The sequence below is a fragment of the Ranitomeya variabilis genome, chromosome 2 (genome assembly GCF_051348905.1).
Source record: "Ranitomeya variabilis isolate aRanVar5 chromosome 2, aRanVar5.hap1, whole genome shotgun sequence".
NCBI lineage: Eukaryota > Metazoa > Chordata > Amphibia > Anura > Dendrobatidae > Ranitomeya > Ranitomeya variabilis.
This window is the reverse complement of record NC_135233.1, coordinates 396,038,910-396,615,625: the sequence shown is the minus strand read 5'-3', so window position 1 is coordinate 396,615,625 and position 576,716 is coordinate 396,038,910. Positions and strand designations below refer to the sequence as shown.

Here is a 576,716-nt window from a genome sequence, read left to right as displayed (position 1 = left end):
TTTCAGGTTGAGGTCGACGCTTCTGAGATCGGAGCTGGGGCAGTGTTGTCGCAGAAAAGTTCTGACTGCTCCGTGATGAGGCCTTGTGCCTTCTTTTCCCGTAAATTTTCGCCCGCTGAGCGGAATTATGATGTTGGGAATCGGGAGCTTTTGGCCATGAAGTGGGCTTTTGAGGAGTGGCGCCATTGGCTTGAGGGGGCCAGACATCAGGTGGTGGTATTGACTGACCACAAAAATTTGATTTATCTTGAGACCGCCAGGCGCCTGAATCCTAGACAGGCGCGCTGGTCATTATTTTTCTCTCGGTTTAATTTTGTGGTGTCATACCTACCGGGTTCTAAGAATGTTAAGGCGGATACCCTTTCTAGGAGTTTTGAGCCTGACTCGCCTGGTAACTCTGAGCCCACAGGTATCCTTAAGGATGGAGTGGTATTGTCAGCCGTTTCTCCAGACCTGCGGCGGGCCTTGCAGGAGTTTCAGGCGGATAGACCTGATCGTTGCCCACCTGATAAACTGTTTGTTCCTGATGATTGGACCAGTAGAGTCATCTCTGAGGTTCATTCTTCTGCGTTGGCAGGTCATCCTGGCATTTTTGGTACCAGGGATTTGGTGGCTAGGTCCTTCTGGTGGCCTTCCCTGTCACGAGATGTGCGAGGCTTTGTGCAGTCTTGTGACGTTTGTGCTCGGGCCAAGCCTTGTTGTTCTCGGGCTAGTGGATTATTGTTGCCCTTGCCTATTCCTAAGAGGCCTTGGACGCACATCTCGATGGATTTTATTTCAGATCTGCCTGTTTCTCAGAAGATGTCTGTCATCTGGGTGGTGTGTGACCGTTTTTCTAAGATGGTCCATTTGGTTCCTCTGCCCAAGTTACCTTCTTCTTCCGAGTTGGTTCCTCTGTTTTTTCAAAATGTTGTTCGTTTGCATGGTATTCCTGAGAATATCTTTTCTGACAGAGGGACCCAATTCGTGTCTAGATTTTGGCGGGCATTCTGTGCTAGGATGGGCATAGATTTATCTTTTTCGTCCGCTTTCCATCCTCAGACGAATGGCCAGACCGAGCGGATTAATCAGACCCTGGAGACATATCTGAGGTGTTTTGTGTCTGCTGACCAGGATGATTGGGTTGCTTTTTTGCCATTGGCGGAGTTCGCTCTCAATAATCGGGCCAGCTCTGCCACTTTGGTGTCCCCGTTTTTCTGTAATTCGGGGTTTCATCCTCGATTTTCCTCTGGTCAGGTGGAATCTTCGGATTGTCCTGGAGTGGATGCTGTGGTGGAGAGATTGCATCAGATCTGGGGGCAGGTGGTGGACAATTTGAGGTTGTCCCAGGAGAAGACTCAGCTTTTTGCCAACCGCCACCGTCGTGTTGGTCCTCGGCTTTCTGTTGGGGATTTGGTGTGGTTGTCTTCTCGTTTTGTCCCTATGAGGGTCTCTTCTCCTAAGTTTAAGCCTCGGTTTATCGGCCCGTATAAGATATTGGAGATTCTTAACCCTGTTTCCTTCCGTTTGGACCTCCCTGCATCATTTTCTATTCATAACGTTTTTCATCGGTCATTGTTGCGCAGGTATGAGGTACCGGTTGTGCCTTCCGTTGAGCCTCCTGCTCCGGTGTTGGTTGAGGGTGAGTTGGAGTACGTTGTGGAGAAAATCTTAGACTCTCGTGTTTCCAGACGGAGACTCCAGTATCTGGTCAAGTGGAAGGGATACGGCCAGGAGGATAATTCTTGGGTGAATGCATCTGATGTTCATGCCTCCGATCTGGTTCGTGCCTTTCATAGGGCCCATCCTGATCGCCCTGGTGGTTCTGGTGAGGGTTCGGTGCCCCCTCCTTGAGGGGGGGGTACTGTTGTGAATTTGGATTCTGGGCTCCCCCGGTGGCTACTGGTGGAATTGAACTGGTGTCTTCATCTTCTCTGTTCACCTGTTCCCATCAAGATGTGGGAGTCGCTATATAACCTTGCTGCTCTGTTAGTTGCTTGCCGGTCAACAATGTTATCAGAAGCCTCTCTGTGCTTGTTCCTGCTCCTAGACAACTACTAGATAAGTTGGACTCTTGTCCATGTTTGTTTTTGCATTTTTGTTCCAGTTCACAGCTGTAGTTTCGTTACTGTGTCTGGAAAGCTCTTGTGAACAGGAATTGCCACTCTGGTGTTATGAGTTAATGCCAGAGTTTTAAAGTAATTTCTGGATGGTGTTTTTGATAGGGTTTTCAGCTGACCATGAAAGTGTCCTTTCTGTCTTCTGCTATGTAGTAAGTGGACCTCAAATTTGCTAAACCTATTTTCATACTACGTTTATTATTTCATCTCAACTCACCGCCAATACATGTGGGGGGCCTCTGTCTCCTTTCGGGGTATTTCTCTAGAGGTGAGCTAGGACTAATATTTTCCTCTGCTAGTTTTATTTAGTCCTCCGGCTGGTGCTGGGCATCTAGAATCAACGTAGGCATGCTACCCGGCCACTGCTAGTTGTGCGTTAGGTTTAGTTCATGGTCAGCTCAGTTCCCATCTTCCAAGAGCTAGTTCCTATATATGCTTATGCTATGTTCTCTTGCCATTGAGATCATGACAGGCCGGGTAGCGTGCCTACGTTTTATCCCTAGACGCCCAGCGCCAGCCGGAGGACTGACTGACCCTAGCAGAGGAAAATACAGGCCTGACTTACCTCTAGAGAAATTTTCCCCAAAAGGCAGACAGTAGCCCCCACAAATATTGTCGGTGATTTCAGAGGAAATTGACATACGAAGTATGAAAATAGGTTTAGAAAATTGAGGTCCGCTTACTAGATAGTAGGAAGACAGAAAAGGGAACTACACAGTCAGCTGAAAACCCTTTCAAAACACCATCCTGAAATTACTTTAAGACTCTAATATCAACTCATGACACCAGAGTGGCAATTTCAGCTCACAAGAGCTTCCAGCCTCAGAAATATTCAATCACAGAGAACTGGAACAAAAATGCAAAACAAACTTAGGACTAAAAGTCCAACTTAGCTGATAGTAGTCTAGGAGCAGGAACATGCAACAGAAAGGCTTCTGGTAACATTGTTGGCCGGCATAGAAATGACTGAGGAGCAAGGTTAAATAGAAAACTCCCACATCCTGATGGAAACAGGTGAACAGAGGAGATGAAGCACACAAGTTCAGTACCACCAGTGACCACCGGGGGAGCCCAGAAACCAAATTCACAACAGTACCCCCCCCTCAAGGAGGGGGCACCGAACCCTCACCAGAACCACCAGGGCGATCAGGATGAGCCCTATGAAAGGCACGGACCAAATTGGAGGCATGAACATCAGAGGCTGTCACCCAAGAATTATCCTCCTGACTGTAGCCCTTCCACTTGACCAGATACTGAAGTCTCCGTCTGGAAACACGGGAGTCCAAGATCTTCTCGACAACGTACTCCAACTCACCCTCAACCAACACCGGAGCAGGAGGCTCAACGGAAGGCACAACCGGTACCTCATACCTGCGCAACAATGACCGATGGAAGACATTATGAACAGAAAAAGATGCAGGGAGGTCCAAACGAAAGGACACAGGGTTAAGAATCTCCAATATCTTGTACGGGCCGATGAACCGAGGCTTAAACTTAGGAGAAGAAACCCTCATAGGGACAAAACGAGAAGACAACCACACCAAGTCCCCAACACAAAGACGAGGACCAACACGACGACGGCGGTTGGCAAACTGCTGAGTCTTCTCCTGGGACAACTTCAAATTGTCCACCACATGCCCCCAAATCTGATGCAACCTCTCCACCACAGCATCCACTCCAGGACATTCCGAAGACTCCACCTGACCGGAAGAGAAACGAGGATGAAACCCCGAATTACAGAAGAAAGGAGAAACCAAGGTGGCAGAACTAGCCCGATTATTGAGGGCAAACTGCACCAAGGGCAAAAAGGCAGCCCAATCATCCTGATCCGCAGACACAAAACACCTCAAATAAGTCTCCAAGGTCTGATTAGTTCGCTCGGTCTGGCCATTAGTCTGAGGATGGAAAGCAGACAAAAAAGACAAATCAATGCCCATCCTAGCACAGAATGCTCGCCAAAATCTAGACACGAATTGAGTTCCCCTGTCAGAAACGATATTCTCCGGAATACCATGCAAGCGAACCACATTTTGAAAAAACAGAGGAACCAGCTCGGATGAGGAAGGCAATTTAGGCAAGGGGACCAAATGGACCATCTTAGAGAAACGGTCACACACCACCCAGATGACAGACATCTTCTGAGAAACAGGGAGATCAGAAATAAAATCCATGGAGATGTGAGTCCAAGGCCTCTTCGGAATAGGCAAAGATAACAACAATCCACTAGCCCGAGAACAACAAGGCTTGGCCCGAGCACAAACATCACAAGACTGCACAAAACCTCGCACATCTCGCGACAGGGAAGGCCACCAGAAGGACCTAGCCACCAAATCCCTGGTACCAAAGATTCCAGGATGACCAGCTAACGCAGAAGAACGGACCTCCGAGATGACTCTACTGGTCCAATCATCCGGAACAAACAGTCTAGCAGGCGGGCAACGATCAGGTCTATCCGCCTGAAACTCCTGCAAGACCCGTCGCAAGTCTGGGGAAACAGCAGATAATATCACTCCATCCTTAAGGATACCTGTAGGTTCAGAATTACCAGGGGAATCAGGCTCAAAGCTCCTAGAAAGGGCATCCGCCTTCACATTTTTAGAACCCGGTAGGTAAGAAACCACAAAATTAAACCGAGAGAAAAATAACGACCAGTGCGCCTGTCTAGGATTCAGGCGCCTGGCAGACTCAAGATAAATCAAATTCTTGTGGTCGGTCAATACCACCACCTGATGTCTAGCCCCCTCAAGCCAATGACGCCACTCCTCAAAAGCCCACTTCATAGCCAAAAGCTCCCGATTACCAATATCATAATTTCGCTCCGCGGGCGAAAATTTACGAGAAAAGAACGCGCAAGGTCTCATCACGGAGCAGTCGGAACTTTTCTGCGACAAAACCGCCCCAGCTCCGATTTCTGAAGCGTCGACCTCAACCTGAAAAGGAAGGGTAACATCAGGCTGACGCAATACAGGGGCGGAAGAAAAGCGGCGCTTAAGCTCCCGAAAGGCCTCCACAGCAGCAGGGGACCAATCAGCAACATCAGCACCCTTCTTAGTCAAATCAGTCAACGGCTTAGCAACATCAGAAAAACCAGTTATAAATCGACGATAAAAATTAGCAAAGCCCAAAAACTTCTGAAGGCTCTTAAGAGAAGAGGGTTGCGTCCAATCACAAATAGCCTGAACCTTGACAGGGTCCATCTCAATGGAAGAGGGGGAAAAAATGTACCCCAAAAACGAAATCTTTTGAACCCCAAAAACACACTTAGAACCCTTTACACACAAGGAATTAGAGCGCAAAACCTGAAAAACCCTCCTGACCTGTTGGACATGAGAGTCCCAGTCATCCGAAAAAATCAAAATATCATCCAGATACACAATCATAAATTTATCCAAATATTCACGGAAAATGTCATGCATAAAAGACTGAAAGACTGAAGGGGCATTTGAAAGACCAAAAGGCATTACTAAATACTCAAAATGGCCCTCAGGCGTATTAAATGCGGTTTTCCACTCATCCCCCTGCTTAATTCGCACTAAATTATACGCCCCACGAAGATCAATCTTAGAGAACCACTTGGCCCCCTTTATTCGAGCAAACAAATCAGTAAGCAGTGGCAAAGGATACTGATATTTAACCGTGATTTTATTCAAAAGCCGGTAATCAATACACGGCCTCAAAGAGCCATCTTTTTTAGATACAAAGAAAAAACCGGCTCCTAAGGGAGATGACGAAGGACGAATATGTCCCCTTTCCAAGGACTCCTTAATATATTCCCGCATAGCAGCATGTTCAGGCACAGATAGATTAAATAAACGACCCTTTGGAAACTTACTGCCCGGAATCAGATCTATAGTACAATCGCAATCTCTGTGCGGAGGTAGTGAACCAAGTTTAGGCTCCTCAAAAACGTCACGATAATCAGATAAAAATTCCGGAATCTCAGAGGGAATAGATGACGAAATGGAAACCAAAGGTACATCCCCATGAGTCCCCTGACATCCCCAGCTTAACACAGACATTGCTTTCCAGTCGAGGACTGGGTTATGAGATTGCAGCCATGGCAATCCAAGCACCAACACATCATGTAGATTATACAACACAAGGAAGCGAATAATCTCCTGGTGATCCGGATTAATACGCATAGTTACTTGTGTCCAGTATTGTGGTTTATTACTAGCCAATGGCGTGGAGTCAATACCCTTCAGAGGTATAGGAACTTCCAGAGGCTCTAAATTAAACCCACAGCTTTTGGCAAAGGACCAATCCATAAGACTCAAAGCGGCGCCAGAGTCGACATAGGCGTCCGCGGTAATAGACGATAAAGAGAAAATCAGGGTCACAGATAGAATAAACTTAGACTGTAAAGTGCCAATTGAAACAGACTTATCAACCTTCTTAGTACGTTTAGAGCATGCTGATATAACATGAGTTGAATCACCACAATAGAAGCATAACCCATTTTTTCGCCTAAAATTCTGTCGTTCGCTTCTGGACAGAATTCTATCACATTGCATAATCTCTGGCGCCTTCTCAGTAGACACCGCCAAATGGTGCACAGGTTTGCGCTCCCGCAAACGCCGATCAATCTGAATGGCCATTGTCATAGACTCATTCAGACCTGTAGGCACAGGGAACCCCACCATAACATCTTTAATGGCATCAGAGAGACCCTCTCTGAAATTCGCCGCCAGGGCGCACTCATTCCACTGAGTAAGCACAGACCACTTACGAAATTTTTGGCAGTATATTTCAGCCTCATCTTGCCCCTGAGACAGGGCCATCAAGGCTTTTTCAGCCTGAATCTCTAAATGAGGTTCCTCATAAAGCAACCCCAATGCCAGGAAAAACGCATCCACATTGAGCAACGCAGGATCCCCTGGTGCCAAAGCAAATGCCCAATCCTGAGGGTCGCCCCGGAGCAAGGAAATTACAATCCTGACCTGCTGTGCAGGATCTCCAGCGGAGCGAGATCTCAGAGACAAAAATAATTTACAATTATGTTTGAAATTCTGGAAGCGAGATCTATCCCCGGAGAAAAATTCAGGTAAAGGAATTCTAGGTTCAGATATAGGAGCATGACTTACAAAATCCTGTAAACTTTGAACCTTCATAGCGAGATTATTCAAACCTGTAGCTAAACTCTGCTGATCCATTTTTATCAGGTGAAATCAGAACCATTCAAGGATTAGAAGGAGAGAGAGACGAAGGCTGCAGTAAGCAGAGATGCAAGTGAATCAACTAATGAGCAAACTCAGAAAAAAAAAAAAAAAAAATTCTCTGCAGACTTCTTTTCTCTCCTTTCTTCTGCCAATTATTTTAACCCTTGGCCAGCCAAACTGTCATGGTTCTCAATGGCAAGAGAACGTAGTAAAGCATACAAAAGGACTAGCTCTTGGAAGATGGGAACTTGAGCTGACTGTGAGCTAAACCTACCGCACAACTAACAGTGGCCGGGTAGCGTGCCTACGTTTTATCCCTAGACGCCCAGCGCCAGCCGGAGGACTGACTGACCCTAGCAGAGGAAAATACAGACCTGACTTACCTCTAGAGAAATTTTCCCCAAAAGGCAGACAGTAGCCCCCACAAATATTGTCGGTGATTTCAGAGGAAATTGACATACGAAGTATGAAAATAGGTTTAGCAAATTGAGGTCCGCTTACTAGATAGTAGGAAGACAGAAAAGGGAACTACACAGTCAGCTGAAAACCCTTTCAAAACACCATCCTGAAATTACTTTAAGACTCTAATATCAACTCATGACACCAGAGTGGCAATTTCAGCTCACAAGAGCTTCCAGCCTCAGAAATATTCAATCATAGAGAACTGGAACAAAAATGAAAAACAAACTTAGGACTAAAAGTCCAACTTAGCTGATAGTAGTCTAGGAGCAGGAACATGCAACAGAAAGGCTTCTGGTAACATTGTTGGCCGGCATAGAAATGACTGAGGAGCAAGGTTAAATAGAAAACTCCCACATCCTGATGGAAACAGGTGAACAGAGGAGATGAAGCACACAAGTTCAGTACCACCAGTGACCACCGGGGGAGCCCAGAAACCAAATTCACAACACTAAACTGTCTCAGTCTCGCCAACCAATTGTAGGCCTTTGCCTGGGCCTCTTGTGTTTGAAGGAGGCTCTCCCTCACAATCGGCATCCCCTTAACGATCCTGTCCTGCATCTGGGCCACATGTTCGATAACGCTTCGATGCGGTGTTACCTCCGCTTCCCAGGTCTCCTTTGCAATGTCCAAAAGTCCCCTAGGGCAGGGGTGTCAAACTGCATTCCTCAAGGGCTGCAAACAGGTCATGTTTTCAGGATTTCCTTGTATTGCACAGGTGATCATTTAATCACCTGCACAGAATGATTCCAGCACCTTGTGCAATGAGAAGGAAATCTTGAAAACACGCATGGTTTGAAGCCCTCGATGAATGCAGTTTGACACCCCTGCCCTAGGGTGCGTCCATATAGCATCTTGAATGCTGAGAACCCTGTAGAGGCCTGTAGGACTTCTCTAACTTGAAGGTTTTGTTGAACCTTTCCACAAGTCAGTTAGTCTGTGGATGGTACACATATGTCTTGAGTTGGGTAATCTACAGGGCCTTACATAACCCTCTCATTACATGGGACATGAACAATGTTCCTTATTCCACCAGAATCTCCCTGGGCAGGCCCGTCCAGGAGAAAATATGGACTAGCTCTCTGGCTATGCTCCTGGCTGAGGAGTTCCTCAGTTGTACCGCCTCCAGGTACTGTTTTGCATAGTCCATGACCACCAAGATGTATTGGTGGACTTAACTAAGGATTGTAAAAGATCCATTGCAGTCTGGTCAAATGAGACCTCTATAATGGGTAATGGAACTAGGTGACTGCAGAAGTGGGAAACGGGAGCAGTTTTGACATCTCCAGCATTGCAAGTCATTACCAACAGCCCATGACAACCCCTCAATGACCCCTTGGGTTCTAGGACTCCCCCCAGTTGTGGCTCTACTAGTCCTCTTTTGAGACTCTGACTCCTGCTGGGTACCCCAGTATGGAGATGCACCCCCCAGCTTCTTTAGGGTCCTCTCAAACAGCTGGTACCTTTCAACAAGGCCAAGAGGTTGTCTGCATTCTGGGGGTCAGCTTGGGCAACCCAGGTATACACTGGCCAAGGGAGGAAGTGAATAAATCGGTGGTTGACCACCCATCTGGGTTGGAGTAGAGGGCTCTAGCTGCAACCATTTCTGAACCAGATTACAATAGGTCAAACATATGAGAGCGAGGGGGTTTGTTACCATAATACGCCCCGTGATGAACCCTTTGGGTCTTACAAACATAGTTACCCCTGAGCGTGCCAATATCTCTGTTTTTAATTTGGCATTTTCCCAGGCATCTTATAGGGTCAAGTCATAATAAGCCTGCTGGGGTTTTCCAGTCAGGTAGGGGGCCAGAACCTCCGCCCACTGCTCTGGTGGCTGCTTCTCCCGCTTTGAACCCATTCGAGCACAGTCAAAAACGCCTCTACATTGTCGCCCGGTGTCATTTTCTGCATTGCTTGTAGATTTGCAGTGGTACGATACTCCTTCCGTTTCAATATGATCGCTTGCATAGTGCTCCTTGGGATGTTTAAAATTTTGGAAATCATTTTGAATCCAAATCTGGATTTAAACTTCTCCACAACAGTATCACGGACCTGCCTGCTGTTGTCCTTGGTCTTCATGATGTTCTCTGTGCTTCAAACAGAACCCTAAGACTATCACAGAGCAGGTGCATTTATACGGAGGCTTGATTACACACAGGTGGATTATATTTATCATCATTAGGCATTTAGGACAACATTGGATCATTCAGAGATCCACAATGAACTTCTGGAGTGAGTTTGCTGCACTGAAAGTAAAGGGGCTGAATAATATTGCACGCCCCACTTTTCAGTTTTTGAATTTCCACAAAAATTTAAATTAACCAATAAATTTCGTTCAACTTCACAATTGTGTTCCACTTGTTGATTCTTCACCAAAAATTTACATTTTGCATCTTTATGTTTGAAGCATGATATGTGGGAAAAGGTTGAAAAGTTTCAGGGGGCCGATTACTTTCGCAAGGCACTGTATGTCTGACACTCATATGTGTGCACTGGAGCCTGCACTCCTATCTATGATATGTGACGCTGCCATGTCTGGTGCTGTTCTGGTAGAACTAACGCTGACACTCCGGCCTATACATGCACTGCAGCTGGTGCTGTTATTTGTGCACGATGCTGGCGTTTTTGCTTGTTATATGCTGTGCTGTATGCTCAATGAATGCTGAAATTATCTGTGCACAACAGATAATTCACTTTAATAAGTATCAGAGCTCATCAGTTAGTTTGTGACAAATGAGGCATTATGAGCCTCCGAAATGTTACAATGTCCCAATGACTTTATCATCTTGATTTATTATTTTTGTCTTTACATTTTTTCCTTGCAATGTACTATTACGGTATATTTTTAGTTTCATGGAATATTGAAAGTTGGGAAATTATTTTAGACACAAAAATCTGCAATCTGGGCCGGTGCTTTGGAAACATTTCCATTATTCTGCCTTTTTTCTCTGCTCTTGTAGCTGCTTTGTAATGTGTTGACAGCGAGTCCGCGGTTAAGAATCTGCGCTCTCTGCTCCTGGTGACGGTAAAAGCATTGCTTGCTATCAGTGCAGTAAATTGTTTGTGCCCCTCCTGCACACACGGGGGACATTAGAGAGTAATGCACGGCTTTTGTCTATTCCTTATAATCACGGCTTTAGATTTGAGTGGAGGAGAATGGATCAGTCTGAACCGAGCAATCTACCTGTCCACCTCTCCGAAAGAAAACATCTCGTGCTGCCGCTGAATGCAGAATGCGAATACAGAGCGGCGCCGCGCACAAAAGACCAGACTTGTATTGTGACAGGTGACGTAGGATGCCACTATGGTTCTCTCCAAAAACATCAAATTGTCCCATTATATTCCATAGCAGAATGTATGATGCCGTGGTTACTGGGGAGATACAATGTAACTGGACGGAATGTGATATTCACTGATGGATCTGGTGCTGTTACCGCCATATCCAGCACCCGGCACTGCACATACATCATACTCACCTACGTATAAAACAGGGACAGGGAAGGAGATGACAAGTGCAGCGTCCTCCACAGCAAGATATGGTATGTACCCAAATCACAGGCCGAGTGCCCCATATTTAGAAAGACAAATTCTCCTATTATCAGTGCAGTCCCTTTAAACAAAGCTTGACATGAAGATAACCAGTAATATAAACAATGCCAGCAACAGATCCTCCCAAAAAAGAATGAGTCAGTGTACTCTCATAAACAATCATAGCAGGAAAATTACAAAAAGAGATTTAGTGAGAGTACTCCCATTAACAGTGTTAACAGTGATAACAAGAGATCCTCCATAAAGAGAACCAAATATGCCAGTGATCTCCCAACAATAGAGACAGTCAGAATTCATCCAAACACAATGTCAGAGATGCCCTGTATACAGAGCAATCCTGTGATCCACCATGAAAAGTATCGTATTTTTCGAACTATAAGACACACTTTTTTCCCCAAAAATTTTTGGAGAAAATGGGGTGCGTCTTATAGTCGGAATGTACATACCACGAGTGTGGCGGCAGCAGGAGTCAGGCAATTCTGTCAGCCCTAGGCTGGGAAGAGGGGGTGTTCAGTGGTCCAACGCTGCAGGGCGATGATCTGACTCCCATACCAGGCTGGTGCAGGAGTATTCGGTGGTGCTCGATGGTGCCGAGTTCTCAATCTGCGCATGTGTCGCATCCGGCGCCCATTTTCCCAGAGCCCATCGCATTGTAACAATGGATGTGCGGGGGTTCCTGGCTTTCACAAAAAGTCGGTGGAGCCACCGCACCACCGAGCACTGCCGCACCAGCTTGGGAGTCAGATAATCGCTGGCCACCGAACACCTCCTGTGACACTACTCCACCAGTGCTGCCGATCCCTCCCAGGTAAGCTGAATTTGGACAATAAGAAGGACCACTATTTGATGCATTTATGTTTTTCCTCTTTTCCTTCTGAAAATATGGGGTGCGTCTTATGGTCAGGTGCATCTTATAGTCCGAAAAATACCATTCTAAGCAGAGTTCGCCTTTATCTAATGGCAGCTAAAAAAACTTGAAATAGTGTTTTGACCAGCAATCCTCTTTAAACAGTGTCTGTAATAAATTTATAGGACTATGGGTAAGAGTTTCCCCTTAATCCATGCCAGTCAACATTCCCCATAAACAGTGCCAGTCAGTGATGTCCTATAAACAGGAGAAGACAGAGTTCACCTATGAATAGCGACATTGAATATAACACTACAAACACTGCAAGGCTGAGTTCTCCCAGTTCGCCCTGATAAACTGATAAACCCTCAGCTGTCAGCATTGACGAGGCTAGATATCAAGAATATTGGGGTCCCCACACCATTTAAATAAATAATTAAAATTACAGAGTGGGGTCCTCCCCATCTTTTGACAACCAGCCAAGTTAAAGCAGACAGCTGGGGGTTGGTATTCTCAGGCTGGTAAAGTTCCATGGATATTCCCCCCCAGCCTAAAAATAGCAGCCCGCAGTGGCCCAGAAAAGGCACATCTATTAGATGCGCCAATACTGGTGCTTTGCCATCAAGCCCATGGCTTAGTAGTGGAGAGGTGTCTATAAGACACCTATCCATTACTAATCCTATATTTATATGGTAAATAAAGACACAGCCAGAGTAAATCCCTTTATTAGAAATAAAACAAAACACACTTTTACTTTTTTATTTAAAAATAACAAACAGGCTGGGGGTGTGTCAATATCCATAGCCTCTTACCAACCTGAGAATACCAGCCCCCAGCTGTCTGCTTTAGATTGGCTGGTTGTCAAAAATGGGGGGGACCTAATGTCGTTTATTTAAATAATTAAAAATGTTGGCATGGGAACCTGTTATGATCTCGTGGCCTAGGAGCAGAATGAGACGTACTCTGGAGAAGGTGGTACCTGTACTGACCGCAGACCCTGAACCTAACACCGCAACTAGAAGTAGCCGTGGAATGTACCTAACACTCCCTAGACATCTCGACACAGCCGGAGGACTAAATACCCCTAGAGATAGAAAAGGGAAAACTATCTTGCCTCAGAGAAAATCCCCAAAGGATAGACAGCCCCCCACAAATATTGACTGTGAGAGGAGAGGGAAATAACATACGCAGACTGAAATCAGGATTTAGCAAAGGAGGCCACTCTAGCTAAATAGAAAGGATAGGACAGAGTACTATGCGGTCAGTATTAACACACTAGAAAATATCCACCACAGAAAATACAAAATCTCCACATCTAACTAAAGATATGGAGGGTATATCTGCATCTCCAGAGATACCAGCTTGACTGAACAAATCCTTATGCAGACCAAGCTGGACAAGACAAAAACATGGAAAAGAACTGAACAATAAAGGCCACAGCATGTGGACTGCAAAAAACAAAGCCAGAACTTATCTTTGTTGAAAAGAACAGCAAAGCAGGAGAGACCAGGCAGGGATGTGAACCCTCCAGGAACAATGGACAACTGGCACTGAATAAAGGGTCAAGCAAGACTAAATAGCCCAGTCAGAATTGCAATAAGTGAACACACCTGATAAATGCAGCGATCCAAAGACAGCAGCGCTACCACTTATAACCAACGGAGGGAGCCCAAGAGCAGAATTCACAACAGGAACCCCTCTATTCCTTACAATCAGCCTTGCTAACACTGACAGTTGAGGGTTGCAGCCCACAGCTGTCAGTTTTGTCTGGCTGGTTATAAAAAATACAGGAGAACCCAACGCCAGTTTATTATTTATCTATTTATAGCGCTGGCGGCAAGAGATGAATACGCTTATCAGCCACTCCTGTTTTCACTGTTATTAGAGGCAGCAGGTGTAGGCTGATGGGAGTAGTAGTCCCATCAGCTGCTGCCTGCTCTCACTGTTATCACTCAAATATAACTCTCATAATTCTCCTCTGCTCACGCTGATTGCTGCAGAGCAAGGGAGAATGATGAGAGCCATCTTCAGCACCCGGCTGTTGTGAATTCTGCTCTTGGGCTCCCTCCGGTGGTTGTAAGTGGTAGCGCTGCTGTCTCTGAATCACAGCATTTATCAGGTGTTTTCACCTTTTGCAATTTGGACGGGGCTATTTAGTCTTGCTTCACCCTTTAGTCAGTGCCAGTTGTCCATTGTTCCTGGAGGATTCACATCCCTGCCTGGTTCCTTCTGCTTTGCAGTTCTTTTCATCAAAGATAAGTTCTGGCCTTGATTTGCTGTCCACATGTTGTGGTCTTATTGCTCAGTTCCTTTCTATATTTTGTCTTGTCCAGCTTGGTCTGTATTAGGATTTTTTTAGCCAAGCTGGTATCTCTGGAGATGCAGATATACCCTCCATATCTTTAGTTAGCTGTGGAGTTTTTGTATTGTCTGTGGTGGATATTTTCTAGTTTTTAATACTGACCACATAGTACTCTGTCCTGTCCTTTCTATTAAGCTAGAAGTGGCCTCCTTTGCTAAATTCTCATTTCAGTCTGTGTATGTTTTTTCCCTCTCCTCTCACAGTCAATATTTGTGGAGGGCTGCCTGTTCTTTGGGGATTTTCTCTGAGGCAAGATAGTTTTCCCTTTTCTATCTCTAGGGGTAATTAGTCCTCCGGCTGTGTCGAGATGTCTAGGGAGCGCTAGGTACATTCCACGGCTACTTCTAGTTGCGGTGTTAGGTTCAGGGTCTGCGGTCAGTATAGGTACCACCTTCTCCAGAGTACGTCCTATGCTGCTCTTAGGCCACCAGATCATAACAGTACAACTGGCCAACAATGAGTTAACCGCATCTCAGAAGAAGGGAAGGAAAGTGCTGAGCCATTTTTTTTTCTGTAGTCTGTTGTGTTTTTTTTTTCTCTTCCCTCTTTGCCTCTGGGTGGCTCAAGAGTTCGGCGCTAGTATGGATGTTCAGGGACTGGTTTCTCGTGTGGATCAACTTGCTGCTAGAGTACAGGGTATTTTCGATTATATCGTTCAGACTTCAGTTTTAGAGCCTAGAATTCCAACTCCTGATTTGTTTTTTGGGGATAGGTCCAAATTTCTGAGCTTTAAAAATAACTGTAAACTGTTTTTTGCTCTGAAACCCCGATCCTCTGGTGATCCCATCCAGCAGGTTAAAATTATTATATCTCTGCTGCGTGGTGACCCCCAGGATTGGGCATTTGCCCTGGAACCTGGGAATCCGGCGTTGCTTAATGTAGACAACTTTTTTCAGGCGCTTGGGTTATTGTATGACGAACCTAATTCTGTGGATCATGCTGAGAAGACCTTGTTGGCCCTGTCTCAGGGTCAAGAAGCGGCAGAATCATATTGCCAGAAGTTTAGAAAATGGTCTGTTCTGACTAAATGGAATGAGGATGCCTTGGCGGCAATCTTCAGAAAGGGTCTTTCTGAATCCGTTAAAGATGTTATGGTGGGGTTTCCCACGCCTGCTGGTCTGAATGATTCTATGTCTCTGGCCATTCAGATTGATCGGCGCTTGCGTGAGCGCAGAGTTGTGCACACTATGGCATTGTCTTCCGAGCGGAGTCCTGAGCCTATGCAGTGTGATAGGATTGTGTCTAGAGCTGAACGACAAGGATTCAGACGTCAGAATAGGTTGTGTTTTTATTGCGGCGATTCTGCTCATGTTATTTCTGATTGCCCTAAGCGTACCAAGAGAATCGCTAGTTCTGTTACCATCAGTACTGTACAACCTAAATTTCTGTTATCTGTGACCCTGATCTGCTCATTATCATCATTTTCTGTCATGGCATTTGTGGATTCAGGCGGCGCTCTAAATTTAATGGACTTAGAATTTGCCAGACGTTGTGGTTTCCCCTTGCAGCCTTTGCAGAGTCCTATTCTTTTGAGGGGCATTGATGCTACACCGTTGGCTAAAAATAAACCTCAGTTTTGGACACAGCTGACCATGTGCATGGCGCCAGCCCATCAGGAAGATTGTCGTTTTTTGGTGTTGCATAATTTGCATGATGCTATTGTGCTGGGTTTCCCATGGTTACAGGTGCATAATCCGGTATTAGATTGGAAATCTATGTCTGTGACTAGTTGGGGTTGTCAGGGGGTTCATGGTGACGTTCCTGTGATGTCAATTGCCTCCTCCCCCTCTTCTGAAATTCCTGAGTTTTTGTCAGATTTCCAGGACGTATTCGATGAGCCCAAGTCCAGTTCCCTTCCACCGCATAGGGACTGTGATTGTGCTATTGACTTGATTCCAGGCTGTAAGTTCCCTAAAGGCCGACTTTTCAACCTGTCTGTGCCAGAACATACCGCCATGCGGAGCTATGTGAAGGAGTCCTTGGAGAAGGGGCATATTCGGCCATCTTCTTCACCATTGGGAGCAGGTTTTTTCTTTGTTACCAAAAAAGATAGCTCCTTGAGACCCTGTATTGATTATTGCCTCTTGAATAAGATCACGGTCTAATTTCAATACCCTTTGCCTTTGCTTTCTGATCTGTTTGCTAGGATTAAGGGGGCTAGTTGGTTTACTAAGATTGACCTTCGAGGGGCATATAATCTGGTTCATATTAAGCAGGGGGACGAATGGAAAACTGCGTTTAATACGCCCGAAGGCCATTTTGAATACCTTGTGATGCCATTCGGACTCTCTAATGCTCCATCTGTGTTTCAGTCCTTCATGCATGATATATTTTGGAATTATCTTGATAAATTCATGATTGTATATTTGGATGATATTTTGATTTTTTCAGATGATTCGGAGTCTCATGTGAAACAAGTCAGGATGGTATTTCAGATCCTTCATGATAATGCCTTGTTTGTGAAGGGGTCTAAGTGCCTCTTTGGAGTACAGAAGATTTCTTTCTTGGGCTTCATTTTTTCTCCCTCATCTATAGAAATGGATCCGGTTAAGGTTCAGGCCATTCATGCTTGGATCCAGCCCACATCCGTGAAGAGCCTTCAGAAATTTTTGGGCTTTGCTAATTTTTATCGCCGTTTCATTGCCAACTTCTCCAGTGTGGTTAAACCCCTGACCGATTTGACAAAGAAAGGTGCTGATGTTACTAATTGGTCCTCTGCGGCTGTTTCTGCCTTTCAGGAGCTTAAACGCCGATTTACTTCTGCCCCTGTGTTGCGTCAGCCGGATGTTTCTCTTCCTTTTCAGGTTGAGGTTGACGCTTCTGAGATTGGAGCAGGGGCCGTTTTGTCTCAGAGGAATTCTGATGGTTCCTTGATGAAACCGTGTGCCTTCTTTTTTCGAAAGTTTTCGCCTGCAGAATGCAATTATGATGTCGGCAATCGTGAGTTGTTGGCTATGAAGTGGGCATTTGAGGAGTGGCGACATTGGCTTGAGGGGGCCAAGCACCGTATTGTGGTCTTGACCGATCATAAGAATCTGATTTATCTCGAGTCTGCCAAACGGCTGAATCCTAGACAGGCCCGATGGTCCCTGTTTTTCTCCCGTTTTGATTTTGTGGTCTCGTATCTTCCGGGTTCTAAAAATGTTAAGGCTGATGCCCTTTCTAGGAGCTTTTTGTCTGATTCTCCTGGGGTCCTTGAGCTGGTCGGTATTCTGAAGGAAGGGGTGATTCTTTCTGCCATCTCCCCTGATTTACGACGGGTTCTTCAGAAATTTCAGGCTGATAAACCTGACCGCTGTCCAGTGGGGAAATTGTTTGTTCCTGACAGATGGACTAGTAAAGTGATTTCAGAGGTTCATTGTTCTGTGTTGGCCGGTCATCCTGGGATTTTTGGTACCAGAGATTTGGTTGGTAGGTCCTTTTGGTGGCCTTCTTTGTCACGGGATGTGCATTCTTTTGTGCAGTCCTGTGGGACTTGTGCGTGGGCCAAACCTTGCTGTTCCCGCACTAGTGGGTTGCTTTTGCCTTTGCCGGTCCCTGAGAGGCCTTGGACGCATATTTCTATGGATTTTATTTCGGATCTTCCGGTTTCCCAGAGGATGTCGGTTATCTGGGTGGTTTGTGACCGGTTTTCTAAGATGGTTCATTTGGTACCTTTACCTAAGTTGCCTTCCTCTTCTGATTTGGTTCCGTTGTTTTTTCAGCATGTGGTTCGTTTGCATGGCATTCCGGAGAACATTGTGTCCGATAGAGGTTCCCAGTTTGTTTCTAGGTTTTGGCGGGCCTTTTGTGCTAGGCTGGGCATTGATTTGTCTTTTTCTTCCGCATTTCATCCTCAGACAAATGGCCAAACCGAGCGAACTAATCAGACTTTGGAAACTTATTTGAGATGCTTTGTGTCTGCTGATCAGGATGATTGGGTGGCTTTCTTGCCATTGGCCGAGTTTGCCCTTAATAATCGGGCTAGTTCTGCTACCTTGGTTTCACCCTTCTTTTGTAACTCTGGTTTTCATCCTCGTTTTTCTTCAGGGCAGGTTGAGCCTTCTGATTGTCCTGGGGTGGACTCTGTGGTTGACAGGTTGCAGCAAATTTGGGCTCATGTTGTTGACAATTTGATGTTGTCTCAGGAGGGGGCTCAGCGTTTTGCTAACCGTCGTCGCTGTGTTGGTTCCCGGCTTCGGGTTGGGGATTTGGTCTGGTTGTCTTCCCGTAATGTCCCTATGAAGGTTTCTTCCCCTAAGTTTAAGCCTCGGTTTATTGGCCCTTATAGGATTTCTGAGATTATCAATCCAGTGTCTTTTCGTTTGGCCCTTCCAGCCTCTTTTTCCATCCATAATGTTTTTCATAGATCTTTGTTGCGGAAATATGTGGTGCCCGTTGTTCCCTCTGTTGATCCTCCTGCCCCAGTGTTGATTGATGGGGAGTTGGAGTATGTGGTTGAGAAGATTTTGGATTCTCGTTTTTCGAGGCGGGGGCTTCAGTATCTTGTCAAATGGAAGGGTTATGGCCAGGAGGATAATTCTTGGGTTGTTGCCTCCGATGTTCATGCTGATGATTTGGTTCGTGCCTTTCATTTGGCTCGTCCGGATCGGCCTGGGGGCTCTGGTGAGGGTTCGGTGACCCCTCCTCAAGGGGGGGTACTGTTGTGAATTCTGCTCTTGGGCTCCCTCCGGTGGTTGTAAGTGGTAGCGCTGCTGTCTCTGAATCACAGCATTTATCAGGTGTTTTCACCTTTTGCAATTTGGACAGGGCTATTTAGTCTTGCTTCACCCTTTAGTCAGTGCCAGTTGTCCATTGTTCCTGGAGGATTCACATCCCTGCCTGGTTCCTTCTGCTTTGCAGTTCTTTTCATCAAATATAAGTTCTGGCCTTGATTTGCTGTCCACATTTTGTGGTCTGATTGCTCAGTTCCTTTCTATGTTTTGTCTTGTCCAGCTTGGTCTGTATTAGGATTTTTTTAGCCAAGCTGGTATCTCTGGAGATGCAGATATACCCTCCATATCTTTAGTTAGCTGTGGAGTTTATGTATTGTCTGTGGTGGATATTTTCTAGTTTTTAATACTGACCGCATAGTACTCTGTCCTGTCCTTTCTATTTAGCTAGAAGTGGCCTCCTTTGCTAAATTCTCATTTCAGTCTGTGTATGTTTTTTCCCTCTCCTCTCACAGTCAATATTTGTGGGGGGCTGCCTGTTCTTTGGGGAATTTCTCTGAAGCAAGATAGTTTTCCCTTTTCTATCTCTAGGGGTAATTAGTCCTCCGGCTGTGTCGAGATGTCTAGGGAGCGCTAGGTACATTCCACGGCTACTTCTAGTTGCGGTGTTAGGTTCAGGGTCTGTGGTCAGTATAGGTACCACCTTCTCCAGAGTACGTCCCATGCTGCTCTTAGGCCACTAGATCATAACACCGGCACCAGGGAATAGCGCTAACTGTACTGCTGGTTCTCAGGAGCCGATGTCACACGGATGACATCCCTGTGTGTCTTCCATGTGCACGTGTGCGGGACGTTTTGCGGTCCATGCTGCTGTTAAAATACGGACATGTCGGTGTATTTTGCTTATGGATACACAGTCCATAGAAGCACATTGACCCATTCACTTGAATTGTTCTATTTGTCAAAGTGTCTCTGGTATATGTGAAACGTGTCACAATACGTACCGGAGACACTGACGTGTGAAAGAGGCCTAAAGCAGAGTTCCCCATAAACAGTGCCAGTCAGTGGTATCCTATAAACAGTATACCAATCCAAAACAGAATATGGAAGCATAAGCCAAATAAAATACAAAAATCTTTATTCACAAATGATTCTAAAAAATGGATAAGATAAAAATAGGGACATAATTACAAAGAGACTGCCTACCAGAGACACATACCGGTTCCTAATATGTAACCGAAAAATCAAAACGGAACACTCAGAAGCCTTTCCAATATAGGATGTCCTGATCAAAAATATATTCATACAAAGTAGCAGCAGAGGTAAATAAAGTGTAAAAGCTAGGAGAGAAGGTATATGACCTGGTAGAGGCAGTGCAGATCCCCGACACGCGTTTCACGTATTACTTCTTCCTTGGGAGTTTTCCTATCTTACCTCTGCTGCTACTTTACTGCATTTGTTTCTTGCTGTGCTATGTATTGCATGGAATATTGGTCCTTGGGATTATATGTATATTAATATCTTATGAATATCCATGTGGCTGTTGTAGTCTGTTTAGACACATTTACTTATAAGCATTAGGGACTTTATGCAGCTTATGTTAATGATATGCATAACCCTTTTGTATCTAGCAGCTTCAATTCACAGCCTTAGCAGGATTTAGCATTTATTAGATTACTGATATACCCTTTGTATGCTGATTATCGGAAAGTCACCTAGTCTTTAGGAGTGTTTACTCCTACTACATGTATGAATATATTTTTGATCAGGACATTGTATATTGGAAAGGCTTCTGAGTGTTCCTTTTTTATTTTTCTGTTACATATTAGGAACCGCTATATGTCTCTGGTAGGCAGTCTCTTTGTAATTGTGTCTCTACTTTTATCTTACCCATTTTTTAGAATCATTTGTGAATAAAGATTTTTGTATTTTATTTGGCTTATTCTTCCGTTTTCTGTTTTGGATTGGTATATAGTTGGAAGTGCCGTTTACTAAGCTGTCTCTTTGTAGGTTATCCTATAAACAGTAGAAGACAGAGTTGCATGTTCACACGTTCATTATTGGGTCAATATTTTACATCAGTATTTGTAGCCAAAATCAGGAGTGGGTGATAAATACAGAAGTGGTGCATATGTTTCTATTATACTTTTCCTCTGATTGTTCCACTCCTGGTTTTGGCTTATAAATACTGATGTAAAATACTGACCAAATACTGCATACACTGCAAGGCAGAGTTTTCCCATGCAGTGCCAGTCAGGATTCTGCTTTAAACTGTGCAGTGGACTTCCTCCATAAACAGTGCAGCGGACTTCCTCCATAAACAGTGCAGCGGACTTCCTCCATAAAGGGTGCAGTGGACTTCCTCCATAAACAGTGCAGCGGGCTTCCTCCATAAACCATACCTCCCAACTTTCGAGGAAGGGAAAGAGGGGCAAATTTTAGGCCACACCTCTGACCACACCCATTTCACAACTAGTCACGCCCCAACCACACCCATTTAGCACTTCTGATCACAATGTTTCGTAAACAATAATTATAAACAAAAAAAAATATGGCCACACATGACGCTCCATACTGTATAATGGCCACACATGACGCTCCATACTGTATAATGGCCACACATGATGCTCCATACTGTATAATGGACCCAAATGATGCTGCGTACAGTGTACTGGCCCCACGTGATGCTCCATACAGTATAATGGGCCAACATGATGCTGCATACTGTATAATGGCCACACATGCTCCATACTGTATAATGGCTCCACATGATGCTCCATACTGTATATTGGCCACACAGTGCTCCATACTGTATAATGGCCACACAGTGCTCCATACTGTATAATGGCCACACATGATGCTCCTTACTGTATAATGGCCACACATGATGCCCCATACTGTATAATGGCCACATGATGCTCCATACTGTATAATGGCCACATGATGCTCCATACTGTATAATGGCCATTTGCCACATTATGCTCCATACTGTATAATAGCCCCACATGATGCTTCGTACTGTATAATGGCCACACATGATGCTGCGTACTGTATAATGGCCACACATGATGCTCCTTACTGTATAATGGCTCCACATGATGCCCCATACTGTATAATGGCCACACATAATGCTCCATACTGTATAATGGCCACATTATGCTCCATACTGTATAATGGCCCCACATGATGCTGCGCACAGTATACTTGCCCCACGTGATGGTCCATACAGTATAATGGCCCCACATGATGCTTTGTACAGTATAATAGCCCCACACGATGCTGGGTACAGTATAATGGCCACACATAATGCTGGGTACAGTATAATGGCCCCTCACGATGCTCCATACAGTATAATGGCCCCACACAATGCTGGGTGCAGTATAATGGCCACACATGGTTACCCCACCCACATCATTGCCTTGTCCATCACTACACACACACCTTTCACCGCGCACCCTCGCAGCAGCCGGCAGCTTCCACTCCCACGGCGCTGAATGGTGTCTTCCAGCTGCACCGCTGACTGCTCACGTCGCTGCAGCTGTGATACGCCACTGATAAAGACCTCCGTGTCTCCTGTGCCAGTCAGTGTCAGAGCGAGGAGCAATATTTGCTCTGATCCGACACAGCCAGCGTCCGCTCCGTACACCTCGTAGACACACACGACTCCGCTCCATACACCTTGCACATGCGGCTCTGCTCTGTACACCTCGTACACACACGGCTCCGCTCTGTACACCTCATACACACACGGCTCCTCCCCATACACCTCGTACACACATGGCTCTGCTCCATACACTTTGTACACACATGGCTCCGCTCCATACACCTCGCACACACACGGCTCCGCTCCGTACACCTCATACACACACGGCTCCTCCCCATACACCTTGTACACACACGGCTCCGGTCCATACGCTTCGTACACACATGGCTCCGCTCCGTACACCTCGTACACACACTGCTCTGCTCCGTACACCTCATACACACACGGCTCCTCCCCATACACCTCGTACACACACGGCTACACTCTGTACACCTCGTACACACATGGCTCCGCTCCATACACCTCATACACACGGCTCCTCCCCATACACCTCGTACACAAACGGCTCCTCCCCATACACCTCGTACACACACGGCTCCGCTCCATACACACACGGCTCCGCTCCGTACACATCGTACACACACGGCTCCGCTCCGTACACCTCATACACACACGGCTCCTACCCATACACCTCGTACACACACGGCTCCACTCCATACACTTCGTACACACATGGCTCCGCTCCATACACCTTATACACACACGGCTCCACTCCGTACACCTCATACACACACGGCTCCTCTCCATACATCTCGTACACACACGGCTCCACTCCGTACACCTCGTACACACATGGCTTCGCTCCATACACACACAACTGCGCTCCATACACCTTGCATATGCGGCTCCGCTCCGTACACCTCGTACACACACAGCTCCGCTCCGTACACCTCATACACACATGGCTCCACTCCGTACACCTCATACACACACGGCTCCACTCCGTACACCTCGCACACACACGGCTCCACTCCGTACACCTCGTACACACACGGCTCCGCTCCGTACACATTGCACACGCTGCTCCGTATACCTTGCACACATGGCTCCACTCCGTACACCTCATACACACATAGCTCCACTCCATACATCTCGTACACTCACGGCTCCGCTCCATACACAGTGCACACGCTGCTCCGCTCCGTATACCTTGCACACACATGGCTCTGCTCCGTACACCTCATACACAAACGGCTCCTCTCCATACATCTCGTACATACACTGCTCCACTCCGTACACCTCGTACACACACAGCTCCGCTCCGTACACATTGCACACGCTGCTCTGCTCCATATACCTTGCACACACAGCTCCGCCCCGTACACCTCATACACACATGGCTCCGCTCCATACATCTCGTACACACACAGCACCACTCTGTACACCTCGTACACTCACGGCTCCGCTCCATACACATTGCAGACGCTGCTCCGCTCCGTATACCTTGCACACACATGGCTCCGCTCCGTACACCTCATACACACACGGCTCCACTCCGTACACTTCGTACACACACGGTTCCGCTCCATACACCTCGTACACACACGGCTCTGCTCCATACACCTCACACACACACGGCTCCGCTCCATACACATTGCACACACTGCTCCACTCCGCATACCTCGTACACACGTGGCTCTGCTCTGTACACCTCCTACAGACGTGGCTTCGCTCCATACACCTCTTACACACACGACTCTGCTCCATACACCTTTCACACGCTGCTCCGATCCATACACCTCGTACACACACGGCTATGCTACATCCACACTGTAAACACCTCCTGACCTCACACATACACTTACCTTCCTCCAGCGCCATGACAACCAGCAGAGTCCTGTACATGGAGGTCCTCCCAAACATGTGACTCCCTGACTCCTCCCATCCTGTGACTTCATAACAGGTCCTGTGCGCACAGAGGAGCCAATATGCTGCTCTGCAGGTGCAGGGGCTCAGGGAGCTGACCGGGTGATATACACAACTCCCAACCAATGCGGGACAACTAATGTCCCGCCCGGGATCGCGGGGCTGACTGTCAAAATAGGGACAGTCCCTCTGGATCCGGGATGGTTGGGAGGTATGCATAAACAGTGCAGTGGACTTCCTCCATAAACAGTGCAGTGGGATTCCTCTATAAATAATGCAGCGGACTTCCTCCATAAACAGTGCAGCGGACTTCCTCCATAAACAGTGCAGTGGACTTCCTCCATAAACAGTGCAGCAGGCTTCCTCTATAAATAATGCAGCGGACTTCCTCCATAAACAGTGCAGTGGACTTCCTCCATAAAGGGTGCAGTGGACTTCCTCCATAAACTGTGCAGTGGACTTCCTCCATAAACAGTGCAGCGGACTTCCTCCATAAACAGTGCAGTGGACTTCCTCCATAAACAGTGCAGCAGGCTTCCTCTATAAATAATGCAGCGGACTTCCTCCATAAACAGTGCAGCGGACTTCCTCCATAAAGGGTGCAGTGGACTTCCTCCATAAACTGTGCAGTGGACTTCCTCCATAAACAGTGCAGCGGACTTCCTCCATAAACAGTGCAGTGGACTTCTCCATAGACAGTGCAGTGGACTTCTCCATAAACTGTGCAGCGGACTTCCTCCATAAACTGTGCAGCGGCCTTCCTCCATAGACAGTGCAGTGGACTTCTCCATAAACTGTGCAGCGGACTTCCTCCATAAACTGTGCAGCGGACTTCCTCCTTAAACAGTGCAGTGGACTTCCTCTATAAATAATGCAGGGGACTTCCTCCATAAACAGTGCAGCGGACTTCTCCATAAACTGTGCAGCGGACTTCCTCCATAAACAGTGCAGCAGACTTCCTCCATAAACTGTGCAGCGGACTTCCTCCATAAACTGTGCAGCGGCCTTCCTCCATAGACAGTGCAGCGGCCTTCCTCCATAGACAGTGCAGTGGACTTCTCCATAAACTGTGCAGCGGACTTCCTCCATAAACTGTGCAGCGGCCTTCCTCCATAGACAGTGCAGTGGACTTCTCCATAAACTGTGTAGCGGACTTCCTCCATAAACTGTGCAGCGGACTTCCTCCTTAAACAGTGCAGTGGACTTCCTCTATAAATAATGCAGGGGACTTCCTCCTTAAACAGTGCAGTGGACTTCCTCTATAAATAATGCAGGGGACTTCCTCCATAAACAGTGCAGCGGACTTCTCCATAAACTGTGCAGCGGACTTCCTCCATAAACAGTGCAGCGGACTTCCTCCATAAACTGTGCAGCGGACTTCCTCCATAAACAGTGCAGCGGGCTTCCTCTATAAACTGTGCAGTGGACTACCTCCATAAACAGTGCAGCGGACTACCTCCATAAACAGTGCAGCGGACTACCTCCATAAACAGTGCAGCGGGCTTCCTCCATAAACTGTGCAGTGGACTTCCTCCATAAACAGTGCCAGAAACAGGACTAGGCTGAACTCCTGCTTCTGACATTTAGATTTAATAATGGGAATATTCTATTATTTGAATATTTTTTATCATTTAAGATGAAAAAAGGAAATAAAAACTATCAGTGAGTGAACTATTCATCCTTCTTGTTTCCCCGTGTGAAATAGCATTAACCCTTTCAGTGGCATCACGCCGACGTCCAGACCATGTGTGGAGGATGTCAGGCTGGCTATTATGTGATTTCCCTCGGCCATTAGTAATCTCGGTGCTGCTGGCGCCGGTGATGAGAAGCCGCACGTAGAACAGCAGGTTGTATCTTGTGCCAATCTCTTTATTCCAGACACATGTGCGACTTCGCGTTCCTGCTGCGCGGCTTCTCACATGAAGTGATAAACTAGCGCGAGCATTGCACTCTTCTCCCAGCGACAGCCATGGGATTTCTCTCTGCAGCCTGCAAGTACAGTTCATCATTCCTTACCTGGCTGCAGTAGGATTGTTAACCCTTTGCGGTCCCAGAGCTATGCTGCTTTAATTTGTAGTTGTTTTTTCACATAAAGGAAGCTGGAAAGTTAGAATGAAGACAACTTCTGCCTAAAATGACTTTTGAAGATATTCTGGCCTGCAGCCTACAAGAAGGAATGGATGAGGTGCGCATGAGAAGCGGAGAGGCAGGGATGTGTGGAGCGTTTACAGGACCAAATACTATTGGGACAGATGTATCAAAGCCGACTGCTTCTGAGAAAGTGCAAACATTAGTGGTGGCTCATGGTGGTGGATAAATCTGTGTAATGGCGCACGACTGTAAAGATCAGATGAGCGCTATCTGCCACGGATACACGCGTTCCCATGCTATTCTTTGTGGCCATTCCCTTTAAAGGGAACCTGTCACCCCATTTTTTCCGTATGAGATAAAAATACTGTTAAATAGGGCCTGAGCTGTGCATTACAATAGTGTAGTTTGCAGTGGATTCTGGACTTGGGCATGCGCACACCACTACGCCACCAACGGAAAACTAAGCAAGATCTGGGGGAAGACACCACACCCATCTGACGAGACCAACCTGAATGACAGGCGAAAACGACTACTTTGGTAACGTATTTCGGCAGCATAGGTGGGGAATCGGGGTCCACAAAATACACTATTGTAATGCACAGCTCAGGCCCTATTTAACAGTATTTTTATCTCATACGGAAAAAACGGGGTGACAGGTTCCCTTTAAGGCAAAATCTTGGTAGATTTAACTGTGACATTTTGTAAAAACAGGAGAAAAAAAGTTTTCTTTATGTCCTGCCATTGTTATGCCGATGGAAAGAGTGGAGGAATAACGATACTAGTGAGCAACGTTCAGCTCTGAATATAAAATGTAAGGTAAGAAATCAGGAAAGAATTTGTGGCGACGGCTCCACGTTAAAAGAGCTTCACCGCGGAATCCCCCAGAGCTGAACTCCTACATGTGCCTCTGCTAGAACTGTGAATGGAACAGAAAACTGCCGCTCTCCCTGGAATTCACAAAGGCATCAATAATCTTTGGCTGCCTGCCTCCGATTAGAGAAACAACCACATTATAGGCAGCTGAATGCACAGAATGTGATAAAACACATCTACACCTCGCCCCTGCCAAACCACAGGGCCCGAGATGATGGATGACGGCAAAGAATGAGTCCAAAGAGTGTCGTATACACGGTCCATAGCACTGCGAGCAGGAAGATGTATAACCTATACCGGCTGTACATGTATAAGGGGACGCCCAGGTTACTCCGGGTGTACATGTAGAAATACTGTATATACAGAGGATGCTCAGGTTATACCAGCTATACATGTATAAATACTGTATATATACAGAGGATGCCCAGGTTATACCGGGTGTACATGTATAAGAGGATGCCCAGGTTATACCGGGTGTACATGTATAAAAGGATGCCCAGGTTATACCGGGTATACATGTATAAATACTGCATATACAGAGGATGCCCAGGTTATACCGGGTGTACATGTATAAGAGGATGCCCAGGTTATACTGGGTGTACATGTATAAATACTGCATATACAGAGGATGCCCATGTTATACCGGGTGTACATGTATAAGGGGATGCCCAGGTTACTCCGGGTGTACATGTAGAAATACTGTATATACAGAGGATGCCCAGGTTATACCGGGTGTACATGTATAAATACTGTATATATACAGAGGATGACCAGGTTATACCGGCTATACATGTATAAATACTATATATACAGCGGATTGCCCAGGTTACTCCGGGTGTACATGTATAAATACTATGTATACAGAGGATGCCCAGGTTACTCCGGGTGTACATGTATAAATACTGTATATACAGAGGATGCTCAGGTTATACCGGGTGTACATGTATAAATACTATATATACAGAGGATGCCCAGGTTACTCCGGGTGTACATGTATAAATACTGTATATACAGAGGATGCTCAGGTTATACCGGCTATACATGTATAAATACTATATATACAGAGGATGACCAGGTTATACCGGGTGTACATGTATAAGGGGACGCCCAGGTTATACCGGGTGTACATGTATAAATACTGTATATATACAGAGGATGACCAGGTTATACCGGCTATACATGTATAAATACTATATATACAGCGGATTGCCCAGGTTACTCCGGGTGTACATGTATAAATACTATGTATACAGAGGATGCCCAGGTTACTCCGGGTGTACATGTATAAATACTGTATATACAGAGGATGCTCAGGTTATACCGGCTATACATGTATAAATACTATATATACAGAGGATGACCAGGTTATACCGGGTGTACATGTATAAGGGGACGCCCAGGTTATACCGGGTGTACATGTATAAATACTGTATATATACAGAGGATGACCAGGTTATACCGGCTATACATGTATAAATACTATATATACAGCGGATTGCCCAGGTTACTCCGGGTGTACATGTATAAATACTATGTATACAGAGGATGCCCAGGTTACTCCGGGTGTACATGTATAAATACTGTATATACAGAGGATGCTCAGGTTATACCGGCTATACATGTATAAATACTATATATACAGCGGATTGCCCAGGTTACTCCGGGTGTACATGTATAAATACTATGTATACAGAGGATGCCCAGGTTACTCCGGGTGTACATGTATAAATACTGTATATACAGAGGATGCTCAGGTTATACCGGGTGTACATGTATAAATACTATATATACAGAGGATGCCCAGGTTACTCCGGGTGTACATGTATAAATACTATATATACAGAGGATGCCCAGGTTACTCCAGGTGTACATGTATAAATACTGTATATACAGAGGATGCTCAGGTTATACCGGCTATACATGTATAAATACTATATATACAGAGGATGATCAGGTTATACCGGGTGTACATGTATAAATACTGTATATACAGAGGATGCTCAGGTTATACCGGCTATACATGTATAAATACTATATATACAGAGGATGCCCAGGTTACTCCGGGTGTACATGTATAAATACTGTATATACAGAGGATGCTCAGGTTATACCGGCTATATATGTATAAATACTATATATACAGAGGATGACCAGGTTATGCCAGGTGAACATGTATAAAAGGATGCCCAGGTTATACCGGGTGTACATGTATAAAAGGATGCCCAGGTTATACCGGGTATACATGTATAAATACTGCATATGCAGAGGATGCCCAGGTTATACCGGGTGTACATGTATAAGAGGATGCCCAGGTTATACCGGGTGTACATGTATAAATACTGCATATACAGAGGATGCCCATGTTATACAGGGTGTACATTTATAAGAGAACACCCAGGTTTTACCATGTGTATATGTAAAAGAGGATGCCCAGGTTATACCGGGTGTACATGTGTAAATACAGCATGTACAGACGATGCCCAGGTTATACCATGTGTACATGTGTAAATATCGTATATACAGAGGATGCCCAGGTTATACCGGGTGATCATGTGTAAATACTGTATATACAGAGGATGCCCAGGCTATACCATGTGTACATGTTATAAATACTGTATATACAGAGGATGCCCAGGTTATACCGGGTGTACATGTATAAATACCATATATAGAGGATGCCCACATTATACCAGGTGTACATGTATAAATACTGTATATACAGAGGATGCTAAGGTTATACCGGCTATATATGTATATGCAGCGCCCCAGAGTTCTGGTCGTTGCAGTACTGTGGCTTCGCCGCTAAGGGGAGCCATGGTACGTTCGATGGCACCGAAGGAGTTCCTCCAATCAGGTATCACAGACACCAATATATTTCACAGCTGGGCCTCCGGGGGGAGCTAAGGGTGCTATTCATTAGGCCACTCCCCACCATAGTGGGTAAACTGGGGGTCAGGCAGAAAGTTAGTGAGAACGCTGACGGGATTGAACGGAGCAACACCCTGTGGCAGGGGGTGTTGTGAAGGGAGAGACTGTAGGGTCTCTGCCAGGGGTGGGATCCTGGCAGAGGCTTGGCATTGAAAGAACGTAACGGGTCCGCGCAGGCTCCTGGAAGCGGCGGGACTCAGGAAAGGACTAGAAGCGAGATAGATTGTGCTGAGTGAGAAACGAGATCAAGCAGAAGGAGAATACCAGCAGGGGTTTTGTTGAAAGAGGCAGCACCCTGCTGAGGCGCAATACCGGTGGCCGGAACGCCGAGGGAGTGGATTAGAATACAGCTTCAAGCCATACTCCAAACAGCGGCAGGACAGTCGGTCTCAGGCGGGCTGTCTACCACATATCACCTATGAAGTCTTGGGGGGCAATTGCGGGAGAGGGGCGACTCTAGGGTCCCGGAAGAACTCCAGGCCTACCTGACAAACGGGTGCCATTCCAACCTGAATACAGGGAAGGGGTGGATTGCAGAGGAACATCAAATCGAGTTGTGAGGGAACTTAAGAAACAGACACAACCGTTGTGGGGTTACTTTCCGTAAGCACAGCAGGGAAGGACTACAACACATAGCGCTAGAAGGAAGGCACAGATTTCCACCTGAGAGGAGAACTCTGGAGGTGCCATTGGACCGGCCGGACTTGCGTAGCCTGGTGAACCGTGTTCCGGACTGAGGACTCAGAGATCTCCAGTAAAGAGGTAAAGAGACTGCAACCTGGTGTCCTCGTTATTTACCGCGACTTACACCCCACAACTGCACCGCTCCACCGCTATCATTACTACCACCTATTTCACCGGACGTCCCCCACTGACGGACAGGGCCACGGACCGGGTCTAGCCACCGTGACAACCCCGAGACTGAGACCCAGAGGCCCGGCTCCGGGTACCCCTCGGCCCTGCCGCGGTGTGGGGGCGCCGCAGACTTGGCGTCACGAACAGGATCTACTTAAGCCTGAAGAATCAGGTCATGTGTGCCTAGAGACTGTGATTTACTGTGCTTGGACTGTACTTTATTGCAAGACTGTGTGCTGTGCCATTTGCCGCCAAAATCCGCCGCCATTGCAGCGCTGAGGAAAGCGCAGGAAGAGAAGAGGGGCGTGGAGTGGGCGTAGACGAGCTGGAGAGCGCGAACAGTAATGGCCGCCCAGTCTAAATATTTCTGTACAGTGAGGACGTGTCCGTCAGCAGCAGAGATCCGCCTCCTAATCCTTAATGGGGGGCGGAGGCAGAGAAAACGAAACTGCTCACGCAGGAGAGAGCGGGAAAAAGACCAGGAAGCGACCCACGTGGAGGACGCTATGGCCAGCAGCTCCGAACCCGACAGCGGGGTTGAAGTGGAAGTCTCCCCTGACTACCCGGCTGAGCCCAGCAGCTTGTCCTCCGTGGATAACACCAAATTCCTGAGAGCCGAGATGGAGGATTTATATAACCAGCTCCTCCAACTGCATGTAAGAGTCCAGACCCCGCATCAGGTGGGACCGGCAGTGGATTCCCGGACATCGGAAGAACCAGCGGGACCTGTTGCGGAAAGTGGAATCGTACCAGTGGGTGAGTCCGCCGATCCTACCCCACTAGCAGAGGGTGTGTTAGTGGGTCCCGTAGCAGCACCACCTCTCCCGGGGACCCATAGACTTCAGCGCCTGTTACCATGGGAGGAAGCCACGGGCATGGAACACCGTATGCGAGCCCCAATCACCCCTACTCCCTTGCCGTGTGAGGTCAGCGCGGAGCGCACGGTGTGCCGCTGGGTGAACCCTGGATCCAATCTCATGGGGTTCCCCGGGGTGGAGACCCAGAAGGGAGAAATGGTACAGGCCCTAAGCTGGGAAGAATACCAGATCCAGCTAGAACAGCGGTGGCGAGAGGAAGAGAAAACACATCAGGCTAAACGGGAGGCCTATCATCAAAAAGATTTGGCGGTCAAGGACCGGGCCCGTAAGGACCCCACCACTCACCAGGCCCCGCGCAGGCAGGGCATCGTCACTGTCTTTAAACTCCAAGGAGGCTGGGGCTTCATTAAAGAACCGGGGCTATACGCGGAGGTCTTTGTTAACCGACGGGATGTCGAGTCACACCTTAGAGAGGGTCACCCCGATCGAGACCTCTACCCGGGAGACAGTGTTACTTACACTCGGCATTTTGGGGAAAAAGGGTGGTTCGCCCTGAACGTCTACAAGAAAGAGAAACCAGCCCCTGTAGCCAAAGTGCCGCCGGTTGACCGACCTGTAACCACCCTGGTCGCCTCCACCTGCCCAACCACAGAACTTGCGATCTGCCGCCCGGTCGCCGCAACCACCGTAGTGGCTAAAGAAGTTCCTCTTCGGGGGATCAATGTCCCTGATGTACCAGCACAAAGAGAAGTGGGGACACAGACCTTTATCGCCGCGCACGACCTGGTCGTGCAACAGACCCGAACCCATGGGGTGTATCTGGCAGCGGGAGTGGACCTGAAACCTGAATTGCAGGGGTCCGCCCACCAGGTGGCGCCTCATGGAAATTTCTGAAAGAAGAGTAAGATTGCTTTATGAAAATGTAAATAGTTACTGTTTGTCTTTTGTTCCTGTTGCTGCTAAACCCGCCCAGGGTTAATGGATCCCTCTGTTGACCCGGGATCCTCTTTGTTTGTTTTCCTTTTTCTGAAGTTGTTGCACAGAAGTTATACGAACTGCAGAAATCATGGACTGTGCATGATTCGAACTTCCCTTGTAAATAGTTTGCACCTTCTTAAAGGTGCTCCCTATTGGTTTTAGCCAAAGACACTTTGCGAAGATATTTGCCCTATTTGTTTGAGCCAAAGACACTTTGTGAAGATACCTTCCCTACCGGTTCTAGTTAAAGACACTTTGCGAAGATACCATACCGGAACCTTTGCATGGACTGGTAGGCTGAGAAGACGAGCTACCTCGGAAAGACTTGGTCCCCTCTTAAAGGGGATGTGAGAAACTGAACTTGAGAGAGATACTGTTGCAGAACAGTAATGCCATAATGATGCCTTGCAAAGAAATGTAACTGTTTTACATGCTAAGTTATATGTGTTGAATTTGTTGAAATGTCTAAATAATGTTTGCAGAAAGAAAAGATGCAGAGAGCCCGTAGGGGTAGAGATTGAGGTCTGCATAGTTGAAAGTAAGCAAAGTAATAATGAAGGTGAGGATAGAAGGTAAACCCCGCGTCCCCATTGAAAGTTACTTTGTTACTAAGGACAGAGAGTGAACCCGTAGGGGTTAGAGAGTGAGTCCTTAAAGGAGCCGAGTAGAGCTGGCTCAGAGTTCTTTAAACGAAAGGAATGTTATGTCTATACTATGTATAGTAGAGAAAGGCAGTAGGCCCTGGATGAACAGGGCGGTCCTGTAAAAGAAAGGAGAGGCAGTAGGTCTGGTGCCATAGGGACAGGCGGTCCTGCAGGTTCAAAGTAGGAGAATGTGAAGTTACCTTACCCTGTAATGTGATTATAGGAAGGCCTTTGGTAAACTAAGAGTGTATGTTTCTTAAAGGCAATGTTAATTTATTGTTCCAGAATTTGCACTAAGTAGAATACCCGGTTGGGTAACAGGAGTTATGCATAGCCTGTAATTTATAATGTTGACCATGTTTGTAACGTTAAAAGTGTCCTCACCTCCCATAAAGGGAAGCCTGTTCAAGTATACTTATTGTTTTGCACTCAACAAAATTGTATGTCTGTTTACTAATCTGTATTGTTGTTTTTCTTCCCAGTCCCGGAGTACTGTGTTTAACCAGGGGGGAGTGCAGCGCCCCAGAGTTCTGGTCGTTGCAGTACTGTGGCTTCGCCGCTAAGGGGAGCCATGGTACGTTCGATGGCACCGAAGGAGTTCCTCCAATCAGGTATCACAGACACCAATATATTTCACAGCTGGGCCTCCGGGGGGAGCTAAGGGTGCTATTCATTAGGCCACTCCCCACCATAGTGGGTAAACTGGGGGTCAGGCAGAAAGTTAGTGAGAACGCTGACGGGATTGAACGGAGCAACACCCTGTGGCAGGGGGTGTTGTGAAGGGAGAGACTGTAGGGTCTCTGCCAGGGGTGGGATCCTGGCAGAGGCTTGGCATTGAAAGAACGTAACGGGTCCGCGCAGGCTCCTGGAAGCGGCGGGACTCAGGAAAGGACTAGAAGCGAGATAGATTGTGCTGAGTGAGAAACGAGATCAAGCAGAAGGAGAATACCAGCAGGGGTTTTGTTGAAAGAGGCAGCACCCTGCTGAGGCGCAATACCGGTGGCCGGAACGCCGAGGGAGTGGATTAGAATACAGCTTCAAGCCATACTCCAAACAGCGGCAGGACAGTCGGTCTCAGGCGGGCTGTCTACCACATATCACCTATGAAGTCTTGGGGGGCAATTGCGGGAGAGGGGCGACTCTAGGGTCCCGGAAGAACTCCAGGCCTACCTGACAAACGGGTGCCATTCCAACCTGAATACAGGGAAGGGGTGGATTGCAGAGGAACATCAAATCGAGTTGTGAGGGAACTTAAGAAACAGACACAACCGTTGTGGGGTTACTTTCCGTAAGCACAGCAGGGAAGGACTACAACACATAGCGCTAGAAGGAAGGCACAGATTTCCACCTGAGAGGAGAACTCTGGAGGTGCCATTGGACCGGCCGGACTTGCGTAGCCTGGTGAACCGTGTTCCGGACTGAGGACTCAGAGATCTCCAGTAAAGAGGTAAAGAGACTGCAACCTGGTGTCCTCGTTATTTACCGCGACTTACACCCCACAACTGCACCGCTCCACCGCTATCATTACTACCACCTATTTCACCGGACGTCCCCCACTGACGGACAGGGCCACGGACCGGGTCTAGCCACCGTGACAACCCCGAGACTGAGACCCAGAGGCCCGGCTCCGGGTACCCCTCGGCCCTGCCGCGGTGTGGGGGCGCCGCATATAAATACTATATATACAGAGGATGACCAGGTTATACCGGGTGTACATGTATGAAAGGATGCCCAGGTTATACTGGGTGTACATGTATAAAAGGATGCCCAGGTTATACCGGGTATATATGTATAAATACTGCATATACAGAGGATGCCCAGGTTATACCGGGTGTACATGTATAAGAGGATGCCCAGGTTATACCGGGTGTACATGTATAAACACTGCATATACAGAGGATGCCCATGTTATACAGGGTGTACATGTATAAGAGAACACCCAGGTTTTACCATGTGTATATGTAAAAGAGGATGCCCAGGTTATACCATGTGTACATGTGTAAATATCGTATATACAGAGGATGCCCAGGTTATACCGGGTGATCATGTGTAAATACTGTATATACAGAGGATGCCCAGGTTATACCGTGTGTACATGTATAAATACTGTATATACAGAGGATGCCCAGGTTATACCGGGTGTACATGTATAAATACCATATATACAGAGGATGCCCACATTATACCAGGTGTACATGTATAAATACTGTATATATAGAGGATGCCCAGGTTATACCGGGTGTACATGTGTAAATACTGTATATACAGAGTATTCCCAGGTTGTACCAGCTGTACATGTATAACTACTGTATATACAGAGGATGGCCAGGTTATACCAGCTGTACATGTATAAGTACCGTATATACAGAGGATGCCCAGGTTATACCGGGTGTACATGTATAAATACTGTATATACAGAGGATGCCCAGGTTATACCGGGTGTACATGTATAAATACCGTATATACAGAGGATGCCCAGGTTATACCGGGTGTACATGTATAAATACTGTATATACAGAGGATGCCCAGGTTATACTGGGTGTACATGTATAAATGCTATATATACAGAGGATGCCCAGGTTATACCGGGTGTACATGTGTAAATATCATTTTCACTCTTTTGAATTTAACCTATTAGATACTGTGAATACTTCCAGATTATGTGTAACTAATACCAGCTTTATCACCATGTATATAAGGAAACTTCTGCCAGTGTAAGTCTCCTACATTGTAGAAAATCAGCCATTCTTCCCGCCACCACATTGACTTTTTCCATCGTGCGTTCTTCCATGCTGTTTTCTTCATCAGTGACATCAAAGACACAAGAGGACGCCGAGTCTCAGTTCACAGTCACAGACACTATTTAGACACTTCTGAGGAGAGAAGTCTTTTATTTGTTTCTTTTTTTTGCTACATTGTTACATTATATTTCACCTTCATTAGTTCTTCCTTTGACACATAAGACACATATACAGTATTTACATGTCCTCATAAGACAACTGAAGTGGAGAACATGCATGGAAAATAAATTACAGAAAAGAGTAAATATTTTAAATGTAAAGATTGGGAAAAATGGAGATCACGACTATCCAAGAAAAAAGAAAGAAACATATTTATTAGAAGTTTTATTACAAGTCCATAAGACACAAGATCATGATGGACCCTAATATTAGTTAATGATATACATTGTGCAGGTCACCACCTATGAATTATAAATCAGGGCCAATGATGGAACAGTTGACACTCTCTTCTTCACATTGGATTGGCTCTGTGACACCCCCATGTGACATATTTTCGGCATTGTGGTGCCATGCTGAATTCAATACATTCTATTGCTATGCAGCCTGCCCAGAATTAATATTATCCAAGTGGATAAAGTTGTATATGCGATGTCTCATATGTACAGAAAGTTTGTTACTGCCGGACAGAACACTGTGGTTCTCACACTGTCAGATGAGAGCACGTGAGCAAGAAACTGTTACCAGCAGTAAAAAGTTACCGCTGGTCATTGGCGTCAGCTGATGAGAGTACTACGCTCATCATCCTATACCTGCGCTTGCTGATAGCAGCGAGAGCAGGCAAGGCTGATGAGAGTATCCATCAGCCGATGTCAGTGTAATAAATACATTTAAAAAATGTCATGTCTTCACCTCTATTTTTGATAACCAGCTCAGCTAAAGCAGATGGCTGCAGGCTGCAATCCCCAGCTGTCAGCTTTATATTAGCTGGTTATCAAAAATAGAGAGGTCCTCCATAAATAATAAATAATTTAATCAAAGCTAAAGCAGACTGCTGGGGCTATTATTCTCAGACTGGGAAGGGGCCATGGATATTGGCTGCTCTTAGCATAAAGTATAAAAATAGCAACCCTCACCCGCTCCAGAGAAGCGCAGCTATAAAATGCACCAATTTGACCAGCTCTTCCCACGTGTTCTGGTGCAGTGGAAGTGAAGTAATAGTGGGGTTGATATCAGCTTTTTTTATTGCCACTGACATCAAGCCCAGGCGCTAGTAATGGAGAGGCGTCTATGATACGCAGACACGAGAGGAATATGGTATTTTTTCATTTTTTGTCTTTAAAAGTGGGACATTGGACAAAGATGGATTATCGTGAGTATAGCTTTGCTTTTTTATTTTTATTTTTTGTGAATAAATGGGTAAAAAAGGGTCAGAGAGTGTTTATTTCAAATAAAGGACTTTATTCTGGGTGTGTATCTTTTACATTCTGCCTGTGGGGATAGTAATGGGGGCGGCTTATGCATGCCTCTCCATTACTAACCTGTGTAGTTGTTGATGGGCTCACATGAATTGGCCAATTTATGCTCTTAGAATCTTCTTTTTTTGTAAGTATATCTTATTAGGTAACAATACAGCTTAGATTAAAACTATTTCCAGTGTTTCCATATATATTGTCCCTTACAGAGTGATGGCGTGGTTTTTATGTAAATAGGTAGATAAATAATAGATAATAGATAGGTCGATAATAGATAGATATTAGATAGATACTAGATGGATAATAGATGATGGATAGATAATAGTTTGATAGATAGGTAATAAATTGATTATAGGTAGATAATAGATAGATAATAGAGAGATAGATAGATAATAGATGGATAATAAATAGAAGATGATAGATAGATAATAGAGATTAGATAGATCATAGAGAATAGATAAATAGATAGATAGATAATAGATAGATAATAGATACATAGATAATATATAGATAATAGATAGATAGATAGATAGATAGATAGATAGATAATAGATACATAGATAATATATAGATAATAGATAGATAGATAATATATAGATAATAGATAGCTGTTGGCCAAATGATGGTTTTGATGTTGGCCATGTCTCAGGACTCAATCATACACAGGAGCACTCGACATTCTCTATGAGAGAGCTGCTGTCGGACTTTTCTTGAGGGCCCATATCTCAGGTTAAAAGTGGATGTGTCGAGTCCTTATCTCCACTGAGGATGATCTGCCAGGGGCCCCGTTCACATTCCGCCGCCGGCTGCTCTCATTGATGGGTTCAGGCGATGTTAGTCTGATATGTGTGGAGGCCGTTAGTCTCTATAGTAGAGCTGTGTAGGGTCTGTGTCACACGCTCAGCACACATGATGCTGCCATAGGAAGCATTATAGCCTAGAACCATCAAGTATCTTATTACGAGTTTGTCCAAAACTCACAAAAATCTCAAGAAAGTTCATAAAACCTAAAAAAACGTCATAAATGTGACAACCGAGTTATGACCATGAGAAGTCTCCACACAGGCCTTCTTGGGTGACGTCTTCTCTTTCATGGGGTCAGCAGCCTTGAAGCCACTCGTGTTCTGTCTCTCCTCACAGACAATAAACGTGTTAATGTATTTATTATATGTATCGATTTCTGGGCTGAGGAGACGATAAAATAAAATATATTAATGTAGAGAACACAGAATCCTTCACTTCAGAAGTAACGCAACACCGTCTGTGAGTGAAGGGCGGCCGGCTCCAGCGGCAGCACGAGATGACACACACTGCAGAGCAGCTCCGCGCCGGCTGCAGACATTCAGACTCCCTGATGTTTTAATTTTTGATTTAATTTTTTGATAATGCTGCACTGAGACTTCTTTGTCTGAGACCAGAAAGAAGGGAGACAATGGGGGGCTCCAGCCTGTTTGTGGCTTGTGGATTTGGATATAATCCCTTTTACTGTAATCTTAAATCTAACGTTCTAATGTGATAGATCCATGTGATGGGATTCACTCTGCAAGAAACAAATCCATGTCTTGAACATTTTTAGCCACATTTATTTGTATCAATTATTAAAAGAAAAGTCCAGTAGTTTACTGTATATGTATAAACTAAATTAAACTACACGTAAATCTAAATCAGGTGATAATAAATTATAACTTTCTGCAATGATTCAAATATTTTTCATCAAATATATGATCTAATATATAAAATAATTGGTTAAAGGGGTTATTTGACAAGCATAAAACGGTCCATCTGCATATAAACATCATCTATTTATAATACTAGGCCTATGTACAAGAATATAAAAAAATGAATGACGTGCACTCCGTTGAAAATTCAGGTGTTGGCTGAACCTGGACTCAGTCCAGAAATCATGACAATGATAGAGAAACAGCCGCACTCAAAATAAGTCTCGTGTGATCTGCAGAGGTATTTATTTTGTCATTATTTTATGTACATTAACTATATTCACATGTATACTATATGTCTCTATAGCACCCCACATCTTATGTTTTTTATGTGTGTCAAATTCTGTATTTATATTTTGTATGCTAATTTTTGTTTCTGTATCCTTTGCAGTGAGGTTTGATAAAGACCCGAAACAGGGTCGAAACGTCACCTCGTACCTCATGAACCTCGTACCTTATTTTCACTCTATGTGTATTACCCTGTGGTGAATTTTCAATAAACGTTAGCACTATCTGCAAGATCACACGAGACTTATTTTGAGTGCGGCTGTTTCTCTATCATTGTTATGTACAGGAATATAGCTACTATAATACTGCCCCTATGTACAAGAATATAACTACTATAATGCTGCCGCTATGTACAAGAATATAACTACTATAATACTGCCCCTATGTACAAGAATATAACTACTATAATACTGCCCCTATGTACAAGAGTATAGCTACTATAATACTGCTCCTATGCACAAGAGTATAACTACTATAATACTGCTCCTTTGTACAAGAATATAACTACTATAATACTGCTCCTTTGTACAGGAATATAAGTACTATAATACTGCTCTTATGTTCAGGAATATAACTTCTATAATACTGCCCCTATGTACAAGAGTATAACTACTATAATACTGCTCCTATGTAAAAGAATATAACTACGATAATACTGCTCCTATATACAAGAATATAACTACTATAATACTGCTCCTATGTGCAAGAATATAACTACTATAATACTGCCCCCTATATACAATAATATAACTACTATAATACTGCTCCTATGTGCAAGAATATAACTACTATAATACTGCTCCTATGTGCAAGAATATAACTACTATAACACTGCCTGTTATGACCCCAATGGCAGAGGGTCTCAGAAATAATTACTAAGTCTGCAAACACAAAAAACCAGCTCATAGGGCAGTGGTAACTGAGCTGACCATATATCTAATCCTAGCACCACAAATAGCAGCAGCCGGGGAACGTGCCTACGTTGGTTCTAGACGTCTCGCGCCAGCCGGAGAACTAACTAACCCTAGAAGGGAAAAGAAAGACCTTTCTTGCCTCCAGAGAAAGGACCCCAAAAGTTGGATACAAGCCCCCAACAAATAATAACGGTGAGGTAAGAGGAAAAGACAAACGTAAGGATGAGCTAGGTATTTAGCAAAGAGAGGCCCACTAGCTAATAGCAGAATATAGTAAGATGACTTATATGGTCAGCAAAAACCCTATCAAAATATCCACGCTGGATATTCAAGAACCCCCGAACCGTCTAACGGCCCGGGGGAGAACACCAGCCCCCTAGAGCTTCCAGCAAGGTCAGGAATCACATTTAGTACAAGCTGGACAGAAATGAGAGCAAGCAAATAACCAAAAAACAAAGAAGCAGGACTTAGCTTAATTTTGCACGAACCCGGACCAGCAGACAGGAGCAAACAGAAAGGATCTGATTACAACGATGCCAGGCACTGGACTAAGGATCCAGGAAGCTTATATAGCAACTCCCCTGGACTAACGACCCAGGTGGGTGCCAAACTGAGGAAAGACAATGCCAGAGTAATATCACTAGTAACCACAAGAGGGAGCCAAAAAGTCTAATTCACAACAGTACCCCCCCTTAAGGAGGGGTCACCGAACCCTCACCAAGACCACCAGGGCGATCAGGATGAGCAGCGTGAAAGGCACAAACTAAATCGGCCGCATGCACATCAGAGGCAACCACCCAGGAATTATCCTCCTGACCATAGCCCTTCCACTTGACCAGATACTGAAGCCTCCGTCTGGAGAGACGAGAATCCAAGATCTTCTCCACCACGTACTCCAACTCGCCCTCAACCAACACCGGAGCAGGAGGCTCAACAGAAGGAACCACAGGTACAACGTACCGCCGCAACAAAGACCTATGGAACACGTTGTGAATGGCAAACGACACCGGAAGATCCAAGCGAAAGGACACAGGATTAAGGATTTCTAATATCTTGTAAGGACCGATGAAGCAAGGCTTAAATTTAGGAGAGGAGACCTTCATCGGAACAAATCGAGAAGACAGCCATACCAAATCCCCAACATGAAGTCGGGGACCCACACCGCGGCGGCGGTTGGCAAAACGCTGAGCCTTCTCCTGTGACAACTTTAAGTTGTCCACCACATGATTCCAGATCTGCTGCAACCTATCCACCACAGAATCTACCCCAGGACAGTCAGAAGGCTCCACATGTCCCGAGGAAAAACGAGGGTGGAAACCAGAGTTACAGAAAAATGGCGAAACCAAAGTAGCGGAACTAGCCCGATTATTAAGGGCAAACTCAGCCAATGGCAAGAAGGTCACCCAATCATCCTGATCTGCTGAAACAAAACACCTCAAATAAGCCTCCAGAGTCTGATTAGTTCGCTCCGTTTGTCCATTAGTCTGAGGATGAAAGGCAGACGAAAACGACAAATCAATGCCCATCCTAGCACCAAAGGATTGCCAGAACCTGGAAACAAACTGGGATCCTCTGTCAGACACAATATTCTCAGGGATGCCATGTAAACGAACCACATTCTGAAAGAACACAGGAACCAGATCGGAAGAGGAAGGCAGCTTAGGCAAAGGCACCAAATGGACCATTTTAGAAAAGCGATCACACACCACCCAGATGACAGACATGCCCTGAGACACCGGGAGATCTGAAATGAAATCCATGGAAATGTGTGTCCAAGGCCTCTTCGGGACAGGCAAGGGCAAGAGCAACCCGCTGGCATGAGAACAGCAAGGCTTAGCTCGAGCACAAGTCCCACAGGACTGCACAAATGACCGCACATCCCGTGACAAGGAAGGCCACCAAAAGGACCTAGCCACCAGATCTCTGGTGCCAAAAATTCCCGGATGCCCTGCCAACACCGAGGAATGAACCTCGGAAATGACTCTGCTGGTCCACTTATCAGGAACAAACAGTCTGTCAGGTGGACAAGAGTCAGGTCTACCAGCCTGAAATCTCTGCAACACACGTCGCAAATCAGGAGAAATGGCCGACAAGATAACTCCCTCTTTAAGAATACCAACTGGTTCTGCGACTCCAGGAGAGTCAGGCACAAAGCTCCTTGAAAGAGCATCAGCCTTCACATTCTTTGAACCTGGTAAATACGAGACCACAAAGTCAAAACGGGAGAAAAACAATGACCAGCGGGCCTGTCTAGGATTCAGGCATTTAGCAGACTCGAGATACATCAAATTTTTGTGATCAGTCAAGACCACCACACGATGCTTAGCACCCTCGAGCCAATGACGCCACTCCTCAAATGCCCACTTCATGGCCAGCAACTCCCGATTGCCAACATCATAATTCCGCTCAGCAGGCGAAAACTTCCTAGAGAAGAAAGCACATGGTCTCATTACCGAGCAACCAGGGCCTCTCTGCGACAAAACGGCCCCTGCCCCAATCTCAGAAGCATCCACTTCGACCTGAAAGGGAAGTGAGACATCAGGCTGGCACAAAACAGGCGCCAAAGTAAACCGGCGCTTCAACTCTTGGAACGCCTCCACGGCTGCAGGAGCCCAGTTAGCAACATCAGAACCTTTCTTGGTCATATCCGTCAAAGGTTTAACAACGCTAGAAAAATTAGCGATAAAACGACGGTAGAAGTTAGCAAAACCCAAGAACTTCTGAAGACTCTTAGCTGACGTGGGTTGAGTCCAATCATGAATAGCTCGGACCTTGACTGGGTCCATCTCCACAGCAGAAGGGGAAAAAATAAACCCCAAAAAGGGAACCTTCTGTACTCCAAAGAGACACTTAGAGCCCTTAACAAACAAAGCATTCTCACGCAAAACCTGAAACACCATCCTGACCTGCTCCACATGTGAGTCCCAATCTTCAGAGAAAACCAGAATATCATCCAGATAAACAATCATAAATTTATCCAGATACTTCCGGAAAATATCATGCATAAAGGACTGAAACAGTGAGGGAGCATTAGAGAGCCCAAAAGGCATCACCAAGTACTCAAAATGACCTTCGGGCGTATTAAATGCTGTCTTCCATTCATCTCCTTGCTTAATGCGCACAAGGTTGTACGCACCACGAAGATCTATCTTGGTGAACCACTTGGCACCTTTAATCCGGGCAAACAAGTCCGACAACAGAGGCAAAGGATACTGAAATTTAACAGTGATTTTATTCAGAAGCCGATAGTCAATACAAGGTCTCAAAGATCCATCCTTCTTGGCCACAAAAAAGAATCCCGCACCAAGAGGGGAAGAGGATGGACGGATATGCCCCTTCTCCAGAGACTCCTTGATATATGAACGCATTGTGGCATGCTCAGGTACAGACAGATTAAATAGTCTTCTCTTAGGAAATTTACTACCTGGAATCAAATTTATGGCGCAGTCACAGTCCCTATGAGGAGGCAGAGCACTGGACCTGGACTCGCTGAATACATCCTGATAATCAGACAAATACTCAGGAACTTCCGAAGGAGTAGAGGAAGCAATAGACACCGGAGGGGAATCAGCATGAATTCCCTGACAGCCCCAACTTGACACAGACATTGCCCTCCAATCCAATACTGGATTGTGGGTCTGTAACCATGGCAGACCCAAAACGACCAAATCATGCATTTTATGCAGAACAAGAAAACAAATCACCTCCCGATGTTCAGGAGTCATGCACATGGTTACCTGCGTCCAAAACTGCGGTTTATTTTCCGCCAATGGCGTAGCATCAATACCTCTAAGAGGAATAGGATTTACCAACGGTTCAAGAACAAAACCACAGCGCTTGGCAAATGACAGATCCATAAGACTCAGGGCAGCACCTGAATCCACAAACGCCATAACAGGGTAAGAAGACAATGAGCAAATTAAAGTCACAGACAAAATAAATTTAGGTTGCAAATTACCAATGGCGACAGGACTAACAACCCTTGTTAGGCGTTTAGAGCATGCTGATATAACATGTGTAGAATCACCACAGTAAAAACACAACCCATTCTGACGTCTATGATTTTTCCGCTCATTTCTAGTCTGAATTCTATCACATTGCATTAAATCAGGTGTTTGTTCAGACAACACCACCAGAGGATTAGCGGTTTTGCGCTCCCGCAAACGCCGGTCAATTTGAATAGCCAGCGCCATGGAATCATTCAGACTTGTAGGAATGGGGAAACCCACCATCACATTCTTAATGGCTTCAGAAAGGCCATTTCTGAAATTTGCGGCCAGAGCACACTCATTCCACTGAGTAAGCACGGACCATTTCCGAAATTTTTGGCAATACACTTCAGCTTCATCCTGGCCCTGAGAAATAGCCAGCAAGGCTTTTTCTGCCTGAACTTCAAGATTGGGTTCCTCGTAAAGCAATCCGAGCGCCAGAAAAAACGCATCAATATTTGCCAATGCCGGATCTCCTGGCGCTAGCAAGAAAGCCCAATCCTGAGGGTCGCCCCGTAAAAAAGAGATAACAATTTTAACTTGCTGAGCTAAATCTCCAGATGAACGGGGTCTCAGAGATAGAAACAATTTACAATTATTCCTGAAATTCCTAAACTTAAATCGGTCTCCAGAAAACAGTTCAGGAATAGGTATTTTAGGTTCAGACATTGGACTACTGGTAACAAAATCTTGTATGCCCTGCACACGAGCAGCAAGCTGGTCTACACTTGTAATCAAGGTCTGGACATTCATGTCTGCAGCAAGCACAAGCCACTCAGAGGTAAAGGGGAGGAAGAGAGGAAAAAAAAAAAACTCAGAATTTCCTTTCTTGTAATCCCACTTCAGCAATGCATTAAACATTCAATGTTGGCCTGGCATACTGTTGTGACCCCAATGGCAGAGGGTCTCAGAAATAATTACTAAGTCTGCAAACACAAAAAACCAGCTCATAGGGCAGTGGTAACTGAGCTGACCATATATCTAATCCTAGCACCACAAATAGCAGCAGCCGGGGAACGTGCCTACGTTGGTTCTAGACGTCTCGCGCCAGCCGGAGAACTAACTAACCCTAGAAGGGAAAAGAAAGACCTTTCTTGCCTCCAGAGAAAGGACCCCAAAAGTTGGATACAAGCCCCCAACAAATAATAACGGTGAGGTAAGAGGAAAAGACAAACGTAAGGATGAGCTAGGTATTTAGCAAAGAGAGGCCCACTAGCTAATAGCAGAATATAGTAAGATGACTTATATGGTCAGCAAAAACCCTATCAAAATATCCACGCTGGATATTCAAGAACCCCCGAACCGTCTAACGGCCCGGGGGGAGAACACCAGCCCCCTAGAGCTTCCAGCAAGGTCAGGAATCACATTTAGTACAAGCTGGACAGAAATGAGAGCAAGCAAATAACAAAAAAACAAAGAAGCAGGACTTAGCTTAATTTTGCACGAACCCGGACCAGCAGACAGGAGCAAACAGAAAGGATCTGATTACAACGATGCCAGGCACTGGACTAAGGATCCAGGAAGCTTATATAGCAACTCCCCTGGACTAACGACCCAGGTGGGTGCCAAACTGAGGAAAGACAATCCCAGAGTAATATCACTAGTAACCACAAGAGGGAGCCAAAAAGTCTAATTCACAACAACTGCCCCTATGTACAAGAATATAACTACTATAATACTGCCCCTATGTACAAGAATATAACTACTATAATACTGCCCCTATGTGCAAGAATATTACTACTATAATACTGCTCCTATGTACAAGAATATAACTACTATAATACTGCCCCTATGTACAGGAATATAACTACTATAATACTGCCCCTGTGTACAAGAATATAACTACTATAATACTGCTCCTATGTACAAGAATATATCTACTATAATACTGCCCCTATGTACAAGAATATATCTACTACTAGATGGTGGCCCGATTCTAATGCATCGGGTATTCTAGAATATGCATGTCCACGTAGTATATAGCACAGCCACATAGTATATTGCCCAGCCACGTAGTATATTGCCCAGCCACGTAGTATATTGGCCAGTTACGTAGTATATTGCCCAGTCACGTAGTATATTGCCCAGCCACGTAGTATATTGCCCAGTCACGTAGTATATTGCCCAGCCACGTAGTATATTGCCCAGCCATGTAGTATACAGCACAGAGCCACGTAGTATACTGCCCAGCCACGTAGTATATTGCCCAGCCATGTAGTATATTGCCCAGCCACGTAGTATACAGCACAGCCACGTAGTATATTGCCCAGCCACGTAGTATATTGCCCAGCCACGTAGTATATTGCCCAGTCACGTAGTATATTGCCCAGCCACGTAGTATATAGCACAGCCCATGTAGTATATTGCCCAGCCACGTAGAATATAGCACAGCCCATGTGGTATATTGCCCAGCCACGTAGTATGTAGCACAGCTCATGTAGTATATTGCCCAGCCACGTAGTATATAGCACAACCCATGTAGTATATTGCCCAGCCCATGTAGTATATTGCCCAGCCCAAGTAGTATATAGCAATGTGGGCATCATATCCCTGTTAAAAAAAAAGAAATAAAATAAAAAATAGTTATATACTCACCTTCCGGAGCCCCCGGATCCAAGCGAAGTGGTTACCGACGCTGCTCGTGCACTCCGGTCTCAAGAGTGCATTGCGGTCTCGCGAGATGATGACGTAGCGGTCTCGCGAGACCGCTACGTCATCATCTCGCGAGATCGCAGCATGGACGGGTTACTGGAGCGTCGCGAGCAGGAAAGGCCTGTTGTCGATCCGGGGGCCGACGGACAGTGAGTATATAACGATTTTTTATTTTTTTAATTATTTTTAACATTAGATCGTTTTACAATTCATGCTGCATAGGCAGCATGAATAGTAAAAAGTTGGTCACACAGGGTTAATAGCAGCGTTACCCGAGTGCATTTCACTGCGGTCAACGCTGCCATTAACCCTGTGTGAGCGCAGACTGGAGGGGAGTAAGGAGCGGGCACTGACTGCGGGGAGGAAGGAGCGGCCATTTTTCTGCCGGACTGTGCCTGTCGCTGATTGGTTGTGGCTGTTTTGCCACGACCAATCAGCGACTTGGATTTCATGACAGACAGAGGCCGTGACCAATGAATATCCATGACAGACAGACAGACAGAAGGACAGAAGGACGGAAGTGACCCTTAGACAATTATATAGTAGATAATACTGCCTCTATGTACAAGAATATAACTACTATAATACTGTCCCTATGTACAAGAACATTACTATAATACTGCCCCCTATGTACAAGAATATATCTACTATAATACTGCCCCTATGTACAAGAATATAACTAAAGACACTTAATGGAAAGCATTCCAGTCAATAGTACCATATCACAAACCCTAATACTGGATTAATAATCATATATTAGAAGGACTGGATAGGACCATGTCGGACAAACTGCATATTCAATAAGAACAAAAAAAGGTCCAGAAAAATGCAGTCACAAGTCCAAGTTAAAAATATACAAAAAAAACTTTATTTAAATATTACAAGTGTAAAACAGCAGATTGGGAAATCCCCCCGTGCCATCCTCAGCACGTACATTCGGACAGAGAGAGGAGCACACATATGTATCATACACAATACATCATGGCAGCATTAATACATGGTATATATCCAAAATGATTAATTAAGTAGCGACAAACAGCGGCAGTAATAAACTAAGGTATCCATAATGGACGTGTATACATACCAATAGTTCAGTAGTAAGAGTATGTGCGCACCAGATGCCATCCCCCCCGAAGTGCGTTTCGGCTAATGCCTTCCTCAAGGGGTGCTGCGGATGGCACGGGGGGATTTCCCAATCTGCTGTTTTACACTTGTAATATTTAAATAAAGTTTTTTTTGTATATTTGTAACTTGGACTTGTGACTGCGTTTTTCTGGACCTTTTTTTGTTCTTAAAGAATATAACTACTATAATACTGCCTCTATGTACAAGAATATAAATACTATAATACTGCCCCCTATGTACAAGAATATATCTCCTATAATACTGCTCCTATGTACAGGAATATAACTACTATAATACTGCCCCTATGTGCAAGAATATTACTACTATAATACTGTCCCTATGTACAAGAATATATCTACTATAATACTGCTCCTATGTACAAGAATATAACTACTATAATACTGCCCCTATGTACAAGAATATATCTACTATAATACTGCCACTATGTACAAGAATATAGCTAGTATAATACTGCTCCTATGTACAAGAATATAACTACTATAATACTGCTCCTATGTACAAGAATATAACTGCTTTATTACTACTACTACTAGTTGAGTTTGATGGTAAATTATGATCAGAGAAGTAGAGAATAAGGTATATATATATATATATATATATATATATATATATATATATATATATATATATATATATATATATATATATATATACACTCACCGGCCACTTTATTAGGTACACCATGCTAGTAACGGGTTGGACCTCCTTTTGCCTTCAGAACTGCCTCAATTCTTCGTGGCATAGATTCAACAAGGTGCTGGAAGCATTCCTCAGAGATTTTGGTCCATATTGACATGATGGCATCCCACAGTTGCCGCAGATTTGTTGGCTGCACATCCCAAAGATGCTCCATACAAGGCAGGATGGATCCATGCTTTTATGTTGTTTACGCCAAATTCTGACCCTACCATCCGAATGTCGCAGCAGAAATCGAGACTCATCAGACCAAGCAACGTTTTTTCAATCTTCTACTGTCCAATTTCGATGAGCTTGTACAAATTGTAGCCTCAGTTTCCTGTTCTTAGCTGAAAGGAGTGGTACCCGGTGTGGTCTTCTGCTGCTGTAGCCCATCTGCCTCAAAGTTCGATGCACTGTGCGTTCAGAGATGCTCTTAGGCCTACCTTGGTTGTAACGGGTGGCGATTTGAGTCACTGTTGCCTTTCTATCAGCTCGAACCAGTCTGCCCATTCTCCTCTGACCTCTGGCATCAACAAGGCATTTCCGCCCACAGAACTGCCGCTCACTGAATTTTTTTTCTTTTTCGGACCATTCTCTGTAAACCCTAGAGATGGTTGTGCGTGAAAATCCCAGTAGATCAGCAGTTTCTGAAATACTCAGACCAGCCCTTCTGGCACCAACAACCATGTCACGTTCAAAGGCACTCAAATCACCTTTCTTCCCCATACTGATGCTCGGTTTGAACTGCAGGAGATTGTCTTGACCATGTCTACATGCCTAAATGCACTGAGTTGCCGCCATGTGATTGGCTGATTAGAAATTAAGTGTTAACAAGAAGTTGGACAGGTGTACCTAATAAAGTGGCCAGTGAGTGTATATATTGGACTTTGATTATAGAACGTGATAGGCCGCCCTATACAGATATGTTTTTAGGGAGCACCGAAATCTGTCTAAGGCTGGTTTCACATTTGCGTTTTTTGCCGCTGCGTTTTAGCGCAAAAAAAGCATGCGTTTTTTCCCTATATTTAACATTAAAAACACATGCGTTTTTTTTGTATGCGTTTTGCCACGTTTGACGACGCATACGTCGTTTCTATGCTTGAGTTTTGTTGCAGAAATGCAACATGTAGTAATTTCTAGAGGCGTTTTTTGCCGCAAAAAACGCATGCGTTTTTTTGCGGCAAATAAACGTATTGCTGTCTATGTAAACGCGTTTTTAAGCACATGCGTTTGTTTGCGTTTTAAACGCATGCGTTTCAATAGAAAAAAACAAGAATACACACTGATAAGCCACCCCCCACCATCAAGGTAATAAAGGGATCCAAACCCTAACCCTAACCCTAACCCTAGGGATCCTAACCCTAACCCTAACCCTAGGGATCCTAACCCTAACCCTACCCCTGACCCTAACCCTAACCCCAACCCTAGCTATTTCTATTTATAGTGGGTTTTCTAGATGATTTTGATGATTGGCAGCTGTCACACACTTCTCAGCATGCGTTTCAAAAACGCAAACGCAGGAAAAAATGCATGTAAACGCGTCAAATTGCCGCGTTTTTTTAACCGCATGAGAAAACGCATGCGTCTAAAAAACGCAGCGTTTGCATGCGTTTACATGCGTTTTTTTCACCACCTGCGTTTGTGTTTTAAACGCAAATGTGAAACTAGCCTAAGTTGTGGTTATACTTCTAATTTCTTGGGGTAGAAAGGGTAAGAGGTGAGTCATCTAGGTAGGAGATTGAACTTAACCGGACATAGTCCAGATCAGGGGTGTTACCGTCTTTGTGTGTCTCAAAGTTTGAAAGTTGTAAGAGGCCATGAGAATTGGCTAGAGATAGAAGCTGGGATGCAGTTGGGGAGTGTCATGTCGGACGCTGTTCAGACCAGGTCGTTCGACAGACAGCGGTAATTCCGCTTTTGACCACTATGCGCTCATTGGCGTCGGCTAGATTTTATCTAGCTGGTCCAGGGTTAAATTACCTGGTGCTCGGATTGGAAGCTGGGCCATGCCCACTGCCTTTAAATAGTTCTCCTGAACATTGGGCGTCGCCGATTATAGCTTCTGTCTAGTGCTTGGTTATCTCGGTCTGGAGTGGTGAGCTAGGAGTTGGAGTATCGTATCTGGTGGTGTATTTCCCTTTGTCTTATTTACTCCTTCCTATATTTGTATTTATTTTGCCCTGTGCATTTATAGTGTATTCCTGAGTGACTGCGGCGTGGTGTATATTTTTAGTTATCCTTGTCTGTGCTAACTGTGGGTATTGGTGTATGATCTCTTCACTGGGTGGTGGTTTCAGCCTAGGGTTGAAACAGGAGACAGGGAGAGGGTGGAGGCCTAGACATGCACACCATCAGTGTAAACTCTAGGTAGAGGGTCAGTCAGGATTTCCCTAGTCTGAGGGAAATTGCAGGGGCCCGGGTTATTAGCTCTTGCCCACCTAGGTCTCCCGTGACATTATAATCGGCCAACATTATTTCCATGGATCCCATGATTTCCTTAACCCGCCAGTTGGAGGCGCTGTCCCTACAGGTCACTGAGTTGAGGGGGGCAGTGCTGCAACAGGGACTAGCAGTGTCTAATGTGCAAGCCGGAGTTACAGGTAAAGTTGCTGAGCCTAAGTTTCCTTTGCCTGAAAAATTTGCTGGGGAACGCAGTACATTTGTTTCTTTTCGTGAAGCTTGCAAACTGTATTTCCGTATGCGCCCGATCTCCTCCGGTAATGAGGCTCAGCGTGTGGGCCTGGTGTTGTCATTATTAAGCGAGGATCCCCAAGCATGGACGTTTTCTTTGTCATCTGATTCTGCTGCATTTGACTCTGTGGAGAGTTTTTTTTCCTCTCTTGGAAACATTTATGATGAGCCTGACAGAATGGCTCTAGCAGAATCTAAGATACGCACTATTCGCCAGGGGGAGCGTGTTGCAGAGGATTACTGTTCCGAATTTCGCCGCTGGGCGGTCGACACACAGTGGAATGAGTTTGCGCTGCGGAGTCACTATATTCATGGAGTTTCTAATAGGGTTAAAAAAGCCCTCCTGATGTACGAGACTCCTGCTTCACTAGATTCCACTATGAGTCTTGTTGTCCGCATTGATCGCCGTTTGCGTCAGGGGGATCATAAGACGCCGCCTGTGGGTGAAGGTTTAGGTTCACGTGAGGTTGCTGCAGGTGAGCCCACGGAACCTATGCAAATCGCAGGGGTATCACATGTTAAGAATCGAGCCCCTGTACTCAGGAAGCAGGGAGCCTGTTTTTTCTGTGGTAAAACTGGTCATTTTATTAATATCTGTCCTCTGCTGTCAAAGAAAGACGCAACGGCGGAAAAACTTTTAAGCTCAGAGGGTGTGGAGGAGTCCAATCTGAGCTTATGTATATCCTCCATGATGGTTTCTCAATGCATGCTCCCTGCCAAAGTTGTTGTCGCTGGCAGAGAGCTGCCAATCACTGTTTTTGTGGATAGTGGTTCTGCCACAAATCTCATTGATGAGGAGTTTGCGCGCACTGCTGGTTTTAGGATCGAAAAACTGCCTCATCCTATCCACGTGGTCACCATCAATTCTGCTCCTCTCCCACAGGGGGAGATTACTGAGTTTGTGGCTGAGGTTAAACCCAACATTGGGGTTCTTAATTTCGAGCAGGTTACATGTAAGGTGCTCAAGAGTCTTCCAGCACAATTGGTTCTGGGTTTCCCATGGTTGTCTACACACAACCCGGTTATTGACTGGAAAACTCAGGACATAATTCAGTGGAGTGATTTCTGTCAGGAGAATTGCTTGGCCACATGTGTTTCTGCTGTGACTCCAAGCGTTCCTGAGTCACTTTTGGATTTTGTGGATGTGTTGTCTGAGAAGGGTTGTTCAGAGTTGCCACCACATCGCTCCTATGACTGTTCTATGAGGTTTAAACCAGGGGCCAAGTTGCCTAAAGCAAGGATGTTTAACATCTCCGGTCCGGAGAGACAAGCGCTAAAGGATTATGCAGCGCCCCAGAGTTCTGGTCGTTGCAGTACTGTGGATCCGCCACTATGGGGAGCCATGGTGCGTTCGATGGCACTGAAGGAGTTCATCTGACCAGGTATCACAGACACCAATATGTTTCACAGCAGGGCCTCCGGGGGGAGCTAAGGGTGCTATTCATTAGGCCACTCCCCACCATAGTGGGTAAACTGGGGGTCAGGCAGGAAGTTAGAGGAGAAAGCTGACTGGATTGAACGAAGCAACACCTTGTGGCAGAGGGTGTTGTGGAGGAAGAGAGTAGGGTCTCTGTCAGGGGTGGGATCCTGACAGAGGCTTGGCATTGGAAAGAACGTAACGGGACCGTGCCTGCTCAGCATAGCGGCGGTGCCCAAGAAAGGACTAGAAGCGAGATAGATTGTGCTGAGTGAGAAACGAGATCAAGCAAAAAGGAGAATACCAGTAGGGGTCATGCTGTAGGACCGGAGCAACATCCTACTGAGGCGCATTACCGGTGGCCGGAACGCCGAGGGAGTGGAATAGCATACAGCTTCAAGCCATACTCCAAACAGCGGCAGGGCAGTCAGTTTAAGGCGGGCTGTCTACCACATATCACCTATGAAGTCTTGGGGGGCAATTGCGGGAGAGGGGCATCTCTAGGGTCCCGGAAGAACTCCAGGCCTACCTGACAAACGGGTGCCGTTCCAACCTGAATAACAGGGAGGGATGGAATACGAGAAGAACATCAGTGAATCGAGTTGTGAGGGAACTTAAGAAACAGACACGACAGTTGTGGGGTACTTTCCGTGAGCACAGCAGGGAAGGACTACAACACATAGCGCTAAGAAGGAGGGCACTGATTTCCACCTGTGAGGAGAACTCTGGAGGTGCCATCGGACTGACCGGACTTGCGCAGCCTGGTGAACCGTATTCTGGACTGCGGACTGAGAGATCTCCAGTAAGGAGGTAAAGAGACTGCAACCTGGTGTCCTCGTTATTTACCGCGACCTGCACCCCACAACTGCACCGCTACACCACCGTTACTGCACCATCATCATCACTTATTGCACCGGACGTCCCCCACTGACGGACAGGGCCACGGACCGGGTCTAGCCACCGTGACAACCCCAGGACTGAGACCCAGAGGCCCGGCTCCGGGTACCCCTAGGCCCTGCGGCGGTGTGGGGGCGCTCCAACTTGGCGTCACGAACAGGATCTACTTAAGCCTGAGGAATCAGGTCATGTGTGCCTTGGAACTGTGATTTATTGTGCTTGGACTGTACTTTATTGCAAAGACTGTGCTGTGTCACTTGCCGCCAAAAGTTCGCGCCAAAACCGCCGCCATTACAGCGCTAAGGAAAGCGCAGGAGAAGAAGAAGGGCGTTGAAGTGGCCGTGAACAAGCTGAAGAGCGCGAAAGACAATGGCCGCCCAGTCTAAATATCTCGCCCCCTTGAGGACGTGTCCGTCAGCAGCCGAGATCCGCCTCCTGATCCTCAATGGTGGGCAGAGACAACGAAAACGAAACCGCCCACGAAGGAGAGAGCGGGAAAAGGACCAGGAAGAAGAAGTGAGCGACATGGAGGACGCCATGGCGAGCCGCCCGGAGCCGGAGCGTGGGGTCGGAGCAGAGGACTCCCCCAGCCACCCGGAGGGGCACCGCAACCAGGCCTCCACCGCTGATGCTGAATTCCTGCAGGCCGGAGTGGACGAGCTCAGCGACCGACCCCGGCGGACGCAGCTGAGCACTGAGGCCGGGTGGAAGAAGGCCATCATCAGGAGCCTCACCAGACATCCGTCGGCAGCCTCATCTGGTCCGGAGCAGGGAAGAAGTTCCAGCGCTTTGAAGCCGGAAAGCGGGACACTGCAAGCAGAGATGACAACGCCGCAGCGCGAGGCCCTGCAGCCAGCGTTCCAGACCCCAGCGGAGGCAGAGCAGACCAGCACCGGAGGAACCGCATCTGAAGCAGGTATGAAGGACGACCCTGCCCTGACAACTGACACCCCTCCCGCGACTGCTAGTGCCACAGCTGCTGACCCCGTTCCAGTGACTGATCTTGCAGCAGCCTCTACCTCTGCTGCAACAAATGCCCATACTCAAGCTGCGCAGACCTCCATCGCTGCGCATGATTTAACCATACATGAAAGACGGATTAACGGCGTTTGTCCAGCACTGGGTGTAACCCTGGACCTCACTTTTCCCAGGCCGAGAAGGGTTAAGTGCCAGGTGCAGCCCTGGAAGCCGTCCAACTAAGCCTCGGAAACCTGAAACTGTAAATAGTTAACTGTTTAGTTCCTTGCTGTTTCGCTGCTAAAACCCGTCCTGGGTTAACTCTTAAAGGGATCCCTTTGTTTACCCGGGATCCCTATTGCTTTTTATTTTTGCTTTCACTTTCATTTTTGCTTTTTGTTCCACAATGTTATAAAAACTGCTGAATCATGAACAGTGCATGATCCAAACTTTCTTGTAAATAGTTTGCACCTTATTAAAGGCGCTTCCTACTGGTTTTATTTAAAGACTCTTTGCGAAGATACCGTTCTGGAACCTTTGCTGAGCAAAGACTGGTAGGCTGAGAAGACGAGCTACCTCAGAAAGACTTGATTCTCTTTTAAAGGGGATGTACAACAGCGTACTTATGAGAAGATACTGTTTTAGAACAGTAATGCAATGATAATGTTTGAACGAGAAAAGTTGTATGTGTTTTAACTAGTTACATGTGAAGAAATACTGATGATGCTCTGGAAAGAAATGTAACTGTTTTGCATGAAGAAAAGTTATGTGTGTTTAATTTGTTTAAAGTGAGAAATCTAGATAATGTTCTTTAAAAGGAAAGATGCAGAAAGCCCGTAGGGGTAGATTTAGAGTTCTGCTTAGTTGAAAGTAAAGAAAGTAGTAATGAAGGTGAGGATAGAAGGTAAACCCTGAGTCCCCATAGAAAGTTCGTTCGTTACTAAGGACAGAGAGTGAACCCGTAGGGGTTAGAAAGTGAGTCCTAATAGGAGCCAAATAGAGCTGGCTCAATGTTCTCTAATTGAAAGGAATGTTATGTCTATACCATGTATAGTAGCGAAAGGCAGTAGGCCCTGGCTGAACGGGGCGGTCCTGTAATAGAAAGGAGAGGCAGTAGGTCTGGTGCCGTTAGGACAGGCGGTCCTGCAGGTTCAAAGTAGGAGAATGCAAAGTTAAAATACCTTATAATGTGATTATAGGAAGGTCTTTAGCGGATTAAGAGTGTATATCCTTAAAGGCTAAGTTAAATTATTGGTCAATAATGTTTGCACCTAGTAGAATACCCGGTTGGGTAATGAGAGTTAATTGTAGCCTGTTGCTATGATATTTAATTATGTTTGTAACGTTAAAGTGTCCTCACCTCCCATAAAGGGAAGCTTGTTCAAGTATGCTTATTGTTTTGCACTCAACAAAATTGTATGTCTTTTTGCTAACCTGTATTGTTGTTTTCTTCCCAGTCCCGGAGTACTGTGTTTAACCAGGGGGGAGTGCAGCGCCCCAGAGTTCTGGTCGTTGCAGTACTGTGGATCCGCCACTATGGGGAGCCATGGTGCGTTCGATGGCACTGAAGGAGTTCATCTGACCAGGTATCACAGACACCAATATGTTTCACAGCAGGGCCTCCGGGGGGAGCTAAGGGTGCTATTCATTAGGCCACTCCCCACCATAGTGGGTAAACTGGGGGTCAGGCAGGAAGTTAGAGGAGAAAGCTGACTGGATTGAACGAAGCAACACCTTGTGGCAGAGGGTGTTGTGGAGGAAGAGAGTAGGGTCTCTGTCAGGGGTGGGATCCTGACAGAGGCTTGGCATTGGAAAGAACGTAACGGGACCGTGCCTGCTCAGCATAGCGGCGGTGCCCAAGAAAGGACTAGAAGCGAGATAGATTGTGCTGAGTGAGAAACGAGATCAAGCAAAAAGGAGAATACCAGTAGGGGTCATGCTGTAGGACCGGAGCAACATCCTACTGAGGCGCATTACCGGTGGCCGGAATGCCGAGGGAGTGGAATAGCATACAGCTTCAAGCCATACTCCAAACAGCGGCAGGGCAGTCAGTTTAAGGCGGGCTGTCTACCACATATCACCTATGAAGTCTTGGGGGGCAATTGCGGGAGAGGGGCGTCTCTAGGGTCCCGGAAGAACTCCAGGCCTACCTGACAAACGGGTGCCGTTCCAACCTGAATAACAGGGAGGGATGGAATACGAGAAGAACATCAGTGAATCGAGTTGTGAGGGAACTTAAGAAACAGACACGACAGTTGTGGGGTACTTTCCGTGAGCACAGCAGGGAAGGACTACAACACATAGCGCTAAGAAGGAGGGCACTGATTTCCACCTGTGAGGAGAACTCTGGAGGTGCCATCGGACCGACCGGACTTGCGCAGCCTGGTGAACCGTATTCTGGACTGTGGACTGAGAGATCTCCAGTAAAGAGGTAAAGAGACTGCAACCTGGTGTCCTCATTATTTACCGCGACCTGCACCCCACAACTGCACCGCTACACCACCGTTACTGCACCATCATCATCACTTATTGCACCGGACGTCCCCCACTGACGGACAGGGCCACGGACCGGGTCTAGCCACCGTGACAACCCCAGGACTGAGACCCAGAGGCCCGGCTCCGGGTACCCCTAGGCCCTGCGGCGGTGTGGGGGCGCTCCAATTACATTGCTGAAAGTTTGAGCAAAGGGCACATCAGGCCTTCGTCCTCACCAGTGGCAGCAGGGTTCTTCTTCGTTAAGAAGAAAGATGGTGGACTACGGCCGTGTCTGGATTTCAGGGAGTTGAACCAGATTACAGTTCGTGATCCATACCCCATGCCATTGATACCGGATTTGTTCAACCAGGTGGCAGGTGCTAAGTGGTTTACCAAGCTTGACCTCAGGGGGGCGTACAACCTCATAAGAGTCCGTCAAGGTGATGAGTGGAAGACGGCTTTTAATACCCCTGAGGGTCATTTTGAAAATTTGGTGATGCCATTTGGGTTGACAAACGCACCTGCAGTGTATTCAACATTTCATTAAAGGGAACCTGTCACCCCGTTTTTTCAGTATGAGATAAAAATACCATTAAATAGGGCCTGAGCTGTGCTGGACAATAGTGTATTTTGTGTACCCTGATTCCCCACCTATGCTGCCGAAATGCCCTACCAAAGTCGCCGTTTTCGCCTGTCAATCAAGGTGGTCTGGTCAAATGGGCGTGGTGAAATCGCTTCTTCTCCCCCAGATCTTGCTTATCTTTCCGTTGGTGGCGTAGTGGTTTGCGCATGCCCAACAGCGGAATGCACTGCGCAGCTGAAGAAAAAGAGCGTGATCTGCGCTATTCACCACTTTATCGCTGGCGGCGGCCATCTTCCTGAGGCTGCGCGTGCGCAGATGGAGCGCTCTGCTGCACGGGGCTTCACTTCAGCACTTCAGCGGTTCCTTGGGTTTTCTAACTACTATAGGAAGTTTATCAAGGATTTTTCTGTCATTGCTAAACCGCTAACTGATATGATTAAAAAGGGTACCAATTTCTCCGTTTGGCCTGAGGCTGCTGTGTACGCATTTGAATCTCTTAAAAACAGGTTTGTTTCGGCTCCCATTCTGGTGCAACCAGATGTATCGAAACCTTTTGTTGTAGAAGTTGTTGAGTCTGAGGTTGGTGTGGGGGCGGTGTTGTCACAAGGCTCCTCCTTGAGCGGTTTGCGTCTGTGCGCCTATTTTTCCAAGAAACTGTCACCCGCCGAACGTAACTGCGATATCGGCAACAGAGAGTTGTTGGCAATCAAATTGGCCTTTGAGGAATGGCGACACTTCTTGGAGGGGTCGGTTCATCAGGTTACTGTTATTACCGACCATAAGAATTTGCTTTATTTGGAGTCTGCCAAGCGTCTGTCTCCCAGGCAGGCTCGCTGGGCATTGTTTTTCACGCGGTTCAACTTTCTGGTCACTTACAGACCTGGTTCTAAAAACACTAAGGCAGATGCTTTGTCCAGGTGTTTCCCAGGGGGAGAACCTTGGGAAGATCCGGTACCCATCCTCCAAAAGGGTGTTGTGGTTTCGGCTCTCACTACCGAGGTTGAGGCTGAGATTTCCAAGGCCCAGGAGGAGGTACCATCTGAGCTTCCCATCAACAAAACGTTTGTACCGCTTCATCTCCACTTAAAGGTTTTGGCGGAGCATCATGATGCTGTCCTGGCTGGCCATCCAGGGGTTAGGGGTACCTTGGAGTTGGTGTCACGTTTTGGTGGCCCAAGATCCGACAGGACGTGGTCTCATACGTGTCAGCTTGCACCACGTGCGCTAGGACTAAGACGCCCCGCTCCCGTCCTGTTGGCACACTACTTCCTCTCGAGGTACCTAGTAAGCCATGGACGGAAATCTCCATGGATTTTATCACTGACTTGCCCTCCTCAGCTGGGAACACGGTCATCTTGGTGATTGCTGATCGGTTCTCAAAAATGTTGCACTTTGTGTCTTTGCCTTCGTTGCGTAACGCTAAGACTCTGGCTCAGGTATTTGTGCAGGAAGTGGTTAGACTTCATGGGGTTCCGTCTGACATCGTTTCTGATAGGGGGTCTCAGTTTGTGGCAAAATTTTGGAAAGCACTTTCACAGCTGGGGATCAAGTTGTCTCATTCTTCGGCGTTTCATCCTCAGTCAAATGGTCAGACCGAGCGTATGAATCAAAATTTGGAACAGTACTTACGCTGCTTTGTTTCAGATAACCAGGAGGAGTGGTCGACGTTCCTTTCTTTGGCTGAGTCTGCCATCAATAATCACCGCCAGGAGTCTTCTGGGGAGTCTCCTTTTTTTGTGTTTACGGGCTACATCCTCAATTTCGTACTTTGAGTCAGAGGGGCTCTTCCGGCGTTCTGGAGGAAGACCAGTTAGGAGCACAATTGTCAAGAGTCTGGAGGAGAGTTAAACAGCACCTGTTGAGTGTGGGTGCTAGGTACAAACGTGTGGCTGACAGTAGGCGTGTGCCAGGAACGGACCTGAGTGTGGATGACTGGGTGTGGTTATCCACAAAAAACATAAGACTCAAGATACCATCCCTTAAATTGGGTCCACGGTTTATTGGTCCATTTAGGGTCACTGCCGTCATTAACCCAGTAGCGTACCGGTTGGAACTTCCTACGGTGTATAAGATACACAACGTGTTCCACAGGTCTCTTTTAAAGAAGGTGGTGGGTTCCGTGGACGCGGCGCCTATGCCACCTCCAGTCTTGGAGGATGGTAATTTGGAATTTGAAGTCTCCAAGGTGGTTGACTCTCGTGTAGTGCGCCACACTTTACAGTACTTGGTACACTGGCGTGGTTATGGGCCTGAGGAGAGGTCCTGGGTACCAGCCTCGGATGTTCATGCGGATCGGCTGGTCAGGTTTTTTCACCGCTGCCATCCGGACAAGCCGGGTCCTATAAGCCGTGAGGGCCCTGGGGTCCCTCGTAGAAGGCGGGGTACTGTCATGTCGGACGCTGTTCAGACCAGGTCGTTCGACAGACAGCGGTAATTCCGCTTTTGACCACTATGCGCTCATTGGCGTCGGCTAGATTTTATCTAGCTGGTCCAGGGTTAAATTACCTGGTTCTCGGATTGGAAGCTGGGCCATGCCCACTGCCTTTAAATAGTTCTCCTGAACATTGGGCGTCGCTGATTATAGCTTCTGTCTAGTGCTTGGTTATCTCCGTCTGGAGTGGTGAGCTAGGAGTTGGAGTATCGTATCTGGTGGTGTATTTCCCTTTGTCTTGTTTACTCCTTCCTATATTTGTATTTATTGTGCCCTGTGCATTTATAGTGTATTCCTGAGTGACTGCGGCGTGGTGTATATTTTCCGTTATCCTTGTCTGTGCTAACTGTGGGTATTGGTGTATGATCTCTTCACTGGGTGGTGGTTTCAGCCTAGGGTTGAAACAGGAGACAGGGAGAGGGTGGAGGCCTAGACATGCACACCATCAGTGTAAACTCTAGGTAGAGGGTCAGTCAGGATTTCCCTAGTCTGAGGGAAATTGCAGGGGCCCGGGTTATTAGCTCTTGCCCTTCTAGGTCTCCCGTGACAGGGAGGTGGGGTTGTTGAAGTCTCCCAGGATAAGGGTTGTCAATTCTATGGACATGAGGTGTAGCAGTAAGGCAGAAAAGTGGTCAAGGAAATGGGTGCGTGAGCCTGAACATGAACATGACTGCTACTATGAGGGTGTGGGGATGGCACGGACCTCAAAAGAAGAATGGCGTCAAATCAGACTGTATTCATTTATTTAACAAAAAGGATTGATGGTGGCAGCGAGTAGTGTGTGGTTATTGTAAAGTTAGCAGTGATTGTACGGCAGGATACATACATATTCCATGCATTATCAGAAACAGAACGAATTGTACATTAACCACTTCCTGACCTGTGACGCCACGTAGGTATCATGAAAGTCGGTGCCAATCTGACCTGTGACGCCTATGTGGCGTCATGGAGGGATCGCGTCCCTGCAGATCGGGTGAAAGGGTTAACTCCAATTTCACCCGATCTGCAGGGACAGGGGGAGTGGTACTTCAGCCCAGGGGGGTGGTTTCACCCCCCATGGCTAAGTTTCACTTTCAACAGTCAATCAGAGCGATTTGTAATATTTCACCTCTGAAAAGTGGTGAAATATTACAATCCAGCCACGGCCGATGCTGCAGTATCATCGGCCATGGCTGGAAACCCTGATCTGCCTCCCGCCACCACCACCGATCTCCTCCCCAGTCCTCCATCCTGTGTTCTGCTCCCCTCCGTCCGCCTGTCCGCTCCCCCGTGCTCCGATCCCACCCCCCGTGCTCCGATCCCCCCGTGCTCTGATCTTTGCCCTTCATACTTACCGAGCCTCCCGGTGTCCGTCTGTCTTCTCCATGGGCGCCGCCATCTTCCAAAATGGCGGGCGCATGCGCAGTGCGCCCTCCGAATGTGCCGGCCGGCAGATTCGTTCCAGGTACATTTTGATCACTGTGATAAATCCTATCACAGTGATCAAAATAAAAAAAATAGTAAATGAACCCGCCCTTTATCACCCCCATAGGTAGGGACAATAATAAAATAAAGAAATTATATTTACTTTTATTTTTCCACTAGGGTTAGCTTTAGAACTATGGTTAGGGTTAGAACTAGGGTTAGGGTTAGGATTAGGGCTAGGGTTAGGGTTAGGGCTAGGGTTAGGGTTAGGGCTAGGGTTAGGGAAAGTGCTAGGGTTAGAATTAGGGTTAGGGTTAGAATCAGGCACACGGTGCAGATTTGGCTGTGGATCTGCAGCAGATTGGCCGCTGGGGATTCGTAGCAGTTTTCCATCAGGTTTACAATACCATGTAAACCTATGGAAAACCAAATCCGCTGTGCTCATGGGGCGGAAAACGTTGCGTTGTATTTTCCGCAGCATGTCAATTCTTTGTGCGGATTCCACAACGTTTTACACCTGTTCCTCAATAGGAATCCGCAGGTGAAATCCACACAAAAAACACTGGAAATCCACAGTAAATCTACAGGTAAAATGCAGTGCCTTTTACCTGCGGATTTTTCAAAAATGGTGGAGAAAAATCTCACACGAATCCGCAACGTGAGCACATAGTGAGTTAGGGTTGGAATTAGGGCTAGGGTTGGAAATAGGGTTAAGATTAGGCTTGTGGTTAGGGGTGTGTTGGGGTTAGGGTTCTGATTAGGGTTATGGCTACAGTTGGGATTAGGGTTAGGGGTGTGTTGGGGTTAGTGTTGGAGTTAGAATTGAGGGGTTTCCACTGTTTAGGCACATCAGGGGTCTCCAAATGCAACATGGCGCCACAATTGATTCCAGCCAATCTTGCGTTCAAAAAGTCAAATGGTGCTCCCTCCCTTCCGAGCCCCGACGTGCACCCAAACAGTGGTTTACCTCCACATATGGGGTAACAGCATACTCAGGACAAACTGGGCAACAACTATTGGGGTCCAATTTCTCCTGTTACCCTTGTGAAAATAAAAAATTGCTTGCTAAAACATAATTTTTGAGGAAAGAAAAATGATTTTTTTTATTTTCACTGCTCTGCGTTATAAACTTCTGTGAAGCACTTGGGGGTTCAAAGTGCTCACCACATATCTAGATAATTTCCTTGGGGGGTCTAGTTTCCAAAATGGGGTCACGTGTGGGCGGTTTCTACTGTTTAGGCACATCAGAGGCTCTGCAAACGCAACGTGACGCCCGCAGACCATTCCATCAAAGTCTGCATTTCAAAACGTCACTACTTCCCTTCCGAGCCCCGACGTGTGCCCAAACAGTGGTTTACCCCCATATATGGGGTATCAGCAAACTCAGGACAAACTGGGCAACAAATATTGGCATCCACTTCTCCTGATACCCTTGTGAAAATAAAAAATTGCATACTAAAACATAATTTTTGAGGAAAGAAAAATGATTTTTTATTTTCACGGCTCTGCGTTGTAAACTTCTGTGATGCACTTGGGGGTAGTGTTGAGCGATACTTTCCGATATCGGAAAGTATCGGTATCGGAAAGTATCGGCCGATACCGTCAAAATATCGGATCTAATCCGATACCGATACCCGATCCCAATGCAAGTCAATGGGACGAAAATATCGGAATTAAAATAAACCCTTTATAAACTTGTAGGTTCATTCTACATGAAGGAAAACAACTAAGAATAATGTAGGATGTATTGGGGGACGTGGCGGAGACATTAAAGGCACAGAGGTTTAGCCCAATGTAATAGAATAGCAGGTTTTTGGTTTTTTTAATGACGTTCGGCGGTAGAAAGATTTTGACTATGTTAATTTTTTTTTATTTTGTCAGATATTGATGTTTCACTACTTCCACGCCCTTCACCTTCTTTTTTACTTCTCCCACACTTTCTTCTTCATTATCCTCATCATCAGCTTCTTTGACATCAACTTCTTCACCTTATTCATCTTCTTCTTCATCTTCTACCTATTATTTTTTTTCTTACATTGTTCATATTCTTTTTATTTTACTATTATCTTCATCATATTCTACTTCTTCATCATATTCTTATTTGTGACAGGCATTCCCGTAGTTGTTATCTATAAAAGTTTGAAGATTACACCTTCCGTTCTGCCTGTCACAAAAGAGTTACATTTGTCCGCGTTCAGTTTGGCCTGCAGCATCAGGCTTTATCCAGGGGCACCACGAGGAGGAACGGACTCACCCCCATACACTGCTTAGTCTTCTTCTGCTTATAATTTAGATAATATTTTTTGCTCTGATATTTAGTGTTATGCTTAATGTTCTTCTGCTCTTTGTTCTGCAGCCTCTTGTTCTTCTGCTTCTCGGTCTTCCAGGTCGTCGTCGTCTCCAGGGTCGTCGTCTCCGGGGTCGTCGTCATCGGGGTGGTCTTCAGGGTCGTCGTCTCCGGGGTCGTCGTCATCGGGGTGGTCTTCGGGGTCATCGTCTCCAGGGTCGTCGTCATCACGGTGGTTGTCGTCTCTGGTGTCGTCGTCATCTTAGGGGTGGTCTTCCGGGTCATCGTGTTTAGTCTCTTGAACTTGGAAATGTAGCAGAAGGTACAAGAAGGCTGAGAAAATGCCGAGAACCAGCTGATGGAACTGGAACTCGGATGGCTACCCGAAGGTCCAAGAGCCAATGGAACTACCGAGGACCAGCTGACGTTACTGGAACCCGGTTACTAAGCAGGAGGTACCCGTGCCTGAAAGCACTACCAAGGACCACCTGACGTTGGTGGAACTCGGATACCCAGAGGGAGGCACCTAAGCCAAAGGCTCTGCCCGGAACCAGCTGACGGTACTGGAACCAGGATGGGGAGCAGAAGGTACAAGAGCAAGTGTCTGCGTGGCTTTTGCAGGACACGATGCCGGCTGCACAGCAGGGGAACAGCTGGCGGTGCTGAACCCCACTGACACATTGGCTGGTGTTTTTCTCTGTGCAGCTAGCAGTACCGGGCCCCAACTGGCGGTGTTAGAGCCCGGGGTCAGCAGGAGGAGGAGATGGAGAAGAGTGTAGGCCGAAGCCTGCACTGGCGGCAGCTTTGGGTCTGTTGTGCCTGCGTGGCTGTTGCAGGACACGTTGCCGGCTGCACAGCAGGGGAACAGCTGGCGGTGCTGAACCCCACTGACACATTGGCTGGTGTTTGGCTCTGTGCAGCTAGCAGTACCGGGCCCCAACTGGCGGTGTTGGAGCCCGGGCTCTGCAGGGGGAGCAGAGTGTAGGCCGAAGCCTAATTGAACCAATTTCAAAGGTAACCTTTAACCCCCCCCTCAGGTGTTACAAAGTAGAAGAGCCACAGCTTATGCAGCAGTAGTGCTGCACAAGTCAAAGGTTGCTCTTTTAATTTTTCTCCTTGCACACGCTGAATGAAACACGTATAACATTTAGCCCTTTATACAGTCAAACTGTGTTGGAGGCGCGAGTTCCCTTTGTAATGAGACGCAGCACAGATGTCAAGAATCCCACCTTGGTGCTGGGTGCAGCCTCCTGAGCGTTGTTATTTGCTGTACAGGAGTCTGCGCTGTCGTGTTATCCCCTGGCCTAGCGCTGTTAGCGCTGCCCATCTTCTGACCTCATTTAATGTCGGCCGCTGCGGTTCGCGATGACCATGAATCCCAGCCCCGCGGTGTCTTAACATTGTTAAAACACTGCGGGGCTGGGATTCATGGCCTGGCGCAGCACATATGTTCGCCTCTCGCACTCGGGTCCTTACACCCGCTGCAGACTGTGCGGCGTCAGCTGATCCCTTATCGCATGCCACGGCCATGAAGCCGCACAGTCTGAAGAAGGCGGAAGGAGATGAGGGACAGGCGAACTGATGCACTGCTCATGCCCATCAATCACACCCTCGCAGTCCCAAGAAATAAGACACCGAGGGGCGTTGTGTGGGTCAGGGCGGCCGCAGAGGCGCAGGCAGCCAAACAATGATGCCAGAAGACGGGCAGCGCTACCAAGGGGGTTGCAGCGTGTCATTACAAAGGAAAGTCACACCCCCGGGACGGTTAAATGGTCACACAGAGGACACATTTCAGACGTGTTTTCAGTTCCACATGTGCGAGGAGAATACGTTTATGAGCCACCTTGCACACATGCAGCATTACCGCTGTACAAGGTGGCCTTAAAAACGTACAAACGCCTGGGGGAGGGGGGACAGGTTCCCTTCAATTTCAGTTCTTGTGTCTGCGTGGCTTTTGCAGGACACGATGCCGGCTGCACAGCAGGGGAACAGCTGGCGGTGCTGAACCCCACTGACACATTGGCTGGTGTTTTTCTCTGTGCAGCTAGCAGTACCGGGCCCCAACTGGCGGTGTTAGAGCCCGGGGTCAGCAGGAGGAGGAGATGGAGCAGAGTGTAGGCCGAAGCCTGCACTGGCGGCAGCTTTGGGTCTGTTGTGCCTGCGTGGCTGTTGCAGGACACGTTGCCGGCTGCACAGCAGGGGAACAGCTGGCGGTGCTGAACCCCACTGACACATTGGCTGGTGTTTGGCTCTGTGCAGCTAGCAGTACCGGGCCCCAACTGGCGGTGTTGGAGCCCGGGCTCTGCAGGGGGAGCAGAGTGTAGGCCGAAGCCTAATTGAACCAATTTCAAAGGTAACCTTTAACCCCCCCCTCAGGTGTTACAAAGTAGAAGAGCCACAGCTTATGCAGCAGTAGTGCTGCACAAGTCAAAGGTTGCTCTTTTAATTTTTCTCCTTGCACACGCTGAATGAAACACGTATAACATTTAGCCCTTTATACAGTCAAACTGTGTTGGAGGCGCGAGTTCCCTTTGTAATGAGACGCAGCACAGATGTCAAGAATCCCACCTTGGTGCTGGGTGCAGCCTCCTGAGCGTTGTTATTTGCTGTACAGGAGTCTGCGCTGTCGTGTTATCCCCTGGCCTAGCGCTGTTAGCGCTGCCCATCTTCTGACCTCATTTAATGTCGGCCGCTGCGGTTCGCGATGACCATGAATCCCAGCCCCGCGGTGTCTTAACATTGTTAAAACACTGCGGGGCTGGGATTCATGGCCTGGCGCAGCACATATGTTCGCCTCTCGCACTCGGGTCCTTACACCCGCTGCAGACTGTGCGGCGTCAGCTGATCCCTTATCGCATGCCACGGCCATGAAGCCGCACAGTCTGAAGAAGGCGGAAGGAGATGAGGGACAGGCGAACTGATGCACTGCTCATGCCCATCAATCACACCCTCGCAGTCCCAAGAAATAAGACACCGAGGGGCGTTGTGTGGGTCAGGGCGGCCGCAGAGGCGCAGGCAGCCAAACAATGATGCCAGAAGACGGGCAGCGCTACCAAGGGGGTTGCAGCGTGTCATTACAAAGGAAAGTCACACCCCCGGGACGGTTAAATGGTCACACAGAGGACACATTTCAGACGTGTTTTCAGTTCCACATGTGCGAGGAGAATACGTTTATGAGCCACCTTGCACACATGCAGCATTACCGCTGTACAAGGTGGCCTTAAAAACGTACAAACGCCTGGGGGAGGGGGGACAGGTTCCCTTCAATTTCAGTTCTTGTGTCTGCGTGGCTTTTGCAGGACACGATGCCGGCTGCACAGCACGGGAACAGCTGGCGGTGCTGAACCCCACTGACACATTGGCTGGTGTTTTTCTCTGTGCAGCTAGCAGTACCGGGCCCCAACTGGCGGTGTTAGAGCCCGGGGTCAGCAGGAGGAGGAGATGGAGCAGAGTGTAGGCCGAAGCCTGCACTGGCGGCAGCTTTGGGTCTGTTGTGCCTGCGTGGCTGTTGCAGGACACGTTGCCGGCTGCACAGCAGGGGAACAGCTGGCGGTGCTGGACCCCACTGACACATTGGCTGGTGTTTGGCTCTGTGCAGCTAGCAGTACCGGGCCCCAACTGGCGGTGTTGGAGCCCGGGCTCTGCAGGGGGAGCAGAGTGTAGGCCGAAGCCTAATTGAACCAATTTCAAAGGTAACCTTTAACCCCCCCCTCAGGTGTTACAAAGTAGAAGAGCCACAGCTTATGCAGCAGTAGTGCTGCACAAGTCAAAGGTTGCTCTTTTAATTTTTCTCCTTGCACACGCTGAATGAAACACGTATAACATTTAGCCCTTTATACAGTCAAACTGTGTTGGAGGCGCGAGTTCCCTTTGTAATGAGACGCAGCACAGATGTCAAGAATCCCACCTTGGTGCTGGGTGCAGCCTCCTGAGCGTTGTTATTTGCTGTACAGGAGTCTGCGCTGTCGTGTTATCCCCTGGCCTAGCGCTGTTAGCGCTGCCCATCTTCTGACCTCATTTAATGTCGGCCGCTGCGGTTCGCGATGACCATGAATCCCAGCCCCGCGGTGTCTTAACATTGTTAAAACACTGCGGGGCTGGGATTCATGGCCTGGCGCAGCACATATGTTCGCCTCTCGCACTCGGGTCCTTACACCCGCTGCAGACTGTGCGGTGTCAGCTGATCCCTTATCGCATGCCACGGCCATGAAGCCGCACAGTCTGAAGAAGGCGGAAGGAGATGAGGGACAGGCGAACTGATGCACTGCTCATGCCCATCAATCACACCCTCGCAGTCCCAAGAAATAAGACACCGAGGGGCGTTGTGTGGGTCAGGGCGGCCGCAGAGGCGCAGGCAGCCAAACAATGATGCCAGAAGACGGGCAGCGCTACCAAGGGGGTTGCAGCGTGTCATTACAAAGGAAAGTCACACCCCCGGGACGGTTAAATGGTCACACAGAGGACACATTTCAGACGTGTTTTCAGTTCCACATGTGCGAGGAGAATACGTTTATGAGCCACCTTGCACACATGCAGCATTACCGCTGTACAAGGTGGCCTTAAAAACGTACAAACGCCTGGGGGAGGGGGGACAGGTTCCCTTCAATTTCAGTTCTTGTGTCTGCGTGGCTTTTGCAGGACACGATGCCGGCTGCACAGCAGGGGAACAGCTGGCGGTGCTGAACCCCACTGACACATTGGCTGGTGTTTTTCTCTGTGCAGCTAGCAGTACCGGGCCCCAACTGGCGGTGTTAGAGCCCGGGGTCAGCAGGAGGAGGAGATGGAGCAGAGTGTAGGCCGAAGCCTACACTGGCGGCAGCTTTGGGTCTGTTGTGCCTGCGTGGCTGTTGCAGGACACGTTGCCGGCTGCACAGCAGGGGAACAGCTGGCGGTGCTGAACCCCACTGACACATTGGCTGGTGTTTGGCTCTGTGCAGCTAGCAGTACCGGGCCCCAACTGGCGGTGTTGGAGCCCGGGCTCTGCAGGGGGAGCAGAGTGTAGGCCGAAGCCTAATTGAACCAATTTCAAAGGTAACCTTTAACCCCCCCCTCAGGTGTTACAAAGTAGAAGAGCCACAGCTTATGCAGCAGTAGTGCTGCACAAGTCAAAGGTTGCTCTTTTAATTTTTCTCCTTGCACACGCTGAATGAAACACGTATAACATTTAGCCCTTTATACAGTCAAACTGTGTTGGAGGCGCGAGTTCCCTTTGTAATGAGACGCAGCACAGATGTCAAGAATCCCACCTTGGTGCTGGGTGCAGCCTCCTGAGCGTTGTTATTTGCTGTACAGGAGTCTGCGCTGTCGTGTTATCCCCTGGCCTAGCGCTGTTAGCGCTGCCCATCTTCTGACCTCTTTTAATGTCGGCCGCTGCGGTTCGCGATGACCATGAATCCCAGCCCCGCGGTGTCTTAACATTGTTAAAACACTGCGGGGCTGGGATTCATGGCCTGGCGCAGCACATATGTTCGCCTCTCGCACTCGGGTCCTTACACCCGCTGCAGACTGTGCGGCGTCAGCTGATCCCTTATCGCATGCCACGTGTTGTGAATTTGCTTTTTGCTCCCTCTAGTGGTTACTAGTTTTTTGACACTGGTTTTTCTGTCATTCCTTTTATCCGCACCTGGGTCGTTAGTTAGGGGTGTTGCTATTTAAGCTCCCTGGACCTTCAGTTCAATGCCTGGCAACGTAGTTATCAGAGCTAGTCTGCTGTGCTCTTGTCTACTGATCCTGGTTCCAGTTATATCAGCTAAGTCTGCCTTTAGCTTTTTGCTATTTGTTTTGGTTTTGTATTTTTGTCCAGCTTGTTCCAAAACTATATCCTGACCTTTGCTGGAAGCTCTAGGGGGGCTGGTGTTCTCCCCCCGGACCGTTAGACGGTTCGGGGGTTCTTGAATTTCCAGTGTGGATTTTGATAGGGTTTTTGTTGACCATATAAGTTACCTTTCTTTATTCTGCTATCAGTAAGCGGGCCTCTCTGTGCTAAACCTGGTTCATTTCTGTGTTTGTCATTTCCTCTTACCTCACCGTCATTATTTGTGGGGGGCTTCTATCCAGCTTTGGGGTCCCCTTCTCTGGAGGCAAGAAAGGTCTTTGTTTTCCTCTACTAGGGGTAGCTAGATTCTCCGGCTGGCGCGTGTCATCTAGAATCAACGTAGGAATGATCCCCGGCTACTTCTAGTGTTGGCGTTAGGAGTAGATATATGGTCAACCCAGTTACCACTGCCCTATGAGCTGGATTTTTGTATTCTGCAGACTTCCACGTTCCTCTGAGACCCTCGCCATTGGGGTCATAACAGTTTGCCAGGCCAGTATTAAATGTTTAATGCATTGCAGAAGAGGGATTATAAGAAAGAAGATTCTGAGTTTTTTTTTTTTTTTTTCTTCTTCCCCTTTACCTCAGAGTGGCTATGCTTGCTGCAGACATGAATGTCCAGACCTTGATTACAAGTGTGGACCAGCTGGCTACTCGTGTGCAGGGCATACAAGACTATGTTATCAGAAATCCTAGGTCAGAACCTAAAATACCGATTCCTGAACTGTTTTCCGGAGACAGGTTTAAGTTTAGGAATTTCGTGAATAATTGTAAATTGTTTTTGTCCCTGAGACCCTGTTCATCTGGAGATTCTGCTCAGCAAGTAAAAATTGTTATTTCGTTCTTACGGGGCGACCCTCAGGATTGGGCTTTTTCGCTGGCGCCAGGAGATCCGGCATTGGCTGATCTTGATGCGTTTTTTCTGGCGCTCGGTTTACTTTATGAGGAACCCAATCTTGAGATTCAGGCAGAAAAGGCCTTGCTGGCTATGTCTCAGGGGCAGGACGAGGCTGAAGTGTATTGCCAAAAATTTCGGAAATGGTCCGTGCTGACACATTGGAACGAGTGTGCACTGGCCGCTAATTTTAGAAATGGCCTTTCTGAAGCCATTAAGAATGTTATGGTGGGTTTTCCCATTCCCACAGGTCTGAATGATACTATGGCACTGGCTATTCAAATTGACCGGCGGTTGCGGGAGAGCAAAACCGCAAATTCCCTCATGGTGTTGTCTGAACAGACACCTAATTCGGTGCAATGTGACAGAAAAACCAGTGTCAAAAAACTAGTAACCACTAGAGGGAGCAAAAAGCAAATTCACAACAGCCACGGCCATGAAGCCGCACAGTCTGAAGAAGGCGGAAGGAGATGAGGGACAGGCGAACTGATGCACTGCTCATGCCCATCAATCACACCCTCGCAGTCCCAAGAAATAAGACACCGAGGGGCGTTGTGTGGGTCAGGGCGGCCGCAGAGGCGCAGGCAGCCAAACAATGATGCCAGAAGACGGGCAGCGCTACCAAGGGGGTTGCAGCGTGTCATTACAAAGGAAAGTCACACCCCCGGGACGGTTAAATGGTCACACAGAGGACACATTTCAGACGTGTTTTCAGTTCCACATGTGCGAGGAGAATACGTTTATGAGCCACCTTGCACACATGCAGCATTACCGCTGTACAAGGTGGCCTTAAAAACGTACAAACGCCTGGGGGAGGGGGGACAGGTTCCCTTCAATTTCAGTTCTTGTGTCTGCATGGCTTTTGCAGGACACGATGCCGGCTGCACAGCAGGGGAACAGCTGGCGGTGCTGAACCCCACTGACACATTGGCTGGTGTTTTTCTCTGTGCAGCTAGCAGTACCGGGCCCCAACTGGCGGTGTTAGAGCCCGGGGTCAGCAGGAGGAGGAGATGGAGCAGAGTGTAGGCCGAAGCCTGCACTGGCGGCAGCTTTGGGTCTGTTGTGCCTGCGTGGCTGTTGCAGGACACGTTGCTGGCTGCACAGCAGGGGAACAGCTGGCGGTGCTGAACCCCACTGACACATTGGCTGGTGTTTGGCTCTGTGCAGCTAGCACATCTGGGCCCCAACTGGCGGTGTTAGAGCCCAGGGTCAGGAGGAGGAGGAGAGGGAGCAGAGTGTAGGCCGAAGCCTGCACTGGAGCAAGTTGAAAGGGAAACTTTAACCCCCCCCCCCAGGCGTTTGTAGCTGAAAGAGCCATCGTGTACAGCACTAATGCTGGAAAAGGTAAACTTAGCTCTTTTAATTATGGTCCTTGCACATGCTGAACCTAACACTTATAAAAAGTGTCCCCTCCTACCGTGATACCGTCCGGTAGGTGGAACTTTCCTTTGTGATGTGACGCAGCACAGCTGTCATTCTTACCCCCTTGGCGCCGTGCGCCGCCTCCTCAGCGTTGTTTGAATCAGTCCCGGAGCCTGCGCTGTTAGGTTAGCCCTTGGCCATGCACACATTTTGCGCTGCCCGTCTTCTGACATCATTTGGTGTCAGGCTGGCTGCGCCTGTGCGGCCGCGCTGGCAGAGAGCCCGCCTCGTACTGTCTTCTGATTAAATCCCACTGGGGGCCTGAGATCCATGGACATGCGCAGTGCATATCTGAACCTCCACCTCTCACTCATCTCCCTACGGCTTCTTCTGACTGTGCGGTGTCACGGCCGTGGCATGCTATTAGGGACCAGCTGACACCGCACAGTTTGAATAAGCCGTAGGGAGATGAGTGAGAGGTGGAGGTTCAGATATGCACTGCGCATGTCCATGGATCTCATGCCCCCAGTGGGATTTAATCAGAAGACAGTACGAGGCGGGCTCTCTGCCAGCGCGGCCGCACAGGCGCAGCCAGCCTGACACCAAATGATGTCAGAAGACAGGCAGCGCAAAATGTGTGCATGGCCAAGGGCTAACCTAACAGCGCAGGCTCCGGGACTGATTCAAACAACGCTGAGGAGGCGGCGCACGGCGCCAAGGGGGTAAGAATGACGGCTGTGCTGCGTCACATCACAAAGGAAAGTTCCACCAACCGGACGGTATCACGGTAGGAGGGGACACTTTTCATAAGTGTTAGGATCAGCATGTGCAAGGAGCACCACGAAAAGAGGCACTTTTTCCCTTTGCATCATTACTGCTGCACAAGGTGGCTCCTTCAGTAACAAACGCCTGGGGGGGGGGGACAGGTTCCCTTAAATTTAACTTGTTGTGCCTGCGTGGCGGTCGCAGTACACGTTGCCGGCTGCACAGCAGGGGAACAGCTGGCGGTGCTGAACCCCACTAACACATTGGCGAGGTGTTTTGCTCTGTGCGGACAGCACTTCTGGACGGCAACTAGCGTTGTTGGAGCCCAGGGACAGGTGGAGGAGGAGGAGGTGGAGGAGGTAGGAGGGATTGCCACACACACAGCTTGTGAACAGCTGACGTTACTGAACCCCAATAACAGAGGAGGGACTGTTGACTGTGCGTACAGCACTTCTGGACGGCAACTGGCGGTGTTGGAGCCCAGGGACAGGAGGGGGAGGTGGAGGAGGTAGGAGGGATTGCCACACACACAGCTGGGGAACAGCTGACGTTACTGAACCCCAATAACAGAGGAGGGACTGTTGGGACTGTGCGGACAGCACTTCTGGACGGCAACTGGCGGTGTTGGAGCCCAGGGACAGGTGGAGGAGGAGGAGGTAGGAGGGATTGCCACACACACAGCTGGGGAACAGCTGACGTTACTGAACCCCAATAACAGAGGAGGGACTGTTGACTGTGCGTACAGCACTTCTGGACGGCAACTGGCGGTGTTGGAGCCCAGGGACAGGAGGGGGAGGTGGAGGAGGTAGGAGGGATTGCCACACACACAGCTGGGGAACAGCTGACGTTACTGAACCCCAATAACAGAGGAGGGACTGTTGACTGTGCGTACAGCACTTCTGGACGGCAACTGGCGGTGTTGGAGCCCAGGGACAGCAGGGGGAGGTGGAGGAGGTAGGAGGGATTGCCACACACACAGCTGGGGAACAGCTGACGTTACTGAACCCCAATAACAGAGGAGGGACTGTTGACTGTGCGTACAGCACTTCTGGACGGCAACTGGCGGTGTTGGAGCCCAGGGACAGGAGGGGGAGGTGGAGGAGGTAGGAGGGATTGCCACACACACAGCTGGGGAACAGCTGACGTTACTGAACCCCAATAACAGAGGAGGGACTGTTGTGACTGTGCGGACAGCACTTCTGGACGGCAACTGGCGGTGTTGGAGCCCAGGGACAGGTGGAGGAGGAGGAGGTAGGAGGGATTGCCACACACACAGCTGGGGAACAGCTGACGTTACTGAACCCCAATAACAGAGGAGGGACTGTTGACTGTGCGTACAGCACTTCTGGACGGCAACTGGCGGTGTTGGAGCCCAGGGACAGGAGGGGGAGGTGGAGGAGGTAGGAGGGATTGCCACACACACAGCTGGGGAATAGCTGACGTTACTGAACCCCAATAACAGAGGAGGGACTGTTGACTGTGCGTACAGCACTTCTGGACGGCAACTGGCGGTGTTGGAGCCCAGGGACAGGAGGGGGAGGTGGAGGAGGTAGGAGGGATTGCCACACACACAGCTGGGGAACAGCTGACGTTACTGAACCCCAATAACAGAGGAGGGACTGTTGACTGTGCGTACAGCACTTCTGGACGGCAACTGGCGGTGTTGGAGCCCAGGAACAGGAGGGGGAGGTGGAGGAGGTAGGAGGGATTGCCACACACACAGCTGGGGAACAGCTGACATTACTGAACCCCAATAACAGAGGAGGGACTGTTGGGACTGTGCGGACAGCACTTCTGGACGGCAACTGGCGGTGTTGGAGCCCAGGGACAGGTGGAGGAGGAGGAGGTAGGAGGGATTGCCACACACACAGCTGGGGAACAGCTGATGTTACTGAACCCCAATAACAGAGGAGGGACTGTTGACTGTGCGTACAGCACTTCTGGATGGTAACTGGCGGTGTTGGAGCCCAGGGACAGGAGGGGGAGGTGGAGGAGGTAGGAGGGATTGCCACACACACAGCTGGGGAACAGCTGACGTTACTGAACCCCAATAACAGAGGAGGGACTGTTGACTGTGCGTACAGCACTTCTGGACGGCAACTGGCGGTGTTGGAGCCCAGGGACAGGAGGGGGAGGTGGAGGAGGTAGGAGGGATTGCCACACACACAGCTGGGGAACAGCTGACGTTACTGAACCCCAATAACAGAGGAGGGACTGTTGGGACTGTGCGGACAGCACTTCTGGACGGCAAATGGTGGTGTTGGAGCCCAGGGACAGGTGGAGGAGGAGGAGGTAGGAGGGATTGCCACACACACAGCTGGGGAACAGCTGACGTTACTGAACCCCAATAACAGAGGAGGGACTGTTGACTGTGCGTACAGCACTTCTGGTCGGCAACTGGCGGTGTTGGAGCCCAGGGACAGGAGGGGGAGGTGGAGGAGGTAGGAGGGATTGCCACACACACAGCTGGGGAACAGCTGACGTTACTGAACCCCAATAACAGAGGAGGGACTGTTGAGTGTGCGTACAGCACTTCTGGACGGCAACTGGCGGTGTTGGAGCCCAGGGACAGGAGGGGGAGGTGGAGGAGGTAGGAGGGATTGCCACACACACAGCTGGGGAACAGCTGACATTACTGAACCCCAATAACAGAGGAGGGACTGTTGACTGTGCGTACAGCACTTCTGGACGGCAACTGGCGGTGTTGGAGCCCAGGGACAAGAGGGGGAGGTGGAGGAGGTAGGAGGGATTGCCACACACATCGCTGGAGAACAGCTGACGTTACTGAACCCCAATAACAGAGGAGGGACTGTTGACTGTGCGTACAGCACTTCTGGACGGCAACTGGCGGTGTTGGAGCCCAGGGACAGGAGGGGGAGGTGGAGGAGGTAGGAGGGATTGCCACACACACAGCTGGGGAACAGCTGACGTTACTGAACCCCAATAACAGAGGAGGGACTGTTGACTGTGCGTACAGCACTTCTGGATGGCAACTGGCGGTGTTGGAGCCCAGGGACAGGAGGGGGAGGTGGAGGAGGTAGGAGGGATTGCCACACACACAGCTGGGGAACAGCTGACGTTACTGAACCCCAATAACAGAGGAGCGACTGTTGGGACTGTGCGGACAGCACTTCTGGACGGCAACTGGCGGTGTTGGAGCCCAGGGACAGGTGGAAAAGCAGAGGAACACAATGTAGGCCGAAGCCTGAGAAAGTCGAAAGGGAACCTTTAACCCCCCCAAGGCGTTTGTAGCTGAAAGAGCCAGCTTGTGCAGCACAAAAGATGCAAAAGGAAAAGGTGGCTCTTTTCATCACGCTCCTTGCAAACACAGAACTAAACACTTATAAAATGTGTCCCCTGAAACCGTGAAACCATCCCGGAGGTGGGACTTTCCTTCGTAATATGACGCAGCACAGCCGTCATTCCTACCCCCCCGGCGCCGCGCCCCGGCTCCTCAGCGTTGTTTGATTCCGTCCCGGAGCCTGCGCTGTTAAGTTATCCCTTGGTCAGGCACACTTAGCGCTGCCCATCTTCTGACATCATTTGGTGTCAGGCTGGCTGCGCCTGTGCGGCCGCGCTGGACGAGAGCCCGCCTCGCAGTGTCTTCTGATTTTATCCCACTGGGGGCCTGGGATCCATGGCCATGCGCAGTGCATATCCTCGCCTCTCACTCCCCTCCCTACGGCTTCTTAAGACTGTGCGGTGTCACGACCGTGGCATGCTATTAGGGACCAGCTGACACCGAACAGTCTGAAGAAGCCATAGGGAGATGAGTGAGAGGTGGAGGTTCAGATATGCAATGCGCATGTCCATGGATCCCAGGCCCCCAGTGGGATTAAATCAGAAGACACTGCGAGGCGGGCTCTCGGCCAGCGCGGCCGCACAGGCGCAGCCATCCTGACACCAAATGATGCCAGAAGACGGGCAGCGCTAAGTGTGCCTGGCCACGGGATAACATAACAGCGCAGGCTCCGGGACGGAATCAAACAACGCTGAGGAGCCGGGGCGCAGCGCCGGGGGGGTAGGAATGACGGCTGTGCTGCGTCATATTACGAAGGAAAGTCCCACCTCCGGGACGGTTTTACGGTATCAGTGGACACATTTTATAAGTGTTAAGTTCTGCGTGTGCAAGGAGCTAAACCAAAATAGCTACCTTTTCCTTGTGCAGCATTACTGCTGCACAAGGTGGCTCTTTCAGTAACAAACGCCTTGGGGGGGAGGGACAGATTCCCTTACATTTCAGTTGTTGTGTCAGCGTGGCGGTCGCATGACACATTGCCGGCTACACGGCTGGGGATCAGCTGACGTTACTGAAACCCAATAACACTGGGTCGTATGTTTTGACTGTGCAGACGGCACTTCTGAGCCTCAACTGGCGGTGTTGGAGCCCAGGAATTTAAGTTCAGGTGGTAGAAAGATGAACACAACAGGAGACCTGGATAACATATACAGTGACCTAATTATTTAATCAGGAGGAGGAGTGGCAAATTCCTGCGAGATCCAGGCCTTGTTCATTTTCAGGAAAGTAAGCCGGTCAACGTTATCGGAGGATAGTCGCATGCGACGGTCAGTTAGTACACCACCTGCAGCACTAAAGACACGTTCCGATAATACACTGGCCGCAGGGCAAGACAGCACCTCCAATGCATACTGGCTTAGCTCTGGCCATGTATCCAGCTTTGAGACCCAAAACTTGAAAGGGGAAGAGCCGTCTGGGAGTACAGCAAGAGGGCAAGACATGTAGTATGTCACCATCTGACGGAACCGTTGCCTCCTGCTGACTGGAGCCGTCTGTGATGGTGTAGACTTTTGTGGGGGGCACAGAAAACTGTGCCACAGTTGGGCCATACTGGTCTTGCCTTGGGCAGAGGCACTGCTTCTGCTCCCTCTTTGTGCAGAGCCTCCACCACTGCCTGGACGCACTGAGCTGCTTTGGAATGCACTAGCAGCACTTCTCTCAGTTGGAATGGAGAAGATGATGGAATTGACCAGTGTGTCTTGGTACTCCCGCATTTTTCGCTCCCAGTTCAACGGTGTGATGAGGCTTTCTACGTTGTCCCGGTAGCGAGGATCGAGGAGGGTGAACACCCAATAATCAGACATGTTGAGAATGTGGGCGATGCGGCGGTCGTTTCTCAGGCACTGCAGCATGTAATCCACCATGTGCTGCAGACTGCCAACTGCCCAAGAAACGCTGTCCCCTGCTGGAGGCGTGGTCTCTGCCCGCTCGTCATCACCCCACCCTCGCTGTACACACTGAGTACTGGACAATTCGGTAACTCCCTCCTCTGGACGGATGTCTTCCTCCTCCATTGACTCCTCCTCATCCTCCTCACAAACTGTCCCCTGCCTACGTGTTTGTGAGGAACCACGTGGCGCTGACTGTCCAGAAGATGATGGAAATGGTGAATCCTCATCCTCCACCTCTTCCACAACATCATCCCTTGCGCTTGCAGTGATTTTTCAAGCAGACAGATAAGGGGGACAGTCATGCTGACTATTGCATCATCTGCACTCGCCATCCGCGTGGAATAATCAAAGGGACGCAAAACCTGGCAGACGTCATTCATAGTGGCCCACTCTGTGGTTGTGAAGTCTGTACGGCGCTGACTGCGACTTCTTTGCGCCTGAAGCAGCTGGTACTCCATTACAGCTTGCTGCTGCTCACACAACCGCTCCAACATATGTAACGTGGAATTCCACCTGGTAGGTAGGTCACATATGATGCGATGTTCCGGCAGGCGGTGTCGGCGCTGCAGAGCCGCAATGCGCGCTTTTGCCGTGCTGGAACGCCGCAAGTGAGCACACTCTAGGCGGACCTTGTGCAGCAGTGCATCAAGATCCGGATAGTCCCTCAAAAAGCTCTGCACGACCAAATTGAGCACATGTGCCAGACATGGGATGTGAGTGAGGTTGCCGAGGCCCAGAGCTGCCACCAGATTTCGGCCATTATCACACACTACCATGCCTGGCTGGAGATTCGCTGGCACAAACCACACATCGCTCTCCTGCTTGATGGCATTCCAGAGCTCCTGCGCTGTGTGGCTACGATTCCCCCAAAAAATTAATTTCAACACGGCCTGTTGACGTTTGGCCACGGCTGTGCTCATGTCGGTCGTAACAGGTACACGTTCATCACGGGTCCATGTGGAGGTGGACTGTGACGGCTCCTGCAGCGATGATTCTGAGGAACTGGTGTAAGAGGAGGAGTCAATGCGTACAGAATGGATTCCTGCAATCCTTGGAGTGGGCAGGACACGTCCTGCGCCACTCGCACGGTCTGGACCCGGCTCAACGACATTAACCCAATGGGCAGTGAGGGAAAGGTATCGCCCCTGTCCATGTTGACTGGTCCACGCATCGGTGGTGAGGTGGACCTTGCTACTGACGGCGTTCAGTAGCGCGTGTTTTATGTGTCCCTCCACATGCTTGTGCAGGGCAGGGACGGCTTGCCTGCTGAAGTAAAAGCGGCTGGGCACATTGTACTGTGGGACTGCCAATGACATCAAGTCACGGAAGCTGTCAGTCTCCACCAGCCTGAATGACAGCATTTCCAGTGAAAGAAGTTTGGCAATGCCTGCAGTCAGAGCCTGTGCTCGTGGGTGGTTTGACGAGAAAGGCCGCCTTTTCTCCCATGCCTGTACTACCGATGGCTGTAGACTGGGCTGGGAGTGTGTGGATGACTGGGAAAGTGGTGCTGCGGGTGGAATTACAGCGGGTCTCTGGACAACAGGGCCAGAGGTTCTTCCACGGCGATCCTGGGAGGAAGCCGAACCAGCTGCGTGTGAGCTAGAGGAAGAGGCAACACGAGCTGAAGAGGTGGTAGCTGCCGCTGTTGGTTGGCCTAGCTCTTCAGTGTGTTTTTCTAACTCCGCCGGGTGCCTGTTGCGCACATGTTTCCACATGTTGGAGGTATTGAGGTTGCTGACATTTTTCCCTCTTTTGACTTTTTGATGACACACCTTGCATCTGACATAGCAAATGTCATCTGCAACTGTGTCAAAAAAGGACCAGGCACTGCAAGTCTTGGGAGCGCCCTTTTTGGCTTTTGGAAGAGACATGCTCCTAACGGGTGCCAAAGCGGAGGCTGCAGGATCCGCAGTCTTCCCCCTCCCTCTCCCTCTTTGGGCCGTACGGGGAATCTCTTCCTCAGAGCTGCTCCCACCACCTTCCTGTCCCTCACGCCAAGATGGGTCAAGGACCTCATCATCTACACTACCCTCTGCCCCCAACTGCTCCTCCTGGGTAGTCTCAGCAGCAGAGCACGCACCAGTAAGTGGCACCTGAGTGTCATCATCAGCTGATGCGGCCTGCGATGTGGTGACCGGAGCCACTGGCCCACCCGCCTCTTCAGAGGAAGAGAGAAAAAGCTGTTGGGCATCACTGCACCCTGCCTCTTCTTCCATTTCTCCAATGCTGCTTGGCTGGCCCCCTGTTTCCAAGCCAAGAGATTCAGAGAACAGAAGTAGAGACGGCTCCTGTCCTGGGCTCTCTGTCTGCCTGGGCAATTTGGCAGGTGGTGAAGAGACAGATGGCTGCTCTCCAGTGCTCTGTGTCTGAGAGGATGTGGCACTAATTGAAGTTGATGCATTAGCTGCCATCCATCCGACAACGGCTTCAATTTGTTCTTCACGCAGCAGCGGTGTACGGCGCTCTGACACAAAGCTGCGCATGAACGACTGTTGCCTGGTGAATGTGGGTGCTGATGAGTCACCGGTGCCCGCAGCAGGCACAGAATCCCCACGTCCCCTCCCTGCTCCGCGCCCACGCCCACGCCCACGTGCCTTACTCACTGCCTTCTTCATCTTGGTTGACTGATAAAGATAAGCAGAAAAGTACTAACGGCTTTGTGTGCTTATTCCTGAGCAACTCCTCCTAACAGGTATAAGAAACACTAATTTTCTAAAGTGTGGACTAGACTTTAATATGAGCTAATGTGGCCTACACAAATGTAAAGTGGTGTAACTGGTGTGTTTGGTGAACTTTATTATTTATTTATTTTTTGGGGGCTGAACTGACAACGGATAGAGCTGCAGTCACACGGAGACCGTGCAGACAGACGTAAACGGCGCTGCAAGGCCCAAAAACCCTCCTCTACGTTATCCTATGTAGTGTTTTTCCACAAGTTAGCTGGAGACGGGTGGAAAGACACTAATAGGAATTTTTTGAAAAAATGTGCAGCAGCCTGCACTACTTAAAACAAAATGAAAATTGATTTGGCGGTATGACGCAGTGAACAACCTTGAGCTGGAGACAACCAGGCTACGGCTGCTCACAGACTACAGGGCGAGCTGCAGTCACACGGAGACCGTGCAGACAGCCGTAAACGGCGCTGCAAGGCCCAAAAACCCTCCTCTACGTTATCCTATGTAGTGTTTTTCCACAAATTAGCTGGAGACGGGTGGAAAGACACTAATAGGAATTTTTTTAAAAAATGTGCAGCAGCCTGCACTACTTAAAACAAAATGAAAATTGATTTGGCGGTATGACGCAGTGAACAACCCTGAGCTGGAGACAACCAGGCTACGGCTGCTCACAGACTACAGGGCGAGCTGCAGTCACACGGAGACCGTGCAGACAGCCGTAAACGGCGCTGCAAGGCCCAAAAACCCTCCTCTACGTTATCCTATGTAGTGTTTTTCCACAAATTAGCTGGAGACGGGTGGAAAGACACTAATAGGATTTTTTTGAATAAATTAGCAGCAGACTACACTACTTGAAAAAAAAAAAAAAAAAGAACAGTATGAGGCAATGAACCACCCTCCCTGAACTGAATACAACCAGCTATGGATGGCCTATGTGGCTGCACTCAGACTAGAGAGTGGGCTGCACTCACACACACACACACACAGACCTTGCAGATCGCTGTGAAAACAGCGCTACAAGGCAAAAGCAAGGTGAATAGTAGGTGAACACAGCGGTTGCTAAATTAGCCTTTGGAAAGCACAAAGAAGCAAATCGCTATCTCTAAACTGTCCCTCAGTCAGCAAACAGCGTCCTGTCACTAACTGAATTCACAGCAGAGTGATCGCAAAATGGCGCCAGCGACTTTTAAACTGCATCATGACATCATTTCAGCAGCCAATCACAGCCTTGCCAGTAGTTTCATGCCCTCCATGCTAAACAGGATGTGCCCACACTTGGAATCATTCTCATTGGCTGAATTTCTGCATTTTGAATCTTGGAACTTCCGATTCCAGTATCCGATACGCGGCAAGTATCGGAATCCCGGTATCGGAATTCCGATACCGCAAGTATCGGCCGATACCCGATACTTGCGGTATCGGAATGCTCAACACTACTTGGGGGTTCAAAGTGCTCACCACATATCTAGATAAGTTCCTTGGGGGGTGTAGTTTCCAAAATGGGGTCACTTGTGGGGGGTTTCTACTGTTTAGGCACATCAGGGGCTCTGCAAATGCAACATAATGCCCTCACACCATTCTATCAGTCTGCATTTCAAAACGTCACTACTTCCCTTCCGAGCCCCGACGAGTGCCCAAACAGTGGTTCCCCCCCCCATATGGGGTATCAGCGTACCCAGGACAAACTGGATAACAACTTTTGGGGTCCAATTTCTCCTGTTACTCTTGTGAAAATAAAAAATTGCGGGCTAAAATATAATTTTTGAGGAAAGAAAAATTATTTTTTATTTTTACGGCTCTGCGTTATAAACTTCTGTGAAGCACTTGGGGGTTAAAAGTGGTCACTGCACATCTACATTAGTTCCATGGGAGGTCTAGTTTCCAAAATGGGGTCACATGTGGGAGAGCTCCAATGTTTAGGCACACAGGGGCTCTCCAAACGCAACATGGTGTCTGCTAACGATTGGAGCTAATTTTTCATTCAAAAGTCAAATGGCGCTCCTTCCCTTCCGAGCCTTGCCGTGTGCACAAACAGTGGTTTGTGACCACATATGAGGTATCGGTGTACTCAGAAGAAATTGCCCAACACATTTTAGGATCCATTTTATCCTGTTGCCCATGTGAAAATGAAAAAATTGAGGCTAAAAGAATTTTTTTGTAAAAAAAAATAGAACTTTTTCATTATTACGGATCAATTTGTGAAGCACCTGGGGGTTCAAAGTGCTCACTATGCATCTAGATAAGCTCCTTGGGGGGTCTAGTTTCCAAAATGGGGTCACTTGTGTGGGAACTCCAATGTTTAGGCACACAGGGGCTCTCCAAACGCAACATGGTGTCCGCTAAAGATTGGAGCCAATTTTACATTGAAAAAGTCAAATGGCGCTCTTTCCCTTCCGAGCCCTGTCGTGCGCCCAAACAGTGGTTCCCCCCACATATGGGGTATGGGCGTAATCAGGACAAATTGTACAATAACTTTAGGGGTCCAGTTTGTCTTTTTACCCTTTTGAAAATAAAAAAATTGTTGCTAAAAGATCATTTTTGTGACTAAAAAGTTAAATATTCATTTTTTCCTTCCATGTTGCTTCTGCTGCTGTGAAGCACCTGAAGGTTTAGTAAACTTATTGAATGTGGTTTTGAGCACCTTGAGGGGTGCAGTTTTTAGAATGATGTCACTTTTGGGTATTTTCAGCCATATAGACCCCTCAAACTGACTTCAAATGTGAGGTGGTCCCTAAAGAAAATGGTTTTGTAAATTTCGTTGTAAAAATGAGAAATCGCTGGTCAAATTTTAACCCTTATAGCTTCCTACCAAAAAAAATTTTGTTTCCAAAATTGTGATGATGTAAGGTAGACATGTGGGTAATGTTATTTATTAACTATTTTGTGTCACATAACTCTCTCTTTTAACAGAATAAAAATTCAAAATTTGAAAATTGCGTAATTTTCAAAATTTTAGCCAAATTTTCATTTTTTTCACAAATAAACGCAAAAATAATTGACCTAAATTTACCACTAACATGAAGCCCAATATGTCACGAAAGAAACAATCTCAGAACCACTAGGATCCGTTGAAGCGTTACTGAGTTATTACCTCATAAAGGGACACTGGTCAGAATTGCAAAAAACGGCCAGGTCATTAAGGTCAAAATAGGCTGGGTCATGAAGGGATTAAATAAGGGTCAAGCACAAAATAGATAAGTATTATGTAGAGAAAACCGTGCAGAAAAGACCAATAGAAAAACGTAATAGAATAAAAACTAAATTTAATTTGAAATAATGAAAAGTTATGCACATAATATATGTATATATATATATATATATATATATATATATATATATATATATATATATATATATATATATATATATATATATATATATATATATTATAGACGGTTTCCAGAAGCTGATGGTCATCTCAGTCCCCCAGTACCAGTTGCCCAGTCACCATAACTTCTCTAAGAAAGATGTGCCTGTGCTACACCAGCATGTCGCAGACAACATCACCCGTTCCCAGAAAAGTTCTAAGTCTGCCAGAGTGCATTTCATCAAATGACACCTGGACGAGCAAGCAATGGACAGGGGAGTTACATCTAGATGACAGGGCACTGGGTGACTCTGGTGGCTGTAGAGGCAGGCGGGGAATGGGCTGCTACACAAGTCTTGCAATTCCCAAGGCTTGTAGGGCACTTGTTGATGGAGAACTAAACCACTATACACCAGAAGATGGAGAACAAAACTACTAGAAAACAAGGCTTGGGGAAATAAACTACTAAACACCTAAAGTTGGATAACTAAACCACTACACACCTGAAGATGGAGAGCTAAACTACCAGACAACAGGTCTTGGATAAATAAACTACGAAACACCTAGTTTTGGAGAACTAAACCACTACACACCAAGGATGGTGATCTTAAACACTAGACACAAAGGTGTCAAAAGAGAGCAAATTTTGGAATCCCCAAGGCTTGTGGGACAAATCTGTGTCTAACCCTTCCTCCACGGCTTCTGCCTTCTCCAACTCCTCTAGGGCTTCCATCTGCACCCTCAACCTTTCCCTTAATGAGACATGCTTTCCAACAGTGCAGAGAGAATCCCCACCACCTCTGTACTGCACAGCAAGGGCTCACCACAATCAGGCAGTGTTAACATTAATATGCCTTGGAGATCTCAGTCACACAGCCCAAGAGTTGTGGACAGCTATTCAGATCGAGTTTGAGCAATGGCTGTCTCCACTGAACCTGAAGTCTGTGAAGGCTGTGTGCGATAACGGTGCTAACCTGATGGTGGACCTAAGCGGGGGAACCTTACACACGTACTTTGCATGGCTCACATCCTCAACCTGGTTGTACAGCAATTTCTACACCACTATCCTAGCCTGGATGCGCTGTTGCATAATGCACAGCCACTGTTTTCTCATTTCTGGTGTCTACACCACTCATGACATCGACTTACATCTCTAAAGAGGTCTTTCAGGCTACCAGTTAACCAGCTGATACATGCTGTGCCAAAACGGTGGAAATTTACTCTGACCATGTTGCAGCGACCTTGTCAGCAGCAATGACCGCAGATAAAGTAGGACATTTTTCATAGCCTGGCCCAAACCAGTACGAACGTGTAACAAATCACGCTTGCAGAGTGAGCACAGATTAAAGACCTCTGCACCCTTTTGCACAGTTTTGAAATGGATACTAATGTTAGCACTGATGTTGCCATCATCAGCATCACTATTCCGTTCATCTGCATGCTGGAGCAGACTTTGAATAGTCTGCAGGAGAAGGTGGTTGTCGCATAGGAAGAGGAGGAAGCAGAGAAGGATGCGGAAGTGATAACAATATTTCTAACTTTTGGACTGTCCTCACACAGGCGGATGCCATGAGAGGGTAGAGTATAGCGATTGAGGGGGGCTCAAGGTACCAGGCAAACTGTTAGTAAAGGTGCAGGAGGCAAGGAACAAATGGAGGAGGACAAGGAGGAAAAGGTGATGGGTGTGCAACAGTCAGGAGATGAAGAGGCTAATGATCCCATCTATGTAATCCGTAGTTGGCGGGAGAGGACAGAGGCACAAGCTTAAGTCTTTCTCTGCTACACGCACACCATGTACTTGGACCTCATGGAAGTGGCTGACACATGAGCGCCTTCTTGCTGCACTATCTGCAATATGATTGATGGCCGTATTGTTAGGATTAGAATTAGTGCTGATTGCTGGTTTGCCACTCTGTTAGCTCCATGATACCATACAAGAGTAAATTTTGCCAGATGTTTCACACCATGGAAGGGACGCGCGCATACTGGAGTATCGAAACACATTTGTAGTCAATCTTAAGAGTGGTTTTCCCCAAGACAGCAGTGAGACACACAGTGTGCATCACAGTTATAGACTTCCAACCATGGTAACATCGAGTCGTCAAGGCAAAAACATTAGCAGCAGCAGTGCAAGTGGCAGAGGCACTTTCTAGCACACTATTAGCACAAACAATTTAGACTCAGAAATGTGGACTCCTGGCTGGAGCCAGACTAGTAGCACTAAATATTTATATACTTAAATGTGACCTTTTTTCAGGAACATGCTATTAGCACAAACAACTTGTATTTTCAAATGAGGAATCATGCATGGCCAAAAATATTACCAGCACAAAATATTTTTCTGCAGAAATGTGCCTTCTGGAGACCGCTATTAGAACAATTTTGATTCTCAAATCTAGATTTCTGGATGGAGCAAAATATCAGCACAAAATGATTAGATATTGAAATGCCCCTTGCTTTCTGGAGCACGGGATTACAGCAAACTATTTAGATTTTTAAATGTGGACTCTTGGAAGGAGCAAAAATATGAACAAAAAATAATTAGATACTGACATGTCCCCTGCTTTCTGGAAGATGGTATTACAACAAACAAACTAGATTCTCTCATGTGGACTCCTGGCTCAAGCACAATATTAGCGACACTAGAGATATATGCTGACATGTGGCCTGGTGTCACACACAATGAGCAAAAATGATTGACCTGTTGGAAGGTTGGTTTCACAGCCACATACAGGATCCTATGTATGTGAAGTAGCTGACTGATAATTATTGGCCATCTAGATAACATTCTGACTATTCTGTAGCCATATCAAGAGCAGCCTCTCTGCGCTGCTACACTGACAAAATGGTGCTAAAACAACATGTCCGCTCTTTATATGGAGAGGGACATGTGACTTCAGCAGCCAATGATGCAAGCCGTGGTGTCTGGATGGTGTGTATGGTTTCTGCGTGCTGATTGGCTGCCGGAATCAGCACACATAAAGTTAAGGGGAAAAAAAGAGCGTGCTGCTCCTCTAACCTCTCCACACCCCTCTCCTCATCAAACACGTCCCCCCGCTGATCAAACAGCAGTACTATCTTAGCCACCATGATTTTCCGAATTGTATCCGAATTTAGCTGACATTGACTAATAATGCTCATGAAAGCGAACATGAATCCAAATGTGCTACGTTTGTGCCGAATTTGAGATAGGCGAACATTTTCCGAACAAGTTCGCTCATCTCTAATGAAGAACTTTGTAAATACAATGGATAAAAATGGAAAAGCATCAAGTATCTCACTGAGAAATGTCCAAGGTTGAGTGAAACAAAGATTAAGGAAGGCATCTTTATTGGACATTAGATTCATGAGCTTCTTCAAGATAAGGAGTTTCTCCGGTTGTCGCAGGGCAAGGAAAAGTCTGCATGGGTAACGTTTGCATTCAAGGTAACTTATTTTTTGGGAAGAGCTCAAGAGCTGATACGTAACTATGAAGAGTGGGTGGAAAATATCAAAACATAGAAGGATCTTGGCTGTAACTTGTAGTTAAATATTTATTTCTTACGTTTGCATGTAGACTTTATTCCATCAAACTGCAGAGCAGCGAGCGACGAGCACGGCGAGAGAATTCTCCAAAAATATTGCGACTATGGAGAAAAGATATCAAGGAAAATGGAATCATCAGTGATACAGATTACTGCTGGACAGCGTTGTCACTGAATGAACAGGATCATATTCCTTACCAACCGTTACACCGATGCCTCTACCTTGTGCCAGTCATTACACTGGTTACCCATCCACTCCAGAATCCAGTACAAAACTACTACCCTCATCCACAAAGCACTCCATGGCTCAGCACCACCCTACATCTCCTCTCTGGTCTCAGCCTACCACCATACCCCGTGCCCTCCGTTCTGCTAATGACCTGAGGATAACATCCTTAATAATCAGAACCTTCCACTCCCGTCTCCAAGACTTTTCACGTGCAGCGCCAATTCTTTGGAATGCACTACCCAGGTTAATATGATTAATCCCCACAGTTTTAAGCGTGCCCTAAAAACTCATTTGTTCAGACTGGCCTACCGCCTCAACGCATTAACCTAACTATCCCTGTGTGGCCTATTAAAAAAAAAAAAATAAAAAAAAAAACAATCAGGTTCCTTGCATCATGTTCTCATACACTTTATGTAGTTAATAGCCCTCTGCGTCTGTACTGTTACATATTCTGGCTGATAACTGGTTCATGCAGCTTTACATGAACACCCGAGCCTTACACTATGGCTGGTCCGAACAATAAAAGCAATTGTTACCATCCACCTCTCGTGTCTCCCTTTGTCCTCATAGATTGTAGCTTGCGAGCAGGGCCCTCATTCCTCTTGATATCTGATTTGATCTATGTGTTTATTGTTATGCTGTAATGTCTATTGTCTGTAAAAATCCCCTCTATAATTTAAAGTGCTGCGGAATATGTCGGCACTATAGAAATAAGATTATTATTATTAATACATTTTGTAGAGCAATTTCTTTAATTGTTTATCAATAGTGTTTAAACAGGCTTTACTTATTGGAATTGTTGCTAAGATTCCTCTAAATATCAGAAAATTGACATAACTAAATATTCTGCATCTTTATATTTGTAAATATAATAATATTTCAAAGCACTGAAACTTTTATGCATTCATTATATGTAGCAGTAAAAGGAAAACTCTTTGATATCATACAAGCAAGAGACAACTAAAAATGTTCATTGTCCGATTTGAATTCAGGAGGTGAAAATCATTAGGAAACGGCTCATCCATAACTGAAGCTGAAAGCATCGGAAAAGAAAATATGTAGAACAGTGTAGCCAGTGATTGTGGGTATCTAATACTGGATGGATAGATAGATAGATATATAGATAGATAGATAGATAGATAGATAGATAGATAGATAGATAGATAGATAGATAGATAGATAGATAGATAATAGATAGATAATAAATAGATAGATAGATAGATAGATAGATAGATAGATAGATAGATAGATAGATAGATAGATAGATGATAGATAATAGATGGCAGCGCTGGAGTCCTGGGTTCAAATCCCACCAAGGACAACATCTGCAAGGAGTTTGTATGTTCTCCCCGTGCTTGTGTGGGTTTCCTCCCACACTCCAAATACATACTGATAGGGAATTTAAATTGTGAGCCTCATTGGGGACAGCGATGATAATGTCTGTAAAGCGCTGCGGAATATGTTAGCGCTATATAAAGATTATTATTAGTAGTAGATAGATAGATGATAGATAGATAATAGATAGACATATAATATATAGATAGATGGATGATAGATATATAATAGATAGATAGATAATACATATATATCTATATATATAATTGTCTAAGGGTTTTTCTGTCTGTCTGTCCTGGAAATCCCACGTCTCTGATTGGTCGAGGCCGCCAGCGACGGGCACAGCATGGCGACGATGATGTCATAAAGGTTGCCTCGACCAATCAGCGACGGGCACAGTCTGCCTTCTAGAATACCCGATGCGTTAGAATTGGGCCACAATCTAGTATATATATATATATATATATATACATATATATATATATATATAATAGATAGATACATAGAGAGATAATAGATAGATAAAAAAAAGTTGGAACAACACACATATAGCAATGCTTCTGCAGCGCCCCAGAGTCCTGGTCGTTGCAGTACTGATGCTCCACCACTAAGGGGAGTGATGGTACGTCTGATGGCACTTAAGGAGTTCACCTGACCAGGTATCACAGTCACACTTTACACTTCATATTCTGGCCACCAGGGGGAGCAAAGGGTTGCAGTCGAGGGGCACCGTAACCAGGCCTCCACCGCTGATGCTGAATTCCTGCAGGTCGGAGTGGACGAGCTCAGCAACCGACCCGGCGGACGCGGCTGAGCACTGAGGCTGGGTGGAAGAAGACTTTCGTCGGAAGCCTCACCAGACGCCTGTCGGCAGCCTCGTCTGGTCCGGAGCAGGAAAGAAGTTCCAGCGCTCCGAAGCCAGACAGCAAGGCCCTGCCGGAAAGCGAGATGCTGCCAACAGAGATGACAACGCCGCAGCACAAGACCCCAGCGGAGATGGAGCAGACCGGCACCGGAGGGACCGCATCTGAAGCAGGTATGAAGAACGACCCTGCCCTGATGACTGACACCACTCCAGCGACTGCTAGTGCCACAGCTGCTGACTCCGTCCCAGTGACTGATCTTGCAGCAGCCGCTACCTCTGCTGCAGCAAATGCCCATACTCAAGCTACGCAGACCTCCATCGCTGCGCATGACTTAACCGTACATGAAAGACGGATTAACGGCATTTATCCAGCACTGGGTGTAACCCTGGACTCCACCCTTCCCAGGCCGAGAAGGGTTAAGTGCCAGGTGCAGCCCTGGAAGCCGTCCAACTAAACCTCGGAACCACGAGTATGTAAATAGTTAACTGTTTGTTTCCCTGCTATTTGCTGCTAATACCCGACTAGGGTTATTCTTAAAGGGATCCCTTCGTTTACCCAGGATCCCTATTGCTTTTTTATTTTTGCTTTTGTTTTCATTTTTGCTTTTGTTCCACCATGTTACAAAGACTGCCGAATCATGGACGGTGAATGGTTCACAAATTGTATTGTAAATAGTTCGCACCTTCTTAAAGGTGCCCTTTACTGGTTTTACAAGAAGGAGAGCTTTGTGAAGAGACTGTTCCTGAGTACAGCATGGAAGCTCTTGCCTTAACTGGACTTGCAGATAGAGAGAGTCTGCATTACCTCAAAGAGACTTGGTTCCCTCTTAAAGGGAACGTTCACTAGTTGCACTTGAAGTATAATGTTGCCTTAAAGAAAGTAGATGGTAATAATGTTTTACATAGGAGTAGTATGTAGTTAGCTAGATAGTTATAGAGAATGTTTAATAATGTTACTAGAGAATGAGGACAGGAAAGTAAACCCATAGGGGTTAGATAGTGAGTCCTCCTGGGAGCCATAGAGAGATGGTTAATTGATCCTGTACTAAGAAAAGAGGCAGTAGGCCTGGGCAGATAGACAGGCGGTCCTGCGTATGAAAAATCAGAGAGTAAAAAGAAAATGTTGCACTTAGAAGAGAAAAATAAAGAAAAAGTTAATTTATATTTTAGAGTTTTATAGTAAGCCTTTAGTGGGTTCAGCTTATACGCCCTTAAAGGAAAAATTAAATTATTGTTCAGAATTTGCACTTAGTAGAATACCCGGCTGGGTAATAGAAGTTATTTATAGTATGTTATTTAAAATATTTAACCATGTTTTGTTTGTAACGTTCAAGAGTCCTCACCTCCCATAAAGGGAAGCACTGTTATAATTACTTGTTCATAGCATTTTCAAAATTTGTATGTCTTTTGCTGACATGTATTGTTGTTTTCTTCCCAGTCCGGGAGTACTGGATTTAACCGGGGGGGAGTGCAGCGCCCCAGAGTCCTGGTCATTGCAGTACTGACGCTCCGCCACTAAGGGGAGTGATGGTATGTTTGATGGCACTTAAGGAGTTCACCTGACCAGGTATCACAGTCACACTTTACACTTCATATTCTGGCCACCAGGGGGAGCAAAGGGTTCTATGTACTAGGCCACTCCTCACAATCTGGTAAAACTGGGGGCTGGATAGAAAGTTAGTCAGAAGCTGACTGGGTTGGATCCAGGCAACATCCTGTGGCAGAGGGTGTTGCGGGGGAAGATTCAGGGGGGTCTCTGTCAGGGGTGGGATCCTGACAGTGGCCTAGCGAACAGAACAGAACGTTATGGAGCCGCGCCTGCACCCATTGCGGCAGCATCCTAGGAAAGGAGAAGAGGCGAGGTTTACTGTGGAGAAGTGAGAAACGAGATCGCAGCAAAAAGGAGATAAAGCCAGTAGGAGTCGTGCCGTAAGATCGAGGCAACATCCTACTGAGGCGTGTAGCCGGTGGCCGGAACGCCGAGGAAGTATTAGGCTCCAAGCAATACTTTAAACAGCGGCAGGACAGTTAATTTTAGGTTGGCTGTCTCACCTAAATCACTGTTGTGAATCCGCTTTTTGGGCTCCCCTGGTGGTTGCTGGTGGCACTGGTGACTTGTGTGTGCTTTGCTGTCTCAGTTCACCTGCTCCCATCAGTGTTTGGGAGTTTCCTATTTAGCCTTGCTCTCCAGTCAGTTCCTTGCCAGTCATCATTGTAACCAGAGCCTTCGGTTGCATGTTCCTGCTACTAGTCTGCTGATCAGCTAAGTGGACTTTGTCCTTTTGTTTTGTATCTTTTGTCCAGTTTGCAGTTTTTGTTATTCTCTGTAGCTGGAAGCTCTTGCGGGCTGAAATTGCCACTCCTGTGTCATGAGTTGACACAGGAGTCTTAAAGTAATTTCAGGATGGTTTTTTTGAAAGGGTTTTCAGTTGACCGTGAAGTCCTCTTTTGTATCCTTCTGCTATCTAGTAAGTGGACCTCTCTTTGCTAAATCTACTTTCATACTGTGTATGTCTTTTCCTCTTAAACTCACCGTTATTACATGTGGGGGGCTGCTATCATCTTTTGGGGTATTTCCCTAGAGGTAAGCCAGGTCTGTTCCTTCCTCTACCAGGCGTAGTTAGTCCTCCGGCTGGCGCGTGGCATCTAGGAAGTCGTAGGTATGCCCCCTGGCTACTACTAGTTGTGTGGTAGATTTAGCTCACGGTCAGCTCGAGATTCCATCACCCAGAGCTCGTCCGTTATTTTTGTGTTTTGATGTTTCCCTGCCATTGGGAATCATGACAGTATGACCGGCCAATGTTAAAGTTATTGGCAGAAGAAAGGAGAGAAAAAAGAAGTCTGTAGAATTTTTTTTTTTTTTTCCCCCTATGCTTGCTCCATAGTTGGATCAGTTGCATTTCAGCTCTAATTACAGCCTTTGCCTTTCTCTCCTTCTAATCCTTGAATGGCTCTGATCTCACCTGTTTAAAGATGGACCCTCAGAGTTTGGCTGTAGGTTTAAATAATCTTGCTACCAAGGTTAAAAATTTACAAGATTTTGTTATACATACTCCGATGTCTGAACCTAAAATTCCTACACCAGAAGTGTTTTCCGGAGATAGATCTCGGTTCCTGAATTTCAAATATAATTGTAAATTGTTCCTTTCTCTAAGACCTCACTCCTCTGGAGATCCTGTCCAGCAGGTTAAGATTGTAATCTCTTTGCTGCGAGGTGACCCTCAAAATTGGGCATTTTCATTGACACCAGGGGATCCTGCGTTGCTCAATGTGGATGCGTTTTTTCTGGCTTTAGGGTTGCTTTATGAGGAACCTAATTTGGAGATTCAAGCTGAAAAAGCTTTGATAGCCCTACCTCAAGGGCAAGATGAAGCTGAGATATACTGCCAAAAATTTCGTAGATGGTCTGTGCTTACTCAGTGGAATGAGTGCGCCCTAGCGGCAAATTTCAGAGAGGGCCTTTCTGATGCCGTTAAAGATGTTATGGTCGGGTTCCCTGCGCCCACAGGTCTGAATGAGTCCATGACAATGGCAATTCAGATTGATTGGCGTTTGCGGGAGCGCAAACCCGTGCACCATTTGGCGGTATCTTCTGAAGAGACGCCAGAGAAAATGCAATGTGACAGAATTCTGTCCAGAAGCGAGCGGCAGAATTATAGGCGTAAAAATGGGTTATGCTTCTATTGTGGTGATTCTGCTCATGTTATATCAGCATGCTCTAAACGTACAAGGAAGGTTGACAAGTCTATTTCAATTGGCACTTTACAGTCTAAATTTATTCTGTCTGTAACCTTGATTTGTTAATTATCAGTTATTACCGTGGATGCCTATGTGGACTCTGGCGCCGCTCTGAGTCTTATGGATTGGTCCTTTGCCAGGCGCTGTGGGTTTGATTTAGAGCCTCTGGAAGTCCCTATACCTCTGAAGGGTATTGATTCTACGCCTTTGGCTTGTAATAAACCACAATTCTGGACGCAAGTGACTATGCGTATGACTCCAGACCATCAGGAGGTGATTCGCTTCCTTGTGTTGTACAATTTGCATGATGTTTTGGTGCTTGGATTACCATGGTTACAATCTCATAACCCAGTCCTTGACTGGAAAACAATGTCTGTGTTAAGCTGGGGATGTCGGGGGGCTCATGGGGACATACCTTTGGTTTCCATTTCGTCATCTATTCCCTCTGAGATTCCGGCATTTTTGTCTGATTATCGTGATATTTTTGAGGAGCCAAAAATTGGTTCACTCCCTCCCCACAGAGATTGTGATTGCGCCATAGAACTGATTCCTGGCAGTAAATTTCAAAAGGGTCGTTTGTTTAACTTATCTGTACCTGAACATGCTGCTATGCGAGAGTATATTAAGGAGTCCCTGGAAAAGGGACATATTCGTCCTTCTTCATCTCCTTTAGGAGCTGTTTTTTTCTTTGTATCTAAAAAGGATGGCTCTCTGAGGCCTTGTATTGATTATCGACTCCTGAATAAAATTACAGTCAAATATCAGTATCCGTTGCCTTTGCTGACTGATTTGTTTGCTCGCATAAGGGGGGCTAAGTGGTTCTCTAAGATTGATCTTCGTGGGGCGTATAATTTGGTGCGAATTAAGCAGGGGGATGAGTGGAAAACCGCATTTAATACGCCTGAGGGCCATTTTGAGTATTTAGTAATGCCTTTCGGCCTTTCTAATGCACCTTCAGTCTTTCAGTCCTTAATGCATGATATTTTCCGTGAATATTTGGATAAATTTATGATTGTGTATTTGGATGATATTTTGATTTTTTCTGATGACTGGGAGTCTCATGTTCAACAGGTCAGGAGGGTTTTTCAGGTTTTGCGGGAGAATTCTTTGTGTGTAAAGGGTTCAAAGTGTGTTTTTGGGGTTCAAAAGATTTCCTTTTTGGGGTACATTTTTTCCCCTTCTTCTATTGAGATGGACCCTGTCAAGGTTCGGGCTATTTGTGACTGGACGCAGCCTACTTCTCTTAAGAGTCTTCAGAAATTCTTGGGCTTTGCTAATTTTTATCGTCGATTTATAACTGGTTTTTCTGGCGTTGCTAAACCTCTGACGGATTTGACCAAGAAGGGTGCTGATGTTGCCGATTGGTCCCCTGCTGCTGTGGAGGCCTTTCGGGAGCTTAAGCGCCGCTTTTTGTCTGCCCCTGTGTTGCGCCAGCCTGATGTTTCTCTTCCCTTTCAGGTTGAGGTCGATGCTTCCGAGATCGGAGCGGGGGCGGTTTTGTCGCAGAAAAGTTCCGACTGCTCAGTGATGAGACCTTGTGCGTTCTTTTCTCGAAAATTTTCGGCCGCCGAGCGAAACTATGATGTTGGTAATCGGGAGCTTTTGGCCATGAAGTGGGCATTTGAGGAGTGGCGTCATTGGCTTGAGGGTGCCAGACATCAGGTGGTAGTTTTGACTGATCACAAGAATCTGATTTATCTAGAGTCTGCCAGGCGCCTGAATCCTAGACAGGCACGATGGTCGTTGTTTTTTTCTCGGTTTAATTTTGTGGTTTCATACTTACCGGGTTCTAAAAATGTTAAGGCAGATGCTCTTTCTAGGAGTTTTGAGCCTGACTCTCCTGGGGATTCTGAACCTGCTGGTGTCCTTAAGGATGGGGTTGTTTTGTCTGCTGTCTCCCCAGATCTGCGACGTGCTTTGCAAGAATTTCAGGCGGATAGACCTGATCGTTGTCCGCCTGGTAGACTGTTTGTTCCTGATGATTGGACCAGTAGAGTCATCTCGGAAGTTCATTCTTCTTCGCTGGCAGGTCATCCTGGAATTTTTGGTACCAGAGATTTGGTGGCTAGATCCTTCTGGTGGCCTTCCCTGTCTCGGGATGTGCGTGTTTTTGTGCAGTCTTGTGATGTGTGTGCTCGGGCCAAGCCTTGTTGTTCTAGGGCTAGTGGGTTATTGTTGCCCTTGCCTGTTCCGAAGAGGCCTTGGACGCACATCTCTATGGACTTTATTTCTGATCTCCCTGTTTCTCAGAAGATGTCTGTCATCTGGGTGGTGTGTGACCGTTTTTCTAAAATGGTTCATTTGGTACCATTGCCTAAGTTGCCTTCCTCATCTGAGTTGGTTCCTCTATTTTTTCAAAATGTGGTTCGCTTGCATGGTATTCCGGAAAACATCGTTTCTGACAGGGGAACCCAGTTCGTGTCTAGATTTTGGCGGGCATTCTGTGCCAGGTTGGGCATTGATTTGTCTTTTTCGTCTGCATTCCATCCTCAGACTAATGGCCAGACGGAGCGAACTAATCAAACTTTGGAGACTTATTTGAGGTGTTTTGTGTCTGCGGATCAGGATGACTGGGTTGCCTTTTTGCCGTTGGCAGAATTTGCTCTTAATAATCGGGCTAGTTCTGCCACTTTGGTTTCTCCTTTCTTTTGCAATTCAGGGTTTCATCCTCGTTTTTCATCTGGTCAGGTGGAATCTTCGGATTGTCCTGGAGTGGATGCGGTGGTGGATCGGTTGCATCAGATTTGGGGACAAGTGGTGGACAATTTGAAGTTGTCCCAGGAGAGGACTCAGCAGTTTGCTAACCGCCGTCGTCGTGTTGGTCCTCGCCTTCGTGTTGGGGACTTGGTGTGGTTGTCTTCCCGTTTTGTCCCTATGAGGGTTTCTTCTCCTAAGTTTAAGCCTCGGTTCATCAGTCCTTATAGGATTTTGGAGATACTTAACCCTGTGTCCTTTCATTTGGACCTCCCGGCATCTTTCGCTATCCATAATGTATTCCATCGGTCGTTGTTGCGGAGATATGAGGTACCGGTGGTTCCTTCTACTGAACCTCCTGCTCCTGTGCTGGTGGAGGGTGAATTGGAGTACGTTGTAGAGAAGATCTTGGATTCCCGTATTTCCAGACGGAGACTTCAATATCTGGTTAAATGGAAGGGTGTCATGAATCCCCAATGGCTAGGCATAGCACAGGACAAGCAAAGTACAAATAGATAACGGACGAGCTCTAGGGTGATGGAACCTGGGCTGACCGCTGCCCTACGCCTGACAAACGCAACTAGAGATAGCCAGGGAGCGTGCCTACGTTGGTTCTAGACGCCACGCACCAGCCTAAGAGCTAACTAGTACTGCAGAGAAAATAAAGACCTCACTTGCCTCCAGAGGAATGAACCCCAAAAGATATAGTTGCCCCCTCACATGTATTGACGGTGAAATGAGAGGAAGGCACACACATAGAGATGATATATATAGTTTTAGCAAATTGAGGCCCGCTGTAAACTAGAAAGCAGAACGATACAAAAGGGGACTGAGCGGTCAGCAAAAAACCCTAATCAAAAAAACCATCCTGAGATTACAAGAACCCATGTGCCAACTCATGGCACATGGGGAGAACCTCAGTCCACTAGAGCTACCAGCTAGCATAGAGACATAATAAGCAAGCTGGACAAAAAAACCAAACAACTGAAAATCAGCACTTAGCTTATCCTGAAAGATCTGGGAGCAGGTAGGCAGGAACCAAACAGAGCACATCTGAATACATTGATAGCCGGCAAGGGAATGACAGAAAGGCCAGGTAAAATAGGAAACACCCAGCCTCTGATGGACAGGTGGAAACCAAAGGCCGCAACCCACCAAAGTCACCCAGTACCAGCAGTAACCACCAGAGGGAGCCCACAAACAGAATCCACAACAGTAGGGCTATGGTCAGGAAGATAATTCTTGGGTAACTGCCTCTGATGTTCATGCCTCGGATTTGGTTCGTGCCTTTCATAGGGCTCATCCAGATCGCCCTGGCGGTTCTCGTGAGGGTTCGGTGCCCCCTCCTTAAGGGGGGGGGTACTGTTGTGAATCCGCTTTTTGGGCTCCCCTGGTGGTTGCTGGTGGTACTGGTGACTTGTGTGTGCTTTGCTGTCTCAGTTCACCTGCTCCCATCAGTGTTTGGGAGTTTCCTATTTAGCCTTGCTCTCCAGTCATTTCCTTGCCGGTCATCATTGTAACCAGAGCCTTCGGTTGCATGTTCCTGCTACTAGTCTGCTGATCAGCTAAGTGGACTTTGTCCTTTTGTTTTGTATCTTTTGTCCAGTTTGCAGTTTTTGTTATTCTCTGTAGCTGGAAGCTTTTGCGGGCTGAAATTGCCACTCCTGTGTCATGAGTTGACACAGGAGTCTTAAAGTAATTTCAGGATGGTTTTTTTGAAAGGGTTTTCAGTTGACCGTGAAGTCCTCTTTTGTATCCTTCTGCTATCTAGTAAGTGGACCTCTCTTTGCTAAATCTACTTTCATACTGTGTATGTCTTTTCCTCTTAAACTCACCGTTATTACATGTGGGGGGCTGCTATCATCTTTTGGGGTATTTCCCTAGAGGTAAGCCAGGTCTGTTCCTTCCTCTACCAGGCGTAGTTAGTCCTCCGGCTGGCGCGTGGCATCTAGGAAGTCGTAGGTATGCCCCCTGGCTACTACTAGTTGTGTGGTAGATTTAGCTCACGGTCAGCTCGAGATTCCATCACCCAGAGCTCGTCCGTTATTTTTGTGTTTTGATGTTTCCCTGCCATTGGGAATCATGACAGTATGACCGGCCAATGTTAAAGTTATTGGCAGAAGAAAGGAGAGAAAAAAGAAGTCTGTAGAATTTTTTTTTTTTTTTCCCCCTATGCTTGCTCCATAGTTGGATCAGTTGCATTTCAGCTCTAATTACAGCCTTTGCCTTTCTCTCCTTCTAATCCTTGAATGGCTCTGATCTCACCTGTTTAAAGATGGACCCTCAGAGTTTGGCTGTAGGTTTAAATAATCTTGCTACCAAGGTTAAAAATTTACAAGATTTTGTTATACATACTCCGATGTCTGAACCTAAAATTCCTACACCAGAAGTGTTTTCCGGAGATAGATCTCGGTTCCTGAATTTCAAATATAATTGTAAATTGTTCCTTTCTCTAAGACCTCACTCCTCTGGAGATCCTGTCCAGCAGGTTAAGATTGTAATCTCTTTGCTGCGAGGTGACCCTCAAAATTGGGCATTTTCATTGACACCAGGGGATCCTGCGTTGCTCAATGTGGATGCGTTTTTTCTGGCTTTAGGGTTGCTTTATGAGGAACCTAATTTGGAGATTCAAGCTGAAAAAGCTTTGATAGCCCTACCTCAAGGGCAAGATGAAGCTGAGATATACTGCCAAAAATTTCGTAGATGGTCTGTGCTTACTCAGTGGAATGAGTGCGCCCTAGCGGCAAATTTCAGAGAGGGCCTTTCTGATGCCGTTAAAGATGTTATGGTCGGGTTCCCTGCGCCCACAGGTCTGAATGAGTCCATGACAATGGCAATTCAGATTGATTGGCGTTTGCGGGAGCGCAAACCCGTGCACCATTTGGCGGTATCTTCTGAAGAGACGCCAGAGAAAATGCAATGTGACAGAATTCTGTCCAGAAGCGAGCGGCAGAATTATAGGCGTAAAAATGGGTTATGCTTCTATTGTGGTGATTCTGCTCATGTTATATCAGCATGCTCTAAACGTACAAGGAAGGTTGACAAGTCTATTTCAATTGGCACTTTACAGTCTAAATTTATTCTGTCTGTAACCTTGATTTGTTAATTATCAGTTATTACCGTGGATGCCTATGTGGACTCTGGCGCCGCTCTGAGTCTTATGGATTGGTCCTTTGCCAGGCGCTGTGGGTTTGATTTAGAGCCTCTGGAAGTCCCTATACCTCTGAAGGGTATTGATTCTACGCCTTTGGCTTGTAATAAACCACAATTCTGGACGCAAGTGACTATGCGTATGACTCCAGACCATCAGGAGGTGATTCGCTTCCTTGTGTTGTACAATTTGCATGATGTTTTGGTGCTTGGATTACCATGGTTACAATCTCATAACCCAGTCCTTGACTGGAAAACAATGTCTGTGTTAAGCTGGGGATGTCGGGGGGCTCATGGGGACATACCTTTGGTTTCCATTTCGTCATCTATTCCCTCTGAGATTCCGGCATTTTTGTCTGATTATCGTGATATTTTTGAGGAGCCAAAAATTGGTTCACTCCCTCCCCACAGAGATTGTGATTGCGCCATAGAACTGATTCCTGGCAGTAAATTTCAAAAGGGTCGTTTGTTTAACTTATCTGTACCTGAACATGCTGCTATGCGAGAGTATATTAAGGAGTCCCTGGAAAAGGGACATATTCGTCCTTCTTCATCTCCTTTAGGAGCTGTTTTTTTCTTTGTATCTAAAAAGGATGGCTCTCTGAGGCCTTGTATTGATTATCGACTCCTGAATAAAATTACAGTCAAATATCAGTATCCGTTGCCTTTGCTGACTGATTTGTTTGCTCGCATAAGGGGGGCTAAGTGGTTCTCTAAGATTGATCTTCGTGGGGCGTATAATTTGGTGCGAATTAAGCAGGGGGATGAGTGGAAAACCGCATTTAATACGCCTGAGGGCCATTTTGAGTATTTAGTAATGCCTTTCGGCCTTTCTAATGCACCTTCAGTCTTTCAGTCCTTAATGCATGATATTTTCCGTGAATATTTGGATAAATTTATGATTGTGTATTTGGATGATATTTTGATTTTTTCTGATGACTGGGAGTCTCATGTTCAACAGGTCAGGAGGGTTTTTCAGGTTTTGCGGGAGAATTCTTTGTGTGTAAAGGGTTCAAAGTGTGTTTTTGGGGTTCAAAAGATTTCCTTTTTGGGGTACATTTTTTCCCCTTCTTCTATTGAGATGGACCCTGTCAAGGTTCGGGCTATTTGTGACTGGACGCAGCCTACTTCTCTTAAGAGTCTTCAGAAATTCTTGGGCTTTGCTAATTTTTATCGTCGATTTATAACTGGTTTTTCTGGCGTTGCTAAACCTCTGACGGATTTGACCAAGAAGGGTGCTGATGTTGCCGATTGGTCCCCTGCTGCTGTGGAGGCCTTTCGGGAGCTTAAGCGCCGCTTTTTGTCTGCCCCTGTGTTGCGCCAGCCTGATGTTTCTCTTCCCTTTCAGGTTGAGGTCGATGCTTCCGAGATCGGAGCGGGGGCGGTTTTGTCGCAGAAAAGTTCCGACTGCTCAGTGATGAGACCTTGTGCGTTCTTTTCTCGAAAATTTTCGGCCGCCGAGCGAAACTATGATGTTGGTAATCGGGAGCTTTTGGCCATGAAGTGGGCATTTGAGGAGTGGCGTCATTGGCTTGAGGGTGCCAGACATCAGGTGGTAGTTTTGACTGATCACAAGAATCTGATTTATCTAGAGTCTGCCAGGCGCCTGAATCCTAGACAGGCACGATGGTCGTTGTTTTTTTCTCGGTTTAATTTTGTGGTTTCATACTTACCGGGTTCTAAAAATGTTAAGGCAGATGCTCTTTCTAGGAGTTTTGAGCCTGACTCTCCTGGGGATTCTGAACCTGCTGGTGTCCTTAAGGATGGGGTTGTTTTGTCTGCTGTCTCCCCAGATCTGCGACGTGCTTTGCAAGAATTTCAGGCGGATAGACCTGATCGTTGTCCGCCTGGTAGACTGTTTGTTCCTGATGATTGGACCAGTAGAGTCATCTCGGAAGTTCATTCTTCTTCGCTGGCAGGTCATCCTGGAATTTTTGGTACCAGAGATTTGGTGGCTAGATCCTTCTGGTGGCCTTCCCTGTCTCGGGATGTGCGTGTTTTTGTGCAGTCTTGTGATGTGTGTGCTCGGGCCAAGCCTTGTTGTTCTAGGGCTAGTGGGTTATTGTTGCCCTTGCCTGTTCCGAAGAGGCCTTGGACGCACATCTCTATGGACTTTATTTCTGATCTCCCTGTTTCTCAGAAGATGTCTGTCATCTGGGTGGTGTGTGACCGTTTTTCTAAAATGGTTCATTTGGTACCATTGCCTAAGTTGCCTTCCTCATCTGAGTTGGTTCCTCTATTTTTTCAAAATGTGGTTCGCTTGCATGGTATTCCGGAAAACATCGTTTCTGACAGGGGAACCCAGTTCGTGTCTAGATTTTGGCGGGCATTCTGTGCCAGGTTGGGCATTGATTTGTCTTTTTCGTCTGCATTCCATCCTCAGACTAATGGCCAGACGGAGCGAACTAATCAAACTTTGGAGACTTATTTGAGGTGTTTTGTGTCTGCGGATCAGGATGACTGGGTTGCCTTTTTGCCGTTGGCAGAATTTGCTCTTAATAATCGGGCTAGTTCTGCCACTTTGGTTTCTCCTTTCTTTTGCAATTCAGGGTTTCATCCTCGTTTTTCATCTGGTCAGGTGGAATCTTCGGATTGTCCTGGAGTGGATGCGGTGGTGGATCGGTTGCATCAGATTTGGGGACAAGTGGTGGACAATTTGAAGTTGTCCCAGGAGAGGACTCAGCAGTTTGCTAACCGCCGTCGTCGTGTTGGTCCTCGCCTTCGTGTTGGGGACTTGGTGTGGTTGTCTTCCCGTTTTGTCCCTATGAGGGTTTCTTCTCCTAAGTTTAAGCCTCGGTTCATCAGTCCTTATAGGATTTTGGAGATACTTAACCCTGTGTCCTTTCATTTGGACCTCCCGGCATCTTTCGCTATCCATAATGTATTCCATCGGTCGTTGTTGCGGAGATATGAGGTACCGGTGGTTCCTTCTACTGAACCTCCTGCTCCTGTGCTGGTGGAGGGTGAATTGGAGTACGTTGTAGAGAAGATCTTGGATTCCCGTATTTCCAGACGGAGACTTCAATATCTGGTTAAATGGAAGGGTGTCATGAATCCCCAATGGCTAGGCATAGCACAGGACAAGCAAAGTACAAATAGATAACGGACGAGCTCTAGGGTGATGGAACCTGGGCTGACCGCTGCCCTACGCCTGACAAACGCAACTAGAGATAGCCAGGGAGCGTGCCTACGTTGGTTCTAGACGCCACGCACCAGCCTAAGAGCTAACTAGTACTGCAGAGAAAATAAAGACCTCACTTGCCTCCAGAGGAATGAACCCCAAAAGATATAGTTGCCCCCTCACATGTATTGACGGTGAAATGAGAGGAAGGCACACACATAGAGATGATATATATAGTTTTAGCAAATTGAGGCCCGCTGTAAACTAGAAAGCAGAACGATACAAAAGGGGACTGAGCGGTCAGCAAAAAACCCTAATCAAAAAAACCATCCTGAGATTACAAGAACCCATGTGCCAACTCATGGCACATGGGGAGAACCTCAGTCCACTAGAGCTACCAGCTAGCATAGAGACATAATAAGCAAGCTGGACAAAAAAACCAAACAACTGAAAATCAGCACTTAGCTTATCCTGAAAGATCTGGGAGCAGGTAGGCAGGAACCAAACAGAGCACATCTGAATACATTGATAGCCGGCAAGGGAATGACAGAAAGGCCAGGTAAAATAGGAAACACCCAGCCTCTGATGGACAGGTGGAAACCAAAGGCCGCAACCCACCAAAGTCACCCAGTACCAGCAGTAACCACCAGAGGGAGCCCACAAACAGAATCCACAACAGTAGGGCTATGGTCAGGAAGATAATTCTTGGGTAACTGCCTCTGATGTTCATGCCTCGGATTTGGTTCGTGCCTTTCATAGGGCTCATCCAGATCGCCCTGGCGGTTCTCGTGAGGGTTCGGTGCCCCCTCCTTAAGGGGGGGGGTACTGTTGTGAATCCGCTTTTTGGGCTCCCCTGGTGGTTGCTGGTGGTACTGGTGACTTGTGTGTGCTTTGCTGTCTCAGTTCACCTGCTCCCATCAGTGTTTGGGAGTTTCCTATTTAGCCTTGCTCTCCAGTCATTTCCTTGCCGGTCATCATTGTAACCAGAGCCTTCGGTTGCATGTTCCTGCTACTAGTCTGCTGATCAGCTAAGTGGACTTTGTCCTTTTGTTTTGTATCTTTTGTCCAGTTTGCAGTTTTTGTTATTCTCTGTAGCTGGAAGCTCTTGCGGGCTGAAATTGCCACTCCTGTGTCATGAGTTGACACAGGAGTCTTAAAGTAATTTCAGGATGGTTTTTTTGAAAGGGTTTTCAGTTGACCGTGAAGTCCTCTTTTGTATCCTTCTGCTATCTAGTAAGTGGACCTCTCTTTGCTAAATCTACTTTCATACTGTGTATGTCTTTTCCTCTTAAACTCACCGTTATTACATGTGGGGGGCTGCTATCATCTTTTGGGGTATTTCCCTAGAGGTAAGCCAGGTCTGTTCCTTCCTCTACCAGGCGTAGTTAGTCCTCCGGCTGGCGCGTGGCATCTAGGAAGTCGTAGGTATGCCCCCTGGCTACTACTAGTTGTGTGGTAGATTTAGCTCACGGTCAGCTCGAGATTCCATCACCCAGAGCTCGTCCGTTATTTTTGTGTTTTGATATTTCCCTGCCATTGGGAATCATGACAAATCACCTAAGAAGACATAAGGGGCAATTGTGGGAGAGGGGTGACGCTAGGGTCCCGGAAGAACTCCAGGCCTACCCGTCATACGGGTGCATCCTATCCATATCATCTGGGGGACGGAGAAGAACATCAGAACAGATACGAGTTGTGAGAGAAGAACATCAGAAACAGACACAACAATTGTGAGGACTATCCCGTGGTGCTCAGCAGGGAGGTACTACAACACACAGGCGCTAGAAGGTAGGCACTGATTTCCACCTGCAAAGGAAACTCTGGAGGTGCCTTCGGACCGGCCGGTCTCAGCCAGCCTTGTTAGCAGTACTCTGGATTGAGGATCCCGAAGCCTTCAGTAAAGAGGTAAAGAGACTGCAACCCTGTGTCCTCGTTATTCATCGCGACCTGCACCACGCACCATCATCACATCTTTCATTGGACGCCCCTTAGCAGGGTCACGGACCGGGTCTAGCCACCGTGACAACCCCAGAACTGAGACAGAGAGGCCCGGTACCGAGTACCCCGCGGCCCTGCGTCTGGGGGCGCTCCTCTTCGAGTGCAAGGCCTCCCAAGCATGGAATCCCTTCCTTGCAATTGTATATAAAAGTGGAAAAAAGAGGCAGCACTGCATTACATTACCAAAATACAAAAGGAACTTTAATAGCCCTGGTGGCATGGCGACATTTCGGCTACAAGGAGCCTTTCTCAAGGCATCTTTATTCCATTTTTAGATAGATAAATAATAGATAGATAATAGATAGATCGATAATAGATAATAGAAAGATGATAGATAGATAATAGATGATGATAGATTACAGATAGATAGATAATAGATGATAAATACATAGACAGATAATAGATAAATAGATAACGTATACACTCCAGTATAAGCTGACCCGAGTATAAGCCGACCCCCCTAATTTTGCCACAAAAACTGCGAAAACTTATTGACTCAAGTATAAGCCTAGGGTGGAAAATGCAGCAGCTACTGGTAAATTTCAGAATTAAAAATAGATTCCAATAAGAGTAAAATTAATTGAGACATCAGTAGGTTAAGTGTTTTTGAATATCCATATTGAATCAGGAGCCCCATATAATGCTCCATACAGTTCATGATGGGCCCCATAAGATGCTCCATATACAAATATGCCCCATACAATGCTGCACAAAGGTTAATAATGGCTCCATAAGATGCTCCATATTAAAATATGCCCCATATAATTCTTCATAAAAGGATAATGATGGCCCCATAACATGCTACATAGAATAATATGCCTCATATAATGCTCCACAAAGATTTATGGCCCCATATGATGCTCCATAAAATAATATGCCCCATATGCTGCTATGATTAACAAACTTTTTAAAAAAAGACATATTCACCTCTCATCGCTGGGGGCCAAGTGCCGGTGTCCTGAGCAGGCAGGGACACCGGCGCCCTATGGGGGTCAGGTGCTGGTGTCGCCACTGGCTCATGCCCCGGGCGCTTGCAATATTCACCTGTCCCCATTCCACCGCTGCGTGCCTCTGTGTCTTCTGGGTCCTCTGGCTGTGACTGTTCAGGCAGAGGGCGCGCACTAAACACGTCACTGCGCCCTCTGACCTGAGCGTCACAGCCAGAAGATGCGGCAGACACAGCATCGGCCGACAGTGGAACGGGGACAGGTGAATATTGCATGGCTCATCCTCCCCCGTCATACTCACCCCCTTCTGGCACGGTCTCTGCATGTCCCTCCTTCTCCAATGGTCTCTGGCGCTGGCAGCTTGTTCCTGTGTTCAGCAGTCACATGGTATGGCTCATTAAAGTAATGAATATGCACTCAACACCTATGGGAGCGGAGTCGCGTGCATATTCATTACTTTAATGAGCGGTACCACATGACCGCTGAACACAGGAACAAGCTGCCGATGCCAGAGACCATCTGAGAAGCAGAGACGTGCAGAGATTGTGCCAGGAGGGGGTGAGTATGATGTGACAGCGGCAACTCCTGCTGCTCCCCCTCCCCCGTCGACCCCTGGGACAGCGACTCGAGTATAAGCCAAGAGGGACACTTTCAGCTTAAAAAAATGGGCTGAAAATATCGACTTATGCTCGAGGTATACACGGTAGATAGATAATAGACAGATAATAGATAGATAATGGATAGATAATAGATGATAGATAATGGATAGATAGTAGATAGATAATAGATAGATAGATAATAAATAGTTAAATAGTAAATAGATGGATATTTTATATCTTCTTTTGTTTAACACAGGAGAAATCTGAATTGTCTATGGTTAGCAAAATAAATTCCAGTGTGAATAAATTGCCTGTTCCAGGAAAATGAAAGGATTTATTTTTAGATTTATTATTTATTTTTTACGTGATGTAGTTTATGAATTTCTGCTAACTTTATCCACAGCAAAGAAAAAATATCCTCCGAATCCTCGGCTCGTGTATATAGAGACCTGCCTATAATATCTGTTCTTGGTGATAAATCTGAATTCCTGCATATCTGCACATGAGGGAAAAATCCATTGATTTGCATTATTTTAACGGAATGGACAATTGAAAGGATTCTCGCTGCTGCCTCACACGTGTGAGCGCACTTGTTAAAAAAGTCTGGTCTGGGTAATAGAAAACAGACATGACTAATCAGTCCTGCTACTAGTACATGCATCTGCATAATTCTTCCTCTGAAGAATACTTGGTCACCATGATCAGTGATCAAAAAATGGTTCTTAAAGGGAATCTGTCAGCAGGATGTCACCCCCAAACTATTTATATGTACATGTAGCATTTACAATGACAAGTCCAGGAATACCTTTCCATGGCTGATCTGTGCCTTCGTTACTGAGAAATCATCAATTGAATTGATATGCAAATAAGGCTGAAGATCTATAGTAGAACTGAAGCCTCAGTCACTTCGGCTCTATTCTCTGCCCAATACTGCCTTCCCTTACTGGACAGACAGCTCCTTTGTTAACCTCAATGACGTCACTAAAGCTGTGCTCGCAGCTCTTCATTCTCCCATGGTTTTTAGCATGGACGGTCGCATCGTGGCACCATCCAGGTTGTAAACTACATAACATAGACATGGGTCATGGAGTGGGACAGTATTGTTAATTTTCACTTCGGATAATGAGATATGGTTGTTTATTTATTTATTTTTTTTTACAGGGGACAAGGCTTTTTACTGTAAAATGTGGAAAGTGAGTGTCATGATTGTTTATTATTTTCTGTTTTTTTACAGGGGAGAAGGGCTTCAACGGAATGGGTGTCAGGTGAGAATAACTGCATTTTTATTTTTATTTCAAATAAAGGAGTCAGTCTCTTTCAAATAAAGGATTTTATTCTGACTGTGTCTTTTTTGCAATCTACCTATGCGTTAGGAATGGCTAAATGTCTTATTGTGATGGGCGAACGTGAACAATAATGTTTGTGGTCCACATCGAATGAATGACAAAGAGAGAAACATTGGTGGCTTTAATTTGCAGAAAGAATATTCCCACCGGTGAGAGAGCTGCAGCGGTCAGTGAGATGACAGAGTGAGCCAGCAGCTGTGACTGGCAGTACAAAGTTTACCTCTGGTCACAGGCATTGGCTCACGAGAGAGTACTATTCCCATCAGCCCACGCATGCTATCACTTATAACAGTGAGAAAAGGCACTATGAGCTGGGACAATGAACTACAGTGATCTGAATGAGATCACCGCGAGCACCGTGAGGATCTCACCGTGAATCCAGGAAAAAGATGTGCACACTGTCACTGGGTTGGTGCAGGCATGAACAAAAATAGTCCAAGTATAGGAAAAATCAGCCGCACTCAATTGGTTGAAAGTTCAGCAAACTGTGTAGTTTCTTTATTAACATATACAATAAACATCACCAGGTGCTTTTTTAGGAGGTAAATGGGTGGCGGACTATTCAATTCGGGTAACGTTTCGACCCCAGCGGGTCTTTATCAAAACCTCACTGTAAAACAGATAAACATATAAGTGAACTGTACATATATACATGTAATCTATTAAAAAGAACCGAAAAAAAGGGAAAACAAGAAAAATAATAACAACAACAATAACATCAGGTCCAAAATTAATAATGGTACTAATTGACAGCTGTAACAACAGTATTTCTGCCCCATACAATTACAAGAACATACTGTGAATACCCTATCATAGGGGTGGGGAATCCCCCAATTCTTTGCAGGTAGGAGCAAGGCTATTCCGGAGAAACAGTCATATAGAGCACATATACAGGTCTAGAACAGGAAACCAGGTGCAGCGATCAGGCCGCTGATGCAATGTACTGACCTTGTGCCAAAGAGGTAGAGGAGAGGAGAAAGAGCCGAGTTCCCATAGGGCTAAAGGGAAGTAGAGAGAAAAAAAAAAAAAAAAAAAAAAAAAAAAAAAAAAAAACAACAGGGAATAAGCAAATAGCCAGTAAAGCAAGTAAGCCACTATAAGCAAGAGGAGAACGACTTAATAATTACCAGCTCTGGTGCAGTTGTGTGGAAGCGTGTCCGCCTGGTGGGTGATGTAGGAGCAAATGTGTAAGGCTGCAAGTATTTATACACAAGACCCATGCGGTGATATCCGGGTCTGCGCAGTGGCTCAGACTGGGAAAGAGGCTAGGAACGCTGTGTATTCAGACCGAGTCTGCGCTGTGGCCGCAGAGTAGATGCCAGCAGCGTGATAGTCCGGCGCCTGCGTAGTGTGTTCAGGGAAATCTGTAGAGCGCTCTGGCTAAAGCTACTGCAGGTTGGGGCGGAGTCCAAGCAACCAGCGTGGAGGACTAAGGGAGCGTGTATGTAAAGAGAGAAGTTAGGGAGCGTGTATAAAGAGAAAACAAAAAGAACATGAAAGCAAAAGGCTGGGAACCGAGTGTATGTGTATTGGAGGTATAGATGGAGGTGTCTCAGAGTCAGCAAAAGAAAAAGAAGATGGAAAAAATAAAACGCTGTGAATGAAAAAAATAAAAAATAGTAATAGAAAAAAAGGAGAAGAGAGGAAGGTGTGTATGTTTAAAGTAAGCAGAGTTATGTCTAATATCGGTAAGCAAGTTAAAATGGGGGTATACACTCCCTCTAGACGGGAGGAAAAAATAGGGAATGGTACATAAATAAAAAAATATACAAAAGTAATATCAAAAATAAAAAAATAAAAATCTCAAAGAAAAGGAGGAAAAAATTTAAAAAAAAAAAAAAAAAAAAAAAAAAAAAAAAAATTGAGAATATAAGGGACTTACCCAGAGCAGCCGAATAGAGGAAAAGAAAACCAAATACATATTTTTCTTATAATATTTGCTCAAGAGGTCTGATGTGGGAAGGAAGAGTGGAGACAAAAAGAATGACATAGGTTAGAAACAGGGGCGACCTTGACCGAAGAACCTGGAGAACCTGCGGCAGATATAGTTACAACATATCAAAGTTACATATAGAACAACCTACTCAACTAAAAGATCAAATCTAATTCCCTGTTGAGGCCTTTGGGGGCCATAGTTTGTAGCGTATAAATCCAAAAGGATTCTCTTTCCTTCAGGAGTTTAACGTGATCACCCCCACGTCTGGGTTTTTTCACCCTTTCTATCACCTGGTAGCGGAGTTGGGAAACGGAGTGGTTGGCCAGAGCAAAGTGGTGTGGAAGTGGGAGCCAAGTTTTTTTCAGTCTAATTGTAGATTTGTGGCTCGAAATTCTGTCACGCACATGCTGCGTGGTCTCCCCTATATACAGGAGGCCACACGGGCATTTAATAAGGTACACCACAAAGTTGGTTTCACAAGTATAAAATCCATTGATCTTAAAACTCTTGCCTGTGTGCGGATGTAGGAATTCACTGGATCTAATTACATTGGCACAACATGCGCAATTCAAGCATGGGAATGTACCCATTCGCTGCGAGCTCAGGAATTGTTGTATAGGTTGTTTAGTGAGACTGCCAATGTCGGCCCTGACCAGGGAGTCTTTGTAGTTCCTAGGTCTGCGTTTGCACATCAGTGCTGGTGTTTGGAAGGATGCTACTTGTGGGTAGGCTTCTGAAAGGAGAGGCCAGTGCTTGTTGATGGTTTTATAGATTAGTGGCATGACGGGGTGGTGTGTGTGTACGAAAGGAACCCGTTCGGGTTTAGAAACGCTGGATCTACTAGGAGGGCGTTCAAGTGCCCTCTGTTTTTCCATTGTAAGAATTTTTTCTGGGTATTTCCTGCTCCTGAATTTTTGGGCCATGTCCTCCAACCGTGAACCAACCAAGTCTGGATCAGAAACAATGTTGGTGACCCGCAGGAATTGGGAGCGTGGGAGACTCTCACGGGTAGACCTAGGATGACAGCTTGTGAAAAGAAGTAAATTATTAGAGTCAGTGGGTTTTACAAAAATATCCGTGTCCAAACCCCCTTTGTCATTTTTGGTCACCAAGGTGTCCAAAAATGGGATTTTCTGGGTGTCACAGCTAGGGGTGAACTGCAGCTCTGGTCTGATGTTGTTGATCTGTGAAACAAAAGAAGAAAAAGTATCTGGTGTTCCATCCCATAGGCAGAACACATCATCGATGTATCGGAGCCAGCATTTAGAGTGTTTCAGGAACAGTGTGTTGTTGTAAATGTGTTCGTTCTCAAATGTGTCCATGTAGATGTTCGCGTATGCTGGTGCCACATTAGAGCCCATGGCGGTCCCGCAGGTTTGAAGGTAGAACTGATCCCCAAACATAAAAAAATTGTCCTTGAGGACTACAGAAAGAAGGTCTAAAATAAACTGCTGGGATTGTGGGCTAAGATCTAGGGTCTGTAGTAGGTTATCCACCGCCTCCAAGCCTAGTTCGTGCTTGATGGATGTGTATAAACTCTTGACATCAAGAGTAGTCAAAAGGCAATGTGATGTGACCGTGGAAAACTGCTTGATTGTCCTGATAAAGTGGCCTGTATCCAGGATAAAAGATTTTGTATTTTTAACCAATGGGGTCAGATACTTTTCTAAAAAAATGGACAGAGGTGCTAGGATGGAGTCTGTTGATGCGACTATGGGGCGGCCCGGGGGATTCGTGAGGGATTTATGAATTTTGGGGAGAACATAAAAGACAGGTAATGTGGGGTGTGGGTTGGATAGAAAGGTAGCTGTTTTTTGGTCAATGCATCCAAGGGCGAGGTATTTACTGAGAATAGTGTTGATCTTGGACCTAGTCACGGGAGTGGGATCATGGGAGATTTTTAGATAAGTAGATGTGTCCGCCAATTGATTGTTGATTTCTCTTAGGTAATCGTTTTTATTCATGATGACTATGGCACCCCCTTTGTCTGCCGGCTTGATTACTATATTATTGTTATGGCGTAGAGATTCTAAGGCTTGTCTTTCCAAGGGTGTAATGTTGTTTTTAGTTGGGAGCAACCCCTTTTGTTGTTTGACGAGAATACTTTGTACATCTCTATGTATTAAATCAATACAAGTTTCTGCTGCATGGTACGTACGTGGCGGATGGAAAGAGCTCTTGTTAAATAAACCTAAGGATGAGATGGATAATTCGGGGATGGGGCTCCCTGAGTTAAAGGGAGGTCTATCCCGGACACGATCATTCTGTAGGCCAAAGTGTGTTTTTAATCTAATATTGCGAAAAAAATGTTGGAGGTCCTGCTCAAGTTTAAAGCTATCCCATGGGGGGGTTGGGCAAAAAGAAAGACCACATTGTAAAACAGAAAGCTCAGAGGGGCTCAGGGTATAAGAGGAAATGTTTATGACGGATTTGGAATCCCTACCTGCGACCTCGTCACCATGCGATCTGTTGGATTTACGGTACGATCTCCTGGTCGGTCTCCTCCTTGTTGTCGTGAGTTGCCCCTCGGAGGAGGTCCCTTGCCTAAAAAATGTCTCTGATTGTAATTGTGGGAAGAACCACTGCTGTCCGAACTGAATGAGCCAGGGCGCCTTGTAGAGAATTGTCCTCGTCCATAATTTGTTGATTCGTTCCATCTGTAAACACGTTCCAGTCTGTAGTCTTCTGAGTCCCTATAGAATTTACTTCTTTTCTTTTCTTGTAATGATCTGCGGTTGTCTTCAATAATTTTGTCAATTTTAGACTTTAAGTTCTGCCAATCCGAGGAAGAGGTAGTTGAGCAAAGTTGTTCTTCAATGGATTTAACTTTGGCTTCTGTTTCTTCAATGGCCGTCTGGAGGGTTTCTATAGTCAGGAGAATTATGTCCAAGGAACACTTGTTTAAGATCTGCTTATACTTCTCACAATAAGCGGGTCTGTCCGAAAAAAGTGTTGGACGCAGATTACATCGCAAACCCCTCGGAATATGGCCCAGTTTGTAGTATTCTGCCAAAGTGATAGAATGAAGATCGTAAGACATTAATCTTCTACGTTCTCTTTCATAGTCCTTGCTTCTAATATCCTGCGTTGGTGCCACAGCGCAGACTCGGTCTGAATACACAGCGTTCCTAGCCTCTTTCCCAGTCTGAGCCACTGCGCAGACCCGGATATCACCGCATGGGTCTTGTGTATAAATACTTGCAGCCTTACACATTTGCTCCTACATCACCCACCAGGCGGACACGCTTCCACACAACTGCACCAGAGCTGGTAATTATTAAGTCGTTCTCCTCTTGCTTATAGTGGCTTACTTGCTTTACTGGCTATTTGCTTATTCCCTGTTGTTTTTTTTTTTTTTTTTTTTTTTTTTTTTTTTTTTTTTTTTTTTTTTTTTTCTCTCTACTTCCCTTTAGCCCTATGGGAACTCGGCTCTTTCTCCTCTCCTCTACCTCTTTGGCACAAGGTCAGTACATTGCATCAGCGACCTGATCGCTGCACCTGGTTTCCTGTTCTAGACCTGTATATGTGCTCTATATGACTGTTTCTCCGGAATAGCCTTGCTCCTACCTGCAAAGAATTGGGGGATTCCCCACCCCTATGATAGGGTATTCACAGTATGTTCTTGTAATTGTATGGGGCAGAAATACTGTTGTTACAGCTGTCAATTAGTACCATTATTAATTTTGGACCTGATGTTATTGTTGTTGTTATTATTTTTCTTGTTTTCCCTTTTTTTCGGTTCTTTTTAATAGATTACATGTATATATGTACAGTTCACTTATATGTTTATCTGTTTTACAGTGAGGTTTTGATAAAGACCCGCTGGGGTCGAAACGTTACCCGAATTGAATAGTCCGCCACCCATTTACCTCCTAAAAAAGCACCTGGTGATGTTTATTGTATATGTTAATAAAGAAACTACACAGTTTGCTGAACTTTCAACCAATTGAGTGCGGCTGATTTTTCCTATACTTGGACTATTTTTGTTCATGCCTGCACCAACCCAGTGACAGTGTGCACATCTTTTTCCTGGATTTGCATGATCTCGTTGATGACTGCACCTGTCTTCCAATGTCTACTCAAACATTCGCATTCGACGATGTAACAGCTTCAACTATCCTCTCCAAAATCACTAAGTCTGGTGATTTCTTACGGACACCAACGCAGGATATTAGAAGCAAGGACTATGAAAGAGAACGTAGAAGATTAATGTCTTACGATCTTCATTCTATCACTTTGGCAGAATACTACAAACTGGGCCATATTCCGAGGGGTTTGCGATGTAATCTGCGTCCAACACTTTTTTCGGACAGACCCGCTTATTGTGAGAAGTATAAGCAGATCTTAAACAAGTGTTCCTTGGACATAATTCTCCTGACTATAGAAACCCTCCAGACGGCCATTGAAGAAACAGAAGCCAAAGTTAAATCCATTGAAGAACAACTTTGCTCAACTACCTCTTCCTCGGATTGGCAGAACTTAAAGTCTAAAATTGACAAAATTATTGAAGACAACCGCAGATCATTACAAGAAAAGAAAAGAAGTAAATTCTATAGGGACTCAGAAGACTACAGACTGGAACGTGTTTACAGATGGAACGAATCAACAAATTATGGACGAGGACAATTCTCTACAAGGCGCCCTGGCTCATTCAGTTCGGACAGCAGTGGTTCTTCCCACAATTACAATCAGAGACATTTTTTAGGCAAGGGACCTCCTCCGAGGGGCAACTCACGACAACAAGGAGGAGACCGACCAGGAGATCGTACCGTAAATCCAACAGATCGCATGGTGACGAGGTCGCAGGTAGGGATTCCAAATCCGTCATAAACATTTCCTCTTATACCCTGAGCCCCTCTGAGCTTTCTGTTTTACAATGTGGTCTTTCTTTTTGCCCAACCCCCCCATGGGATAGCTTTAAACTTGAGCAGGACCTCCAACATTTTTTTCGCAATATTAGATTAAAAACACACTTTGGCCTACAGAATGATCGTGTCCGGGATAGACCTCCCTTTAACTCAGGGAGCCCCATCCCCGAATTATCCATCTCATCCTTAGGTTTATTTAACAAGAGCTCTTTCCATCCGCCACGTACGTACCATGCAGCAGAAACTTGTATTGATTTAATACATAGAGATGTACAAAGTATTCTCGTCAAACAACAAAAGGGGTTGCTCCCAACTAAAAACAACATTACACCCTTGGAAAGACAAGCCTTAGAATCTCTACGCCATAACAATAATATAGTAATCAAGCCGGCAGACAAAGGGGGTGCCATAGTCATCATGAATAAAAACGATTACCTAAGAGAAATCAACAATCAATTGGCGGACACATCTACTTATCTAAAAATCTCCCATGATCCCACTCCCGTGACTAGGTCCAAGATCAACACTATTCTCAGTAAATACCTCGCCCTTGGATGCATTGACCAAAAAACAGCTACCTTTCTATCCAACCCACACCCCACATTACCTGTCTTTTATGTTCTCCCCAAAATTCATAAATCCCTCACGAATCCCCCGGGCCGCCCCATAGTCGCATCAACAGACTCCATCCTAGCACCTCTGTCCATTTTTTTAGAAAAGTATCTGACCCCATTGGTTAAAAATACAAAATCTTTTATCCTGGATACAGGCCACTTTATCAGGACAATCAAGCAGTTTTCCACGGTCACATCACATTGCCTTTTGACTACTCTTGATGTCAAGAGTTTATACACATCCATCAAGCACGAACTAGGCTTGGAGGCGGTGGATAACCTACTACAGACCCTAGATCTTAGCCCACAATCCCAGCAGTTTATTTTAGACCTTCTTTCTGTAGTCCTCAAGGACAATTTTTTTATGTTTGGGGATCAGTTCTACCTTCAAACCTGCGGGACCGCCATGGGCTCTAATGTGGCACCAGCATACGCGAACATCTACATGGACACATTTGAGAACGAACACATTTACAACAACACACTGTTCCTGAAACACTCTAAATGCTGGCTCCGATACATCGATGATGTGTTCTGCCTATGGGATGGAACACCAGATACTTTTTCTTCTTTTGTTTCACAGATCAACAACATCAGACCAGAGCTGCAGTTCACCCCTAGCTGTGACACCCAGAAAATCCCATTTTTGGACACCTTGGTGACCAAAAATGACAAAGGGGGTTTGGACACGGATATTTTTGTAAAACCCACTGACTCTAATAATTTACTTCTTTTCACAAGCTGTCATCCTAGGTCTACCCGTGAGAGTCTCCCACGCTCCCAATTCCTGCGGGTCACCAACATTGTTTCTGATCCAGACTTGGTTGGTTCACGGTTGGAGGACATGGCCCAAAAATTCAGGAGCAGGAAATACCCAGAAAAAATTCTTACAATGGAAAAACAGAGGGCACTTGAACGCCCTCCTAGTAGATCCAGCGTTTCTAAACCCGAACGGGTTCCTTTCGTACACACACACCACCCCGTCATGCCACTAATCTATAAAACCATCAACAAGCACTGGCCTCTCCTTTCAGAAGCCTACCCACAAGTAGCATCCTTCCAAACACCAGCACTGATGTGCAAACGCAGACCTAGGAACTACAAAGACTCCCTGGTCAGGGCCGACATTGGCAGTCTCACTAAACAACCTATACAACAATTCCTGAGCTCGCAGCGAATGGGTACATTCCCATGCTTGAATTGCGCATGTTGTGCCAATGTAATTAGATCCAGTGAATTCCTACATCCGCACACAGGCAAGAGTTTTAAGATCAATGGATTTTATACTTGTGAAACCAACTTTGTGGTGTACCTTATTAAATGCCCGTGTGGCCTCCTGTATATAGGGGAGACCACGCAGCATGTGCGTGACAGAATTTCGAGCCACAAATCTACAATTAGACTGAAAAAAACTTGGCTCCCACTTCCACACCACTTTGCTCTGGCCAACCACTCCGTTTCCCAACTCCGCTACCAGGTGATAGAAAGGGTGAAAAAACCCAGACGTGGGGGTGATCACGTTAAACTCCTGAAGGAAAGAGAATCCTTTTGGATTTATACGCTACAAACTATGGCCCCCAAAGGCCTCAACAGGGAATTAGATTTGATCTTTTAGTTGAGTAGGTTGTTCTATATGTAACTTTGATATGTTGTAACTATATCTGCCGCAGGTTCTCCAGGTTCTTCGGTCAAGGTCGCCCCTGTTTCTAACCTATGTCATTCTTTTTGTCTCCACTCTTCCTTCCCACATCAGACCTCTTGAGCAAATATTATAAGAAAAATATGTATTTGGTTTTCTTTTCCTCTATTCGGCTGCTCTGGGTAAGTCCCTTATATTCTCAATTTTTTTTTTTTTTTTTTTTTTTTTTTTTTTTTAAATTTTTTCCTCCTTTTCTTTGAGATTTTTATTTTTTTATTTTTGATATTACTTTTGTATATTTTTTTATTTATGCACCATTCCCTATTTTTTCCTCCCGTCTAGAGGGAGTGTATACCCCCATTTTAACTTGCTTACCGATATTAGACATAACTCTGCTTACTTTAAACATACACACCTTCCTCTCTTCTCCTTTTTTTCTATTACTATTTTTTATTTTTTTCATTCACAGCGTTTTATTTTTTCCATCTTCTTTTTCTTTTGCTGACTCTGAGACACCTCCATCTATACCTCCAATACACATACACTCGGTTCCCAGCCTTTTGCTTTCATGTTCTTTTTGTTTTCTCTTTATACACGCTCCCTAACTTCTCTCTTTACATACACGCTCCCTTAGTCCTCCACGCTGGTTGCTTGGACTCCGCCCCAACCTGCAGTAGCTTTAGCCAGAGCGCTCTACAGATTTCCCTGAACACACTACGCAGGCGCCGGACTATCACGCTGCTGGCATCTACTCTGCGGCCACAGCGCAGACTCGGTCTGAATACACAGCGTTCCTAGCCTCTTTCCCAGTCTGAGCCACTGCGCAGACCCGGATATCACCGCATGGGTCTTGTGTATAAATACTTGCAGCCTTACACATTTGCTCCTACATCACCCACCAGGCGGACACGCTTCCACACAACTGCACCAGAGCTGGTAATTATTAAGTCGTTCTCCTCTTGCTTATAGTGGCTTACTTGCTTTACTGGCTATTTGCTTATTCCCTGTTGTTTTTTTTTTTTTTTTTTTTTTTTTTTTTTCTCTCTACTTCCCTTTAGCCCTATGGGAACTCGGCTCTTTCTCCTCTCCTCTACCTCTTTGGCACAAGGTCAGTACATTGCATCAGCGACCTGATCGCTGCACCTGGTTTCCTGTTCTAGACCTGTATATGTGCTCTATATGACTGTTTCTCCGGAATAGCCTTGCTCCTACCTGCAAAGAATTGGGGGATTCCCCACCCCTATGATAGGGTATTCACAGTATGTTCTTGTAATTGTATGGGGCAGAAATACTGTTGTTACAGCTGTCAATTAGTACCATTATTAATTTTGGACCTGATGTTATTGTTGTTGTTATTATTTTTCTTGTTTTCCCTTTTTTTCGGTTCTTTTTAATAGATTACATGTATATATGTACAGTTCACTTATATGTTTATCTGTTTTACAGTGAGGTTTTGATAAAGACCCGCTGGGGTCGAAACGTTACCCGAATTGAATAGTCCGCCACCCATTTACCTCCTAAAAAAGCACCTGGTGATGTTTATTGTATATGTTAATAAAGAAACTACACAGTTTGCTGAACTTTCAACCAATTGAGTGCGGCTGATTTTTCCTATACTAGGATCTCACCGTGGGCAGTGATCTCCTAACGTTCACCACAGTTCATCAGAATGTTCACAGTAAAATATGAAAACACAGCTTCAATGATTGGTGGTGAACTCTATGACATCACTGCTAGTCACTGATGCTGCACTCGCAGCACCTCATTCTCCTATGGTTTTCAGCCTGGATGGTCACATCATGGCACTGTCCAGGTTGTAAATCACATATCGCAGACATGGATTACAGCATGGGGCATCTTCACTTTGAACAGGTGAAGGATATGTTTCTTTATTATTTTTATTTTTCTACAGGGGACAAGGACTTCAATGGAATGGGCCTTAGGTGAGTATTTTTTTGGTTATTATTTTCTGCTTTTTTTACAGGGGACAAGGGCTTCAATGGAATAAGCTTAAGGTGAGAATATCTTTATTTGTTATTTTGAATTAACTTTGTAAAACAGGGTGTAGATTTTTAAATAAAGAACTTTATTCTGGGTGTTTTTATTTACAATATGACTATGGGGTTAGTAATGGATAGTCTTCAAAAGTAAGACAAAAGTGTCTGCGCTAGAGGATTTGTTTATTCACCATTACTCTGATGAACAGTCCTTTTGAACTGAATAAACAGCATTAATATCCAATACGGGGTGCTCAGCACAGAAAATACAAGTCTGTTCTTTATGTGTGAAGAAAAATAATGTGGCACTCACCAGATGGATTGATTATTCCAAAGTCCTTTTTTATTTCATCCAAGTAAACAAGAGACTTTATGTGAGACTTGTGGCATGCTGGGAGCATGCATTTGGATGATGGCCGACGTCCATCTGCACGGTCCCTGCATGCCTCCCTGACCCGCAAATCCCACAAAAAGTCTCTTGTTCACTTGGATGAAATTAAAAGAACTTTGGAATAATCAAGCTATCTGGTGGGTGCCACATTTGTAATGGATAGGCATCTTTACTGCCTTTTCTGGGTCGGCTGTGGGCTGCTATTTTTAGGTTGGAAGGGCCAATATCCATGGCCCCTTAAAAGCCTGAGAATGCCAGCCCCAGCTGTCTGATTTAGCTTGGCTGGTAGTCAAAAATAATGGGGAACTCCATGCCATTTTTTAAGATTATTTATTTAAATAATTTAAATTACAGCATGTGGATCTCTCTATTCTTCTTAACCAGCCATGATAAAGCTGACAGCTGAGGTTTTCCACCCACAGCTTTCAGTTTTTTCATGCTGGTTATCAAAAATAGAACAGACCTCACGTCTTTTTTATTTACTGATAGCGCAGGCAACGGCAGATGAATACTCTCATCAGCGGTGCCTGCTCTCGCTGTTACTTTCTCATCAGCTGATGCCTGTGACTGGAGGTAAAAATTTTACCACTGGCCACAGCTCCTTGGTCACTCTGTCATCTGACAGAATGGGAACTGCAGCTCTCTCACTGTCAGTATTGATGTTACCGCTGATCAGAGGCAGTGTTTGCCACGTTGTCATGCAGATGACAATGTAGCAAACTATGGATGTTAGGGCCCCTTAATCATCTGAATGGAGTCTGGGTTCGGGTACTGTACTGGTACCCAAACCAAACTATTTTAAATGTTTGGCTGAACCCGCTGGAAACAAACATCCAGGAGTTTCATCCATCACTAGCATCTTATAGATGCCATAAAACAGCTGACATCAACCCCACAAATATTACCCCACTTGCCACCGTAACAGGCCAGGCAAAGCTCCAGAATCGGTGCATCTAACAGAGGCGCCTTTTCTGAAGCAGCTGCGAGTTGCTATTTTTAGGCTGGAAGGCCAATATCCATGGCCCTTTACCAGCCTGAAAATGTGAGCCCCAAATGTCTGCTTCAGCTTGGAGGGTTGTCAAAAATAGGGGGCACCCCACAGCATCTTTTAAAATGATTTATTTAAATAAAAATTAAAAAAAGCCTTGGGGACTCTTCTATTCTTGATAACCAGCCATGATAAATCTGACAGCTGAGGGTTTCATCCCACAGCTATCAGTTTTGTCTGCGCTCGTTATCAAAATTATTTATTGCACAGATGCCGGTTGGTGAATACTCCCATCAGCAGCACCTGCTCTCGCTGTTGTAGGCTGATGGGAGAAGTACTCTCATCAGCCGATGCCTGTGACCATCATCTGTCAGCATGAAAACCGCAGTTCTCTGACCGGTGGTAATAATCTTACCACTGATCAGAGCCTGTGTTTGCCACGCTGTCATGCAGATGACAGCATGGCAAACATCAGATCTTCGGGTCCCCCATTTATCTGAATGTAATCCGGGTTCGAGTTCGGGTTCGGGAACCAGAATGGTACCCGAACCAAACTTTTTTAGATTTTCAGCCAAACCAGCCGGACCAACACATGGGGACTGCGTTTAAGGATTTATCCGGGTGTGCGTCACTCTGGTTCTCAGCAGCGGTAAGAGTTACCTCTATTATCTGTCTTGTTTATGCCAGGTTGGCCTATAGACTATATGCTACTATAGCGATAGGTCTCTTACTAACTATGGTATGCATGCTGGTTCCATAGGTGATGCACACCCGGTGATCCCCACTCACTCCTTATACCATCCTGTCTGTACATTTTATTAATTATCCGTTCTGTACTGATTAATTGTTATGTATTTATATAAATAAAGTATTTATTGCCTATTTACTCCAAGTCTCTCCTTTTCTTCCAACACATCTAGGGGTATGCCCATCTCTAGTGTCTATAAGACACCACCATTACTAATCTCATAGTCAGATTGTAAAAAATAACCCAGCCAGAATAAAGTTGAAATAAAGGCACTGACACCTTTATTTGAAATAAAAAGAAAAAAGAAAAAATATCCTCACCTTTATACCTGATCCACTGTATCCCATGTCCCCGGTAAAAGACAAAAAATAATAAACAACCATGTTCCTTACCTGTATCACTTTGCTTTTTTTATTGTTATTTGAAATGAAAGTGACAGTGTCTTTATTTCAATTAAAGGATTTTATTCTGGCTGCTATTTTTTCTTACAGTCAAACTATGGGGTTAGTAATGGGGGTGCGTTACAGATGTGGGAGTGCCAGTGTAAACAGTCAGTGGACCACTGCAAGACATCTCAGAGGATGAGGAAACACATGTACCAATTGGTGCGTCTTTTTGCAGTGTGCAGAATGTTTTGGCACCTAAACCGGACATTAAATGATCGACCGGACCTGAACAGCCGCAGGTTCGCCTATCACTTTTCAGCACTAGATTGAGATAAAACATCTATTAGAAAGCAGAAGTGTGATGACATTCAGTTGTGCTGAGCATTATAGCTGTTAATCAAGCACTGGGGTGAAGTAAAACACTTACTAGAAAGGTGGGCATTATAGAACAGCACTATACAGTCAAATTACAGTCCAGTTATGGGTGAAACAAAACATTTTCTAAAAATCTGCAGGAGCGTAGACAATATTAAGCAGTAAAACAGAGTAATGTAGCTATAAATACTGCACTGGATTGAGATTAAAAAAAAACCCCTTACTAATAAGCAGTAATCTCTATTTCTTTTTGCCTCTCTGTCTCACTCTCTCTGTCTCATTCTCTCTCACTCTATTCCTTCCCGGTCCTCTTGCCACACCACTCTATAGTCTTCAGTAGGCAGCTGTAATCTGATCTTTCAGTGAGCTGACAGTCTAGCCTCTTTAGACTGGGATGGATTTTTATAATTTTTTTCAGAGTGAAAAAAGTGCTAAGAAGAAGTGGCTCATGAATCGAGAAAGAAGCATCTTTCCTTGATGTATTACAAAGTTACTTATTTTCACTTATACTATTGATTTTAACAAAATTTGCTAAAAAGACTGAAAGTGTTTAAATCCTGACATCTGACAAATTTGTTCCTTTCTCATCAGGGCCGAGCTTACCCTGGAGAGGTGTAACTAAGTGTTTACCAGGTCTTTGTAAGGGGGTGACAGAGGCCGCCATGTGCATCTCCATTCTTAAACAGTGTTAGTATTAAACACGTGCTGTTCCATAGAGTTTTATGAACATTATTGTATCCGTTTAATGTTTTTTAATATATATGTGTTTTACATCTACTTTGTACAAGATTAGAGAAATACATAGAGGTTAGGATAGGACAATATTGGGTATAGTCTAGATAGGAATTGAGAGTGCCAGACCAAGTATAGTTAGCATAAGGGGTTTTCCAGTTGGGAATAGATAGAGATGGATGTAACATAGAGCAGTGGGATATAGTAGAGAGTTCCTGATTAGGATCAGAGGACTAGTGATACAGTGACAAGAGAGGGAAGACAGATAGCCATGGGGCTGGAGATTGCTGAGGCAATGTGGGGCCCCAGGCTAAGCAGCGTGTGAGTGGTCGCCATCTAATGAAGTAACCGTTCCAAAGAGGATCCGGGGCCTACAGCCAGGACTAGGCAGAGCTGAGCACGCCTTTTACCTTTTCCAATTGAAACTGGACAGGAGGGAATGGGAGGAAGATGGTGGACCTAGGGGCACAGAAGCTGGAGGAGTAAAAGTAGCGTCTGCGGGATGGAATTTGTCAGAAAAGAAACAGGGAGAGCTCATGGAATGTAATTGGATGTGAACTGTGTTACCTCTGTACCGGAACCCCTGTTTTCCGGTAAAGTTGAACTGATGAGTAAGAATACGGAGTCTGGAAATGTTTGTGCAAACCCTTAATCTGGAACCAAGAATATGGAACCAGAGAGAATCCCGGTGTCTAATGTAAGTGTCTTGCTGCGCACATTTCACATGCAACAGATGGGACATTATGTTTCCTTTGTGGGGTGCCAGGGTGCGGGACCAGAAAAGCCCCTCACCACGACTACCACCCTGGCCACCTCACATCTTCACTACTGCCTCTGAATGTGAGAATAGACTGGCCTGCCAGTAGACACCATGTACCACTCCAGTGCAGTCCCTGGAACTACAGCAGCTGACCGGAGGGTCAGAGGTGTGGGTACAAGGTACAGAAGGGTGAGACATGGGTGTAGTCAGATGGTCTGAGACAGCCCAGGTTCACAGTACAAAGCCAGGGTCAAGGATGGGGAAGTTAAGCAGAGCAGGTAAACAGGCCGGGTCAATAACAGGAGACAAAATACGGAGATATGTATTAACAAGGTGCTACCAGGCTAAGTACCAATATATGGGCAGAGAGTGGCGGGAAGAGCTTCCTAATATAGACCCCGCTGGCACGAGATAGGTCAGAGAACCTAATCTCTGTAGGACACAGCAGGGTTAAATTCCTGCAGACAGAGACCATCCCCGGCACATTAAAGCCAAAGGGAAACCACCTCCACATACAGCAGTGCTGAGGAGTGCTGTAAGAGGCAAGCTCTTAGAGACTGCCTGACGCAAGGAGAAGCCACGTGGTGACCACAGTGAGTAGGGCAACGCTGAGGAGGCATGTGAATTACCGCTGTGACAGTGGACAAGGTCTCCAAAGAGACAAAGCTTTGGTCAAGTTTACAAAGACAGCCTGAAAAATAGTCAAAATTCTGACACAAAATACAATCCAGGTAATGTGATTTTCTGACAATCAATTCCAAATGTATTTTAGGGGTGTTTTTTAAAATCAATCCGCAGCATTTTATGCATTCAACAATTTCCTGTGGCTTAGACTGCCTTGAGATAAACCCTTTGTAGTTAATATGTCTCACCCTTTCTGGTACATTGTAAATCATTGTGTGTCAGAGAAAGCTAGGCAACAACTACATTGGGATTGTTTACAGTTTTAGGTTTTCATCCGGCTTTTTGCGAACTCAGATTGGTACATATGGCTGGAGGAACAGAATATGTTTTGCTTTTGCTAGGCAAATTTGTCACTCATATAGACTGGGTCAGAGGGTACAACATCTGAGTTTTCACCCAATTGTCCCAGCATACAGTGAGCTCTATTTTCAAAAAATGAATAGAATATTTAATTTATTTTATTTTTTTATTTTTTTATTTTTCAGAGAGTATTAACTTTGCATTTGCGTTTGCAAGGGAAATACTCTCTAAGGGAATCCAGGGCCAGGATTTTATGTTATATGCCTTCACATTTACAACCAAATCTGATATTTCAGTATTCGGTTGCAGAGAGATATACATATATGTATGCAAACTCTGAGCAGTAAGTAGATTCACATCCGAGCAGCCTATAGCATTCATTATATTACTACATGGGATAAGCCTGCAGCCGTACATCCCCTGGAAATGTAACCGAGCTGCAGCACACTGTTCCTCAGTTGTGAATGTTGTATTTTTCTGTGTTTTAATGCATTAAATATGTTTCCACTTGTCCCTGCGGCTCCTGAGGATTTAATAATATATATAGCAGCCCTTACATACTACACGCCCGGATCAGAGACATCGCCTCTTATTGCATTACCCTGCACATCTCTGTGGTAATCATTAACTGCAGCTGTCGGTGTTACATGAGGCTCCGCTGTATGTTCTGCACAGTGTGTTGTATTATGTGCCCTTGTGCATTATAAAGCAATTTAACTTGGGACACAAATGTTACATTAGGGTGAGGGGCAATGGGGAAAGAGGTTTAACCAAAAAAACTTATCTATATATATAAATGTCTAAGGGTTTTTCCGTCTGTCTGTCTGTCTGTCTGTCTTTCTGTCTGTCTGTCTGTCTGTCCTGGAAATCCCGCGTCTCTGATTGGTCGAGCCCACCAGGCCTCGACCAATCAGCAACGGGCACAGCATGGCGACGATGATGTCATAATGGAAATCCCGCATCTCTGATTGGTCGAGCCCGCCAGGCCTCGACCAATCAGCGATGGGCACAGAATGGACGTAGATGTCATAATGGTTGCCATGGCGACGATGATGTCATAAAGGTTGCCTCGACCAATCAGCGACGGGCACAGTCTGCCGCGAATTCTGGAATCATCATTGTCCATATACTACGGGGACATGCATATTCTAGAATACCCGATGCGTTAGAATCGGGCCACAATCTAGTAATAAATAAGTTTCTGAGTTCTCTCTTTATTTTACCTTCTTAAAGGGAACCTGTGTTAGGGGTCGAGTTCCCACCTCTGCACAGGGGGAATCTCGGGCCATCTCCGCTGTGGTCTCCCATTCTTCTCCAGCCGCAGTGGAGATGTCGGTCCCAGAGTCTGGCTCAGCCTGCTATGGTGTGGATGGTTACTGCTGTCTTTCCAGGCTCTGCCATTGTAGCCAGTACTGGTCAGCGGCGAGCATACATCTCTAGGACTGTCCTGCTTTTCCCCTTCTGAGCATGCCCGGGGTAAGACCTCTCATTGGAGTTCGGGGGTCACATGCTCAGGTATTGTGGCAGCTCCCATTGGTCCTCTAGGAAGGTCCTGAAGTTGCTCAGGTACTGTAGCAGCTCACATTGGTCCTTTGGGAAGGTCCTGAAGTTGCTCATGTACTGTGGCAGCTCCTATTGGTCCTCTAGGAAGGTCCTGAGTTGCTGCAGCTATAAAAGGTTCGCATGGCCGCACAACCATGCGCTAGGATCAGCTTATGTTATGAGCTTTAGCCTTGGTCTTGTCTGCTTGTGGTCAGGGTTTGGCTGAAATAAGCCACTAGAATACCGGCACCTCCGGTGGGGAGTTTTGTATGGTGAATTCAGGGCTGGCGTAAAGCCATTAGAATTCCGGCTCCACCGGAGAGGAGGTGTTTGTGTGCTTGCTACTCCCTGACCACTGATTGCTTTTGCTCTGCTAGGCAGCTGTGTTCCCCTGTGACGCTAACAGGGCACAGCGTTTTCCCTTCTGTGCGACTCTGTGAAGTAACAGAGTTCACTTATACCACCATATTGTGCCATCATTTGCTAGCAGCAGGTTGGACCCCGGGCTGCGAACGCACCAATAATTATATCTAAATATACTCGGTGCGTTCCGCCAGCTCTAACATCCTGCCACCTGATTCATGCTTCCCAATCTGTGGGCACCATGAAACATGGACAGTATGTGTAAGTAGGCAGTTTACCCATCTCTGAGAATAATATGTCAACTTTATTGCAATGATTACTATGGAACTAGCAAGTATGTTTTTGATTTTTAGCGGTCTGCAATTATCATGCAAGAAAGTATTTTGGGGTGGAAAAATAAACCACAATATTTAATAACGTTTCTTTATAATGTATATTATTTCAACTGTAAAAACTGCACGCTACTTATTCTAATACTTTCTAACATTTTGTCTTCCTCTAACATTCTGAGCTGTCACCATATAATTGTGACACCTAACAATCATAATTCTGTGGTTAACAGTGACATCAGAAAATAAGTTTGCTCTTTTTGTTATCTCTGTAATCTTCATTGTACATTTTGCTTTAAAATACATTTCCAACTGTTATCCTTATTACATCTTTAATTTACTGTCAGAGCTCTATTTTTTCAATAATGAGATCTAAATCTCAGGTCTAAGCAAATTTTAAAAGATTACTTCCAATAGACCCCATAGAGGGAGGTCAGGAGCTCACTGCATCCTGTGCTACTATTCAGCTCAGTGTATAAACTGTATGCAGAAAGCTCTTGGGCTCTCTCTAGTGGTTTGTAGAGGCAGCAGAATTTTTATATTTTAAATCTGTCTTTAATGACATAGATTTGTATGAGAAAATAGACCTAAGGTCACTTTCCACCCACCAAAAAATTATATATATATAAAATGCTGGATCTATTCAGACTTCCTCCCCAGGAATGCCTCAATTGGAGAATACGTGAAAAAGATAATATTCGATGGAGAATGTTTTTATATAAGAAAAATGTAGATGTACTAAAATAATCTGCTATAGATTAATGTGGTAGGTAGAGGAATGCACAAATTACAATATTTCCTGATGCGTGAGGACTATATGCAATTTTAGACTTTAATATTTGGTAACTGTGTAAGTGGAGAGGGTTTCTTATTAAAATATTCTAGAAATAGATATATCCAGTTCACGTAAGTCATTTTTACCTCTCCAATTAAATTTTTTTTTATATCAAATGAATAGTTATAAAATCTTCACTATGTTCATTATTTGCCTTTATTTTACCTTTTATTTTACATTTCATTTTCTATTTGACTTTATTTAATATTAAATACACTTTATTTCATTAATTTTACTTTGTTTCATTTTTATTTTATTCTCCCTCTGAGGATTTTATTGCAGATTTTCCAGACGGGTCTTATAACTTATCCCGACGTTGACTGACATCCATTGAAGCGATATTTGAGCTTTGAGATGAACTTAGCATTTGAACACATCCTTATCTGAAATTAATCTCAAACCTTTCCCCCCCAAATATTGCCAATAGAAGCCCAGTTGGAGTCAGAGATGTGAAGACTCAAAGCTTTCAACCTGGAACTCAAATGTCAATAGAAGACTTTTGGGTCAAAGCTCTTGGTTTCTGTGACTCCGCTTCTAACCCACCAGAAATGACAAAGTAAAATAACTATTATGTTTCTATATTTATTTCCGACACCATTCCTGGCATCAGATTTGCGCCCATTTTCATCTTTGAGCTCAGTGTCGAGATGATTGGGATGAAAATCTTCAAACAGAGACTGAAATATCATGAGACACATGGAGCCGAGGATGTTAGATACATAGATTGCGTTACTCCACCCGGCTGATTAATATTTTTGATGTTAAATTTATTCCACAGCAGCGGGGATCTGAATGGCAGCGTCGTGAGCGATCCGCACATAGATTATAGGTAGTGCTTTCACCTTCTGCAGGAGATAGGAGACTTCTTATACCATTTGCATCAATGAGTAAATGTTTAAAATAGTATTTAACAAAATATTTTTCAGAAATGATCTTAAGACCTTCTCAATTTATGGTGGGAAATAAAACAAAATAAAATTGAAAATTGCGTTGAGTCTTTCCAACTTGGTGGCACAGATGGAGCTACCGATCCAGGAACTAGGCTACATTGGCATTGGTAGAGTCTTGTTGTCCAGTGGAGGAAGTGCGATGATGTACAATCAAGACCTATTTCAATGCCTTGACCAATGAGGCAACTTCTGTGGAGTGAGGTGAGAATTTCGGTGCTTATGAGAGATGTTTCCGACTTTCTAAGTTTTGGCAATCAATGCAAAAATTATGCAACAATACTTGTGCACATCGCTTTGGTGAGAACTCAAGGTATTCAGGAGAACACCAGTGGACAAAGTTATAAACTCTGGTGGAATTACACAAAAACACCAGTTGTTCACCAGTCGCTGCATCAATATACAATCACTAGATGATCATGGAGGTCCAACTTGTGACCTTCAAGCTGTACCTCCCCCATTGTTTCTCTTTGCACAAAGGTGCCCTTCTTTGAAGATCATTTTGTAGGTCTTTGGACACAGTGTCCTGCACGATGATGGCACCTCAGCCGTAGAAGACTCAGTTCTGGTGCAAAAGTTGCAGCATTATCTAAGAAGCCCAGGTTGGAGCACATGAACGACAATCTGTAAAAAACTGAGGTGCAAACCAAGTGAATGGGGCAGTTATGTGCGTATTCATGTGGCTTGAAGGACAAATATGTAGGGAATACTTATATGAGACATGGCGCATAGTCTTCAATTCTATGATTGGTTGTTGTCCCTGACGTCAAATGAATTCTGTTCCTAAAGTGACGGCACTACCTAGCAATTCCGCATCACTGTACAAGATGAAAATGACTTTTTTGTTGGCGACTCTACTACTCTTCCTCTTGAGGCACTTTAACTTTGCTCCATGTCTTCCTCTCTGATAGGAGTGGAAAGATATTGATTAGGTTCACCAAGCATTACTTCTAACAAGAAGTGGATTAATTCTCTGGAATTGGAATTTGTCCTGAATTTTAGGACATTCGCTGCAGTGAATTCAAACATATTGTAATTTAATTTGCATAAATCGCAATAAAAAAATCAACATCACATTTTTACACAAAGCGAAAGATTGTATGAGTTAGAGAAAGTTGGCATGACCTCTAGTGTGGATGCACAGGCTTCCCCATAATGACTTTCAGCTGTCACTTCACATGTTATAGCGCATGCAAAACAGGAAAGACTATAGGAACCTGTATAAAAGCTGAGGCAGGGAATGCAGCAGCCATTTTGTGGTAAATCTGGATAGTGAGAGGATGTCACAGCGCAACAACAGAGATAAAGAAAGAAAGCTTTAGATAATGAATAAATATTGCAAATAGTGTGTGATGACACAGCAGTGAAGATGTGAAAAAAGACAATAGTGTCATACATGGCTCTCCGGGCAATTTTAGAGTTTGGCAGTGCTTGCGATTTGAAGCAAATCAATATTTCGGGTACAAATTAGAATTTCTAAAGCTTCACTCATCTCTAATTGCTTTCTTAAGAAACATCACCGCGCTGCCACTACAGTGTGTCGGTGGTCATAGTTGCTCCACAATACTCAGCATCTGTTATACATAGGAGGACAATGTAACACGCGGTAAGTGTGAGACAACATCAGAGATTTTGCATTGGATCACATCAACCCCAGATCTCATTCTACTTATTCGAGGGGGCAAATTTCTCATTTGTAGACACTGAATAAATCGACCATAAATCAAAAACTGAAAAAACTCAACTCACCGTAATGTCTAGTGATGGCAGTGAGAGTGTGAATTGTGCCAACGGATCTGCCAATCTCCGCAGCAAAACAAAACCCAAATCTGCCAAATTCCGTCATGCACTTTTGTTACATTGTACTTTACTTTGCTTTTTTTCTCACTTTGCTGGATCTTTACACACGATTCAATCTGCTGACAATAGATTTACTGCTGTCTCTATGAAGACAAGTAATCGGCTTCTATTTTTGACCATTGCACCTGTCAGGTGACAGCGCTGACAACCAACCGATCCACCGACACCTCTCATATAAATTACTATATTTTAATTAACTACATAATGTGCTCCAGCATTTTTTTTGCCCATCTCGCCACTTTCTCTTTTAATCTTCCTTCCTTCACACTGCGTAATTAATAACACCGGTTGTCACCTGATTCGGTGAGATATTTGGCACCACGTAGTAATGTCCAATCAGTGGCAGGAGATTTATAGCCACGTCACAGCGAGCAGCCGGCTTCCATTAAATTATATTACAGCCTGGTTGTGTCAGTCTTCAGACTCATAAAAGATTGATTTAGCATTTGAAGTCCAAGTCATTGGCTCTATCCCGGTCAGACGCCGCGCTCCGAGGACAAGGAAGTTACATCCGCGGATTATACCGCAGACGTCGAATGTTCAATGTATGCGTCTACATTAATGTAATATCATATTCCATTTATCTATCTATCTATCAATCTATCTATTATCTATCTCTATTATCTATCATCTATTATCTATTATTATTATTTATTTATATAGCTCCATTAATTCCATGGTGCTGCACATGAGAAAAGGGGTTATCTATCATCTATCTATTTATCTATCTATTATATATCTATTTATCTATCTATTACGGTATATATCTATTTATCTATCTATCTATCTATCTATCTATCTATCTATCTATCTATCTATCTATTATCTATCATCTATTACCTATCTATCTATCTATCTATCTATCTATCTATCTATTATCTATCTATCTATCTATCTATCTATGTATTATCTATCATCTATCTATCTATCTATCTATCTATCTATCTATCTATATATATATCTATCTATTATCTATCATCTATTACCTATCTATCTATCTATCTATCTATCTATCTATCTATCTATCTATCTATCTATCTATCTATCATCTATCTATCTATCTATCTATCTATCTATCTATCTATCTATGTATTATCTATCATCTATCTATCTATCTATCTATCTATCTATCTATCTATCTATCTATCTATCTATCATGTATCTATTTATCTAGACAGGAAAAAATGCAGGCAGCACTCCATAGCTTAAAGGTGAAAAAATCTGTTTTTATTTCAAATACACATGTTGTGGCAACCTTTTGGCTCAAATGAGCCTTTTTCACCTTTAAGCTATGGAGTGCTGCCTGCATTTTTTCCTATGTCTGGATTGAGGCAAGTCTTGGATATTATGTCTGGGAGGCGTGCACCCACCTATTGGTAAAGTGCTGTTCCAATTTTCTATGTTTATCTATCTATCTATCTATCTATCTATCTATCTATCTATCTATCTATCTATCTATCTATCTATCTATCTATCTATCACCCATCTATTATCTGTCCATTACACTGGTTAACGCAATTTTTCTGGCAAAAGGTTTTAAAACATATTTTAAGTCAATTTTGGCTGCTGATTACGAATATGAACTCCGTTTTTGGCTATCACATCAGGATTTCGAGATACTTTCAATTTTTGATGAAGATTACTCCTAATGTTATATGATAAAAACACATGATTTTCGGTACTACATTTTGTATATTTTTAATCAAGGAATAACAAAGATTACAAAGTCTATGTGCGGCAAATCAAATATACTTACAGAATTAAACTACAAAATATAAAAACACACATATATATATGGCACACAGATGAATGACAAATGGCAGTGATTTGAACTTTCTTTTCTTGGCTGATCTGTGATGTACAGCTTCTGGGTTGTCTCTCATCAAGCTCCAGCAATAGTCAGCCATCATATGTGAGTACCACCGGCCTTGATACCGTTCTTCCATTGTTTTAATGTCCTGATGAAAACGCTCCCCTTGTTCCTCGCTCACATCCCCAAGGTTCTCTGGAAAAAAGTCCAAATGGCTGTGTAAATAGTGAATTTTGATCCTCACTCTACATCCAAGATTTCGCAGACTCATTAGTAGCTCTTCCACAATCTCTTCATAGTTGTCTGCTTTCTTATTCCCTAGAAAATTCTGCACCACATTACAAAATGCATTCCAAGCTCTTTCTTCTGTCTCATTCATTGGTGTGATAAAATTTGGGTTTCTCATAAGTGTTCTTATTTCAGGTCCATCAAATATTCCAGCCTTTTTCTTCTCTTCACGAAGACCAGGAAAAGTTGAACATATATAGTTAAAGCATTCTCCACTGTGATTGAGAGCTTTGGCGAACTGCTTCATCAATCCAAGTTTTATGTGTAAGGGAGGAAAGACAATGTCCTTCCTATCCACTAGAGGATCATGGATGACATTCTTATCGCCAGATGCCAAACTCTGTTGCTGAGGCCATATCATCTATCTATTATCTATCTATTATCTATATATATTGTATATATTATCTATCTATCTATCTATCTATCTGTCTGTCTGTCTGTCTGTCTGTCTGTCTGTCTGTCTATCTATCTATCTATCTATCTATCTATCTATCTATCTATCTAATCAGATATTAAGTCCCATGAGGCAGTTTACACTGTTCATTTTTTCCACCTGGACAGCTCAATGAATCTCTCCTAAAGTTGGATTTTTTTCCTCCATGTTTTCCTTCCAGACTTCCAATCATGCTGATGATAATCATTTGGACTATTTGGACTGAAACCCAATCTGGAGAAAGGGACTAAAGTGAATTTTGATAATCTCCAAACAAAAGTAAAGGGATATAATAATTTGGCATTATATGATACTTGCAGTGTCCTGGCTTTTGCATTTACACCAATGCATTATACTTGTAAATAAGACTAGCACGTTTAGGTAAAGGAAATCCTCCCATAGACTGCATTGCAGCCTGTCGCTGTTGTTATTGCTTCTCACTACTGGAACCAGAAGTGTAAGGGTATGTTCCCACGATCAATAACCGGAAGCACTTTGGGCGCAGCACATGTCCGCTCCATCCAAAACCCTGCCGGCATTTGAACGTAAGTGATCCCACATGTGTTTGTGAGGGAGGGCCAGGGCCATGGCTGAGAATATCTGTTTACATGTGCCACATGTAAACAATATCCCTTTGTCAGCGTACCTGTCTCTCTGCTTTCTGCACCCACAGGGTCACCTCTGGTCTGTTGCAGGCTCACTCCCGATGATTGCGCACAAATAGAGTCCAGTTCCAACTTTAACTGAACAAGTTTACTTGATTCCATACGCAGTATGTCCAGATCAGTTACAGCATTGACATAGGATTCCACACAGGCCACATCCTTCACTCTCCCTGTGCTCCTCCTCAGGTCTCCAGGTATGCTTCCGGATCATACCGTCTCACTCGGTACGGCAGAATCCTCCCTGTCCAGCTTCACTACTCTTAGGGGTTCCCCTGTCCATTTCGCGACAGACAATAGAGCATCTGCCCACGTAGAAAGCTGCCGCATCTCGAAGAGACCTGTTTTTCTATTCTGCTGTGACTTCTTCGGTAGCCTTCTCCTGTAGCTTCTGGCCACTATAGACCCTGGATGGCTGGGCTCCTAGCTTCACAACGTTGACTTTGCTGTCCAGGGGCTCTAGAGCCCATCTGGACTGTTCTGGCTCCCTGGCTCTTCTCTTTACAATCAGGAAATGTTCTTAGCTTACCCACAGTGGGCGCCTCCTATCTCAACTATGTACACTAATGTTCCCCCATCTAGTGTCCTAATTGAAGTACTGCACTTTCCCTAAGTAACTGTATACATTCAACAGCATTTAAGTAAAAACAGCATATACAGAAACAGTATAGCACATTCAGAACCGGGACGAGTAATGATAATGTCCCTGTAACCCCCTTACATTCCCCCTTCCTTCAATAATGGTCGTCCCAGACCTTTTGTGCATAAAACTTTATTATGTACAATGTAATACTCCACGCAGGGAGGCAAACATTTAAACGCTTTCGGCTAAGCATAGGGTGCTGGAGATTACCAGTCGCAAACAGTCTTTTGGCCCACATGAGAGTCCATTAAAAAACACGTAGTCCATTGTCACATAAAGTTATTTGTGGCCGGAAAAAGTATTTTTGCTCCACGATAAAGTCTGTTTCCCTATGGCAACTCTAAAACAGGTGCCTTGCTACAGTCCTCCAGCTAACATCTACAGTATATTCCAATTCCGTCCTCCATAATTGAATGTATGTACAATAAAGTGACCTATTCATTAGACCAACAGTCCTTGTGGGAAGGTGTCCCCCCTTCCTTTGCCCAAAGCACTGCCCTTTCTTTGCATGTGTGCTGCCTGTAACTAGAGCACAGTCTATTGCCACAGCTGCACACATTCTGTTCCTAGTCCAAGGGCATAGTCCTGCCATCCAGCAGGAAAAGTGCAACAGGCACAACAAAACACAAAAAAGTAAAGTAAACATTGTCTCTGGCCATACCAGCCTCATTGCACCTGACTCTGCGGGTACCTCAGGGATTCTGTGCCCCCCAGGACACGGAACAGTTCCATTTCATATTCTCTTTCCTATGGTGCAACAAGCACAACTTTTGCAATGGAGTAATATCTTCTAAACGGCATCCGCTTATCACTCCACATCGGGCTCTGTGTTATGAACTGGTGGCCTAGAAGCAGCATGGACGAGCTCTGGAGTAGGTGGCCTCTATACATGGCCACAGACCCTGAACTTAACACATCAACTAGAAGTAGCCGTGGGATGTTCCTGTCACTCCCTAGACACCTCGTCACGGCCGGAGGACTAATTACACCTAAAGGAAGAAACAGGAATACTATCTTGCCTCAGAGAAAATTCCCAAAGGAAAGGCAGCCCCCCACAAATATTGACTGTGAGAGGAGAGGGAAATTACAAACGCAGACTGAAAACAGAATTTAGCAAAGGAGGCCACGCTACCTAGAAAGAAAAGACAGGAAAGAGTAATGTGCGGTCAGTATAAAAAATACTACAAAATCCACCACAGAGAATACAAAAATCTCCACACCTAACTAAAGGCATGGAGGGTAACTCTGTGACTCCAGAGCTTCCAACTTGGCTGAGTAAATCTTAACACAGACAAAGCTGGACAAGAAAAAACATAGCAATTCACAGAACTATTAAGTCCACCGCATGTGGACTGCAAAAACAGAGCCAGGACTTATCTTTGATGATTTGGACAATCCAGAAGGAGAAACCAAGCAGAGATGTGGATCCCTAGAAAACAATGGACAACTGGCACTCAATAAAGGAAGGAGCCAGACTAAATAGCCCCGTCCAAAGTGGAAGCAGCTGATGACTGTTGTGAAGGACAAACAGCAGCACTACCACTTATAACCACCGGAGGGAGCCTAAGAGCAGAACCCACAACAGAATTCACAACAGTACCCCCCCCTTGAGGAGGGGTCACCGAACCCTCACCAGAGCCCCCAGGCCGATCCGGACGAGCCAAATGGAAGGCACGAACCAAATCGTCAGCATGAACATCGGAGGCAACAACCCAAGAATTATCCTCCTGGCCATAACCCTTCCACTTGACAAGATACTGAAGCCTCCGTCTAGAAAAACGAGAATCCAAGATCTTCTCCACAACATACTCCAACTCCCCATCAATCAACACCGGGGCAGGAGGATCAACAGAGGGAACCACGGGCACCACATATTTCCGCAACAAAGATCTATGAAAAACATTATGGATGGAAAAAGAGGCTGGAAGGGCCAAACGAAAAGACACTGGATTGATAATCTCAGAAATCCTATAAGGACCAATAAACCGAGGCTTGAACTTCGGGGAAGAAACCTTCATAGGAACATGACGAGAAGACAACCAGACCAAATCCCCAACCCAAAGCCGGGAACCCACACGCCGACGACGGTTGGCAAAACGCTGAGCCTCCTCCTGAAACAACACCAAATTGTCCACAACATGAGCCCAAATCTGCTGCAACCTGTCAACCACAGAGTCCACCCCAGGACAATCAGAAGACTCAACCTGCCCTGAAGAAAAATGAGGATGAAACCCAGAATTACAAAAGAATGGTGACACCAAGGTAGCAGAACTAGCCTGATTATTAAGGGCAAACTCGGCCAATGGCAAGAAAGCCACCCAATCATCCTGATCGGCAGACACAAAGCATCTCAAATAAGTTTCCAAAGTCTGGTTAGTTCGCTCGGTTTGGCCGTTTGTCTGAGGATGAAATGCGGAAGAAAAAGACAAATCAATGCCCAGCTTAGCACAAAAGGACCGCCAAAACCTAGAAACAAACTGGGAACCTCTATCGGACACAATATTCTCTGGAATGCCATGCAAACGAACCACATGCTGAAAAAACAACGGAACCAACTCAGAAGAGGAAGGCAACTTAGGCAAAGGTACCAAATGAACCATCTTAGAAAACCGGTCACAGACCACCCAGATAACAGACATCCTCTGGGAAACAGGAAGATCCGAAATAAAATCCATAGAAATATGCGTCCAAGGCCTCTCAGGGACCGGCAAAGGCAAAAGCAACCCACTGGCGCGGGAGCAGCAAGGTTTGGCCCAGGCACAAGTCCCACAGGACTGCACAAAAGAACGCACATCCCGTGACAAAGAAGGCCACCAAAAGGACCTACTAACCAAATCTCTGGTACCAAAAATCCCAGGATGGCCAGCCAACACAGAACAGTGAACCTCAGAAATCACTTTACTAGTCCATCTGTCAGGAACAAACAGTTTCCCCGCTGGACAGCAATCAGGTTTATCAGCTTGAAACTCCTGGAGAGCCCGTCGCAAATCAGGGGAGATGGCAGAAAGAATCACCCCCTCCTTAAGAATACCAACCGGCTCAAGAATCCCAGGGGAATCAGGCAAGAAACTCCTAGAGAGGGCATCAGCCTTAACATTCTTAGAACCTGGAAGATACGAGACAACAAAATCAAAACGGGAGAAAAACAGGGACCATCGGGCCTGTCTAGGATTCAGCCGTTTGGCAGACTCGAGGTAAATCAGATTCTTATGATCGGTCAAGACCACAATACGGTGTTTGGCCCCCTCAAGCCAATGTCGCCACTCCTCAAATGCCCACTTCATAGCCAACAACTCACGATTGCCGACATCATAATTGCATTCCGCAGGCGAAAACTTTCGAGAAAAAGAAGGCACACGGTTTCATCAAGGAACCATCAGAATTCCTCTGAGACAAAACGGCCCCTGCCCCAATCTCAGAAGCGTCAACCTCAACCTGAAAAGGAAGAGAAACATCCGGCTGACGCAACACAGGGGCAGAAGTAAATCGGTGCTTAAGCTCCTGAAAGGCAGAAACGGCCTCAGAGGACCAATTAGCTACATCAGCGCCCTTCCTCGTCAAATCGGTCAGGGGTTTAACCACACTGGAGAAGTTGGCAATGAAACGGCTATAAAAATTAGCAAAGCCCAAAAATTTCTGAAGGCTCTTCACGGATGTGGGCTGGATCCAATCATGAATGGCCTGAACCTTAGCCGGATCTATTTCTATAGATGATGGAGAAAAAATGAAGCCCCAAAAAGAAACCTTCTGTACACCAAAGAGGCACTTAGACCCCTTCACAAACAAGGCATTGTCACGAAGGACCTGAAATACCATCCTAACTTGTTTCACATGAGACTCCCAATCATCTGAAAAAATCAAAATATCACCCAAATATACAATCATGAATTTATCAAGATAATTCCGAAAAATATCATGCATGAAGGACTGAAACACAGATGGGGCATTAGAGAGTCCGAATGGCATCACAAGATACTCAAAATGGCCCTCGGGCGTATTAAACGCAGTTTTCCATTCGTCACCCTGCTTAATACGAACCAGATTATATGCCCCTCGAAGGTCAATCTTAGTAAACCAACTAGCCCCCTTAATTCTGGCAAACAAATCAGAAAGCAAAGGCAAAGGGTATTGGAATTTGACCGTGATCTTATTCAAGAGGCGATAATCAATACAGGGTCTCAAGGAGCCATCCTTCTTGGCAACAAAAAAAAACCCTGCTCCTAATGGAGAAGAAGATGGCCGAATATGCCCCTTCTCCAAAGACTCCCTTACATAGCTCCGCATGGCGGCATGTTCAGGCACAGACAGGTTGAAAAGTCGGCCCTTAGGAAACTTACAGCATGGAATCAAATCAATAGCACAATCACAGTCCCTATGCGGTGGAAGGGAACTGGACTTGGGCTCATCGAAAACATCCTGGAAATCTGACAGAAACTCAGGAATTTCAGAAGAGGGGGAGTAGGAAATTGACATCAGAAGAACGTCATCGTGAACCCCCTGACAACCCCAACTAGTCACAGACATAGATTTCCAATCCAACACCGGATTATATACCTGTAACCATGGAAACCCCAGCACAACAGCATCATGCAAATTATGTAACACCAGGAAGCGACAATCTTCCTGATGGGCTGGCGCCATGCACATGGTAAACTGTGCCCAAAACTGAGGTTTATTTTTAGCCAATGGTGTAGCATCAATCCCCCTCAAAGGGATAGGACTCCGCAAAGGCTGTAAGGAAAAACCACAACGTCTGGCAAATTCTAAGTCCATTAAATTTAAAGCGGCGCCTGAATCCACAAATGCCATGACAGAGAATGACGATAATGAGCAGATCAGGGTCACAGATAACAGAAATTTAGGTTGTACAGTACTGATAATAACAGAATTAGCGATTCTCTTGGCACGCTTAGGGCAATCAGAAATAACATGAGCAGAATCGCCGCAGTAAAAGCACAACCTATTCTGACGTCTGAATCCTTGGCGTTCCGCTCTAGACACAATCCTATCACACTGCATAGGCTCAGGACTCCGCTCGGAAGACTACGCCATAGTGTGCACAACTCTGCGCTCACGCAAGCGCCGATCAATTTGAATGGCCAGAGACATAGAATCACTCAGACCTGCAGGCGTGGGGAACCCCACCATAACATCTTTAACAGATTCAGAAAGACCCTTTCTGAAAATTGCCGCCAAAGCATCCTCATTCCACTTAGTAAGCACAGACCATTTTCTGAATTTCTGGCAATATGACTCTGCCGCTTCTTGACCCTGACACAGGGCCAAAAGTGTTTTCTCAGCATGCTCTACAGAGTTAGGTTCATCATACAATAACCCAAGCACCTGAAAAAAGGTGTCTACATTAAGCAAGGCCGGATTCCCAGATTCCAGGGAAAATGCCCAATCCTGCGGGTCACCACGCAACAGAGAAATGACAATTTTTACCTGCTGGATGGGATCACCAGAGGAACGGGGCTTAAGAGCAAAAAACAGTTTACAGTTATTTTTAAAGCTCAAAAATTTGGACCTGTCCCCGAAGAACAGATCGGGGGTAGGAATTCTAGGCTCTAAAACAGGAGTCTGCACGATATAATCAAAAATACCCTGTACTCTAGCAGCAAGTTGATCCACCCGAGAAGCAAGTCCCTGAACATCCATGTCAACGCCTAACTCCTGAGCCACCCAGAAGTGAAGAGGGAAAAAAAAATACAAGAGTACAGAAAAAAAATGGCTCAGCACTTTCTTTCCCTTCTTTTGAGATGCGGTTAACTCATTGTTGGCCAGTTGTACTGTTATGAACTGGTGGCCTAGGAGCAGCATGGACGAGCTCTGGAGTAGGTGGCCTCTATACTGACCGCAGACCCTGAACTTAACACATCAACTAGAAGTAGCCGTGGGATGTTCCTGTCACTCCCTAGACACCTCGTCACGGCCGGAGGACTAATTACACCTAAAGGAAGAAACAGGAATACTATCTTGCCTCAGAGAAAATTCCCAAAGGAAAGGCAGCCCCCCACAAATATTGACTGTGAGAGGAGAGGGAAATTACAAACGTAGACTGAAAACAGAATTTAGCAAAGGAAGCCACGCTACCTAGAAAGAAAAGACAGGAAAGAGTACTGTGCGGTCAGTATAAAAAATACTACAAAATCCACCACAGAGAATACAAAAATCTCCACACCTAACTAAAGGCATGGAGGGTAACTCTGTGACTCCAGAGCTTCCAACTTGGCTGAGTAAATCTTAACACAGACAAAGCTGGACAAGAAAAAACATAGCAATTCACAGAACTATTAAGTCCACCGCATGTGGACTGCAAAAACAGAGCCAGGACTTATCTTTGATGATTTGGACAATCCAGAAGGAGAAACCAAGCAGAGATGTGGATCCCTAGAAAACAATGGACAACTGGCACTCAATAAAGGAAGGAGCCAGACTAAATAGCCCCGTCCAAAGTGGAAGCAGCTGATGACTGTTGTGAAGGACAAACAGCAGCACTACCACTTATAACCACCGGAGGGAGCCTAAGAGCAGAACCCACAACAGAATTCACAACAGCTCTGTGCCCGTACTCCAGTAGCTGACCCTGTAGCCACAGGTGTTGTGTCCTCCTGCTGCTGCACAGGAGAGGGGCAACAATTGGTCATTCATTGTCCGGGGAACAGGGGGCCAATTGCGCCAGTTCCGGGCCTGCATATAACTCCAGGTGATAACGTGACGGGCCAAGGGGCGAGGCATTGCTGATCACTGGCTGGCATTCCGGGACTTAGGATCGAGGTTCACTCACCATACCTGGCACCGTCATGCTCGTCACAGTCTACTCCGGAATCAGGCAGTGTAGGGAGGGATGCTGCTGAGCTAGGGAGAGATTTGCTTGTGTTTTAGTGTAGGTATACCACAATATAATAGACACATATCCATCTCAACTAAGAGTCCTTCTGAGAACTAATCCAGCTGCATAGACATCAGTGCTAGGCAGGCAGGCAGTGTATGTGGCAAACTGCAGTGCATATAGCAAGAGGGTCCATTGGTCCATTTCAGTTCTGTCTGTTGCTGCTGCTTTGACAGATATTTTATTTCTAGACATAGCCCCAGGTATCAGTTGCTAGGAATAATTTTTTTTGGATCTTAATTTTGATTATTTGTTTAAAAACCCATCCAGAGAACACTGTTTTACTGCTCCATTTGCTTGTTGGCACTGTAGAATACAGCCATATCCTTTCCCTATTACAGCGCTAAAAATCCATCTATTTTAAACCGTGTTTTGTCCGTCACATGGATCACATGTAATTGCGCTCAAAATTCTGCCATTTCTGGCCTCCATTTAAATTTTGTTGCAGTGTGTTAGCGAAGTTATTGACATCAGTTTGCTGGTAAAAATAGTTACTGTACTTACTGACCAGCTATTTAAAACTGTGGTTTTTCCATCTCACAGATCACATATAAGTTTGCTCCAAATTCAGCCATTTGTAGTGAACGTGGAAAATATTGTCCTCCATTTAAAATAGGCAAGGCGCATGGCAAGGGATGGGGAACTGGACATGGTGGTGATGGTGATGGTGCATGCAGAGGCCGAGGTCATGGGTAAGCTGAAATTGTGCCACATCAAATACCCACATCTTCTCGCCAGACCTTCCTATCCCATTTACTAGGTGACCACAGCACACCACTATTGAACCCAGAGCAGTGTCAAAAGGTTGTAGATTGGATAGCGGATAATGCTTCCAGTCATTTTGTCACCACCACCAGCACCCTGTCTTCCACATGGTCAAGTCTCAGTAGCCGTGAGTCTGGACAGCATATTCCTAACCCTGATCCTCCTGCATCCCACCATGCCAAGTGCCCGGAGACAACTGATCCCACACTTGGACACTGCAAAGAGCTGTTCACTTTTCTATTTATAGATTCTTGCCTCTCGCCCGGTCCACTTGAAGGGGGGCAAGAGGAGATCGCATGTAGCAATGCCCAAATATTAGGAAGGTGACGGTGCGAAAGTATCAGAAGAGGTGGACGATGATGAGACACAATTGCCAGAAAGTCAGGAGGAGGAGCAGGGTGTGGATGTGGAAGATGAGGTTGTGGATGATATAGTAACTGACCCAGCCTGGCAGGAGGACATGCAGAGCGAGGACAGAAGCACACAGGGGGAGGGAGGCATAGCACCTCAACAGGCAGGAAGAAGCAGTGTGTTGGCTGCAGACAGAAGGCAGGCAACCGTTCCCCGTAACACCAACACGACGGAAGTTGCCAGTACAACTGTTAGGACTTCCCGAGTCTGGTCATTTTTTTTTTTAAAGACTCTGCTGATAACCCCAAACAGGCTATTTGCACCACCTGCCAGGCCAGCATCAGGAGGGGTAGCAAAACTATCAACCTGACCACCGCCAGCATGATCAGGCACATGGCAGCAAAGCACCCGACTTTGTGGGCCAAACCCCAGGGTCCAGGAACAGTGTCTGCGGGTGACACCACTGCTTCTTCCGCTGTTGTGCGTGCAAGCCAATCCCCTGTCCATGGTGCATGTGAAGATGCCTCCTGCTCTGCACCTGTCTTTGCACATACTCAACTAGAACCATCAGCAAGCACGTCCTCGGCCTTGTCCCAGCACAGCCTTCAGTTTTCCATACCCCAGTACTTGGAACGCAAGCGGAAATACGCAGCCAACACCCCACAAGCCACACTACTAAATTCCCACATTTTGCTTCTGCTTGCACTCAAAATGTTGTCTTTTAGACTAGTGGTGACAGTAGTTTTCCTCAACCTGATGGTGGCGGCCGTCCCTCTGTACTCAGTCCCCAGCCGCCACTATTTATCCAGGTGTGCAGTCCCCGCATTACACAAGCACGTATTACACAACATTAGCCATGCTCTGGACAAGTGCATGTGGGAAGGGATGGCATATCTCGCCGATGGCACACTGGATTAACATAGTGGAAGCTGGGACCCAGTCGGACATTGGGATGGAACACGTCCTCCCGACGCTGAGGATTGCGGGCCTTACTTCAATCAGGGTTGCCCCCAAAGTCTACAACTCCTGCACCTCATTCTCCTTGTCTTCAGCCTCATCTCCGTAATGACCACATCAGTCACAAGCTGGATGCACTGCAGCACTGCCTCAGCCAAGCGGCAACAGGCTGTGCTGAAGTTAATATGCTTAGATGACAAACCGCATAATGCTGAAGCATTGTGGAAGCTCTGAAAGAGCAGGCAGATGTATGGCTGACACCGCTACACCTACGACCAGGCATGGTCGTGTGTGACAATGGCCGGAACCAGGTGGCGGCTCTGAGCCAAGGCAAGCTCACACACATAAAATGCCTGGCCCACATGCTTAACCTCATGGTTCAGCGGTTTCTCAAAACCTACCCAAAGCTGCCGGATCTGCTTGTCAAAGTATGCCACCTGTGTGCACATTTTAGAAAGTCAGCTACAGCTTCAGCCGCCCTTGCCATGTTTGAGCAATGTTTGTAGCTTCTGGCTCACTGACTGGTGTTTGACGTCCCCACGCATTGGAACTCTACACTGCAGATGTTGGAAAGGATTTGTGAACAGAAAAGGGCAGATGTTGACTACCAGCATCAACAAGGCCATCGGTATTCAGTTCAGACTTCATACATTTGACCTCAGGAGTGGACATGAATGTCAGACATATGTACCATCCTCCAAAACTTTGAGGACTCCACCAAGATGGCAAGTGGCTATGACTGGTGTTGAGCGATACCTTCCGATATCCAAAAGTATCGGTATCGGATTGGATCAGCCAATATTCAAAAAATATCGGATATCGCCGATACTGATTCCCGATACCAATGCAAGTCAATGGGACCAAAATATCGGAATTAAAATAAACCCTTTCTTTCCTTGTAGGTTCATTCTACATGAAGGAAAACAACTAAGAATAATGTAGGATGTATTGGGGAGGTGGCGGAGACATTAAAGGCATAGAGGTTTAGCCCAATCAAATGGAATAGCAGGAATTTCAAAATTTTTTTTAAGACGTTCGGAGTTACAAAGATATTGACTATGTTAAGATTTTTTATATTTTGTCAGATATTGATGTTTCACTACTTTCATGCTCTTTACCTTTTACTTCTCCGACACTTTCTTCATCATCCTCAGCAGCAGAATCTTTTACATCAACTTCTTCTTCACTTTATTCATCTTCTTCTTCATCTTCTTCCTATTATTCTTTTTTGTTACATTCTTCATATTCTTTCTATTCAGCTATTATTCTTCTTCATATTCTACTTCTTCATCATATTCTTATTTGTGACAGGCATTCCTGTAGTTGTTATCTATAAAAGTTTGAAGATTACACCTTCCGTTCTGCCTGTTATAAAAGAGTAACAACAGGATTTGTCCGCGTTCAGTTAGGCCTGCAGCAGCAGGCTTTTTCCAGGGGCACCACGAGGAGGAACAGACTCACCCCCATACACTGCTTAGTCTTCTTCTGCTTATAATTTAGATTATATCTTTTGCTCTGATGTTTGGTCTTATGCTTAATGTTCTTCTGCTCTTTGTTCTGCAGCTTCTTGTTCTTCTGCTTTTCGGTCTCCAGGGTCATCGTCTCCAGGGTCGTCGTCTCCAGGGTCATTGTCGTCTTCAGTGTGATCTTCAGGGTCGTCGTCTCCAGGGTCATTGTCTCAGGGGTCATCGTCATCTTAGGGGTGGTCTTCACAGCAGGGGAACAGCTGATGTTACTGAACCCCACTAACACAGGAGCGAGTGTTTTTTTCTGTGCAGACAGCACTTCCGAGCACCAACTGGCAGTGTTAGAGCCCAGGGTCAGCAGAAGGAGCAGAGTGTAGGCCGAAGCCTGCACTCGAGGCAGTTTAACATCTGATGGAGTGTCAGCATGGCGGTCGCAAGACACATTGCCGGATACACAGCAGGGGAACAGCTGACGTTACTGAACCCCACTAACACAGGAGCGAGTGTTTTTCTCTGTGCAAACAGCACTTCCGAGCAGCAGCTAGTGGAGTTGGAGCCCAGGTTCAGCAGGAGGAGCAGAGTGTAGGCTGAGGCCTAACTGGAGCCCCCAGGCGTTAGTAACTAGAAGAGCCACCTTGTGCAACAGTAATGCTGCACAAGGAAAAGGTGGCTCTTTTAATTATGCTCCTTGCACACGCTGAAGGAAACACTTATAAAATGTGTCCCCTGATACAGTGAAACCGTCCCGGAGGTGGGACTTTCCTTCTTAATGAGACGCAGCACAGCTGTCAAAAATACCCCCTTGGCTCCGGGCACAGCCTCCTTAGCGTTGCTTTTTTGTCTACCGGAGTCTGCACTGTTATGTTATCCCTTGGCCATGCGCTGTCAGCGCTGCCCATCTTCTGACATCATTTGATGTCAGCCTGTGCGGTGGCGCTGCCCAGGAATCCCAGCCCCGCTGTGTCTTCTGATTTATACACACTGCGGGGCTGGGATTAATGGCCTTGCGCAGTAAATATCTTCGCCTCTCACTTATGTCCTTATGCCTGCTTCAGACGGTGCGGCATCAGCTGATCCCTACTCACATGCCACGGCCGTGAAGCTGCACAGTCTAAAGAAGGCGGAAGGAGATGAGTGAGAGGCAAAGATATGCATCGTGCATGCCCATGAATCCCAGCCCCAAAGTGTCTTCTGATTTATTCACACTGCGGGGCTGGGATTCATGGCCTTGCGCAGTAAATATCTTCGCCTCTCACTCATGTCCTTACGCCTGCTTCAGACGGTGCGGCATCAGCTGATCCCTACTCACATGCCACGGCCGTGAAGCCGCACAGTCTAAAGAAGGCGGAAGGAGATGAGTGAGAGGCGAAGATATGCATCGTGCATGCCCATGAATCCCAGCCCCAAAGTGTCTTCTGATTTATTCACACTGCGGGGCTCGGATTCATGGCCTTGCGCAGTAAATATCTTCGCCTCTCACTCATGTCCTTACGCCTGCTTCAGATGAGTGAGAGGCGAAGATATGCACTGCGCATGCCCATGAATCACAGCCCCACAGTGAGAATAAATAAGACACTGCGGGGCGTTATTTCGGGCAGGGTGGCCGCATAGGCGCAGCCAGCCTGACAACAAATGATGTCAGAAGACGGGCAGCGCTAACTGCGCATGGCCAAGGGATAACATAACAGGAGCATAGTGTAGGCCGAAGCCTGCACTTGAGGCAGTTTAATATCTGGTGGAGTGTCAGCGTGACGGTCGCAGGACACATTGCCGGATACACAGCAGGGGATCAGCTGACGTTACTGAAACCCAATAACAAAGGAGCAACTGTTGACTGTGCAAACAGCACTTCCGGGCAGCAACTAGCGGTGTTGGAGCCCAGGGTCAGCAGGAGGAGCAGAGTGTAGGCCGAAGCCTGCACTCGTGGCAGTTTAATATCTGATGGAGTGTCAGCGTGACGGTCGCAGGACACATTGCCGGATACACAGCAGGGGAACAGCTGACGTTATCGAACACCACTAACACAGGAGCGAGTATTTGTTTTTCTGTGCAGACAGCACTTCCGAGCACCAACTGGCGGTGTTAGAGCCCAGGGATAGCAGGAGGAGCAGGCTAGAGTTATTGCCGCAACACAGCAGGGGAACAGCTGGCGTTACTGAACCCCAATAACACGGCAGCAAGTGTTGACTATGGAGACAGCACTTCCGGGCAGCAACTGGCGGTGTTGAAGCACAGGGATAGCAAAAGGAGCAGGCTAGAATTATTGCCACAACAAAGCTGGGGAACAGCTGACGTTACTGAACCCCACTAACACAGGAGCAAGTGTTTTTATCTGTGCAGACAGCACTTCCGAGCACCAACTTTCGGTGTTAGAGCCCAGGGATAGCAGGAGGAGCAGGCTAGAGTTATTGCCGCAACACAGCAGGAGAGCAGCTGGCGTTACTGAACCCCAATAACATGGCAGCAAGTGTTGACTGTGGAGACAGCACTTCTGGGCAGCAACTGGCGGTGTTGAAGCCCAGGGATAGCAGGAAGAGCAGGCTAGAGTTATTGCCGCAACACAGCTGGGGAACAGCTGACGTTACTGAACCCCACTAACACAGGAGCAAGTGTTTTTATCTGTGCAGACAGCACTTCCGAGCACGAACTGGTGGTGTTAGAGCCCATGGATAGCAGGAGGAGCAGGCTAGAATTATTGCCGCAACACAGTTGGGGAGCAGCTGGCGTTACTGAACCCCAATAGCAGAGGAGCAACTGTTAACTGTGCAGACAGCACTTCCGAGCACCAACTGGCAGTGTTAGAGCCCAGGGATAGCAGGAGGAGCAGGCTAGAGTTATTGCCGCAACACAGCTGGGGAACAGCTGACGTTACTGAACCTCACTAACACAGGAGCAAGTGTTTTTCTCTGTGCAGACAGCAATTCTGAGCACCAACTGGCATTGTTAGAGCCCAGGGATAGCAGGAGGAGCAGGCTAGAGTTATTGCCGCAACACAGCCGGGGAACAGCTGGCGTTACTGAACCCCAATAACATGGCAGCAAGTGTTGACTGTGAAGACAGCACTTCCGGGCAGCAACTGGCGGTATTGAAGCCCACGGAAAGCAGGAGGAGCAGAGTGTACGCTGAGGCCTAATTGTAGCAAGTTGAAAGGTAACCTTTAACCCCCCCCGGCGTTTGTAGCTGAATGAGCCAACTTGTGCAGCAGTAATGCTGCAAAAGGAAAAGGTGGCTCTTTTAATTATGCTCCTTGCAAACGCAGAAATAAACACTTATAAAATGTGTCCCCTGATACAGTGAAACCGTCCCGGAGGTGGGACTTTCCTTCATAATGGGACGCAGCACAGCCGTTATTCCTACCCCCTTGGCGCCATGCGCCGCCTCCTCAGCGTTGTTTGAATCTGTCCCGGAGCCTGCGCTGTTATGTTCAACCTTGGCAATGCGCAGTTAGCGCTGCCTGTCTTCTGACATCATTTGTTGTCAGGCTGGCTGCGCCTGTGCGGCTGCGCTGCCCCAGATCCCACCTCGCAATGTCATCTAATGTAATCACACTGCGGGCCTGGGATCCATGGGCATGCGCAGTGCATATCTTCACCTCTCACTCACCTCCTTTCGGCTTCTTCAGACTGTGCGGCGTCACGGCCGTGGCATGCTAGTAGGGATCAGCTGACGGTGCACAGTCTGAAGAAGGCGGAGGGAGATGAGTGAGAGCCTGAGGTGAAAATATGAACTGCGCATGCCCATGGATCCCAGGCCCACAGTATGATTAAATCAGAAGAGACCACGAGGCGGGATCTCGGGCAGCGCGGCCACACAGGCCCAGTCCGCCTGACACCAAATGATGTCAGAAGACGGGCAGTGCTAACTGCACATGGCCAAGGTTGAACATTACAGCGCAGGCTACGGGACAGATTCAAACAACGCTAAGGAGGCAGAGCACGTCGCCGAGGAGGTAGGGATGACGGCTGTGCTGCGTCCCATTACGAAGGAAAGTCTCACCTCTGGGACGGTTTTACGGTACTAGGGACAAATTTTATAAGTGTTAAGTTCAGCGTGTGCAAGGAGCAAAGCTAAAAGAGCTAACTTTTCCTTGTGCAGTATTACTGCTGCACAAGGTGGCTCTTTCAGTAACAAATGCCTGGGGGGGACAGGTTCCCTTTAATTTCAGTTGTTGTGACAGCGTGGTGGTCGCAGGACACATTGCCGGATACACAGCTGGGGATCAGCTAACGTTACTGAAACCCAATAACACTGGGTCATGTGTTTTGACTGTGCAGACGGCACTTCTGAGCATCAACTGGCGGTGTTGGAGCCCAGGGATTACAGTTCAGGTGGTAGAAACATGAACACAACAGGAGACCTGGATACTGTAGCCAACCAATTATTTAATCTGGAAGAGGAGTGGCAAATTCCTGCGAGATCCAGGCCTTGTTCATTTTCAGAAAAGTAAGCCGGTCAACGTTATCGGAGGATAGTCGCATGCGACGGTCTGTTAGTACACCACCTGCGGCACTAAAGACGTGTTCCGATAATACAATAGCAGCAGGGCAAGCCACCACCTCCAATGCATACTGGCTTAGCTCTGGCCATGTATCCAGCTTAGAGACCCAAAACTTGAAGGGGGAAGAGCCATCTGGGAGTACAGTAAGAGGGCAAGACATTTAGTCTGTCAGCATCTGACGGAAACGTTGCCTCCTGCTGACTGGAGCCGCCTGTGATGGTGTAGACATTTTTGGTGGGCACACAAAACTGTGCCACAGACCATACTGTTCTTGCCTTGTGCTGAGGCACTGCTTCTGCTCCCTCTTTGTGCAGAGCTTCCTCCACTGCCTCAATGCACTGAGCTGCTTTGTAAAGCACTAGCAGCACTGCTCTCAGTTGGACTGGAGAAGATGATGGAATTCACCAGTGTGTCTTGGTACTCCCGCATTTTACGCTCCCGGTTCAACGGTGTTATGAGGCTTTGTAAGTTGTCCGGGTAGCGAGGATCTAGGAGGGTGTACACCCAATAATCAGTCGTGTTGAGAATGTGGGCGATGCGGCGGTCGTTTCTCAGGCACTGCAGCATGTATTCCACCATGTGCTGCAGACTGCCAACTGGCCAAGAAACGCTGTCCCCTACATGAGGCGTGATCTCTGCCTGCTCTGCATCACCCCACCCTCGCTCTACACACTGACTATTGGAGAATTGTGTAACTCCCTCCTCTGGACCGATGTCTTCCTCCTCCATTGACTCCTCCTCATCCTCCTCACAAAGTGAACCCTGCCTAGGCCTTTGTGAGGAACCACGTAGCGCTGACTGTCCAGAAGCTGATGGAATTGGTGACTGCTCATCCTCCACCTCTTCCACAACATCATCCCTTAGCGCTTGCAGTGTTTGTTGAAGCAGGCAGATAAGGGGGACAGTCATGCTGACTAGTGCATCATCTGCACTCGCCATCCACGTGGAATCATCGAAGGAATGCAAAACCTGGCAGACGTCCTTCATAGTGGCCCACTCTGTGGTTGTGAAGTCTGAACGGCGTGCAGTGTGACTTCTTTGCGCCTGATGCAGCTGGTACTCCATTACTGCTTGCTGCTGCTCACACAACCGCTCCAACATATGTAACGTGGAATTCCACCTGGTGGGTAGGTCACATATGATGCGATGTTCCGGAAGGCGGAATCAGCGCTGCAGAGCTGCAATGCGCAATCTTGCCATGCTGGAACGCCGCAAGTGAGCACACTCTAGGCAGACCTTGTGCAGCAGTGCATCAAGATCCGGATAGTCCCTCAAAAAACTCTGCACAACCAAGTTGAGCACATGTGCCAGACATGGGATGTGAGTGAGGTTGCCTAGGCCCAGAGCTGCCACCAGATTTCGGCCATTGTCACACACTACCATGCCTGGCTGGAGATTCGCTGGCACAAACCACACGTCGCTCTCCTGCTTTATGGCATTCCAGAGCTTCTGTGCTGTGTGGCTTTGATTCCCCAAATAAATTAATTTCAAGATTGTCTGTTGACATTTGGCCACAGCTGTGCTCATATCAGTCGTAACAGTTAAACGTTCACGGGTCCATGTGGAGGTGGACTGTGACGGCTCCTGCAGTGATGATTCTGAGGAACTTGTGTATGAGGAGGAGTCAATGCGTACAGACTGGATTCCTACAATCCTTGGAGTTGGCAGAACACGTCCTGCGCCACTCGCACGATCTGTACCCAGCTCAAAAACATTAACCCAATGGGCAGTGAGGGAAAGGTATCGCCCCTGTCCATGGTGACTGGTCCACGCATCGGTGGTGAGGTGGACCTTGCTACTGACGGCGTTCAGTAGCACGTGTTTTATGTGTCCCTCCACATGCTTTGGCAGGGCAGGGACGGCTTGCCTGCTGAAATAAAAGCGGCTGGGCACATTGTATTGTGGGACTGCCAATGCCATCAAGCTACGGAAGCTGTCAGTCTCCACCAGCCTGAATGACAGCATTTCAAGGGACAGTAGTTTTGCAATGCCAGTATTCAGAGCCTGTGCTCAGGGGTGGTTTGCCGAGAATGGCCACCTTTTCTCCCATGCCTGTGCTACCGATGGCTGTAGACTGGGCTGGGAGTGTGAGGATGACTGGGAACTTGGTGCTGTGGGTGGAATTACACTGGGTCTGTGGACAGCAGTGCCAGAGGTTCTTCCATGGCGATCCTGTGAGGAAGCTGAACCAGCTGTGTGCGAGCTGGAGGAAGAGGCAAAAACACGAGCTGAAGAGGTGGTAGGTGCCGCTGTTGGTTGGCCTAGGTCTTCAGTGTGTTTTTGTAACTCCACCGCGTGCTTGGTCCGCACATGGTTCCACATATTTGTGGTATTGAGGTTGCTGACATTTTTCGCTCTTTTGACTTTCTGATGACACACCTTGCATTTGACAAAGCAAATGTCATCTGCAACTGTGTCAAAAAAGGACCAGGCACTGCAAGTCTTGGGAGCGCCGTTTTGGCTTTTGGAAGAGGCATGCTCCTAACGGGTGCCGAAGTGGAGGCTACAGGCTCCGCAGTCTTCCCCCTCCCTCTCCCTCTTTGGGCCGTTCGGGGAATCTCTTCCTCAGAGCTGCTTCCACCACCTTCCTGTACCTCACGCCATGATGGGTCAAGGACCTCATCATCTACACTACCCTCTTCCACCAACTGCTTCTCCTGGGTAGTCTCGGCAGCACAGTATGCCCCTGAAAGTGGCACCTGAGTCTCATCATAAGATGCGTACTGAGGTGTGCTGACCGGAGGCACTGGCCCACCCGTCTTTTCAGAGTCAGAGAGACAAAGCTGTTGGGCATCACTGCATACTGCCTCTTCTTCCATTTCTCCAATGCTGCTTGGCTGGCCCCCTCTTTCCAAGCCAAGAGATTCAGAGAACAGAAGTAGAGATGGCTCCTGTTCTGGGCTCTCTGACTGCCTGGGCAATTTGGCAGGTGGTGAAGAGACAGATGGGTGCTCTTCAGTGCTCTGTGCCTGAGAGGATGTGGCACTAATTGAAGTCGATGCGTTAGCTGCCATCCATCCAACATCGGCTTTAATTTGTTTGTCCCGCAGCAGCGGGGCACGGCGAGCTCCAACAAAGCTGCGCATGAAGGACTGTTCCCTGCTAAAACTGGGGGATGATGATTCACCGGTGCCCGCAGCAGGCACAGAATCCCCATGTCCTCTCCCTGCTCCACGCCCACGCCCACGCCCACGTGCCTTACTCCCTGCCTTCTTCATCTTGGTAGACTGATAAAGATAGGCAGAAAAGTACTAAGGGCTTAGTGTGCTTATTCCTGAACAGCTGCTAACAGTTATAAGGAACACTAATTTTATCAAGTGTGGACTAGACTTTAATGTGAGCCAATGTGGCCTACACAACTCTAAAGTGGAGTGTTTGGTGAACTTTATAAACTTTTTGTTTTTTCCACAGAACAGACTACAGAGCGAGCTGCACTCACACACAGACTGTGCAGACAGCCGTAAACGGCGCTGCAAGGCCAAAAAAAGCTCCCCTACGTAATCCTATAAAGTGTTTTTCCACAATCTAGCAGGATACGGATGTAAAGCCACTAATAGGATAAATTTGAAAAAATGTGCAGCAGGCTGCACTAATTGCAAAAAAGGACAATGGAATGGTATGAGGCAGTGACGCACCCTGAGCTGACTACAACTGGCTGTGGCGGCAGAAAAGACTACAGAGCGATGTGCACTCACACAGAGACCGTGCAGACAGCCGTAAACGGCGCTGCAAGGCCAAAAACAGCTCCTCTATGTAATCCTATATAGTGTTTTTCCACAATCTATCTGGATACGGATGGAAAGCCACTAATAGGAAATATTTGAAAAAATGTGCAGCAGGCTGTTAGGTGTCGAGTTCCCGCCTCTGCACAGGGGGAATCTCGAGCCATTTCCACTGCGGTCTCCCATCCTTCTCCAGCTCCAGTGGAGCCTGCTCAGTGGTGACGTCGGTCCCAGTGTCTGACTCAGGCAGATACTCTGCACCTGGTTACTGCTGTTCTTCCAGGTTCTGCCATTAAGACCAGTGCTGGGCAGCGGCGAGCAGACGCTTTTGGGACTGTCCTGCTTTTCACCTTCTGAGCATGTCCAGGGTGAGATCTCTTATTGGAGGTCGAGGGTCACATGCTTTGATTAGGGTTGAGCGAAACGGGTCGGCCATTTTCAGAAGTCATGAAACCCGACCCAACCCCTGTGTGGGGTCGGCCATGAGGTCGGCGATCTTCTGAATCTGGTATCGGAATTCCGATACCGAGTTCCGATATGTTTGCGATATCGGGAATCGGTATCGGAATCCATATTTAAGTGTAAAATAAAGAATCAAAATAAAAAATATTGATATACTCACCCTCGGACGCGCCCTGGTACTAACCGGCAGGCTTCCTTCCTAAGAATGAGCGCGTGAATGACCTGCGGTGACGTCGCGGCTTGTGATTGGTCGTGAGCGGTCCTAATAGGAATATACTCACCCTCGAACGCGCCCTGCTTCTTTCCGGCAGCCTTCCTTCCTAAGAATGAGCGCGTGAAGGACCTTAGATGACGTCGCGGCTTGTCCATGTGACTGCTCGCGACCAATCGCAAGACGCGACGTCACCGCAGGTCATTCACGCGCTCATTCTTAGGAAGGAAGCCTGCCAGTTAGTACCAGGGCGCGTCCGAGGGTGAGTATATCAATATTTTTTATTTGGATTCTTTATTTTACACAATAATATGGATCCCAGGGCCTGAAGGAGAGTTTCCTCTCCTTCAGACCCTGGGAACCATGGTATCCCATTGCACTGCATTGGGTTTCGTGTTTCGGCCGACCCCGACCCCGACTTTTTTATAGGATCGGCCGATTTCACTCGACCCAACTTTTGAGAAAGTCGGGTTTCGTGAAACCCGACCCGATCCAATAAAAATAAAAGTCGCTCAACCCTAGCTTTGATACTGCAGCAAAACCCATTGGTCCTTCAGGAAGGTCCTGAAGGTGCTCAGGCTCTGTGGTAGCCTCTCATTGGTCCTTCTTGGAAGGTCATGTACCTGCTGCAGCTATAAAGGGTTCACATGGCCGCATGGCCATGCGCTAGTATCAAATCTGTTATGTGCATGCGCCAGTGTGGTCACATTTATGTGTGTTCAGGGACTCTGCTGAAATAAGCCCCTAGAATGCCGGCACCTCCGGTGAGGAGATTGTGTGCGTGGATTTAGGGCCCCGGTTGAAATAAGCCCCTAGAATACCGGCTCCTCCGGTGAGGAGATTGTATGTTTGCGTGACCACAGACTGCCTTCAGCTCGGCAGTTAGCTGTGAACTCCTGTGGGGTTAACAGGGCACAGCGTCTTGTTTCCGTGCGACTCTGTGAAGTAACAGAGTTCGCTTAAACCGCCATATAGTGCCGTCATTTGCTAGCAGCAGGTTCCTCCTGCACGGTGGACCCCGGGCTGCGAACGCACCAATAATAACATCTATATTTACTTGGTGCGTTCCGCTAGCCCTAACATAATACTAGGGCCAGGGTCTGGCTAGCAATGGCGGACAAACAGCAATCTTTGCGGTACATCCAGCAGCTGGAGGGTAGGTTGGCGGCTCTCGAGTGCACAACCTCAGCTGTTGATGTTACCGCAGTAGCTGTTCAGGCTGCTAGCGTGGCTGCAGCAGCTTTGCCACTCCTGTTCCGACCCTATCTCGCCTCCCACTGCCAGAAAAATTCTCTGGTGATGGCAAATCATGTAGGGGTTTCGTGAGCCAGTGCTCTATACACCTCGAGCTTCTGGCTGCACGTTTCCCTACAGAGCTGGCAAAGGTGGGATTCATTATGTCTCTCCTGTCGGACAGGGCGTTGGAGTGGGCTACACCACTGTGGAAGCGTGGCGATCATGTGGTGCAGAGTGCTCTGCTGTTTCTGAGCACTCTGAAACAGGTCTTTTTAGGACCTCGAGTCACCCATGATACGGCGCTCCAACTGTTGGCATTGACTCAGGGCTCCTCCTTGGTCAGCCATTTTGCCGTCCACATCCGCACCTTAGCATCTGAGCTGGAGTGGTCGGATAAAGCCCTCATCCCTATATTTTGGAGGGGGCTGGCTGACCATGTTAAGGACGCTCTGGCCACTAGGGAGATTCCCGCCACACTGGAGGAGTTAATAGCTGTATCTACTCGTATTGACCTCCGTTTTAACGAGCGGAGGTTAGAGCGAGCTCAGTGTAGGCAGAGGTTTTGGCTGGCTCCCACCTTCCTCAAACCTTTGGAATCTCCGGTCCAGGTACCTGAGTCACATGAGGCCATGGAGGTGCTACGAGCGGGACCTAAGTCCCGGATCGCTCGTGCACTTAGGGTCTGTCATGTTTGCCGGCAGTCAGGACATTTTGCCACCAGATGTCCTCAGCGGTCGGGGAAACGTCAGCATCTAGTGGTAGTAGGTGGAAGTTCACTAGACACGGCGACGTTTGCCTCCAAATTGTCCTTTAAGGGGACAATTACCATTGGCCCATCCACTCATTCGGTAGAGCTTTGCGTGGATTCCGGGGTGGAGGGCAATTTTATGTCTTCTGTCTTCGCCCAACGACACGCAATACCTCTGGTGATGCTCGCCCAACCAGTGACCGTACGAGTGGTGAATGGGTCGACACTGCCCTCACAGATTACACACCAGACTATCCCATTTACTCTATCCATGTCGCCATCTCATCAGGAGAAAATATCTCTGCTCGTCATTCCTGAGGGAATTGATGAGGTCCTCTTAGGGATACCTTGGCTACGGTACCACTCTCCTCATATTGAGTGGTCCACAGGCAGGATTTTGGGATGGAGTGAATCTTGTGGGGGTAGATGTCAGAGGGAATGCGTTCAGGTTGCTACTACAGAGTTACCCGCAGATCTTTCCTCTCTCCCCAAGCAATATTGGCCCTATGCGGACGTGTTCTCCAAAAGGGCTGCGGAGGCTCTTCCGCCTCACCACCCCTATGACTGTCCTATTGACCTCTTGCCTGGTGCTGAGCCTCTGCAGGGTCGAGTCTACCCATTGACTCTCCCAGAGATGGAGGCAATGTCTCAGTACATCCAGGAGAATCTGGCAAGGGGATTCATTAGGAAGTCTGTGTCACCTGCAGGGGCTGGTTTCTTCTTCGTGCAGAAGAAGAATGGAGAATTACGTCCATGCATAGATTACAGGGGTCTTAACGCCATCACCGTTAAGAACAAGTACCCTCTGCCCCTGATACCTGAGCTTTTTGACAGGCTTCGGGGAGCAAGAGTGTTTACTAAGCTAGATCTGTGGGGTGCTTTCAACCTGATTCGCATCCGTGAGGGGGACGAATGGAAGACGGCTTTTAACACCAGGGATGGGCACTATGAATATCTGGTGATGCCCTTTGGGCTTTGTAATGCCCCCACCGTTTTCCAAGACTTTGGAAACGATATCTTCCGGGATATGCTCTCCACCTCGGTTGTAGTCTACCTCGATGATATTCTCATCTACTCTCCAGATATAGACTCCCACCGGAGTGATGTGTGCAAAGTCTTCAACCTCCTACGGGCAAATTCCCTCTATGCCAAGTTGGAGAAGTGTGTGTTTGAGCAGGAGTCTTTGCCTTTCCTGGGCTATATCATCTCGGCCCAAGGATTGGCTATGGATCTTGCCAAGCTACAGGCTGTGATGGACTGGCAAGAACCCCATTCTCTCAAAGTGGTGCAGCGCTTTATGGGGTTCATTAATTACTATAGCCAGTTCATTCCCCACTTCTCAACTTTGGTAGCTCATTTGGTTGCCCTCACCAAAAAGGGAGCAAATCCCAAGTTGTGGTCGGAAGAGGTCTCCAAGGCCTTCCTCTCTATTAAGTCCCACTTTGCTAGTGCTCCCATTCTACATCGCCCCGATGTAGATAAACCTTTCATAATGGAGGTGGATGCCTCATCTGTCGGTGCTGGAGCAGTCCTATTCCAAAAGGATGCTCAAGGTCGGAAGCATCCCTGCTTCTTTTTCTCTAAGACTTCACACCGGTGGAGAGGAATTATTCCATCGGGGACAGCGAGTTGCTAGCTATGAAGTTGGCCTTCTCGGAGTGGAGACATCTCTTGGAGGGGGCTCGTTTTCCCTTCCAAGTTTTCACCGACCACAAGAACTTGGTCTATATTCAGACTGCCCAGCGGCTAAATTCTCGCCAGGCCAGATGGTCCCTGTTCTTCTCCCGGTTCCATTTCACCCTCCATTTTCTCTCCGGGGAGAAGAACATTCGTTCCGCTGCTCTCTCCCGCTCTGTAGTGTCATCAGCAGAGGAGGAGGAGGAACCTCGGCTGATTGTCCCTTCTGAGAGTCTGAGGACCATGGCTCCGGTTTCGCTAGAGTCTGTGCCCCCGGGTAAGACTTTCGTGCCAGCAAATTTGCGACCGGAGGTTCTCTCTTGGGCTCACTTGTCCAGGGTGGGTGGACACTTTGGGACCAAAAGGACATCTGAGCTTCTGGCGAGGACGTACTGGTGGCCGCATATGGCCCGTGACGTTGGAGACTATATTCGGGCGTGTGTCTCCTGCGCCAAAAATAAGTCTCCTCGACAACGGCCAGATGGCTTTCTTTATCCCTTGCCGGTGGCAGACAGGCCCTGGGAGATGGTCGGGATGGACTTTGTGGTGGGCTTACCCAAGTCCCGTGGCTGCACCATTATTTGGGTGATCACCGACCATTTTTCCAAAATGGTGCATTTGGTGCCTCTTCCACGGCTACCTTCTGCACAGGCTCTGGCAGCGTTGTTTATTAAACATGTCTTTTGCCTACACGGTATGCCGGACAAAATTGTCTGTGACCGGGGTCCCCAGTTTGCGTCTCGGTTCTGGAGAGAGCTTTGTCGTCTACTCAGCATTGAGTTGAACCTCTATTCAGCATATCATCCCGAGAAGAATGGGTTGGTAGAGAGGGCCAACCAGACTCTGGTCACATATCTGCGACATTTTGTTTCTGCTAGGCAGGATGACTGGGCATCCTTGCTACCGTGGGCGGAGTTTGCACTTAACAACGCCGTAGCCGACTCCACTGGTCAGACTCCATTCCTCCTTAATTACGGTCAGCATCCGCGGGTTCCTGTGCCTATGCCCATGTCTTTTGCCGACTCCAGGGTGGCAGACTGGGCTGTGGAGGCATTTGGGACCGCACTCAGGATGCCATCCGGGCCTCCAAGGAGAGAATGGGGTCCTCCACCAATGCACATCGGCGCCCCGCTCCGATCTTTGCTCCTGGCGACTTAGTGTGGCTCTCCGGCTGTAACATCAGGCTGCGAGTTGAGTCCACTAAGTTTGCACCTCGCTACTTGGGTCCCTTCAAGGTCCTCGAGCAGGTTAACCCTGTGGTCTACCGTCTGGCCCTTCCTCCACGCCTGGGTATCACCGACACCTTTCATGTGTCCCTATTAAAGCCTGTATATATGTCCCAGTTTTCTGAGTCATCTGCCGGGACATCGGGTTCATCTTCGGATGATTACGAGGTGAACGCTATCTTGGGGTGCAAGGTGGTACGTGGCAAAAAATTTTATTTGGTGGATTGGAGGGGTTATGGCCCAGAGGACAGGTCCTGGGAGCCAGCTGAGCATATTCGAGCTCCGCAGCTCATTGCTGCATTTGAACGTAGCGAGGTCCAAGTGGGGGGGTAATGTTAGGGGTCGAGTTCCCGGCTCTGCACAGGAGGAATCTCGAGCCATCTCCACTGCAGTCTCCCATCCTTCTCCAGCCGCAGTGGAGCCTGCTCAGCAGAGACGTCGGTCCCAGCGTCTGACTCAGGCAGATACGCTGCGCCTGGTTACTGCTGTTTTTCCAGGTTCTGCCATTAAGACCAGTGCTGGGCAGTGGCAAGCAGACGCTTTTGGGACTAAGTCCTGCTTTTCACCTTCTGAGCATGCCCAGGGTGAGATCTCTTATTGGAGGTCGAGGGTCACATGCTTTGATACTGCAGCAAAACCCATTGGTCCTCCAGGAAGGTCCTGAAGGTGCTCAGGCTCTGTGGTAGCCTCTCATTGGTCCTTCTTGGAAGGTCATGTATCTGCTGCAGCTATAAAGGGTTCGCATGGCTGCACGGCCATGCACTAGTATCAAATCTGTTATGTGCATGCGCCAGTGTGGTCACATTTATGTGTGTTCAGTGACTCGGCTGAAATAAGCCCTTAGAATGCCGGCACCTCCGGCGAGGAGATTGTGTGCGTGGATTTAGGGCCCCGGCTGAAATAAGCCCCTAGAATACCGGCTCCTCCAGTGAGGAGATTGTATGTTTGCGTGACCACAGACTGCCTTCAGCTCGGCAGTTAGCTGTGAACTCCTGTGGGGTTAACAGGGCACAGCGTCTTGTTTCCGTGCGACTATGTGAAGTAACAGAGTTCGCTTAAACCGCCATATAGTGCCGTCATTTGCTAGCAGCAGGTTCCTTCTGCACAGTGGACCCCGGGCTGCGAACGCACCAATAATAACATCTATATTATATCGACAGAAAAAAGAAAAAATTTGGAAGGGACGCTGTCCCCGTTTGTACTTTTAGAGATACCCCACAAAATGAATCGGACTCTGAAACCATTGATCAAATAGAAGGTAGCATTCTAGAATCCAGCTCTATTTTGGAGAGGTTTTCTATACAGCCAACCCCCCCTCCCCCCTGGGGATAGTCATTCCCAACGAGGAGGAGGTCATCACAAGCCCTCCCAATTCTTCAAATCTATTTCAGGCTTCTGCTCCCTCGACCTCTACAGCAACTCATAACCGTTTTCAAATCTTGACTGATGTATGTCAATCACCACTAGAACGTATACTCAATTCTTCATTAACTGGTAGACAAAAATCTAAAGGAGATAGACCTACATCTAATATAGGTCCAGGTAATCAGAACTGCAGGAAAAAAAGTAATACTAACGGTAATAATAAGATGAATGTAAAACATCCTTTTTTTCATGTAACCGGAAAAAAACCAGGAAAAGGGGTTGCAGAGGCGGGAAATTCACCAAAAGGAAAGGCCATTAGACACTTCTAGTACTAAGAAACCCACTATTTTTAATTTGAGCAAATACCAATTGGAGGAGGATGAATTGTCATTACTACATAAGGGTCTAAAATATGCTCCAGCTAGCGGATTTAATAAGTTTGAGGCCTATATTGGCATCAAACTGTTTATGAGGAAACTAGCTATACAGAGATACTACATTAAGAATCCTTTGGTTAATAGCGCAGAATCAGTTCAAGAAAACAACATATACTGTATATCCACACCAATCTTAGAAATCGATCAAAATTCCATCCAGTGAACGAATATTCGGAAGAAATGGATACATTTCAGACCATTGTAACAGATGAGATTAGAAAATTAAGTGACAAAAAATGTGGTAAATGTAAATTTAATCTAACCAATAAGGAAAGAAAAGCTATCATCTCTCTGCAACACAACAAAGCACTGGTTATCCGCCCAGCTGATAAAGGGGGGGGTAGTCATTTTGGATCAAGAATCGTACCACAAGGAAGCAACTGGCTTACTGAGTGATTCCCGTACTTATAAGAAACTCAATAGAAACCCGACAGAAGACTACATTAAGGAGATGAAAATTTTAACCAAAAGGGGTCTGGATATGGGATTCATTAACAAACATGAGTTTGAATTTATTAATTATGGACCTCCTAGATTGGCGGTGTTTTATTATTTACCCAAAATACATAAGGATACCGCCAATCCGCCCGGGAGACCAATTGTATCGGGTATCCAATGCTTGACAGCTAATATGTCTAAATTGGTAGACTCTCATTTACAGCTTATTGTCCCACTTTTACCATCACATTTGAAGGATATTACACATATCTTGCAACTCTTACAAGAATTTGAATGGCAGAATGAATATATTATGGGTACCCTGGATATAACCTCACTTTATACGGTTATTGATCATAAAAAAGGATATGAGGCTGCTAAGTATTTTTTAAACAAACTCTCTAAGGTTGCTCCAGAACAAACTGAATTTTTATGTGAACTCATGCAGTTCATTTTAACCCATAATTCTTTTTTATATGAGGAGGACTACTACTCCCAGCAGTGGGGTACCGCTATGGGGACCAGGTTCGCGCCCACCTATACGTGGAGAGTTGGGAAGAACAATTTATATACCCCGGGGGGGCATCTGCGCGCGAACCTGGTCCTCTGGTGGCGTTTTATAGATGACATTGTTTTTATTTGGTCTGGTGGTTCGGATACTCTTAACCAATTTTTAATAGATATAAATAAAAATCAATATTTTTTAAAGTTTACTTCAACCACCAGTACCACTGATATAAATTTTTTAGACCTTAGGATTTTCATTGAGGTCTCAAAAATCCAAACACGCACTTTCACAAAGCCAACTGATATAAACAGCTACATCCCCTTGGACAGCTGTCATCTTCCAAGCTGGCTGCTTAACATTCTGAAGAGTCAGTTTATTAGGGTTCATCGTAACTGTTCTAGGCCTCAGGATTTTGAGATGGAAGCTCAAATACTAACAAATACATTTTTGGAAAAAGCGTATGACGGAGCAACCTTGGAAATTTAAAAAAAAACAGCCCTAGCAAAATCTAGAAAGGATCTTATCAATCCTACCCCTAGATTCAGAGACAATATGGACTCTATCCCTATTATAACAAGATATAACACCAACTCAAATATTCTTCGCAAAATAGTCAGGAAGCACTGGCATATTCTGAAAAATGATAAAATTCTGGGCGACAGGATCACTAATCAGCCTCGCTTTGTATATAAAAGATCTCAGAACATGGGAAATATGATTGCCCCTACGGTCCAGAAAATATCTTTCCTAATACAACCTTCTCTTTTTCAAACTAAATTAAAGGGATTTTTTCCTTGTCATAAATGTAGTGTATGCAAACAGACCACCATTCAAAAATGTACACATATTAAAAAAGGAGACAGGTTTATTCAAATTAGGGACTTTATTACATATTCGACCACAGGGGTAATTTACACTATAGAGTGCCCCTGCGGAAAATTATATGTGGGGAGGACAAAACGATCCTTAAAAACTAGGATCAGCGAACATATTCGCAATATTAAGAAGTTTTTGGGACATCCACTCTCCCAGCATTTTACTGAATATCATGGTGGAAAGGCACTGCTGATGAAAGTACAAGGGATTGATACAGTATGTCGACATTGGAGATGTGGGGACTATATTAGAGCCACGTCGAGAGCTGAGATTAAATGGATTTTTATCCTCGACACCATTACACCAAGAGGACTAAATGTTGGCACGGAATTGTTCGGTTTTCAATAAACAGCTCAAATTATAAAAAGCTATATAAGGATCATTAGTACGGGGCAGGGATCATCCCTGAAGAAGGAGACAGCCATCTCCGAAACGCGTTGGACTTGATCCTTACTGCACTCCATACTCACTTGCGGTCTCCGATATCGGTCACGTGATTCCATACGTCACGAAGGTCCTGCGCACCATCCGGACTCACCGCTGTTACTACACGCGGCACCGGCTCTGCAGGATCTCACTTCACAGCGGAGGTTAGTCTATGGTGGCTGCTACCGGCCAGAGCAGCCACCTGCTTGGATAGTTAACCTCTATCCAGATCCATCGTGTTTACAAGCGGTAGACATACAGCCATCCATACCCTGGAAATCACGAATGTTGAAGGTAGGAAGGGCTGTTTCTATTTTTCTTCCTGAGTTTTCTGCACTTATCAAGTGCTTCACAGCTTGTTGTCAGCAATTAGGATTATCGGGACACTATATTGGCATATTTATATACCTTTATCTTTTTGGTGTGAACTATACAGGATCCCATTGTTCACCTTTGGCTATTTCCCAGCCCGTACCCGTATATACCGAGGTATATACTTAGTTAACATCTATATTTACTCAGTGCATTCTGCTAGCCCTAACACAGGCTGCACTAATTGCAAAAAAGGACAATGGATTGAACAGTAAGAGGCAGTGACGCACCCTGAGCTAACAACAACCGGCTGTGGCTGCGGACAGACTACAGAGTGAGCTGCACTCACACACACAGAGACCTTGCAGACAGCTGTGAACAGCACTGCAAGGCGAAAGCAAGGTTCTCACACAGCAGTTGCTAAATTAGCCTGGGTAAAGCACAATGAAGCAAATCGCTATCTCTAAACTGGCCCTCAGTCAGAACACAGCGTCCTGTCCCTAACTGAATTCACAGCAGAGTGAGCCCAAAATGGCGGCAGCGACTTTTATAGTGCATCATGACATAATTTCAGCAGCCAATCATAGCCATGTCAGTACTTACATGCCTACCATGCAGAACAGGATGTGCCCACACTTCTAAACATTCCTCATTGGCTGAATTCTGGCTCTGAATTATGGGAACTTCCGATTCCGGTATCCGATATACTGAAAATATCGGAACTCGGTATCGGAATTCCGATACCGCAAATATCGGCCGATACCTGATACTTGCGGTATCGGAATGCTCAACACTAGCTATGACACCATAATTAGCTCACCATCCCGCCTCTCTGTGTTCTGAAATGCTCTCTGCTCACAATCAAAGAGGATGCATTGCAGGCGGAGCATGATGAGATGGAGCAAGGAACCATACAGGGTGATTACACACAGCCCAGCCTCATCTCATCCCAACATGGATTGGGTGACAATGAGGAAGAGGAGGAGGAAGAAGAACAGGAGCTAGTTTCATGCTCTATAGATGGTACTACCTGTACAACTGTCATACCGTCTGTTCAGCGTGGATGGCCTCAGGACAGGGGGGAGGAGGAGGAGGAAAGAGAGCATGGTCAGTTGTCATCTTGGTGAGAACATGGAAGTCTTGCCTGTTTATCTGTCTGGCACGCATTGTTGAGTTTATGTTATGCTGCGTTTCCCGTGACCCTCGCGTTCTGAAAATTTTGGGTGACAGTCATTACTGGTGACACTTCTAAACCCATGCTACAATTAGAACTTTCTGTCTCTTATTCCCGAGGCGGACAGGTCTACTAAAATGGGGCAGTACCAGAAGGTTGCGGAATTATTAAAAAATTCCCATCTGAAAACGCTGATGGCGGAGGTCACAGTTCATTGGACAACCAAGGAGTACAAGTGAGAGAGACACAACTTCAATCCAGCAGAGGCTGGGGAACACTGTCAAAGTTCTTTGAGCGTTTTCTCAGACCCTCCCATCGCAGTGGCCCTGACGCAGGGATACTCTCACAATGAGTGCAAAGTTTGGGATGATGCTGAGGGAGTACCTTGCTGACCGTACCAACGTCCTCCGTGATTCCTCTGTGCCTTATAATTATTGGGCATCCAAGCTGGACAAGTGGCATGAACTGGCTCTCTATGCCTTGGAGGTCCTGGCCTGCCCTGCTGCTAGCATTCTGTCAGAGCGGGTTTTTAGTGCCACTGGTGGAATTATAACTGATAAGCGCATCCGCCTGTCAACTGAAAATGCTGACAGGCTGACTCTTATAAAAGTGAACAAAGGGTTGAATTGGGCAAGACTTCGCTACACCACTGAATGATAGCAGTGTAACATAAACTCAAATCCAGTGTCTTTTTTTTGGGACATGTACTCCCATGCACCTTTTCACACCCACATATGGGTATATGCTTCCTGATTTTGTCTATTTGCTGTTGTCCTCCTTCTTCTCCTCATCCTCATCCTTCATCACCATATCATCAGGGTGACCGTTGTCTGTGATGCAACACCCACATAATTTTTTAAAATGGTGTTTATGATGCCTGTAAAAAAAATTGGTATACAGTATGTTCATGTATACCCCCAGGGGTAAATGTTTGTCAGTCCATACACTTAATGCATGGGTATTACAAGTCTAGGAGACCTGCTCCTTTCTAGTGGGAGCATTTTTATGAGGCCCTCCTCCACATCTTCCCAGGGGCATTGGAGTGCCTCCAAATTTTTGGTAGCCCTTGCATTCACTGCATATGCAAACACTATGGGGGACCCACTTTCTAATAATGGGAACATTTATTTCATGAGGCCCTTCTCTTCGACTCTTCAAAGGGGCATTGGAGTGCCTCCAAATTTTTTGGCAGCCCTTGCATTCACTGCATAAGCAAACAGTATGGGAGACCCACTTCCTAATAATGGGAACCTTTTTTTTCATGAGGCCCTCCTCTATGTGTCTTCAAAGGGGCCATTGGAATGCCTCCAAATTTTTAGCAGCTCTTGCATTCACTGCATAGGCAAACACTATGGGAGACCCACTTCCTAATAATGGGAACATTTGTTCATGAGGCCCTCCTCTACATTTCTTCAAAGGGGCAATGGAGTGCCTCCAAATTTTTGGCAGCCCTTGCATTCACTGCATAGGCAAACAGTATGGCAAACCCACTCCCTAATAATTGGAACATTTTTTCATGAGGCCCTCCTGTACGTCTCTTCCAAGGGGCATTGGAGTAGGTCCACATTTTTGGCAGCCCTTGCATTCACTGCATAGCCAAACAGAATAGGAGACCCACTTCCTAATAATGGGAACATTGTTTTCAGGAGGCCCTCCTGTACGTCTCTTCCAAGGGGCATTGGGGTGCATCCAAATTTTGTGCAGCCCTGCCACTCTTTGCATACACAATAACAGTATAGGAGACCCACTGTTTAACAATGGGAACAACAAAGCATAGCCGGACTGCTGGTCCTTTAAGAATAGTAAAGGTCCCCTGATGGCCCTATAAAAATAGGCTTTGTGACTTTCAGAGTCCCTCCTTCATAAACAAAACAGGATGTGATTGATGTTGTGTGACACACCACATGGCCAGCTAGGGTTGTAAAATGTTAAAATGACATTTCCCGGTGAATGCATTTGTCTTAGTTGAAAGCAATGCCAAAGTTCAAAAAGGCATAAAAAACGCTATCTGTGAACATAGCCCAAGTGGTGGAGGAGCATTTTTGTTTTTGGTTACTTTTTTGGCCTTATGTACCATTCCATATGCTGGAAAGGATGTTCCTTAACATATTTCCCAGCAAAATCCATTTTGTTTTTGTTTTTGTATGTTTTATTGTGAGTCTGTAAAAGTGGTGTCACACTCTGACAACATTGGTCACAGCAGTGACATGGGAGTCAGAAATGCTTCCACTGGTCCAGTGGTCTTCCCCATGCTGTTCCCATGTCATTTGAGCACTGTTCCCATCGATTTCCGCAATTTCTAGTCCCTCTGCAGACCGCCGGAAAAATACTCGGGTCTCCCATAGACTTACATTGGGCTTGTTGCTCGGGTCGAGTACCTGAGTATTCAAATTTGCTCGACCTGAGCAACGAGCACCCGAGCATTTTAGTGCTCGCCCATCACTAATGCTGACTTGTAAAAAGTGCACATGATATTAATGCAGCCAGCAGTCTGGGGTTTCCTTCTTGAAGTTGGTCTTTTGGGTACTAACTATAGTCCTAGATATATGTCCAACCAATATTGTACATTGGCAACATTACACATCTGCAGAGGAATATTAGGGAGATACAGAAAAAAGGGTTTAATGGTCTTCTACAGAAGATACAATGTAAAGAAGAGCTTAGTTCCTCATGTTGACTGGTGATCAGGATTCGCATTTGACAGGACAGGGAAAGAGTAAGCGAGCTCCTCTGACATATCCTTCATTATGTTCATGTTAATGATTCTTTTGAAATAAAGTTGAATGTTTACTGTTGATAATTAAAAATTATGATTGTCTCATATATTGATTGGGGAATTGGGGCCGTGACAAAATGTCTTTCTGTCTCAGATGTGGCAGGAGCACAGACCCGTGATGATGTACTGGAGAGCAGTATTTCACACAGAAAATTACAGAGCGTCATGACTGACAGCCGAATGCTACACAATTCAAGGTACAAATTGGCATTTAGAAGCTTTTACGAAGGAGCACGTCTCCCACCATCTGATCACAGCCGAGACCTCATGCAGGGTTTAGTTTTACCATGGGGATACCATCAGCCATTATTTTTTTTATTGATGTCATCATAGGAGGGCTTATTTTTATCATCCAGATAATTTATATCTGGCTCCATGTGGGGAAATATTTAATCAAGTTAATTAATATTATTTTTTTCTGGACTAGGTGAAAAATAAATAAGAATTTTTTTTGTCATTTATTCTGCGCTCATCACTATTTGTATAAATGTCACATTAGCTTTATGACAATAGCCAGACAGTGACGATGAGCAAATCAGTTCCCAAAAATCAGTTTCACTACAAATTTCCCAAAAAATGTAAACACGATATACGATTAGCATCAATACAGCAAACTTGTGTCCAACCACGAGTGCTGGGGTTCAGCCAGTGGCAGCTGCACTTGTCAGAAGCCCGGAGAGAAGACTGGACCAAAAAGAAGGAGAAGGAAGAGCGTTGGAGGCCGAACAGGCATGCACAGGCCCATAGAGAGGTGATGAGTATAAGAGCTCATTGCTTTTTTAATCCCATATCAGAAGATTCGATTTAGACTAAAGGTTTTTTTAAAGCAAAAATGGTGAGATATGGAGTCTGAAAGTCAAAAGTTCATAACATTGTTACCCTTTTGCTTGTCAGTGTATAATGAACCACGTTTACTCAAGGAACAAACAGTTAAATGTCATCTTAGATGGAGACACAGGATTCTTTATTGTTTCTACTTTTTAATCTATGTTACACTTCAGTAACCAATGGTGTTTCTTGAGGTTATGTAACATGAAATTCTACAGAACACCTGTCACGGGGATACTGTGACAAAGACGAACCAGTCCTCTTCTATTTGGTTTCTCCTTTCTTTAATTACCCTGTGTCTCAATCTGTTGCTTGGTGTGTGTATTTTGTATCATTATTATTTTCATTTATCCCTGTCCGTCTTCCCTTGTTTGTCTGGTTAGTGTTATCCTATATACTCTGGCTTCCCACCTCCCTGGGTGGGGGAGGGGACAGATAAGGGTTGATATAGGAGCATAGTAAGGCACAAGAACCCGGTATCTCCACCTTCAGGAGTAATCTGTGGCACAAGTATAGTCTACGGTGCCCCTAGTTCTAGGGACATGGTTAGCGCCCACAGTCCCAATGCACTGTTTAACAACATAATTTTATGCTGGAAAGGCTGGTAAGACTGGTGAACCCCTCAAATGATATTAGTTTTTAACAGTCACCCCAAAATATGCAAATGATAGAGAGGACATGGTGGTCTTCTTTTCTAAGACTTTCTAAAATGGGAAATCGGGGGACGGACAGATCATAAATCCAGCCTGTAGTCTTGGTGTCCACCATCTTTAATAAAAACATAGTACAACCTTTTTGTTTGTATGTTTAGAACTGCTTATTTCCAGAGCTTGCTGATTTGCAGTCAGTCTAAATAATTGTAAAAGGTTCAGATACATATCTTCTCTTAATTTAGGCATAGACTGGCATCCTGTTGCCAAAGCAATTGACTCAAGAAGACGACCTCAGACCTGACGCCTATTAGAAATGGCATATTTCTGCCTCAAATTGCCTTGTTTTAGAGGTGCATGCCTTTCTTGGCTTCCATTAGTTCTTGACCCTGCTCCCATCTTGTCTTTCGGATTTGGCTGCCTTTCAATTGCACCTGTTATCTGTGTTGCTGTTACAGAGTATATTGGTACTGGATCATGATTATTCTGGGTACTACATCCTGAAAATCTTCCTACAAAAACCCTTACTATTGGTTGGTACAAAAGAGTCTGTGGCTTGGAGAGTTCACATGTGTCAATAACGTGATGGAGAGCAGGGGACCACCATTAACTTCTGCACAGGGGCTCTCTGCTGTGTATATCTGTCTCTGAGCAAGACATGAACAAGAATCAAGTGCTTCTCCCCAAGAGTATGAAGGTTGTGGTGGATTGAAGAAGCGTCAGAAGAAATGGACCATGCGTTAACAGAAGTGTCTGCTTCCCTGTATTGAAGTCCTTCATAAATCAATGATTATCCTCCAGCATATTATCCAAAGTCTTGATCTAGAACCAGGTGATCTTCTCAGTAGACAAACACATAAAAACAAACTCGCAATTAATTAACATCAAATCAGTTCTCTAAAACTTCTCCTGTAAGCAGAATGGTATTTGCTTAGAGCAGCAAATTAATGCTAGAGCTGTTTGTCTTCTGATTGGTACAATGAATTAGAAATTCAGCTGTAAACCCTTCTTGGCATTATTGCAATATTTGCTTGCTAATTACTCGGAATACTCAGAACAATATGAACTATTAAAGCTAATTAGCAGACCTATCCTCAGATCAGTCGAGATGCACACAATTCCCAAACTTGGTTAATTTGATATAATGTTCAGTTTCCTGCGGTGATTTATGTGAGGTATCAGTTTGCTTTTGGCTTCCAAACCTCCGCTCATCCTCATTTCATTGTGACATTGGTTAGTCTCTTGTTTCCCATCTCTGCTTTTTGACAAGGAATCAGGACACCATTACAAATGATAAAAGTTCTCTTCTTGATACAATACAACCTTTCGACCAGACACTTACAGTACAGTATATTAGACAGAATCAATGCCAAGATAGCAATTATTGCTGCTGCATTTACAGCCCCCCCCCCCATATATTTTATGAGACTAGAAATCAAGAAACATGATTTAATCCTTCTTAATGTCAGAGACTAGGAATGTTCGATGCCACCGTACTCATCACACTCATTGTTAATGAGGATGCATATGTGAAGGGTTTCTAGGAGGGACAGGTCCTGGGTTAAGACATCCTAAGTTTCTCTCCTTTTATAGTCCCCATAATGGTAACAGAGACTGGTGATGTGTGATATAGCCTCAATATAGCTAAAATCTTCCATGACAAGAGAAAGAAGAGAAAGGCGACCGGAATGTAGCACTGATTTATTTGCTTAGAGCAATAGACCAGCAGTAAGGGTTCTCTGGAAAGACACATTTCTTTGTATAATTGCCTTAATGGTCTTCTACTAAGTCCAGTCGACACTTTGGGCTTAATTCATCAAGGACTTTACACTACAATTCAGACACACTTTAAAATGATTAAAAAAAATTGTGCAACTCAAAGTTGCCCAAAAATGTAATGAATTTTGGCTACTTTATGGCAGGTTTATATACCCTTTACAGTAAATCTGAATAAATACTTATTCATGATGTTGACTGCTTGCTACCAACTTTTACATGTGTTTTTCCTTTTCTTTATCTGCTTTAACCTAGAGATTACCTTGCAGCCAATGGAAGATGTCCATGCATATTAGAGGAAAGTTGACCAGCTTTGACAATCTTTTTTTTTCTACCGGAGATATCTTCTTCTCCACATTGTAATGCTCGGCTGAGCCACTGAAGTTGGAAGAATAGCCACCTGAAAAATGATCATAATGTTCACAATTATTTTGGGTGTATGGATGCCTCAACCCAATTTGTGAAGACCAGAAGAATGGAATATGCTACATGTATACTACGGCTCATTAGGGATGAACGAACATGCTTGGTGATACTCGGTTGTCACTCAAGTATCACGGTGCTCGGAGGTGCTCATTACTTGGCGAGCAAAGGGTGGTGCTCGATGTAATACTCGAATACCCGACCCGCATCTTTGGTTCCTGTTATGCAGCCAATAAGCATGTGGGTATTGCCTGTGAGTTACTGTAATGCCGAAGCCATCTTGGTTGTGGCATTAGTGCAATTGGCTGTCTGTCTGACATCATCAGGGATTATAAAAGGACAGTGTGACAGGTGTGTCAGATGCTACAGACAGCCGCTCTGCATCTGGCTGCAGAAGGTCTTTGCGTTTGGCATTGCACACATCTTCTTAATCCTTCTGACTTTTGGACCGAGTGACAACCTCCCTCTGGCTCTAATTGACACACCTGGACCTGGGTGTTTATAGACTCTCAGTCTACTTCAGGATGTTGCTGGTGATGTTCACATTTTGCCTTGTTGAAGCTTGGAGCCATAGCAGTTGGCTAACTTCATCTCTGGTGCTGTTGGAGGACGTTTGGTGTTACCTTTCTGAGTCTGCTCAAGCTAAGTTGCTTCCGCCTTGTTTGTCTCCCTTCTTGTCCTTAGTGTACAGAAGAAAGTGACCAGTGCTCATCCCCCCTTCCCTATTCAGGGCCTAGCTCTAGGGATATATGGGGCTTAGGTTTCTTGCTCGGCAATTGGTGTGGAACCAACATCTGAATGATAGTGCAGGCAGGGTGCTATTAGATCTGCCTAGGGGTCTCCACTACACCTTTCCCTAGCATTTGGGCTTCCTTCCCCTCTTCCCCTCGTGTTGCACTTAGTCTTCCTACACTGTGCGTGACAGACAAGCGTTGCCCTGCTCGGCACACTGATGCCATTGGACAGCTCTGCGACACTTTGAATTGGAGTGACAGAGTGCTTGCCTACGCCTGTGTGTGCACAGTATCATTTGCTTTGTTGTTTGCATCACATACGATCTGCATTTAGCCTAGGGAGAGAGAGTTGCAGGAGCACGGACAGTGACAGAATCCAGTCTGTAGGCAGGGATTAGGGCTTGCAAATATATAGCTGCAGATTTGTGGTAGGGACTGAAAATATTGAATATATTTTGATCCATCAAGTATTACATGCTTTGAGATCTTTTTTGTGTTACTTAACACACTCAAAAATCATTGAAACATTTTCCTGGGCTACATTTCTCAGCAATACAGTGTTCCTTAGTGGGGAGTACATTTCTCTGATCTCTAAAGCTAATAAAAAGTTTAAAAATTTTGTAGGCTTTTATTTCTTAGCCATACAGTATTACGTGGTCTGTGTACATTTTTGTGATCTATAAAACAGAATAAAAGTATTGAAACATTTTTCTGGATTGAATTTGATTGTCATCCATACACTTTTGCATTCTTTCTGTTACATTAAGGTGAAGTAAACTCACAAAAAAAGCTTTGATTGCTGCAGGTGACCAATTTTTTTCTTTTATTAAAAATAAACTTGGTTTCAAGAGATCTAGCAACTACAAAATTCATAAGGCGTGCATTAAGGAACGAGGAGGTGAAAGTGCTGACGATGGTACATGCAGATGTCGAGAACATGGGGCAGGTGCAACTACTCTTGACGCTGGAGCACAAGAAACACACCCATCCATGACACATATGTTCCTGTCACACTTTGCAGGGAGGCATGGTACACCACTTCTGAAACCATAACAGTGTGAACAGGTCGTCATTTTAATAACAAATAATGCTTCTAGCAGGCTTGGCAGCACAACACAGTATTCCACACAGTCCAATCTCACCAGCCTAAATTCTGGATCACTTTATCTTCACTATGATCCTCCTTTCTCCCACCATGTGGAGTCCCAGGAGACTAGTAATCCCACCCCAAGTCTCTCTGAGGAGATCTTTACCACAACATTTCTTGACTGTGGCCTCTGAACCTACATGCTCCAAGAGGGACAGGATGGCATGCTGTTTAGTGATGCACAAAACTTAAAGCAGCCATGAGCACAAGAAGATGATAGTGGGAAACTGCACATTTGGGATAAGGAGGAAGATGATGAAGAGACACAATTGCCGCTAAGTCTTGTTGTTGTTAAGTGTTGTTAAGTCAGGAGGACCAGGGTGCGGGGGTGGAAGACGAGTTGATGGATGACAAAATCACCGACTCAACCTGGGAAGCTGGCATGCAGAGCGAGGCCAGCAGCGTTGACATGGAGAGATCGGCAGTACCTAAAACAGTCAGGAAGAGGCAGTGAGATGACCAGAGGGACAAGGCAGGAAACTGTTCCGCATAACATCGACACTCGTGCATTTCTATGTCAAAGAGTTAGGGGTTCCCCAGTCTGGGACTTTTTTAAAGAGAGTTCTGAGAATAAAGATATGGCCATTTGCAACCTGTACCGTGCTAAGATCAGCAGGGGCCTGACCACAAAGAACCTAACCACCACCAGCATGATCAGGCACATGTCATCTAAGCACCTGTCTCAGTGGGCCGAATGCCTGGGTACTCGATTGGTGCCATTGCGTGACACCACTGCCTCTTCTTCTGTGCTAGGTGCTCCCAGTCCCCTGTCCAAAACACTGACACAGATGATTCCTGCCATGCACCTATCCTTGCACATTCTGACTTACCATCATCAAGGACTTTCAAATTCTTGCCCAAGCCCAGCATTTAGCTGTCCCTAACCCAGGCCTTGGAAGAAAAAGGAGATTTTGGTGTACTCACCGTAAAATCTTTTTCTCCGAGTCATCATTGGGGGACACAGGACGAATGGGTGTTATGCTGCTGCCACCAGGAGGACACTAAGTTAAACACACACAAAAGATTAACTCCTCCCCTGCAGTATACACCCACAGGCTGGACAATCCAGAGCCAGTTCGGTAACAAAGCAGTAGGAGTAAGCCAGTTAACAAACAGAAAACATGTCATAGTCAAAACACAGACTGAAAAGAACAATTGAGCCAACTAGGCTAACAGGGAGGGTGCTGTGTCCCCCAATGATGACTCGGAGAAAAAGATTTTACGGTGAGTACACAAAAATCTCCTTTTCTCCTACGTATCATTGGGGGACACAGGACGAAAGGGACGTCCCAAAGCAGTCCCTGGGTGGGCAACAAGAAGTTATAAATGCTGTGCGTGCCTACGAGCTACAGATGAGACACTGCCGCTTGTAGGATTCGCCTACCGACGGACGCGTCTGCCGAGGCCTGAGAGTGCACATGGTAGTGCTTCGTGAATGTATGCAGGCTGGACCATGTAGCAGCCTTGCAGACCTGCGCTGCCGATGCCTGGTGCCGGATGGCCCAGGACGCGCCGACTGACCGGGTAGAATGAGCCTTGATCCCCGGAGGTGCGGTGTGACCCTTGACACGGTAGGACTCTTGGATGGCGGAACGAATCCACTTGGCAATGGAGGCCTTGGAAGCAGGTAGTCCCTTCCGTGGCCCCATCGGAAGAACAAACAAGGCGTCTGACCTACGGAGAGACGCAGTCCTGGAGACGTAACGTCTAAGACCCCTCACTAAGTCCAGAGTGTGGAGCGCCCTTTCCGTGCGGTGGGAAGGAGCAGGGCACAGAGAGGGAAGGACAATCTCCTCATTAAGATGGAAGGAGGAAACGACCTTCGGAAGAAAAGTCGGACATGTCCGCAGAACCACCTTGTCCTGGTGGAACACGAGGAAAGGGGGTCGGCACGACAGAGCTGCCAGCTCAGAGACACGTCTAATAGACGTGACAGCCACGAGGAAGGCAATCTTCCAAGACAAGAACAGCAAAGACACTTCATGCAAGGGCTCAAAGGGGGGCTCTTGAAGAGCACAGAGAACTAGGTTCAGGTCCCATGGTTCCAAGGGCATCCTGTAAGGCGGAGCCATATGAGAAACACCCTGGATGAAGGTCCTGACCTGCAATCTGTTTGCAATCTTTCTCTGAAAAAGAACCGAGAGAGCAGAAATTTGGCCCTTAAGAGAGCTGAGAGCAAGACCCAAGTCTACGCCTGATTGGAGGAATTCCAAAATGTGAGGGATAGAAAAACGGAGGGGGAAACGTCCCCGCTTCCTGCACCAGGCGAAGTATACCTTCCAGGCGCGGTGGTAGATGCGCATAGAAGAAGGCTTGCGTGCACGGAGCATGGTAGATATCACCGTCTGGGGCAACCCCTTCTGCCTCAGTACCCAGGACTCAACGGCCACACCGTTAAACACAGGGCCTCTGAGTTCGGGTGGTAGATGGGCCCTTGAGACAGGAGGTCTGCGCGACTCGGCAGCCTCCAAGGTACGTCTGAGACCAGTTGAACCATCTCGGCATACCATGTCCTGCGCGGCCAGTCCGGAGCGATGAGAAGTACTGGGATCCGTTCTGCCTTGATCTTCCTGATCACCTTTGTCAGAAGAGGAATTGGGGGAAAGATGTATGGGCGTCTGAAACCCTGCCATGAGAGGACGAGAGCGTCGGCTCCGAAGGCTGAGGGGTCGTGAGACCTGGCCATGAAGACGGGAACCTGGCAATTGAGGCGAGATGCCATTAGGTCCACGTCCGGGGTCCCCCATCGAGAGCATATCTGGTGAAAGATTGCGGGATGGAGAGACCACTCTCCGGGATCGAGGCTGTGGCGACTGAGAAAGTCCGCTTCCCAGTTTTCCACGCCTGGGATAAACACTGCTGAGAGTATGGAATGATGTGCCTCGGCCCAGCGGAGAATTAGCGTCACCTCGATCATGGCCGCCTTGCTGCGAGTGCCCCCTTGGCGGTTGATGTAGGCTACCGCAGTGGCGTTGTCGGACTGGACTCTGACCGCACGGCCGGAGAGGAACGGCTGAAAATGATGGAGAGCCAGTCTGATTGCCCGAATCTCTAGGATATTGATGGGCAGCTGGGACTCCTGCGGAGACCAGCGACCCTGAGTCGAGTGGCGCTGGAACACTGCACCCCAGCCGAAGAGACTGGCGTCCGTTGTGACAACCAGCCAGTGCACCGGAAGGAAAGACTTCCCCCGAGTCAGGGAGGACCTCTTGGTCCACCACCTGAGGGACTGTCTGATTGGGCGAGAGAGAAGGAGACGGCGGTCGAGCGAGGCGGGATTCCTGTCCCAAACTGCCAGAATGGCGTGTTGTAAGGGACGGAGGTGAAAAACCGCAAAGGGCACTGCCTCCATTGCCGCCACCATCCTGCCGAGTACCCTCATGGAGAAGCGTAGGGAGTGAGAGCGAGGTTGAGTAAGCTTCCGGGCTTCTCTCTGAAGAGTGGATACCTTTTCCGGAGGCAAAAGTACTAGACCCTGAGAGGAGTCTAAGATCATTCCCAGGTAGGATATGGTTTGGGCCGGGACTGGGGAAGATTTTTTGAAATTGATTTTCCAGCCCAGGCGCAAAAAGGTATTTATAGTGACGTCTACCGCTTCTGAACAGGACCGGAAAGAGGGGCCTTTTATGAGGATGTCGTCCAAGTAGGGCAACACCACTATGCCTCGAGCATGTAGAATGGCCACGGCAGCTGCCATGACCTTGGTGAACACCCGAGGAGCAGTGGCCAGCCCGAAAGGTAGGGCGACAAACTGAAAGTGGTGCCCCTGGACCGCGAAGCGGAGGAAGCGCTGATGAGACGGTAGGATGGGAATGTGTAAGTAAGCGTCTTGAACATCTAGAGATGCAAGAAACTCGCCCTCTTCCAGAGAGGCAATTACCGAGCAGAGGGATTCCATACGGAATTGACGTACACGGACGTACCTGTTGAGGAGCTTGAGGTCCAATATCGGACGTACTGAGCCGTCCTTCTTTGGCACAATGAAGAGATTGGAATAGAAACCTTGGTACCTCTCGTTCTGAGGTACCGGGATGATGACCCCGTCTTCCCATAGCGATCTTATGGCCTGAAAATACTGACGGACCCTTGCTCTGGGAGGAGGGGACTGGAAGAAACGAGGTGGGGGAAGAGAGACAAACTCTATCTTGTAACCGAAGGATACCAGTTCGCGGACCCATCGGTCAGGAACTACCGAGAGCCACGCGTCCCGAAAGAAGAGTAGGCGGCCGCCAACTCTGTCGGTGTCCTTTGGCGTCTGCCAAGAGTCATTGAGGTGGAGACCTGTTAGGTCTAGGTCCCCTGGACCCCTGTTGTCTGGGTCTGCCTCTCCAAGAGGGAGAAGGTTTGTAAGATGGCTGGGAGGTTCTGTCCTTGCGCTGACCTCTCCCGGCGCCGGGTGGCGCGGAGGGAGAATTGGACCAATTGGAGCCGAAACGGAAATATCGGCCTCGGCCCTGTTGGTTGCGAAAGGGGCGAAAGGACCGTTGCTGGGGAAGGAATTTGCTCTTTCCCCCTGTGGAGTCTGCGATAATTTTATCTAGTTTGTCCCCAAAAAGGCGTTCGCCCTGGTATGGAAGGGACGTGAGAGATTTTTTGGATCCTGAGTCCGCTTTCCAGTCCCTGAGCCAAAGGGATCTGCGGATCGTGACAGCATTGGCCGCTGCCTGTGAGGCACAATTGGCCGCGTCTAAGGATGCGGAAACTACAAAGTCCCCCGCTCTGGCAATCTGAGTGGCCAGGTGTGAAACCTCGGGGGGTAAGTCGGCGTGTAGAGCTGTAGAGGCTAAAGACTCGGCCCAATGGGTCATGGTTTTTGCAACCCATGTGGCGGCAAAAGAAGGGAAGAGAGAAGCTGAGGAAGCTTCAAAAGCCGAGCGAGCCATCTGGTCAATTTGTCTATCAGTGGGATGCTTGATGGACGCGCCCTTGGAGGAGGATAGAACCGCCTTAGTGGCTAGCCGCGACACTGGCGGGTCCACGGAGGGTGACTGAGACCACTCCTTAGCAAGGTCCTGAGCAAACGGATACTTCAATTGCATAGCCTTCTGACCTGAGAAGCGTTTATCCGGACGGACCCTGTGGAGATCGACAATGTCCTTAAATTGAGGATGCGTGGGAAAAAATCTATGAGCCTTTGTGGTTCGCCCGAATGACACGGGATGAACCGCCTTGGACGGGGTTTCCTCCTCTAACTGTAGCGTCTGACTTACCGAGTCTATGAGAGAATCTAGGGTCTCTTGGTCGTGACGATACTCTGGGGAACAGGACACGCTGGATGCGTCGTCCAGAAAGGATTCCCTGCTATGAGCTGGGGATGAGTGACGAGAGACTTCGCTCTCTGAGCCAGAGAGCTGATCACGGACCGGAGATATTACCCTGGACTTCTTTCTAGATGAGAGAGGGCTTCTGGAGACGGTACGACCTCTAGGCCGAGAAGGGTTTTTAGGCCGCGTTACATCATAAGTGGAAGCGCCCTGGGTAAGGGACGGGTCACGGAGGGACTGTATCGTCCTTTCCAAGGATGCCACAGATCGAGCAAGGGAGGACGCCCATGCGGGGGTACTAGGCTCACTACATTCCGGGTCAGAGGCCGGAGTATCCTGTGCCGCAGACATTTCGCAGTCGGAGCACAGCGGGGTAGTGTGACCTCGGGGCAGAGATACCTTGCAGGAGGTGCACACAGCAAAAATAACAGAGTGGGTCTTTCCAGTCCGTTTTTGCTTAGACTGTGACATCTTTGCCATAAAGTGAGCGTACTGACAGGGGAAGAGATAATCCTACTGAGTGCGTCTCACCAAGTTCTGCGTGCTTGGCAGGGAGCTCCTGAAGTCCTGTGCGCTGTGGTGCTGCAGAGCCGCCAGCGCACTTCCTGGTCCAAGATGGCCGCCGAGATGTGAGAAGAGCGCTTCTCGGGAACGAGAAGCGCCCAGAGAGAGAGAGAGAGAAGGAGGGGGGGCGTGTCGTGGGCGGGCGGTGGATTCCCTGCTATGCGCGTCGGAACGCTGCCATTGCCACCACCATACTGCTGTATGTTGGAAACCGGACCAGGGACGGTAAACTGTGTCACCGTCCTAGCAGAGCGCCGGATTGCCCATGCCCCGCGGCTGCAGCGCCGCATTAGAAAAAAGGATCCCTGAACGGTCGGTCCCCTGTCATCTGGTCGGCCCCCGCACTTACCTTGTGCGATGGGGCCGATGCTCCATCCACCTTCACCTTAGTAGGGAGAGGGTGGAGAGCTTCTGCCGCCGTGCAACATCCGCTATGTCCAGTGGTGATGCAGTGGGCGGCTGCACGGACGCCATGGCATTCTGTCCGGCTGTGCCCTGGCTCCAGGAAACTTAGGTGGACGATTAGTCCCCGTGGTCGCCTGAAAGGGAGGGAGGGAGATCGGAACGCTAGGGAACCGTCGCCACACTGGAAAGTGAGCCAGGGCTGGCATCCATCGTCGCGGGAAAGGATACAGGAGGAACGCTCCATGTACTTGCCCGTTGTTGGTGCGGGAGAGATCAGAGCTGAAAATTTGCCTGTCGCTCCCTTCCGTTAAAAACAAAAATTGGTGGGGTCCTGAGGACCCAAGTGCCTCCTGAGACACTAAGTAAGAACTGGCTCTGGATTGTCCAGCCTGTGGGTGTATACTGCAGGGGAGGAGTTAATCTTTTGTGTGTGTTTAACTTAGTGTCCTCCTGGTGGCAGCAGCATAACACCCATTCGTCCTGTGTCCCCCAATGATACGTAGGAGAAAAATAAAGTTCCCAGCCACCCACAGGCCCAAATTCCAAAGGAGCTCATTTCCAGGCGGCTTGCTGTGAAAATGTTGCCATTTAGGCTGATAGATTTTGCAATTTTCAAACTTTGTATTTTTATGCCCTTAAATCAGAGAGATATGTCACAAAAAATACTCTCCACCTCAGGCAGAAGAGATACAAAGTATTCTTTTCTTGGCCAAGATGAATGTAATGTGAGGGTCACAGGAAAGGCAGAGGTACATAAAGACAGCAATATGTGCCAAGCTCCATACAGCAAACACTTCCCTGTCTCCACCATGATGATGACTCTCCATCTCCTTCTCCCTCTCTTCTCCTCATTCCCATCCTCAGCCCTTCCACATAGGAGAGACATTACAAAGCTACTAGCCTCTGTTGCGGTAGCCACCAGCTCCTATTCCTCCTCTTCCTCCTCCTCAGCGTCTGCCTCCTCATTGTTACCAAGTCTTTGCTGAGCAGATGAGATGAAGCTGGACTTGCTTCAATATCTCTGTGTTCCATCTTTCTGCATTCCTACTTGCTGCGCATGCAAAGCTTCATGTTTACTTGTGAGCAGCGACTGTTCAACTAGGCACAAAAGCGGGATAGTTGCGCTGACTATGGCGTCATCGCAGCTCACTATCTTTGTGGAGTCCTCAAAGTCTTGGACAACTGCACAAATGTCAGACATCCATGCGCACTTTACAGTTGTTATATGCAGAGGATGACCAGAATGCCAATGGGCGTGTTGGAGCTGGTATTCCACAACTGGCCTCTGCTTCTGATAAAGCTTTGCCAGCATGTGCAGGAGCTGGTGTAGGAGGTGGAGGAAACCCTGATTGAAATATAGCCAGCAATCCTCAGCGTCGAGAGCACATGCGCCGTGCCAGGGTGTGACTCAGCCACAGCCTCCACAATGTCCATCCAGTGTGCCATCAGGATAATGTAGTGTCAATGTCCACAAGCATTTGTCCACTTGTGAAGAGATGAATGCCGCCTTCAGCACCACACGCGGGGGGGACAGCGCTTACTGTAGCGCTGTCTCTCCTGCGGGCTGTACGTGCACACGGAGGAGAGTGCACACTGTTCACCGTGTGCACATGTGCAGGACGTATTGCTGTACGTACTGCCAGAGAAAAATGGACATGTCTCCGTGTTTTCAACACGGACACACTGTCAGTGAAAATACGGAGACATGTGCATAGACCCATTCATTTGAATGGGTCTACGTGTGTCAGTGTCTCCGGTACGTGAGAAAACTGTCACTACACGTACCAGAGACACTGACATGTGAAAGAGACCTCAAGAAGTATATTAACCCTTTACGTGCTTCACAGGAACTGAAACAATGTGGAATGAAAAAATGAACATTTAACTTTTTTTTTTAAACATTTTACTTCAGAACCATTTTTTTTTATTTTCACAAGTGTAAAAACAGAAATTTAACCATAAATTTTGTTGAGCAATTTCTCCTGAATACGCCGATACCCCATATGTGGGGGTAAACCACTGTTTGGGCACACCGCAGAGCTTGGAAGAGAAGGAGCGCCGTTTGACTTTTTCAATGCAGAATTGGCTGGAATTAAGATCACATGCCATGTCATGTTTGGAGAGCCCCTGATGTACCTAAACAGTGGAAATGCTCCACAAGTGACACCATTTTGGAAACTAGACCCCTTAGGGAACTTATCTAGATGTGTGGTGATCACTTTGAGCCCCCAAGTGCTTCAAAGAAGTTTATAACATAGAGCCGTGAAAATAAAAAATCGCATTTGTTTACACAAAAATGATCTTTTCGCCCACAAATTCTTATTTTCACAAGGGTAACAGGAGAAATTAGACCACAATAGTTGTTGGGCAATTTCTCCTGAGTACGTCAATACCCCATATGTGGTGGTAAACCACTGTTTGGGCGCACCGCAGAGCTTGGAAGAGAAGGAGTGCCGTTTTACTTTTTCAATGTACAGTAGAATTGGCTGGAATTGAGATCGGACACCATGTCGATAATGTCGCGTTTGGAGAGCCCCTGATGTGCCTAAACAGTAGAAACCCCCCACAAGTGACCCCATTTTGGAAACTAGACCCCTTAAGGAACTTATCTAGATGTGTGGTGAGCACTTTAAACCCCCAGGTGCTTCACAGAAGTTTATAACGTAGAGCTGTGAAAATAAAAAATTGCATTTAGTCTACAAAAATGATTTTTTGCCCCCATATTTTTATTTTCACAAGGGTAACAGGAGAAATTAGACCACAAAAGTTGTTGTGCAATTTCTCCTGAGTACGTCGATACCCCATATGTGGGAGTAAACCACTGTTTGGACACACCGCAAAGCTTGGAAGAGAAGGAGTGCCGTTTTACTTTTTCAATGTAGAATTGGCTGGAATTAAGATCGGAAGCCATGTCGCGTTTGGAGAGCCCCTGATGTGCCTTAACAGTGGAAACCCCCCACAAGTGACACCATTTTGGAAACTAGACCCCTTAAAGGGAACCTGTCACCTGAATTTGGCGGGACCGGTTTTGGGTCATATGGGCGGGGTTTTCGGGTGTTTGATTCACCCTTTCCTTACCCGCTGGCTGCATGCTGGCCGCAATATTGGATTGAAGTTCATTCTCTGTCCTCCGGAGTGCACGCCCGCACAAGGCAATATTGCCTTGCGCAGGCGTGTACTCCGGAGGACAGAGAATGAACTTCAATCCAATATTGCGGCCAGCATGCAGCCAGCGGGTAAGGAATGGGTGAATCAAACACCCGAAAACCCTGCCCATATGACCCAAAACTGGTCCAGCCAAATTCAGGTAACAGGTTCCCTTTAAGGAACTTATCTAGATGTGTGGTGAGCACTTTAAACCCCCAGGTGCTTCACGGAAGTTTATAACGTAGAGCCGTGAAAATAAAAAATTGCATTTTTTCTACAAAAATGATTTTTTTGCCCCAAAATTTTTATTTTGACAAGGGTAACAGGAGAAATTAGACCACAAAAGTTGTTGGGCAATTTCTCCTGAGTACGTTGATACCCCATATGTGGGGGTAAACCACTGTTTGGGCGCACCGCAGAGCTTGGAAGAGAAGGAGAGCTGTTTTACTTTTTCAATGTAGAATTGGCTGGAATTGAGATCGGACACCATGTCGCGTTTGCAGAGCTTCTGATGTACCTAGACAGTAGAAACCCCCCACAAGTGACCCCATTTTGGAAACTAGACCCCCCAAAGAGCTTATCTAGATGTGTGGTGAGCACTATGAACCCCCAACTGCTTCACAGAAGTTTATAATGTAGAGCCATGAAAATAAAAAAAATCATATTTTTTCCACAAAAATGATCTTTTCACCCCCAAATGTTTGCTTTCTCAAGGGTAACAGGAGAAATTGGACCCCAAAATATATTGTGCAATTTATGCTGAGTAGGCTGATACCCCATATGTGGGGGTAAACCACTGTTTGGGCACATGGCAGAGCTCGGAAGGGAAGGAGCGCTGTTTTGGAATGCAGACTTTGATAGAATGGTCTGCGGGCGTTATGTTGCGTTTGCAGAGCCCCTGATGTATCTAAACAGTAGACACCATTTTGGAAACTAGACCCCCCAAGGAACTTATCTTAGTGTGTGGTGAGAACTTTAAATGCCCAAGTGCTTCACAGAAGTTTATAATGCAGAGTCGCGAAAATAAAAACATTTTTTTTTTCCACAAAAAAGAATTTTTAGCCCCCAAGTTTTTATTTTCACAAGGGTAACAAGAGAAATTGGACCCCAAAAGCTGTTGTCCAATTTGTCCTGAGTATGCTGGTACCCCATGTGTGGGGGGAACCACTGTTTGGGTGCACGGCAGAGCTCGGAAGGGAAGGAGCGCCGTTTTGGAATGCAGACTTTGATAGAATGGTCTGCGGGCATTATGTTGCGTTTGCAGAGCCCCTGATGTACGTAAACAGTAGAAACCCCCCACAAGTGACCCCATTTTGGAAACTAGACCCCCCAAGGAACTTATCTAGATGTGTGGTGAGAACTTTGAATGCCCAAGTGCTTCACAGAAGTTTATAATGCAGAGTCGTGAAAATAAAAAATATTTTTTTTCCACAAAAAAGATTTTTTAGCCCCCAAGTTTTTATTTTCACAAAGGTAACAGGAGAAATTGGACCCCAAAAGTTGTTGTCCAATTTATCCCGAGTACGTTGATGCCCAATATGTGGGGGTAAACCACTGTTTAGGCGCACAGCAGAGCTCAGAAGTGAGGGAGCACCATTTGACTTTTTGAGTGCAAAATTGGCTGTCGTGTTTGGAGACCCCCTTATGTACCTAAACAGTGGAAACCCCCCAATTCTAACTCCAACCCTAACCCCAACACACCCCTAACCCTAATCCCAACCCGACCCATAATCCTAATCACAACCCTATTGATAATCACAACCCTAACCCCAAAACAACCCTAATCTCAACACTAACCTTAACCCTAATCAAAACCCTAAATCCAACACACCCCTAATCCTAATCTCAACCCTAACCTCAAACCTAACCCTAATCCCAATACACCCCTAACCCTAATCCCAACCCTAACCTTAACCCTAATCCCAAACGTAACCCTAATGCCAACCCTAATCCAAACCCTTACCCTAATCCCAACTCTAACCCTAACTTTAGCAGCAACCCTAGCCCTAACTTTAGCCCCAACCCTAGCCCCAACCCTAACCCTAACTTTAGCCCCAGCCCTAACCCTAGCCCTAACCCTAGCCCTAACCCTAAATTTAGCCCCAACCCTAACCCTAAATTTAGCCCCAACCCTAACCCTAAGCCTAAATTTAGCCCCAACCCTAACCCTAACCCTAAATTTAGCCCCAACCCTAACCCTAACCCCAAATTTAGCCCCAACCCTAACCCTAAATTTAGCCCCAACCCTAACCGTAAATTTAGCCCCAACCCTAACCCTAACCATAAATTTAGCCCCAACCCTAACCCTAACCCTAAATTTAGCCCCAACCCTAACCCTAACCCTAAATTTAGCTCCAACTCCTCTAGCTGCCGGCCGGCAGATCATGGCGGGCGCACTGCGCATGCGCCCGCCATTTTCTTACCGGATGAAGAAGCCGGCGGGCAGGAAGGGACGCAGGAGGACCCAGGGACACCGGCAAGTATAACAGGGTCCCCAAATCCCCCTATTTCTCTGTCTTTTGATGTGCGATCACATCAGAGGTCAGAGAATGGCACACCGCTTGCTTTTTTTTTTTTTTTGCGGTCGCCGGTAAACAGTTAATTACCGGCGATTGCAAAACAGGGGTCGGTAAAAACCGACACCGATCATGTTCTTTGGGGTCTCGGCTACCCCCGGCAGCCGAGATGCCGAAGATCTTCGGCCGTCCGGCCGGCATGCGCCCGCCATTTTTTGGCCGGAACAAGATGGCGGCGCCTATCGGGAGCCACAAGGAGCACCGGGGGAGACAGGTGAGTATCGGGGGGTGATCACATCGGAGGACAGAGAAATTAAATGGGAAATTGCGTTTTTGTTTTTTTTTGCGACCGATGGTAAACGGTTAATTACCGGCGATCGCAACCCGGGGGTGGGTAAAAAAACCCCAAATCATGTTCTCTGTGGTCTCGGCTACCCCCGGTAACTGAGACCCCAGAGAAAATCCGACTCTGGGGGGCGCTATTCACTTTTTCCACAGCGCCGTTAATTAACGGCGCTGTGGTTTAAGTACCCTTAACTGCCGCCGTTAAAAGGCGTATCGGCGGTCGTTAAGGGGTTAACATCTTCCAGATTCCTCCATAACATGCATGCTCAGTTTATCTGGGTGTGCATATATTCAAATGGGGAAAGGGAAGTAAACTGCTGTCAGACTTCTCTGGTAGTAATCTATCTACCCTAAAAATAAAAGGATCAGGCAATAAAAAAATAAGTGAAATCCATCTTTGCCCTCGAGTAATTTAAGTTGGAAGAGGCAGAAGGCTTCGGGCACCTCCGCTGTGTTTAATCTCTTACGACAATAACAATTGAATTCCGCTTTCCTCAATCCTTGGTTTCCCCAATCATTTACTATTGGGATAAAGTTGGCACAAGGCCGAAAACATAAGACCATCGATTGGTCCTGTAGAAGTCAGCGGGTTAGGCCAATTTTGCTCATTGGCATTGGCCAATTTTGCTCGTTGGCATTGTCTGCTACAAATCTGAGTGCATTAATGTATCATACTGAATAACGTATGTGCCGGACTACAGAGTTGTCATCATCAAATGTACAATACAGACCTATTACATTATACCGCACCAGAATAACACAGCAGAAGGTGAATATATCACTTGCACAGGTGCGCTGCCTAAGCCATGTGTGCACTATGATAATAATACTCTGCAAATGAAGAATCTCAGCAAACATTTTCTCTGGCTCTTCGCTCTAATACAAATGTTACTTCTGTGCATCCATAACATATTATTATCCTCCAAATATAGTCTGTCTTCTGACAGCTTTATTGAAATTAATACACTGCAGGTTTACCACAAACGGGCCGAGAGGTTCAATAAGTCACTGAAACAATGTCAACTGGGACGGTGGGAGCGCTCAGATTGCCCTTTCAGGGAAAGAGACGTTTCTATCCATATTATGGAGAGGAGCTTGTTCGTTGTTTTGTTTTTTGCATTTTTTAAGTTATTAAAGCCTGCCAGATCCCATATCCTGCTGATATTACTGATGGGCTATTTTAGGAAATGTCCCCGCAGTGTGAAGATGATGGCTCAGGCCGAGCTCATCATTTGCTTCTCTTCCAGGATATATGTCATCAATGGAAATATTTCTAACGCAGGACATAAAAAAAGATGGAAGATTGGTAGGAATATATTGACCTATACAATTTACACTAGGTTGTCTTTACTCAGGGGCTTTTCAGGAGAAGCCATTCAGAAAGTTAAAATAGTAGATGTATGTATTGCCAGATCTATAAGTATTAGGCGCGGGGTTGCGAATAGAGATTATGACTCACGGTCAATGATAGAATGTTCAGATTTCTCAGACTTTAAATTATCTTCCCAGGTCCATATAATGACATTTGGATTTTGCGATTTGATTCTTTCTGATACATTTTAATTATTCTTTGTGCAGAGCATATCTACAACTAACTTTTGTAGAAACTTTTTTGGAAATTCTCTTTTTTGTAAAAGGGGTGGCCCATTTTGGGACATTAATGGCATATTGTTGGGTTAAGCCCTATATAACTGGTACATATAGATCCTACCACTGTGACCTGCACATGTTAAAACAGGACCTATATTACTATATTACTGGGAGAGACACACAGATCTCACATCAAGCCTATATCACTGGGAGAGACACACAGACCTCACATCCAGCCTATATTACTGGGGGAGACACACAGACCTCACATCCAGCCTATATTACTGGGGGAGACACACAGACCTCACATCCAGCCTATATTACTGGGAGAGACACACAGACGTCACATCAAGCCTATATTACTGGGAGAGACACACAGACCTCACATCCAGCCTATATTACTGAGAGAGACACAGACCTCACATCCAGCCTACATTACTGGGAGAGACACACAGACGTCACATCCAGCCTATATTACTGGGAGATACATACAAATTTCACATCCAGCCTATATTCCAAAGGAGACACCCAGACCTCACATTCAGCCTATATTACTGGGAGAGACACACAGAGCTCACATCCAGCCTATATTTCTGGGAGAGAAACACAGACCTCACATCCAGCCTATATTACTGGGTGAGACACACATATTTCACATCCAGCCTATATTACTGGGAGAGACACACAGACCTCACATCCAGCCTATATTACTGGGAGAGACACAGACCTCACATCCAGCCTACATTACTGGGAGAGACACACAGACGTCACATCCAGCCTATATTACTGGGAGAGACACACAAATTTCACATCCAGCCTATATTACAAGGGAGACACCCAGACCTCACATCCAGCCTATATTACTGGGAGAGACACACAGAGCTCACATCCAGCCTATATTTCTGGGAGAGACACACAGATCTCACATCCAGCCTATTTCACTGGGAGAGACACACAGACCTCACATCCAGCCTATATTACTGGGAGAGACATGGATCTCACATCCAGCCTATATTACTGGGAGAGAACAAAAGATCTCACATCCAGCCTATATTACCGGGAGAGACACACAGAGCTTACATCCAGCCTATATTACTGGGAGAGACACACAGACCTCGCATCCAGCCTATATTACAAAGGAGACACACAGACCTCACATCCAGCCTATATTACTGGGAGAGACACACAGATTTCACATTCAGCCTATATTACTGGGAGAGACACACATATTTCACATCCAGCCTATATTACTGGGAGAGATACATAGACCTCACATCCAGCCTATATTACTGGGAGAGACACACATATTTCACATCCAGCCTGTATTACAGCGGAGACACACAGACCTCACATCCAGCCTATATTACTGGGAGAGGCACAAAGAGCTCACATCCAGCCTATATTACTGGGAGAGACACACAGACCTCACATCCAGCCTATATTACAAGGGAGACACACAGACCTCACATCCAGCCTATGTTACTGGGACAGATACACAGACCTCACATCCAGCCTATATTACTGGGAGAGACACACACATATTTCACATCTAGCCTATATTACTGGGAGAGACACACAGATCTCACATCCAGCCTATATTACTGGGAGAGACACACAGACCTCACATCCAGCCTATGTTACAAGGGAGACACACAGACCTCACATCCAGCCTATGTTACTGGGACAGATACACAGACCTCACATCCAGCCTATATTACTGTGAGAGACACACAGACCTCACATCCAGCCTATATTACTGGGAGAGACACACAGATTTCACATCCATCTTATATTACAAGGGAGACACACAGACCTCCCATACAGCCTATATTACTGGGAGAGACACACAGAGCTCACATCCAGCCTGTATCACTGGAGAGACACACAGAACTCACATCCAGCCTATATTACTGGGAGAGATACACCAACCTCACATCCAGCCTATATTACTGGGAGAGACACACAGATTTCACATCCAGCCTATATTACAAGGGAGACACACAGACCTCACATCCAGCCTATATTACTGGGAGAGACACACAGAGCTCACATCCAGCCTATATTACTGGGAGAGACACACAGACCTCACATCCAGCCTATATTACTGGGAGAGACACACATACCTCACATCCAGCCTATATTACTGGGAGAGACACACAGACCTCACATCCAGCCTATATTACTGGGAGAGACACACATATTTCACATCAAGCCTTTATTACTGGGAGAGACACACAGACCTCACATGCAGCCTATATTACTGGGAGAGACACACATATTTCACATCCAGACTATATTACTGGGAGAGACACACAGATCTCACATCCAGCCTATATTACTGTGAGGGACACACATACCTCTCATCCAGCCTATATTACAAGGGAGACACACAGACCTCACATCCAGCCTATATTACTGTGAGAGACACACACATTTCACATCCAGCCTATATTACAAGGGAGACACACAGACCTCACATCCAGCCTATAGTACTGGGAGAGATACACAGAGCTCACATCCCGCCTATATTACTGGGAGAGACACACAGACCTCACATCCAGCCTATATTACTGGGAGAGACACACAGACCTCACAGCCAGCCTATATTACTGGGAGAGACACACAGACCTCACATCCAGCCTATATTACTGGGAGAGACACACAGACCTCACAGCCAGCCTATATTACTGGGAGAGACACACATACCTCACATCCAGCCTATATTACTGGGAGAGACACACAGACCTCACATCCAGCCTATATTACTGGGAGAGACACACATATTTCACATCAAGCCTTTATTACTGTGAGAGACACACAGACCTCACATCCAGCCTATATTACTGGGAGAGACACACATATTTCACATCCAGCCTATATTACTGGGAGAAACACACAGATCTCACATCCAGCCTATATTACTGTGAGGGACACACATACCTCTCATCCAGCCTATATTACAAGGGAGACACACAGACCTCACATCCAGCCTATATTACTGTGAGAGACACACAGACCTCACATCCTGCCTATATTACTGGGAGAGACACACAGATTTCACATCCAGCCTATATTACAAGGGAGACACACAGACCTCACATCCAGCCTATAGTACTGGGAGAGATACACAGAGCTCAAATCCAGCCTATATTACTGGGAGAGACACAGACCTCACATCCAGCCTATATTACTGGGAGAGACACCCAGATCTCACATCCAGCCTATATTACTGGGAGAGACACACAGACCTCACATCCAGCCTATATTACTGGGAAAGACACAGAGCTCACATCCAGCCTATATTACTGGGAGAGACACACAGACCTCACATCCAGCCTATATTACTGGGAGATACACACAGACCTCACATCCAGCCTATACTACTGGGAGAGACACAGAGCTCACATCCAGCCTATATTACTGGGAGAGACACTGTTGTGAATTTACCTTTTGGCTCCCTCTAGTGGCTACTAGTGTTTTTACTCTGGGTATGTCTATCATCCCTTGTATGCTCACCTGGGTCGTTAGGTCAGGGGTGTTGCTATATTAGCTCCCTGGACCTTCAGTTCAATGCCTGGTGTTGTGAATTTGCTTTTTGCTCCCTCTAGTGGTTACTAGTTTTTTGACTCTGTTTTTCTGTCATTCCTTTTATCCGCACCTGGGTCGTTAGTTAGGGGTGTTGCTATATAAGCTCCCTGGACCTTCAGTTCAATGCCTGGCAACGTAGTTATCAGAGCTAGTCTGCTGTGCTCTTGTCTACTGATCCTGGTTCCAGTTATATCAGCTAAGTCTGCCTTTTGCTTTTTGCTATTTGTTTTGGTTTTGTATTTTTGTCCAGCTTGTTCCAAATCTATATCCTGACCTTTGCTGGAAGCTCTAGGGGGCTGGTGTTCTCCCCCCGGACCGTTAGACGGTTCGGGGGTTCTTGAATTTCCAGTGTGGATTTTGATAGGGTTTTTGTTGACCATATAAGTTACCTTTCTTTATTCTGCTATCAGTAAGCGGGCCTCTCTGTGCTAAACCTGATTCATTTCTGTGTTTTTCATTTCCTCTTACCTCACCGTCATTATTTGTGGGGGGCTTCTATCCAGCTTTGGGGTCCCCTTCTCTGGAGGCAAGAAAGGTCTTTGTTTTCCTCTACTAGGGGTAGCTAGATTCTCCAGCTGGCGCGTGTCATCTAGAATCAACGTAGGAATGATCCCCGGCTACTTCTAGTGTTGGCGTTAGGAGTAGATATATGGTCAACCCAGTTACCACTGCCCTATGAGCTGGATTTTTGTATTCTGCAGACTTCCACGTTCCTCTGAGACCCTCGCCATTGGGGTCATAACAGTTTGCCAGGCCAGTATTAAATGTTTAATGCATTGCAGAAGAGGGGTTATAAGAAAGAAGATTCTGAGTTTTTTTTTTTTTTTCTTTTTCCCCTTTACCTCAGAGTGGCTATGCTTGCTGCAGACATGAATGTCCAGACCTTGATTACAAGTGTGGACCAGCTGGCTACTCGTGTGCAGGGCATACAAGACTATGTTATCAGAAATCCTAGGTCAGAACCTAAAATACCGATTCCTGAACTGTTTTCCGGAGACAGGTTTAAGTTTAGGAATTTCGTGAATAATTGTAAATTGTTTTTGTCCCTGAGACCCTGTTCATCTGGAGATTCTGCTCAGCAAGTAAAAATTGTTATTTCGTTCTTACGGGGCGACCCTCAGGATTGGGCTTTTTCGCTGGCGCCAGGAGATCCGGCATTGGCTGATCTTGATGCGTTTTTTCTGGCGCTCGGTTTACTTTATGAGGAACCCAATCTTGAGATTCAGGCAGAAAAGGCCTTGCTGGCTATGTCTCAGGGGCAGGACGAGGCTGAAGTGTATTGCCAAAATTTTCGGAAATGGTCCGTGCTGACACATTGGAACGAGTGTGCACTGGCCGCTAATTTTAGAAATGGCCTTTCTGAAGCCATTAAGAATGTTATGGTGGGTTTTCCCATTCCCACAGGTCTGAATGATACTATGGCACTGGCTATTCAAATTGACCGGCGGTTGCGGGAGCGCAAAACCGCAAATTCCCTCATGGTGTTGTCTGAACAGACACCTAATTCGGTGCAATGTGATAGAAAAACCGCAAATTCCCTCATGGTGTTGTCTGAACAGACACCTGATTTAATGCAATGTGATAGAATCCTGACTAGAAATGAGCGGAAAATTCATAGACGCCGGAATGGCTTGTGCTACTACTGTGGTGATTCTACACATGTTATCTCAGCATGCTCTAAACGTATAGCTAAGGTTGTTAGTCCTGTCATCGTTGGTAATTTGCAACCTAAATTTATTCTGTCTGTAACTTTGATTTGCTCACTGTCATCTTATCCTGTCATGGCGTTTGTAGATTCAGGTGCTGCCCTGAGTCTCATGGATCTCTCATTTGCTAAGCGCTGTGGTTTTACTCTTGAACCATTAGAAAATCCTATTCCTCTTAGGGGTATTGATGCTACACCATTGGCAGCAAATAAACCGCAGTATTGGACACATGTACCATGTGCATGACTCCTGAACACCGCGAGGTGATACGTTTCCTGGTTTTACATAAAATGCATGATTTGGTTGTTTTAGGGCTGCCATGGTTACAGACCCATAATCCAGTCCTGGACTGGAAGGCTATGTCAGTCTCAAGTTGGGGCTGTCGTGGTATTCATGGGGATTCCCTACCTGTGTCTATTGCTTCTTCTACGCCTTCGGAAGTTCCGGAGTATTTGTCTGATTATCAGGATGTCTTCAGTGAGTCTGAGTCCAGTGCACTGCCTCCTCATAGGGACTGTGACTGTGCTATAGATTTGATCCCAGGCAGTAAGTTTCCTAAGGGAAGACTGTTTAATCTGTCGGTACCTGAACATACCGCTATGCGTTCATATATCAAGGAGTCTCTGGAGAAAGGACATATTCGTCCGTCTTCTTCCCCTCTTGGTGCGGGATTCTTTTTTGTGGCAAAAAAGGACGGATCTTTGAGACCTTGTATTGATTATCGGCTTTTAAATAAGATCACTGTCAAATTTCAGTATCCTTTACCGCTGTTGTCTGACTTGTTTGCCCGGATTAAGGGTGCCAAGTGGTTCACCAAGATAGACCTTCGTGGTGCGTACAACCTTGTGTGCATTAAGCAAGGTGATGAATGGAAAACCGCATTCAATACGCCCGAAGGTCATTTTGAGTACTTGGTGATGCCTTTTGGGCTCTCCAATGCGCCTTCAGTTTTTCAGTCCTTTATGCATGACATTTTCCGGAAGTATCTGGATAAATTTTTGATTGTTTATCTGGATGATATTTTGGTTTTTTCTGATAATTGGGATTCGCATGTGGAGCAGGTCAGGTTGGTCTTTAAAATTTTGCGTGAAAATTCTTTGTTTGTCAAGGGCTCAAAGTGTCTCTTTGGTGTACAGAAGGTTCCCTTTTTGGGGTTCATTTTTTCCCCTTCTGCTGTGGAGATGGACCCAGTCAAGGTCCGAGCTATTCTTGATTGGACTCAGCCCTCGTCAGTTAAGAGTCTTCAGAAGTTCTTGGGCTTCGCTAACTTCTACCGTCGTTTTATTGCTAATTTTTCTAGCATTGTGAAACCTTTGACGGATATGACCAAGAAGGGCTCCGATGTAGCTAACTGGGCTCCTGCTGCCGTGGAGGCTTTCCAGGAGTTGAAACGCCGGTTTACTTCGGCGCCTGTTTTGTGCCAGCCTGACGTCTCACTTCCCTTTCAGGTTGAGGTGGATGCTTCGGAGATTGGGGCAGGGGCCGTTTTGTCGCAGAGAGGCCCTGGTTGCTCTGTTATGAAACCTTGTGCCTTTTTCTCTAGGAAGTTTTCGCCTGCCGAGCGAAATTATGATGTGGGCAATCGGGAGTTGTTGGCCATGAAATGGGCATTTGAGGAGTGGCGTCATTGGCTCGAGGGTGCTAAGCATCGTGTGGTGGTCTTGACTGATCACAAAAATCTGATGTATCTCGAGTCTGCTAAACGCCTTAATCCGAGACAGGCCCGCTGGTCATTGTTTTTCTCCCGCTTTGATTTTGTTGTCTCGTATTTACCAGGTTCAAAGAATGTGAAGGCCGATGCTCTTTCTAGGAGCTTTGTGCCTGATGCTCCTGGAGTCGCTGATCCTGTTGGTATTCTTAAAGATGGAGTTATCTTGTCAGCTATTTCTCCGGATCTGCGACGTGTGTTGCAGAGATTTCAGGCTGATAGGCCTGAGTCTTGTCCACCTGACAGACTGTTTGTCCCGGATAAGTGGACCAGCAGAGTCATTTCCGAGGTTCATTCCTTGGTGTTGGCAGGTCACCCGGGAATTTTTGGCACCAGAGATCTGGTGGCCAGGTCCTTTTGGTGGCCTTCCTTGTCAAGGGATGTGAGGTCATTTGTGCAGTCCTGTGGGACTTGTGCTCGAGCTAAGCCTTGCTGTTCTCGTGCCAGCGGTTTGCTCTTGCCCTTGCCTGTCCCGAAGAGACCTTGGACACATATCTCCATGGATTTCATTTCTGATCTTCCGCTATCTCAGGGCATGTCCGTTATCTGGGTGATATGTGATCGCTTCTCCAAGATGGTCCATTTGGTTCCTTTGCCTAAGCTGCCTTCCTCTTCCGATCTGGTTCCTGTGTTTTTCCAGAACGTGGTTCGTTTGCACGGCATCCCTGAGAATATTGTGTCAGACAGAGGATCCCAGTTCGTTTCCAGGTTCTGGCGATCCTTTTGTAGTAGGATGGGCATTGATTTGTCGTTTTCGTCTGCTTTCCATCCTCAGACTAATGGACAGACGGAGCGAACCAATCAGACTTTGGAGGCTTATTTGAGGTGTTTTGTCTCTGCTGATCAGGACGATTGGGTGACATTCTTGCCGTTGGCTGAGTTTGCCCTTAATAATCGGGCTAGTTCCGCCACCTTGGTTTCGCCTTTTTTCTGCAACTCTGGTTTCCATCCTCGCTTTTCTTCGGGTCATGTGGAGCCTTCTGACTGTCCTGGGGTGGATTCTGTGGTGGATAGGTTGCAGCAGATCTGGAATCATGTGGTGGACAACTTGAAGTTGTCACAGGAGAAGGCTCAGCGCTTTGCCAACCGCCGCCGCGGTGTGGGTCCCCGACTACGCGTTGGGGATTTGGTATGGCTTTCTTCCCGCTTTGTTCCTATGAAGGTCTCCTCTCCCAAATTTAAACCTCGTTTTATTGGGCCTTACAAGATATTGGAAATCCTTAATCCTGTATCTTTTCGTCTGGATCTTCCTGTGTCGTTTGCTATTCACAATGTATTTCATAGGTCCTTGTTGCGGCGGTACATTGTGCCTGTAGTTCCTTCTGCTGAGCCTCCTGCTCCAGTGTTGGTTGAGGGCGAGTTGGAGTACGTGGTGGAGAAGATCTTGGATTCTCGCCTCTCCAGGCGGAGGCTTCAGTACCTGGTCAAGTGGAAGGGCTATGGTCAGGAGGATAATTCCTGGGTGGTCGCCTCTGATGTTCATGCGGCCGATTTAGTTCGTGCCTTTCATGCCGCTCATCCTGATCGCCCTGGTGGTCGTGGTGAGGGTTCGGTGACCCCTCACTAAGGGGGGGGTACTGTTGTGAATTTGCTTTTTGCTCCCTCTAGTGGTTACTAGTTTTTTGACTCTGTTTTTCTGTCATTCCTTTTATCCGCACCTGGGTCGTTAGTTAGGGGTGTTGCTATATAAGCTCCCTGGACCTTCAGTTCAATGCCTGGCAACATAGTTATCAGAGCTAGTCTGCTGTGCTCTTGTCTACTGATCCTGGTTCCAGTTATATCAGCTAAGTCTGCCTTTTGCTTTTTGCTATTTGTTTTGGTTTTGTATTTTTGTCCAGCTTGTTCCAAATCTATATCCTGACCTTTGCTGGAAGCTCTAGGGGGCTGGTGTTCTCCCCCCGGACCGTTAGACGGTTCGGGGGTTCTTGAATTTCCAGTGTGGATTTTGATAGGGTTTTTGTTGACCATATAAGTTACCTTTCTTTATTCTGCTATCAGTAAGCGGGCCTCTCTGTGCTAAACCTGATTCATTTCTGTGTTTGTCATTTCCTCTTACCTCACCGTCATTATTTGTGGGGGGCTTCTATCCAGCTTTGGGGTCCCCTTCTCTGGAGGCAAGAAAGGTCTTTGTTTTCCTCTACTAGGGGTAGCTAGATTCTCCGGCTGGCGCGTGTCATCTAGAATCAACGTAGGAATGATCCCCGGCTACTTCTAGTGTTGGCGTTAGGAGTAGATATATGGTCAACCCAGTTACCACTGCCCTATGAGCTGGATTTTTGTATTCTGCAGACTTCCACGTTCCTCTGAGACCCTCGCCATTGGGGTCATAACAGCCTGGCAACGTTGATATCAGAGCTAATCTGTAGTGCTCTTGTCTACTGATCCTGGTTCCTGCTTGATTAAGCTAAGTCTGCTTTCTTGCTTTTTGCTATTGTTTTTGTTTGCATTTTTGTCCAGCTTGTACATAATCTGTATCCTATCCTTGCTGGAAGCTCTAGGGAGGCTGGAGTTCTCCCCCCGGGCCGTTAGACGGTTCGGGGGTTCTTGAATCTCCAGTGTGGATTTTTGTTAGGGTTTTTGTTGACCATATAAGTTATCTTACTACATTCTGCTATTAGTGAGTGGGCCTCTCTTTGCTAAACCTAGTTCATCTCTGTGTTTGTCATTTCCTCTTACCTCACCGTTATTATTTGTGGGGGGCTTGTATCCAACTTTTGGGGTCTATTTTCTGGAGGCAAGAGAGGTCTTTGTTTTCCTCTTCTAGGGGTAGTTAGTCCTCCGGCTGGCGCGAGACATCTAGCGACCAACGTAGGCATGTTCCCCGGCTACTTCTAGTGTTGGCGTTAGGAGTAGATATATGGTCAACCCAGTTACCACTGCCCTATGAGCAGGATTTTTGTACTTCGCAGACTTGCTGATATCTCTGAGACCCTCGCCATTGGGGTCATAACAGTTTGCCAGGCCAGTATTAAATGTTAATTGCATTGCAGAAGCGGGATTATAAGAAAGAAAGTTCTGAGTTTATTTTTTTTTCTCTCTCTCATTTTTTTTTTCTTTTCCCCTTTACCTCTGAGTGGCTTGTGATTGCTGCAGACATAAATGTCCAGACCTTGATTACAAGTGTGGACCAGCTTGCTGCTCGTGTGCAGGGCATACAAGATTATGTTACCAGAAATCCTATGTCAGAACCTAAGATACCGATTCCTGAACTGTTTTCCGGAGACCGATTTAAATTTAGAAATTTCAGGAATAATTGTAAATTGTTTTTGTCCCTGAGACCCTGTTCCTCTGGAGACTCCGCTCAGCAAGTGAAAATTGTTATTTCTTTTTTACGGGGCGACCCTCAGGATTGGGCTTTCTCGCTGGCGCCAGGAGATCCGGCATTGGCTGATATTGATGCGTTTTTTCTGGCGCTCGGTTTGCTTTATGAGGAACCCAATCTTGAGATTCAGGCAGAAAAAGCCTTGCTGGCTATGTCTCAGGGCCAGGACGAGGCTGAAGTGTATTGCCAAAAATTTCGGAAATGGTCCGTGCTGACCCAGTGGAACGAGTGTGCATTGGCTGCAAATTTTAGAAATGGTCTTTCTGAAGCCATTAAGAATGTGATGGTGGGTTTTCCCATTCCCACAGGTCTGAATGATTCTATGGCCCTGGCTATTCAAATCGACCGGCGGTTGCGGGAGCGCAAAACCGCAAATTCCCTCATGGTGTTGTCTGAACAGGCACCTGAATTAATGCAATGTGATAGAATCCTGACTAGAAATGAGCGGAAAATTCATAGACGCCAGAATGGCTTGTGTTACTACTGTGGTGATTCTACACATGTTATCTCAGCATGCTCTAAACGTCTTACTAAGGTTGTTAGTCCGGTCGTCATTGGTAATTTGCAACCTAAATTTATTCTATCTGTAACTTTGATTTGCTCACTGTCATGGCGTTTGTGGACTCAGGTGCGGCCCTGAGCCTTATGGATCTGTCATTTGCCAAGCGCTGCGGATTTGTTCTTGAGCCATTGGAAAATCCTATCCCTCTTAGGGGTATTGATTCTACGCCATTGGCAAAAAATAAACCGCAGTTTTGGACACAGGTTACCATGTGCATGACTCCCGAACATCGGGAGGTAATACGTTTTCTTGTTCTGCATAAAATGCATGATTTGGTTGTTTTGGGTTTGCCATGGTTACAGACCCATAATCCAGTCTTGGACTGGAAGGCTATGTCAGTGTCAAGTTGGGGCTGCCATGGAATTCATGGAAATTCCCTGCCCTTGTCTATTGCTTCTTCTACGCCTTCGGAAGTTCCGGCGTATTTGTCTGATTATCAGGATGTCTTCAGCGAGTCTAAGTCCAGTGCACTGCCTCCTCATAGTGAATGTGACTGTGCAATAGATTTGATCCCTGGCAGTAAGTTTCCTAAGGGGAGACTGTTTAATCTGTCGGTACCTGAACATACCGCGATGCGTTCATATATCAAGGAGTCTCTTGAGAAGGGGCATATCCGTCCTTCTTCTTCCCCTCTTGGTGCGGGATTCTTTTTTGTGGCCAAAAAGGACGGATCTTTGAGGCCTTGTATTGACTATCGGCTTTTAAATAAGATCACTGTCAAATTTCAGTATCCGTTGCCGTTGTTGTCAGATTTGTTTGCCCGGATTAAAGGTGCCAAGTGGTTCACCAAGATAGACCTTCGTGGTGCGTACAACCTTGTGCGCATTAGGCAGGGCGATGAATGGAAAACCGCATTCAATACGCCCGAAGGTCATTTTGAGTACTTGGTGATGCCATTTGGGCTCTCTAATGCACCTTCAGTTTTTCAGTCCTTCATGCATGACATTTTCTGGAAGTATCTGGATAAATTTTTGATTGTTTATCTGGATGATATTCTGGTTTTTTCTGATGATTGGGACTCGCATGTGGAGCAGGTCAGGATGGTTTTTGAGATTTTGCGTGAAAATTCTTTGTTTGTAAAAGGCTCAAAGTGTCTCTTTGGTGTACAGAAGGTTCCCTTTTTGGGGTTCATTTTTTCCCCTTCTGCTGTGGAGATGGATCCAGTCAAGGTCCGAGCTATTCATGATTGGACTCAACCCTCGTCAGTTAAGAGTCTTCAGAAGTTCTTGGGTTTTGCTTACTTCTACCGTCGTTTTATCGCAAATTTCTCTAGCGTTGTTAAACCGCTGACGGATATGACCAAGAAAGGCTCTGATGTAGCTAACTGGGCTCCTGCTGCCGTGGAGGCTTTCCAGGAGTTGAAACGCCGGTTTACTTCGGCGCCTGTTTTGTGCCAGCCTGACGTCTCACTTCCCTTTCAGGTTAAGGTGGATGCTTCGGAGATTGGGGCAGGGGCCGTTTTGTCGCAGAGAGGCCCTGGTTGCTCTACTATGATACCTTGTGCCTTTTTCTCTAGGAAGTTTTCGCCGGCAGAGCGAAATTATGATGTGGGCAATCGGGAGTTATTGGCCATGAAGTGGGCATTTGAGGAGTGGCGTCATTGGCTCGAGGGTGCTAAGCATCGGGTGGTGGTCTTGACTGATCACAAAAATTTGATGCATCTCGAGTCTGCTAAACGCCTGAATCCTAGACAGGCCCGCTGGTCATTGTTTTTCTCCCGTTTTGACTTTGTGGTCTCGTATTTACCAGGTTCTAAGAATGTGAAGGCCGATGCTCTGTCTAGGAGCTTTGTGCCTGATGCTCCTGGAGTCGCTGAACCTGAGGGTATTCTTAAGGAAGGAGTTATCTTGTCAGCGATTTCTCCAGATCTGCGACGTGTGTTGCAGAGATTTCAGGCTGGTAGGCCTGACTCTTGTCCACCTGACAGATTGTTTGTGCCTGCTAAATGGACCAGCAGAGTCATTTCCGAGGTTCATTCCTCAGTGTTGGCAGGGCACCCGGGAATTTTTGGCACCAGAGATCTGGTGGCCAGGTCCTTTTGGTGGCCTTCCTTGTCAAGGGATGTGCGGTCATTTGTGCAGTCCTGCGGTACTTGTGCTCGAGCTAAGCCTTGCTGTTCTCGTGCCAGCGGGTTGCTCTTGCCCTTGCCTGTCCCGAAGAGACCTTGGACACACATCTCTATGGATTTCATTTCGGATCTCCCGGTGTCTAAAGGCATGTCTGTCATCTGGGTGATATGTGATCGTTTCTCCAAGATGGTCCATCTGGTTCCTTTGCCTAAGCTGCCTTCCTCTGCTGATCTGGTTCCTGTGTTCTTCCAGAACGTGGTTCCTTTGCACGGCATTCCTGAGAATATTGTGTCGGACAGAGGATCCCAGTTTGTTTCCAGGTTCTGGCGATCCTTTTGTGGTAGGATGGGCATTGATTTGTCGTTTTCGTCCGCTTTTCATCCACAGACTAACGGACAAACGGAACGAACTAATCAGACTCTGGAGGCGTATTTGAGGTGTTTTGTCTCTTCTGATCAGGATGATTGGGTGACCTTCTTGCCGTTGGCTGAATTTGCCCTTAATAATCGGGCTAGTTCTGCCACCTTGGTTTCGCCATTTTTCTGCAACTCCGGTTTCCATCCTCGTTTTTCCTCGGGACATGTGGAGCCTTCTGACTGTCCTGGAGTGGATTCTGTGGTGGATAGGTTGCAGCGGATCTGGAATCATGTGGTGGACAACTTGAAGTTGTCACAGGAGAAGGCTCAGCGTTTTGACAATCGCCGCCGCGGTGTGGGTCCCCGACTTCGTGTTGGGGATTTGGTATGGCTGTCTTCTCGATTTGTTCCTATGAAGGTCTCCTCTCCCAAATTTAAGCCTCGATTCATTGGTCCTTACAAGATATTGGAGATCCTTAATCCTGTATCCTTTCGCCTGGATCTTCCGGTGTCGTTTGCCATTCACAACGCATTTCATAGGTCCTTGTTGCGGCGGTACGTTGTGCCTGTGGTTCCTTCTGCTGAGCCTCCTGCTCCGGTGTTGGTTGAGGGCGAGTTGGAGTACGTGGTGGAGAAGATCTTAGATTCTCGTCTCTCCAGGCGGAGGCTTCAGTACCTGGTCAAGTGGAAGGGCTATGGTCAGGAGGATAATTCCTGGGTGGTCGCCTCTGATGTGCATGCGGCCGATTTAGTTCGCGCCTTTCACGCTGCTCATCCTGATCGCCCTGGTGGTCTTGGTGAGGGTTCGGTGACCCCTCACTAAGGGGGGGTACTGTTGTGAATTTACCTTTTGGCTCCCTCTAGTGGCTACTAGTGTTTTTACTCTGGGTATGTCTATCATCCCTTGTATGCTCACCTGGGTCGTTAGGTCAGGGGTGTTGCTATATTAGCTCCCTGGACCTTCAGTTCAATGCCTGGCAACGTTGATATCAGAGCTAATCTGTAGTGCTCTTGTCTACTGATCCTGGTTCCTGCTTGATTAAGCTAAGTCTGCTTTCTTGCTTTTTGCTATTGTTTTTGTTTGCATTTTTGTCCAGCTTGTACATAATCTGTATCCTATCCTTGCTGGAAGCTCTAGGGAGGCTGGAGTTCTCCCCCCGGGCCGTTAGACGGTTCGGGGGTTCTTGAATCTCCAGTGTGGATTTTTGTTAGGGTTTTTGTTGACCATATAAGTTATCTTACTACATTCTGCTATTAGTGAGTGGGCCTCTCTTTGCTAAACCTAGTTCATCTCTGTGTTTGTCATTTCCTCTTACCTCACCGTTATTATTTGTGGGGGGCTTGTATCCAACTTTTGGGGTCTATTTTCTGGAGGCAAGAGAGGTCTTTGTTTTCCTCTTCTAGGGGTAGTTAGTCCTCCGGCTGGCGCGAGACATCTAGCGACCAACGTAGGCATGTTCCCCGGCTACTTCTAGTGTTGGCGTTAGGAGTAGATATATGGTCAACCCAGTTACCACTGCCCTATGAGCAGGATTTTTGTACTTCGCAGACTTGCTGATATCTCTGAGACCCTCGCCATTGGGGTCATAACAGACACACAGAGCTCACATCCAGCCTATATTACTGGGAGAGACACACAGACCTCACATCCAGCCTATATTACTGGGAGAGACACACAGATCTGACATCCAGCCTATATTACTGGGAGAGACACACAGACCTCACAGCCAGCCTATATTACTGGGAGAGACACACATATTTCGCATCCAGCCTATATTACTGGGAGAGACACACATATCTCACATCCAGCCTATATTACTGTGAGGGACACACATACCTCACATCCAGCCTATGTTACAAGGGAGACACACAGACCTCACATCCAGCCTATATTACTGGGAGAGACACACAGACCTCACATCCAGCCTGTATTACTGGGAGATACACACAGATTTCACATCCAGCCTATATTACAAGGGAGATACACAGACCTCACATCCAGCCTATATTACTGGGAGAGACACACAGAGCTCACATCCAGCCTATATTACTGAGAGAGACACACAGACCTCACATCCAGCCTATATTACTGGGAGAGACACACAGATCTGACATCCAGCCTATATTACTGGGAGAGACACACAGACCTCACATCCAGCCTATATTACAAGGGAGACACACAGACCTCACATTAAGTCTATATTCCTGGGAGAGAGACACACAAAGGAAAAAATTCTGAAACTTGGTTCAGACTTATTTTTTAGGGTCTAAAAATAAATGAAGGAATGAATATTGCAGACTAAAACTAAATGATTTTTTGGGGGGAAATGTAACCACTAAAATTTTAAAAAATTATATAATTTTTCCATTTCATAGGTGTCCAGAAACTTTACAACCTCGTTTGTCTTTCTATCTCTGGCTTGATATAAATAAACCCAAATGTCGCTCACTTGAGATCTTTGCCTAGAAAGTAATGGACTTATTACTTTTGTGCTAATTGGTTACTATTAGTAATGAGCAAATATACTCGTTACTCGAGATTTCCCGAGCATGCTCAGGGGTCCTCCGAGTATTTTTTAGTGCTCGGAGATTTTGTTTTTCTTGCCGCAGCTGAATGATTTACATCTGTTAGCCAACATAAGTACATGTGGGGGTTGCCTGGTTGCTAGGGAACCCCCGCATGAACTTATGCTGGCTAACAGATGTAAATCATTCAGCTGTGGTGAGGAAAACTAAATCTCCGAGCACTAAAAAATACTCGGAGGACCCCCGAGCGTGCTCGAGAAATCCCGAGTAACGAGTATATTCGTTCATCACTAGTTACTATCTATTCTCTTTTTTTCTTGTTACCCCATTTACCATTGTTGAATATGCCTAGGACTCATTTCTAGAGTCCATTGTAAATGTGATAATATGGCGGCATCTTTTCTATGTCTGTCTTTGTAGTCTTCGCCCCGGTGTGATTCATTCTCTTAGAGACTTTGCAACGGATTCGTCACCTCTCAATGACAGATTTCTGTGATTTTAAAGACTCCCTCGTTAAATAGACATTTACATTTCAAATAACATGAAGTGAAACGACACAAGTCATCCGGAGGGAGGATGTCAGCTTTTCTGCTAATGAGTGGTATGGATGAAGTTGACTTATTTCTTCAGCTCTCAATGAAGATTTGCATGTCTGATAAACACATCAAACTGTCAATTCATGAAAGAAAACTCAATTGTGTCCTTTTGATCTCAGGCTTAGGGGATTTCAGAATCAGATTATATACAGTATATATTATTTCATTTGCTCTTATATTTGGTGTTTTTAGCAATTTTTTCTTTTGTGCCAAATTCTCCTTTTAATTTGCATTTTTTTTGTATATTTCATAGAAAGTAAAAAAAAAAAAACATTACCACTAAAAATGAAATGCAACTGTATGTCTACGTCTTTGATTTTCTTTCAGTATATATAAAGAAAATCATTCAGTATGAGCCATCTTCCTAAACCACATATGGATGGGCATAATACCTTGATATCTGTGATTCTTTATGGTTGATGATACAATGTGGCAAGTTGACGATGTGGAGCCAATAAATGGGCTGGAGAAGAGCTGCCAAGGAGGTGAAGATCCAACTACGCGCTTCGGAGTCGATCAGACTCCTTCATCAGGTGTAACATAACAGGAATTTTGCCGTTCCTATGTAACAAGCAGCATTCAGAAGCATCAAGCTCTTTGTTCAGCTGATCCCCAGTAGATCAGCCTTCAATGGAGCATCCGATGCCTCCAGTATAAGCCCTAATGCAGGTGGTTGTCCAGTACATAGAAAAGTTAGTAAACTATTTGATACAAGTTCTACCTGAGAAATGGTGGCCCATGGAATTATAACAGATTTGCTTTCTTGACCTTTTTTCAGAGAATGTGAATGATAACACCAAAACTTTTTCTCCACTCATGGTTAGTGGTTGGGTAAAGCAATTTATTGTCAAACTACTGTGTTTTCGCTTTTTACATCATAATGACAACCAAAACATCCAAATGACCCTGATCAAAAGTTCACATACCCTGGTGAATTGGCCTGATATCATGCACAGAAGTTGACACAAATGGGTGTGAATGGCTACTAAAGGTAACATCCTCACCTGTGACCTGTTTGCTTGTAATCAGTTTGTGTGCATAAAAGCTGAGCAAGTTTCTGGGATCCTGACAGACTCTTGCATCTTTCATCCAGCCACTGACATTTCTGGATTGTGTGTCATGGGGAAAGCAAAAGAATTGTCAGTGGATCTACGGGAAAAGGTAGTTGAACTGTATAAAACAGGAAAGGGATACAAAAAGATATCCAAGGAATTGATAATGCCAGTCAGCAGCGTTCAAACTGTGATTAACAAATGGAAAATCAGGGGCTCTGTAAAAACAAAACCCTGATCAAGTAGACCAACAAAAATGTCGTTCACAACTGCCAGAACTTGTGTGAAATAACTTCTATTGGATTCCAATTCCAGGGAGTTCCCACAAATTAGCACTTACTCAGAGGGTCAGGGGAGATCAGTTCTAGATACAAGCCAGATCATTATGAGGAAAGTCAGCTCACAAACAGTGCTGCGCGATCGTGCTCAGATAAGGTGTTATCCAAGCATGCGCGTGCGTTATTAGAGTATCTTCGGCATGCTCGAATACTATGTAGCTGTATTTCTCACGGCTGTCAAACAGTCGCAACATGCATGCAGGGAAAGCCTAGCAAACCGATTAATCCCTGCATGTGTTGCTGCTGTTGAACAGCCATGAGACATGGAGCAGCGGGAACTCGAACTTAGTATTCGAGCATGCCGAAGATACTCTATTAACACATGAGCATGCTCAGATAACCTTAGATAGAAGATACCTTATCCAAGCACATTTGCTCACCACTTCTCACAAACACAGAAAGGAGCCCAGAGGTACCTTATGGGTCAGGCAATGAGTGATGAAGAGCTCTGGTTGATTTGAGCGGCATTCGATCAAGTGCACAGCCGTTCCATTTATTCTAATAAGAGCGCTGAGGATTAGCTGAGCACCTTTCCTAGGCAAAATTTGGTGGTCCTACAAAAAATGAATGCAGCGATGGTGCGCATGATCGAATACTGCTCCAATCAATCAGAGCTCCACATATGGGGCTATGGGTAAATTGATGATAACTGTTCTTTATTGCTGCACTGTCACACACTCTCTGTACAGTGTATTCAGTGTTTTATGGCTCTCTACAGCTGCGCCATGACGTTGTCTCAGTATCTAGATTCATAACTAAATATCTGCTGCATTCTCTGCCTTAGCTTGTATACAGGCTATGAGAGTCCCTCCTGATTGGCTGTGCTATGCAATGTGATGTGATAGCTGCATTAAAAGAAAGCCGATCCTGAGGCCATGTGACCCTTGTCAGGTTCATGCCACCTTCTTGCTGTGAATAATGGTGGTGAGCTTTTTTTGGTGACTTGTGCAAATTGCTCAAATATACTGGGTCCTGTGAATCTTCTAAAGTTTGGCATGATTTTAGTTTGCTTTGAAATGCTTTGCCCATGTCTACTGCTGAGCATGTGTCCATGCATGTTTGCAAGTGTAGACTGGCCGTGGCCATGGTGGAGAACAATCATGACAATACTGCCCAATAGAGAACCACAAGCTCCATTTATAATTGGGCAGATTCGCCCTCCAAGACTCCAACAAAGTTTGGCCAAATTGCTTTAATCAAACTTATACCCAGATGAATAGAAAGTTTACTTTGTTTTTGTTTTGTTTTTTTCCTTTAAGTCACCAGTTGCCTTTTATCATTTTTACATTTTTCAGTCACTTGTGGCGTTCTTCAAAGTGTTCCCTTGTTTTGACCGGTAAAATGTCACCGAATATTTTGTGGCTACTCCGATGTGTAATTTCCCGGAGTCTCCTGCTATTTAATAGGGATTAGCTTAATACATTTTGAAACACAGCTTCTTTTCACGCCTCCATTTATATCTTGAATGCCAAGATCCCAGCGTCGCTCTACAGCACAGTAATGTCAGATATGACGCCGCAGATCACAGAGCACTTGACGTCGGCTCCTGGCAACGTTGCCTCAGAAATGCCAAATTGCTCTAAAAAATATCGGTATTTTAAAAGAATTAATAATTTACCACATCCCGGTGGCAACTTAATCTTTTCGTCCAGGTCTCATGTGAATGTTATAGGCTGCAGCTGAAGTCACAAGACACATTTTACATATTTTGCCATGTGAAGTTTTTGCTCCATTTTGATTATTTTTTCATTATTATTTTGCTTTTTTAACCTAAATTAATTATCTTTATCCCATTCTGAGATTTTTCAGCAGCGATTCAGGATAATTTACGATGGATTATCAGGTCGGCAGCGGAATGCATGCAAGGCTTGCTGTGTCATAGGGCTTCTCGGCAGGAGGTGCTGTAAATGTTTATTATCATACTGACTGTGTTTTCTATCATGTATTATTGATTGCAGACAGATTTGGAGCCTGTGTAGTGTCAGCGCATCACTGATAAGCATAAAGGAATGATTTGCCTGCTATGTCGCATTTTAGAGCAAACATGCGCCCCCGAACAGTAAGACAAAGGAAAGAACAATGGAAGGTTCTGGCTACATGCAAGAAATAGGAACGATTCAGGGAGGGCAGGGTAACGTGTCCAGGTAGAAAATGACTTAAAGGGAATGCCATATTTAATGTAAATAAATCTAATCACTAAATAGGGAAAAGTTCCCCAGTTTTATATTGGACTTTTAAAATGTTTGATGGAATGTCAATGTCTGCTCACTTTCCCCAGTCCCACACGATCGGTGCCTCGGCGTGATCCTCGACTCTGCCCTCTATTTCAAGCCACATATCCAAGCACTTGCCTCCTCCTCCTGCCAACTACAGCTCAAAAACATTTCATGGATCCGTGCATTCATTGACCATGAAACCACAAAAATGCTAGTGCATGCCCTAATCATCTCCCGCCTCGACTACTGCAAGCTCCTACTCTAAGGCCTCCCCTCTAGCACTCTTGCACCACTCCAATCCATCCTACACTCTGCTGCCCGACTAATCCACCTGTCTCCCGTTTTTCCCCAGCTTCTCCAATCCACTTTCCAGGAAACTGTTCAGTTATGCACTGAAGATGGCACGTTCCCTGAGTTTTTCCAGCAAGATGGTTCACCACCACAGTATGGGTGTCAGGTCCGAGCATTCCTACATGAACAGTTTCCTGGAAAGTGGATTGGTCATTGTGGGCCAGTTGAATGGCCACCAAGGTCTCCCAATCTGACCCCCTTAGACTTTAATCTTTGGGGTCATCTGAAGGCAATTGTCTATGCTGTGAAGATACGAGATGTGCAGCATCTGAAACAACAGATACTGGAAGCCTGTGCTAGCATTTCTTCTGCGGTGTTGCTATCAGTGTGTCAAGAGTGGGAGAAGAGGGTTGCATTGACAATCCAACACAATGGGCAGCACTTTGAACACATTTCATAAGTGGTCATAAATTTGTAAATAACTCATGAAAGAATAAAGTTACGTTAATACCAAGCACACCATTGTTTTTCTTGTGAAATTCTTAATAAGGTTGATGTGTCACATGACCCTCTTCCCATTGAAAAAAATAAAGTTGGATCCAAAATGTCCGACTTCAAAATGGCCGCCATGGTCACCACCCATCTTGAAAAGTTTCCCCCCTCCCATTTAGTAATGTGCCACAAATAGGAAGTTGATATCACCAACCATTCCCATTTTATTTAGGTGTATCTATATAAATGGCCCAACATATTCATTCCAGTGCACACAAATTAGGTACTGTCACTTTAATAAGCACACCGGCACTCAGGATACATACTTACGCCCAAACATTTCATCTGCCAAATGTAAATGTTGGGCAGCAGAACATTTGTCATTTTATCCCCCTGGGTAAAAATGTTTCTAGATACAATGAAGTGAATGCAGCTTACTATTAGCGATATGAAATGTCCATCAATGACGCATCCCCAGGTCCCAGCACCTTCACATCCAGATCATCTTCACAAGGATGAGTCCAAAGTCATGTGACGAGGAAAGTCAAAGGGTCGATATTGATTTCTAGGATTGATACTTCCAATAGGGGACACCTGTTACCCAGTTCTGTTAGGCTCACCAGGTGAGGAGGATCATCTAAACCTCTGGTCCAGGTGGGCACATGGACCCCAGGCATTTGTGCAGTTTTCAGAGGATACGTGGAAGTGTGGTGACTATGGCTAACTTTAGACTCAGGAGAAGGCAGACAGATGAAGCAGAACCCAGCATGGTTAAATGCTGAGAATTGAAACAGAGTAGAAGAAATAATAGAGCAAATCAAGCACAGAACACTAGAGTCAATCTCGAGACATAGGTGTGTGTTAATAGTCCTTAAATAAATCTATGGAGCTGATTTCATGGATCCATATCAGGAAACTTACCAAGCCCAACGTGGAGTACAACAGAGGGCAGCGGACCCAGGAGAAGGAAGCGGAACTTGGGATACCCAGGATAGCGTGTGCAACATTGTCTTCCTGTGTGAAGAGACTATATGCATATTTTATTTCCCAAGGCATTACAGGACCTATAAGTCTCCTTATACCATCCTGGCTTTCTCCTCTGGCCCCATTCACATAGTTAGGGCTGGCGGAATGCACCAAATAATATAAAGGGAGATATCTGGTGCGTTCGCAGCCTGGGGTCCACCGTGCATAGATGGAACCTGCTACTAAGTAATGGCGGAACAAGATGGCGGATGAACGCTTGCTCACAAGCAGTGGGTTAGACTTCACCCAGTGTGAATGGAAGCGAATTATGTTGTTTCACAAAGTCGCAAAAGGAACACTGTGTCCTGTTAGCAGTCACAGGGTGCAGCTGGTAGACGCTAGTAGGATCCCTATGATTCACCCCCACTATACTGGTGATTGGACTCGCTCTGACCCTCGGTGGTTTTTGAGCCCGTGCCTGAGGACGCCCTGAGTCAGATGCTGAGTCCAAGCTTCATGGTGGTCCAATCAGAGCTTCTACAGGACCTGAGCATGTGACCTCTGACCTCCAATGAGAGATCGTCCCACGGGCATGCTGAGTAGATGAAAAGCAGGACTTAGTCCCTGGAACATCTGCTCGCCGCTGATCAATGCTGGCTACAAGGGCTGAACCTGGAGCAGCAGCTGTAACCAGACGCACAGCATCAGCTTCAGCCAGAAGCTGGGACCGACGTCTTTGCTGAGCAGGCTCCACTGTGGCTGGAGGAGGATGGGAAACCCCAGCGGAGGAGGCAAAACAAGACACTGGCACCGGAGAGACAGGTATGTTCACTGCCCCGGTAGCTGAAGACACCTTAGTGGGAGCACTAGAACCGCTGCCAACCTTAGTGCTCAAACAAGTAACAACTGCCATGAGTTGGGACTGCATAATTGATGCATGTGACACATTGACTGAGCCAATGACACCAGTAGCATCGCCCCTAAAGGCATGTAGACCTAAAGAGTCACTTCACTGGAAACGCCCTCAGACAGACCTTATGGGATTTCTTATAGAAGCCCAATCTGCAGCTAATAGCGTGACAATAACTGAAATAGAGGACTACTGCAAAAAGCAGATTCTAAAACTGGCAACAGAAGGACAACAACGTAGAGCTAAATGGGAGGCCATGGAGCAACAGAACTTAACAGCTAAAGCTCAATCCTGCTCAATTAAACCTGCCAATAGAGGGCCTATTAGCCCTGGAACTGTAGTTTCCTTTAACTTGGACAGAGGTTGGTGATTTATAAGAGAACGACTTGGACAAAGAGAACTGTTTGTAAACCGCAGGGATGTGGAGTCACTTATACCCAGCACCACGGATAAAGGGGATACTACGCCCTTCATGTAAAACGGTGCCATGGACATCCTGATCATACCCGTGTAGCCACTGAAAGTGGAACTGAAACGCAGACCCAGGCTACACAAACTGTAGAACTGGAACATTCTTCTAAGGAGTCACCTGCTGACCCCTGTGTTAATAGACTTCCCCAGTCAGGAAGCCGTGCACACCAGGACCTGCCCTGGAAACAGCAGAAATAAAAGACATTCCCCTGCGTGAAATACCGATGTAAATATGTTGTTTTTATGCCTTTTCTTTTGCAGTTTATATGGACAAGATGTTTCCTTGGAAACTGATTTTATAAATAGTTGGCACCTGTTAAGGTGCACCATGGTTCTGCCCACTTGCCGGCGTGGGTAGGACCTTGTTTGTCTTGTTTACCTTGTTTCTTTACAGACTCAAAGCAGAACTGAATATGTATGTGTACCTGTTTTGCTTTTCAGGACTGGAGCAAAACTACCTGGCGCAGAAGGAATCGGGACTGGTCAATGCGCCTTGTTCATTCCTAAGTTTGCACTTAAACCTGTGTGCACTTGTAATAAAAAGTTATTTTATTGTTATGTTATGCAACGTTCAAGAAGTTGTACCTCCCATAAAGGGATGCTTAAGTTAACCTGTTTCACCTGTTGACATGCATGTCTCAAAAATTGTTTTTACCTGTAATGCCTGTTTTCTTTTCCCAGTAAGGGAGTACTGGTGTTAATGGGGGGGAGTGCAGCACCCCAGGTTACTGGTTGCTGCAGTGATGTTGATTTTCCTTTGGGGAAGGTGATGTCATGCTCAGAGGCAAAGGAGTTCTCTTCACCAGGTAAGGCACACATATGCAACACATTCTGAATCCAAGGCAGGAGGGGGAGCTCAATACCCAGATTCAGGGGAGCTTCCCTATGCTTTAAGAAGCCTGACCTGGAGGAGGAGCTAGTTGGTTGTTCAGGGACTCAGAAGCAGAATGAAGTCTGGAACTGAGAGCAGACAGAGAGGACTGGCAGCCACTAGGGACCTACAGCCTCTGGGAAGGAGTAACCTGTAGGGTTGCATGTGGAGCAGCCAGAAGGGAAGGAGCACAGGAGAGAGACAGAGCTCAGAGGGGAGCTGTGGCAGGGCACCCTCGGAGCTGAAGCACAGTAGCCGGGTACCGGGAGCCCGAGGCTTTTGTGGACTCTAGGACATGCGGCAGAACTGGAGGGCACTACACTATACGTCACCTGCCCACATCACGCCTGAGACGCAGCAGCACCTGAGGAGCCCGGGGCATCTGAGAGTCCCTGTAAAAAGGCTCAAGCTGCCCGTCGTGCAGGTATATGTCCCAGGACAGGGGAAACTGGAGGACCTCGTAGGAAGCTTAAAGCAGCAGGGACTTCACTTAGAAAGGTGCAAGTAGGAAAGGCTCATGGACCTCTACTGGGAAAAGAGAACTCTAATTTGCCTCTGAGTCGGCTGGACCACCATCATCCATGCCTGGTACCCTCAACTGTGGCCTGTCACCCACAAGTAAACCAGGTAAAGACTTATCACTTGTCTCCTCCATTTATTCACCGGCCTTACCATCTATGCCACACACCATAGAACCCCTGGGGACCCAGCTTCACCTGTGGGAAGTGTAACATCTGGGCTGCCGGAACATCCCCCTCTAATGCAGCGTCGGTCCCCCTATTGACCGAACCCCACAGGTGGCATCACGACAAACTTTGAACATTTAACCCCCCTTTAATGTTGATGCACAGACCACGTCGCAGCCACCGTGACATCCCCCTTTGTGACCGGACCTGGTACTGAGTATCCCACTGCCCTGTGGGCGCATCAGCATGCTTGTGAGGAGCTGGCTGTCAAGCGTATTTCAATAGCTAAGCCAGTCCCATTCGCTACTTTGGCTTATGTTTTTACAGCAAGTGACACTTAGCTAGTGAAATGGGGGTCACAGCCAGCCCCCTTCAAAAACGTCACCAACATGGAGAGGAACCCTTGAAAATCTCATTACAATTGTTACTTTAAAATAATCAATTATAATGATTATCCGCTTTATGCCCAAACCGGGCCGCTTTATGTGAGCGAAATTGTATAGCCACATTGCTCCCGGTCTACCAGACCTGTCTTCTTGTGAATTACATAAATGAGGAATAATGATGGTTAAAAGTGGGACTCTCAGGTGCGAGGAGCTGGAACTCTGCAATGTTGGATCTGTCGATGGCCACATTGTCCAGGAGGTAGCCGCACTTAAAAGAAAGAGCAAAGCTTGGAAAATGGGGCTAACAGGATCCATCATTCAAACTTTAGGAGGTCTCCAATTATATGGCAGGTATAAGATAGCTTGTACTTGTGCCTACGATGAACATGCACCAACTGGATGTAAAGACAAGTTCTCGTGTAATCTGCTTTCTTCCTTTGCTCTTGTCATATTCTGTCACTTGCTATATGTGAAGCCCCTGACGCTCTGCACACGGTCACCCGGGACATACATGTTCTACAACGCCAACGTGATATGAACAGGAAACGTCGGATTGTTTAATAGGTTATTGATTTTCCAATCAAGACAAATCACACACATTGCGCTGAAGGACCCGACTTCCTATAAACCCCGTCTCATTCACACGCTCCGCGGGGCGAGACGCACACTTTACCACTGCGTAGAGCCTCTCAATTGCAGCTTTGTAATAAGATACTTGCTGTTTGTAACAACTTTGACTTCTGACAGAGTAACATTGAGGTGATCGGTTACATGGGACGTGTGTCCGTATGAAAAATCCTAAATCTCTGCATGTTATTGAATTTGGAAAGCCATTTCCCACTCTGTACAAACCTGTTATAAATGTCCCTCTTCACTCCTGAGAGCAATTTCCTTGTTGTTGGTTTCCATTTAGCAGATTTTAGACTAGTGGTAAAAATAAGCAAAGAAAATGGAAAATTGTGGTGGAAATGTAACAGTTATATGTTACAAAGAATTTAAGAACCCTGAATAGAGCCATTGTTATTCACCTTATGTAAGAAAGAACAGGAAAGCAGGAGGATGCAGCGGAATCATAAATTGTTACATATTGGGTGAAATTAGAAGACTGGCTCTCTATAAGCTCACGAGAGCAAGGAGTGACAAAACTCTGCCTTTTCATAATTTTGGTACTTTTTTTGGACTGTCCATGTGCCAGAAAATGATGGAGGTGATTTAGTGTCCCCATGGGCCAGTTTTCTTGGCTGTATGACGTTATTGTGCAAAAATACTGCTACTTTTTTTTACCCTTTTGTGCCTGGGAGGCTGAAATCGTTCATTTTTTAAGAACATCGACAGCTAAAATATGCGCCTAATTTATTAAGAGGTGTGCACCGTACCTCAGCAAATATTGGGTTCCAGTCTTGTGCATAAAATGTTAGTCTCCGTAAAATCCCCTTGAAATTTATGCATTTATTTTACAATTTTACACCACTTTTCTGAAATGTGAAATTTTCTTAAATTTGTTCCAAGGTGTTTTACCACATTCTCTTCATGCTCATGCATGATGCATGAAGTCTAGTGTTGAGCATTCCGATACCGCAAGTATAGGCCGATATTTGCGGTATCGGAATTCCGATACCGAGTTCCGATACTTTTGTGATATCGGAAATCGGAATCGGAAGTTCCCAGTGTATGGTTCCCAGGGACTGGAGGAGAGGAAACTCTCCTTCAGGCCCTGGGATCCATATTCATGTGTAAAATAAAGAATACAAATAGAAAATAGGGATATACTCACCCTCTGATGCGCCCTGGTTGTAACCGCTGCAACTGGCAGCCTCCGTTCCTAAGAATGAGCGAGTGAAGAACCTGTGATGACGTCGCGGCTTGTGATTGGTCGCGTGAGCGGTCACATGAGCGTTCACGCGACCAATCACAAGCCGTGACGTCATCGAAGGTCCTTCACTCACTGCATTCTTAGCAACGGAGGCTGCCGGTTGCAGCGGTTACAACCAGGGCGCGTCAGAGGGTGAGTATATCCCTATTTTGTATTTTTATTCTTTATTTTACACATGAATATGGATCCCAGGGCCTGAAGGAGAGTTTCCTCTCCTTCAGACCCTGGGAACCATCCAGGAGCATGTGTCCCATTGACTTGTATTGGTATCGGGTATCGGTATCGGCGATATCCGATACCGATACTTTCAAATATCGGAAGGTATCGCTCAACACTAATGAAGTCCCTTATGATATTGCGACATTTGCTGATTTATTCACATCCCCTTGTGTAAAATCATGTAAACATTTAAGAAATGTGCAAAATTACATAAATAAAATATATTGAACAAAAAAAATACCCTAATCACTATGAGCAAAAATATATTTGTGGGGTATTTTTATTCACCTGTACCTATGGAGCTGCATTATCATGTAATACCCTGGAGCTGACAGACATTAGATCCCTTTCTCAGCCTCCAGATCCTTATTACAGATGCCACTGAATAAAAGATGCACAGCTACTTCTTACATAAATCATTGCTAACTTATTTGTCACTATTTGGCAAAATGAAAGTATCCAGATATTTATTGTATCCAAAATCTTCTAATTGTGAGATGTACAACAACATTGTGTCCTTTTGGAATCTGTTACATTCAGAGAAGATTTGGAGAATGTAAATATAGGAATTAGCAATTGGATACTGTAAAACTTAACCTTTATTAAGTACATAAAACTAGTTTTTAAAAAAAGAACTACAAAAACTGCAAAAAAAGGGGAACCTTTGTTTGAGTGCTGGGCCTTGTGGAGCCACAGACTTTTTCAAGCCTCTTCCATGACTGATGGTGTTTCTGCTGCTGCTGAAAAAGAAAGAAGACATTCCTGATCCTTCCCTGATCCGTTCCTGATACCTGATTTTTCCTAACACACCCCAATCTACCCCTCCCCCTTTTAATCGAATCTCCCCTTTTTTCCCCATCTCCCCCTTCCGCACACCCCTTTCTGCTGCCGATTGCTGATCACTACTTGAGCGCTTGATTTTTGGCAGTTTTATTCTTTCTCGTGTCCTGAAGCCGCTGAGCATTGATTAGTGATGCAATTCTCTGATCCGCACTCATGGTCGTTGTTTTCCTTGACTTTTTTGTCCCTATCTATTTTTTCTCCCCACCCCTTTGCACCACATCCGATCATGCATCCTGCAGCCACTGAGCGCTGATTATCAACACAAATCACTGATCCACACTCGTGCTCGTTGTTTTCCAGGACTTTTTTGTCCCTGTCTATTTCTTTCCCCCATGCCCTTTGCACCACCTCCGTGTGTGCATCCTGCAGCCACTGAGCGTTGCTTATTGACACAACTGCCGAGTCGCTGATCAGATGCACATCTTTGATCAGTGTCCGTGCTCGATTTTGGCATCATCATTTTTTGCATTACATCCGAGCATGCGTCTTACAGTCATTGAGCACTGATTTCTGGCACATATCAATGATCGGCATTGGGTTGTTGTTTGTGAAAAAAGAATCTAAAGAATTATTTTGATTAGTTGATAGAATTAGATTAGAAACAGTAAAAATAAACTGTAGTAATTGTCATGTACTACAGTAATTTTTAATGAAGTGAGTCAGAGTTAGTGTCAGGTAGTAAAGAGTAAAATAATAAATAATTCAGATTAGTTCCTAGGACTAGATTAGGGACAGTAACATCTACTAAACTATTTTTTACTGAATTTAGTTAGAGTTAGTGTCAGCATGGAATTAAAGAATCACATCCGTGCATCTGTCCTACAGCCATTGTGCGCTGATCAGTGATGCACATCAGTGATCAACCTCTGGTTGCTGCTTTTTGTTGTGTGAGAAAAAGAGAATAAAAAATTTAGATTAGTTGATAGGACTAGATTAGCGACAGTAAAATTATACCGTAGTAATCAGCATCTACTACAGTATTTTCTACTGAATATAGTGAGGGTTAGTGTCAGATAGTTTTTGGCACTCATCAGTTTGTTTTTTACTGATGTCCATTTTATAAGTTTGCTTTATATTTTACCAAATTTTTATTGTATTTTTATCTTTTTCTTTCTAGACTCTTTTTATTTTTCTTCTTCTAAATAGAAAAAAGTTTACACCAAACACACACACACACACACACACACACACACACACACACACACACACACACACACACCTGAAAAAAATTTGCTACACATCCAAACACTGCATACATGAAAAAATGCTTTCCCGCTCGTCCCAAACCCAGTATTAAATGGAGGATGCATATGGTTTCCATGACTCCCACACAGACAGTAAGGGAGAGGATCCCACCTACCTTTATTTTTCCTCAACCTCCTCAAATTCTGACAATATTTGCCCAGTAGGAGGGCCAGGTACAGAATTAAACTGTTCAAATGTATGAGAGTACCTCATGGTACCTGTACACAGGGCCACATGTCTAACTGTATACAGGGGTACAACAAGAACATACGGGGAATGATCTCACTGATCAAAGGCTCCAGCAGTAGAGTACCATGAGAAAAGCCAAGTCATGGTACAAGAAGCTGGCAGTGCACATTGTACAGATAGCAATGTACAATGATTGAGTGCTATCACTATGTGTAGGCCAGATTGTAGCCTTCCTTCAGGTCCAAGAGGCAGTGATCAAGGCCCTAATATTTGGCAGTCAGGAAGGAGTGGGCCCTAGGGTTGAGCGAAACGGGTCGATCATTTTCAAAAGTCGCCGACTTTTGGCTAAGTCGGCGTCTCATGAAACCCGATCCGACCCCTGTGCTTGTCGGCCATGCGGTACGCGACTTTCGCGCCAAAGTCGCGTTTCAATGACGCGAAAAGCGCCATTTCTCAGCCAATGAAGGTGAACGCAGAGTGTGGGCAGCGTGATGACATAGATCCTGGTCCCCACCATCTTAGAGAAGGGCATTGCAGTGATTGGCTTGCTGTCTGCGGCGTCACAGGGGCTATAAAGGGGCGTTCCCGCCGACCGCCATCTTACTGCTGCTGATCTGAGCTTAGGGACAGGTTGCTGCCGCTTCATCAGAAGCAGGGAGAGCGTTAGGCAGGGTCCACTAACCACCAAACCGCTTGTGCTGCAGCGATTTCCACTGTCCAACACCACCTTCGGTGTGCAGGAACAGTGGAAGCTATTTTTTTTTTTTTTTCCCCTCAGCGCTGTAGCTCATTGGGCTGCCCTAGAAGGCTCCGTGATAGCTGTATTGCTGTGTGTACGCCACTGTGGAAACCAACTGCTTTTTTCAAAGCACATATCCTCTTGTTCCTTCCTTTCTGCACAGCTATCTTTTTTGTTTGTCCACACTTTTTATTTAATTTGTGCATCAGTCCACTCCTATTGCTGCCTGCCATACCTGGCTTACATTACTGCAGGGAGATAGTAATTGTAGGACAGTTTTTTTTTTTTTTTTGTTTTTTTTTTGTGGGAGATTAAGATTGGCATTTCTGCTACAGTGCCATCCCTGTGTGTGCCATCTCTCACTGAGTGGGCCATAGAAAGCCTATTTATTTTTTCCGTGATTTGTGTTCTAAAATCTACCTCAACACAGAAACACTACATCAATCAGTGGGAGAAAAATATTGGCCTCAGTCAGGGCTTGTGTGCCACTGCTGTGTGTGCGCTATCTCTCATTCAGTGGGCTATAGCAAGCCTATATTTTTTTTTTTTTTTTTTTTTTAATATTATTTGGTTTCAAAAGTCTCCCTGAAAAAAAAAAAAAACCTAAAAAAACAGTGGGAGAGTAATATTGCCCTTTCAGCTTGTGTGCCAGTCTTGACTCCTGGGTGTGCCACCTCTCTCCCTCTCATTCAGTGGGCCATAGAAAGCCTATTTATTTTTTTTTTTAAATATTATTGGGTTTCTAAAGTCTCCCTGAAAAAAACAAAAAATACATAAAAAAACAGTGGGAGAGTAATATTGCCCTTTCAGCTTGTGTGCCAGTCTTGACTCCTGGGTGTGCCACCTCTCTCCCTCTCATTCAGTGGGCCATAGAAAGCCTTTTTTTTTTTTGGTTTTTTTAATATTATTTGGTTTCTAAAGTCTCCCTGAAAAAAACAAAAAAAACATAAAAAACAGTGGGAGAGTAATATTGCCCTTTCAGCTTGTGCGCCAGTCTTGACTCCTGGTTGTGCCACCTCTCTCTCTCTAATTGTGGGCCATAGAAAGCCTTTTTTTTTTTTTAAAATATTATTGGGTTTCTAAAGTCTCCCTGAAAAAACAAAAAATACATAAAAAAACAGTGGGAGAGTAATATTGCCCTTTCAGCTTGTGTGCCAGTCTTGACTCCTGGGTGTGCCACCTCTCTCCCTTTCATTCAGTGGGCCATAGAAAGCCTATTTATTTTTTCCGTGATTTGTGTTCTAAATTCTACCTCAACACAAAAACACTACATCAATCAGTGGGAGAAAAATATTGGCCTCAGTCAGGGCTTGTGTGCCACTGCTGTGTGTGCTATCTCTCATTCAGTGGGCTATAGCAAGCCTATTTTTTTTTTTTTTTTTTTTTTTTTAATATTATTTGGTTTCTAAAGTCTCCCTGAAAAAAAAAAAAACCTAAAAAAACAGTGGGAGAGTAATATTGCCCTTTCAGCTTGTGTGCCAGTCTTGACTCCTGGGTGTGCCACCTCTCTCCCTCTCATTCAGTGGGCCATAGAAAGCCTATTTATTTTTTTTTTTAAATATTATTGGGTTTCTAAAGTCTCCCTGAAAAAACAAAAAATACATAAAAAAACAGTGGGAGAGTAATATTGCCCTTTCAGCTTGTGTGCCAGTCTTGACTCCTGGGTGTGCCACCTCTCTCCCTTTCATTCAGTGGGCCATAGAAAGCCTATTTTTTTTTTTTTTAATATTATTTGGTTTCTAATTCTCCCTGAAAAAAAAAAAAAAACCTAAAAAAACAGTGGGAGAGTAATATTGCCCTTTCAGCTTGTGTGCCAGTCTTGACTCCTGGGTGTGCCACCTCTCTCCCTCTCATTCAGTGGGCCATAGAAAGCCTATTTATTTTTTTTTTTAAATATTATTGGGTTTCTAAAGTCTCCCTGAAAAAACAAAAAATACATAAAAAAACAGTGGGAGAGTAATATTGCCCTTTCAGCTTGTGTGCCAGTCTTGACTCCTGGGTGTGCCACCTCTCTCCCTTTCATTCAGTGGGCCATAGAAAGCCTATTTTTTTTTTTTTTTTAATATTATTTGGTTTCTAATTCTCCCTGAAAAAAAAAAAAAAACCTAAAAAAACAGTGGGAGAGTAATATTGCCCTTTCAGCTTGTGTGCCAGTCTTGACTCCTGGGTGTGTCACCTCTCTCCCTCTCATTCAGTGGGCCATAGAAAGCCTATTTATTTTTTTTTTTAAATATTATTGGGTTTCTAAAGTCTCCCTGAAAAAACAAAAAATACATAAAAAAACAGTGGGAGAGTAATATTGCCCTTTCAGCTTGTGTGCCAGTCTTGACTCCTGGGTGTGTCACCTCTCTCCCTCTCATTCAGTGGGCCATAGAAAGCCTATTTATTTTTTTTTTTAAATATTATTGGGTTTCTAAAGTCTCCCTGAAAAAACAAAAAATACATAAAAAAACAGTGGGAGAGTAATATTGCCCTTTCAGCTTGTGTGCCAGTCTTGACTCCTGGGTGTGCCACCTCTCTCCCTCTCATTCAGTGGGCCATAGAAAGCCTTTTTTTTTTTTGGTTTTTTTAATATTATTTGGTTTCTAAAGTCTCCCTGAAAAAAACAAAAAAAACATAAAAAACAGTGGGAGAGTAATATTGCCCTTTCAGCTTGTGCGCCAGTCTTGACTCCTGGTTGTGCCACCTCTCTCTCTCTAATTGTGGGCCATAGAAAGCCTTTTTTTTTTTTTTTTTTAATATTATTTGGTTTCTAAAGTCTCCCTGAGAAAAAAAAAAAAATAAATTAGGTGGGAGATTAATATTGACATTAGTGCTTGAGTGACAGTCCTGCGTGTGTGTCATCTCTGTGATTTTGTGCCACAGAAAACAGAGTGTGTAACATTGTGCCTGATTTTCCTTGTGGTCTCACCAACCTGTTAAGGGATATTGAAATCATACTGAAGTTATAGCTCACCGTGTAAGTTGTTTGATAGCAACAAATAAAGTTACTTTGGTTAAGATTTTAAAACAATGAGGAAGTCTGGTGCAAGAGGTCGTCGTGGGCGTTCATTGTCAGCTGGTAATGATGGTAGTGGTAGTGGAGCATCAGGTGGTCGTGGGGATAAAAATATTCCACCTAAGTCTGGAGCTGTGGAGCCAGTTTCGTCGTCAGGCTACACAAGGCCTCGAACGCTCTCTTTTCTGGGAGTAGGAAAACCGCTTTTAAAGGCGGAGCAGCAACAGCAAGTTTTGGCTTACATTGCAGACTCAGCCTCTAGCTCTTTTGCCTCCTCTTCCGAAACTGGTAAATGTAAAAGCAGCGCGTCGCTTGTGGATGTTCACGGTCAGGGACAAGTCGCTTCCTTGTCCTCCTCAGCAAAAACTACAACAAGAGAGAAGGATGCAGCAGGCGACACAACGGGTCACTCCATGGAGCTCTTTACACATACCGTCCCTGGCTTAGAAAGTGAAACATTTAACAGGCCATGCCCATTACAAGTATATTCTGACATGGAGTGCACTGATGCACAGCCACAGCCAGAGTACTATGCTGCTCCTTTGACTCAGACCACCACATTGCCCTCTCAGGGTACAGATCCACAATCAGACCCTGATGAGACTATGTTGCCCCGCCACGAACGCTATACCACCGACCGACACAGTGACACAGACGAAGTTGCACACGAGCTCGAAGAGGAGGTAATAGATGACCCAGTTATTGACCCCGATTGGCAGCCATTGGGGGAACAGGGTGCAGGCGGCAGTAGTTCAGAAGCGGAGGTGGAGGAGGGGCCGCAGCAGGCATCAACATCGCAACAGGTTCCATCTGCCGGGCCCGTATCTGGACCAAAACGCGTGTCAAAGCCAAAACCTGTTGGAGCACAGCGTTGCCATCCGGTTAAAGCTCAGTCTGCAATCCCTGAAAAGGGATCAGAGTCTAGGAAGAGTGCAGTCTGGCATTTTTTTAAACAACATCCAACTGATCAGCGCAAAGTCATCTGTCAAAAATGTTCAACTAGCTTAAGCAGAGGTCAGAATCTGAAAAGTCTAAATACTAGTTGCATGCATAGACACTTAACCACCATGCATTCTCAAGCCTGGACTAACTACCAAACGTCCCTCAAGGTTGTAGCACCCTCGGCCAATGAAGCTAGTCAGCAACGCAACATCCCTTCCGTCACTGTAAGGCCACCATTTTCCGCACCACCGGCAGTATCTGTGCAGGTTTCTTTGCCAGCCAAAAGCAGTCAGGGTCAGGGAATCACCAGTTTTGTAGGAGGAAATATTGCATGTAGGGCACCGGCGGAAACAATACCGTCTCCAACCGTCTTTCAGTCTGCCATGTCCACCGGCACACCCGAAAGTTCCACGATCTACAGCTCTCCAGTCCAGCTCACCCTACATGAGACTCTGGTTAGAAAAAGGAAGTACTTATCCTCGCATCCGCGTACACAGGGTTTTAACGCCCACATAGCTAGACTAATCTCGTTAGAGATGATGCCCTACCGGTTAGTTGAAAGCGAAGCTTTCAAAGCCCTGATGGAGTACGCTGAACCACGATACGAGCTACCCAGTCGACACTTTTTTTCCAGAAAAGCCATCCCAGCCCTGCACCAGCATGTTAAACAGCGCATCGTCCATGCACTCAGGCAATCTGTGAGTACAAAGGTGCACCTGACTACAGATGCATGGACCAGTAGGCATGGCCAGGGACGTTATGTGTCCATCACGGCACACTGGGTGAATGTGGTGGATGCAGGGTCCACAGGCGACATCAATTTAGGGACAGTTGTGCCTAGCCCACGGTCTAGGAAACAGTTGGCTGTAGGCGTTCGCACCCCCTCCTCCTCCTCCTCGTCCTCCTGCAGAAGCTACAGCTCTTCCACAGAACGCAGTCGGCCAACCACTCCATCGGCAGATGACACTGTTGCACACCAGTTGTCCCATTATGGGCCAGCTACTGCCAAGCGTCAGCAGGCTGTATTGGCTATGAAGTGTTTGGGCGACAACAGACACACCGCGGAAGTTCTGTCCGAGTTCTTGCAACAAGAAACGCAGTCGTGGCTGGGCACAGTAGATCTTGAGGCAGGCAAGGTAGTGAGTGATAACGGAAGGAATTTCATGGCTGCCATCTCCCTTTCCCAACTGAAACACATTCCTTGCCTGGCTCACACCTTAAACCTGGTGGTGCAGTGCTTATTGAAAACTTATCCTGGGTTCTCCGACCTGCTCCTCAAAGTGCGTGCACTTTGCTCACATATCCGACGTTCGCCTGTACACGCCAGCCGTATGCAGACCTATCAGCGGTCTTTGAACCTTCCCCAGCATCGCCTAATCATAGACGTTGCAACAAGGTGGAACTCAACACTGCACATGCTTCAGAGACTGTGCGAACAGAGGCGTGCTGTTATTTATTTGTGGGAGGATACACGGGCAGGCAGTAGGATGGCAGACATGGAGTTGTCAGGTGTGCAGTGGTCGAAGATACAAGACATGTGTCAAGTCCTTCAGTGTTTTGAGGAATGCACACGGCTGGTTAGTGCAGACAACGCCGTAATAAGCATGAGCATCCCCCTAATGCGTCTGCTGATGCAAAGTTTGACGCACATAAAGGAGCAGGCGTCTGCACCAGAGGAAGAGGGAAGCCTTGATGACAGTCAGCCATTGTCTGGTCAGGGCAGTGTACAGGACGAGGTAGCGGGCGAAGAGGAGGTGGAGGACGAGGAGGATGATGGGGATGAGTATATTTTTAATGCGGAAACTTTCACGGGGGCACAGGAAATTGGTTGCGTGTCACGGCCGGGTTCTGGTTTTTTGAGGGACACAAGTGACGTAGATTTGCCTGCAACTGCCCCTCAACCAATCACAACCGGAGATTTGACAAGTGGAACTTTGGCCCACATGGCGGATTATGCCTTACGTATCCTACAAAGGGACACACGCATTACGAAAATGATGAACGATGACGATTACTGGTTGGCCTGCCTCCTTGATCCACGCTATAAAGGCAAATTGCAAAATATTATGCCACATGAGAACTTGGAACTAATATTAGCAACCAAACAATCAACTCTTGTTGACCGTTTGCTTCAGGCATTCCCAGCACACAGCGCACGTGATCGTTCTCACACGAGCTCCAGGGGGCAGCAGACTAGGAGTGTTAGGGGTGCACACATCAGAAGTGGCGTTGGACAGAGGGGTTTTCTGACCAGGTTGTGGAGTGATTTTGCTATGACCGCAGACAGGACAGGTACTGCTGCATCAATTGAAAGTGACAGGAGACAACATTTGTCCAGTATGGTTACTAACTATTTTTCATCCCTTATCGATGTTCTCCCTCAACCGTCATTCCCATTTGATTACTGGGCCTCCAAATTAGACACCTGGCCAGAATTGGCAGAATATGCATTGCAGGAGCTTGCTTGCCCGGCAGCAAGTGTCCTATCAGAAAGAGTATTCAGTGCTGCAGGGTCAATATTAACCGAAAAAAGGACTCGTCTGGCTACCCAAAATGTTGACGATCTAACATTCATTAAAATGAACCACAACTGGATTTCAAAATCTTTTGCCCCACCTTGCCCGGCCGACACCTAGCTTTCCTATGAAAAGCTCTTGCCTGTGAATTACTTTTCTAATGTCTAATTTGCTGCTGCAGATTGTACAGCATACGACATGTTTACACCTCCCTAAATGGCCAAACTCCCCACACGGGGCCGTGGTATCGCGACTTGGCGCAAGCACCCGTGAGACTGCTGTTTGTCTGAAGAGGTGGGTGTGCTCGCTTTTGGTTGACGGCATTGCTACTGGGTCCCTCATAGTACAATGTAGTGTCTCTGGCGGTGGTGGTGCGCACCCAACGTCAGACACACCGTTGTAACATGAGTGGCCCTGGGGCGGTCCCGCCGGCCTCAAGAGAGTTCCCCCCTACCCCAGCTCAAACTGGGCTCTACTACGTGCAAAATTATGTCGCACAGCTCCACCAATCTTTAGTCTATTCGCTGACATCATTCAATGTCTGGCACTGACAATACAAATTTGTAGACATCTATGATGCAACTTAAAGTAGTCTGTGTCTGTGTCCTATATTGGCACCATTAAATAGTTACTGCCAAATTACTATGTCAGAAACACAGCAGATGAGCCCACCCCTGTACCTAAGTATGCCATCTTTTTTTTTGTTTTGGTTGTTTTGCGAGACATTAACATCTATTTATATTTTGGGAGTACTGGGACAGACACTCCTTGCACTACTCCTCCACTCAGCACCAAGCTGCCTGCCCGTGTATCCATGTAACCGCTGTAAAACTGCCATGAGCCTATTGTTTGTTATTTTAGGCCTTTGATAGCCTGTCTGCGGTCCCTACTCCTCCACTGACCACCAAGCTGCCTGCCCGTGTATCCATGTAACCGCTGTAAAACTGCCATGAGCCTATTGTTTGTTATTTTAGGCCTTTGAAGCCTTTCTGCGCTCCCTCCTTCCACTAGTCCTCCACTGACCAGACCACTGCTGCCCGTGTACCCCTGGAACCAATTTTAAAGTGCCTACAGCCAGCCCATTTTATTGTGTTAGGCCTTCGAAGCCTGTCTGCGGTCCATACTTCCACTAGTCCTCCACTGACCAGACCACTGCTGCCCGTGTACCCCTGGAACCAATTTTAAAGTGCCTACAGCCAGCCCATTTTATTGTGTTAGGCCTTCGAAGCCTGTCTGCGGTCCATACTTCCACTAGGCCTCCACTGACCAGACCACTGCTGCCCGTGTACCCCTGGAACCAATTTTAAAGTGCCTACAGCCAGCCCATTTTATTGTGTTAGGCCTTCGAAGCCTGTCTGCGGTCCCTCCTTCCACTAGGCCTCCACTGACCAGACCACTGCTGCCCGTGTACCCCTGGAACCAATTTTAAAGTGCCTACAGCCAGCCCATTTTATTGTGTTAGGCCTTCGAAGCCTGTCTGCGGTCCATACTTCCACTAGTCCTCCACTGACCAGACCACTGCTGCCCGTGTACCCCTGGAACCAATTTTAAAGTGCCTACAGCCAGCCCATTTTATTGTGTTAGGCCTTCGAAGCCTGTCTGCGGTCCATACTTCCACTAGGCCTCCACTGACCAGACCACTGCTGCCCGTGTACCCCTGGAACCAATTTTAAAGTGCCTACAGCCAGCCCATTTTATTGTGTTAGGCCTTCGAAGCCTGTCTGCGGTCCATACTTCCACTAGTCCTCCACTGACCAGACCACTGCTGCCCGTGTACCCCTGGAACCAATTTTAAAGTGCCTACAGCCAGCCCATTTTATTGTGTTAGGCCTTCGAAGCCTGTCTGCGGTCCATACTTCCACTAGGCCTCCACTGACCAGACCACTGCTGCCCGTGTACCCCTGGAACCAATTTTAAAGTGCCTACAGCCAGCCCATTTTATTGTGTTAGGCCTTCGAAGCCTGTCTGCGGTCCCTCCTTCCACTAGGCCTCCACTGACCAGACCACTGCTGCCCGTGTACCCCTGGAACCAATTTTAAAGTGCCTACAGCCAGCCCATTTTATTGTGTTAGGCCTTCGAAGCCTGTCTGCGGTCCATACTTCCACTAGTCCTCCACTGACCAGACCACTGCTGCCCGTGTACCCCTGGAACCAATTTTAAAGTGCCTACAGCCAGCCCATTTTATTGTGTTAGGCCTTCGAAGCCTGTCTGCGGTCCATACTTCCACTAGGCCTCCACTGACCAGACCACTGCTGCCCGTGTACCCCTGGAACCAATTTTAAAGTGCCTACAGCCAGCCCATTTTATTGTGTTAGGCCTTCGAAGCCTGTCTGCGGTCCATACTTCCACTAGTCCTCCACTGACCAGACCACTGCTGCCCGTGTACCCCTGGAACCAATTTTAAAGTGCCTACAGCCAGCCCATTTTATTGTGTTAGGCCTTCGAAGCCTGTCTGCGGTCCATACTTCCACTAGGCCTCCACTGACCAGACCACTGCTGCCCGTGTACCCCTGGAACCAATTTTAAAGTGCCTACAGCCAGCCCATTTTATTGTGTTAGGCCTTCGAAGCCTGTCTGCGGTCCATACTTCCACTAGTCCTCCACTGACCAGACCACTGCTGCCCGTGTACCCCTGGAACCAATTTTAAAGTGCCTACAGCCAGCCCATTTTATTGTGTTAGGCCTTCGAAGCCTGTCTGCGGTCCATACTTCCACTAGTCCTCCACTGACCAGACCACTGCTGCCCGTGTACCCCTGGAACCAATTTTAAAGTGCCTACAGCCAGCCCATTTTATTGTGTTAGGCCTTCGAAGCCTGTCTGCGGTCCATACTTCCACTAGGCCTCCACTGACCAGACCACTGCTGCCCGTGTACCCCTGGAACCAATTTTAAAGTGCCTACAGCCAGCCCATTTTATTGTGTTAGGCCTTCGAAGCCTGTCTGCGGTCCCTCCTTCCACTAGGCCTCCACTGACCAGACCACTGCTGCCCGTGTACCCCTGGAACCAATTTTAAAGTGCCTACAGCCAGCCCATTTTATTGTGTTAGGCCTTCGAAGCCTGTCTGCGGTCCATACTTCCACTAGTCCTCCACTGACCAGACCACTGCTGCCCGTGTACCCCTGGAACCAATTTTAAAGTGCCTACAGCCAGCCCATTTTATTGTGTTAGGCCTTCGAAGCCTGTCTGCGGTCCATACTTCCACTAGGCCTCCACTGACCAGACCACTGCTGCCCGTGTACCCCTGGAACCAATTTTAAAGTGCCTACAGCCAGCCCATTTTATTGTGTTAGGCCTTCGAAGCCTGTCTGCGGTCCCTCCTTCCACTAGGCCTCCACTGACCAGACCACTGCTGCCCGTGTACCCCTGGAACCAATTTTAAAGTGCCTACAGCCAGCCCATTTTATTGTGTTAGGCCTTCGAAGCCTGTCTGCGGTCCATACTTCCACTAGTCCTCCACTGACCAGACCACTGCTGCCCGTGTACCCCTGGAACCAATTTTAAAGTGCCTACAGCCAGCCCATTTTATTGTGTTAGGCCTTCGAAGCCTGTCTGCGGTCCATACTTCCACTAGGCCTCCACTGACCAGACCACTGCTGCCCGTGTACCCCTGGAACCAATTTTAAAGTGCCTACAGCCAGCCCATTTTATTGTGTTAGGCCTTCGAAGCCTGTCTGCGGTCCATACTTCCACTAGTCCTCCACTGACCAGACCACTGCTGCCCGTGTACCCCTGGAACCAATTTTAAAGTGCCTACAGCCAGCCCATTTTATTGTGTTAGGCCTTCGAAGCCTGTCTGCGGTCCATACTTCCACTAGGCCTCCACTGACCAGACCACTGCTGCCCGTGTACCCCTGGAACCAATTTTAAAGTGCCTACAGCCAGCCCATTTTATTGTGTTAGGCCTTCGAAGCCTGTCTGCGGTCCCTCCTTCCACTAGGCCTCCACTGACCAGACCACTGCTGCCCGTGTACCCCTGGAACCAATTTTAAAGTGCCTACAGCCAGCCCATTTTATTGTGTTAGGCCTTCGAAGCCTGTCTGCGGTCCATACTTCCACTAGTCCTCCACTGACCAGACCACTGCTGCCCGTGTACCCCTGGAACCAATTTTAAAGTGCCTACAGCCAGCCCATTTTATTGTGTTAGGCCTTCGAAGCCTGTCTGCGGTCCATACTTCCACTAGGCCTCCACTGACCAGACCACTGCTGCCCGTGTACCCCTGGAACCAATTTTAAAGTGCCTACAGCCAGCCCATTTTATTGTGTTAGGCCTTCGAAGCCTGTCTGCGGTCCATACTTCCACTAGTCCTCCACTGACCAGACCACTGCTGCCCGTGTACCCCTGGAACCAATTTTAAAGTGCCTACAGCCAGCCCATTTTATTGTGTTAGGCCTTCGAAGCCTGTCTGCGGTCCATACTTCCACTAGGCCTCCACTGACCAGACCACTGCTGCCCGTGTACCCCTGGAACCAATTTTAAAGTGCCTACAGCCAGCCCATTTTATTGTGTTAGGCCTTCGAAGCCTGTCTGCGGTCCATACTTCCACTAGTCCTCCACTGACCAGACCACTGCTGCCCGTGTACCCCTGGAACCAATTTTAAAGTGCCTACAGCCAGCCCATTTTATTGTGTTAGGCCTTCGAAGCCTGTCTGCGGTCCATACTTCCACTAGGCCTCCACTGACCAGACCACTGCTGCCCGTGTACCCCTGGAACCAATTTTAAAGTGCCTACAGCCAGCCCATTTTATTGTGTTAGGCCTTCGAAGCCTGTCTGCGGTCCATACTTCCACTAGGCCTCCACTGACCAGACCACTGCTGCCCGTGTACCCCTGGAACCAATTTTAAAGTGCCTACAGCCAGCCCATTTTATTGTGTTAGGCCTTCGAAGCCTGTCTGCGGTCCATACTTTAAATACTCCTCCACTCACCACCAAGCTGCCTGCCCGTGTATCCATGTAACCGCTGTAAAACTGCCATGAGCCTATTGTTTGTTATGTTAGGCCTTTGATAGCCTGTCTGCGGTCCTTACTTTAAATACTCCTCCACTCACCACCTAGCTGCCTGTGTATCCATGTAACCGATGTAAAACTGCCATGACTGCCTACTGTTTGTTATTTTAGGCCTTTGATAGCCTGTCTGCGGCCCCTACTTGCAATACTCCTCCACTGACCACAATGCTGCCTGGAGTGCCTGCCTGTGTATCCATGTAACCGATGTAAAACTGCCATGACTGCCTACTGTTTGTTATTTTAGGCCTTTGATAGCCTGTCTGCGGCCCCTACTTGCAATACTCCTCCACTGAGCACAATGCTGCCTGGAGTGCCTGCCTGTGTATCCATGTAACCGATGTAAAACTGCCATGACTGCCTACTGTTTGTTATTTTAGGCCTTTGATAGCCTGTCTGCAGCCCCTACTTGCAATACTCCTCCACTGACCACACCAATGCTGCCCGTGTACCCCTGGAACCTATTTAAAAGTTCATAGAGCCTAGTTATATATTTTATTTACTATTAATAAGGCCATGATGGACTACGCTGTACCACGCTACAAGCTAACCAGTCGACACTTCTTTTGCGAGAAAAGCCATCCCAACCCTCCACCAGCATGTAGAAGACCGCATTGTCCATGCACTCTGGCAATCTGTGAGTACAAAGGTGCACCTGACAACAGACGCATGGACCTGTAGGCATGGCCACGGAAGATTACGTGTCCATTACGGCGCAATGGGTTAATGTGGTGGATGCATGGTCCACAGGGGACAGCCTACTAAGTCTGTCTGCAGTCCCTAATTCAAATTGTCCTCCACTGTCTAAATCGGAACTTCCACCTTCTGGCTTTCGGCCTATAGTATCAGAAATTAAACTGCATTTGGCCTTCAACTTTGGTTAGGGCCTACTAACGGCTTCTGCCCCTCCCTGGTGTTGCCCTCAACTAAATAAAGCTGAGCTTCAACCTTCCGGCTCTCATTATGTGGTTTTAAAAAAAAAAATGGTGGTTAGGGCCTACTAACGGCTTCTGCCCCTCCCTGGTGTTGCCCTCAACTAAATAAAGCTGAGCTTCAACCTTCCGGCTCTCATTATGTGGTTTTAAAAAAAAAAATGGTGGTTAGGGCCTACTAACGGCTTCTGCCCCTCCCTGGTGTTGTCCTCAACTAAATAAAGCTGAGCTTCAACCTTCCGGCTCTCATTATGTGGTTTTAAAAAAAAAAATGGTGGTTAGGGCCTACTAACGGCTTCTGCCCCTCCCTGGTGTTGTCCTCAACTAAATAAAGCTGAGCTTCAACCTTCCGGCTCTCATTATGTGGTTTTAAAAAAAAAAATGGTGGTTAGGGCCTACTAACGGCTTCTGCCCCTCCCTGGTGTTGTCCTCAACTAAATAAAGCTGAGCTTCAACCTTCCGGCTCTCATTAAGTGGTTTTAAAAAAAAAATGGTGGTTAGGGCCTACTAACGGCTTCTGCCCCTCCCTGGTGTTGTCCTCAACTAAATAAAGCTGAGCTTCAACCTTCCGGCTCTCATTATGTGGTTTTAAAAAAAAAAATGGTGGTTAGGGCCTACTAACGGCTTCTGCCCCTCCCTGGTGTTGTCCTCAACTAAATAAAGCTGAGCTTCAACCTTCCGGCTCTCATTATGTGGTTTTAAAAAAAAAAATGGTGGTTAGGGCCTACTAACGGCTTCTGCCCCTCCCTGGTGTTGTCCTCAACTAAATAAAGCTGAGCTTCAACCTTCCGGCTCTCATTATGTGGTTTTAAAAAAAAAAAAAATGGTGGTTAGGGCCTACTAACGGCTTCTGCCCCTCCCTGGTGTTGTCCTCAACTAAATAAAGCTGAGCTTCAACCTTCCGGCTCTCATTAAGTGGTTTTAAAAAAAAAATGGTGGTTAGGGCCTACTAACGGCTTCTGCCCCTCCCTGGTGTTGTCCTCAACTAAATAAAGCTGAGCTTCAACCTTCCGGCTCTCATTATGTGGTTTTAAAAAAAAAATGGTGGTTAGGGCCTACTAACGGCTTCTGCCCCTCCCTGGTGTTGTCCTCAACTAAATAAAGCTGAGCTTCAACCTTCCGGCTCTCATTATGTGGTTTTAAAAAAAAAAATGGTGGTTAGGGCCTACTAACGGCTTCTGCCCCTCCCTGGTGTTGTCCTCAACTAAATAAAGCTGAGCTTCAACCTTCCGGCTCTCATTATGTGGTTTTAAAAAAAAAAAAAATGGTGGTTAGGGCCTACTAACGGCTTCTGCCCCTCCCTGGTGTTGTCCTCAACTAAATAAAGCTGAGCTTCAACCTTCCGGCTCTCATTAAGTGGTTTTAAAAAAAAAATGGTGGTTAGGGCCTACTAACGGCTTCTGCCCCTCCCTGGTGTTGTCCTCAACTAAATAAAGCTGAGCTTCAACCTTCCGGCTCTCATTATGTGGTTTTAAAAAAAAAATGGTGGTTAGGGCCTACTAACGGCTTCTGCCCCTCCCTGGTGTTGTCCTCAACTAAATAAAGCTGAGCTTCAACCTTCCGGCTCTCATTATGTGGTTTTAAAAAAAAAATGGTGGTTAGGGCCTACTAACGGCTTCTGCCCCTCCCTGGTGTTGCCCTCAACTAAATAAAGCTGAGCTTCAACCTTCTGCTCCAAATTACCATTTTAAAAAATGCAATAGGCTTTTCCGGCCTACTAAAGGTGTCTGCCCCTCCCTGGTGTTGTCCTCAACTGAACAAAGCTGAGCTTCCACATTCTGGCTTTCGCCCTATACTATCAGATATTAAACTGCATTTGGCCTACTAGTGTGGTTAGGCCCTTGAAACAGTGTCTGCTGCTCTTGGGTTTGCTACTCCACTGAACAAAGCAATGCCGCCTGTTTAGTCCTGTTACCAATTTTGAACTGCATGTAGCCTACTTTATTCTTTGGCCCTATATCTGTTTCCTCCTCATCCTGCCCATTGCCCAGCCACTGCTAAATGAGTCTGCTGGTACATTGACCTAGACCACTACATTCCCCTTGTACTCTACACAGCCAGAATCTGTCCCTGCTGAAAGTAAGGTTCCCCTTCCCGCATGTTATACCACCTTACACAGGGACAAAGAGGAAGGTGCAGATGAAAGTGCAGGTTCCTTCATCAGGTGGGGGGGCATACTCGTTGGCGACGTCACTGGCACAGGGCCCCTCAGAGTACGCAAAAGTGTCGCTGCTGGTGGGAGGCGCCCCCGCCATGCAAACACACCGCCGTACTTTGAGGGGCCCTGTGCCAGTGGCAATGCGAACGAGTGGGCCCCCCCTGCTTGCTCAGGATCACAGCACTTGCAACTTTTAAATACTTACCTTTCCCTGCAACACCGCCGTGACGTAGTCCGCATTTCCTGGGCCCACGAAAAACTTGAGCCAGCCCTACTCCCCCCACAACTTTCCCCCAATTCCCTATGCCCAACTATTATTATACAGTTAATTAAGATTGGCAAGCTTCAGAAACAAGAATGGATGTTTTTGGCATTAAAATGGGCACTGTAGGTGTTTTCCTGGCCTCCACTCACTGCCGACTATGCTTCCCCATTGACTTGCATTGGGTTTCGTGTTTCGGTCGATCCCCGACTTTTAGCGATAATCGGCCGACTGCACTCGACTCGACTCTGGACAAAATCGGGTTTCCCAAAACCCTACTCGATCTTAAAAAAATGAAAGTCGCTCAACCCTAGTGGGCCCCAATACTTCCATAACTGAAGGTGCTCATATTGTACCAGGAGAACATTTCTTTGCTGAGATCCCTCAAACTAGAAAGAGAGGATGGTTGCAAAAAGTGTGATACAGAAGAGGGATATGAAAGGACACCATTTATCAGTGTGTCAATCCTAGTCTGTGTATGAAAAACTGCTCCAGAGTCTACCAATCATCCATGTACTAATAGTTTTATTTCTGACTTACACAACTCATGTATGCCAACCTGATGCACTCTACACAACTCATGTATGTCACCACATTAAAAAATTCACATACCAGGAAAACACTAGATCAATTGCAAAATAGGGTAGTTAGTGGGGGATTGCCACTGTAATGTTGTTGGAACATAATTATGACATGTTGGGGATATCTGAAACATGGCTGGATGAGAGCCATGACTGGGCTGTTAACTTGCAGGGCTATAGCCTTTTCAGAAATGACCGTACAGATAAGCGAGGGGGTGGGGTGTGTCTGTATGTAAAATTGTCCTTAAAACCCATCCTGCGTGATAATATAGGTGAATCTAATGAAAATGTAGAGTCCCTGTGGGTGGAGATAAGGGGAGGGGGAAAAATAATAAATTACTGATAGGGGTTTGTTATAAATCTCCAAAAATAATGGAAGCAATGGAGAATATCCTCGTAAAGCAAATAGATGAAGCTGCGATTCAAGGAGAAGTCATTATTAGGGGGGACTTCAACTACCCTGAAATAGATTGGGGAACAGAAACCTGCAGTTTCAGTAAAGGTAATCGGTTTTTGACAACTATGAGAGACAATTACCTTTCACAACTGGTTCAGGACCCAACAAGAAGGGGGGCACTTCTAGACCTAATATTAACCAACAGGCCAGACCGCATATCAAATATAAGGGTTGTGGGTCACTTGGGGAATAGTGATCACAAAATAATAAGTTTTCATGTCTCCTTTAATAAGATGTGTAGTAGAGGGGTGACAAGGACGCTTAACTTCAGGAGGGCAAATTTCCAACGGATGAGAGAGGATTTTGGTTGTTGTGAATTCTGCTCTTGGGCTCCCTCCGGTGGTTGTAAGTGGTAGCGCTGCTGTCTCTGAATCTCAGCATTTATCAGGTGTGTTTACTTTTTGCAATTCTGACTGGGCTATTTAGTCTTGCCTGACCCTTTAGTCAGTGCCAGTTGTCCATTGTTCCTGGAGGATTCACATCTCTTCCTGGTCTCTCCTTCTTTGCTGTTCATTTCAACAAAGATAAGTTCTGGCCTTGATTTTTGCTGTCCACATGCTGTGGCCTTATTGTTTAGTTCTTTTCCATGTTTTTGTCTTGTCCAGCTTGGTCTGTATAAGGATTTGTTTAGCCAAGCTGGTATCTCTGGAGATGCAGATATACCCTCCATATCTTTAGTTAGCTGTGGAGATTTTGTATTTTCTGTGGTGGATATTTTCTAGTGTTTTAATACTGACCGCATAGTACTCTGTCCTATCCTTTCTATTTAGCTAGAAGTGGCCTGCTTTGCTAAATTCTGATTTCAGTCTGTGTATGTTTTTTCCCTCTCCTCTCACAGTCAATATTTGTGGGGGGCTGTCTATCCTTTGGGGATTTTCTCTGAGGCAAGATAGTTTTCCCTTTTCTATCTCTAGGGGTAATTAGTCCTCCGGCTGTGTCGAGATGTCTAGGGAGTGATAGGTACATTCCACGGCTACTTCTAGTTGCGGTGTTAAGTTCAGGGTCTGCGGTCAGTACATGTACCACCTTCTCCAGAGTACGTCTCATGCTGCTCTTAGGCCACCAGATCATAACACTTGGTGCAATTAGCTGGGACGATATCCTGAGACGTAAAAGTACACAAAGAAAATGGGAGACGTTTATTAGCATCCTGGATAGGACCTGTGCACAGTATATACCGTATGGGAATAAACATACTAGAAATAGGAGGAAACCAATATGGCTAAATAGAGCTGTAAGGGGCGCAATAAGTGACAAAAAGAAAGCATTTAGAGAATTAAAGGAAGTAGGTAGTGAGGAGGCATTAAATAAATACAGAAAATTAAATAAATTCTGTAAAAAGCAAATCAAGGCAGCAAAGATTGAGACAGAGAGACTCATTGCCAGAGAGAGCAAAAATAACCCCAAAATATTCTTTAACTACAAAAATAGTAAGAAACTAAAAAATGATAGTGTTGGCCCACTTAAAAATAGTCTGGGTGAAATGGTGGATGAGGATGAGGAGAAGGCCAATATGCTAAATGACTTTTTTTCATCAGTATTTACAAAAGAAAATCCTATGGCAGCCAATATGACTAGTGATAAAAATTCCCAATCAAATGTTACCTGCTTAACCCAGCAGGAAGTACGGCGGCATCTAAAAATCACAAAAATTGACAAATCTCCGGGCCCGGATGGGATACACCCCCGAGTACTGCAGGAATTAAGTACAGTCATTGATAGACCATTATTTTTAATCTTTAAAGAGTCCATAATAACAGGGTCTGTACCACAGGACTGGCGTATAGCAAATGTGGTGCCAATATTCAAAAAGGGGACAAAAACTGAACTCGGAAATTATAGGCCAGTAAGCTTAACCTCTACTGTGGGTAAAATCCTGGAGGGTTTTCTAAGGGATGCTATGCTGGATTATCTGAAGAGGAATAACCTCATGACCCAGTATCAGCACGGGTTTACTAGGGACCGATCATGTCAGACTAATTTGATCAGCTTCTATGAAGAGGTAAGTTCCGGACTGGACCAAGGGAACCCAGTAGATGTAGTGTATATGGACTTTTCAAAAGCTTTTGATACGGTGCCACACAAAAGGTTGATACATAAAATGAGAATAATGGGGATAGGGGAAAATATGTGCAAGTGGGTTGAGAGCTGGCTCAGGGATAGGAAACAAAGGGTGGTTATTAATGGAGCACACTCGAACTGGGTCGCGGTTAGTAGTGGGGTACCACAGGGGTAAGTATTGGGCCCTCTTCTTTTTAACATATTTATTAATGACCTTGTAGGGGGCATTCAGAGTAGAATTTCAATATTTGCAGATGACACTAAACTCTGCAGGGTAATCAATACAGAGGAGGACAATTTTATATTACAGGATGATTTATGTAAACTAGAAGCTTGGGCTGATAAATGGCAAATGAGCTTTAATGGGGATAAATGTAAGGTCATGCACTTGGGTAGAAGTAATAAGATGTATAACTATGTGCTTAATTCTAAAACTCTGGGCAAAACCGTCAATGAAAAAGACCTGGGTGTATGGGTGGATGACAAACTCATATTCAGTGGCCAGTGTCAGGCAGCTGCTACAAAGGCAAATAAAATAATGGGATGCATTAAAAGAGGCATAGATGCTCATGAGGAGAACATAATTTTACCTCTATACAAGTCACTAGTGCGACCACACTTAGAATACTGTGCACAGTTCTGGTCTCCGGTGTATAAGAAAGACATAGCTGAACTAGAGCGGGTGCAGAGAAGAGCGACCAAGGTTATTAGAGGACTGGGGGGTCTGCAATACCAAGATAGGTTATTACACTTGGGGCTATTTAGTTTGGAAAAACGAAGGCTAAGGGGTGATCTTATGTTAATGTATAAATATATGAGGGGACAGTACAAAGACCTTTCTGATGATCTTTTTAATCACAGACCGGTGACAGAGACAAGGGGGCATCCTCTACGTCTGGAGGAAAGAAGGTTTAAGCATAATAACAGACGCGGATTCTTTACTGTAAGAGCAGTGAGACTATGGAACTCTCTGCCGTATGATGTTGTAATGAGTGATTCATTACTTAAATTTAAGAGGGGACTGGATACCTTTCTGGAAAAGTATAATATTACAGGGTATATATATTAGATTCCTTGATAAGGCGTTGATCCAGGGAACTAGTCTGATTGCCGTATGTGGGGTCGGGAAGGAATTTTTTTCCCCATGGTGGAGCTTACTTTTACCACATGGGTTTTTTTTGCCTTCCCCTGGATCAAAATGTTAGGGCATGTTAGGCTCTGGGTTGAACTAGATGGACTTAAAGACTTCCTTCAACCTTAATAACTATGTAACTATGTAACTGTTTAGGCACATCTGAGGCTCTCCAAGTGCAACATGATGCCCGCAGACAACTCCATCAAAGTCTGCTTTCCAAACCTCACTCCTTCCTCTCTGAGCCCTGGCTTGTGCCCACACTGTAGTTTTCCCAATTGGGAATTGGGGTATCAGCATACTCACGAGAAATTGCACGATAAATTTAGGGGTCCATTTTCTTCTGTTACTATTGTAAAAAAAATAGTAATAATTTGGGGCTAAAAATAACTTTTGTGGAACAATGTGATTTTTTTTATTTTGATGGGTCAACATTATAAATTCTGTGTAGCATCTGAAGGTTCAAGGTGCTCACTAATGATGAGTGAATATACTCGTTGCTCGTGTTTTCCTGAGCACGCTCAGGTGATCTCCGAGTATTGATGACTGCTCGGAGATTTAGTTTTCCTTGCCCCAGCTGGATGATTTACGGCTGCTAGCCAGGCTGAGTACATGTGGGGGTTGCATGGTTGCTAGGGAATCCCCACATGTAATCAAGCTGTCTAGTAGCCATAAATACTGGGAGATCACCCGAGCGTGCTCTGGAAAACCCGAGCAACGAGTATACTCCCTCATCACTAGTGCTCACCACAAATCTACATAAATTCCTTGGGGGATCTAGTTTCCAAAATAGGGTCACTTGTGGGGGATTTCCACAGTTTAGGCACATCAGGGTCTCTCAAAGCTCGACATGGCATCTGCTCTGAATTCCAGCCACTTTTACATTAAAAAAAAATCAAAAGGTGCTCCTGACATTCCAAACTCTGCCGTGTGCCCAACAGTGGTTTTCCCCCACATATGGGGTAATGGCGTAATCAGGAGAAATTCCACAACAATTTTAGAGGTCCATTTTCTCCTGTTGAAGTTGTGAAAATAAAAAAATGGGGGCTAAAAATCATTCTTGTGGAAAAAATTAGATTTTTATTTTCATGGCTCTACGTTATAAACTGAGCAAGCATGCACAGCTCAGTGTCTCTGCTGCATGGCAGGCTGTATGGTCGCATCATGCAACATTGCAGCCTGCCATCTAAATGTAGCACAGCTAGACCCATCACGAGACAATTGGATTATAATCTTTGCAGTGGAAATTTGAGGAATATTGTTGTTTATTATTTTAATTCTGTTATAGGAGACATTGGCTTCAGTGGAATGGGCGATGACATGAGTATGAGTTATTCATTAAAGAAGTCTGTGTCTTTCTTTTAATTAAATGACTTTATTCTGGGAGTGTGTGTTTATTTACAATATAACTATAGGATTAGTAATGGATATGTGCCATCAACCCCACAAATATGTGCCCCCCTGTATGTCATTAGTGTGCATGTGTGCGGGACAATTTGCGGCCCGTGCTGCTACTGGAAACACTGACGTCTTAAAGAGTCCTTAGTGGAAACTCGATCAGTTACCAAATTTTGCCAAATTTTAGGAAAAATGCTCGGGAATCCAAACACGAGTCTGAATGTGGTACGTTTGTGTTGAATTTAAGACTGGTGATCGTTTTCCGAACAAGTTCGCTCATCCCTACTTATGAGGATCAAGCTGCACACAGTGACTGTATAGAAAGAAGCAGAGCTGTCAGCTAAAATTCCTAGACCCTGTACATAAATATAGACCAGTAACGAATAAACTGTAAACATAAATATATACAAGTAATGAATAAACTGCAGACATAAATATATATTAATAATGAATAAACTGCAGACATATGTCAGTAATTAATAAATCACAGACATAAATATATACCAGTAATGAATAAACAGCAGACATAAATATATATAAGTAATGAATAAACTGCAGACATAAATATATATCAGTAATGAATAAACTACAGACATAAATATATACCAGTAATGAATAAACTGCAGACATAATATGTACCAGTAATGAATAAATTGCAGACATATATATATATCAGTAATGAACAAACTGTAAACATAAATATATACCAGTAACGAATAAACTGTAAATAAAAACATATGCCAGTAACAAATACACTGCAGACACAAATATATATCAGTAATGAATAAACTGCAGACATAAATATATATAAGTAATGAATAAACTGCAGACATAAATATATATCAGTAATGAATAAACTACAGACATAAATATATACCAGTAATGAATAAACTGCAGACATAATATGTACCAGTAATGAATAAACTGCAGACATAAATATATATCAGTAATGAACAAACTGTAAACATAAATATATACCAGTAACGAATAAACTGTAAATAAAAACATATGCCAGTAACAAATACACAAAAAAAGAAGAAAACAACCGCACTCAATTTGTATATTTGCATTATGAATGTGAAGAGTCTTTTAATAGGAACACCACAGTGATACAGATAGTAGCTGAGGTAACGTTTCGACCATATAGGCCTTTGTCAAACCTCACTGAAAAAATGCAAAAAAGACAAAATATTAGAAATAATATCAAACAAAGCAAAATTGTACATGTATAGTTACACTATACTAAAACAACACAATCAGATATATACAATATATACAAGATTTACAAAGACAACAAAAATATCTACAGAGATGTACAAAATTTGTACAAAAAATGTCTTACAAGACTAGCCCTAAAGCAGATTATCAATGATCGTGATGTACCGCTGTGGAACAAGGAGGCGTGGGCAAAAGAGGATGGATAACAATCTTAAATCAGGCATATAACCAAAACAATGATACTGTACCCATATGTGAAGTAGCACATGTAGCGATAAATAATAGTAAACACACATAGCATGCAAAGTGTATCACAAAACTGACCTTCAAGAAGAAAAGAAGAGTGAGCGAACGTCCAGAGGGACACATAGGCTCCTGAGAAGGTGAGGAGAGGAAATATAAATAAATGACTAAAGAAATAAAAGCAATAAAAGCAAAACGCAGCGCAACAGCTGTTATAGCCAGGGGGAGTAGGGGAAGGGGCAGGGAGAGATTATAAAACAACAATACCATGTACCACTTGTAGGAGAATAGCATGGATCCGGAATGGCACGGATAGGGAATGGGGTCCCTGTAAGAACTAAGGGTAAGGGGCTGGTTGGTATAAGTGGCATAAAAAGTAGTAAGAAAGTGGGTGAGTGTGTAAACAAAAGTATGTGGCATACCTGGTGGGTCCTGTGTCAGGAGGAGCAGCAGCGGTGGTATAGCCTGTGTGAGGTGGCCATGTATAAATGCACCCGGGACCGGAAATAAGAGGGGGCGGGAAAGAAGCTGGCGTCAGCGTGGTGTGTGGGGGACGAGGTGGAACGCACAGGAGCGCAGGCGCAAAAGAGCGCTCCTGTACTAAAAAGGGCCGACAGTAGACGCACCGCGCGTGCGCACTGTGGACCGCATAAGGAGCAGCCGCGCTCCTGTGACGTGTAGGGCGCCGGGGTGAGGAGAGAGCGCTACTCGCGCGTGCGCTCTGAAGTTAGGCAGAAGCCTGGAGACAGGAAGGGGGGCGGAGTATGTGGGAGCAGTCGGCGCGTGCGCACAGCGGCGGTGGCCAAGCAAAAAGACAGGGGCAAAGTAGGAGCAGCGCCTGCGCAGTGTGATATGATAAGATGCTGCAATAGAAACAGAAATGCAGCTGTATTGGAGCCAAGGGGGCCGTATAATGTAGAGAAAACAGGGGGGGTCTGTTGAGGGGGAAGAAGAGGGGATGAAGATGCTGCAATAGTAACAGAAAAGCAGCTGTATTGGAGCCAAGAGGGCCGTATAGTGTAGGGAAAACGGGGGGGGGTTTGTAAAGGGGGAAGAAGCGGGGATGAAGATAATGGACGACAAAGAGGATGAAGGGAAGAATGATGAGAAAAATAATGGATAAATAATAACAAAATAAAGAAAAAGGAATGTAAGAGAATAATGGGAAAAATGTGTCCAAAATTGCAAGAATAAAAATAAATACAAATAAAAATAAATATAAATAGAAATAAATGCAAATGATGGAATGAAGAAAGAAATGAAGTTAAAAACTGAAAAATAATGTTGAAAAAGTTTGAAAAAAAATGTTGAAAAAAATATTGAAAAAAAGCCGCAATGTAGAAATACCACAATGTAATTGCGAATCAGTAAATACAAGAGAAGCAAACAAGATCAAAAATGATAATGGTAACAAAAGGAAAAATATAAAGAAAAAATGAGTGAAAATAAGTAGAAAGTGAAAATCAAGATAAAGGATAAGGATCAAAATAAAAATAAAAATAGTAATAAATAATAAAAAAAAAAAATTATAAAAAAAATAAATAAAAAATAATAATAATAAAAATAAAGAAATAAAAAATAAAAAATAATAAAAAATAAAAAATAAAAAATACAAAATAAAAAATAAAAAATGTAAAAAGTAAAAAGAAAAAAAGAAAAAAGAATAAAAAATAAAAATACAGACTGGTCTGGGTACTTACCCCAGTGGAGCGTATTGGGATAACGGTATTCAGGCTACCTGTAAGTAGGAGGATAGGTTAGTGAAATGGAAATAAAGAAGGTCAGCATGCTTACACCTACATAAGGGAAGGAAAGCGTAAATAAGGCTGAGAACATACAATAAAATGGACACAATATGATATGCAATAACATATGGCTGAGCAGGAGATCACGTGGCCACCTGAGGAAAAATATTAATCAAACCAAATCAAGTTCCCTGTTGAGACCTTTCGGCGTGAGTGTCTGCAAGGTAAAAATCCAGTAGGATTCACGTTGGCGTAATAACTTTATGTGATTACCACCCCGTCTGGGGCGCTCGACCTGTTCTAGCACTTGGAAGCGTAATTGGGACACTGAGTGGTTGGCTGCTACAAAATGGTATGGGAGGGGGAGCCAGGTTTTCTTACACCTAATGGTGGACTTGTGACTGGATATACGTTCGCGGATATGCTGCGTTGTCTCCCCCACGTAGAGAAGCCCACACGGGCATTTCACGGCGTATACCACGTTATTGGTTTCACAAGTGAAAAATCCCCTAATTGGGATCAACTTGCCGGAGTGGGGGTGGGTGATAGTGTTAGATTTGATCACATTGGAGCAGCAAGCGCAATTGAGACAAGGGTATGTCCCCCGCCTTTCAGTGCCCAAAAAGGTCTGACGTGGTAACCTGGTGAAACTGCCGAGGTCTGCTTTAACAACTCGGTCCCTGATATTGTTTGGTCTACGTTTACACATGAGAGGCGGTGTCTGAAAGGCTTCTATGTGTGGGTATGCATTATGCAGAAGAGACCAGTGTTTGCGAATGGTGTTGTAGACAATGGGCATGGCCGGATGGTGGGTGTGAACAAAGGGAACCCGTTCCGGTTTGGTTGTTGATGTGGGGTTAGGGGATGGACTGAGAGCCAGCGTCCTCTCTTTGGCAAGTAAATTGCTGGGGTATTGTCTTGCTATAAATTTTCGCGACATGTCATCAAGACGCGTGGCCAGAAGTTCAGGATTAGAGACAATACGTGACACCCGTTTAAATTGCGACCGGGGCAGGCTATTTTTAGTAGAAATCGGATGACAACTGTGGTAGTGCAAAAGACTGTTAGTATCGGTGGGTTTGGAGAAGAGGTCAGTGCTGAGGCCTCCATCTGGGTTTCTAATGACAAGGGTGTCTAGAAAAGAGATTTGGGATGTACTGAAGTTCAGTGTGAATTGGAGCTCAGTACGAACAGAATTGAGATGATCAGTGAAGGCGATGAGAGAGTCCTGTGGGCCAGTCCATAGACAAAACACATCATCTATGTAGCGAAGCCAACAGAGATTGTAGGACTGAAATAGAGGATTATTGTAGATGTAGTTTTGTTCAAAAGCATCCATATAGGTGTTGGCGTATGCTGGGGCTACGTTGGCACCCATGGCAGTGCCCTGGGTTTGGAGGTAAAACTGATCGCCAAAGAGAAAGAAATTATTGTAGAGGACTAGAGACAGAAGATCAAGACATAGCTGTTTGGTGTGGTGTGAAAATGAAGATTGTTCAAGGAGGTCCCCAACTGCTACTAAACCTAGATCATGCCTAATAGAGGTATAGAGGCTTTTAACGTCAAGCGTGACGAGGAGACATTCAGACGGGGTAGTGGCAAATTCTTTTAGAATTTGGAGGAAGTGACCGGTATCGAGAATGAAGGATCTCATCTTTTTAGTGAGGGGAGTCAGAATTTTCTCCAAATAGATGGAGATGGGAGCCAGTATGGAATCGGTTGAAGCGACTATGGGTCGACCAGGTGGGTTGAGGAGTGATTTATGAATTTTAGGTAATGTATAAATGTCTGGAGTAACAGGATGTGGATTGGTGAGGAAAAGACAGGTTTTGGAATCCAGGATTTTGAGGATTTGGTATTTGTGGAGAATATTGGTAATTTGGGATCTTATATTAGGGGTAGGATCAGATGAGATTTTCCGGTATGTAGTAGTGTCGGATAGTTGCCTCAGTATTTCAGCCAAGTAGTCGGCTGAATTCTGAACAACAATAGCTCCACCCTTATCGGCTGGCTTAATGGTGATATTTTTATTAGTCCTAAGTGACTCGATAGCTTGTTTTTCAACGGGGGAGGTGTTACTATGTGTAGGAAAATTCCCCAGACGATGTTGTTCTAATATAGCATCGATTCCTCTCTGAGTTAAATCAATATAGGCCTCGGTAGCATGGTTAGTGCGTGGAGGATTGAAGCTACTGGTGGTACGCAGCCCTAGGTTCACAATACTAAGTTCAGGGATAGGATCCACCACAGCCGTGGGGGTCCTATTCCTATCAAAGTCCTGAGGAAGTCCAAAGTGTGTCTTGAGGCGAAGGTTACGGTAAAACCGTTGTAAGTCCTGGGTCAATTTGAATTTGTCCCATGATGGAGTGGGGCAAAAGGATAAACCTTTCTGTAGGACTGATAATTCAGAGGGACTCAGGGTATAGGAGGAGATGTTGATGACTGTGTTGGGGGCCTTACCTGCGACCTCGTAGTCATACGTTCTCGATTTCCTTGCGGCCCTCCTTGTCGGTCGCCTCCGGGTCGTGTGTTGGGTCTCGAGTTGGGACGTCCGAATAAAAAACGATTCTGTGAACCGCTTGTGGAACTGTCGCTGTCTGAACTGTAGGGCCCATAGTGCCGAGTTCCACTGTTGCCTCGCCTGGTATATGGGGATGCAGAGTCGTTCCATCTGTAGACTCGACCCGAGGCGTAGTCCTCTGAATCACGTTGAAACTTAGACCTCTTTTTATCTTGTAGGTACTTACGATGTTCGTCAATGGATTTGTCGGTTTTGGCCTTAAGGGAGTTCCAATCAGTAGCTGTTAGAGTAGTTGACAATTGTTCTTCAATGGCCGTGAGCTTTTTCTCAGATTCCACGATAGCTGTTTGAAGAAAATCGATGGTCAATAAGATAATATCAAGTGAACACTTATTCAAAATTTTTTGAAATTTTTCACAAAAGTCAGGTTTGTCAGAGAAGAGCGTAGGTCTTAGGTGGCTCCTAAGACCACGCGGAATCCTGCTGAGTCTATAGTATTCGGCTAGTGTGACAGAATGTAGATCGAACGAAGTCAGCCTCCTCCGCTCACGCTCATAATCCTTGGTGCGAAGTTCCTGAGGCGGAGTCTTCAGGAATTCTCCTGAGCTGGTAACTTTACCCAGTATTCTTGTGGCAGCAGTATCATCAAAGGCGAAGGTATCGGTAGACATTGAGGGCTCAGGTGCAGACGTCAACAAGAATGCTCAATATAGAAAAAATGACGTGCACTCTGAATTAAATGAGGAAGGTGCTGGTTGAACTTGGAGAAATCCAGACCATTCAAAAATTGAAGAAAACAACCGCACTCAATTTGTATATTTGCATTATGAATGTGAAGAGTCTTTTAATAGGAACACCACAGTGATACAGATAGTAGCTGAGGTAACGTTTCGACCATATAGGCCTTTGTCAAACCTCACTGAAAAAATGCAAAAAAGACAAAATATTAGAAATAATATCAAACAAAGCAAAATTGTACATGTATAGTTACACTATACTAAATAAACAACACAATCAGATATATACAATATATACAAGATTTACAAAGACAACAAAAATATCTACAGAGATGTACAAAATTTGTACAAAAAATGTCTTACAAGACTAGCCCTAAAGCAGATTATCAATGATCGTGATGTACCGCTGTGGAACAAGGAGGCGTGGGCAAAAGAGGATGGATAACAATCTTAAATCAGGCATATAACCAAAACAATGATACTGTACCCATATGTGAAGTAGCACATGTAGCGATAAATAATAGTAAACACACATAGCATGCAAAGTGTATCACAAAACTGACCTTCAAGAAGAAAAGAAGAGTGAGCGAACGTCCAGAGGGACACATAGGCTCCTGAGAAGGTGAGGAGAGGAAATATAAATAAATGACTAAAGAAATAAAAGCAATAAAAGCAAAACGCAGCGCAACAGCTGTTATAGCCAGGGGGAGTAGGGGAAGGGGCAGGGAGAGATTATAAAACAACAATACCACGTACCACTTGTAGGAGAATAGCATGGATCCGGAATGGCACGGATAGGGAATGGGGTCCCTGTAAGAACTAAGGGTAAGGGGCTGGTTGGTATAAGTGGCATAAAAAGTAGTAAGAAAGTGGGTGAGTGTGTAAACAACAGTATGTGGCATACCTGGTGGGTCCTGTGTCAGGAGGAGCAGCAGCGGTGGTATAGCCTGTGTGAGGTGGCCATGTATAAATGCACCCGGGACCGGAAATAAGAGGGGGCGGGAAAGAAGCTGGCGTCAGCGTGGTGTGTGGGGGACGAGGTGGAACGCACAGGAGCGCAGGCGCAAAAGAGCGCTCCTGTACTAAAAAGGGCCGACAGTAGACGCACCGCGCGTGCGCACTGTGGACCGCATAAGGAGCAGCCGCGCTCCTGTGACGTGTAGGGCGCCGGGGTGAGGAGAGAGCGCTACTCGCGCGTGCGCTCTGAAGTTAGGCAGAAGCCTGGAGACAGGAAGGGGGGCGGAGTATGTGGGAGCAGTCGGCGCGTGCGCACAGCGGCGGTGGCCAAGCAAAAAGACAGGGGCAAAGTAGGAGCAGCGCCTGCGCAGTGTGATATGATAAGATGCTGCAATAGAAACAGAAATGCAGCTGTATTGGAGCCAAGGGGGCCGTATAATGTAGAGAAAACAGGGGGGGTCTGTTGAGGGGGAAGAAGAGGGGATGAAGATGCTGCAATAGTAACAGAAAAGCAGCTGTATTGGAGCCAAGAGGGCCGTATAGTGTAGGGAAAACGGGGGGGGTTTGTAAAGGGGGAAGAAGCGGGGATGAAGATAATGGACGACAAAGAGGATGAAGGGAAGAATGATGAGAAAAATAATGGATAAATAATAACAAAATAAAGAAAAAGGAATGTAAGAGAATAATGGGAAAAATGTGTCCAAAATTGCAAGAATAAAAATAAATACAAATAAAAATAAATATAAATAGAAATAAATGCAAATGATGGAATGAAGAAAGAAATGAAGTTAAAAACTGAAAAATAATGTTGAAAAAGTTGAAAAAGGTTGAAAAAAAATGTTGAAAAAAATATTGAAAAAAAGCCGCAATGTAGAAATACCACAATGTAATTGCGAATCAGTAAATACAAGAGAAGCAAACAAGATCAAAAATGATAATGGTAACAAAAGGAAAAATATAAAGAAAAAATGAGTGAAAATAAGTAGAAAGTGAAAATCAAGATAAAGGATAAGGATCAAAATAAAAATAAAAATAATAGTAATAAATAATAATAAAAAAAAAAATTATAAAAAAAAATAAATAAATAAAAAAAAAATAAATAAAAATAATAATAAAAATAAAGAAATAAAAAATAAAAAATAATAAAAAATAAAAAATACAAAATACAAAATACAAAATAAAAAATAAAAAATAATAAAAAGTAAAAAGTAAAAAGAAAAAAATAAAAAAGAATAAAAAATAAAAATACAGACTGGTCTGGGTACTTACCCCAGTGGAGCGTATTGGGATAACAGTATTCAGGCTACCTGTAAGTAGGAGGATAGGTTAGTGAAATGGAAATAAAGAAGGTCAGCATGCTTACACCTACATAAGGGAAGGAAAGCGTAAATAAGGCTGAGAACATACAATAAAATGGACACAATATGATATGCAATAACATATGGCTGAGCAGGAGATCACGTGGCCACCTGAGGAAAAATATTAATCAAACCAAATCAAGTTCCCTGTTGAGACCTTTCGGCGTGAGTGTCTGCAAGGTAAAAATCCAGTAGGATTCACGTTGGCGTAATAACTTTATGTGATTACCACCCCGTCTGGGGCGCTCGACCTGTTCTAGCACTTGGAAGCGTAATTGGGACACTGAGTGGTTGGCTGCTACAAAATGGTATGGGAGGGGGAGCCAGGTTTTCTTACACCTAATGGTGGACTTGTGACTGGATATACGTTCGCGGATATGCTGCGTTGTCTCCCCCACGTAGAGAAGCCCACACGGGCATTTCACGGCGTATACCACGTTATTGGTTTCACAAGTGAAAAATTCCCTAATTGGGATCAACTTGCCGGAGTGGGGGTGGGTGATAGTGTTAGATTTGATCACATTGGAGCAGCAAGCGCAATTGAGACAAGGGTATGTCCCCCGCCTTTCAGTGCCCAAAAAGGTCTGACGTGGTAACCTGGTGAAACTGCCGAGGTCTGCTTTAACAACTCGGTCCCTGATATTGTTTGGTCTACGTTTACACATGAGAGGCGGTGTCTGAAAGGCTTCTATGTGTGGGTATGCATTATGCAGAAGAGACCAGTGTTTGCGAATGGTGTTGTAGACAATGGGCATGGCCGGATGGTGGGTGTGAACAAAGGGAACCCGTTCCGGTTTGGTTGTTGATGTGGGGTTAGGGGATGGACTGAGAGCCAGCGTCCTCTCTTTGGCAAGTAAATTGCTGGGGTATTGTCTTGCTATAAATTTTCGCGACATGTCATCAAGACGCGTGGCCAGAAGTTCAGGATTAGAGACAATACGTGACACCCGTTTAAATTGCGACCGGGGCAGGCTATTTTTAGTAGAAATCGGATGACAACTGTGGTAGTGCAAAAGACTGTTAGTATCGGTGGGTTTGGAGAAGAGGTCAGTGCTGAGGCCTCCATCTGGGTTTCTAATGACAAGGGTGTCTAGAAAAGAGATTTGGGATGTACTGAAGTTCAGTGTGAATTGGAGCTCAGTACGAACAGAATTGAGATGATCAGTGAAGGCGATGAGAGAGTCCTGTGGGCCAGTCCATAGACAAAACACGTCATCTATGTAGCGAAGCCAACAGAGATTGTAGGACTGAAATAGAGGATTATTGTAGACGTAGTTTTGTTCAAAAGCATCCATATAGGTGTTGGCGTATGCTGGGGCTACGTTGGCACCCATGGCAGTGCCCTGGGTTTGGAGGTAAAACTGATCGCCAAAGAGAAAGAAATTATTGTAGAGGACTAGAGACAGAAGATCAAGACATAGCTGTTTGGAGTGGTGTGAAAATGAAGATTGTTCAAGGAGGTCCCCAACTGCTACTAAACCTAGATCATGCCTAATAGAGGTATAGAGGCTTTTAACGTCAAGCGTGACGAGGAGACATTCAGACGGGGTAGTGGCAAATTCTTTTAGAATTTGGAGGAAGTGACCGGTATCGAGAATGAAGGATCTCATCTTTTTAGTGAGGGGAGTCAGAATTTTCTCCAAATAGATGGAGATGGGAGCCAGTATGGAATCGGTTGAAGCGACTATGGGTCGACCAGGTGGGTTGAGGAGTGATTTATGAATTTTAGGTAATGTATAAATGACTGGAGTAACAGGATGTGGATTGGTGAGGAAAAGACAGGTTTTGGAATCCAGGATTTTGAGGATTTGGTATTTGTGGAGAATATTGGTAATTTGGGATCTTATATTAGGGGTAGGATCAGATGAGATTTTCCGGTATGTAGTAGTGTCGGATAGTTGCCTCAGTATTTCAGCCAAGTAGTCGGCTGAATTCTGAACAACAATAGCTCCACCCTTATCGGCTGGCTTAATGGTGATATTTTTATTAGTCCTAAGTGACTCGATAGCTTGTTTTTCAACGGGGGAGGTGTTACTATGTGTAGGAAAATTCCCCAGACGATGTTGTTCTAATATAGCATCGATTCCTCTCTGAGTTAAATCAATATAGGCCTCGGTAGCATGGTTAGTGCGTGGAGGATTGAAGCTACTGGTGGTACGCAGCCCTAGGTTCACAATACTAAGTTCAGGGATAGGATCCACCACAGCCGTGGGGGTCCTATTCCTATCAAAGTCCTGAGGAAGTCCAAAGTGTGTCTTGAGGCGAAGGTTACGGTAAAACCGTTGTAAGTCCTGGGTCAATTTGAATTTGTCCCATGATGGAGTGGGGCAAAAGGATAAACCTTTCTGTAGGACTGATAATTCAGAGGGACTCAGGGTATAGGAGGAGATGTTGATGACTGTGTTGGGGGCCTTACCTGCGACCTCGTAGTCATACGTTCTCGATTTCCTTGCGGCCCTCCTTGTCGGTCGCCTCCGGGTCGTGTGTTGGGTCTCGAGTTGGGACGTCCGAATAAAAAACGATTCTGTGAACCGCTTGTGGAACTGTCGCTGTCTGAACTGTAGGGCCCATAGTGCCGAGGTCCACTGTTGCCTCGCCTGGTATATGGGGATGCAGAGTCGTTCCATCTGTAGACTCGACCCGAGGCGTAGTCCTCTGAATCACGTTGAAACTTAGACCTCTTTTTATCTTGTAGGTACTTACGATGTTCGTCAATGGATTTGTCGGTTTTGGCCTTAAGGGAGTTCCAATCAGTAGCTGTTAGAGTAGTTGACAATTGTTCTTCAATGGCCGTGAGCTTTTTCTCAGATTCCACGATAGCTGTTTGAAGAAAATCGATGGTCAATAAGATAATATCAAGTGAACACTTATTCAAAATTTTTTGAAATTTTTCACAAAAGTCAGGTTTGTCAGAGAAGAGCGTAGGTCTTAGGTGGCTCCTAAGACCACGCGGAATCCTGCTGAGTCTATAGTATTCGGCTAGTGTGACAGAATGTAGATCGAACGAAGTCAGCCTCCTCCGCTCACGCTCATAATCCTTGGTGCGAAGTTCCTGAGGCGGAGTCTTCAGGAATTCTCCTGAGCTGGTAACTTTACCCAGTATTCTTGTGGCAGCAGTATCATCAAAGGCGAAGGTATCGGTAGACATTGAGGGCTCAGGTGCAGACGTCAACAAGAATGCTCAATATAGAAAAAATGACGTGCACTCTGAATTAAATGAGGAAGGTGCTGGTTGAACTTGGAGAAATCCAGACCATTCAAAAATTGAAGAAAACAACCGCACTCAATTTGTATATTTGCATTATGAATGTGAAGAGTCTTTTAATAGGAACACCACAGTGATACAGATAGTAGCTGAGGTAACGTTTCGACCATATAGGCCTTTGTCAAACCTCACTGAAAAAATGCAAAAAAGACAAAATATTAGAAATAATATCAAACAAAGCAAAATTGTACATGTATAGTTACACTATACTAAATAAACAACACAATCAGATATATACAATATATACAAGATTTACAAAGACAACAAAAATATCTACAGAGATGTACAACATTTGTACAAAAAATGTCTTACAAGACTAGCCCTAAAGCAGATTATCAATGATCGTGATGTACCGCTGTGGAACAAGGAGGCGTGGGCAAAAGAGGATGGATAACAATCTTAAATCAGGCATATAACCAAAACAATGATACTGTACCCATATGTGAAGTAGCACATGTAGCGATAAATAATAGTAATAAACACACATAGCATGCAAAGTGTATCACAAAACTGACCTTCAAGAAGAAAAGAAGAGTGAGCGAACGTCCAGAGGGACACATAGGCTCCTGAGAAGGTGAGGAGAGGAAATATAAATAAATGACTAAAGAAATAAAAGCAATAAAAGCAAAACGCAGCGCAACAGCTGTTATAGCCAGGGGGAGTAGGGGAAGGGGCAGGGAGAGATTATAAAACAACAATACCACGTACCACTTGTAGGAGAATAGCATGGATCCGGAATGGCACGGATAGGGAATGGGGTCCCTGTAAGAACTAAGGGTAAGGGGCTGGTTGGTATAAGTGGCATAAAAAGTAGTAAGAAAGTGGGTGAGTGTGTAAACAACAGTATGTGGCATACCTGGTGGGTCCTGTGTCAGGAGGAGCAGCAGCGGTGGTATAGCCTGTGTGAGGTGGCCATGTATAAATGCACCCGGGACCGGAAATAAGAGGGGGCGGGAAAGAAGCTGGCGTCAGCGTGGTGTGTGGGGGACGAGGTGGAACGCACAGGAGCGCAGGCGCAAAAGAGCGCTCCTGTACTAAAAAGGGCCGACAGTAGACGCACCGCGCGTGCGCACTGTGGACTGCATAAGGAGCAGCCGCGCTCCTGTGACGTGTAGGGCGCCGGGGTGAGGAGAGAGCGCTACTCGCGCGTGCGCTCTGAAGTTAGGCAGAAGCCTGGAGACAGGAAGGGGGGCGGAGTATGTGGGAGCAGTCGGCGCGTGCGCACAGCGGCGGTGGCCAAGCAAAAAGACAGGGGCAAAGTAGGAGCAGCGCCTGCGCAGTGTGATATGATAAGATGCTGCAATAGAAACAGAAATGCAGCTGTATTGGAGCCAAGGGGGCCGTATAATGTAGAGAAAACAGGGGGGGTCTGTTGAGGGGGAAGAAGAGGGGATGAAGATGCTGCAATAGTAACAGAAAAGCAGCTGTATTGGAGCCAAGAGGGCCATATAGTGTAGGGAAACCGGGGGGGGGGGGGGGGGGGTTGTAAAGGGGGAAGAAGCGGGGATGAAGATAATGGACGACAAAGAGGATGAAGGGAAGAATGATGAGAAAAATAATGGATAAATAATAACAAAATAAAGAAAAAGGAATGTAAGAGAATAATGGGAAAAATGTGTCCAAAATTGCAAGAATAAAAATAAATACAAATAAAAATAAATATAAATAGAAATAAATGCAAATGATGGAATGAAGAAAGAAATGAAGTTAAAAACTGAAAAATAATGTTGAAAAAGTTGAAAAAGGTTGAAAAAAAAATGTTGAAAAAAATATTGAAAAAAAGCCGCAATGTAGAAATACCACAATGTAATTGCGAATCAGTAAATACAAGAGAAGCAAACAAGATCAAAAATGATAATGGTAACAAAAGGAAAAATATAAAGAAAAAATGAGTGAAAATAAGTAGAAAGTGAAAATCAAGATAAAGGATAAGGATCAAAATAAAAATAAAAATAATAGTAATAAATAATAAAAAATAAAAAAATTATAAAAAAAAAAAAAAATACTACTTGGCTGAAATACTGAGGCAACTATCCGACACTACTACATACCGGAAAATCTCATCTGATCCTACCCCTAATATAAGATCCCAAATTACCAATATTCTCCACAAATACCAAATCCTCAAAATCCTGGATTCCAAAACCTGTCTTTTCCTCACCAATCCACATCCTGTTACTCCAGTCATTTATACATTACCTAAAATTCATAAATCACTCCTCAACCCACCTGGTCGACCCATAGTCGCTTCAACCGATTCCATACTGGCTCCCATCTCCATCTATTTGGAGAAAATTCTGACTCCCCTCACTAAAAAGATGAGATCCTTCATTCTCGATACCGGTCACTTCCTCCAAATTCTAAAAGAATTTGCCACTACCCCGTCTGAATGTCTCCTCGTCACGCTTGACGTTAAAAGCCTCTATACCTCTATTAGGCATGATCTAGGTTTAGTAGCAGTTGGGGACCTCCTTGAACAATCTTCATTTTCACACCACTCCAAACAGCTATGTCTTGATCTTCTGTCTCTAGTCCTCTACAATAATTTCTTTCTCTTTGGCGATCAGTTTTACCTCCAAACCCAGGGCACTGCCATGGGTGCCAACGTAGCCCCAGCATACGCCAACACCTATATGGATGCTTTTGAACAAAACTACGTCTACAATAATCCTCTATTTCAGTCCTACAATCTCTGTTGGCTTCGCTACATAGATGACGTGTTTTGTCTATGGACTGGCCCACAGGACTCTCTCATCGCCTTCACTGATCATCTCAATTCTGTTCGTACTGAGCTCCAATTCACACTGAACTTCAGTACATCCCAAATCTCTTTTCTAGACACCCTTGTCATTAGAAACCCAGATGGAGGCCTCAGCACTGACCTCTTCTCCAAACCCACCGATACTAACAGTCTTTTGCACTACCACAGTTGTCATCCGATTTCTACTAAAAATAGCCTGCCCCGGTCGCAATTTAAACGGGTGTCACGTATTGTCTCTAATCCTGAACTTCTGGCCACGCGTCTTGATGACATGTCGCGAAAATTTATAGCAAGACAATACCCCAGCAATTTACTTGCCAAAGAGAGGACGCTGGCTCTCAGTCCATCCCCTAACCCCACATCAACAACCAAACCGGAACGGGTTCCCTTTGTTCACACCCACCATCCGGCCATGCCCATTGTCTACAACACCATTCGCAAACACTGGTCTCTTCTGCATAACGCATACCCACACATAGAAGCCTTTCAGACACCGCCTCTCATGTGTAAACGTAGACCAAACAATATCAGGGACCGAGTTGTTAAAGCAGACCTCGGCAGTTTCACCAGGTTACCACGTCAGACCTTTTTGGGCACTGAAAGGCGGGGGACATACCCTTGTCTCAATTGCGCTTGCTGCTCCAATGTGATCAAATCTAACACTATCACCCACCCCCACTCCGGCAAGTTGATCCCAATTAGGGGATTTTTCACTTGTGAAACCAATAACGTGGTATACGCCGTGAAATGCCCGTGTGGGCTTCTCTACGTGGGGGAGACAACGCAGCATATCCGCGAACGTATATCCAGTCACAAGTCCACCATTAGGTGTAAGAAAACCTGGCTCCCCCTCCCATACCATTTTGTAGCAGCCAACCACTCAGTGTCCCAATTACGCTTCCAAGTGCTAGAACAGGTCGAGCGCCCCAGACGGGGTGGTAATCACATAAAGTTATTACGCCAACGTGAATCCTACTGGATTTTTACCTTGCAGACACTCACGCCGAAAGGTCTCAACAGGGAACTTGATTTGGTTTGATTAATATTTTTCCTCAGGTGGCCACGTGATCTCCTGCTCAGCCATATGTTATTGCATATCATATTGTGTCCATTTTATTGTATGTTCTCAGCCTTATTTACGCTTTCCTTCCCTTATGTAGGTGTAAGCATGCTGACCTTCTTGATTTCCATTTCACTAACCTATCCTCCTACTTACAGGTAGCCTGAATACCGTTATCCCAATACGCTCCACTGGGGTAAGTACCCAGACCAGTCTGTATTTTTATTTTTTATTCTTTTTTATTTTTTTCTTTTTACTTTTTACTTTTTATTATTTTTTATTTTGTATTTTTTATTTTTTATTTTTTTTTTTTTATAATTTTTTTTTTTATTATTATTTATTACTATTATTTTTATTTTTATTTTGATCCTTATCCTTTATCTTGATTTTCACTTTCTACTTATTTTCACTCATTTTTTCTTTATATTTTTCCTTTTGTTACCATTATCATTTTTGATCTTGTTTGCTTCTCTTGTATTTACTGATTCGCAATTACATTGTGGTATTTCTACATTGCGGCTTTTTTTCAATATTTTTTTCAACATTTTTTTTCAACCTTTTTCAACTTTTTCAACATTATTTTTCAGTTTTTAACTTCATTTCTTTCTTCATTCCATCATTTGCATTTATTTCTATTTATATTTATTTTTATTTGTATTTATTTTTATTCTTGCAATTTTGGACACATTTTTCCCATTATTCTCTTACATTCCTTTTTCTTTATTTTGTTATTATTTATCCATTATTTTTCTCATCATTCTTCCCTTCATCCTCTTTGTCGTCCATTATCTTCATCCCCGCTTCTTCCCCCTTTACAAACCCCCCCCCCGTTTTCCCTACACTATACGGCCCTCTTGGCTCCAATACAGCTGCTTTTCTGTTACTATTGCAGCATCTTCATCCCCTCTTCTTCCCCCTCAACAGACCCCCCCTGTTTTCTCTACATTATACGGCCCCCTTGGCTCCAATACAGCTGCATTTCTGTTTCTATTGCAGCATCTTATCATATCACACTGCGCAGGCGCTGCTCCTACTTTGCCCCTGTCTTTTTGCTTGGCCACCGCCGCTGTGCGCACGCGCCGACTGCTCCCACATACTCCGCCCCCCTTCCTGTCTCCAGGCTTCTGCCTAAATTCAGAGCGCACGCGCGAGTAGCGCTCTCTCCTCACCCCGGCGCCCTACACGTCACAGGAGCGCGGCTGCTCCTTATGCGGTCCACAGTGCGCACGCGCGGTGCGTCTACTGTCGGCCCTTTTTAGTACAGGAGCGCTCTTTTGCGCCTGCGCTCCTGTGCGTTCCACCTCGTCCCCCACACACCACGCTGACGCCAGCTTCTTTCCCGCCCCCTCTTATTTCCGGTCCCGGGTGCATTTATACATGGCCACCTCACACAGGCTATACCACCGCTGCTGCTCCTCCTGACACAGGAATTTTGCTTTGTTTGATATTATTTCTAATATTTTGTCTTTTTTGCATTTTTTCAGTGAGGTTTGACAAAGGCCTATATGGTCGAAACGTTACCTCAGCTACTATCTGTATCACTGTGGTGTTCCTATTAAAAGACTCTTCACATTCATAATGCAAATATACAAATTGAGTGCGGTTGTTTTCTTCAATTTTTGAATGGTCTGGATTTCTCCAAGTTCAACCAGCACCTTCCTCATTTAATTCAGAGTGCACGTCATTTTTTCTATATTTAGTAACAAATACACTGCAGACACAAATATATATATATCAGTAATGAATAAACTGCAGACACAAATATATATCAGTAATGAATAAACTGCAGACATAAATATATATCAGTAATAAATAAACTGCAGACGTAAATATATACCAGTAATGAATAAACTGTAGACATAAATATATACCAGTAATGAATAAACTGCAGATATGAATATATACCACCAGTAATGAATAAATTGTAAATAAAAATATATACCAGTATCAAATGAACTGTAAATAAAACTATATGCCAGTAACAAACTGTACAGCCCCCCGAGGAAGCCCACACAAAATGCGCATTGGGGCTGCACTACTCAGGTGACAGCAGTGGAGACTATGGGTAAGGATACTATTTGATACCCCTAGCAACATGAATTTATCTTAAAGTGATACATACCCAATTTTTTGGATGAGTACTATTGTGACTGGTTTGGTTATCTTATTACTATCTAATCTTCCTATAGCAGCACCCTATATCTGGACATTATTTTAAGGATATACTACTTTAGAAGCTGCACTAACTTAATGTTTTGAGCACCTTGATGCCTTTTACCAGCGGCATTTTTACTTAATTTGATAGCATTGTTCCTGTGATTGGTATTCTGTGTCCTCCCATCCACCTTGACATGTACGGTCCCTGGGTTTTATACCTGTAAAGTCAGCTATTTCACTTTGTCTATTTGATTCTTTATTGGCTATTTCATGGTGTTTACTTGTATTTTTGAATAAATTATTATCTGGATTTTATCTGGGACTTTTTGTGCTCTTTTTTCTTTTTGCGTTATACAAATATATATCAGTAATGAATAAACTGCAGACATAAATATATATCAGTAATAAATAAACTGCAGAAGTAAGTATATATCAGTAATGAATAAACTGTAGACATAAATATATACCAGTAATGAATAAACTGCAGATATGAATATATACCAGTAATGAATAAACTGTAAATAAAAATATATGGCAGTAACAAATAAACTGCAGACACAAATATATATCAGTAATAAATAAACTGCAGACATAAATGTATATCAGTAGCAAATAAACTGAACACATAAATATATACCAGTAATGAATAAGCTGCAAACATAAATATATACCAGTAATGAATAAACTGTAGATGTAAATATATACCAGTAGTGAAAAAACTGTAGACATAAATATATACCAGTAGTGAATAAACTGCAGACATAAATATATACCAGTAATGAATAAACTGCAGATGTAAATATATACCAGTAATGAATAAACTGCAGACATAAATATATATCAGTAATAAATAAACTGCAGAAGTAAGTATATATCAGTAATGAATAAACTGTAGACATAAATATATACCAGTAATGAATAAACTGCAGATATGAATATATACCAGTAATGAATAAACTGTAAATAAAAATATATGGCAGTAACAAATAAACTGCAGACACAAATATATATCAGTAATGAATAAACTGCAGACATAAATATATATCAGTAATAAATAAACTGCAGACATAAATGTATATCAGTAGCAAATAAACTGCACACATAAATATATACCAGTAATGAATAAGCTGCAAACATAAATATATACCAGTAATGAATAAACTGCACACATAAATATATACCAGTAGTGAATAAACTGCAGACATAAATATATACCAGTAATGAATAAACTGCAAACATAAATATATACCAGTAATGAATAAACTGCAGATGTAAATATATACCAGTAATGAATAAACTGCAGACATAAATATATACCAGCAATGAATAAACTGTAGACATAAATATATACCAGTAATGAATAAACTGCAGATGTAAATATATACCAGTAATGAATAAACTATAAACATAAATATATACCAGTAATGAATAAACTGCAGACATAAATATATACCAGCAATGAATAAACTGCAGACATAAATATATACCAGCAATGAATAAACTGTAGACATAAATATATACCAGTAATGAATAAACTGCAGATGTAAATATATACCAGTAATGAATAAAATATAGACATAAATATATACCAGTAATGAATAAACTGCAGATGTAAATATATACCAGTAATGAATAAACTGCAGACATAAATATATACCAGTAATGCATAAACTGCAGACATAAATATATACCAGCAATGAATAAACTGCAGACATAAATATATACCAGCAATGAATAAACTGTAGACATAAATATATACCAGTAATGAATAAACTGCAGATGTAAATATATACCAGTAATGAATAAACTATAGACATAAATATATACCAGTAATGAATAAACTGCAGACATAAATATATACCAGTAATGAATAAACTGCAGACATAAATATATACCAGTAATGCATAAACTGCAGATATAAATATATACCAGCAATGAATAAATTGTAGACATAAATATATACCAGTAATGAATAAACTGCAGATGTAAATATATACCGGTAATGAATAAACTATAGACATAAATATATACCAGTAATGAATAAACTGCAGACATAAATATATACCAGTAATGAATAAACTGCAGATGTAAATATATACCAGTAATGAATAAACTATAGACATAAATATATACCAGTAATGAATAAACTGCAGACATAAATATATACCAGTAATGAATAAACTGCAGACATAAATATATACCAGTAATGCATAAACTGCAGACATAAATATATACCAGCAATGAATAAACTGCAGGCATAAATATATACCAGTAATGACTAAACTGCAGACATAAATATATACCAGTAATGAATAAACTGCAGATGTAAATATATACCAGTAATGAATAAACTGCAGACATAAATATATACCAGTAATGAATAAACTGCAGACATAAATATATACCAGCAATGAATAAACTGTAGACATAAATATATACCAGTAATGAATAAACTGCAGATGTAAATATATACCAGTAATGAATAAACTGTAAACATAAATATATGCCAGTAATGAATAAACTGCAGACATAAATATATACCACTAATGAATGTACTGTAGACATAAATATATACCAGTAGTGACTAAACTGCAGACATAATATGTACCAGTAATGAATAAACTGCAGACATAAATATATACCAGTAATGAATAAACTGCAGATGTAAATATATACCAGTAATGAATATACTGTAGACATACTGTAAATATATACCAGTAATGACTAAACTGCAGATATAAATATATACCAGTAACAAATAAACTGTTAACATAAATATATACCAGTAATAAATAACTGCAGACATAATTATATACTAGTATTGAATAAACTGCAGACATAAATATTTACCAGCTGTGAAGTTAATCTTCAGACCAAGATGATTTATGAGAGATGCAGCCCTGGTGTTGCCCCTATATTTTGTATAATGGCCAGTGCCCATTACTAGCTGTACTGACTTAGCCCTGGTGCAGATCATGGCCTTGTGAAGAAGACCCTGTTGGTGACTATACACAGTGAACACATAGGTAAGCCTAAGAATTGGAATACCTACCTTTTATTGCACAGCTGACCTCTTATATAGTAATATGGACTTTTGGCCCTTCAGGCACTTGGGCCCCAGGTAAGAGTTAACCATTTTTAGTTATTCCTCTGTATGGACCATTTTACAGTGAACTTCTTTTGTAACGTCTGGAGGTTTTTTCACATTGAACGTTGTTTCTTTATTTTCATTTTAATAAGCCCAAATCGGCCTGGTGCCAGCAGCGCCGTCACCGCCACTTCAATAATATTGAAAACAGCTACACACTTGTCTTGAGTCAGCTTGTTAAACTGTCATTCTTCATCAAAATGTTCCTTCGCCTTCATACACTTAGCTGATGGTGTTATAATTAACTTACATTAGACAACAAGCCTGGAAAGAAGAAGGAATCTACTGTACAACATGATGACGGGGGAAGCGAGGGGATACAAACTGGAAACAAATAACTAAATAACAGAACACATTCCTTAAGAAATAAGAATGATACTTTGTGCATAAATTTTTATCTCATTGTGGGTGCTTCCTTGTTTATTCTGACTTTGTGAATATTCCATTGGATTAGTAGTCAGCATGGTGGCTCAGTGGTTAGAATGCTGCTTCAGTGTTTAACTTGTTGGGTTATTGAGAAGCAAACTGAATCAATGATTAGCACAAAGGATCAATATTTAAAAGGCTATCCCCAGATTGTAGAATAATGGCATATTGCTAGGTTAGAGGATCACTATTATGATTGGTGTGTGTGTAGAACCTTTATGATCCCAAGTGATCCTGGAAGTGAAGGGGCGACATCACCAAAACAGTAGTGCAACTCCTTCAAAGTTTTCCCTGTAGGAAACCATACTTTGTTATATTCATTTAACCCATGCTGCAGACGGGGGCACCACTGTGCATAAAAAAGTTAAGGGACCCAACTGTGCAGCCTCACGATTTGGGGGTCCTAAAGCATAGAACCTTTCTCCATTATAAAGTGATGCCAAATCTTAGCAATATGTAGTACTTTGCAAGGTAGTAATGTATCCTTAGCAAAGCTGTTCAGTTGTTACCACAATGGCTCAGTAAATTGCAATGTGACTCAGTGGTTAGCATAGTAGCTCAGTGATAAACATTGTGGCTCAGTAGACACCTAGTTTTCTATATAGTAATTTAATTTATTTACTAAATTACTTAATTTAAATTAAATAGTCATTGAAAAAATATCAGTTATTAAGTAAACAGCAAGTTGGTTCAGTGGTTAGCATTAGAGGTCATTGATTAGCACAGTAGTTGACAAAGTGATAAGTAACCATGATTTAGTAATTAGCATAGTGAATTAATATACAGCAAGGTGGCTAAGTGGTTAGTATGCTTACTTATTGATTATCATAGTGATTCAGTGCTTAACAAGTTGGCTCAATGGTTAGCATTATGGCTCAGTGATTAGCATGCAGTGTAATAGCTGACATTTACCTTTTTTCCTTGTGCTCTTATGGGTGTTTTTCCCTTTGCTACTAAAGTCTAAAAATCATTAATTGCCAGTTTTCTCTCAAACTTTTCACGTACTAGATTGTCATCTTATAATATGTCTTCCTCTAAAAAATTGTAGGAGCAAGTAAATAGCAGGAAATGATTACTTTCTTAATAATTTTTTGTCAAGGAATAGCTCGGTGGTGGCTCGGTGAGAAGGACAGCGGCTCACTAGTTACTACAATTACTTGCATTGCTACATTGCAGATTTTGAATGGATTCTGGATATAAATTGTCAAGGACGACACCGAAGAGACGGCGCAGATCCCACTGCTGCCACCAATTGTCAAAAATCCCAGCTAGGAGAGTCACGCTAAACCACCCTTACCTTTTTTGTCACAAACAGCCCTCTGCTGCCCCCTAACATCAGGATAATTGCACGGTTGGCCGATGATTAATGGGTGAGGTTGCGGCTGTTACCACTAATAGGCCGGATATTGGAGAACTAACAGTGAGCGTATGGTATATACACCTCCGATTCCAACGTACGGAATATATAAATACCCCAGTACGGTCACTGCTAACTCCACAATAACCCAAGAACTCGCTGCCACCAAAGGTCATTTTTTACAGGCCGATCAGATGCCTGGATTCTGGTAGCGTATGGCTTTCATGAGTGTGGTTCACATTTAAAAAGGAACAGAACTATTAAATTTTATATTTAATCCAGAAAGATAGGCAGTATTTATAAAAATATACAAAAGATTTTACAAAGGGGACAAAATAATACAGAATATACAGCTGCACTAAATAAAATTGATTAACAGAGAAACTTACTATGCTGGTCACAGAGATGGCTCAGCTAGCGAAGGAGAGCACTTTGATTGGAAATGTCCAGTGAATGGGAATTATGCATACATTGATATGTAGCTCTCTGCAGGAACACCAATCATAATTTGCCTTGTCCTTTTATCAGCACCTAGAGATATATATTACCATCATATTTTTTAATCACAATTTTACAGTTACTCAAAGACCAAAAATGAGCCAGATTACACCATCTATCAGGTGGTTATTTAATTGGTTGGATTTTAGAGAGCCCATGGCGAAGTGAGTGAGTGTGTCACATCTGTACCCTCAATATGACACTGAAAATCTATATCTCATAAATATCTGATCTATACAAAACCAAATATTCATCACTTCCCATCGGCACTGCACTGACTAGTTGCAGACATCCAGTTTCCTCTGAGTTAACAATAGTTACCTCTAAAGGTGTTAGATATTTGCTTTCCTTCCTTTCAAATCCTAGACTCTATGGCTGTTTCCCCACTTTCCCCATTCTCAGTCACCTGGGCACTGCAGGGAGTCTGGGCTTCAAAAGGAGTTTTAATTATTTTTGTCCTTTCTTAGCTAAACATAATTTCCTCACTTCCTAGCTGTCAACTTAGCAATTATATTTCAAAGAGAGTCTTAGATTGACAGCTTTTTCCTTGAAATTTTGAGAGGGGGGGTGAATGCCACCTCACTGGAGATGTATTATGGATCTTAATGTTTTCTTTTACATACGATTTTGTCGCCCACACAAAGTAATGTGATATTCAAACAAATAATTAAATTAAAATACAGATATATGTTGCAGAACATTGGTGAATGAAGTTGTGGTGCTATTAGAGTCATAGTTAATATTTTATGTGACTTCCATGAGCTTGAAGGACTGCATCCATGCGGTTCAACAACGATTCATACAATTTATTAATGAAGTCATCAGGAATAGCACAGAATGCAGTCTTCCATGCCTCCCAGAGTTTATCTAGATTCTTTGGTTTTGTCTTCCAAGCTTCATCTTTCATCCTACCCCAAACATGCTCAATGATGTTCATGTCTGGTGACTGGGCTGGCCAGTCCTTGAGCACCTTGATCTTTTTTGCCTGGAGGAACTTTGTTGTAGAGATGGAAGTATGAGATGGAGCACCATCCTGCTGCAGAATTTGACCCCTTTTATGATTTGGAATATAAGAGGTAGCTAATACTTCTTGATACTTTAGGCTATTGATATTGCCTTCCACCTTGCAAATGTTTTGCACACCCCCATACTGAATGTAACCCCAGACCATGATCTTTCCACCACCAAATGTGACTGTTTTCTGGGTGTAGTTTGGACCCATACAGGCTCCAGTAGGTCTCCTTACATAGTTACATAGTTACATAGTTATTAAGGTTGAAGGAAGACTTTAAGTCCATCTAGTTCAACCCATAGCCTAGCATGCCCTAACATGTTGATCCAGGGGAAGGCAAAAAAAACCCATGTGGTAAGAGTAAGCTCCATCATGGGGAAAAAAATTCCTTCCCGACCCCACATACGGCAATCAGACTAGTTCCCTGGATCAACGCCTTATCAAGGAATCTAATATATATACCCTGTAATATTATACTTTTCCAGAAAGGTATCCAGTCCCCTCTTAAATTGAAGCAATGAGTCACTCATTACAACATCATACGGCAAAGAGTTCCATAGTCTCACTGCTCTTACAGTAAAGAATCCGCGTCTGTTATTATGCTTAAACCTTTTTTCCTCCAGACGTAGAGGATGCCCCCTTGTCCCTGTCACCGGTCTATGATTAAAAAGATCAGCAGAAAGGTCTTTGTACTGTCCCCTCATATATTTATACATTAACATAAGATCACCCCTTAGTCTTCATTTTTCCAAACTAAATAGCCCCAAGTGTAATAACCTATCTTGGTATGGCAGACCCCCCAGTCCTCTAATAACCTTGGTTGCTCTTCTCTGCACCCGCTCCAGTTCAGCTATGTCTTTCTTATACACCGGAGACCAGAACTGTGCACAATATTCTAAGTGTGGTCGCACTAGTGACTTGTATAGAGGTAAAATTATGTTCTCCTCTTGAGCATCTATGCCTCTTTTAATGCATCCCATTATTTTATTTGCCTTTGTAGCAGCTGCCTGACACTGGCCACTGAATATGAGTTTGTCATCCACCCATACACCCAGGTCTTTTTCATTGACGGTTTTGCCCAGAGTTTTAGAATTAAGCACATAGTTATACATCTTATTACTTCTACCCAAGTGCATGACCTTACATTTATCCCCATTAAAGCTCATTTGCCATTTATCAGCCCAAGCTTCTAGCTTACATAAATCAGCCTGTAATATAAAATTGTCCTCCCCTGTATTGATTACCCTGCAGAATTTAGTGTCATCTCCTGCAGTATTTGCGGTGGCTGTGGTGTAATTCTACTGAACATTCATCAGAGAAATCCACATTCTGTCACTTTTCCAGCATCCATCTGTTTAGCAGGCTGTGGGACTCTGCAAATTCCACACAGTTTTTTATTAGTGCTGGCTTCTGGGCACTGATTCGACCATGGAGGCCATTTTGAGACAAAATTCTACAAACTGTTCTAGTTGACACATGGACTTGAGGTGACCAGGCCTGTTGGAGCTCTGCTGCAGTGGAAGAGGGGCTTGCTTTGGGTTGTCTAACCAACAAACGTTCCTCCTGAGCAGTTTTCTTGCCCGGTCTGCGGGACCTGGGCTTGTCAAACACATCTCCAGTCTCTTCAAATCTTTTTTTTATTTCTTTGTACTTGACGCTGAGACACATTAAAGGTGCCAGCCACCTCTGCAGCGGATCTGGTCTTCAGCCTCTTGATAATCCAGGCTTTGGTTGCAGGGTGGATTTTTGGCATGTTGTCAGAGCTCAAGTTGCAGTTCAAGTGAAGTTCTGGGGTGTTGGGTTTCTTTTTATACACACACACTAATTAAACGATCATTTACTGAGCACGGGTGAGGATGTAAACTAGGATTGGGTGCATTATATGACCAGGCGAAAAAACTTTTGTCTTGCCAAAATCTGACCATTCTGTATCCATTAAATGATCAATATTTCTGCATTGATGCCAATTTATTTTCTTAACCCCTTCCCGACCCATGACGCCACGTAGGCGTCATGAAAACCCGTGCCAATCCGACCCATGACGCCTATGTGGCGTCATGGAATGATCGCGTCCCTGCAGATCGGGTGAAGGGGTTAACTCCTATTTTACCCGATCTGCAGGGAGAGGGGGAGTGGTACTTCAGCCCAGGGGGCTTCACCCCCCCGTGGCTACGATCGCTCTGATTGGCTGTTGAATGTGAAACTGCCAATCAGAGCGATTTGTAATATTTCACCTAAAAAACTGGTGAAATATTACAATCCAGCCATGGCCTATGCTGCAATACCATCGTCCATGGCTGGAAAACCTGAAGTGACCCCCCCCACCCCACCGATCGCCCCCCCAGTGCTCCGTTATGGGGTCCGGTCCCCTCCGTCCTGTGCTCCGCTCCCCCGTCCTCCTGCCCGCTCCCCCCCTGCTCCTATGTCACCCCCCGGTGCTCCGACGCCCCCCCGTGCCCCGATCTCCCCCCCCTTATACTTACCGAGGCTCCCGGTGTCGGTCCGTCTCCTCGCTGGGCGCCGCCATCTTCCAAAATGGCGGGCGCATGCTCAGTGCGCCCGCCGAATCTGCCGACCGGCAGATTCATTACAAGTACATTTTGATCGCTGTGGTAGGTTCTATCACAGCGATCAAAATAAAAAAAATAATAAATAAACCCCCCCCCTTTATCACCCCCATAGGTAGGGACAATAATAAAATAAAGAAAATATTTTTTTTTCTTTTTCCACTAGGGTTAGGGTTAGAACTAGGGTTAGAACTAGGGGTAGGGTTAGGGGTAGGGTTAGGGTTACGGGTAGGGTTAGGGTTATGGGTAGGGTTATGGCATGTGCACACAGAGCGGATCGGCCGCGGATCAGCAGCGGATCGGCCGCGGATCCGCAGCGGATCGGCCGCGGATCCGCAGCGGATCGGCCGCGGATCCGCAGAGGATCGGCAGCGGATCCACAGCGGATTGGCCGCGGATCCGCAGCGGATTGGCAGCGGATTGGCCGCGGATCCGCAGCGGATTGGCCGCGGATCCGCAGCGGATTGGCCGCTGCGAATTCGAAGCAGTTTTCCATCAGGTTTACAGTACCATGTACACCTAAGGAAAACCAAATCCGCTGTGCCCATGGTGCGGAAAATTCCGTGCAGAAACGCTGCGTTGTATTTTCCGCAGCATGTCAATTCTTTGTGCGGATTCCGCAGCGTTTTACACCTGTTCCTCAATAGGAATCCGCAGGTGAAATCCGCACAAAAAAACACTGGAAATCTGCTGTAAATCCGCAGGTAAAACGTAGTGCCTTTTACCTGTAGATTTTTCAAAAATCGTGCGGAAAAATCTCACACGAATCCGCAACGTGGGCACATAGCCTTAGGGTTAGGGTTGGAATTAGAGTTAGGGTTGGAATTAGGGCTAGGGTTTGAAATAGGGTTAAGATTAGGCTTGTGGTTAGGGTTACTGATAGGGTTAGGGGTGTGTTGGGGTTACAGTTGTGGTTAGGGTTGGGATTAGGGTTACGGTTGGGATTAGGGTTAGGATTAGGGTTGGAATTAGGGTTACGGGTGTGTTGCTGTTAGGGTTGTGGTTAGGGGTGTGTTGGGGTTAGGGTTGTGATTAGGGTTATGGCTACAGTTGGGATTAGGATTAGGGGTGTGTTGGGGTTAGTGTTGAAGTTAGAATTGAGGGGTTTCCACTGTTTAGGCACATCAGGGGTCTCCAAACGCAACATGGCGCCACCATTGATTCCAGCCAATCTTGCGTTCAAAAAGTCAAATGGTGCTCCCGCCCTTCCAAGCCCCGATGTGCGCCCCCACATTTGGGGTACCAGCGTACTCAGGACAAACTGGGCAACAACTGTTGGGGTCCAATTTCTCCTGTTACCCTTGCAAAAATAAAAAATTACTTGCTAAAACATAATTTTTGAGGAAAGAACAATTATTTTTTATTTTCACGGCTCTGCGTTATAAACTTCTGTGAAGCACTTGGGGGTTGAAAGTGCTCACCACACATCTAGATAAGTTCCTTCGGGGGTCTAGTTTCCAAAATGGGGTCACTTGTGGGGTGTTTCTACTGTTTAGGCACATCAGGGGCTCTGCAAATGCAATGTAACGCCCGCAGACCATTCCATCAAAGTCTGCATTTCAAATGTCACTACTTCCCTTCCGAGCCCTGACGTGTGCCCAAACAGTGGTTTACCCCCACATATGGGGTATCAGCGTACTCACAACAAACTGGGCAACAAATATTGGGGTCCAAATTCTCCTGTTACCCTTGTGAAAATAAAAAATTGCTTGCTAAAACATCTTTTTTGAGGAAAGAAAAATGATTTTTTATTTTCACGGCTCTGCGTTGTAAACTTCTGTGAAGCACTTGGGGGTTCAAAGTGCTCACCACACATCTAGATAAGTTCCCTTGGGGGTCTAGTTTCCAAAATGAAGTCACTTGTGGGGAGTTCCTACTGTTTAGGCACATCAGGGGCTCTGCAAACGCAACCTGATGCCCGCAGAGCATTCCATCAAAGTCTGCATTTCAAAACGTCACTACTTCCCTTCCGAACCCCGACATGTGCCAAAACAGTGGTTTACCACCACATATGGGGTATCAGCGTACTCAGGAGAAACTGGACAACAACTTTTGGGGTCCAATTTCTCCTGTTACTCTTGCAAAAATAAAACAATTCTGGGCTAAAAAAATATTTTTGAGGAAAGGAAACACATTTTTTATTTTCACGGCTCTGCGTTATAAACTTCTGTGAAGCACTTGGGGGTTCAAAGTGCTCACTACACAACTAGATAAGTTCCCTTGGGGGTCTAGTTTCCAAAATGGAGTCAATTGTGGGGAGTTCCTACTGTTTAGGCACATCAGGTGCTCTGCAAACGCAACCTGACGCCCGCAGAGCATTCCATCAAAGTCTGCATTTCAAAACATCACTACTTCCCTTCCGAGCCCTGCCGTGCACCCAAACAGTGGTTTACCCCCACATATGGGGTATCATCGTACTCAGGACAAACTGTACAACAACATTTGGGGTCCAATTTCTCCTATTACCCTTGGGAAAATAAAAAATTCTGGGCTAAAAATCATTTTTGAGGAAAGAAAAATTATTTTTTTATTTTCACGGCTCTGCATTATAAACTTCTGTGAAGCACCTGGGGGTTATAAGTGCTCACTATGCATCTAGATAAGTTCCTTGTGGGGTCTAGTTTCCAAAATGGGGTCACTTGTAGGGGAGCTCCAATGTTTAGGCACACAGGGGCTCTCCAAACGCGACATGGTGTCCGCTAATGATTGGAGCTAATTTTCCATTAAAAAAGCCAAATGGCGTGCCTTCCCTTCCGAGCCCTGCCGTGCGCCCAAACAGTGGTTTACCCCCACATATGGGGTATCATCGTACTCAGGACAAACTGGACAACAACATTTGGGGTCCAATTTCTCCTATTACCCTTGGGAAAATAAAAAATTCTGGGCTAAAAATCATTTTTGAGGAAAGAAAGATTATTTTTTTATTTTCACGGCTCTGCGTTATAAACTTCTGTGAAGCACCTGGGGGTTATAAGTGCTCACTATGCATCTAGATAAGTTCCTTGGGGGGTCTGGTTTCCAAAATGGGGTCACTTGTAGGGGAGCTCCAATGTTTAGGCACACAGGGGCTCTCCAAACGCGACATGGTGTCCGCTAACGATTGGAGCTAATTTTCCATTCAAAAAGTCAAATGGCACGCCTCCCCTTCCGAGCCTTGCCGTGCACCCAAACAGTGGTTTACCCCCACATATGAGGTATCGGCATACTCAGGAGAAATTGCCCAACAAATATTAGGATCCATTTTATCCTGTTGCCCATGTGAAAATGAAAGAATTGAGGCTAAAAGAAATTTTGTGTGAAAAAAAAGTACTTTTTAATTTTTGCGGATCAAGTTGTGAAGCACCTGGGGGTTTAAAGTGCTCACTATGCCTCTAGATGAGTTCCTTGGGGGGTCTAGTTTCCAAAATGGGGTCACTTGTGGAGGAGCTCCAATGTTTAGGCACACAGGGGCTTTCCAAACGCGACATGGTGTCCGCTAACGATGGAGATAATTTTTCATTCAAAAAGTCAAATGGCGCTCCTTCCCTTCCGAGCCTAACCATGTGCCCAAACAGTGGTTTACCCCCACATGTGAGGTATTGGTGTACTCAGGAGAAATTGCCCCACAAAATGTAAGATCCATTTTATCCTGTTGCCCATGTGAAAATGAAAAAATTGAGGCTAAAATAATTTTTTTGTGAAAAAAAAGTACTTTTTCATTTTTACGGATCAATTTGTGAAGCACCTGGGGGTTTAAAGTGCTCACTATGCTTCTAGATAAGTTCCTTGGGGGGTCTAGTTTCCAAAATGTGGTCACTTGTGGGGGAGCTCCAATGTTTAGGCACACGGGGGCTCTCCAAACGCGACATGGTGTCCGCTAAAGATTGGAGCCAATTTTTCATTCAAAAAGTCAAATGGCGCTCCTTCCCTTCCGAGCCCTGCCATGCGCCCAAACAGTGGTTTACCCCCACATATGAGGTATCAGCGTACTCAGGACAAATTGGACAACAACGTCCCTGGTCCAGTTTCTCCTTTTACTCTTGGGAAAATAAAAAAATTGTTGCTAAAAGATCATTTTTGTGACTAAAAAGTTAAATGTTCATTTTTTACTTCCATGTTGCTTCTGCTGCTGTGAAACACCTGAAGGGTTAATAAACTTCTTGAATGTGGTTTTGAGCACCTTGAGGGGTGCAGTTTTTAGAATGGTGTCACTTTTGGGTATTTTCAGCCATATAGAACCCTCAAAATTACTTCAAATGTGAGGTGGTCCCTAAAAAAAATGGTTTTGTAAATTTTGTTGTAAAAATGAGAAATCACTGGTCAAATTTTAACCCTTATAACTTCCTAGCAAAAAAAAAATTGTTTCCAAAATTGTGCTGATGTAAAGTAGACATGTGGGAAACGTTATTTATTAACTATTTTGTGTCACATAACTCTCTGGTTTAACAGAATAAAAATTCAAAATGTGAAAATTGCGAAATTTTCAAATTTTTTGCCAAATTTCCGTTTTTTTCACAAATAAACTCAGAAATTATCGACCTAAATTTACCACTAACATGAAGCCCAATATGTCACGAAAAAACAATCTCAGAATCGCTAGGATCCGTTGAAGCGTTCCTGAGTTATTACCTCATAAAGGGACACTGGTCAGAATTGCAAAAAACGGCAAGGTCATTAAGGCCAAAATAGGCTGGGTCATGAAGGGGTTAACCTAAACCACGTTTCGGAGGACTTCATCTTTCAAAATAATAATTTATACAACCAATGGATGAATTTAACGTCAGGTTATAAGCTTTTATTTACATAACATGGATAAGCGACTGTCATGTCGGACGCTGTTCAGACCAGGTCGTTCGACAGACAGCGTTAATTCCGCTTTTGTCCACTATGCGCTCATTGGCGTCGGCTAGATTTTATCTAGCTGGTCTGGGGTTAAATTACCTGGTGCTCGGATTGGAAGCTGGGCCATGCCCACTGCCTTTAAATAGTTCTCCTGAACATTGGGCGTCGCCGATTATAGCTTCTGTCTTGTGCGTTGTTATCTCGGTCTGGAGTGGTGAGCTAGTAGTTGGAGTATCGTTGCTGGTGGTGTATTTCCCTTTGTCTTATTTACTCCTTCCTATATTTGTATTTATTTTGCCCTGCGCATTTATAGTGTATTCCTGAGTGACTGCGGCGTGGTGTATATTTTCCGTTATCCTTGTCTGTGCTAACTGTGGGTATTGGTGTATGATCTTTTCACCGGGTGGTAGGCGGTGGTTTCAGCCTAGGGTTGAAACAGGAGACAGGGTGAGGGTCGAGGCCTAGACATGCACACCATCAGTGTAAACTCTAGGTAGAGGGTCAGTCAGGATTTCCCTAGTCTGAGGGAAATTGCAGGGGCCCGGGTTATTAGCTCTTGCCCACCTAGTCTCCCCATGACAGCGACATAACTTCTGTCAGGGAGTGTATATAATTCCTTCTCACCCCCAATGGGTGTGGTCTTTGTTGTCCTTTCTCATTCTCTACCAGAGGCCTGGGAGTTTTAGGGCTCTGCGCAGGATCTTAGTTGTTCTCAGCATTGCGCTTTTCTGGACAGAGAGCTCAGATGTTGCTCCTGGGAACTGTTGTAGCCATTCTTTCAACTTAGGGGTCACTGCTCCAAGTGCTCCTATCACCACTGGAATCACTGTTGTGCGATGCCCACCAGGTCCGTGGGGTACTCAGAACCGGGTCAGACAGTTCTTTGTGGAAGTCACGGGGCCGTGACCCGACTCTGTGGCCCTGAGCGTGCAATAAAAATGCAAGGGGAAAAGTTATATGGGATTGATTCGTGATGCCACCTGTGGTGTTCGGCAAGGGATGGCTGGCGCTGTGGTTCAGGTCCACTGGGGCCGAAGGTGACGCAGCAAAGATGGTACAGCTCCCCACTGTTAGGGCGGGGCCCCAGGGCAGATATAACAGTTGGTTCAGGTGGAAGTGAACGTTGGGGTGCAGAGAATAAGCAAGGGATGCAGAAAAGTGCAGTTTTCTTTACCTTTACTTTTTGGTAGATGAACATGCAATCTGGGGTACCAGCTACAGATGACTGGAGTCCAGACCATTGGTGCATCCTGCTTTGGAACTACCACCTGCCAGAAGAGTTCATGTGTTCGGGAGTTGATGCTTCTCCGACACAGCTTTCCCTCATAGATGAATACCTTGCCCTTCTCCTTCCACAACTGTTGGGTCTCTTGTGGAGCATCTGGACCAAGGTGCGAATCAGCTTGTGTCAGCAATTTCTTTACTAGCTGGACTGCCGGGTCGCTATTCTGCATCTCTGCCCATTCATGGTAGGGCCACAGGTTAAATGTGGCCTCTTGCACAACATAGCGCTTGTCACTCACGCAATGGGAGCACTGGGCCACCTCATGGCAGTGGAAGGCTGGTAACTCGATTTCTTCTAGCGTTGCAAAGCCCGAATGGCATGCGTTGAACTCGCAGAGGCCCATAGGTGTCGTGAAGGTGGTCATCTCTCTATCTGTCTTTGCCATGGGAACCTGCCAGTACCCACTGGGGAGATCCAAGGTGGAGAAATAGCAGATTTCAGGGCAGCTAATGACTCCTCAATTTGTGGTAACGGGTAGGCATCTTTATGTGTTATGCGGTTTATCTGCCTGTAATCAACACACATCCTCATTGTACTGCCTTTCTTCTTAACGAGGACTAACAGAGCTGCCCAGGGGCTACAACTATCCCTAATGACCCCCACTTTGTTCATCTCCATAACATGCCCTTGGCACACTGGTAGTGGACGGGGGAACTGGGTGGTATCTTTCGTTAATTGGTGGATGGTCTCCAGTGGGGATATTGTGTTGAACCCCTTCTACCTACCCAAAGTCTAGTGGGTGTTTGCTAAATACCCGTTCATACTCTTGAACCACCCGTTAAACCCCATTCCTTTGGTGAGAAGGGGTGGAGTCAATGCCTATGTGCAGCTTCTGACACCAATCCTCTAGCTTTTCTGCGGAGCCATTGTCCTCTGCCTGGTTGGATAGGACCAAGGGTTCTACTGTTGTTATTGACAGTGAACAGCTTAGCAAAGGTGGAATACCGGGGTAGTTTGACCTCTTTCTCCCCACAATTTAAGATGCGTACAGGTATCCTTGCCTTGCAGACATCTACTACCCCTCGGGCTGTCAGGATAGTAGGCCTGCTGTCTGAGTACACGGATTCTACCAGTGCCTGGTAATCTTGACCCCTGATACCTATAGCAGTTCGACACCAAATTATCATTTCGGTTCTGGGAGATATTACAGGGCTTTGATCTCTTTCTGCAGGACTCGCTGCTCACTGGAACTGGCAGTTTCGGCTTCCTGCTGCAATAGAACAAAAATCTCGCCAAGACAATTTTCTATCACATTGGTACCTAGGGTCATCATTGGGTTACATTCTCGACGATCAATATCTACAATTATCAGACCTTGGTCTTTCAACTCTACTCACCCCACTTTAATGGTCACCTCTTTATACCCCACCTGTGGCAAAGGCTGACCATTGCTGGCGATGATTGTCAGATCATTATCTGGGCCACGGATAATATTAGAGTCAGCCCAGTACCGTTTGTAAAGGATATATGGTATCGTCATCACCAGGGAGCCGGTGTCCAGTAAAGCGTTCATCAGGATGCCATCAATCACAACTGGGAGGACCGGTCATCCTCTGACGTACTTGTCCCGCCAGCTTTGTGGGCCCGGTCATTTTACTCCTGGGGGTTGGCCCTCTGCCCCAGGGTTGCGTGTTTAATTTACAGAATCTTGCAATGTGCCCCGCCTTGTTGCAGCAGCGACAGATGGGTCGTCCATCCTGGTCGTAGCGTTCGTTGTCTCTCCCTCTGGTCAGTGAGATTCTCTGCTGTCACCACGGGACATCATCTGGACTGGAGGCCAGCTGGATCTTTTCCTTTGGGGATGATACTTGCATGGACTGCACGGTTTGGGTCAGCGTACCCACACTTTTGGTTAACTCCTGGACCTGGAGACGAAGAGACCAGGGTCTGCGTTTCGGTCTCAACGGGGGCCTGGGGAAAGGATGCCGCTTCCTGGTGGTATGTAATTGCCGGGTGCCTAGGGGGCGCTGTGCCACTGGGATTTGGTTCACACAGCAATCGGATGGCCCTATCTTTAAAGTGCGCAAAGTCCAGGTCAGGGTGTCAGGACTCTGAACATTTTGATTACCTTTTGTGCATTACTGCCCTTTTCCAAGATGGTGTCTTTGGTCTCATGTGCACTGTGTCTTCGTGCTATATAACTCCTCCCCAGCCTTTAGTCTGTGCTAGAGTATTCTGCCTTGCATCCAGCTCCTGATGACTCCCTGGCTTTGCACCTGCACCTGCTCCTGTGAACCTGTGTGGAGATCCTGCTACTCAGCTCTGAGTTTCTGCTGCATACATCGGTTTCCAGTAATCCTCCATCTGGCTGCTTGTGTTTGTTTCTATCTGCATTTGCTGGACATGTAAGCTGTTGCTGCTCTGCTTAAACCTGAGACTATTAACCAGGCCTCCCTGGTTGTGCTAAGGTATTATTTGAACTGCCTTATAAGCATATCTATCTGTGTTTGGACTAAGACAAGGACTTATTCATGTCACGTATCCTCAAGAATAATTGTGCTTCATAGACTTTCTGCGTGATTGCATTCTCTTCTGAAGTTCCCTATAGACTGCTAAGCTGCGTTTAATATTTACACCAAGTGTTGTGGACTTGAGTTTCTCTCTGCACCTGTTTGAATCACCATGTGATAATATAGACTTTACCACTTATAAAACTGTGTCCTGTAGTTGTCTTGTTCCATGCAAAGAGTCTCCTGAGTTATCCCTTATAATCATTACACAGGGTTTTGTAGGACCATGATACGCAGCTGTGTCCTGTGGGTGTTGGACAGGAGCCCCTCAATAAACTGCTCGGTTAGCAATCTATCCTCATCTTGCACGCTGTCAGAGTCAACCTGCTTAATGGCTCGCAGCACCTCCTGAAGATTAAGGGCATAGTCCCGTATACTGTCCTGCACCCTTTGTTTGCACCCAAAGAATCTCATTTTAATCTCTGCTGCATTGCGGGTGTCAAAGGTGTCCTTCAGCCTGGCCAAGATTTGTTTGACAGTTCTTTCATCAGGACTTTACCTCCCTCTGGGTCGCACCAGTTAACTGGCCAGAGAGGATGCTGACTTTTTGACTCTCAGATAAGGGGTACACTTCAAACAAACTACATAGTCTCTCCTTGAAATCACTCAGGGTGTGCGACTCCCCTGAGTATTGCGGTAACCAAGCCGCTCCCAGTATGCACGGCATTGATAGTGGCATTATGGGGGCTGCGGCTGCGGCCGCCGCTGGATCTCCTCCCGGGTTGGACATTTTCCTCCCCCTCTAGTAAACCTTTGCCTGGTTCTGTGTTTCTGTTGGCTTTTTAGTCTGCTGCTCCATAGGTGGGATGAATAGAGCTCACAGGGGATCCTGGTTGGGGTCTCCTGCTTCCCAACGGCTGACGTCTGAACTTGGGGCAGGGCTTGTCTTCGTGCCCTTTCTTGGGCTCCGCCCACAACAACACACTCCTTCTGCTTCTTGCACACTGTGCGGCTTGATAATTGCAGCTACCAAACACTTCAATGAAGTTTATGGCACACAGGACCCGGTGTTACCGGGCTACTTCAATACTGTTCATGACGCCAAGATGTGACGCCCATCAGGGCCATGGGGTACTCAGAACTGGGTCAGACAGTTCTTTGGGGAAGTCACAGAATGGTGTTCAGTGTGGCCAGGAGCTTGCAATCCTGTGCCCTCAAGATACAGCTGTCGGGGCGTACAGCACCCACACAGCCAAGGATTCTGGCATCCTTCTTGTCAGTGGTCCACTAAGGGATCAGCTCTGATGCAGCTGCAATTCCCCAGAGCCCTTGTCTCCACTCCTCTCTTTCCCCTCTCCTCAGACTAACTCACCAACAGACTTAACTGACTCCTCCTCCCGACCAGAGAGAGCAGCTCCCCTTAAGTCGGGTCTAGAGCTCCCCTTTCTGGTGTGGAGCAGGAATTGTGATGCATGCTGTGTATTACATGACATGGGAACCTCTTCTTGCTTCCAGGCATGACATCACCCTTAAGAGGGAGGCACTGTCACCATGGCAACCGGACCCTGGGGTGCCACAGTTGCCTTAACCTTCCACATCTTCTCCAGTTCTCCTTTGAGGCCTTGGTATTTCTCCATCTTCTTATATTCCTTCTTTCTGATGTTGCTGTCACTTGGCACTGCCACCTCTATTATCATTGCTGTCTTCTGATCCTTGTCTACTATCACAATGTCTGGTTGGTTAGCCAACACCTGCTTATCCGTCTGGATCTAGAAGTCCCACAGGATTTTAGCCCTTTTATTCTCCGCCACATTTTCTGGAGCCTCCTACCTGGACTTAGGGAGACTTAGCCCATATGCTGTGCAGATGTACCTGTATACAATTCCTGCTAATTGGTTGTGGTGTTCGATATACGCTGTTCTTGCATTTTGCATCCTGCCACTATGTGTTGCACGGTTTCTGAGGTTTCTTTGCATAGTCTGCACCTGGGGTCTTGTCTTGTGTGGTAGATTCCTGCTTCTATGGATCTGGTACTTAGTGCTTGCTCTTGTGCCGCTATGATTAGTGCCTCTGTGCTGTCTCGGAGTCCTGCTTTCTCCAGCCATTGGAGGGATTTCTCCATGTCAGCCACCTCCATTATCTGTCGATGGATATCCCATGCAGCGGCTTGTCTTGCCATGGTGCTTCATGTTCCTGTTCTTCCTTCCAGATCTGTTGTTGCTGCTGCCTTAGGCTTTCTCTCAGCATCTCATCTTTTGGTGCCATTTTTCTGATGTATTCTTGGATAGTACTTGTTTCATCTGTGATGGTGGCTTGGATACTTATCAAGCCTTGACCACCCTCCTTTTTGTTGGTATACAATCTTTGGTTGGAGACCTCCATGGATTGTGAAGAGCTTTTGTGTCTTCACATCTGTAGCTTCTATCTCTTCTTTTGGCCAGCACACTATGCCAGCAGGGTATCTGATAACTGACAGGGCATATGTATTGATGGCGCAGATTTTATTCTTTCCATTGAGCTGGCTCTTCAGGACCTGTCTTACCCTTTGATGGTATTTGGATGTTGCTGCTTTCCTTGCCTCCTCATCATGGTTACCTTATCCCTGTGGGATGCCGAGGTACTTGTAGCATGTCTGTACATCTGCTATGTGCCCTCAGTCTTGACTACCTTGCCTCTCTTTATTTCCAACCGTCCGCACTTCTCCAGTCTGAAGGACATCCCGATGTCTTCACTGTAGACCCTTGTCAGGTGGATCAGTGAGGTGATGCCTCGTTCATTTTTCGCATACAGCTTGATGTCATCCATGTGGAGGAGGTGGCTGATGGCCCTTTCCCTCTTGAACTTGTATCCATAGCCAGACTCTGTAATTATCTTACTGAGGGGGTTCAAGCCTTTGCCGAACAGCAATGGGGACAGTGCATCACCTTGGTATATGCCGCATTTGATGGTCACTTGCGCTGGGTGTCTTCAATTGACTTCCAGTGCTGTTCTCCATTGCCCCATGGGGAGATGGATATATATATACAGTACAGACCAAAAGTTTGGACACATCTTCAGATTTTTCTGTATTTTCATGACTATGAAAATTGTAAATTCACACTGAAGGCATCAAAACTATGAATTAACACATGTGGAATTATATACTTAACAAAAAAGTGTGAAACAACTGAAATTATGTCTTATATTCTAGGTTCTTCAAAGTAGCTGTGTATCCACCAGACTTCTGCACAACACAACTGATGGTCCCAACACCATTTATAAGGCAAGAAATCCCACTTATTAAACCTGACAGGGCACACCTGTGAAGTGAAAACCATTTCCGGTGACTACCTCTTGAAGCTCATCAGGAGAATGCCAAGAGTGTGCAAAGCAGTCATCAAAGCAAAAGGTGGCTACTTTGAAGAACCTAGAATATAAGACATAATTTCAGTTGTTTCACACTTTTTTGTTAAGCATATAATTCCACATGTGTTAATTCATAGTTTTGATGCCTTCAGTGTGAATGTACAATTTTCATAGTCATGAAAATACAGAAAAATCTGTAAATGAGATGGTGTGTCCAAACTTTTGGTCTGTACTGTATATATATATATATATATATATATATATATATATATATATATATATATATATATATGTATATATATATATATATATACATATATATATATACATATATATATATATATATATATATATATACATATGTGTGTATATATATATATATATATATATATATATATATATATATATATATATATATATATATATATATATATATATATATACATATATATATATACTAGATGGTGGCCCGATTCTAACTCATCGGGTATTCTAGAACAGGTATGTATGCCACTTGTGGAGGTCTTGCCGTCATATATTAGAGACACAACGGACGTCCTTTCACGTGTTGACGGCGTCTTTGTCGATCCAGGCGTCCTGTTGGTCACCGCCGATGTCCAAACACTGTACACCAGTATCGACCATGAACATGGTCTGGCAGCAGTCCGCCTCTTCCTGGGGACCTCCGATCTGGGCGGCCCCATGTGCGATTTAATTCTCGAGCTGCTGCGCTTTGTTCTCACCCACAATTTCTTTGTCTTCAAGGATAATTACTATCTACAGCGGCGCGGCACAGCCATGGGCGCGGCCTGCGTGCCCTCGTACGCCAACCTCTTCCTGGGCGCATGGGAGAGGTCTATTTTTGGCGACGCGGGCGCGCGGTCCGTAGACCATGTGCTGTGCTGGATGCGCTATATAGATGACATTCTGTTTTTGTGGGGGGGAACAGCGCAGCAGCTTGATGAGTTTATGGGCCGGCTTAATAACAATGAGCTTAATATAAAATTGACTTATCAATATGATGATCATCAGATTGATTTTTTGGACGTTACTTTCGAAGTAGATAACATGCGCCAAATTCAGACGGATGTGTTCAGAAAATCTACATCTGTTAATGCTCTTCTACATGCCGGCTCAGCTCATAATCACAGCACTATTGGGGCCGTCCCGGTCGGACAGTTCCTGAGGGCGAGGCGGATATGCTCTACGGACAACAAATTTTTTGCACAAGCAGACGATTTGAGGAAGCGCTTTGAGGCACGTGGATATAGCCGTAGGATGATTAGGCGAGGGTTCGAGAGAGCAAGAAGGACACCACGGAGAGACCTCCTGTATCCAAGGGGTGATTTGCAAGGGGTAGGCACTAAAACAGACAGAGTCCGATTTATTACAACATATAATCACGAATGGCCAAAAATTCGGCATATTCTAAATAAACATTGGCCTGTCCTGTTGACAGAACCAGCATTGGTCTCTGCACTGGGGGCGTTTCCATCTATGACAGCTAGAAGGTCCCCCAATCTTGGCAATTCGTTAGTGCGGAGTCACTATGTCCCCCCCATTGCAAATCCTTTTGGTACTAGGGGCCCACTCCTGGGGTCCTTTAAGTGCGGCCATTGCCTCGCATGCTCCAACATGTTACGGATCTCAACATTTAAATCTTCCGATGGATCCAAGGTGTATGACATTAGACAACACATTACATGTGGGACATCTAATGTCATATATTATGCTACGTGCGGATGCTCTCTGATATACGTGGGACTCACATCCAGAGAGCTACGCATACGTATTCGTGAGCATGTCCGAGATATAGGTGCCGCACGTGCCAGTCAGGATGACTCTGAATTGAGGACGCTCCCCCGTCATTTCAAACAATTTCATAATTGTGACGTGGGGACCCTTCGGTTCAGAGGCATAGAATGTGCCCATCTTGGGGTCAGAGGTGGAAATTATAAGAAAATATTGGCGCAACGAGAGGCGGCGTGGATTGTCCGTCTTGACACCCTGACCCCTAAGGGACTCAATGAGTCCCTCAGCTTTTCCCCCTTTTTGGGCTAATAATTGAATAGTACATCCACCAGCCCCATGATTACTGTATATTTCATTGTCTTATTTATTTTATTTGTTCATATGCTCCCCCCTAGCCCATCCTTTCTGGTCCTCACATTAGTGGATCCCGTATAGGGTATTCGTTCCGTTTTTAATTGTTTTTATTTATTATTTTATTATTATTTTTTTGTGTTATCTTGTAGTTATTTCTTACCTGCGGTCTGCCCCGGCTCTCAGGACACTTCGTTTATGTGGACTTCGTTTGAAGATTATGACACCAACATGCCGTTACATCCAGCCCAAGCATGATCTATACAGATATGATAAGGACATATATGTATTATATGAAGAAGGAATATCTTTGTATCTTGGCACTGTAGTTTATACATCTTGTATATGTACTGTATATAATATGTCTCTCTGATACAGCTATCACTTCCTGCTGTCTCTATCTGTATATATGGGCTTATTGGCATGTAGATATATTTAGGCAAAACAATCTTTTCTATTCACCGCGGCCCAGGACTGCCATAGTGCGCATGCGCTGCTCGCGGCTCCATCTGCTCCCAGTCAGGGCGGTGTCACCCTGGTCTTGCGCAGGCGCCGCTGGGCCTCACTCCCAGCGACGCCCGCAGCAACGCCTGACGCCGGCTCTGACGTGGGACGGGGTGCCGCGGGTGCGCATGCGCCGAATTCATGGCGATCATTGGTCCGCGCTCCCCGTGTGATATGATCACATGGACTGGTTACCGCACTACTTAAACCGTCCTGATCTGCCTTGGGGCACCTCCCCTTGAGAAAGCCAGAACATTCGCGTGGCGAAACGCGCGTCGGGGGTCCCGTACGGATCGGTCCCTACCCAGCACACCCCACCTTGCTCCTCTCCAGTGGTAAGCATCGCTCAAGCACTTTACCTGTACTGTGGTGTTTGCATTGTCTCCCACGGTTCTCATTTAATTAATACATTTGGCTGCTTCCTTACTTGCACTTAGCTGTGGGAGATCACGGTGGGGGAACTGGTAGTGATCCATGTTTTAACCATCCCTTTTCTAAGTATATGTCTTGTACTCATGCACTTTATAATGAATTATTAATAAACTCTTGAATTTTTGCACCATATTTTGCTCCGCTGGTACTCCTTTTTTCTTAAGTGATTTATATGGAGCTGGTTTGCTATCTTGGTAGTGGGTCTTTTGAGCACGATTGAGTGTCTTGACTGCCCCATTGTCTGATTATGCCTTGTTTTGTTATTATTGATTAGCACAGCCACGTAGTATATAGCACAGCCACGTAGTATATAACACAGCCACATAGTATATAACACAGACAGCCACGTAGTACATACCACAGCCACGTAGTATATAGCACAGCCACGTAGTATATAGCACAGACACGTAGTATATAGCACAGCCACGTAGCATATAGCAGCCACATAGTATATAGCAGCCACATAGTATATAGCAGTCACATACTATATAGCACAGCCCACGTAACACAGACAGCCACTTGGTATATAGCACAGCCACATAGTATATAGCAGCCACGTAGTTTGTAGCACAGCCCATGTAATATATAGCACAGCCAACGTAATATATAGCACAGCCCACATAGCATATAACACAGGCCACATAGTATATAACACAGCCCACGAAGTATATAACACTGCTCACGTAGTATATAGCAGCCAGGCAGTATATAACACAGCCCATGTAGTATATAGCACAGCCATGTAGTGTATAACACAGGCAGCCACGTAGTAAATACCACAGCCACGTAGCATATAGCACAGCCATGTAGTATATAGCACAGCCATGTAGTATATAGCAGCCACATAGTATATAGCAGCCACATACTATATAGCACAGCCCACGTAACAAAGACAGCCACATAGTATATAGCACATCCACATAGTATATACCAGCCACGAAGTGTATAGCAGCCACATAGTATATAGCAGCAACGTCGTATATAGCACAGCCCACATAATATATAGCACAGCCCACACAGTATATAACACAGGCCACATAGTATATAACACAGCCTATGCAGTATATAACACTGCCCACGTAGTATATAGCAGCCAGGCAGTATATAACACAGCCCACATAATATATAGCACAGCCCATGTAGTATATAATACAGCCCACGTAGTATATAACACAGGCCACGCAGTATATTACACTGCCCACATAGTATATAGCAGCCAGACAGTATATAACACCTCCAACATAATATATAGCACAGCCCATATAGTATATAACACAGCCCACGTAGTATATAACACATGCCACGCAGTATATAGTACAGCTACGTAGTATATAGCACAGCCCTCGTGGTATATAACACAGCCCACGTAGTATAAAACACAGACCACGCAGTATATAGCACAGCCACATAGTATATAGCAGCCAGGCAGTGCATAACACAGCCCATGCAGTATATAACACAGCCCACGCAGTATATAGCAGTGTGGGCACCATATCCCTGTTAAAAAAAGAATTAAAATAAAAAATAGTTATATACTCATGCATAGGCAGCATCAATAGCAAAAAGTTGGTCCGGGATGGGGCGACATACTGGCGCTGACTGGAGGGGAGTAGGGAGGGGGCACTGACTGGAGGAGAGTAGGGAGGGGCCAATTCGCGGCCGGACTAAGCATGTCGCTGACGCTGGATTTCTGTTACAGACAAACAGACAGAAAGACAGACAGACAAACAGACGGAAGTACCCCTTAGACGACTATATATATATATATATATATATATATATATATACAGCCAATCTCAGATACAAAATACCCTAAGATATTGCAATCAGCTTACAGCTATTAAGTGTCACTTGTAATAATTGCTCCTGAATCTGATGCAGCAGAAGCCAGGAATAATGTAACCGCAATGAAGCATGGCACGGCCGTTTAAAGTGCACTTATAGCAGACGACAAAGCAAGGGCAGGAGTTGTTAAGGTGCAGAGGCATTGACTGATGATAATGAATAATGTAATAAGGCACTGACTTCATTCCATTAATGTAATGATGTTGCATCATGTGCACAGTCCATCATACAAATTTGGACAATCAAATACAAAACGCAGGTGAAATGCTTAATTGTATCACTGGTACAAGAATGGAATAAGAGCGACATCACAGGTCCCAGGGACTCTCAATTAAACATCTTAAAATATAGAACAATCCCTATAAATGATAATAATAGTGCCATACATTGCCTGACTCTCACTGCCATACAGTGGCAGAGCATCACCAGAAAATGACTAAACTCTATTGTTATACACTGACTTCATAATATCGCTACAGTGAATTAATACTGCCATGGAGTGAATAAATAATACCGTCATAGAGTGACGGAAGACTGTGCCCATACAATCTCTGCAATATACTGTAGCTCAACTTATGTTAATGATGAAAAAACATGTCTATCCTCTATGTCCTCCAAGTGTCACAGCTGCCCATATCCGGCCACAATGTTACGGTGTCCTCCTGCCCTGGCCCTGGCCTCCTCTCTGCAATTATGTCACACTTCACAATCCAGAACTGACTTTTGCTTACTATTACGTAACATCTCGTAAGTTGCACAATTCATTTTGATTTCCATGAGCACTTTTTTTTTCTTGAGTCTCTTAACACCATAGTCGATATAAATGTCTCGCCTCATTGACCTCTATTGACATGAAACGGTTGCACGGCGGCGCGATGCTGTGAAGAGGCAGCAGTCAGCTCCGAGCTCCGGCAGCCGCTTACTGATCACACTCCGGTAATAGTAATTAATGAGGATTAAGAATGGAGCAAATCGAGCTGATGTCTTATTTCTGGTACCAAGATCTCTGCCTTCTGCCACTCACTGGGAATCCTTAGGGTCATTCACACATTTCTTTGTTCAGAGTTTCAGAAGTTTTTTGGGTGAGAAACAAACACGAAAAGTTTCTGTAACTTCTCGTATCTAGCGGTCCGTGAAAATCGGGCAGCACTCGGATGGCATTTTTTCACAGACCCATAGACGTGTGTCGCTGATTTTGATTTTGATAGGACACTTGGATTGATATTGGACATGTCTTCCCTTAGGGAACATACGTATTCATCAAATGCAGGTAATTTCTGACAATTTCCCGATAGACAGTACAGTCATCAGAGCGGTGTCCTGTAACGAGCCACACTGCGAAGTGGATCACACAGATTTAGGTCCCCTCAAAAGTTATTTAACTTTTTGGGAACCATATGTTTTTTTTTTTACAAAAAATCTCCACTTCCTTCTGGCTCTGACTTCTGGCTTGTATTTGACCGCGTGTATTGTTGTGACCTCTGGTACTTCTTGCCCTGACTGTTTCTGACTCGTCCCGTCTGACCACTCTTTCGCCACCATGTGGCGCTTTTACTGCTGCTCAGTGGTGGTACGCTGTTTGTGCAACCTCTCTTCCTTCACCAGCATCTCCTGGTGGAGGCTGCGCTGTACTGCACTGCAGCAGCAGCATTACATTCTCCTGGTTCAGCAAATTCCTAAAAATCCAGCACAAATTTGCAATAATAATAATAGAATAATAATAATAGAAACATAAAATACAGAAATAATAACTTAATGGGAACATGATAAAATAATTAAAAATGATTAAGATTGGAGGAAACTCACGTAATAAAGAAGAAACGGGCCTTTACTACAGTTTCTGCGTCCTTCCTCATTCTGAGGCTCCTCCTTATAATGAAGCTCCTCCCTGTAATAAGGCTCCTCCCCTCATCCAATTAAATTCCTTTATTTGGAGCTGAGCTGCATTACCCAAGAATGGCCACTTCACAGGGAATGGAGCACTTCCAAAACCCAATGGCTCCGATATTATTAGTATGGCTCACTGATATGAGTCCTGGACAATCCCTTTACGGAAAGTTAGTAACAAAAGCAGCGAAATGCGCTAAGTAACCATACGGCATTATGTATGTGCTGCTGTTCTGCGTGTCTCCTAGGGTTGATGCCATATAAATTTAAGCCAGTGGATATTTCTCCTCTATTATTGCTGAATTTGTAGAAATTATCCCAAAATTTCATTTTTTAGGAAGTAATACTCATCTTAAAATGGAAGAGAAGATTCTTTTAAAAAAATGTGTGAAACTTCTCCATTGTGTGAATGGGCGCACAATGACTGTACAGCTGAATGCTCGCTCCATTTTTCCCCTTATAGACTTTTGACATGCTTGAAAAATTCCAGCGAGCCGCATTGTGGCCCGGGAGCCGCGGCTTTGCATTCTTCCATAATGGCTGACTTCTGGGAACAATCGGCCTGTGATGATACCGAGAGGCTGAGACTGTTTATTTCCAGCAGGTAGACGATCTGAATAGCTGCTGTTTTGCTGGATAGTTGAAAAGTGCGGCTTGTTTCTGCGAAAACAAAGTGTTCTCATTTCATTGTGAGTCGCAGGAAGCGGCATCTGTTCTACATCCTCATTGTTCCTGCACTGTTCAATCGACTGAATAGCGGAAAAGTGTAAATGCGCCTTCTATTTTGGGCTGTAATTCCTCATTTGGAGCCGGTAACACTTCATTTTGTCTTCTTTTGCTTCTCCTTTCCTTATCCAAGTCATGTATACAGAAGACTCCTGCTAATGCTGTCACCTGCCCGGATAGTCACACAGATCCGTTGCCAGGTTTATCTCCTTTATTTATTTTTTTAAAAAGTTAGCGTTTTCTCAGCAAAAAAAGTCTGTACAGGATGGTTGCTTTTTAGAAATAGCGCCACACTTTTGCAATGGTTGTATGAGGAATTGCAGCTTCTATTTATTGGCGTCTCATTTTTTATTTTTTCACTTTTCTTTTCTTTTTCTTTTTTTCTTTCTTTTTCTATATACATACTGTAGCTATATGAGGGCTTGATTTTTCTGTGATGAGTTGAAGCTTTGAATGACTCCTTCCATGTTACCGTATAATGTAACGCAAAAGAGGAAAAATATCTTAATCACCTAAATTGGTGAAAAAAATGAACAATTCCGCCATTGATCATTTTTATTAGTTTTTTTTTCAGCATTCATTGTTGGTAAAAATGACCTGGGAGCGCGATTCAGTAGTAGTACCAAATAAGTTGAATACTCTTTTTTAGATTTTAGTGGTTTTAAAAAATTCCGAAATTTGTAAATAAAAAAAAAATTGTTTTGCCACCATTTTCCGAGAACGGTATTTTTCTTTAAGTTTTCAATCAATGGAAACATGTGGAGACCTGCTTCTTTGCATGGTGAGTTGCCGTTTTTATTGACACCATATTGGTATACATAAGATATTTTGATCAATTTTTATTGAATTTTATGACAATTTATGGCAATTCTGGAGTTTTGATTTTTCTCTTACGGTGTTTATTACATGGGGTCATTAATATTATTTTTGTTGTAGGTTGGATTTCCAGATGCAGAGATAACAAATATGTTTATTTTTTAAATTTTGGAACTGTGAAAAGGAGATTTAAAATGTTGCAGTTTTAGCTTAAAAAAATATTGATTTTTAATATAAAGAGAAAAAATGAAAACAAAAATAAAAATGGTTTATTAAAAAATGTAAAAGGTTAAAAATATATATTTTGAGTTCCCTTCGGGCACTTGAACTTGCAGACATTTGACTACTTGTACTATATAGGGCAGTACAGTGCTGCAATATATAGTATGTAGTCAAAATGATGATCAACCTTAAAAGCAACGTCTGAGGCTCGGCTTCACTAGAATACAAAGGCAGCAGCTACCTGATCCTACAGCAAGCGCACCGCCAACAGTGAGACCCTTTGGCACCCCACAATTGTGTCATGGTGGAAGGGGGGCACAAGAACAACCTCACCATGTGGTTGAGCCACTGATAATGATTGTGGAGCTGCCACCAATCATTTCCCTTAAAAGCAGCTGTTGGCTGTAAAACACAGCTGGCACCCACCTTGCATGAAGTGCGCTCTGCTCCTGTGTCTGCCCCATAACTCCTTGACGTAGGGCGTGCATGATTGGCTGCCACTCAGTAATTAAGACTGTCAAGCAACATTGTAACGCTGCCCTGCAGATTAACCCTATATCTGCAGTTAAAGCGCGTTTTCCGAGGTGGAAGGATCCCGTTAGTTAAACAATGGTGAGTACATACTGTATATATACAGGTGAGGAATAATAAATATTACTTTGTATCCAGACCTCCTTTTGTTATTTTATTTGTTTGTTTTAAGAAAATGGAAGTTGTTCTCTCAGCAAAGAAATTGAAGCATTTGGATTGTGTCTGTTTTCCTGGCCGAATATTAACGCTGGTGAATCTGTTTGCAGATTTAATTGACATGGCGGGGGCTGCTGGGAGAATCAGCGCCGCAGGATGAACCGATCAGAACAATGGAGCGATTTTGCTTTTCAGATTGACGAATTCTTGACAGAATTCTTGGCCTTGGACAAACACTTTAGTCTGAATACTTTACATTATAACAACAAGTAACAAAGTGAAAAAATCACACACACAAATGTTTACTTGGAGAGGAGAAGACAAAAGAACAAAAACTATTTCTCCATATCCCCAGAATTCACTGACAGCTCGCAGCTAAGAAAGTGACGCAGGGGCCGAGACATCACTCATATCTAGATCTCAGCAAATACAAAAGCAAGATAAACAGAAGCCGTCAGTACGCGAGTGTCAGTGCAATCACCCTGTACCCCCAGTGTCAGTGTCATTATCCTGTACCCCAGTGTCAGTGTCATTATCCTGTACCCTGAGTGTCAGTGTCATTATCCTGTACCCTGAGTGTCAGTGTCATTATCCTGTACCCCGAGTGTCAGCGTCAGTATCCTGTACCCCCAGTGTCAGTGTCATTATCCTGTACCCCGAGTGTCAGTGTCATTATCCTGTACCCTGAGTGTCAGTGTCATTATCCTGTACCCCTAGTGTCAGTGTCATTATCCTGTACCCCGAGTGTCAGTGTCATTATCCTGTACCCGAGTGTCAGTGTCATTATCCTGTACCCCGAGTGTCAGTGTCATTATCCTGTACCCCTAGTGTCAGTGTCATTATCCAGTACCCCGAGTGTCAGTGTCATTATCCTGTACCCCGAGTGTCAACGTCATTATCCTGTACCCCAGTGTCAGTGTCATTATCCTGCACCCCGAGTGTCAGTGTCATCATCCTGTACCCCCAGTGTCAGTGTCATTATCCTGTACCCCGAGTGTCAGTGTCATTATCCTGTACCCCGAGTGTCAGTGTCATTATCCTGTACCCCTAGTGTCAGTGTCATTATCCTGTACCCCGAGTGTCAGTGTCATTATCCTGTACCCGAGTGTCAGTGTCACTATCCTGTACCCCGAGTGTCAGTGTCATTATCCTGTACCCCAAGTGTCAGTGTCATTATCCTGTACCCCGAGTGTCAGTGTCATTATCCTGTACCCCGAGTGTCAGTATCATTATCCTGTACCCCGAGTGTCAGTATCATTATCCTGTACCCCGAGTGTCAGTGTCATTATCCTGTACCCCGAGTGTCAGTGTCATTATCCTGTACCCCGAGTGTCAGTGTCATTATCCTGTACCCTGAGTGTCAGTGTCATTATCCTGTACCCCCAGTGTCAGTATCATTATCCTGTACCCAGAGTGTCAGTGTCATTATCCTGTACCCTAGTGTCAGTGTCATTATCCTGTACCCTAGTGTCAGTGTCATTATCCTGTACCCCGAGTGTCAGTGTCATTATCCTATACCCTAGTGTCAGTGTGCAGAGGGGACCCTCAGGAATCAGTCCCTTTACAGACCCTTTTCCTCCTTACTTTTTATCTCTCAGAGTATAAGAAAAGCAGAAGTCGTGTCAGGGTTTTTGTATTCTCCTCGGCTTCTTTGTGTCGCCACAATTCATTTTTGAACTTCTGGAATTAGCAAGATGATTGATGTAGTACAAAATGTTTCTTTCTGTGATTTGGAGAAAAGTCTTTGCCCCCTAATTCATTTTTCTGTCTTTAAAAGTAAGAAGCTAAGACGAGAATAAAGCCAGGTCCACAGTTTATCAATGAAAATACAATCTTCCATGTACACAGAGAGTCGGGGGATGGGAATGATGCGCTTTCCTTTCTTTCTTTCTGGCGGCATCTGAAAGCTTTAAATGTTTCTTTGCAGAACACAATCTATTTTCAAGGCTTCGTATACATTCTGTATTTTCTGTAATCAATTAAAGTGAAAAACATTGTGCACAGGTATAGATGGGGACGAGTTCTCCTGTCTCCACTTTTACTTAACTCTTTGGGTTCTGTGCACACTTACGTTGCGGCTTCTGGTTAGGGGATGATACAATGCTCTGTGTGATACATTGTGTTTATTGAGGGGTCCGTCAGGTTCCATTGTGCTGAACGTTGGTCTGTCCGGAAAAACAGCATCTAGCAGATGAGAGGCGCTTCTTACATTGTTCCTTGCAGATGTAGCGAGCGCCATGAGATCGGTTCTAGCATGAGGAATGATGTTTGGTGATCTGATCTTTTAAAGGGTATGGTCACCAATGTCTGATCAGTGGGGGTACGACACCCAGCACCCCCACCGATCAGCTGTTCCTAGTGTCGTGGGTGGACACACAGCTCCATCGGCGGAATAGTGGCTGGGTCGGGTACTGCACATCCACCCTCTAATGATTTGGATATGTGGTGGAAGTGCAGTACCTGGCCACAGCCACTGTACAGTCGATGGAGCTGTGCTTTGCGGTTCTGCAACTGAGCAGCTCCGGCCGCCGCTGACACCGGGGCAGCTGATCGGTGGAGGTGCTGAGTGTTACACCCTCACCAGCAATCAGACAGTGATGACCTGTTTTAAGGATAGGCTATCAATGTTAAAGGTCTGGAGAAACCATTTAAGTATCTCTTGCCATCCCTCTAGAGTGCACAATTCACGATCCCCACAGTGTGTGCGTGGAGAACCACGATGGCTCCAAGGCCGGCAGTATAGTTCTTTGGAACACATATAAGTCCATCTCACCGTAGAAGACATCCTTCAGTGTTCGGAGCTCAGGAAACGCTGCGTCAGAGCGAAGGGCACTCACACAAACAGGAGAATATTTTATTTTTCCTATATATTTGCGTGGAATAAAACCGAATCAGCGATGCAATGATAAACGACATATCGCGTGCCATGAAAAATACATCGCTGATTCTGCTTTGTCCTCTGTTGAGCTCTTTGGTTCACAGGTCCGCAGAGCTGGATTTTCTCCTGTATGTGTAGTTTAATTCTTTAATTTCTATGGTCCATAAAGTTGGACGGTATACAGAGATAACAGGGACCTGACGGGGCTGCGGGTTACAAGCGAGCCATGGCTGCCATCACTGAAATCCCGTTAGGCGCTTAGTTATCCTATGACAGCAAAAAGCCGAATACTAAGCGTCATACTTTAGATAAGTGAGCTGAATTGTTAGTATTTGTGCTCATCCATACATGTGATAGGAATAGTTGCTATAGTTTTCTTTGGGTGGAATAAACCAATGGATTAATAGAATAAGGAGAGAGCAGCGCTGGCAAAGCTGTGCTGAAGGCATAACTGCAAATGTGCTAAAGTGGATACCAGTGGGAGCTTCCAACCTGACACGCTGTGGAAAAATCCTCCATGGAGATCTCAGGCAGAACCTGATAAAATGAGAAAAAAAAATGATAGAGGGTGCTCCCAACATGAGGAAAAAGGGGCAAATCTATCCAATGAAACACTAAGCGTTTCAGCTGCATCCAGCCTTCTTCAGGTGTATCTATTACTGAATTGTTGCACCTGAAGAAGGATGGATGCAGCTGAAACTCTTAGTGTTTCATTGGATCCATTTTCCTCTTTCTCCCACGTCGGGAGCGCAACCTATCTGTTTTTTGTTATATATGTGGGTGGAATAAAGGAAATAACATCACATTTTACCCTTTGGTATTAGAATGAATGTAATAAATGGATCATATAAGGAAAGTAATGACTGAAATGGAATACAGAAGTCATCTCTTGATGACCCCCAGTCACCCAACCCTGTAACTGATCATTGTTTTTAGGGGTTTGATCCTGGAATATTCATCCTCAGATTGGATCCCCAAATATCTATATAATTTTATAATATTTTTTTTTTCAATAGTCAAACTGGATAATCAAGGAAGAACTGTAGCAAGGCCAGATGCATGTCCAACCTCCAAGGATTTGTAGAGTGAATACAGGCAGCTTATCAATGCACAGATGTGTCCGCTCTAATGTTTTTTCAGTTTATCTAGGAAACATAATTTCTCATGACAAATATTCAACACATAATTAAGACATGCAAACAAAATTGTCTGGTTGCACTTCACATGTCGACCACTAGGAGGTCACACAATGATACATCTACTATTAGTGTTGAGCGATACTTTCCGATATCGGAAAGTATCGGAATCGGAAAGTATCGGCCGATACCGTCACAGTATCGGAATCCAATCCGATACCGATACCCGATCCCAATGCAAGTCAATGGGACGAAAATATCGGAATTAAAATAAACCCTTTATACACTTGTAGGTTCATTCTACATGAAGGAAAACAACTAAGAATAATGTAGGATGTATTGGGGGACGTGGCGGAGACATTAAAGGCACAGAGGTTTAGCCCAATCTAATAGAATAGCAGGATTTTTTTTTTTTTTTTATGACGTTCGGCGTTAGAAAGAATTTGACTATGTTATTTTTTTTTTTTATGTCAGATATTGATGTTTCACTACTTCCACGCCCTTCACCTTCTTTTTTACTTCTCCCACGCTTTCTTCTTCATTATCCTCATCATCAGCTTCTTTGACATCAACTTCTTCACCTTCTTCATCTTCTTCTTCATCTTCTACCTATTATTTTTTGGGTTACATTGTTCATATTCTTTTTATTTTACTATTATCTTCATCATATTCTACTTCTTCATCATATTCTTATTTGTGACAGGCATTCCCGTAGTTGTTATCTATAAAAGTTTGAAGATTACACCTTCCGTTCTGCCTGTCACAAAACAGTTACATTTGTCCGCGTTCAGTTTGGCCTGCAGCATCAGGCTTTATCCAGGGGCACCACGAGGAGGAACGGACTCACCCCCATACACTGCTTAGTCTTCTTCTGCTTATAATTTACATAATATTTTTTGCTCTGATATTTTGTGTTATGCTTAATGTCCTTCTGCTCTTTGTTCTGCAGCCTCTTGTTCTTCTGCTTCTCGGTCTTCCAGGTCGTCGTCGTCTCCAGGGTCGTCGTCTCCGGGGTCGTCGTCATCGGGGTCGTCTCCGGGGTCGTCGTCATCGGGGTGGTCTTCAGGGTCATCGTCTCCAGGGTCGTCGTCATCACGGTGGTTGTCGTCTCTGGTGTCGTCGTCATCTTAGGGGTGGTCTTCCGGGTCATCGTGTTTAGTCTCTTGAACTTGGAAATGCAGCAGAAGGTACAAGAAGGCTGAGAGAATGCCGAGAACCAGCTGATGGAACTGGAGCTCAGATGGCTACCCGAAGGTCCAAGAGCCAATGGAACGACCGAGGACCAGCTGACGTTACTGGAACCCGGTTACTAAGTAGGAGGTACCCGTGCTGAAAGCACTACCAAGGACCACCTGACGTTGGTGGAACTCAGATACCCAGAGGGAGGCACCTAAGCCAAAGGCTCTGCCCGGAACCAGCTGACGGTACTGGAACCAGGATGGGGAGCAGAAGGTACAAGAGCAAAAGACACTGCCGAGAACCAGCTGACGGTGCTGGAACCCGGATGGGTAGCCGAAGGTCCAAGAGCCAATGGAACTACCGAGGACCAGCTGACGTTACTGGAACCCGGTTACTAAGCAGGAGGTACCCGTGCCTGAAAGCACTACCAAGGACCACCTGACGTTGGTGGAACTCGGATACCAAAGGGAGGCACCTAAGCCAAAGGCTCTGCCCGGAACCAGCTGACGGTACTGGAACCAGGATGGGGAGCAGAAGGTACAAGAGCAAGTGTCTGCGTGGCTTTTGCAGGACACGATGCCGGCTGCACAGCAGGGGAACAGCTGGCGGTGCTGAACCCCACTGACACATTGGCTGGTGTTTTTCTCTGTGCAGCTAGCACATCTGGGCCCCAACTGGCGGTGTGTTAGAGCCCAGGGACAGCAGGAGAAGGAGGAGGAGCAGGAGCAGGGGGAGGGGAGTGTAGGCCGAAGCCTGCACTGGCGGCAGCTTTGGGTGTGTTGTGTCTGCGTGGCGGTCGCAGGACACGTTGCCGGCTACACAGCAGGGGAACAGCTGGCGGTGCTGGACCCCACTGACACATTGGCGAGGTGTTTGGCTCTGTGCAGCCAGCACTTCCGGACAGCAACGAGCGGTGTTGTAGCCCGGGCTCTGCAGGGGGAGCAGAGTGTAGGCCGAAGCCTACTTGAACCAATTTCAAAGGTAACCTTTAACCCCCCCTCAGGGGTTAGAAAGTAGAAGAGCCACAGCTTATGCAGCAGTAGTGCTGCGCAAGTCAAAGGTTGCTCTTGTAATTTTTCTCCTTGCACACGCTGAATGGAACACGTATAACATTTAGCCCTTTATACAGTCAAACTGTGTAATGGAGGCGAGAGTTCCCTTTGTAATGAGACGCAGCACAGATGTCAAGAATCCCACCTTGGTGCTGGGTGCAGCCTCCTGAGCGTTGTTATTTGCTGTACAGGAGTCTGCGCTGTCGTGTTATCCCCTGGCCTAGCGCCGTTAGCGCTGCCCATCTTCTGACATCATTTAATGTCGGCCGTTGCGGTTCGCGATGACCATGAATCCCAGCCCCGCAGTGTCTTAACATTGTTAAAACACTGCGGGGCTGGGATTCAGGGCCTGGCGCAGCACATATGTTCGCCTCTCACACGCGGGTCCTTACACCCGCTTCAGACTGTGCGGCGTCATCTGATCCCTTATCGCATGCCACGGCCATGAAGCCGCACAGTCCGAAGAAGGCGGAAGGAGAGGAGGGACAGGCGAACTGATGCACTGATCCTGCCCATCAATCACACCCTCGCAGTCCCAATAAATAAGACACCGAGGGGCGTTGTGTGGGTCAGGGCGGCCGCAGAGGCGCAGCCAGCCAAACAATGATGCCAGAAGACGGGCAGCGCTACCAAGGGGGTTGCAGCGTGTCATTACAAAGGAAAGTCACACCCCCGGGACGGTTAAATGGTCACACAGAGGACACATTTCAGACGTGTTTTCAGTTCCACATGTGCGAGGAGAATACGTTTATGAGCCACCTTGCACACATGCAGCATTACCGCTGTACAAGGTGGCTGGATAACGTAAAAACGCCTGGGGGAGGGGGGACAGGTTCCCTTCAATTTCAGTTCTTGTGTCTGCGTGGCTTTTGCAGGACACGTTGCCGGCTGCACAGCAGGGGAACAGCTGGCGGTGCTGGACCCCACTGACACATTGGCTGGTGTTTTTCTCTGTGCAGCTAGCACATCTGGGCAAAAACTGGCGGTGTGTTAGAGCCCAGGGACAGCAGGAGGAGGAGCAGGAGGAGGAGGAGCAGGGGGAGGGGAGTGTAGGCCGAAGCCTGCACAGGCGGCAGCTTTGGGTGTGTTGTGTCTGCGTGGCTTTTGCAGGACACGTTGCCGGCTACACAGCAGGGGAACAGCTGGCGGTGCTGGACCCCACTGACACATTGGCGAGGTGTTTGGCTCTGTGCAGCCAGCACTTCCGGACAGCAACTAGCGTTGTTGGAGCCCGGGCTCTGCAGGTGGAGCAGAGTGTAGGCCGAAGCCTAATTGAACCGATTTCAAAAGTCACCTTTAACCCCCCCTCAGGGGTTAGAAAGTAGAAGAGCCACAGCTTATGCAGCAGTAGTGCTGCGCAAGTCAAAGGTTGCTCTTGTAATTTTTCTCCTTGCACACGCTGAATGGAACACGTATAACATTTAGCCCTTTATACAGTCAAACTGTGTAATGGAGGCGAGAGTTCCCTTTGTAATGAGACGCAGCACAGATGTCAAGAATCCCACCTTGGTGCTGGGTGCAGCCTCCTGAGCGTTGTTATTTGCTGTACAGGAGTCTGCGCTGTCGTGTTATCCCCTGGCCTAGCGCCGTTAGCGCTGCCCATCTTCTGACATCATTTAATGTCGGCCGTTGCGGTTCGCGATGACCATGAATCCCAGCCCCGCAGTGTCTTAACATTGTTAAAACACTGCGGGGCTGGGATTCAGGGCCTGGCGCAGCACATATGTTCGCCTCTCACACGCGGGTCCTTACACCCGCTTCAGACTGTGCGGCGTCATCTGATCCCTTATCGCATGCCACGGCCATGAAGCCGCACAGTCCGAAGAAGGCGGAAGGAGAGGAGGGACAGGCGAACTGATGCACTGATCCTGCCCATCAATCACACCCTCGCAGTCCCAATAAATAAGACACCGAGGGGCGTTGTGTGGGTCAGGGCGGCCGCAGAGGCGCAGCCAGCCAAACAATGATGCCAGAAGACGGGCAGCGCTACCAAGGGGGTTGCAGCGTGTCATTACAAAGGAAAGTCACACCCCCGGGACGGTTAAATGGTCACACAGAGGACACATTTCAGACGTGTTTTCAGTTCCACATGTGCGAGGAGAATACGTTTATGAGCCACCTTGCACACATGCAGCATTACCGCTGTACAAGGTGGCTGGATAACGTAAAAACGCCTGGGGGAGGGGGGACAGGTTCCCTTCAATTTCAGTTCTTGTGTCTGCGTGGCTTTTGCAGGACACGTTGCCGGCTGCACAGCAGGGGAACAGCTGGCGGTGCTGGACCCCACTGACACATTGGCTGGTGTTTTTCTCTGTGCAGCTAGCACATCTGGGCAAAAACTGGCGGTGTGTTAGAGCCCAGGGACAGCAGGAGGAGGAGCAGGAGGAGGAGGAGCAGGGGGAGGGGAGTGTAGGCCGAAGCCTGCACAGGCGGCAGCTTTGGGTGTGTTGTGTCTGCGTGGCTTTTGCAGGACACGTTGCCGGCTACACAGCAGGGGAACAGCTGGCGGTGCTGGACCCCACTGACACATTGGCGAGGTGTTTGGCTCTGTGCAGCCAGCACTTCCGGACAGCAACTAGCGTTGTTGGAGCCCGGGCTCTGCAGGTGGAGCAGAGTGTAGGCCGAAGCCTAATTGAACCGATTTCAAAAGTCACCTTTAACCCCCCCTCAGGGGTTAGAAAGTAGAAGAGCCACAGCTTATGCAGCAGTAGTGCTGCGCAAGTCAAAGGTTGCTCTTGTAATTTTTCTCCTTGCACACGCTGAATGGAACACGTATAACATTTAGCCCTTTATACAGTCAAACTGTGTAATGGAGGCGAGAGTTCCCTTTGTAATGAGACGCAGCACAGATGTCAAGAATCCCACCTTGGTGCTGGGTGCAGCCTCCTGAGCGTTGTTATTTGCTGTACAGGAGTCTGCGCTGTCGTGTTATCCCCTGGCCTAGCGCCGTTAGCGCTGCCCATCTTCTGACATCATTTAATGTCGGCCGTTGCGGTTCGCGATGACCATGAATCCCAGCCCCGCAGTGTCTTAACATTGTTAAAACACTGCGGGGCTGGGATTCAGGGCCTGGCGCAGCACATATGTTCGCCTCTCACACGCGGGTCCTTACACCCGCTTCAGACTGTGCGGCGTCATCTGATCCCTTATCGCATGCCACGGCCATGAAGCCGCACAGTCCGAAGAAGGCGGAAGGAGAGGAGGGACAGGCGAACTGATGCACTGATCCTGCCCATCAATCACACCCTCGCAGTCCCAATAAATAAGACACCGAGGGGCGTTGTGTGGGTCAGGGCGGCCGCAGAGGCGCAGCCAGCCAAACAATGATGCCAGAAGACGGGCAGCGCTACCAAGGGGGTTGCAGCGTGTCATTACAAAGGAAAGTCACACCCCCGGGACGGTTAAATGGTCACACAGAGGACACATTTCAGACGTGTTTTCAGTTCCACATGTGCGAGGAGAATACGTTTATGAGCCACCTTGCACACATGCAGCATTACCGCTGTACAAGGTGGCTGGATAACGTAAAAACGCCTGGGGGAGGGGGGACAGGTTCCCTTCAATTTCAGTTCTTGTGTCTGCGTGGCTTTTGCAGGACACGTTGCCGGCTGCACAGCAGGGGAACAGCTGGCGGTGCTGGACCCCACTGACACATTGGCTGGTGTTTTTCTCTGTGCAGCTAGCACATCTGGGCAAAAACTGGCGGTGTGTTAGAGCCCAGGGACAGCAGGAGGAGGAGCAGGAGGAGGAGGAGCAGGGGGAGGGGAGTGTAGGCCGAAGCCTGCACAGGCGGCAGCTTTGGGTGTGTTGTGTCTGCGTGGCTTTTGCAGGACACGTTGCCGGCTACACAGCAGGGGAACAGCTGGCGGTGCTGGACCCCACTGACACATTGGCGAGGTGTTTGGCTCTGTGCAGCCAGCACTTCCGGACAGCAACTAGCGTTGTTGGAGCCCGGGCTCTGCAGGTGGAGCAGAGTGTAGGCCGAAGCCTAATTGAACCGATTTCAAAAGTCACCTTTAACCCCCCCTCAGGGGTTAGAAAGTAGAAGAGCCACAGCTTATGCAGCAGTAGTGCTGCGCAAGTCAAAGGTTGCTCTTGTAATTTTTCTCCTTGCACACGCTGAATGGAACACGTATAACATTTAGCCCTTTATACAGTCAAACTGTGTAATGGAGGCGAGAGTTCCCTTTGTAATGAGACGCAGCACAGATGTCAAGAATCCCACCTTGGTGCTGGGTGCAGCCTCCTGAGCGTTGTTATTTGCTGTACAGGAGTCTGCGCTGTCGTGTTATCCCCTGGCCTAGCGCCGTTAGCGCTGCCCATCTTCTGGCATCATGTAATGTCGGCCGGTGCGGTTCGCGATGCCCATGAATCCCAGCCCCGCAGTGTCTTAACATTGTTAAAACACTGCGGGGCTGGGATTCAGGGCCTGGCGCAGCACATATGTTGGCCTCTCACACTCGGGTCCTTACACCCGCTTCAGACTGTGCGGCGTCATCTGATCCCTTATCGCATGCCACGGCCATGAAGCCGCACAGTCCGAAGAAGGCGGAAGGAGAGGAGGGACAGGCGAACTGATGCACTGATCCTGCCCATCAATCACACCCTCGCAGTCCCAATAAATAAGACACCGAGGGGCGTTGTGTGGGTCAGGGCGGCCGCAGAGGCGCAGCCAGCCAAACAATGATGCCAGAAGACGGGCAGCGCTACCAAGGAGCTTGTTGCGTGTGTCAATACAAAGTCAAATCACACCTGAGGGACGTTTTAATGGTCACAGAGGACACATTTTAGACGTGTTCACTTCAACATGGGCAAGGAGAATAAGTTTCTGAGCCACCTTGAACACATGCAGCATTACTGCTGTTCAAGGTAGCTGTAAAACATAGAAACACCTGGGGGAGGGGGGACAGGTTCCCTTCAATTTCAGTTCTTGTGTCTGCGTGGCGGTCGCAGGACACGTTGCCGGCTACACAGCAGGGGAACAGCTGGCGGTGCTGAACCCCACTGACACATTGGCTGGTGTTTTTCTCTGTGCAGCTAGCACATCTGGGCAAAAACTGGCGGTGTTAGAGCCCAGGGTCAGCAGGAGGAGCAGGGGGAGCGGAGTGTAGGCCGAAGCCTGCACTCGAGCAAGTTGAAAGGAAACCTTTAACACCCCCCCCCCCAGGCGTTTGTAGCTGAAAGAGCCATTGTGTACAGCACTAATGCTGGAAAAGGTAAACTTAGCTCTTTTAATTATGGTCCTTGTACATGCGGAACCAAACATTTATGAAATGTGTCTCCTCACAGCGTTAAACCGTCCGGTAGGTGGAACTTTCCTTTGTCGTGTGACGCAGCACAGCCATCATTTTTACCCCCTTGGCGCCGTGCGCCCACTCCTCAGCGTTGTTTGAATCTGTCCCGGAGCCTGCGCTGTTAGGTTAGCCCTTGGCCATGCACACATGTTGCGCTGCCCGTCTTCTGACCTCATTTGGTGTCAGGCTGGCTGCGCCTGTGCGGGTGCGCTGGCCGAGATCCCGCCTCGCAGTGTCGTCTAATGTAATCCCACCGCGGGCCTGTGATCCGTGCCCGTGCGCAGTGCATATCCTGTCCTCTCACTCCCCTCCCTACGGCTTTTTCAGACTGTGCGTTGTCACGGCCGTGGCATGCTATTAGGGACCAGCTGACATCGCACAGTCTGAAGAAGCCGTAGGGAGGGGAGTGAGAGGAGAGGATATGCACTGCGCACGGGCACGGATCACAGGCCCGCGGTGGGATTACATTAGACGACACTGCGAGGCGGGATCTCGACCAGCGCACCCGCACAGGCGCAGCCAGCCTGACACCAAATGAGGTCAGAAGACGGGCAGCGCAACATGTGTGCATGGCCAAGGGCTAACCTAACAGCGCAGGCTCCGGGACAGATTCAAACAACGCTGAGGAGTGGGCGCACGGCGCCAAGGGGGTAAAAATGATGGCTGTGCTGCGTCACACGACAAAGGAAAGTTCCACCTACCGGACGGTTTAACGCTGTGTGGGGACACATTTCATAAGTGTTAGGTTCAGCATGTGCAAGGAGCATCACGAAAAGAGGCACTTTTTCCCTTTGCATTATTACTGCTGCACAAGGTGGCTCCTTCAGTAACAAACGCCTGGGGGGGGGGGGGGTCAGGTTCCCTTACATTTAACTTGTTGTGTCTGCGTGGCGGTCGCAGTACACGTTGCCGTATACACAGCAGGGGAACAGCTGGCGGTGCTGAACCCCACTAACACATTGGCGAGGTGTTTGGCTCTGTGCGTACAGCACTTCTGGACGGCAACTAGCGGTGTTGGAGCCCAGGGACAGGTGGAGGAGGAGGAGGTTGGAGGAGGTTGGAGGAGGTAGGAGGGATTGCCACACACACAGCAGGGGAACAGCTGACGTTACTGAACCCCAATAACAGAGGAGGGACTGTTGACTGTGCGTACAGCACTTCTGGACGGCAACTGGCGGTGTTGGAGCCCAGGGACAGGTGGAGGAGGAGGAGGTAGGAGGAGGTAGGAGGGATTGCCACACACACAGCAGGGGAACAGCTGACGTTACTGAACCCCAATAACAGAGGAGGGACTGTTGACTGTGCGTACAGCACTTCTGGACGGCAACTGGCGGTGTTGGAGCCCAGGGACAGGTGGAGGAGGTAGGAGGAGGTAGGAGGGATTGCCACACACACAGCAGGGGAACAGCTGACGTTACTGAACCCCAATAACAGAGGAGGGACTGTTGACTGTGCGTACAGCACTTCTGGACGGCAACTGGCGGTGTTGGAGCCCAGGGACAGGTGGAGGAGGAGGAGGTAGGAGGAGGTTGGAGGAGGTAGGAGGGATTGCCACACACACAGCAGGGGAACAGCTGACGTTACTGAACCCCAATAACAGAGGAGCGACTGTTGACTGTGCGTACAGCACTTCTGGACGGCAACTAGCGGTGTTGGAGCCCAGGGACAGGTGGAGGAGGAGGAGTTTGGATGAGGTTGGAGGAGGTTGGAGGGATTGCCACACACACAGCAGGGGAACAGCTGACGTTACTGAACCCCAATAACAGAGGAGGGACTGTTGACTGTGCGTACAGCACTTCTGGACGGCAACTGGCGGTGTTGGAGCCCAGGGACAGGTGGAGGAGGTAGGAGGAGGTAGGAGGGATTGCCACACACACAGCAGGGGAACAGCTGACGTTACTGAACCCCAATAACAGAGGAGGGACTGTTGACTGTGCGTACAGCACTTCTGGACGGCAACTGGCGGTGTTGGAGCCCAGGGACAGGTGGAGGAGGAGGAGGTAGGAGGAGGTTGGAGGAGGTAGGAGGGATTGCCACACACACAGCAGGGGAACAGCTGACGTTACTGAACCCCAATAACAGAGGAGCGACTGTTGACTGTGCGTACAGCACTTCTGGACGGCAACTAGCGGTGTTGGAGCCCAGGGACAGGTGGAGGAGGAGGAGGTTGGAGGAGGTTGGAGGAGGTAGGAGGGATTGCCACACACACAGCAGGGGAACAGCTGACGTTACTGAACCCCAATAACAGAGGAGGGACTGTTGACTGTGCGTACAGCACTTCTGGACGGCAACTGGCGGTGTTGGAGCCCAGGGACAGGTGGAGGAGGAAGGAGGAGGTAGGAGGGATTGCCACACACACAGCAGGGGAACAGCTGACGTTACTGAACCCCAATAACAGAGGAGGGACTGTTGACTGTGCGTACAGCACTTCTGGACGGCAACTGGCGGTGTTGGAGCCCAGGGACAGGTGGAGGAGGAGGAGGTAGGAGGAGGTAGGAGGGATTGCCACACACACAGCAGGGGAACAGCTGACGTTACTGAACCCCAATAACAGAGGAGGGACTGTTGACTGTGCGTACAGCACTTCTGGACGGCAACTGGCGGTGTTGGAGCCCAGGGACAGGTGGAGGAGGAGGAGGTAGGAGGAGGTTGGAGGAGGTAGGAGGGATTGCCACACACACAGCAGGGGAACAGCTGACGTTACTGAACCCCAATAACAGAGGAGCGACTGTTGACTGTGCGTACAGCACTTCTGGACGGCAACTAGCGGTGTTGGAGCCCAGGGACAGGTGGAGGAGGAGGAGGTTGGAGGAGGTTGGAGGAGGTAGGAGGGATTGCCACACACACAGCAGGGGAACAGCTGACGTTACTGAACCCCAATAACAGAGGAGGGACTGTTGACTGTGCGTACAGCACTTCTGGACGGCAACTGGCGGTGTTGGAGCCCAGGGACAGGTGGAGGAGGAAGGAGGAGGTAGGAGGGATTGCCACACACACAGCAGGGGAACAGCTGACGTTACTGAACCCCAATAACAGAGGAGGGACTGTTGACTGTGCGTACAGCACTTCTGGACGGCAACTGGCGGTGTTGGAGCCCAGGGACAGGTGGAGGAGGAGGAGGTAGGAGGAGGTTGGAGGAGGTAGGAGGGATTGCCACACACACAGCAGGGGAACAGCTGACGTTACTGAACCCCAATAACAGAGGAGCGACTGTTGACTGTGCGTACAGCACTTCTGGACGGCAACTAGCGGTGTTGGAGCCCAGGGACAGGTGGAGGAGGAGGAGGTTGGAGGAGGTTGGAGGAGGTAGGAGGGATTGCCACACACACAGCAGGGGAACAGCTGACGTTACTGAACCCCAATAACAGAGGAGGGACTGTTGACTGTGCGTACAGCACTTCTGGACGGCAACTGGCGGTGTTGGAGCCCAGGGACAGGTGGAGGAGGAAGGAGGAGGTAGGAGGGATTGCCACACACACAGCAGGGGAACAGCTGACGTTACTGAACCCCAATAACAGAGGAGGGACTGTTGACTGTGCGTACAGCACTTCTGGACGGCAACTGGCGGTGTTGGAGCCCAGGGACAGGTGGAGGAGGAGGAGGTAGGAGGAGGTAGGAGGGATTGCCACACACACAGCAGGGGAACAGCTGACGTTACTGAACCCCAATAACAGAGGAGGGACTGTTGACTGTGCGTACAGCACTTCTGGACGGCAACTGGCGGTGTTGGAGCCCAGGGACAGGTGGAGGAGGAGGAGGTAGGAGGAGGTTGGAGGAGGTAGGAGGGATTGCCACACACACAGCAGGGGAACAGCTGACGTTACTGAACCCCAATAACAGAGGAGCGACTGTTGACTGTGCGTACAGCACTTCTGGACGGCAACTAGCGGTGTTGGAGCCCAGGGACAGGTGGAGGAGGAGGAGGTTGGAGGAGGTTGGAGGAGGTAGGAGGGATTGCCACACACACAGCAGGGGAACAGCTGACGTTACTGAACCCCAATAACAGAGGAGGGACTGTTGACTGTGCGTACAGCACTTCTGGACGGCAACTGGCGGTGTTGGAGCCCAGGGACAGGTGGAGGAGGAAGGAGGAGGTAGGAGGGATTGCCACACACACAGCAGGGGAACAGCTGACGTTACTGAACCCCAATAACAGAGGAGGGACTGTTGACTGTGCGTACAGCACTTCTGGACGGCAACTGGCGGTGTTGGAGCCCAGGGACAGGTGGAGGAGGAGGTAGGAGGAGGTTGGAGGAGGTAGGAGGGATTGCCACACACACAGCAGGGGAACAGCTGACGTTACTGAACCCCAATAACAGAGGAGGGACTGTTGACTGTGCGTACAGCACTTCTGGACGGCAACTGGCGGTGTTGGAGCCCAGGGACAGGTGGAGGAGGAGGAGGTAGGAGGAGGTTGGAGGAGGTAGGAGGGATTGCCACACACACAGCAGGGGAACAGCTGACGTTACTGAACCCCAATAACAGAGGAGCGACTGTTGACTGTGCGTACAGCACTTCTGGACGGCAACTAGCGGTGTTGGAGCCCAGGGACAGGTGGAGGAGGAGGAGTTTGGATGAGGTTGGAGGAGGTTGGAGGGATTGCCACACACACAGCAGGGGAACAGCTGACGTTACTGAACCCCAATAACAGAGGAGCGACTGTTGACTGTGCGTACAGCACTACCAGGCAACAACTAGCGGTGTTGGAGCCCAGGGACAGCAGTAGAAGCAGAGGAACACAATGTAGGCCGAAGCCTGATTGGAGAAAGGGAACCTTTAACCCCCCCCCCCAAGGCATTTGTAGCTGAAAGAGCCAGCTTGTGCAGCTCAAAAGATGCAAAAGGAAAAGGTGGCTCTTTTAATTATGCTCCTTGCAAGCACAGAACTAAACACTTATAAAATGTGTCCCCTGAAACCGTGAAACTGTCCCGGAGGTGGGACTTTCCTTCGTAATATGACGCAGCACAGCTGTCATTCCTACCCCCTCGGCGCCGTGCCCCGGCTCCTCATCGTTGTTTGATTCCGTCCCGGAGCCTGCGCTGTTAGGTTATCCCTTGGCCAGGCACACTTAGCGCTGCCCATCTTCTGACATCATTTGGTGTCAGGCTGGCTGCGCTTGTGCGGCCGCGCTGTCCGAGAGCCCGCCTCGCAGTGTGGTCTAATGTAATCCCACCGCGGGCCTGGGATCAGTGGCCATGCGCAGTGCATATCCTCGCCTCTCGCTCCCCTCCCTACGGCTTTTTCAGACTGTGCGCTGCCACGGCCGTGGCATGCTATTACGGATCAGCTGGCACCGCACAGTCTGAAGAAGCCGTAGGGAGTGGAGCGAGAGGCGAGGATATGCACTGCGCATGGCCACTGATCCCAGGCCCGCGGTGGGATTACATTAGACCACACTGCGAGGCGGGCTCTCGGACAGCGCGGCCGCACAGGCGCAGCCAGCCTGACACCAAATGATGTCAGAAGATGGGCAGCGCTAAGTGTGCCTGGCCAAGGGATAACATAACAGCGCAGGCTCCGGGACGGAATCAAACAACGATGAGGAGCCGGGGCACGGCGCCGAGGGGGTAGGAATGACAGCTGTGCTGCGTCATATTACGAAGGAAAGTCCCACCTCCGGGACGGTTTTACGGTATCAGTGGACACATTTTATAAGTGTTAAGTTCTGCGTGTGCAAGGAGCATAATGAAAATAGCTACCTTTTCCTTGTGCAGCATTACTGCTGCACAAGGTGGCTCTTTCAGTAACAAACGCCTTGGGGGGGGGGGGGGACAGGTTCCCTTACATTTCAGTTGTGTCAGCGTGGCGGTCGCAGGACACATTGCCGGCTACACAGCTGGGGATCAGCTGACGTTACTGAAACCCAATAACACTGGGTCGTATGTTTTGACTGTGCAGATGGCACTTCTGAGCCTCAACTGGCGTTGTTGGAGCCCAGGAATGTAAGTTCAGGTGGTTGAAAGATGAACACAACAGGAGACCTGGATAACGTATACAGTGACCTAATTATTTAATCAGGAGGAGGAGTGGCAAATTCCTGCGAGATCCAGGCCTTGTTCATTTTCAGGAAAGTAAGCCGGTCAACGTTATCGGAGGATAGTCGCATGCGACGGTCAGTTAGTACACCACCTGCAGCACTAAAGACACGTTCCGATAATACACTGGCCGCAGGGCAAGACAGCACCTCCAATGCATACTGGCTTAGCTCTGGCCATGTATCCAGCTTTGAGACCCAAAACTTGAAAGGGGAAGAGCCGTCTGGGAGTACAGCAAGAGGGCAAGACATGTAGTCTGTCACCATCTGACGGAACCGTTGCCTCCTGCTGACTGGAGCCGTCTGTGATGGTGTAGACTTTTGTGGGGGGCACACAAAACTGTGCCACAGTTGGGCCATACTGGTCTTGCCTTGGGCAGAGGCACTGCTTCTGCTCCCTCTTTGTGCAGAGCCTCCACCACTGCCTGGACGCACTGAGCTGCTTTGGAATGCACTAGCAGCACTTCTCTCAGTTGGAATGGAGAAGATGATGGAACTGACCAGTGTGTCTTGGTACTCCCGCATTTTTCGCTCCCGGTTCAACGGTGTGATGAGGCTTTCTACGTTGTCCCGGTAGCGAGGATCGAGGAGGGTGAACACCCAGTAATCAGACATGTTGAGAATGTGGTCGATGCGGCGGTCGTTTCTCAGGCACTGCAGCATGTAATCCACCATGTGCTGCAGACTGCCAACTGCCCAAGAAACGCTGTCCCCAGCTGGAGGCGTGATCTCTGCCCGCTCGTCATCACCCCACCCTCGCTGTACACACTGAGTACTGGACAATTGTGTAACTCCCTCCTCTGGACGGATGTCTTCCTCCTCCATTGACTCCTCCTCATCCTCCTCACAAACTGTCCCCTGCCTACGCGTTTGTGAGGAACCACGTGGCGCTGACTGTCCAGAAGATGATGGAAGTGGTGAATCCTCATCCTCCACCTCTTCCACAACATCATCCCTTAGCGCTTGCAGTGATTTTTCAAGCAGGCAGATAAGGGGGACAGTCATGCTGACTAGTGCATCATCTGCACTCGCCATCCGCGTGGAATAATCGAAGGGACGCAAAACCTGGCAGACATCCTTCATAGTGGCCCACTCTGTGGTTGTGAAGTCTGTACGGCGCTGACTGCGACTTTTGTGCGCCTGATACAGCTGGTACTCCATTACAGCTTGCTGCTGCTCACACAACCGCTCCAACATATGTAACGTGGAATTCCACCTGGTAGGTAGGTCACATATGATGCGATGTTCCGGCAGGCGGTGTCGGCGCTGCAGAGCCGCAATGCGCGCTTTTGCCGTGCTGGAACGCCGCAAGTGAGCACACTCTAGGCGGACCTTGTGCAGCAGTGCATCAAGATCCGGATAGTCCCTCAAAAAACTCTGCACGACCAAATTGAGCACATGTGCCAGACATGGGATGTGAGTGAGGTTGCCGAGGCCCAGGGCTGCCACCAGATTTCGGCCATTATCACACACTACCATGCCTGGCTGGAGATTCGCTGGCTCAAACCACACATCGCTCTCCTGCTTGATGGCATTCCAGAGCTCCTGCGCTGTGTGGCTACGATTCCCCAAAAAAATTAATTTCAAGACGGCCTGTTGACGTTTGGCCACGGCTGTGCTCATGTCGGTCGTAACAGGTACACGTTCATCACGGGTCCATGTGGAGGTGGACTGTGACGGCTCCTGCAGCGATGATTCTGAGGAACTGGTGTAAGAGGAGGAGTCAATGCGTACAGAATGGATTCCTGCAATCCTTGGAGTGGGCAGGACACGTCCTGCGCCACTCGCACGGTCTGTACCCGGCTCAACTACATTAACCCAATGGGCAGTGAGGGAAAGGTATCGCCCCTGTCCATGTTGACTGGTCCACGCATCGGTGGTGAGGTGGACCTTGCTACTGACGGCGTTCAGTAGCGCGTGTTTTATGTGTCCCTCCACATGCTTGTGCAGGGCAGGGACGGCTTGCCTGCTGAAGTAAAAGCGGCTGGGCACACTGTACTGTGGGACTGCCAATGACATCAAGTCACGGAAGCTGTCAGTCTCCACCAGCCTGAATGACAGCATTTCCAGTGACAGAAGTTTGGCAATGCCTGCAGTCAGAGCCTGTGCTCGTGGGTGGTTTGACGAGAAAGGCCGCCTTTTCTCCCATGCCTGTACTACCGATGGCTGTAGACTGGGCTGGGAGTGTGTGGTTGACTGGGAAAGTGGTGCTGCGGGTGGAATTACAGCGGGTCTCTGGACAACAGGGCCAGAGGTTCTTCCACGGCGATCCTGGGAGGAAGCCGAACCAGCTGCGTGTGAGCTAGAGGAAGAGGCAACACGAGCTGAAGAGGTGGTAGCTGCCGCTGTTGGTTGGCCTAGCTCTTCAGTGTGTTTGTCTAACTCCGCCGGGTGCCTGTTGCGCACATGTTTCCACATGTTGGAGGTATTGAGGTTGGCGACTTTTTGACCTCTTTTGATTTTTTGATGACACACCTTGCATCTGACATAGCAAATGTCATCTGCAACTGTGTCAAAAAAGGACCAGGCACTGCAAGTCTTGGGAGCCCCCCTTTTGACTTTTGGAAGAGACATGCTCCTTACGGGTGCCAAAGCGGAGGCTGCAGGATCCGCAGTCTTCCCCCTCCCTCTCCCTCTTTGGACCGTACGGGGAATCTCTTCCTCAGAGCTGCTCCCACCACCTTCCTGTCCCTGACGCCAAGATGGGTCAAGGACCTCGTCATCCACACTACCCTCTGCCCCCAACTGCTCCTCCCGGGTAGTCTCAGCAGCAGAGCACGCACCAGTAAGTGGCACCTGAGTGTCATCATCAGCTGATGCGGCCTGCGATGTGGTGAACGGAGCCACTGGCCCACCCGCCTCTTCAGACTCAGAGAGAAAAAGCTGTTGGGCATCACTGCACCCTGCCTCTTCTTCCATTTCTCCAATGCTGCTTGGCTGGCCCCCTGTTTCCAAGCCAAGAGATTCAGAGAACAGAAGTAGAGACGGCTCCTGTCCTGGGCTCTCTGTCTGCCTGGGCAATTTGGCAGGTGGTGAAGAGACAGATGGCTGCTCTCCAGTGCTCTGTGTCTGAGAGGATGTGGCACTAATGGAAGTTGATGCATTAGCTGCCATCCATCCCACAACGGCTTCAATTTGGTCTTCACGCAGCAGCGGTGTACGGCGCTCGGCGACAAAGCTGCGCATGAACGACTGTTCCCTCGTGAAAGTGGGTGCTGATGAGTCACCGGTGCCCGCAGCGGGCACAGAATCCCCACGTCCCCTCCCTGCTCCGCGCCCACGCCCACGTGCCTTACTCACTGCCTTCTTCATCGTGGTTGACTGATAAAGAAAAGCAGAAAAGTACTAACGGCTTTGTGTGCTTATTCCTGAAAAACTCCTCCTAACAGGTATAAGAAACACTAATTAGCTAAAGTGTGGACTAGACTTTAATATGAGTTAATGTGGCCTACACAAATGTAAAGTGGTGTAACTGGTGTGTTTGGTGAACTTTATTATTTATTTCTTTTTTGGGGGCTGAACTGACAACGGATAGAGCTGCAGTCACACGGAGACCGTGCAGACAGACGTTAACGGCGCTGTAAGGCCCAAAAACCCTCCTCTACTTTATCCTATGTAGTGTTTTTCCACAAATTAGCTGGAGACGGGTGGAAAGACACTAATAGGATTTTTTTAAATTAATTAGCAGCAGACTACAGTACTTGAAAAAAAATTAAAATTGATTTGGCGGTATGACGCAGTTAACAACCCTGAGCTGGAGACAACCAAGCTACGGCTGCTCACAGACTACAGGGCGAGCTGCAGTCACACGGAGACCGTGCAGACAGCCGTAAACGGCGCTGCAAGGCCCAAAAACCCTCCTCTACTTTATCCTATGTAGTGTTTTTCCACAAATTAGCTGGAGACGGGTGGAAAGACACTAATAGGATTTTTTTAAATTAATTAGCAGCAGACTACAGTACTTGAAAAAAAATTAAAATTGATTTGGCGGTATGACGCAGTGAACAACCCTGAGCTGGAGACAACCAGGCTATAGCTGCTCACAGACTACAGGGCGAGCTGCAGTCACACGGAGACCGTGCAGACAGCCGTAAACGGCGCTGCAAGGCCCAAAAACCCTCCTCTACTTTATCCTATGTAGTGTTTTTCCACAAATTAGCTGGAGACGGGTGGAAAGACACTAATAGGATTTTTTTAAATTAATTAACAGCAGACTACAGTACTTGAAAAAAAATTAAAATTGATTTGGCGGTATGACGCAGTGAACAACCCTGAGCTGGAGACAACCAAGCTACGGCTGCTCACAGACTACAGGGCGAGCTGCAGTCACACGGAGACCGTGCAGACAGCCGTAAACGGCGCTGCAAGGCCCAAAAACCCTCCTCTACTTTATCCTATGTAGTGTTTTTCCACAAATTAGATGGAGACGGGTGGAAAGACACTAATAGGAATTATTTGAAAAAATGTGCAGCAGCCTGCACTACTTCAAAAAAAAAAAAAAAAAAGGACAGTATGAGGCAATGAACCACCCTCCCTGAACTGAATACAACCAGCTATGGATGGCCTATGTGGCTGCACTCAGACTAGAGAGTGGGCTGCACTCACACACACACACACAGAGAGACCTTGCAGATCGCTGTGAAAACAGCGCTACAAGGCAAAAGCAAGGTGAATAGTAGGTGAACACAGCGGTTGCTAAATTAGCCTTTGGAAAGCACAAAGAAGCAAATCGCTATCTCTAAACTGTCCCTCAGTCAGCAAACAGCGTCCTGTCACTAACTGAATTCACAGCAGAGTGATCGCAAAATGGCGCCAGCGACTTTTAAACTGCATCATGACATCATTTCAGCAGCCAATCACAGCCTTGCCAGTACTTTCATGCCCTCCATGCTAAACAGGATGTGCCCACACTTGGAATCTTTCTCATTGGCTGAATTTCTGAATTTTGAATCATGGAACTTCCGATTCCGGTATCCGATACGCGCCAAGTATCGGAATCCCGGTATCGGAATTCCGATACCGCTAGTATCGGCCGATACCCGATACTTGCGGTATCGGAATGCTCAACACTATCTACTATATAATTGTCTAAGGGTCACTTCCGTCTGTCCTTCTGTCTGTCGCGGTTATTCGTTCGCTGATTGGTCTCGCCAGCTGCCTGTCATGGCTGCCGTGACCAATCAGCGACGCGCACAGTCCGGAAGAAAATGGCCGCTCCTTACTCCCCGCACTCACTGCCCGGCGCCCGCATACACCCCTCCGCTCACCGCTCACACAGGGTTAATGCCGGCGGTAACGGACCGCGTTATGCCGTGGGTAACGCACTCCGTTACCGCTGCTATTAACCCTGTGTGACCAAGTTTTTTACTATTGATGCAGCCTATGCAGCGCCAATAGTAAAAACTTCTGTTAAAAATAATAAAAAAAATAAAAAATGATTATATACTCACCTACGCCGCCTTTCCCGCTCCTCGCAATGCAACCGGCATGTTCCGTTGGCACGGATGGTCTGGCAGAAGGACCTGCCATGACGTCACGGTTATGTGACCGCGACGTCATCGCAAGTCCTACGCGCCTGCGCGGAAAGGACCTGCCGTGACATCACGGTCATGTGACCGCGACGTAATCACAGGCCATGCGTGCCTGCGCGAGCAGGACCTGCCATGACGTCACGGTCATGTGACCGCGACGTCATCACAGGCCCTGCGCGAGCAGGCTGGGACCAGAAGACGACAGGCTACAGAACTACAAGTCTGGTGAGTATGTTAGAACTACAAGGGGCCCTCGGATCGGAAGGTGAGTATGTTTATTTTTTATTTTTTAACCTGTGACATATGTGGCTCGGCAATATACTATGTGGCTCGGCAATACACTACGCGGCTCTGTGCTGTATACTACATAACTGTGCAATATACTACGTGGCTCTGTGCTGAATACTACGTCACTGGGCAATATAGTACGTCACTGGGTGTCACGATTCACACCGTGACTGTCAAGATCCCTTAGCCGCGGCCAGCAGTTTGTCACGAAATCCACAGGGATTCCTGACCACTGCCACCAATATGTCACGGATTGGGGTGACTTTAGATCAACAGACGGCTATCACATGTGCAGGGGGCTTATCTTAGTTATCCCTCCACTGCCACAATGTGATAAAAAGACACACACAAGTTTAATGACCTCTTAGGTTACAGCAGGGGCTTATTTTAGGTATCCCATTGCTCTTCAATATACCATGAACTGCAGGGATTTGGGTATCCTGCTTACAGTTCCACTTAAACCTTGCAGCTCTCTGGCGCCCCCCTTACCGTCAGGTCAGATTAGGTACTGCACCTAGGGTAATTAGTAGCCAGAAAAACTGCCTGCTATGTACTGGCTATTGGGCATGCTGCAGCGACGCGATAACTACTCCCACTCAGGCAGGAACAATAATTATCAAGCCGCAGTCGCTGAAACAACCCCCAAAAGCCTGCACATGGTCGCTGCCACCAGCTTCGATTAAACGGGTCCGAAGCTAACCCCAAAACAGTAGCGTAATTTCCCTTCAAGAGACTTAGGGTACGTTTTTAGAGTGGGGAGAAAGAACTGGCATGAAATAATATACCCCACAAAAGGTTGGCAGGGCTTTATAAAAATATGTTACAAAGATATTACAAAGGAGACAATTGCAAATATGTACAAGGTAATTATGAAAATAAAAGGATTAAATGAAGAAAAGATAACACTCACATATTCTTAGTTCATATCAGTTCAGGCAAACACCATGCTAGTGGGCGGAGCTCCCAAAAATCCCAATGCATGAGGTACACCTCTTCAGATCAGACTCCCATGTTCTTCCAGCAACAGACTCACTGCTGGGGTCTGGCCAAAACAGTTATAGCTTAGCTTGGTGACATCACCAAAAAGGGCTGGCTATTCCAGATCCTCCTACCTTTTCCATCTGACTAAGTGTGCATTAAATATATCTGATGCCCGTAACTTCGCTACAGAACATATCATAGTCCTGACAAACCCAGCATTCATCTCGGATTATCGTGGGCATTCCAATGAGATCAAATATGTCCTATCTGGGATACATATTTGCAGAGAAATCCCTACTTCTGTACTAGATGGAGTTAGAAGCCCGTGTTTCGAGGGATGGGTAGATCCTCCGAGTGTGAATAAGACTATATATTTTTGGGTTCTTAACGTAAACGGGTTGCGTAATATCTTACAAAAACAAAACAAAGAACTTCCATGTGTTCTAGAAGTTTCTAGTCCAGTTATAGCTGGACAAGAGCTTACACGGCAGGGAATGCCGGTCGTAAATACCTTTCGTCAATAAAACTCCCCCCACATACATTGACAAGGCAGCTCTTGGCTGAGTGAAAGGAAAGGGGAGCTTTTTAGCCCACAGCTTGCTAGCAAGAGAAACTACTTATATGATATTTCATACCATATTGTGACACCTCCCCCTTTTGGCGTGCGCTACGGCGGCAGAACCTCTCGGTATGCCTCCATGTTCACCTCCGTGGGTTCACCCTGGCGGGAGAGTCCATCTGCATTCCCATGCTCTTTGCCCGCTTTGTGTTTAATGGTGAAGTCAAATTGCTGAAGGGCAAGGCTCCAGCACAGCAACCTGCCGTTGGTTCCACACATGGTGCTTAGCCAGCGCAGAGGGTCGTGGTCGGTCACCACAGTGAAGGTGCGACCGTAAAAGTAGGGCTGCAAGCGCTGCAGGGCCCAGACTATGGCCAGGCACTCCTTCTCAATGGTGGAGTAGGCCACTTCCCTCGGCAAAAGTTTCCGGCTCAGGTACAACACGGGGTGCTCTTGGTCCTCCGAGTCAACCTGGCTGAGCACAGCACCAAGGCCAAACTCACTGGCATCGGTCTGTACCAAGAATGGTCGACTGCTGTCGACTGCTTTCAACACAGGGGCGTTGCACAGTGCAGTTTTTAACGCCTGGAAGGCCCCGTCACAGCCATCTATCCAGTTGACGATGTGGGGTAGCTTCTTCCTGGTGAGGTCCGTCAAAGGTATTGCCAGGCTACTATAGTGCTGCACTAAGCGCCTATAGTACCCTGCCGTGCCCAGGAAGGACATCACCTGTTTCTTGGTCCCAGGAGTGGGCCAGTTCACGATCACGCCCACTTTGTCAGGCTCTGGTTTCAGGGTGCCTCCGCCTACCCGGTGCCCCAGGTAGTGGACCTCCCTCATGCCCATCTGGCACTTTCCCGGCTTGATAGTCAGGCCTGCTTGGTGGATTCGCCTGAGCACCTCCTCGAGATACTGCAGGTGTTCATCCCAGGAGGGACTGAAGATGGCAATGTCATCTAAGTACGCCACGGCGTACTTCTCCAGTCCCTGAAGCAGGAGATTGACCACCTGCTGGAAAGTGGCAGGGGCATTCTTCATGCCGAAGGGCATGACCGTGAACTTGTACAGTCCGAAGGGTGTGATAAAGGCAGATTTCTCCTGCGCCTCGGGGCTCAGGGGAATCTGCCAGTATCCTCGACTCAGATCCATTATTGTCAGGTACTTTGCGCCAGCTAACTTATCAAGCAGCTCCTCTATGCGCGGCATTAGGTGCGCGTTAGAGGCTGTAATGGCGTTGAGCCCCCTGTAGTCCACGCAGAACCGGGTGGTCCGGTCCTTCTTTGGCACGAGAACTACAGGTGAGGCCCACCCGCTCTTTGACCGTCGAATCACCCCCAGCTGTAACATCTCATCGATCTCCTGGCGCATAATCTGCTGCACCTGGTCAGAGATTCGATAGGGTGTTCGCCGTAGTGGGGCGTGATTCCCGGTGTCCACCTCGTGGACGGCTAACTCAGTCCTTCCAGGTCGGTTGGAGAACACGTCCCGGAAGGGTTCCAATGTGGTTTGCAACTGCAACCGCTGTGGTTCATCTAGCGAGGCGCTTACCTCCATGTCCTCCATGGACCCACGGGCCTTGGCTTGGGCCAGCATGTCCAGGAGGGTGTCTTCCTCCCCGTCTTCGGGTGCGCTGCAGACCGGTAGGACGAAAGGTTCACGTTCGTGATGAGCCTTCATCATGTTGACGTGAAAGGCCTTTCGCCTACCCCGAGCGTGGTCAAGCGTGACCACGTAGGTGACCGGGTTGAGCTGTTGGTGGACGACATACGGGCCCTCCCAGGCTGCCTGAAGCTTATCCGTTGGTACGGGAACCAGCACCCACACCTTTTGACCCACGTGGTAGGTCCGCTCCCGGGCGTTCTGGTCGTACCAGTGCTTCTGATCAGCCTGAGCCTGCGTCATGTTGTCATGCACCAACTGCGTCAAGGTCTGCATCTTGTCACGGAAGCGCATGACATACTCCACTATGGACACTTCAGAAGGGTTCGGCTCCTCTTCCCAGGATTCTCTTACCAACCCAAGGGGTCCCCGGACTCGCCTGCCGTACAGGAGCTCGAAGGGGGAGAACCCTGTCGAGGCCTGCGGAACCTCTCTGTAAGCGAATAGCAGGTGTGGGAGGTACCGCTCCCAGTCGCGCCCTTGAGTCTCAACCAGCATGCGTAGCATCTGTTTGAGGGTACCATTGAAGCGTTCACACAAGCCATTGGTCTGTGGGTGATACGCACTCGATACCAGGTGCTTCACCTGCATTTTCTTACAGAGAGCCTCCATTAGGCGAGACATAAATTGGGTCCCTTGATCAGTAAGCATTTCCCTGGGAAATCCTACACGTGAAAAGATGGCCAACAGGGCATCTGCCACCTTATCTGCCCTAGTTGACGACAGAGCTACTGCCTCTGGGTACCGGGTAGCGTAGTCTACCACAGTAAGAATATATCGCTTTCCAGAGCTGCTGGGGACGGCCAGCGGGCCCACAATGTCCACCGCGATCCTCTGGAAAGGCTCCTCTATCACTGGCACAGGGATCAGGGGAGCCTTAAGAGCAGGCCCCGCCTTCCCCACTCTTTGACAGGTGACACAGGAGCGGCAGTAGTTTGACACATCTGTCCCCATCTTAGGCCAATAGAAGTGTTGAGACAGCCGGGCCTTAGTTTTGCTGATCCCCAAGTGTCCAGCTAGCGGGATCTCATGGGCAATCTGCAACAACTCACCCCGGAATTGCTGCGGGACGACCAGCTGTCTTTCCCTCAACCACTCCTTTTGTGATTCTCCGGGTACTGTCTCCTGGTACAACCTTCCTCCTTCCCAGAACACCTTCTCCTTATCAGTCTCGGAGAAGGACGTCCTGGCGAGTTGTCTCAAACTCTCTAGGCTCGCATCTGTGTGCAGAGCGGCCTGAAACTCCTGGCTAGGGGAAGCCAGAAGCGATGTCAGGGTCCCTTCCCCACGGGAACCCTCTGGGACCTGCTCTGGGTCCACCTCTGGTTCAGTCACAATGATGACTGAGGAGGGTCCGGAAGGCAAACAGGTATCTGCGTTCCGGGCACTCTGACTGTGGGTGACAGCAGCTACGTAGGCTGTCTCCCCGGGGATTTCTACAGACCCATTAGCCGACGCTGCTATGGGCTCTACCTCCCCATCCACCCCCATTACCTCAGGAGCATTGCTATTTATGGGCCAGTTACCTTCCTCGGTGGCACTGGTCAATTGCATGGTATCACCTTGCTCACGGTTCCCATGTATCTCCCCATTTCTTGTAGCACCGACACTTGCCTCTGCTAGGGGTTCCTCAGCCGTCTCACTCCACAGAGCAACGTGGCTGAGCACTCCTGTACCTATGGACACATCAACTTGCACAGAAACATCATTATCAGATTCAGTTGGCACAGGTACAACATTTTCACCATCAATCCTAGGGAAAAAATGGTTATCAGATGCATCATTACAAGATAAAGCATGGTCAGGTAACACATGCGATTTCCCATCATCATCATCATCATTATCAGGGTTAACTTTACCCTCATTAGTAGTGTTGAGCATTCCGATACCGCAAGTATCGGGTATCGGCCGATACTTGCGGTATTGGAATTCCGATACCGGGATTCCGATACTTGCCGCGTATCGGATACCGGAATCGGAAGTTCCCAGATTCAAAATGCACAAATTCAGCCAATGAGAATGATTTCAAGTGTGGGCACATCCTGTTCAGCATGGAGGGCATGAAACTACTGGCATGGCTGTGATTGGCTGCTGAAATGATGTCATGATGCAGTTTAAAAGTCGCTGGCGCCATTTTGCGATCACTCTGCTGTGAATTCAGTTAGTGACAGGACGCTGTTTGCTGACTGAGGGCCAGTTTAGAGATAGCGATTTGCTTCTTTGTGCTTTCCAAAGGCTAATTTAGCAACCGCTGTGTTCACCTACTATTCACCTTGCTTTTGCCTTGTAGCGCTGTTTTCACAGCGATCTGCAAGGTCTGTGTGTGTGTGTGTGTGAGTGCAGCCCACTCTCTAGTCTGAGTGCAGCCACATAGGCCATCCATTGCTGGTTGTATTCAGTTCAGGGAGGGTGGTTCATTGCCTCATACTGTTCTTTTTTTTTTTTTTTTTCCAAGTAGTGTAGTCTGCTGCTAAGTTTTAACAAAAAATCCTATTAGTGTCTTTCCACCCGTCTCCAGCTAATTTGTGGAAAAACACTACATAGGATAACGTAGAGGAGGGTTTTTGGGCCTTGCAGCGCCGTTTACGGCTGTCTGCACGGTCTCCGTGTGACTGCAGCTCGCCCTGTAGTCTGTGAGCAGCCATAGCCTGGTTGTCTCCAGCTCAGGGTTGTTCACTGCGTCATACCGCAAAATCAATTTTCATTTTGTTTTAAGTAGTGCAGGCTGCTGCACATTTTTTCAAAAAATTCCTATTAGTGTCTTTCCACCCGTCTCCAGCTAATTTGTGGAAAAACACTACATAGGATAACGTAGAGGAGGGTTTTTGGGCCTTGCAGCGCCGTTTACGGCTGTCTGCACGGTCTCTGTCATGAATCCCCAATGGCTAGGGATAGCACAGGACAAACAAAGTACAAATAAATAACGGACGAGCTCTAGGGTGATGGAACCTGGGCTGACCGCTGCCCTACGCCTGACAAACGCAACTAGAGATAGCCAGGGAGCGTGCCTACGTTGGTTCTAGACGCCACGCACCAGCCTAAGAGCTAACTAGTACTGCAGAGAAAATAAGACCTCACTTGCCTCCAGAGGAATGAACCCCAAAAGATATAGTTGCCCCCTCACATGTATTGACAGTGAAATGAGAGGAAGGCACACACATAGAGATGATATATATAGCTTTAGCAAATTGAGGCCCGCTGTAAACTAGAAAGCAGAAAGATACAAAAGGGGACTGAGCGGTCAGCAAAAAACCCTAATCAAAAATACCATCCTGAGATTACAAGAACCCATGTGCCAACTCATGGCACATGGGGAGAACCTCAGTCCACTAGAGCTACCAGCTAGCATAGAGACATAATAAGCAAGCTGGACAAAAAACCAAACAACTGAAAATCAGCACTTAGCTTATCCTGAAAGATCTGGGAGCAGGTAGGCAGGAACCAAACAGAGCACATCTGAATACATTGATAGCCGGCAAGGGAATGACAGAAAGGCCAGGTAAAATAGGAAACACCCAGCCTCTGATGGACAGGTGGAAACCAAAGGCCGCAACCCACCAAAGTCACCCAGTACCAGCAGCAACCACCAGAGGGAGCCCACAAACAGAATCCACAACAGTACCCCCCCCTTGAGGAGGGGTCACCGAACCCTCACGAGAACCCCCAGGGCGATCAGGGTGAGCTCTATGGAAGGCGCGGACCAAATCAGTCGCATGAACATCGGAGGCGACCACCCAGGAATTATCCTCCTGACCATAACCCTTCCACTTAACCAAATACTGGAGTTTGCGTCTGGAAACACGAGAATCCAAGATCTTCTCAACAACATACTCCAATTCTCCCTCCACCAGCACCGGAGCAGGAGGCTCAACCGAAGGAACAACGGGTACCTCATACCTCCGCAACAACGACCGATGGAACACATTATGAATAGCAAACGATGCTGGGAGATCCAAACGAAAAGATACAGGGTTAAGAATCTCCGAGATCCTATAAGGACCGATGAACCGAGGCTTGAACTTAGGAGAAGAGACCTTCATAGGGACAAAACGAGAAGACAACCACACCAAATCCCCAACAAGAAGTCGGGGACCCAGGCGGCGACGGCGATTAGCAAACTGCTGAGTCTTCTCCTGAGATAACTTCAAATTGTCCACCACCTGATTCCAAATCTGATGTAGCCTGTCCACCACCACGTCCACTCCAGGACAATCCGAAGACTCCACCTGACCAGAGGAAAAACGAGGATGAAACCCCGAATTACAAAAAAAAGGAGAGACCAACGTGGCAGAACTAGCCCGATTATTAAGAGCAAATTCGGCCAGTGGCAAAAAAGCAACCCAGTCATCTTGATCAGCAGAAACAAAACACCTCAAATAAGTTTCCAAGGTCTGATTAGTTCGCTCCGTCTGGCCATTCGTCTGAGGATGGAATGCAGACGAAAAAGACAAATCAATGCCCATCTTGGCACAAAACGTCCGCCAAAATATAGACACAAACTGGGATCCCCTGTCAGAAACGATATTCTCCGGAATCCCATGCAAACGAACCACGTTCTGAAAAAATAACGGGACCAACTCAGAGGAGGAGGGCAACTTAGGCAAGGGCACCAAATGAACCATCTTAGAAAAGCGGTCACACACAACCCAGATAACGGACATTTTCTGTGAAACCGGGAGATCAGAAATAAAATCCATGGAAATGTGCGTCCAAGGTCTCTTCGGGATGGGCAAAGATAACAACAACCCACTGGCCCGAGAACAGCAAGGCTTAGCTCGAGCACACACTTCACAAGACTGCACAAAGGTACGCACATCTCTAGACAAGGAAGGCCACCAAAAAGACCTGGCCACCAAGTCTCTAGTACCAAATATTCCAGGATGACCAGCCAACACAGAAGAATGGACCTCGGAGATGACTCTACTGGTCCAATCATCCGGGACAAACAGTCTTTCTGGTGGACAACGATCCGGTTTATCCACCTGAAACTCCTGCAATGCACGTCGCAAGTCTGGGGATACGGCGGACAATATTACCCCATCCCTAAGGATACCAGTAGGCCCAGAGTCTCCAGGAGAGTCAGGCACAAAACTCCTGGAAAGAGCATCTGCCTTTACATTCTTTGAACCTGGCAGGTATGAAACCACGAAATTGAAACGAGAAAAAAACAACGACCAACGAGCCTGTCTAGGATTCAAACGCCTGGCAGACTCAAGGTAAATGAGATTCTTGTGATCAGTCAAGACCACCACACGATGTTTAGCACCCTCAAGCCAATGACGCCACTCCTCAAATGCCCACTTCATGGCCAAAAGCTCCCGATTACCCACATCATAATTGCGCTCGGCGGGCGAGAATTTTCTAGAGAAGAATGCACATGGCTTCATCACCGAGCCATTAGAACTTCTCTGCGACAAAACCGCCCCCGCTCCAATCTCGGAAGCATCAACCTCAACCTGAAAAGGAAGTGAAACATCTGGTTGACACAACACAGGAGCAGAAGAAAACCGGCGCTTAAGTTCCTGAAAGGCCTCCACAGCCGCAGGAGACCAATCAGCAACATCAGCACCCTTTTTAGTCAAATCAGTCAAAGGTTTAACAATACTGGAAAAATTAGCAATGAACCGACGATAAAAATTAGCAAACCCCAAGAACTTCTGAAGGCTCTTAACAGATGTAGGTTGTGTCCAGTCACAAATAGCCTGAACCTTGACGGGATCCATCTCAATAGTAGAAGGAGAAAAAATGTACCCCAAAAAAGAAATCTTCTGGACTCCGAAGAGACACTTTGAGCCCTTCACAAACAGAGAATTGGCCCGCAGAACCTGAAACACCTTCCTGACCTGTAGAACATGAGACTCCCAGTCATCAGAAAACACCAAAATATCATCCAAATACACAATCATAAACTTATCCAGATATTCACGGAAAATATTGTGCATAAAGGACTGAAAGACTGACGGAGCATTGGAGAGTCCAAAAGGCATTACCAAATACTCAAAATGGCCCTCAGGCGTATTAAATGCGTTTTTTTCATAGCCAATGGTGTAGAGTCAATTCCCTTCAGAGGAATAGGAACTTCCAGAGGCTCCAGACTAAAACCGCAGCGTTTAGCAAATGACCAATCCATAAGACTCAGGGCAGCGCCCGAATCCACATAGGCATCGACGGAAATGGAAGACAGTGAAAAAATCAGAGTCACAGACAAAATGAACTTAGGCTGCAGAGTACCAATGGCAAAAGATTTATCAACCCTTTTTGTGTGTTTAGAGCATGCTGATATAACATGAGCTGAATCACCACAATAAAAACACAATCCATTTTTCCGCCTATAATTTTGCCGTTCACTTCTGGACTGAATTCTATCACATTGCATAGTCTCAGGTGCCTGTTCAGAAGACACCGCCAACTGGTGCACGGGTTTGCGCTCCCGTAAACGCCGATCAATCTGAATGGCCATAGCCATAGACTCATTCAGACCTGTAGGCGTAGGGAACCCCACCATAATATCCTTAATGGCCTCAGAAAGACCATTTCTGAAGTTTGCAGCCAGGGCGCACTCATTCCACTGAGTAAGCACCGACCATTTCCGAAATTTTTGACAATATATTTCCGCTTCATCATGCCCCTGAGAGAGGGCTAATAAAGCCTTTTCAGCCTGAATCTCCAGGTTAGGTTCCTCATAGAGCAATCCCAATGCCAGAAAAAACGCATCCACACTGAGCAATGCAGGATCCCCTGGTGCCAATGCAAATGCCCAATTCTGAGGGTCGCCCCGCAGGAAAGATATTACAATCTTGACCTGTTGAGCAGGGTCTCCAGAGGAGCGAGATTTTAAAGAAAGAAACAATTTACAATTGTTCCTGAAATTCAGGAAGGTAGATCTATCTCCAGAAAAGAACTCTGGAATAGGAATTCTAGGTTCAGACATGGGAGTGTGAACAACAAAATCCTGTATGTTTTGAACTTTTGCCGCGAGATTACTCAGGCTGGAAGCCAAACTCTGGACATCCATGTTAAACAGCTAAGATCAGAGCCATTCAAGGGTTAAGAGGAGGTAAGAAGCAGCTAGACAGCAATTAAGGGCTAGGCAGCAAAACTCTGAAGGGAAAAAAAAAAAAAAAAAAAAAAAATTTCCCTTAAACACTTCTATTTCTCCTGCTTCAGCCCAAAATATTAACACTTTGTGGGCCGGCTATACTGTCATGAATCCCCAATGGCTAGGGATAGCACAGGACAAACAAAGTACAAATAAATAACGGACGAGCTCTAGGGTGATGGAACCTGGGCTGACCGCTGCCCTACGCCTGACAAACGCAACTAGAGATAGCCAGGGAGCGTGCCTACGTTGGTTCTAGACGCCACGCACCAGCCTAAAAGCTAACTAGTACTGCAGAGAAAATAAGACCTCACTTGCCTCCAGAGGAATGAACCCCAAAAGATATAGTTGCCCCCTCACATGTATTGACGGTGAAATGAGAGGAAGGCACACACATAGAGATGATATATATAGCTTTAGCAAATTGAGGCCCGCTGTAAACTAGAAAGCAGAAAGATACAAAAGGGGACTGAGCGGTCAGCAAAAAACCCTAATCAAAAATACCATCCTGAGATTACAAGAACCCATGTGCCAACTCATGGCACATGGGGAGAACCTCAGTCCACTAGAGCTACCAGCTAGCATAGAGACATAATAAGCAAGCTGGACAAAAAACCAAACAACTGAAAATCAGCACTTAGCTTATCCTGAAAGATCTGGGAGCAGGTAGGCAGGAACCAAACAGAGCACATCTGAATACATTGATAGCCGGCAAGGGAATGACAGAAAGGCCAGGTAAAATAGGAAACACCCAGCCTCTGATGGACAGGTGGAAACCAAAGGCCGCAACCCACCAAAGTCACCCAGTACCAGCAGCAACCACCAGAGGGAGCCCACAAACAGAATCCACAACAGGTCTCCGTGTGACTGCAGCTCGCCCTGTAGTCTGTGAGCAGCCATAGCCTGGTTGTCTCCAGCTCAGGGTTGTTCACTGCGTCATACCGCAAAATCAATTTTCATTTTGTTTTCAGTAGTGCAGGCTGCTGCACATTTTTTCAAAAAATTCCTATTAGTGTCTTTCCACCCGTCTCCAGCTAACTTGTGGAAAAACACTACATAGGATAACGTAGAGGAGGGTTTTTGGGCCTTGCAGCGCCGTTTACGGCTGTCTGCACGGTCTCCGTGTGACTGCAGCTCTCTCTGTTGTCAGTTCAGCCCCCAAAAAATAAATAAATAATAAAGTTCACCAAACACACCAGTGACACCACTTTACATTTCTGTAGGCCACATTAGCTCATATTAAAGTCTAGTCCACACTTTAGAAAATTAGTGTTTCTTATACCTGTTAGGAGGAGTTGTTCAGGAATAAGCACACAAAGCCGTTAGTACTTTTCTGCTTATCTTTATCAGTCACCCAAGATGAAGAAGGCAGTGAGTAAGGCACGTGGGCGTGGGCGCGGAGCAGGGAGGGGACGTGGGGATTCTGTGCCCGCTGCGGGCACCGGTGACTCATCAGCACCCACTTTCACAAGGGAACAGTCATTCATGCGCAGCTTTGTCGCAGAGCGCCGTACACCGCTGCTGCGTGAAGACCAAATTGAAGCCGTTGTCGGATGGATGGCAGCTAATGCATCAACTTCAATTAGTGCCACATCCTCTCAGACACAGAGCACTGAAGAGCAGCCATCTGTCTCTTCACCACCTGCCAAATTGCCCAGGCAGACAGAGAGCCCAGGACAGGAGCCGTCTCTACTTCTGTTCTCTGAATCTCTTGGCTCGGAAACAGGGGGCCAGCCAAGCAGCATTGGAGAAATGGAAGAAGAGGCAGGGTGCAGTGATGCCCAACAGCTTTTTCTCTCTGAGTCTGAAGAGGCGGGTGGGCCAGTGGCTCCGGTCACCACATCACAGGCCGCATCCGCTGATGATGACACTCAGGTGCCACTTACTGGTGCGTGCTCTGCTGCTGAGACTACCCAGGAGGAGCAGTTGGGGGCAGAGGGTAGTGTAGATGATGAGGTCCTTGACCCATTTTGGCGTGAGGGACAGGAAGGTGGTGGGAGCAGCTCTGAGGAAGAGATTCCCCGTACGGCCCAAAGAGGGAGAGGGAGGGGGAAGACTGCGGATCCTGCAGCCTCCGCTTTGGCACCCGTTAGGAGCATGTCTCTTCCAAAAGCCAAAAAGGGCGCTCCCAAGACTTGCAGTGCCTGGGCCTTTTTTGACACAGTTGCAGATGACATTTGCTATGTCAAATGCAAGGTGTGTCATCAGAAAGTCAAAAGAGGTCGAAATGTCAGCAGCCTCAATACCTCCAACATGTGGAAACATGTGCGCAACAGGCACGCGGCGTTGTTAGAAAAACACACTGAAGAGCTAGGCCAACCAACAGCGGCAGCTACCACCTCTTCAGCTCGTGTTGCCTCTTCCTCCAGCTCACACGCAGCTGGTTCGGCTTCCTCCCAGGATCGCCGTGGAAGAACCTCTGGCCCTGTTGTCCAGAGACCCGCTGTAATTCCACCCGCAGCACCACTTTCCCAGTCATCCACACACTCCCAGCCCAGTCTACAGCCATCGGTAATACAGGCATGGGAGAAAAGGCGGCCTTTCTCGTCAAACCACCCATGAGCACAGGCTCTGACTGCAGGCATTGCCAAACTTCTGTCACTGGAAATGCTGTCATTCAGGCTGGTGGAGACTGACAGCTTCCGTGACTTGATGTCATTGGCAGTCCCACAGTACAATGTGCCCAGCCGCTTTTACTTCAGCAGGCAAGCCGTCCCTGCCCTGCACAAGCATGTGGAGGGACACATAAAACACGCGCTACTGAACGCCGTCAGTAGCAAGGTCCACCTCACCACCGATGCGTGGACCAGTCAACATGGACAGGGGCAATACCTTTCCCTCACTGCCCATTGGGTTAATGTCGTTGAGCCGGGTACAGACCGTGCGAGTGGCGCAGGACGTGTCCTGCCCACTCCAAGGATTGCAGGAATCCAGTCTGTACGCATTGACTCCTCCTCCTACACCAGTTCCTCAGAATCATCGCTGCAGGAGCCGTCACAGTCCACCTCCACATGGACCCGTGATGAACGTGTACCTGTTACGACCGACATGAGCACAGCCGTGGCCAAACATCAACAGGCCGTCTTGAAATTAATTTATTTGGGGAATCGAAGCCACACAGCGCAGGAGCTCTGGAATGCCATCAAGCAGGAGAGCGATGTGTGGTTTGTGCCAGCGAATCTCCAGCCAGGCATGGTAGTGTGTGATAATGGCCAAAATCTGGTGGCAGCTCTGGGCCTCGGCAACCTCACTCACATCCCATGTCTGGCACATGTGCTCAATTTGGTCGTGCAGAGTTTTCTGAGGGACTATCCGGATCTTGATGCACTGCTGCACAAGGTCCGCCTAGAGTGTGCTCACTTGCGGCGTTCCAGCACGGCAAAAGCGCGCATTGCGGCTCTGCAGCGCCGACACCGCCTGCCGGAACATCGCATCATATGTGATCTACCTACCAGGTGGAATTCCACGTTACATATGTTGGAGCGGTTGTGTGAGCAGCAGCAAGCTGTAATGGAGTACCAGCTGCTTCAGGCGCAAAGAAGTCGCAGTCAGCGCCATACAGACTTCACAACCACAGAGTGGGCCACTATGAATGACGTCTGCCAGGTTTTGCGTCCCTTCGATTATTCCACGCGGATGGCGAGTGCAGATGATGCACTAGTCAGCATGACTGTCCCCCTTATCTGCCTGCTTGAAAAATCACTGCAAGCGCTAAGGGATGATGTTGTGGAAGAGGTGGAGGATGAGGATTCAGCATTTCCATCATCTTCTGGACAGTCAGCGCCACGTGGTTCCTCACAAACGCGTAGGCAGGGGACAGTTTGTGAGGAGGATGAGGAGGAGTCAATGGAGGAGGAAGACATCCGTCCAGAGGAGGGAGTTACACAATTGTCCAGTAGTCAGTGTGTACAGCGAGGGTGGGGTGATGATGAGCGGGCAGAGATCACGCCTCCAGCAGGGGACAGCGTTTCTTGGGCAGTTGGCAGTCTGCAGCACATGGTGGATTACATGCTGCAGTGCCTGAGAAACGACCGCCGCATCGCCCACATTCTCAACATGTCTGATTATTGGGTGTTCACTAGTGTTGAGCGATACCTTCCGATATCGGAAAGTATCGGTATCGGAAAGTATCGGCCGATACCGTCAAAGTATCGGATCTAATCCGATACCGATACCCGATCCCAATGCAAGTCAATGGGACGAAAATATCGGAATTAAAATAAACCCTTTATACACTTGTAGGTTCATTCTACATGAAGGAAAACAACTAAGAATAATGTAGGATGTATTGGGGGACGTGGCGGAGATATTAAAGGCACAGAGGTTTAGCCCAATGTAATAGAATAGCAGGATTTTGCGTTTTTTTTTATGACGTTCGGCGTTAGAAAGAATTTGACTATGTTAATTTTTTTTTTAATGTCAGATATTGATGTTTCACCGCTTCCACGCCCTTCACCTTTTTTTTTACTTCTCCCACGCTTTCTTCTTAATTATCCTCATCATCAGCTTCTTTGACATCAACTTCTTCACCTTATTCATCTTCTTCTTCATCTTCTACCTATTATTTTTTGGGTTACATTGTTCATATTGTTTTTAGTTTACTATTATCTTCATCATATTCTACTTCTTCATCATATTCTTATTTGTGACAGGCATTCCCGTAGTTGTTATCTATAAAAGTTTGAAGATTACACCTTCCGTTCTGCCTGTCACAAAACAGTTACATTTGTCCGCGTTCAGTTTGGCCTGCAGCATCAGGCTTTATCCAGGGGCACCACGAGGAGGAACGGACTCACCCCCATACACTGCTTAGTCTTCTTCTGCTTATAATTTACATAATATTTTTTGCTCTGATATTTTGTGTTATGCTTAATGTCCTTCTGCTCTTTGTTCTGCAGCCTCTTGTTCTTCTGCTTCTCGGTCTTCCAGGTCGTCGTCGTCTCCAGGGTCGTCGTCTCCGGGGTCGTCGTCATCGGGGTGGTCTCCGGGGTCGTCGTCATCGGGGTGGTCTTCAGGGTCATCGTCTCCAGGGTCGTCGTCATCACGGTGGTTGTCGTCTCTGGTGTCGTCGTCATCTTAGGGGTGGTCTTCCGGGTCATCGTGTTTAGTCTCTTGAACTTGGAAATGTAGCAGAAGGTACAAGAAGGCTGAGAAAATGCCGAGAACCAGCTGATGGAACTGGAACTCGGATGGCTACCCGAAGGTCCAAGAGCCAATGGAACGACCGAGGACCAGCTGACGTTACTGGAACCCGGTTACTAAGCAGGAGGTACCTGTGCTGAAAGCACTACCAAGGACCACCTGACGTTGGTGGAACTCAGATACCCAGAGGGAGGCACCTAAGCCAAAGGCTCTGCCCGGAACCAGCTGACGGTACTGGAACCAGGATGGGGAGCAGAAGGTACAAGAGCAAAAGACTCTGCCGAGAACCAGCTGACGGTGCTGGAACCCGGATGGGTAGCCGAAGGTCCAAGAGCCAATGGAACTACCGAGGACCAGCTGACGTTACTGGAACCCGGTTACTAAGCAGGAGGTACCCGTGCCTGAAAGCACTACCAAGGACCACCTGACGTTGGTGGAACTCGGATACCAAAGGGAGGCACCTAAGCCAAAGGCTCTGCCCGGAACCAGCTGACGGTACTGGAACCAGGATGGGGAGCAGAAGGTCCAAGAGCAAGTGTCTGCGTGGCTTTTGCAGGACACGTTGCCGGCTGCACAGCAGGGGAACAGCTGGCGGTGCTGGACCCCACTGACACATTGGCTGGTGTTTTTCTCTGTGCAGCTAGCACATCTGGGCCCCAACTGGCGGTTTGTTAGAGCCCAGGGTCAGCAGGAGGAGGAGGAGCAGGAGCAGGGGGAGGGGAGTGTAGGCCGAAGCCTGCACTGGCGGCAGCTTTGGGTCTGTTGTGTCTGCGTGGCGGTCGCAGGACACGTTGCCGGCTACACAGCAGGGGAACAGCTGGCGGTGCTGGACCCCACTGACACATTGGCGAGGTGTTTGGCTCTGTGCAGCCAGCACTTCCGGACAGCAACTAGCGGTGTTGGAGCCCGGGCTCTGCAGGGGGAGCAGAGTGTAGGCCGAAGCCTACTTGAACCAATTTCAAAGGTAACCTTTAACCCCCCCTCAGGGGTTAGAAAGTAGAAGAGCCACAGCTTATGCAGCAGTAGTGCTGCACAAGTCAAAGGTTGCTCTTTTAATTTCGCTCCTTGCACACGCTGAATGAAACACGTATAACATTTAGCCCTTTATACAGTCAAACTGTGTTGGAGGCGCGAGTTCCCTTTGTAATGAGACGCAGCACAGATGTCAAGAATCCCACCTTGGTGCTGGGTGCAGCCTCCTGAGCGTTGTTATTTGCTGTACAGGAGTCTGCGCTGTCGTGTTATCCCCTGGCCTAGCGCTGTTAGCGCTGCCCATCTTCTGACATCATTTAATGTCGGCCGGTGCGGTTCGCGATGACCATGAATCCCAGCCCCGCAGTGTCTTAACATTGTAAAAACACTGCGGGGCTGGGATTCAGGGCCTGGCGCAGCACATATGTTGGCCTCTCGCACTCGGGTCCTTACACCCGCTTCAGACTGTGCGGCGTCATCTGATCCCTTATCGCATGCCACGGCCATGAAGCCGCACAGTCCGAAGAAGGCGGAAGGAGAGGAGGGACAGGCGAACTGATGCACTGATCCTGCCCATCAATCACACCCTCGCAGTCCCAATAAATAAGACACCGAGGGGCGTTGTGTGGGTCAGGGCGGCCGCAGAGGCGCAGCCAGCCAAACAATGATGCCAGAAGACGGGCAGCGCTACCAAGGGGGTTGCAGCGTGTCATTACAAAGGAAAGTCACACCACCGGGACGGTTAAATGGTCACACAGAGGACACATTGCAGACGTGTTTTCAGTTCCACATGTGCGAGGAGAATACGTTTCTGAGCCACCTTGCACACATGCAGCATTACCGCTGTACAAGGTGGCTGGATAACGTAAAAACGCCTGGGGGAGGGGGGACAGGTTCCCTTCAATTTCAGTTCTTGTGTCTGCGTGGCTTTTGCAGGACACGTTGCCGGCTGCACAGCAGGGGAACAGCTGGCGGTGCTGGACCCCACTGACACATTGGCTGGTGTTTTTCTCTGTGCAGCTAGCACATCTGGGCCCCAACTGGCGGTTTGTTAGAGCCCAGGGTCAGCAGGAGGAGGAGGAGCAGGAGCAGGGGGAGGGGAGTGTAGGCCGAAGCCTGCACTGGCGGCAGCTTTGGGTCTGTTGTGTCTGCGTGGCGGTCGCAGGACACGTTGCCGGCTACACAGCAGGGGAACAGCTGACGGTGCTGGACCCCACTGACACATTGGCGAGGTGTTTGGCTCTGTGCAGCCAGCACTTCCGGACAGCAACTAGCGGTGTTGGAGCCCGGGCTCTGCAGGGGGAGCAGAGTGTAGGCCGAAGCCTACTTGAACCAATTTCAAAGGTAACCTTTAACCCCCCCTCAGGGGTTAGAAAGTAGAAGAGCCACAGCTTATGCAGCAGTAGTGCTGCACAAGTCAAAGGTTGCTCTTTTAATTTCGCTCCTTGCACACGCTGAATGAAACACGTATAACATTTAGCCCTTTATACAGTCAAACTGTGTTGGAGGCGCGAGTTCCCTTTGTAATGAGACGCAGCACAGATGTCAAGAATCCCACCTTGGTGCTGGGTGCAGCCTCCTGAGCGTTGTTATTTGCTGTACAGGAGTCTGCGCTGTCGTGTTATCCCCTGGCCTAGCGCTGTTAGCGCTGCCCATCTTCTGACATCATTTAATGTCGGCCGGTGCGGTTCGCGATGACCATGAATCCCAGCCCCGCAGTGTCTTAACATTGTAAAAACACTGCGGGGCTGGGATTCAGGGCCTGGCGCAGCACATATGTTGGCCTCTCGCACTCGGGTCCTTACACCCGCTTCAGACTGTGCGGCGTCATCTGATCCCTTATCGCATGCCACGGCCATGAAGCCGCACAGTCCGAAGAAGGCGGAAGGAGAGGAGGGACAGGCGAACTGATGCACTGATCCTGCCCATCAATCACACCCTCGCAGTCCCAATAAATAAGACACCGAGGGGCGTTGTGTGGGTCAGGGCGGCCGCAGAGGCGCAGCCAGCCAAACAATGATGCCAGAAGACGGGCAGCGCTACCAAGGGGGTTGCAGCGTGTCATTACAAAGGAAAGTCACACCACCGGGACGGTTAAATGGTCACACAGAGGACACATTGCAGACGTGTTTTCAGTTCCACATGTGCGAGGAGAATACGTTTCTGAGCCACCTTGCACACATGCAGCATTACCGCTGTACAAGGTGGCTGGATAACGTAAAAACGCCTGGGGGAGGGGGGACAGGTTCCCTTCAATTTCAGTTCTTGTGTCTGCGTGGCTTTTGCAGGACACGTTGCCGGCTGCACAGCAGGGGAACAGCTGGCGGTGCTGGACCCCACTGACACATTGGCTGGTGTTTTTCTCTGTGCAGCTAGCACATCTGGGCCCCAACTGGCGGTTTGTTAGAGCCCAGGGTCAGCAGGAGGAGGAGGAGCAGGAGCAGGGGGAGGGGAGTGTAGGCCGAAGCCTGCACTGGCGGCAGCTTTGGGTCTGTTGTGTCTGCGTGGCGGTCGCAGGACACGTTGCCGGCTACACAGCAGGGGAACAGCTGGCGGTGCTGGACCCCACTGACACATTGGCGAGGTGTTTGGCTCTGTGCAGCCAGCACTTCCGGACAGCAACTAGCGGTGTTGGAGCCCGGGCTCTGCAGGGGGAGCAGAGTGTAGGCCGAAGCCTACTTGAACCAATTTCAAAGGTAACCTTTAACCCCCCCTCAGGGGTTAGAAAGTAGAAGAGCCACAGCTTATGCAGCAGTAGTGCTGCACAAGTCAAAGGTTGCTCTTTTAATTTCGCTCCTTGCACACGCTGAATGAAACACGTATAACATTTAGCCCTTTATACAGTCAAACTGTGTTGGAGGCGCGAGTTCCCTTTGTAATGAGACGCAGCACAGATGTCAAGAATCCCACCTTGGTGCTGGGTGCAGCCTCCTGAGCGTTGTTATTTGCTGTACAGGAGTCTGCGCTGTCGTGTTATCCCCTGGCCTAGCGCTGTTAGCGCTGCCCATCTTCTGACATCATTTAATGTCGGCCGGTGCGGTTCGCGATGACCATGAATCCCAGCCCCGCAGTGTCTTAACATTGTAAAAACACTGCGGGGCTGGGATTCAGGGCCTGGCGCAGCACATATGTTGGCCTCTCGCACTCGGGTCCTTACACCCGCTTCAGACTGTGCGGCGTCATCTGATCCCTTATCGCATGCCACGGCCATGAAGCCGCACAGTCCGAAGAAGGCGGAAGGAGAGGAGGGACAGGCGAACTGATGCACTGATCCTGCCCATCAATCACACCCTCGCAGTCCCAATAAATAAGACACCGAGGGGCGTTGTGTGGGTCAGGGCGGCCGCAGAGGCGCAGCCAGCCAAACAATGATGCCAGAAGACGGGCAGCGCTACCAAGGGGGTTGCAGCGTGTCATTACAAAGGAAAGTCACACCACCGGGACGGTTAAATGGTCACACAGAGGACACATTGCAGACGTGTTTTCAGTTCCACATGTGCGAGGAGAATACGTTTCTGAGCCACCTTGCACACATGCAGCATTACCGCTGTACAAGGTGGCTGGATAACGTAAAAACGCCTGGGGGAGGGGGGACAGGTTCCCTTCAATTTCAGTTCTTGTGTCTGCGTGGCTTTTGCAGGACACGTTGCCGGCTGCACAGCAGGGGAACAGCTGGCGGTGCTGGACCCCACTGACACATTGGCTGGTGTTTTTCTCTGTGCAGCTAGCACATCTGGGCCCCAACTGGCGGTTTGTTAGAGCCCAGGGTCAGCAGGAGGAGGAGGAGCAGGAGCAGGGGGAGGGGAGTGTAGGCCGAAGCCTGCACTGGCGGCAGCTTTGGGTCTGTTGTGTCTGCGTGGCGGTCGCAGGACACGTTGCCGGCTACACAGCAGGGGAACAGCTGGCGGTGCTGGACCCCACTGACACATTGGCGAGGTGTTTGGCTCTGTGCAGCCAGCACTTCCGGACAGCAACTAGCGGTGTTGGAGCCCGGGCTCTGCAGGGGGAGCAGAGTGTAGGCCGAAGCCTACTTGAACCAATTTCAAAGGTAACCTTTAACCCCCCCTCAGGGGTTAGAAAGTAGAAGAGCCACAGCTTATGCAGCAGTAGTGCTGCACAAGTCAAAGGTTGCTCTTTTAATTTCGCTCCTTGCACACGCTGAATGAAACACGTATAACATTTAGCCCTTTATACAGTCAAACTGTGTTGGAGGCGCGAGTTCCCTTTGTAATGAGACGCAGCACAGATGTCAAGAATCCCACCTTGGTGCTGGGTGCAGCCTCCTGAGCGTTGTTATTTGCTGTACAGGAGTCTGCGCTGTCGTGTTATCCCCTGGCCTAGCGCTGTTAGCGCTGCCCATCCTCTGACATCATGTAATGTCGGCCGTTGCGGTTTGCGATGACCATGAATCCCAGCCCCGCAGTGTCTTAACATTGTTAAAACACTGCGGGGCTGGGATTCATGGCCTGGTGCAGTAAATATGTTCGCCTCTCGTTTGGGTTCTTACACCCGCTTCAGACTATGCGGCTTCAGCTGATCCCTTATCGCATGCCACGGCCATGAAGCCGCACAGTCCGAAGAAGGCGGAAGGAGATGAGGGACAGGCGAAGAAATGCACCGTTCATGCCCATCAATCACACCCTCGCAGTCCAAATAAATAAGACACCGAGGGGCGTTGTGTGGGGCAAGGCGGCCGCAGAGGTGCAGGCAGCCAAACAATGATGCCAGAAGACGGGCAGCGCTACCAAGGAGCTTGTTGCGTGTCAATACAAAGGAAAATCACACCTGAGGGACGTTTTAATGGTCGCAGAGGACTCATTTTAGACGTGTTCAGTTCAACATGGGCAAGGAGAATAAGTTTCTGAGCCACCTTGCACACATGCAGCATTACTGTCGTACAAGGTGGCTGTAAAACGTAGAAACACCTGGGGGAGGGGGGACAGGTTTCCTTCAATTCCAGTTCTTGTGTCTGCGTGGCTGTTGCAGGACACGTTGCTGGCTGCACAGCAGGGGAACAGCTGGCGGTGCTGAACCCCACTGACACATTGGCTGGTGTTTTTCTCTGTGCAGCTAGCAGTACCGGGCCCCAACTGGCGGTGTTGGAGCCCGGGGTCAGCAGGAGGAGGAGATGGAGCAGAGTGTAGGCCGAAGCCTGCACTGGCGGCAGCTTTTGGGTCTGTTGTGCCTGCGTGGCAGTTGCAGGACACGATGCCGGCTGCACAGCAGGGGAACAGCTGGCGGTGCTGAACCCCACTGACACATTGGCTGGTGTTTTTCTCTGTGCAGCTAGCAGTACCGGGCCCCAACTGGCGGTGTTAGAGCCCAGTGTCAGCAGGAGGAGCAGGGGGAGCGGAGTGTAGGCCGAAGCCTGCACTCGAGCAAGTTGAAAGGAAACCTTTAACCCCCCCCCCCCAGGCGTTTGTAGCTGAAAGAGCCATTGTGTACAGCACTAATGCTGGAAAAGGTAAACTTAGCTCTTTTAATTATGGTCCTTGCACATGCGGAACCTAACAGTTATGAAATGTGTCCCCTCACAGCGTAAAACCGTCCGGTAGGTGGAACTTTCCTTTGTCGTGTGACGCAGCACAGCCATCATTTTTACCCCCTTGGCGCCGTGCGCCGCCTCCTCAGCGTTGTTTGAATCTGTCCCGGAGCCTGCGCTGTTAGGTTAGCCCTTGGCCATGCACACATGTTGCGGTGCCCGTCTTCTGACATCATTTGGTGTCAGGCTGGCTGCGCCTGTGCGGGTGCGCTGGCCGAGATCCCGCCTCGCAGTGTCGTCTAATGTAATCCCACCGCGGGCCTGTGATCCGTGCCCGTGCGCAGTGCATATCCTCGCCTCTCACTCCCCTCCCTACGGCTTTTTCAGACTGTGCGGTGTCACGGCCGTGGCATGCTATTAGGGACCAGCTGACATCGCACAGTCTGAAGAAGCCGTAGGGAGGGGAGTGAGAGGCGAGGATATGCACTGCGCACGGGCACGGATCACAGGCCCGCGGTGGGATTACATTAGACGACACTGCGAGGCGGGATCTCGGCCAGCGCACCCGCACAGGCGCAGCCAGCCTGACACCAAATGATGTCAGAAGACGGGCACCGCAACATGTGTGCATGGCCAAGGGCTAACCTAACAGCGCAGGCTCCGGGACAGATTCAAACAACGCTGAGGAGGCGGCGCACGGCGCCAAGGGGGTAAAAATGATGGCTGTGCTGCGTCACACGACAAAGGAAAGTTCCACCTACCGGACGGTTTTACGCTGTGAGGGGACACATTTCATAACTGTTAGGTTCCGCATGTGCAAGGAGCACCACGAAAAGAGGCACTTTTTCCCTTTGCATCATTACTGCTGCACAAGGTGGCTCCTTCAGTAACAAACGCCTGGGGGGGGGGGGGACAGGTTCCCTTAAAGTAAACTTGTTGTGACTGCGTGGCGGTCGCAGTACACGTTGCCGTATACACAGCAGGGGAACAGCTGGCGGTGCTGAACCCCACTAACACATTGGCGAGGTGTTTGGCTCTGTGCGTACAGCACTTCTGGACGGCAACTGGCGGTGTTGGAGCCCAGGGACAGGTGGAGGAGGTTGGAGGAGGTTGGAGGAGGTAGGAGGGATTGCCACACACACAGCAGGGGAACAGCTGACGTTACTGAACCCCAATAACAGAGGAGGGACTGTTGACTGTGCGTACAGCACTTCTGGACGGCAACTGGCGGTGTTGGAGCCCAGGGACAGGTGGAGGAGGAGGAGGAGGTTGGAGGAGGTTGGAGGAGGTAGGAGGGATTGCCACACACACAGCAGGGGAACAGCTGACGTTACTGAACCCCAATAACAGAGGAGGGACTGTTGACTGTGCGTACAGCACTTCTGGACGGCAACTGGCGGTGTTGGAGCCCAGGGACAGGTGGAGGAGGAGGAGGAGGTTGGAGGAGGTAGGAGGGATTGCCACACACACAGCAGGGGAACAGCTGACGTTACTGAACCCCAATAACAGAGGAGGGACTGTTGACTGTGCGTACAGCACTTCTGGACAGCAACTGGCGGTGTTGGAGCCCAGGGACAGGTGGAGGAGGAGGAGGATGGAGGAGGTTGGAGGAGGTAGGAGGGATTGCCACACACACAGCAGGGGAACAGCTGACGTTACTGAACCCCAATAACAGAGGAGGGACTGTTGACTGTGCGTACAGCACTTCTGGACGGCAACTGGCGGTGTTGGAGCCCAGGGACAGGTGGAGGAGGAGGAGGAGGTTGGAGGAGGTTGGAGGAGGTAGGAGGGATTGCCACACACACAGCAGGGGAACAGCTGACGTTACTGAACCCCAATAACAGAGGAGGGACTGTTGACTGTGCGTACAGCACTTCTGGACGGCAACTGGCGGTGTTGGAGCCCAGGGACAGGTGGAGGAGGAGGAGGTTGGAGGAGGTTGGAGGAGGTAGGAGGGATTGCCACACACACAGCAGGGGAACAGCTGACGTTACTGAACCCCAATAACAGAGGAGGGACTGTTGACTGTGCGTACAGCACTTCTGGACGGCAACTGGCGGTGTTGGAGCCCAGGGACAGGTGGAGGAGGAGGAGGAGGTTGGAGGAGGTTGGAGGAGGTAGGAGGGATTGCCACACACACAGCAGGGGAACAGCTGACGTTACTGAACCCCAATAACAGAGGAGGGACTGTTGACTGTGCGTACAGCACTTCTGGACGGCAACTGGCGGTGTTGGAGCCCAGGGACAGGTGGAGGAGGAGGAGGAGGTTGGAGGAGGTAGGAGGGATTGCCACACACACAGCAGGGGAACAGCTGACGTTACTGAACCCCAATAACAGAGGAGGGACTGTTGACTGTGCGTACAGCACTTCTGGACGGCAACTGGCGGTGTTGGAGCCCAGGGACAGGTGGAGGAGGAGGAGGAGGTTGGAGGAGGTAGGAGGGATTGCCACACACACAGCAGGGGAACAGCTGACGTTACTGAACCCCAATAACAGAGGAGGGACTGTTGACTGTGCGTACAGCACTTCTGGACGGCAACTGGCGGTGTTGGAGCCCCCAGGGACAGGTGGAGGAGGAGGAGGAGGTTGGAGGAGGTAGGAGGGATTGCCACACACACAGCAGGGGAACAGCTGACGTTACTGAACCCCAATAACAGAGGAGGGACTGTTGACTGTGCGTACAGCACTTCTGGACGGCAACTGGCGGTGTTGGAGCCCAGGGACAGGTGGAGGAGGAGGAGGAGGTTGGAGGAGGTTGGAGGAGGTAGGAGGGATTGCCACACACACAGCAGGGGAACAGCTGACGTTACTGAACCCCAATAACAGAGGAGGGACTGTTGACTGTGCGTACAGCACTTCTGGATGGCAACTGGCGGTGTTGGAGCCCAGGGACAGGTGGAGGAGGAGGAAGGAGGAGGTTGGAGGAGGTAGGAGGGATTGCCACACACACAGCAGGGGAACAGCTGACGTTACTGAACCCCAATAACAGAGGAGGGACTGTTGACTGTGCGTACAGCACTTCTGGACGGCAACTGGCGGTGTTGGAGCCCAGGGACAGGTGGAGGAGGAGGAGGAGGTTGGAGGAGGTAGGAGGGATTGCCACACACACAGCAGGGGAACAGCTGACGTTACTGAACCCCAATAACAGAGGAGGGACTGTTGACTGTGCGTACAGCACTTCTGGACGGCAACTGGCGGTGTTGGAGCCCAGGGACAGGTGGAGGAGGAGGAGGTTGGAGGAGGTTGGAGGAGGTAGGAGGGATTGCCACACACACAGCAGGGGAACAGCTGACGTTACTGAACCCCAATAACAGAGGAGGGACTGTTGACTGTGCGTACAGCACTTCTGGACGGCAACTGGCGGTGTTGGAGCCCAGGGACAGGTGGAGGAGGAGGAGGAGGTTGGAGGAGGTTGGAGGAGGTAGGAGGGATTGCCACACACACAGCAGGGGAACAGCTGACGTTACTGAACCCCAATAACAGAGGAGGGACTGTTGACTGTGCGTACAGCACTTCTGGACGGCAACTGGCGGTGTTGGAGCCCAGGGACAGGTGGAGGAGGAGGAGGTTGGAGGAGGTTGGAGGAGGTAGGAGGGATTGCCACACACACAGCAGGGGAACAGCTGACGTTACTGAACCCCAATAACAGAGGAGGGACTGTTGACTGTGCGTACAGCACTTCTGGACGGCAACTGGCGGTGTTGGAGCCCAGGGACAGGTGGAAAAGCAGAGGAACACAATGTAGGCCGAAGCCTGAGAAAGTCGAAAGGGAACCTTTAACCCCCCCCCCAAGGCATTTGTAGCTGAAAGAGCCAGCTTGTGCAGCACAAAAGATGCAAAAGGAAAAGGTGGCTCTTTTCATCATGCTCCTTGCACACGCAGAACTAAACACTTATAAAATGTGTCCCCTGCAACCGTAAAACCGTCCCGGAGGTGGGACTTTCCTTCGTAATGTGACGCAGCACAGCCGTCATTCCTACCCCCCCGGCGCCGCGCACCGGCTCCTCAGCGTTGTTTTATTCCGTCCCGGAGCCTGCGCTGTTATGTTATCCCGTGGCCAGGCACACTTAGCGCTGCCCATCTTCTGACATCATTTGGTGTCAGGCTGGCTGCGCCTGTGCGGCCGCGCTGGCAGAGAGCCCGCCTCGCAGTGTCTTCTGATTTAATCCCACTGGGGGCCTGGGATCCATGGCCATGCGCAGTGCATATCCTCGCCTCTCACTCCCCTCCCTACGGCTTCTTAAGACTGTGCGGTGTCACGGCCGTGGCATGCTATTAGGGACCAGCTGACACCGAACAGTCTGAAGAAGCCATAGGGAAATGAGTGAGAGGTGGAGGTTCAGATATGCACTGCGCATGTCCATGGATCCCAGGCCCCCAGTGGGATTAAATCAGAAGACACTGCGAGGCGGGCTCTCGGCCAGCGCGGCCGCACAGGCGCAGCCATCCTGACACCAAATGATGCCAGAAGACGGGCAGCGCTAAGTGTGCCTGGCCACGGGATAACATAACAGCGCAGGCTCCGTGACGGAATAAAACAACGCTGAGGAGCAGGTGCGCGGCGCCGGGGGGGTAGGAATGACGGCTGTGCTGCGTCACATTACGAAGGAAAGTCCCACCTCCGGGACGGTTTTACGGTTGCAGGGGACACATTTTATAAGTGTTAAGTTCTGCGTGTGCAAGGAGCTAAACAAAAATAGCTACCTTTTCCTTGTGCAGCATTACTGCTGCACAAGGTGGCTCTTTCAGTAACAAACGCCTTGGGGGGGGGGGACAGATTCCCTTACATTTCAGTTGTTGTGTCAGCGTGGCGGTCGCATGACACATTGCCGGCTACACAGCTGGGGATCAGCTGACGTTACTGAAACCCAATAGCACTGGGTCGTATGTTTTGACTGTGCAGACGGCACTTCTGAGCCTCAACTGGCGGTGTTGGAGCACAGGAATTTAAGTTCAGGTGGTAGAAAGATGAACACAACAGGAGACCTGGATAACGTATACAGTGACCTAATTATTTAATCAGGAGGAGGAGTGGCAAATTCCTGCGAGATCCAGGCCTTGTTCATTTTCAGGAAAGTAAGCCGGTCAACGTTATCGGAGGATAGTCGCATGCGACGGTCAGTTAGTACACCACCTGCAGCACTAAAGACACGTTCCGATAATACACTGGCCGCAGGGCAAGACAGCACCTCCAATGCATACTGGCTTAGCTCTGGCCATGTATCCAGCTTTGAGACCCAAAACTTGAAAGGGGAAGAGCCGTCTGGGAGTACAGCAAGAGGGCAAGACATGTAGTCTGTCACCATCTGACGGAACCGTTGCCTCCTGCTGACTGGAGCCGTCTGTGATGGTGTAGACTTTTGTGGGGGGCACAGAAAACTGTGCCACAGTTGGGCCATACTGGTCTTGCCTTGGGCAGAGGCACTGCTTCTGCTCCCTCTTTGTGCAGAGCCTCCACCACTGCCTGGACGCACTGAGCTGCTTTGGAATGCACTAGCAGCACTTCTCTCAGTTGGAATGGAGAAGATGATGGAATTGACCAGTGTGTCTTGGTACTCCCGCATTTTTCGCTCACGGTTCAACGGTGTGATGAGGCTTTCTACGTTGTCCCGGTAGCGAGGATCGAGGAGGGTGAACACCCAATAATCAGACATGTTGAGAATGTGGGCGATGCGGCGGTCGTTTCTCAGGCACTGCAGCATGTAATCCACCATGTGCTGCAGACTGCCAACTGCCCAAGAAACGCTGTCCCCTGCTGGAGGCGTGATCTCTGCCCGCTCGTCATCACCCCACCCTCGCTGTACACACTGAGTACTGGACAATTCGGTAACTCCCTCCTCTGGACGGACGTCTTCCTCCTCCATTGACTCCTCCTCATCCTCCTCACAAACTGTCCCCTGCCTAAGCGTTTGTGAGGAACCACGTGGCGCTGACTGTCCAGAAGATGATGGAAATGGTGAATCCTCATCCTCCACCTCTTCCACAACATCATCCCTTAGCGCTTGCAGTGATTTTTCAAGCAGGCAGATAAGGGGGACAGTCATGCTGACTAGTGCATCATCTGCACTCGCCATCCGCGTGGAATAATCAAAGGGACGCAAAACCTGGCAGACGTCATTCATAGTGGCCCACTCTGTGGTTGTGAAGTCTGTACGGCGCTGAGTGCGACTTCTTTGCGCCTGAAGCAGCTGGTACTCCATTACAGCTTGCTGCTGCTCACACAACCGCTCCAACATATGTAACGTGGAATTTCACCTGGTAGGTAGGTCACATATGATGCGATGTTCCGGCAGGCGGTGTCGGCGCTGCAGAGCCGCAATGCGCGCTTTTGCCGTGCTGGAACGCCGCAAGTGAGCACACTCTAGGCGGACCTTGTGCAGCAGTGCATCAAGATCCGGATAGTCCCTCAAAAAGCTCTGCACGACCAAATTGAGCACATGTGCCAGACATGGGATGTGAGTGAGGTTGCCGAGGCCCAGAGCTGCCACCAGATTTCGGCCATTATCACACACTACCATGCCTGGCTGGAGATTCGCTGGCACAAACCACACATCGCTCTCCTGCTTGATGGCATTCCAGAGCTCCTGCGCTGTGTGGCTACGATTCCCCCAAAAAATTAATTTCAACACGGCCAGTTGACGTTTGGCCACGGCTGTGCTCATGTCGGTCGTAACAGGTACACGTTCATCACGGGTCCATGTGGAGGTGGACTGTGACGGCTCCTGCAGCGATGATTCTGAGGAACTGGTGTAAGAGGAGGAGTCAATGCGTACAGAATGGATTCCTGCAATCCTTGGAGTGGGCAGGACACGTCCTGCGCCACTCGCACGGTCTGTACCCGGCTCAATGACATTAACCCAATGGGCAGTGAGGGAAAGGTATCGCCCCTGTCCATGTTGACTGGTCCACGCATCGGTGGTGAGGTGGACCTTGCTACTGACGGCGTTCAGTAGCGCGTGTTTTATGTGTCCCTCCACATGCTTGTGCAGGGCAGGGACGGCTTGCCTGCTGAAGTAAAAGCGGCTGGGCACATTGTACTGTGGGACTGCCAATGACATCAAGTCACGGAAGCTGTCAGTCTCCACCAGCCTGAATGACAGCATTTCCAGTGACAGAAGTTTGGCAATGCCTGCAGTCAGAGCCTGTGCTCGTGGGTGGTTTGACGAGAAAGGCCGCCTTTTCTCCCATGCCTGTACTACCGATGGCTGTAGACTGGGCTGGGAGTGTGTGGATGACTGGGAAAGTGGTGCTGCGGGTGGAATTACAGCGGGTCTCTGGACAACAGGGCCAGAGGTTCTTCCACGGCGATCCTGGGAGGAAGCCGAACCAGCTGCGTGTGAGCTAGAGGAAGAGGCAACACGAGCTGAAGAGGTGGTAGCTGCCGCTGTTGGTTGGCCTACCTCTTCAGTGTGTTTTTCTAACAACGCCGGGTGCCTGGTGCGCACATGTTTCCACATGTTGGAGGTATTGAGGCTGCTGACATTTCGACCTCTTTTGACTTTTTGATGACACACGTTGCATCTGACATAGCAAATGTCATCTGCAACTGTGTCAAAAAAGGACCAGGCACTGCAAGTCTTGGGAGCGCCCTTTTTGGCTTTTGGAAGAGACATGCTCCTAACGGGTGCCAAAGCGGAGGCTGCAGGATCCGCAGTCTTCCCCCTCCCTCTCCCTCTTTGGGCCGTACGGGGAATCTCTTCCTCAGAGCTGCTCCCACCACCTTCCTGTCCCTCACGCCAAGATGGGTCGAGGACCTCATCATCTACACTACCCTCTGCCCCCAACTGCTCCTCCTGGGTAGTCTCAGCAGCAGAGCACGCACCAGTAAGTGGCACCTGAGTGTCATCATCAGCTGATGCGGCCTGCGATGTGGTGACCGGAGCCACTGGCCCACCCGCCTCTTCAGAGGAAGACAGAAAAAGCTGTTGGGCATCACTGCACCCTGCCTCTTCTTCCATTTCTCCAATGCTGCTTGGCTGGCCCCCTGTTTCCAAGCCAAGAGATTCAGAGAACAGAAGTAGAGACGGCTCCTGTCCTGGGCTCTCTGTCTGCCTGGGCAATTTGGCAGGTGGTGAAGAGACAGATGGCTGCTCTCCAGTGCTCTGTGTCTGAGAGGATGTGGCACTAATGGAAGTTGATGCATTAGCTGCCATCCATCTGACAACGGCTTCAATTTGGTCTTCACGCAGCAGCGGTGTACGGCGCTCTGACACAAAGCTGCGCATGAACGACTGTTGCCTGGTGAAAGTGGGTGCTGATGAGTCACCGGTGCCCGCAGCAGGCACAGAATCCCCACGTCCCCTCCCTGCTCCGCGCCCACGCCCACGTGCCTTACTCACTGCCTTCTTCATCTTGGTTGACTGATAAAGATAAGCAGAAAAGTACTAACGGCTTTGTGTGCTTATTCCTGAGCAACTCCTCCTAACAGGTATAAGAAACACTAATTTTCTAAAGTGTGGACTAGACTTTAATATGAGCTAATGTGGCCTACACAAATGTAAAGTGGTGTAACTGGTGTGTTTGGTGAACTTTATTATTTATTTCTTTTTTGGGGGCTGAACTGACAACAGATAGAGCTGCAGTCACACAGAGACCGTGCAGACAGCCGTAAACGGCGCTGCAAGGCCCAAAAACCCTCCTCTCCTTTATCCTATGTAGTGTTTTTCCACAAATTAGCTGGAGACGGGTGGAAAGACACTAATAGGATTTTTTTAAATTAATTAGCAGCAGACTACACTACTTGAAAAAAAATTAAAATTGATTTGGCGGTATGACGCAGTGAACAACCCTGAGCTGCAGACAACCAGGCTACGGCTGCTCACAGACTACAGGGCGAGCTGCAGTCACACGGAGACCGTGCAGACAGCCGTAAACGGCGCTGCAAGGCCCAAAAACCCTCCTCTACTTTATCCTATGTAGTGTTTTTCCACAAATTAGCTGGAGACGGGTGGAAAGACACTAATAGGATTTTTTTAAATTAATTAGCAGCAGACTACACTACTTGAAAAAAAATTAAAATTGATTTGGCGGTATGACGCAGTGAACAACCCTGAGCTGCAGACAACCAGGCTACGGCTGCTCACAGACTACAGGGCGAGCTGCAGTCACACGGAGACCGTGCAGACAGCCGTAAACGGCGCTGCAAGGCCCAAAAACCCTCCTCTACTTTATCCTATGTAGTGTTTTTCCACAAATTAGCTGGAGACGGGTGGAAAGACACTAATAGGATTTTTTTAAATTAATTAGCAGCAGACTACACTACTTGAAAAAAAATTAAAATTGATTTGGCGGTATGACGCAGTGAACAACCCTGAACTGCAGACAACCAGGCTACGGCTGCTCACAGACTACAGGGCGAGCTGCAGTCACACGGAGACCGTGCAGACAGCCGTAAACGGCGCTGCAAGGCCCAAAAACCCTCCTCTACTTTATCCTATGTAGTGTTTTTCCACAAATTAGCTGGAGACGGGTGGAAAGACACTAATAGGATTTTTTTAAATTAATTAGCAGCAGACTACACTACTTGAAAAAAAATTAAAATTGATTTGGCGGTATGACGCAGTGAACAACCCTGAGCTGCAGACAACCAGGCTACGGCTGCTCACAGACTACAGGGCGAGCTGCAGTCACACGGAGACCGTGCAGACCGCCGTAAACGGCGCTGCAAGGCCCAAAAACCCTCCTCTACTTTATCCTATGTAGTGTTTTTCCACAAATTAGCTGGAGACGGGTGGAAAGACACTAATAGGATTTTTTTAAATTAATTAGCAGCAGACTACACTACTTGAAAAAAAATTAAAATTGATTTGGCGGTATGACGCAGTGAACAACCCTGAGCTGCAGACAACCAGGCTACGGCTGCTCACAGACTACAGGGCGAGCTGCAGTCACACGGAGACCGTGCAGACAGCCGTAAACGGCGCTGCAAGGCCCAAAAACCCTCCTCTACTTTATCCTATGTAGTGTTTTTCCACAAATTAGCTGGAGACGGGTGGAAAGACACTAATAGGATTTTTTTGAATAAATTAGCAGCAGACTACACTACTTGAAAAAAAAAAAAAAAAAAGAACAGTATGAGGCAATGAACCACCCTCCCTGAACTGAATACAACCAGCTATGGATGGCCTATGTGGCTGCACTCAGACTAGAGAGTGGGCTGCACTCACACACACACACACACACAGACCTTGCAGATCGCTGTGAAAACAGCGCTACAAGGCAAAAGCAAGGTGAATAGTAGGTGAACACAGCGGTTGCTAAATTAGCCTTTGGAAAGCACAAAGAAGCAAATCGCTATCTCTAAACTGTCCCTCAGTCAGCAAACAGCGTCCTGTCACTAACTGAATTCACAGCAGAGTGATCGGAAAATGGCGCCAGCGACTTTTAAACTGCATCATGACATCATTTCAGCAGCCAATCACAGCCTTGCCAGTAGTTTCATGCCCTCCATGCTAAACAGGATGTGCCCACACTTGGAATCATTCTCATTGGCTGAATTTCTGAATTTTGAATCTTGGAACTTCCGATTCCGGTATCCGATACGCGGCAAGTATCGGAATACCGGTATCGGAATTCCGATACCGCAAGTATCGGCCGATACCCGATACTTGCGGTATCGGAATGCTCAACACTAGTGTTCACCCTCCTCGATCCTCGCTACCGGGACAACGTAGAAAGCCTCATCACACCGTTGAACCGGGAGCGAAAAATGCGGGAGTACCAAGACACACTGGTGAATTCCATCATCTTCTCCATTCCAAGTGAGAGAAGTGCTGCTAGTGCATTCCAAAGCAGCTCAGTGCGTCCAGGCAGTGGTGGAGGCTCTGCACAAAGAGGGAGCAGAAGCAGTGCCTCTGCCCAAGGCAAGACCAGTATGGCCCAACTGTGGCACAGTTTTCTGTGCCCGCCACAAAAGTCTACACCATCACAGACGGCTCCAGTCAGCAGGAGGCAACGGTTCCGTCAGATGGTGACAGACTACATGTCTTGCCCTCTTGCTGTACTCCCAGACGGCTCTTCCCCTTTCAAGTTTTGGGTCTCAAAGCTGGATACATGGCCAGAGCTAAGCCAGTATGCATTGGAGGTGCTGTCTTGCCCTGCGGCCAGTGTATTATCGGAACGTGTCTTTAGTGCTGCAGGTGGTGTACTAACTGACCGTCGCATGCGACTATCCTCCGATAACGTTGACCGGCTTACTTTCCTGAAAATGAACAAGGCCTGGATCTCGCAGGAATTTGCCACTCCTCTTCCTGATTAAATAATTAGGTGACTGTCTACAGTATCCAGGTCTCCTGTTGTGTTCATCTTTCTACCACCTGAACTTAAATTCCTGGGCTCCAACACCGCCAGTTGAGGCTCAGAAGTGCCGTCTGCACAGTCAAAACATACGACCCAGTGTTATTGGGTTTCAGTAACGTCAGCTGATCCCCAGCTGTGTAGCCGGCAATGTGTCCTGCGACCGCCACGCTGACACAACAACTGAAATGTAAGGGAACCTGTCCCCCCCCCCAAGGCATTTGTTACTGAAAGAGCCACCTTGTACAGCAGTAATGCTGCACAAGGAAAAGGTAGCTATTTTTGTTTAGCTCCTTGCACATGCTAAACCTAACACTTATAAAATGTGTCCACTGATACCGTAAAACCGTCCCGGAGGTGGGACTTTCCTTTGTAATATGACGCAGCACAGCCGTCATTCCTACCCCCTTAGCGCCGTGCCCCGGCTCCTCAGCGTTGTTTGATTCCGTCCCGGAGCCTGCGCTGTTATGTTATCCCTTGGCCAGGCACACTTAGCGCTGCCCGTCTTCTGACATCATTTGGTGTCAGGATGGCTGCACCTGTGCGGCCGCGCTGGCCGAGAGCCCGCCTCGCAGTGTCTTCTGATTTCATCCCACTGGGGGCCTGAGATCCATGGACATGCGCAGTGCATATCTGAACCTCCACCTCTCACTCATCTCCCTACGACTTCTTCAGACTGTGCGGTGTCAGCTGGTCCCTAATAGCATGCCACGGCCGTGACACCGCACAGTCTTAAGAAGCCGTAGGGAGGGGAGTGAGAGGCGAGGATATGCACTGCGCATGGCCACGGATCCCAGGCCCGCGGTGGGATTACATTAGACGACACTGCGAGGCGGGCTCTCGGCCAGCGCGGCCGCACAGGAACCAAACAACGCTGAGGAGCCGGGGAACGGCGCCAAGGAGGTAGGAATGACGGCTGTGCTGCGTCATATTACGAAGGAAAGTCCCACCTCCGGGACGGTCACACGGTATCAGGGGACACATTTTATAAGTGTTTAGTTCTGTGTTTGCAAGGAGCATCATGAAAAGAGCCACCTTTTCCTTTTGCATCTTTTTTGCTGCACAAGCTGGCTCTTTCAGCTACAAACGCCTTGGGGGGGGGGGTTAAAGGTTCCCTTTCGACTTTCTCCAATCAGGCTTCGGCCTACATTGTGTTCCTCTGCTTCTCCACCTGTCCCTGGGCTCCAACACCGCTAGTTGTTGCCTGGTAGTGCTGTACGCACAGTAAACAGTCCCTCCTCTGTTATTGGGGTTCAGTAACGTCAGCTGTTCCCCTGCTGTGTGTGTGGCAATCCCTCCTACCTCCTCCTACCTCCTCCACCTCCTCCTCCTCCTCCTGTCCCTGGGCTCCAACACCGCTAGTTGCCGTCCGTTAGTGCTGTACGCGCAGTCCCAACAGTCCCTCCTCTGTTATTGGGGTTCAGTAACGTCAGCTGTTCCCCTGCTGTGTGTGTGGCAATCCCTCCTACCTCCTCCACCTCCTCCTCCTCCTGTCCCTGGGCTCCAACACCGCTAGTTGTTGCCTGGTAGTGCTGTACGCGCAGTCCCAACAGTCCCTCCTCTGTTATTGGGGTTCAGTAACGTCAGCTGTTCCCCTGCTGTGTGTGTGGCAATCCCTCCTACCTCCTCCTACCTCCTCCACCTCCTCCTCCTCCTCCTGTCCCTGGGCTCCAACACCGCTAGTTGCCGTCCGGTAGTGCTGTACGCACAGTCAACAGTCCCTCCTCTGTTATTGGGGTTCAGTAACGTCAGCTGTTCCCCTGCTGTGTGTGTGGCAATCCCTCCTATCTCCTCCACCTCCTCCTCCACCTGTCCCTGGGCTCCAACACCGCTAGTTGCCGTCCGGTAGTGCTGTACGCACAGTCCCAACAGTCCCTCCTCTGTTATTGGGGTTCAGTAACGTCAGCTGTTCCCCTGCTGTGTGTGTGGCAATCCCTCCTATCTCCTCCACCTCCCCCTTCTGTCTCTGGGCTCCAACACCGCTAGTTGCCGTCCGGTAGTGCTGTACGCACAGTCAACAGTCCCTCCTCTGTTATTGGGGTTCAGTAACGTCAGCTGTTCCCCTGCTGTGTGTGTGGCAATCCCTCCTATCTCCTCCACCTCCTCCTCCACCTGTCCCTGGGCTCCAACACCGCTAGTTGCCGTCCGGTAGTGCTGTACGCACAGTCCCAACAGTCCCTCCTCTGTTATTGGGGTTCAGTAACGTCAGCTGTTCCCCTGCTGTGTGTGTGGCAATCCCTCCTATCTCCTCCACCTCCCCCTTCTGTCTCTGGGCTCCAACACCGCTAGTTGCCGTCCGGTAGTGCTGTACGCACAGTCAACAGTCCCTCCTCTGTTATTGGGGTTCAGTAACGTCAGCTGTTCCCCTGCTGTGTGTGTGGCAATCCCTCCTATCTCCTCCACCTCCTCCTCCTCCTGTCCCTGGGCTCCAACACCGCTAGTTGTTGCCTGGTAGTGCTGTACGCGCAGTCCCAACAGTCCCTCCTCTGTTATTGGGGTTCAGTAACGTCAGCTGTTCCCCTGCTGTGTGTGTGGCAATCCCTCCTATCTCCTCCACCTCCCCCTCCTGTCCCTGGGCTCCAACACCGCTAGTTGCCGTCCGGTAGTGCTGTACGCACAGTCAACAGTCCCTCCTCTGTTATTGGGGTTCAGTAACATCAGCTGTTCCCCTGCTGTGTGTGTGGCAATCCCTCCTATCTCCTCCACCTCCTCCTCCTCCTGTCCCTGGGCTCCAACACCGCTAGTTGTTGCCTGGTAGTGCTGTACGCGCAGTCCCAACAGTCCCTCCTCTGTTATTGGGGTTCAGTAACGTCAGCTGTTCCCCTGCTGTGTGTGTGGCAATCCCTCCTACCTCCTCCCCCTCCCCCTCCTGTCCCTGGGCTCCAACACCGCTAGTTGCCGTCCGGTAGTGCTGTACGCACAGTCCCAACAGTCCCTCCTCTGTTATTGGGGTTCAGTAACGTCAGCTGTTCCCCTGCTGTGTGTGTGGCAATCCCTCCTACCTCCTCCACCTCCTCCTCCTCCTGTCCCTGGGCTCCAACACCACTAGTTGCCGTCCGGTAGTGCTGTACGCACAGTCAACAGTCCCTCCTCTGTTATTGGGGTTCAGTAACGTCAGCTGTTCCCCTGCTGTGTGTGTGGCAATCCCTCCTACCTCCTCCTACCTCCTCCACCTCCTCCTCCTCCACCTGTCCCTGGGCTCCAACACCGCTAGTTACCGTCCAGAAGTGCTGTCCGCACAGAGCCAAACACCTCGCCAATGTGTGAGTGGGGTTCAGTAACGTCAGCTGTTCCCCTGCTGTGTATACGGCAACGTGTACTGCGACCGCCACGCAGGCACAACAAGTTAAATTTAAGGGAACCTGTCCCCCCCCCAGGCGTTTGTTACTGAAGGAGCCACCTTGTGCAGCAGTAATGATGCAAAGGGAAAAAGTGCCTCTTTTCGTGGTGCTCCTTGCACATGCTGAACCTAACACTTATGAAAAGTGTCCCCTCCTACCGTAATACCGTCCGGTAGGTGGAACTTTCCTTTGTGATGTGACGCAGCACAGCCGTCATTCTTACCCCCTTGGCGCCGTGCGCCGCCTCCTCAGCGTTGTTTGAATCAGTCCCGGAGCCTGCGCTGTTAGGTTAGCCCTTGGCCATGCACACATTTTGCGCTGCCCGTCTTCTGACATCATTTGGTGTCAGGCTGGCTGCGCCTGTGCGGCCGCGCTGGCCGAGATCCCGCCTCGTACTGTCTTCTGATTTCATCCCACTGGGGGCCTGAGATCCATGGACATGCGCAGTGCATATCTGAACCTCCACCTCTCACTCATCTCCCTACGGCTTCTTCAAACTGTGCGGTGTCAGCTGGTCCCTAATAGCATGCCACGGCCGTGACACCGCACAGTCTGAAGAAGCCGTAGGGAGGGGAGTGAGAGGCGAGGATATGCACTGCGCATGGCCACGGATCTCAGGCCCCCAGTGGGATTAAATCAGAAGACAGTACGAGGCGGGATCTCGGCCAGCGCGGCCGCACAGGCGCAGCCAGCCTGACACCAAATGATGTCAGAAGACGGGCAGCGCAAAATGTGTGCATGGCCAAGGGCTAACCTAACAGCGCAGGCTCCGGGACTGATTCAAACAACGCTGAGGAGGCGGCGCACGGCGCCAAGGGGGTAAGAATGATGGCTGTGCTGCGTCACATCACAAAGGAAAGTTCCACCTACCGGACGGTATCACGGTAGGAGGGGACACTTTTCATAAGTGTTAGGTTTAGCATGTGCAAGGACCATAATTAAAAGAGCTAAGTTTACCTTTTCCAGCATTAGTGCTGTACACGATGGCTCTTTCAGCTACAAACGCCTGGGGGGGGGTTAAAGTTTCCCTTTCAACTTGCTCCAGTGCAGGCTTCGGCCTACACTCTGCTCCCTCTCCTCCTCCTGCTGACCCTGGGATCCAACACCGCCAGTTGGGGCCCAGATGTGCTAGCTGCACAGAGAAAAACACCAGCCAATGTGTCAGTGGGGTTCAGCACCGCCAGCTGTTCCCCTGCTGTGCAGCCAGCAACGTGTCCTGCAACAGCCACGCAGACACAAGAACTGGAATTGAAGGAAACCTGTCCCCCCTCCCCCAGGTGTTTCTACGTTTTACAGCCACCTTGTACGACAGTAATGCTGCATGTGTGCAAGGTGGCTCAGAAACTTATTCTCCTTGCCCATGTTGAACTGAACACGTCTAAAATGAGTCCTCTGCGACCATTAAAACGTCCCTCAGGTGTGATTTTCCTTTGTATTGACACGCAACAAGCTCCTTGGTAGCGCTGCCCGTCTTCTGGCATCATTGTTTGGCTGCCTGCACCTCTGCGGCCGCCTTGCCCCACACAACGCCCCTCGGTGTCTTATTTATTTGGACTGCGAGGGTGTGATTGATGGGCATGAACGGTGCATTTCTTCGCCTGTCCCTCATCTCCTTCCGCCTTCTTCGGACTGTGCGGCTTCATGGCCGTGGCATGCGATAAGGGATCAGCTGAAGCCGCATAGTCTGAAGCGGGTGTAAGAACCCAAACGAGAGGCGAACATATTTACTGCACCAGGCCATGAATCCCAGCCCCGCAGTGTTTTAACAATGTTAAGACACTGCGGGGCTGGGATTCATGGTCATCGCAAACCGCAACGGCCGACATTACATGATGTCAGAGGATGGGCAGCGCTAACAGCGCAAGGCCAAGGGATAACACGACAGCGCAGACTCCTGTGCAACAAATAACGATGCTCAGGAGGCCGCGCCAAGCACCAAGGTGGCATTTTTGCCAGCTGTACTGCGTCTCTTTACGAAGGGAACTCACGCCTCAAAATCAGTTTGACTGTGTAAGGGCCTAAATGTTATACGTGTTCCTTTCAGCGTGTGCAAGGAGCAAAATTAATAGAGCAACCTTTGACTTGTGCAGCATTACTGCTGCATAAGCTGTGGCTCTTCTACTTTGTAACACCTGAGGGGGGGTTAAAGGTTACCTTTGAAATTGGTTCAATTAGGCTTCGGCCTACACTCTGCTCCCCCTGCAGAGCCCGGGCTCCAACACCGCCAGTTGGGGCCCGGTACTGCTAGCTGCACAGAGAAAAACACCAGCCAATGTGTCAGTGGGGTTCAGCACCGCCAGCTGTTCCCCTGCTGTGCAGCCGGCAACGTGTCCTGCAACAGCCACGCAGGCACAACAGACCCAAAGCTGCCGCCAGTGCAGGCTTCGGCCTACACTCTGCTCCATCTCCTCCTCCTGCTGACCCTGGGCTCTAACACCGCCAGTTGGGGCCCGGTACTGCTAGCTGCACAGAGAAAAACACCAGCCAATGTGTCAGTGGGGTCCAGCACCGCCAGCTGTTCCCCTGCTGTGTAGCTGGCATCGTGTCCTGCAAAAGCCACGCAGAAACAAGAACTGAAATTGAAGGGAACCTGTCCCCCCTCCCCCAGGCGTTTGTATGTTTTACAGCCACCTCGTACAGCGGAAATGCTGCATGTGTGCAAGGTGGCTCATAAACGTATTCTCCTCGCACATGTGGAACTGAAAACACGTCTGAAATGTGTCCTCTGTGTGACCATTTAACCGTCCCGGTGGTGTGACTTTCCTTTGTAATGACACGCTGCAACCCCCTTGGTGGCGCTGCCCGTCTTCTGGCATCATTGTTTGGCTGCCTGCGCCTCTGCAGCCGCCCTGACCCACACAACGCCCCTCGGTGTCTTATTTATTTGGACTGCAAGGGTGTGATTGACGGGCATGAACGGTGCATTTCTTCGCCTATCCCTCATCTCCTTCCGCCTTCTTCGGACTGTGCGGCTTCATGGCCGTGGCATGCGATAAGGGATCAGCTGACGCCGCATAGTCTGAAGCAGGTGTAAGAACCCAAGCGAGAGGAGAACATATGTACTGCGCCAGGCCATGAATCCCAGCCCCGCAGTGTTTTAACAATGTTAAGACACTGCGGGGCTGGGATTCATGGTCATCGCGAACAGCACCGGCCGACATCAAATGTTGTCAGAGGACGGGCAGCGCTAACAGCGCAAGGCCAAGGGATAACACGACAGCGCAGACTCCTGTGCAGCAAATAACGATGCTCAGGAGGCCGCGCCAAGCACCAAGGTGGCATTTTTGCCAGCTGTGCTGCGTCTCATTACGAAGGGAACTCACGCCTCCAACACAGTTTGACTGTATAAAGGGCTAAATGTTATACGTGTTTCATTCGGCGTGTGCAAGGAGAGAAATTAAAAGAGCAACCTTTGACTTGTGCGGCACTACTGCTGCATAAGCTGTGGCTCTTCTAGTTTGTAACCCCTGAGGGGGGGTTAAAGGTTACCTTTGAAATCGGTTCAATTAGGCTTCGGCCTACACTCTGCTCCACCGGCAGAGCCCGGGCTCCAACACCGCTAGTTGCTGTCTGGAAGTGCTGGCTGCACAGAGCCAAACACCTCGCCAATGTGTCAGTGGGGTTCAGCACAGCCAGCTGTTCCCCTGCTGTGTAGCCGGCAACGTGTCCTGCGACCGCCACGCAGGCACAACAGACCCAAAGCTGCTGCCAGTGCAGGCTTCGGCCTACACTCCCCTCCCCCTGCTCCTCCTCCTGCTCCTCCTCCTGCTGACCCTGGGCTCTAACACCGCCAGTTGGGGCCCGGTACTGCTAGCTGCACAGAGAAAAACACCAGCCAATGTGTCAGTGGGGTCCAGCACCGCCAGCTGTTCCCCTGCTGTGTAGCCGGCAACGTGTCCTGCGACAGCCACGCAGACACAAGAACTGAAATTGAAGGGAACCTGTCCCCCCTCCCCCAGGTGTTTCTATGTTTTACAGCCACCTTGTACAGCAGTAATGCTGCATGTGTGCAAGGTGGCTCGGAAACTTATTCTCCTTGCCCATGGGGAACTGAACACGTCTAAAATGAGTCCTCTGAGACCATTAAAACGTCCCTCAGGTGTGACTTTCCTTTGTATTGACACGCAACAAGCTCCTTGGTAGTGCTGCCCGTCTTCTGGCCTCATTGTTTGGCTGGCTGCGCCTCTGCCGCCGCCTTGCCCCACACAACGCCCCTCTGTGTCTTATTTATTGGGACTGCGAGGGTGTGATTGATGGGCTTGATCGGTGCATTTCTTCGCCTGTCCCTCATCTCCTTCCGCCTTCTTCGGACTGTGCGGCTTCATGGCCGTGGCATGCGATAAGGGATCAGCTGACGCCGCATAGTCTGAAGCAGGTGTAAGAACCCAAGTGAGAGGCGAACATATGTACTGCACCAGGCCATGAATCCCAGCCCCGCAGTGTTTTAACAATGTTAAGACACTGCGGGGCTGGGATTCATGGTCATCGCAAACTGCAACGGCCGACATTACATGATGTCAGAGGATGGGCAGCGCTAACAGTGCAAGGCCAAGGGATAACACGACAGCGCAGACTCCTGTGCAGCAAATAAAGATGCTCAGGAGGCCGCGCCAAGCACCAAGGTGGCATTTTTGCCAGCTGTACTGCGTCTCTTTACGAAGGGAACTCACGCCTCAAAATCAGTTTGACTGTGTAAGGGCCTAAATGTTATACGTGTTCCTTTCAGCGTGTGCAAGGAGCAAAATTAATAGAGCAACCTTTGACTTGTGCAGCACTACTGCTGCATAAGGCGTGGCTCTTCTAGTTTGTAACACCTGAGGGGGGGTTAAAGGTTAACTTTAAAATTGGTTCAATTAGGCTTCGGCCTACACTCTGCTCCCCCTGCAGAGCCCGGGCTCCAACACCGCCAGTTGGGGCCTGGTACTGCTAGCTGCACAGAGAAAAACACCAGCCAAAGTGTCAGTGGGGTTCAGCACCGCCAGCTGTTCCCCTGCTGTGTAGCCGGCAACGTGTCCTGCGACCGCCACGCAGGCACAACAGACCCAAAGCTGCCGCCAGTGCAGGCTTCGGCCTACACTCCCCTCCCCCTGCTCCTCCTCCTGCTCCTCCTCCTGCTGACCCTGGGCTCTAACACCGCCAGTTGGGGCCCGGTACTGCTAGCTGCACAGAGAAAAACACCAGTCAATGTGTTAGTGGGGTCCAGCACCGCCAGCTGTTCCCCTGCTGTGCAGCCGGCAACGTGTCCTGCAACAGCCACGCAGGCACAACAGACCCAAAGCTGCCGCCAGTGCAGGCTTCGGCCTACACTCTGCTCCCTCTCCTCCTGCTGACCCTGGGCTCTAACACCGCCAGTTTGGGCCCGGTACTGCTAGCTGCACAGAGAAGAACACCAGCCAATGTGTCAGTGGGGTTCAGCACCGCCAGCTGTTCCCCTGCTGTGTAGCCGGCATCGTGTCCTGCAAAAGCCACGCAGACACAAGAACTGAAATTTAAGGGATCCTGTCGCCCCACCCCCAGGTGTTTGTGTGTTTTCCAGCCACCTTGTACAGCAGTAATGCTGCATGTGTGCAAGGTGGCTCAGAAACGTATTCTCCTCGCACATGTGGAACTGAAAACACGTCTAAAATGTGTCCTCTGTGTGACCATTTAACCGTCCCGGAGGTGTGACTTTCCTTTGTAATGACACGCTGCAACCCCCTTGGTAGCGCTGCCCGTCTTCTGGCATCATTGTTTGGCTGCCTGCGCCTCTGCGGCCGCCCTGACCCACACAACGCCCCTCGGTGTCTTATTTATTTGGACTGCGAGGGTGTGATTGATGGGCATGAGCAGTGCATATCTTCGCCTGTTGTCACTCATCTCCTTCCGCCTTCTTCAGACTGTGCGGCTTCATGGCCGTGGCATGCGATAAGGGATCAGCTGACGCCGCACAGTCTGAAGCGGGTGTAAGGACCCGAGTGCGAGAGGCGAACATATGTACTGCGCCAGGCCATGAATCCCAGCCCCGCAGTGTTTTAACAATGTTAAGACACTGCGGGGCTGGGATTCATGGTCATCGCGAACCGCAACGGCCGACATTAAATGATGTCAGAAGATGGGCAGCGCTAACAGCGCTAGGCCAAGGGATAACACGAAAGCGCAGACTCCTGTACAGCAAATAACAACACTCAGGAGGCTGCACCCAGCACCAAGGTGGGATTCTTGACATCTGTGCTGCGTCTCATTACGAAGGGAACTCGCGCCTCCAACACAGTTTGACTGTATAAAGGGCTAAATGTTATACGTGTTTCATTCGGCGTGTGCAAGGAGAAAAATTAAAAGAGCAACCTTTGACTTGTGCGGCACTACTGCTGCATAAGCTGTGGCTCTTCTAGTTTGTAACCCCTGAGGGGGGGTTAAAGGTTACCTTTGAAATCGGTTCAATTAGGCTTCGGCCTACACTCTGCTCCACCGGCAGAGCCCGGGCTCCAACAACGCTAGTTGCTGTCCGGAAGTGCTGGCTGCACAGAGCCAAACACCTCGCCAATGTGTCAGTGGGGTTCAGCACCGCCAGCTGTTCCCCTGCTGTGTAGCCGGCAACGTGTCCTGCGACCGCCACGCAGGCACAACAGACCCAAAGCTGCCGCCAGTGCAGGCTTCGGCCTACACTCCCCTCCCCCTGCTCCTCCTTCTGCTGACCCTGGGCTCTAACACCGCCAGTTGGGGCTCTAGGAAGACAAGCTTGAATAGGTCCCCATCCTGGTTCCAGTACCGTCAGCTGGTTCCGGGCAGAGCCTTTGGCTTAGGTGCCTCCCTCTGGGTATCCGAGTTCCACCAACGTCAGGTGGTCCTTGGTAGTGCTTTCAGGCACGGGTACCTCCTGCTTAGTAACCGGGTTCCAGTAACGTCAGCTGGTCCTCGGTAGTTCCATTGGCTCTTGGACCTTCGGCTACCCATCCGGGTTCCAGTACCGTCAGCTGGTTCTCGGCAGTGTCTTTTGCTCTTGTACCTTCTGCTCCCCATCCTGGTTCCAGTACCGTCAGCTGGTTCCGGGCAGAGCCTTTGGCTTAGGTGCCTCCCTCTGGGTATCCGAGTTCCACCAACGTCAGGTGGTCCTTGGTAGTGCTTTCAGGCACGGGTACCTCCTGCTTAGTAACCGGGTTCCAGTAACGTCAGCTGGTCCTCGGTAGTTCCATTGGCTCTTGGACCTTCGGCTACCCATCCGGGTTCCAGTACCGTCAGCTGGTTCTCGGCAGTGTCTTTTGCTCTTGTACCTTCTGCTCCCCATCCTGGTTCCAGTACCGTCAGCTGGTTCCGGGCAGAGCCTTTGGCTTAGGTGCCTCCCTCTGGGTATCCGAGTTCCATCAACGTCACGTGGTCCTTGGTAGTGCTTTCAGGCACGGGTACCTCCTGCTTAGTAACCGGGTTCCAGTAACGTCAGCTGGTCCACGGTAGTTCCATTGGCTCTTGGACCTTCGGGTAGCCATCCGAGTTCCAGATCCATCAGCTGTTTCTCGGCATTTTCTCAGCCTTCTTGTACCTTCTGCTACATTTCCAAGTTCAAGACCCTAAAGACGATGACCCGGAAGACCACCCCTAAGATGATGACGACACCAGAGACGACAACCACCGAGATGACGACGACCCTGGAGACGATGACCCTGAAGACGACCCCGATGACGACGACCCCGATGACGACGACCCCGGAGACGACGACCCTGGAGACGACGACGACATGGGAGACCGAGAAGCAGAAGAACAAGAGGCTGCAGAACAAAGAGCAGAAGAACATTAAGCATAACACTAAATATCAGAGCAAAACATATTATCTAAATTATAAGCAGAAGAAGACTAAGCAGTGTATGGGGGTGAGTCCGTTCCTCCTCGTGGTGCCCCTGGATAAAGCCTGATGCTGCAGGCCAAACTGAACGCGGACAAATGTAACTCTTTTGTGACAGGCAGAACGGAAGGTGTAATCTTCAAACTTTTATAGATAACAACTACGGGAATGCCTGTCACAAATAAGAATATGATGAAGAAGTTGAATATGAAAAAGATAATAGTTAAATAAAAAGAATATGAACAATGTAAAAAAAAAAAATTAGAGGTAGAAGAAGATGAATAAGGTGAAGATAGTTGATGTCAAAGAAGCTGATGATGAGGATAATGAAGAAGAAAGTGTGGGAGAAGTAAAAAAGAAGGTGAAGGACGTGGAAGTAGTGAAACATCAATATCTGACAAAATAAAAAAAAAAAAATAGTCAAAATCTTTCTAACGCCGACCGTCATAAAAAAAAACAAAAAAACCTGCTATTCTATTTGTTTGGGCTAAACCTCTGTGCCTTTTATGTCTCCGCCACCTCCCCCAATACATCCTACATTATTCTTAGTTGTTTTCCTTCATGTAGAATGAACCTACAAGGAAAGAAAGGGTTTATTTTAATTCCGATATTTTCGTCCCATTGACTTGCATTGGGATCGGGTATCGGTATCGGATTAGATCCGATACTTTGACGGTATCGGCCGATACTTTCCGATACCGATACTTTCCGATATCGGAAGGTATCGCTCAACACTACTCATTAGTAGATTGGGGAGGGGTGTCAGTGACATAGTATGCAACCAACCTCCCCAAATCAGTCCCCAACAAAACATCCGTGGGCAAATAATCAGACAGCCCCACTTCCTTTACCCCGCTCCCAGCACCCCAAACAATATAAACCCGGGTCATTGGCAAGGGACAGCTGATGCCCCCAATCCCAGTGACAGTTAGGATTTTCCCCGGAATGATTTCTTCAGGGGCCGCCAGTTCGGGTCAGACGAGGGTTCGTTCAGCCCCGGTGTCCTTGAGGCCTGTAGCAACATGACCGCCCACAGTGACGCGCTGTACGTTGTCACACACCCTCCCAACCACACCACCCACCAAAAGAACTGCTGCATTAGGCCCTGGGGCCTTGGCTGGGAGGTTCTTCTGCTTGACTGGACACTGAGGACTGATATGTCCAGGCTGCCTGCAGTGGTAACACTGGCGAAGTTCGGTGGTAGGTCTGGTGTGTTGGCTGGCAGTGTTACTGGCGTTGGATGCAGGCTTACCCCCTCTCCAGCTGGAGGTGACTGGCTTCCGCACTTCCGATCTACGGTTGGCCTCATAGGCATCGGCAATCTGCGCTGCTTTCGTCACGTCTTTGGGTTCTCTGTCCATCACGAACTGTCGCACCTCAGTTGGGCAAAGATGGAAGAACTGGTCTTTGATCATCAGGTCTCGCAGCTGTGCAAAGGTGGTCACTGACAGTCCTTGGGTCCACTGGTCAAAGTGGGTCCCCAGTCCATGCACCACATCACTGTAACTGTCGTGTGGGCCATGTTGGAGGGTCCGAAACATTTTACGGTACACCTCGGGTGTAAGCTGGTACTTGGCTATCAGAGCCTGCTTGATGGCCTCATAGTCACCATCTTGTTCTTGAGGGAGGGCAGCAAACGCCTCCAGAGCTTTGCCTCTCAGCCCTGGTGTCAGGTATCATGCCCATTCTTGTGTAGGTAGCTGGTACTGCCTGCAGGCTTTCTCAAAAGCCCGCAGAAAAGTGTCCAAGTCCCCATCCTTTTCCATAACCGGAAAGTGGTCGGGCCGGGGCTTTGGTGTCTGAGTGCTGCTGGGCTCACGGCTCTGGGACAACCCCTGCATTTGCAGTAGATCCATCTGCAGCTGGTACTCCCGCTGCGCTTGGGCCTCTCGCTCGGCTCTCTCTTGGTATTGCTGGATCAGCTGCAGACATCGGTCCAGGTCATCTGCAGAGCATTGTTGCAGAGCCAGCTGAAGGAGGAGGTCTGCGCCCCCTTGGCTGCCAGTAGGGCCCGTATTCAGTGGTTGGACCTCTGCTGCAGCACCATGTCTGCTGGTGCTGGCTTCTGCATCCTCTGGGCTCGGTGGCCTGGCTTGGTCTGCTTCAAATTGCATCAGTTCAGTGACCATTTGAGCCTTGTTCTTACCCTGGGGGTTCAGGCCATGGTACGTGCATATCCCAGCAAGAGTGTCCTTCTTCTGCTGGGTGCACCAGGCTTCTCCTTTCGCAGCCATGGTTGCCAAATAAAAGATAGGATAGAAAAACGAAGAGAAAGGGTGGGGATAATTACCAGTACACAATTGTCTCACAACTAATAAGCACTGAGTTCGTTCTCCCAAACTTATTTGTGCAGAGTCCTCGCAAGAACTTTCTGCAAGTTTTTAGTGAGAGGAATGATTGCTCAAACCAAATCACTAATGCTCTAATATCCCACCGCCTTGCCACCAATTGTCACGATTCACACCGTGACTGTCAAGATCCCTTAGCCACGGCCAGCAGTTTGTCACGAAATCCACAGGGATTCCTGACCACAGCCACCAATATGTCACGGATTGGGGTGACTTTAGACCAACAGACGGCTATCACACGTGCAGGGGGCTTATCTTAGTTATCCCTCCACTGCCACAATGTGACAAAAAAAACACACACAAGTTTAATGACCTCTTTGGTTACAGCAGGGGCTTATTTTAGGTATCCCACTGCTCTTCAATATACCATGAACTGCAGGGATTTGTGTATCCCACTTACAGTTCCACTTAAACCTTGCAGCTCTCTGGCGCCCCCCTTACCGTCAGGTCAGATTAGGTACTGCACCTAGGGTAATTATTAGCCAGAAAGGCTGCCTGCTATGTACTGGCTATTGGGCATGCTGCAGCGACGCGATAACTACTCCCACTCAGGCAGGAACAATAATTATCAAACCGCAGTCGCTGAAACAACCCCCAAAAGCCTGCACACGGTCGCTGCCACCAGCTTCGATTAATCGGGTCTGAAGCTAACCCCAAAACAGTAGCGTAGGGACAGGAGGAGGAGGTGGAGGAGGTAGGAGGAGGTAGGAGGGATTGCCACACACACAGCAGGGGAACAGCTGACGTTACTGAACCCCAATAACAGAGGAGGGACTGTTGGGACTGCGCGTACAGCACTACCAGGCAACAACTAGCGGTGTTGGAGCCCAGGGACAGGAGGAGGAGGAGGTGGAGGAGGTAGGAGGGATTGCCACACACACAGCAGGGGAACAGCTGACGTTACTGAACCCCAATAACAGAGGAGGGACTGTTGGGACTGCGCGTACAGCACTAACGGACGGCAACTAGCGGTGTTGGAGCCCAGGGACAGGTGGAGGAGGAGGTGGAGGAGATAGGAGGGATTGCCACACACACAGCAGGGGAACAGCTGACGTTACTGAACCCCAATAACAGAGGAGGGACTGTTGACTGTGCGTACAGCACTACCGGACGGCAACTAGCGGTGTTGGAGCCCAGGGACAGGAGGAGGAGGAGGAGGTGGAGGAGGTAGGAGGAGGTAGGAGGGATTGCCACACACACAGCAGGGGAACACCTGACGTTACTGAACCCCAATAACAGAGGAGGGACTGTTGACTGTGCGTACAGCACTATCAGGCAACAACTAGCGGTGTTGGAGCCCAGGGACAGGTGGAGGAGCAGAGGAACACAATGTAGGCCGAAGCCTGATTGGAGAAAGTCGAAAGGGAACCTTTAACCCCCCCCCCCAAGGCGTTTGTAGCTGAAAGAGCCAGCTTGTGCAGCAAAAAAGATGCAAAAGGAAAAGGTGGCTCTTTTCATGATGCTCCTTGCAAACACAGAACTAAACACTTATAAAATGTGTCCCCTGATACCGTGTGACCGTCCCGGAGGTGGGACTTTCCTTCGTAATATGACGCAGCACAGCCGTCATTCCTACCTCCTTGGCGCCGTTCCCCGGCTCCTCAGCGTTGTTTGGTTCCTGTGCGGCCGCGCTGGCCGAGAGCCCGCCTCGCAGTGTCGTCTAATGTAATCCCACCGCGGGCCTGGGATCCGTGGCCATGCGCAGTGCATATCCTCGCCTCTCACTCCCCTCCCTACGGCTTCTTAAGACTGTGCGGTGTCACGGCCGTGGCATGCTATTAGGGACCAGCTGACACCGCACAGTCTGAAGAAGCCGTAGGGAGATGAGTGAGAGGTGGAGGTTCAGATATGCACTGCGCATGTCCATGGATCTCAGGCCCCCAGTGGGATGAAATCAGAAGACACTGCGAGGCGGGCTCTCGGCCAGCGCGGCCGCACAGGCGCAGCCATCCTGACACCAAATGATGTCAGAAGACGGGCAGCGCTAAGTGTGCCTGGCCAAGGGATAACATAACAGCGCAGGCTCCGGGACGGAATCAAACAACGCTGAGGAGCCGGGGCACGGCGCTAAGGGGGTAGGAATGACGGCTGTGCTGCGTCATATTACAAAGGAAAGTCCCACCTCCGGGACGGTTTTACGGTATCAGTGGACACATTTTATAAGTGTTAGGTTTAGCATGTGCAAGGAGCTAAACAAAAATAGCTACCTTTTCCTTGTGCAGCATTACTGCTGTACAAGGTGGCTCTTTCAGTAACAAACGCCTTGGGGGGGGGGGACAGGTTCCCTTACATTTCAGTTGTTGTGTCAGCATGGCGGTCGCAGGACACATTGCCGGCTACACAGCTGGGGATCAGCTGACGTTACTGAAACCCAATAACACTGGGTCGTATGTTTTGACTGTGCAGACGGCACTTCTGAGCCTCAACTGGCGGTGTTGGAGCCCAGGAATTTAAGTTCAGGTGGTAGAAAGATGAACACAACAGGAGACCTGGATACTGTAGACAGTCACCTAATTATTTAATCAGGAAGAGGAGTGGCAAATTCCTGCGAGATCCAGGCCTTGTTCATTTTCAGGAAAGTAAGCCGGTCAACGTTATCGGAGGATAGTCGCATGCGACGGTCAGTTAGTACACCACCTGCAGCACTAAAGACACGTTCCGATAATACACTGGCCGCAGGGCAAGACAGCACCTCCAATGCATACTGGCTTAGCTCTGGCCATGTATCCAGCTTTGAGACCCAAAACTTGAAAGGGGAAGAGCCGTCTGGGAGTACAGCAAGAGGGCAAGACATGTAGTCTGTCACCATCTGACGGAACCGTTGCCTCCTGCTGACTGGAGCCGTCTGTGATGGTGTAGACTTTTGTGGCGGGCACAGAAAACTGTGCCACAGTTGGGCCATACTGGTCTTGCCTTGGGCAGAGGCACTGCTTCTGCTCCCTCTTTGTGCAGAGCCTCCACCACTGCCTGGACGCACTGAGCTGCTTTGGAATGCACTAGCAGCACTTCTCTCACTTGGAATGGAGAAGATGATGGAATTGACCAGTGTGTCTTGGTACTCCCGCATTTTTCGCTCCCGGTTCAACGGTGTGATGAGGCTTTCTACGTTGTCCCGGTAGCGAGGATCGAGGAGGGTGAACACCCAATAATCAGACATGTTGAGAATGTGGGCGATGCGGCGGTCGTTTCTCAGGCACTGCAGCATGTAATCCACCATGTGCTGCAGACTGCCAACTGCCCAAGAAACGCTGTCCCCTGCTGGAGGCGTGATCTCTGCCCGCTCGTCATCACCCCACCCTCGCTGTACACACTGACTACTGGACAATTGTGTAACTCCCTCCTCTGGACGGATGTCTTCCTCCTCCATTGACTCCTCCTCATCCTCCTCACAAACTGTCCCCTGCCTACGCGTTTGTGAGGAACCACGTGGCGCTGACTGTCCAGAAGATGATGGAAATGCTGAATCCTCATCCTCCACCTCTTCCACAACATCATCCCTTAGCGCTTGCAGTGATTTTTCAAGCAGGCAGATAAGGGGGACAGTCATGCTGACTAGTGCATCATCTGCACTCGCCATCCGCGTGGAATAATCGAAGGGACGCAAAACCTGGCAGACGTCATTCATAGTGGCCCACTCTGTGGTTGTGAAGTCTGTACGGCGCTGACTGCGACTTCTTTGCGCCTGAAGCAGCTGGTACTCCATTACAGCTTGCTGCTGCTCACACAACCGCTCCAACATATGTAACGTGGAATTCCACCTGGTAGGTAGATCACATATGATGCGATGTTCCGGCAGGCGGTGTCGGCGCTGCAGAGCCGCAATGCGCGCTTTTGCCGTGCTGGAACGCCGCAAGTGAGCACACTCTAGGCGGACCTTGTGCAGCAGTGCATCAAGATCCGGATAGTCCCTCAGAAAACTCTGCACGACCAAATTGAGCACATGTGCCAGACATGGGATGTGAGTGAGGTTGCCGAGGCCCAGAGCTGCCACCAGATTTTGGCCATTATCACACACTACCATGCCTGGCTGGAGATTCGCTGGCACAAACCACACATCGCTCTCCTGCTTGATGGCATTCCAGAGCTCCTGCGCTGTGTGGCTTCGATTCCCCAAATAAATTAATTTCAAGACGGCCTGTTGATGTTTGGCCACGGCTGTGCTCATGTCGGTCGTAACAGGTACACGTTCATCACGGGTCCATGTGAAGGTGGACTGTGACGGCTCCTGCAGCGATGATTCTGAGGAACTGGTGTAGGAGGAGGAGTCAATGCGTACAGACTGGATTCCTGCAATCCTTGGAGTGGGCAGGACACGTCCTGCGCCACTCGCACGGTCTGTACCCGGCTCAACGACATTAACCCAATGGGCAGTGAGGGAAAGGTATCGCCCCTGTCCATGTTGACTGGTCCACGCATCGGTGGTGAGGTGGACCTTGCTACTGACGGCGTTCAGTAGCGCGTGTTTTATGTGTCCCTCCACATGCTTGTGCAGGGCAGGGACGGCTTGCCTGCTGAAGTAAAAGCGGCTGGGCACATTGTACTGTGGGACTGCCAATGACATCAAGTCACGGAAGCTGTCAGTCTCCACCAGCCTGAATGACAGCATTTCCAGTGACAGAAGTTTGGCAATGCCTGCAGTCAGAGCCTGTGCTCATGGGTGGTTTGACGAGAAAGGCCGCCTTTTCTCCCATGCCTGTATTACCGATGGCTGTAGACTGGGCTGGGAGTGTGTGGATGACTGGGAAAGTGGTGCTGCGGGTGGAATTACAGCGGGTCTCTGGACAACAGGGCCAGAGGTTCTTCCACGGCGATCCTGGGAGGAAGCCGAACCAGCTGCGTGTGAGCTGGAGGAAGAGGCAACACGAGCTGAAGAGGTGGTAGCTGCCGCTGTTGGTTGGCCTAGCTCTTCAGTGTGTTTTTCTAACAACGCCGCGTGCCTGTTGCGCACATGTTTCCACATGTTGGAGGTATTGAGGCTGCTGACATTTCGACCTCTTTTGACTTTCTGATGACACACCTTGCATTTGACATAGCAAATGTCATCTGCAACTGTGTCAAAAAAGGACCAGGCACTGCAAGTCTTGGGAGCGCCCTTTTTGGCTTTTGGAAGAGACATGCACCTAACGGGTGCCAAAGCGGAGGCTGCAGGATCCGCAGTCTTCCCCCTCCCTCTCCCTCTTTGGGCCGTACGGGGAATCTCTTCCTCAGAGCTGCTCCCACCACCTTCCTGTCCCTCACGCCAAGATGGGTCAAGGACCTCATCATCTACACTACCCTCTGCCCCCAACTGCTCCTCCTGGGTAGTCTCAGCAGCAGAGCACGCACCAGTAAGTGGCACCTGAGTGTCATCATCAGCGGATGCGGCCTGCGATGTGGTGACCGGAGCCACTGGCCCACCCGCCTCTTCAGACTCAGAGAGAAAAAGCTGTTGGGCATCACTGCACCCTGCCTCTTCTTCCATTTCTCCAATGCTGCTTGGCTGGCCCCCTGTTTCCGAGCCAAGAGATTCAGAGAACAGAAGTAGAGACGGCTCCTGTCCTGGGCTCTCTGTCTGCCTGGGCAATTTGGCAGGTGGTGAAGAGACAGATGGCTGCTCTCCAGTGCTCTGTGTCTGAGAGGATGTGGCACTAATTGAAGTTGATGCATTAGCTGCCATCCATCCGACAACGGCTTCAATTTGGTCTTCACGCAGCAGCGGTGTACGGCACTCTGCGACAAAGCTGCGCATGAATGACTGTTCCCTTGTGAAAGTGGGTGCTGATGAGTCACCGGTGCCCGCAGCGGGCACAGAATCCCCACGTCCCCTCCCTGCTCCGCGCCCACGCCCACGTGCCTTACTCACTGCCTTAATTGGATTAAGAAAAGTATGAGTTTTCATGGAAAGCACCAAATTGTCTGGGTGACACATATATATATATATATATATATATATATATATATATATGTATATATATATATATGTATATATATATATATATATATATATATATATATATATATATATATATATACAGTTACGTCCATATATATTTGGACAGAGACAACATTTTTCTAATTTTGGTTATAGACATTACCACAATGAATTTTACACAAAAGAATTCAGATGCAGTTGAAGTTCAGACTTTCAGCTTTCATTTGAGGGTATCCACATTAAAATTGGATGAAGGGTTTAGGAGTTTCAGCTCTTTAACATGTGCCACCCTGTTTTTAAAGGGACTAATTATTTTATATATAAATCATAGAGGAGGGTTAATTGCATCAAAGTGAACTACATTTATTTAGAATTTCACAAGACATTTGGATTTATCAGAATTTTATTATTTTTTTCTATTTGATTCAGTTTATTTTTTTTTGTAGGTCAATATGATATTATGACATCATGGAGCAACACAAGTCATTACATTGTAAGAAGCTTTGTGCTGGAGAAGAGCCCAGACAAGGACCGGAGCTGGAGAGAGCTGCACGGCAGGACCGGTGAGGGCCAAAGACAGGTGGAAATTATATTTATTAATTTTTAATCCTATAGTTGTTATGTTTTTGGGTCCGTAGAGAAGTCAGAGCTTAAAACCATCTTTCAATGGAAAATTCAATTTGTATAGACTCAATTGGATACAAATCAAATTTGCCAGCCGAATTCGAGCGAATCTGCCACATTTGAATTTATCAGATTCGCTCATCTCTAAAACACAAATATATTCCGTAAGAAGATGAATTTTCCTCTTCTATCTATCTTAATGTAAGGCTTAAAAATGCTGTGAAATCTCTTAATACCTTTATTCCCTCTAGGAGGTATAATATATATTCAATTCCATTTTGAACTCTATAGTCACATTAGGAGGTAATCAGAAGATTTCCTTCCCCTCTGTATAACGGCGTTCAGATAAAAGAGTTTTTTACGCATTAGACCAAAAATATATACGTCATAGATATCATTTTTGTTATCCGCATCCAAACATATGGAAAAATATATATAAAGAAAAGTTACAAAATGCCAATAAATACACAATAAATAAGAAACACATAAATATACAATTCTAATAATAAAAGCTATACATACACAAACACATAAATATAAATGTATCGAGTTGACATATTCGCAGATTTGATACATTCTGAAGAAAAAAAAACAACAACTTTTCTATCTGTACAACATCTGCAGGTGGAAAATATAAAAGCGAATCACACATGGAGAGCAGGTAAGCGCGCAGCTGTGTATTGAATCAAATGTGAATTCAGCATCTTGCCTTGAAAAAAAATTTCATAAGCCAAAGCTTGGATGGAATAATCTGTTCTGTGAATGATAGGAAACCAATGTTAATCTGATAAGACTGCGGTAATATGATCAGTGGGCTTTAGCCCATGTAACGACGTTAGCAATAGAATCATGGATTAGTTGCAGCTTCTGCGGGGGAATTTCATCTTGTTTTATTTTGTTTTAAACCTGAGAGAAAATTAGAGGGGCAGGAAGAGATCCTACGAATACGAAACACCAGCGATGCAGAGAGAAACAGGTCCATTAGTGTCAGCTGTGAGGATTGGGAGGTGCAAAGCGTTCTTCCTTTTGTGATTTTTGAGCAGATATCTACATTAAAGCATAAAAAAGTAAAATTAAAATTGTGCAGATCGGTATATGGTGAAGATGCAAATCGAATTTGTGTTCAATTTTAAGAAATGGTTTAATGATATGTGGCTTAACCCCTTTCTGACATTAGACGTACTATCCCGTCGAGGTGGGGTGGGCCCGTATGACCACCGACGGGATAGTACGTCATATGCGATCGGCCACGCTCACAGGGGGAGCGCGGCCGGGTGTCAGCTGACTATCACAGCTGACATCTGGCACTATGTGCCAGGGGTGGTCACGAACCGCTCCTGGCACATTAACCCCCAGAACACTGCGATCAAACATGATTGCAGCATTCCAGCGGCATAGGGAAGCATCGCGCAGGGAGGAGGCTCCCTGCATGCTTCCCTGAGACCCTCGGAGCAACGCGATGTGATCGCGCTGCTCCGAGGGTCTCCTACCTCCTTCTCCCTGCAGGCCCCGGATCAAAAATGGCCACGGGGCTGCTTCCGGGTCCTGCAGGGAGGTGGCTTCACAGCGCCTGCTCAGAGCACTGCCTGTCAGATCATTGATCTGACACACTGCATTGCAAAGTGTCAGATCAACGATCTGACACTATAGTGTGATGTCCCCCCTGGGGCAATGTTAAAAAGTAAAAAAAAAAATCCTAAATAAAGAAAAGAAAAAATATTGTTCCAATAAATACATTTCTTTATCTAAATTAAAAAAAAATGAAAGTACACATATTTAGTATCGCCGCGTCCTTAACGACCCAACCTATAAAACTATCCCACTAGTTAACCCCTCCAGTGAACACTGTCACAAAAAAGAGGCAAAAAACAACGCTTTATTATCATACCGCCAAACATAAAGTGGAATAACATGCAAAAAAAAAAAGGATATAAATATCCATGGTGCCGCTAAAAACGTCATCTTGTCCCGCAAAAAAAGAGCCACCATACAGCATCATCAGTGAAAAATTTAAAAAGTTATAGTCCTCAGAATAAAGCGATGCCAAAATAATTATTTATTCTATAAAATAGCTTTTATCATATAAAAGCGCCAAAACATAAAAAATATATAAATGCGGTATCGCTGTAATCGTACTGACCTGAAGAATAAAACTGCTTTATCAATTTTACCAAATGCGGAACGGCATAAATGCCCCCCCCCCCAAAAGAAATTCATGAATAGCTGGTTTTTGGTCATTCTGCCTCACAAAAATCGGAATAAAAAGTGATCAAAAATGTCACGCGCCCGAAAATGGTTCCAATAAAAACGTCAACTCGTCCCACAAAAAACATGACCTCACATAACTCTGTGGACCAAAATATGGAAAAATTATAGCTCTCAAAATGTGGAGACACTAAAACTATTTTTTGCAATAAAAAGCATCTTTTAGTGTGTGACAGCTGCCAAACAAAAACCAACTAAAAAACCCGCTATAAATAGTAAATCAAACCCCCTTTCATCACCCCCTTAGTTAGTGAAAAATAATAAAATTTTAAAAAATGTATTTATTTCCATTTTCCCATTAGGGTTAGGGTTAGGGCTAGGGATAAGGTTTGGGTTGGGGCTAGGGTTAGGGTTGGGGCTAGGGTTAGGGCTAAGGTTAGGATTAGGAATACAGTTAGGGTTGGGGCTAAAGTTAGGGTTAGGATTACATTTACGGTTGGGAGTAGGGTTGGGATTAGCATTAGGGGTGTGTCAGGATTAGGGGTGTGGTTAGGGTTACCATTGGGATTAAGGTTAGGGGTGTGTTTGAATTAGGCCGGCGTCACACTCAGCGTATGGAAATACGGTCCGTATTTTACATGCGTAATAGGCAGAAATTGTCCCAAAGCAGTGATCCGTATGTCATCCATAGGCAGGGTGTGGCAGCGTATTTTACGCATGTCATCCTCAGTATGTATTCCATATGGCATCTGTACTGCGAGATTTTCTCGTCGGCTTGCAAAATGGACATATAATGGATCCATGGGCTCAAATATTCGTGAAAACATATATACAGTCTATATATATATATATATATATATATATATATATATGTCAGTGAGACACATATATATATATATATATACATAAATTTGTATTTTATACAGCTGCTAGATAGCAGAAAAGCCGGTAATTCAATTGCCGGCTTTTGCTATCTCCTTCCCAAACCCGACATGATATGAGACATGGTTTACATACAGTAAACCATTTCATATCAATTTTTTTGGCATATTCCTCACTACTAATGTTAGTAGTGTGTGTGTGCAAAATTTGGTGGCTCTAGCTGTTAAAATAAACGGTCAAATCGCGGAAAAAACTGGCGTGAGCTCCCGAGCAATTTTCTCCGCCAGAGTGGGAAAGCCAGTGACTGAGGGCAGATATTTATAGCCTAGAGAGGGACCATGGTTATTGCTCCCCCCCGGCTAAAAACATCTGCCCCCAGCCACCCCAGAAAAGGCACATCTGTAAGATGCGCCTATTCTGGCACTTAGCCTCTCTCTTCCCACTCCCCTGTAGCGGTGGGATATGAGGTAATAAAGGGTTAATGCCACCTTGCTATTGTAAGGTGACATTAGGCCTTGTTAATAATGAAGAGATGTCAATAAGACACCTATCCATTATTAATCCAATAGTAGTAAATGGTTAATAAAACACACACACATTATGGAAAAAGTATTTTAATGAAATAAAGACACAGGGTGTTGTAATAGTTTATTATACTCTTAATCCAAATGACGACAATCGCTCTGTAAAAAAGGAAAATTTTACAAGTAGGAGCCTGCTAATGCAGCTGTGCTCCTGCATCCTTGGGGGGTCTAGTTTACAATATGGGGTCACTTATGGGGGGTTTCTACTGTTTAGGTACATCAGGGGCTCTGCAAATGCAATGTGACGCCTGCAGACCAATCCATCTAAGTCTGCATTCCAAACGGCGCTCCTTCCTTTCCGTGCTCTGCCATACGTCCAAACGGTGGTTCCTCCACACATATGGGGTATCAGCGTACTCAGTACAAATTGGACAACAACTTTTGGGGTCCAATTTCTCCTGTTTTCCTTGGGAAAATACAAAACTGGGGGCTAAAAAACAATTTTTGCAGAAAATTTTTATTTTTTATTTTCATGGCTCTGCGTTATTAACTGTAGTGAAACACTTGGGGGTTCAAAGTTCTCACAACACATCTAGATAAGTTCCTTGGGGGGTCTAGTTTCCAATATGGGGTCACTTGTGGGGGGTTTCTACTGTTTAGGTACATCAGGGGCTCTGCAAATGCAATGTGACGCCTGCAGACCAATCCATCTAAGTCTGCATTCCAAACAGCGCTCCTTCCCTTCCGAGCTCTGCCATGCACCCAAACAGTGGTCCTCCCCACATATGGAGTATCAGCGTACTCAGGACAAATTGGACAACAACGTTTGGGGTCCAATTTCTCCTGTTACCCTTGGGAAAATACAAAACTGGGGGCTAAAAATAATTTTTGTGGAAAAAAAAAAGAATTTTTATTTTCACGACTCTGCGTTATAAACTTCTGTGAAGCACTTGGTGGGTCAAAGTGCTTACCAGACATCTAGATAAGTTCTTTAGGGGGTCTACTTTCCAATATGGTGTCACTTGTTGGAGGTTTCAATGTTTAGGCACATCAGGGGCTCTCCAAACGCGACATGGCGTCCTATCTCAATTCCAGTAAATTTTGCATTGAAAAGTCAAATGGCGTTCCTTCTTTTCCGAGCTCTGCCGTGTGCCAAAACAGTGGTTTACCCCCACATATAGGGTATCAGCATACTCAAGACAAATTGCACAACAACGTTTGGTGTCCAATTTCTTTTGTTACCCTTGGTAAAATAAAACAAATTAGAGCTGAATTAAACTTTTTGTGAAAAAAAATTAAATGTTCATTTTTCTTTAAACATTCCAAAAATTCCTGTGAAACACCTGAAGGGTTAATAATCTCTGTGAATGTGGTTTTGAGTACCGTGAGGGGTGCAGATTTTAGAATGATGTCACACTTGGGTATTTTCTATCATATAGACCTCTCAAAGTGACTTCAAATGTGATGTAGTCACTAAAAAAAATTGGTGTTGTAAAAATGAGAAATTGCTGGTCAATTTTAACCCTAATAACTCTGTAACAAAAAAAAATTTGGGTTCCAAAATTGTGCTGATGTAAAGTAGACATGTAGGAAATCTTACTTATTAAGTATTTTGTGTGACATATCTCTGTGATTTAAAGGCATACAAATTCAAAGTTGGAAAATTGTGAAATTTTCAAAATTTTCGCCAATTTTCGTTTTTTTTCACAAATAAACGAAGAAAATATCAAAGAAATTTTACCACTGTCATGAAGTACAATATGTCACGAGAAAACATTGTCAGAATCATCAGGATCCGTTGAAGCGTTCCAGAGTGGTCAGTGGACAGAATTGTAAAAATTGGCCTGGTCATTAACGTGCAAACCAACCTTGGGGGTAAAGGGTGTTAGGGCTAGCGGAACACACCGAGTAAATATATAGGTTTTATTATAATTGATGCGTTCGCAGCCCGGGGTCCACTGTGCAGGAGAACCTGCTGCTAGCAAACGGCGGAATTATATGGCGGTAAGAGCTAACCCTGTTACTTCACAGAGTAGCCAAAACTCAAAGCACTGCGCCCTGTTTTGACTTCACAGTGGCACAGGCTAACTACTCAACTGAGAGCAGTCAGTGGTAGTGTTGAGCGATACCGTCCAATACTTGAAAGTATCGGATAGTATCGGCCGATACCCGAAAAGTATCGGATATCGCCGATACCGATACCCGATACCAATACAAGTCAATGGGACACCAAATATCGGAAGGTATCCTGATGGTTCCCAGGGTCTGAAGGAGAGGAAACTCTCCTTCAGGCCCTGGGATCCATATTACTGTGTAAAATAAAGAATTAAAATAAAAAATATTGATATACTCACCTCTCCGGAGGCCCCTGGACATCACCGCTGGTAACCGACAGCCTTCTTTGCTTAAAATGAGCGCGTTTAGGGCCTTCCATGACATCACGGCTTCTGATTGGTCGCGTGCCGCTCATGTGACCACCACGCGACCAATCACAAGCCGCGACGTCATTCTCAGGTCCTAAATTCCTAGAATGAGGAGTTTAGGGCCTGAGAATGACGTCACGGCTTATGATTGGTCGCGTGGCGGTCACATGAGCGGCACGCGACCAATCAGAAGCCGTGACGTCATGGAAGGCCCTAAAAGTGCTCATTTTAAGCAAAGAAGGCTGCCGGTTACCAGCGGTGATGTCCAGGGGCCTCCGGAGAGGTGAGTATATCAATATTTTTTATTTTAATTCTTTATTTTACACAGTAATATGGATCCGATATTGATTCCCGATACCACAAAAGTATCGGATCTCGGTATCGGAATTCCGATACCGCAGGTATCGGCCGATACCCGATACTTGCGGTATCGGAATGCTCAACACTAGTCAGTGGTCATGCATGCACACAAACTCCTCGCCGGAGGTGCCAGCATTCTAGGGGCTTATTTCAGCCAGGTTCCTGAATACATTCACACAAAATCTCCTCGCCGGAGGTGCCAGCATTCTAGGGGCTTATTTCAGCCGGGTCCCTGAACACAAACTCACATAACCACACTGGTGCAAGGACCAATGAGAGGCTGCCACAGAGCGTGAGCACCTACAGGACCTTCCTGAAGGACCAATGGCCTTAGCTGCAGTATCTGATCATGTGACCCTCAATCTCCACTGATAGATCTTACTCTGGGCATGCTCAGAACGAGAAAAGCAGGACTTAGTCCCAGAAGCATCTGCTCGCCGCTGCCCAGCACTGACTTGCATGGCAGAAGCAGGAAAAGCAGCAGTAACTCTTTGTACAGAGTCAGACTGAGCGAGACGCTGGGACCGACATCTCTGCTGAGCAGGCTCCACTGTGGCAGAAGAAGAATGGGAGACTGCAGCGGAGATGGCCCAAGATTCCCCCTGTGCAGAGGCGGGAACTCAACCCCTAACATTACCCCCCCTCCTTGGACCTTGCTACATTCGAAGGCAGCAATGAGCTGCGGAGCCCGAATGTGCTCAGCAGGCTCCCAGGACCTATCCTCAGGACCGCAACCCTTCCAGTCCACCAAATAAAATTTTTTGCCACGAACCACCTTGCACCCCAAAATAGCGTTCACCTCGTAATTGTCCGTAGACGAACCCGATGTCCCGGCAGACGACTCAGAAAACCAGGACATGTATACGGGCTTAAGGAGGGACACATGAAAGGTGTTGGTGATACCTAGGCGTGGAGGAAGGGCTAGACAGTAGACCACAGGATTAACCTGTTCAAGGACCTTGAAGGGACCCAAGTAGCGAGGTGCAAACTTAGTGGACTCAACACGCAGCCTGATGCTACGAGCGGAGAGCCAGACTAAGTCGCCAGGAGCAAAGATCGGGGCAGGGCGCCGATGTGCATCAGCGGAGGACCTTATTCTCTCCTTGGAGGCCCGGATGGCATCCTGAGTGTGGTCCCAAATGTCTCGTGCCTCCACTGCCCAGTCTGCCACCCTGGAGTCAGCAGAGGATATGGGCATAGGCACAGGAACCCGTGGATGTTGGCCGTAATTAAGGAGGAAAGGAGTCTGACCGGTGGAGTCGGCTACAGCGTTGTTAAGGGCAAACTCAGCCCACGGTAACAAGGATGCCCAGTCATCCTGCCTGGCAGAAACAAAGTGTCGTAAATAAGTGACCAGAGTCTGATTGGCCCTCTCAACCAACCCATTCGTCTCGGGATGATAAGCCGAGGAGAGATTTAACTCAATACTGAGTAGACGACAAAGCTCTCTCCAGAATCGAGACGCAAACTGGGGACACCGGTCGCTGACAATCTTGTCCGGCATACCGTGTAAGCGAAAGATATGCTTGATGAACAAGGCTGCCAGAGCCTGTGCAGAAGGTAGCCGTGGAAGAGGCACCAAATGAACCATTTTGGAAAAATGGTCGGTGATCACCCAGATAATGGTGCAGTTACGAGACTTGGGTAAGCCCACCACAAAGTCCATCCTGACCATCTCCCAGGGCCTGTCCGCCACCGGCAGAGGGTAAAGCAACCCAGCTGGCCATTGCCGAGGGGACTTGTTCTTGGCGCAAAAGACACACGCCCGAACAAAGTCTGCGACATCATGAGCCATATGCGGCCACCAGTATGTCCTCGCCAGTAACTCAGATGTCCATTTGGAACCAAAATGTCCACCCACCCTGGACGAGTGTGCCCAAGAGAGAACCTCCTGTCGCAAACTGGATGGTACAAAAGTCTTGCCCGGAGACACAGACTCTAGCGAAACTGGGGCCACAGTTCTCAGGCTCTCAGTGGGGACAATAAGCCGAGGCTCCTCTTCCTCCTCCACAGATGACACAACGGAGTGAGAGAGAGCGTTGGCACAAATGTTCTTCTCTCCAGAAAGAAAATAGAGGGTGAAATGAAACCGGGAGAAGAACAAGGACCATCTGGCCTGGCGAGAATTTAACCGCTGGGCTGTCTGCAGGTACACCAAACTTTTATGATCTGTGAAGACTTGGAAGGGAAAATGAGCTCCCTCCAAGAGATGTCTCCACTCCGAGAACGCCAACTTCATGGCTTGCAACTCCCTGTCCCTGATGGAATAATTCCTCTCTGCTGGTGAGAAGGTCTTAGAAAAGAAGAAGCAAGGATGCTTCCGACCTAGAGCATCCTTTTGGAAGAGGACTGCTCCAGCACCACCAACAGACGAGGCATCCACCTCCATGATAAAAGGCTTATCTACATCAGGGCGATGTAGGATGGGAGCGCTAGGGAAGTGTGACTTTATGGAGATAAAGGCCTTGGAGACCTCCTCAGACCACAATTTGGGATTTGCTCCCTTCTAGGTGAGGGCAACCAAGGGAGCTACCAAAGTTGAGAAGTGCGGAATGAACTGGCGATAATAATTAATGAACCCCATAAAGCGCTGCACCACTTTAAGAGAATGGGGTTCCTGCCAGTCCATCACAGCCTGTAGTTTGGCAGGATCCACAGCCATTCCCTGGGCGGAGATGATATAGCCTAGGAAAGGTAAGGACTCCTGCTCGAACATACACTTCTCCAACTTGGCATAGAGGGAGTTTGCCCGTAGGAGGTCGAAGACTTTGCAAACATCTCTCCGGTGGGAGTCAATATCTGGAGAGTAGATGAGAATATCATCCAGATAGACTACGACCGAGGTGGAGAGCATATCCTGGAAGATGTCGTTCACAAGGTCTTGGAAAACGGCTCGGGCATTACAGAGCCCGAAGGGCATCACCAGATATTCATAGTGCCCATCCCTGGTGTTAAAAGCCGTCTTCCATGCGTCCCCCTCACGGATGCGAATCAGGTTGTAAGCACCCCGCAGATCTAATTTAGTAAATACCCTTGCTCCCCGAAGCCTATCGAAGAGCTCAGATATCAAGGGCAAAGGATACTTATTCTTATCGGTGATGACGTTAAGACCCCTGTAATCTATGCATGGACGCAGTTCCCCATTCTTCTTCTGCACAAAGAAGAACCCAGCCCCAGCAGGTGACACTGACTTCCTGATGAACCCTCTTGCCAGATTCTCTTGAATGTACTGAGACATTGCCTCCGTCTCCGGGAGAGATAACGGATAGACTCGACCCCGGGGAGGCTCACCACCAGGCAAGAGGTCAATAGGACAGTCATAGGGCCGATGGGGCGGAAGGGTCTCCGCCGCCTTTTGGAGAACACGTCCGCATAAGACCAATATTGCTTGGGGAGAGAGGATAGATCTGCGGGTACCTCTGTAATAGCAACCTGAACGCACTCTCTCTGACACCTACCCCAACAAGATTCACCCCATCCCAAAATTCTGCCTGAGGACCACTCGATATGAGGAGAGTGGTACCATAGCCAAGGTATCCCTAACAGGACCTTATCAATTCCCTCAGGAATGACAAGCAGAGATATAATCTCCTGATGGGATGGCGACATGGACAGTGTAAAAGGGATGGTCTGGTGTGTTATCTGTGAGGGCAGTGTCGACCCATTCACCACTCGTACCGTTACTGGTTGAGCTAGCATAACCAGGGGTATTGCGTGACGTTGGGTGAAGGCAGAAGACATAAATTTGCCCTCCACCCCAGAATCCACACAGAGCTCTACCGAGTGGGAGGATGAGCCTATAATAATTGTCCCCTTAAAGGACAATTTGGAGGCAAACGTCACCGTGTCTAGTGTACCTCCACCTACTACCACTAGATGCTGACGTTTCCTCGACCGCTGGGGACATCTGGTGGCAAGATGTCCTGACTGCTGGCAAACATGACAGACCTTGTGTGCATAAGTGGTCCGGGACTTAGATCCCGCTCGTGACACTTCCATGGCCTCGTGTGACTCAGGAACCAGGACCGGAGATTCCAGAGGTTTGGCGAAGGTGGGAGCCAGCCAAAACCTCTGCCTACACTGGGCTCGCTCTAACCTCAGCTTGTTAAAATGGAGGTCAATACGAGTAGAGACAGTTATTAACTCCTGTTTGACTTCACAGTGGCACAGGCTAACTACCCAATTGAGAGCACTCAGTGGTCATGCATGCACACAAACTCCTCGCCGGAGGTGCCAGCATTCTAGGGGCTTATTTCAGCCAGGTCCCTGAATACATTCACACAAAATCTCCTCGCCGGAGGTGCCAGCATTCTAGGGGCTTATTTCAGCCGGGTCCCTGAACACAAACTCACATGACCACACTGGCGCAAAGCACATAACTTAGAACAATACTAGCGCATGGCCATGCAGCCATGCGGTCCTTAAATAGTTGCAGCGCGTACAGGACCTTCCTAGAAGGACCAATGAGAGGCTGCCACAGAGCGTGAGCACCTACAGGACCTTCCTGAAGGACCAATGGCCTTAGCTGCAGTATCTGATCATGTGACCCTCGATCTCCACTGAGAGATCTTACTCTGGGCATGCTCAGAACGAGAAAAGCAGGACTTAGTCCCAGAAGCATCTGCTCGCCGCTGCCCAGCACTGACTTGCATGGCAGAAGCAGGAAAAGCAGCAGTAACTCTTTGTACAGAGTCAGACTGAGCGAGACGCTGGGACTGACATCTCTGCTGAGCAGGCTCCACTGTGGCAGAAGAAGAATGGGAGACTGCAGCGGAGATGGCCCAAGATTCCCCCTGTGCAGAGGCGGGAACTCGACCCCCTAACAAAGGGGTTAAGACTATTTGGCGTTACTCCACTACTGATGTTACTCCCCTGTCCTGGCTCTAGCACCGGTCCATGCAGCTTTCTCTGCTCTCATGCACACTGGGCTACCATGGTATCCTGGCGCACACCTCTGATGTCATGTTCTTAGGTCTTTCTATGGCCAGTTCAGGTGGTTGCATACTGCCTGAGTATTCAAGTAGTATCACATGATGGAAATACATTCATTCTCTGAGATGAGTTCTGCTTTTGCTGTCCCTGCCTCAGTGAATCCTTGACAAACACTAATCTGTCAGCTTCTGAAGTCCATATGGAGGTCCCATGATGATCCCCTTCTGCTTCATCCAGTGTATGGAGCTCCATTAAGAGAACAAAGCTCCATACAGTGGAGCAGCAGCCACTGCCGGGCCTCACGGTGTACCACGCGAGACCTGGCCACTGCGAACTGAGGACATCACTGCTCATCATTTCAACTCTCGTGCTGCCCTAGTGAGAACATATGCCTGTGAACTAAGGTAAACTTACTGACATATCTGTCTGATAGATCCCTCTCCATTACTAACCCATGGGTTTGATGTCAGTGGACATTACATAGTTTGCATATACCTCACAGTTGTACTATTCCCAATTGCCAACGCACCAGGGCAATCAGAAAGACCTGAAGCTAAGAGCCAGAATTGTCACAGCTCATAGATGTGACATTTCTGGGGAGGCTGAAGGCTGACCTTATTAAGATGAGAGGGGTCCAATATCCATGGCCGTTCCCAGCCTGTTACTATCAGCGCCCATCTGTTTACTTTGCCTTAGCCGGTTATTAAAAATAAGGGGGATCTCACACAATTTTTTTTAGGGTCTCCCATTTTTAGTAACAAGCAAAAGCAAATTAACAGCTGCGCGCTGATATTATTTTACTGGCCCCTTCCCAGCATAATAAGACCAGCTCATAGCTGTCTGCTTTTCCTTGTCTGGTTATTAAAAAAAATGGGTGGGACCCCATATCTTTGTTTTTATTTATTAACAAATACAGTAAAATGCACATGCAAGGCACTGCTCTACACCTCCAATTGGACTTCCACCTCCTGATTCAAGATTATAAGTTTTTATTTATTCTATGTTATTTTAAATAATTTCCCTATCCACATTTGTTTGCAGGGCAACTGTCCTACTCTTACCCCCATTTTGCTTCCTTTTAAAGCCCTCCTACCACTTACTATGATGACCATTTTACAGCACCAAAGTTCAGGATCCAATTGACTTATATGGGGTTCAGGTCAGCGGTCAAGTACTGGTACCTAAACCGAACTTTGGACTCAAGTTTGGCCGAACCCGCCGAACCTGTACTTCCATGAGTCTTCTCATCCTTACTTGCAACCCAGCCTGCCTGTCTTGAAATATATACCACCTCTGCAGCGAGTACACTCTTGTACAGTCTATAACTTCGCATGATGAATGGAAAAAAATAAATACACATTGTATCAGTTAAGCATTAAATCATGGCAAAAAGAAACAATACAGAACATAATGAGCATAAAGCCTTATCCATAACCTCACTTTCATGTCTCGAGAAGCCACCAAGGCATTGTGATAATGAAGTATAACTGAGACATAAGCCAGTATCTGGCCTCCGTGTAGCGTGTCTGATAATATGAAGATTGTATCAATGGCTTAAATCTGCTGCCTGAGAGACATATGTAATAATTTAAATCCCTTTGTCTGTAAATGCGACCCGTCTCTGCTGATAATATCTGTCTGTGCATCTAATAGGAAGTTATAATGATGGCCTGTCATTGTGCATATGAAAATAATCATACTGTGGATAGATAATATCCTCCGTGGCACCACAAGATCGGCAGCTCGATGCAGCCAGGAAGGAACCATTCAGTCTTTGGAGACAGATTTGTCTGTTACAAACAGGACAGCGGTTTGTAGAAACAAACTGTCTAACATGAGAAACAAAGATGATGTTAAGCAGTAAATGGAAGAAATGAGCAAGATCTGGGAAATTCACAAGCCCAGAAAATACCTGGCTCACAACTGTTGTCAGACAAGAAATGCCGTGTCCAAGCCGTGACAGGCCCGAAAGATAATAACAAGGTGCATAATGGTTATAAAAGCTACATGTCAGTGAAAGCAAACAGATGATTTACTACATATCGCCCGATATAAGGCTGTCAGCAAATCAAGGCAGCAAAAGATCGGAAATTTACATAAAGGCGCATTGCCGAGATTGAGTATTTCCTTAATTCCCCATCATTTAAAATTTCAAGTCTAGTCTATAGTTCTGGGGAATTTTACTTTCTCTTTCTTCTTCCTTTTCTGTTTTCTACTCCTTATTCACCATATTTTTGTACTTCTCTTTTTCTGTGTTTTCCTCTTCTCTTCCTCCTTCTCCTCCTTCTTCTCTTCTTATCATATTTCTTCTTCACATCATCGTCTACTCTTTGTTCTCCTCCTCTTACTCTTACTTCTCCTCCCATTTCTCCTTCTCCTCTTCCTATTTATTTTCCTTCCCTTCTTTCACCTTTTATTCCTCCTCGTGCTTCTCTTCTTTCTCCTATACCCCCCTTCACCTCCTTTTTCTACTCCTTATGCTCCACATCCTTTTCCTTCTATTCCTTCTATTTCTCTCCCTCTATCTCCTTCTTTTAATGCTAGTTTATTTTCCTCCTTCACCTCCTTCTTCTCTTCTTCTCATATTTTTCCTTCACCTTTATCGTCTCCTCTTTTTTCTCCTCCTCTTTCTCTTTCTTTTCCTCCCATTTCTCCTTCTCCCCTTCCTATTTATTTTCCTCCCCTTCTTTCTCCTTTTTTCCTCCTGGTGCTTCTCTCCTTTCTCCCCACCTCGTTCTCCTTTGTTTCCTCCTTTTTCTTTTCATTCTCTTCTTTCTCCTCCACATTCTTCTTTTCCTATTCCCCTTCTATCTCTCTTCCTCTATCTCCTTCTTTTACTCCTAATTTCTTTTCCTGCTTCACCTCCTTCTGCTCCTCCTCCTGTCCTTTTTCTCCTCCTCTTTCTGCTTCCACCCCTTCTGCCTTTCCTCCCTCTGCTCTATCCCCTCCACCTTCTTCTTCTATTCCTCCTACACCTTCTCCTCAGTCTCCTCCTCCTTCTCTTCCTCCTCTTACTTTTTCTGATTTATTCTTCTTCTCCTCCCATTTTTCTCCTTCTCTTTCTAGTTCCATCCCTCTTATCCTTCTCCCTTTGTTTTGTCCCCTCCACCTCCTTCTTCTCTACCTCTTACACCTTCTCCGCTGTCTCCTTCTCCTTCTCTTCCTCCTCTTTCTCTGTTTCTTATTTCTTCTTTTTCTCCTCCCCTTTCTCCTTCTCCTATTTCTCTTCCACCTCCTTCTTTCCATTCTTCCAATCATCCTTCTTCTATTTCCTATTTAGAAAATCTGATTCATGTGGTTGATTGCAGAGAGATAGGAACTTCCAGCCTCACATGGGGAGAATGTGTCCTCAGCCTCAAGTCCAACTCTGATGACTAAGGTTAGATAGGCAAAATGATGGGAAAGGAGAAAAATAAACCATCGTGCCGCCAGTTACATCACATCACTCCCCATCTCATTTCGCACTATTATTTCGATTTTCTTAAGTATGAATTAGAGATGAGTGAGGAAGTTTGATGCTAAATGAATTCGCCTTGAATTTTACAAAATGTTCAAACTTGCTGAGATTCATGACATCACGGGGCCAAGTCAGATCCGAAGATGCCAGAAGTTAGGGCAAAACAGCTCGGGAGCCAGGAGAAAAATCCACACTGGAAAACATGGGTGAAAACCAAATGATTACATATAATTTTTTTTGTTTTTTTTATTATGATTTGGGGTCTGGAGACACTAAGAACATAATAATGGACGTTTGATTTACAAAGAATAAATTTGATGAAAAGTGAACTTCCCAACGTAGTTCAAGTAAATTAGCAGAATTCAAATTTTTGGCAGATTCACATTAATGAAAATTTAATTGGACCGCTACAATTTTGGAATTTAGAGTTGGAACTGATCCACCAGGTTCCAGCCGGCAGGGCAGGTAGGGGACCCAGGCAATGCACGCTCAGTGAACATAAATGTATGAACAGTTAAAGAGATCTTCAGGGATCGAGATAGATGACATCTCCAGAATTGCATTTGGGGGGTCAGATACCTGACACATTCATCGATGCCCCATTTAAAGCCTCAGAACTGGAAGAGTGCAGCTCTGTATGTGTCCTTGGGAACTGCAGCTCTTATTCACTATGTGTGCTTGTGGTGGCCAGAGGACCTATTAACACCTCATTGATGGAGGTGGAAGATACTGGTCCCGCACTCATTTTAATTACAACTTGCCTAAGGCAGCAAAAACACATCTAAAGACCATAAAATGTTACTTTTAATTTACTATTAAAAAGCAATGAATTGTTTAAAAACCTACAGAGGTCATTGTGTATAAGGAGCAGATCAGATGTATCCTATCTCTTTCATTTAGCCTCTACCCCCGATAACATCAGGTCTCTGGTGAAACATGTGGGGGAGGACCCCCACTGATCTGACATTGGTAACCAATCGGAAGGATGCAATTATTTTTTGGGCCATGGACTAACCCTTTAATTCCTGCCACGGGCAATATAAGAACCAAATCACTACATGAGGATTTGATCAATTTATAGACAATTATATGTGGATTATTACATCATCTTTATTTGCAGAACGTCTTTAAAAGAGTCAAAAAATATTTTTTTATCGATATGGACAAAAAAATACTAAGACAGCACACAAATATAATAATAGAAAAAGAATGTGGCGGAGTGGATGTTTCTGTACTGCAGAATCTGTCGCCACAAATACACTGCATCCGACTGGTGAACCTGACAAATCGTGTTTTGAGCGCGGCGAGCGGACGGATATTGATGCTTCGAGAGGAATGATAACTAAAGTACTTACCAAATCAAGTTTAATTTTTTTGCAGTACACAATAGTGAATTCTGAGCCGGCGGTTGGCAAGGTAATCGCTCCTTCAATTATCCATCATTTATTTTTATCATGCTCAAAATGTCAAATGTCGAAACTGAACAGCCAGAATGTCAAACTGTCAAAACTTTATATCATCGGAATCACTTTCTTACCATTACTGAGAAATGTGCAAATGTGCCACTGCGGTCCTATTTATGAAGGCGAGCCATCAAGTGTGCTTTATGAAAGTTGGCATTGAGCGCCGCATGCGAGCCATATCTCATCGCCGTCACCGCGAGTTCGGGCAGGAGACGTCTGCAGTCCGGTCCTCACTTGTGCTCTGGTTCGTACCCTTCTCTGAGTGACATAGTCTCAGATGTAGCAGAGCTGTAATTGCTATTAAGGGGAATTTCCTTTCAAAAATGTATCCCCTATTTACAGAAGAAGTAGAAAAATTATACGATTGTTGTGTGTCCGACCACCATGCCCCCGAATGGTTATAAGAAGAAGGTCACAAAGTACCACATGGGAAAAGAGCTGCAGTGAATATACGTGATCACTGGTTCTTCATGTTGATGGGTCTAGGAGAGCGGTAGGGCACTTCTATGAGCAGTGCTCCATTCACTGTTTGTAGTCACTAGTGATGAGCGAATATACTCGTTACTCGAGATTTCTCAAGCACGCTCAGGGGTCCTCCGAGTATTTGTTACTAGTAACCAGGCAACCCCCACATGTACTTATGGTGGCTAACAGATGTAAATCATTCAGCTGCGGCAATAAAAACTAAATCTCTGAGCACTAAAAAATACTCGGAGGACCCCCGAGCGTGCTCAGGAAATCTCGAGTAACCAGTATATTCGCTTATCACTAGTAGTCACCCATATAATGTACATTAATGCTGCCATAAAGTGAATGGAGAATTAGTGCATGTGTGCCATCTCCACTCCATCTACTCCATGTACTGTCTACGGCAGAGGTGGTTGCCATGAGTATTACCAATTCTATAGACTTGTAGAAGTAGATGGAGCGGCTGTTGGCCACATTCACTATGGCTTCCATTTTCCTACACATGTGAAAGGAGCAGCAACCATGATTCTGCATTACTGCTCTGGCATATCCATAGAAATGAAAGGACCAATGATTAACATGTGAAACAATGCTATCGTAATCTTAGAGAAACAAAAACCTAAAGAGATGAACTGGAGTATAAGTTGGAGTGCATCCAACATCTAGGCGTGTGTTCACACTGGCCACTGAACAGATGAAACCTAAGATAAAAACAAAATGAGCAAATCCTCTGCAGTAAGTAAATAAATAGCAAAATACTAGAGGTTAGGACCATCCCGAATAGGGTCACCTTGACGTGGTGGGATGACAAAGTATGCCTGCGCCGGAGCCGCAGCTTGAAGACAAGAAGAGGACGTCATCGTAAGAAGATGGGAGGCTCTGGACCTGACCGCGATGCCCATCGGACCGGACCGCAGCGGGACCGCCCCTGGGTGAGTATAATCTAACCTCTTTTTCTCATCTTTCAGGATACATCAAGGGTTTATCTACAGCATTACAGAATGCATTCCAGAATTCTGTAGATAAGCCCCTGATGCTGGTGGGCTTAGCTCATCATCGATTTTGGGGGTGACAGGTTCCCTTTAATGGCTAACTGAGAAGATGGTAACAAATTGCAAGCTTTCGAGACTACTCAGGTCTCTTCTTCAGATGTTGTATTAGTCTATACCTGATGAAGAGACCTGCGTAGTCTCGAAAGCTGCAAGTTGTTGCCATCTTCTCAGTTAGCCATTAAAAGGTATCAACCACTGAGGACTCAATTCTACATATTTTTCTATCTACTGGCTAACATGGTACAAAGATATTTATCTTTTCTCTATGTTTTTTCATGCATCCTTGCTATTTGTTTGCTCACTGCTCATTTTGTTTTTATCTTAGGTTTAGTCTATAAACTTAGAAAAGCAGAGCAGTGGTCATACATGATCACTGTGGCTGCAATAGACCCCTAGGAATTACAGGAGCAGCAGTTGTGCATGTGTTATCACCACTAAAAAAATAAAAATAAGTGACATAAGCAGCTGAGTGCTAAATGTGGTTTAATAGATTTTCCAAATCCATCATCTTGTAAAAACAAAAAAAAAGACATAAAAAGGGACATAAACCCACAGGATTTTAGTTAAAAAAAAAAAATGTGCTAATATTTGTCTTTCACATTTAATGGACTAACATAGAAGAAAAAAGTAACAATTCATGGAATACACATCGATACAGCGCAAATAATTGCTAGATGTCAATCGTTAAGATAGTTCCACGAACAAGTCCACAAAGTGATCCACTATAAGACGATCCAAACATTGTGAAAGAACACTGGTCAGCTGCATGTACCAACAGGGCATCATGGAGACATAAAGACACACCTGACAGGCACTACTACTCCCAAAGACCCACAGAAGGAGACAAAGCCGGGGTTACACCCATTACTGCTAGTGCAAGGTGAATGGAGCAGTAGAGAGCATGGGAACCGCTGCTTTTGTAGACCTACAGAAACGAAGAAAGCAGCGGTCATGCATCACTATGACTCCCATAGACCCATAGAAGTTAATGGAGTAGAGCTTTGCATGCTCACTACCACTTCACTCACAGAGGGACGTCAGGACCCGTTATGGTGGAGGACCTGACTATAATATCTACAGTGATAGGATATTTTTCATCTGGTGTAAAAGCAAAAAAAAAGGAAACAATAAACCATCATCTAATGTCTTATTGTGTAATTACAGTCCCTCATATCAGACAATTGAACCATGCAAGAATCTTCATTACAGAAAAATCAAAGGTGGAATGTTAAGAAGTTTAGAGGTAGGAAATTAACAGCTTCTGGTGTGTAAGAGGGAACATTGCCACATAAAATCATCCATTGATCGATAGAGGGCCGGCCATGGGGACACCCGCCATTAGCTACAAATAAAGGAAATGTGTTACACGTCAGATCCATCTCTACGTCATTCGCAGCAGAAGCAAAAACAGAACCAAAGACAACATTTGGTCTTCTTGGGATCTTTAGGAAACAATTGGCGGCCCATTGGTCAAACCTTCCACCTTCTTCTCTGATCAGTTAACTCACCGGTTTGCTACCAAGTTTCCAAAAATTGTTATAATTTTGGTCACTATCCCAGTACACCACCCCACATGTCCGTCTATAGTTAGGTGCCCCCAAAAAGATGATCCTTCATAGGTTTTGGCATTATGGTGAGATACCCTTTACTTAACTCTACGTAAATGTCGTAGCTGTTAAAGACTTGTGGATAGATTTTAGTAAACTGGTAGAAGAGGACAATTCAAGGACTTCCTGAAGTTGTGTTTCTCTTTTTTTTTTGGATTGGAGGGGGACTCTCTTCAAGAACACAAATTTTTGTCAATGTTCACAGTAATCACAAGTGAGGGAAAGGCGCGCACCGGGTTTCGGATTCTTATTTATACCACCTAATCAAGGGAAGTATTGTTAGAAATGTAAGAACTCACAAACTCAAATTAGAACAACTTCATGCAAAGTGTGATACATTTTAGGTATTTCTGTCTCGTTTCACGCAGATTCAAAGTCAGACAGCTATCACAGGTGGCCCCATTGATTGCAGCCACAGATACAGCATAATCTAAAATGAAAAAAATAAAATAATAAAACATTATTAGACCTTTCAATTTTAAGATTTTTTTTTCCTCCAAAATTAAGAGCAGAACTTAGATTTCTTTTCTGATTGATTCCATTCCTGGTCTTGAATAAAATAAAGTGAATCAATAATGACATGAAATCTGCACTGTGAAGAAATCCTTAAATAGTCACTGTCATTCTAGCAAACTTTGCATAAATCAATAGGACAAGAAAATGCTAGAAACTTTATAATATATCCCATCAGAGGAATCTGTTCTATTCTCCACTCATGAGCCACTTGTTCCCATCTTCTCTGCTCCTGAACTCATCATTTACTCAAAAATACAGTTTCCATCTTTGTCAAAATAAGACTGACTAGCAGCTCACTGAAGGATCAGATTACAGCTGCCTATGAAAATCTATGGCGAGAGTAGGAAGAGGAGCAGAGTGGGAGAGAGGAACAATTTGATGGTGCAGTTGTGGCTTTCATTTAGTGTTCTATCTTACTTCAATACAGAATTTATAACTACACTGCACAGTACTGCAGTATAATGACATACATATTGTTACTTTTATGTAACCCAAGAGCTGGGTTCACACCTACACCACTCAGTACAGCTATATAATATCCTCTATGCTGCTGCTCCTTCCTATTACGAGTACATCTCATGCCAGTGCTGGATTCACAGCTACACTGCTCTGTACTGCATTATAATGCCCTACATGCTGTTACTTTCTAGCAAATGTTTAATCTAACCCAAGAACTGGGTTCACACCTACACTACTCGGTACATCTATATAATATTCTCTATTCTGGTGTTCCTTTCTATTAAGTGTACATTTCATCCCAGTGTTAGGTTCACAGCTACACTGCTCAGTATGACTGTACAATGTCCTCCTTGCGTGTAATGCAACTAGGAAAAACTGGTAAAATGCACAATAAAAAGGATTTTGTCGTGATCATAAATGGGTAAAATTGCAAAATGCTTGCATGCACAATTAACTCTGTAATTTCCTTCTTATTCAAAATCCTCCACATTCTTTAAGATTGGAGGGATTTTTAGTTTTATAGATTACTGCATTGATCGTATTAAGAGCCACCTCTGCAGTCTACCAGGGTGGCCATATTTCTAGTTAAGTAGCAAATGTTTGCAAGCTTTGTGATATAGCGCCGCAAAGCTGCCTCTTCTTGGAGCATACGAAGGGCATACAGTTCGGACAAGTGGTCAACCATGCCACTGGTCTGAAATGTCAATCATCAGGAGTGCACCGTCCCTATCAAAAGTAGGAATCTTGAAGAAAGGAAGAACACGGGAATAACCTTTGTAACTTCAATTATCAATAACACTGCCAGAATAGATTCATCATATAAAAGCTAACAGTTTCTAAATTTCCAAATGTCCCACCAGTGGCCAAATATTAAGTGGATTCAGCAATAACATATGTTGACTTAGACTTCAGAAGTCAATACCTGGAAGACTCCATTGTAAAAGGTTGTTGAGAGACAGTGGTCGGATTCATTATTGCAGTTAAGCCTTGTTTGCTTAGATTTTGGTGTATTTATGCCAGTTTTCCATTTATGCCATTTCTTATTTCATTTAGCTTCTTTCTATTTTATGTGTCTGCCTATATTTTTCTTATTTTTGTCATTTTTGGCAGTGTTTGGATTTTCAAGATCTTATCAGCTGATTCATCAAATTATGACTGTTTAAAAAGTCACTAACTTGTTGCTCTAATGTAACCCCAGTCCTCCCCTGTAGTGATTGTGGGGAGGTCTGAACATTTTGCAAAGTTGGAAACATTTTAGCAGAACATGCAACTTTTTTCTCATAAAATAAGAAGCATCTTTTTTATTTTGCACAATATTCATGAACCCCGTGTGCCATTTTGAAGAATTTGGTGCAAAAATGGATCACAAATAGTGCAAGACAAAAGAAGAAAAGTGACATAAAAAAAGCCTCAAATGATGAATTGGGCACAATGTTTTTCTGTACCTCTTACTATTTGGAGGATAGAATAGATTAACATTGTGGCATGACTTCATGAGAAATTTAATTCATAAATGGGACTCACAGTACAAGACAGGCGTCGTACGATACAAATTATATGGTGGAACTCTTCCACTAATATTGCTGCCATTTTTTTGCATTTCTCCACCTATAATCTAGTTGTCATTTTTGGCATTTTGAATTTCTCCACCAATAGTCTAGTTGTCATTTTTGGCATTACACATTTCTCCACCAATAGTCTAGTTGTCATTTTTAGCATTTCACATTTCTCCACATATAGTCTAGTTGTCATTTTTGGCATTTTGAATTTCTCCACCAATAGTCTAGTTGTCATTTTTGGCATTTCACATTTCTCCACCAATAGTCTAGTTGTCATTTTTAGCATTTCACATTTCTCCACATATAGTCTAGTTGTCATTTTTAGCATTTCACATTTCTCCACCAATAGTCTAGTTGTCATTTTTAGCATTTCACATTTCTCCACCAATAGTCTAGTTGTCATTTTTAGCATTTCACATTTCTCCACCAATAGTCTAGTTGTCATTTTTAGCATTTCACATTTCTCCACATATAGTCTAGTTGTCATTTTTAGCATTTCACATTTCTCCACCAATAGTCTAGTTGTCATTTTTGGCACTTCACATTTCTCCACCAATAGTCTAGTTGTCTTTTTTGGCATCTCACATTTCTCCACCAATAGTCTAGTTGTCATTTTTGGCATTTCACATTTCTCCACCAATAGTCTAGTTGTCTTTTTTGGCATTTCACTTTTCTCCACATATAGTCTAGTTGTCATTTTTGGCATTTCACATTTCTCCACCAATAGTCTAGTTGTCATTTTTAGCATTTCACATTTCTCCACCAATAGTCTAGTTGTCATTTTTAGCATTTCACATTTCTCCACCAATAGTCTAGTTGTCATTTTTAGCATTTCACATTTTTCCACCAATAGTCTAGTTGTCATTTTTAGCATTTCACATTTCTCCATCAATAGTCTAGTTGTCATTTTTGGCATTTCACATTTCTTCACCAATAGTCTAGTTATCATTTTTGGCATTTCACATTTCTCCACCAATAGTCTAGTTGTCATTTTTGGCATTTCACATTTCTCCACCAATAGTCTAGTTGTCATTTTTGGCATTTCACATTTCTCCACCAATAGTCTAGTTGTCATTTTTAGCATTTCACATTTCTTCACCAATAGTCTAGTTGTCATTTTTGGCATTTCACATTTCTCCACCAATAGTCTAGTTGTCATTTTTAGCATTTCACATTTCTCCACCAATAGTCTAGTTGTCATTTTTAGCATTTCACATTTCTCCACCAATAGTCTAGTTGTCATTTTTGGCATTTCACATTTCTCCACCAATAGTCTAGTTGTCATTTTTAGCATTTCACATTTCTCCACCAATAGTCTAGTTGTCATTTTTGGCATTTCACATTTCTCCACCAATAGTCTAGTTGTCATTTTTGGCATTTCACATTTCTCCACCAATAGTCTAGTTGTTATTTTTGGCATTTCACTTTTCTCCACCAATAGTCTAGTTGTCATTTTTAGCATTTTTACATTTCTCCACCAATAGTCTAGTTGTTATTTTGGCATTTCACATTTCTCCACCAATAGTCTAGTTGTCATTTTTGCCATTTTGCATTTCTCCACCAATAGTCTAGTTGTCATTTTTGGCATTTCACTTTTCTCCACCAATAGTCTATTTGTCATTTTTGGCATTTCACATTTCTCCACCTATAGTCTAGTTGTCATTTTTGGCATTTCACATTTCTCCACCAATAGTCTAGTTGTTCTTTTTGGCATTTCACATTTCTCCACCAATAGTCTAGTTGTCATTTTTGGCATTTCACATATCTCCACCAATAGTCTAGTTGTAATTTTTAGCATTTCACATTTCTCCACCAATAGTCTAGTTGTCATTTTTGGCATTTCACATTTCTCCACCAATAGTCTAGTTGTCATTTTTGGCATTTCACATTTCTCCACCAATAGTCTAGTTGTCATTTTTGGCATTTCACATTTCTCCACCAATAGTCTAGTTGTCTTTTTTGGCATTTCACATTTCTCCTTCTTCTTCTTGATCAGTGGCTTGGAGAAACTGACAAGGGTAAATTGTAGTCTTTTAAGGAATGGGGCCACAGGAACCGTTCCCAGGAGCCTCGTGGCATCCGGTTATGATGGGGCATTGACTGCTAGGATGAATCCATTTGTGATTCTGTAACTCTTTGGATACAGAAGGTCTCCACGGGAATTTTGATATTTCTCACAGCAATAAAAAAAGCTGCAGATTCTGATAACATTGCCAAAAGCAAGGATGAGAAAAGTGTTTGTGTGGAAACATTTCCTCTCAGGTGCTGGGATTGATCTCTAATCCACAAATGTAAAGGCTTATTTCTCAATGTGGAAAGTTATCTCCTGGCCGGTGCGCCAAGTTGGCAATAACCATATCACCGGAAGAACTGATTGCCAAGATCTATTATTTTGTGATTTCATCCAATGATCGCCCTGTCCTCGGTATTGCATCCACATAGCATAATGCAGCACATATAATAGTTTACCAAAAGTGGACGTCACCCCTAAATATATTTACAGTAAAAACAAAGTCTTGTAAAGAAGATTCTGCTCTTTTATAGGAAAGGAAGCAACGCTTGCTTATTACAAGATGCAAAGGGAAATCTTCCTTCCTCGGGGACATTAAATGAAAGAGATTTCCATACATTTTTCATGTGAGCTACTAATATATTTATAGGCAGTGACCTTATTACCTTCCCTTAATGTTCATGTTTGTAGTAGAGTTAATGTTAATAATAATTTACTAATGATATTATGTATCATGATGGAAAAAGGTATTTGCCCTTTCTAAATGTTGCAATGACAAAAACAAAAAAAGATTATTGTCCTGCTTTATCTTCAGGTGCGCACTGCACCCCCGGCTCACGGATTCTTGCTTGTCAGGGGGTAGGACGGTCCTGAAAAATGACACTTCAGATTAGCAGTATAGTCGCACCTCTGGCCTGATCTGATGCTGCTGAATGAGGCAGCTTTTACCTCTACAATATCAGAGGATCTAACAATCCAGACAACTTCTGAGCAGCACTTACAAGCTCCGTAACAAAGTGCCAAACTCCATGTCACCTCTGATATACTGCAGCAGTGGCCGGTAACCTAGGCAACAAGCTGTAAGCTATAGAATTAAACATCCCTTTGTTTTTGATAACAAAGCATTATTAATAAGAAGTAAATTACAAAGTTGCTTATTTTTCCCAATACTTTGCAATTCTACTCATTTTTGATAATGAGAAAAGCCCTTTTAGAGGACAAATACAAAAGTGATATTGTGAGATGCCATCGATACAGGTGGTGGGGGGGTGAAGGCTCAGACATCCAGCTGGTAAGATTCAGCCATGCCAAGGAGATTCAGGAGCCCTGGGAAATCGTTATCTCCCGATCAATATCAATATCTTTATGATGTTTCAAGAGGTTGTGGCTGGTTTCCTATCAATCTATCTAGATATTCAGGGATAGGAGGCAGCGCACCATTCACACTGAAAAAAGACTTCTGTTTAATGGTCCAACATGGCAACCAACATCTTCAGAAAGTATCTATTATCTACCTATCTATCTATCTATCTATCTATCTATCTATCTATCTATCTATCTATCTATCCTTCCATAAACTGGAGGAGTGCTAGAAGAGTATTGCCTGGGAAGATAATTATGAAAAATCCAAGTGGAAAGAATGAAGTTTCTGCATTGGGTCAGTCACAATCACTGACTTGAACTCAATATAGTTGTTGAAAGCCAAGCAAAAAAACATTTAAGAAAACTTCCAAATCTCTCAATGGTCTTCATGGAATGGAAAGCAGCGAATATCCTTCTACAGCAGGAATGGCGCTAAGGATGTAATCGGTAGGGAACGATATGAGTTAATTTCCGGGATCAGTGATTACTTTATATCCAGTCCTTACTATGTATCCGGATGTTATAGGATCTAATGGCAACAAAGTAACTAAAAGAAAAGCTTGGAATGTAATGATTGGATGTGAATTAATAACTCTCCTAGGACTTTCCTAAACTCCACAAATAATAATCTCACCTTAGGTAATGGACATCACGATGGATGTCGTAGGATCCAGCGATTATTTGTTTTACACCAATTATTTGGAGAAACTTATTCATTGGTTCCCCAGATTTGCAAACATCATCATCACTGTCCCCTTTTGGACTCACAATATACATTCCCTATCACTATGTCTTTGCATCCCGGGAGCAAACTGGAGAACCGGGAGGGAACCCAACCAAACACAAGGAGAACATACAAACTCCTTGCAGATGTCGTCCTTGGTGGAATTTGATCCCAGGACCCATTCATTCATCGTCTTCCTCTATCCAGGCAGTGAAGGAATTAACCCATTCTTTTCCAACTATCGGTATCTATGCTGAAAATGTTATAATAGTTTAGGCCCCTTTTTTATATTTTTTTCTGCACCATCACCAGCACCAAGAGTCGCATGTAACATTGTTGTGTAATCGTACTCCACTGTTTGGAGGGAGTAGATGACGGCGCTGGAGAAAAATTAGTCTCATGTCTGAAAATAATCTTTCTTTATACTTTTATTCAGTTTGATATTAAAAAGATTGTATCAGAAAGAGTCTTTATATCCCTTTGTGTTTCCTCTGGTCTATGTCAGGGTGTACGGTAGTTTTCTAGGTTTCGCAGCCCGTGTCTTTAGAAAATATACTTTATCACTCTCTATTTCAGATCTCAGTGCATGGCAGGAAAAAGATGAACAAATCCACAAAATCTCATAGTGAATTTGGCTCGTTTTATTCCAGAGGATTTTTCTACAAAACAGGAATAAAAATGTCAGGCTTTATGAATCAGCTCAAAAATGACAATGTATTTTTTATAATAAATTGGGTATAAAAAGAAGAAACCTTCTATAACAATCATTACAAATGTTTCCTTGAATCTCTCCATTTTGCAGAATTAATAAGAAATATGCGTCACCTAAGCTGTCAAATACATATTCCTATTCATCAGAAAATTAAAAAGTCATATGGAGACTATTGCAACTGTTTTCTTGCTTTAAAAAAAAAAATCACAAAATTTGTTGCCATTCTCAGTAAAAAAAATAAAAAAATTAAAAGTGGGTAGGAAAGTGGCTACCGTTGCTAGTAACATTTAAGGCAGATTTATGAATATTTATGAATTAAAGAGTCACATGTCACTCCAATAGGGAGGTGGCATAAAACGGGGAAAAACATCTCAGCCTCTGGCAAAACTGACTGCGAAAATTGCCAACATTTTGAATTTTCTTCTCCAAAAATCTGGCAGCTCTAAGCAGGTGAAGATTTCTACTATAATTTACGGCCATTTTTTGGCATAAAATATAGTAAACGGTCTTCCGATTGTGATTACACCTCTTTTCCTAAATCCTGGTCAATTTTTAAAAACAGGCAAAATTACACCAACTTTTTGGGCAATACTTCCATTTGCATCTAAACATGCCGGAAACCTGTTAGAGAAGGGAAATAAATGTTCCCCATTCTATGTCTATACTTCCATTCAATAACCAAGCTGGCTCATCACTGGACATCGACTTTATTTAGCACGAGTTGTCTGTGTATTTTTCTTTAATTCATATTTTTCTACAATTGTTTTTTACATTTTTCTTACTAGAAAACAGTTAAAGACGATCTCGCTCAATGATGTATATAATTTCCTGTAAACCTCTTCATCTCTTTTGGCTTCTGCATAATTTACCATGTAATATAGATAATCCGAATACAAAGCAGAAAAACAAAGGTCCAAATATTATCACATAAATGTGCGAAGCGTCTTCCTGAGACAGATACTTTGTGGCAGTAATTGCTGATATTGCCGTCACGTGACTCATTATATGGAGCTATGAGGAATTATTTAATGTGAAGGTCTGGAGTCGCTGGGGTGCATTCTGCTATTGTTTTCCTTCATTGCTCTCGTTGTTCATTTTATATGTTCTGGGCGGATGTGAATCTTCTGGTGTGAAGAACGCACGATTGATGGGCGTCTTATATGGAGAGAATGTGGCTTGTAACTCGGCGCAGATGATGGGGAAGTTGTCGCTCATCAGACTGGCTAAACTATTGCTAAGTCTCTTCTAAGGCCAATCACATCCATACTTGCTGATGGCGGAGCCGATCTTCTCCATTAGTACAGAACCGATATTGATCTTACGGAAAGGGTTGGGCAAACATCTACACCTCTATGTAAAGCCCTGACTTTATTTATTAGTCCAAATATTTACACATCTCCATCATTCCTGATGATAAAATAAAGATAGAATATTATCATCGCTGATGAATATATAATAAAACGACATAAAATAATCAGATTGCCAACTGTAATGTCTAATACAAGTTTACATAGTGATTGATACATTGTGACAGCCACAACACCAATATAACGATCACAGTGCCAAAATAAGGACAGCCACCATGCTTACATGACAGCGGGTACAGTGCCAACATGGCGTAGGGGTACTGTTACCCAGAAATGTTTAAAAATAAGTTTCCATCTAAAGTAGGATTTCACAGCTTGATGTCTTCTGTTTGTAACAGTGTTTTTTTTTACTAGATACAGTGGGGAAAATAAGTATTTGATACTTCAGATTTTCCACTTTTTCCCACCTACAAAGAATGGAGAGGTTGGTAATTTTCATCGTAGGTACACATCACCTGTGAGGGACAGAATATAAAAATAATGTAAAAGAATACACCAGCGCTACGTCCCCAAAGTCACTGAGCCGCAGGAACCAAGACAGAAAGGGGCTTAAACTGTCAGATAGTGAAAACAATCAATGTATAGAAAACAACTGGGTCCGCGCTGCAGTGCTGGTGAAACAACTAGAAATATGCATCCGATACTCTGCTTGCATAAGGAGCAATATAACAGTTGGAATGGTGGCAGAAGGATAAATGCTGCGCTGCCCAGCACAACAAGGAACACCATATACCTGACACCACTGGTCAGGACTGCGACATAGAAGCAGTGATAAAAGTGTGCCCAGAAGGCCAATGGGTAAATTGTACACTAACCGTTATGTTGCAATGGCCCGGTATGTGATGATGAATATTGGTCCAGTTGGAAGGTGCTATCCGTCGGGCGGGTGTGTGAGCAGACAGGCGGGCAAGCAAGGAAGAGTGACTGCAGAGCAGCGTGCCGTGCGGAAGCTGCGTAGAGCCAGGGACAACTCCGGCCGGTAGCGTCCCTGGATACGAGCGGGAACCAACAGAGGGAGGAGCTCGCTGGCACAGGGCTCAGCGTGTGATGTCACTGAGCTCAGAGAAAGTACGGGGTGTCACAGGGATCAAACCGACGCGTTTCGAAGGAGCGTTTGATCCCTGTGACACCCCGTACTTTCCCTGAGCTCAGTGACGTCACACGCTGAGCCCTGTGCCAGCGAGCTCCTCCCTCTGTTGGTTCCCGCTCGTATCCAGGGACGCTACCGGCTGGAGTTGTCCCTGGCTGTTGCTCAGCGACAGCCCAAAACCTGAAAGATCTGGAGAAGATCTGTATGGAGGAGGGGGCCAAAATCCCTGCTGCAGTGTGTGCAAACCTGGTCAAGAGCTACAGGAAACGTCTGACCTCTGTAATTACAAACAAAGGATTCTAGACCAAATATTAAGTTCTCATTTTCTATTGTATCAAATACTTATTTCATGCAATAAAATGCAAATTAATCAGGTAACAATCCTACAATGTGATTTTCTATTTTTTTCAAGATTCTGTCTCTCACAGGTGAAGTGTACCTATGATAAAATTTACAGACCTCTCCATTCTTTGTAAGTGGGAAACTTGCAAAATCGGCAGAGTATCAAATACTTATTTCCCCACTGTATTACCTAGCATGCAGAAATGACAGTCACAGTGCTAGAGAAACAAAAATCAGAGTGCCAACATAACGGCAGCCACAGTACAAAAAGGGAAATAACCACAGTACCCAAATAATGACTACCAAGGCTACATGATACGAGACATAATGCCAGCATAGTGACAACTGCCATGCCAACATAACGAGACACAATGACAACCACAGTGCCAATATAACATATACACATTGGATCGTCAGAGAGGAAGAGGACTAGAACCCTACAGCGCCGCCTATTGGAAGTAGCGATCCTAACGAGGGGCTATATCCCGAAACACAGTGTCTGCAAATTGAAATTCTGGTTTGGCTTCTATCCTTAGTCACATTGCAAGGCTTGTTAAAGGGATGATATTGACTTTTAGGATCGCTACTTCCAATAGGCGGCATAGAGTTTTACTCCTCAACCTCTCTGAAGAAGCAATTTGCATATTTAATTTCTCCAGAAGGAGAATTGTTACCCCTTAGATCGCAATATAATGACAGACACAGAGAGCTACAGTCCCAACACATAGTAATGAAGGAAAAACAGGGCAAGGAAAACAAAACTGACAGTACCAACATAATGGCAGCCACAGTACTAAGAGGAAACGAGTAACAGTGCCACCATAGTGAGAACCACAGTGCCAGCATAATGACAGACAGAACAAGCATGGCATCAAACAGTATTAACTATAACAGAGCCAGAATGCAACGATAATGACAACCAGTGGGGCCAAATGACAAGACACATTGTCATCATAGTGACAAGCACAGTGCCAACAGGAAAAGAACCATCTTGCCAACAGGTTAAACTCAATGGACTTAAGTCTATCTTCAACCATAAAAGCTATGAAACAGAAAGAGTCACAATGCCCAAATAACACAAATCCAGTCCCAACATAAGGGCCGCAACCATAGTGCCAACATGAGGACCTCAACCACAGTGCCAACATAAGGACCTCAACCATAGTGCCGACATAAGGACCTCAACCATATTGCCGACCTAAGGACCTCAACCACAGTGCCGACATAAGGACCGCAACCACAGTGCCGACATAAGGACCGCAACCACAGTGCCGACATAAGGACTTCAACCACAGTGCCAACATAAGGACCTCAACCACAGTGCCAACATAAGAACCGCAACCATAGTGCCGACATAAGGACCGCAACCACAGTGCCAATAAGGTCCACAACCACAGTGCCAACATAAGGACCTCAACCATAGTGCCGACATAAGGACCTCAACCACAGTGCTGACATGAGGACCTCAACCACAGTGCCAATAAGGTCCACAACCACAATGCCAACATAAGGACCTCAACCACAGTGCCAACATAAGGACCGCAACCACAGTGCCAAAGTACTATCAACATGACACAACGCTCACAAAATATTTGCAAATTCATGTAACAAAATGGGAAAGATTTGCGTCTTTTAATGTTCCCTATTAGTATTTACTCCAGAGCAGCTGTGGCGTCCCCTGTGGTTGGGCTAATGGGTTCACCCCATGAATAATGTTGGGGTACTGGAATTACTTAGCTCACCATCAGTGTCAGTAGAGTGGTTTCTCCTTACGGAATATTTTTTCTGTTCACAGTTTGTTTTCTTAGTAACATTTTTCATTACTTGATATAATGATATTTTGATAACAACATTTGAACCTTTTAATTATCAGTAAGTAATTACATTGTGGTATTGTTTTCAGCTAATCATCTCTTCAGATCTAAGATCTTCACTATGGATTATACGGCATAGAAACGTGTGGACTAATTGTTTCAGTTCTGAAAAGATGACGGAATTCAACACTGAGATAATGGGGTATAACAATTTGAAAATCATGAGGTACAGACATTTGGAGATTATGGAGTACAATACTATGGAGGCAATAGAGTACAATGATGGGGTAGCATCATTTTTCGAAGACAGACTTGAATTGTCAGACTTCGAGGTGGCCCACTAAGAAGCTTGATATCTCCTCTTCCTACAAGTGGACAGTCAAAAAAACACAACCTGTCAATTATCCTTGGGGATAACATTGGGGTCACAACAAACAGGGCAGTGTTCAATTTTAAAGGGGAACAAACACATTTTTTCTGCAGGATCATGAAGGAGAGGACTGGGTCAGCTTGAGTTTGTATTGACTCCTCAATGGGTTGGTTCTGTTCTATGCGCACATGGATCACGCTGGGCACTGGCAAACTGGTGCAACATTTCAAGAAGTTTGGATTTCTAATATCACAACATTAGTAGGAGGTACTGTTACTGAGATTGGGCATACAATTGGAAACTAGCAGGTTATATCATGCAAGAAGAGAAAAGTAAATGGTTAGTCTTACTCTGCACCTACCGATACTTTGCCATTCATAATGTTAATTACTCACATCTGCCTGAAAGGTTTTTCATAACTTTGGCTTTAATAACAGAATAAGTTCACCATGAAACAATCCTGCACTGCCGGGAACAGCCCCAGATTAGTAATGGGTGTAAGAGAAATGTATGCAGACATCTGTCACCGACAGTACAGCAGTACACCAGACTGAAGGAGGCAAAAAGAAGAATGCAGCAAAAATGACCCCCAGGAAGTCCTCTCAATATGGCATTCGGCATAGGAACAGGTGGCAGATATTTTTGACAGTTGCTTGCAACAATTCACTTTTCTTTGATTTTGATACAGAATGTGGAGAAAAGCAGACTGGGAAGTAAAGAACGAGGCAAAAAATCAGGGATGAATGTAGCAGCAGACAGAAAAACATAAATAACAATGTCTCTCCTGCTGGAGGGATCCTAACAGTCCGTATATCATAGTGTTATGTGAATAAGCAGCAGACACGTACATTTTAAATTTCTCCTATTTCCTGCCAGTGTTTCAATGTACAAAAAAATAACTTATATATATATATAAATATATATATATATATATATATATATATATATATATATATATATATATATACAGGTCCTTCTCAAAAAATTAGCATATAGTGTTAAATTTCATTATTTACCATAATGTAATGATTACAATTAAACTTTCATATATTATAGATTCATTATCCACCAACTGAAATTTGTCAGGTCTTTTATTGTTTTAATACTGATGATTTTGGCATACAACTCCTGATAACCCAAAAAACCTGTCTCAATAAATTAGCTTATCAAGAAAAGGTTCTCTAAACGACCTATTACCCTAATCTTCTGAATCAACTAATTAACTCTAAACACATGCAAAAGATACCTGAGGCTTTTAAAAACTCCCTGCCTGGTTCATTACTCAAAACCCCCATCATGGGTAAGACTAGCGACCTGACAGATGTCAAGAAGGCCATCATTGACACCCTCAAGCAAGAGGGTAAGACCCAGAAAGAAATTTCTCAACAAATAGGCTGTTCCCAGAGTGCTGTATCAAGGCACCTCAATGGTAAGTCTGTTGGAAGGAAACAATGTGGCAGAAAACGCTGTACAACGAGAAGAGGTGACCGGACCCTGAGGAAGATTGTGGAGAAGGACCGATTCCAGACCTTGGGGAACCTGAGGAAGCAGTGGACTGAGTCTGGTGTGGAAACATCCAGAGCCACCGTGCATTCCCCAGGTAAAGCCACTTTTGAACCATAAACAGCGGCAGAAGCGCCTGACCTGGGCTACAGAGAAGCAGCACTGGACTGTTGCTAAGTGGTCCCAAGTACTTTTTTCTGATGAAAGCAAATTTTGCATGTCATTCGGAAATCAAGGTGCCAGAGTCTGGAGGAAGACTGGGGAGAAGGAAATGCCAAAATGCCTGAAGTCCAGTGTCAAGTACTCACAGTCAGTAATGGTGTGGGGTGCCATGTCAGCTGCTGGTGTTGGTCCACTGTGTTTCATCAAGGGCAGGGTCAATGCAGCTAGCTATCAGGAGATTTTGGAGCACTTCATGCTTCCATCGGCTGAAATGCTTTATGGAGATGAAGATTTCATTTTTCAGCACGACCTGGCACCTGCTCACAGTGCCAAAACCACTGGTAAATGGTTTACTGACCATGGTATTACTGTGCTCAATTGGCCTGCCAACTCTCCTGACCTGAACCCCATAGAGAATCTGTGGGATATTGTGAAGAGAAAGTTGAGAGACGCAAGACCCAACACTCTGGATGAGCTTAAGGCCGCTATTGAAGCGTCCTGGGCCTCCATAACATCTCAGCAGTGTCACAGGCTGATTGCCTCCATGCCACGCCACATTGAAGCAGTCATTTCTGCCAAAGGAGTCCCGACCAAGTATTGAGTGCATAACTGAACATTATTATTTGATGTTTTTTTTGTTTGTTATTAAAAAACACTTTTATTTGATTGGACGGGTGAAATATGCTAATTTATTGAGACAGGTTTTTTGGGTTATCAGGAGTTGTATGCCAAAATCATCAGTATTAAAACAATAAAAGACCTGACAAATTTCAGTTGGTGGATAATGAATCTATAATATATGAAAGTTTAATTGTAATCATTACATTATGGTAAATAATGAAATTTAACACTATATGCTAATTTTTTGAGAAGGACCTGTATATATACAGTAAAATAAAGAATAAAAATAAAAAATATTGATATACTCACCCCTCCGGCGGCCCCTGCTCTTAGCTGTGCCTCCGTTCCTAAGAATGCCGAGTTAAGGACCTTCGATGACGTCGCGGCTTGTGATTGGTTGCGTGACCGCTCACGCGACCAATCACAAGCCGCGACGTCATTGCAGGTCCTTCACTCGCTCATTCTTAGGAACGGAGGCTGGCGGTTGCAGCGGTTACAACCAGGGCGCGTCAGAGGGTGAGTATATCCCTATTTTTTATTTTTATTCTTTATTTTACACATGAATATGGATCCCAGGGCCTGAAGGAGAGTTTCCTCTCCTCCAGACCCTGGAAACCATACACTGGGAACTTTCGATTCTGATTTCCGATATCACAAAAATATCGGAACTCGGTATCGGAATTCCGATACCGCAAATATTTACTTGCGGTATCGGAATGCTCAACACTAGTCCTGACACCAGTACTCCATTTATTATCACAGGACATGCCTGCAGCCTCTAAATAGGATGATAATCCACACTGCAACTGGGATAAGCATAGTATGAACATTGTCTCCCTAGGCTGCAGTCCATCTGTTTGGAGGACATAGAACACCGGGTAACATCTCTAGCAGAGGAAGTCTTTACCTGCGGCCTTTAGTGACCCCTCAGCAACCCATTTGGACCTTGAACTCCCCGCATTGGTGGCTCTACTACCCATTTTTTGATATTCTGGCTCCCAGTATGGGGATGCAACACCACCCGGCTTACTTAGGGACCTCTTTACCAACTGATACCTTTCTACTAGGTCAAACAGGTTGTCTGCATTTTGGGGGTCTCCCTACACAACAAAGGTCTGCACCAGCCTAGGAAGGGAGTCAATGAATCTGTCCACGACAACCCGCATTACCATCTCGGAAGACTCCCGCTGCAACTACTTCTGTACAAGATGCAATCAGTCAGACATTTGGGAGTGAGGGGGTTTGTCAACATAAAACGCCCAGTGGTAAACCCTTTGTGCTCTGACCGACATAGTCACTCCTGCGCATATCAAAATGCCAGTTTTTAATTTGGCATACTCCTGTGCAGCCTGTAATGCCAAATCATAATAAGCCTTTTGGAGCTCACCAACTAGATAGGGGGCGAGCACCTCCGCCCACTGCTCTGGTGGTAGTTTCTCACAGTCTGCTGCTTGCTCGAAAACTCTTCCACATCTTCCCCCAGGACCATCTTTTGCATGGCTCAACTCACCACTAAGTGTGGACGAAACGCACTTTGGGGTGGAGGGATGTGGCACTGACACCACATCATCTGTAGGTATGAATTACAGGGATATGTAGCCTACTTCTTTTTCTACCTTCATGCACTTTATAGCAATATTAGTGCTTATTGGATTTATTTTGGTGCCCTATTATTTTTACTGAAATGGGAGTCCCACCATAGCTCAGTATAGCAGATGGTCACCCCAATCATGTCACTTTACCTAGGCAGCCATCTTTCCTACCTCAGCACATGCACTTTAATGTTACTCTTTACCCCTTTTTATGAGTAGTATTGTTTTAGCATTTGTACTCCCTGGTTTATATTTAAACTTTTTCTTCATCATTTTTGACATACTTATAGTATATGAATAAAGTTGTTCGTAGCCACTCAGCATCCCTCACATTTGAGGCATTTGCTTTTATTCTATTATTGATTTGATTATTTTTTGTTATGTATTTAATAAAAATTGCAATTTATCTCATTTTGAATTTTTTTGTAGTGTGCTTATTCTGTTCACCTCTCTCATGCTGTTGAGAATTTGTTGTTACAGATGGGATTAGTAAGTTCAGTGTATAGCATATGACATTTTGTGGATCACAAATTTTTATATAACCTTCATATCATTGCCACAAAATGACAACGTGGGATACGGTGGGTTGTACCTCGTTTTACAATAGAAAAAATATATATACATTTTTTTAATGTGCATGAGCTATGCGCACTGTAGAATTTCACCACCACTAAATAACAAGATGAGATGTGGCATTGTGAATCATGGTAGCAACTACCCCAAAACATATTTCTTCATGCACAACAGCTCAAATCACAGAACAATGTCACCACAGCACTAAATGACAAGGTGGGATACAGCAGGCTGTTTCACATTTTGCTAGTGAAAAAAAAAAAGTCAGAATGCTATACTCGTGCATGGAGCACAATAGAAGCAGTGCACAACACACTGCCTAGCCAACCAGCTAAAATCTTGCTGCTAACAGTGCCAGTGTCAAAAGCAGCCTCTCTGCGCTGTTACAGTGTCAAAATGGCACTAAAACAAGTTGCCAGCTCTTTTTATGGAGAGGGACATGTGATTTCAGCATGATTTCAAATGGCACAAGCCGTAGTGTCAGGACATTGTGGGTGTTTCCTGAGCCCTGATTGGCTAGCCGCAATTTGAACACAAAGTTAGGGAAAAACAATTACTGTTTACAAGCACGCCGCGCATCTGAGCTCTGCAAACTCCCTCCCCTCATCAAACATGTGCCAAACGCTCATGATACACCACCATTATTGTTGCCAAAGTGCTGAAAATACTTTTGTGGCAACGCACAGATTTTACCGAATGTTTCCAATTTTTGCTCTTGTTTCCAATCAGAAATCTGAATGTGCCATACTCGTGCTGAATTTTTGTTTGGCTATTGTTTTCCGAACAAGTTTGCTCATCACTAGTCCTTGCCAAGTGCAGCAAAACAGCCTCAAACCCTGATATTACTGCCACTGTATATCACAGATGTATGAGGTGTTTATGCTGTAGTGCAATTTTTTATTTCTCCAATCGTATCTCTTCTCATTGAAACCAAACAGCTCAAAACCACAAAATGTTCTGGCTTATCCAGGTGATCGTTAGCAAGCTGTAGATTAGCAACAATGTGGCAACCAGACAACCCCCACATGTACTTATGCTGGATGTAAATCATTCAGCTGCAGCGATAAAAACTAAATCTCTGTGCACTAAAAAAAAGCTCGGAGGACACCTGAGCATGCTCGAGAAATCTCAAGTAACGAGTATATTCGCTCACCACTACTCGGCAACATTCATTGCTGCTTGTTTTTGGACAACACCCATGGAGTCAAAATCGTCACTTCACCTGTAGATACATTCCCATAGGGGTATCATTTCCATAATGGAGTCACTTGAGGGAGGGATTCTGCTCTTATAATACTTAGGGGCTCTGTATATGGAGTCCACAAACTATTCTAGTAAAATCTGAGCTCCAGGAGGCAAATAATGCTCCATCCCTTCCAAGTCTCTCCATATGGATAAGCAATACTGTACAGCCACATATGGGGTATTGCCAAGTTCAGCAAAAATTGTGGGACAAATTATGGTGCCATTTTTACCCACTTCTTGAGTGAAAATGTAAAATCTGGGACTGTCCTCCCTCCCCCACTGCATGTAGCTCATTCTCTGTCTTTGAACCAGTCACGGAAGAAGAAGTGATCAGGCTCCTTGCATTTTCTCATCTTACTACTTGCACCAGTGCCCCTATTCCCTCACATCTCCTCCAGTCCATTTCCCCAGGTGTCACCACTCACCTAACAAAAATATTCAACATCTCTCTCTCTTCTGGTATCTTTCCCTCCTCATTTAAACATGCCAGCATACATCAATTATTTAAAAAAACCATCCCTTGACCAAAACTGTGCCGCTAATTAAAGACCCTGTTTCTAATCTTCTCTTTATCTCTAAACACCTGGAACGCCTGGTCCACTCCCATATAATCAGCTATCTCTCAGATTACTCTTTTCTTGACCCTCTACAATCCAGTTTCTGCTCTTTGCACTCTACTGAAACTGCCCTCAAGTCTCTAATGATCTACTAACAGCAAAATCCAATGGTCACTGCTCCCAGATTATTATACTGGATCTCTCTGCAGAATTTGACACTGTGGATCACCAGCTCCTCCTAACTATGCTACACATATTCCTCACCAACTGGTACACCAATACCTCTACCCTGTGCCAGATATTGCACTGGTTACTAGTGTTGAGCATACCGATACCGCAAGTATCGGGTATCGGCCGATATTTGCTGTATCGGAATTCCGATACCGAGATCCGATACTTTTGTGGTATCGGGTATCGGTATCGAAACAACATTAATGTGTAAAATAAAGAATTAAAATAAAAAATATTGCTATACTCACCTCTCTGACGCAGCCTGCATCTTACCGAGGGAACTGGCAGCGTTGTTTGCTTAAAATTCGCGCTTTAACTTCCTTACGCGAAGTCCCGGCTTGTGATTGGTCGCGCGCCGCCCATGTGGCCGGGACGCAACCAATCACAGCAAGCCGTGACGTAATTTCAGGTCCTTCAGGATTTTAAAATTACGTTCCGGCGTTGTGATTGGTTGCGTCGCGGTCACATGGGCGACGCGACCAATCACAAGCTGTGACGTCACGGGAGGCTGGACACGCGCGCATTTTAAAATGCGCGCGTCTCCTGCCTCCCGTGACGTCACGGCTTGTGATTGGTCGCGTCGCCCATGTGACCGCGACGCAACCAATCACAACGCCGGAACGTAATTTTAAAATCCTGAAGGACCTGAAATTACATCACGGCTTGCTGTGATTGGTTGCGTCCCGGCCACATGGGCGGCGCGCGACCAATCACAAGCCGGGACTTCGCGTAAGGAAGTTAAAGCGCGAATTTTAAGCAAACAACGCTGCCGATTCCCTCGGTAAGGTGCAGGCTGCGTCGGAGAGGTGAGTATAGCAATATTTTTTATTTTAATTCTTTATTTTACACATTAATATGGTTCCCAGGGCCTGAAGGAGAGTTTCCTCTCCTTCAGACCCTGGGAACCATCAGGAATACCGTCCGATACATGAGTCCCATTGACTTGTATTGGTATCGGGTATCGGTATCGGATTAGATCCGATACTTTGCCGGTATCGGCCGATACTTTCCGATACCGATACTTTCAAGTATCGGACGGTATCGCTCAACACTACTGGTTACCCATCCACTCCAGAGTTCAATATAAACTCATCGCTCTCACCTACAAAATGCCCCACGGTTCAGCACCACCCTACATCTCCTCCCTTGTCTCAGTCTACCACCCTACCTTCGCCCTCCGTTCTGCTAATGACCTAACATTAACATCCTCAATATTCAGAACCTGTCACTCCCATCTCCAAGACTTCTCGCGTGCTGTGCCAATTCTTTGGAATGCACTACCCAAAACAATTCAATTAATCCCCAATACCCACAGTATTAAATGTGCAATACCAATTCTTCAGACTGGCCTACCGCCTCAACGCATTTATCTTACTATCCGTGTGTTGCCCGTTCAAAATTTTTTTCAAAACCAGGACCCTCGTATCATCTGTCCTTACACCCTTTATGCATTTAATAGCCCTCTGTGTCTGTACTTTTACACATACTGGTTACTGGTTGGTGACCGGTTCATGCAGCATTACAAGAACACCTGATGTTAATGGCTGGGCCCTACAATGAAAGCAATTGTTACCATCCACCTTTCGTGTCTCCCCTTTTCCTCATAGATTGTAAGCTTGCAAGCAGAGCCCTCACTCCTCTTGGTATCTGTTGATTTATGTGATTACTGTTATTCTGTAATGTCTTTTAAGGCTCGTATTCACTTGTGCGAGACTCGGATGAGTGTGCGGCCACATAGGAATACATGCAGCCGCACGCTCTGCTCCTCTGTAGTGGGTGCAGTGCTGGGTATTGCCGTGCAAGACTCATCCGAGTCTCGCATAAGTGAGTATGAGCCCTTACGGTCTGTACAAGTCCCCTCTAAAATGTAAAGTGCTTCGGAATAAGTTGGTGTTATAGAAATAAAATTATCATTATTATTAATAAGACATGATCCATTACCTGTGGCCATCATAAAGGGAATGTGAGGTCCTGATGAAATCATAGGTGGTGGTGAAATGCGCGTCGAGGTGCAGTTTAGCAGTCTTCACATTCCCATGTCCACATACTGTATAATCTATTATATTGAGTATAATCAATTTTTTTTAAATCATTTACAATAAAATTGTTATTTTAGTAAATGTTGTTTATTACCCTGTGAGCAGATTTGTTATCCCATTTACGAACAAATATAATTCCCATTGGAAATTTCCACCAGCCACCTCCTTCTCAGAAATTTATGAGAAGTGTAGCTATCAGGCCTTTCCCAGTGCACTACCTATAACGCATAGTTTCTCAGAGTCTTAGTATATGAGAACAATTTTAAACATCACATCAGACTAGTTATTACAAAAAAATATGAAATATAGAAGAAAATATTAACCCTTCCATACCAAACCCCTTCTAGTCTCTAATAACAATTCTGTAAAATGGTGGCTGACATTTTACTGGATTTTAGAGTTTCGAATTGCAAAAAAAATCTGATTTTAAAAGGATTTGGTCATGTCTCATGAAAACTCATTTCAGACCCTTAAAATCTAAAAGGGATAAAATAATGTTTTATATCTTACTGCAGATATTATTAATTTTTGGTAAGAAGTGATGCGCCGCAGGTCTCAGTCCTGTCTTGTAGTAGAAAACCCATCTGGTGAGGAATTAGTATTCAGAATGTAAAACTGATGAGAATATTGGCTGTTTAGTCTGCAGTTTATTAACCTTTCAAATGCAAAAGTCATTAATAAAACATTAAATGTACAAGTCTCGCGTCCCGCGTCTAAACTTCAGGAAATAATCAGCTCTGATCATTTTTTTCGGGAGGTGCCGAGACAATAAAACATTCATTAGATTTATTCTCAATTACAAGGTTTATAATCTCAGCAATACTCTGTGAGGCGGATCCGGGCGAGCAGAACTAATTTGGTGAAATACATTATCAAGTTAGATAATATTTAGGAAAAAATATATCTACAGTATTTAGTTAGAATTCCATCTGAGATTTTAAGGCTTCGTCTTATGACAAAAGTGAAGAGTCAATGGCTGTAAAAACGTCTACCAGAGTCATAGATAAAAAGGCTACAGATCTACTTTCCTTGTGGGCGGAAAATGCCACCCCTTTAATAAGACATCAAAGACGGAAAAGAGCTAGCTCCCGGACCCTCTGCCATTGTGTTCCTTCATATAAGAGATAATGACTGAGCTGGATCGCGTCCCCAGAGATAATATGGAGACATCATCCCCTAATAGCAACATTGGTAATTACATTACGCAGAGTATTGGCATCCGCTAAGTTTGTGAATTTATTGCAAATAAAGTTATTTGCCAGTTTATGAGAAAGAAAGAAAGAAAGAAAGAAAGAAAGAAAGAAAGAAAGAAAGAAAGAAAGAAAGAAAGAAAGAAAGAAAGAAAGAAAGAGAAAGAAAGAAAGAAAGGAAAGAAATTAGATTGATATTGTGGTGTTATTATCATTCATATTCTCTGAAAAAAGTCCAAGAAAGAAAAAATTCTGCTGGAGTATGTAAACTTTTGAGCACAATTGCAGTTAGATAGATAATAGATAGATACAAAAAAGAAAAAGAAGAAGCAGCAACAGGCAGCCATGTTTCCGGATTCCGTGCCAACCAGGCAAATACCAAACCTTCACTATAGAAGACAAAAAATGGAGCAAACACACCAGTTATAAAGGTGAAAAAGTGCTATTTAATAACTCAATACAATATGGTGACGTTTCGGCTCCAAGTGTGAGCCTTTCTCAAGCAGCTGTTGACACTTGGAGCCGAATCGTCACCATTTTGAGCTATTAAATAGCACTTGTTCACCTTTATAACTGGTGTGCTGCCCCGATTTTTTGTCTTCTAGATAGATAGATAGACAGACGGATAGATATGAGAAAACTAAAAAGGAGGATGAAAGAAAAAAAAGAGAAATATATTAAAGGGGTTTTCCACTACTAGAACAACCGCTTCTTAAATAGTGATGAGCGAGTATACTCGTTGCTCGGGTGACCTCCAAGTATTTGTTATTGCTCGGAGATATAGTTTTCATCTCCTCAGTTGCATGATTTACGGCTTCCAGATACGCTGAATACATGTGAGGAATGCCTGTTTGTTAGGGAATTCCCACATGTATTCAGCGTATCTGGCAGATGTAAATCATGCAACTGAGGCGATGAAAACTATATTTCCGAGCAATAACAAATACTCGGAGATCACCCGAGCGTGCTCGGATAAACCCGAGCAACGAGTATACTCGCTTATCACTAGGCAGTTAACTGGTTCATGTAGCTTTACATGAACACCCGAGCCTTACACTATGGCTGGTCCGAATAACTAAAGCAATTGTTACCATCCACCTCTCGTGTCTCCCCTTTTCCTCATAGTTTGTAAGCTTGCGAGCAGGGCCCTCATTCCTCCTGGTATCTGTTTTGAACTGTGATTTCTGTTATGCTGTAATGTCTATTGTCTGTACAAGTCCCCTCTATAAGTTGTAAAGCGCTGCGGAATATGTTGGCGCTATATAAATAAAAATTATTATTATTATTATTATCACTATTCTTGAACTAAATGTTTGGTATCGATAAAATATTAAAGCCTATACTGACCTCCCATGCCGGCTCCATTCCAGCAGTGTTGGCACTCGCTGTCTCGGGGCTGTGGAGATGGAATGACATTTGGTGACCGAATTAGCCCTGGCATCACTGTTTCCGCCTTTGGACAAACTGAACATGAAGAGGAAGTCCAGGCTGCAGCTGATAACTGACTTCCTGTTCAGTTCCTACGAAGGCGGAGACAGTGACACCAGCGCTGATTGGGCACTGGGCATCACGTGTCATTCTATCGCATCACAGCCCCGAGACAGCGAGTGCCAACATCGTGGGCACGTATAGGCTTTATTATTATATCGGGGCTGAACATTTAGTTTAAGAAGGGGTTTTCCTAGTAGTGAAAATCCCCTTTAAGAAGAGAGATAGATAGTCAGCAAAAAGATAAAGTGAATTTGGGCTACGGCTCTTGTCTTCACAAGCCTCATAGCAACTGCAGCAGTGGCCCCGGAGCCATGCTCACCCTACTCTCCTACAATTAGTCTGGATGTGATCGTGACCTTTGCCGGGTGAATCGTCAGACCACTTCTGGCATTTCTGCAAAGTTCTCAACACAGAATATAATTTTTGTTCTGACTTTCCTCTCTCTGTTCACAGTTCTGTAGGCCAGGTGTACGGTCTTACCAAGGACATACATTATTGCCGCCTGCGGACGGGATTTATGCTCGGTGCATGTTTGCTGCTACATTGGATGTATATTCAGAAATTTTTTAGAGGAAAGTTTTGCCATGAATGTCAATGTGAGAGAAACCTTTCCTGTAATCCAGCTGTTACCGAGAATCTGGACGCTCTGAATCTCTTCTTGTGCTGCAGTTAATGTCATCTCCTTAATGGCTGCTTAAGGGCAGAATCCTGCTGTACGGGACGTGCACATCTGCAATACTGGAGAAAAAGGTGCAAAAACATAACACATTTCTTTCTCTCTTTTGTTCTCTTTTGTTCTTGTTTATTTTTTCTTTTTCTTTTCTTATCTTTCTTTCTTTCCTTCTTTCTTTCTTTCTTTCCTTTTCTCTTTTTCTCACTCTCTTTCCTTTCTTTCTTTAACTCTTTCTTTCTCTTTTCTTCCTTCCTTCCCTCCTTACAGTGCACAGACATTCTAAATTCTTTCCTTATTACTTTTTTTGTGGCAGGAAATTCTTTATCGAGTCATAGGACACAAGTTTTTGGGAAATCTCTGGGAGAAAATTATTAAATGGTATAAAATGCAGTGAAGAGGATCGCCAACCAAATCTGGCTCATCCTTCCACCTGAGGACCTTATGAGCAGAATGGAGATTTTACTTATCACCGCTATTTAATGAGGATAATCATCATTTGGAAACAGACAATTTATCTCTTGTCTGGTGGATTCTCGCAGTTCGTAGTCCGGATGAGCAGATAGAATGCAACACAAACTAACAACATTGATGCAGCAGGGAGAACCGGTTAGAGCAAAGATAGGTACAGAAATTGTATGATAGATGGACTAATGGAAGCAGAGTCAGGACAAAGGCACAGGAAAGTAGTATCATCAAGGTACTAGCGCTGAGTGGGCCAGGAGACTCGGGATAGTAATGGAGCACAGTTGAACAAAGTACCAGAGTCCAATAACTTATCAGGAGAGGTAATGGAGCAGTGTCCAGAAATGCAACAGAGATGGGTATGAGTAAAGACATTTATGATGCAAAAGAGCCCAGCGATGCAACAGGGTTGGGTTTTTCAATAGACTTACATTTAGCAATGTAGCAGAGTCCAGCAGTAAAGCAGGTTGAGAATATCATGATGAGCATTTGAAAACAAGTAGCAGAGCTGTTTTGTCAGATGACCAAATGCAAAACTGAAACAGGTAAACAGTTTGCAGTAGTGATGTGGATGGTAAATACCTGAATACTCAGGCAGCCGAAGTGACTGCTGGCCTACCATGGAAACAGGATCTGCACACGAGCAGAGATAGCTGACCGCTGGATGAGGACTGGAGGAGGATGGAGACCCTGAAGCGATCAGGTCAGTAGTACAATTACCCTTGGAAAAGGCAAAACAAAAAAAGGATGAGGATGAGGATCAGCAACAAGATACAAAACAATAAAAATTAATCTAAAAGAACCAAATACAAGTCAGGAAGTCAAGGAAACATGCTGTGGAGATGGACGCCAAGAGGGCAAAAGACTCGGTAACAATTCCCAAGTTGGTAGACCTGTTGACTCACAAACTCCTTTTTTTTGGATCTGTATTTCCTCTATTTAACCCCTTAGTGACAGAGCCAATTTTGACCTTAATGACCTAGCCAATTTTTACAATTCTGACTACTGTCACTTTATGAGGTTATATATCTGGAACACTTCAATGGATCCCACTGATTCTGAGAATGCTTTTTCATGACAAATTGTACTTCATGTTAGTGGTAAAATTTCTTCTATATGACTTGTGTTTATTTGTGGAAAAAAATGGAAATTTGGCAAAAATGTTGAAAATTTTGTAATTTTCAAACTTTTAATTTTTGCGCCCTTTGTCACACAAAATAGTTAATAAATAGCACTTCATACACGTCAACTTTACATCAGCACAATTTTGGACATATACATTTTTTCTAGTTAAGACGTTATAAGGGTTAAAAGTTGAACAGCAATTTCTCATTTTTACAACAAAATTTACAAAAACATTTTTTTCATTGAACACATCAAATTTGAAGTGACTTTGAGGGGTCTATATGACAGAAAATACCCAAAAGTGACAGTATTATAAAAACTGCACCCCTCTAGGTGCTTAAAACCACATTCAAGAAGTTTATTAACCCTTCAGGTGCTTCATGAGAACTACAGCAATGTGGAAGGAAAAAAAACCATTTTACTTTTTTCGCAAAAAGATTTATTTAGACCCAAACTTTTTTATTTTCACAAGGGTATCAGGAGAAAATGGACCCTAAAATTTGTTGTGCAATTTCACCTGAGTACACCGATACCCTATATGTGGGGGAAATTCACTGTTTGGGTGCATGGCAGGGCTCAGAAGGGAGAGAGCACCATTTGACTTTTTGAATGCAAAATTGGCTTGAATGGCGGGCACCATGTCGCATTTGGAGACTTCCTGACGTGTCTAAACAGTGGAAACCCCCACAAGTGACCCAGTTTTTTGTGTCCAGGGGTATAGTGAGCATTTTGATCCCACAGGTACATCACAAAATTTGATAACATTAGGTCAATATATTGAATATGTGAAACAACAAATGGCGGTTTGTAGAAGGAGCGCTAGTGGCTGTCCCAATGAGGAGGAAATAAGTCCAGCCGGATACCCCACAACGGGGGAGAAAGACTTAGAACAGGAACAGAATAGCTGGTCTCAGGAGCGCAGAAGGAGAACACAGACACCAGTTAGGGTAAAACCACAACGCGTTTCAACGTCGTGCGCTGTCTTCTTCAGGTGTATATTTATTAAATGATGTGCAAGGAAGCAGTATTTAACCTAGCAAGGTCAAATCGCAGAACATTAGTAATTACATATGCAAATGCAACATACAAAAAGTGGGCATGTATTATTTATTACAACATTTTAGCAGCAAAGCAACAAATATAACATACAGATAGTGGGCATATATAATTTGTTACAAGATTTTAGCAGCAACAAATTTCCTAATAAAAAACAATTAAAAGAAAAATAAGAATACAAAATAAAAATATACAAAAAAAGGTTGCACTCTATCATGCCAAAACACGTCAAATATGAAATACATGAAATATGAATAGCAAAATGGCTTTTTGAACATTAGGAAAAATTTTTTTGAGACGCTTAGCACAGAATTTGGCCAAATAGTGTGAGCCCATCAACCATCGTCAAGGTGATCTCATTAAACTGATGGGTCCCTGACCTCCCTATCCAAATGTGAACACTTACCGAAGGCTAATGTCTGTATGCTTGGGTGAATATGGACACCTCTCTCAGCAAAGCCTACTTTTGGGTTGGCCGAAACCAAGTGTGATTAGATGTAATTAAAAACCAGATGGTGAAGGGAGGAGTGCTCAGTCAGTCAGCTTACATAGAAATGACAGAAAAACTACTAGCACATCCAAACTAGTGTGAATAGGTGCATACCAGGAGCAGCTACCTCCATATATAATATACAAAAAAAGGTTGCACTTTATCGTGCCAAAACATGTCAAATATGAAATACATGAAATATGAATAGCAAAATGGCTTTTTGAACATTAGGAAAAAATTTTTTGAGACGCTTAGCACAGAATTTGGCCAAATAGTGTGAGCCCATCAACTATCGTCAAGGTGGTCTCATTAAACTGATGGGTACCTGACCTCCCTGTCCAAATGTGAACACTTACCGAAGGCTAATGTCTGTATGCTTGGGTGAATATGGACACCTCTCTCAGCAAAGCCTACATATGGGTTGGCCAGAACCAAGTGTTATTAGATATAATTAAAAACCAGATGGTGAAGGGAGGAGTGCTCAGTCAGTAAGCTAACATAGAAATGACAGAAAAACGACTGGCACATCCAAACTAGTGTGAATAAGTGCATACCAGGAGCAGCTACCTCCATATATAATATGCCAAAAAAGGTTGCACTCTATCGTGCCAAAACACGTCAAATATGAAATACATGAAATATGAATAGCAAAATGGCTTTTTGAACATTAGGAAAAACATTTTTGAGACGCTTAGCACAGAATTTGGCCAAATAGTGTGAGCCCATCAACCATCGTCAAGGTGGTCTCATTAAACTGATGGGTACCTGATCTCCCTGTCCAAATGTGAACAATGAACCAATATTTTGATAGAATTTTTTTAACCATTTCAAGAGACTGATTAAAAGTGGTAATGAAGCTTCACTAGCTAAATGTAGTTCTAGAGGGGAGAGGCTCCGTCAATTTCCTCCTAATGCTATCAATACACTCCTTCTGTGTCAAAGAATTGGCTTTTTTGCGGGCGTCCCTAACTAGGTTCTTCGGATAACCTCTCTGTTCAAACCTCTGATCCAGGATTTTAGCCTCCCTTAGGAAATCAGACTTATATGTACAGTTTTTTTGCATCAACCAATATTGGCCATACGGGACATTCTGGATCCACTTGGGTAGGTGACCACATTTAACTTTTTTCGCAAAAAGATTTATTTAGACCCAAACTTTTTTATTTTCACAAGGGTATCAGGAGAAAATGGACCGTAAAATTTGTGCAATTTCACCTGAGTACAACAGTACCCTATATGTGGGGGAAATTCACTGTTTGGGTGCATGACAGGGCTCAGAAGGGAGAGAGCACCATTTGACTTTTTGTACGCAAAATTGGCTGGAACTCCCTGATGTGTCTAAACAGTGGAAACCCCCACAAGTGACCCAGTTTTTTGTGTCCAGGGGTATAGTGAGCATTTTGATCCCACAGGTACATCACAAAATTTGATAACATTAGGTCAATATATTGAATATGTCATCAATAGTGTGTTGAGCGCTGGTGCTCGCTACTCTAGTTTGCATTGGGTGCTTGGTTATGCACCGAATATCGCAGATGCTTGAGTGACATACTCGAATCCGTGCCCCACATGTTTCATGGCTGTTAGACACCCCAAAAAAAGCATACGGGGATCTGCGATACTCGGTGCATATCCAAGCACCCGATGCAAACTCGAGTAGTGAGCAGTTACCGTCATATCGTCATCATTTTATGTTTTTTTACTTTTGAAGAACCTGCAATTCTAACTTCAACCCTAACACAGCCCTAACCCCAATGCACCCCTAACCTTAACCCTAATTTTAACCATAACCCCATCCTAACCCCAACACAATCCTAACCATAACTCAACCCTAACCCCAACCCTAACACAACCCTAACTAACACACATCTAACCACAGCCCTAACCATAACCCTAACCCTAATACAGCCCTAACGCAAACACAGACATAACCCTAACACAACCTTAACCCTAACACAACCCTAACCCCAACCCTTACACAATCCTACCTCTAGCACAACCCTAACCACAGCCCTAACCCCAACTGTAACCCTAACCCTAACTGCAAAGAATGGAAAAAAATTAAAAAAATAATTGTATTATTTTTATCTAAAGGAGAGGACAAAGGGGGGTTAGATTTTCTATTTTTTGATTTTAATCACTGTGATAGTGTCTATCACAGTGATCAAAATGAACCCATAGGAAAAATGTACTATTGTTGCCAAGTACCAGGCGGCAGATCTTGGTGGGAGCACTGCGCATGCTCCCGCCATTTTCTTCCAGAAAAATTATGTGGAGGGTCGGGGGATGGAGCATGAGGCCCCGGGGATGGCGGAGGTACCTGGTTGGCTCGGGGACCATATTTCTCTCTCCTTTGATATTCTAGATCATATCAGAGGAGAGAGAAATGAATTGAAAATCAGACTTTTTTTGTGATCACCGTTACTTTGTGAATAACGGTGATCACGTGACAGGAGACGGAAAAACCAGTCCTGCTCATGTTCTCCAAGGTCTCAGCTACCCCGAGTAGGTGAGACCCCAGAGATTTTCCGATGCTGGGGGCGCTATACCTTTATTTCTCAGAGCCATTAAAAATCAGCGCTAAGGAATAAGTACCCTTAATTGCCACAGTTAAAAGGCATATCGGCAGTCTTTAAGGGGTTAAGAGAGATAACATCAAAACATGACTGTACTTAAAGGGGATGCTGAGAAATTTTGGCTAAAATTTAGGAACCTGTTTATCAGTGATACAATGAGAATAACAATATTATATGAATTGCAGCACATAATAGGTGGAAATCAGAAGTAGAAAAATGCCATCTCTCCACCGCTGCAGAGGAATCCAATATTCACAGAACCACAACAGGCCAAATGTGACGTACTAAAGAAGTGTTAGGGCTAGCGGAACACACCAAATAATTAGAGAGAAGGTATGAGGTGCGTTCGCAGCCCGGGGTCCACCATGCACCATGAGTATTGACGGACTATATGGCTGTACAATGTGGATACACACATGGGTTAACTTCACCCTGTATGAAGGAAGCGAACCCTGTTGCGTCACAGGGCCGCGGTACCGCACAAAGAGCGTAAGCAAGGAATCACAGAACTCTATCCCAGGACACAGGATTAGAGTTCATGTAGACCTCTTGCGCTCGACACCACAATTGGGGTAACAGAGTAACTGAGAAAGTAACTTAAATGCACAAGAGTGCATGCAGTGCCGCTCTGGCGGACGCAACTAACCACCCAGACTTGGGTAAGGAAAACGCTCTAATAGTGCATGGCGCCACACTGGTGGTCACAGCAATAAGACGCTGTTTCGTGTGTTATTGTGCTGATAGCTCAGCCGGGCGCTACATAGCAGACATCCACCTTACGCGAGCAGTCATACACAAGGGAGGGGATGTTTAAAGAACGACTTGCACTCATCAACACACACACGTGTACACTAGCACATGGCCGAGCGGCCATGCATACCTTTTATAGCGGCAGTGCTACAAGACCTTCCAGATGGACCAATAGGAGGTCGTTCCGTGGGCATGCTAAGTATGAGAAAAGCAGGACTTAGTCCCAGAAAGACCTGCTCACTGCTGATCACTGCTGGCTACAGAGCCTGGAAGGGCAGCAGTGACCAGTTGCACAGTATCAGCCTGAGCCAGACGCTGGGACCAACGTCTCTGCCCAGCAGACTCCACTGCGGCTGGCGAAGAATGGGAGACCGCAGCAGAGATGGTTCGAGATTCCCCCGTGCAGAGGCGGGAACTCAACACCTAACAAGAAGTTTCAAGAAGTGTTCATTCGAACTCCCTGGATATGTTTAAAGAGCACAGTGACTAAGAACGCCTCTTTGTGCATCTTTTCATTATAATTATTTTTAATTTTTTCAATAAACTATGCAGGTTTAAACTTATCCAGGAGCTGGAATGAACTACCTATCAATCTATCTATCTATCTACAGTGGCATGTAAAAGTTTGGGCATCCCTGGTCAAAATTATTGTTATTGTGAACATTTAAGCAAGTTGAAGATGAAATGATCTCTAAAAGGCCTAAAGTTACAGATGACACATTTCCTTTGTATTTTCCCAGTTCTGTGAGATTCCTGGGTCACATTGCATACTCTGCTATTTTGAGGTCTTGCCACAGATTGTCAATGATGTTCAGATCAGGGGACTGTGAGAGCCATTGTACAGCCTTCAGCTTGTGCATTTTGATGTCTCTCTATTGTGGATTCTGACGTGTGGTTAGGATCATTATCCATTTGTAGAAGCCATCCTCTTTTCATCTTCAGCTTTTTTTACACATGGTGTTAAGTCTGCATCAAGAATTTGTTGAAATTTCATTGAATGCATTCTTCACTCTACTGGTGAAATGTTTCCAGTGCCATTTTTCTCCACACATACGTTTGATAATTGTGGCCTCAGAGTTCTATTTTAACCTCATCGGTCCAAAGTACTAGTTTCCAAAATGCATCACACTTCTGATGCCGAATTTTATGGTGAGGACGCAGAAGAGGTTTTCTTCTGATGAATCTTCTATGAAGGCCATATTTGTGCAGGTGTCTCTGAACAGCAGAACAATGTAACACAACTCCAGAGTCTGCTAAATCTTTCTGAAGGTCTTTTACAATCAATCAGGGGTTCTGATTTGCCTCTCTAGCAATTCTACAAGCAGCTCTCACTGAAATTTTGCCTGGTCTTCCAGACCTTATCTTGGCCTCCACTGTATTTTTCTGAATTTAAGACGCACTTTTTCCCCCCAAAAAAGGGGCGGGGGAAATGGGGTGTGTGTCTTATAGTTGGAATACAGGCTTACCAGCAGTGGTGTGGTGGCGGCAGAGGTGCGGGAATGAGGAGGCGGTATGAGTGAGCGGTATGGCGTGAGCTGGGTCCCTTCCACAGGTGAGGTCACGCAGCAGCCCAGTAAGCAGCAGAGCCGAGTGAATCATGGCATTATCTGTGGTGCCGGCCATCTTCCTGAGGCCGCGTGTGCGCAGATGGAGTGCTCTGCTTCCCGGGGCTTCAGGAAAATGGCCGTGGGAGGCCACACCGTGCGCAGATGAAGATTGCGGCGGCCATTTTCCTGAAGCCAAGTTCGCAGATTTAGATCCGGCGGCCATTTTCCTGAAGCCCTGGTAAGCAGAGCACTCCATCTGCGCACGCGTGGCCTCAGGAAGATGGCCGCCGCTACCCAAGAAACTGGTAATTAACCCGACTCTGCTGCTCACATTGGATACCGGGCCGCTGCGCCACCTCACCTGTGGAAGGGACCCTGCTCACGCCATACCGCTCATTATCTCCGCACCTCTGCCGTCGCCACACCACTGCTGCAACCCCCCCATGGACACCAGGCCGTGGCGTCGCCCACCTAAGCAGGAAGGGACCCTGCTCAGGTGCACGCCGTACCGCATCACCCCACCTCTGCTGACACCATGCCTCCTGTGACCCTGCTCTGCCACCGCCAGCCCTCAGGTAAGATACTGTAAATTCGGACAATAAGACGGACCCCCATCTTATAAAAAATCTTTTTTTCTGCAATTTTCACCTCAAATTTGGGGTGCCTCTTATGGTCCGGTGCGTCTTATAGTCTGAAAAATACGGTAACTGCCATTTCTTAATTATATTTCAAACTGAGGAAAGAGCAATTTGAAAACTCTTTACTATCTTCTTATAAGCTTCTACTTCTTTGTGGGTCTCCACCATTTTCCAGGGTACTAGGTAGCTGCTGAGAAGATCCAATGGCTGCTGATTTTGGCACAAGGTTAGAGGAGGCTGGGTTTTTATAAAGCTTGGAAATAATGAAGATAGTGAAAAAGCCATAGCCCTAACAGGCTAATTAAGGTCTGAAACCTTGGGCAAAGTTATCTGAGAATACAACTCTCCAAAGGTGCCCAAATTTTTGCATCAGCCTATTTTCCTTTTTTGTAATTTTTTAAATGAAAAAAATGACTATATATATTTTTTGCCTAAAATACAAAGGAAATGTGTCATCTGTTACTTTAGGCCTTTTAGAGATCATTCAATCTTCAATTTGCTTAATTGTTCATAATAACAGTAATGTTGACAAATTGATATCTATTATCTATCTATCTATCATATAACTATCTATCTATTATCTGTTATATATATTTTATCTATCTATTATCTATCTATCTACATATCTATTAATTATCTATTATCTATTATCTATTATCTATCTATTATATAATCTCTTATCTATCTATTATCTATCTATCTATCTATCTATCTATCTATTATGTAGCTATTTTCTATATTATCTAACTTTATATCTATTATCTATCTATTACATATCTATCTATCTATCTATCTATCTTTCATCTATCTGTTATCTATCATCTATTATCTATCTATCTATCTATCTATCTATCTATTATCTATTATGTATCTATCTATTATCTATATTATCTTTCTATCAATTATCTATGTATCCATCTACTATCTATCTATTATCTATCTATCTATCTATCTATCTATCTATCTATCTATCTATCTATCTATCTATCTATTAACTATTATCTATCTATCTATTATCTATCTATCTATCTATCTATCTATTTATTAACTATTATATATCTATCTATCTATCTATCTATCTATCTATCTATCTATCTATCTATCTATCTATCTATCTATCTATCTATCTACCTATCTTGGTCCAATCCTTTTGTGTAAATGAACACTGTACTTTTGCAGAGAAGTCTTGTTCCATTCCCCCACCCTGCCAGGAGATTATTTATGACCTAGTTTTCTCTTGTCAGTTCTTTGCTCTTTCTAACACTATCAAGTCTTCGCTATATTTTTTTCTTGTCATAGAAAGCTGTACTTTTTGGATAATTTCGGGTCAGATGTGAATGACTCTGTCCCTCACTCCATTATTCTTTTCTTTATTGTTACGAGTGGCAAAGTCACTGCGCCTTTCAAGACATTACGGTCTCTACTTGGGACAAGTCTTCATTTTCTTTCGGAAGCTAATCAGACTTTGAGGCTTGCAGCATTCTGCAATTGCATCACTCATTAGAGAGGCTCTTGTAGGCAATTTCCTTACTAAATGAGGATATAGTAGCCATAGCACTGTGCACTAATGGAGGTTGTAATGAAGGCTTGGGCTGCATAACCCAAACTCGTTGCTTTCTGTCACTTTGTATTACCTTTCCTGAATGATTAGAGTATAAATTAGAATAGTCCTATCAACCAATAACTTCATGCCATTACTTTATACATAAGGTGCCACGGTGTGCACAGCAGCAAATTGTGCATAAAACTTGATCGAATGATCAATCAAATGATTAAAATGAATATAATGAAAAGATAATTCTACTTTCTGCACATTACAATAGAGAAACCTAAGCTAATGAAGCTTGGAGCGATGGCGGATCAGGTGACCCTTGTGCTAGCCCAAGCTTCTCCATCCTGCTTCATGGGCATTTTAATATGAGGAATTCTGACTCATATCATCATCACTCATTTTACAAAGCGGCCACTAAAATTCAGCCGGGGAATTGCGGGAACTCAATGTGACTGGAAGACTTTTTATTTCTTAAGATTAGGTAATTAAGGGAAGACTTCAGGTTCAGAGCCGAGGTCTATAGTGTCCATGGATTAATGTCCTATATTCACTAATGGGAGCTATGAATACTGTCCTGTTGTATGAATCCTGTCAAGTAACGAGATAATTCACTGCAGAGTGTAAGTGTGCTACTATAATGGAGGAGAAAAGTAATTAGATTTATACATGCTTCTACATGGCGTATATTGCCGAACCTATACATAGGAGCAGTAGTATACTAGTTATATTCTTGTACGTAGGAGCAGTGTTATAGTAGTTATATTCTTGTACATAGGAGCAGTATTATAGTAGTTATATTCTTGTACATAGGGGCAGTATTATGGTAGTTATATTCTTGTACATAGGAGCAGTATTATAGTAGTTATATTCTTGTACATAGGAGCAGTATTATAGTTGTTATATTCTTGTACATAGGAGCAGTATTATAGTAGTTATATTCTTGTACATAGGAGCAGTATTATAGTAGTTATATTCTTGTACATAGGAGCAGTATTATAGTAGTCATATGCTTGTAAATAGGGGCAGTATTATAGTAGTTATATTCTTGTACATAGGGACAGTATTATAGTAGTTATATTCTTGTATATAGGAGCATTACTATAGTAGTTATATTCTTATACACAGGAGCAGTATTATAGTTATATTCTTGTACATAGGAGGAGTATTATACTAGTTATATTCTTGTACGTAGGAGCAGTGTTATAGTAGTTATATTCTTGTACATAGGAGCAGTATTATAGTAGTCATATGCTTGTAAATAGGGGCAGTATTATAGTAGTTATATTCTTGTACATAGGGACAGTATTATAGTAGTTATATTCTTGTACATAGGGACAGTATTATAGTAGTTATATTCTTGTATATAGGAGCAGTACTATAGTAGTTATATTCTTATACACAGGAGCAGTATTATAGTTATATTCTTGTACATAGGAGGAGTATTATAGTAGCTATATTCTTGTACTTAGGGGCAGTATTATAGCAGTTATATTCTTGTACATAGGGGCAGTATTGTACTAGTTATATTCTTGTACGTAGGAGCAGTGTTATAGTAGTTATATTCTTGTACATAGGAGCAGTATTATAGTAGTTATATTCTTGTACATAGGAGCAGTAGTATAGTAGTTATATTCTTGTACATAGGGGCAGTATTATAGTAGTTATATTCTTGTACACATGAGCAGTATTATAGTAGTTATATTCTTGTACATAGGTAGCAGTATTATAGTAGTTATATTCTTGTACATAGGAGCAGTAGTAGTAGTAGTAGTAGTAGTAGTAGTTATATTCTTGTACATAGGGGCAGTATTATAGTAGTTATATTCTTGTACATAGGGGCAGTATTGTAGTAGTTATATTCTTGTACATAGGAGCAGTATTATAGTAGTTATATTCTTGTACATAGGTAGCAGTATTATAGTAGTTATGTTCTTGTACATAGGAGCAGTATTATAGTAGTTATATTCATGTACATAGGGGAAGTACTAAAGTCGTTATATTCTTGTACATAGGAGCAGTATTATAGTAGTTATATTCTTGTACATAGGGGCAGTATTATAGTAGTTATATTCTTGTACATAGGATGCAGTATTATAGTAGTTATATTCTTGTACATAGGAGCAGTATTATAGTAGTTATATTCTTGTACATGGGGCAGTATTATAGTAGTTATATTCTAGTACATAGGGGCAGTATTATAGTAGTTATATTCTTGTACATAGGAGCAGTATTATAGTAGTTATATTCTTGTACATAGGGGCAGTATTATAGTAGTTATATTCTTGTACATAGGAGCAGTATTATAGTAGTTATATTCTTGTACATAGGGACAGTATTATAGTAGTTATATTCTGGTACATAGGGGCAGTATTATAGTAGTTATATTCTTGTACATAGGAGCAGTATTATAGTAGTTATATTCATGTACATAGGGGCAGTACTACAGTCGTTATATTCTTGTACATATGAGCAGTATTATACTAGTTATATTCTTGTACATAGGAGCAGTATTATAGTAGTTATATTCTTGTACATAGGGGCAGTATTATAGTAGTTATATTCTTGTATATAGGGGGCAGTATTATAGTAGTTATATTCTTGTACATAGGAGCAGTATTATAGTAGTTATATTCTTGTACATAGGGGCAGTATTATAGTGGTTATATTCTTGTACATAGGGGCAGTATTATAGTAGTTATATTCTTGTACATAGGGGCAGTATTATACTAGTTAGATTCTTGTACATAGGGGCAGTATTATAGTAGTTATATTCTTGTACATAGGAGCAGTATTATAGAAGTTATATTCTTGTACATAGGGACAGTATTATAGCAGTTATATGCTAGTACATAGGGGCAGTATTATAGTAGTTATATTCTTGTACATAGGAGCAGTATTATAGTAGTTATATTCTTATACATAGGGGTAGTATTATAGTAGTTATATTCTTGTAGATAGGAGCAGTGTTATAGTAGTTATATTCTTGTAGATAGGAGCAGTATTATAGTAGTTATATTCTTGTAGATAGGAGCAGTATTATAGTAGTTAGATTCTTGTACATAGGGGCAGTATTATACTAGTTAGATTCTTGTACATAGGGGCAGTATTATAGTAGTTATATTCTTGTATATAGGGGCAGTGTTATAGTAGTTATATTCTTGTACATAGGAGCAGTATCATAGTAGTTATATTCTTGTACATAGGGGCAGTATTATTGTAGTTATATTCTTGTAGATAGGAGCAGTATTATAGTAGTTATATTCTTGTACAGAGGGGCAGTATTATAGTAGTTATATTCTTGTAGATAGGAGCAGTATTATAGCAGTTATATTCTTGTACATAGGAGCAGTATTATAGAAGTTATATTCTTGTGTGTAGGAACAGTATTATAGTAGTTATATTCTTGTAAATAAGGGCAGTATTATAGTAGTTATATTCTTGTACATAGAGGCAGTATTATAGTAGTTATATTCTTGTACAAAGGAGCAGTAGTAGTAGTAGTAGTAGTAGTAGTAGTTATATTCTTGTACATAGGGGCAGTATTATAGTAGTTATATTCTTGTACATAGGGGCAGTATTGTAGTAGTTATATTCTTGTACATAGGAGCAGTATTATAGTAGTTATATTCTTGTACATAGGTAGCAGTATTATAGTAGTTATATTCTTGTACATAGGAGCAGTATTATAGTAGTTATATTCATGTACATAGGGGAAGTACTAAAGTCGTTATATTCTTGTACATAGGAGCAGTATTATAGTAGTTATATTCTTGTACATAGGGGGCAGTATTATAGTAGTTATATTCTTGTACATAGGAGCAGTATTATAGTAGTTATATTCTTGTACGTGGCGCAGTATTATAGTAGTTATATTCTTGTACATAGGGGCAGTATTATACTAGTTATATTCTTGTACATAGGGGCAGTATTATAGTAGTTATATTCTTGTACATAGGAGCAGTATTATAGTAGTTATATTCTTGTACATAGGAGCAGTATTATAGTAGTTATATTCTTGTACATAGGGGCAGTATTATAGTAGTTATATTCTTGTACATAGGAGCAGTATTATAGTAGTTTGTTATGACCCCAATGGCGAGGGTCTCAGAGGAACGTGGAAGTCTGCAGAATACAAAAATCCAGCTCATAGGGCAGTGGTAACTGGGTTGACCATATATCTACTCCTAACGCCAACACTAGAAGTAGCCGGGGATCATTCCTACGTTGATTCTAGATGACACGCGCCAGCCGGAGAATCTAGCTACCCCTAGTAGAGGAAAACAAAGACCTTTCTTGCCTCCAGAGAAGGGGACCCCAAAGCTGGATAGAAGCCCCCCACAAATAATGACGGTGAGGTAAGAGGAAATGACAAACACAGAAATGAACCAGGTTTAGCACAGAGAGGCCCGCTAACTAATAGCAGAATAAAGAAAGGTAACTTATATGGTCAACAAAAACCCTATCAAAATCCACACTGGAAATTCAAGAACCCCCGAACCGTCTAACGGTCCGGGGGGAGAACACCAGCCCCCTAGAGCTTCCAGCAAAGGTCAGGATATAGATTTGCAACAAGCTGGACAAAAATACAAAACCAAAACAAATAGCAAAAAGCAAAAGGCAGACTTAGCTGATATAACTGGAACCAGGATCAGTAGACAAGAGCACAGCAGACTAGCTCTGATAACTACGTTGCCAGGCATTGAACTGAAGGTCCAGGGAGCTTATATAGCAACACCCCTAACTAACGACCCAGGAGCGGATAAAAGGAATGACAGAAAAACCAGAGTCAAAAAACTAGTAACCACTAGAGGGAGCAAAAAGCAAATTCACAACAGTAGTTATATTCTGGTACATAGGGGCAGTATTATAGTAGTTATATTCTTGTACATAGGAGCAGTATTATAGTAGTTATATTCATGTACATAGGGGCAATACTACAGTTGTTATATTCTTGTACATATGAGCAGTATTATACTAGTTATATTCTTGTACATAGGGGCAGTATTATAGTAGTTATATTCTTGTATATAAGGGGCAGTATTATAGTAGTTATATTCTTGTACATAGGAGCAGTATTATAGTAGTTATATTCTTGTACATAGGGGCAGTATTATAGTAGTTATATTCTTGTACATAGGGGCAGTATTATAGTAGTTATATTCTCGTACATAGGGGCAGTATTATACTAGTTAGATTCTTGTACATAGGGGCAGTATTATAGTAGTTATATTCTTGTACATAGGGGCAGTATTATAGTAGTTATATTCTTGTACATAGGAGCAGTATTATAGTAGTTATATTCTTGTACATAGGGACAGTATTATAGTAGTTATATGCTGGTACATAGGGGCAGTATTATAGTAGTTATATTCTTGTACATAGGGGTAGTATTATATTAGTTATATTCTTGTACATAGGGGCAGTATTATAGTAGTTATATTCTTGTACATAGGGGCAGTATTATAGTAGTTATATTCTTGTACATAGGGGCAGTATTATACTAGTTAGATTCTTGTACATAGGAGCAGTATTATAGTAGTTATATTCTTGTACATAGGGGTAGTATTATAGTAGTTATATTCTTGTAGATAGGAGCAGTATTATAGTAGTTATATTCTTGTAGATAGGAGCAGTATTATAGTAGTTATATTCTTGTAGATAGGAGCAGTATTATAGTAGTTAGATTCTTGTACATAGGGGCAGTATTATACTAGTTAGATTCTTGTACATAGGGGCAGTATTATAGTAGTTATATTCTTGTATATAGGGGCAGTATTATAGTAGTTATATTCTTGTACATAGGAGCAGTATTATAGTAGTTATATTCTTGTACATAGGGGCAGTATTATTGTAGTTATATTCTTGTAGATAGGAGCAGTATTATAGTAGTTATATTCTTGTACATAGGGGCAGTATTATAGTGGTTATATTCTTGTAGATAGGAGCAGTATTATAGCAGTTATATTCTTGTACATAGGAGCAGTATTATAGAAGTTATATTCTTGTGTGTAGGAGCAGTATTATAGTAGTTATATTCTTGTAAATAAGGGCAGTATTATAGTAGTTATATTCTTGTACATAGAGGCAGTATTATAGTAGTTATATTCTTGTACATAGGAGCAGTGTTGTAGTAGTTATATTCTTGTACATAGAGGCAGTATTATAGTAGTTATATTCTTGTACATAGGGGCAGTATTATAGTAGTTATATTCTTGTACATTGGAGTAGTATTATAGTAGTTATATTCTTGTACATAGGAGCAGTATTATAGTAAAGACAAAAAAAAGGGAGAAGCCAGCACTGCTTAAGGTCAGGACACAATACATAACGTGCACATGCACATACTAAATTCTATCTGTATTTCAAATATGAGACATTTAGCAAACAATTGATCAATTCTTTGATTTGGCAGTGTGGAAGCCAGATCTGAAATGTCCGCACAGGACCTGAGCGGCCTTTACCTGCGCTTCCCCTTTCCGGCACCAAGGGAGTGATTCTGAAATGCTCCAGGTACAGCTTGCATGTTATGGTAATGTTATATAATGTGGTCTTTCCTTTTTTATTTTTTTTTTTACTCTCAATACATTTAGGAGGCCGTAATGGCACAATGTAAATAAAATACGTAGAGTAGGACTGCCCCATTATGAGAATGCCGTGAAGTGGCGGGGTAGCTCAAAGAATTGATCAATTGTTTGCTAAATGTCTCATATTTGAAATACAGATAGAATTTAGTATGTGCATGTGCACCTTATGTATTGTGTCCTGACCATAAGCAGTGCTGTCTTCTCCTCTTTTTTGTTTCTACATTGGTAAGTGGCTGACCACCACTGTTGCCGCGCACGCTGGGTTAGGTACGCCTTTCTTTCTGTGTTCATTGTGATTGATAGGCTGCTGCTCACACACACAGCAGCCCTGCCCTGCCTCAGGCTCCAGTTAATTGTGCACCTGTGTCTCAGCCTGTCTCACCCTTTAACTTTGGTGCTGGTTTGGCAGTGTGGAAGCCAGATCTGAAATGTCCGCACAGGACCTGATCGGCCTTTACCTGCGCTTCCCCTCTCTGGCACCAAGAAAGTGATTCTGAAATGCTCCAGGTACAGCTTGCATGTTATGGTAATGTTATATAATGTGGTCTTTCCTTTTTTTTTTTTTTTTACTCTCAATACATTTAGGAGGCCGTAATGGCACAATGTAAATAAAATATGTAGAGTAGGACTGCCCCATTATGAGAATGCCGTGAAGTGGCGGGGTAGCTCAAAGAATTGATCAATTGTTTGCTAAATGTCTCATATTTGAAATACAGATAGAATTTAGTATGTGCATGTGCACCTTATGTATTGTGTCCTGACCATGAGCAGTGCTGGCTTCTCCTCTTTTTTGTTTCTACATTGGTAAGTGGCTGACCACACTGTTGCTCCAGGTACAGCTTGCATGTTATGGTAATGTTATATAATGTGGTCTCTCCTTTTTTTTTTTTTTTTACTCTCAATACATTTAAGAGGCCGTAATGGCACAATGTAAATAAAATACGTAGAGTAGGACTGCCCCATTATGAGAATGCTGTTAAGTGGCGGGGTAGCTCAAAGAATTGATGAATTGTTTGCTAAATGTCTCATATTTGAAATACAGATAGAATTTAGTATGTGCATGTGCACCTTATGTATTGTGTCCTGACCATAAGCAGTGCTGGCTTCTCTTTTTGTTTCAGTATTATAGTAGTTATATTCTTGTACATAGGGGCAGTATTATAGTAGTTATAGTCTTGTACATAGGGGCAGTATTATAGTAGTTATAGTCTTGTACATAGGGGCAGTATTATAGTAGTTATATTCTTGTACATAGGAGCAGTATTATAGTAGTTATATTCTTGTACGTAGGAGCAGTATTATAGTAGTTATATTCTTGTACGTAGGAGCAGTATTATAGTAGTTATATTCTTGTACATAGGAGCAGTATTATAGTAGTTATATTCTTGTACATTGAAGCAGTATTATAGTAGTTATATTCTGTACATAGGGGCAGTATTATAGTAGTTATATTCCTGTACATAGGAGCAGTATTATAGTAGTTATATACCTTTACATAGGAGCAGTATTATAGTAGTTATATTCTTGTGCATAGGGGCAGTATTATAGTAGTTATAGTCTTGTACATAGGGGCAGTATTATAGTAGTTATAGTCTTGTACATAGGGGCAGTATTATAGTAGTTATAGTCTTGTACATAGGGGCAGTATTATAGTAGTTATATTCTTGTACATAGGAGCAGTATTATAGTAGTTATATTCTTGTACGTAGGAGCAGTATTATAGTAGTTATATTCTTGTACGTAGGAGCAGTATTATAGTAGTTATATTCTTGTACATTGAAGCAGTATTATAGTAGTTATATTCTGTACATAGGGGCAGCATTATAGTAGTTATATTCCTGTACATAGGAGCAGTATTATAGTAGTTATATTCTTGTGCATAGGGACAGTATTGTAGTAGTTATATTCCTGTACATAGGGGCAGCATTATTAGTAGTTATATATTTTACCTATGAGGCACTTTTATTGTATTTACATTGTTAAAGAGTAGCCGTCCTTTTTGTCCCATAAATAAATAGTACCGCACATGTGAAATTAGAATATTTGTAATATATTTAGACAGAGAAATCTGCTTCTTTCATCTTCTGCTCTGATCATTCAGTCTCAATATTCTCAATTCACAGATAAAATTTGTCTTTGGTGAGTAGAGACTTCTCCATTGCTATGAGAGTTCTTATATATTCTTGTAGAAAGGGGACACAGACACAGACAGACCCAGTCAGGTTCTCCTGAAATAACTATTACTCTCTACGCTTTTGTAGCATTTTAATTCTTAGGTAAATAATTATTTTAATTTGCTGCAAAATATTCTCATCAACAATGGAAGTGACACTAAACATTGACATTATCTGGTTTCTGCAAAACTGTAAATATTCACCAAAGAGAAAAGAAAATTAACTGCCTAATGACTGCTGAGATGCCTCTTTAAAGCAGTCATTTTCCAGCTTAATTTCACAGCATCAGTGTAGGATCACAGTGTAAACTCTCTGTGTCCCCACTGTTAATTTACAGCTGATCTTCGGGGTGGAAGCTGTGATTGTCTTTACATCGCTGTTATAATTGTAATAAACCCATCAATGCTCTCTCAGCACTATCGGCAAATAGAAACAAATGTAAAGCTCCAAAGATCAAACTGAATCTATAAGTATTCATCTTGTGGGGTCTTGTTTCCTAGAGCACAGAATTTTAGGGGTATGTTTCATGATCCATTGCCTCAAGAAAGGCAATATTGTGCTTGCAAATCAGTTTTGAAAATAACTTTAAAACAAAACATTTACATTGTATCCTTGGTAATACCAAATGCTCAGCAAAAACAAAGCAAGCTCATGTTTATTATCACCAAATCACCAGAAGGGATAGGAAAATGTTTTATTGGGCCATTTTGACCAATAACGAACAGCCTGATCAATGAATGATTGCTGGAAATTACATTTATTTTTTTTTAATTATGGATTTTAGCAAAACAAATAAAAAACTTCTTAAAGGGCAATTTCCAAAATAACATCCTTTTGTCTAGAGATGAGCAAACTTGTTCCGGTAAAGTTTGCCAATCTCAAATTCGGCACTAACGTTGCACATTTGGATTCATGTTCATATTCCAGAGCATATTTCCTAAAAATGGCAAAATTCGGCAAAAAGTCAGTAAATGATTTAGTTTCCAACTACAGACCCTTTCAGACGTCAGTGTCATGGACCACAAAATGTCCCGCACATGTGCACACTGATCACACATGGATGACATCCGTGTGTCATCAGTGTAACTAGTGCTGGAGCCTGGGAATCAGGGTTACTGTTCATGCTGTATCCCGGCGCCAGGTGCTGAAGAAGACGACTCACATCACTGTCTCTTGCCCATGCTGCAATCAGCACTAGCAGGGGACAATTTTGAGAGTTGTATTCAACCGTTGCAGGCAGAGGAGGCGGTGGCTGATGGGATTATTCATCAGCCGCCGACTGCGCTATAAATAAATAAATAATTAAAAAAAAAGAAGTGTGTTCCCCTGTATTTTTGATAACTAGCCAAGTAAAACTGACAGCTGCGGGCTGCAACCCTGCTGTCAGCATCAGCAAGGCTGGTTATGAAGAATAGAAAGTTCCCCACATAGGGCCCTTTCCATTTTTGACAACCAGCCTTGCTAAATCAGACAGGCTATTAAGGGGCCATGAATATTGGCCCCCTGCCTAAAAATAGCAGCTCACATCTGCATCAAAAAAGCACATCTATTAGATGCACCAATTTTGGGGCTTTTTCCGGCTTTCTAGCTTGCCCTGGTGCGGTGGCAAGTGGGGTTCATATTTGTGGGGTTGATATCACATTTGTATTGTGCAGTGACATCAAGCCCACGGGTTAGTAATTCTATAGTTATATTGTAAATAACACACACCCAAAATAAAGTCCTATAATAGAAAGAATGACACAGATTCCTTTCATGAATCTAAACTAAACCATACTGAATTCATCACCCAGTCCACTGAAGTCAATGTCTCCTGTAACAGAATTAAAATAATAAACAACAACATTCCTCACCTCTCCACATAAAAGATAATAATCTATTTGACCTGCGATGAATCTAGCTCTGTTACATGTAGATGGCAGTCTGCATTGTTGCCTGATGCAACTATACAGCCTGCCATCCAGCAAAGACACTGAGCTGAGCATGCTTGCTCAGCTCAGTGTCTCGTGGTGAACTCTGATGACCTGTCTGACATCGCCCCCAGCTGCCAGCCCTCACTTTATTTTTTTTAATTATTTATTTCAATAATTTAAAAAAACGTGTGGGACCCCTCTATTGATAATAACCAACATTGCTAAAGCTGATAGCTGAGGGTTGCAGCCTGCAGCTCTCAGTTTTGCCTGGCTGGTAACCAAAAATACAGGGGAACCCATGTCAATTTTTTTTTAATTATTTCTTTATAGCACATGTGGTGGCTGATGAATACTCCCATCAGCCGCCGCCTACTCTCAATGTTAACAGTTGAATACAATACAACTCTCAACATTCTCCCTTTCTAGTGCTGGTCATGGCAGGATCAGGGGACAGAGGTGTGAATTGTCTCAGCACCAGGTGTAAACAGCACCTCTGATTCCTAGGTGCTGGTATGTGTTCTACTGATGCAGCACACGGTTGCCACACGTATGCCACAAGTATTAAACACACGGACACTAATATTTCCGGTACTGCTTTTTCCAGAGAGACTGCTCCTGCTGCTGCTGCAAGTAGTCTAATATTTCAGATAGAAAGGATCCTATGTGAAATCAACCTTCCAACATCTAAATTGTTGTGCTAATAGTGTGGGACAGACACCAGGCCACACTACCGAATCCAAATCCTTTCTGCTAATAGTGTGGGCCATACACCAGGCTACATTTCAGAATCTAAATCATTTGTGCTAATTGTATGGCCAGCCAGGAGTCCACATTTCAGAATTTAAATCCTTGTAGATGAGGGCAAGAAAGAGCATGTACTCCAGTGGATGGAAAGTGCTGCATGAAGTGTCCTCTCCTCCTCCTCCTCTTTCAACTTAAAGTCACACACAGTACAATCCTGAGAGGTGACACCCCAATTACCCTTGTTTCCCTCTGCATCACAACTCTCCAACTGTCCAACTGACTGTGGGGAGGTTATGTAGCCGTTTGCCATATAGACACAAAGTAATGCAACACACAACAAGCACTGCAACTTCTGTAACAACTCTGGCTGCGGCAAGCAGTGGTCACGAGTCTTCAGTTTGCAGGGGCATCACGAATTGACTAGCTTCGGCCTTTTTTGAGACCACAAATATTGACCCAATTCACTTCATCTGCCAACTTTGAAAAAAATAAGACTACCACATGCATGAACCGGCACATTCACGATCAACATGCATTAGTCTGGGAATCTCAGGGTGCTAAAATGTGTAGTAGCACGACTCGCCAGCAACCGGCTGTCCCATCATCCACATCAGCTGCTTCTTCCTCCTCCGACACTACGGCAAGTGTTCTCACACAGGTCTCCGACTGCAGAACCTTCACTTGTTCACCCCATATAGTCGGGATGAATGAGAGCATGTCAGCTGTTACAGAAGTGGAGATGCCTGCTGTCTTTGTTTTAACAGCCACACCACAATCCACCAAAACATCTCCGCCTGCACCTCACTCACAGTCCAGCAGTTTGCACTGATCACAGCAGCAAGCCCCCGAAACCGCAGCTGTAGTCATGTAAAATAATATTTTCTCTGGATTCAGAAGAGATAACAATATATCTAAGTTTCGGACTGTAGTCGCACAGGCGGATGCCATGGAGGGTGGATTACAGAGATTGAGAGGGGGGTCATGGTACCAGACAAAAGGGTTAAGGTACCTTCACACGAAGCGACGCTGCAGCGATAGCGACAACGATGTCGATCGCTGCAGTGTCGCTGTTTGGTCGCTGGAGAGCTGTCACACAGACCGCTCTCCAGCGATCAACTATGCCGAGGTCCCCGGGTAACCAGGGTAAACATCGGGTAACTAAGCGCAGGGCCGCGCTTAGTAACCCGATGTTTACCCTGGTTACCAGCGTAAAATCTAAAAAAAACAAACAGCACATACTTACATTCACGTCCCCCTGCGTCCACTTCCTGACTGACTGAGCGCCGTACAGTGAGAGCAGAGCGGTGACGTCACCGCTGTGCTGCTTTCACTTTCACTTTGCGGCGCTGAGTCAGAGGAGGAAGCAGACTGCAGGGGACGCAATGTGAGTATGTGCTGTTTGTTTTTTTTACATTTTACGCTAGTAACCAGGGTAAACATCGGGTAACTAAGCGCGGCCCTGCGCTTAGTAACCCGATGTTTACCCTGTTACCAGTGTAAAATATCGCTGGTATCGTTGCTTTTGCTTTCAAACACAACGATACACAGCGATCGGACGACCAAATAAAGTTCTGGACTTTATTCAGCGACCAGCGACATCACAGCAGGATCCTGATCGCTGCTGCGTGTCAAACGAAACGATATCGCTAGCGAGGACGCTGCAACGTCACGGATTGCTAGCGATATCGTTATAATGTCGTTTCGTGTGAAGGTACCTTAAGTGAAGGTGCAGGAGCCAAGGAACAAATGGAACAAATGGAGGAGGATGAGGAGGAAGAGGTGATGGGTGCACAACAGTCAGGAAATTATGAGAATAATGATCTCCTCTCTGTTATCTGTGGTTGGCTGGAGGAGATGGAGGAAGCAAGCTTGAGTGTTACCTCGCCACCAACATATCATGGACCTGGACCTCATGGAAGCACACATGAGCACCTTCTTGCTGCACTATCTGCAACTTGATACCCGTATTCTTAATCTTAGATATAGTGCTGATTACTGGGTTGCCACTCTGTTAGATTCACAGTACAAGAGCAAATTTTTCTGGATGCTACAGCCCTTGGAAAGGGACCGTGCATGCAGGAATATAGAAACACGCTTGAAAACATTCTAAAGAGTGGTTTTCCCCAAGACACCAATGAGGCATACAGTGTGCATCGCAATTATAGACTTCCAATCCCTGGAACGTAGAGTCATCAACCAAAAACATCAGCAGCAGCCGTGTAAGTGGTAGAAGCAATTTGTGCTGTTTCAAACATTTTTTAGACCAGCCCATGCACCAGCAGAAAAGAGTACAAGTCTGACACTATGTGAACGACTGGAGAAGATGGTGCAGGAGTATCTCAAGCGCAATATCAATACCGTCAGGTTTTGGTTTGGATCCTTTTGCCTTTAGGTCTTCAAAAATGTAAGAGTGGCCTGAGCTCGCCTGTCACGCTTTGGAGGTTTTGTCATGCCCGGCAGCCAGTATTCTTTCAGAACATGTCTTCAGCGCTGCTAGTGGTGCCTGATGGATAAGCGCAGCCGGCTGTCCTCAGAAAATGTAGACCGCCTAACTTTCATCAAGATGACCAAGTCATGGGTCTCCAAGGACTTTTGCAGCCCAGTCGCAGATTGGGCAGACTAGGCGATGGTGTCATTTTTAATGTGCTGCATTGATCTGGCGTTATTGTAGTCTGTGTCATCTTTGTAGTGTCTTATGTGCCTGCTGTTGCTATTGCTGCTGATGTTGGAAGGTTCGCTGTTCTCTAGTTTTGTCTAAATACCCTATGTTATCCTCTTGTCCACCAGATGGTGGATAACTTGTTTATGTCGGGGAGTCTGACCACCATCTTGTCCGAGTGACTTCCATAGATAGCGGAGTACAACACACTCCCACTGAATCGACTGGTGGCCGAGCATACACACCTCCCTCCATTTAGCCTCGATATTGGGATCTCTAGGGATCTCTGTTGTGGCCCAAAAGATGTGGAAAACTTGGGATTTTAGGAATTACCTTTTTAAGTTTAAAAAACATACGGTAATTGTTTTTTAGATCATGTAATAGTAGAGAAAAGTTAATCTACTAAAATTAAAAATCAACTTATTTCCTAAAAATCAGCCAATTAATTGGATTTTCATCAGAGTTTATCTATTTAATAAAAGTTGTTATTATGCTCTAAGGTCTCCAGGCCACAAGAGATCGGTCAAGAAGGGGTTAAACAAAGGAGCAATATTATTCTCAGCTCACGTCCCATCTTTCCTTTCCTCTGCAGCTCCCGGCGTTCCTTCGATGGCATCTTAGGCCCAAGCTCCACTCCGGCATCAGTCTCCTGTTGCCCAGTTCTTCCTTCACCACAGTGCCTTGACCATATAAATCCTCCAAAATGATGGAAACGAAGAAAGTGAAAAAAAAAGAAACAAAGTAACAATATGAAATTCATGGTGATACATAAAATTTCTGCAAACTGATATCTTGTTAAATATAGGTAAAAATTTGCTTTGGTCATTTAGTCCCAGAATGTTTGTGAGGGGAAGGGGTTAATGCAAATAAATAAGTAAAGACATCAATAAGTAAATCTGATCCCTCCAAACAGCAAAAACAGAAGAAATAAAAACATCAGATAAAGTAATAAAGATCAGGATTAGCTGGAAATCTGTATGTCAGGCCTGTGTCCTTCAGAGACGTGTCTAATCAGGACAGCGCAGGATTAAAATCTCTCCTTGTTTTCATGAGTTCTTACCAGAATCCTTTCTCTGAAATTCATCAATCCCTTCACAAATGTTTTCTGTGGTTTTTTTTTCACTATCGTGTAATCCATCTGCTTTTTCCTTCAGCAATGTGTTCCAGAATTTACAGATAACATCTCCACGCCACAGAATATTCCGTCAATTGAATGTTCAGCATTATTTTACATGGCTTCATTAACTCCGTATTCCTTAGGTAATTGTCAGCAAATAAGATAATTAAAGTATATTTACAGGAAGTTCATTTATGGCCAAACACAGAATTGCTTTCTAGATGGTTTTAAAGGGACACGAGCAAAAAAAAGAAAAAAAAAACAAATAAATCAGGAAAAAGATATTGAAGAAGGGCGATAATCAGAAGTATTATAGCTCGGACTGCAGATGCAGATTTTATTTTTAATTGAAATCTAATGTGATTTCTATGCTCTGCATCAGGTAAGTCTGGAAGGACTCATCATGTGGGGTGAAATATCGGTATTTACGATCAACTTGTCGCTTGTGCTCACATGGGAGTGGTGCACCGGAGGGCATAGTGAACGGAAGACCCAGCCGGAAAGAAGACAGAAAACAGAAGATAGAAGAGTGAAGATAGACGAGACAATTGGAAAAATGGCAGCAACACTACAGTTATAGGGAGGGCCAAAGAGAAGTGAGTGTAAGATTTTCCTACCCTCTACAATCCAGAAAAATGCTGCCAAGTGCCATTTTGTAGGATTAACCAGAAGTAAATCACAAAAAATTCAGAATCTGCTTAATCCAATATTTTTGTAAAATTTGATCCTCATTGATTCATCTCACATTGGTGTTCGCCTCTATTGAGTAATCATAAATGCCCCTTAGGTTTAATAGTCCATCTGCCCAACAATCTTCTGTGTAAACTCTGGATGACAGCGCCAAGGTGTCGGAAGCAATCAAGATGTTTGATTAACTCAGATGCAATTAGTTTTTACGCTTGAGAAAGAAGCCAGTCCGGTGTGGAAACATGTTGTGAAATAAAAACCGCTTCTTTATATATTGGATCAAGGATCATCATTTTGGTTAGTGCAGCGCAGATGAGGAAGGGTTCTTGTAGAATGTCGACATGGGTTGAAAAGAAAAACAAGTAGTAAAATGTTCACCTTTTTGACTTGTTTAAGTGAATCCACTGTAAGCACAACTCTCCGCAGCACCTTGTGAGCATTCGACCAATGTGTACTGGTGCCGATTCTCAGTCTACATTATTGGCATTGGAAACCCTCCTGGAGGAACAACCGAGTAAATGATTCCAAAAAATATCAACCTTTCTCAGTGCTGCGTTAAAGCCCCAATGAATATTTAAATATACAAAAGGAGATAAAAGTAACAGGTGATTTACTAGTTACAGTGCACAATGATCTTCATACATGACTTTGGGCACTGGAGGAAAACAAGAAGAAGTTGTCATTTTCTTCATTGGACCAATTATTGAAATCACAGAGTAGGAAATCCTCAAAGACATATCTGTTCTGGTTCCAAAATTATGCCACATCCAAAGGATAGGATGTAGTTTGCTGTTTGCTGGTGGTCTGATCATTGGAACCCTCAGCAATCTTGAGAATGAGGTTCTCAAACCCTGAGAACGGGGCTCTGTAGTCTTGTCCTGAATCGGGTCTCTGCTCCATTTATTCTCAATGTGACTGCCAAGTGCCGCTTTCAGCTATTTCCTGGAGTGAATATGGACCTCCGCTTCATTCAGGATGAGGCTGCAGAACCCCAATCAAGCGGTATGACCCCCAGAGATCAACCAGTTATCTCCTATTTTTTGGACGGAGGATAACTTTATCTTTTTTAAATAACCTTGAAAATAATAGTACTAAGATAAATAATACTAGACATTGGACAATTTAGAAAAATCCATAAATCAATAGGGATGCAGTAGCAATAAAGATTATTAAGATTAGATAAAGTAGTTCAAGACTATGGCTTCTTCTAACCGCATGACTGTCACAAAAGGGCAAAGCCAAGGTAGGATGGAGATTTCCTTAAGACTAAACAGTTAGCATCGATATGATTGAGGTTTAGCCCCTTTAAGACTTGTCTGGTAATTTCACCACGAGAAGAGTCTGTAGAATTTAGTGAGGAAATGCTAAAATGTTTAAATGTTCTAAATTGTATTTACATGAACAAGAGCAATCGCAATATCATTACCCACTGATTAAATTAAGAAATTCTAAACTTCCTCAGCTAGCGAATTGGTCTCGAGCTATCAAAGGCTTCATACAGAAGACACGAGGAGGAGAGGCTGAAAGGTAGTAATTTGATGTATTTGTTTATTTCAACTGCCAAGTAAGTAATTAAAGTCTTTGGTATTCCGCGTCCATGAGGATCAGTCTAATCAATGCTCATATCATTTGCCGCTCATCACGGCTTAAAGGTTAATCTATTTAATTTGTATTCTCTTTATGCATTCTGCTCAGTTATTCTATGACCTTAATCCTCCATGTACAAGACCAATGGTTCTGCCTTTCTCCTTCTTTAGGCTCAATGACTCCAATAAATATCTGCATGTTTTGCAATCTCCGACTGGGAGCAATTCTTGACCGGCAACTGCTTATTCTTCACCTTCTAAGACAAACAGTTTTACCATAATGTCCCTGGATAATGAACATTTCATTTGGGAACAATATGTAATTAAAATCAGAGTCACCGGGCAAAAATCATAAGGAGGAAATATAGATCAGCGTTACGTTCCTCTCGTCACTCCAAGTACCTATCAGTGTTTTTTTTGCCCTCATCATTCTGTTAACCTTGTTAACTGGAAAATGAAGTTGGAAATTTTGTAAAAAATTTTGGAAAAAAAATGATTTTATATTTTAAATGTGTATCCAAAAATGAATACTATTTTTTTTTAATGGCCTTCTGCCTGATCACGAGCCAGGGGGGCTTGATGGATGAACGAACTGTAGGACGATAACAGGTAATTAAATATTGTAATCTAGAAATGGACAAATTGATTTTGTTACAGATTTACCAAAACTTTATAGTATAAAGAATTTAAAATTTGATTTTCCTTAATCCAGCAAAATGGAAGAGAAGTTTTCTGTATTCTGAGGATATGGAAAAAGATAAAAAAAGGCAAAAAAACACACCACGCCTTGGTCCTCCCCGTAATGTATCTATTCCACCACGACCTGGTCTTACAATGATCTCCACTTCAACCTTCTTCTCCCAACATCTTCCATGTATTCTTTCCTCTGGATCTGCCATTGATTAGACCCCAATGGTCACATGGGGCGCAACCCACATTATTGACACTTAACCACATGACACCACGTTATTTAGTTTAAGACAGAAACAAAAGATACAAGACTCGGAAATGACCAGAAAAGGACAATGAGAATTGGATCAGAGTTAAAGGATCTGGTGAAACAAGTATAGGGAGGTTCAAGGAGAGGTAAGTATAAATTATTTATTTTTAACCTTTTGCTGACAGATTTAATTTGCAACAAAATCTATTTGATGCAAATCAAATATTTATCCTCCCTCAAATTAAGCAAATGTGCCCAATATGAATTTTGGGAAATCAACTTAACTCAACTCTACTATAAACTTACATCTTCATTTTGGTATTGGTCAATTGGCTAAACTTGTTAATAAAGGGCTCTGCCCTAGAACACAACTCTGATGGCTCATGCCCACTTGCGATGAAATCAGATGAATTCAGTCCGAAAAAAAATCGGATTGAATTCGAACCAATGTTAATCTTTGATTGTGAGCTCATCTGCGTTTTTTCTTCCAGCTCGGATCAGATCACGATCAGGCTGGAAAAAAATCACAGCATGCTGCGAATGTAATCAGAAAATTTATCGCATCCTGCAATAGAAGTCAATGGATGCAATAAAAAAATCGCACAACATGGTGCGAGTGCTGTGCGATTTTTACGCACCCGGTGTCCTTTGTAAAGCCGGCATTTCATATGCAGATAATGTAAAAAACACACTGACAGGTTATAATATAAAAGATTGATTACATATATACACATAGAATAGGTATGCATATACACTGCTCAACAAAATAGAAAATGGAGTCGGTTTCTAACCATTTGTGCAGACTCATGCACATTTGTGGCCTGCTGGAGGTCATTTTGCAGGGCTTTGGCAGTGCTCCTCCTGTTCCTCCTTGTACAAAGGCTGAGGTAGCAGTCCTGCTGCTGGGTTGTTGCCCTCCTACGGCCCCCTCCACGTCTCCTGGTGTACTGGCCTGTCTCCTGGTAGCGCCTCCAGCCTCTGGACACTATGCTGACAGACAGCAAACCTTCTTGCCACAGCTCGCATTGATGTGCCATCCTGGATGAGCTGCACTACCTGAGCCACATGTGTGGGTTGTACAGTCCGTCTGATGCTACCACGAGTGTGAAAGCACAACCAACATTCACAAGTAACCAAAACATCAGCCAGAAAGCATTGGTACTGAGATGTGGTCTGTGGTCCCCACCTGCAGAACCACTCCTTTATTGAGGGTGTCTTGATAATTGCCAATAATTTCCATCTGTTGTCTATTCCATTTGCACGACAGCAGGTGAAATTGATTGTCAATCAGTGTTGCTTCCTAAGTGGACAGTTTGATTTCACAGAAGTTTGATTTACTTGGAGTTTTATTCTGTTGTTTAAGTGTTCCCTTAATTTTTTGAGCAGCGTATATATATATAAATATATATATATATATATATATATATGTTTTGATGAATACTTTGTTTTAAAATGGTGTGTAAATGACTTAAAGAATTTTTTCTATGTAAATCCTCATGTTAAAATCGCATTGCAATCTGATAGAAATCGCACTGCATTCGGATGTAAATCGGATGCTAGGTGTGAAAAATCGGATTGTACTCGCATGACAATTGCATTGAACTCGTCTGACTCTCCAGCAGCAAAATCGGACTGATTTTTAAATCGTTAGTGTGTCTCCAGCATTACATACGTTTTCCATTCATCTGAACTGAAAACATTCATCTGACATTTTCTGCCAACACACACATTGCTTCTTAGATGTTTATGGAAACTGAATCAAAAGTGTGTTATCAATGTGTGGTGCAGAGCTGTAATAGTTGTTGCTATTCTAAATACATCAACTGTGGGCTATCTCTGGAGAAGAAACTATTATCCTCACAGCTTCTTCTCTAGGTTACTCCTAGTACAGTACAGATGGTAGAAAAAATTATCCAAAATGTATCGTTAGGTTCTCTAGAATGTAAAAAAAAAGTTGTGCATTGCTGCTAGTCATGTCTGTTATTAATCTACATATAACTTAGCACTCAACTTGGTATGCTTGAACAGAGGAATTTATTTTGCAGTATACACAAGCGTTTCGGTTCAAATCGAACCTTCTTCAGTTACGTATACAAAAGTGCATATGATGCAATGAACCCGGATGTCATCGGGCTTAATCAAATCTATGTAGGGGAAAGAAAGCCATAGTATGCGGAGAGAAGTACTTTTAGAGATCTGTGGTGAGGGCGTGCATACCGCCAGACGCGGCGTCCACCGCTAGTCTCCACCGCGATTGTTAGAGGCAGGTCTTGGTGTAATACACAGCCATCACCTGCCGGGCTTGGGGTGGGCTCGCTGAGTGAGTCCACTACATACTCCCGCTTCCGACATGTGCTGTACATAAACGGCAGATGTCATGAAGGAGTTAGACTCCTGGGCCTCTGACTGCCACTACCAGGCAATTAGTTTTTGCTTTCTGATTCGTGCTCCCGCCCTTTTTTGTGGTGTGTCTCCTCACTCCTCCTGTTTTTTGTCATCGGTGTGAAGTTTGACCATCCTCTTGTGTTATGATTTTGTTCCTGAGGTGACCTCTTGGCTCTGACTCTGCTTGCTGACCCTTTTTGCCGACCCATCTTGCCGACCTTTCTTTCCGACCCTTCATGCCTCTGGTTGCTCTTTCGGATGGCAGCTCTTCCATGGAAGGAAATTCACGGAAACTTGTTGTAAGACCAGATTTCTGCAAAGGAGTTAAAGGGTGAAGGTCGGAATCTGCCAGACAGAGTGGCTTGTGCCAAGTCTTTCTTGAGCTTGTGGCCTCTGACAGTATGGAGGACCATGAAAATGGAAAAGAAAGAGAGAGGTAAAAAGGGAAGACACAGTGTTGAGTCAGAATCAAAATTGGCATGTTTTCATTCCTCGAACCTGCTTGCTATTCATGGCATTCTTCATGAGAGGACACACTCCAAATGTTGTATATTGCTTTGTGTTTGCTCATTACCCCCATGTACTTCTAATGTGGTGCCCCTGAGGTCCGTCGCCACAGAGGTACTGCACCTAATCCAGAGATGTGGGACTGCTCTCTCGGGTAAAAAGGGGGCACTACCCAGGACCCACACACTTGCATTTAACATCACATCACTTTAGCCTCGCAAGATGGGCAGACCCTAAAAAAGGGGCAGGATCTCACTCAGGCAAGAAGGGTGGTGACAGTTGGAGGGGAGTGTGTAGTGAGTCTGTGGGGAGGAGAGCAGAGCAGATGTGAGAGATTGTGAGAGGAGTGAGATGTGAAGAAAGGAGCTCTGAGAGAGAGGGAACTAGAGAAAGGTGAAGCTAGAGAATGAAGAGAAAGAAGGGGTCCTAGGGGCATGGGTAGTGAGGAATCCACCCGTGGGGTCCGCATCCACTCTGACCATTGCCAGGAGGAGGGATCAGGTCGCATTGGGGGAACTGGCCCCCCAAGACTAGTGGAGAACTACAAGGCTCAGCTAGCAAGCCAGAGGCTGTGGTATCTGTATGTGCCACAGCTACATCCACACACATTCGCTGAAAAGGCAGCCACATAGGACCAAGGGGACTAGACAGACATCGCCCAACAAGCATTGAGGTTGCTGGCTTGGGACACTGTGTGTGAAGGCGCAGGGCAGGAGAGGTGGGAGCCAGCGCAGCGAGACAGCCAGGAAAAGAACATAAGAAGGGTGTTCTGGTAAAGTGCACCCCAAATTACTTGAGAAATGGCTTGACCATAGACCAGGAGGACACAGCACCCCGACTGGGGGACTGGGGACTGCATCTAAAAATGTGAGTAAAGGTGTGAAAACTGCACCCTGCTGTGTCCTCTGAATTATTACTGCATCAACTGCCCTGTACCACAACAATCACCATCATATTTAACACCATAACTTCCCTGGGACTAAGCTCTACCTGTGGAGAGCTGTAACAACTGCTGCATCACCATCAGCCCCAGCGGTTCCCTTTAAGCAGCGTCGGCCATTCCTTGCCGAGTACCACAAGTGGCATCATGAACAATTCCCATATAAACTTTATTTTTCCCCTTTTATTGAATTGACTCTTTTATTGGACACCCAGGGCCATGGACCGGGTCACTGCTGCCATGACACATCCACCTTAAGAACTGTCCAACAAGGCCCGAGTACCCCACGGCCCTGGCGGGCGCTCCACTAACAGTTGAATGGAAGAGAAGATGTGAACAGATGATGTAACATGATGTATCTTCAAACTTGGGAAGAGATTATGAACTCATCCTTAAAGGTAGGGTTGAGCGAAACGGATCGGACAAATTCAAAAATCGCCGACTTTCGGCAAAGTCGGGTTTCATGAAACCCGACCTGATCCTAGTGTGGGATCGGCCATGAAGTCGGCGATCTGTGCGCAAAAGTCACGTTTCTTATGACGCTTTCAGCGCCATTTTTCAGCCAATGAAGGAGGACGCAGAGTGTGGGCAGCGTGATGACATAGGTCTCGGTCCCCACCATCTTAGAGAAGGGCATGACAGTGATTGGCTTGCTTTCTGCGGCGTCACAGGGGCTATAAAGGGGCATGCACACCGGCCGCCATCTTACTTCTGCCGATCTTAGCATAGAGAGAGGTTGCTGCAGCTTCATCAGAATAAGGGATATAGTTAGGGAGGGAAGATTAACCCCCAAACTGCTTGTGCTGTAGCGATTTCCAGTGTCCAACACCACCTTTTTTTTGCAGGGACAGTGGAGGCTATATTTTTGTGCATCAGCTCTGTAGCTTATTAGGCTGCCTCATAAGGCTCCCTGATAGCTGCATTGCTGTTTGCACGCTGCTGTGCAAACCAACTGCTTTTTTAAAAGCAAAAATTCTGTTGCTCCTTTCTGCACAGTTATCTTGTTTATTAGTCCACACTTTGGTGTGCAGCAGTCCTTTTTATTGCTGCCATACTTGTCCTGAGATCATTGTAGCACATGGCTGGTAAATGCAGACGACGCCATCATAAGCATGAGCATCCCACTAATGCGTCTGCTGATGCAAAGTTTGACGCACATTAAGGAGCAGGCGTCTGCAGCCGAGGAGGAGGGAAGCCTTGATGACAGTCAGCCATTGTCTGCTCAGGAAACTCTCCTGGACGAGGTGGCGGATGAAGAGGAGGAGAAAGAGGATGATGGGGATGAATATTTATGGGAGGAGGATGCTTCTCAGGGGGCAATAGAAACTGGTGGTGTTGCAAGGTCAGGTACAGGGTTTTTGCGGGACACAAATGATGTTGATTTGCAAGAAAGTGCTCCTCAACCCAGCACAAGCTGTCAATTGACACCTGGAACATTGGCCCACATGGCTGAGTATGCCTTGTCCCTAAAAAGGGACCCCCGCATTATCAAAATGATGACTGATGACGATTACTGGTTGGCCTGCCTCCTGGATCCACGATATAAAGGAAAATTACAAAATATCATGCCACATGAGAACCTTGAGCAAATATTGGCTACCAAACAAGCAGCTCTTGTAGACCGTTTGGTTCAGGCATTCCCAGCACACAGCGACGGTGATGGTTCTCACACAAGCCGTAGGGGGCAACATGGCAGAGGTGTTAGAGGTGCACAAATCCGAAGTGGCGTTGGACAGAGGGGTTTTATGACCAGGTTGTGGAGTGATTTCGCAATGACCGCTGACACGAAAGGTACTGCTGCATCGATTCAAAGTGACAGGAGACAGCATTTGTCCAGTATGGTTACGAACTACTTTTCCTCCCTTATCGATGTTCTACCTCACAGGTCATTCCCCTTTGATTACTGGGCATCTAAAATAGACACCTGGCCTGAATTGGCAGAATATGCATTACAGGAGCTCGCTTGCTCTGCTGCTAGTGTGCTATCAGAAAGAGTCTTCAGTGCTGCTGGTTCAATACTGACCGAAAAAAGGACACATCTGGCTACCCAAAATGTTGATGATCTAACCTTCATTAAAATGAACCAATCATGGATTTCAAATTATTTGGCCCCACCTTCCCCTGCTGACACGTAGCTTGCCTGAAAAATGTCTTGCTTTTGGCCTCCTCTTACTGACTGCTCCAATTCCTCCATTTGCAGCTGCTGAATGTCCACCATAGGCCATTTTTATACCTCTCTAAATGGGCTGACTCCACCCACAGGGCCGTGGTCACCACCTGGTGCAAGCACCCGTGCGAGTGCCGTTTGCCTGGACAGGTGGGTGGGCCCACTCTTGGGCGACGGCACTGGCACGGGGTCCCTCATAGTACAATGAAGTGTCTCTGATTGTGGTGGTGCACAACCAACGTCAGACACACCGTCGTAATATGAGGGGCCATGTGCCAGTACCGCCGCCCAGGAGAGAGTGTTCCCCCCAGCTCGAACAATGCTCTACCACTTGCAAAACTTACCTCTCCCTGCTCCACCACTGTGTAGTCTGTGCTGTTAAATCCTTCAATGGAACTGCCAATACAAATTTGTTGAAATGATAGATGATAGTTAAAATATACAGGGGCCCTGGCCTCCATTTACACCAGTTAATACTTTGCGCCTACTACCACTGTCTGCTGCTCAGCAGAGGAGCCCACCCCTGTACCTAGCTACGCCACCTGTTTATGAATAATTTTTTGGCAGACATTTAGCCCACTTTATTATTTGGGCCTATTAACTGTGTCTGCCACTCATTACAGCTTTCCTCCACTGAACAAAGCAATGCCGCCTGTTTAGTCCTGTTACCACATTTGAACTGCATTTAGCCTACTTTATTATTTGGGCCTAGTAACTGTGTCTGCCACTCATTACAGTTTTCCTCCACTGAACAAAGCAATGCCGCCTGTTTAGTCCTGTTACCACATTTGAACTGCATTTAGCCTACTTTATTATTTGGGCCTATATCTGTGTCTGCCACTCATTACAGCTTTCCTCCACTGAACAAAGCAATGCCGCCTGTTTAGTCCTGTGTTGTGGATTCTGTTTTTGGGCTCCCTCTGGTGGTTACGGCTGGTACTGGGTGACTTTGGTGGGTTGCGGTCTCTGGTTTCCACCTGTCCATCAGAGGCTGGGTGTTTCCTATTTAACCTGGCTTTCCTGTCATTCCCTTGCCGGCTATCAATGTACTCAGATGTGCTCAGTTTGGTTCCTGACTACCTGCTCCCAGATCTCTCAGGATAAGCTAAGTTCTGTTTTTCAGTTGTTTGGTTTTTTGTCCAGCTTGCTAATTATGACTCTATGCTAGCTGGTAGCTCTAGTGGGCTGAGGTTCTCCCCATGTGCCATGAGTTGGCACATGGGTTCTTGTAATCTCAGGATGGTTTTTGATTAGGGTTTTTTGCTGACCGCTCAGACCCCTTTTGTATCATTCTGCTTTCTAGTTATAGCGGGCCTCATTTTGCTAAATCTATTTTCATCTCTATGTGCGTGCCTTCCTCTCATTTCACCGTCAATACATGTGGGGGGCAACTATACCTTTTGGGGTTCATTCCTCTGGAGGCAAGCTAGGTCTTTATTTCCTCTGCAGTGCTAGTTAGCTCTTAGGCTGGCGCGTGGCATCTAGAATCAACGTAGGCACGCTCCCTGGCTATTTCTAGTTGTGTTTGTCAGGAGTAGGGCAGCGGTCAGCCCAGGTTCCATCACCCTAGAGCTCGTCCGTTATTTATGTTATTTTGCTTGTCCAGTGCGATCCCCAGCCATTGGGATCCATGACAGTATAGCCGGCCCACAAAGTGTTAATTGTTTGGGCTGAAGCAGGAAAAAAAGAAGTGTTTAAGGGAAATTTCCCCCCCCTCAGAGTTTTGCTGCCTAGCCCTTAATTGCTGTCTAGCTGCTTCTTACCTCCTCTTAACCCTTGAATGGCTCTGACCTTAGCTGTTTAACATGGATGTCCAGAGTTTGGCTTCCAGCCTGAGTAATCTTGCTGCAAAAGTTCAAAACATACAGGATTTTGTTGTTCACACTCCCATGTCTGAACCTAGAATTCCTATTCCAGAGTTTTTTTTCTGGAGATAGATCTACCTTCCTGAATTTCAGGAACAATTGCAAATTGTTTCTTTCTTTGAAATCTCGCTCCTCTGGAGACCCTGCTCAGCAGGTTAAGATTGTAATATCTTTCCTGCGGGGCGACCCTCAGAATTGGGCATTTGCATTGGCACCAGGGGATCCTGCATTGCTCAGTGTGGATGCGTTTTTTCTGGCACTGGGATTGCTCTATGAGGAACCTAATTTGGAGATTCAGGCTGAAAAGGCTTTATTAGCCCTCTCTCAGGGGCATGATGAAGCGGAAGTATATTGTCAAAAATTTCGGAAATGGTCGGTGCTTACTCAGTGGAATGAGTGCGCCCTGGCTGCAAACTTCAGAGATGGTCTTTCTGAGGCCATTAAGGATATTATGGTGGGGTTCCCTGCGCCTACAGGTCTGAATGAGTCTATGGCTATGGCCATTCAGATTGATCGGCGTTTACGGGAGCGCAAACCTGTGCACCAGTTGGCGGTGTCTTCTGAACAGGCACCTGAGACTATGCAATGTGATAGAATTCAGTCCAGAAGTGAACGGCAAAATTATAGGCGGAAAAATGGATTGTGTTTTTATTGTGGTGATTCAGCTCATGTTTAGTGTTGAGCATTCCGATACCGCAAGTATCGGGTATCGGCCGATACTTGCGGTATCGGAATTCCGATACCGGGATTCCGATACTTGGCGCGTATCGGATACCGGAATCGGAAGTTCCATGATTCAAAATTCAGAAATTCAGCCAATGAGAAAGATTCCAAGTGTGGGCACATCCTGTTTAGCATGGAGGGCATGAAACTACTGGCAAGGCTGTGATTGGCTGCTTAAATGATGTCATGATGCAGTTTAAAAGTCGCTGGCGCCATTTTGCGATCACTCTGCTGTGAATTCAGTTAGTGACAGGACGCTGTTTGCTGACTGAGGGACAGTTTAGAGATAGCGATTTGCTTCTTTGTGCTTTCCAAAGGCTAATTTAGCAACCGCTGTGTTCACCTACTAATCACCTTCCTTTTGCCTTGTAGCGCTGTTTTCACAGCGATCTGCAAGGTCTCTCTGTGTGTGTGTGTGAGTGCAGCCCACTCTCTAGTCTGAGTGCAGCCACATAGGCCATCCATAGCTGGTTGTATTCAGTTCAGGGAGGGTGGTTCATTGCCTCATACTGTCCTTTTTTTTTTTTTTTTTGAAGTAGTGCAGGCTGCTGCACATTTTTTCCAAAAATTCCTATTAGTGTCTTTCCACCCGTCTCCAGCTAATTTGTGGAAAAACACTACATAGGATAAAGTAGAGGAGGGTTTTTGGGCCTTGCAGCGCCGTTTACGGCTGTCTGCACGGTCTCCGTGTGACTGCAGCTCGCCCTGTAGTCTGTGAGCAGCCGTAGCTTGGTTGTCTCCAGCTCAGGGTTGTTCACTGCGTCATACCGCCAAATCAATTTTCATTTTGTTTTCAAGTAGTGTAGTCTGCTGCTAATTAATTTAAAAAAATCCTATTAGTGTCTTTCCACCCGTCTCCAGCTAATTTGTGGAAAAACACTACATAGGATAAAGTAGAGGAGGGTTTTTGGGCCTTGCAGCGCCGTTTACGGCTGTCTGCACGGTCTCCGTGTGACTGCAGCTCGCCCTGTAGTCTGTGAGCAGCCGTAGCTTGGTTGTCTCCAGCTCAGGGTTGTTCACTGCGTCATACCGCCAAATCAATTTTCATTTTGTTTTCAAGTAGTGTAGTCTGCTGCTAATTAATTTAAAAAAATCCTATTAGTGTCTTTCCACCCGTCTCCAGCTAATTTGTGGAAAAACACTACATAGGATAAAGTAGAGGAGGGTTTTTGGGCCTTGCAGCGCCGTTTACGTCTGTCTGCACGGTCTCCGTGTGACTGCAGCTCTATCCGTTGTCAGTTCAGCCCCAAAAAAATAAATAAATAATAAAGTTCACCAAACACACCAGTTACACCACTTTACATTTGTGTAGGCCACATTAGCTCATATTCAAGTCTAGTCCACACTTTAGAAAATTAGTGTGTCTTATACCTGTTAGGAGGAGTTGCTCAGGAATAAGCACACAAAGCCGTTAGTACTTTTCTGCTTATCTTTATCAGTCAACCAAGATGAAGAAGGCAGTGAGTAAGGCACGTGGGCGTGGGCGTGGGCGCGGAGCAGGGAGGGGACGTGGGGATTCTGTGCCTGCTGCGGGCACCGGTGAGTCATCAGCACCCACTTTCACAAGGGAACAGTCGTTCATGCGCAGCTTTGTCGCCGAGCGCCGTACACCGCTGCTGCGTCAAGACCAAATTGAAGCCGTTGTGGGATGGATGGCAGCTAATGCATCAACTTCCATTAGTGCCACATCCTCTCAGACACAGAGCACTGGAGAGCAGCCATCTGTCTCTTCACCACCTGCAAAATTGCCCAGGCAGACAGAGATCCCAGGACAGGAGCAGTCTCTACTTCTGTTCTCTGAATCATCTCTTGGCTTGGAAACAGGGGGCCAGCCAAGCAGCATTGGAGAAATGGAAGAAGAGGCAGGGTGCAGTGATGCCCAACCGCTTTTTCTGTCTTCCTCTGAAGAGGCGGGTGGGCCAGTGGCTCCGGTCACCACCTCGCAGGCCGCATCAGCTGATGATGACACTCAGGTGCCACTTACTGGTGCGTGCTCTGCTGCTGAGACTACCCAGGAGGAGCAGTTGGGGGCAGAGGGTAGTGTAGATGATGAGGTCCTTGACCCATCTTGGCGTCAGGGACAGGAAGGTGGTGGGAGCAGCTCTGAGGAAGAGATTCCCCGTACGGCCCAAAGAGGGAGAGGGAGGGGGAAGACTGCGGATCCTGCAGCCTCCGCTTTGGCACCCGTAAGGAGCATGTCTCTTCCAAAAGTCAAAAGGGGGGCTCCCAAGACTTGCAGTGCCTGGTCCTTTTTTGACACAGTTGCAGATGACATTTGCTATGTCAGATGCAAGGTGTGTCATCAAAAAATCAAAAGAGGTCAAAAAGTCGCCAACCTCAATACCTCCATCATGTGGAAACATGTGCGCAACAGGCACCCGGCGGAGTTAGACAAACACACTGAAGAGCTAGGCCAACCAACAGCGGCAGCTACCACCTCTTCAGCTCGTGTTGCCTCTTCCTCTAGCTCACACGCAGCTGGTTCGGCTTCCTCCCAGGATCGCCGTGGAAGAACCTCTGGCCCTGTTGTCCAGAGACCCGCTGTCATTCCACCCGCAGCACCACTTTCCCAGTCAACCACACACTCCCAGCCCAGTCTACAGCCATCGGTAGTACAGGCATGGGAGAAAAGGCGGCCTTTCTCGTCAAACCACCCACGAGCACAGGCTCTGACTGCAGGCATTGCCAAACTTCTGTCACTGGAAATGCTGTCATTCAGGCTGGTGGAGACTGACAGCTTCCGTGACTTGATGTCATTGGCAGTCCCACAGTACAGTGTGCCCAGCCGCTTTTACTTCAGCAGGCAAGCCGTCCCTGCCCTGCACAAGCATGTTGAGGGACACATAAAACACGCGCTACTGAACGCCGTCAGTAGCAAGGTCCACCTCACCACCGATGCGTGGACCAGTCAACATGGACAGGGGCGATACCTTTCCCTCACTGCCCATTGGGTTAATGTAGTTGAGCCGGGTACAGACCGTGCGAGTGGCGCAGGACGTGTCCTGCCCACTCCAAGGATTGCAGGAATCCATTCTGTACGCATTGACTCCTCCTCTTACACCAGTTCCTCAGAATCATCGCTGCAGGAGCCGTCACAGTCCACCTCCACATGGACCCGTGATGAACGTGTACCTGTTACGACCGACATGAGCACAGCCGTGGCCAAACGTCAACAGGCCGTCTTGAAATTAATTTTTTTGGGGAATCGTAGCCACACAGCGCAGGAGCTCTGGAATGCCATCAAGCAGGAGAGCGATGTGTGGTTTGAGCCAGCGAATCTCCAGCCAGGCATGGTAGTGTGTGATAATGGCCGAAATCTGGTGGCAGCCCTGGGCCTCGGCAACCTCACTCACATCCCATGTCTGGCACATGTGCTCAATTTGGTCGTGCAGAGTTTTTTGAGGGACTATCCGGATCTTGATGCACTGCTGCACAAGGTCCGCCTAGAGTGTGCTCACTTGCGGCGTTCCAGCACGGCAAAAGCGCGCATTGCGGCTCTGCAGCGCCGACACCGCCTGCCGGAACATCGCATCATATGTGACCTACCTACCAGGTGGAATTCCACGTTACATATGTTGGAGCGGTTGTGTGAGCAGCAGCAAGCTGTAATGGAGTACCAGCTGTATCAGGCGCAAAAAAGTCGCAGTCAGCGCCGTACAGACTTCACAACCACAGAGTGGGCCACTATGAAGGATGTCTGCCAGGTTTTGCGTCCCTTTGATTATTCCACGCGGATGGCGAGTGCAGATGATGCACTAGTCAGCATGACTGTCCCCCTTATCTGCCTGCTTGAAAAATCACTGCAAGCGCTAAGGGATGATGTTGTGGAGGAGGTGGAGGATGAGGATTCACCACTTCCATCATCTTCTGGACAGTCAGCGCCACGTGGTTCCTCACAAACGCGTAGGCAGGGGACAGTTTGTGAGGAGGATGAGGAGGAGTCAATGGAGGAGGAAGACATCCGTCCAGAGGAGGGAGTTCCCGAATTGTCCAGTACTCAGTGTGTACAGCGAGGGTGGGGTGATGACGAGCGGGCAGAGATCACGCCTCCAGCTGGGGACAGCGTTTCTTGGGCAGTTGGCAGTCTGCAGCACATGGTGGATTACATGCTGCAGTGCCTGAGAAACGACCGCCGCATCGACCACATTCTCAACATGTCTGATTATTGGGTGTTCACCCTCCTCGATCCTCGCTACCGGGACAACGTAGAAAGCCTCATCACACCGTTGAACCGGGAGCGAAAAATGCGGGAGTACCAAGACACACTGGTCAGTTCCATCATCTTCTCCATTCCAACTGAGAGAAGTGCTGCTACTGCATTCCAAAGCAGCTCAGTGCGTCCAGGCAGTGGTGGAGGCTCTGCACAAAGAGGGAGCAGAAGCAGTGCCTCTGCCCAAGGCAAGACCAGTATGGCCCAACTGTGGCACAGTTTTGTGTGCCCCCCACAAAAGTCTACACCATCACAGACGGCTCCAGTCAGCAGGAGGCAACGGTTCCGTCAGATGGTGACAGACTACATGTCTTGCCCTCTTGCTGTACTCCCAGACGGCTCTTCCCCTTTCAAGTTTTGGGTCTCAAAGCTGGATACATGGCCAGAGCTAAGCCAGTATGCATTGGAGGTGCTGTCTTGCCCTGCGGCCAGTGTATTATCGGAACGTGTCTTTAGTGCTGCAGGTGGTGTACTAACTGACCGTCGCATGCGACTATCCTCCGATAACGTTGACCGGCTTACTTTCCTGAAAATGAACAAGGCCTGGATCTCGCAGGAATTTGCCACTCCTCCTCCTGATTAAATAATTAGGTCACTGTATACGTTATCCAGGTCTCCTGTTGTGTTCATCTTTCTACCACCTGAACTTAAATTCCTGGGCTCCAACACCGCCAGTTGAGGCTCAGACGTGCCGTCTGCACAGTCAAAACATACGACCCAGTGTTATTGGGTTTCAGTAACGTCAGCTGATCCCCAGCTGTGTAGCCGGCAATGTGTCATGCGACCGCCACGCTGACACAACAACTGAAATGTAAGGGAATCTGTCCCCCCCCCCCCAAGGCGTTTGTTACTGAAAGAGCCACCTTGTGCAGCAGTAATGCTGCACAAGGAAAAAGGTAGCTATTTTGGTTTTGCTCCTTGCACACGCAAAACTTAACACTTATAAAATGTGTCCACTGATACCGTAAAACCGTCCCGGAGGTGGGACTTTCCTTCGTAATATGACGCAGCACAGCCGTCATTCCTACCCCCCCGGCGCCGCGCCCCGGCTCCTCAGCGTTGTTTGATTCCGTCCCGGAGCCTGCGCTGTTATGTTATCCCGTGGCCAGGCACACTTAGCGCTGCCCGTCTTCTGGCATCATTTGGTGTCAGGCTGGCTGCGCCTGTGCGGCCACGCTGGCCGAGAGCCCGCCTCGCAGTGTCTTCTGATTTAATCCCACTGGGGGCCTGGGATCTATGGACATGCGCAGTGCATATCTGAACCTCCACCTCTCACTCATCTCCCTATGGCTTCTTCAGACTGTTCGGTGTCAGCTGGTCCCTAATAGCATGCCACGGCCGTGACACCGCACAGTCTGGAAAAGAAGCCGTAGGGAGGGGAGTGAGAGGCGAGGATATGCACTGCGCGTGGCCATGGATCCCAGGCCCCCAGTGGGATTACATCAGAAGACACTGCGAGGCGGGCTCTCGGCCAGCGCGGCCGCACAGGCGCAGCCAGCCTGACACCAAATGATGTCAGAAGATGGGCAGCGCTAAGTGTGCCTGGCCACGGGATAACATAACAGCGCAGGCTCCGGGACGGAATCAAACAACGCTGAGGAGCCGGGGCACGGCGGCGGGGGGGTAGTAATGATGGCTGTGCTGCGTCATATTACGAAGGAAAGTCCCACCTCCGGGACGGTTTCACGGCTTCAGGGGACACATTTTATAAGTGTTTAGTTCTGTGTTTGCAAGGAGCATGATGAAAAGAGCCACCTTTTCCTTTTGCATCTTTTGTGCTGCACAAGCTGGCTCTTTCAGCTACAAACGCCTTGGGGGGGGGGTTAAAGGTTCCCTTTCGACTTTCTCAGGCTTCGGCCTACATTGTGTTCCTCTGCTTTTCCACCTGCCCCTGGGCTCCAACACCGCTAGTTGCCGTCCAGAAGTGCTGTACGCACAGTCAACAGTCGCTCCTCTGTTATTGGGGTTCAGTAACGTCAGCTGTTCCCCTGCTGTGTGTGTGGCAATCCCTCCTACCTCCTCCAACCTCCTCCTCCTCCACCTGTCCCTGGGCTCCAACACCGCCAGTTGCCGTCCAGAAGTGCTGTACGCACAGTCAACAGTCCCTCCTCTGTTATTGGGGTTCAGTAATGTCAGCTGTTCCCCTGCTGTGTGTGTGGCAATCCCTCCTACCTCCTCCAACCTCCTCCAACCTCCTCCTCCTCCACCTGTCCCTGGGCTCCAACACCGCCAGTTGCCGTCCAGAAGTGCTGTACGCACAGTCAACAGTCCCTCCTCTGTTATTGGGGTTCAGTAACGTCAGCTGTTCCCCTGCTGTGTGTGTGGCAATCCCTCCTACCTCCTCCAACCTCCTCCAACCTCCTCCTCCTCCACCTGTCCCTGGGCTCCAACACCGCCAGTTGCCGTCCAGAAGTGCTGTACGCACAGTCAACAGTCCCTCCTCTGTTATTGGGGTTCAGTAACGTCAGCTGTTCCCCTGCTGTGTGTGTGGCAATCCCTCCTACCTCCTCCAACCTCCTCCAACCTCCTCCTCCTCCACCTGTCCCTGGGCTCCAACACCGCCAGTTGCCGTCCAGAAGTGCTGTACGCACAGTCAACAGTCGCTCCTCTGTTATTGGGGTTCAGTAACGTCAGCTGTTCCCCTGCTGTGTGTGTGGCAATCCCTCCTACCTCCTCCAACCTCCTCCTCCTCCACCTGTCCCTGGGCTCCAACACCGCCAGTTGCCGTCCAGAAGTGCTGTACGCACAGTCAACAGTCCCTCCTCTGTTATTGGGGTTCAGTAACGTCAGCTGTTCCCCTGCTGTGTGTGTGGCAATCCCTCCTACCTCCTCCAACCTCCTCCTCCTCCACCTGTCCCTGGGCTCCAACACCGCCAGTTGCCGTCCAGAAGTGCTGTACGCACAGTCAACAGTCGCTCCTCTGTTATTGGGGTTCAGTAATGTCAGCTGTTCCCCTGCTGTGTGTGTGGCAATCCCTCCTACCTCCTCCAACCTCCTCCTCCTCCACCTGTCCCTGGGCTCCAACACCGCCAGTTGCCGTCCAGAAGTGCTGTACGCACAGTCAACAGTCCCTCCTCTGTTATTGGGGTTCAGTAACGTCAGCTGTTCCCCTGCTGTGTGTGTGGCAATCCCTCCTACCTCCTCCTCCTCCACCTGTCCCTGGGCTCCAACACCGCCAGTTGCCGTCCAGAAGTGCTGTACGCACAGTCAACAGTCCCTCCTCTGTTATTGGGGTTCAGTAACGTCAGCTGTTCCCCTGCTGTGTGTGTGGCAATCCCTCCTACCTCCTCCAACCTCCTCCAACCTCCTCCTCCTCCACCTGTCCCTGGGCTCCAACACCGCCAGTTGCCGTCCAGAAGTGCTGTACGCACAGTCAACAGTCGCTCCTCTGTTATTGGGGTTCAGTAACGTCAGCTGTTACCCTGCTGTGTGTGTGGCAATCCCTCCTACCTCCTCCAACCTCCTCCTCCTCCACCTGTCCCTGGGCTCCAACACCGCCAGTTGCCGTCCAGAAGTGCTGTACGCACAGTCAACAGTCCCTCCTCTGTTATTGGGGTTCAGTAACGTCAGCTGTTCCCCTGCTGTGTGTGTGGCAATCCCTCCTACCTCCTCCAACCTCCTCCAACCTCCTCCTCCTCCACCTGTCCCTGGGCTCCAACACCGCCAGTTGCCGTCCAGAAGTGCTGTACGCACAGTCAACAGTCGCTCCTCTGTTATTGGGGTTCAGTAACGTCAGCTGTTCCCCTGCTGTGTGTGTGGCAATCCCTCCTACCTCCTCCAACCTCCTCCTCCTCCACCTGTCCCTGGGCTCCAACACCGCCAGTTGCCGTCCAGAAGTGCTGTACGCACAGTCAACAGTCCCTCCTCTGTTATTGGGGTTCAGTAACGTCAGCTGTTCCCCTGCTGTGTGTGTGGCAATCCCTCCTACCTCCTCCAACCTCCTCCTCCTCCACCTGTCCCTGGGCTCCAACACCGCCAGTTGCCGTCCAGAAGTGCTGTACGCACAGTCAACAGTCCCTCCTCTGTTATTGGGGTTCAGTAACGTCAGCTGTTCCCCTGCTGTGTGTGTGGCAATCCCTCCTACCTCCTCCAACCTCCTCCTCCTCCACCTGTCCCTGGGCTCCAACACCGCCAGTTGCCGTCCAGAAGTGCTGTACGCACAGTCAACAGTCCCTCCTCTGTTATTGGGGTTCAGTAACGTCAGCTGTTCCCCTGCTGTGTGTGTGGCAATCCCTCCTACCTCCTCCAACCTCCTCCTCCTCCACCTGTCCCTGGGCTCCAACACCGCCAGTTGCCGTCCAGAAGTGCTGTACGCACAGTCAACAGTCCCTCCTCTGTTATTGGGGTTCAGTAACGTCAGCTGTTCCCCTGCTGTGTGTGTGGCAATCCCTCCTACCTCCTCCAACCTCCTCCAACCTCCTCCTCCTCCACCTGTCCCTGGGCTCCAACACCGCTAGTTGCCGTCCAGAAGTGCTGTACGCACAGAGCCAAACACCTCGCCAATGTGTTAGTGGGGTTCAGCACCGCCAGCTGTTCCCCTGCTGTGTATACGGCAACGTGTACTGAGACCGCCACGCAGACACAACAAGTTAAATGTAAGGGAACCTGACCCCCCCCCCCCCAGGCGTTTGTTACTGAAGGAGCCACCTTGTGCAGCAGTAATGATGCAAAGGGAAAAAGTGCCTCTTTTCGTGATGCTCCTTGCACATGCTGAACCTAACACTTATGAAATGTGTCCCCACACAGCGTTAAACCGTCCGGTAGGTGGAACTTTCCTTTGTCGTGTGACGCAGCACAGCCATCATTTTTACCCCCTTGGCGCCGTGCGCCCCCTCCTCAGCGTTGTTTGAATCTGTCCCGGAGCCTGCGCTGTTAGGTTAGCCCTTGGCCATGCACACATGTTGCGCTGCCCGTCTTCTGACCTCATTTGGTGTCAGGCTGGCTGCGCCTGTGCGGGTGCGCTGGCCGAGATCCCGCCTCGCAGTGTCGTCTAATGTAATCCCACCGCGGGCCTGTGATCCGTGCCCGTGCGCAGTGCATATCCTCTCCTCTCACTCCCCTCCCTACGGCTTCTTCAGACTGTGCGATGTCAGCTGGTCCCTAATAGCATGCCACGGCCGTGACACCGCACAGTCTGAAAAAGCCGTAGGGAGGGGAGTGAGAGGAGAGGATATGCACTGCGCACGGGCACGGATCACAGGCCCGCGGTGGGATTACATTAGACGACACTGCGAGGCGGGATCTCGGCCAGCGCACCCGCACAGGCGCAGCCAGCCTGACACCAAATGAGGTCAGAAGACGGGCAGCGCAACATGTGTGCATGGCCAAGGGCTAACCTAACAGCGCAGGCTCCGGGACAGATTCAAACAACGCTGAGGAGGCGGCGCACGGCGCCAAGGGGGTAAAAATGATGGCTGTGCTGCGTCACACGACAAAGGAAAGTTCCACCTACCGGACGGTTTAACGCTGTGAGGAGACACATTTCATAAATGTTAGGTTCCGCATGTACAAGGACCATAATTAAAAGAGCTAAGTTTACCTTTTCCAGCATTAGTGCTGTACACAATGGCTCTTTCAGCTACAAACGCCTGGGGGGGGGGGGGGTTAAAGGTTTCCTTTCAACTTGCTCGAGTGCAGGCTTCGGCCTACACTCCGCTCCCCCTGCTCCTCCTGCTGACCCTGGGCTCTAACACCGCCAGTTTTTGCCCAGATGTGCTAGCTGCACAGAGAAAAACACCAGCCAATGTGTCAGTGGGGTTCAGCACCGCCAGCTGTTCCCCTGCTGTGTAGCCGGCAACGTGTCCTGCGACCGCCACGCAGACACAAGAACTGAAATTGAAGGGAACCTGTCCCCCCTCCCCCAGGTGTTTCTATGTTTTACAGCTACCTTGAACAGCAGTAATGCTGCATGTGTTCAAGGTGGCTCAGAAACTTATTCTCCTTGCCCATGTTGAAGTGAACACGTCTAAAATGTGTCCTCTGTGACCATTAAAACGTCCCTCAGGTGTGATTTGACTTTGTATTGACACACGCAACAAGCTCCTTGGTAACGCTGCCCGTCTTCTGGCATCATTGTTTGGCTGGCTGCGCCTCTGCGGCCGCCCTGACCCACACAACGCCCCTCGTTGTCTTATTTAATGGGACTGCGAGGGTGTGATTGATGGGCAGGATCAGTGCATCAGTTCGCCTGTCCCTCCTCTCCTTCCGCCTTCTTCGGACTGTGCGGCTTCATGGCCGTGGCATGCGATAAGGGATCAGATGACGCCGCACAGTCTGAAGCGGGTGTAAGGACCCGAGTGTGAGAGGCGAACATATGTGCTGCGCCAGGCCCTGAATCCCAGCCCCGCAGTGTTTTAACAATGTTAAGACACTGCGGGGCTGGGATTCATGGGCATCGCGAACCGCACCGGCCGACATTACATGATGCCAGAAGATGGGCAGCGCTAACGGCGCTAGGCCAGGGGATAACACGACAGCGCAGACTCCTGTACAGCAAATAACAACGCTCGGGAGGCTGCACCCAGCACCAAGGTGGGATTCTTGACACCTGTGCTGCGTCTCATTACAAAGGGAACTCTCGCCTCCATTACACAGTTTGACTGTATAAAGGGCTGAATGTTATACGTGTTCCATTCAGCGTGTGCAAGGAGAAAAATTACAAGAGCAACCTTTGACTTGCGCAGCACTGCTGCTGCATAAGCTGTGGCTCTTCTACTTTGTAACCCCTGAGGGGGGGTTAAAGGTGACTTTTGAAATCGGTTCAATTAGGCTTCGGCCTACACTCTGCTCCACCTGCAGAGCCCGGGCTCCAACAACGCTAGTTGCTGTCCGGAAGTGCTGGCTGCACAGAGCCAAACACCTCGCCAATGTGTCAGTGGGGTCCAGCACCGCCAGCTGTTCCCCTGCTGTGTAGCCGGCAACGTGTCCTGCAAAAGCCACGCAGACACAACAGACCCAAAGCTGCCGCCAGTGCAGGCTTCGGCCTACACTCCCCTCCCCCTGCTCCTCCTCCTCCTGCTCCTCCTCCTGCTGACCCTGGGCTCTAACACACCGCCAGTTGGGGCCCAGATGTGCTAGCTGCACAGAGAAAAACACCTCGCCAATGTGTCAGTGGGGTCCAGCACCGCCAGCTGTTCCCCTGCTGTGCAGCCGGCAACGTGTCCTGCAAAAGCCACGCAGACACAAGAACTGAAATTGAAGGGAACCTGTCCCCCCTCCCCCAGGCGTTTTTACGTTATCCAGCCACCTTGTACAGCGGTAATGCTGCATGTGTGCAAGGTGGCTCAGAAACGTATTCTCCTCGCACATGTGGAACTGAAAACACGTCTGAAATGTGTCCTCTGTGTGACCATTTAACCGTCCCGGTGGTGTGACTTTCCTTTGTAATGACACGCTGCAACCCCCTTGGTAGCGCTGCCCGTCTTCTGGCATCATTGTTTGGCTGCCTGCGCCTCTGCGGCCGCCCTGACCCACACAACGCCCCTCGGTGTCTTATTTATTGGGACTGCGAGGGTGTGATTGATGGGCAGGATCAGTGCATCAGTTCGCCTGTCCCTCCTCTCCTTCCGCCTTCTTCGGACTGTGCGGCTTCATGGCCGTGGCATGCGATAAGGGATCAGATGACGCCGCACAGTCTGAAGCGGGTGTAAGGACCCGAGTGTGAGAGGCCAACATATGTGCTGCGCCAGGCCCTGAATCCCAGCCCCGCAGTGTTTTAACAATGTTAAGACACTGCGGGGCTGGGATTCATGGGCATCGCGAACCGCACCGGCCGACATTACATGATGCCAGAAGATGGGCAGCGCTAACGGCGCTAGGCCAGGGGATAACACGACAGCGCAGACTCCTGTACAGCAAATAACAACGCTCGGGAGGCTGCACCCAGCACCAAGGTGGGATTCTTGACACCTGTGCTGCGTCTCATTACAAAGGGAACTCTCGCCTCCATTACACAGTTTGACTGTATAAAGGGCTGAATGTTATACGTGTTCCATTCAGCGTGTGCAAGGAGAAAAATTACAAGAGCAACCTTTGACTTGCGCAGCACTGCTGCTGCATAAGCTGTGGCTCTTCTACTTTGTAACCCCTGAGGGGGGGTTAAAGGTGACTTTTGAAATCGGTTCAATTAGGCTTCGGCCTACACTCTGCTCCACCTGCAGAGCCCGGGCTCCAACAACGCTAGTTGCTGTCCGGAAGTGCTGGCTGCACAGAGCCAAACACCTCGCCAATGTGTCAGTGGGGTCCAGCACCGCCAGCTGTTCCCCTGCTGTGTAGCCGGCAACGTGTCCTGCAAAAGCCACGCAGACACAACAGACCCAAAGCTGCCGCCAGTGCAGGCTTCGGCCTACACTCCCCTCCCCCTGCTCCTCCTCCTCCTGCTCCTCCTCCTGCTGACCCTGGGCTCTAACACACCGCCAGTTGGGGCCCAGATGTGCTAGCTGCACAGAGAAAAACACCTCGCCAATGTGTCAGTGGGGTCCAGCACCGCCAGCTGTTCCCCTGCTGTGCAGCCGGCAACGTGTCCTGCAAAAGCCACGCAGACACAAGAACTGAAATTGAAGGGAACCTGTCCCCCCTCCCCCAGGCGTTTTTACGTTATCCAGCCACCTTGTACAGCGGTAATGCTGCATGTGTGCAAGGTGGCTCAGAAACGTATTCTCCTCGCACATGTGGAACTGAAAACACGTCTGAAATGTGTCCTCTGTGTGACCATTTAACCGTCCCGGTGGTGTGACTTTCCTTTGTAATGACACGCTGCAACCCCCTTGGTAGCGCTGCCCGTCTTCTGGCATCATTGTTTGGCTGCCTGCGCCTCTGCGGCCGCCCTGACCCACACAACGCCCCTCGGTGTCTTATTTATTGGGACTGCGAGGGTGTGATTGATGGGCAGGATCAGTGCATCAGTTCGCCTGTCCCTCCTCTCCTTCCGCCTTCTTCGGACTGTGCGGCTTCATGGCCGTGGCATGCGATAAGGGATCAGATGACGCCGCACAGTCTGAAGCGGGTGTAAGGACCCGAGTGTGAGAGGCCAACATATGTGCTGCGCCAGGCCCTGAATCCCAGCCCCGCAGTGTTTTAACAATGTTAAGACACTGCGGGGCTGGGATTCATGGGCATCGCGAACCGCACCGGCCGACATTACATGATGCCAGAAGATGGGCAGCGCTAACGGCGCTAGGCCAGGGGATAACACGACAGCGCAGACTCCTGTACAGCAAATAACAACGCTCGGGAGGCTGCACCCAGCACCAAGGTGGGATTCTTGACACCTGTGCTGCGTCTCATTACAAAGGGAACTCTCGCCTCCATTACACAGTTTGACTGTATAAAGGGCTGAATGTTATACGTGTTCCATTCAGCGTGTGCAAGGAGAAAAATTACAAGAGCAACCTTTGACTTGCGCAGCACTGCTGCTGCATAAGCTGTGGCTCTTCTACTTTGTAACCCCTGAGGGGGGGTTAAAGGTGACTTTTGAAATCGGTTCAATTAGGCTTCGGCCTACACTCTGCTCCACCTGCAGAGCCCGGGCTCCAACAACGCTAGTTGCTGTCCGGAAGTGCTGGCTGCACAGAGCCAAACACCTCGCCAATGTGTCAGTGGGGTCCAGCACCGCCAGCTGTTCCCCTGCTGTGTAGCCGGCAACGTGTCCTGCAAAAGCCACGCAGACACAACAGACCCAAAGCTGCCGCCAGTGCAGGCTTCGGCCTACACTCCCCTCCCCCTGCTCCTCCTCCTCCTGCTCCTCCTCCTGCTAACCCTGGGCTCTAACACACCGCCAGTTGGGGCCCAGATGTGCTAGCTGCACAGAGAAAAACACCTCGCCAATGTGTCAGTGGGGTCCAGCACCGCCAGCTGTTCCCCTGCTGTGCAGCCGGCAACGTGTCCTGCAAAAGCCACGCAGACACAAGAACTGAAATTGAAGGGAACCTGTCCCCCCTCCCCCAGGCGTTTTTACGTTATCCAGCCACCTTGTACAGCGGTAATGCTGCATGTGTGCAAGGTGGCTCAGAAACGTATTCTCCTCGCACATGTGGAACTGAAAACACGTCTGAAATGTGTCCTCTGTGTGACCATTTAACCGTCCCGGTGGTGTGACTTTCCTTTGTAATGACACGCTGCAACCCCCTTGGTAGCGCTGCCCGTCTTCTGGCATCATTGTTTGGCTGCCTGCGCCTCTGCGGCCGCCCTGACCCACACAACGCCCCTCGGTGTCTTATTTATTGGGACTGCGAGGGTGTGATTGATGGGCAGGATCAGTGCATCAGTTCGCCTGTCCCTCCTCTCCTTCCGCCTTCTTCGGACTGTGCGGCTTCATGGCCGTGGCATGCGATAAGGGATCAGATGACGCCGCACAGTCTGAAGCGGGTGTAAGGACCCGAGTGTGAGAGGCCAACATATGTGCTGCGCCAGGCCCTGAATCCCAGCCCCGCAGTGTTTTAACAATGTTAAGACACTGCGGGGCTGGGATTCATGGGCATCGCGAACCGCACCGGCCGACATTACATGATGCCAGAAGATGGGCAGCGCTAACGGCGCTAGGCCAGGGGATAACACGACAGCGCAGACTCCTGTACAGCAAATAACAACGCTCGGGAGGCTGCACCCAGCACCAAGGTGGGATTCTTGACACCTGTGCTGCGTCTCATTACAAAGGGAACTCTCGCCTCCATTACACAGTTTGACTGTATAAAGGGCTGAATGTTATACGTGTTCCATTCAGCGTGTGCAAGGAGAAAAATTACAAGAGCAACCTTTGACTTGCGCAGCACTGCTGCTGCATAAGCTGTGGCTCTTCTACTTTGTAACCCCTGAGGGGGGGTTAAAGGTGACTTTTGAAATCGGTTCAATTAGGCTTCGGCCTACACTCTGCTCCACCTGCAGAGCCCGGGCTCCAACAACGCTAGTTGCTGTCCGGAAGTGCTGGCTGCACAGAGCCAAACACCTCGCCAATGTGTCAGTGGGGTCCAGCACCGCCAGCTGTTCCCCTGCTGTGTAGCCGGCAACGTGTCCTGCAAAAGCCACGCAGACACAACAGACCCAAAGCTGCCGCCAGTGCAGGCTTCGGCCTACACTCCCCTCCCCCTGCTCCTCCTCCTCCTGCTCCTCCTCCTGCTGACCCTGGGCTCTAACACACCGCCAGTTGGGGCCCAGATGTGCTAGCTGCACAGAGAAAAACACCTCGCCAATGTGTCAGTGGGGTCCAGCACCGCCAGCTGTTCCCCTGCTGTGCAGCCGGCAACGTGTCCTGCAAAAGCCACGCAGACACAAGAACTGAAATTGAAGGGAACCTGTCCCCCCTCCCCCAGGCGTTTTTACGTTATCCAGCCACCTTGTACAGCGGTAATGCTGCATGTGTGCAAGGTGGCTCAGAAACGTATTCTCCTCGCACATGTGGAACTGAAAACACGTCTGAAATGTGTCCTCTGTGTGACCATTTAACCGTCCCGGTGGTGTGACTTTCCTTTGTAATGACACGCTGCAACCCCCTTGGTAGCGCTGCCCGTCTTCTGGCATCATTGTTTGGCTGCCTGCGCCTCTGCGGCCGCCCTGACCCACACAACGCCCCTCGGTGTCTTATTTATTGGGACTGCGAGGGTGTGATTGATGGGCAGGATCAGTGCATCAGTTCGCCTGTCCCTCCTCTCCTTCCGCCTTCTTCGGACTGTGCGGCTTCATGGCCGTGGCATGCGATAAGGGATCAGATGACGCCGCACAGTCTGAAGCGGGTGTAAGGACCCGAGTGTGAGAGGCCAACATATGTGCTGCGCCAGGCCCTGAATCCCAGCCCCGCAGTGTTTTAACAATGTTAAGACACTGCGGGGCTGGGATTCATGGGCATCGCGAACCGCACCGGCCGACATTACATGATGCCAGAAGATGGGCAGCGCTAACGGCGCTAGGCCAGGGGATAACACGACAGCGCAGACTCCTGTACAGCAAATAACAACGCTCGGGAGGCTGCACCCAGCACCAAGGTGGGATTCTTGACACCTGTGCTGCGTCTCATTACAAAGGGAACTCTCGCCTCCATTACACAGTTTGACTGTATAAAGGGCTGAATGTTATACGTGTTCCATTCAGCGTGTGCAAGGAGAAAAATTACAAGAGCAACCTTTGACTTGCGCAGCACTGCTGCTGCATAAGCTGTGGCTCTTCTACTTTGTAACCCCTGAGGGGGGGTTAAAGGTGACTTTTGAAATCGGTTCAATTAGGCTTCGGCCTACACTCTGCTCCACCTGCAGAGCCCGGGCTCCAACAACGCTAGTTGCTGTCCGGAAGTGCTGGCTGCACAGAGCCAAACACCTCGCCAATGTGTCAGTGGGGTCCAGCACCGCCAGCTGTTCCCCTGCTGTGTAGCCGGCAACGTGTCCTGCAAAAGCCACGCAGACACAACAGACCCAAAGCTGCCGCCAGTGCAGGCTTCGGCCTACACTCCCCTCCCCCTGCTCCTCCTCCTCCTGCTCCTCCTCCTGCTGACCCTGGGCTCTAACACACCGCCAGTTGGGGCCCAGATGTGCTAGCTGCACAGAGAAAAACACCTCGCCAATGTGTCAGTGGGGTCCAGCACCGCCAGCTGTTCCCCTGCTGTGCAGCCGGCAACGTGTCCTGCAAAAGCCACGCAGACACAAGAACTGAAATTGAAGGGAACCTGTCCCCCCTCCCCCAGGCGTTTTTACGTTATCCAGCCACCTTGTACAGCGGTAATGCTGCATGTGTGCAAGGTGGCTCAGAAACGTATTCTCCTCGCACATGTGGAACTGAAAACACGTCTGAAATGTGTCCTCTGTGTGACCATTTAACCGTCCCGGTGGTGTGACTTTCCTTTGTAATGACACGCTGCAACCCCCTTGGTAGCGCTGCCCGTCTTCTGGCATCATTGTTTGGCTGCCTGCGCCTCTGCGGCCGCCCTGACCCACACAACGCCCCTCGGTGTCTTATTTATTGGGACTGCGAGGGTGTGATTCATGGGCAGGATCAGTGCATCAGTTCGCCTGTCCCTCCTCTCCTTCCGCCTTCTTCGGACTGTGCGGCTTCATGGCCGTGGCATGCGATAAGGGATCAGATGACGCCGCACAGTCTGAAGCGGGTGTAAGGACCCGAGTGTGAGAGGCCAACATATGTGCTGCGCCAGGCCCTGAATCCCAGCCCCGCAGTGTTTTAACAATGTTAAGACACTGCGGGGCTGGGATTCATGGGCATCGCGAACCGCACCGGCCGACATTACATGATGCCAGAAGATGGGCAGCGCTAACGGCGCTAGGCCAGGGGATAACACGACAGCGCAGACTCCTGTACAGCAAATAACAACGCTCGGGAGGCTGCACCCAGCACCAAGGTGGGATTCTTGACACCTGTGCTGCGTCTCATTACAAAGGGAACTCTCGCCTCCATTACACAGTTTGACTGTATAAAGGGCTGAATGTTATACGTGTTCCATTCAGCGTGTGCAAGGAGAAAAATTACAAGAGCAACCTTTGACTTGCGCAGCACTGCTGCTGCATAAGCTGTGGCTCTTCTACTTTGTAACCCCTGAGGGGGGGTTAAAGGTGACTTTTGAAATCGGTTCAATTAGGCTTCGGCCTACACTCTGCTCCACCTGCAGAGCCCGGGCTCCAACAACGCTAGTTGCTGTCCGGAAGTGCTGGCTGCACAGAGCCAAACACCTCGCCAATGTGTCAGTGGGGTCCAGCACCGCCAGCTGTTCCCCTGCTGTGTAGCCGGCAACGTGTCCTGCAAAAGCCACGCAGACACAACAGACCCAAAGCTGCCGCCAGTGCAGGCTTCGGCCTACACTCCCCTCCCCCTGCTCCTCCTCCTCCTGCTCCTCCTCCTGCTGACCCTGGGCTCTAACAAACCGCCAGTTGGGGCCCAGATGTGCTAGCTGCACAGAGAAAAACACCTCGCCAATGTGTCAGTGGGGTCCAGCACCGCCAGCTGTTCCCCTGCTGTGCAGCCGGCATCGTGTCCTGCAAAAGCCACGCAGACACTTGCTCTTGTACCTTCTGCTCCCCATCCTGGTTCCAGTACCGTCAGCTGGTTCCGGGCAGAGCCTTTGGCTTAGGTGCCTCCCTTTGGTATCCGAGTTCCACCAACGTCAGGTGGTCCTTGGTGGTGCTTTCAGGCACGGGTACCTCCTGCTTAGTAACCGGGTTCCAGTAACGTCAGCTGGTCCTCGGTAGTTCCATTGGCTCTTGGACCTTCGGCTACCCATCCGGGTTCCAGCACCGTCAGCTGGTTCTCGGCAGTGTCTTTTGCTCTTGTACCTTCTGCTCCCCATCCTGGTTCCAGTACCGTCAGCTGGTTCCGGGCAGAGCCTTTGGCTTAGGTGCCTCCCTCTGGGTATCCGAGTTCCACCAACGTCAGGTGGTCCTTGGTAGTGCTTTCAGCACAGGTACCTCCTGCTTAGTAACCGGGTTCCAGTAACGTCAGCTGGTCCTCGGTAGTTCCATTGGCTCTTGGACCTTCGGGTAGCCATCCGAGTTCCAGTTCCATCAGCTGGTTCTCGGCATTTTCTCAGCCTTCTTGTACCTTCTGCTACATTTCCAAGTTCAAGAGACTAAACACAATGACCCAGAAGACCACCCCTAAGATGACGACGACACCAGAGACGACAACCACCGTGATGACGACGACCCTGGAGACGATGACCCCGAAGACCACCCCGATGACGACGACCCCGGAGACGACGACCCTGAAGACCACCCCGATGACGACGACCCCGGAGACGACGACCCTGGAGACGACGACGACCTGGAAGACCGAGAAGCAGAAGAACAAGAGGCTGCAGAACAAAGAGCAGAAGGACATTAAGCATAACACAAAATATCAGAGCAAAAAATATTATGTAAATTATAAGCAGAAGAAGACTAAGCAGTGTATGGGGGTGAGTCCGTTCCTCCTCGTGGTGCCCCTGGATAAAGCCTGATGCTGCAGGCCAAACTGAACGCGGACAAATGTAACTGTTTTGTGACAGGCAGAACGGAAGGTGTAATCTTCAAACTTTTATAGATAACAACTACGGGAATGCCTGTCACAAATAAGAATATGATGAAGAAGTTGAATATGATGAAGATAATAGTAAAATAAAAAGAATATGAACAATGTAACCCAAAAAATAATAGGTAGAAGATGAAGAAGAAGATGAATAAGGTGAAGAAGTTGATGTCAAAGAAGCTGATGATGAGGATAATTAAGAAGAAAGCGTGGGAGAAGTAAAAAAGAAGGTGAAGGGCGTGGAAGTAGTGAAACATCAATATCTGACATAAAAAAAAAAAAAAAAACATAGTCAAATTCTTTCTAACGCCGAACTTCATAAAAAAAAATAAAAAATCCTGCTATTCTATTACATTGGGCTAAACCTCTGTCCCTTTAATATCTCCGCCACGTCCCCCAATACATCCTACAATATTCTTAGTTGTTTTCCTTCATGTAGAATGAACCTACAAGTGTATAAAGGGTTTATTTTAATTCCGATATTTTCGTCCCATTGACTTGCATTGGGATCGGGTATCGGTATCGGATTGGATTCCGATACTGTGACGGTATCGGCCGATACTTTCCGATACCGATACTTTCCGATATCGGAAAGTATCGCTCAACACTACTCATGTTATATCAGCATGCTCTAAACGCACAAAAAAGGTTGATAAATCTTTTGCCATTAGTACTCTGCAGTCTAAGTTCATTTTGTCTGTAACTCTGATTTGTTCACTGTCTTCCATTTCCGTCGATGCCTATGTGGATTCGGGCGCTGCCCTGAGTCTTATGGATTGGTCATTTGCCAAATGCTGCGGTTTTTGTCTGGAGCCTCTGGAAGTTCCTATTCCTTTGAAGGGAATTGACTCTACACCATTGGCTATGAATAAACCGCAGTACTGGACACAAGTGACCATGCGCATGACTCCCGTTCATCAGGAGGTGATTCGCTTCCTTGTACTGTATAATTTACATGATGTACTAGTGCTTGGTCTGCCATGGTTACAAACTCATAATCCTGTCCTGGATTGGAAAACAATGTCTGTGTTAAGTTGGGGATGTCAGGGGGTTCATGATGATGCACCTCTGATTTCAATCGCTTCATCTACTCCTTCTGAGGTCCCTGCGTTTTTGTCTGACTATCGGGATGTTTTTGAGGAGCCTAAGCTCAATTCGCTCCCTCCTCATAGGGATTGTGACTGTGCTATAGAATTAATTCCTGGCAGTAAGTTCCCTAAGGGTCGTTTATTTAATCTGTCAGTGCCAGAGCATACTGCTATGCGGAATTATATTAAGGAGTCCTTGGAAAAGGGACATATTCGTCCATCTTCGTCCCCTCTGGGAGCAGGGTTTTTTTTCGTGGCAAAAAAAGATGGTTCCCTGAGGCCTTGTATAGATTATCGCCTTCTGAATAAGATTACAGTCAAATATCAGTATCCATTGCCATTATTGACTGATTTGTTTGCTCGCATTAAGGGGGCTAGGTGGTTCACTAAGATAGATCTTCGCGGTGCGTATAATCTTGTGCAGATAAAACAGGGTGATGAGTGGAAAACCGCATTTAATACGCCTGAGGGCCATTTTGAGTATTTGGTAATGCCTTTTGGACTTTCTAATGCTCCTTCAGTCTTTCAGTCCTTTATGCACAATATTTTCCGTGAATATCTGGATAAGTTTATGATTGTGTATTTGGGTGATATTTTGGTGTTTTCTGATGACTGGGAGTCTCATGTTCTACAGGTCAGGAAGGTGTTTCAAGTCCTGCGGGCCAATTCTCTGTTTGTGAAGGGCTCAAAATGTCTCTTCGGAGTCCAGAAAATTTCTTTTTTGGGGTACATTTTTTCTCCTTCTACTATTGAGATGGATCCCGTCAAGGTTCAGGCGATTTGTGACTGGACACAACCTACATCTGTTAAGAGTCTTCAGAAGTTCTTGGGTTTTGCTAATTTTTATCGTCGGTTCATTACTAATTTTTCCAGTGTTGTTAAACCTTTGACTGATTTGACTAAAAAGGGTGCTGATGTTGCTGATTGGTCTCCTATGGCTGTGGAGGCCTTTCAGGAACTTAAGCGCCGGTTTTCTTCTGCTCCTGTGTTATGTCAACAAGATGTTTCACTTCCTTTTCAGGTTGAGGTTGATGCTTCCGAGATTGGAGCGGGGGCGGTTTTGTCACAGAGAAGTTCCAATGGCTCGGTGATGAAGCCATGTGCGTTCTTTTCTAGAAAATTCTCGCCCGCCGAGCGCAATTATGATGTGGGTAATCGGGAGCTTTTGGCCATGAAGTGGGCATTTGAGGAGTGGCGTCATTGGCTTGAGGGTGCTAGACATCGTGTGGTGGTCTTGACTGATCACAAAAATCTGATTTACCTTGAGTCTGCCAGGCGTCTGAATCCTAGACAGGCTCGTTGGTCGTTGTTTTTTTCTCGTTTCAATTTTGTGGTTTCATACCTGCCAGGTTCAAAGAATGTGAAGGCAGATGCTCTTTCCAGGAGTTTTGTGCCTGACTCTCCTGGAGACTCTGGGCCTACTGGTATCCTTAGGGATGGGGTAATATTGTCCGCCGTCTTCCCAGACTTGCGACGTGCATTGCAGGAGTTTCAGGCGGATAAACCTGATCGTTGTCCACCAGAAAGACTGTTTGTTCCGGATGATTGGACCAGTAGAGTCATCTCCGAGGTCCATTCTTCTGTGTTGGCTGGTCATCCTGGAATATTTGGTACTAGAGACTTGGTGGCCAGGTCTTTTTGGTGGCCTTCCTTGTCAAGGGATGTGCGCACCTTTGTGCAGTCTTGTGAAGTGTGTGCTCGGGCTAAGCCTTGCTGTTCTCGGGCCAGTGGGTTGTTGTTATCCTTGCCTATCCCGAAGAGGCCTTGGACGCACATTTCCATGGATTTTATTTCAGATCTCTCTGTCTCACAGAAAATGTCCGTTATCTGGGTTGTGTGTGACCGCTTTTCTAAGATGGTTCATTTGGTACCCTTGCCTAAGTTGCCTTCCTCCTCTGAGTTGGTCCCTTTATTTTTTCAGAACGTGGTTCGTTTGCATGGGATTCCGGAGAATATCGTTTCTGACAGGGGATCCCAGTTTGTGTCTAGATTTTGGCGGACGTTTTGTGCTAAGATGGGCATTGATTTGTCTTTCTCGTCTGCATTCCATCCTCAGACGAATGGCCAGACGGAGCGAACTAATCACACCTTGGAAACTTATTTAAGGTGTTTTGTTTCTGCTAATCAAGATGACTGGGTTGCCTTTTTGCCACTGGCCGAATTTGCCCTTAATAATCGGGCTAGTTCTGCTACTTTGGTCTCTCCTTTCTTTTGTAATTCGGGGTTTCATCCTCGTTTTTCCTCTGGTCAGGTGGAGCCTTCGGATTGTCCTGGAGTGGACGTGGTGGTGGACAGGCTACATCAGATTTGGAATCAGGTGGTGGAGAATTTGAAGTTGTCTCAGGAGAAGACTCAGCAGTTTGCTAATCGCCGTCGCCGCGTGGGTCCCCGACTTCTTGTTGGGGACTTGGTGTGGTTGTCTTCTCGTTTTGTCCCTATGAAGGTCTCTTCTCCTAAGTTCAAGCCTCGGTTCATCGGTCCTTATAAGATCTTGGAGATTCTTAACCCTGTGTCTTTTCGTTTGGATCTCCCAGCATTGTTTGCTATTCATAATGTGTTCCATCGGTCGTTATTACGGAGGTATGAGGTGCCCGTTGTTCCTTCGGTTGAGCCTCCTGCTCCGGTGCTGGTGGAGGGAGAATTGGAGTATGTTGTTGAGAAGATCTTGGATTCTCGTGTTTCCAGACGTAAACTCCAGTATTTGGTTAAGTGGAAGGGTTATGGTCAGGAGGATAATTCCTGGGTGGTCGCCTCTGATGTTCATGCGACTGATTTGGTCCGCGCCTTCCATAGAGCTCATCCTGATCGCCCTGGGGGTTCTCGTGAGGGTTCGGTGACCCCTCCTCAAGGGGGGGGGTACTGTTGTGGATTCTGTTTTTGGGCTCCCTCTGGTGGTTACGGCTGGTACTGGGTGACTTTGGTGGGTTGCGGTCTCTGGTTTCCACCTGTCCATCAGAGGCTGGGTGTTTCCTATTTAACCTGGCTTTCCTGTCATTCCCTTGCCGGCTATCAATGTACTCAGATGTGCTCAGTTTGGTTCCTGACTACCTGCTCCCAGATCTCTCAGGATAAGCTAAGTTCTGTTTTTCAGTTGTTTGGTTTTTTGTCCAGCTTGCTAATTATGACTCTATGCTAGCTGGTAGCTCTAGTGGGCTGAGGTTCTCCCCATGTGCCATGAGTTGGCACATGGGTTCTTGTAATCTCAGGATGGTTTTTGATTAGGGTTTTTTGCTGACCGCTCAGACCCCTTTTGTATCATTCTGCTTTCTAGTTATAGCGGGCCTCATTTTGCTAAATCTATTTTCATCTCTATGTGCGTGCCTTCCTCTCATTTCACCGTCAATACATGTGGGGGGCAACTATACCTTTTGGGGTTCATTCCTCTGGAGGCAAGCTAGGTCTTTATTTCCTCTGCAGTGCTAGTTAGCTCTTAGGCTGGCGCGTGGCGTCGAGAATCAACGTAGGCACGCTCCCTGGCTGTTTCTAGTTGTGTTTGTCAGGAGTAGGGCAGCGGTCTGCCCAGGTTCCATCACCCTAGAGCTCGTCCGTTATTTATGTTATTTTGCTTGTCCAGTGCGATCCCCAGCCATTGGGATCCATGACAGTCCTGTTACCACATTTGAAATGCATTTAGCCTACTTTATTATTTGGGCCTACTAACTGTGTCTGCCACTCATTACAGTTTTCCTCCACTGAACAAAGCAATGCCGCCTGTTTAGTCCTGTTACCACATTTGAACTGCATTTAGCCTACTTTATTATTTGGGCCTACTAACTGTGTCTGCCACTCATTACAGTTTTCCTCCACTGAACAAAGCAATGCCGCCTGTTTAGTCCTGTTACCACATTTGAACTGCATTTAGCCTACTTTATTATTTGGGCCTACAAACTGTGTCTGCCACTCATTACAGTTTTCCTCCACTGAACAAAGCAATGCCGCCTGTTTAGTCCTGTTACCACATTTGAACTGCATTTAGCCTATTTTGTTATTTGGGCCTACTAACTGTGTCTGCCACTCATTACAGTTTTCCTCCACTGAACAAAGCAATGCCGCCTGTTTAGTCCTGTCACCACATTTGAACTGCATTTAGCCTACTTTATTATTTGGGCCTAAATCTGTGTCTGCCACTCATTACAGTTTTCCTCCACTAAACAAAGCAATGCCGCCTGTTCAGTCCTGTTACCACATTTGAACTGCATTTAGCCTACTTTATTATTTGGGCCTACTAACTGTGTCTGCCACTCATTACAGTTTTCCTCCACTGAACAAAGCAATGCCGCCTGTTTAGTCCTGTTACCACATTTGAACTGCTTTTAGCCCACTTTATAATTTGGGCCTACTAACTTTGTCTGCCACTCATTACAGTTTTTCTCCACTGAGCAAATCAATGCCACCTGTTTAGTCCTGTTACCACATTTGAACTGCATTTAGCCTACTTTATTATTTGGGCCTACTAACTGTGTCTGCCACTCATTACAGTTTTCCTCCACTGAACAAAGCAATGCCGCCTGTTTAGTCCTGTTACCACATTTGAACTGCTTTTAGCCCACTTTATATTTTGGGCCTACTAACTTTGTCTGCCACTCATTACAGTTTTTCTCCACTGAGCAAATCAATGCCACCTGTTTAGTCCTGTTACCATATTTGAACTGCTTTTAGCCCACTTTATAATTTGGGCCTACTAACTGTGTCTGCCACTCATTACAGTTTTCCTCCACTGAGCAAAGCAATGCCACCTGTTTAGTCCTGTTACCACATTTGAACTGCATTTTGCCCACTTTATTATTTGGGCCTACTAACTGTGTCTGCCACTCATTACAGTTTTCCTCCACTGAACAAAACAATGCCGCCTGTTTAGTCCTGTTACCACATTTGAACTGCTTTTAGCCCACTTTATAATTTGGGCCTACTAACTTTGTCTGCCACTCATTACAGTTTTTCTCCACTGAGCAAATCAATGCCGCCTGTTTAGTCCTGTTACCATATTTGAACTGCTTTTAGCCCACTTTATAATTTGGGCCTACTAACTGTGTCTGCCACTCATTACAGTTTTCCTCCACTGAGCAAAGCAATGCCACCTGTTTAGTCCTGTTACCACATTTGAACTGCATTTTGCCCACTTTATTATTTGGGCCTACTAACTGTGTCTGCCACTCATTACAGTTTTCCTCCACTGAACAAAACAATGCCGCATGTTTAGTCCTGTTACCACATTTGAACTGCATTTAGCCCACTTTATTATTTGGGCCTACTAACTGTGTCTGCCACTCATTACAGTTTTCCTCCACTGAATAAAGCAATGCCGCCTGTTTAGTCCTGTTACCACATTTGAACTGCTTTTAGCCCACTTTATAATTTGGGCCTACTAACTTTGTCTGCCACTCATTACAGTTTTTCTCCACTGAGCAAATCAATGCCACCTGTTTAGTCCTGTTACCATATTTGAACTGCTTTTAGCCCACTTTATAATTTGGGCCTACTAACTGTGTCTGCCACTCATTACAGTTTTCCTCCACTGAGCAAAGCAATGCCACCTGTTTAGTCCTGTTACCACATTTGAACTGCATTTTGCCCACTTTATTATTTGGGCCTACTAACTGTGTCTGCCACTCATTACAGTTTTCCTCCACTGAACAAAGCAATGCCGCCTGTTTAGTCCTGTTACCACATTTGAACTGCATTTAGCCTATTTTGTTATTTGGGCCTACTAACTGTGTCTGCCACTCATTACAGTTTTCCTCCACTGAACAAAGCAATGCCGCCTGTTTAGTCCTGTCACCACATTTGAACTGCATTTAGCCTACTTTATTATTTGGGCCTAAATCTGTGTCTGCCACTCATTACAGTTTTCCTCCACTAAACAAAGCAATGCCGCCTGTTTAGTCCTGTTACCACATTTGAACTGCATTTAGCCTACTTTATTATTTGGGCCTACTAACTGTGTCTGCCACTCATTACAGTTTTCCTCCACTGAACAAAGCAATGCCGCCTGTTTAGTCCTGTTACCACATTTGAACTGCTTTTAGCCCACTTTATAATTTGGGCCTACTAACTTTGTCTGCCACTCATTACAGTTTTTCTCCACTGAGCAAATCAATGCCACCTGTTTAGTCCTGTTACCACATTTGAACTGCATTTAGCCTACTTTATTATTTGGGCCTACTAACTGTGTCTGCCACTCATTACAGTTTTCCTCCACTGAACAAAGCAATGCCGCCTGTTTAGTCCTGTTACCACATTTGAACTGCTTTTAGCCCACTTTATAATTTGGGCCTACTAACTTTGTCTGCCACTCATTACAGTTTTTCTCCACTGAGCAAATCAATGCCACCTGTTTAGTCCTGTTACCATATTTGAACTGCTTTTAGCCCACTTTATAATTTGGGCCTACTAACTGTGTCTGCCACTCATTACAGTTTTCCTCCACTGAGCAAAGCAATGCCACCTGTTTAGTCCTGTTACCACATTTGAACTGCATTTTGCCCACTTTATTATTTGGGCCTACTAACTGTGTCTGCCACTCATTACAGTTTTCCTCCACTGAACAAAACAATGCCGCCTGTTTAGTCCTGTTACCACATTTGAACTGCTTTTAGCCCACTTTATAATTTGGGCCTACTAACTTTGTCTGCCACTCATTACAGTTTTTCTCCACTGAGCAAATCAATGCCGCCTGTTTAGTCCTGTTACCATATTTGAACTGCTTTTAGCCCACTTTATAATTTGGGCCTACTAACTGTGTCTGCCACTCATTACAGTTTTCCTCCACTGAGCAAAGCAATGCCACCTGTTTAGTCCTGTTACCACATTTGAACTGCATTTTGCCCACTTTATTATTTGGGCCTACTAACTGTGTCTGCCACTCATTACAGTTTTCCTCCACTGAACAAAACAATGCCGCCTGTTTAGTCCTGTTACCACATTTGAACTGCATTTAGCCCACTTTATTATTTGGGCCTACTAACTGTGTCTGCCACTCATTACAGTTTTCCTCCACTGAATAAAGCAATGCCGCCTGTTTAGTCCTGTTACCACATTTGAACTGCATTTTGCCCACTTTATTATTTGGGCCTACTAACTGTGTCTGCCACTCATTACAGTTTTCCTCCACTGAACAAAGCAATGCCGCCTGTTTAGTCCTGTTACCACATTTGAACTGCATTTAGCCTACTTTATTATTTGGGCCTACAAACTGTGTCTGCCACTCATTACAGTTTTCCTCCACTGAACAAAGCAATGCCGCCTGTTTAGTCCTGTTACCACATTTGAACTGCATTTAGCCTATTTTGTTATTTGGGCCTACTAACTGTGTCTGCCACTCATTACAGTTTTCCTCCACTGAACAAAGCAATGCCGCCTGTTTAGTCCTGTCACCACATTTGAACTGCATTTAGCCTACTTTATTATTTGGGCCTAAATCTGTGTCTGCCACTCATTACAGTTTTCCTCCACTAAACAAAGCAATGCCGCCTGTTTAGTCCTGTTACCACATTTGAACTGCATTTAGCCTACTTTATTATTTGGGCCTACTAACTGTGTCTGCCACTCATTACAGTTTTCCTCCACTGAACAAAGCAATGCCGCCTGTTTAGTCCTGTTACCACATTTGAACTGCTTTTAGCCCACTTTATAATTTGGGCCTACTAACTTTGTCTGCCACTCATTACAGTTTTTCTCCACTGAGCAAATCAATGCCACCTGTTTAGTCCTGTTACCACATTTGAACTGCATTTAGCCTACTTTATTATTTGGGCCTACTAACTGTGTCTGCCACTCATTACAGTTTTCCTCCACTGAACAAAGCAATGCCGCCTGTTTAGTCCTGTTACCACATTTGAACTGCTTTTAGCCCACTTTATAATTTGGGCCTACTAACTTTGTCTGCCACTCATTACAGTTTTTCTCCACTGAGCAAATCAATGCCACCTGTTTAGTCCTGTTACCATATTTGAACTGCTTTTAGCCCACTTTATAATTTGGGCCTACTAACTGTGTCTGCCACTCATTACAGTTTTCCTCCACTGAGCAAAGCAATGCCACCTGTTTAGTCCTGTTACCACATTTGAACTGCATTTTGCCCATTTATTATTTGGGCCTACTAACTGTGTCTGCCACTCATTACAGTTTTCCTCCACTGAACAAAACAATGCCGCCTGTTTAGTCCTGTTACCACATTTGAACTGCATTTAGCCCACTTTACTATTTGGGCCTACTAACTGTGTCTGCCACTCATTACAGTTTTCCTCCACTGAACAAAGCAATGCCGCCTGTTTAGTCCTGTTACCACATTTGAACTGCTTTTAGCCCACTTTATAATTTGGGCCTACTAACTTTGTCTGCCACTCATTACAGTTTTTCTCCACTGAGCAAATCAATGCCGCCTGTTTAGTCCTGTTACCATATTTGAACTGCTTTTAGCCCACTTTATAATTTGGGCCTACTAACTGTGTCTGCCACTCATTACAGTTTTCCTCCACTGAGCAAAGCAATGCCACCTGTTTAGTCCTGTTACCACATTTGAACTGCATTTTGCCCACTTTATTATTTGGGCCTACTAACTGTGTCTGCCACTCATTACAGTTTTCCTCCACTGAACAAAGCAATGCCGCCTGTTTAGTCCTGTTACCACATTTGAACTGCATTTAGCCTACTTTATTATTTGGGCCTAAATCTGTGTCTGCCACTCATTACAGTTTTCCTCCACTAAACAAAGCAATGCCGCCTGTTTAGTCCTGTTACCACATTTGAACTGCATTTAGCCTACTTTATTATTTGGGCCTACTAACTGTGTCTGCCACTCATTACAGTTTTCCTCCACTGAACAAAGCAATGCCGCCTGTTTAGTCCTGTTACCACATTTGAACTGCTTTTAGCCCACTTTATAATTTGGGCCTACTAACTTTGTCTGCCACTCATTACAGTTTTTCTCCACTGAGCAAATCAATGCCACCTGTTTAGTCCTGTTACCACATTTGAACTGCATTTAGCCTACTTTATTATTTGGGCCTACTAACTGTGTCTGCCACTCATTACAGTTTTCCTCCACTGAACAAAGCAATGCCGCCTGTTTAGTCCTGTTACCACATTTGAACTGCTTTTAGCCCACTTTATAATTTGGGCCTACTAACTTTGTCTGCCACTCATTACAGTTTTTCTCCACTGAGCAAATCAATGCCACCTGTTTAGTCCTGTTACCATATTTGAACTGCTTTTAGCCCACTTTATAATTTGGGCCTACTAACTGTGTCTGCCACTCATTACAGTTTTCCTCCACTGAGCAAAGCAATGCCACCTGTTTAGTCCTGTTACCACATTTGAACTGCATTTTGCCCACTTTATTATTTGGGCCTACTAACTGTGTCTGCCACTCATTACAGTTTTCCTCCACTGAACAAAACAATGCCGCCTGTTTAGTCCTGTTACCACATTTGAACTGCATTTAGCCCACTTTATTATTTGGGCCTACTAACTGTGTCTGCCACTCATTACAGTTTTCCTCCACTGAATAAAGCAATGCCGCCTGTTTAGTCCTGTTACCACATTTGAACTGCATTTTGCCCACTTTATTATTTGGGCCTACTAACTGTGTCTGCCACTCATTACAGTTTTCCTCCACTGAACAAAGCAATGCCGCCTGTTTAGTCCTGTTACCACATTTGAACTGCATTTAGCCTACTTTATTATTTGGGCCTACAAACTGTGTCTGCCACTCATTACAGTTTTCCTCCACTGAACAAAGCAATGCCGCCTGTTTAGTCCTGTTACCACATTTGAACTGCATTTAGCCTATTTTGTTATTTGGGCCTACTAACTGTGTCTGCCACTCATTACAGTTTTCCTCCACTGAACAAAGCAATGCCGCCTGTTTAGTCCTGTCACCACATTTGAACTGCATTTAGCCTACTTTATTATTTGGGCCTAAATCTGTGTCTGCCACTCATTACAGTTTTCCTCCACTAAACAAAGCAATGCCGCCTGTTTAGTCCTGTTACCACATTTGAACTGCATTTAGCCTACTTTATTATTTGGGCCTACTAACTGTGTCTGCCACTCATTACAGTTTTCCTCCACTGAACAAAGCAATGCCGCCTGTTTAGTCCTGTTACCACATTTGAACTGCTTTTAGCCCACTTTATAATTTGGGCCTACTAACTTTGTCTGCCACTCATTACAGTTTTTCTCCACTGAGCAAATCAATGCCACCTGTTTAGTCCTGTTACCACATTTGAACTGCATTTAGCCTACTTTATTATTTGGGCCTACTAACTGTGTCTGCCACTCATTACAGTTTTCCTCCACTGAACAAAGCAATGCCGCCTGTTTAGTCCTGTTACCACATTTGAACTGCTTTTAGCCCACTTTATAATTTGGGCCTACTAACTTTGTCTGCCACTCATTACAGTTTTTCTCCACTGAGCAAATCAATGCCACCTGTTTAGTCCTGTTACCATATTTGAACTGCTTTTAGCCCACTTTATAATTTGGGCCTACTAACTGTGTCTGCCACTCATTACAGTTTTCCTCCACTGAGCAAAGCAATGCCACCTGTTTAGTCCTGTTACCACATTTGAACTGCATTTTGCCCATTTATTATTTGGGCCTACTAACTGTGTCTGCCACTCATTACAGTTTTCCTCCACTGAACAAAACAATGCCGCCTGTTTAGTCCTGTTACCACATTTGAACTGCATTTAGCCCACTTTACTATTTGGGCCTACTAACTGTGTCTGCCACTCATTACAGTTTTCCTCCACTGAACAAAGCAATGCCGCCTGTTTAGTCCTGTTACCACATTTGAACTGCTTTTAGCCCACTTTATAATTTGGGCCTACTAACTTTGTCTGCCACTCATTACAGTTTTTCTCCACTGAGCAAATCAATGCCGCCTGTTTAGTCCTGTTACCATATTTGAACTGCTTTTAGCCCACTTTATAATTTGGGCCTACTAACTGTGTCTGCCACTCATTACAGTTTTCCTCCACTGAGCAAAGCAATGCCACCTGTTTAGTCCTGTTACCACATTTGAACTGCATTTTGCCCACTTTATTATTTGGGCCTACTAACTGTGTCTGCCACTCATTACAGTTTTCCTCCACTGAACAAAGCAATGCCGCCTGTTTAGTCCTGTTACCACATTTGAACTGCATTTAGCCTACTTTATTATTTGGGCCTAAATCTGTGTCTGCCACTCATTACAGTTTTCCTCCACTAAACAAAGCAATGCCGCCTGTTTAGTCCTGTTACCACATTTGAACTGCATTTAGCCTACTTTATTATTTGGGCCTACTAACTGTGTCTGCCACTCATTACAGTTTTCCTCCACTGAACAAAGCAATGCCGCCTGTTTAGTCCTGTTACCACATTTGAACTGCTTTTAGCCCACTTTATAATTTGGGCCTACTAACTTTGTCTGCCACTCATTACAGTTTTTCTCCACTGAGCAAATCAATGCCACCTGTTTAGTCCTGTTACCACATTTGAACTGCATTTAGCCTACTTTATTATTTGGGCCTACTAACTGTGTCTGCCACTCATTACAGTTTTCCTCCACTGAACAAAGCAATGCCGCCTGTTTAGTCCTGTTACCACATTTGAACTGCTTTTAGCCCACTTTATAATTTGGGCCTACTAACTTTGTCTGCCACTCATTACAGTTTTTCTCCACTGAGCAAATCAATGCCACCTGTTTAGTCCTGTTACCATATTTGAACTGCTTTTAGCCCACTTTATAATTTGGGCCTACTAACTGTGTCTGCCACTCATTACAGTTTTCCTCCACTGAGCAAAGCAATGCCACCTGTTTAGTCCTGTTACCACATTTGAACTGCATTTTGCCCACTTTATTATTTGGGCCTACTAACTGTGTCTGCCACTCATTACAGTTTTCCTCCACTGAACAAAACAATGCCGCCTGTTTAGTCCTGTTACCACATTTGAACTGCATTTAGCCCACTTTATTATTTGGGCCTACTAACTGTGTCTGCCACTCATTACAGTTTTCCTCCACTGAACAAAGCAATGCCGCCTGTTTAGTCCTGTTACCACATTTGAACTGCATTTTGCCCACTTTATTATTTGGGCCTACTAACTGTGTCTGCCACTCATTACAGTTTTCCTCCACTGAACAAAGCAATGCCGCCTGTTTAGTCCTGTTACCACATTTGAACTGCATTTAGCCTACTTTATTATTTGGGCCTACTAACTGTGTCTGCCACTCATTACAGTTTTCCTCCACTGAACAAAGCAATGCCGCCTGTTTAGTCCTGTTACCACATTTGATCTGCATTTAGCCTACTTTATTATTTGGGCCTAAATCTGTGTCTGCCACTCATTACAGTTTTCCTCCACTAAACAAAGCAATGCCGCCTGTTTAGTCCTGTTACCACATTTGAACTGCATTTAGCCTACTTTATTATTTGGGCCTACTAACTGTGTCTGCCACTCATTACAGTTTTCCTCCACTGAACAAAGCAATGCCGCCTGTTTAGTCCTGTTACCACATTTGAACTGCTTTTAGCCCACTTTATAATTTGGGCCTACTAACTTTGTCTGCCACTCATTACAGTTTTTCTCCACTGAGCAAATCAATGCCACCTGTTTAGTCCTGTTACCACATTTGAACTGCATTTAGCCTACTTTATTATTTGGGCCTACTAACTGTGTCTGCCACTCATTACAGTTTTCCTCCACTGAACAAAGCAATGCCGCCTGTTTAGTCCTGTTACCACATTTGAACTGCTTTTAGCCCACTTTATAATTTGGGCCTACTAACTTTGTCTGCCACTCATTACAGTTTTTCTCCACTGAGCAAATCAATGCCACCTGTTTAGTCCTGTTACCATATTTGAACTGCTTTTAGCCCACTTTATAATTTGGGCCTACTAACTGTGTCTGCCACTCATTACAGTTTTCCTCCACTGAGCAAAGCAATGCCACCTGTTTAGTCCTGTTACCACATTTGAACTGCATTTTGCCCACTTTATTATTTGGGCCTACTAACTGTGTCTGCCACTCATTACAGTTTTCCTCCACTGAACAAAACAATGCCGCCTGTTTAGTCCTGTTACCACATTTGAACTGCATTTAGCCCACTTTATTATTTGGGCCTACTAACTGTGTCTGCCACTCATTACAGTTTTCCTCCACTGAACAAAGCAATGCCGCCTGTTTAGTCCTGTTACCACATTTGAACTGCATTTAGCCTACTTTATTATTTGGGCCTACTAACTGTGTCTGCCACTCATTACAGTTTTCCTCCACTGAACAAAGCAATGCCGCCTGTTTAGTCCTGTTACCACATTTGAACTGCTTTTAGCCCACTTTATAATTTGGGCCTACTAACTTTGTCTGCCACTCATTACAGTTTTTCTCCACTGAGCAAATCAATGCCACCTGTTTAGTCCTGTTACCACATTTGAACTGCATTTAGCCTACTTTATTATTTGGGCCTACTAACTGTGTCTGCCACTCATTACAGTTTTCCTCCACTGAACAAAGCAATGCCGCCTGTTTAGTCCTGTTACCACATTTGAACTGCTTTTAGCCCACTTTATAATTTGGGCCTACTAACTTTGTCTGCCACTCATTACAGTTTTTCTCCACTGAGCAAATCAATGCCACCTGTTTAGTCCTGTTACCATATTTGAACTGCTTTTAGCCCACTTTATAATTTGGGCCTACTAACTGTGTCTGCCACTCATTACAGTTTTCCTCCACTGAGCAAAGCAATGCCACCTGTTTAGTCCTGTTACCACATTTGAACTGCATTTTGCCCACTTTATTATTTGGGCCTACTAACTGTGTCTGCCACTCATTACAGTTTTCCTCCACTGAACAAAACAATGCCGCCTGTTTAGTCCTGTTACCACATTTGAACTGCATTTAGCCCACTTTATTATTTGGGCCTACTAACTGTGTCTGCCACTCATTACAGTTTTCCTCCACTGAACAAAGCAATGCCGCCTGTTTAGTCCTGTTACCACATTTGAACTGCATTTTGCCCACTTTATTATTTGGGCCTACTAACTGTGTCTGCCACTCATTACAGTTTTCCTCCACTGAACAAAGCAATGCCGCCTGTTTAGTCCTGTTACCACATTTGAACTGCATTTAGCCTACTTTATTATTTGGGCCTACTAACTGTGTCTGCCACTCATTACAGTTTTCCTCCACTGAACAAAGCAATGCCGCCTGTTTAGTCCTGTTACCACATTTGAACTGCATTTAGCCTATTTTGTTATTTGGGCCTACTAACTGTGTCTGCCACTCATTACAGTTTTCCTCCACTGAACAAAGCAATGCCGCCTGTTTAGTCCTGTTACCACATTTGAACTGCATTTAGCCTATTTTGTTATTTGGGCCTACTAACTGTGTCTGCCACTCATTACAGTTTTCCTCCACTGAACAAAGCAATGCCGCCTGTTTAGTCCTGTTACCACATTTGATCTGCATTTAGCCTACTTTATTATTTGGGCCTAAATCTGTGTCTGCCACTCATTACAGTTTTCCTCCACTAAACAAAGCAATGCCGCCTGTTTAGTCCTGTTACCACATTTGAACTGCATTTAGCCTACTTTATTATTTGGGCCTACTAACTGTGTCTGCCACTCATTACAGTTTTCCTCCACTGAACAAAGCAATGCCGCCTGTTTAGTCCTGTTACCACATTTGAACTGCTTTTAGCCCACTTTATAATTTGGGCCTACTAACTTTGTCTGCCACTCATTACAGTTTTTCTCCACTGAGCAAATCAATGCCACCTGTTTAGTCCTGTTACCACATTTGAACTGCATTTAGCCTACTTTATTATTTGGGCCTACTAACTGTGTCTGCCACTCATTACAGTTTTCCTCCACTGAACAAAGCAATGCCGCCTGTTTAGTCCTGTTACCACATTTGAACTGCTTTTAGCCCACTTTATAATTTGGGCCTACTAACTTTGTCTGCCACTCATTACAGTTTTTCTCCACTGAGCAAATCAATGCCACCTGTTTAGTCCTGTTACCATATTTGAACTGCTTTTAGCCCACTTTATAATTTGGGCCTACTAACTGTGTCTGCCACTCATTACAGTTTTCCTCCACTGAGCAAAGCAATGCCACCTGTTTAGTCCTGTTACCACATTTGAACTGCATTTTGCCCACTTTATTATTTGGGCCTACTAACTGTGTCTGCCACTCATTACAGTTTTCCTCCACTGAACAAAACAATGCCGCCTGTTTAGTCCTGTTACCACATTTGAACTGCATTTAGCCCACTTTATTATTTGGGCCTACTAACTGTGTCTGCCACTCATTACAGTTTTCCTCCACTGAACAAAGCAATGCCGCCTGTTTAGTCCTGTTACCACATTTGAACTGCATTTAGCCCACTTTATTATTTGGGCCTACTAACTGTGTCTGCCACTCATTACAGTTTTCCTCCACTGAACAAAGCAATGCCGCCTGTTTAGTCCTATTACCACATTTGAACTGCATTTAGCCTACTTTATTATTTGGGCCTATATCTGTGTCTGCCACTCATTACAGTTTTCCTCCACTGAACACAGCAATGCCACCTGTTTAGTCCTGTTACCACATTTGAACTGCATTTAGCCCACTTTATTATTTGGGCCTACTAACTGTGTTTCCTCCTCATCCTGCCCATTGCCCAGCCACTGCTAGATGAGTCTATTGGTACATTGACCCAGACCACTACATTCCCCTTGCACTCTACACAGTCAGAATCTGACCCTGCTGAAAGTCAGGTTCCCCTTTCCGCATACTATACCACCTTACACGAGGACAAAGAGGAAGGGGCAGATGAAAGTGCAGGTTCCTTCATCAGGTGGGGGGGCATAATCGTTGGCGACATCACTGGCACAGGGCCCCTCATAGTACGCAAAAGTGTCTCTGCCAGTGGGAGGCGCCACCCGCCGTCAAACACACCGCCGTACTATGAGGGGCCCTGTGCCAGTGACGTTGCCACCGAGTATGCCCCCCCACCTGATGAAGGAACTTGCACTTTCATCTGCACCTTCCTATGAATGAGTGCCCCCCCCTGCTTGCTCAGGATCACAGCACTTGCAAAGTTGAAATACTTACCTCTCCCTGCTCCACCGCCGTGATGTATTCCGCGTTTCCTGAGCCCACAAAAATCTTGAGCCAGCCCTACCCCCCCACAAATTTAGCCAAATGACCCCCAGTTTTCAATGCCTAAGTATTATTATAATGTAAATTAAGATTGACAAGCTTAAGTAATAAGAATTGATGTTTTTGGCATTAAAATGGGCACTGTAGGTGTTTTCCTGTCCTCCACTCACTGCCGACTTTGATTCCCCATTGACTTGCATTGGGTTTCGTGTTTCAGTCGGCCCCCGACTTTTCACAATAATCGGCCGATTTCACCTGACCCGACTTTTGACAAAGTCGGGATTTTGCGACACCCGACTCGATCCGAAAAAAGTAAAAGTCGCTCAACTCTACTTAAAGGGGTTGTCCAAAAGTGGAACAACGTGGCTGCCTTTTATAAAAACCAACACCCTCCCTGTCTACAGGATGTGTGTAGTGTTGCAGCTCATCACTATACTCTTCAATGGAGCTGTGCTGCAATACAAGGCACAATCTGTAGACTTGTAGAAGAATGCAGACATTTTTTTCTAATTTTGAACACGCTTTCAAGGCTCACATTGGACTTTCAGGAAAAACTAGATCTAACGTTGACTATATGGCATATGATAAGATAGAAAGGGTTAAGGGATGGATTAAAACTGGTTCTGTTGATATTTCCTACCTTTGCAAATATTGCATTTTTGGAAGTCTTTTTGCAATCCCATCCTGATTTTATGCTTACCACCACCTTTTATACATTATTCTTTTTTTTTATAATTTTTGCATTTTCAGCCTAAAAAAGTTTCATTATACTTAGTCAATGTCTTCCTAATCTGTTATGCGTATTTTTTTTCTGATGTCTGATTAGTAGAAATCATGATCTTTTGTTCCAGGTTAATGGAGTCTTACCATTGATAATATTTAGGTTCCTCGTAATCTGACCTTACGCTAATGCATTAAGTATGAAGACTCTGAGTAAATGTATAAAGCATACTGAAGACAGATAACAAGTCTCAATAAGACTCTGAAATTGCAGTTTCACATCTTCCCACGCAGATATTGACTTTGTACATCGTGGCGTATGCAATGTTATTGAATCACTTCCATGTAGAGACAGTCATAGATGACTTCCATAATTAAAATATTATTCTGTCTGGATACATCTATCCTTGTGGGTTTTGAACAATTAGGCCATTACTGTGTCTCCATGCAGATACAAGATAAGAGTTTTAATAATACAATTTTCCACTAATCGCTTTTCTCTTTGACTTCAGCTGAAATGATGATACATGATATTATTGCACAGTTAGTTGAGTACTTTAAATAATTTCAGATTTTTCTTTTAAATGCACCAATTTCTGAACGTTAGAGACATGGAAAATAAATTTACTTAATGTTAAGACTTGAATATTTCCTTCACTAAAAGTGTTATTTCTGGAATTATTGCCAAATTGAGCTGTAGATGGAGATGATTTATTGAATCAGACATCCGAGCATCGTGTAGCACTGCGGTACATGAGCATGACACGATATTGCACATTTCTATCACATATTTGCACATTTTCTTTCCATCGGCGCATTCCCACATCAATTCCTTCATGCTCCCTCTGACTATTGGGGCATTTCTATTGTAGATAAGCACTAAGTTCCTTATATTTATTATTATTATTATTTATTTATATAGCACCATTAATTCCATTGTGCTGTAAATGAGACCGGGTTACATCAAAATACAGATATCACTTACAGTAAATAAACCAACAATGACAGACTGGTACAGAGGGGAGAGGACCTTGCCCTTGCGGGCTTACATTCTACAGGATTATGGGGAAGGAGACAGTAGGTCGGGGATTACAGTAGCTCCGATGGTGTTGAGGTGGCCGTGTGGTCATTACAGGTTGTAAGCTTTCTTGAAGAGGTGGGTTTTCACGTTCCGTTTGAAGGATCCAAATGTGGTGGATAACCGGACGTGTTGGGGCAAGAGAATTCCAGATGATGGGGGATATTCGGGAGAAGTCTTAGAGGCAATTGGGTGAGAAGCGAATAAGCGTGGAGGAGAGGAGGAGGTCTTGGGAGGACCGGAGATTACGTGAGGGAACATATTGAAAGATTAGTTTGGAAATATATGAAGGAGAAAGGTTATGGATGGCTGGGCAAGATGGATGAAAGATAATTCGTTCAGATTTATCCACATTTAGTTTGAGGAAGTGAGAGGAGAAGAAGGATGATATGGCTGATAGACACTCCAGGATTCTGGAGAGCAGAGTGGTGACATCTGGGCCAGTGAGGTAGATCTGAGTGTCATCAGCATATAGATGGTACTGGAAGCCATGGGACTTTATGAGTTGTTCTAGGCCAAGTGTATAGATTGAGAAGAGTAAGGGCCCTAGGACAGAGCCTTGGGGGACTCCAACAGAGAGAGGGCTGGATGAGGAGGTAGTGTGGGAGTGGGAGACGCTGAATGTGCGGTTGGTATGAGGAGATCCAGGATAGGGTGAGGTCTTTGACACCAAATTAAGAGAGGATCTGTAGTAGGAGGCAGTGGTCAACTGTGTCGAAGGCAGAGGATAGGTCTAGGAGGATTATAGAGAAATGTTTGTTAGCTTTGGCTGTAAGTAGGTCGTTAGTAATTTTGGTCAGGGCAGTCTCAGTGGAATGGTGGGGACGGAAACCAGATTGTAGGTTGTCGAAGAGAGAGTTAGATGCAAGGTGAGAAGGTACCAGAAGTTAGTGATAGATTGAAGAGAATGTTTATGTCCGGTATCCATATATTTTGAAATCAATTCTAATGTGATTTATTAATGATTTATTCATTTGTATCTGTCTTTTCAGGTGATGTTTTGGAAGAAGCTTATACACAAATGTTTACTAATGGGAATAACGGTTCTGGCCGTTCTGTCAGTTTAGTCCTACATTTTTCACCAATTTTCCCCTCTGTAGACTCTTTTTCAAAGTTTCAGTTGTCTCTGAGATAGTGCGAGGAGATGAGCTGCTTTGATGTCTCAGAGTCATGAGGGATCCTGCTCCCATCTGCATTAAGCACATGTTCAGTAGTAGCAGCTGCATGGAAGACATGACACAGCAGTACTGAGCAGTGTAGGTGTGAATCCAGAATTGGAGTGAGATAACATTTACTAGAAAGCAAAAGCACAAACGACATTATACAGCAATACTACTCAGTGTAGCTGTGAATCCAGATCCTGGAGATATAGCACACTTACTATAAAGCAGCAACTCAATCTGTATCTCTGCTTCTCTCACTTCTTGTCCCCTTTCCCTTCTTCATAAACTTTTATAGATAGCTGTAATGCAATCACTGATAGATCTGGCAATAATATTTGCTTAAATAGCATGAATTTTGGTTTAGATGTTGTATCTGGTCCTACAATGATTGATTCTGTCTGCTGAGCCATGTATCTTATCCTACCACGTGTGATACTGTCTGCTGAGCCGTGTATCTAATCCTACCGTTTGTGATACTGTCTGCTGAGCCGTGTATCTAATCCTACCGTGTGTGATACTGTCTGCTGAGCCAAGTATCTAATCCTACCATGTGTGATACTGTCTGCTGAGCCGTGTATCTAATCCTACCATGTGTGATACTGTCTGCTGAGCTGTGTATCTAATCCTATCCTGTGTGATACTGTGTTTTCTGCTTCTGTATCTAATCCCATCATGTGTGATACCTCTTTATCTAATCCTATCTGGTGTGATACTGATCAGCTGCTGTATCTAATCCTCTCCTGTGTGATACTGTCTGCCGAGCCGTGTATTTTATCCTATCCTGTGTGATACTGTACGCTAAGCTGTGTATCTAATCCTCTCCTGTGTGATAATGTCTGCTGAGCTATGTATCTAATCCTATCATGTGTGATACTTTCTGCTAAACTGTGTATCCATTGACTTGTTAAATAAAAAGAAACAAACAAACACAATGAAGCATTCTCATTCGCTGATACATTTTGGTCCATGTATCAGACCTACACAATGTATTCATTGACGTCTCACCTGCTGAGTATCTAAAAATAATGGGTTAATGTTACTCAGATATTCTCGTGACACTTTAGATTTGGTGTTTTTCTCACCTCAAAAATTCAGACTGTAAAACAAAACAAAATGTAAAATGTTCCAGTGCAGAATAATTTTTGTAAACAGTAAGAACCAGTCTCCTTATTGTCTCCATAAATCATGGTGTGATTATGGAGCCCATGCTGTTTTATAACACCGAAAGGCCTCATTCGTCTCCCACCTCCCAGATCTTGCATAGTTTTATTGAGTCTGTGAATAGTACGGATTAATTATTAAAAAAGGGCTGTAGCACTGTTCTTAAAAGGAATCGGGAGAAGAACTGGAGCTTCTATACGACCCTTACAATTCCTTTTTTTTCACTGGAGTCCAAATGGATCTTGGCATTGTTTAGACATAATTGCAATATTTTCCAATGACCAAAGTGAAAGTACAGGTATTTTTATAATATTTTAAGGCTGAGGGTCATGAATGTGCAGAATTCTGCTGGAACCTGTGGTACATCTGAGATTAGATGATAGCGGTGATTAGCTGAGCTCAGGTCGTCTTTAAATCTACATGGCCATTCATGAGCTAATGGGTTCCTTGTGGCGTGGAAAGGGTTTAGCGTTCACCATGGTCTGCTAGCTGTGCTGGTTATTGGAACCACTCCCTTCCTTTATAGAAACCTGTGTCTGGCTTCCCTCCATGTAAGCAATAGAATCTTCATCCTGTTCCTGGCTTCTGTGGAGAAAATGTTCTGGAGAGTCGATCTTGTCGTCTTAAGATTGTTGCAGGTGGTTTATTGTGAATACCTCTACCTGGCTTTTTTTCATGTTGCTTTTCTGCCTCTTTACTGTGAAACCATTTTCTCTTTGTATTTTGCCCTGTGTGTATGTTGTTTGATTGTGCTTTGGTTTCCTCCTGTATGTCCAGGCGGTGATACCCTTTTACTCCTGCCGCTTTCCTCTCTAGGGGGAGGGTGGCAGTTGCGTAGGATTTGGTAGGAGTACAGAGAGGCACATGAACAGAAGATCTCCACCTTCAGGGCTATCCCGGGATTAGGGATAGTCTAGGGACCCATAGATTAAGGTACAGTATAGGGTCCCTCCTCCTCATCTTTCCTACAGTCAAAATGTGCCATTATTGCTAACCCCATATTTCTTTATCATCACATGGATCTGGTTGCTGTACTATCTAAACAAATACTGACTCTGTGTTTGGAAGTGACAGATCTGCTGTCTATAGTTATACACAAAAGAGCAGCAAACTGCGGGTCTGGGGGTCTCCATCACCATCCATATACATAAATTGCTTTAGGCAATTAAAATCCCCTAATTTTATACCCTAATAAAACAAAACTTTCATTTTTAATTATTAAACAACAGAAAAATACCCTATTCATTAAAACACATAGTGCTAGGGAAGAGAATTGTATTCAACAGGTCAATCCTGATCATGGATAGGTAAAATGCTAGTGCTTTTCTTTTAGAAAATCTCTTTATTAGGTTCTATCTCCTAATTTATGCATCAAGTATCACCTGAATTAACTTTATAAAGTGCTAGTGCATTCACATACTGAGTATTTTTCTAGTCGCTTACTGCCTATTTCTATCACATTCCATTCTCATTATCCCTACCTAGTACATGCTTGTAAACACTTACATAGTTATTTGCCTCCCCAATATGAGGCACAACGGGTGGGGATTGTTGTCTCCCTGCTTCAGGGGGATCCCCAATCTTGGGCCATTTCTCTTCTGGCTGACTCCCAGTCTCTTCGGCTGGTAGATTCATTTTTTGCAGCTTTAGGCCTCATTTATGATGACCTTGACCAGGTCTCCCTCATTGAATCTAAGCTTCGATCCAGCAGGTGGATTTGCCAGCAGAGGAGTTTTGTTCTGAGTTTGAAGATGGACCAGCGACACCAGGTGGAATGATCCGGCCCCCAGGAGCCAGTTTTGTCAAGGCCTGTCAGAAAGGCTAAAGGACGAGATGGTCCTGTATGAAACTCCTGAGTCCTTGCAGGCCGCCATGACCTCAATCATCCGGATTGACAGACTTCTCAGTGATCGATCCACGATGACCCCTATCCCAACTGTACTCCCTAGGGGGAGCGCTCCCTTGTGTTTCCTGACGAACCTATGCAGTTGGGGAGGACCCCAGTTTGAGCCGAACCTCCTGCGGTCCACTGCAAAATGGGGTTTTGCTTATTTTGTGGTTAGAAGGGTCACTTCTTTGGGGTCTGTCCCTCCACACTTAAATTAAAGAATCCAGCAGAAATCTTCAACCCAAGGTTGAGTGGAGGATTTCACCTTTGGCGTATTCATTTACTCCATGTGTCTCTCTCAGTTTGTCTTACCTGCAGAAGTGGCTTTTGGTATGGAAACTGAATGAGTGTCTCTTCTTTTGGATAGTGGGGTGATGACCAATTTGGTGGATGTGCAGTATTTTGAAAAATAGGCCATGAAGGAATATATTGCGGAAAGTCTTGCCAATGGGCATATCAGACCTTAATCTTCCCCATTGCTAAAAGGTTCTTCTTTGTCAAGAAAAAAAATGGAGGTGTGCGTCCTTTTCTGGATTTTCGGGAGATAAATCGGATTACCATCCGTGACCCTTATCCCCTTCTGCTCATTCCATATTTGTTTAATCAGATTGTTGAGCTAAATGGTTGTCCAAGTTGGATCTTTTGAGGGGTGTATAATCTGATTAGACTCAGAGAAGGGTATGAGTGTAAAACGGCGTTTAACACCTCTGAACGGCATTTCGACTTCAGCTACTTAGCTGTAGTTTGTGTTGGTTGCAGTTGTTTGTGTGTGATTACTTTACTCCTTGGGTAATTGCTTTTCTAGAGTACCTAGGAGCTACTAAGGTCAGTGAAGGTAGTTAGGTAGGTTCCAACCTACGCTGTCGGGCAAGGACAGACCAGAGTCAGAGAAGGGCTTTTACCTAGTATGAACAGGAACCTATCAGGTTCAGGGATTTGTCTAATTGGTTTGTACATTACCTGTGTAAATTTGCTTTGGCAGTCATAACATATATATTCTGGTTTTATCATTTACTGGAACTATTTTCTTCAGTTTTCCCATCTTCTGGTTTCTTCTCCAGCACCATTATCATAGTCTCCACTTTGACATCAATAAATACCAGGGATCCTAAATTCTCTGAGTTTTCATGTTGATCTTCTACCATAATTGCTCCAAGTCACCTGAGGCCCATAATATATTTATATATATTCATATAATGCTTGTGTGAAAGTATCTCCATTTATACAGAATAACAATTATAAAGCAGGAGGATGCACAACATCATTGTAGACCATGGATGACTAAACTGCCCATTAGAAGACAGAGCTTTCTGCTTGGCCTCCTCAGCTGAAGCATCCATTATGGTACCACTGTAAAATCACATTACATCCTACAGCAATGGCTCCTCTAGTAGAGATTTAAATCTAAGGGTATATGCAGATGATCAGTAAACGCTGTGGCTTGGAGCGCTGCGTAAAGTCTAACCCACAACAGTCAGATGTTACAGCATAGTGGATGGGATTTCCAGAAATCCCATGCCCACCAGAGATGCTTGTGGCTCACCCACGAGATGGACATGCAGCACGTCTATCCAGATCTAGTGTCTCCACTAGAGAAATTTCACCCGTACAATGTATTGGACGCAGTGAATCCACGATCCCGGTGGCCATACTGTCCTTTACAAGAGGCTGGTGTGTGTTCCCTGAAGTCAGTCAATGTTTGAATCAGTCAAGTGCCATACTGCTGCCATTAAGTTACGCTGTTAATAGAATAATCATCTGGTATCATGATCACGCACTGATTGTCTGCAGTGGTCAAATGATCGTTACTTGTTAACAAAGACTAATAGGAGCGCTGAAACATCAGTCCCAGATGGGGGAAAAAACAATGCTAAGCAAAGATTATATTTTGGCTTTCCCAATTTTGTAGCTGTTTTTTTTTTTTTTTTTTTTTAATAGATGAACCCTTTAAGATCTCTTGGTTGCTGATGCTCAGAGTTCTCCTTCTGTAACCTGCATTTTTTTTTATAGTGCCAAGCCTCTCTTTTTCAGTTTTTGGACAGAAAGTAGCTTTCTTCACAGTGATTGGTTGAATAAAAAGAGGGTGTATTGGGGTAAAACTTTTAGAACGTGAATTGCCGGCCTCACTGAAAACACTTCTACAACAGTTGGAAAAATAAGATTTGCAATTGTTTAGGCCATGACCAGTGACAGTTGTATATAGACCTTTTGAAACCCCACCATTGCCTTGACTAGCATATGGTTCTTTTATAAAGATCACTATGGGCTCTTCCAAGGCCCTTGGTTTCCTATCTGGTGAAATGGAAGCTTCTTGAGTTTCCAAGTCATGTTTGCTGCCCAAACCTTTGTGAAGGTGGCCCTTCTAGAAGATGTCTTACCTGTGAGGCTAGTAGAACTATGTTTTGTAACAAACACCCTGGCTGTTGCTGTTGAGTGAGGTATCAGCATTGCAAAGCAAATGGAAGGTTTATTGAAGATTTAGCGCTGCAGAAATATGTTTTGCTGTTTTTGGAGTTTCAGTAACGTGTTTCGGGAGTAGTTCCATTTTCTGAAGAAAGGGAACTACTCTTTGAAACTCCTCCAAATAAAGGTTAATATTTTTTTCTGCACAGCTGCCTCTACTTAAATCTTCGATTTGCTTTGCCGTATTGACAACTCATCTGGGCATCCAGCAGCATCCTTAAGATGTTCTGTCCATAACATAGCACCTCTACTGGTGCACCTCCGACTCTTTCAGTCTCTGACTAGGGATCCTGCACGCAGACACCAGGCAGCAGCAAATTAACCTCCCTTCATCTCCCTTGATACATGAGAATATATTACTTCTTGTTATCCCCAGTAAGGAAGCGGGTCCTCACCCCAAGTATATTACATAATGCGCTGTTCTCTTTTTAAGATTTTTTCCAATGTTCGATCCTCTCAAGATCTCCTTCTCTACTCCCCTCCTATCTCTTCTTCCCAAAACCTCATCCAAGAATTCTCCCGTGCTTCCCCCATACTCTGGAACTCTCTAACACAACACATCAGACTCTCGTCTACCACGGAAACCTTCAAAAAGAACCTGAAGACCCACCTTTTCCGACAAGCCTACAACCTGCAGTGATCCTTAGTCTTCTGAACCGCCGCACAAACAGCTCTACCCTCTCCTAGTGTATCTTCACCCATCCCCTGCAGACTGTGAGCCCTCGCGGGCAGGGTCCTCCCTCCTTCTATACTTGTGTGTGCTGTTGTGAACTGTGTTTCTGGGCTCTGTTATGACCCCAGTGGACAGGGTCTCAGAGGAACGTGTAAGTCTGCAAGATACAAAAATCCAGCTCATAGGGCTGTGGTAACTGGGTTGACCAAATAGCTACTCCTAACGCCACTAGAAGTAGCCGGGGATCATGCCTACGGTGATCGCTAGATGACTCGCGCCAGCCGGAGAATCTAACTACCCCTAGGAGAAGAAAACAAAGACCTCTCTTGCCTCCAGAGAAAGGGACCCCAAAGCAAGATACAAGCCCCCCACAAATAATAACGGTGAGGTAAGAGGAAATGACAAACACAGAAATGAACCAGGTTCAGCAAAGAGAGGCCAGCTTACTAATAGCAGAATAAAGCAAGATAACTTATCTGGTCAACAAAAACCCTATAAAAATCCACGCTGGAGATTCAAGAACCCCCGAACCGTCTAACGGTCCGGGGGGAGAACACCAGCCCCCTAGAGCTTCCAGCAAAGGTCAGGATACAGATAGGAACAAGCTGGACAAAAATACCAAACAAAACAAAAGCAAAAAGCAAGGAAACAGACTTAGCTTGAAAAACAGGAACCAGGATCAGAGGACAAGAGCACAACAGATTAGCTCTGATTTCAACGATGCCAGGCATTGAACTGAAGGTCCAGGGAGCTTATATAGCAACGCCCCTGAACTAACGGCCCAGGTGAGGATATAGGAAAAGACAGACGCTCCAGAGTCAAATCACTAATGACCACTAGAGGGAGCAAAAAGCAAAATCACAACAGTACCCCCCCCCTTAGTGAGGGGTCACCGAACCCTCACCACGACCACCAGGGCGATCAGGATGAGCGGCGTGAAAGGCACGAACTAAATCGGCCGCATGAACATCAGAGGCGACCACCCAGGAATTATCTTCCTGACCATAGCCCTTCCACTTGACCAGGTACTGAAGCCTCCGCCTGGAGAGACGAGAATCCAAGATCTTCTCCACCACGTACTCCAACTCGCCCTCAACCAACACCGGAGCAGGAGGCTCAGCAGAAGGAACCACAGGCACAACGTACCGCCGCAACAAGGACCTATGAAACACGTTGTGGATAGCAAACGACACAGGAAGATCCAGGCGAAAGGATACAGGATTAAGAATTTCCAATATCTTGTAAGGACCAATAAAACGAGGTTTAAATTTGGGAGAGGAAACCTTCATAGGAACAAAGCGGGAAGAAAGCCACACCAAATCCCCAACACGTAGTCGGGGACCCACACCGCGGCGGCGGTTGGCAAAGCGCTGAGCCCTCTCCTGTGACAACTTCAAGTTGTCCACCACAAGATTCCAGATCCGCTGCAACCTATCCACCACAGAATCCACCCCAGGGCAGTCAGAAGGTTCCACATGACCCGAAGAAAAACGAGGGTGGAAACCAGAGTTGCAGAAAAACGGCGAAACCAAGGTGGCGGAACTAGCCCGATTATTAAGGGCAAACTCAGCTAACGGCAAGAAGGTCACCCAATCGTCCTGATCAGCAGAGACAAAACACCTCAAATAAGCCTCCAAAGTCTGATTAGTTCGCTCCGTCTGTCCATTAGTCTGAGGATGGAAAGCAGACGAAAACGACAAGTCAATGCCCATCCTACTACAAAAGGATCGCCAGAATCTGGAAACGAACTGGGATCCTCTGTCTGACACAATATTCTCAGGGATGCCGTGCAAACGAACCACGTTCTGGAAAAACACAGGAACCAGATCGGAAGAGGAAGGCAGTTTAGGCAAAGGAACCAAATGGACCATCTTGGAGAAGCGATCACATATCACCCAGATAACAGACATGCCCTGAGACACCGGAAGATCAGAAATGAAATCCATGGAGATATGTGTCCAAGGTCTCTTAGGGACAGGCAAGGGCAAGAGCAACCCGCTGGCACGAGAACAGCAAGGCTTAGCTCGAGCACAAGTCCCACAGGACTGTACAAATGACCGCACATCCCTAGACAAGGAAGGCCACCAAAAGGATCTGGCCACCAGATCTCTGGTGCCAAAAATTCCTGGGTGACCTGCCAACACCGAGGAATGAACCTCGGAAATGACTCTGCTGGTCCACTTATCAGGCACAAACAGTCTGTCAGGTGGACAAGAATCAGGCCTATCAGCCTGAAATCTCTGCAACACACGTCGCAGATCTGGAGAAATAGCTGACAAGATAATACCATCCTTAAGAATACCAACAGGTTCAGCGACTCCAGGAGCATCAGGCACAAAGCTCCTGGAAAGAGCATCGGCCTTCACATTCTTTGAACCTGGTAAATACGAGACAACAAAGTCAAAACGGGAGAAAAACAATGACCAGCGGGCCTGTCTAGGATTCAGGCGTTTAGCAGACTCGAGATACATCAGATTTTTGTGATCAGTCAAGACCACCACACGATGCTTAGCACCCTCGAGCCAATGACGCCACTCCTCAAATGCCCATTTCATGGCCAACAACTCCCGATTGCCCACATCATAATTTCGCTCCGCAGGCGAAAACTTCCTAGAGAAAAAGGCGCAAGGTCTCATAACAGAGCAACCAGGGCCTCTCTGCGACAAAACGGCCCCTGCTCCAATCTCTGAAGCATCCACCTCAACTTGAAAGGGAAGCGAGACATCAGGCTGGCACAAAACAGGCGCCGAAGTAAACCGACGTTTCAACTCCTGGAAAGCCTCCACGGCAGCAGGAGCCCAATTAACCACATCGGAGCCCTTCTTGGTCATATCCGTCAAAGGTTTCACAATGCTAGAAAAGTTAGCGATAAAACGACGGTAGAAGTTAGCGAAACCCAAGAACTTCTGAAGACTCTTAACTGACGAGGGCTGAGTCCAATCAAGAATAGCTCGGACCTTAACTGGGTCCATCTCCACAGCAGAAGGGGAAAAAATGAACCCCAAAAAGGGAACCTTCTGTACACCAAAAAGACACTTTGAGCCCTTGACAAACAAAGAATTTTCACGCAAAATTTTAAAGACCATCCTGACCTGCTCCACATGCAAGTCCCAATTATCAGAAAAAAACAGAATATCATCCAGATAAACGATCAGAAATTTATCCAGATAGTTCCGGAAAATGTCATGCATAAAGGACTGAAAAACTGAAGGGGCATTAGAGAGCCCAAAAGGCATCACCAAGTACTCAAAATGACCTTCGGGCGTATTGAATGCGGTTTTCCATTCATCCCCTTGCTTAATACGCACAAGGTTGTACGCACCACGAAGGTCTATCTTGGTAAACCACTTGGCACCTTTAATCCGGGCAAACAAGTCAGACAACAGCGGCAAAGGATACTGAAATTTGACAGTGATCTTATTTAAAAGCCGATAGTCAATACAAGGCCTCAAAGATCCGTCCTTTTTAGCCACAAAAAAGAATCCCGCACCAAGAGGGGAAGAAGACGGACGGATGTGTCCTTTCTCCAGAGACTCCTTGATATATGAACGCATAGCGGTATGTTCAGGTATCGACAGATTAAACAGTCTTCCCTTAGGAAATTTACTGCCTGGAATCAAATCTATTGCACAGTCACATTCCCTATGAGGAGGCAATGCACTGGACCTGGACTCGCTAAAGACATCCTGATAATCAGACAAGTACTCCGGAACTTCCGAAGGTGTAGAAGAAGCAATAGACACAGGCAGGGAATCCTCATGAATACCACGACAGCCCCAACTAGACACTGACATAGCCTTCCAGTCAAGGACTGGATTATGGGTCTGTAACCATGGCAGCCCCAAAACAACCAAATCATGCATTTTATGTAGAACGAGAAAACGTATCACCTCGCGGTGTTCAGGAGTCATGCACATGGTAACCTGTGTCCAATACTGCGGCTTATTTTCTGCCAATGGCGTAGCATCAATACCCCTAAGAGGGATAGGATTTTCTAATGGTTCAAGAATAAAACCACAGCACTTAGCAAATGAGAGATCCATAAGACTCAGGGCAGCACCTGAATCTACAAACGCCATGACAGGATAAGATGACAGTGAGCAAATCAAAGTTACAGACAGAATAAACTTAGGATGCAAATTACCAACGGTGACAGGACTAACAACCTTAGATATACGTTTAGAGCATGCTGAGATAACATGTGTAGAATCACCACAGTAGTAGCACAAGCCATTCCGGCGTCTATGAATTTTCCTCTCATTTCTAGTCAGGATTCTATCACATTGCATCAAATCAGGTGTCCGTTCAGACAACACCATGAGGGAATTTGCGGTTTTTCTATCACATTGCATCACATCAGGTGTCTGTTCAGACAACAACATGAGGGAATTTGCGGTTTTGCGCTCCCGCAACCGCCGGTCAATTTGAATAGCCAGGGACATGGTATCATTCAGACCTGTGGGAATGGGAAAACCCACCATAACATTCTTAATGGCCTCAGAAAGGCCATTTCTAAAATTAGCGGCCAGTGCACACTCGTTCCAATGTGTCAGCACGGACCATTTCCGAAATTTTTGGCAATACACCTCAGCCTCGTCCTGGCCCTGAGACATAGCCAGCAAGGCTTTCTCTGCCTGAATCTCAAGATTGGGTTCCTCATAAAGTAAACCGAGCGCCAGAAAAAACGCATCAATATCAGCCAATGCCGGATCTCCTGGCGCCAACGAAAAAGCCCAATCCTGAGGGTCACCCCGTAAGAATGAAATAACAATTTTTACTTGTTGAGCAGAGTCTCCAGACGAACAAGGTTTCAGGGACAAAAATAATTTACAATTATTCCTGAAATTCCTAAACTTAAATCGGTCTCCTGAAAACAGTTCAGGAATCGGAATCTTGGGTTCAGACCTAGGATTTCTGGTAACATAATCTTGTATACCCTGCACACGAGCGGCAAGCTGGTCCACACTTGTAATCAAGGTCTGGACATTCATGTCTGCAGCAAGCTTAAGCCACTCTGAGGTAAAGGGGAAAAGAAAAAAAAAAAATGAGAGAGGGAAAAAAAAAACTCAAAATTTTCTTTCTTATAATCCCACTTCTGCAATGCATTAAACATTTAATACGGGCCTGGCATACTGTTATGACCCCAGTGGACAGGGTCTCAGAGGAACGTGTAAGTCTGCAAGATACAAAAATCCAGCTCATAGGGCTGTGGTAACTGGGTTGACCAAATAGCTACTCCTAACGCCAACACTAGAAGTAGCCGGGGATCATGCCTACGGTGATCGCTAGATGACTCGCGCCAGCCGGAGAATCTAACTAGCCCTAGGAGAAGAAAACAAAGACCTCTCTTGCCTCCAGAGAAAGGGACCCCAAAGCAAGATACAAGCCCCCCACAAATAATAACGGTGAGGTAAGAGGAAATGACAAACACAGAAATGAACCAGGTTCAGCAAAGAGAGGCCAGCTTACTAATAGCAGAATAAAGCAAGATAACTTATCTGGTCAACAAAAACCCTATAAAAATCCACGCTGGAGATTCAAGAACCCCCGAACCGTCTAACGGTCCGGGGGGAGAACACCAGCCCCCTGGAGCTTCCAGCAAAGGTCAGGATACAGATAGGAACAAGCTGGACAAAAATACCAAACAAAACAAAAGCAAAAAGCAAGGAAACAGACTTAGCTTGAAAAACAGGAACCAGGATCAGAGGACAAGAGCACAACAGATTAGCTCTGATTTCAACGATGCCAGGCATTGAACTGAAGGTCCAGGGAGCTTATATAGCAACGCCCCTGAACTAACGGCCCAGGTGAGGATATAGGAAAAGACAGACGCTCCAGAGTCAAATCACTAATGACCACTAGAGGGAGCAAAAAGCAAAATCACAACAGGGCTCCCTCTGGTGGTCACCAACGGTATTGTGTTAGGTATGTCTTGTTGCAGGCCTGAGCTCCAGCTGTGTCGTTAAGCAGTGGGTGTTTCCTATTTGAGTCTCCTCTGGACTCAGTCTCTTGCCTGGCATCATTGTATCCAGACCTATTTGGTCTCCTCCGGATTCCTTTCAGTCTGCCTCATGCAAGAAAAGCTAAGTCTGTTTTGTACAATTTGGATCGTTTGCATTATTCAGTGTTTTTGTCCAGCTTGCTTTACATTTGATTTTTGACTCGCTGGAAGCTCTAGGGGGCTGATATTCTCCCTCCACACCGTCAGTCGATGTGGGGGTTCTTGAATGTTCAGCGTGGATGTTTTGTAGGGTTTTCTGCTAACCGCATAGTCCACTATCTATTTTCTGCTATCTAGATTATTGGGCCTCACTTTGCTGAATCTAGTTCATCTCTACGTTTGTGTTTTCCTCTTGCCTCACCGTTATTATTTGTTGGGGGCTTTCTATATCTTTGGGGTTCAATTTCTCTGGAGGCAAGCGAGGTCTTATTTTTTCCCTCTAGGGGTAGTCAGTTCTCTGGCTGGCTCGAGACGTCTAGAACCAACGTAGGCACGTTCACCGGCTACTTTTAGTTGTTTGTGTCAGGATCAGGTATGCGGTTAGCCCAGTTTCCACCTCCCTAGAGCAGTATTTATATTTTTGCTATCTTGCCGGAATATCAGAGATCCTCTGCCATTGGGATCATAACAGAATGCCAGGCCAAAAGAAAATGTTTAATGCATCGCAGAAGCGGGATTAAAAAGAAGTTCTGAGTTTTTTTGTTTTGTTTTGTTTTTTTTTTGCTGCAGTTTGCCTAGCTTCTTCCATCCCCTTTTTCTCTGAGTGGCTGAAACTCTGCTGCAGATATGAATGTCCAGACTTTGACTTCTAGTGTGGATCAGCTTGCTGCTAGGGTGCAAAGCATTCAGGATTTTGTTATCCATAGCCCTATGTCTGAACCAAAAATACCTATTCCTGAGCCGTTTTTTGGAGACAGATCTAAATTCCTGAATTTTAGGAATAATTGTAAATTGTTTCTGTCTCTGAAACCTCGTTCCTCTGGTGATTCCGCTCAGCAAGTTAAGATTGTTATTTCCTTCTTGCGCGGCGACCCTCAGGATTGGGCCTTCTCTCTGGCGCCAGGAGATCCTGCATTGGTGAATGTTGATGCGTTTTTTCTGGCACTTGGTTTGCTTTATGAGGAGCCTAATCTTGAAAATCAGGCTGAAAAAATGTTGCTGGTTATCTCTCAGGGTCAGGACGAAGCTGAGGTATATTGCCAAAAATTTCGGAAATGGTCCGTGCTTACTCAATGGAATGAGTGTGCACTGGCCGCAAATTTCAGAAATGGTCTTTCTGAAGCCATTAAAGATGTGATGGTGGGGTTTCCTATCCCTACAGGTCTAAATGATTCAATGGCTCTAGCCATTCAAATTGATCGACGTTTGCGGGAGCGCAAATCTGATAATCCTTTGGCGGTGCTGTCTGAACGGTCACCTGATTCTATGCAATGTGACAGAATTCTGACCAGAGCCGAGCGACAAAATCATAGACGTCAAAATGGGTTGTGTTTCTACTGTGGTGATTCAACACATGTTATCTCAGCATGCTCTAAACGTTTAAAGAAAAAAGTTAATCCTGTCGCCATTGGTACTTTTCAGCCTAAGTTTATTTTGTCTGTGACTTTAATTTGTTCATTATCTTCTTACTCAGTTATGGCTTTTGTGGATTCTGGTGCTGCTTTAAGTCTGATGGATTTGTCGTTTGCCAAGCGCTGCGGTTTTGTCCTGGAGCCTTTGGAAAATCCTATTCCTCTTAGAGGAATTGATTCTACGCCATTGGCAGAGAATAAACCTCAGTATTGGACGCAAGTGACCATGTGCATGACTCCTGTACATCAGGAGGTGATTCGTTTTCTGGTACTGCATAAAATGCATGATGTTGTCGTTTTGGGTCTGCCATGGTTACAGGCCCATAATCCAGTTTTAGATTGGAAAGCTATGACTGTGTCTAGTTGGGGGTGTCAGGGGATTCATGGCGATTCTCCATTGGTGTCTATTGCTTCTTCTACTCCTTCTGAGATCCCTGAGTTTTTGTCAGACTTTCAGGATGTATTTAATGAGGCCAGGTCCAGTGCCCTTCCTCCTCATAGGGACTGTGATTGTGGTATAGATTTGACTCCTGGTAGTAAGTTTCCTAAGGGACGACTCTTTAATTTATCTGTGCCAGAGCATGCCGCGATGCGGAGTTATATAAAGGAGTCTTTGGAGAAGGGACATATTCGCCCATCCTCGTCCCCTCTTGGTGCAGGATTCTTTTTTTGTGGGCAAGAAAGACGGGTCTCTGAGACCTTGTATTGATTATCGTCTTCTGAATAAGATCACTGTTAAATTTCAGTATAATTTGCCATTGTTGTCTGATTTGTTTGCTCGGATTAAGGGATCCAGTTGTTTCACCAAGATAGATCTTCGTGGTGCGTATAACCTTGTGCGCATAAAGCAGGGAGATGAATGGAAAACAGCATTTAATACGCCTGAGGGTCATTTTGAGTACCTGGTGATGCCTTTCGGATTATCTAATGCTCCTTCTGTGTTTCAGTCCTTCATGCATGACATCTTCCGGAAATATCTGGATAAATTTATGATTATTTATCTGGATGATATTTTGGTTTTTTCTGATAATTGGGAGTCCCATGTGAACCAGGTCAGGATGGTGTTTCAGGTTTTGCGGGAGAATGCTCTATTTGTGAAGGGCTCAAAATGTATCTTTGGGGTACAGAAGGTTTCTTTTTTGGGTTTTATTTTTTCCCCTTCTACTGTGGAGATGGACCCAGTTAAGGTCCGTGCCATTCATGACTGGACTCAGCCCACGTCTGTTAAGAGCCTGCAGAAGTTCTTGGGCTTTGCTAATTTTTACCGTCGTTTTATCGCTAATTTCTCCAGCGTGGTTAAACCTTTGACGGGTATGACCAAGAAGGGTTCTGATGTTGCGAATTGGTCTCCTGCGGCCGTGGAGGCCTTTCGGGAGCTGATGCGTCGGTTTACTTCAGCGCCAGTCTTGTGCCAGCCGGATGTCTCTCTTCCCTTCCAGGTTGAAGTTGATGCTTCTGAAATTGGTGCAGGGGCTGTTTTGTCACAAAAAAGTTCTGATGGCTCCGTGATGAAGCCATGTGCCTTCTTTTCAAGGAAATTTTCGCCTGCTGAGCGGAACTACGATGTTGGTAATCGGGAGTTGTTGGCCATGAAGTGGGCATTTGAGGAGTGGCGACATTGGCTCGAGGGAGCTAGACATCGTGTGGTGGTCTTGACTGATCATAAAAATCTGATTTACCTCGAGTCTGCCAAGCGCCTGAATCCTAGACAGGCCCGTTGGTCGTTGTTTTTCTCCTGTTTTGACTTTGTGGTCTCGTACCTGCCTGGTTCGAAGAACGTGAAGGCTGATGCACTTTCTAGGAGTTTTGTGCCTGATGCTCCGGGAGTCTCTGAGCCAGCTGGTATTCTCAGAGAGGGAGTAATTTTGTCTGCCATTTCCCCAGATTTGCGACGAGGGCTGCAAAAATTTCAGGCTGATAGGCCTGATCGTTGTCCACCAGAGAGATTGTTTGTCCCTAATGGATGGACCAACAGTTATTTCTGAGGTTCATTCTTCGGTGTTGGCGGGACATCCTGGGATTTTCGGTACCAGAGATTTGGTGGCCAGGTCCTTTTGGTGGCCTTCCTTGTCGCGGGATGTGCGTTCTTTTGTGCAGTCCTGTGGGATTTGTGCTCGGGCTAAGCCTTGCTGTTCTCGTGCCAGCGGGTTGCTTTTGCCCTTGCCTATCCCGAAGAGGCCTTGGACGCACATTTCCATGGATTTCATTTTGGATCTTCCGGTGTCTCGGAAGATGTCTGTCATCTGGGTGGTGTGTGATCGTTTTTCTAAAATGGTCCATTTGGTGCCCTTGCCTAAGTTGCCTTCCTCCTCTGATTTGGTTCCTTTGTTCTTTCAGAATGTGGTTCGTTTGCATGGCATCCCTGAGAATATTGTATCTGACAGAGGATCCCAGTTTGTGTCCAGATTCTGGCGATCCTTTTGTGCTAAGATGGGTATTGATTTGTCTTTTTCGTCGGCTTTTCATCCTCAGACTAATGGCCAGACCGAGCGAACTAATCAGACGTTAGAGACTTACTTGAGATGTTTTGTTTCTGCTGATCAGGACGACTGGGTTACCTTTTTGCCACTGGCCGAGTTTGCCCTTAATAATCGGGCTAGTTCTGCCACCTTGGTTTCACCCTTTTTCTGCAACTCTGGTTTTCATCCTCGTTTCTCCTCGGGTCAGGTTGAACCTTCTGACTGTCCTGGGGTTGATTCTGTGGTGGATAGGTTGCAGCGGATTTGGAACCATGTGTTGGACAATTTGAAATTGTCACAAGACAAGGCCCAGCGGTTTGCCAACCGCCGCCGCGGTGTGGGTCCCCGACTTCGTGTTGGGGATTTGGTTTGGTTGTCTTCTCGGCATGTTCCTTTGAAAGTCTCCTCTCCTAAGTTCAAGCCTCGCTTTATCGGTCCTTATAAGATTTTGGAAATCCTTAACCCGGTGTCTTTTCGCTTGGACCTTCCAGCGTCTTTTGCTATTCATAATGTGTTCCATAGTTCCTTGTTGCGGCGGTACGTGGTGCCTATGGTTCCTGCTGTTGAGCCTCCTGCCCCGGTTTTGGTTGAGGGCGAGTTGGAGTACGTGGTGGAGAAGATTCTGGATTCTCGTATCTCTAGACGGAAACTCCAGTATTTGGTTAAGTGGAAAGGCTATGGTCAGGAGGATAATTCCTGGGTTGTCGCCTCTGATGTTCATGCGGCTGATTTGGTTCATGCCTTTCACGCTGCTCATCCTGATCGCCCTGGGGGTCTTGGTGAGGGTTCGGTGACCCCTCCTCAAGGGGGGGGTACTGTTGTGAACTGTGTTTCTGGGCTCCCTCTGGTGGTCACTAACGGTATTGTGTTAGGTATGTCTTGTTGCAGGCCTGAGCTCCAGCTGTGTCGTTAAGCAGCGGGTGTTTCCTATTTGAGTCTCCTCTGGACTCAGTCTCTTGCCTGGCATCATTGTATCCAGACCTATTTGGTCTCCTCCGGATTCCTTTCAGTCTGCCTCATGCAAGAAAAGCTAAGTCTGTTTTGTACAATTTGGATCGTTTGCATTATTCAGTGTTTTTGTCCAGCTTGCTTTACATTTGATTTTTGACTCGCTGGAAGCTCTAGGGGGCTGATATTCTCCCTCCACACCGTCAGTCGATGTGGGGGTTCTTGAATGTTCAGCGTGGATGTTTTGTAGGGTTTTCTGCTAACCACATAGTCCACTATCTATTTACTGCTATCTAGATTATTGGGCCTCACTTTGCTGAATCTAGTTCATCTCTACGTTTGTGTTTTCCTCTTGCCTCACCGTTATTATTTGTTGGGGGCTTTCTATATCTTTGGGGTTCAATTTCTCTGAAGGCAAGCGAGGTCTTATTTTTTCCCTCTAGGGGTAGTCAGTTCTCCGGCTGGCTCGAGACGTCTAGAACCAACGTAGGCACGTTCACCGGCTACTTTTAGTTGTTTGTGTCAGGATCAGGTATGCGGTTAGCCCAGTTTCCACCTCCCTAGAGCAGTATTTATATTTTTGCTATCTTGCCGGAATATCAGAGATCCTCTGCCATTGGGATCATAACAGTGTGCCTTGTATTGCTCATGCTTTTTGTGCTTGTCTATATTTGCCCCGTTTCACATGTAAAGTGCCATGGAATAAATGGCTGTATATAAATGTATAATAGTAATAATAATGTTTGGCCCTGGGATGCTCCGTCATCAGATGGCATCTAATATATGTGGTTAGGGCCAGTGCCGGAGGAATGTGATCCATAGGCTTCTCTACCAATGGCATAACTAAGTTATTGTATGTTTACCCAGATCACTATGGCCTCCAAGCCAATTGGCTCTGGCTTTTTATAAAGGTTTGCTGGTCTCTCCGTGGTGCTGATGTCCTCGTGTGACCTTTGTGTCATTTTCAAATAAGTTACAATTTTAAACCATAGTATAAATAATATAAAATGTATCTTCCCCAACACCTCATTGTCAGTAATAGGTCCCGTCTCTCTGTATACAGTGATACATTGTATTTATGTATATACTTGTCATCCAGAGGCTAGACTGCAAACTTGGAAAACAGTACATCAAATGAGTGTCTTAGTGCCGAGAGACAAGTAACGTCTAAAGTAACATATGTACCATTAAAAAGCAAGAAATCCAGTATGTGATCTATTAGCCTTAACAATCCTACAAGCACATCTCCACGTGTGCGAATTGCTCTGCAATAAATAAGACAATGTAACGGCTAACATTTATTTAACAAGTGTATTAAGGTCTGAAAGTACAGAAATGTTATATTATGGTCTTCAGGCTTCCATCTGAAGGAAAATCATTCACGAGCTGTAATTAGCAGCACAGTGGTTTCAGTAGACAGTCCAACAGATTGCCGCTGACTGCTGCACCATTAACTTTAGATTCATGGCAACGGGGTTTTTATTTTGCTTTTTTTTGTTGGGAATCACAACCTGCAGTTTTAGGAGACGGCACAGATCTCGGGCTAAGGAGCCATAACTTACAGATAATGACGGGTAATACTCAGGGGCGTTGAGGAAGAGAGAGGAACATTTCCTGGGTAACACTCTTGTTAAAAATGTGAATCAAATAAAGAAAAGCAAAAATAAATCATGATAAATAAACTAAGGGTTCTTCTAGTCCAAGATCTCATGACTTGGGCACAAATTAAAGGGCTTGCTCACAATTGTAATTTTTTTTTCAAACAGTCAGTCTTTCTGTCCACCTACAATATGGTTATTACTAGGGTTGAGCGACTTTCATTTTTTTAAGATCGAGTAGGGTTTTGGGAAACCCGATTTTGTCCAGAGTCGAGTCGAGTGCAGTCGGCCGATTATCGCTAAAAGTCGGGGATCGACCGAAACACGAAACCCAATGCAAGTCAATGGGGAAGCATAGTCGGCAGTGAGTGGAGGCCAGGAAAACACCTACAGTGCCCATTTTAATGCCAAAAACATCCATTCTTGTTTCTGAAGCTTGCCAATCTTAATTAACTGTATAATAATAGTTGGGCATAGGGAATTGGGGGAAAGTTGTGGGGGGAGTAGGGCTGGCTCAAGTTTTTCGTGGGCCCAGGAAATGCGGACTACGTCACGGCGGTGTTGCAGGGAAAGGTAAGTATTTAAAAGTTGCAAGTGCTGTGATCCTGAGCAAGCAGGGGGGGGGCCCACTCGTTCGCATTGCCACTGGCACAGGGCCCCTCAAAGTACGGCGGTGTGTTTGCATGGCGGGGGCGCCTCCCACCAGCAGCGACACTTTTGCGTACTCTGAGGGGCCCTGTGCCAGTGACGTCGCCAACGAGTATGCCCCCCCACCTGATGAAGGAACCTGCACTTTCATCTGCACCTTCCTCTTTGTCCCTGTGTAAGGTGGTATAACATGCGGGAAGGGGAACCTTACTTTCAGCAGGGACAGATTCTGGCTGTGTAGAGTACAAGGGGAATGTAGTGGTCTAGGTCAATGTACCAGCAGACTCATTTAGCAGTGGCTGGGCAATGGGCAGGATGAGGAGGAAACAGATATAGGGCCAAAGAATAAAGTAGGCTACATGCAGTTCAAAATTGGTAACAGGACTAAACAGGCGGCATTGCTTTGTTCAGTGGAGTAGCAAACCCAAGAGCAGCAGACACTGTTTCAAGGGCCTAACCACACTAGTAGGCCAAATGCAGTTTAATATCTGATAGTATAGGGCGAAAGCCAGAATGTGGAAGCTCAGCTTTGTTCAGTTGAGGACAACACCAGGGAGGGGCAGACACCTTTAGTAGGCCGGAAAAGCCTATTGCATTTTTTAAAATGGTAATTTGGAGCAGAAGGTTGAAGCTCAGCTTTATTTAGTTGAGGGCAACACCAGGCAGGGGCACACAGACAGACACCTTTAGTAGGCCGGAAAAGCCTATTGCATTTTTCAAAATGGTAATTTGGAGCAGAAGGTTGAAGCTCAGCTTTATTTAGTTGAGGGCAACACCAGGGAGGGGCAGAAGCCGTTAGTAGGCCCTAACCACCATTTTTTTTTTTTAAAACCACTTAATGAGAGCCGGAAGGTTGAAGCTCAGCTTTATTTAGTTGAGGACAACACCAGGGAGGGGCAGAAGCCGTTAGTAGGCCCTAACCACCATTTTTTTTTTTAAAACCACATAATGAGAGCCGGAAGGTTGAAGCTCAGCTTTATTTAGTTGAGGACAACACCAGGGAGGGGCAGAAGCCGTTAGTAGGCCCTAACCACCATTTTTTTTTTTAAAACCACATAATGAGAGCCGGAAGGTTGAAGCTCAGCTTTATTTAGTTGAGGACAACACCAGGGAGGGGCACACAGACAGACACCTTTTGTAGGCCTGAAAAGCCTATTGCATTTTTCAAAATGGTAATTTGGAGCAGAAGGTTGAAGCTCAGCTTTATTTAGTTGAGGGCAACACCAGGGAGGGGCAGAAGCCGTTAGTAGGCCCTAACCACCATTTTTTTTTTTAAAACCACATAATGAGAGGCGGAAGGTTGAAGCTCAGCTTTATTTAGTTGAGGACAACACCAGGGAGGGGCAGAAGCCGTTAGTAGGCCCTAACCACCATTTTTTTTTTTAAAACCACATAATGAGAGCCGGAAGGTTGAAGCTCAGCTTTATTTAGTTGAGGACAACACCAGGGAGGGGCACACAGACAGACACCTTTAGTAGGCCTGAAAAGCCTATTGCATTTTTCAAAATGGTAATTTGGAGCAGAAGGTTGAAGCTCAGCTTTATTTAGTTGAGGGCAACACCAGGGAGGGGCAGAAGCCGTTAGTAGGCCCTAACCACCATTTTTTTTTTTAAAACCACATAATGAGAGCCGGAAGGTTGAAGCTCAGCTTTATTTAGTTGAGGACAACACCAGGGAGGGGCACACAGACAGACACCTTTAGTAGGCCTGAAAAGCCTATTGCATTTTTCAAAATGGTAATTTGGAGCAGAAGGTTGAAGCTCAGCTTTATTTAGTTGAGGGCAACACCAGGGAGGGGCAGAAGCCGTTAGTAGGCCCTAACCACCATTTTTTTTTTTAAAACCACATAATGAGAGCCGGAAGGTTGAAGCTCAGCTTTATTTAGTTGAGGACAACACCAGGGAGGGGCAGAAGCCGTTAGTAGGCCCTAACCACCATTTTTTTTTTTAAAACCACATAATGAGAGCCGGAAGGTTGAAGCTCAGCTTTATTTAGTTGAGGACAACACCAGGGAGGGGCACACAGACAGACACCTTTAGTAGGCCTGAAAAGCCTATTGCATTTTTCAAAATGGTAATTTGGAGCAGAAGGTTGAAGCTCAGCTTTATTTAGTTGAGGGCAACACCAGGGAGGGGCAGAAGCCGTTAGTAGGCCCTAACCACCATTTTTTTTTTTAAAACCACATAATGAGAGCCGGAAGGTTGAAGCTCAGCTTTATTTAGTTGAGGACAACACCAGGGAGGGGCACACAGACAGACACCTTTAGTAGGCCTGAAAAGCCTATTGCATTTTTCAAAATGGTAATTTGGAGCAGAAGGTTGAAGCTCAGCTTTATTTAGTTGAGGGCAACACCAGGGAGGGGCAGAAGCCGTTAGTAGGCCCTAACCACCATTTTTTTTTTTAAAACCACATAATGAGAGCCGGAAGGTTGAAGCTCAGCTTTATTTAGTTGAGGACAACACCAGGGAGGGGCACACAGACAGACACCTTTAGTAGGCCTGAAAAGCCTATTGCATTTTTCAAAATGGTAATTTGGAGCAGAAGGTTGAAGCTCAGCTTTATTTAGTTGAGGGCAACACCAGGGAGGGGCAGAAGCCGTTAGTAGGCCCTAACCACCATTTTTTTTTTTAAAACCACATAATGAGAGCCGGAAGGTTGAAGCTCAGCTTTATTTAGTTGAGGACAACACCAGGGAGGGGCAGAAGCCGTTAGTAGGCCCTAACCACCATTTTTTTTTTTTAAACCACATAATGAGAGCCGGAAGGTTGAAGCTCAGCTTTATTTAGTTGAGGACAACACCAGGGAGGGGCACACAGACAGACACCTTTAGTAGGCCTGAAAAGCCTATTGCATTTTTCAAAATGGTAATTTGGAGCAGAAGGTTGAAGCTCAGCTTTATTTAGTTGAGGGCAACACCAGGGAGGGGCAGAAGCCGTTAGTAGGCCCTAACCACCATTTTTTTTTTTAAAACCACATAATGAGAGCCGGAAGGTTGAAGCTCAGCTTTATTTAGTTGAGGACAACACCAGGGAGGGGCACACAGACAGACACCTTTAGTAGGCCTGAAAAGCCTATTGCATTTTTCAAAATGGTAATTTGGAGCAGAAGGTTGAAGCTCAGCTTTATTTAGTTGAGGGCAACACCAGGGAGGGGCAGAAGCCGTTAGTAGGCCCTAACCACCATTTTTTTTTTTAAAACCACATAATGAGAGCCGGAAGGTTGAAGCTCAGCTTTATTTAGTTGAGGACAACACCAGGGAGGGGCACACAGACAGACACCTTTAGTAGGCCTGAAAAGCCTATTGCATTTTTCAAAATGGTAATTTGGAGCAGAAGGTTGAAGCTCAGCTTTATTTAGTTGAGGGCAACACCAGGGAGGGGCAGAAGCCGTTAGTAGGCCCTAACCACCATTTTTTTTTTTAAAACCACATAATGAGAGCCGGAAGGTTGAAGCTCAGCTTTATTTAGTTGAGGACAACACCAGGGAGGGGCAGAAGCCGTTAGTAGGCCCTAACCACCATTTTTTTTTTTAAAACCACATAATGAGAGCCGGAAGGTTGAAGCTCAGCTTTATTTAGTTGAGGACAACACCAGGGAGGGGCACACAGACAGACACCTTTAGTAGGCCTGAAAAGCCTATTGCATTTTTCAAAATGGTAATTTGGAGCAGAAGGTTGAAGCTCAGCTTTATTTAGTTGAGGGCAACACCAGGGAGGGGCAGAAGCCGTTAGTAGGCCCTAACCACCATTTTTTTTTTTAAAACCACATAATGAGAGCCGGAAGGTTGAAGCTCAGCTTTATTTAGTTGAGGACAACACCAGGGAGGGGCACACAGACAGACACCTTTAGTAGGCCTGAAAAGCCTATTGCATTTTTCAAAATGGTAATTTGGAGCAGAAGGTTGAAGCTCAGCTTTATTTAGTTGAGGGCAACACCAGGCAGGGGCAGAAGCCGTTAGTAGGCCCTAACCACCATTTTTTTTTTTAAAACCACATAATGAGAGCCGGAAGGTTGAAGCTCAGCTTTATTTAGTTGAGGACAACACCAGGGAGGGGCACACAGACAGACACCTTTAGTAGGCCTGAAAAGCCTATTGCATTTTTCAAAATGGTAATTTGGAGCAGAAGGTTGAAGCTCAGCTTTATTTAGTTGAGGGCAACACCAGGGAGGGGCAGAAGCCGTTAGTAGGCCCTAACCAAAGTTGAAGGCCAAATGCAGTTTAATTTCTGATACTATAGGCCGAAAGCCAGAAGGTGGAAGTTCCGATTTAGACAGTGGAGGACAATTTGAATTAGGGACTGCAGACAGACTTAGTAGGCTGTCCCCTGTGGACCATGCATCCACCACATTAACCCATTGCGCCGTAATGGACACGTAATCTTCCGTGGCCATGCCTACAGGTCCATGCGTCTGTTGTCAGGTGCACCTTTGTACTCACAGATTGCCAGAGTGCATGGACAATGCGGTCTTCTACATGCTGGTGGAGGGTTGGGATGGCTTTTCTCGCAAAAGAAGTGTTTCGACTGGTTAGCTTGTAGCGTGGTACAGCGTAGTCCATCATGGCCTTATTAATAGTAAATAAAATATATAACTAGGCTCTATGAACTTTTAAATAGGTTCCAGGGGTACACGGGCAGCATTGGTGTGGTCAGTGGAGGAGTATTGCAAGTAGGGGCTGCAGACAGGCTATCAAAGGCCTAAAATAACAAACAGTAGGCAGTCATGGCAGTTTTACATCGGTTACATGGATACACAGGCAGGCACTCCAGGCAGCATTGTGGTCAGTGGAGGAGTATTGCAAGTAGGGGCCGCAGACAGGCTATCAAAGGCCTAAAATAACAAACAATAGGCTCATGGCAGTTTTACAGCGGTTACATGGATACACGGGCAGGCAGCTTGGTGGTCAGTGGAGGAGTATTTAAAGTAGGGACCGCAGACAGGCTATCAAAGGCCTAAAATAACAAACAATAGGCTCATGGCAGTTTTACAGCGGTTACATGGATACACGGGCAGGCAGCTTGGTGGTCAGTGGAGGAGTATTTAAAGTAGGGACCGCAGACAGGCTTCAAAGGCCTAACATAAGAAAATGGGCTGGCTGTAGGCACTTTATAATTGGTTCCAGGGGTACACGGGCAGCAGTGGTCTGGTCAGTGGAGGAGTATTTAAAGTAGGGACCGCAGACAGGCTTCAAAGGCCTAACATAAGAAAATGGGCTGGCTGTAGGCACTTTATAATTGGTTCCAGGGGTACACGGGCAGCAGTGGTCTGGTCAGTGGAGGAGTATTTAAAGTAGGGACCGCAGACAGGCTATCAAAGGCCTAACATAACAAACAATAGGCTCATGGCAGTTTCACAGCGGTTACATGGATACACGGGCAGGCAGCTTGGTGGTCAGTGGAGGAGTATTTAAAGTAGGGACCGCAGACAGGCTATCAAAGGCCTAAAATAACAAACAATAGGCTCATGGCAGTTTTACAGCGGTTACATGGATACACGGGCAGGCAGCTTGGTGGTCAGTGGAGGAGTATTGCAAGTAGGGGCCGCAGACAGGCTATCAAAGGCCTAAAATAACAAACAATAGGCTCATGGCAGTTTTACAGCGGTTACATGGATACACGGGCAGGCAGCTTGGTGGTCAGTGGAGGAGTATTTAAAGTAGGGACCGCAGACAGGCTATCAAAGGCCTAAAATAACAAACAATAGGCTCATGGCAGTTTTACAGCGGTTACATGGATACACGGGCAGGCAGCTTGGTGGTCAGTGGAGGAGTATTGCAAGTAGGGGCCGCAGACAGGCTATCAAAGGCCTAAAATAACAAACAATAGGCTCATGGCAGTTTTACAGCGGTTACATGGATACACGGGCAGGCAGCTTGGTGGTCAGTGGAGGAGTATTTAAAGTAGGGACCGCAGACAGGCTATCAAAGGCCTAAAATAACAAACAATAGGCTCATGGCAGTTTTACAGCGGTTACATGGATACACAGGCAGCTTGGTGGTGAGTGGAGGAGTAGTGCAAGGAGTGTCTGTCCCAGTACTCCCAAAATATAAATAGATGTTAATGTCTCGCAAAACAACCAAAACAAAAAAAAAAGGTGGCATACTTAGGTACAGGGGTGGGCTCATCTACTGAGTTTCTGACATAGTAATTTGGCAGTAACTATTTAATGGTGCCAATATAGGACACAGACACAGACTACTTTAAGTTGCATCATAGATGTCTACAAATTTGTATTGTCAGTGCCAGACATTGAATGATGTCAGCGAATAGACTAAAGATTGGTGGAGCTGTGCGACATAATTTTGCACGTGGTAGAGCACATTTTGAGCTGGGGTAGGGGGGAACTCTCTTGAGGCCGGCGGGACCGCCCCAGGGCCCCTCATGTTACAACGGTGTGTCTGACGTTGGGTGCGCACCACCACCGCCAGAGACACTACATTGTACTATGAGGGACCCAGTAGCAATGCCGTCAACCAAAAGCGAGCACACCCACCTCTTCAGACAAACAGCAGTCTCACGGGTGCTTGCGCCAAGTCGCGATACCATGGCCCCGTGTGGGGAGTTTTGCCATTTAGGGAGGTGTAAACATGTCGTATGCTGTACAATCAGCTGCAGCAAATTAGACATTAGAAAAGTAATTCACAGGCAAGAGCTTTTCATAGGAAAGCTAGGTGTCGGCCGGGCAAGGTGGGGCAAAAGATTTCGAAATCCAGTTGTGGTTCATTTTAATGAATGTTAGATCGTCAACATTTTGGGTAGCCAGACGAGTCCTTTTTTCGGTTAATATTGAACCTGCAGCACTGAATACTCTTTCTGATAGGACACTTGCTGCCGGGCAAGCAAGCTCCTGCAATGCATATTCTGCCAATTCTGGCCAGGTGTCTAATTTGGAGGCCCAGTAATCAAATGGGAATGACGGTTGAGGGAGAACATCGATAAGGGATGAAAAATAGTTAGTAACCATACTGGACAAATGTTGTCTCCTGTCACTTTCAATTGATGCAGCAGTACCTGTCCTGTCTGCGGTCATAGCAAAATCACTCCACAACCTGGTCAGAAAACCCCTCTGTCCAACGCCACTTCTGATGTGTGCACCCCTAACACTCCTAGTCTGCTGCCCCCTGGAGCTCGTGTGAGAACGATCACGTGCGCTGTGTGCTGGGAATGCCTGAAGCAAACGGTCAACAAGAGTTGATTGTTTGGTTGCTAATATTAGTTCCAAGTTCTCATGTGGCATAATATTTTGCAATTTGCCTTTATAGCGTGGATCAAGGAGGCAGGCCAACCAGTAATCGTCATCGTTCATCATTTTCGTAATGCGTGTGTCCCTTTTTAGGATACGTAAGGCATAATCCGCCATGTGGGCCAAAGTTCCAGTTGTCAAATCTCCGGTTGTGATTGGTTGAGGGGCAGTTGCAGGCAAATCTACGTCACTTGTGTCCCTCAAAAAACCAGAACCCGGCCGTGACACGCAACCAAATTCCTGTGCCCCCGGGAAAGGTTCGGCATTAAAAATATACTCATCCCCATCATCCTCCTCGTCCTCCACCTCCTCTTCGCCCGCTACCTCGTCCTGTACACTGCCCTGACCAGACAATGGCTGACTGTCATCAAGGCTTTCCTCTTCCTCTGGTGCAGACGCCTGCTCCTTTATGTGCGTCAAACTTTGCATCAGCAGACGCATTAGGGGGATGCTCATGCTTATTACGGCGTTGTCTGCACTAACCAGCCGTGTGCATTCCTCAAAGCACTGAAGGACTTGACACATGTCTTGTATCTTAGACCACTGCACACCTGACAACTCCATGTCTGCCATCCTACTGCCTGCCCGTGTATCCTCCCACAAATAAATAACAGCACGCCTCTGTTCGCACAGTCTCTGAAGCATGTGCAGTGTTGAGTTCCACCTTGTTGCAACGTCTATGATTAGGCGATGCTGGGGAAGGTTCAAAGACCGCTGATAGGTCTGCATACGGCTGGCGTGTACAGGCGAACGTCGGATATGTGAGCAAAGTGCACGCACTTTGAGGAGCAGGTCGGAGAACCCAGGATAAGTTTTCAATAAGCACTGCACCACCAGGTTTAAGGTGTGAGCCAGGCAAGGAATGTGTTTCAGTTGGGAAAGGGAGATGGCAGCCATGAAATTCCTTCCGTTATCACTCACTACCTTGCCTGCCTCAAGATCTACTGTGCCCAGCCACGACTGCGTTTCTTGTTGCAAGAACTCGGACAGAACTTCCGCGGTGTGTCTATTGTCGCCCAAGCACTTCATAGCCAATACAGCCTGCTGACGCTTGGCAGTAGCTGGCCCATAATGGGACAACTGGTGTGCAACAGTGTCATCTGCCGATGGAGTGGTTGGCAGACTGCGTTCTGTGGAAGAGCTGTAGCTTCTGCAGGAGGACGAGGAGGAGGAGGAGGAGGGGGTGCGAACGCCTACAGCCAACTGTTTCCTAGACCGTGGGCTAGGCACAACTGTCCCTAAATTGATGTCGCCTGTGGACCCTGCATCCACCACATTCACCCAGTGTGCCGTGATGGACACATAACGTCCCTGGCCATGCCTACTGGTCCATGCATCTGTAGTCAGGTGCACCTTTGTACTCACAGATTGCCTGAGTGCATGGACGATGCGCTGTTTAACATGCTGGTGCAGGGCTGGGATGGCTTTTCTGGAAAAAAAGTGTCGACTGGGTAGCTCGTATCGTGGTTCAGCGTACTCCATCAGGGCTTTGAAAGCTTCGCTTTCAACTAACCGGTAGGGCATCATCTCTAACGAGATTAGTCTAGCTATGTGGGCGTTAAAACCCTGTGTACGCGGATGCGAGGATAAGTACTTCCTTTTTCTAACCAGAGTCTCATGTAGGGTGAGCTGGACTGGAGAGCTGGAGATCGTGGAACTTTCGGGTGTGCCGGTGTACATGGCAGACTGAGAGACGGTTGGAGACGGTATTGTTTCCGCCGGTGCCCTAGATGCAATATTTCCTCCTACAAAACTGGTGATTCCCTGACCCTGACTGCTTTTGGCTGGCAAAGAAACCTGCACAGATACTGCCGGTGGTGCGGAAAATGGTGGCCTTACAGTGACGGAAGGGATGTTGCGTTGCTGACTAGCTTCATTGGCCGAGGGTGCTACAACCTTGAGGGACGTTTGGTAGTTAGTCCAGGCTTGAAAATGCATGGTGGTTAAGTGTCTATGCATGCAACTAGTATTTAGACTTTTCAGATTCTGACCTCTGCTTAAGCTAGTTGAACATTTTTGACAGATGACTTTGCGCTGATCAGTTGGATGTTGTTTAAAAAAATGCCAGACTGCACTCTTCCTAGACTCGGATCCCTTTTCAGGGATTGCAGACTGAGCTTTAACCGGATGGCAACGCTGTGCTCCAACAGGTTTTGGCTTTGACACGCGTTTTGGTCCAGATACGGGCCCGGCAGATGGAACCTGTTGCGATGTTGATGCCTGCTGCGGCCCCTCCTCCACCTCCGCTTCTGAACTACTGCCGCCTGCACCCTGTTCCCCCAATGGCTGCCAATCGGGGTCAATAACTGGGTCATCTATTACCTCCTCTTCGAGCTCGTGTGCAACTTCGTCTGTGTCACTGTGTCGGTCGGTGGTATAGCGTTCGTGGCGGGGCAACATAGTCTCATCAGGGTCTGATTGTGGATCTGTACCCTGAGAGGGCAATGTGGTGGTCTGAGTCAAAGGAGCAGCATAGTACTCTGGCTGTGGCTGTGCATCAGTGCACTCCATGTCAGAATATACTTGTAATGGGCATGGCCTGTTAAATGTTTCACTTTCTAAGCCAGGGACGGTATGTGTAAAGAGCTCCATGGAGTGACCCGTTGTGTCGCCTGCTGCATCCTTCTCTCTTGTTGTAGTTTTTGCTGAGGAGGACAAGGAAGCGACTTGTCCCTGACCGTGAACATCCACAAGCGACGCGCTGCTTTTACATTTACCAGTTTCGGAAGAGGAGGCAAAAGAGCTAGAGGCTGAGTCTGCAATGTAAGCCAAAACTTGCTGTTGCTGCTCCGCCTTTAAAAGCGGTTTTCCTACTCCCAGAAAAGAGAGCGTTCGAGGCCTTGTGTAGCCTGACGACGAAACTGGCTCCACAGCTCCAGACTTAGGTGGAATATTTTTATCCCCACGACCACCTGATGCTCCACTACCACTACCATCATTACCAGCTGACAATGAACGCCCACGACGACCTCTTGCACCAGACTTCCTCATTGTTTTAAAATCTTAACCAAAGTAACTTTATTTGTTGCTGTCAAACAACTTACACGGTGAGCTATAACTTCAGTATGATTTCAATATCCCTTAACAGGTTGGTGAGACCACAAGGAAAATCAGGCACAATGTTACACACTCTGTTTTCTGTGGCACAAAATCACAGAGATGACACACACGCAGGACTGTCACTCAAGCACTAATGTCAATATTAATCTCCCACCTAATTTATTTATTTTTTTTTTTCAGGGAGACTTTAGAAACCAAATAATATTAAAAAAAAAAAAAAAAAAATAGGCTTGCTATAGCCCACTGAATGAGAGATAGCACACACAGCAGTGGCACACAAGCCCTGACTGAGGCCAATATTTTTCTCCCACTGATTGATGTAGTGTTTTTGTGTTGAGGTAGAATTTAGAACACAAATCACGGAAAAAATAAATAGGCTTTCTATGGCCCACTGAATGAAAGGGAGAGAGGTGGCACACCCAGGAGTCAAGACTGGCACACAAGCTGAAAGGGCAATATTACTCTCCCACTGTTTTTTTATGTATTTTTTGTTTTTTCAGGGAGACTTTAGAAACCCAATAATATTTAAAAAAAAAATAAATAGGCTTTCTATGGCCCACTGAATGAGAGGGAGAGAGGTGGCACACCCAGGAGTCAAGACTGGCACACAAGCTGAAAGGGCAATATTATTCTCCCACTGTTTTTTTAGGTTTTTTTTTTTTTTTTCAGGGAGAATTAGAAACCAAATAATATTAAAAAAAAAAAATAAATAGGCTTTCTATGGCCCACTGAATGAGAGGGAGAGAGGTGGCACACCCAGGAGTCAAGACTGGCACACAAGCTGAAAGGGCAATATTACTCTCCCACTGTTTTTTTATGTATTTTTTGTTTTTTAAGGGAGACTTTAGAAACCCAATAATATTTAAAAAAAAAAAAAAAAAAAAGGCTTTCTATGGCCCACAATTAGAGAGAGAGGTGGCACACCCAGGAGTCAAGACTGGCACACAAGCTGAAAGGGCAATATTACTCTCCCACTGTTTTTTTATTTATTTATTTTTTTTCAGGGAGACTTTAGAAACCAAATAATAAGAAAAAAAATTAATAAATAAATAGGCTTTCTATAGCCCACTGAATAAGAGATAGCACACACAGCAGTGGCACACAAGCCCTGACTGAGGCCAATATTTTTCTCCCACTGATTGATGTAGTGTTTTTGTGTTGAGGTAGATTTTAGAACACAAATCACGGAAAAAATAAATAGGCTTTCTATGGCCCACTCAGTGAGAGATGGCACACACAGGGATGGCACTGTAGCAGAAATGCCAATCTTAATCTCCCACAAAAAAAAAACAAAAAAAAAAAAAAAACTGTCCTACAATTACTATCTCCCTGCAGTAATGTAAGCCAGGTATGGCAGGCAGCAATAGGAGTGGACTGATGCACAAATTAAATAAAAAGTGTGGACAAACAAAAAAGATAGCTGTGCAGAAAGGAAGGAACAAGAGGATATGTGCTTTGAAAAAAGCAGTTGGTTTCCACAGTGGCGTACACACAGCAATACAGCTATCACGGAGCCTTCTAGGGCAGCCCAATGAGCTACAGCGCTGAGGGGAAAAAAAAAAAAAAATAGCTTCCACAGTCCCTGCACACCGAAGGTGGTGTTGGACAGTGGAAATCGCTGCAGCACAAGCGGTTTGGTGGTTAGTGGACCCTGCCTAACGCTCTCCCTGCTTCTGACGAAGCGGCAGCAACCTGTCCCTAAGCTCAGATCAGCAGCAGTAAGATGGCGGTCGGCGGGAACGCCCCTTTATAGCCCCTGTGACGCCGCAGACAGCAAGCCAATCACTGCAATGCCCTTCTCTAAGATGGTGGGGACCAGGATCTATGTCATCACGCTGCCCACACTCTGCGTTCACCTTCATTGGCTGAGAAATGGCGCTTTTCGCGTCATTGAAACGCGACTTTGGCGCGAAAGTCGCGTACCGCATGGCCGACAAGCACAGGGGTCGGATCGGGTTTCATGAGACGCCGACTTAGCCAAAAGTCGGCGACTTTTGAAAATGATCGACCCGTTTCGCTCAACCCTAGTTATTACTGATGAATCCTCCTGAACTGGTCCTAATACAGACCACACTCCTCCAAAAGAAGCCAATGGAGTTTTCTCTCCTTGGAGATTTGATACAAGGATGACACGAGCATGAGGCCTGGAGGCATCGCCATGATTGAGGAGGAGACATTTCTTGGTCACAACCTATCTCTGAGCACCACCATTGCAGGAAGTATGATGCGCTCTACTGCCTACGACAGGAAGACGACTGAAGACCATCGTGACCTACCGGTCCTTGTTATAACACCGTCTTGATGTTTCCAATAGGTTTTTTTATGTACTGCGCAGTAGAGTGCATGATAAATTATGTACCTAGAGTGGCTCCTATTAGTCCTTATACCTATACAACCTCAACACCCCTCTATATTATGCAGAATTTGGGACAAAAATAAGGAGGATAGAAGGTTCAGACAATGCAATTCAAAGTGTATGAGTAAGAAGTATCACTTTGAAAAGCATCAACCCTGATTATTATTATTTTTTGGACTTTTTTCCTATGATTATGCCATTTTTAGTCACATGTTTTTAACCCTCCATCAGTTGCAACTGATCTCACAGGCACAGGTTGTTTAGTTTTGTTTCTCTCTCCTATCCAATTTATCAGACAATCTCCCTCTCCAATTTATTTTCAGTCTTTTAATGCTCTTTGAAACCTGATCTCACAGTGTTACAGCAGACCTTCTGCCGAGCAGATCTGAATTTTGTGGCTTCTCAGGCTCACTGCACCTGAGCTCATCTCTCATTGAAAGGTTTGTATTTTCTCTTTTTAAATTGTTTATTTAGCTTGTTTTATGAATGAATAATGCAAAGTTTGTGGAAATAAGTAGGGTTTTCTTAGAAAAAAAGAGGGTGGCCTCTGAGACACATTGCACCCTAACATGTACTCTCTCTTTTTCTAGCCTCAGATTCTCTGCTGAAATGGACAGTAAAATGTATAATTTATATAAGCCCCTTCATGTTGAAGAAATGAAGGATCCGCTGTTAAATGATGAGTGAGACCGAACACTGAACGAAGATTTAGGGGAAGAGTGATATTTCATCTCAAGATGAGGTGGAAGAATGTAAAAGTGATTCAGGAACAGAGCAGGATGGTGAGGAGACTGATACAGATGAACAAGATAAAGATAATGCCTATTATGGGCAAAGATAAAAAGACCAAGTGGAGCAAGAAGCCACTCAAGAGCAAACATCATTGGGAATCACACAACATTCTCACTCACCTTCCAGGAGTTATTGGAAGCGCTAAGAATGCTAAAACTGTACTTGAATATTGGAATAATAAATTTATTGAAAAAATTATGGAAACTATTGTTAGATGCACGAAACAATATATTGACACCGTCAAAGACAAATTCTCCAGAAAGACATCAAACCCACAGATGAAACTGAACTCAGGGCTTTCATTGGCTTGTTATACTTAGCTGGTGAATATAGAGTGAATCGTCAAAGTTTGGAGGAACTTTGGGGGAAAGAAGGTAGCAGCATTGAAAAATGTAGCATTGTAATGAATCTCAAACGATTCAAGACCCTGATCTGTTGCGTTCGTTTTGATGATCGAACTACCAGGACCCAATGAAACGATTCTGACCGGCTTGCTGTAATTTGTGACATGTTTCAAAAATTTGTTGCATATTGTCAGAATAGTTATTACCCTGGGGAGAACGTGACAACTGTCTAAGTGCTTCCTTGTTTCCGTGTAAAATGTGCTTTTCTTTTTGGCAATACGTTCCATCAAAGCCTAGCAAATACGGAATGAAACGTTTTGCCCTTGCTGATGCCAGGATAGTTTACACGAATAATATTGAAATTTATGCTGAAAAACAGCGAACAGGTCCTTTTTGTGTGTCAGGAACAAGCCAAGTGACGTGGTGAGGAGAATGGCCGAGCCCTTGTTTGGATCTAGTTGCAATATTACAGCTGACAATTAGTTTTCTGATTTTGACCTAATCGATAATTTGAAAATACAGAAAATGTCGTATGTTGGAACTGTCAGAAAAAATAAAGCACAGTTGCTGCCAGGTTTTCTAAATGTGAAATGGAAAACACAATATATCAGTATGTTTGGCTCCAATAATGGGAAGGTTTTGGTTTCCTACAACCCCCGTGAGAAGAAAATTTTGATTCTGGTCTCTTCACTTCATTGATCCTGAGTCTGGAGAGGAAAAGAAACCAGAGGTGATCACTTTTTAGAATTTAACCAAAAGCAGCGTTGATACTGAAGATCAAATGTGCGCCACTTACAGTGTTAGCCGAAACACCAAGCGCTGGGCAAAGGTTATCTTCTTCGTGATGTTGAAGGTGGGTGGTATCAATTCACAAGTGTTTTATCTCGGCAATCAACTGGAACCACTGTGTAGAAGAATTTACCTGAAAACATTGGCTAATGAACTGATGAGAGGAACACCAAAGAAATCTGAAGACGGGTGAGATCCCCTCTAGCCTCCACGTTCGGCTGAAAAGATTTAATCCCAAATATAATCGAAAAAAAATCACCACTTCTCCCACCTCCCAAGAGATGTATATACACCGATGAAACTGGTGGCAGAAAGACATCAAATTATGAATTAAAAAATGTCACACTGCGATCTGCCTGTTATCAGAAATGTAATTTCGTCCTCCCTGTGAAATGATTTCTTATGTGCCAGAAATTTAGAGTCGTGCGTAGTGTTGAGCATTCCGATACCTCAAGTATCGGGTATCGGCCGATACGTGCGGTATCGGAATTCCAATACTGAGTTCCGATACTTTTGTGATATCGGAAATCGGAATCGGATCCATATTCATGTAAAAAATAAAGAATTAAAATAAAAAATATGGATATACTCACCTCTCCGGCGGCCCCTGGACCTTACCGCTGTAACCGGCAGCCTCCGTTCCTAAGAATGAGCGCGTGATACGATACTTGAGTCCCATTGACTTGTATTGGTATCGGGTATCGGTATCGGCGATATCCAATATTTTTCGGGTATCGGCCGATACTATCCAATACCGATACTTTCAAGTATCGGAAGGTATCGCTCAACACTAGTCGTGCGCAAAATTTTAACATTTTAATTGTTAATTCAACTATTTTCTTTACAAAGTTGGAAAAAAGTGAAAACACAAAAGCTAAGAGCATTTGTGAGTTTGAGCAGAATTTTTTAACTTGCTTGCACCATAATGAAGTATTTGGTGTAAAAAACACCCAGCAATGCATACCACAAGTTAAACAAGAAAAGTTACTCAAATGATGAATTGGGGTCAAAGTGTTTTAGAAATTGCTTCAAGTCTTTCTGTCTTCAATATACTACTAGGTTGGGGGTATTACATCGGCCGACATGACTCGAACCCCTGATGATCCTAGCATTGACCCTCTCATAACGACAGAAAACTCTGGGTGACTGCACAATGCTGACGTGATCTTCACAATTTCCTTCCCTCTGATCCGAATCTTCTTGTTGCTTTCTCACATTTTTCTTGTAACTTTATAACTTTCCAGATGTCTCCCGTTTTTCCCTGGATGGTAATATGTCCCTTTTATCATTGAGAACATGTGTAGCACATAATGCGCCTCACCTGCTGTGCGTCTACGGGGAGACCGGGCCTCGCGTTATGATTGAAGAGCTTAAGTACACCGTAGGTGGAACGCGTAACTACTGTTTTATTTCAACCATTATGTAAATTAAAATAGTTTCCCGTTTCTCCAGATAATCAAAACACAGAGGGGCCATGGTCTTTAAAATTCAGAGACAGCGATATTGTAAAATATTCTGCACACTCAGCTGACTTTACGAGATTTTTATTCGCACTTCAAGAGCCAAAAGTAATACCTTTCCCTCCGCTACCAAATTGGCGTAAATGCTTGTGGTGGCGGCACTAATGTAGAAATGGCAGTGATGTACTGAAATAGAGGGGTTCTTACCATTCTGCCGAGTGATTCATTCAACAGAAAGGGAATATTCAAATGAAATAATAGAGCCCATTAATGGCGCATTAACGTTCTCTCGCTCGCACCGATCATGCGCTAGACCTAGTTACAGTTGACATGCATCATATGACCAAAGGAAATGGCAAAAGAAATTAGCATATATTTGTTATCTGCCATTGGTTACCTAATCTTTTTTTCATGACTACAGCATAGGAGATGGCAGAACGTAACATTGTAGCAGCCCCTCATCCCTGACAGTCGGAGCAATGTCATTTGCATAGAATCTTCATCATTGATCGAGTCGTGCAAATGCCTCATTTTCGAGCTCAATTGTCTTCTTTTATTCTTGCAGCATTTAGAGGTTTCTTTATTATTGGGTTTATTTCAAAACTGGAGGTTATATTATTATTTGAGCAGATTTTAAGGTTAATTTTTGCATTACTCACTCCTGATTCCTGGAGTAGACCATGGTGTTCTTGTTGCAGGTTTGGGAGAAGAGGGGCATGTGGTGTGACCAGAAGAGAAATCTACAATGGTATACAGATAGATACAGGTGATACATGATTGAAGAACTGCTGTTTTAGTGAAGAAGTTCAAGGATCTATGGAGTGAGATTGTGAAACATCGGTCTAAGAACACAGGGTAGATCATCTGGAAGTGTGCAGAGGACAGTAAACCCATCCTTCAGTCTTGTACACAGGCTTTTGGTTATTTTCACTTTCACAGGTTTCCAGTAATTTTTTTTTTTTTTCTCGATTAAGGAAAGTAATACAATAATTATTTACACTTTCAATCCTTCGCACTCCTCTGATTCTACAGTGATCATGGTCAGCACGGTGGCGCAGTGGATAGCACAGCAGCCTTGCAGCTCTGGAGTCCTGGGTTCAAGCCCCACTAAGGACAACATCTGCAAAGAGTTTGTATGTTCTCTCCGTGTTTGCGTGGGTTTCCTCCGGGTACTCCGGTTTCCTCTCACTTTCCAAAGACATACTGATAGGTAATTTAGATTGTGAGCCCCAACGGGGACAGTGACGATAATGTGTGCAACCTGTAAAGCGCTGCGGAATATGTTAGCGCTATATAAAAATAAAGATTATTATTATCACGTCCCATCCATCAGTGACCTGAATACAGCAGATAATCATTGGCCTCGGACTCAGGAGTCCCTTATACAACAGTCACTGCTGAGGCCGGAAAGTGGCTTCTGGGTTAGGTGAGTGATGGAATGGGCATCTGGAACGTCCGCCAGGGCCATGGCATGGGGTACTCGGTACCAGGTCCGATACTTAAAGGGATGTGTCACAGCGGCGGAAACCCGATCCGTGGCCCTGGGCGCCCATGTTAAATGGACGGTCTTTAAAGGGGTTAGTTGAACAATAAAAGTTTGTGACGCCACCTGTAGTATTCGATCAGGGGTGACTGGTGCTGCTTAAAGGGGTCCACTGGGAGGATGTTATGGTAGCAGGTGAAGCAGGATCCCTAGAGCTTCCGGTGTAATAGATGAAGATGGTGATAGGTGGTGTAGTAAGAAACGGAGGACACATGGTTGTTCAAGGCAGCCACAGTCCAGGGTACCCGATCATGGATGCTGGTGTAGTGTGGCCGGCTTGGAAGCGAATTGGGAATCCCTTTAACCAGGTGGCATTGGAAGCCTTCCTTCTAGCGCTGTGGTGTTGTAGTCCCTTGCTGCCTTAGGCCTCACACAAGGTCCTCACGTTCTCTCTGTCCCCCTTTAGGTAGGACACTACCCATATGACAGGTAACTCGAGCCTTTTTACAGGATCTCTATCACGACCCGGGCTCTATTTGCTACTGTGTCCTCGGGTGTTAAAGATGGACAGGTAACTTGCAATAAGTTGTCTGCCAGTTTCTGCCGTGGGGCATGAAGTTACCCCCATAACCTCGGTCTTCCGGCTACCGGTATCTGCACTCAGCATAAAGGAAGCCCAGTAGCAGCTTCTCTCTCCAGCTCTTCACTCTCCTGTGCTTCTTTTCCCTCTCAATCTTCTATAGACTGGTCTGCTTTCTCTTTCCTTCCCAGGAGCCGCAGAATCACTCGTCTCCATGGCCCCAGCTTTCCTTCCTCTCTCTTCACTCCACTCTCACCAACTGTCTAACTCTAACTGCCTAGCAACTGCTTAGCAACTGACTCCTCCTCCCGACCAGAGAGAGCAGCTCCCCTGAAGTCGGGTGTAGAGCTCCCCCCTCTGGCCTGGAATCAGAACAGTGTTGTATGTGCTGAATACCTGTCAAAGGGATCCTTCCTCGCTTCCAAGCACGACATCACTCTCCCTGTGAGGAAAACAATGCCACTGCAACAACCAGGAACCTGGGGTGTTATACATAGCTACTGAAGAACTGATGGAAACCAGCATGGAAACTAAGTATAAGTAATTAATATTTATATAAATGTTGCCTTCCTTATTCTAGATACAATTTTAGAAACTTTTTTACAAGAATTTTACATTAAAGAACAATTAGTTCACCGGAGGTACAGTTTGTTTTCACTCACATTGACAGCGTCTCACACCTAAGTAATTACTGCCAGGGACTCCCATTATATTCACCACTCTTGGAAGAACTTCCATTGTTAGCCTTTCTCAGCCCACAGGCCATTGGGCGTCTCTTTATCAGATCACATCCAGTCTAACACACATTCTCCAGGTGCCACATAGAAAAGTAGCCCCTCCATTTTCCTATCTAAGACTTACTCACTCACAGGCAACCTTTCTTAGTTTTACGCAAGCTCCATCATGACTCCTGAACTCAGGACAGCCACAACCTTCAGTCTCCCACAACTTACTGTATGCCCCTTTAGTTTGCTACCCATGTCAAACCAAAATCCATGCCATCTATGAGTTGTCGTAAGTTTTTACTAGAAATAATGACAATCTCTACATTCTTTTGGGGTGGCAGGGTTGCCTTGCCCTCGTTCCTAGCCCTGTCCACTTAAAAAAAAGCTAGCAAAGATGGCCGGAAAAGGGAAAAAAGTCATCATTTCTTTTTGCCCAGGTGCAGAGTGCACAGAAAATATGTGAATTTTTAACATCACAATTATAGCCTAGAATTAAGAAGAAAGATTCACAAGACCCTGATCCGACGTCCACATTGATAGTCCTGGAAACCGGTCCATTGCACTGCAAAGCTCATCCAACCAGCTCGCATGTCGGTATCTCTTCTCATTAGTTGGCCCTGCACAATGTTATCATTGTCATCGCAAGAAGTGCAAGTGAAGAGTGATGCTGGCAGGTAGGAGGAGGCTGTCAGACCGCTGGGTCGCTGACCATTGACTTCTGATTTGGATACTGGACCAGGGTTCTACAATTTTTTTTCTTAACTCCACCACCCATCATTTTCTTTTTTGTCTTTTGTGGTCAGTCATGTTTATATCATCAGCCACCATCACTGATCATTGGGGCAATATCTCAGTTGGCCTTGTCACTACAGTTTAACAAATTGAATATTATCTCTATTTGGAGAAATAAACTTTTCTGTTCTGATCTGTTGAATATTAATCATCTGTTCCATGAAGAAATGTCACATTGTTCCAAGTCATATAATTAACTGCGACATGCCAGAGAATTTTCTCTCACCACCAGGATCTGAGACCGGAGTGCTTGTTGCAAATCATCTCGGAGTAATGTCAGATTATTTGTTATTTGTGTCAGCTAATCTCAATGCAAAAATAAACAAATCCTTTATAGAAATAAAGTGTCATCGATACAGACAGGGTCAGGTTGGACGTCAGACATAATCCAGAAGTAATGTACACAATGCCTCCCTTTATCTGAAGAGTCCTCGATATTAACCCTATGGAGACAACTTCAAGTAAGATATAAGGTGAAACACATAAAAAAAACAGTTTGAAATCAGACGTCCATGTATCACTGCCCAAGTATGGGCCTAGGTGCATGGACTAGCCAGCCGTCTCCTGACCCGAACTCAGAAGGAATGCGGCCAGTCCATGCATGTGCAGTGCCCCAGAGTCCTGGTCATTGCAGTACTGACGCTCCGCCACTAAGGGGAGTGATGGTACGTCTGATGGCACTTAAGGAGTTCACCTGACCAGGTATCACAGTCACACATTACACGTCACACTCTGGCCACCAGGAGGAGCAAAGGGTTCTATGTATTAGGCCACTCCTCACAATCTGGTAAAACTGGGGGCCGGATAGGAAGTTAGTCAGAAGCTGACTGGGTTGGATCTAGGCAACATCCTGTGGCAGAGGGTGTTGCGGAGGAAGATTCAGGGGGGTCGCTGTCAGGGGTGGGATCCTGACAGTGGCCTAGCGAACAGAACGTTACGGAGCCGCGCCTGCACCCGTTGCGGTGGCATCCTAAGAAAGGAAACGAAGCGAGGTTTATTGTGGAGAAGTGAGAAACGAGATCGCAGCAAAAAGGAGATAAAGCCAGTAGGAGTCGTGCCTTAAGAACGTGGCAACATCCTACTGAGGCGCGTAGCCGGTGGCCGGAACGCCGAGGAAGTATTGGGCTCCAAGCATTACTTCAAACAGCGGCAGGACAGTTAATTATAGGTTGGCTGTCTCACCTAAATCACCTAAGCAGACATAGGGGGCAATTGTGGGAGAGGGGCGACGCTAGGGTCCCGGAAGAACTCCAGGCCTACCCGTCATACGGGTGCGTCCTATCCATATCATCTGGGGGACGGAGAAGAACATCAGAACAGATAAGAGTTGTGAGAAAGAACATCAGAAACAGACACAACAGTTGTGAGGACTATCCCGTGGTGCTCAGCAGGGAGGTACTACAACACACAGGCACTAGAAGGTAGGCACTGATTTCCACCTGCAAAGGAAACTGGATGTGCCTTCGGACCGGCCGGTCTCAGCCAGTCCTGTTAGCAGTACTCTGGATTGCAGATCCTGAAGCCTTCAGTAAAGAGGTAAAGAGACTGCAACCCTGTGTCCTCGTTATTCATCGCGCCTTGCACCACGCACCACCATCACACCTTTCATTGGATGCCCCTTAGCAGGGTCACGGACCGGGTCTAGCCACTGTGACAACCCCAGGACCGAGACAGAGAGGCCCGGTACCGAGTCCCCCACGGCCCTGCGTCTGTGGGCGCTCCACATGGTGGTCTGTACTTGGATAATGATATACAGACATCTGGATTCGACCTTAGTGTATATTATATGCTCAGTCCAAGAAGATTCAACAAGGGAACAGAAAGAGTTTTCCTTTCTGTGAGCACAAAACCTAGAGGCAAGCAGCTTTATTCTCAGAATACGAGGGATTCTCACAGGTGGCGATCCCACAGATTACAGTGGTATGATGTAGGTGTCATAACAATCAATGAAGGTACAACCCATCTCTACAGGGTTTTCTATGGTAAACCAATTCTATCCAAACATTTCACTGCACTGTAGTCCTGTAAGGAATTGTCCTCTTATGACTTTTCAACAATCCATTTTATTATAACCAAAAAAAGAGAAGGTTCCAGCGAGGCAGTAATAAGAAAGGTAAGTAAAATCCACAATTTATTGGTAAATAGTTAAAAGCCAATGTTGGTAATAAAATCCAGTGGCATACAACCAACGCGTTTCAGCTTAGAAAAGTAAGACTGCATTCTGGATTTTGTTACCAACATTGGCTTTTAACTATTTACCAATAAATTGTGGATTTTACTTACCTTTCTTGCCTCGCTGGAACCTCCTCTTTTTTTGTATTGCTTTCAACCCGGATCCTAAGCTACTCTGCGCAAGAACTGTAGCCACTACCACGTATATTATGAGATCGTCCTATCCCCCTTTTCCTTTTTCTCCATTTTATTATAAGGGTTTACTGTAGGTAAGTTCAGGACGGATTGTCATGTTACATTAGTTTTCCAATCCAGAGCTACTCTTTTTAAAAGATTTGACAAGATAAAACGAGTTATTCAGGGTGCAGGGTTTGATGTGGTGGAGCACAGAAATGTAACTACAGGGGGCGTGAAGGTCGCAGTCGCCAAAGGAGGCTCTTGCTACCTGCCATTTACATCAAAGTGCATCTTCAGCCTGGCCGTTTCCTTCTGCATCAGCCCTCCAGGTTCTGCCCTTCTGCGTGTCGTCGTTTGCCATCCAGCATAGCCGTTGTCTAAATCCTTTCTGCTTTAGTTGTCTTCCAGATTGCTGGACCAAAGCCCGGGGTCTTTGACCACCCTGACCTGCCGCTTCATAAATCCACTTTTTATATAAATAATTGGGAACTGAAGACCATCCTCATTAAACGACCTTAAGCAAAAAAGAGTAAAATGTCCCTACTGCTCGTTATTCTCACCATTACAATTATTGGTGCAGGGACATGAGCGGTGCAAAACTCTGATATATTTTGGTGATGCAGACAGGAAGAAAGCAAAAAAGAAAGTCTAAGAAGAGTCAGAATCTGATTTATTCCCCTCAGTTATATGTATGAGAACACCGGCTGAATATAAAATGAATTGAACATAAATTTACCAGAATGTCTGAAGTTTTGAAGTTCTGAACTTTGTATAACTCGGCAGCAGATGTGATCGTCAGACACCTTACCGAGCCTCACAAAGATGTGAAGATACAGAACCAAACTGTTGTCTCCTCTCTCTACAGACGGAGCTGTTAATGTTTTAATTTACACTACAAGTGCATTGCTTTGGTGTTGATCATGAAGGTGCCTTTACCTTACAAGAACACAGTTACCTGGAGACCCTGTAAATACATCCGTTCTCGGTGTCTCTGGATGGTGGAGGCTCTGCCACTCCGGGACTCTCCATATGAGACTGATACAATGGGGAGCACTGAGCTGTGATGACGACACCACTTTTATAAAACTAAGAAAGAGAGAAAAGCACAATAGAGTCTTATCTGGATAAAATAGATAAAATCATTAACAGTTATGTTAACCTGATAAAGTCAGGTTCACACAACAAATAAATGAGCCTGTAATCCGGGCTGCAGCAGGTCCACAAGTCCAAAGACCAAGCAGCAATATGTCGAAAGGAGAAGGTGGAAAATTCCATGCTGCTGGTAGATGATAACAGATCCAGGTCCACACTAGGGTAATATACATTTTTTTTTAATTCTGTCAATGTCTTTTGGCACCACATTTTTTTGAAATCTCACCAGTACGTATATGGCTGTAACCTGTTAATTGTCATATGTTTCTTTGTCCTCAGGAAGAAGTATGGTACTTCGAAACACATAAATAAATACATGCATGACATTACTGGGTTTCTCTGAGTTCTGAAAAACTTGAAAACTTTTTGTGACTCCCTCAATATCTAGGAGCTTTGAATATCGATAACTGTTGATCTGAAATGTATCGTGCATTTATATTTGGTTTTCAGGATGTGTATCTTGATGAAATGATCCTACACAAAAGGAATAAATATGCTTTTTAAATAACAGACTTTTTTTTTGGCCGCTGGAGTGTTCGTCTGTCGATCCTTCTGTGATTTCTATGTGGCTGCAGCTTTCTCTCTTACATCGAGCTGAACAGTACAATGAATGAAAACTAAGAATACAAAGGAAAGTGAGCGTTCCTTCTAGATATATGTCCAACAACTTGGACAATTGTGGGTTGTCAAGATCTACAGATCTACCGGATAAGAGGTAATGAAAAGAAGTGGAAAACTGGGGTTCTCCCCAAATGACTTTTACAGGATATAATGACAAACATGTCTCCCAATGCTAAAGAATGGTAGCAATGGTCATGACCCCGGACATGCATCTGTTTGGGGATGGTAGGCCAGGTCAAATCTGGGCACCTCACACCTTTCTTACTGCTGAGACATCAAGGACACTTCTACTCTTAGCAATCACATCTTAGAGTCTCAGTCTCTCACGGCAGCCATCTCTCTAAATCTGGTTCTGCTCTTCTTCAGGCTTCATTTCTCTGGGCGTTTCCAGGATTCACTCACTCGGGAGAATGAGGAAGTTTTATTCCTGACAGGACACTTATCTACATTTTAAAATGGAGCGGCAGGTAGGATATTTGACCGCAGCTCCATTCTCTTTTGGGCTTCCAGAAAAAACAAGTGCAAACCCTTAGGGAATGAATGGATCATTAGTCAAGTTGAACATTGCGCTCCAGTCTAATGGGGATAAAAGTCCCACATTCTCCTGATTGGGTCCCAGCAGTCAGACCCCCACCAATCAATACGTTATCACTTATCCCGTGGAGAGGTGATTACTTTTTTCCACAGGAGAACCACTGTAAGTGCATTTCTGCCACTTGTGTACCAAGTATCTAATCTCTAATGGAAATAAAGAATCTACTCCTTATTAATATGAGAGAGAACAAATGACCACCTTACACAACACAATCCCCTATACCAAGACCAATAACACCACATACAGGAAGAAATACCACCACACCATGACCAGACCACACAGTGACCAAATAATACCACACACTGGGAAGAAATACCACCATACCATGACCAGACCACATAGTGACCAAATATTACCATATACAGGAAAGAAATACAGCCACAGGAAGAATTTTGGTCCACTCCTCTTTGCAGATCATCTCTAAATCATTAAGATTTTGAGGCTGTCACTTGGCAACTTAGATCTTCAACTCCCTCCATACATTTTCTATGTGATTAAGGTCGGGAGATAGGCTAGGCCACTCCATGACTTTAGCGTGCTTCTTTTTGAACTACTCCTTTGTTGCCCTGGTTGTATGTTTTAGGTCATTGTCTTGCTGGAAGACCCAACCATGACCCATTTTTAATGTCCTGGCGGAGGGAAGGAGGTTGTCATCAGGATTTTATGGTACATGGCTCCATCCATACTCCCATTGATGCGGTGAAGTAGTCCTTAACAGAGAAACACCCACAAAACATAATGTTTTCACCTCCATGATTGACGGTGGTGTTTTTTGTGTCATGAGCAGCATTTCTCTTCCTCTAAACATGGTGAGTTGAGGTAATGCTAAAGACCTCAATTTTTGTCTGATCTGCCCACAGCACCTTCTCCCAATCACTCACAGAATTATCCAGGTGTTCATTGGCAAACTTCAGATGGGCCTGCACATGTGCCTTTTTGAGCAGGGGGACCTTGTGGGCACTGCAGGATTTAAGCCTTTACAACGTAATATGTTACCAATGGTTGTCTTGGTGACTGTGGTCCCAGCTGCCTTGAGATCATTAACAAGTTCCCCCGTGTAGTTTTAGGCTGATCTCTCACCTTCCTCATAATCAAGGATACGCCACGAGGTGAGATTTTGCATGGTGCCCCAGATCTATGTCGATTGACAGTCATTTTCTATTTCTTCTATTTTCTTACTATTGCACCAACAGTTGTCTCCTCCTCACCCAGCGTCTTACTTATGGTTTTGTAGCCCATTCCAGCTTTGTGCAGGTCTATGATCTTGCCCCTGACATCCTTATTAAGCTCTTTGGTCTTGTCCATATTGTAGAGGTTAGAGTCTGACTGATTATTTGAGTCTGTGGACAGGAGTCATTTATAAAGGTGACTATGTAAGACAGCTGTCTTTACTGCAGGTAACGAGTTGATTAGGAGCGTCTAACTGGTCTGTAGGAGCCAGAACTACTAATGGTTGGTAGGAGATCAAATACTTATTTCTCACTGCAAAATGCAAATACATTTATATAATTTATACAATGTGATTTCTGGATTTTATTTTTGATATTCTATCTCTCAATGTTAAAATTTACCTACCCTTAAAATTATAGACTGTTCATATCTTTGTTAGTGGGCAATCTAACAAAATCAGAAAGGGATCAAATACTTATTTCTTCCACTGTATTTTCGGCTTGACTTTTGGTTACAAAGTGGGTAATTGGGAGAAGTATTGGTTTGGGAGGGAATTTTGAGAGAGGGGTAAAGGGGCAGAGGGGACATTTGAGCTTACCTGATTGGTGAATAAGAGCAATGGAATGTTAAATAGGGTTCGGGAAGGTAGCTGCGGCTGCAGCACCTTAAAAGCTCTCAAGGAACTCCAGGCCTTTGGGAGACTGAGTCAGGATGTATTTTCCCCGACCAGATGCAGAATTCGGAGCCCCTCCAGGGACCCATCAAGGATGCTGCCTCAGCCTGTAGCTGCTGAATGTCGTTCTGGAAGGAATCCATGGTGTTGGCCTGGTCCAGAAGAGAAGGTGAGTGACATCACTGGCCTCTCACCTTCACTGCAGAGGGAGATTAGAGTGACCACACTGTATACCTGTAAGTGTAGCCAGGGCTGCCACTAGAAATTTCGGGGCCCCATACTGGCAAAATTTCCGGGGCCCCCTTGAGACTCCACCCAGGCTCCACCCCAGCCCCGCCTCCACGCTCCACCCCTCCAATTGTCCACAGTCCCACCGCTCTCTCTTGGAAAATCTCCACTTCTCACCTATCACACATTGACAGTTCCCATCACCAGATCACACATATAGCCAGCAGCTTTTGTTTTGGCCAAAAGATTTTTTAAGCCACCAAAATGACAAGGTAGACACTTTTGGCCAGGCCCTACTCTACTGTATCCTATTAAATATTTGTTAAAATATGCAATACAATTTAGGTATATTTTTATTTATTTTTCAATTTTTAAAATGACCTATAATACCACATACAAGGAGCAAATACCACAGCACCATGACCAGACACCATATTATCACCACAGTGACCTATAATACTATCTACAAGGCACAAATACCGCCACACCATGACCAGATGACATATTACCACCACAGCGATCGAATAATATCAAATACAAGGAACAAATACCACAACATCATGACCAGACCACATATTACCACCACATAGTGACTGAATACTACAATACTGATCAATAATAAAAAAAAACACAATACTATCACCATAAGTGCCATTATACACAGGAGATCTGTACTTAGTATGCAGTGTCTGTGTACAGGTAATACAGTGATCACCAGTGACATTATACACAGGAGCTCTGTATATCGTGTATAGGTAATCCAGTGTGTCATGGTTCCCAATGGCAAGGGAACGTAAGAAACATATAAGTAACGAACGAGCTCTCGGGTGATGGAAACTCGAGTTGACCGTGAGCTAAATCTACCACACAACTAACAGTAGCCAGGGAGCATACCTACGGCTTCCTAAATGCCACGCGCCAGCCGGAGGACTAACTACGCCTGGTAGAGGAAGAAACAGACCTGGCTTACCTCTAGGGAAATACCCCAAAAGATGATAGCAGCCCCCCACATGTAATAACGGTGAATTAAGAGGAAAAGACATACACAGTATGAAAGTAGATTTAGCAAAGAGAGGTCCACTTACTAGATAGCAGAAAGATACAAAAGAGGACTTCACGGTCAACTGAAAACCCTTTCAAAAACCATCCTGAAATTACTTTAAGACTCCTGTGTCAACTCATGACACAGGAGTGGCAATTTCAGCCCGCAAGAGCTTCCAGCTACAGAGAATTACAAAAACTGCAAACTGGACAAAAGGTACAAAACAAAAGGACAAAGTCCACTTAGCTGATCAGCAGACTAGTAGCAGGAACATGCAACCGAAGGCTCTGGTTACAATGATGACCGGCAAGGAAATGACTGGAGAGCAAGGCTAAATAGGAAACTCCCAAACACTGATGGAAGCAGGTGAACAGAAGCAGCAAAGTGCAAACAAGTCACCAGTACCACCAGCAACCACCAGGGGAGCCCAAAAAGCGGATACACAACACCAGTGATCACCGGTGACATTATACACAGGACCTCTGTATATAGTATACAGTGTATAGTGTCAGTGTATAGGTAACACACTGACTCACCAGTGATGTCTCTAGTTGAAGTCCTTCATCTTTCATCCCGCACAGACCGCCATCACTTCATCCAGCCAGGACTCGTTTCTGCAGGGAATAACACAGTTATCTCGAGTTCCACTTGCAGAACACATTACTTAATTTTCCCAACTTCTACATTACACCACATGAAGAAGACGACATAGTATCACTCTACACAGTAATAGGACCGCCCCTCCATTTAAAACAGTGTACTCAAAAAATAAAATAAATACATCACTGCAGTAATAATATCCCTTAATTAGCCCCTATGGTAATAATATTCGCCATCCTAGCCCCCGTGTGTCTCATTCCTGGTGTCAGCCATATGTTCTCCCATCCTGCCCTAATGAGTATCCATCCTGCCCCATATGATCTCCCCATCCTGCCCCATCTGTCTCCATCATATGCATCCTGCCCCATCCGTCTCCAATCCTGCCTCCAGTGTCTCCAATCATGCCCGTATCACCATTCTGCCCCGTCTCCAATCATGCCCCCTGTGTCTCCAGTCATGCCCCAGTGTCTCCAGTCATGCCCCAGTGTCTCCAGTCATGCCCCAGTGTCTCCAGCGTTCTGCCCCAGTGTCTCCAGCGTTCTGCCCCAGTGTCTCCAGCGTTCTGCCCCAGTGTGTCCAGCGTTCTGCCCCAGTGTGTCCAGCGTTCTGCCCCAGTGTGTCCAGCTGTTATCATCCGGTGACCTTGGAGCCGCATGAGACTTTCTCAGGAGAAGGTGGAACCTGTACTGACCGCAAACCCTAAACTGACACCGCAACTAGAAGTAGCCGTGGGGTGTACCTAACACATCCTAGACACCTCGACACAGCTGGAGGACTAAATACCCCTATAGATGGAAATGGGAATTCTATCTTGCCTCAGAGCAGAACCCCAAAGGATAGGCAGCCCCCCACAAATATTGACTGTGAGGATAAGAGGAAAGACAAACGCAGGCAGAAATCAGGATTTAGCAAAAGAGGCCATGCTAGCTAAATAGGAAAGGATAGGACGGAATACTAAGCGGTCAGTATTAAAACCCTAAAAATATCCATAGCAGATAATACAAAAATTCCACATCTAACTAAAGACATGAAATGTATCTCTGCATCTCCTGAGAATCCAACTTGACTGAAAATATCCAAACACAGTCTAAGCTGGACAAGAAAAAACAATGAATAGTACTGAATTGTAAAGCACACCGCATGTGTGCAGCAGAAACAAAACCAGACACTTATCTTGGTTGATTTGGCAGCAGGGCAGGAGGAACCAGACAGAGATGCATAACCTCCAAGAACAATGGACAACTGGCAAGGACTAATGAATCCTGCACACCTAAATACCACAGTCAGAGCTGCAATCAGCAGGAACACCTGCCCAGGATTGCAACCCAGGGACAACTGCATTACCACCAGCAACCACCGGGGGGGAACCCAAGAGCAGAATTCACAACAGTACCCCCCCCTTGAGGAGGGGTCACCGAACCCTCACCAGAGCCCCCAGGCCGATCAGGACGAGCCAGATGAAAAGCACGGACCAAATCAGCAGCATGGACATCAGAGGCAAAAACCCAAGAATTATCCTCCTGGCCATAACCCTTCCATTTGACAAGGTACTGAAGCCTCCGACTCGAAAAGCGAGAATCCAAAATTTTCTCAACCACATACTCCAACTCCCCATCAACCAACACAGGGGCCGGAGGATCAACAGAGGGAACAACGGGCACCACATATTTCTGCAATAAGGATTTATGGAAGACATTATGGATAGCAAAAGAGGCCGGAAGGGCCAATCGAAAAGACACCGGATTAATAATCTCAGAAATCCTATAAGGACCAATAAACCGAGGCTTAAACTTAGGGGAAGAAACCTTCATAGGAACATGACGGGAAGACAACCAAACCAGATCCCCCACCCGAAGCCGGGAACCAACACACCGACGACGGTTAGCAAAAACGTTGAGCCTCCTCCTGGGACAACACCAAATTGTCCACCTCATGAGCCCAAATCTGCTGCAACCTGTCAACCACAGAATCCACACCAGGACAGTCCGAAGGCTCAACCTGCCCCGAAGAAAAACGAGGATGAAAACCAAAATTACAAAAGAAGGGCGAAACCAAGGTAGCCGAACTAGCCCGATTATTAAGGGCAAACTCGGCCAATGGCAAGAAAGCCACCCAATCATCCTGATCAGCAGACACAAAGCATCTCAAATAAGTTTCCAAAGTCTGATTAGTTCGCTCGGTCTGGCCATTTGTCTGAGGATGAAATGCGGAAGAAAAAGACAAATCAATGCCCAGCCTAGCACAAAAGGCCCGCCAAAACCTAGAAACAAACTGGGAACCTCTGTCAGACACAATATTCTCCGGAATACCATGCAAACGAACCACATGCTGAAAAAACAACGGAACCAAATCAGAAGAGGAAGGCAATTTAGGCAAAGGCACCAAATGAACCATCTTAGAGAACCGGTCACAAACAACCCAGATAACAGTCATCCTCTGGGAAACCGGAAGATCAGAAATAAAATCCATAGAAATATGCGTCCAAGGCCTCTCAGGGACCGGTAAAGGCAAAAGCAACCCGCTAGCAGGGGAACAACAAGGCTTGGCCCGCGCACAAGTCCCACAGGACTGCACAAAAGAACGCACATCACGTGACAAGGCCACCAAAAGGACCTACCCACCAAATCTCTGGTACCAAAAATGCCAGGATGGCCAGCCAGCACAGAACAATGAACCTCTATAATCACTCTACTAGTCCATCTATCAGGAACAAACTGTTTCCCCGCTGGACAGCGGTCAGGTTTGTCATCCTGAAATTCCTGGAGAACCCGTCGTAAATCAGGGGAAATGGCAGAAAGAACCACCCCTTTTTTCAGAATGCCGACCGGTTCAAGGACCTCAGGAGAATCGGGCAAAAAACTCCTAGAGAGGGCATCAGGCTTAATGTTCTTAGAACCCGGAAGATACGAGACCACGAAATCAAAACAGGAAAAAAACAAGGACCATCGAGCCTGTCTAGGATTCAGCCGCTTGGCAGACTCGAGGTAAATCAAATTTTTATGATCAGTCAAAACCGCAATATGGTGCTTAGCTCCCTCAAGCCAATGTCGCCACTCCTCAAATGCCCACTTCATAGCCAACAACTCCCGATTGCCGACATCATAATTGCGTTCAGCAGGCGAAAATTTACGGGAAAAGAATGCACACGGTTTCATCAAGGAACCAACCGGATCCCTCTGAGACAAAATGGCCCCTGCCCCAATCTCAGACGCGTCAACCTCAACCTGAAACGGAAGAGAAACATCTGGTTGACGCAACACCGGGGCAGAAGTAAATCAGCGTTTAAGCTCCTGAAAGGCAGAGACAGCTGCAGAGGACCAATTCGTCACATCAGCACCTTTCCTCGTCAAATCGGTCAAGGGTTTAACCACACTGGAGAAGTTAGCAATGAAACGGCAACAAAAACTAGCAAAGCCCAAAAATTTCTGAAGGCTCTTCATGGATGTGGGTTGAATCCAATAATGAATGGCCTGAACCTTAACCGGATCCATCTCTATAGATGAGGGAGAAAAAATGAAGCCCAAAAAAGAAACCTTCTGCACTCCAAAGAGACACTTAGACCCCTTCACAAACAAGGCATTATCACGAAGGATCTGAAATACCATCCTGACCTGTTCCACATGGGACTCCCAATCATCGGAAAAAATCAAATTGTCATCCAAATGTACAATCATGAATTTATCAAGATAAGTCCGGAAGATATTGTGCATGAAAGACTGAAAAACAGATGGAGCATTAGAGAGCCCGAATGGCATCACAAGGTATTCAAAATGGCCTTCGGGCGTATTAAACGCAGTTTTCCATTCATCACCCTGCTTAATTCGAACAAGATTATATGCCCCCCGAAGGTCAATCTTCGTAAACCAACTAGCCCCCATAACCCTAGCAAACAAATCAGAAAGCAGAGGTAAAGGGTATTGAAACTTGACCGTGATCTTATTCAAGAGGCGATAATCAATACAGGGTCTCAAGGAGCCATCCTTCTTAGCAACAAAAAAAAACCCCGCTCCCAACGGTGAAGAAGATGGCCAAATATGCCCTTTCTCCAAAGACTCCTTAACATAACTCCACATGGCGGTATGTTCAGGCACAGACAGGTTGAAAAGTCGGCCCTTAGGAAACTTACAGCCTGGAATCAAGTCAATCGCACAATCACAGTCCCTATGCGGTGGGAAAGAACTGGACCTGGGCTCATCGAATACATCCTGAAAATCAGACAAAAACTCTGGAATTTCAGAAGAGGAAGAAGAGGAGATTGACATCAAAGGAACGTCATTATGAACCCCCTGACATCCCCAACTAGTCACAGACATAGACTTCCAATCCAACACAGGATTATGTACCTGCAACCACGGAAAACCCAGATCACGTGCCGAAGAACCCGGAGGATTCATCATCGCAAGGATGATATTTTGTGTATTGCGCAGACCAGGTCCCCAGTTTGTTACTTGCTGCTGAGACCGGTTGAATAAGTGGCTTCTCATTTTGGTATTCCTTTGACCCAAGAAAAAACAGATGGCTCTACTACAGTTTTAAAGTTTTTAGGTATTGAGTTGGATACTGTCAGGATAGAATGTCATCTGCCAGCAGAGAAGTTATTAGATTTAAAGGTTTGTGTGCAGGAGCAAAAAATTGCAACTCAGTCAATTACAATCTCTTTTGCATGAGCAAAATTAAGCCATATTGATGGCCAAAATGGTTCTCCATGTTGGATTTCAGGGGAGCCTATAATCTGATTAGAGTTAAGGAGGGAGGTGAGTGGAAGACAGCTTAACACCCCAGAACGGCATTATGAAAATCTTGTCATGTATTTTGGTTTGACTAAGACTCCCACCAAGTCCCAACATTTTGGTAATAACATCTTCTGCCACCTCATCGGTAGATTTGTATTAGTGTATCTTGATGATATTTGATCTACTCGTCCGATCTCAAGTCTCATCAGATACATGTCAGGCAGGTGTTATAGGTTCTACAAGATAATAAACTGTATGCCAAGTTGGAAAAGTGTGTGTTAGGGGTCGAGTTCCCGCCTCTACACAGGGGTAATCTCAGGCAATCTCTGCTGCGGTCTCCCTTTCTTCTCCTGCCACAGTGGAGCCTGCTCAGCGGAGACGTCGGTCCCAGCGTCTCGCTCAGTCTGACTCTGTACAAAGAGTTACTGCTGCCTTTCCTGCTTCTGCCATTGAAGTCAGTGCTGGGCAGCGGCGAACAGACGCTTCTGGGACTAAGTCCCGCTTTTCTCGTTCTGAGCATGCCCAGAGTAAGATCTCTCAGTGGAGATCGAGGGTCACATGATCAGATACTGCAGCTAAGGCCATTGGTCCTTCTAGGAAGGTCCTGTACGTGCTGCAACTATTTAAGGCTCGCATGGCCGCACGGCCATGCGCTAGTATTGTTCTTTGTTATGTGCTTTGCGCCAGTGTGGTCACGTGAGAGTGTGTTCAGGGACCCGGGTGAAATAAGCCCCTAGAATGCTGGCACCTCCGGCGAGGAGTTTGTGTTTGTATGTATTCAGGGACCTGGCTGAAATAAGCCCCTAGAATGCTGGCACCTCCAGCGAGGAGTTTTGTGTGCATGCGTGACCACTCACTGCTCTCTGTTTGGGCAGTTAGCCTGTGCCTCTGTGAAGTCTAACAGGGCACAGTGCTTTGCTTTCACGGCTACTCGGTGAAGTAACTAAGTTAGTCCATACCGCCATATAGTGCCGCCGTTTGCTAGCAGCAGGTACTCCTGCATGGTGGACCCCGGGCTGCGAACGCACCAATATCAATAAAAACATCTCTATTTTCTCGGTGCGTTCCGCTAGCCCTATTAGTGTGTATTCGCCATACAAGAAGTTCAGTTCTTAGGTTTCCTAGTGTCAGCCGCCGGTTTGGATCTTGATAAGGTCTGAGCGGTTCTGGAATGAGACCTCTCAGAAAATCTGACAGCAATGTACTGCTTTTTGGGGTTTGCAAACTATTATTGGATATTTATCTGAAATTTCTCGTATATTGTCAAACCCCTCAATGACATGACTAGGAAAGGTATGGTCTACTCGAGGTGGTCCAACTACCTTCTGAAGATATTTTCTTCTTTGCATTAGGTGTTTTTCCACTGTGCCATTTTTGTCTTCTAAAAGTTGTCATAGGCCGATAGAAACTATGATGTAGGTAATAGCGAACTTTTGTCCATTAAGTTGGCATTTGAGGAGTGGCATCATTTTTTGAAGGGGGCAGTTCACCCGGTCACAGTCATCACTCATCACAAAAACTTAATGCATCTTGAATCCACTAAATGGCTTAATCCCAGGCAAGTGAGATGGTCTTTGTTTTTCACCAGATTTAATTTTGTAGTCACTTATCATCCTGGTGTGAAGAATGTCAAAGTAGATGCTTTGTCTTGTAGTTTCCCTGGGGGTGGGAGTACTGATGCTGTCCCAATTTTACAAGAAGACGTGGTCATCTCCGCAGTGTGTTCTGTAATTAAGGGTGAGGCATTGAAGGCTCAGGGAGACGCCCCTGCTTGTTCTTCAGGGAAATTGTTTGTACATGTACAACTACATTTTAAAATTTAAGAGGCACATCATAACTCGGCTCTGGCTTATCACCCAGGTAGTAAGGCGACCTTAGACCCCTTTTCTCATCGTTTTTGGTGGCCAAGCTTGCGTAAGGATGTAGTTGGCTTTGTGTCCTTATGTAGTGTCTGCGTGCGTTCCAAGACCCGCATACTTGTCCATCTAGGGCTTTTTTACCATTAACCATTCCTGACCGCCAATGGAGTCATTTTTCCATGGATTTAATTAACGATCTTCCTTTGTTCTCTGCTTAAATGGTTATCTTAGTTGTGGTGGATAGGTTTAGTAAAATGGCACACTTTATTGCATTACCTGCTCTCCCTAGTGCTAAGACACTGGCTCAAGTGTTTCAGTGTTTGTCAATGAGATCGTTAAGTTCATGGAGTTCCCTCTGATGTGGTGACAAATCAGGGGATCCAATTTTTATGTAAATTTTGGAGGGAAATTTTGTTCCCGTTTAGGGATGCACCTATCCTTTTCTTCAGCATTCCTTCTACAAGTTAAAAGCCAGACTTAACGCCTAAACCAAAGTCTGGAGTAGAAACCTCAGACGTTCTGTGTCAGATAACCAGGAGGATTGGTCTTTTTTTTTACTACTGGCTGAGTTAGCTTTAAACAATCGTTGTAGCGAGTCCACTGATAAGTCACCATATTTTGGTGCATATGGCTTCCATCCTCAATTTTCTTCTCGCTCTCATCTGCATGGGAAGGGGTTCAGAATCATTTAAAGATCATGGAGGACAAATACAAACGTATAGCTGATAAGAAACAATTGTCAGGTCCGGGCCTGGCGGTGAATAATTTAGTATGGCTGTCCAACCAAAAATATTAATCTGAAAATTCCTTTTTGGAAATTAGGTCCTATGTTTATTGGTCCTTTTAAGGTGGTTGCCATAATCAACCCTGTAGATTTTCATCGCAAGCTTTCTCCAACTCTCAAGATCCATAATGTTTTCCACAGGTCTTTGCTCAAAAAATTTGTTGTGCTTGTGGAAACATCACCTTTACCACTGCCACCTGTTATTATTGATGGCAATTTAGAATTTTAGGTAGCGAAAATAATTGATTCTCGTAAGGTTCACCACTTTGTAAAGTACCTGGTACATTGAAAGGGGTATAGTCCAGAGGAGAGGATGTGGGTGCCGGCAACTGAGGTTAATGCCGGTAGGTTGATGCGGTCCTTTCATTTTGCCTATCCTGATAATCCCGGCCCCGGGGATCCTGTGGCCCGTCATAAAATGGGTACTGTCACAAGTGGGTCATGTCCTTCTGGGATGGAGATATTGATAGGTAATTAATTTAATTTAATATTTCTTAAATGATGCTCATTCAATAAATGAGGCTGCTGTGACCATTATGCCCAACGTCACACAGCGTGGTGTCTTTACTGATTAGATAAAGGGTCAGAGCAGAATGGCTCTGCAGATTCATTTATGCAGGCGTCATATAGTCCCACATTCCGAAGTCATACCCTGTTACCTGGATCCCAGCCCCCATGTTGCATATTTCTACAGCTCTGAGTTAACCCATCCACCAAATTAAATTGATTGTTTTCCTATTGTACAAAAATATATATATATATTTTTATATGCGAGTGTCAACCTTTCCAGAGTAGGAAAAAATCCCTGTTTCTTGGGAGAACTTTGCTCTCGAATCGTCTTGTTTTTATTTTCATGTTTCTGAACTCCATTGGGACAATTCCGCTGAAAAATCGATCTGTCTGACTTCTACTTCAACAAATTCTTTACTCTTTGTAGGCTGAAATGATTCTGTGATGTTCTGTGGAAGTCGGAAACAGCAGCAAGGAAAATAAAGCAAAAGTATTAACACCCCTGAAAGGAGAAGGAAATGTAGACGCAAGAAGTGGGTACTAAATGGGGGCAGCATTGCCTCCTCTGCCCCTGATCATACAGTGATGGCAGGATTATCTCTGCATAGCCAATATATCTCTGCATCCAATCTCATCCTTTGTGGGTGTCTGCAGAATTACAATGACTGTGACACGAGGTACAAGATGACTATGGGGACTATATGGAAGGGAATTAAGAAGAGTCCTGACATATAAGTATAAGGTAGCCACAGGAATATAATGTCCTGTCTGTTGTGTGGATCGTTATAAATGCATAACATGCAATTTTGCATTGGAGATCTCCATGTTTACCACAGTCCTAGCTCCAGATGACACCACACATTGAATCACTGACTCCTCGTCCGTTTTCCCCTCTTGGGGCGAAATTAAGGTTGGCTTTTTTAGACCGTTGGTCTCAGACGTTCTGGGATATCCCACCGCACCTGGTCGCTGCCATTTTCATGCTGCTCCCTTTTACTCGTATCCATGTGACTTTCGGCAATATTCGCTCATCATTAATGATAAACTTTACACTATACAATAAATGCAGAGCTCCTGTGTGCAGTGGCACTCTTGGTAATTTTAGTATTGTGTTTTTTTTAAATAATGATCGGTATTGTAGTATTTGGTCACCATATGGTGGTTTTATGTGGTCAGGTCATAGTGTGGTGGTATTTTTTCATTGCCTGTGGTATTATTCAATCACTATGTGGTGGTACTGTGTGATCTGGTCATTATGTGATGGTATTTGTTCCTTATATCTGGTATTATTTAGTCACTGTGTGATGGTGATATGTGTCCCGGTCACGGTGTTGTGATATTTCTCTCATACACGGTTTTATTCAGTCACGATGTGGTGTTAACAATTGGTTTGGACATGGTGTGGTTGTAATTGTCCCTTGTTTGTGGTATTCATTCACTATATGATGGTAATATATGATCTGGTTGTGGTGTGACAGTATTTGTCCTTTGTATTTGGTGGTATTATTCGGTCACTATATGATGGTAATATGTGTTCTGGTCATGGTGTGGCGGTATCTGTTTTTGGAATGTGGTGGTAATATATGGTCCAGTCTTGGGGTGGTGGCATTTGTCCCTTGTACAGTATGTGGTATTATTTGGTCATTATATGGTGGTAGTATGTGGTCTGACCATGGTGTGGTGGTATTTTTCTCTGTATGTTGTATTATTCGGTCGCTATGTGGTGGTAATATGTGGTCTGGTCATGGTGTGACGTTAATTGTCCCTTGTATATGTGGTATTATTTGGTCACTATGTGGTGGTAATATGTGGTCTGGTCATAGTGTCGTGGTATTTGTTCCTTGTCTGTGGTATTCTTTGGTCCCTATGTTTTGGTAATACGTGGTCTGGCCATTGTGTGACGGTATTTGTCCCTTATAAGTGGTATTATTGGTCATTTTAAAAAATGTATGCGGCACATACCCTTAAAGAGAAATAAATAGAAATATACCCAAAAAGAGTATTGGATATTTTAAGAAATGTTAAATAGGTTATTGTAAAGTAGGGCCCTGCCAAAAAAGTGTACTTTGTTGTGGGGGCAGAGTAAAAAATCTTTTCACCCAAAGCGAAAGCCGCTGGCTATGTGTATGATCTGGTGTTCACACATTTAAAGTACATATCTTCTTTATTATAAAGCATAATAAATTCATCACCGTCGCAGAATGGAGAAGATGGAGAAACTTAGTTCTCCATCTTATCTCACAGTATGCTCCTATTCTCGCGTCCGATAGAATCGGATCACTCTGTGCTGTTGGATAAAACTCTGTGAAGCATCATTAGTGCAATCCACCTGATTCTCTAGGATGAGGGATTCTACGGCCATGTGACACAAGCCAAGTGGTGGAAAATACTGGCATTGCACACGTGAAACCTTAAGAAGTGCTGCTTTGCGGAGAGCTTCAGTATCCAGAAGTTTTCTGATTTTTGCCCTACCCATCCCGGCCATTCCAGGAATCTATATCGTGAATCTATTGTCTTACTTCAATATTTCTCCACATCCTTCAATAGTAGATTGCAGGCAAAATCGGCACTGGAAGAATACATGGATCCAGAATAAGTTGTGTCATGTGCCCCGATGGTCAGAAAAGTCATCACAAGGTTCCAGGTGGCAGTATGAGCTGTAGATGATGGGGATGTTTACGTTTCACCTTCCTACTCTCCAACATCACAATGTTTCCAGTTATCCTCAGTCCTGAGTTCATTTCTTTTTGATGCGCCGTGGATCCCTCGGGGGCAGCAGTTATGTATTTCTCTTGCAACTTCTAAATCTTTCAACCTAAAGTATAACAAAACATCCTCTCCATCTTCTGTCTGCATGTGACCGCACTTCACAGGGAACATAATGTCCTTAGCTCATCGCTGCTTTTCAATCCATCTCATTCATTCCTCCACCCAGAAACCAAAATGCTTGGATTGTTGCTGTAACCAGTCCCCCACATCTCGCGGTCGGGGACATTTATCCAGAGGGGAATTCACTGAGATCTACAAAATGAGTTCAGAAAGTTGACTTTGGAGACAATATGTTTCCATTCACTCTATTTATAGACTCACAATCGATTTTCTATAACAAATGTAAAGGTACCTTCACACGAAGCGACGCTGCAGCGATAGCGACAACGATGCCGATCGCTGAAGCGTCGCTGTTTGGTCGCTGGAGAGCTGTCACACAGACCGCTCTCCAGCGACCAACGATGCCGAGGTCCCCGGGTAACCAGGGTAAACATCGGGTTGCTAAGCGCAGGGCCGCGCTTAGTGACCCGATGTTTACCCTGGTTACCAGCGTAAAAGTAAAAAAAACAAACAGTACATACTCACCTGCGCGTCTCCCAGCCTCTGCTTCCTGCACTGACTGAGCTCCGGCCCTAACAGCACAGCGGTGACGTCACCGCTGTGCTTTCACTTTCACTTTAGGGACCGGAGCTCAGTCAGTGTGATGAAGCAGACGCTGGAGGACGCATGTGAGTATGTACTGTTTGTTTTTTTTACTTTTACGCTGGTAACCAGGGTAAACATCGGGTTACTAAGCGCGGCCCTGCGCTTAGTTACCCGATGTTTACCCTGGTTACCAGTGTAAAACATCGCTGGTATCGTTGCTTTTGCTTTCAAACACAACGATACATGGCAATCGGACGACCAAATAAAGTTCTGGACTTTATTCAGCGACCAGCGACATCACAGCAGGATTCTGATCGCTGCTGCGTGTCAAACGAAACGATATCGCTAGCGAGGACGCTGCAACGTCACGGATCGCTAGCGATGTCGTTTCGTGTGAAGGTACCTTAAGACACCGGATGGCGGAACTCATCTTGTTCAACATCTACAGATACAGGGGAAATTTCTCACATTTAAGATTCTGATGCAATAAGATTTATCGCCCCTGCTGTTTTATGTTTTGATTCTTGCTATCAGTAATTGCTCATTCAGACATACGATTTTTTCAGGTTTTAGGTAAATGGCCCAGTTACTCTGATCAAACACTGATCAGACTGATACGAGCATCATCCGATTTTCTTGTATGTTGAGAAATTTTAAAAAAGTTTTCTCCATTTTCTCTATTAGTGCAATCAGATTTTTTTCACAGACCCATTGACTTGCATTGTCAATTGTGATCCGAACATGGGATCAAAACTGGACGTGTCGACGCAATTTTCCACAGATCTCTGTCTGCGAAAAATCCTGAATATGTGAGTGGCCTCATAGACTATCGCAGGTACGAGTGTTATCTGTGAAAATCGCAAATAGCATACAAAAATCAGACATCTGAATGAGCCCTAAGGAGGAGTACATTGATTCTACATTAATCAAATTCAATAAGAATTTCCAAAAATGTAAGAATTCGAAAGGATCCAAGTTTTGGAAAATTCAATTTGTGTGTGTGCATCCTGCAAAATGGTGATGTCCAACTGGAGGCCATTTTCTGGATTTATGTGGAGGGGTTAAAAACAATATAAACTTATATTCACCTAGCTCCTCATCTGTCTCCGCATTGGTCCTCCGCTGACTTTCTAAACCTGTGGTCTGCTTTGTTTAATGCCGGTCTCCACTCTTCACTGTTGCTTTTTGCTGCAGACCCAGCGCTCATTCTGATGTTAACACGTGCGTCTATCTATGTGACCACATGGATGACGCACACCATGATGTGGACAATCAAAGAAAGAGGGCACCACCACACAATAGTATAGGAATCTACATGTCACATAATGCAGTAAATGCAAGATATGTGTAGAGGAAAGGCAGTATGAAATGTCAGTGACACCAAAATACAATGAAGCCACCTTCTTAAGTGGTGATACGCATGGGGCTGGGGTTGCCATTGAGTGACGATACGCATGGGGCTGAGGTTGCCATTGAGTGGCGATACGTATGGGGCTGAAATTGCCATTAAGTGGGCATACGCGTGGAGCTGGGGTTGTCTTTCAGTGGCGATATGCGTAGGTCTGGGGTTGCTGTTGAGTGGCGATGCTCATGGGGCTGGGGTTGCCATCCAGTGGCGATACATGTGGGACCGGGGTTGCCATATCCTTATCTGTTCACTGGTATGGGTCACTTATAATTGTTGATGTCTTTTCTCATTCTCTCCATATTGTGCCAGCAGCATAAGGTAAGGCAGATTACATTACACATTATTATGTGACATATGACATGCATTATTATTGGCATTCTCAATTTACTGCACAGGCACTTTATTGTCCGACTCCTCATACATGTTATTAGCATGTTTCAGAATATGGTTGGACAAGTGACATTAGATGCTTGGTACATTACATAGGTACTTTATATTTTAAAAATGGAAACATCTTATCTTTTTGCCTGCTAAAAAGAAATATTCTCTTTTCCCTGCTTATATACTGTATACTACACTTTTGTTAACTTAGCCTATACTGTTGGGATATACACTGCTCAAAAAAATAAAGGGAACACTAAAATCCCACATCCTGGATATCTCTAAATGAAATATTCATGTTGTAAATCTTTATTCATTACATAGTGGAATGTGTTGAGAATATTAAACCTAAAAATGATCAACGTAAATCACAGCTAATATCCCACGGAGGTTTGGAGTTGGAATGATGCTTAAAATCAAAGTGGAAAATGAAGTTACAGGCTGATCCAACTTCAGTGGAAATGCCTCAAGACAAGGAAATGATGCTCAGTATTGTGCGTGGCCTCCACGTGCCTGTATGATCTCCCTACAATGCCTGGGCATGCTCCTGATGAGGCGGCGGATGGTCTCCTGAGGGATCTCCTCCCAGACCTGGACTAAAGCATCTGCCAACTCCTGGATAGTCTGTGGTGCAACGTGACATTGGTGGATGGTGCGAGACATGATGTCCCAGATGTGTTCAATCGGATTCAGGTCTGGGGAACAGGCGGGCCAGTCCATAGCTTCAATGCCTTCATCTTGCAGGAGCTGCTGACACACTCCAGCCACATGAAGTCTGACATTGTCCTGCATTAAGAGGAACCTAGGGCCAACCACACCAGCATATGGTCTCACAAGGGGTCTGAGGATCTCATCTCGGTACCTAATGGCAGTCAGGCTACCTCTGGTGAGCACATGGAGGGCTGTGCGGCCCTCCAAAGAAATGCCACCCCACACCGTTACTGACCCACTGCCAAACTGTTCATGCTAAAGGATGTTGCAGGCAGCAGATCGCTCCCCACTGTGTCTCCAGACTCTGTCACGTCTTTCACATGTGCACAGTGTGAACCTGCTTCTGTGAAGAGCACAGGGCACCAGTGGCAATTTGCCAATCCTGATGTTCTGTGGCAAATGCAAAGCGTCCTGCAGGGTGTTGGGCTGTGAGCACAACCCCCATCTGTGGACGTCGGGCACTCAGACCATCCTCATGGAGTTGGTTTCTAACGGTTTCTGCAGACACATGCACATTTGTGGCCTGCTGGAGGTCATTTTGCAGGGCTCTGGCAGTGCTCCTCCTGTTCCTCCTTGCACAAAGGCTGAGGTAGCATTGCTGCTGCTGGGTTGTTGCTCTCCTATGGCCCCCTCCACATCTCCTGGTGTACTGGCCTATCTCCTGCCTCCAGCCTCTGGACATAACACTGACAGACACAGCAAACCTTCTTGCCACAGCTCGCATTGATGTGCCATCCTGGATGAGCTGCAGTACCTGAGCCACTTGTGTGGGTTGTAGAGTCCCTCTCATGCTACCACGAGTGTGAAAGCACAACCAACATTCAAAAGTGACGAAAACATCAGCCAGAAAGCACTGGTACTGAGATGTGGTCTGTGGTCCCCACCTGTAGAACCACTCCTTTATTGAGGGTGTCTTGATAATTGCCAATAATTTCCATCTGTTGTCTATTCCATTTGCACAACAGCATGTGACATTGATTGTCAATCAGTGTTGCTTCCTAAGTGGACAGTTTGATTTCACAGAAGTTTGATTTACTTGGAGTTATATTCTGTTGTTTAAGTGTTCCCTTTATTTTTTTTGAGCAGTGCATATTTCTCTGGTCTTATCATATTATTATCATATTTATAAATCTATTACAATTTGTAACCCATATTTCTAATGGATTTAGAACTGGACTTATCACATTACGATGTTGAATTAGTGAATCATGCTTTTTAATTGTTTTTAATTTTCTTGTTTGGCTTGTTGTTATTTTTTTTCTTTGTATTTTGGTGATCACTGTCATTTCATACTGCCTTTCCCCCTACACAAGTCTTGCACACCATTATGCCAAAACGCAAGTCTAGGCCTATCGGACACCATATGGGCCAGCTACACCGGAGAAGAGATCAATATCATAGTGGAACCGAGATCTATGAAGCCAGCGGAGGACAGGGGGGAAACTGCGGGTGCAGGGACAAGTGAGCAGATCGAGGGATTTTTGTGAACCCTTCCCAGCCTATCTATTTTATATGCTTTGTGGTCAGGAGACTTTAGAACAAACTAAACTCCTTTTTTTTATTTCTGTTTGAGCTCAGTCAATTTACATTGAATACATTTGATGCAAATAGAATTTTGAGTGATTTTGAATGATTGTGCCAAACTGGAAATTTGTCATCTTCACTCATCTCTTGTAAACAATCATTATCTGGATCAAAAGTCCAATCAGAAAAGTAAGAAATTGCTTAGAATTAGGAAAGGTTTATGGTGCAGAAATATTTGAATGGGACCAAATATAATTTGTTATTTCTGGAAGGTTTGTAAACAATCTCTCTCAGGACAGTAACTACAAGTTACTACACAAGTGCTATAGGAGGTAGATGCCTAAAAATCAATGCCTGATCTCTTAATTAAGAAGCCTCACAATGTGACTGGAGATATTAACCAGCTGGAATCCCAGCTACAGGTGCTGATTTTCGGGTGCTCGACCGTCTGCAGTGTAGAGCAGCGATAGACACGCTTAGTGAGATATTCTTGCCGTTGATGTAACTTTGGAGAGAAACATTGGCTCAGACCAGATAAGTATTACTGTAAGTCTTATAGAAAATGCTCAATACAGATTTCAATGGATATGTTTTGTCTAGGCTTTCCTTACATGAAGATCAAAGTGTAACCAACTTTTGGACCCTTGGGAGCCCAACCTCCTTGATTCTCGTCGATCCAAATGGAGGCAGTGATGTCTAAATATATTGTCTAAATATATTGTACAGGAAAGATATATATCTTGGTACTGTGTTAGCCAGTAGATTGAAAAATATTTAGAATTGAGAGTCCTCAGTGGTTGATACCTATTAATGGCTAACTGAAAAGATGGTAACAAATTACAAGCTTTTGAGACTATTCAGGTCTCTTCATCAGGCATAGACTAAAAGAAATTCTGGAGAATCACATATTTATGTACAACACATCACAGAAAAAACAAAAAACAAAACACAGATAAGACAAGTGTCATGAAGCAGAATTACAATGAGTGATAAACAGTTATGTCCATAAATATTGGACCAGTTCTTAGATGAGAAATGTTTTATTGTCCTCTGATTGGGGTTTGGTTCTGTTGTGATGACCCCACATGGTCTGAGGGGCAAATTCCTTAGTTCCTTAGTTGATGTAAAAAGACATACCGGTAAATCCATGCGACACATTCATTCCTGCACTGAGTGTGTCAAAGATCATCATCAGCTTATACTCCCAAACTCCCAAAAGATGGTCAGATCTTTGGATCTATTAACCCCTTAGTGACAGAGCCAATTTGGTACTTAATGACCGATTTTTACAATTCTGACCAGTGTCACTTTATGAGGTTATAACTCTAGAACGCTTTATCGGATCCCGCTGATTCTGAGATTGTTTTTTCGTGACATGTTGTACTTCAAGTTAGTGGTAACATTTCTTCGATATTACTTGCGATTATTTATGAAAAAAATGGAAATATGGCGAAAATTTTTAAAATTTTGCAATTTTCAAACTTTGTATTTTTATGCCCTTAAATCAGAGAGATATGTCACAAAAAATAGTTAATAAATAACATTTCTCACATGTCTACTTTACATCAGCACAATTTTGGAAACAATTTTTTTTTTTGTTAGGGAGTTATAAGGGTTAAAAGTTGACCAGCAATTTCTCATTTTTACAACACCATGTTTTTTTTAGGGACCACATCACCTTTGAAGTGATTTTGAGGGGTCTATATGATAGAAAATAACCAAGTGTGACACCATTCTAAAAACTGCACCCCTCAAGCTGCTCAAAACCACATTCAAGAAGTTTATTAACCCTTTACGTACTTCACAGGAACTAAAACAATGTGGAAGAAAAAAATGAACATTTTACTTTTTTTTGCAAACATTTTACTTCAGAACCATTTTTTTTTATTTTCACAAGTGTAAAAACAGAAATTTAACCACAAATTTTGTTGTGCAATTTTTCCTGAGTACACCGATACCCCATATGTGGAGGTAAACCACTGTTTGGGCGCACCGCAGAGCTTGGAAGTGAAGGAGCACCGTTTGACTGTTTCAATGCAGAATTGGCTGGAATTGAGATCGGACGCCATGTCGCGTTTGGAGAGCCCCTAATGTGCCTAAACAGTGGAAACCGCCCACAAGTGACACCATTTTGGAAACTAGACCCCCCAAGGAACTTATCTAGATGTGTGGTGAGCACTTTGAACCCCCAAGTGCTTCACAGAAGTTTATAACGTAGAGCCGTGAAAATAAAAAATCGCATTTGTTTTCACAAAAATGATTTTTTCGCCCACAAATTCTTATTTTCACAAGGGTAACAGGAGAAATTAGACCACAAAAGTTGTTGTGCAATTTCTCCTGAGTACGTCGATACCCCATATGTGGAGGTAAACCACTGTTTGGGCGCACCGCAGAGCTTGGAATTGAAGGAGCACCGTTTGACTTTTTCAATGCAGAATTGGCTGGAATTGAGATCGGATGCCATGTCGCGTTTGGAGAGTCCCTGATGTGCCTAAACAGTGGAAACCCCCCACAAGTGATACCATTTTGGAAACTAGACCCCTTAAGGAACTTATCTAGATGTGTGGTGAGCACTTTGAACCCCCAAGTGCTTCACAGAAGTTTATAACGTAGAGCCGTGAAAATAAAAAATCTCATTTTTTCTACAAAAATGATCTTTTTGCCCCCAAATTTTTATTTTCACAAGGGTAACAGGAGAAATTAGACCACAAAAGTTGTTGTGCAATTTCTCCTGAGTACGTCGATACCCCATATATGGGGGTAAACCACTGTTTGGGCGCACCGCAGAGCTTGGAAGAGAAGGAGTGTCGTTTTACTTTTTCAATGTAGAATTGGCTGGAATTGAGATCGGACGCCATGTCACGTTTGGAGAGCCGCTGATGTGCCTAAACAGTAGAGACCCCCCACATATGACACCATTTTGGAAACTAGACCCCTTAAGGAACTTATCTAGATGTGTGGTGAGCACTTTAAACCCCCAGGTGCTTCACAGAAGTTTATAACGTAGAGCCGTGAAAATAAAAAAAAATCGCATTTTTTCTACAAAAATGATCTTTTTGCCTCCAAATTTTTATTTTACCAAGGGTAACAGGAGAAAATGGACCCCAGAAGCTGTTGTACAATTTGTCTTGAGTACGCCGACACCCTATATGTGGGGGTAAACCACTGTTTGGGCGCATGGCTGAGCTCGGAAGCAAAGGAGCGCCATTTGACTTTTCAATGCAAAATTGACTGGAATTGAGATCGGACGCCATGTCGCGTTTGGAGAGCCCCTGATGTGCCTAAACAGCAGAAACCCCCCAAAAGTGACCCCATTTTGGAAACTAGACCCCCCATGGAACTTATCTAGATGTGTAGTGAGAACTTTGAATGCCCAAGTGCATCACAGAAGTTTATAATGCAGAGTCGTGAAAATAAAAAATATATATTTTTTAACAATAAAGATTTTTTAGCCCCCAAGTTTTTATTTTCACAAGGGTAACAAGAGAAATTGGACCCCAAAAGTTGTTGTCCAATTTGTCCTGAGTATGCTGGTACCCCATATGTGGGGGTAAACCACTGTTTGGGCGCACGGCAGAGCTCGGAAGGGAAGGAGCGCCATTTTGGAATGCAGACTTTGATAGAATTGTCTGCGGGCGTTATGTTGCGTTTGCAGACCCCTAATGTACCTAAACAGTAGAAACCCCCAACAAGTGACCCCATTTTGGAAAATAGACCCCCCAAGGAACTTATCTAGATATGTGGTGAGAACTTTGAATGCCCAAGTGCTTCACAGAAGTTTATAATGCAGAGTAGTGAAAATAAAAAATATTTTTTTTCCCACAAAAAAGATTTTTTTAGCCCCCAAATTTTTATTTTCACAAGGGTAACAAGAGAAATTGGACCCCAAAAGTTGTTGTCCAATTTGTCCTGAGTATGCTGGTACCCCATATGTGGGGGTAAACCACTGTTTGGGCGCACGGCAGAGCTCGGAAGGGAAGGAGCGCCATTTTGGAATGCAGACTTTGATAGAATTGTCTGCGGGCGTTATGTTGCGTTTGCAGACCCCTAATGTACCTAAACAGTAGAAACCCCCAACAAGTGACCCCATTTTGGAAAATAGACCCCCCAAGGAACTTATCTAGATATGTGGTGAGAACTTTGAATGCCCAAGTGCTTCACAGAAGTTTATAATGCAGAGTAGTGAAAATAAAAAATATTTTTTTCCCACAAAAAAAGATTTTTTTAGCCCCCAAATTTTTATTTTCACAAGGGTAACAAGAGAAATTGGACCCCAAAAGTTGTTGTCCAATTTGTCCTGAGTATGCTGGTACCCCATATGTGGGGGTAAACCACTGTTTGGGCGCACGGCAGAGCTCGGAAGGGAAGGAGCGCCATTTTGGAATGCAGACTTTGATAGAATTGTCTGCGGGCGTTATGTTGCGTTTGCAGACCCCTAATGTACCTAAACAGTAGAAACCCCCACAAGTGACCAAATTTTGGAAACTAGACCCCCTAAGGAACTTATCTAGATATGTGGTGAGAACTTTGAAAGCTCAAGTGCTTCACAGAAATTTATAATGCAGAGTAGTGAAAATAAAAAAAAATATTTTTTTCCAACAAAAAAGATTTTTAGCCCCCAAGTTTTTATTTTCACAAGGGTAACAGGAGAAATTGGACCCCAAAAGTTGTTGTCCAATTTATCCCGAGTACGCTGATGCCCCATATGTGGGGGTAAACCACTGTTTGGGCGCACGGCAGAGCTCAGAAGGGAGGGAGTACCATTTGACTTTTTTAGCGCAAAATTGGCTGTCGTGTTTGGAGACCCCCTGATGTACCTAAACAGTGGAAACCCCCCAATTCTAACTCCAACCCTAACCCCAACACAGCCCTAACCCTAATCTCAACCCGATCCATAATCCTAATCACAACCCTAACGATAATCACAACCCTAACCCCAAAACAGCCCTAATCTCAACCCTAACCATAACCCTAATCAAAACCCTAAATCCAACACACCCCTAACCCTAATCCCAACCCTAACCCTAATCCCAACCCTAATCCCAAACGAAACACTAATCCCAACCCTAATCCAAACGCTAACCCTAATCCCAACTCTAACCCTAACTTTAGCCCCAACCCTAACTTTAGCCCCAACCCTAACCATAACTTTAGCCCCCGTCGTCACAAAAAAAGTTCAATGTAACCTTTTTTTTGTACGTCGCGTCCGCCATTTCCGCGGATGCGTGGCCGTAACTCTGCCCCCTCCTCCCCAGGACATAGACTGGGCAGTGGATGCGTTGAAAAACTGCATCCGCTGCCCACGTTGTGCACAATTTTCACAACGTGCGTCGGTACATCGGGCCGACGCATTGCGACCGCCCCGTACCGACGCAAGTGTGAAAGAAGCCTAAGGCTACTTTCACACTAGCGTCGTACTCGGCCCATCGCAGTGTGTCGGGCCGACGTACCGACGCTAGCGTTGTAAGCGCCGCACAACGGGTGCAGCGGATGCTGTTTTTTCAACGCATCCGCTGCCCCATTGTGAGGTGCGGGGAGGCGGGGGCGGAGTTCCGGCCACGCATGCGCGGTCGTAAATGGCGGACACGTCGCACAAAAAAGTTACATGTAGTTTTTTTTGTGTCGACGGTCCGCCGAAGCACGACGCATCCGTCGCACGACGGATGCGACATGTGGCAATCCGTCGCAATGCGTCGCTAATGCAAGCCAATGGAGAAAAAACGCATCCTGCAAGCACTTTTGCAGGATGCGTTTTTTCTCCAACGACGCATTGCGATGGAAGCCAAAAAACGCTAGTGTGAAAGTAGCCTAACTCTAACCCTAGCCCTAACCCTAACCCTAAATTTAGCCCCAACCCTAACCCTAACCCTAACTCTAACCCTAACTCTAACCCTAACCCTAACTCTAACCCTAACCCTAACCCTAACTCTAACCCTAACCCTAACTCTAACCCTAACCCTAACTCTAACCCTAACCCTAACCCTAACTCTAACCCTAACCCTAACCCTAACCCTAACTCTAACCCTAACTCTAACCCTAACCCTAACCCTAATTTTAGCCCCAACTTGTCTTCTCCTGCCGGCCGGCAGATGGCAGCAGATGGCGGGCGCACTGCGCATGCGCCCGCCATGATGAAAAAGCCGGCTGGCAGGAGAAGACAGAAGAGGACCCAGGGACCCCGGGTGAGTATGATAGGGTCCCCGAATCCCCCTATTTCTCTGTCCTCTGATGTGCGATCACATCAGAGGACAGAGAAATAACTGATCGCTTTTTTTTTTTTTTTTTTTTTTTTGCGGTCGCCGGTAAACTGTTAATTACCGGCGATCGCAAAGCAGGGGTCGGTGCAAACCGACCCCGATCATGTTCTTTGGGGTCTCGGCTACCCCCGGCAGCCGAGACCCCAAAGAACATCCGGGTGCCGGGCGGCGGGCGCACTGCGCGTGCGCCCGCCATTTTTTCCCGGAAAAAAGATGGCGGCGCCCATGGGGAGACACGAGGAGCACCGGGGGAGGTAGGTAAGTATTGGGGGGCTATTGGGGGCCATCGGGGACCACATTTCTCTGTCCTCCGATGTGCGATCACATCGGAGGACAGAGAAATTAAACGGCAAATCGCGTTTTTTTTTTTTTTTGTTGCGACCGCCGGTAAACGGTTAATTACCGGCGATCGCAACTCGGGGGTCGGTAAAAACCCCCCGAATCATGTTCTCTGGGGTCTCGGCTACCCTCGGCAACCGAGACCCCAGAGAAAATCCGACTCTGGGGGCGCTATTCACTTTTTCCACAGCGCCGTTAATTAACGGCGCTGTGGATTAAGTACCCTTAGCGGCCGCCGTTAAAAGGCGTATCGGCGGTCGTTAAGGGGTTAAGTTTCCATGCCCCTGTACCCCTATAATGCAGCAGAGGCAATGCTACCCCTGATTGTGGCATTGGAGAATGCACAGTTCGGACCATCAGTGTAATAATGCTGCTAGTCTCAACTGTCAGTCACTCATTAGTATACCTGTTATGATCCTTAGTGGCTGAGGATCACGAATTGACCAGCAAGTGAATAAACTAAGGACAAGCTCCAGGGAGATGGTAACTGGACTGATCGCAAATCTGAACCTATCCAACACAACTAGAGGTAGCCGGTGAACGTGCCTAAAAAATTCCTAGACGTCTCGAGCCAGCCTGAGGAACTAGCTACCCCTAAAGAGAAAGAAAGACCTCGCTTGCCTCCAGAGAAATAATCCCCAAAGATATAGAAGCCCCCAACAAATATTAACGGTGAAGTAAGAAGAAGGCACATACGTAGGGATGAAATCAGATTCAGCAAAAGAGGCCCACTAGTACTAGAAAGCAGAAAATAGAGCAGGGGTCTATGCGATCAATAAAAAACCTTACAAAATATCCATCCTGAGATTTCAAGAACCCACGCACCAACTAATGGTGTGTGGGGAGAAACTCAGTCCACTAGAGCATCCAGCAAGCGAGGGAATCACATTTTAGCAAGCTGGACAAGAAAACATGATAAACACTGCTGATCAAAAAATGAGCAAACAAAACTTAGCTTGTCCTGGATGGACTGGGAGCAAGGTAGTCAGAAGGAATCTGAGTAGCACTGATTACATCGACAGCCGGCAACAAGAGAAAGCAAAACAGAGCTATATAGGAACCTCCCAGAGGATAACGAACCAGCTGACAGCCAGAGACCAGTAGGATAACAAACAAAGCCACCAGGGGGAGCCCAAAGCAAAAGTCACACCATACCACCAGTGACCACAAGAGGGAGCCTGAAAACAGAGTTCACAACATATACCATCCCATCCCTCCACCACCCCAAAAAGCAGGAAATCACGAAGCTGGGAAGTATTGTGCTCCTGAAGATGACAACTCTTTATAGGAGAGGTGAGCTGCAATATTAGATACAGCCATAGTGCGGTATGGGTTATATCACTTGTACTCAGCTGATTGGCCGGGACAATACACCACGATCACACCAAGATGGTCTTCCTTAAGGCCAGGAGTGACTCTAATAACCTTTGTGACCTTCAATGAATGGAGGTAGCTGGTCATTGGTTTGTCCTTTAAATCCATGTGAAACTTTTGATCGTCCATCAGACTTTTCCTCATTGAGGTCAACGACTTCTTCATCTGGGGGGTGGGGGGGGGGGTCTTCTACAACAGTATAATCAGTTCCCAGACATTTTGAAGTTTTGTGGAACAGGTGATGAAGTAAACTATTTTGTGACATTTAATTCATAACAAAGCTTTATTGATTTCATGAGAGAAACTTCACTTCGATATTCCCAGATGTGCTGTGGTGAGGTATTCATTCAGGGCCAGTTGTTTTGTGCACATGACATTTTGGATATATTATTTTGTATGAAAATGCAGCAGATTTGAAAGAGACTTTGTTGTTAAGCCAAGAAAATGATGAAAAGACAAATTTTATGACCTACGAAATAGCCAGGGAACAACATTTATAAAGGGAGGTTTGTGGTAATATTACTAATTATGCTATGTGAGGAAATGAACATTTTATACCATGGCAAGAAATATAGAATAAAACTGTGATTGCTTGCTCCTCGCCAGTGTCATTGAGCCTGGGTGCCCATTAATCTGTCACGATTGACCTTTCTTTGGTCCACCTTGGTAGTTACTCATCACCTGCCATATACCAGGAGCACCATACAAGACCCTCCAAATATCTGGAATTCAACACAAGACCCAGTACATACTGCGAACACCCTACAAGACCCAATATATACCTGGAACAACCTACAAGGCCCAATATATACTTGGAACACCCTACAAGACCCAATATATAACAGGGAAACCTTACAAGACACAATATATACCTGGAACACCCTACAAGACCCTCCAAATATCTGGAATTCAACACAAGACCCAGTGTATACTGCGAACACCCTACAAGACCCAATATATACCTGGAACAACCTACAAGCCCCTATACATTCCTGGAACAACCTACAAGACCCAATATATATCTGGAACACCCTACAAGACCCAATATATAACAGGGAAACCTAACAAGACACAATATATACATGGAACACCCTACAAGACCCTCCAAATATCTGGAATTCAACACAAGACCCAGTGTATACTGCAAACATCCTACAAGACCCAATATATACCTGGAACAACCTACAAGCCCCTATACATTCATGGAACAACCTACAAGACCCAATATATATCTGGAACACCCTACAAGACCAAATATATAACAGGGAAACCTAACAAGACACAATATATACATGGAACACCCTACAAGACCCTTCAAATATCTGGAATTCAACACAAGACCCAGTGTATACTGCGAACACCCTACAAGACCCAATATATACCTGGAACAACCTACAAGACCCAATATATATCTGGAACACCCTACAAGACCCAATATATAACAGGGAAACCTTACAAGGCTCAATATATAACGAAACAAGAGAAGGGTGAACAAAGGCAAGTAAGTCATCAGGGTTATCTGGTATGTACCATAACAACTAATAAACTAAATTATAAATATTTTAATACCCAGGAGAACTATATGCCATGGACCTGTACCAAGACCTATTGTCAAAACCATAGAACTAGGAGGGGGGGGGGAAAGGAAAACTATCCAAACGACAACCTGAGGTCTGTTAGAATAAAATTGCTTTATTGTGGAAAGTGCAAAGAGGCGGTGGAAGCTGCAAACAACCATCTAAAAACTAAAAGGGGCATGGTGAACCATGGATGCCATAGTATCTCAAATATTGTATATTATACAAAGATGCATCAGATAGTAACATATCCAAAATGTAAGTACTCATAGTATACAAAACATACTCTTCACCAGTAGAGGACATGGAAAATAAACACAGGAGACAGTTCATAGCATAAAGTATGATACATCACATAAAAGTACAGACAAGTGCAGGCAGCCAGAGGGTCCCCGTGTCCGCCCCAACACGCGTTTCGGAACACCTTCGTCAGGGGGCATGATGTATAACAAAGCAAAGCCAGTTTAAAAAGGCTGGAGACCGGAAAGCAACCCTGGACCTGCCCCGGAAATAATTGCAGCGCCCCAGAGTCCTGGTCGTTGCAGTAATGTCGCTCTGCCACTAAGGGGAGTGATATTATGTCTGATTGCACTAAAGGAGTTCACCTGACCAGGTATCACAGTCACATATTACACTTCACACTCCGGCCACCAGGGGGAGCAAAGGGTTCTATGTATTAGGCCACTCCTCACACTCTGGTGGTAAAACTGGGCGTTGAATAGGAAGTTAGGGAGAAGCTGACTGGGTTTTGCCAAGGTAACATCTAGTGAGAGGAGAGCATTACTTGGGAAGATTCAGGGGGGTCCCTGTCAGGGGTGGGATCCTGACAGAGGCCTAGCGAAAGGACAGAGCGTTACGGATCCGTGCCTGCACCTCATTGCGGCGGCATCTTAAGAAAGGACACGAAGCGAAGGATATTGTGGAGAAGTGAGAAACGAGATCACAGCACAAAGGCGATAGAACCAGTAGGAGTCGTGCCCCGAGATCGGCAACATCCTACTGAAGCGCGTAGCCGGCGGCCGGAACACCGAGGAAGTAATAGACTCTACGCATTACTTCGAACCAACGGCAGGGTGTTAAGGAAGCCCCCAGTTCCTTCCACGTCACCAATCCGTGACGTCACTACACAGGCACAGCTCTCCGGCGCCCCCTTTGTCTCTCAGGTCAGTAAGGGAACTGCACCTAGAGCAAATGGCCGCCGGAATGACTGCCCTGTTACCCACACTGGGTATTCTAAGATTCGCAATCAGAGTAAAAGGATCAGCCCAAAATTAATTTATGATTTAATTGCCTTAAGGGCGCACTAGGTAATTACAAGAAATATACAATCACAATATATCAAGAGTTACAGTCAGAGTACAATATAACAACAATGATACAAGGCTTAAGGTATAAAGCTGGAGGTCACTTTACCAGGTTAGAGGTCGCTTGTGGAAGCCGGGGGGCGCAGCGTTCCACAGGTCCAAAACTTTAGTTGCCGGGCAGCCCCCAGAAAGCATGTGCTTGCCCCCCTCTGGCTGGCATATGCCCTGTTTCTTAGGTGGTCATCTTCTGTGTGTCCCCCACTCTCCACATGGTCCAGCTCTTAACCCTGCCGTGTCCCTCCCCCTGTAGCTGGGTGGGCTTAGCAATCTCCACCCCTCTGCCTCCCTGCGATATTTGTTCCAATATCTAATAAATGGGATAACTGCTCTCAGGATGATCGGATCAGCACACGGGCAGTACCAGCGCCTGTGGTTTGTTCTGCCGGTCGTACTGGGATCAAACCTGGACCCATTCGGTCCCTGTGGGAGGCTGATCTCTATATCTCGGGTTTCAGACCTCCCACGGATACAGGAGTCGCACCATTAGATGCACCATTTCTTTAGGACGAGGGGAATATTTTTTATGAGCCGCTACCTCAGACGATGCGTCCATAATTCACGATTCCATGTCAGAGACGGTTCGGCTGGACGACCATACTAGATGTGTATCCAGTGGCCCCTTGACATGCGTGCTTTAATTAACCCTGCTGTTCTGTTCGGGTCATAGTGACCCGAACAGACTTTTTGCGGCCCTGTAGATTTTTTTCTGTAAGTCTCTAAAACTTAAGACTCCTTGACTTTTCCTCATTTGGGGGGACCTACATATGAGTATATATATATATTTTTTTTTTCGTTTACTTTTTGCTAGACGAAAAAAGTTACACTAGTTCTGTTCGGGTCATAGTGACCCGGCATCGTTTTTTATAGCTGTGAGGCCATATTTTCAGTGAAATAAAGGACTTATAACCTCAGTTGGGTCTATTTATTGCATCTACTATTGTATATCAATTGATTTTTTTCCTAAATTATTTCAATGGGGTCGTACGCGCGCTCTACCGGGGGTATGCATTGAGATCTGCGCACCATAAAAATGGCTTTATATTGATTATTTTTGGTGCGCAGTCTATTCTAAAATGTAGAGTGCATCCAGAGAGATCACTAGGTGTGCACTACACGTGTATATTTTGCGCAGAACGGACTGCTCAGAACGCGCTGTCTAAGACGGTTTTTGTTTGTAAATCTGAGCTGTAAAGTCTTGCAAATAATTTTTTTGGCTAAGTAAGTCTGTCTTCCTGGCTTATCTGCTTGTTTTCAGAAGTTTTCAAAATGTTTGATTTGATTGTTTTGATTTTTTTTTTTTTTTACAAAAATGTGTATTTTTCTATTTTCGTTTTGCTCATTGATCTGTTTTTTCAGAATAAAAACAAAAAAAAAAGATTTCTGTTTCATTTTTCTTTTTTTTACTACCAAACATGTTCACAAACAGTCTAGTAAGCAAAAAGTTATTAAAAAAAATGAGTTAGAGTGTCTAAAATCAAGGTTTAATAAGCCGGGTCATAGTGACCCGAACAGAACTAGTGTATAGTAAATGCGAACAGAACAGCAGGGTTAAGCCCTTGAGCATTTCCAAGCCCCCCTGCTGGTGTGGCTTCCTAACTGAGCTTTGAAGTACCTTCTGCAATCTCCTCTGAGCTCAGCCGATTACCATACTAATAGGCACTATGTTCATTAGAAAAGGTGGGGGCCAGGAGCACTCCTCTCTGCAGACCTGTGACCAGGAGGCAAAATGGAGTCACGCCCATCTGTGTTAGTATGCCCGTCCAAGATGGCGGCTGTTCCCTCATCACACCTCCCTGCTTTAGAGGGCGCTAGGGGGCATCACATTCCTGTGTTCCCCCGTGCGCCCTTCCGCACTTTCTCCTTGCCGGGACAACCCATCAGCATTACCATGGTCTCTGCCCCCTCCTCTGTCTCTCTCCGAGGCTGTCTCTGCCTCCTCCGCTGTCTCTCTGAGGCAGTCTCTGCCTCCTCCTCTGTCTCTCTCTGAGGCTGTCTCTGCCCCCTCCTCTCTCTCTGAGGCTGTCCCTGCCCCCTCCTCTCTGTCTCTGAAGCTGTCCCTGCCTCCTCCTCTGTCTCGCCCTGAGGCCGTCTCTGCCTCCTTCTCTCCTTCCCTGAGGCAGTCTCTGCCTCCTCCTCTGTCTCTCTCTGAGGCTGTCTCTGCCCCCTCCTCTCTCTCTAAGGCTACCTCGGCCTTCTCTCTCTTTCGGAGGCTGTCTCTGCCTCCTCCTCGGTCACTCCATGAGGCTGTCTCTGCCCCCTCCTCTCTGTCTCTGAAGCTGTCCCTGCCTCCTCCTCTGTCCCTCTCTGAGGCTGTCTCTGCCTCTCCCTCTCTCTTTCTGAGGCTGTCCCTGCCTCCTCCTCTGTCCCTCTCTGAGGCTGTCTCTGCCTCCTTCTCTCTTTCCCTGAGGCTGTCCCTGCCTCCTCTGTCCCTCTCTGAGGCTGTCTCTGCCTCTCCCTCTCTCTCTGAGGCTGTCTCTGCCTCCTTCTCTCTTTCCCTGAGGCAGTCTCTGCCTCCTCCTCTGTCTCTCTCTGAGGCTGTCTCTGCCTCCTTCTCTCTTTCCCTGAGGCTGTCCCTGCCTCCTCCTCTGTCCCTCTCTGAGGCTGTCTCTGCCTCTTTCTCTCTTTCCCTGAGCGGATAGGGTACCCCTAACTGTCGGTCCCTGGGCCACGCCTCCGGTGAACCCTGCTGGACCATTACCTGGAACAGCCATCCCTGGTCCCAGACCACCCGCTCGCGGTCCGACTCCCCAGGAGGCTGTGCCGCCTGCTCCTTGAGAGCTTTCAGGCTAGCATCAGCTTCCAACGCTGCCTGAAATCCCTGACTCGATGTGGCGAGAATGGACGACACTGCCACATCCGCTGTCAGCTCCCCGGGATCTGTCTCCTGGCCGCTGTCTGACTCGGCCGCCACTTGGTCAGAGAGGGGGAAGCCGTCGGATCTCTGCAAGGCTCCTTGGGCTCCGGCGCTCCCACTCCTGGTGACAGCGGCCACGACCGCTGTGCCCATGGGTAGCGCCTGCTTCCCCCCGGCTCCTGACCAAGTCGCCGGGTCAGGCAGACTTCCCTGCCCTCCTGACATCCCGGGTGTGGGGAACTCCTGCCCTGGGGTCTTACCTGGTGGCTCCTCTCCTGGGACGCCTCCTCCCCCCATGGCCTGTTCCTCTTCCTGCAGGGGCCCTAGACTCAGCAGGCTGGATTCACTTAGGGGCCCTACACTGCCCATAGCAGCCCCTCCCTCCACCTCTGTGCTCTCCCCTACAGTCTCCTCACCTGTCCTCCCTGTGAGCCCTGTGTGTGTGGTGTCAGTGTATGGATTACCCTCAGGTTTCAATCCCTCCTCCACTGTTGGAGGCACATTCAACACATCAACATTCACAGTAGAGTCATGACATTCTTGGGGAGCCGAACTTGGGGGTTCAGTGGCCACATACTGAGACACTATCCGCCCCAAATCGGTCCCAAGTAATACATTGGCAGGAATATTTGGCGTTACTCCCACCTCCCGCACTCCCCTCCCGGCGCCCCAGTCCAAAAACACCTTGGCGACAGGCAGCGCCGGTTCCACGCCTCCAATTCCGGAGACGGAAAGGGTTTTTCCCGGTACCAAGTCTTGAGGGGACACCACCTCAGGACGTACCAGGGTTCATTCAGCGCCTGTGTCCCGCAGTCCCATGACCGCTGTGCGGCCGATAGTGACGGGTTGGTAATTGTCCAGGGACCTCCCACCACCCCCTCCCACACATAAAACAGTGGACAGTTTCGGGGACAGGGATGGGGCCTTAAGACGCTGGGGACATGCAGACTTGAAGTGTCCCAGCTGGTTGCAGTGATGACAACGTCTGGGTTCTGCGCCTGGCCTGGAGAGGGCAGCAGGGGGGTACACCCCTTGCACTCTGGGGGCTGGGGAAACAGGGGCAGGATTGGGCTTACCCCCTCTCCAGGTGCTGCTGGCAGGCTTCTTCGGCTCAGGCGCCCTGTTATTGGCATACTCATCTGCCAGGGCGGCTGTAGCAGAAGCCCCCTTTGGTTTCCGGTCACGGAGGAACTGCTGGAGGTCCTCTGGGCAGTTCCACAAGAACTGCTCCGTGACGAACAGTTCCTGGACCTCCTGGCGGGTGGTGAGCGCTAGACCCGAGGTCCAGTGCTCTGCAGCTCTCAGCAACGCCCACATGTGGTTGGTCCAGGTGTCCTTTGGGCCCCGCTGCAGGCTCCGGAACTTCTTGCGGTAGGACTCCGGGGTGAGGTTGTAGTGCTGGATCAGGGCCCGCTTGATGCTGCTGTAGTCCTGCTCCGCCCCGGCAGGTAAGTCCCCCAAAACTTCCAGGGACTTACCCCTCAAACGGGGGGTCAGGTATCTTGCCCACTGATCCGGGGCCAGATGGTGTTGAAGGCAGGTCCTTTCAAAGGCCAGCAAGAAGGAATCCAGGTCTCCATCCTTCTCAAGCAGAGGGAAGTCCTCGGCCCGGACTTTGGAAACCCTGGACTCTGGTGGTGCTGGGGCGTCCAGCGGGAGCCCGTGTTGAGCCATCTCCAGTCGGTGCTGGCGCTCCGCTGCTCTCTCTGCCGCCGCTTGCTCCGCTGCCCGCTCTGCAGCTTTCTCTGCCCGCTCCGCTGCCTGCTCTGCAGCTTTCTCTGCCCGCTCCGCTGCCTCACGGCGTTCTGCACGCTCGGCCTCCGCTGCTTTCTCTGCAGCTGCCATGAGTCTCATATAGGCGTCTTCATTACCCGCCTCGAGACGTGCCACTGCCGCTGCAACAAGGGTCGCTGATGTGGACAGGCTGGGGCGGGTAGGTGGTGGGTAGTCCCTTGCCGGACTAAGCACAGGTGGCTGGCTCCTTGGGGAGTCTGGGCTGAGCTCCCCCTCGCCTTGAACAGTACCATCCACCACCACCTCCTCCTCGACCATAGCACTGGCCTGCGCCCTCACTGCACTCCTGGTGCCCTCTGCCATCTTTGGAACCTCTGGTTACTGACACAGCTGTAACCCTGACCTTGCACACAACTTATTATATTTACACTCTGACCGTCTAGTGCTGGGCTGACCTTAAGACCCCAGCAGCGAAAGTTACCACTGGTAGTCTTTAGTGTCTGGGAGTAGGGGTCCCACGCACACTATTACTCTGATCCCACGTACGCTGCCACCACTGTTAAGGAAGCCCCTGTTCCTCCCACGTCACCAATCCGTGACGTCACTACACAGGCACAGCTCTCCGGCGCCCCCTTTGTCTCTCAGGTCAGTAAGGGAACTGCACCTAGAGCAAATGGCCGCCGGAATGACTGCCCTGTTACCCACACTGGGTATTCTAAGATTCGCAATCAGAGTAAAAGGATCAGCCCAAAATTAATTTATGATTTAATTGCCTTAAGGGCGCACTAGGTAATTACAAGAAATATACAATCACAATATATCAAGAGTTACAGTCAGAGTACAATATAACAACAATGATACAAGGCTTAAGGTATAAAGCTGGAGGTCACTTTACCAGGTTAGAGGTCGCTTGTGGAAGCCGGGGGGCGCAGCGTTCCACAGGTCCAAAACTTTAGTTGCCGGGCAGCCCCCAGAAAGCATGTGCTTGCCCCCCTCTGGCTGGCATATGCCCTGTTTCTTAGGTGGTCATCTTCTGTGTGTCCCCCACTCTCCACATGGTCCAGCTCTTAACCCTGCCGTGTCCCTCCCCCTGTAGCTGGGTGGGCTTAGCAATCTCCACCCCTCTGCCTCCCTGCGATATTTGTTCCAATATCTAATAAATGGGATAACTGCTCTCAGGATGATCGGATCAGCACACGGGCAGTACCAGCGCCTGTGGTTTGTTCTGCCGGTCGTACTGGGATCAAACCTGGACCCATTCGGTCCCTGTGGGAGGCTGATCTCTATATCTCGGGTTTCAGACCTCCCACGGATACAGGAGTCGCACCATTAGATGCACCATTTCTTTAGGACGAGGGGAATATTTTTTATGAGCCGCTACCTCGGACGATGCGTCCATAATTCACGATTCCATGTCAGAGACGGTTCGGCTGGACGACCATACTAGATGTGTATCCAGTGGCCCCTTGACATGCGTGCTTTAATTAAGCCCTTGAGCATTTCCAAGCCCCCCTGCTGGTGTGGCTTCCTAACTGAGCTTTGAAGTACCTTCTGCAATCTCCTCTGAGCTCAGCCGATTACCATACTAATAGGCACTATGTTCATTAGAAAAGGTGGGGGCCAGGAGCACTCCTCTCTGCAGACCTGTGACCAGGAGGCAAAATGGAGTCACGCCCATCTGTGTTAGTATGCCCGTCCAAGATGGCGGCTGTTCCCTCATCACACAGGGCAGTTAACTTTAGGTTGGCTGTCTCACCTTTTACACCTAATGAAGACAACGGAGGCAATTGTGGGAGAGGGGCGTCTCTAGGGTCCCTATAAAATAACTCCAGGCCTACCCCGTCATACGGGTGCGTCCTATCCAAATCATCTTGGGGACGGAGAGAGAAAGAACAGAAACATACACGACAGTTGTGAGGACTATCCTGTGGTGCTCAGCAGGGAAGTACTACAACACCCAGGCGCTAGTAGGTAGGCTACTGATTTCCACCTGCAAAGGGAACTCTGGATGTGCCTTCGGACCGGCCGGTCTCAGCCAGCCCAGTTAGCAGTGCTCTGGATTGCGGATGCCGATGCCTTCAGTAAAGAGGTAACGAGACTGCAACCCTGTGTCCTCGTTATTTACTGTGACCCACACCATCACCTACACCTTTTATTGGGCACCCCTTAGCAGGGCCACGGACCGGGTCGGGCCACCGTGACATCCCCAGAACCGAGAGACCCGGTACCGGGTACCCCGCTGTCCTGCGCTTGGGGGCCGCTCCATAATCATGCGCTGCCTAGGTAACCAACTCACCCTCCGAGAAGTGCGACATAATGCAGGCAGCCGAGACGGAAACACGTGGGGCCCCACATGATCCGATATCCACTGGCACACAGACGTCATCACCAACGGAGGAGTGAAGGTATAGCGCATGCGCAGACGCGGCGGTTGTAAAAAAAATGGCATATTAACTGTGGGCAGCACAACAGCACACTCTTAGTTGGGCAACCAACAGAAACAGCTGTAATCAACAGAGAAAAAGTGGTTAATGTCAGCAACCCTGAAAATTGAACATAAAAAATGAAAACTATACATATAAGGATAATAAATATGCGTGCTGCGCATAACAATACAGCCCACACCTCAATCAGCAATTGGAGGGAAATAGCCACACTGAAGATATAATACAGAGGAAAAAATATACAATAACCCACTATGTAGATATACTGTAATAGCCCCTACAGCATACAAAGAGTTTTTAGACAGTGCAGCATCTACAGTATATGGTAAAGGATTCATCCAGACATGAATAAAAATATGTATAGCAGCAAAATACATAAAAAGAACGATACAATTATATCACGAGTAAGTCTATAGCATAACAAGATATAATGTAATATATCAAATTAAATCAACAGCTGCTCATATCACTTTTTATAAATAGAACTTGTCATAACATGTTATATGGACGAAATAAACAGCTGGGGGGGCCGTCAGTAAGGTATATTAACCTGATGAGGATCTTGACAGTTTTTCTCTTCCTCCATTAGCCGACCAAGAAAATATTCATCCAGCCATGGCCACAAAGAGGACAGACATATGCTCTAATAAAAAGGGATAATAACATATTAAAAACAAATAAAGATGGCAATAGGCAGACTCAATATATACCTGGAACACCCTACAAGACCCTCCAAATATCTGGAATTCAACACAAGACCCAGTGTATACTGCGAACACTCTACAAGACCCAATATATACTTGGAACATGCTTTGTGCAAAAAGGAAAAAAAGAGCATGAACCGCACATCCCAAAATCATACGTTGATCTAAAGCCGCTAGGCAAAAATTTAAATACTGAACATGAGGTTTTCAGTTTAACATTCTGATCAGACTGTATGAAGCCCACTGCCCCTTCACGGCAAACCTCGTAGTGGGTCCTAACGCCCTAACGGAGCGGAGCCGTGCGGCGACCACCGCCGCATCGGCCATGCACCAGCAGGGCGGACGGCCTGTTGCCCCACAGCACCCATGCTGCGAGACTGAGCCCCCATGACTCCAGACCGCGCCGCCCCACCAGCACAAAGCCACAGCAACAATGGCCGCCACACAGCACCAGCACCAAAATGAAAAGAAGTATTTAAACTCACCTTCCTCCAGCTCTTCAGTGAGAGCCAAAATGGGCTAGACCCATTACTTTGCAGTCTCCTGCTAATTAAAATCACCTGAGCCAAATGGGAGGAGTGCTGGTCCAAAAAAACACAAGTACATGCTTTGTGCAAAAAGGAAAAAAAGAGCATGAACCGCACATCCCATTTTTGGACCAGCACTCCTCCCATTTGGCTCAGGTGATTTTAATTAGCAGGAGACTGCAAAGTAAGGGGTCTAGCCCATTTTGGCTCTCACTGAAGAGCTGGAGGAAGGTGAGTTTAAATACTCCTTTTCATTTTGGTGCTGGTGCTGTGTGGCGGCCATTGTTGCTGTGGCTTTGTGCTGGTGGGGCGGCGCAGTCTGGAGTCTTGGGGACTCAGTCTCGGAGCATGGGTGCTGTGGGGCAACAGGCCGTCCGCCCTGCTGGTGCATGGCCGCTGCGGCGGTGGTCGCCGCACGGCTCCGCTCCGTTAGGGCGTTAGGACCCACTACGAGGTTTGCCGTGAAGGGGCAGTGGGCTTCATACAGTCTGATCAGAATGTTAAACTGAAAACCTCATGTTCAGTATTTAAATTTTTGCCTAGCGGCTTTAGATCAATGTATGATTTTGGGATGTGCGGTTCATGCTCTTTTTTTTCTTTTTGCACATAGCATGCACTTGTCTCTTTTTTTGGACCAGCACTCCTCCCATTTGGCTCAGGTGATTTTAATTAGCAGGAGACTGCAAAGTAAGGGGTCTAGCCCATTTTGGCTCTCACTGAAGAGCTGGAGGAAGGTTAGTTTAAATGCTCCCTTCATTTTGGTGCTGGTGCTATGTGGCGGCCATTGTTGCTGTGGCTTTGTGCTGGAGGGGCGGCGCGGTCTGGAGTCTTGGGGACTCAGTCTCGCAGCATGGGTGCTGTGGGGCAACAGGCCGTCCGCCCTGCTGGTGCATGGCCGCTGCGGCGGTGGTCGCCGCACGGCTCCGCTCCGTTAGGGCGTTAGGACCCACTACGAGGTTTGCCGTGAAGGGGCAGTGGGCTTCATACAGTCTGATCAGAATGTTAAACTGAAAACCTCATGTTCAGTATTTAAATTTTTGCCTAGCGGCTTTAGATCAACGTATGATTTTGGGATGTGCGGTTCATGCTCTTTTTTTTCTTTTTGCACATAGCATATACTTGGAACAACCTACAAGACCCAATATATACTTGGAACAACCTACAAGACCCAATATATACATGGAACACCCTACAAGACCCAATATATAACAGGGAAACCTTACAAGACTCAATATATACCTGTAACACCCTACAAGACCGTCCAAATATTTGAAATTCAACACAAGACCCAGTGTATACTGCGAACACCTTACAAGACCCAATATATACCAGGAACACCCTACAAGACCCAGTATATACCTGGAACACCCTACAAGACCCAATATATACCTGGAACACCCTACAAGATCCTATATATACCAGGAGCACCCTACAAGACCATTAAAATATCTGTAATTCAACACAAGATCCAGTGTATGCTGCGAACACCCTACAAGACCCAATATATACCTGGAACACCCAACAAGACCCAATATATACCAGGGGCACCCTACAAGACCCAATATATACCAGGAACACCCTACAAGACCCAATATATACCTGAAACACCCTACAAGACCCAATATATAACAGGGAAACCTTACAAGACTCAATATATACCTGGAACACCCTACAAGACCTTCCAAATATCTGGAATTAAACACAAGACCCAGTGTATACTGCGAACACCCTACAAGACCCAATATATACCTAGAACAACCTACAAGGCCCAATATATACCTGGAACACCCTACAACATCCAATATATAACAGGGAAACCTTACAAGATTCAATATATACCTGGAACACCCTACAAGACCCTCCAAATTCAACACAAGACCCAGTGTATACTGCAAACACCCTGCAAGACCCAATATATACCAGGAATACCCAACAAGGCCCAGTATATACCTGGAACACCCTACAAGACCCAATATATACCAGGAACACCCTACAAGACCATCCAAATATCTGTAATTCAACACTAGACCACTAGATCCAGTGTATACTGCAGACACTCTACAAGACCCAATATATACCTGGAACACCCAACAAGACCCAATATATACCAGGAGCACCCTACAAGACCCAATATATACCTGGATCCAGTGTATACTGCAGACACTCTACAAGACCCAATATATACCTGGAACACCCAACAAGACCCAATATATACCAGGAGCACCCTACAAGACCCAATATATACCTGGAACACCCTACAAGACCCAATATATACCAGGAGCACCCTACAAGACCCTCCACATATCTGGTAATCAACACAAGACCCAGTGTATACTGCGAACGCCCTACAAGACCCAATATATACCTGGAACACCCAACAAGACCCAATATATACCAGGAGCACCCTACAAGACCCAATATATACCTGGAACACCCTACAAGACCCAATATATACCAGGAGCACCCTACAAGACCCTCCACATATCTGGTAATCAACACAAGACCCAGTGTATACCAGGAGCACCCTACAAGACCCTCCACATATCTGGTAATCAACACAAGACCCAGTGTATACTGCGAACGCCCTACAAGACCCAATATATACCTGGAACACCCAACAAGACCCAATATATACCTGGAACACCCTACAAGACCCAATATATACCAGGAGCACCCTACAAGACCCTCCACATATCTGGTAATCAACACAAGACCCAGTGTATACTGCGAACGCCCTACAAGACCCAATATATACCTGGAACACCCAACAAGACCCAATATATACCAGGAGCACCCTACAAGACCCAATATATACCTGGAACACCCTACAAGACCCAATATATACCAGGAGCACCCTACAAGACCCTCCACATATCTGGTAATCAACACAAGACCCAGTGTATACTGCGAACGCCCTACAAGACCCAATATATACCTGGAACACCCAACAAGACCCAATATATACCAGGACCAGCCTACAAGACCCAATATATACCAGGAACACCCTACAAGACCCAATATATACCAAGAACACCTTATAGGATCCAATATTTACCAGGAACACCTTACAAGACTCTTTAAATATCTGGAATGCACCACAAGACACCGTGCATACTGAAAACACTGTACAAGACCCAGTAAATACAAGGAACACAAGACTTTGCATATACCGAGAAATTCTCAACCCGGTGTACGCTGCGAACATCCTACAAGATGCAAAATCTACCTGGAACACCTTACAGGACCCAATATAAACCAGGAACACCCTACAAGAACCATTATATATCAAGAACACCATACAGGACCCAATATATATGAGGGACACCTTACAAGACCCAATATATACCAGGAGCACCCTGCAAGACCTAATATACACCAGGAACACCTTACAAGACCCTTCAAATACCTGGAATGAACCACAAGACACATTGTATACTGAGAACACCCTACAAGACCCAATATATTCTAAGAACACCTTACAAGACTCTTTAAATATCTGGAATGCTCCACAAGACACAGTGTATACTGAGAACACCCTACAAGACCCAATGTATGCCAGGAACACCGTACAAGATCTGCTATATACCGGGAACATCCCACAAGACTTTCCATATGTCAAGAATGCACCACTAGAAATGCTGTATAACATGAATTCCCAACAAGACCCTTTCCCAACTTTTATATTTTGGGCCTATATCTGTGTTTCCTCCTCATCCTGTCCATTGCCCAGACACTGCTAGATGAGTCTGCTGGTACATTGACCCAGACCACTCCATTCCCCTTGCACTCTACACAGCCAAAATCTGACTCTGCTGAAAGTCAGGTTCCCCTTCCCGCATATTATACAACCTTACATGGGGACAAAGAGGAAGGTGCAGATGAAAGTGCAGGTTCCTTCATCAGGTGGGGGGCATATTCGTTGGCACGGGCACAGGCCCCCTCATAGTACGCAAAAGTGTCTCTGGCAGTGGGAGGCGCCGCCCGCCGTCAAACACACCGCCGTACTATGAGGGGCCCTGTGCCAGTGCCAACTAGTGGGCCCCCCCTGCTTGCTTGGGATCACAGCACTTGCAAAGTTGAAATACCTATCCCTGCTCCACCGCCGTGACGTATTCCGCGTTTCCTGGGCCCAAGAAAATCTTGAGCCAGCCCTACCCCCCCACAACTTTAGCCAAATGACCCCCTGTTTTCAATGCGTAACTATTATTATTAAGTAAATTAAGTTTGACAAGCTTAAGTAATAAGAGTTGATGTTTTTGGCATTAAAATGGGCACTGTAGGTGTTTTCCTGTCCTCCACTCACTGCCGACTTTGATTCCCCATTGACTTGCATTGGGTTTCGTGTTTCAGTCGGCCCCTGACTTTTCACAATAATCGGCCGATTTCACCCGACCCGACTTTTGAGAAAGTCGGGTTTCGCGAAACCCGACTCGATCCTAAAAAAGTAAAAGTCGCTCAACTCTACTTATAACCTGACGTTAAATTCATCCATTGGTTGTATAAATTATTCTTTTGAAAGCTGAAACCCTCCGAAATGTGGTTTAAGTTAAGAAAATAAATTGGCATCAATGCAGAAATATTGATCAGTTAATGGACACAGAATGGTCAGATTTTTGCAAGGCAAAAGTTTTGTCGCCCACAGAAAGTAATGTGACATTCAAACAAATGTTAGCTTAACCTAACCAGTTCATCTTGCAGTTATCCTGCCCTCTGTAACCATGTCCACAGCACATTGTTAAAATAAAGGACAAAGGTTTTTTTACTGGAAGACTTGTGTGGTGCTGCTATTTTCTTCCTGTTTGGATTTCCACTCATGTTTTTTCAAGCAAGCACACCTTATTCCAGTGGATTACCGTTTGGTGGGGTTGTCGACTCAGCTCACCCTACTGGACTCTGCTAAGACTGCTCAAACAGTGAGTACTCACCTGTTTCTTAGTGCCATTCAGCTTTTTTCTTGTTTTTTATAGACTTAAGAAGTAGGCCAAATGTAATGTAATGCCCTATTCCCCAATGTGGGGTCCTGTTTTTACAAAATGAAATAGTGCCTTCACAGCCCCAGTGCCCAAAAATCACCGGCCTATAACAGTACAGAGCATGTGCACCCTGGTCATGTTGTCGGACATAAGGAAGAGACATTGCAGGAGACAGAGTTAAGAATTAGGGCTAATGTAGTGGTGTGGGTCTCTGAGACTTTTAATGCAATGCATGATCTGCCAAACAATTCACCAATGGGGGTACCTTTTTTAAAAATACACTAGTGCCATCGCATGCCCCTAGCCCAAACTTCAACGGCCTATAACAGTACTGAGCACGTTCACCCTGGTGATCTACTGGCAGGTACAGGACAGATTGCAGGAGACCGAAATAAGAAGTAGGCCCAAAGAAATAGAAAGAAATAGTACAGATCACGTTCACCCTGGTGATATAGTGGTTCTGGATGAGGAGGATGAGGATAAGTAGGAGGATAAAAACAAACAGACCAAATCTGGAAGCATATACCCATGTGTGGTTGTGAAGAGGTCCATGAGAATACACCTCCCCAAAACAGAGAATGTATTTGAGGTTATGTTTCGCTGGTTTCACTTGGTGGTGTACAGAAGTCTTTCCCAATCCAGGCCTTGTTCATTTTGATAAAAGTCAGCCTGTCAGCATTTTCAGTTGATAGGCGGATGCGCTTATCTGTTATAATTCCAGCAGCGGTACTAAAAACCCGCTCTGACAGAACGCTAGCATCAGGGCAGGCCAGGACCTCCAAGGCGTAGAGATCCAGTTCATACCACATGTCCAACTTGGATACCCAATAACTAAAAGGCACAGAGGAATCACGGAGGATGTTTGTACGATCTGCAAGGTACTCCCTCATCATCTTCCCAAACATTGCACTTCTTGTGACAGCATCCCTTACCTCTGTGCCGCCACGATGGGAGGGTCTGAGAAAACTGTCCCAGAACTTGGCCATTATTCCCCTACCTTAGCTGGATTGTACTTCTGTCTCTCTCGCTTGGAGTCCTTGGTTGTACAACAAACTCTGACGTCTGCTGTCAGGGTTCTCACATGGGAATTTTCTAAGTAATTCCGCTACAAGGGCCCTGTGGTACTGCAACATTTTTGTACACCTCTCTGCCTCAGGCAGAAGAGATTGGATGTTCTCCTTGTAGTGTGGGTCTAGAAGTAATGAGTGTCACCCAAAATTTTGATAATCCGAGGATCACGTGAAATGCAGCGCAACATAAAGTCAGACATGCCTGCCAGACTAGTAACAGGCAAGACTTCCGTCTCCTCACCAACAGGATGACTGACCATGCTGTCCTCCTCCTCCTCATCCTCATCCTCCCCCTCCCTGTCCTCAGGCCATCCCCGCTGAACAGACGCTAATACAGATGTGTTTGTAGTACTGTCTATAGCGCATGAAAGTAGCTCCTGCTCTTCCTTTTCCTCCTCCTCCTCCTCATTGCCTACCAATCCACATTGAGAAGACTTGAGGCTGGGCTGAGTGTAATCCCCCTGTATGTTTCCTTGCTCCATGTCCTCGTGCTCCGCCTGCAATGCATCCTCTTTGATTGTGAGCAGAGAGTTTTTCAGAAAGCTGAGAAGCGGGATGGTGATACTAATTATGGCGTCATCGCCGCTCACAATCTTGGTGCAGTCCTCAAAGTTTTGGAGGATGTTACATATGTCTGACATCCATGTCCACTCCTGTGGTCTTATGTGTGGAGTCTGACCTGAAATTTGACGGCCTTGTTGATGTTGGTACTCAACAACGGCCCTTTTCTGCTCACAAATCCTTTCAAACATATGCAGCGTAGAGTTCCAGCACGTGGGGGCATCACACAACAGTCAGTGAGCTGGAAGCTGAAACCGCTGCTGTAGCACGGCAAGGGCTGCTGAAGCTGTAGCTGACTTTCTAAAATGGGCAGATGGCGTACTTTCACTAGCAGATCCGGGTAACTTTTCGGGAAACATTAAACCATGAGGTTAAGCACATGGGCCAAGCAAGGTATGTGTGTGAGCTCACCTTGCCTCAGAGCCGCCACCAGGTTACAGCCATTGTCACACACGACCATGCCTGGCTGTAGGTTCAGCGGTGTCATCCAAACATCTGACTGCTCTTTCAGCACTGTCCACAACTCTTCTGCATTGTGCGGTTTGTCACTTATGCAGATTAGCTTCAGCACAGCCTGTTGCCGCTTGGCTGAGGCAGTGCTGTAGTGCTTCCAGCTTCTGACTGATGTGTTGATTTCAGACATGGAGGATGAAGAGGAGGAGGAGTAGGTGCAGGAGCTGTAGACTGTGGGGGCAACCCTGATTGACGTAGGGCCAGCAATCCTCGGCGTGGGGAGGATGTGTTCCATCCCAAGGTCTGACTGGGTCCCGGCTTCCACTATGTTAACCCAGTGTGCCATCATTGAGATGCACCATCCCTGCCCACAAGCACTTGTCCACATGTCCGTGGTTAGGTGGACTTTCCCGGTAACAGCATTGTTGAGGGCACAGGTAATATTGTGGGACACATGCTGGTGTAAAGCCGGCACGGCACACCGGGAGAAATAGTGGTGACTGGGGACCGAGAACCTTGGGATGGCTGCACTCCGCCATCAGGCACAGATCCAGGATCCAGATGGGCCACTGTGGACATCTATGGGTAATTAACCCCTTTATATTGTTACCTACATGTTATATATATTGCGGGATGTCAGCGTATGATGCGTCAAATGGTTGGTGTCATTGCGCCACTATGAGATATATAATTTAGTACGCATCAGAACCAATTGCATTTATGCAGAGGGTATAAGTAACTGTTACCGCAATAATTTTGATACTATTGTCCCGCCTTGTGAACCTGGAGCACTGGTTGCACTTTGGATTTAGTCACTGTTTTACAAATGTTGTATTACTATATATGATGTTTTTAGGTGGATAATGAATTTTCAATAAATACAATTTCATGTTACCTTTTTGGCCAATTTTTTGACTCTTGTTTCTCCCTTACTAGTTATTGTGGGACACATGCTGGTGTAAAGCCGGCACGGCACACCGGGAGAAATAGTGGTGACTGGGGACTGAGAACCTTGGGATGGCTGCACTCCGCCATCAGATTGCGGAAAGCTTCCATCTCAACCAGCCTAAAAGGCAGCATTGCTAGCGCAAGCAGAAGAGAAATATTAGAATTGAGGATTGTGGCCTGTGGGGGGTTGGTTGAGTATTTCCACTTGCATTCCAAAGACTGGGTTATAGACAACTGAACGCAGTGCTGGGACAAGGAAGTAGACATGCTTGCTAATGGTGCTGCTTGACTGTGGGCCACAACAGGTGCAGGGCTAGAGGCATCTTCACATGCACAGTGTACTGGGGATTGGCTTCTACGCAAAACAGGACAGAAATTGCCAGAAAGTGAGGAGGAGGAGCAGGGTGCGGATGTGGAAGACGAGGTGGTAGATGACATAGTGGTGGTGGATGACATAGTGACTGACCCAACCTGGCAGGAGGACCTGCATAGCGAGGACAGCAGCATGAATGGGGAAGGAGGCATATCCCCCCAACAGGCAGGAAGAAGCAGTGGTGTGACCAGCAGGCAGTGGTCCAGGAGCCTAGGGTTCGGCCCACAAAGTCAGGTGCTTTGCTTGCATGTGCCTGATCATGCTGGTGGTGGTCAGGCTGGTTGTTTTGCTACCCCTGCTGATGCGGGCTTGGCAGGTGCTGCAAATAGCCTGTTTGGGGTTATCAGCAGAGTCTTTAAAAAATAGCCAGACTCGGGAAGATCTCACAGGTGGAATGGCAACTTCACTCATGTTGGTGTTACGGGGAATGGATGCATGCCTTCTGTCTGTGGCCACCACACTGCTTCTTCCTGCCTGTTGGGGGGATATGCCTCCTTCCCCATTCATGCTGCTGTCCTCGCTATGCAGGTCCTCCTGCCAGGTTGGGTCAGTCACTATGTCATCCACCACCACTATGTCATCTACCACCTCGTCTTCCACATCCGCACCCTGCTCCTCCTCCTCACTTTCTGGCAATTGTGTCTCATCATCGTCCACCTCTTGTGACACTTTCCCACCATCGCCTTCGTGTGAGTGGGGCTGGTCAAAGCTTTGAGCAGCTCTACATGCGATCTCATCTTTCCCCACTTCAAGTTGACTGGCAGATATTTCAGAATCTTGAAATGGAAAACTAAATAGCTCTTCAGAGTGTCCAAGTGTGGGATCAGTTGTCTCAGGGCACTCGGCATGGTGGGAGGAAGGAGGATCAGGGTAAGGAATATCCTGGCCACACTCATGGCTACTCAAACTTGACCGTGTGGAAGACAAGGTGGTGGTGGTGGCTATGTGACTGGAAGCATTATCCGCTATCCAACCAACAACCGTTTCAGACTGCTCTGGCTTCAATAGTGGTGTGCTGCGATCCCCTAGAAACTGGGACAGGAAGGTTGAGCGAGAAGATGTGGGTCTTTGTTGTTGCCCACTTTCACCTTGGCCACGGCCTCGTCTTCTGGATGCACTATCAGCATCACATCCACTTCCCCATCCCTTGCCCCTTGCCTTAACCATTTTGAATGGACTACTGTACTATTTCAAATGCTCAACACAAATGTCTTTATTAGTGGAAAAATAATATCTGATCAGTATGCCTGCAAATCTATGATTTTTCAAACTCAAACACCAGGCAGGCCTCAGCCTGACCTCACAGACTGTATTCAATTTTTTTTTTTAAAGTTAATTTATGCGAAATAGCACTGTATATGATTTGAGTATCTTACAGCCTCCAATGCCAAAACTTGGAGCAGAGATATATGACGGCTGTAACAGAAATACCACACTGGCAAATCTGAGGCCTTTAATATTTTTTTTAGGCTAAATAGCGCTGTATAGAATTTGAGTATCACACAGCCACAAAATAAGTACACATAAGTATATGTGAGGCCTTTTTCGGTGAATTTAAACCCCCCCCCAAAAAAGGGGGCACAAGGGTAGCACACACAACTATGCTTTGTATGCATGACAAACTATCACTTTTCAACAGGCCTCAGTCTGACAGAACAGACTATATATATATATTTATTTATTTTTTTTTGGGGGGGGGCATTTTTTTTGAAAAAAAAAATTGGCATATAGACAGTAAATAAGCTGCAGCAGCAGGCAGATATGGAGCTTTGGGAAGGATGCAGTGGGAGCAATGGACGCACATACAGTGCCTGCAGGCCTTGCACTGATGTGGATATGCTGTGCCCTGCCTGCCTAGCGCTGTAATATCGGGACCCACGAATTAGCCCTAAAAAGGACTGTTGGTTTTTTAGGAGTTGTGGATGTAAGAGTTTCAGACCTACACTAACTCTAAAACCACGATTCTGACCCTATCTAAGCAGTAGCTCTCCCTATTCTCACTGAAATAGGAACAGAATGCGGCGAGCAGGGAGGCGCCAGGTCTCTTATACTCGGAATGATGCTGTACGGCCCAGCCAATCACTCCATGACCACAACAAAGATGGCTGCGACGTTTCATGGCCTGGCAGACAATCCATGCACGGTGATTGGGTTTATAAAGTCTGCTGGGTGGAGACTACAGTTACCGCCGAATAATCCTGGAAATGCTTGCTGCTCGGCGAGTACACCGAGTACCCCGATACTTGGGCGAGTAACGAATAGTGGCGAGCACGTTCGTTCATCACTAATAATCACCTGAAATGTCAAGAATGTTTTAAAGGGAAACTGACAGCTGATACATGCTGCCTGATCCACTGCAGAAGCTATCAGACTCCGGCTGCATGATTTCATCCAGGTATGTTTGAGTTTGTAATGCTGTGGCTTCTTTAAAAGCCATGCTGGGACCCGAGTGGCATGGGAGGCTAGTTGGACAGGTTTGTCCCTGGTGACGTCTTCCCCACCGCTCTTCTTGAGTGACAGGTTTCTCTTCTTCCCTTCTCTAAAAGCTAAATTTGCAAAATGAACCAAAACTAATTGAAAAGTTGGTCACACACAATAAGTACGGAGTAGCCATATTGTTGCAGAAATGCCCACTGCATCCCCACATTAGGATATGTAACATTAGTCCCCAGCTGGTAGATACGTGATACAATGAGACAGAGGTTCACTGTCTGCAGGTATAGTAGGCAGAGACGTATCTGGGGGGGGCAGCCAGTGCTCAGATGGCGGGGGGCAGTCGAGCCGCCTAATGCAGTGCTCTGTGTCTGTGTGTCAGAGAGACTTACTGTGATAGGGGTATTTAGTGTAATGGGGTTGGGGGAGATTTAGTGTAACTGTTGATGACTTGAGGACAAAAGTCTGGGGAACAAGGGAAAGGTGCAGACACAATATTGGGAGCGGGAAAAATTTGAAGACACAATATGAGGAGGAAGGAGTGAGATGAGGGATGGGTGCAGACACATATGATGAATGGGGTATAGGTGCGGACACAGTATGGGGAGCGAGGGGAAAATGTATGTGGACACACAGTCATAGGGATGTTTGAAGAGGCAGTATGGAGAGTGAGATGGTAAATGTATGTTGACGGAGGGGGAAATGTGTGAGGAGACTATTGAGGGGAATAGTGTGAGGAGATAGTATGGGGGAAGAAAAGTGTGAGTGGGGGCAGAATAGAGACTGAGTGAGTGGGAGGGGTAGCATGGGGTGACAGTGTAAGGGCACAGCCAGGATGGAACTGTATAACAAGGAGGGGGAGTGTGATGAGAGGGCATAATATAGAGACTGGGCCCTATAGGGGGCTCACTTTGAGAGGAGACCGTGAAGAGGGGGCCCAGTATGGGAAAGTAGAGGTCAGCGTGTCTAATCAGCTCCACTGCTGGCACTGCTGGAATTGATGTCATCGTGCGGCCACTGAGTCAGAAACAGAGGGGGAATGGTGGGAGAGGGAGCGTCATCTCACTCTCTCTCTTCCATCACTGCTTTCTTTCAAATGTATCGGCGTCTGTGATGCCGATAAGTTGAATGCGGGGGGCGGTGCGGCACCAGCCACCTCTTACTCATTGGCCCCAATGCCACTGGCTGGGGGCCACTGGAGGGGAGAGGGCCCTAGGCAGCGGCCTCATCTGCCTGCACCTAATGCCGGCCGTGGGGCACTGGACAAGATGAAGACAAAAGAAAGAGAACAACCCCAATCAGAGATAAGGTCACTTATCAGGTACCTGGATGTAAATGTTTTTTGCGATACTGACTAATGTTCATGTCTTTATTTATGTTAGGAATGTTAAAGGGGTTGTTAAAGTTTGTGATAAGCAGGCAGTCATTCTATGAGACTGAAGACTTCTGAATTCTCACAGTGCACGCTGTCAGGACTCTCTCCTGTCTGCAATTTGCATACATGTGGTTGTGTGCCGACTAGACATGCATGGCCTCACTCAATGAAAATGAACTGAGTGAGGCTGGGCACGTCTAGTCGGAGTGTGATCAGAAGTAAACAGATCAAATACTTGTGCAAGAGAGAATCCTAAAAGTGCCCAGTGACTGCAGACTTTCATCTGAAACATGGACAAGCCCTTTAATTATAAAATGAAGCCCTGTAGCCAATCCTGACAGCATGTAATATCCTCACTGTCAGGATTCAGCTCTGCTTGCGGGTTCCAGTAGTCATCACATGGACCCTTCACTCACATGCGATTTTTGGGTAGGGAGCTTCTCTTATGCTTCTCTCAGTTTTTCACTGAACATTGAATTAGGACGAGCAGGTCGATGGCACGTGACTAAGTGCGCAAATCACATATGTGCTTGGAGGAGGGGGGCACCAAACTGAATTCGATTCCCGGGAGAAAACCTAGATCCTAGATACACCTCTCATAGCAATTGTCCAGGATCGCCACTGGCTATTTCAGCACATTTGGGAAATGGCCAAATATTCCATTTTGTAAACCCTCTGTGTTTGTCGGCTTTCAACTTTGAATACTCGCATATTAAAAGCTTAGTTTTTCAACTTTGAACACTACAATGAACTAAAACACTTCACTAAGGAGTCAAAAATTAGTCTAAAACATGCAATTAATTTACTACAACAAAATATCCATTAACTTCAGAGGATGTTGTCGCCGGAGATAACCTTCAACC

The 576,716-nt window shown here is 46.1% G+C and overlaps 3 long non-coding RNA genes across 3 annotated transcripts; 1 reads left to right on the top strand and 2 right to left on the bottom strand.

Annotated features, from left to right (window-relative positions):
• Positions 1 to 108,460: 108,460 nt before the first annotated feature.
• LOC143809512 (uncharacterized) lies at positions 108,461 to 113,103 on the bottom strand. Its single transcript, XR_013222306.1, has 4 exons — positions 112,462 to 113,103; positions 109,965 to 110,032; positions 109,031 to 109,080; positions 108,461 to 108,692 (listed from the first exon to the last, which is right to left on the bottom strand). It is a non-coding gene; the product is annotated as an uncharacterized LOC143809512 (long non-coding RNA).
• A 78-nt stretch (positions 113,104 to 113,181) lies between these two features.
• Positions 113,182 to 118,734, top strand: LOC143806277 (uncharacterized). The gene is made up of 5 exons (XR_013221424.1): positions 113,182 to 113,288; positions 113,432 to 114,824; positions 117,254 to 117,321; positions 118,198 to 118,247; positions 118,586 to 118,734. It is a non-coding gene; the product is annotated as an uncharacterized LOC143806277 (long non-coding RNA).
• On the bottom strand, positions 113,360 to 512,700 carry LOC143806278 (uncharacterized). Its single transcript, XR_013221425.1, has 2 exons — positions 511,889 to 512,700; positions 113,360 to 113,413 (listed from the first exon to the last, which is right to left on the bottom strand). It is a non-coding gene; the product is annotated as an uncharacterized LOC143806278 (long non-coding RNA).
• Positions 512,701 to 576,716: the final 64,016 nt, after the last annotated feature.